The sequence below is a fragment of the Bacillus rossius genome, chromosome 12 (assembly GCF_032445375.1).
Source record: "Bacillus rossius redtenbacheri isolate Brsri chromosome 12, Brsri_v3, whole genome shotgun sequence".
In the NCBI taxonomy this organism is placed as follows: domain Eukaryota; kingdom Metazoa; phylum Arthropoda; class Insecta; order Phasmatodea; family Bacillidae; genus Bacillus; species Bacillus rossius.
Genome location: NC_086339.1, coordinates 38,718,464 through 39,141,999, shown reverse-complemented (window position 1 = coordinate 39,141,999; position 423,536 = coordinate 38,718,464). Strand labels below are relative to the sequence as shown.

Below are 423,536 nucleotides of genomic sequence, written 5' to 3'. Positions count from 1 at the left end.
CCATTTGTAAGTATTTTTACACTGCCTTTTTTATAACAATTGTTATATAGCATTATAGCATTTCACCATTAATATCCAATAAAGTTTAATGTGTCGGCAAGTATTTACTTACAAGTATGTTAGCAGACGCCATGTGTACAGTGTACAGTTGATGCCCGGCGCAACAGTTGTATTTCGGATTCGCGCGCGCACGGTTAGTTATGGCTGATGCCGGACCGAGTTTTGTAAAGCACAGAACAGGAAAGCCTTTGAAAAGTGCACAGAAAACTATTGTGTTGAATGTTTTTTTCAGACAAATATCCGGATTGTCGTGTGAACGATATCGCAAGTTTAACTGCGGAATTTACGGGTGTTTCGAAGAGCAGTGTGCTTCGTGCAAGGAAAGAATTACAGGACACTGGCACATTAACAACTCCCGGGAAGAAAAGGAAACGTGAGTATCCTGTTATCAAAACTTGTAATTATTTTGTGAAGACGGCTATTAGGCGTAAAGTGCATAGTATTTTCTTCGCAAATGAACCACCTACGCTGAACAAAGTGTTCGAGTGTGTGAACGACGACCCTGAACTTCCTAATTTCAGACGAACGTTTTATAAACTGTTAAAACTTATCGGTTTTCAGTACGTAAATAGAAGCAAAACAAATGTCATAATTGATGGAGATGACATTTCACTATGGCGAAGAAATTATTTAAGCAAAATCCGTGGTTACCGACAACAGGGACGCAAAATATACTATTTAGATTAAACGTGGGTGAATGAAGGGCATGCTACAAACAAGTCTTGGAAAGATTCTACAATTAAGAAGAAGAGAGAAGCTTTCCTCTCAGGACTGTCTACAGGACTAAAAAATCCAACAGGTAAGAAAGGAGCAGCGCCTTATATTGCTTCATAATGGTAGCGAAAGTGGTTTTGTGGAAAACGGCGAGTTAATTTTTCAGTCAAAGAAATCCGGTGATTATCATGAAGAGATGAATGGTGACGTTTCCCGGGATTGGTTTGAAAAAACATTGCCAAAATTAGAACAGAACAGTGTTGTTGTTATGGACAATGCGTCCTATCACAGTGTAACGTGTGATCGTGTGCCAAATCATTCGTGGAGAAAACAAAATATTATAGAGTGGTTACAGTCAAAAATTATATCCTTCAGTGCAACTTCTGTGAAAGTGGAGTTGCTGAATTTAGTTCATACAGTATGTTAATGTTTTACTGCATATGTGATTGACAACATCGCCGAGAAAGCAGGGCACACTGTACTTAGGCTACCGCCGTATCATTGCAACTTGAATCCAATCGAACTCGTGTGGAGTCAGATTAAAGGTTACGTGGCACGTAATAACAGAACATTCAAGCTAAGCGAGGTACGTGATTTGGTAGCCACAGCTTTGTCTCAGATTACTCCAGAGAAGTGGAACGACTGTATTCGGCACGTAATGAAAGAAGAGGAAAGAATGTGGGAATTGGATGGTATCAGTGATATTGTTGTTGACAGTGTTATAGTTCCTCTCTGTGACAGTGACGACTGTAGTGACGAAGATAGTGGTGGTAGGTCTGATTCCAGTCTGAATAGGATAGCACCACTGCCAGATAGTGATCAGGTGAGTACCAAATCGTAACACTATCATATTGTTGTCTTACGCTACGGTGCTATTTTATCGATTATTCAAAAATAAACATTGTTTGCTTTTGTGTCCTGAACGGTAACGGCACCATTTTCCTGTTATATTACTTCTCCGTTATTTTATTAGCACCGACTGTACTGAAATGTGTGTGTTGCAACTAGTGCTTGGCATGCAAGATGTATGCAGCCTATCACTTGCTGATGCGGCGCAGTGATACGACGGTGTTTGTTTATTTCAAAACTCAGCTAAGAGTGAACGGAGAATAGTAAATGCATAATATTATAATATTTAATATTAAGATGTATCGCATGCCATATACAAATTTTCCATTTTGGGTAAAAAAAAAATTAATATTGAACTGTTGTTGTTGACTATGTGCTTAAATAACTAGCCTGTTTGGTTGTTACAAATATGTCGCAAGTAAATGTAAATTGTTTAGTTAAAATAGCTTAGCACTGCGTGTAAGGCTTAAGCTAAGTCTGCTGCTGTGCTGGCGCTCGGCAAGAGGGAGAATCTAAAAATAAACCAGCCGGAGAGAGAGGAGAAGGGAGTGCGTAGGCGAATGTGGGCCTCTCCACATTGTAGATGTCCGTGAACTCATTCATCACGTTTTCTATCTCAACAGATTTTTGTGAAAAAACTGCATCCAAACACTGTTTTTGCGTGAGATTTCCTACACTTTATATTGCAACATTTCATTCATGACAAAACTGCTGTAAAATAGTGCCAAACTCCTTAAGCCTACTAAGAAAACACTGCATTTTATTGATAAGTTTATTAAACCCCATGAACTTTGTCTCAAGTGTTTTATTACAGTAGTGGTTTTACCATTGAAACATTGGCCAAGATAATGTAATGCACTACTTATTTTTTAAAACTTTTAGCATTATCATTTTTATTCACATTATCAACAATAATAACTTATGGCTGCTAGACATTGCCTGGATCTAAAAATTTTATCTTGTTCCTATATTATTCATACCTTAATTGTGTCATGTTTATGTTTAAACGTATATGTATACCCGTTTAGGTTTTTTTTTTTTTTTTTTTTTTGTATTTTCATACTGCTACGCTGTTTTGGACAATATCTTTGGCCTGCATTAAAAAAAATTAATAACATAAAAAAACTTTATCTGTTACCATATTTGAATTGATCTGTATTTGTGCAAATACACCCAACTACCATATTTACTTGGGTATAGTGCGCACCACGATTTTTGCAACAAATTCCAAAGAAAAAAATTTATAATTTTTTTTTTCATAAATAAATTTTAATAAAATTTTGTGGTACCTGTTAAGTAATTACTTATGAAACAAATGATTATTTACATTGATGTGTGGTGATGGGTCAGGAAAATACTTAAATAAAATACTCTTCCACCTGAAAGCAAAACTTTTGTGGCATACTGTACCATCAGAGCTGGCACGGAGGACTAGATGACTCACCTCGCGCGCACGTGTGTGTGTGTGTGTGAGAGAGAGAGAGAGAGGCCTTGTTGCTTGTGCGTATGTGTGGGGTCACCCATCACCCGGCAGTTAACGACTACCACTCCTCCCCGCCTCCACCCCTCAACTTTTTTTTTCCGTGTATAGCGCGCATCCTTGATTTTTTTCCTTTACTTGACGAAGAAAAGGGCGCGCTATACACGAATATATACGGTATGTCACAGTAATAGTTTTTTTGGGGAGCCAAAGTTTTATTTCTTCCCTTTTTTTTTTCTGTATTTTTAACATTTATTTTGGGCAACTGTATACAGTATAATCGGGCATTTAGTAATTTAAAAACTTGAACTTCTGAAAATCTCATTCTAGACGAATGTCATATTTTATGCAGTGACACAATATGCAGAATGCAATAATTTTTTTAATGAGGATCCAATAGGGCTGTATATAATCAAGCAATGTCTTAAAATGGTGTTCTTAGCAAATATTGTACTTCTGCTTATTACAATACACACAACTTCAATTATTAACTTTTTAATATGAATTTTCTTATTTTCTCCAAAGGAATCACCTATCTCACATTGTTGTAGTTCAAAAACATCCTAAACAGCAAACTATGTGGCAATTAAATTTTCTTAACATACATAGAGTAGATTTCATTACATTAAATGAAGATGCATAGTATTCACAAACATACTAAATTTTGAAATTCACATTATGTTGTATCGCATAATCGTCTAGCATTTTATACTAAAATCATGTTTAAAAAGTAGGGGTGCAATTTTTATGCGGGAAAATTTTTTTGTTAGGTAAATTTATTCATAAAACAAAAACTACTAATGGAAAGTATGTTTATTTAAAAAGTGAAGTATAAAAGAGCATGCCAAACAATTTAAATTAATCAGTCATGCAACAAAAACATTTTGTTCAACTTGAAATAGAAAAACAAAAACCATAATCCGAAGTCCGAACATAAGCAGGAACTAACACATAATTATCATCTCAGTACACACTAACCACAAAAGAGTGCAGGCTATTTAGTTAACTTGGCACTAGACAGTGTGCGCACGTTGCATGAAATCTGCAAGCTATCGATATTGATATTCAACTACGTGTGCACGCTCTATATGGGAATCAACATAACCAAACATGAATGATGCCATCTAGCACTGGGTTGGCTTCATTTTTATAAGTGATACACAGCGGTGATGAAGACAAACAGATAAAGGTTATAACTTTTGAAAACATCTTTCTACTAAAATTAACACATCAGACTTCATATTTCTGTTCATTAAATAAGTAAGCAGAAATATCCAAATAAACATTAGATTTAAACTTTAAAATACATCGTTTTATACAGGAAAAGTAGCTACACATTGCTCGGAATCCAACAGTGGGACCAAAAATATCCTGTAATGTTTATGCAAGTAATACCCCCCCCCCCCCCCCCCCCCAATTTTCTGATGCCCTAGAGTAACAATGTGACGATTATGTGCATCCGAAGATTATGCGATAAAACACGGTGTACAGTATTTTTTCTTCAAAATCAGTATGTTTCAGCATCCACACCTATTATGCTTTCCAGACATTTTGAAAGTTAATTCCATTTTCAATAATGAATTGCAGCAAAAATGTTAAGCTATTCAAATTCAGTTCTTTGCAACCAATATACAGATATTGTATCTGCAATATTTCTACATTAAAGAACACCAAAACTCTTAAACTAATTAATTTAAGAATAGTTTTACAGAATAAGTACTGAAAGCGTACAAATGTATTGGCTGTTTTACATGTTAAGTTAACTTAAAATAATTTACATTTGCCACCCAACTGTATATTAAAAAAAAAAAAAAAATTGAATGGAACATATTTTTACTTTTTTTTTTTTTAAATGAAACAAAACAGAAAACCATTTCAACATGACTATGAAATGTTTTAGTTTTGGAATGAACGGACTGACACATGTAAAATGTTCACGTGCAGCACATCTTGTCTGGCACATCAGTTGCTGCTAAGAACCAACAAGAAACTGCAGGATGTGATGCTCGACTCTCGCAGCCAGTCACATGAAATCGTCTGAGTCGTTACCATCCGGACACATGTTGGAGGTCATGTTCTCAGACTTCATAAGTGTTGTGTAGCTCCTGCCAAGAAACAAACAAAAATTAAAAATTATTGTTTGCACACTTTTCTGCAAAAAAAAAAATATATATATTTCTGACCTCTACAGAATGACCGAAGTTCAAGGTATATTACAAACAATGAAATTTATGACAATAGCAATCACTAAAATAGCTTATTCATTAATAAACATCAGAAGTACAAGTTCTGACATAGTTAAATACAACACTTATCTAATTATATTTGTATTACCTCCTATCATCGTGAAACTAACGGTGTGCTTTTGCACATCTATCTCCATCTCTGTCAAACAATTTGTGACATTACTCTGAAGATACTTTGTTTAGTTGGTATAGGGAAATGTACGCTAAACTGCATTCACATGATGTAATTGCAATTGATACCTGTCATTACTTTAATTGCCTCATTTATGTCTAAATAATTTTGTTACTGGTGGTTTTCTCTATTCTCTGTCAAACCTAGCTTTCAAATGGATGAGAACATTTAAGTTTGCTCAGTTTTTAATATAGTTGTTAATACAGCTGTACATATTTTTTTTAGAAAAAAATATGTTCATATACAACACAAGTTTGGCTAAAATAAAGCTATAAATTTGTAGCATTGACTCCAGTTAATTGTTTGCTATGACCATGATGAGTGCCAACTGTCGATGAATACAGTAGAATCCCGCTGATGCGACCCCTCACGGTTCCCGGAAAAACGGACTTATAAACGGAAGGGTCGCAATAGAGAATTCGGGCCAATCCTCCCCCCCCCCCCCCCCCCCCCAACCCAAAAAAAACATTAAAAATCACATTTGTTCGCATAGATTTCAAATTCAAATAGTCTATGGTGTAAAAAAGACAACTTTTTAAATTCATATTACAGTATTTAAATAGCATGATGTCTCCCCAAATAAACGATACCCTAAAAAGCAATATTGGAGCTCCCGTTGCCGAGAAAAAAAAATTCAACACAGTGCAGCGTGTCCATTTTCGCCATCTTTGTATAGAAAAATCAGACGATTTAGTGTTGAAATGATAACTTTTTATTAAAGGTTTATTATGTCTCTTGCGGGCTGCATTAGTGTGGTGTTTGAAAGGTTGTGTCCCGGTGACACAACGGGTGGTCTGGCGGCGCTATCGCTCTGGTCCGTCCGGCTGACGTGCAGGAATAGGAATGCGAGAAGTAGGGTGGGTAAACGCGTGTGTGTGAGAGATAGAAAGAGAGAAAGAAAGAGAGAGTGTGAAAAAGGAGTTGGGGGGGGGGGGGGGTGGCGGCGACCAGCAGCATCGTTGGCTAGCGAGAGAGTGACGGTAAATGTCGACCTTGACCACTTCCGCTTGCTGCAGGGCTCGCTCTCTTTTATGTCTCCCACTCCCACAAATATATTGGCTGGCAGGTCTCGCCCTCTTCACCTTATCTCTATCTCTCACGCACACTTGAAGCCCCTAATACTTAGGCACGGGACCGGGACGGCAATAGACGCGCGCGTAGATGCTATCAGGTGATGCGCGCAGTTTACCTGTATTGGCTAGCGTGGACAGTCTAGAGGGGTGGTATCTATTTTTAGCCGTCTTTTGTATGCCTGCCTGCTTACAGTACAGCGCTCGCCAAGATAAACGTGAACAAATAGCGCCCAACAAAGTGTAACAGACTTGTTTTTCAGCCGATTTTACTCAAATTTTCGACTTTCTCTGCTCAAATTTTTCACGGTTCCTCAAAAAACGGTCGTATAAACGGAATGGACGCATCAGAGGGGGGTCGCATCGGCGGGATTCTACTGTATGTAATAAAATTGTTTATATAAATAAAAAAAACTGTCTGTAATAAGAAACTACTGCGCAGGAAAATAAAGTGGTGATTCAGAGTGGCCATCAGCCTTGAATTTCAGGAAAAGCGAGAAACATGCATAACCTTTCGTCATTGGAAAAAATCCTGGAATTAGGCTTGAAGTATTTGTTGAATTTGATCACTCTCCCAGATAATATGTCTACTAGTTTTACAGGTTAAGTCAAACCCAGAATTGTTATGATATAAGAATTTAATTAAATATAAAAAAAGCTTTTACCATTTGCTAATTAGTGGCAGTTCTGCTTTAAAGTGGTTTCGTCAATTTCAATTAATTTTAATGCTCACACCTATATTGAAAATTGGCGGCTGATCACCAAACAATTGAATACTTTTATCGTCCTTGGGCATTTGCATCGTAAATGTGGCGATGGTGCTATTTTACAGAAGGTTTTAGGCTTAGACGTAGAGTGGATATTATTTTAAATCCATACAAAGGGCACCCAAATTATTGAGATGTTGCTTACAAGACATTTTGTACCTTTTTTTTTTCATTTCTTCTTTTCTTTCTTTCAATTTTCAACTTTTAACTTTCTATTAATTGAAATTCATATACAGTTCCGACCAATTTTACGGTATAAATGATGGCATAAATGCCTAGAATCTTTTTTCTGATTTTAGTTCATACAGATGAGCTATTACATTGTAAAATAGTTGTAGTTTGTGAAAAAAGTCATTTTGCCAAAATGCTGTTCAGAAGACTTATTCTAATTTCTGTGCACAATGATCAATTTGATACGTTTATCTTCTCTTATTTGTCAATAGTTATATGTTACAGTTTGCATGGGAAAAATGTAAGTAAATTAATTTTTTATCGCAAATCGTTAATTGCATACCTAACTGGCTCCATCAATACTGATAAAAAAATATTTTCTTACTATTTACATGTAAGAGTTCAAGCTTTGTTTTTTTTTTTTTGTCTGTCTAAAATGATTTAAAGCCCTGGTGGTTCTTCAGAAGACATGACCCTACCTGATTCTGAAATCATTTTGTATGCGACGTCACTCTGTACGTGTCGAGACAGTCAACTTTAATGCAGGGTAATTATAAAGTCCGTGAAACATTTCATAAAATCAGTACAGCCAAATGGAAAAGAATAATGTAACAAATTATATACTGCGTGAAAGAACAACTCTCAAAGTTTTTTTGAATGTAGCACCAAAAAGCTATTTTAAAAAACAACCGACAGGGGCGCTAGTGCATGTAGTTGCTGAAAATGGCTGCGAACCAGGCAAAGAAAGACTTTTGTGTGCTTGAATACGCCCGTAGCGAATCGGTAGTGAGTGTCCAAAGAGCTTTCCGTGGCAATTTTAACAAAACACCACCAGTTTACAATAGCATAATGAAGTGGTACAAGAAATTCGAGGAAGACGGCTGTTTGTGCAACGCAAAACGGTCGGGTCGGCCAGGCGTGTCACAACAGACAGTGGATTGTGTACGGGACGTGATGGTGCGGAGTCCCAAGAAGTCAACTTATCGGGCTAGTGCAGAATTGAACATCCCTCAGCCAACAGTGTGGAAAATTCTTCCTAAGCGATTAAGAGTGAAGCCGTACAAATTGCAGCTTCTGCAAGCCATCAGCCACGATGACAAATTGCTCCGACTGCAATTCTGCATTGCCATGCAGAACCTTCTTGACGACGATGACTTTGCGAGCAAATTAATCTTCAGTGACGAAGCCACTTTTCATCTCTCAGGAAGAGTCAACCGACACAACACACGCATATGGGGGACAGAGAATCCTCATGCAACTGTCGAACACGTCTGAGATTCGCCAAAAGTTAACGTGTTCTGTGCCATGTCAAACAAGACAGTTTATGGCCCCTTCTTCTTCGCTGAGAGAACTGTAACTGGTATCACCTACCTCAACATGCTGCAATTGTGGCTTATGCCACAACTTGAAGCTGATAGCAGGGACTTCATCTTCCAACAAGATGGTGCTCCACCTCATTACCACAATGTGGTACGAGATTATCTGAATGAGACGTTGCCACATCACTGGATGGGCCGTGGGGCGGCCGCTGATCAAGTCCTACTCCCGTGGCCACCACAATAACCGGACTTCACACCTTGTGATTTTTTCTTGTGGGGATACATCAAGGATAGTATTTATGTTCCACCTCTACCACAGAACCTTGACGAATTGAGACACCGCATCGTAGCAGCTGCTCTTACTATCACTCCTGATTTTCTGGGTCGGGTATGGGCAGAATTGGACTATCGATTAGATGTGTGTCGTGTGACGCAAGGTGGACACACAGAACATGTATAACTAGTGAAAAAAAAAAAAAAAAAAAAACTTTGAGAGTTTTCTTTCACGTGGTATATAATTTGTTACATAATTCTTAGCCATTTCACTGTACCGATTTTTTGAAATGTTTCACAGACTTTATAATTACCCTGTATTTAGGGTCATCAGCAGGCTGGCAGGGTGTGTGGATTGCATTCACCATTGTTTTGAGATGCCATGAATGACATATGCCAAATCAAAGGTTTATCCAATGTACAAAGGTGCAGTAAACACTGAAAATATATATTACATGAAATAAAACATAATAACAAGCAAAGTACGCTGTTAAAACATGCTCACTAATTAGCTTTGACTGACTGAAAATGTATTTGAGCACTTAAAAAAAAGAGGGTGTCATTCACATATTTTTCACTTTTTTATTCTTTAAATTGTATTTAATTTTGTTAAGAATTTATAGGTCTACCTACTAAAAATTTTTATTTGTAAAATGTGCCACAATTAGTTAACAAAATGGCCATTTTACAAAAGATTCTATTCACAAAATAAAAATATCCAAGTATTTCGATGAAGACATGAAAATATGGTACATAGCCAATATTTACTTTATTCGCAAACTCGGGATCTGTATTGACTAGAGCAGGAGCGTAACAGATTTTTGCATAGTTTTCTTGAGTGGTTCTTGCCTACCTTTATTATCTTTATTCGTAGCAATTGTATTATGGTGAGCAACAAAATGAGAGATATAGTAGCCTTAAGCTCGAGATCTAAATCAAACCTGATAAGAAGTGTATCCGACCCAAGCGGTGCCGGTTACCTCAGCTCAGCTTCCTCTTGTTTCCGCCTCTCTTCCTCCTTCTCGCGCTCCTTCTGCTCTCTCAGCAGCCTCTTCTTGTCCTCCCGCTCGCTCTTGTCCCTCTCCTCCCGCTCCGCCTGCAGGTCGGGCTGGGCTTCCCGCTTCGTCTTGTTCAGCCTGTTCACTATCTCGTTGATTCGCTTGGCCACTCTCATCTTACGCACCTGTCACAAGCCACCAGCACAACCACATCCATCAGGCTTGCTTGGCTCTTTTACCAACATAACTTTTGTAGTAATAACATTTAGGACTATATCTACACATTATATCAGCTAATCTTAACTACCGATAATAGTCTTGGTCACAGATACAGTTAAACGAATTCAGCTTTAAATTTAAAACTAGATTTAAAACTTGTACAAAAGCATCTCATGAGCGTTTCCACAACTTCTCTACCTATTTGAGATCCCCAATAGTCAACTCGTAATCATTACAATAACTACAGTACCCTTTAGTGTTTCATTAATATCAATTGTGATAACTTTTCGTAATTAATCACAATTTTATTTTATACTTACACACATACATGTTCTTGTTATTTCCATAGACAAAACAATAACAGTTTCTTTCTATCAACACAAAATAAAAACCGTCAATTAATATAAACAAACATAAACAGAAAATCGATACAATGGATGGCGCTAAATTTGAATTCATTTTAACACGCCCCTCTCAAATTTTTGCGTCTCTACAGACTTTTAATCCCATTGCTTCTGCATGACGATGATGCGCAGGTCCTGGAAGCGGCTTTGTGAGAGCATCAGCAGGCATTATTTCTGTTGGTATATATCTTAAACTTAGTTCATCATTTTTCAACAATTGACGCACAAAATGGTATCTTGTAGCAATGTGTTTAGTGCGTGAGTGACAAGTAGCATTTTCTGCAATGTATTTCGCACCTCTGTTGTCTGTTCCGAGATCTATTTTTGATAAATCAATCAAGTTCAATTCCAACATTAAATTTCGTAAATACAAAGCTTCGCGAGCTGTTTCTGACAAGTAGGCATGGTCGGGCAGAGAAATTTGACTTCGGGCGGGCTCGGGCGGGTAATTGTCCAAAATTTTCGGGCTCGGGCAATCTCGGTCGGGCATCAAAATCAGTTAATGAAATAAATTTTGAACATAAAATAGTCGTACTTAAGTTTGCATTGACAAACCTGAACTGTTTTTATTTATTTACTATACCGCACTGATATGAAAGTTAAACATTAAACTAAAAAATAGAGTGCATATTAATCTTGGAAATAAAGTGCTTATTAACTAAATTGTGTTTGGGTAGCTGCTTGAAGGTTCATTGTCACTGCTGATTGACCTACACTTCCACTGGTATCCATTTTGGTAAAATAATGACATGAATTAAATAGAAACAATTCACAACCACTTTCTGCAAATGCCACGCAACTACAATGTGTGTAATTAAAGTCAGCTTATAATCCTTCTCGCGCACAGCAAGCAGCTCCACCGGCCTTGAACACTACTTTGTGACTATTGAGCAGTGAGCATCCGCCGTGCGTACGCGCGCGCGCGTGTGTGTGTGTGTGTGTGTGTGTGTGTGTGTGTGTGTGTGTGTGTGTGAGAGAGAGAGGCGGGCGACCAGCTGCATCGTTAGTCAGCCAGCGAGAGTAACGGTAAATGTTGACCTTGACCACTTCCGCTTGCTGCAGGGCTCGCTCTCTTATATCTGTCTCCCCCTCCCACAAACACACTTGCTGACCGGGCACCTTCTTTATCTTATCTCTCACACACACTCCCTTCACTGGCTGGTGCCGGGACGGCGGCGGCGTGGCATGTTCCTGCAGCTGCCGCGCGTTCCAAAAAAAGAAGCTTTGTTTACTTGCGCCGTGCGGTATTGCCGTTTTCCAAGGTGCCCGATATTTTCGGGCACTGAAATACCCGCCCGGAATTTCGGGTATACTTGATACCCGAAACACTGCCCGAAATTTCGGGTACCCGACCATCCCTACTGACAAGGCTACATATTCAGCTTCAGTGGACGAAATCGCAACTGATTTCTGTTTCTTCGAACGCCATGATATTGCAGCTCCACTTAATGTAAATACATATCCTGTGTATGAAATTCTATCGAAGATTTCATTTGCGTGATCTGCGTCAGAATATCCTTGAATTCCATATGAGTTCCCCTTAAATGCTAGGCCATAATTTTGGGTACCTCGTAAATAACGTAATACACGTTTAGCTGCTGACCAATGAATATCTTGGTACTTTTCATTGAACTGCGATAATCTGTTTACAATAAATGTAATGTCCGGACGAGTAGCTATTGCCAAATACATCAATGATCCAATTAATTGTCTGAATGGTTTTTCTTCACTCCCTTTTCGATTTGAATTTCCATCTGGTAACTTTGCTTGATGTTCACAGGGAGTGTTTACAGGATTACATTCTTCCATGTTAAATTTTTTCAAAAGATTGTTTATATATTTTTGTTGACTCAATATAATTTCACCATTTTCTTGATTAATTTCAACTCCTAAACAGTGTCGTGCTAATCCTAAATCTTTTACTTCGAATTCATTTGCCAGACCAGTTTTAATTTCATTTAGCTTCTTTTCATTCTTTGATATGTACAAAATATCGTCAACGTAGACAACTAAAATCGTATACTGATCTTCACTCATGTTGTAATATAAGCAAGTTTCGCTTGCGGCTGAAATAAGTCCAATACCTTGCAACACTTCACTTAATCTTTTATGCCACTGACGACCAGCTTGTCGTAGACCATATAACGCTTTCCTTAACTTACAAACTTTATGTCCTTGTGCTAGTGTCAGGAGCATTTTTTGAGCTTCTTTTCCTATTCTGCTGTTTATACCATCATTTGTAATTATTTCTTGTAAAGCTTCTTGAATGTACTGTGGGGGTTCCATAAATATTTCTTCTTCTAAACTTCCATTTAAATAAGCTGCGACAATGTCCAATTGAAAAACTGGCAGTTTTTCACGAGCAGCCAGTGCCATCAAAAGTCTAACTGAATCTAATCTTGCTACAGGAGCAAATGTATCAGTAAAATCAACCCCTTGTCGCTGCGTAAAACCTCGAGCTACAACTCTTGCTTTTCTTCGCTCAAGTGTTCCATCGGGCTTTAATTTATTTTTAAGAACAATTTTACTTGTGATAACTGCTCTATGTTTAGGACGTTCAACTATTTCCCAAGTATTATATTTTATCAAACCTCGAATTTCTTCAGGGATAGCTTTCATCCATTCAGCTGCTTCGTTTCCAGTCATAGCTTCTTTCAGTGTTATGTTAACCAGTTTGCTTCGTCGAGTATGTCAATTTCATTTTCTGCACCATCAACAAATATTTCATCATCACTCAGAACTCCTTGCGTTCCAGTATGGTTATAATTTTCATATTCTTCTTGATCTTCATTTACTTTTGCTGTTGGTCCAGTGTTATAAATTTTACGCGGTCTTCCTCGTTTACCTAATCTCTCCAATCGTGGTCTTCCGGGCATTTTATGCAAAATTGGCTGAAAAATTTCATCTTGTGCCTGTTCTTTTTTATTTATTTGCTCATTTCCTATTTCTTCATTTTCTTCCTGAATTTTATTTTGCATATGTACACATTCAAAATCATCTTTATTACTCTCAATGGTTTTACTTCCCTTTTCTTCATTCAAAAATTGGTTTTCCAGTATTCGTACATCTCTTGCTACAACAACTTTCCTTTCGACTGGAATCCATACTCGGTAGCCTTTCGATTCTTCAGAATAACCTACCAGCACACCTTCTTGTGATCGTGAATCAAATTTTGATTTTCCTAATCCTTTTTCCAAAACAAATGTTTTTGCGCCAAACACTTTCAAGTTACTCAAGTCCGGCACTTCTTTGTTCCAAGCTTCAAATGGAGAATGACTGTCTAGACTAGATGTTGGGCACCTGTTTCTCAAATAATTTGAAGTAGATACTGCTTCAGCCCAAAATCCATGACCTAATCCAGAACTTATCAAAAGACATCGTGCCATTTCAACTAATGTTCTATTTTTTCGTTCTGCCATTCCATTTTGTTGTGGTGTATAAGGAACTGTCAGACGTCGACGAATACCATTTTTCTTTAAGAAATCATCAAATTCCTTATTGCAATATTCTTTACCGTTGTCTGACATCAAACATTTTATTTTACGACCAGTTTGTGTTTCAACACAAACTTTGTATTCCTTAAAAACTCGAAAAACATCACTTTTATTTCTAATGAATCGAACTTCACACCAACGAGTGCTATCGTCAATGAATGTCACGAAATACCTAGCGTGTCCTAATGACTCTGTTCTTGATGGTCCCCAGACGTCGGTATGTATTAATTCCAATATGTTTGTACATTTTTCAGATTTCTTGGGAAATGGCAAGGCGGTCATTTTTCCTTGTAAACATACCTCACATGTTCCCAACTGCTTTTCTCCATTTAGCTTTATTCCAACAGCTAATCCTTTTCGTGGAATCTTTAACAAGTCTTCTTCATTCAAATGACCAAGACGATGATGCCATAACTTCAAACTAGCAGAATTATCATTTGCAACATTTGTTTGTTCTCTACTACCGCAAACATAGTATAGATTTCCAACTCTTTGTGCTAACAGTTTTATCTTACCATCTTTCCCGAAAACTGTTGCACCAGTTTTGTGAAAAGTGACTGTATTTTCGTGATCAGTGATTCTCGCAACAGATAACAAATTTGTTCTCAATTCTTTTACTAACAGTGTATCATTTAGTTTTACCGACCTGTTTACTTTCCCATCCGTAGTAGTAACTTGCGCAGTTCCTTTTGCAACAATTTCAGTCTCCGCACTGCTAGCTAACAAAACTTTTCCATTTGTTGATGACATATTTAGAAACGCTGCTTCATTACAACACATGTGAGACTTGCAACCACTATCCAGACACCATCGATCATCGCTTGATGTAATCTTCGTATGTAAAGATTCCTCGGTAATTTTCTCTTTGATTTTGAACACATCTTCAACTTGAGATTCAACTTTTGACGAAAATTCTTGACCATCATCACTTAGTTTTCTGGGACAATCAATTGCCTTATGTCCTATTTTATTACATTTAAAACAGTTGTATTTGAAAGGCCTATTAAAATCACTATTGTATCTGCGTGGACTTCCTCGATATTGCTTGAAACTTTTCTGATTTTTCCTTACCCACATAACCTCAGAATCGTCTGTATCTCGTTGATTTTTGGCTTCATACCTTTCGATAATTTTTTCTCGAAGAACATCCGGTTTTGGCAATTCGTTTTGAGACTCCATTGCACATCTAAACATTTCAAAACTTGGTGGTAGTGCGTTTAGAAGTAACGATTGTAAATCATTGTGCATCTGAACGCCCATAGCTGACAGTTTTGCAATTATATCGAAAAACTCCATCAGTTGTGTGTGGAAATCATCATTTTCCCTTATTTTGTACGAAGTTACACGTTTTAATAAACTTGCCCTTTTTACTGGTCCTGTGGAAGCATATTCTGACTTTAACTTATCCCAAACTTGTTTTGAAGTTTTTAAACCTTTTACCATACGTAATAAACTGGGATCTATTGCAATTATTAGATCTGATTTTGCTTTAGCATCATCATCCTCCCACTTTTCAAGGTCTTGTAGTGAAGCGTCCTTACCTTCAACTGGTTCTGGTCTTGGCTTTCTTCCATTTACGTATACCCATGTTCCATTTTTAACCATCACAGCTTCAATTTGAATTGCCCAAGTATCGTAGTTCTCCTTTGTGAGAGGTTTAATCGAACTCGACGAAAACATCTTAAAAAACTTATTAAGTCTGATCAAATTTTCACGAAACACAACTTTTACATTCAGTGGATCAACAATTTATATTTTAAGCACTCTGGGCCCATAACCTGATAACTTTTCGTAATTAATCACAATTTTATTTTATACTTACACACATACATGTTCTTGTTATTTCCATAGACAAAACGATAACAGTTTCTTTCTATCAACACAAAATAAAAACCGTCAATTAATATAAACAAACATAAACGGAAAATCGATACAATGGATGGCGCTAAATTTGAATTCATTTTAACAAATTGAATTAGCATGACGTACTAAAAAAATAAAAAAGTATAATATAATATAGTAGTGTAATAAACTGATGAAAGAACTGAAGGAGACTTACAATTACAAAGTCTGAAGTTTCACAAGAGCAGGATCTCACTATAAAGTACCTAATTATTTTCAAGTATATATTTTCGGAGCCCTACAAAAGTTTTACGTTCAGTTATTAAAAGTTCCATTACTAAGGTGCTTGGCATTTAGTTTCCAGTGTACCTTCAGGCCTTCCACCTGTTTTTAAGCAGAAGCGCACCATAAAAAAATACTTACTTCATTGTCTTTAAAGAAACCGACTTGTCCCACTTCCATCCCTTCTGTTTTCTTCAGGTTCGACCACATGGTGTAGATGACGTCAATGTCGTTCATCTTGTTCCCTAGGATGCTGTTGGCCTTCACCAGCTGGGCCGCGTCCTCCAGGACTGCCGTCGGGACGTCGTCCAGCGACTGGCCCTGCGCACGGGCAAGTGGTTCCATCGCGCTTCTCTCGGAGCAAACCATTAATCTATTTATTTATTTATTTATTTATTTATAATTGTAACATGCCAACTAACAGGACAAAGCCTTTAATGGTAGGTACACAATTAGACACAAATACTCACAATAAACATAAATGAAAAACACAAAACAATACAATATAAAAACAAAACACACATAACAAAGACGATAAAACAAAATTCAAATGTTACAATTTAGACAACACAGAACAAAAAACAAACATGATCATTAAGAACTAAAGAAAAAAATTAAAGTTTTTATCAAATTTATTAAAGTTGGTTACTAGCCTAAAGATAAGATCATTGTTTCTGTTAACTGTACATAAAGTGGAAGTTAAACGACTATTAAAAGGAGGTACTCTTAAACCGGTGTTGTCAAGTATACATAAACCTAGAAAAAATGTTTGGAAAAAATAATAAAATTGGTACAAAATGCTGCAGAACCAAATCGTTATGTTGGAGGATTTTTAGACAAGGATAACAAGGAAAAAATTCCAGCAAATGCTTTAAATGCCTGTGTCAAGCCAAGTTCTCCATATTTGTCTGCAGAGCTTCAGAAAAATACCACACAATATGAAAACTGCTCAAGATAGCAGGAGTGGTGTCTGTTAACGAAAATCATTCAGAAATACGCAGAGGGTGAATGAGAAGTTTTGTTTCTATATTTTGTTTTTAAATTGCACTTTTAAGAAAGTGAAAATGGCTATAACGTGTGTTTTCAGAGTAATGTTTAGGCATGAAACTCCTGGTAGATTCTTGAAAGCACTGAAGGGACTTGCGATACACCTCTATCCTTCATTTTACCGTTATTTAATGTTATAACTTCCACTCAAATCTCAGTTTCCCCATGCACAACAAGACTGCACGCTGGTTACAGAGGCGATACTGCAAGCATCACACTAATCATCCCACCTCACTCTGACTATGCGGGCCCCTCGATCTCCTGTTCCATTATATTGTCAAGTCTGTGGGGTAAACAAGGGAGATATAAAATACACGTACCAGTTGCAGCAATGATAAATTTGTATTTGCAGACTGGGTGTAAACTAAACACAACAAAACAAATCTGCATGTTTGGAATAACTTTTATATGCACATATAATTTAATTTTTGAAGGTTTTTTTTACTGTAAATTCTCTTGTGATGGTATAATACAGTTATTGTCTGTGATAGTTCTAAGTGGTACAGTTATTGTCTGTGATAGTTCTAAGTGGTTTTTCACAACAAAATTTGAAAATGTAGGCACATTACTGCAATATTGATATTTATTATTTACCTTTGGTATCAATTCACAAGATTTTCTTAGTCTACCTGTTATAAGTTTGGAATATTACGGAGACCTATGAAAAATTACATTGGTGATCATGCATATCATAATTTTCACTGAACACAACATTTATGTTTTGCACTCACTTTTATGTAGAATGAAAAGAAACATTAATTAAAAATAGAAACTCACTGAATGTAGCCGTAAGTAAACGTGCGCTGAGGAAAGTTTGTCCACATGAAACCAAACGTCTTCAGGCCAGCCCCATTTAATGAGTTTCTCATCTGCAACAGGCCATATCACATGTAACAGTTTTTTTTTATTAAATATACCAGTTACAAGTTAACAATATTTTTATAAATATATACACACACAGAGAAAGAGAGAGAGAGAGAGAGAGAGAGAGAAATATGCAATGTCAGTTTCTTCATAGATCCAGACAGCATACGTCTACAGCAAGAAAGCTGTTACTGTGTCACATAGTATTAGATTGATTGTAACTAAAAATTCACGATTTAGACAGTTGAATCTATGACGTTTTATTTAAGGGCCGCCATAAGGGAGTGTCCGAAATTTGTGGTGGTGAAGTCCATTTATGTTGACGTTTCTTTATTTAATTTTTCTCCCACTTCTGGTGTGTATGACTATGGTATTCGAGGTGAAGAAATGAATACAAATAATTTTGTTTTTAGGTTTTAAATGACAAATATGGCGTTTTTTGAATCATTCATGTGATTTTTCTGTTACTGTTTAGCGACACAGTAGTGTGAAAAACTTTAAATACTTATATAAACTAATATACCTAAATACTAAATGTTTAAAACATCTCTTATTGTTTATTTTACTTTTTTTATCAAGTCCTATTGAAACTCAAAAATGGCTTAATATCAACAGTGAATGATGCTACTAGACAAATTCATTACGTATGCCATGTTAAACATACGTAAGGAAACTAATATTCATTATTTTTAGTTTTCGAGGTCAAATCTAATACAAAAAGTGTATTATTCGTATTTGTTTTTTTGAAAATTTGAAGATAAGCACAGGCCTAATTATTTGATTAATAGTCTGAATTATCAAAAGCTTTTTTAGGGTTACATAGAGGAACACCTGTAGTGTTCGAAAAACCCTGTTCAAGTTTCTATTATTTAATTTACAGAAAAGCCACTCTCTAGAAATTTACCCAAACTCCCCAAGCTTGTATTCTTGTGACAAATGATAGGTGCAACCAAACCATAGATATAATCCATCCGTCCATCATCAGTAGAGACCTGTACAATTCGCGGTTTCGATGGCCTTCAGGATAGACTGCACATACCCCTGTACACTCGGGCATATAATGCAAGTTCATTGGCTGCCAACTTGTAAGTCGTCGCAGCTGGTTTGTCCGTGATTCGATCCTTCTTTGGTTGAGGGTTTATAACTGGTTGAGATTCGTCCAGATGAACAATAAGCCAATAGCAAAATTATCTAAGAGGTATATGTTTCAATTCTAGCCTATCACCGAATGAATCCGCAAATTTTGCCAAATCTTTTGATGGAGACATTTTTCGGGTCATCCAATTTGCTGCAGGACACGTGAAATACGGTCAGAGGCAACCAACTATAGAAATTACAGCTTAACTTCAAAATCCCTTAAGATAGTAAAGGTTGCCGACAATAGCTTGCTAACATTTTTAAGGTTATAATTTCATTCGTGCGTCAAAAGTTAAAGCTTGGGAAGCTTTTGACGGGCGGATTTAATTTTTCGGGCCCTCCAATTGGCTTGAGATCACGTGATTGACGGACTAATGGAAACAGACGGATGCGACGGATCACTTGAGTCCAGCTTTACCCAAATACTTTAACAATAATATTTATGAAATACTTACTCTCGTACTTATCTGCACCCATAAAAAGCGTCACCGGTGGAGAGACCACTGAAAACCAAATTATCCAAAATAAACACACAAACAATAAGGTTATAAACTAACAAATTCCATCAAATGTTGTGTGTTACAAAATAGCAGGTAAATTTTAGGCTAAAGTCTCTTACCATTGCTCGTAAAGTAAAGCACCATGATAGCCTTGTTTCTCAAAACAAAAAACCAACACTTCGTTCTAAATTTGGCTCATTACAATGAACACAATTAAAATATAAAACGTGCGATTTGAATTGAAACCAAAGTATCTTTACAAATAAAACCCATAGAGAAAGGAATCACATAGAATTGAGTCGATTATCCAAGCCAACTCTATGTTCGAGTACATAGATCTTGGTGAGTCTTTGGTCCCGACCATGGAGCAACATAAATAATTGACCTGTATAACCGTGATGGTATATTTTATTGTAAAATTTAATTTTGGAAATAAAAAAATTATGTGTATTGAATACTAATTAATATTTTTTATGAATTCATGCATAGGCAATATATTAATTTTTCAATGTTAAATGAAAATTTTTCAATGTTTTGTATTTAGTTGGCAACAGGTAAAATGAGAAAACGCGGAATTATTTGAAGCAATGACCATATAACAATAGAATAAAGAGTAGCATATAACCGAATCGGGGTGTGTGTGTGTTGGTTTAGTATCACAATTAAATTTCATATTAAAATGTTGCGAAAAAAAACACAGGACACCGCTATGTCATTAAATATAAGTATTCATATTCAATAGTTGTACTAACCAGTTTATTGTCGTATAAAATATATTGAGAGCATGAACTAGGATAAATAACAGCAGTCAATACTACAGTGGAAAATACTATACAAGCGTGCAATGGACTGCCTACGTGATAGCCTGTCTAAAATTATTTTATTTTTAGAATCTCCTAAGGTAGAAGATCTGTGTGCCATTGTTGCACATATTGATCCTGTGGAGAAACATGATACTTCAGCAAAGTCAAACTTCCATTGGCAGTTATTAAAATGCAGGTTTGGTCAATTTTAAATCCTATAATAGCTCAGCAAGTCTTAATCTATTAGCAAATTTTGTTGATGACAATTTTGAATGGTACTTTACAATTAGAAACAATGCAAAAAATTTTAAAGTAGTAAAAAATCAATTCTTAATTGTCCATCCCTATTAAAAATTACTTTTACAAAATGCTTTCAACATCATGAAAGTAAAAAAAAATTAATACCAAACTTTGTTTATTCCTTGCAGTCTTAAATGATTCTTTCTTAGGTTGATAAAGGAAAACGTTTTCACTTAAATATGTGATACATCTACATAATTAATTAATTATAATTTTATGTACACAAGCTTGTTTTCTTAATTGCAGGCAGCTGATATTTACTGAACCAAATGTACTCTCATCACCTGTATTCGGAAATGAGAGTTGCATATATGTTATCATGACTCATGAATTCTTCAAAACGGGGAAGATTCAGCTCCAGTTAGAAAAACTCAAAATGAATGTGAGTTTATAATGTATTACTTCTATAATAAATACATATGATGTAGATCATAAACATACTACACATAATTTAATTTGTAATAGTAGAATGTACAATTTTTAAAATGTACCTACTATTTAATTTTTTACTTACAATTTAGAATATGCTTAAATATATAGGTTTATGGGAAACAGCCATTGTATAAACTGATGCTCACAAAAACATATAATCCTGCCATTGGTTGTCCACTAAGTAATTGTTACATCACTGGCTTTGTTAATTTTCGTACATAAATGTTTAGTTAGATAAACTTTCCTGCCTGACCATTCACTGCATTGTCTCTTTCACAAGTGTGTACAATGCATGGGTTGATAAATTGAATACAGAAGAGGGTGAGTGGTTGTGGAAGGCGATGGAAATTTTTTTTTTTCTGTAATGGAGTTAAACTGTATAAAATCATTCTAAATGACAAAAAAAAAAAAAAAAAAAAAACAGATTGAGGATAAACTTAACAAAATAATCTAAGCACCTTTTATTTTTATTTTTATGAATGCTAATTGGTTGTTAATGAGCACATACTCTCAATTACTTAAACAAACATGAATTTCCCAAAACCTTGTTTCCGAGCTACATGTTGGTGTACATAATTGTCATTAATTAGTACTATGTAGTCAGATTCTCTTATATCCTTGTACAAACTCTGTTTAAGTTAAGTAGATGAGCTATGATGTGAAATAATTAATTGCTTGTATATTGTCAGTTGAACTAGGCAGTTGAACTTCTGTGTGAAGTTATACATAAACAGTAGCTTACAGAGGGTGGGAGATATAACGCCCTCCCCTCTCCCCCAATCGTAAGAGAAAAAATAATTGGACATACATCGATCTACCTAAGTAAATTATGTATTATGTTATAAAGCCCGTAAGATAATTTTATGGTCTGTTGGCTGCAAATAAAATGAAATGGCCACCTGCCTAGGACGCTGTGCGACAGAAGGCATGGATGGACAGGGGTACAGGCAAAAGAAATGACGAGCAATGGCACTACCATGCGTAAACTTAGTCAAAATTAAATTTAAATGACTCAAGTTATTTAAGAACCACCAAATACATTCTGCACGTATTAAATTTTACACATTGTTTGGTTTGATCCAGTTTTAATTATTAGTTAATTAGTAGGTACCTAATATTGCCCAACTGTTATTTTTCTCCCGCAATTTTTTTTATTCTTTATTTTCATAAATTTTTATTGTGATGCTTTAAAGATCCTTTTGTGCATATTACTCTCTCAATAACCAATATATTTGTGTATATAATACATTTATCTCATTGTATTAGTGAAGTCTTTACATAATGATAAATATTTCAAAATATTTTTAACTGATTGCATTAAGATAACTAATTTGTAAATTCATTTTTCTTTAGGTTTACAGCTCCATAAGTTTGTCTAATGATGTATATGAATCATGTCTGCGATACACCATCCTAGCTCATATAGCTCCGCAGTGGAACAAAGTCGGCGAGTACTTAGTACAAGGTCGTAATTTCTTGGATAATGAATCACCGATGAATGCTGTGAAGATGGACATTGGGATGAAGAGTAAGTTATTAGTTGTTTTTTTTTTAATGGATTCCATTATATCAACATGCATGGTTGAACAGGTGGTCATGTTTTACAGACAACGAGATGTTCCTTGTTCTATGGCCCGCAAGAGTCCGCTTCAACAAAATGGACTTTCAAGACCTGGATGTTTCTTCAAAAATGAAAGAGCAAGTTCTGTCTGATAAAAGTGGGGAGAAAATTCAAATGCATATAGGAGATCAAATGATTCATGTACTCCCTAGGCAAGTATATTGTATCTCAATATGGGTGTACCATAAATAACAAATAGGCATAGTTTTGAACAGAAGCGCAACAACTAAATTTCCAAAAGGTGTGGGGGGGGGGGGGGGCAATATACCTTTTTATAAAGAATCATCGATCCCTCCTATTGAAGCGGAGGGTCAAATTTGTATTTCAAGGTGGAAAATGGTGCTATTTAAGCAGTTTTACTATATATCTAAAAATTGATTACACAGCACTTTCTTTGCCCCCACTTCAAGGTTTCAGAGGAGGGGGGGGGGGGGGGGGGGGGCACAAAATACCCTTGCCCCCCCCCCCCCCCCCCTGTTGTTGCACCCCTGGTTTTGAATTAAACATGTTTTGCTAAAAGCACATAGGTACACCATATTCGTCTGTTAAACAGTAGAACTGACATAGGTATGCTATTCTACTTCTTGTAAAATTTCCCAGCCTCATTTTTGAGATCTGTAAGTTTGAAGATGGTTCACAAGGTCCTTTTACTTCCAAGCCATGGAAGACAATGGCAGATCATAGGGGAAATAAACTCGCCTGGACATATTACTATGCTTCACAGTTCCCATCTCTATGGCACTACCTGGGTACACAAAGCTCAGTACTAAACAACTCACGTGTGGACCAAGGCTGCATTCCTGTTGTCAAATGTTAAAATTATTAACTGATTATAAATTAAATACAGGAATACAGCTCAAAATTAGAAAAAAATGTATAAACACTTTCTACAATATTACCTCCCTGTAGTTCATGAAAAGCTATAAAATTAGCAAAAATTTATCTTCCTAAAAATTGTTGCCATCTATAGTATGTACATATGGCAAAGTCAATTTTGTTTAAAAACGTTCGATGAATCTCTTATAAAATTCCCTGCCAGCTACTCCAAATAATTTAATCCAAATATTATCTGGTATGAGTGCACTGGTATGAATATTGTCAACATAATTACTGTTTACTTTGTGTGAGAAGGTATAAAAGGAGAGGATATTGTAATATCTTCAAACTGTTGATCAACCACAAAGTATTTTCTACTACCATTATATTTTTGTAAACTTTACAATTATTTTGTAGTTAAATTAACAGGTGACCTGGGTTTTATTTTACTTTGACATTCATTGTACTGGGAATAAATTACCCTTATATATGCATAGATACATAAAGAATAACAAATATGTCTATAAAAGGTGGGGGAAAGAGGGTAGTCCCTAACTTGAAAGAATTATTTTTGATAGGAGGGGGGAAAGTTGAGAAGGGGAGACACCTAGTATTACAAACTTAATAGTCAAATGGGTGATATGATACGTGAACCAGTATCATAATAATTTAAGCGAACGCATGCAGTGCATTAGACAATTGTCAGCTTGCAGCAAAGTAGTTATAAAAGAGCTGTATTGAGTAATTAATTGTGGTTGGATAACATTGCCTTTTCTGGATTTTAGCTTAAAGAAAGCCTATGTAGTGTCCATTTCCAAAAAACTTCCTCCTTCCTGTCCCTTCAAGTCTTACAAAGAACTCAAGAGGCACTGGAAGAACATGGTAAGCAAAAGCTACCTACTGCAATTTTTTTTAATACTTACAACACTTACTGTAAATTTTGACACACACTAAAATGACTGTTCAGTGTCTCATAACAACAAACCACATAATAATGGTCTGGTATTGGTGTAAATTCCTTTTCTTGCATATAATTTACTCTTCATAATTAATTTTTCATGTACCAGTCATGAGCTACACCACAAAATAAAATAGTATGATGTTTTTACTTCCAAACAACAATTGATAAGAGTTAAATTACTTAAAGTTCCAATGAAGAATCTTAACTCTAAAAGAGTGTGTGCAAAGGCTGACTAGAAGTCATTAAACAGGTTGATAGCTGGTGAAACAATGTGACTTTTTAGACAACTTTTTTATGTCACAAGTTCATTTTTTACTTATAATAAGGAAAATAAAAACTAAAACTATATATATTATTATTATTATCTTAGAAAAATTATAATTTCAAAGATAATTTTAATATGATTTTTGAGTTGGCAGCCTTCGATTATTTACGTTTAATGTACTACTATGAACTGAATTGAGGTTCAGAAAAACAGAGCTCAAGTTTGCAAATGTCTGCTGGAAATTAAAGTTTCTTGACTTCCAGCAACATTACGGTACATTTCTTGACTAGTCCTCGTGATCTGCGAACACCTTGTATTACATCGTGGAACAGCCACTCGGGACCAGGAGCCTGCGGTAGTGCCGGTGTCTGTGGAACTGCTCCAGCACGGCTACCGCCTGCCCGACGGCGAGGACAGCCTCGCGTACTGCACGGTCGCCTTCCAGCCGTGGAGCACCGCGCTGTACACCTACCCCAGCCCCTGCGTCCGGCCGGCCGGCCCGCTGTTCCTGGGCCGCGTCGACGCCAAGGACGTGCTCCGGGCCTTCGTCAGGGACCTGGCCGCCAAGATGCCCACGATGTGCGGGCGGCCCTTCGCGCTGGGCAACAAGCTGGGGTGCGCCGTGCCGAGGCTGGGCCGGGCGGCCGACGTGAGTGCCTTCTCCGTCACGCCTCGGGCTCAGCTTGTGGCCCGTGTCTTTATTCTTTCCTCTGGGGTCTCTTCAGATTGTCTGTTACATTTTGGCACATTCAGTCGAAAACCAGAGTGGAAACATTTTCTTGTCAAAGAAGTCGTCCTTGAAGGCTGTGATCGCTAATGAATCGAGCCGAGTGGCGAGCATCGATCCCGAAAGCCGGAAGACTCGAGTTCATGAGCACCAAGCCAGTTCCCATGCGGACCGGAGCTCACTGTAATCTCGGAATCCCGTCACCTTGAGCATTTGTGCATGGGTAACCGTGTGATGTAAAACACTATCACAGTAAAACTATTTTTTACATTTTTGTATCTTTCATATTGCTTTGCACAAAAGTTTCATTTACAATTTTTCATCAACCCTACTCTCAAGCACTTGGTGAACACTGCAAAAAAGGCACATAGTCATACATTTTGTGGGAGAGAGAGGCACTTCCCTGCTGAAACATCTTCTGTGTATGCCATGACACGTCCGTTGTAAACTTTGCAGGCATAATAGCTTTTATAATAATCTATATATATATTACACTTTTCGCATTTGCTCCAAATTGTTTCCTGGTCATGTTAATAAATTCTGAAATTAAAAAAAAAAAAGGGTGGATTAAAATTACTTACAATTTTTAACACAAATACTTAATAACAAAATGTAATCAGTGCACGTAAAAGTGATATGGATTTTTGGCTAAATTTTTAATTTTCATATAAAAAAATTTACAATATAATGTAAATTATATGTAGGTCAAATGGCATTACAGCCTGTCTAGCAATTCAGCATGGGAAAATGCATATCAATGGACATAAGTTTTGCAGAGTCAATTTCATGAAAGAAATTTGACGAAAAAACTTGCTACCAGAGGAACACCGAAACCAATTAATTCATTTTCAAAAAGGTCTTCCCCCTTCCGAATACGTGGTTTTTGCCAAACTTGACGACATCCTTAAGCTTACAAGAGGTTATTAGAGACGGTAACACGTACATAAAACAAGGATATGAAGACAGGAGTCTGCCATTGCCTACTGTTAAGAAACCATGCCAACATTTGCCGGGGATTAATTTTTAGTTTAGTTTGAGGAAAGCACGGAACACGGAGATGAATCGGGATGACTGGACTTGGTCCCAGGTGCACCGCGTCCAGGACGTGTTCCCCACGTCGCAGAAGCTGGTGCTGTGGGAGGGGGAGATCCTCACGGCCGAGACCCTGAGTCGCCTGGAGGACCCTGCCCTGTCGGCCCCCGACGCCGCGACCCCTGCGAGCGGCTGCGTGAGCCTGGCGACGCCCGCCGCGGGCCAGCACCTCACCGGCGGGAGGCACCGGCCCCCCGGCTCGCTGGCCCCCAGCCCCCCGCCCTTCGTGCCCGCCGCCCTGCCCCCGAGGGCGCGGGACGACGTCCCCTCCTCCCGGCCGGCCGAGCGCGGCGCCGGCGTCTACAGGCCCGTCTTCCAGCGTCGCCCGCCCACGCCCCACCAGGTCGGCAGCACACAGCGTCCTTACTGATTTATTAATGTTGAGATTGTATAAATGGCAAACATTTATGTAAGAGGTTTTGCATCTGCAGCAAAGCTATGGTAAATATAAAAGGTAACAAAAGATTAAAAAAAAAAAAAAAACAGCATTACAGGGAACTGTATAAATGCGGCATGTTTGTGACCATACCGAATTAGTAATTTTACCAAATTATTGAAAGTTAATGAGGTTTTACATGGAAAATTCAAATTAAATTTAAAACATAAATATTAAAATACATATAATGGTATTTAAATGCTCTATAGAAAGAAAGAATACTGATGAGCATTAGTTCTCTTTAAAAAAATCAATATGGAAATGTATCAGTGAAAAGCGAAATGTATCCTCCTAGAAAAAGGGAAACACTGTACTGAAATGAAAACCAACAGTAACAATAAACTCGGAGCAAACTAAAAACATCGGCAGCGCACTAATGCGACGTGGCAATCATCACCAGCCGATTTCCACCCAAAACATATCTGATTGTGAGTGGCTAAACCATAGAATACCTAACCTTTCACAGTATGCTAAATAATAGAATTTAAAATTTCTCTCTCTTGCTTAACAGGTGGTAGAGGGTGGTAAAACCAAGGTGGGTAGTTGATTTCTCACCATTCTCATAGGTCCTCTTCAGCAGTAGTTTGCCACTGGCACTTCTGCTTTGAAATGTCAACAAACAAAAATTACAACACCCATGAGAATCTGTAATAATATTGAACAACAAATTTTCATGTTTTCATAAAATAACATACTAATGTCCTAGTTCTATTAGTAGTAGTTGGAGAGTAAATAACACATGTAAACTAATGTTACGGGAATCGTTGTATTTAATGTCGTCAGTGTCGCCACCACGTGGGTGGGCACGTGGACCTGGCGGAGACTCTAGTTACAGGCCGGGAGGTGACCCATGTGGAAGCAAGACTTGTTCATTCCTCCGGCTTCATTCAACCACAAGATCAGGCACGCTCTAAGCGTCGGGCACGCTAATTACTGCTTAAGAAAGAGAGATGGTTAAACACGGGATCTTTAGCCATCCCACACACCTCAGTCCCTAAAGCCATCGAACATTTGGTAGCATGAAATCATACACCAAGAAATTTGGTAAGAGGCAATTTATTTAACATCCTTGTGGCCTAGACTGAGTAAATGTTTCATAATTAATGCGAAAAAATTTGCGGAACAGAATAAAATTATTAATGTTAAACAGTCTACCTACCATCTGAAGTAGGCCCCGAGGAGAAATAAAAGGTTTAAATATGCTTAAGAAAACGGAACGGCAGCTGCAAGTGGATCAGCGGGGGCCTTGAGGTGTGTCGAGTGTCTTACCCCGGGCAGTGTTCTCAGGCGACTGGAGAGATTACTGCTCTCAATGACCGCAGGCAAGTGTCCTCGCGCCAAACTAAACTGCTGTTTGGTCCATCACTAAACCTAGTCAACTTCAATAAACTATTTATAACTAGACCATAGGTTCCCAAAGTGTGCACCGCTGTGCTCCTCTCTCTTCTCCAGTAACGTAACTTACTTTTATTTGCAGTGAACAATTCAAATAGCGCACTCTGCATTCACCGGTACTCACGCTTGGGTTGTAATCTCATTCCAAAAGTTAGAAATACTACAGCAGAAACTATTATTTTTTTTCATTAGATGCCAGTTGCCAGTTCACCGCCAGTGAGCATGGAAGCTATGTCGAGAATCGTCAAGGAGTTCCAGTCCAAGAGAGACAGTGATGTGATGATAAAATCAGATGTGGTATGTTTTAACAGTACAGATTTTTAATATGTATATTATTTTTAAATTACTGTGCAAAAATGCTTCCATAAAGTGAGTATGTAGTATGTGAAATATGCACACACTTAGAAACAGAGAAACAGGTCTGTTATTTCTCAGAGTTAAAACACCCTGCTTAATATTTCTTGCAAACATAATGTCTACTAAATACAGAGATGTTCCTTTCTTCCATTATATAAATTAATTTTTTATTTAAAGTTTTATTTCATTATTGAGCAACTATTTTCTTGATAAATTTAAACCAGAAAAACCAAATTCACTTTGCCTTGAATTGTTTCCTGACCGTAAGAGTTTCGTGAAGAAAACATTAAAATTATATAACGAAATTTGAATGCAGTAATAGCGAGATAACTTTTGCAAAAATGAAACAAAAACTATTGTCCCTCTTTAAGGTTCAACGAGTAATAAAAGTTGTCATCAGGTCAGTAAAAAGTACTTTGTTCTTCTCAAACATTAAAAAAGTACTGTACTTTGCCTTGAATGTCACAGATTTACAGTAATGAGGGGTGCGACAAAGAAGGGAGGGAACAAGGTGGGGAGGCAACCATAGAGTCTATATTGAAACTAAAAACATTGACTTCTCACCTCCCTATTCGCTGCTCGCTGGCAATGGAGCGATGCCTTCCATTTTGTCGCTTGAATAACCCGTATTACAGTCGTCATCACTACTACCACTGCCACTGTCACTGTCCACACCTCCTAGGTTAATAATAATGGGATCAATTTCTATGTCGAAACGTGCATCCCGGTCTTAGTACTCGTTTTCAAGTTTTATCACGTGCTCACAGTATGGTCTCCAGTCGTCTGCCCCCATACTATTAAATGTTTCTTCGCAGAGCTGTTTTACCTCTTGTAAATTACACGTTACATTGTGCGATGCCACTTTGCCTTTCACTTTTGCCCATATATTTTTGATGGGATTTAAGTCAGGGTGACATGGTGGCAAACGCAGTGTTGTATGCCCGTAACATTTCAAAATTTCATCTACTGAATAAAGGGTTTGCTTCGGCTTATGCTGCTTAATAATTGCGTAAAGTGTTGGCTTGAGCATGTCATCTGCAAAAGGAATACCATGCTTTCGCAACCACTGTTGCATGTCGTGTTTAGTCGAGTTAGATGTTGGTTACTGATTTATCTTGATGTTTTGATACGGTGCATTGTCTAAAATAAAAACAGTATTAGCAGGAATATTGGGTATAGGTTTTTCTTTTACCCACTTTTCGTAGTTTTGTTGATTCATGTTGTGATGGTAGTCTCCTGTAGCCTGTTGAGATTTCCACATCAATAAGGCATTAGGGACAAACCCATTTTCACCGCCAGCATGAACCATTATTAGTCTTTGTCCTTTAGATACAGGTGTCAACAGGCCGTGGGTCGAGTCATCACTCCAGGATTTCTGTTGCACATTGAATGACAAAACATAAGACTCGTTCATGTACAGAATATTACGATTTTCGTTTCTGAAACGTCGTATATTTCTCAAATACTCGATTCGCTTCTGTCGTATATCAGATTTTTCAATCAAAATGAGACGTTGCGACTTAGTTTTTCGCCACCGAAAACCAAACCTTTTTAAAATTTTCCGTACTTAAAGTTGCATTGCAACCTTGGAAATTAATGTTCTGTTGCAGTTTTATTCGTATTTTTTCCACTGTGGGGACACATTTTTCAGTTACATAAAAATTATATACAGTTCTGCGAAGTACTGCTTGGTCAAAATTATCTAAGTCGTATTTACATGTATTCTGTCTATTCTTATCGGGTGTAACGAAAGAACATCCTTCTCCGATGCTCAACTTTTTTGCTTCCACTTTTATTCTCTGCACTCCGCTACGAGACACACCAGTAGCTGCAGCTGTCCTCAACTGTGCCTTTTCTATTGGAATAGATGGTTCTATAGTTTTAGCTTCATTCTCCATAAATGACAATACATTATAAATTATTTCACGCGCTTGCGAATGCAGTTTCTTCCCCTTCACCATCGATAATACCGGTGGCATCGTGATAACAAAACCCACAACAAATTAATTTATTTAGCCACGCACACTAAGTGTTTCATAACACATGTATTCACAAGACGAATATAACACTAGTAACAATAATTATAAGACAAAGTGTATTAAAGTCCGGACCGATTACAGTAAAACCATGTTTAATATAAATTAATCACAACACCAAAAGCACATAATATAGCAAATTCAGATAACTCTAAGCGCAAACAAAATAGGACAATCCAATCTGGCTGAATCCTGCACAGAAACTACAGAAAAAGGTTTATATTTTCTGGTCCGATAGTATGAGTATGAGCCTAACCCAAGTGCTCTGCGCATGCGCGGTCACGTGATCAACCCCCTCGCAAGCGCTCTGCGCATGCGCAGTCACAAGGTTAACCCCCTCCAAGCGGCTGCTTGCCCTGGCCGTAACGGTCACTCGGGCTTCTAGATATAATGCACCTACTGTAGTCATAGTGTCCTTCAAATAATAACCTGCAAGGTACTAATTACAAGACATTACTATCTATTTGTTGCCTCTGCATGCTCAGTCCTGTGCAACAAGTCCAATTACTGTAGACTCTACCAGAGGGTCGAACCTAAGACCTCGCTTGTCAGCGCCTGCCACACTGTGTACTGCGGTAAAGGCTCAAGGCGCCTTACAGTAGCTGAACACATTTATCTTACTCTTAGCAACCTCACAATATGCACTGCACTGCCCTCGGCTCTCCAACACAACCACCTCATAGCCTGCTGGCATAATGCACTCTCTCGACTCTCTCGAACTCTGTGGCGCTGCAAAGCGACGTCTCAGCATACTAGAATGTCCCGCGAGAATGGTGAGGCTCTGCCCACGCTGCTGGGGTGACAACTGCACATTGATTTTACTTCCCACAAAGTTTAAACTAATTTATTATTCCCTTACACGCTTACACCAGTGACGTAGCCAGGATTTGTGTATGGGGGGTGTTAAGAAGCATGCCGCCCCAAACCCCCCCACCATATTACAACGGGGGGTCCGGGGGTTCTCCCCCGGGAAAATTTGGATTTTAAGGTGTAAATAATGCTATTTTAGCAGTTTTCGGTACTTCAATTTAAATATTGTGATGGTAAAAATTGTATTAATTTTAATATGAAATTTGTTTGAGTGATGAGTAAGAAATTAATTAATGATTTGGTGCTAAGGGGGGGGTTTGAACCCATAAAACCCCCCCTGGCTACGCCCCTGGCTTACACTATATTTATTATTAGAATACTATAAAATTTAATCAAAAGAATCAATATAGTATTTTGAAAGCTTAACTATAATGATTTTTCATGTAGTATTTCACCTTTTATGTACAATATACGAATTTGGATTTTTTTTTCAACTCTTAGTGTTTAAACTTGAAAGTGTTGCAAGCATCCTGAGTGCAGCATTGTTGCCTGCGCCGTGCAGGGCAGCAGCGGCAAGAAGTCGCGCGCGCGCCCGCAAGTGCAGCCGGAGCTGGACGTGGGGACGCTGGCCCGCGCCGACGACCTGGGCCGCGCCAACACGGCGACGCTGGTCAAGTGGCTGCGCGAGCGCGGCATCACCTGCAAGGTCAAGGACAAGAAGTCCGACCTCGTGGCCAAGGTGCGCGGCCACCTGGCCCTGCCTTCGTCCGCGCCGTGCGACGCGTGAGCCGTGTGAGCCGTGCCGCGGCGCCCTTCTCCGACAACACGGGCCGACACGCTCAGACCAGCCACGTCGGAGAGAGGGAGCACGCTAACGTGCAAGTGGTAAAGGTTTTGTATAGCAGTTCATTAGATTAGTCTCGCAATTGATTTAAGGAAACATACATGCTTATAATATGATTCAATACTAATTTTTTTTTCCTATTATTCTGCAATTTATAAAGTTCAAAAAAATAATAACATCCAAACAAAGTAATAAAATTTAAGTATGTATTTTTGAAAAATTTGTACTGGCTGTGCCATTGATATGTTAGAAATTGTATTAATGTCAATTATTATGAATTCTGTATAAAAACATATACCACATACCTCATTTGACATAGTCAAGATTTGGAAAAAATTAAAAGAATGGGGTAACTGATAATTATAGTTTGAAGGTACTTTTTTTTGACATAACTACAGCACAGCTAATAATATTATAAATTATTTGTACAAGTTGTTTAGTAAGTAAAATATCCATATGTAATACATTGAATGATTTCAGTATTATGCATTAGTAAACATATTATTAACTACAAAATCATTTTTTTATTCTCTACAATTTATGGTTGAAGTCTAATTTTTTCTTTGTTGGAGATTACAAATGACAACTCAAAAATAGCATCATTCTCATCAGTGTTACAAAAATCATGTCGACCAGTGTTATTATTGATTTCAGTTGCATTTCAGTGTTGTTTTGGTTTTATTTCAATTCTCTCTTATCAATTACACATAATCCAATAATTTTTACATTTGCGAAGTTAAGGCACTGACCACCTTGTCTACAGGAAAAGACAGTTCATTACTTTTGCTGATTAAAAAAATAATAATAATAATTCTAAAAATATTAGTGAACAGTTTGAAAAATATTATTTAAAGGGATTAGGTTATATTAAAGTTACTACACTAAAAATTATTTATTTGATTTATTTACACATTGTAACATGCTCATCAACACTCATACGAGATTAGAAAGATGTACATGACAAAGAGAACATTACACTTAATTATTTTGTACGAAAAATTTTTATGTGTAGGTAGGCCTAATGCTAGCCTAATTTCTTACTAGAAAACCTTGATGATATAAAATTTTAACAATCTCATGCCAATCAAATATTAAAAAACAGTTTAAGTACACATAATCACTGAAAACAAATTCTGTACATGCACAGAGTATTAATGTCATAAAAAAGATTTTTGTGAAAAAATTGTTTCTTGAAAATAATCAGGGTAGGCAATGGCTTGAGAGATTAAAATCTGGAGTAAAAATATTTAATGATAAAAATGCATATAGTTAAAATAAATTGAGCTAATTATGTTTTAAAATACATATAATTGTGTGCAACATGTTTACTCAGCAATCTCCTAATTTTGCAAACTCTCATGAACAAGTATTTTCTCCCTTTATAACAGTGAAATATATGTAAATATTATTTTATTTTCACTGCCTAGCACACAAAACACAGCTCTGTAATTGCAAGATTAGGCTTTCGATATCTCAAACAATTCTTAAATAATATCCTAACAAAATCACAATCATTGCTGAAGTATTAAACACTAATTATATTGTTGTCTCTTCTTTGTAGTTATAATTAACTTTAGTATTTTAATTTGTTCTTCGGTACTAAAAATTCCCATTTCTTCAAGATCTTCAAAATTCAAAGAATAGATCATGTGCAAATCAACCTGAAATCAAAATACAAATACTAGACCAATTACTAATTTAAGAAAAGTTTTCGTTTATAAATAACCACTGTTACATGATTTATGTCAAACAGTACAACATAAACAGCAATTCTCAATAACATAATAAGTCAGTGAAGAATGAAACAGAATCATAGAGCTAGCTGTACCTACTCTTGTTTTCAAAAGGTAAGTACAGTTAAATATGATGAAGATCTAAGATTGGCCTTCACGATTGTTTCAGTTACAGATCCGCAAACAACGTGATGCCTAAGAGATGGTAGTGTAATTATTGAAAATATTTAAAGCATGTATTTTATTTATGTTTTCTGGGGGCGGGGTGTCATCGAGGGCATTACTGATAATGTCGTCAGTCAGTCTATCCTCTCAAGGGTGCCACCACGTGGACCCGGCGGAGACTTTTACAGGGTGTGATGTTACCCAAGTGAGAGCAAGACTCAAATTTCTCGAATAGACCAGGCCCGCTCTCAGCATCGTGCGCGCTACTTAAGGTTATCGAAAGATGATTAATAAGTGGGCTCTTCAGGCATCACACGTCTCATCCTCTGACTGTGTCGTCAAACACGTGGTCGTTTAAAAGATACTCCGTATCAACCAGCAACATTTGGTTTTATTAGGTGCAGTTCTCCCGCATTACTACGTTAATTTATAATGCAAGTGAAACTGTTTGAAAAGGTGCAACAGCATGGAATTGAACTACATGCCCTGGACTTAAGTTCAGTGATTGTTCATTAAATCAAAAATTAATAATAAATATTTAAGTAATGCAAACTATCACCTGAAGTACGCCTGAGGAGAGAGGGGAATATCGATAAAATTCTAACATGAACAACGGTTGCAAACGCATCAGTAACGAAAGAGTTTAAATCCTCGCGTTGCAATGAGCATCCTATCTCGGGTGGTGATCTTAAGAGAATGGCTGCAGGAAGGCATCTAAATAATCAACAGGCCAGTTTCAGAACTGTGCCGAGGGCAAAACAAAATAAATCTTTCCCTTTAATAATATCCTTAAAATAAAACACAGACCCTTTTAAGTAAATTGTTTAGTTATTTAGTTACTTTTACAAGATGTTTCAGAATGTGGTGCATTCCGAAATGCCATGTACATGGCATAGCTTCAACCTTGTACACTTGGGGGGGAATGGAAAAAAAAATGGCAATAGTACCTAATTTATGATTTATTCAAGTGAAGGTAGTACCGGCTTTAAAGGATAGATCTGCAACATACACATGTTGGTGAGGGATTTAAGCAGTAGGGGTTGGGGTGGCAGTTGGCGAGACACACTGAGCATGTAAAAGGGGCAGAACCCCTGGTCACATGTATTCTGTTATTTTATCCATAACAATTACATATTTAAAAATCTCCCAGTTTTACAATCATTAAGTATGTTTGTGTTGATTTAGTATGGAATTGTCTTCATTAAAAACTTTCTGGTGATCATTTAAGGTTTTCTGGTTCCTGCATTTTTCATTAGCATTCCTCACTAACCCAGTGTTGGCAATTCTGGAATAAGGGTCTGGTCTCGTAGCAGGTTTCTCATTGGCTGGGCAAGCAATTAAAGCCGGGTATGGGAATGGAGGAGGGAGTCAAGCTGTAGTCCTCTACAGGGAAACACATAGTCTGTTCCACACATCTTGAGCACATAGTGGCCCAGAAGCTTCAGTCTTTCACGAATTAGGTGGTGTAGTTTAAGATTATAATATTGGCAAGCTAGGTTTCTGCTGTAATATTAATGCAGTAATTAGGGAGCTCAGCCAACTCTAATGGAACTAAGCGATGGCCAAAAACGCCTCGTCTTCGAGAGTCCTGAAGGTGGCTGCATTGTCACCAGGCCTTGCCATCTTCGAGCAGCGTAGCTTGATAGAATCTCCTCGATTCCTCTCTGTCTCATCTAATGAACAAAGCTAAATTCTTCAAATGCAAACAGTTTTTTTTCAATATCATTAACTTTCATTCTATTTTAATACGTCATCACTGTTCATTACATTACATTTTCATTTAAATTCTGGCTCAAAAAACAGCTTGAAGTTATAAAAATCAGTAACTTCTTACATTAGACCAGATGATGACACAGCTTTGCGAACAGGGCTATGACAGTGGCCTCATAAATGGGAAACCTATCATTCACTAACCCAGAGTCAGATGTCTGAATTCTTCATGTCCATGCATCTGCAAACCTTTTTAATTTGTTTTTTTTTCCTGTTAGGTTGGTAAAATAAAAAATAACTTATGTTCAATCTAAGTTTAGTTTTAAAATACTCGCAAAATCTCCCCCCCCCCCCCCCCCCCCCCAACAACCAGCAAGATTATGTTTTCACATATTCAGGTGATGGCAACTAAAATAAAAGATTGGATAGGTTAGGTAAGCAAAATTTAAAAAAAAGTCTAAAATTGTGATAATGTATAAAATACCATAAAATGGAGTTTTTATTTTCCAGCTGCAAATTTATTATATTTGTGCAGCGTACTTCAGTTGTTTTTGAGACTATGTACTTGCGAGACAGTCAATAGTTGGCTTCCCACTGAGAAAGTGTTTATGGAAAGTCATGGTGGCTTCTAACTTCATTGTGCTTGTATTCATATTGAAGCTGCAAAGTAAGTTCAGACTATAGTTTCCTGCTAAATTTTTGTGCATGGAGATTTTGACACATTTTTCTTACCAATTACGTTTAAGAATGCCAGCCTTATGTAAGAGTGTCCATGCTACAATGCACATTACTGAGAAGGCAAATTAGTACAGTGTTGGTGTATCATGAAAGATATTAAACTCATTTTTGTGCTTTTCTCAGTTAAGGTAAATTCATTTTGAAAAGTAAAAAATTACATGTCTACAACCATCCAAATTGCTTAGGTACAAATTCTTAAATATTAATTTGTTTTTAAACTTGAGTAGCCACTCCTGCCAAGGTTAACCATTTCTTACCTACCTCATGTTCAGCGAAAATATGATAATATTCTTGCAGTCCACAGCTTAGTAAAAAATTTTCCACATCAGATTTGCCTCCAGATAAAGACCTACAAATAAGAACATGAAAAGTTACTCACATAATTGTTTTTTTGCAAAACTATAAACTAAAATTTTACTATCATAATAATTAAGATACTTCCTAAAAAATTTTAGTAGTTCACCAGCCATTTCCCATCATGTGAGTTTGATGTTATCAAACTTTCAATTTTTATAATACCTAGTACTTAAATTTAAGACACAATGATGGCAATTATTTCACAGAATAATTTTTCTCATCCTCTAACCTTTCACACCTGACAAAGTTGTGTTATTGACTATCGTCAAACAAGTTCACACTTAAGGTTTTTGACAATATAACAAATGCAGTACATAATTTGTTTTAGGTCCCATGGTTATGCACAGAAAAAATTAATGTTCTTTAGATATTAGCTTACTTAAAATCGCTACTTTACTGACTTTCACAAATGTTTAAAATGTGCTGTATCCCATCTGACTTCTTGAATACAAGACTAAATATTTTATAGTCCCTGATATAAGATTTAAATTCCCTGTACTTGGTCTACCCATGTAAATAGCACATTAGTGTGGTTGCTGTAATAATTTGAAAGAAATTGATGAAGATACAAGAATTCATAAAAATAAATTTAATATATATTAGCCATAAACTTAAAAAATCATACCTGTGTACTGAATTTCTGCAAGGACTTATGCGAGGAAAGACTTCTTCAGTGTTCGCTAGTCCACTTGCTTGTCCGACATTCTCAGTAGACGCACTGTCGTGACAGTTATCAGAGCTGAATTTTAAAGACTTTACTGTCTTACTCCCAAAAACAGATTTTTTCTTAGTCGTAACTTTTGAATGTAACCTGCAATTTTCATGAAGTGAATCACATTAATATTTTTAACTAGTACAAACATCTAAAATATAATTATGCAAAACAATATTTCATCTCAATTCTGCCAATTAAGTAAACCAATAGAACTAAATAAATAAGAGACACATCAGAAATTACAACAAGATGTTTATGATAAATTTTTGAAATGTTAAATACCTAATATTTTTATGTTCCTACTCAACTTGTTAATAATGGCTAAACAGTAAATTAATTTATTGTATCAGACCTTTGAATATATATACTGTATAGAAGTCGCGAGTGGATAGGATTTACTCTACGTTTTTCAGAAGCGTATGATGAGCAGCTTGGGAACTTCACCGCTGCAGGGCGCTGCCGTAACGCCCTGTATCGTCTTAGGTTGTTATTTACACGTTAGAGCGCAGCACTGTCGCCCGCTGTCATTCCCCGCACCCCCCACCTATCATTCACTGCAGCTCAAGTTCGTTCACCGGGAGGGGGAAGGGGTGTTTGAAGAGTTCGACACTTGTCGTTCTAGGGACCACCACAAGTCGATGCCCTAGAGATGGTGGCGATTGCGGCGGTGAATTAACCAACTATGCACCTCAAAACCGTATTAGAAATTTTAACCTGGGCTGGCGACTTCTATACAGTATATATATTCAAAGATCAGACTGAAAAGCTGGATTAATAATTGTGTTTAGAGCAAGAAAATAAAAATCCTGTTTTTTTTTTCCCCCTGACTTTCCCGAGAAGAAATTAATTATGGTTCATACAGGCACTTACTTTTCCGTGGTAACTTTCCACCATTTTGACAGACTTTTCTTATCTTTTTTTGACAAGTTCGGGTCACTCTGCGACATCCGCCTGACCCTGTTCCAGCTGGGGAGTCGCTCCCTACACGTGCAATAGTGGGGCGGGGTGCAGACCTCCGGGAGTCTGCGGGGAGAGGGTAGAGGGGAACAGCAGCGGTGCTGGCTCCTCCCGGTGCAGGACCCGGAGGAGAACACACTCTGCATGTGACAGCTGGACTTGGCGGCCGGGAAGAAACAGGGCGACAGCACCGCCCGCAAGTTGTGGCTGACGGGGCACTGCGGGACGCTGAGCTCCGCCAGGTGGGACCACACCCGCAGCTTGTCCTCGTGCGACGGGGAGAAGACATCATGCTGAGTCCGGCAGCCGAGAGACGTCCACGCAGCAGGGAAACGCGCTCCGCCACCGAAGCTCCTCAGCGGCGTTACGCTCGGCAGATCCATGCTCTTCATCAGGAGTGTCTCGACGATGCCGTAACCCTTGCTGGCAGCGATGTCCAGTGCTGTCTGACCGGCCGCGTTGACTGCGTTCGGACTGGCACCTCTGCGTAGCAGCCAGTCCACCATCGCACAGTGCCCATTGCAAGCTGCCATCATCAGAGGCGTCAGTCCTGTGAACCCGACACCAGGAATAAAAGTGAGCACAGGAAGTGGCCAGGAGAAACACTTCTTTTTAATCTAGAAAAGCTAAATTATTTCACACTAGCTGTGGCGGAAATTCACGTGGATTAATTTTAGAGCAGTGCATGCTACATTAAAGGTTAAAGTCCTATGGAAATTCACATACATTGCAATATTTTAATGCCCCCGGCTGGAAAAAAAAAAAGTGGAACAACAAAGGTCTGAGTGCAGATTAAAACTATGCCAACACCGATTTGAAGCATACGTGGAGCTGCTATAACCGAACAGTTTGAACATCTGACGAGAGGTAGGGCAGTGGCAAAACACGAGATGTGCATCCCGAGGAACCTGAGTTTGTAAGCTGCCCAGCCATCCTGATTGCAACCCCCTAGGGTGGCTGTAATAACTCTCGCTGTCGGATGACCTTGACACGGAAGCGCGGCCAACCTGAGGGCGGGACGGGGGCGCCAGGGTGGAACCCCCTCTCCTGCAGGATGCTCGCGACGGACACGCTGCCCCCGAGGGCGGCCAGCGCGAGGGGCAGGGGGTCGCTGGTGGCCGCCGAGTCTCTCTCCAGGAGAGCGTCCAGCACGGCAAGGACGGTGGCCGCGTCCTTGCTCGCCACGGCCGCGCTCAGCGCGCTCGTGCCTGCAGCAGTCACCACGGCACGGGCGACATACATGGGACAATTCCTTCATTTCATTACCATTCATTAATTTACATACATTAAGATCGATTGATAAACATTACACAATAATTTATTTTCTGCAGATTGTAAGTTTTTATTTGATTCCGTTTCAATAAAAATGTTGATAAAATTAAATTATCTGTTCCTATAAAAGTATAACTCGGGGAAATTTTTCGGTTTTCCCCTCAAATATTTTTTTTTCAGATAACTAACATCTCTAAAGGGAGGTGTTTTGTTTGCTTTCACGTCTCACTGACATCGAGGCTGAGCTTATGAGATGAGAATGGGGAATGAATGGGTGGTGGAACGGGAACACCCCCAGGTAACCCACGGTTCATGGATAGTCCACCACGTCTTCCACCTGCAATGAAATCCTGGTTTGACTCCACTGGGATCAAACACAGATCGCCTCGGTGGGAAGTGAGTCATGTGGTCGCTCAACCACTGTAGCAGCCCAACAGGTCATTAGGGGGAGACTCATGCAATACAAGTCAGGATTCTGCCATTCCAGTATCCCCCATATCAGACCTCTACAAAAGCTCTGAATGTCTTGCAGTTTCCCGCTTATTTAGATTATTTATCACACCTCGCGCAGCAGACAATACTTCATTTTGCCAAGTGTTAGGGCACACGTGTCCAACATGGGAAATACTGACTACCAATCTATACAACAAGTACTTTATTTATGTACGAGCTACCTAATCTTGTTCTGCACATAACAGATAAAAATATAGGCACAATAGTTTCTGGGTAGCAGAAAAATTATTTCCCTTGAAATTTGCACAAATGCCAAATATATATAGCCTATGATTATAGAATGTTCTCAGAAAATTTGTATTATCTCTATTTCTAACGGAAATCATTTTCAGGAAATCACATTCTAATTATAAGAAGTAAAAATTAATTTTTTCCTCCACCTTGCTAAATGTTAAATTTATCATATTTTTTTCTGCTGGGTCACACAGCTGAGGATAGAGATTAATTCACTTCAGTAACAAACATATAACTGTAGCAAACAAACTTAGGTTGTAACATTGATAAGAAAGATGTTCATTATGGCATCCAGACATAGTTTCTTGTAAAGCTATCAGCTAGCCTAGTATTCCATAATACAGAGGTGCCCCCCCCCCCCCCCCCCAAAAAAAATTTTTTTATGCCATTTTCTCAATGATTTACTCAATGATTTTATAATATTACACTTTTTTAGTATTATATTTTATCACATTTTGCATTAATTAAAACTGATTTTCTAATAATAATTTTGGTCATATCAGGTAATATTTCCATCCTGAAACGACAGATGCCAAACTGCTTTTGTTGAGGAAAATGCGGGGTTGCCAATTTGATTTAAAAGATCCCTTTCAATTATCAAAGCACCAGAAACATATTTTCACATTAGAAGCTATAATTATGTAAATAATATATAAATTTTTCTCGTCTTTTAACCACCCCCCCCCCCCCCCCCTGAAATTTTAATGACGCAGTCTGCGTCGTTACCCCCCTTTGTGAGCACCCCTGCATAATAACACAAATTAGTAGGCCAAAGCAAACTTACATCATGCATTTTAAAAAAAGAAAATTCACATTTTCTACAAAAGTTTTCTCATATTCCAATATTTCCTTGCATGAGCAAAAAGATTATCTTAAAATAGGTAAAGAGGAATTTTAAATTCACCTAATTGTGTCATGCATGTCACATCAGCCCTGCTGCGTAAAAGTTCTAGCACCACATTTGAGTGACAATTTCTTGCTGCTTGCATAACTGGAGTCCATCCAAAGTCATTGGCATGATTTACGTCTGCGCCTTTCCGAATCAATGACTTCACAATGTCTTCTTGGCCATAAGCAGATGCTGATTCTAAATCAATGTTGACATTAACTTTTGCAATGTCACATTCACCTGCCGTAACACAACGTTTACCATAAATACATAAACCAAACAGAGACAAATTCCAAAATATGTACGCAGTCAAACAAGTTACCTGACATAGTTTTTTGAAATAATGTAGCACATTTCAAAACATTCGCAGCTTAAATTGTACTTGCATTTAAGGTTAATTAAATATAAAAAACTAAGCAGTATTAAAAACAAATAAGAAAAAAATAAAAAAGTTATAGGAAACACACATTTCTAACAAATAAATTAAATGGCAATCGCAAAACATTACAAATCTGGAGACACGTTTCTTCAAATCTTCTAAGCCCGCGTAAAAATTATAAACAAGTTTGTGTTTGTAATGCAGCCAGAAGACATTTTCACGATCACAAATGTTATATAGAGTACGAGGGAAACTGAAAAGAAAGTGTGTATTTTTGTAAACAAAATTGTGGGTAGAAACTTATTTAAGATAGTCAGTATTAACATCAAATTAATCTTGATGGGCTGCTAAAAATGATTCCATACAAAATTAAAAATTACTAATAATACGTGTCGATGCCCCGACGCGAAAGCCACTGTGGTGTAAAACTCGTGGCCCATTTAAAATGGATAAAAATGACATAAAATAGAATCTAATCCCGAAGACATAAAATATAATTAATTACGCGACTGGCGGTGTCGAGGGAGGTCGGCAATTGTTCAGATTGAATGAATTGGAAAAGTCTTACAATATGTTGTTGGGCGGTAATGGCAAGAAGGTGATGGCTCTGTAGTGCATGGACATACTGGCATCGATGCTGGGTTACAGGGCGACTGCTGTATCTCCCGGAAGGCGCGTGCCTCTTGAGGTCACTATCAACTTTTGTAATAAAATTATTATTAAAACCTATTGAAATCATTATTAAAACACTTTAAAACACTTTGAAAGTTTCATATATTCGGAAGAATCAAAGCATACCTGGTGGAGTGTTACAGGTTTTGAAATCAATAAATGCATGGACGGCTATTGATACATCGGTGGCATGAGCAGTTCAACACCCTACACTACACTAAACTATAGGCATAGGCATGTTTATCGTACATACATTGGCTGAGGTGCCAATGAGGCAAAATGGCTTGTGCGACCAAATGGAGCACACACAGTCGGCTTCAACTGATTCTTCGATGTTGTGAATTATTGGAAATCTTGTTATCTGGTGACGATGACATCACATCAATCTGCTGAACAACAACTATAAAATAAAATATAAATTGAATTTTAATATTTCTTTCATAATCATTGTAGAATTTCCAGTTTTAAAATAGTGCAAAATGTGCAAATGCAATATCGGTACTCACATTGCTCTACAAATATTTAAGATTATGTTTCTGTATTTAATGCATGTGATTGCTTTGACATGCTATTGCCCTGGACAGTATACAAAACTTGGGACCCAATACCATCCGCTGCTATAGAAGAGCACATTGTGATGTCACGGCCAGCCATTACCAATGCTGTGCATTAAATATACAGTATTGTTTTATTTAGTTTTAAGCCTCGAAGCAGAAAGACGAATTCTGTTATTAATTCAAGTGTAATTTAAGTGTTCTTTTAACAGCCATCTAGATATAGATTGGCAGCAACTGATATTTAAATAAGTTGTTGTCACTACTTTTGCTCCTGCGAAAAAGAAAGCTGCTCATTTTAGTCCTTGCAAACAGTCCGGTAGTCCAGCCTGACACAATTTCGAGGGTTGACACTGTCTTACAGAGATCCCTACCATTACTAGTTTTAACTGATATTTACATACAAATTCATCCAAAGCTTTCTTCCGAATATCTGGGACTCTATATGGATATCACTGTGTGATATTTTTTTTAGCAAATAAATAACCTCACCTCCATTATTCAACCCCCTCACTTCATCTGGATCGCGAACAGTCAACATCTTATAGCAACGGCAAACTCCGGTGTGTTTTTAACAGGTAATCCCAAGCAAAGGATACGTGCCACCCACAACAATTTTGACTGTGAGCAAGTGCCATGTATCTTATCTGAATTAGCACCATTTTATCGAGATTTGTTAAAAATTCACAGTTGTACTTCTGAGTGCATTTGGGCATAGTAACAAAACAGGCGTAACCACTACTGGATGTATGAGTACTTTTTCCCCTTTCATTATCCTGGCCTAGTAAGTGTTTACACAAGAGTGTGGTTATCATAGAGAGGGCTGTGTCCACAGGTCTGGAACATGTGTGCCAACTAGTCCAAGCTACCCTGCATACTACTATTGACGTCGTACCTCCTGCGGGGGTAAAGTCTGGTCCCCACCCCGTCAGCACCGAATCCCGCTGGCGGAACGCACCCCTCTCGCAGCCCGCACAGAGGAAGTTCGCGATGCTGCCGCGAGGCAGTAGCCAACATAACGCTGTATAGAGTGGACACTCCGTCCCGTGGAAAAGAACATAACTGTGCGTCTTGATAAAAATGACGACAACATTCGCGATTGCGCTCGACAGCGCACGTTAACGGCGAAAGATTATAATTGTGTGTGGTGACATCCACCCTAGTGTTCCAGCTGCCACAACAAGCAATAGATAATTTTCTAGGAGAAGAATCATATTTTCCGTGTAAGAACAGTGTGCCTGAACCAGCTTTATTTGGAAGCTTTTTTAAACCCGTAAAGATGTTCCTTGCCCAAGGTTTATAAATTAACAATCGCCGCGAGTCCAGTGATCCACGCTGGGGCCGACGACCCATGCAATCACAACAGCTAGCCTGGCACCCTCTCATAAAGAAAATAACTAAATAATCTCCGCCACCAATCACTGTGCTCATCCCGGGTCCCGAACCCGAGACCTCGGGTGACTGCACTATTCTCTAGGATGGCTGATGTCCTTCAGTAAAACACACAGGCCAAATGGTCCACAACTCACCTATCTCTGAGTATTTCCTCTTACTGAGAGGGAACTGGAGCTGTACAACAATACCTATGTGCAATGGTATTTTTATCTAAATATATATCACATATAACGAGGTGAATAAGTTATTGCTGGTTTTAAATGTCGCTAACCTAATATAACTTGCCATCCGCACAATTTTACAAGATTTGAATATACCTAACATAACTTAATCAACAATCCACGCGATTTTAAACCACAACTGAGCCACTATTTTGAACCAATCGAAGTTCCAGAGTAACAAACTTGGAAAATTCTATCGAAATTGGGATTCCGACAGCAATGGAGGTAGCGGAATAATTCCGACAGTTTATGACATGATTCCGATACATAATTACATTAATGAGTGTTCAAGAATAGGGTTTAGAAAATCTTTTTCCGAATTAAAAATTTGTTCTTTTGGAATTATTCAGACATCGTTAAGAATAGGGCCCCAGCTGATTTAGACTTATTATTCCTGTTGTATGGTTTTTATTTTGACTTATTGATGTTTCTCCATGACAAACGATACAAAACTACAATGGCACACATCTAAAATTTGTAATAAAAAATTTAATTTTGAATTTATAATCATTTAACAAATTTTCTAGTTAGAAAACTCCTTACGGCAACCCTTTACTCCCTTTTGTCTGAGTGGCATACTTAAATTTATATTTTATATTAACAATTTTATATTATATACTATTAATTATATATTAAAAATTTACGGAAACCATGTCTAAATGGTACATGATTATTTTGTGACTTCGGTTTATCATTTATACATTTTATGTTTGTTATTGTTTTACAAATTACGAAACAACTATAATAGTTTTATTATTACTTGGCTTTTGAGTACTATCAAAGGCATAAAAAATAATATTTTATATAGGAATGTAAATATTTGTTGATTTCAATGGAAAATTTGATTGGGTCTTCTTTTCATGCTGCCTTGGATGAGGGAAAAAATTATTAGTGGACGTCAGAAATTGTTTAATATACTGCACAGACGAGAAAGTGATTGCGAAAGTAGCGTTGATATATTTAGTGAACCGACAATGTTTGTGTCTGATACAAATATTTTTAGCTCAGACGTTATAAAATTAAAAGTAATCAGTGGTGAAGGATCTGTCTGGGATTTTGACGCCGTTCCTGATCTGACAATAGACAAAATAAAAACAATGGCTTTATGCCACTTTTACAACCCTCTGGAATGTGTTAAAGTTGCATCGAAATATAAACTCGTTTCAGTTAACGAGAAGAAGTGTCTTGGGAACGATAATACAGTTTTGCAAGAGGGTCTTAGTTCTGGTGGTATGCAAACTTATGTGACTAATCAACCATCAGTGTTTTTGTGCACTGCTTAATTTTTTAAAAATCATAGTTATTGCTGCGAATGTGTAAAAAACCCTGTGCCAAGCATCACCCCTTACTTCTCTCTCATTCTGCTGAACTGAGCCACACTACTAGCCAATACACAATCCTCACCCAACTCATTCCAATACCCTATCGTTCTTACAACCGTAGCATTTTTACCCCTTTCCTTTAATTTTAGATTTGTATATGAATATGAATTTGTATATGAATGTCAGGAATATACTTGTCTGAAGACATAAATTTAAAGTGGTATGTGTTAAGTAAAGGTCTGGCAACTACATTTTTATATTAAAATCAATGTTGTGCTATATTTGCTTGTCATAAATACAATAGTCTTGATAGTCCTGTTTCTAAATTTTAATGTCGCCAAATATCTTGACATTTGACTAGGTGTACAAATACAATTGTATTTATTTATACTAAGTTCAATATAAACTTGCACCAGGAACTTTAACAGAAATAAATAATTTCTTTCATGGTAAAAATTTATTGCAGAACAAACAGCTGCAGTTTTGTTAATGTAGGCCTATATTATTGTTAATATTGATTTGGCAAACTTCAAGGTGTGGTATGTTGTGTTTAAAAAAGTGTTATCTCGGTAAACTAGGGCCAACTACAGCTTTTGAAAAGCTTAGTATTGTTATTTGAATGTCTGCAACACCTGGTAGGTAGGCTGTGCTGCCTGTCTCTCCAGCTGACAAATGTGATGTTGCTCAATGTTAACCTAATGGGCCACATTTAGAATCAAGTCACTACCCCTGGGAAAGATTAAAACATCTTCATTTCAATGATACAGGGATAATTTTCTAGTCTAGCAACTTGTTCTTAAAAAAAAAAAAATTGGGATTTTTTTTTTTGGTTGGTCTAACTATATTCCCAGTTTTGTAAACTTTCATTGATTTCACTAGTTATTTTTTTAATAGGTTTTTCTGCACGTAAACAGAAATGTTTTTGAGGGTGAAGCAGGCAGGTAAGATTAGTTCAGCAATATTTAAAGTTCTGTAAAATGATGGAGAAGGTTGGTTAAGTTAGGTCAGCTGACTTAGATAACTACAACCAGTGTCTTAATGAAACATTTTTGCGAATTGGTCTGCCAACTCAGGAGTTATTCCTCAATTTAGACATGTTGCTTGAAAGTTTGCTGTATTGGCCTGGTAACCTTAAATTTTTGTTTGGGAATATATTGTAAACATAATAATTTCCATATTAAATTGAGGTTAACAGCAACATGGAAACAAAAACAATTTTTTTTTGAGATCCTTATAAGCGTAATGCCACTGCTGTCACATGATGTTCTGTGTTCCGTTTGACCTGCAGATGAACTTATACTGGTGGAATGCAGGCTGCCTTTGGTGAAGGAAGACCCAACAGAAGATCGTTTGAAGGGTCCCTCCGACCAAGAAATCTTGGCAGCAACTCAAAATTTAGAAGAAAAGAATGTGACTAAAATTCACCCACCCGTGGAATGTACAACTGATGTATGTATGCTTATTTTTATGTTTGAAATATCTCAAGGACAAATCTACCATAAGAATTAGAAAGAGATAGAGAAGGAAAAAACCCTGGTTATATTTATGTAAACGTTTATTATGTATGCAACTGGTGACCAAATTGGTCAAATTTTTTGAAGTGTGTTGATTGGCCGTGGGGGACACATGAACAATCACCTCTCTTGTTCGTGGATAGAGGTCGTCCAGTAATCGTGTGGTTATGCGCTGAAAGGTCGCAGTTGGTTGAATGCTTAAAAATAAATGTAATCATGTAAGGTGTACTAAATATCGGGTCTGTGGTCCGGGCTACGCTGATTTTTAAATGTTTTCTGAACTATTTAAACTAGAATTTGTCAACTTCAGTTGGTGTAAACCTGCAACGAGATTTTGAAATTTTTTTGGTCATCGTTTTAGGAACGGAGCCCTTGGCTTTTTCTGTGAGTTTGTGTGCAGCCTTTGGAAGTAATTTTGGTAATAAATAATCCTTTCATCAAACATTTCAGTACTATTACAATTCAAATTGTATTTGAAGCAGTGAACTGTGTTGCTAATGTTTTTTTTGTGAATAATCTTGAACAGTATTATGGCTGTAAGATATCTGCCATTGTGCTATGTGAATTTTCGGGCAAGGACAGTAAAAAACAGTAAAATTCTGTAATTGTTCCTGAGGAACTTTATTTCCATAATTATAATTTGGAGCAACATTTTTATGAAACTCGAATATTATTTTCGAACCCAGCAAAATATTTAATTTTCGCATTCTTATGCACGTACAATCTATATCAGGGATCTCCAAACTTATTAAGCCTGAGGGCAACACATACTCTGCTAAGTGCCAGCTAGCTCATCATACCAATACATTGTAACACCATGGCGGGCCGGATACCGGGCATGTCCTACCGGATCGGCGGTGTTGGCTCGTGGGTCGCAGTTTGGTGACCTCGGATCCAGACCACAGCTAGCTGGCGGGAAATGGATTGTCACAAAGTTGTAAAAACATTTTATCGAAGGGTCCTGAAAAAGTTCTGCAATTGGTGCGCCTGGTATTATCAGGGCCGGCGCGTCCATATAGGCGAACTAGGCAACCGCCTAGGGCGCCAAGTAGCTGGGGGCGGCGCAGCACGACACATAACAGCTGATATGATATGTTTAACGATTATCGAAACTAGATGAAAATGGATTTTTGTAACAGTTTGGAATGTGTATATTGGTATAAGTAATTATTTGAAGTCCACGGTGACCTGTTTATGATTTGTAATAAGTAAAAAAATAACACAAGCCTGCTTACATTTGATTGTTGACAAAATCTTAGGCTTACGTGATGTATTTTGAGGCAAGGAAAAATTTTTTTTGGGGTGTCCGGGGGGGGGGGGGGGGGGGTTCATTAGGTTTTTCGCCTAGGGCGCCAATTTACCTTGCACACCGGCCCTGGGTATTATTAGACATTCTGTGTGTAGTTACATTTAAATGTCTGCTGGGTTTGCGAGTATGGACCCTGTGTGAGTGAAACAGGTTGTTGTTTGCCGATGCAGTTCCAGAGCGAGATCCGCAGGATCCTGATATCCCTGGTGGAGGCGTCTGCGCGCATCCTGACGCCCAGCCCCAACGCGGACGAGGTGTTTGCGCTGATCCGCGAGCGCCTGGAGTCCAGGAGCAGCTCCGAGCCGGACAGCCACTCCCTTAGGCAGCTGGTGGACATGGGCTTCAGCGAGCAGCTGGCCGCCGAGGCTCTCCGTCGCAACAGGTGGCCGGTCGCTTGCATCTCCTCTCATTCACGCACGGCTAGTAGCCAGCGGCTTCAGGGTGTTGCTGACGTGGGCGTCGCAACAGGTGGCCCGTCGCTTGCATCTCCTCTCATTCACGCACGGCTAGTAGCCAGCGGCTTCAGGGTGTTGTTGACGTGGGCGTCGCAACAGGTGGCCGGTCGCTTGCATCTCCTCTCATTCACGCACGGCTAGTAGCCAGCGGCTTCAGGGTGTTGCTGACGTGGGCGTTGCAACAGGTGGCCCGTCGCTTGCATCTCCTCTCATTCACGCACAGCTAGTAGCCAGCGGCTTCAGGGTGTTGCTGACGTGGGCGTCGCAACAGGTGGCCGGTCGCTTGCATCTCCTCTCATTCACGCACAGCTAGTAGCCAGCGGCTTCAGGGTGTTGCTGACGTGGGCGTCGCAACCGGGGGGGGGGGGGGGGGTCACGTCCCCCTCCAATAATATATTTAGTTTCGTAGTTATATTAAAAATATGATTTCTGTGATACAACCCATACGTTGCGCATGGTGCATTTAGTCCAATCGTGGTAATATGAGCACTTTTTAGTTCGATCTTCGTGCAAAATCAAAATCAGGTCCGATACCGAATTCAGATATGTTAACTGTGTTTTTACAAATTTGTTCTCTGAAAATATTTTTTTAGAAAAAATAAATTATATATTGCAACCAACTATAATTAGAATATTTAGGAAATAAAAATTCCTAAAAACCACCTTTTTGCACCTTCAAACCCCAAATCCCCAGGGGATGGATATTCCTCAACAACTAAATCAATTGAAGTCTTGAAGTCTTCCCCAAAAAATAAATCCTTGTGACGTCCATGTTACTGATATCTTACCACCGAAGGAAAAATATGCGATTAATTCCAAACATTTTTATTACAGAAATAGACACAACAAGTAGTCGGGTGAATAAAAGATTTTATTCAAAGCTAAACCGTTTAAGAATGAAATTTTTCTTTAAGTGGTTTATTTTTAGTGTAGATTAAGTATCTGATTTTACAACTCCTGTTTTAGGGTGTTCGAGGATATATTTTACCTTAAATGAAATATTACTTAACATCATTTTCAATTTCATGAGATTGTTACACTCTCTCTACATTGGTATAACGTAAATGTCTCCCTGGAAACATTTCGGGAGACTGTGGATCTTTAGTTTCAAAAGAATAAATAACAACAAATGCAGGTTCGTCTATAAATGTGCCTATATTTATTTTTCTATCATAGTTAATTTAACGAAAGTATACAAAACATCATCCTGATAAACATAAGTTGGTTTGGTAATGGAGTTAATTATTTAAAATATATAGTTGGACTAATAATACATTAGAAGTTACAATTTATAATATAGGTTAATACCTTTGTACGTTAAAATTTTATAATAGGGCCGGCCCGTGCCAAATTATTAAGAGGTACCTTACACCATAGTTAAAAAAAAACAATAAACAATCCCAGAGTGATAATTATTAGCACGTAGCGTGATTAAAGTCCTATAATGGCCACTTTAGTTATCACATATATAGTACAATTAGCTGGCACTTAGAAATGGCGTAGCATTGGCAGGCTGTAGAAGTCACGGGGAATTTGGGGGTCGTATAGTTGCAACTTGCTGGTCGGGAGTGATACTTTCTACTGTAGGCGGGCTGCCAGGTGGCGCCTCAGTTGTTTCCGATTACTGAAGACAAGGAAGAGCATTTGGCCGCAATTTCAGCGCCGGCTCTGGGATACCGGTTCTGTGATACAGATTCTTGGATACCAGTTCTGGGATACCAGTTCTTGAACCCTATCTGTGAACAAGCCAAATCCAAAAGAATTGGACCTGCTTCACAGCCAGTCATTTAACGAGCAAAAATGCCCACCAAAATAGGGATCGTTGGGGAAGAGAAAGAGGGTTTTTAAAACTCATCAAAACAGGTGTTGCTCAGGAGTGGTCCCGCCGGGATGGGCGCGAGATCCTGACTGAAACAAGCGCATTGAATGCGGAAGCACTGATAATTTAGATTTATTAAAATTTAGCAAAATATAAAATTTTCTACATTGAAACACTGACTAATTACTATTTAAAACTTAGGGAAAACTTCCCTTGACGAGACGACTACATCCTAGTGGTCTTGTAGATGGTGAATCTTGCTGAGTTCTAGCCGAGAAATGAAGTAGTCTGTCTAACGTCACGCCAAGAAGTCCCTGGGGGGTCGGTGTGACGCTTAATTAAAACAGGCGCTTGATTTAGAAAGAAAGGGGTGGGTACTCCGGCTTCAGGTCCGAAAGGTTCTGAAGACTTCCGAGTGAGGGATCGAGAAATACTGACTTCGATATCTCGACGTTGGTGTTAGTGCCCGATCGCAGCATGATCTACTACCGAGAAGTCGACTTGTGCATATCACACAAGACTACTTCAAAAGCATGGGACTTATGGAGGAGACTGGTAGAGCGCTCTACTGGCTCGGGAAAGAACGACAGGCAGATGTTTGTTGCGTGAGTCGCCAGGGGGCAGGCTGCGCTTGACAATTGCTCGGAGTAGTTGATAATTTCGCCACTAGAGGTCAGAGGCGGTACTTTTGAAGACTCGTTTCCAGACCTTGAGATGGGCCATCGCCGGCCGGGGTTAAGCACCGGTCAATGCTCTGGGCTGTGATTCGAGGAAAAGAGGGTAAAGGGGGGGGGGAGGATGATGGCTCATGAGAATTGTCTTACCCGGAGCGCCTATACGTGCTCGGGAGCATGAGACAGTAAGTGCTCACCTCAGGTGAGCCTTGAGAAACTGGCTGCCCTGTGAAGCTGCAGCCACAAGCAGGCCTGATCACGGCGACAGGCCGTGTTTCAGTGACCAGACGTGCGCCGAAGCGAGGATAAGACGAGCCTGAATGCTGCCTTCGCAGAGGGTTGGCAAAAATCAGATACGGCGCTGGGAACGAATTGGGGAACTAGCCTAACAAAGATTAAGTGGGAGTGTGGAGTGAGTAGAAAAGTTTTAAGTTTTAGCTGCAAAATTACTGCTAAAATAATAATTAAAAAATTCAAATTTACAATTGTGACAAAAGATGCTAATTGGCGGCACAGGGTAGACAATTTAAAAAAAATTGTTTAACACATGCCTATTTTCAGTAGAACTCACTTAATAAGTTCCCATATATTACGTTCACAAAATTATTCCCTTTTTCTCACTTCCATGTATAACTAATACAATACCTATGTTAATTTTTCCTATTTAAAACATTTACATTTATAAATGCATTTGTGGGGAAAAAATATTAAATAATAGTTTTTATATTTGAAATTTTAAACTATATTTATTGTTAAACTTTAAAAATTTACGTAATTTCAAACAATAACAAAGATTTGACCGTCAAAACCTTTGCCACAATTACACGCTGTTACAAGTTGTATTTTTTGACTAATTGTCTGCTTGTATTCGTATAGACTTTGTGAGACTGTTCCATCTGTACACCATTTCCCTCATTTGAATCATAACGTGTGACAAATACACAGAAAACCTCTTACCTTTATCTATGCAGTAAACCACCAGCCATTTGTTGCCATGTTGGTGTGTCACTTTTTTTTTGTGTAAAAGTGTATACAGTGATTTCCCGTCTTGCAGCCTCGGTATTTACGTTATTTCGCATTTAACAAAATATAATTTAGGTTCCATTTATGTCATAACTGTAATGCAATACTTTCCCTCAAGTTACATTACGGAAATTATTTTCTTCTCGCTATTCATGTCTCCCGTACGACATTAAAAACAGGTTTTTATTTACGTAAAACCTGTTTCTGTCATTCTAGCACGATACAATTTCCCATTAAATAGTGAAATGTTACAGTTGTGCCATTTTCTTCAATAAAATGTATGATTTACGTAATTATTTCCTATGCACGAAGTATCCCAAAATTTTTGTTGCAGTACATTGCAAGTATATGTTTGAAATTTCATTACTAGTGCATTTAAATGTTCTGCGTCACTGTATTACTACTTTACCTTTAATTATTTTAACATTAAGACCATGTGCGTAGGAAAACAAAATATGTATGAAAAAATGCACATAACTATTTACATTGGCAGGATTTGAGAGTTATGTTGCACAGCAGACAAGATTGGATCTGTGCGTCGCGCTGGCTGCAGGATGAACTCGACGGAAGCGCTGGAGTGGCTGCTGGCGGGCCAGCCCAGCTCGTCCGTGGCGAGCACGGCCGGCGAGGAGACGCCGCGCCTGCCCGGCGAGGACGAGGCTGCCGGGGCGTCGGGCCCCACGGCGCCTGGCAGCGACGCGCCCCAGAGCGTCGCCAAGAGAGTGGCGTCCCTGCTCGAGTCGTTCCGGGCCTTCAAGAGGAAGGAGTTCAAGCCCAACCCGCAGGCCTTCCAGAACATCGTTGACATGGGCTTCGGCGAGGACGAGGCCAGGGACGCCCTGCGCGTCGCGGGGAACAACCAGGTCGCAGCGGTGAGTCCGGACGTTCTCCATCTGAGAAGCGTTCGGTTGCATCGTGTTTGAGGCGCTAAGGAATAAGAGTTAAGCCTGCAGATGGTCCACCAAACTGGTGAACCAGATCAAAAGTTGATGGCACCATAATTAAAGAAAAGGCAGAAAATCTACTTTGATGTAAAATTTACCCGAGTGCTACTATACAGAAAAGCATTGTACACCAGTGTAAGCTAGGTTATTGGTTTTATAACATCTAAAATTCATGTTAATGGCGCACCACATAAAAAAACACAAATGCTATAGCATGATACAGATAAAATGCAACAGATAAATAGTAATATCCTGAAGGGGCATGAGTGCATTACATTTAAAGTGCCTTGTAATCTCTGCACCTGGTAAATTCTCTCTCTAAGTTAAAAACGCCATAATGGGGCAACAAGGCTAGAACAAGAAAATAACAAACTATAAATATGTAGTGTTCATGCAATGTCCGACCATCGCCCACACTGTACTGTTATAAATAATGGCCGGATGGGCATTAGTTTTAAAAGTTGTAAACTATAGTTTTTAAATTCTCTTGGTAAACACATTAATTAAAAAATCTTAAGAAACCCCGAAGGACGTAGTGGGTACCACACATAGTGATTTTGGTATAAAAAATACTTTTTTTATCATCAAAAACATTTTTGCACCACTACAAGTAGGTTCGTGGCCTGAAAAGTTTAAGTGCGAAAGACGAAGGTGAAACAGTTAATTATGTTCGTTGAGGAAAGTTTCTGCGAGCCAGACATACCGCCCAGCGTACGCGCTACTCTTGTGCTGTAGAAAAATGCTGTGCGATAAATGAGGTATGGCTCAACCCAAACAGCTTGTAGAATGGAAAGTAAATTAATGCACTAAAAACTTCTGAAATGGTGTCAAGCTCAAACCAAGTTCACAACATAACAGTTTAAAAGTGCTGTACGACAGATTGAAGTCTGCAAAATCAAACTATAAGCACTTTTCACCTAGAGGCAGACAAGTTATTATAGGTCACGCCATATCGTAAAACTCGTGACACTGTACACGTCACAACTGCTCGTAGGGAGATACTGTACGACTTGCACAGTAAACTGCTCACCTACTGCACTGTGCAAGAGGCCAAACACCATACAGTTCTGTTCAAAACCAGACATGCTCCAGCAAACCACAGTTCGTTAATGCCAAGGCTGTAGGGCCTCGACAATGATGACGAAAGAATTTCTTGCCCTAAGTTTATGCCCGGAAAACACAAAAAGTAGTGTGCATACCAAAAATGCTACAGACGAAACTCTTCGAGTTTAGTGCACACAAATGCTCCCTTAAACAGCTGGGTTCTTGGCTGGTAGTCTTGTAGGCTCGTACGGCGTCTTCTAGCTCGTTTACGCCTCGCAAATCTGCGTTGCCATCGGATGTCACAGTTCTGCGTCGGGCTGAAGTATGGTCGGAAAGCTGCATCCGGCACCGACTACTGCCGAAGCAAGACTCTTGTGGGTGGAACCAGGTTCCACACGAGCGAGGCTCGTAGTCAATGGTGAAGCCGCATCGTGCCCAGGCAACAAGCCAACATGGCGCAACAGTTACGGTAAAGAGCATGTAACACAAAACAATCAACTACGAGTCTTGTTTGTTTTTAGGTTAAGGAGAAAAAAAAATTTATATTAAGTGGTTACTTTTTTAAAAGATTATTTGTTTGTATTAGGAAGCTTTGCATTGAGTTTGTGTCCAATTCGAAGAACTTTCATGGTAACTTTGCTGCTTACTTATCGAAGAAACGGTTATGTTTCACTGGAACACAGGGGCATACACAAGGAGGGGGGGGGGGGGGGTGAAGTTACCCCCTTTCCAGTAAGATCCTTAAATACGTATCTATAATTTCCACCAACAAAAGGAAAGAATTTGAAAGCAAATAGCAGACATCAACCCTGGAAATGTTCCTGTCCGCAGTGCGACTGGCTGCTGGGCGAGCGACGCAAGAGCCCGGAGGACGTTGACACCGGCCTCGACCCGGAGGGGCCTGTCTACAAGGCCATCATGTCCAACCCCGCCATCCAGCTGAGTCTCAGCAACCCCAAGATTCTGCTCGGTAGGTTGCCACGGCCATGTTTGTAGTTGGCGACTGTTCACTTACATATTGTGAAAGTCGTCTCTTTAATTGTTTTAAAAATCAGCATATTCCTGCAATTGTTTGATTTTGCTTATTGTATTTAATCAATGACCGTGATGTAAAAACGTAAGAAAATGTTATGAAAAGTTTTCAAATTTCCCCCCAGGTATTTGTGCACACAATGGTTATGCATTAAGCTACATGTTGTGTCAACCCCCTTGAACTTAAGGGACACCCAGTTAAAGTCGGGGATCAAAAATATTTGGTTCGGGAAAACTGATTTAAGCTATCTCGTACTACCAACTGGCTCTGGGGAAACTGATGTAAGTTATCCTGTACCTACTGAAATAAATGTTATTTCATTAAGGACAAAAGATTACTCACTTAGTTTTTGTTCCCCAGAAGAAGGGCTCTTGGTGGTTGAGAGTTCAGATCCCTCACCTCCCTCCAATGCAATCCAGATTCCATTCCCAGCGGGTTCGAGTCCATATTTAACGTGGCAGATGTTGCAGTGACCCGGTGGGGTTTATTCAGGGTACTCCTGTTTCCTCCAGCTATTCATTACACCAATGCTTGATTCTTATCTCATTGCCATTCATAAGCTCTTACGAGCCAATTGAAACTGTAAACATTTTTATAACCTTATGACACCATATAACTTTCGAGTTGGAATACATAACCTCCTAGCTGAAGTACCTGGTGTTGCCCAAGTTGAAAACCGGGTGAAGGGGATTCTTTTTTAAAATCAGATGTAGTCATAATTGTCTGTGTAATTCAAGTTTGCTAAATGTTATCAACAGTTCCCCAGATTCTGATTCAAGAGATAGAAAAGGAAAGTAGTGTTTCAAAATATCATGTATTCAATGAAATTTTTGGTGAAATCAGATGTAGATAATAGCGTTCTTATTTTTTACGTCAATTGTGCAAAATTTCATTTAGGAGGGCTTAAAGTTTTTCATAATCTCATTTTTAGTGAACTTCTTTTTCTTACATTGAATGTTCAAATTATTTTGAAAAATAACCCCATCCCCCCTCTTTCATCCCTTTAAGCATAATGTTGATAAATATAAATAAAATAAAGCACAATTATTTCTAAAATCCATCCCTAAAGCAGTATTATGGTACTTCTTGATGAAATTTTGCCAACTCTACATTCAAGTTAAGAGAAAATTAATTTTCTACATTTAATTAAAATTTTCCCCCCATCAAATTATCTATATGAGATTTTGAAAATTCACCCCCGTCTCTCTTTCCCACCACTAAAGTATAGTACTGGAACAACTTCATTACATCTTGCACTCTTGACTTTCAAAAGTGGAAGAAAATTACTGTCTACATCATGATTTTCATGAAAAGGTTTACTGAATACATAATTTTTTTAAAAAACTATACCATCCCCTTTCTGACCCCTTTAAGAGAATTTTTCACTCTAATGAAATTTTCACATTCGAAGTTAAAAATAAAATTACTGTTACTCTTTTTCCTGGCTACCCCTTAAAGTAGTTTTTTTTTTGGCTTTCCTTGGTGAAATTTTAAAAAGTGCACATACAAAAAAAAGGGGAATTTGTTATCAAAATGCAATAAAAAAAACGTCCTCTGAAAACATGAGATAACAAAAAAACCCCATTTCCCTTTTTCTACCCCTTAGCCTTGGCCCTCTTAGATGCAATTGTGCACACTGGACGTTAAAAATGAGAACAGTTATGTATCTGCATCTGATTTTAAGTATTTTAGCAAAAAGTTAATTGAATACATGAGATTTTTAAAAACTACTTTTTTCCTCCCCCCCACCGCATCCCTTCCACATCAACCTTTTCTACCCCTTAAATCAGAATTTGGGCATCTCTTGATGAAATTTTGCACATTTGGGGTTCAAATTAAGAAGACAATTACTATCTACATCCCATTTCAAAAAATAATTCCCTTCACCCTGGGGAAAGCTGGGTCTTCAGCTAGTAAATAAATATAAATAAAATGTGAAGCTAAACTTGTGGTTAGTCGCAAATTAAGGTAAATTGCGGTGTTATTTCGCGATATCGCGATTCGCGAAATTTCTGTATCTCTAGTTATGGCTTTTCAAGATCCTGATTTATATTCCCAGACACAAATATTTTTGTTTAAAAATGTATTTATTTGCAAATTATAATTTTTTTAATTTACAATTGCAGATAATACTTAAATAAACTAGACAAACAATATCTTTGTGATTAATATTTGGTGTTTTAAAGAAAAGGAAAAATTCATAAAACTCAACCATCAGCTATCTCAAAGTCTAAATTACTTAATCAATTTACCGTGTGACACTTCCATGAATTGTTAAACTGTTACTTCTTATTTCCTTTGTTTTTTATTAACATTGTATAGGTATTGTTTCTTATTTTCATTTATAACAGTGAAACTTCATTTATAAAATCCCTGTTAAAACAAAACTCTTATTAATATAAAAGTATGGCTAGTACGTACATAATATAAAGTTGATTTCGTTCCAAGGGTAAACAACTACATGTAGTAAAGGATGGTTAATAAAAATATCCCGGAATTATGTAAAGAAACAATGTGGAGTTCTACCTAAAATAATACTGATGCCATTGATTTGGTTCATTGTAGGTTGGGGAAAATTTTAGAAATTACTCATTCTTCCAAAATGATGGTATGTCATCTTCTTGTAGGTAGTTTCTAAACCTTTTCTTTATTCTACTCTCTTAAAATCATTTAAAAAGTAGTAAAACAAAATATATTTTTGAGCCATAATTGTAACCATCCTAAAATTCACATTTGGTGCTGAATTTGATTTAGAAATTTTTATAAAAATTGTTACAGATTGGTTAATACAAACCTTGTTATTGCAAAGTTACAAAATTATGGTCTCTTCAGGTTTGTGTTATTGAGGTCTGACTGTATTAGACAGTGTTTTATAATAAAAATATCAGTCCCTGGTGCCCAAATTAAATTAATTTGTGTGCCTTGATGAGTGAATTTTTCTGTTGATTAAAACTAAGATCATTTTATTTTATTTTAAAATATATTTAACTAACTAACTAACTAAAGAACTGGAACTTTAGAATTTTAATTTTATTGTAGTGACTGGAAGTAAATTAATGTCTTAATGGCACTGGTGGATAAAAATGTTGCTATTAGATTTTTTCTTTTCTTTTTTTAAATGAAGTGCAATTGTTGATTTGTTTTCATTCAAATAAAGACACTTCAGTTTTTTATACTGAGGAATTATAATTAATGGCAAAGATATCAAAGGATTTAAATATATATCCTATATTAGATAAATGTACAGAATTTCTAAAAATTTGTTTAAACCTCAATTAACTATCCAATCCTTGTTAATCAAATAAAACCCTAACTAATAAATTAAAAAAATTCTTTATGATTAAATAATATAAAATTTGCCAAATTGAAGTTTTAAACATTCTATAAAATGTTGAGGTTTTGCTAGAGGAGATGAATCAACCATCGGTTTTGGACTCATTTGTTACCATTGGAATTGATGTAGATTGTGGAATTGGAAATGACACAACACTAGAATGAAGTTAAGATTTATAGTAATAATGAATACCTCTTAAAAGTTTGTACGAGGAATGTTTAATCGATCAAATGCAAAACTATTGAAATATCATGAGCAGGTAAGATTCCTAAACCTCAAAAGTAAATTTCTTAAAATGGTATTTAATATACATGGTGTGCCTGCGTGTAGAGTGAGGTAAGTTTGTTATACAGTTGGGGCTTTATGTCTAGTTGGCGAGGTCACTGTCCACAAACAATGCTGAAAGAAATAAGACTGGGCCGTTGTAATCATTTGCCTGGGGTGGTGTCGGGAAAGCACAGGGGAAACATCAATCAGGGCCTCGACTGAGCGACTGACGCATGTCGCCAGGGCTGGCGCGTCCATACAGGCGAACCAGGCAACCGCCTAGGGCGCCAAGTAGCTGGGGGCGGCGCAGCACGACACATAACAGCTGATAATAATATGTTTAACGATTATTGAAACTAGATGAAAATGGAAATTTTGTAACAGTTTGGAATGTTTATATTGATATAAGTAATTATTTAAAGTCCACAGTGACCTGTTCATGATTTGTTATAAGTAAAAAAGTAAAAAAAAAAAACACAAGCCTGCTTACATTTGATTGTTGACAAAATATTAGGCTTGCGTCATGTAGTTTGAGGCAAGGAAAAATTTTTTTTGGGGTATCCGGCCGGGGGGGCGGGGGGATCAAGGTTTTTCGCCTAGGGCGCCAGTTTACCTCGCACCGGCCCTGCATGTCGCAGCGTTCCTGTCGATGCTGGAGAACCCGAGCAGCGCCAACATGTGGATCAACGACCCCGACGCGTCGCCCGTGCTCAACCAGATCTTCAGGACGTACCACGCGGAGAAGCACGCCCTGCACGTCAACAGCTCGGTGGAGACACAGCGACGGGACGACCTCCAGGACTAGCGCTGTTCCCCTCCCAGCGCTCCCGCGAGGACCAGACGCTTAGGCTGGGCCAGTGGTGTTTCAGGTCACTGTTTTATTTCACCCATTTTATAGCCAAAAAAATTACTTGCAAGCTGCGGAAGCAGTATACACAAGTTCATGTACTGAATCCAGTTTGTAGTGATTTTGGTCATCATTAAATTAAAACCAGTTAAATTCAGTTTTTGGAGTCCACACGAGAGAGAAAAAAAATTTGGTGCAAATTGCAGAAGTTTTTGTCATTTTTATCGAGAAAAAAATTAAAGGACACAAATAAAATGATGTAAAAAAAATGAAATGTAAATATTGGATAACACGAAGTCCACACAGTGGCCCCTAGATTTGCTAATGTTTGCATCACTGGAATGTTGCAGATTTCAAATTTTAAACTAACTGGAATATAAGTGGCTATAGGTGGTTACTTTTTGTATTCAAAGTGACAGTGTTGTGAAATAACTCTGTAAATACATATTAAAATAAATTCTTATTAACGTGCATTTGACCACATAAGGACTAACACCATAAACTTACAAAATGTCTCTGGGTGTATATGATTATAGCATTATAGGAGATAAAGGTGCCAGTAAGTTTTTGTATGCCTTAACTCTAATAATTTATAATTTGATTCCCTTTTTTCTTGCAGTGTAAAGCATTTAAATTTTAATCACCTCTGCTAATACTTTGTTTGAAACAGGATTGTTCATTTTTAATGCCTCACATCATGATTCGGCTTGCGCAGTTCTAGCCCTATAGGTTAGGTCAGTTTTTCTTCATTTCATTTCTGCTTTGAGAACCATTTGTTAAACGTTACAAAGTCACACTGGCAGCTGAAAATTTTATTAATCTAATTCCTGCAGTAATCTGGCAAACGCCAGAGATCCGGTGAGCACGGACAGTTTGTTAGATGAGAATGTTATGTCATCACAAGCAGACTGGTGAAGGATTCAAATGGGAGGTTCATTGTATGGTGCCAAATTTTACATTGCACTAATATTTAAATTCCAACTGCACACACATGCTGAAAGGTCCACCATTGTTTTTGTGTTTTAAACTATGTTGCTTTACTATTACTAACTGCTGTGTTGTTTCAGAACTAATGTAGACTGTTGTAGCTGCAAATAAGTCTCAGCGTCAGTTGACGGATTACTGTCGCAGAAGGGGAGTTCTGGTGCGCATCACTTTGCTATAAAACACTTAAGCATCATTCATAAAAATAAATTAATAAGAATAACTTTATTTATACACTTGCATTTAGTCTACAATTTCAAAATAAAATGTATTGAAATGTCATAATTTTTGTTTGGGTTTTTTCATGGACATAGTTTAACTTTTAATAAAAGTGTGTGCTGTAAATGTTGGTATGGTCCACGGGCTTGATAATGTGGTATTGTCGCAGAGCCTTTGAGAGCAGACCTGAGGGCAAATAATTTTGTCAAGCCCCTTTTGAATTATTTAATGTACAACTTTTCAAACTCTTTAATAAAAAAAACTAAAATGTGTATGTGTGTGTAGTCCACGCATGACATAAGTGAAACTTCTTGCTTATTACATTATTACCTAGGTATAGGAAACACAAATCTCTTGGCTGAGGTTGCAATTAAAAAAAAAAGTATGTGAGCGCTAAATTATGCTATTGTGCAAGGATGCAAGTAAGTGTGTGAGTATGCTGCAAAATTTTAACCCCTCCTCTACGTACCTAACTACTGGAAAATTGTAGCCACCTTAGCAAAGAAGTTTCACTTCAGAAATCTAAAGACTGTAAAAATTTCCATTGTCTTTAACTGTAAACGTGATCTGCACTTATTGCATTACTTTTAAGATTCCCTATTAACATAGTTGTTATATTTGTCCTATCAAGGTAAACCTGAGCATTAAGAATAATTTTGAATCTCAACTGGGGCTCTCTGACCCTCTCTCTCTTGATGGGCCTGATTGGTCGTTGACCGTGCGCTGGCCCAGCCATTTTAAATGTTTCTGATGCAGTGCTTATTGTTACGAAGCTGTGCCTTGTTGGAGCTGTTTCTTTTTATTTTTATTTTGTGAAACTTGCTTATGCTTGGAGTGAAATATTTCTTGAACTTTTAGGGCCTAATCATAGATCTGAACTTAAGGGCACCATCTGCCCAGGACACGTACGGTGCACAGAGCTTCAGTAAAAACAATGCGATTTGAAAACTACTCAAGCTATCAGAGTGGAGTCTGTTTACGAAAAGCATTTAAGAATTCGCTGAGGGCTGAAAAGTACTTTTGATTTCGGATTAAGTTTTTAAACTGTATTTTTAGTAGAGTTAAGATGGATAAAACGCGTGTTTTCAGAGTAATTTTTAGGCGTAAAACAACCGGTACAAATTCTTGAAAGCACTTAAGGGATTTGCATTACTCCTTTATCTTAATTTCTCCTCCACATAACATTACGGTCACTGCTCAAGTTTCACAGTTGTCCCATGATGACGAGAAGACTGCGCGCCAGTCCAGAGCCTTGAGCTTAGAGGCGATACCGCACTAGAAGCACCAGCGAGCGTCGCGCTTATCAATCCGCCTACACACATACACTCCGACCAGACGGGCCTTTTAAGCACTTAATGGAGGTGATTGAAGAACTTACCTTTAAGGATGGTACTAATCACGTATAGTTCTTCCATCAAACCTTTCTTTTGTTGCAATCCCTTGGTGGTTATGGGACATTTCCATCTAATTCGAAATACAGCAGCATGTAAATCGAAAGTTTTTTTATTTTTACTGTAAATGTATTGAATTTTGCTATAATGAACATATGTGAGGTTATTCTAAAAGCTTCAATTTTATGTAATCCATGGATGAGTTGCATTACGATTTGATAACATGCATCTGGGGGGGGGGGGGGGGGGAAATTGTCTCTTCAGTTTTTGTTTTTGTCAGGTTTTATCAAGTGACATGTAAATAGTAGTTTGTGCTATGGTGAAAGGCTCTAATAGGAACTTTATTATATGCTGCTGTGTGACTTATTGACTAAGAAAAAAGGCTAGACTGGAACAGCCAGGCTTAGCTGTATAGTTTCTAATGTAATCACAGCATTCTTGCATTCTTAAGGGGGTACAATATCCACCATCTATGTATTTTAAAAACAATTTGTTCCAACTTGCAGTACCTATTTTATATTAAATTTTGTAGCTTAAAAGGCCGCAGGACCTAGATTCAGACAGTTTGAAGTCTACTTTCCAGGTTGAGTTGTAATATTACAAAATTTTTAGTGGCCGCTGTTAAGTAATGGTGGTAACATTTTATGCGCTGAAGTTTATGAATTAATATCAGCAATGTAACTAAGCTTAGTTGGGTACTATTTGTGCACTGAGGTGCCAAAAGTTTGGATGTATGATTGAAATTAGAAACTACAGTAAAAAAAATTCCAATTCTTGGTGGCAGATATTGTTGCCCCTTAAGCGCTGTAACATTGTTTTAATAGACTGTGACTGTACATCACTCAGACTTACTCTTCATAACAACGATAAGCAATATGGTCCATTTGAACGTGATCACATCGAGGACTGTTAGTCATATTTTGCTCTGTCCGAGGCAAATTGTAAACTGGTTCATGGGCCAAAAATTTTTTTGTGGCTCTGGAAAAAAAACTATTAATATTATTTAAGATTAAAGCCTAAAACTTAAGTACCATGGTACAGAAGTATGAATTGCACACATTATGTCTGTGGATTTGTAGTCATAACATATGTAAGTCCAAAAGTAGTTGGTTGTAACCTCACCCCAAGACATAAGTTGATATGTAACAGTTGTCATTTGGCAGTGTTAACTAGTAGTGTGAGAATAGTCAGTGGGAATCCACTTGTAGAATTTAAGCAGAAATTTTTCAGATGTTAAGATACTATTGCATTATGTGCAATTCGATTAAAATAAATAATTTTGTCATTTCATGCCTTTTGGAAATTAATTTTTTGCTCTTTTCGTTTGATTTAGTATCAAAATGACTGTGAGCAATTTTTAAGTTGTTACGTTATTTTTTGGTTTAACGGTATGCGAATACCAATGTATTTTCATTCTGCATATCCATGCTAATTGACCATTAAAAAAATTTACTTTTGATGAAATAAAAATAATTTTTAGAGTGCACTGTCAAGTGACTGTTAAATGATGTAAGCCAGGTGGTAGCGGGCTGTCCTAAATAAATAAGAAAGAAGCTTAGGCCGGCTTGCAAAGTCAGGTATGGAAAATCAGAGCAAAAACTTTGCACGTTAATCAGATGGAGTAACTTTTCTGTACGGCTCAAGACACAACTGTATAAGCCAATGTCATTATGGAGCAGTAATGGTACACAAATACTCAAGTTATTATTGTCCCATTATATTGCGAAAATGGTAGGTTGAAGAGAAATAAATGTATGGGATAAATAGTGTTTCAAATATGAGTCATAACATGCTTCTACAAATTTTTTTTCATACCTCTTAATCACATTGATTTTACTGTCAAATAGTAACTTTATTGAGAATTTGTTATAAGTATTTAAGTTTTCAAACTTTTGGTTGGTACACGACTGAGACACCACCTTGAATCTGACAACGGACGGTATAAGGTTGTGGAGAGGAGAAAACCACCTTACAGTCTATTTTCTACCATCGTTAATTGGATGGTACAGGCCTGGTAATTCTACGTTTTGTCTCAGTTTTTTCCTCCTACTCCCATACCTCTATGTGTATGTATCAGTGGAATTATAGTTCCAGCTCTGTAAACAGTTTAGTTGAAACTCTAGATGATGCATTGGAGCGGTTTCATTTACGCCACTTTTAAATTGCTGTAATTGAGATGTTTGAAACTTGCCTTAGGTGGGACTGTAATGATGACATCTCGGATTCTCGGAATGTGAGGGAGATTCCCTCTTCATATCTTTCTCCGTTTCACTTCACCTCCTGTCCATCTAAAGCACTGAACGCAGGATGGATTACTCCCACTTCCTTCCCCCCCTTCTCCCCACATTCCTGTGAATCTCACTGCAGTCTGCCCATTTGTTTTGGGAATGACTGCTTTTGTAACCCCCTCCTCAGGAAAACTCACTTCTATTTGAATTGCTGCTTGTTTGGAAAGCAGCACGTATTTAAAAGCTCTCGTAAATAGTTCATATATTTACTATGACTCGTATTTTGAATGTCCTGCCCCACAGTAAGACAGCAAGCTGGCCTGAGGCACAACAGCCACGGGGAGAAGCGAGAAGAGGGTTCGGAACACAGGAATGACACGGCAGCAACATGCGTTAGACAAAGGGTTTTGAAGTTGAGGAGACAGAGAGAAACTGCAGTGTCTCAAAACGAGAGAACAATCCAAAATCAGTTCAGTTTCAGCCACTGTTGTTTCCTTGGAGGTGTTTTAATGAGGGCATCTTTCAGGGGTGGATAAGATTTCATTGCTGCTGTGTTAAGGGGGATCGTACACTACTATCTTTGATTAAAATAAAATATTGGCCATAGCTTGCATAAAAATGTACGTATTATTTGGTATTTATTACTATCTAAGATAGTAGGGTTAAGTCTGGTGTTGTAGTTGTGTAACACTTCAGGATGTTAATGTGATCTTCCACAGTTTGTAGCAACTCCGGGAAGAGTGCTGAACAAGCACCATAGCAGAGCACTTGTGTCATGTGTTTTTATATTATTGACACAGCTAATGTACATTTTTCAACCTTGGTTTTTTTTTGCTACTGGCTAATAGTCTGCATTGGCACGTCATATGTTTAAAATTCATGCAAATAATTTTGATACTTATTAATTTTTTAAAAAATATAAAATTTTAAATGATTGATTGTAAAGTCCAACAAGTGATTACTTAATTTATTTTAAAAAGTGGTGTAGTGAGTTGCATTGCACCAGTACCTAGTACAAAACATGGCAAGCTTTGTAAGCCAGCCACCATATCATCTTAGAGCTTTCTCAATGCAGTTAAACCTAGGGTTACACTGTGTTATGCAGCAGTAAGAGTGAAAATTTAGATAGCCTACTCTGGACTCTCTTTCAGGATAGTAAAAAAAAATCAATTTGTAATGTGGCTAGGCTAAAGCTGATGTTTACGCTGTATTTATATTGTAACAAATATATGATAAAATAATAAATTAGAGCAGGACTCAAATTAATATACGTGATAGCACTCTATTTACTGATAATTTTACTGTAAATATTTTAATAGTGGTTGTGAAATGCAGAAATAACATAATATTCATGCAAATATATTAATCTAAGCTTGTTTTGAGAAAAAAGAAAATTTAATTTTTACTTGTGAAATTTTTGGAATCTCAAGCAATGTACAATTCAAATAAGTAAAGCAATGAATGGTATTTTATTGAGTTTTGAGTATTATTAACAAATGTATACCACACCCATTTTCAGTACAGTAAACCTTTTGAGAAAGAGTTAGAATAAGTATGTTTTGTAAATCAATATACAATAATATACAACAAAATGCATTACAATAGCTCATTTTTACCTATTAATTACTATTAGGTAGCTAGAAATCTATGTTTTGAACTAGTCTGCATTAAAAAATTAGATCTTAAAATTCTACAGTTTGCAAAAAATGTGACTTTTTTTATTATTAAATTCTAGATAAAATTAAAATTCCTGCCTTACACAGAGTCTGAGGCCCAAAACCCCACCTACCTGGGCATAAAATTGTTTGAGATATTTGTAGTGGTGTCTGTTTATGAAAAGCATTAAAGACTGTATTGAGTTCAGAATGGTATGTAGTTCTGTTTCTGGATTTAATTTTTAACACTATTTCTTGTAAATGAAAATGGCTGATACGATGTACTTAAAATAATTCTCAGGTATGAAACTCCTGGTGCAGATTACCACAAGTACAGTTTAGAACCCAGAGCTTTGCACTTAGAGGCGACACTGCTCTATAACGCGTCATCCTTAGAGTGGCATTCACTCTCTCTTTCCAATGCCATTAGTGCTGTCCTTGTTTCTCTGTTGTCAGATATATGCCATACAGCACAAACGTTTTAGACAAAACAAAACTTTGTAATGTAATGGAGATTTTTGAGGTTATATTTTTTTAGGCATGTTATTAAAATAAAATATAATGGGAATGAATATTTACGATGCAACAAAATTTTCACAGGATGAAAAAATTCTATACAGTAAGTCCTCTATTTACGTCGTACCGATTTACGTCGTTTCGGATTAACGTCGCTAATGTTTGAGTACTCATGTTTTAATTTAAGTTGGTCGCCGATTCACAATAACGTCGTTTACAATGACCGTAAATCTTTATTTTAACCAAAACACCGTATATTATTCTTTGTTTCCTTCGGTAGTTAATTTATGCTATGTAGCGTAAGCTACACGTTCACCACCTTATCTTATCATACATCATGAGGGACGCTTCCTGCTCTCCGCGCGGTGATGCAATACTACCAGCCCGCCCGCTCGGCCACCCACGTATCTTGCACGTAGAAGTGTTATCTACTTCCCGCAACGACACAGCATTTTCTCCTACCCCTTTTCTTCCAACTCCTTGGCACTTCAGTCGCTATGATATCATTGAGTTGGCCGGAGTTTTAAACGTGCCGTTGTTAACTTTATCGTGATTAAATGCGTTTGTAGTAGGCCTACAGTATCAGCTCACTGCAATTTATGATTTTTTCTTCATAAGATGTCTTCCAAACGACTAAATTTATCTTCAAACGTAATTTCAAAAAATAAGAACAGAACACATGTTTCATTAGCCACGAAAATGGAAGTTTTGAGACGTTTCGATTCGGGCGAGAGGGCTGTTGAGATGAGTAAAGTGTTAGGTCTGCCACCTACCACAGTTCGTACAATTCGATCAAACGCGGACAAAATTAAGAGTAGTTTACTGAACATGTCATCTGTCAGTGCTACAAAGACGAGTTGTTTTCTCCCGTGAATGACTCAAAGTAAAATCTGTGTAGCGCTAAACCACTTTGTATCCTTACACTTTGAATGCATTATGCGTTTATATTACGTACAGTATGTACTATATATCTGTTTTTATATTTCAATCAATAAAGGTAATAAAGCAGCTGGTTAAATAACCATTCTATAAAGCTGAGAAGTACTAGTTGGACTTATTTCCCACGCTGTCGGTTGTCATTTGCTGATAAAATTGCCCGTTGTCACGTCTGTATGCCAGCGCTTCCGGCCGACATTGGGCCGTGGCCGGCCGGTGGCATGAAACATGGCTCATTTTGCGTCGTTTCTATTTACGTCGCGGTTTTCAGGAACGTAACCCCGACGTAAACCGAGGACTTACTGTACTTTATACTTTAGTGATTGATATTAAATACTGGTCCATATTATTAAAAAAAAAAAAAAAAAAATATTTATTGTGAATATTAGTAATAGAAATGGTGTTTATTAACTTTTTCGAGTGTATTTTAAATTGTATTTAAATAAGTGAGGTTATGTTTCCTTATGTATAATATATTTGCATTATAAATTAAAATTTATTTAGATTATTTTACTAAAGTAAATAATTAATTTTATACACATGTTTATATTAATATTGAATAAGGAGTAATTATTTAATTATTTTTAATTTGATTGAATTCATACTTTAGCAACTGTATTTATAATATCTCTCCAGTCATTTTATTATTTTATTTATATTAATTATTTGCTACAAAATTAAAGTTAATTTTATATTATGCCAAGTACTTCTTAAGTACATACATAAGTACATACACCCATTTTTTTTTTTAAATGTAAATTATCTGAAACATTTTATTTTGTAAAGTAACATTTGGAATGAGAATTTTGGAAATATATTTTCTTCTTGTATTTCATCAAGAGCATCATCTTGTAATATTAACTTTTTTATTTGTAACGAGATGTAATGGAAAGACACCACCTATTTTCAGCTGTTTTTGTTAACAATATTTTTATATAATTTAATATTAAAAGTTAGGCTCTTTTGAATGCAGCACATACTTTATCTAGTTGTTAATAGTGACTGCCTCATATAGTTTCTCCTGTGAAATAATAATTAGTGTTCAGCACTGAATATTTTTAAAGTCAGAATGATTACAAGTGTAATAATAATAATAATAATAATGCCAATAGACACTAGTTTATGGGCATTTAAATATCAACAAATAGAATAATTGAAAATAACATTAAAACGTATTATAATTAATGATTGTATAAGAAGTAATACTTGTAATGTCAACATGCCGGGTAGTATCAGTCTGGCAACAGTGTTTGCCTTTCACTCCGTACTGCAGTGTAAGTGTGAGAGACACTATAGAAGCAACATCACAGCCAGACCATGTGATGGTCAGGGTGGCTAGCACATCTGGGTTAAAAATTTCCCTCACTACAAATATTAGTCAGTTGCCAATAGCTATTCCATACTGCAATTTGTCGGAATACCACACTTCACCATCGCAATAAGCAACTATCAATTATTTTACCGCACTTCCGTCGATAGCACTGAATTCAACGTGCATGGTCACTTTGCTGATATAATTACGAGTAAAAGGGAAGGGGGGGGAAAAGTTTTGTAACAATTAGATAGGGGTTGGAAAAGAGGAAGAAATTATGTGCAAGTGGAACCGGTACAAATTAAAAAGTGTCTGCTATAGCTTTAATATTTCAGTAACCACATCATTAAACCAATTATCTGACTAATTAAGAAATTCCCTGACCTCTCCCTGTTGCTGAAAATCCCCTGACTTTTCCAATTCTCCTAGTTTCTGCTAAAATATTTGTTTTTAAAACAAAATTGTCTTTTAGGTTTTTCAGCCCTTAGGAAGTATTTTACTCACGAACTTGTACTTAAATTTCTAACCATTTTCAAGTTTTTGATGTACAGAAGAAAGTTATGTACACAAAATGAATGTTGTAGTATTTAAAATAATACTTCTGTACTTTAGGGTGGTATAATGTATCCTAGACTTATTGCTTTCAGATGTTTTAAACTTCTGTAGCTAAGCAGCAGGTCGTGTTGACTTTTGCATGAATCAAAAAGATTTTGTATCAATTTTTAAAAATCTTCTTTCTAGTGTTTATGGGAATTTGTTTTTGTTACATACCTGTGGTGGTAATGTTTGCTTGGAAGACTATCATTACATAGTAAGTTTAATGGCATGTAGTAATTAAAATTTTTTTAAAAACTTTTTGTGAAATAGTTTTTTAGTGAGATTTATACAAGAACAGAATGTATTGATAGTGGAAAGAAATATAATTTTGATAGAACAATTGCCTGCTGTACAAAAGTTTAAATATAGTGATTGCCTTCAGTTAAATTTTAGTAAGTTTTTTTTTCACGTGGTTATTTGCTGGCCTGTGTGAATATCAGTTTTTTAGTTCAAATCAAATATGAATACCAAATTATTTGCTAATACGATTGTTAAATTCAAATTGTAAGAAAGAGAATTAGAATCCCATTAAAATTTTTTTTTCACATTATATAACAACTTCTGGAGGATTAGGAAAATAATACTAAAGTGAAAGGCTGCTCAAGTTAAGTAAGCTACAATAATTAAACAATTAATTTTAAAAAAAATGTTTATCCAATTAAAAACTTGGGCTCCAATTTGATAGAATTAAATTGTGCCCATGACAGTCAGTTTTCAGTAAGAGTTATTGTAATAAAGTTTAGTAACTAGACCCCGATTGTAATACAAACCCCCTTTACTTGCTTCTGCACGTAATATTGACAATCTAGATAAATCATTGATTTGAAGACACATTTGCAACATTCAGGAAATTTGTGTTGAAACTTGCCATACCAAATAATAATTTCAATGTTTCAGAGGTAAATATGTAGCCAAGTTAAACTTACAAGATTTTTGACAACCACTATATTCCGGAGGCCCCCCCCCCCCCCCCCCCCCCCCACCATATGTTTATCTGGTTGCAGACTGGATCAGTGTGTACGGAGTAAATGAGCTACTTTGCTCAGGTGCACGTACTGTCTCCTAAGGTACACTGCCCAGTGTGGAAGTTTATTACCTAGTTATACTAACTGTAGGATACATTTGTGAGCTGATAGGAACTAGCGACGAGTCTCGACAACTGTAAACCGGGTGATGAGGAGGGACAGACAGACAACTGATTACTGAAACTTCTGCTACTTGGTGTCTTACAGTCGGGCAAAGTTAGCCTGGCCAGCGAGATGTGAGAACTGGAATGGTTGGTCCCCTAATGAAGTAGAACATGTGACACTATGGCTTCGTGCAACAAGCACAAGATGGGCAAGTGTTTGTATAGTAGTGGGGATACGCAGCGGCCCTGTGTGTGATGAGATAATGCCAACTGTGCACAGGCTCCACTTTCAAGACATTTGGGTGCTTATTCTAAGTTTATCATTTTGATAAAATTGGTCATTGCCTATTGATTAACGTTCGTTCCTGACAGTTTCGAATTATAAGTTTTTCTGTGACTTCATTCTAGATGTATAAAATCGTTAAAAACTATAGTTTCGTAACTAGAGGAAGCTATCAAAAGTCCCACATGATGCCTATTTCCTTGGCAGTTTTATGCTTATTTTCTGCTTGCACACCTCTGCTCCCGTATAGATCATAATTTTACATCCTTCCAAGAGGGTTTAAAAGTTTTCACGTCCAAAGTCTTACCTAAAACCATAGTAGAACGTGTTCTATTTTTCTGCTATACCCACGAGCTGAAGTCGATACAATGGTAAACCATAATACAATATATACCAGTTTATGATACACTGGTATTTCATTAATATATGGGGACGAACCAAACATACTGGTGTGCCAAATGAAACTTTGTGATAGTAAAACTATCCAGAAATACATTTTGTAAACTTAAAGTCATGGCTTGAAATAATCACACCGTAATAATGCACAAGAAAACTGGCATCATATAACTGTGAAACTGAAGTGTATCGAATAAGTGCGCAGTGCTGTGGTTATAGCTAGTGTTTTGATGTGGTTCAAACACAGTCGCTGAAAATTTTTTTTAAAAATCTGATTGCTATATTAACTTTAATTCATAGCTCAGTCCATTGGTTTTATTTCATGCTGGGTAGGCCTATAGACTATAATTTTGTACTAACAATAAAAATAAATAATCTGTTTAAATTAAAAAATCTCTAAATGAAACACTTTTATTAAGATATTAATGTCCATTAATACATTAGAATTATAGTTTATTTTACATTCTTCTTGTTTGTTTGTCTCTCTTTTTATTTAGTTTTTCAAAGAACATATGAAAATAATGGCTCAGTGGCATTCTGAACTCTCTAGTTTTAATTAGCACACTTATTACCGTCAACTATCTCCATGAGCTTACTCACTACATGATTATATCATAAATAACATGTGTACATTAAGAAGAAACCAATGGCTTTATAATCTGTTTATATAATAATATGACTACATGTCCAAACTTGCATAACAATGAAAATTTAATCTCATCAAGCCAATAATTTCACAGGATTTTTTTAAATACCTACTAAGTCAACATTTTCTTGCAAGTGAAGTATAGATTATAAAATATTAAAATACATACCCGAGTTTAATAATTTTAACTTAACTGAGTGAAATTTTAGTTGTTTTTTTTAAGTTTGGTTATTTAAAAGCAACATGTTTATGTTTACATGGATTAGCAGTTTCTTTGGTCGGAAATTGTGCTGGCTGTTTTTTGCCAGTACTTTAAGTGTCGTATGTGCAAAGAAACCATTTTTTCATCTTCTTTTATGCTATAAAAACTTTTGTCATGTCACCACAGTTATAAATTAAAATTTCTTAACATGTGAGAGTGTGACCTACATAGTTTATAACAACACTTCAACCTTGTTCTACCAACCTATAAAGTTTTGATTTTAAAAATCATTAAATATTTTAATATAAAACATTTTTATTTCAGAAAAATATATTTTATTTATAATATGTACTTTATAAATATATGTTGTTTTTTATTCGTTACGTTGCCGCTGTGGCGTCATACCCACTTTCAAGTCTTAGAGGAGGATAGGAAATCGAAAAACCCAAACTTACATGAACAACTTGCATCTAAACAATTACCTACTTGACTTGCTCTAGATATTTTCTGTCATTAGAAACCCTATTGAGGGCAATCGACGTTGAGATGACTTGATGGATGTAACATACTTTGAATAAGTCTTTGGTTCGTAAACACTAGTTATTTTTACCTACTACAACCAGTATAGAGATGACCTCGAAACCAACTCCCTTAAAGGTAATTTAAAACATTCCAAGCAGAGGAAAATTTTTATTAAATATTTTTAATAGTTACAATAGTTACATTGCTGGTTTTTTATTTGCTACTCCAGAATGCCCTTTAAGTAGTAGGTCCAAACTATGCTGGAGAGACATGGGTCAGAACAAAATAAGGTCAGTTTGCCAGTGACTGGCATTCTCGTGTCTGTGATGTTTAGGTGTTTCATTGGCTGAAGTCCCACATTAATTTTGGTTTCCTGAAAACACCAACCATATGCATAAGCTGTAAAGTATTTTTAATTTGCTAAACATGGTTACTTAATGAAATTAAATACAGTAAGGTACCATTTGAATTTAAGTGAAAGGTCGAGTTGATTCTTGGATACAACAGATTCTTCCACTAAGAACTAAAATCAAAATGTTAAAATATCAGTAGCAGCTTGGCTTAAAGGCACAAGTGATCAGCCAGATCAGCTTCTGACAATAATTGAAAAACGTAATTGAATGACATCTGCCAGTCAACTGTCTTCAGCAGTCTCAAATGGCATAAGCATTTCACAAACACAACACAATATGTATTATACATAATAATCAAGCTTCACAAAAAGGCAGATGATCATGCAGCAACCTTGTGAGGCAAGACTTGTGCTGCTGTTCACAATACATACATGCTGATGATCCTGAATCACTTTCGTAAACATATTATTTTGTTAATGCTCGTATTTGCCGGTTAATTGATATTTATACTTTTTTTTGTCTGCTGTCATGCATGGAAATTATTTAAGATCATGCTTACAAATTTTTGTACAATTTTGACAAGTGATTACTGCCAAAACTATACTGTATTTACCAGAAAATAACGTGATGCATCTTTAACCTAGAAAAACATTAATTAACAAAGATGGGAACAGCTTTGTTGAAAAACTACATGCTCTGTGTAATAATTTTGTCACTTAAGCCACTTTAGACTGCTGGTAATTGTCACATTACTTTAGTCCACTCTTGTTTATGGGTTCCTGAACCACAGGGAAGGAGGTGTGATGAAACAGGATAACACTCTTGAGACAGGATAAAACTTTGGAATGCCTTGTAGGGGAGGAAGAGAGTTCAAATGGAGTTTATCACTAGGTTCCCTCCACTTCACTGTGGCTGCTAGCTACAGCACCCCCAACCCCTCCTCTTTCCCCCTTCCTTGGAACCACTCTTTCCCTTTATCACAGCATTCCTTGCTTTCTGACAGATGCGATTTTAACGACAGCCATACAACGCCTTTTTTTTTATAATTGCCTCTTGCTGTTTCAAAATGTCATGGAAATCACAATGATGAAAATGGTACCAGAAATGCTCTTGTAAATATTGTATAATCTACTAATTTAAATAATTTTTTAAATTCTCTGTATTTGAATAGTGATTTCCACTCCATAGATTATTTTTAATAAACTCAAAATTAAAACGTTTGGGGTCACATATTCAGTCAAATTATTTTCTGATAAATACAGTATGTGAGCTGATCATGGGTAGCTACTGGACACCCGTGAATCTTCGAACTTACACCGGGTTGGCATAGAAGAGCAGAATATTTTGAGACTGGTGCATGATTTCCTTAGTGTCCCCTCCCCTGGGAGATGCGGCTAACTCTTTCCTTATACTTTTCCTTCCCCATCTCTGGTGTTTGTGCATGTGCGGTGGCGTGCTGGATTTTGTATGCATTAGTATGTGACCAATTTCTCTGTCTTATCAGCGACAGTTTCTTGTACTGAGTGTTCACTTTGTGCCACGGGTTGAGCGTTAGAGGTGAGTCATGGCAGATAGATTTATAATCAGTGGTGCTCTGTTGTAGCCTGGTGTGTATGGTCCCACCCATAATGCAGATGCTTACTTTTTTGAACTCTGTTATCTAAATTTTTTATTTTGGCCAGCCACAATCAAAATTGCAGTCTTGATTCATTTCAGTTTGTCCCCTTGGGGTTATTGAGTAATGTTCTGTGAGTAGTAAGTTTGTTTGCCTTGATGAGACTCGCTGCATCTCTTGGTATGACAGGTTTTCCTGGCTCCTACTGTGGCCGGCAGGGCCACATTTTTACTTGTAATTTATTTTTGTTGCTGGTCTCTAGTTTTATATGGTTTTTTATTTCACGTATTTTTACGCCTTTTTTAATTAATGTTAATTTATCTGTAAATTTTTTTTAATTATATTTGTTTCTGTTAATTAGTTATACGCCGTTTGGTAGCTATCGATTATGAGTTTAAGAATATCGATTGTGTTTCACGTAAATACCACTTGGTGAGCGCCCGGCGGTTGGCTGATGACGTCAGACATTCGGCTTGCCGGGAAGAAAAAATCAGCTGGGCCGGCGAGAGAGTTTGTGCCGAGCGACCGTCGAGGACAGAGCCATGTGACGGCGCGGACTGGTGTGCCGGACGGCAACGGGCGACGAAGAGTATTGGGATGGAGGCTCCACGCTGGGTGACAGGGCAATGGATTGCCCTGTGATACTGAACTTATCAAGGTAAAGAGAGGCCGCAATTTTGATTTTTACCCTCGTGGTGCTGCAGTGGTTTTTGGCAAACCTAGTGAACTGTGTATTTTCCCATACTAAATTTTATTTGGACGGAACTTTTATTAGCCAGTTTGGTGAAGAGGCCCATTTGTTTTCACACGTTGTTCCAGTGTGGGATTTTTTTAAAAAAAAAAATGGTCGCCCGTTTGCCTGTAGTTGCCATAAAAGTATAAGTTTGGAAGAAACGAACATTTTGCAATTTGTTTTTGAGACTTTGTCTTCGGAATTTGCATACTTAAAGTTGGCTTTAGCTAATATATCAGCTTGTGCAGTATTATTAAAAGTATGCGATCGGTATTGGACTACATGCGCAGCCTGATGTTGGTTGGTGCGGCCATTCTACGTTTTTATAAAATCATTGGCAAGTTAATAAAGAAGTAAGACTTTGTTTGAAGCTGATGATAAATACTTCTGTGGTAACATGGTTATGTTACGTGAAGAGTTTTTGCTACATTTCCCTTAAAAATAAGATAATTTTTTTTTGATCATCGTTCACGCCTTTGTGAATTCGTACCTATGGCCCGGCGTGGCATTAGACTCTGGAGTTGGTGAGGAAGGTCAGGAAGCCAGCGCACGCCTAGGATATTAACTTTGTTTTTTTGGCAAGTCTTTAGCAACGAACATCTGAAGAAAGACTAAACCGTTGATTGAGAGTTTAAGAACTTTATTTAAATAAATTTTTTGTACTTCAGTTTTATTATTGTAATATTTTTTTATATATTTATATATTATATTGATTGTCTTGTTTGATTTTTGGTATTAGGGCAGTCAGTATATTTTGATATTTTATAGTGGCCACGCCTCACGCCCTTATATATTTTTATACTTGTTGTTATCAGTATTTATATTTTTACGATTTTTTAAAGGTTATTGTTAGTATCGCAAATGGGGATAAGATGCTGCCATTATTAACGTCAGCTTTTGTAACTAAGCTTGTATGGTTATGTATAGTAAAAATTATTTTTGCAAATTTCTATTTTTTAATAACATACGTCCAAAGTCTTGCCTCTTGTTTGTTTAATGGTTACTCTACTATTATATCCTTTGAATTTTTTTTGGCCTGACCCCTGGGCAGTGGTGTGGGGAATTTATATTGTTTAGCTTTTTATGCCTGGTTTTAATATTTATTTTTTCCCTTCGCGCCCAGAGTGAGTCGGGGACGCAACCCCTCTTCCAATTAAGGAGGAAGAAGGGTTACAACCTGCGCCACTCTGCTTGGCAGAGACTTTGGACTTTTGCGATTTTGCTGACTTTTTTGATTTTTTTAATAATGGCAGTTTCTTGGATTTATAAACTTCCCAAAGAACAGGTTTACGCTAATTTGCAAGCAGCGGGAGTAGAGAGTGGTCTGGAGGATGACATTGATACCTTACGCAGGAAATTAAGTACCCACATTAAAGAAGGGAGGAAAAAACCTGTTGAGGAAAATGTGGAGAATTCGGAGATCAGCCAAGTAAATTCATTGAATACTACTATGCAAAGTAAATTGCTTTTTAAGGAACTGGATAGGTTGCCATCTTTATGCTCCGGTGGGCCAAGAGATTTAATAAAGTTTTGCTTGGGGGTAGATAGTTTGAAAACCAATTGTTGTTTACAAAATGAGCAAGAATTGTTAAGGTGTATTTCGACTAAATGTAGCGGGATCGCTAGAGACGTGATTACGTCAGGTATAAATAAGTCTGTTGGATGGTCGGTAGTGAAAGAGAATTTGTGGGAATATTTGTGCCCTAAGAGGGTGAAGGACGATCTAATTAAGGAATTGATTTTCCGTTTTCAACGGGAAAATGAAAGCACCTTAGAATTTATACAGGATATTAGAAATCACGTTAATGTATTTGGTCTGCAGTTAGATGATCACCGTTTTGTAGCTATTATTTTGGAAAATCTAAATCCTGCCATCAGACACGAATGCGCATTTATTGGCAGACCTAATAGTGTGGAGGAACTCAACACTTGGGCTATCCAGGTTGATAATATTTTTTACGCTAAATGTGAATTCGATAAGTGTAAAGGCAAAATCAATTTTAAACCGGTTTGTTTTAAAACGCCGGGTAATGAAAAAATTGATAAGACTTGTTTTAAGTGTAATAAGGTAGGGCATTTTGCTAAGGATTGCTCGGTTTCGGAGGTTAATAAATTTGTTTGTGGTTTTTGTGGCAAATATGGTCATTTAGAAAAATTTTGCTTTAAAAAGAAACCGGAGCAGGAAAGACACAAGACATGTTTTAGGTGTGGCAGCATGGACCATTTGATAAAAAAATGTAATCGCAAGAAAAAATTAGTTTGTGGTTTTTGTAATAAAGATGGTCATAATAGCGGGAAATGTAATTTCCGTAAGGAAGTTAAGAAATATCGATTTAACAATAAGCATAGTTTGGCGGTCATTCAGGCAAAAAGAGGTTTATGTGTCAAAGTTTGGTTGTATGATCGTGAGATAGAAGCTTTACTTGATACGGGGGCTAGTTGTAGTTTCATCCAGCAGAAATTTTTGAGTAATTTGGTGCGCGATCATAAATTTTTGAAAACTAAGATCGTAAGTAGTCAAGGCATTAATGTGGCCATGGCGGACGGGCAAAAGGTTCAGGTAAAGGTAAAAGTATTTTTACATTTTAAATTGGAACATTTATCTTGGACACGTGAATTCTGGGTAATGCCCGATTTGATCCATGAAGTAGTTTTGGGAATGGATTTTTTAAATGATAGTAAGGCTATAATAGTGTGCGGCGAGAAAGTAATGAGGTTCGATTTTAATGATAAAATTAAGATAAAATTGTGGGAGAATAAAAAAAAAAGAAAGGTGGTTTGTGGTGGTATCGAAGGGTTAGAGCAAAGGTTGGGTGAGAAGGAAAAATTGCAGATACAGCAATTAAGCGAGGAATATAAGGATGTTATCACTACTAAAATTGGCAAATGTACGCTAATGCCATACAAGATCGTGCTGGTAGATGAAACCCCTATTAAATGTGTGCCGTATCAATGTGCCCCGCCTAAAATGAAAGCCTTTCGAGAAATTATTAATGATTTACTTGATAATAAGGTAATAGTCCCTTCTAAATCCAATTTTGCCTCACCTGCCTTTTTAGTAGATAAGAAAAATAAGGGCAAATATCGTTTGGTCCTTGACTATCGCCTCCTTAATGACAGGGTAAAACTAGATCCGTTTCCCATGCCTAAAGTTGAAATTGTTTTGCAATATTTGGGAAAAGCCAAGTTTTTTACGGTGCTTGATTTGAACTCGGCGTTTCATCAATGTGAATTAGAAGCAAGTAGTCAGAAATTTACCGGGTTTGTCACTCCTTGGGGGCACTTTGAATGGACTAGAGTGCCTTTTGGGGTGAATTTTGGGGCCCAATGTTTGTCACGAATTTTAGGGCACATATTACAAGAATATCAGTATAAATTTGTAATAAGTTTCTTGGATGATATTTGTGTTTTTTCAAATAGTTTTGAAGAACATATAGAACATATAAGAAAAGTACTTGAGAAACTAAAGGGAGCCGGCTTTACCGTAAATCCGGAAAAAATAGTTTGGGCCCGTAGCGAGATAAAATTTTTAGGATACATAATCCGAGAAGGTGAATTGGTCATGGACCAAGATAAGATAAACCCCATAGTTAATTTCCCGGCCCCCCGTAATGTTAAGGGAGTGATGCGCTTTATAGGAATGCTTGGTTATTTTTCCCGTTTTATACCGAATTACGCTAACCTATGCGCGCCTTTAAATAATTTGAAAAGGAAAGATGTTAAGTTTGTATGGGGGGAAGAGGAAGAACAGGCCTTTAGGAATTTAAAGAAAGCCATAGCTCAACCCCCCATTTTAATACTTCCGGATTTTGAGCAAAAATTTATTGTGCAAGTGGACGCTTCGGGAGTAGGTCTGGGGGCGGTTTTGTTGCAAGAACGTGAGGGAGGTTTAAAACCGGTTATGTATGCTAGTAAATCCCTAAATAAGCACGAGTTAAAATACAGTGTATATGAGAAGGAAGCATTAGCGTGCATATTTGCGTTGGAGAGATTTGAGAGTTTTCTTGAACATGAGAAATTTGAATTATGGACTGACAACCAGGCTTTGACATGGCTTTTTTCCCACCCGCGGCAACTAGGGAAAATAGGGCGGTGGATCATGCGGTTGACGCGTTTTCGTTTTGACCTCAAACATATGAAAGGACAGGATAATGTAGTGGCCGATGCCTTATCGCGCATGTTTGATGAACATGAGTTTCAGTGTAAAGACGAAATGAGAACTGAAGACAAGGAAGAATGTAACATCCTGAGGGAATTCCCTCAAGGATTTATTGATTTGCGCGAAATACAAAAAGAGGATCCTGAGACTAAAGATTTAATAACGCGTTTGGGACAGGATACTACTATAGACTTAGGAATGAAAGACGGGCTTTTGTGTTGGATGAAAGATGGAGAACATAAAGTTTTTGTTCCTAAGGGGGTAAGGAAAATGATAATGCGGTATTACCATGATTCTAATATAGGCGCGCACGGCGGAATCGAAAAAACTATAGATAAAATCTCTAAAGAATTTTTTTGGCCAGGTTTGAAAAAAGACGTAAAAGATCATGTTTTAAGCTGTGAAGATTGCCAGCGCGCTAAGCAATCTAGACATAGTAAGATAGGTAAATACTCTGTTGAAGCTCTGACTAGACCTTGGGAAAGGGTTTATTTGGACATTTTTGGGCCCCTACCTAGATCATTAGGGGGGAATAATTGCTTACTTATAGCGGTAGATGGTTTTTCTAAATTTTGTTTTTTTTTGCCTTTGCGTAATATGAAAAGCGAGAATATTATTAAGGCTTTAGAAACTAAAGTGTGGGGTTTGTTTGGTAGCCCGGAGCAAGTAGTATCAGATAATGCTACATATTTTAAGAGTAAGTGTTTTGAAGTGATGTGTTTAGATTGGGGTATAAAACATATTACTACCAGCCCCTATTATCCCAACCCTAATTTGGTTGAAAGGGTGAATAAAAATGTCAAAGTGGCCCTCACGATTTTTCATCAACGTAACCAACGGAAGTGGGACAGTGTTATCCACGTATTAAATTTAGCTTTTAACATGACCATACACAGTGGTACTAAATTCACACCATCGGAAATTTTTTTGGGAAGAAATGTACCCCATCCTTTACTAAATTGTTGGGGTTTGCGTCCAGCCCTTTTGGAAACCCGAAGCCCCCGTTTGTTGGAAAAAATGTGGGAAGAAGCAGCCGAAAATCTGCAAAAGGTTAGAAAGAAAATGAGTAAGTTTTATAATAAGGGGCGAGTGGATAATGTATTTAAAATTGGTGATGAAGTGCTATGCAGACAATTTGTTTTGAGTGACAAAGTAGGGTATCAGAGCTCTAAGTTAGAGAATAAGTATGATGGACCGTATAAGATTGTAAAGATTTTAGGGCCGGTTACTGTCTTGTTGGAAGAAGTTGAAAGAAATAATAAGGTAAAAAAGGCCCATGTTAGTCATTTGAAAATGTTTGTAAGGCGGAGTTCCTAAAATGAATGTGGATGACCCTTTTAGGGTGAATATGGCTAAATATTTTTATTTTTATTTTATTTGGAACTTACTCTGGTATGTTTTTTTTTTTTATATAATTTGTAGTTGTGGTTATTTTTAAAATTTTCTTTGCTGTTTAAATTTTTTTTTTGTTCAAGGCGGAGGTTGTGGCCGGCAGGGCCACATTTTTACTTGTAATTTATTTTTGTTGCTGGTCTCTAGTTTTATATGGTTTTTTATTTCACGTATTTTTACGCCTTTTTTAATTAATGTTAATTTATCTGTAAATTTTTTTTAATTATATTTGTTTCTATTAATTAGTTATACGCCGTTTGGTAGCTATCGATTATGAGTTTAAGAATATCGATTGTGTTTCACGTAAATACCACTTGGTGAGCGCCCGGCGGTTGGCTGATGACGTCAGACATTCGGCTTGCCGGGAAGAAAAAATCAGCTGGGCCGGCGAGAGAGTTTGTGCCGAGCGACCGTCGAGGACAGAGCCATGTGACGGCGCGGACTGGTGTGCCGGACGGCAACGGGCGACGAAGAGTATTGGGATGGAGGCTCCACGCTGGGTGACAGGGCAATGGATTGCCCTGTGATACTGAACTTATCAAGGTAAAGAGAGGCCGCAATTTTGATTTTTACCCTCGTGGTGCTGCAGTGGTTTTTGGCAAACCTAGTGAACTGTGTATTTTCCCATACTAAATTTTATTTGGACGGAACTTTTATTAGCCAGTTTGGTGAAGAGGCCCATTTGTTTTCACACGTTGTTCCAGTGTGGGATTTTTTTAAAAAAAAAAATGGTCGCCCGTTTGCCTGTAGTTGCCATAAAAGTATAAGTTTGGAAGAAACGAACATTTTGCAATTTGTTTTTGAGACTTTGTCTTCGGAATTTGCATACTTAAAGTTGGCTTTAGCTAATATATCAGCTTGTGCAGTATTATTAAAAGTATGCGATCGGTATTGGACTACATGCGCAGCCTGATGTTGGTTGGTGCGGCCATTCTACGTTTTTATAAAATCATTGGCAAGTTAATAAAGAAGTAAGACTTTGTTTGAAGCTGATGATAAATACTTCTGTGGTAACATGGTTATGTTACGTGAAGAGTTTTTGCTACATTTCCCTTAAAAATAAGATAATTTTTTTTTGATCATCGTTCACGCCTTTGTGAATTCGTACCTATGGCCCGGCGTGGCATTAGACTCTGGAGTTGGTGAGGAAGGTCAGGAAGCCAGCGCACGCCTAGGATATTAACTTTGTTTTTTTGGCAAGTCTTTAGCAACGAACATCTGAAGAAAGACTAAACCGTTGATTGAGAGTTTAAGAACTTTATTTAAATAAATTTTTTGTACTTCAGTTTTATTATTGTAATATTTTTTTATATATTTATATATTATATTGATTGTCTTGTTTGATTTTTGGTATTAGGGCAGTCAGTATATTTTGATATTTTATAGTGGCCACGCCTCACGCCCTTATATATTTTTATACTTGTTGTTATCAGTATTTATATTTTTACGATTTTTTAAAGGTTATTGTTAGTATCGCAAATGGGGATAAGATGCTGCCATTATTAACGTCAGCTTTTGTAACTAAGCTTGTATGGTTATGTATAGTAAAAATTATTTTTGCAAATTTCTATTTTTTAATAACATACGTCCAAAGTCTTGCCTCTTGTTTGTTTAATGGTTACTCTACTATTATATCCTTTGAATTTTTTTTGGCCTGACCCCTGGGCAGTGGTGTGGGGAATTTATATTGTTTAGCTTTTTATGCCTGGTTTTAATATTTATTTTTTCCCTTCGCGCCCAGAGTGAGTCGGGGACGCAACCCCTCTTCCAATTAAGGAGGAAGAAGGGTTACACTACGTTAGAAATATTTTCCTAATGCGGATTTTGAGCCGTATTCATCCCATTTGTTTGTAAGGCAGACAATGGTTTTGCCTTTATTTTGTCTTAATGTTTTCTCCTGAACTTTTCACCAAGTGTTCGTCATCCTTGGTCAGGGGCTAGCGCTCGCATATATTCACATGTTGGAATTGATGTTTTGCTATTTTTTATGCAACTTGTCAATTTTTCCATAAACTAATGTCAGTATTTTCTGTGACTTTTGAAATAAACCAATTAATGGTTTGTCGCCACGTCACTTGCATTTTCTATTGGTTTTTTCATAGCTTTACACACTCCTTGCTTCTCCCTGTCGAAAGGAATTTTTCTGTTTCGTGCATGTTTAAGTACATATTTGCTCGTGTGTGAGAGCAGTTTGTAGCATCCTGGGGTTCTGTTACTTATGGGCACAGTCACTTTTAATTTTCCATTTACGAAGGTACATTAACATAAGTTGTATTGTAGGCACAAAAATAATTATATAATGATAGTAGCAGCAAGTACGCAACAAAGTATTCCTGAATCGGAAGCACACTGTGATAAGGAATTACATACATGCCTGTTATTTGAACACTTTTATGGTCAGTTCAGTTAAGTCATATCAAAAAACATTATTTTTTTCTTCTTTAAATCTTTAAAAGAGGTACAATATTAAATAAAAATAGATTTACAAGATCAACTACAAAATACAAAACTAAAAGTAGGAGCAGCCTTGGACTCAATCCGGTAACTAACAACTACATATGCTTACCTTCTTCGATTTCACAGTTTCCGATGGGTTTTTGAGAATGAACACCGGATTGTCCACAGCCATGTTGAAAGTTTTAGTGTCCTGGAAGACATTTTTGAACGGGATTGCAATTCCAACCCCTGGCCTCAGTTCCAGCGGCCCTTGTGGCTTCGGTGGAAGGCACTTCCCGACAAGTGGGAATCTGTGCAAATAAAAAAATAAAATCTTTACGTTGTGCTATTTGGTGCAAAAAATAAATTATATGTTGTGGATTAAGGATAGTGTTTTTAGAATTATACTCAATCAAACCAAAACAAACATTTGAAAAATCTAGTTAATATTTTGAAATCATACATTTTTTTAAATTTTTTTTTAAGAACTAAGGGAAAACAGGTTGCTAAGCAACTAAATTACTGTTAAAAAAGGACACTAAGAAGGTAGTCCAGCAAAAGACCATTGCCCATGACAAAGTATTTCTTTGTGAGAACCAGTCTACGAGTATTTGTGCTATTGTCCATTTTTAACATGTTTTTAAAAGAACTATATTAGAAAATGCTTCCTTTATGGTGAAGGAGACACATTTATTGCCTTTTTGACATAGTTCAGAATTACTTCTGTTACAGATGGAGGGTCTTTTTACTCTAAATAAATTAGCATCGGCTTACACTTGTTTTGAATACCAGCACATTACATTATTTTCCTAAACTTTCATTTTATAAATGCTATCATGTGAACTTCACGTCTAGGTACTGCTCTGAGGTCAAGGCTTGGCCTCATCAACAATACAATTTATTGCATTTTTATGTAACCATTATTTTATAGCAAGTCTTCCCGATACCTAATACAGTAAACTTTCAATTATACAATGCTCCACGGTTCACGAGTAAAGGGTTGATATTAAAATTAGAATTAATTTTTAACTAATTGCCAACACCCAAACCCAAAAAATCACATTTCTTCACGAAAATCAAACGTTAAATATTTTATAGGCAGGTCTCTTGAAAGAAAAATTATATGCTTTAAGTCCACATAGTTCCCCTCTCTGTCGTCAAAACAAGCCCGAACACGGTGTGGAATGTACAGTAACGAGCATTAGTGGTTATGCAACTGTTTTGTTTTAAAATGCTAGTGTATTATTTCAGGTTAGTTATCCAGTCCTCATGGCCTCCTATAGCAACGACACAATCACAGCCTCCATAACCAATTAGAACAGATTTCGAACGGGCCCAGTTACAGCAAAGATCTACAAGTCCCAAGCTGTTAAATCACCACTTCGACCCCACCAATAACGACCACATCTCATCACATCTCTCATCTTGGTACTCTAGAAGATCAGCGTTTAGTGTTTATTAAGCTTTATCTTTATTGTGGTTCTAATGAAACATACCTTCACTTCACATTTCTGGGAAGAGCAGCATTAAAACAGAGGGGTAGGAATCAGCTGCAGCTCTACAATAAAGGCGTTTAACTTACACAAACTCTCCTGCTGTTGGTGACGAGACGGTCAGAACAGCAGACACGTTGCCCAGGTTGCTGGGTTCATACGTCACTTTCACGCTTCCTGTGCTCAATGAAGAGATGCTGAGAATTTTCTCTGTGTAGAAGTCATCATGATTCACCTGTGAATCCCATCAAAATAATGTCAACATATCTATTCATGTTGGTTTTTTTATCGTACTATTTCCTTGCTGCAAATTATATTTTGTAGACAAGAGAATAGGTATTTACATTTACAATTATCTTTACAGAAAATTAAAAGTGTTAAACTGTTAATCAATACAATAGATATCAAAAAGTGTTTTAAATGGCAATTTTTTTTAAACTTAGTGATTAATGGAATTTATAAGAAACCACAAAGTGTGTGATAAATAGGTAATTTTAAGTAGGAAAAAATTTTTGTTTTTGATGTATCAGCCAAAGACTCTTTAAGTACAGGTATCATGAAAATGTAGGCCCCTGATAAAAATATGTTACTTAAGGAGTGCCCAAAATGCATATTTTAATGTTTACCTGATTTCAGTTACCAAATAAATACCATTAACAGAAGTGTATGCTGAAATTCATTTCAGTGGAGGAGGGGGGATAGAACCACTTTACCCACTGTTTGTTTTAAAATTATTTCCATGATGTTATTAAGTTTGCCCTATCAGAATGGTACATGTTTTTTACCAGGTATTTTGAACTGTAAAATAATAATTTGGCATTTATAATCACTAGTGTGTAAACACATGGCGGGTAGACGAGCAAGAATTAAGTCTGGCCCCTTTGATAACATGCTTAAGAAAATCACATGAGCAACGAACCAATGTGAGGGAGTTTCGATTTGGGCAGGATAAGCAAATTCAACAAATTCTAAACCCCAATATTGTGCCATCTACCCATATATGTAAATGAACATTACTTCTTGGTCTCACATGCAGAGTTGGTTATTCCATTTTCTTGTCATCTAATAGCACTCTTGCATTCATTGATAGGTCATCCTCTTTTTTTTTGCCAGAGATTCACTAAAAGTTAGTTACGAGCTGTAAAAGGCCACACAAGTGGTCATAATTAATAACACTAAAGTTACTTTTTGCCACTTTTAGACAACATTAATAAATATCCAGTGACAATAATTGTGAAGCCGTGAAGAGAGCAAAAGGAGGGGACAAAAATATTTGGCTATTCCGCTCATCTGTTCTTTTCCATACCATCCGTGACTTTCATTCCTCCACCTTGCCGGCTCCTTGCTCCAGAGGCCACGGACATGTCCATAAGCGGTGCGAGCCACGGCGCTACGCATACATCCAGTTTGTCTTTTTTCATATAAGTAGTATATTTTCTGTTACAAAAGTAAAATGGCGTTAAAATACATACCGCAAACATGTTAAAATTTGAAACAGTTATGTTGTGAAACTCAGAACTATAATTAAAAATATATCAAATTATTAAATTTTTTTTATATAAAGGTATTGTTCATTATTTAATATCATTATGGATTACGAAAATCTATCAATTTTAAAAGAGATAATATCATACCGACCTAGTAACAAAGTTTTTTTCACGATATTGTATTTTTTTAGGGGGTTAGATATAGTACATATACGTATTTATCCTCTGATATCGCAATCTGTTTCATTCATTTACTCATTCCCAATGCTTTAAATATTTACAGATGTTCATATGTCAGCTTGGTTCACACATAAAACAAGAAATGAAATTGTAATTTACGCCTAGTTTTTGTCTAAAATATTGTTTGAAAATCGCCAAAAAAAGCATTGTCAGTACGCTTTTAAAGCAACTATCACTATCAGTTGAATTTTTCAAAACATTATGTACTGAAAACCTTCACTAAAACTTTTAATACTTCAACAGAAATGCTTAAAGTGCGAAATTGTCAACGTAATCTTCAAAGTCATGGACGACTGTATCATAAAGTTGAATATCATATAATGTAGTGTAGAACTTTGACGTGAACCGGGCCTGCGCCCCAGAGCCTGGTCAGCCTCTGCCACCTTTCCCCTTACCCCCCGTCCACTTCCCGTACTGGCAGCCGCTCCGTCACGAGTACGTAGTCGTGTGTTTGTGTTTGAATAGCGTGCCACGAACTACCTCAAGAGGGCGCTGTAGCGGCAGTGCAACGTCCCCCTAAATTTATAATAATAATATTGTATAGATTTTTGTTTTTTCCCCATTCATTTGTCTCGCCACTGACGGGCGGGACGGTTTTTGTTTTGTTTATAATATAAGTTTTAATAAGTTAAAGACGTTGCCGGGCGGACCCGAACACGAACAAAGTTGAAATGTATATATATTTTAATTAATTAATAACTCTAGGTTAAATAGGAATAGAGCCGTGGGAGAACGTGTATTAATTTTAGGAGTGTTTTTGTTATTTCTTTATATAAAATTACAAGGCACTTAATTGGAAAGGCGTAACGGTAAACTGACAAGGCGGGAAGGCGCCATGTTGCTTCGAGGGCGCCCGGCGCTCAGTCAGTTATCCGCCGCCAACGACCGAGGTAAGACGCTGCCTTCCGCACCCGGGGACTTCACTCTTTGTTTACTGACTATTAATTCTGTTTCTGCTTAATTCTTTCAAATCGCTTTCACGTATGCCCGGGGCCTGCCTCGGTCGAGGGACTGTTTAACATAATCATTTTTCAACTCTTAACGAATCTTTCCACATCTAAGTAATCGCTTATGCAGGCCACGAGTGCGGGCCTTATTCCTGTGTTCTGATTAGGTGCCTGAGATCTTGGAGACGCCCCTCGTGAGACTGTGTTCGGGAGTACGTGCCAGTATTCCAGTATTAATTCTAATTGTCTCCTTGTATTTTTTTTTGCACCGACCACGTGGCGACCTACACCTCGTGAGCAGGCGTGTGGGACGCCTGGAGAGACCACTATTACGTGTTACACCATAAGCGTGCCCGACGCTGAGAGTGGGTCAGGTCGGAGCGTACTACGGGAGTTAACCCAGGGTCCAGTATTGCCTCACACGGGCGACGTCACGCCCTGAGACGGATGATAGCCGGGTCCACGTGCCCTTCCACCAAACAACACCGTAGCGACCCACTCGAAACTCGAACCCCGACAACTTAAACTTGAAAAGTTTTATGTATATTCAAGTCGATCAATGCAATCACTCATGAAGGGAACAAGAAAGGCATTTTCACGGAGATTACTGAAACATGGAGGATCCGTAAAGGATGAATGACAGAAAGAGAGCATTGCGAGGCCACGGCTGCTCACGCTGCAGGTGAAGTCTGCCCTGGCGCGACTGTAGTTGCGGACGGCAGCCTGCACCGCGACGGAGGAGCCGAGCGTGGCGGCCACAGAGAGGGGCTTCTCGGCCGGGGCAGCGGCCGCCTGCAGCTGCAGCTCGTAGGGGAACGACCCGAGCTCGCCACAGACAGCCTCCAGGGACGCACGGCTGTCCCCCGGCAGCAGGGGCAGGTACTCCAGAGTCACGTGCTTCTGCACACGGCAAGCCACTCATTACCATCAACATACAATCTAAATATATTTTATGTTTTTAAAAATAAAGTAAAGCCTAAACTAAAGATTTATAAAATCAGGTCTACAATTTAACACACAAAATGAGGTATTTGAGGTAAATTTTCTTCATTTCAGTGTTATGACGTCCATTTTCTGTGTTTGGCAGTGTATTAACTTAAATTTCGCTGTTATTTTGGTTTTATCACTGGGTATTCAACATATAATCTTGCCTCTACTGATGTCATAGTGAATAAATAAAGATGCCATCTATCAAGATATAACCATATCTCTGGTGTGATGGGAAAATAAATGAAGAACTGAGATCAGAATTTACTGGGAATTGCACCCCTGCATTATCTTAGTGGTAGGCGGATGCTCTGACACTCAACTACAGTGTCACAATAAACAATCCAAAATAACAACCAATTTACTAAGACACTTCTTAAGTTACCTGTGAAACTATAAAATCTAACTTTTGTTTCATTCAGTACTTATAGAATAGTTACAATTAATTTTACTAACTCATATCATTCTGTGCCTATGAAACTATAAACCCCCCCCCCCCCCCATTTTTATATATTCGGTAATCCACAGAAATGGCATTGCCTCATGACAAAAAAGTAAATACGTACAAGACTCTTAGCAGGAACGCTGATCTTCGCTGGATATGTAATTTCTTGAGCGGAGCATGAAATGGCGTACACGACATTCTGCGGCAGAGGATTTTTCAGGCTTAGCTTGTACGACGTTGGGACACGAACAAATGTTTTCATTTGTATAGTCATCAGGGGACCACACTTTCCCACTTTCAGTGTCAATTCGTAGAACTGAAAGTCACCCGTGTCTTCGTTAGTGAAAGTCACCTGAAATATGATTAGTAAAATAGCTTCAGCACATTATTTATGAAATCCAAATAGTAAATAACACAGAGAAAACTTTTCTTTTAATAAATTATCACTTCCAAATTTTCCACTTAACTAAGAGAAAAAAACAAAACAGAATGACTACTGACTGCCAGACATCTTCAAGTGTTGCAAGCCTTTTTAGGGTTGTATGAATTGTTATTTCTTAATGAAATAAAAAATGAAATCATAGATACAGAACATTTGTGAAAATGAAACAAAAATAATTGAGACCTTAACATGTTTCAGTTTAGCCTATACCCAAGAGCATCTTATATTCAAAGTCACCCTATACAATTGGATTAAAATGATGATTAACATTCAAGAATTAAATGAAAATTAAATAAATGTTCCTTAGGTACTTAAATATACAGTTTCCTTGATAATTTTCATTTCACTGACTTTTAAAAGAGAATTTTTAATCAAAATCCTAATGTTACTAATTTTTTGTCAACAATACTGCAGAGTCTCACCCACGAAAGTGTGTGTTTAACCTCTGCAAGTTAGAAGGAGCTGCACAGTACACTATGTCTTCGATCAAGATATAGTGATACCAGCTAAACACACAGAAATATGTTAACCTCGTCAGTGACTGAAAGTAGTAGTCACATTATCGGAAATTGGGTACCGTTGCAGACCCTTGAAAATATTTAAGACTTGCTAATGCCCAGCATGCATTGGATGCCTTTTTGTAATCACGTATCCTTTTAATGGGCTAACAATTAACCAAGTAACCACCTACATTAGTAGTAACTGGATTACATTTAAATGCATTGAAGTTGAGTTTTACATTGGGCAAAAGTAACCCTGCCACTATGAAATTATAAGAACCACTATTTTTTTTAAGTTATATCACAGGTCATTTAGAGTTATTAATTAAACAATAAGTATCCACATTCAATGACCACCAATTTAAACATTAATAGGTTAATGTGGCATCCTAACAATTTACTAAATTTAGCTTCTTGCCAAAATAACTAGATATAAACAGCAAGTATGAACAAATTCATTTACATAACTGTATAGAAATATTTTGCAAATGCTGTTTTCAAAAACATTCTGAAAGGTTCATTTTTGGGCAAGGCTGCTCCGATGTACCAACTGGAATCATTTCCACTGGTCAGCCACTTAGGCCGACATTCTGGCAATGGCAAGAACGATTTAGTCCTATTTAATTTAATGGCTTGTAAATATTTTGCTTTGAATTCTTACTTTATAGTTTTAATTCTCAGTTATAATTAGTTAAGAAATAATATCTATGCTTTCTCTCCTTTAAAGTTCGCTGTCGTATAAAATTAAGCATTAGCGGTAATGTACTTTTGTTTATTGTGTTTGTGTTAATTGCAGCTTCCTGAGTGTGGTGATGGTGGATTGCCTGGAACATACCATGCTGGTTCCCTTGCACAAATATCTTTTCCTTATTTTCTGCACCCTCAAGGAAAGGAAAAAAATCAAGGATGCGCGCTATACACGGAAAAAAAAAGTTAGTGTGTGTGTGGGGGGGGGGGGAGGGGGGGAGGGAGGGAGAGGCGGGAAGGAGGAGTGGTAGTCGTTAACTGCCGGGTGACGGGTTACGTTTCTGGCCAGCCCCCACACATACGCACAAGCAACGCCTCTCTTTCACACGCACACACACACGCCCAGGCAGCCGCGCGCGCGCGCGGGCAAGCTCGCACATCATGGTCTCTTTTTTATTTTTAGACCACCCCCCTCTACAGAAAGCCAGCGCAGCAGCTAGTAAAAAAAGAGAGAGAGAGAGAGAGCATGTTGTCACCAGTCCCCCGCCCACTTCCTTCGCTTTCTCGTCCCAGCAGCTACCGGTGAGTCATCCAGTCCTCCGCACCAGCTTAGCAACGTAGCGTGACGGGAGTGGTGGTGTTTAGTCCTGTCAACTGTCAAGTTACTTGATGGTCACAGTCCCGTTCTTGCCTGCCTCCCTCCCTCCCTCCTGTCCTTGTACCAGTTGTGACGATACAGCGCTTCATTATCTTCCGTCTACACAGCTCGGTCGTTTCAGATGGTATAGTATGCCACAAAAGTTTTGCTTTCAGGTGGAAGAGTATTTAATTTAAGTATTTTCCTGACACATCAATTTAAATAATCATTTGTTTCATAAGTAATTACTTAACAGGTACCACAAAATGTTAGTAAAATTTATTTACGGGAAAATTTTTTTTCTTTGGAATTGGTTGCAAAAATCGTGGTGCGCACTATACACGAGTAAATACGGTACTTGCGTATCAGGCTGGCACGCACCTTGAACAAGGCCACACACTCCCTCTGGACGTTGAACACCAGCCTGTAGTCCCGCGTGGAGTTCCCCGGCACGTCGAGGTAGTCGCTGCCCGACACGGAGAAGAGCGGGTCGTACTTCTCGGTCCGGACCAGCGAGGTGGCGACGGCGAACCGCTGCGCCCGCTGGAGCCAGTTGGTGACGGGCAGCAGCTCCGCGTGGTCCGTCTTGCACGAGACGTCTCGGGCGAGCCTGGCCTCGGGCGGCGGGGGCCGGGCGGAGCCCCGCAGGGCGTGGAGCACCGCCGTCCCGTCGGGCAGGCAGAACAGCACCGACCCCTCAAACACAAGCACCCGCGGCTGGCCGACTCACCAGAGTTTACAGCGCAAACAGTTCTCTGAACACTCAGTCCTTGCCAAGCTAGGGAAGACAAACTATTCATTCATTGAAGGTATTAACAGTAAAGCAAGTGCTTGGACCAGAATGTGCCAACCAGCTGTGTGAGCTATTTCAACCTGCCAGATCTTGGGCAGTCGCTTGCAACACAAACAGGCAATCACTACTTAACTGCTAAATAAATCGAAACTAAACAAATGAATATATACTAAATAATAATAATAATAATAATAATAATAATAATAACAACAACAACAATAATAATAACTATACTTTTCCACTCTTATAGATAAGAGCTATGAGTTTACTTATGCAATGGTCATTAAAAAATGAAATTGATAGTTTAAATATTCTTTTTTTTTTATTAGGAAAGGAAATATCTGACAACAAATAAGTACAGTAATATTTATATAAACGAAGTGAACATTTACTAGAAAATCCAACATCCATTTGTTTCACTGACATTCACTAACATGATTATTTAACGAAATCAAAAATGAATGTTCCAAATGTTTGGAAATCGACTGTACTGTCCAATATACACACAACCATGTAAACAGATTAACATAAAAGGTTCTTTAATCCAGTATTTTGGTATCACGTGCATGCCATATATTAGCGATTATGCTGGACTATTGAATGCCAATATAGATAGTTTTGACAGGAATAAGAAAAATAAATACAGAGAACAATGTTACGTATTTAAAACAAGTTGGAATAAAATGCTATATGGCATAAACTATATATGCACAGTTGTAATATCATACAAGGGTGACATGTAAACGGCTTAAGACAGGAATCCATCCTAAAGATACAAAACAAAAGTAATCAATTGGTGCCAAATTACAGGAAATGCCGAACCGAACCTGAATAAAAGAGTGCTGACTGAAATGCAAACAGATGATCACAAAAACATTACTTCCGCAGACTTTACATAAATATTTAAAAAAATTGGATTTTTAAGTTTCAGGGCTGCATGTAATTGCAGTTTTTGCCCGAACTGAGTTCAGTCAGCCAAAATAATTTTCAGAGTTCTGTGCAGACACATTGGTCATCCTGCCTGGTGGAACTGAGCTGTTATTACTTTCCTGGATTGTGAAGTCAACAGACGAGTGTTTCCACCATCCTGACTGCTGGTGTTTGAACACATTTCACAAGTGTCACCATTATTAACACTCCAAAAATTTACAGTGCATTAAACAAAATTGTGGTCTTGTTGGAAACAACCCTTCTTAAAATAAAGGGCTATAGATAGGGGCCGGAAAAATTCGCAATTTGCGATAGATGCGATTTTTTTGCGAATTTTGAGGTTAGATGCGATTTTTTACTAATTGTTGTTATAAATGCTATATTTGCGAAATCGCGGTAAAATTGCCATTATCGGGCGAAAAACCACTATAGAATGCAACAAAATGGCTTGAACACACATTCCTCAAAGTATTTTTTTTGAAAATAGCCACCATAACACAATTACCGTAAACAATAGCTTCTGACAAGGCTTGTTGAAGGAATAAAATCCGAATCCTAACCTTTATTTATAAAACATTCCTTAACCAAATATCACGCATGATAGTATAGAATAAGTAATTTTGTAAATTTATTCTTTACGATTTACTCAAGATACCGTTGAATGTTGTTTAGAAAAGAATGTTCACACTACTTATCGACGCAGTTATTTTGTTTTGTTAGATCACATCACGTTCGCCTACGTTCGCCATTGCATCGTGTGTTGCCTGTTCATGAAGAGTATCTAACCTAACAAAACAAAATTTCCCGGGAAGCGCATCACGGAAACCAACAACCTAGAAAATATCTAGGTCGTTGACGGGATCGTAGTGAACTTGCAAAGATAAAAATGAAAATATTTTAAATGCTGAAAACTACTACAAATATTTTAGTACGCGGTTTTTTACATTCGTTGATAATCACTTTAGTCTTCAAATTTTTTTTCTGATCAATATTTTACATAGGGACAAATCATACATTTTGTGGTGCACATTTAGCGTACTGAAGTTGGTCAACTCGAATCGTCAGTTTGTTTCCATCTGAAATTACTAGTGGTCAAACGTTTGTTTACAAATACCGTTTAATGATTTTGGTTTGTGTTAAAATTCGTCATAATGGGTATAAAAACTATTACAACTTCTTGTATTGTTATGTAACTTTAATATCTTATGCAAATTTCTCAAAAATAGATGCTAATTTCTGGAAAATAGATGCTAATTTTCAACATCATAAATGCTAATTATGTAATAAATAGATGCTAATTTTTCCAGGCCCTAGCTATAGAGCTTACCTGAAGCCTGAGAAACAATATTTTGTGCCATAGTTTGACCACAAAACAACTTTCGAATGATACCCAGATACATCAGACAAATTGTATAATCTCAACATGGCCTAAAGTTGTCATTTACTGGCTGGTTCCTTTACTAACAAAAAAAATATCTCAAATTCAATTAATTAGTTGCTACCTAAGTTTAAAATAATTTTTTTATAGGCTGCTATATAAATTAAATTTTGCTAAAATTTAAGGATCAAAGTGTTCACACACTGGTAATATATTAAAAATCTATTTAAAAAAAAATTATAATACAAAAATTATGTTTAAAGGAAAGTGATATAAACTGATGACACCATCTTGGTTTCAACAGTTATCAGACCATAATAATTTTCTAATATTAAATTTTCAAATTTTAGCTTCATTAAATCATAGTATTTAATTAAATGGAATGCCTGAAGTTAATAATGACTGGCTGCTACAAGATGTTTTCCTTGTGATGTCACTGGTGTTCATTATTGAAATAATTTCTGGGAATGACTACATCTGTAATAATACTGCCTATCGACACAATGATATAGTCTCGGAAAGTATATTAATGTGTTATTGCAAGTACAATGTTGGAACCGAGATGGCGTGACGACAGCAGGGAGATGCTCACGGAGTGCGGAGAGTCGTGCGTCATGGTGAGCGGAGCGTAAGTCACTTCGTACGGCTCGGTGGAGCGCGGCGGGACGGTCAGGATGTCGGCGCCCGAGAAGAAGTCCCCCGACACCTGGGGGTACAGCTGCCAGGCGTGGCTCGTCCTGCAACGACACAAACATCCAGTAACTTTCACCGGCATAATGAACACCAGCAGCGCTACAGAGCTTTTACTTTCACCGGCAAATTACAAGGACTAAAAATAAAGGAAAAACAAAAACATAAGTGAGTCTATACTTGGAAAGTAAAAAAAGTCATAGACAATCTGCGACAAAACAACACATTAACTTGATAAGACCACAATGTCCTTTGGTAATGATAAAGATGGTTTGAGAATGGAGGTATGAGAGGAAATTTTTTGTAGTTCAAGGCAGAATCGAGATGAGACTACGATTATCCTCTAGATTCAAGATGAGATCATGAATATAAACTAAAAAGATATAATCAGTGATACAACACAATTTAATGTATTCTTGACTCACTAGCTAATTGTTTCAAAAAAAAATACACCATTAAAATGTTACACTTATTGAAAAGAGCACTTCTAAAACAAGTTTTATGACAGTTTCAAAAATAAAATTAAGGAAAGAAACAAATAGGCCTGGTCCCAAATATTTACACAACTACAAAACATAAAATTCATTCTGTAAATGATAAAATAGATAAGAAAATCAATTGCTCTAAAGCAGGTGCATCATGCAAGTGCAATATCATAGAAGAAACAGAGTTTTGGAGGTAAACTTGGAAGCTGAGTTAAAAAAAAAAAAAAGTACGTAGGTCTAAGAAGATTCCAAATTGTTTAACCAATTGTTCCATTTATTCTGTTAAAGAAGATTTTTTATTACCTATGTTAAATCTAACATTTATATATGTTATTTATGAAACGGTTTAAACTTAAGGCAGGGAAAATACAGTTAGGTCAGTCAATAGGCCTCAGTTGCCCGCCTCTGAGCAGGCAGTGCTGGACGCAGTCAGCATGCATCAGGCCTTACTTGTTGGAAACAGTCACGTTCTTCCTGTCTCGCTGCCGGACCGCACAGACGAAGTTCACTGCCTCCTTGGGCTGAGGCACCGCGACGCAACTGCCAGACAAGACGACTGACAGCAAGCTGTGATTCTCTATTTCACACTGCACCTGCGGAGTCAAAGACAAAACCTGTATTTTTAGTTTTTTGTTGTTGTTGGAAATGACTCACTGTTTAGTGATATATTAACAACAAAATAAATATCACTTCTATCAGCTACAAACAGTAAATCTACCTCAATGAAGGAGAGAATATGTGAAACTTAAGTTAGGCATACTCTTTCTCCATGTTTTAGACACATTAACACTGTGTGTGCACACATATCATAATTTTATTTACATAATTACTAAAAGAACAAAATATATTGGGGAACAGTAAAAGAACTTCAAAATTATGTGTTGAATTTTTTAATTTACTACATTCTAACATTATTTTTAGTTGGATCTTTTTCCGCGAATATAAAATCCTATGAAATCTAAAGATGTGATGGTATTACAGGTTTTGATGGCCCACCGCTAACTAAAACTATTTTCTCATCAGCTAACACGGCACGGTGCCACACAATGTCCTCACCTGAGAGCGGATGTTCAGTATCTGCTGCCGAGGATGAAAGACCACGGTGAAAGTGACCACACATCCGGGGGAGCAGTAGCCCGTTTCCGGGGTGATGGTGAAGTTTTCATCACACGCATCTTTTTTCCAAGAGAACCTGCGAACATCAGCACATCATGAATTTCAGCTTTTTTTTCCTTTTAAATTTGGACATCATCAAAATAAAAAAAATAAAAATGTGTGTGAACGTGAAATATTTTTCAATATAACTTTCATGTGATCACACACATATGTGTGTGTGTGTGTGTGTGTGTATGTATATATATATATAATATTGTGAAAAATTATATATATATATATAATATTGTGAAAAATTAAAAAGAAGGAAAATTTGTACTCACCAGTGTTACCACGGACTACACAAAAGTTTTGTAAAACCCAGAGAAGAATAAAATCAAGAAAAGGAGGGTGATAATAACATTGAAGAAACAGATGTTCTGCTTTGTATTATGAGAAGTGGACCCTAAAATAATAAGAATTTCAATTGGAATGAAGTTAGAGGCAATGCTAAGTTAGTTATAAATGTCTCCTAAAATTCTTAGTTAGTAATGCGCAGTCTATTTTCTTAACTTTCTGGCGCAAAATAATAATAAACTTAAGGCACTCTACAGTCTTCAGTGGCAATGGTTGCTGAGGCATCATGTGTTAAGGGTCAAATACCTGCTTGTTCTCGAGCTCTCTGTATGACTAATGAGAAAAGAGTCAGTACTAAAGTTGTTCGGAGTCCATTAAAATCTTGGAAGGCCTTATTTTTAAGACTGTGCACAACCACTTGATGCAAATGTGCTACCTTAAACATTTTTAACCTATGAGGGTAAGAGGCCAAAAACTCGCAAACGCGTGGTTGCAAATGATAGTAATACATTATGCGATGAGTTCTTTAAAACACCACCATAGGTGGGGCCATCCACGGTGTCGATGGAAAATGATTGATAAAGACGATGTGGCGGTTACAAGTGGTGAAAACAAAGCGTTGCGGATCCCGTGGTGTGCAGATGCATCCGACCCCTGAGCCGGGCAAGCAACTACTGGCGCGCCTTCAAAGGCCGCATTCCCACGCAAAGTACATGGAGCGCGGGAATGATTTGGGCTGAGATTCATGGCATAGTCATATAGTGAATAATCTTTGTTTGGTTATGTAAGACAAGTGAAGATAAGATTTTGATTAACAATTATCAATTAAGAATTATACAACAAAGTTTTGGAACTACATCTGGTGGATTAATGCACACATAGCAACGGCAGAAGCACACATCAACACCTGATAGCCGCGTGGGCGGCTATCGACACATCAACCTTGTGGTCGTTCTCTTCGCTAGTGAATTAATATTTAATCTAAAAGCTAAAAAACACTTCCATAAATTACAGAAAAGTAACATGATCTACTATTCCCAATTTTCATTCTACAGGAAGCAAGTTAAATATCTAATCAAACGTGACAAAATCAATTGGACTCGACATATTAATAACAAAGTAAGGTCTTACCCTAAAAAGTTCTGGCACTATGTAAAAATAATGAGAAATGGTTACCGTGAAGAGTATTCTCTCAAGGTTAATGATGTTGTGTCTTCTGACCCTGTTTTGCTATCTAATACCTTTGCTGAATATTTTTCTAATGTATATTCATCTACTAATCACAATCATAATGTTAATGTATCAACGTCAAACCATGATTCCATTTTGGTCCCCGTTATTTCTGAAAGTCTTGTGCTTTGGGGTATTAAATCCCTAAAATCTTCTATGTCATGCGGTCCAGATGGAATACCTAACTTTGTTCTTAAAGGCTGTTCATACATATTAACACCACTTCTTAAACATTTATTTAATGTAAGTTTGAAAAGTCAAACGTTCCCCACCAAATGGAAAATAGCAAGGGTAATTCCCATTCTCAAAAGCGGTTCTAAATTAAAGGTATCTAACTACCGTCCTATTTCCTTCCTTAATGGTTTGTCTAAAATATTTGAAAATATCATTAATTCTTAAATTTCCCAATTAAAAACCGACTATCTCCTTCACAACATGGTTTTACAACTGGTATGACCACAGCAACCAACCTTGTGTCCTTTCTAAATCCTATTTATTATGAGGTAACGAATAGGGGTCAGGTAGATACCTGCTACTTTGACCTTGCGAAAGCATTCGACACTATTAACCATGATATTTTACTCAGTAAACTTGCTAAATTTGGTTTATGTGGCAATTTTGTAACCTGGTTTTCCGACTACCTTCATAATAGATGCTTTTTTGTTTCCATCAACAACAGTTATTCTTCATATTTTAAAGTTCCATCTGGGGTCCCGCAGGGTGGCACTCTCTCTCCATTACTTTTCAATATTTTCATTGATGATATTACATTTGTACCTAAACATTCGAGTGGTGTATTGTTTGCCGATGATTTTAAAATTTCCAGAAGTATGAACTCTATCAATGACTGCTTGTTACTTGAAATTGATATACATGAAATTAATAAATGGTGTTTATTAAATTTAGTAACTCTTAACACAAGTAAAACAAAAGTTATCTCCTTCACAAGGAAATATCATCCTGTAAAATATGATTATGTTCTTAACAATAAAATAATCCCAATCACTTCTTCTATAAATGATTTAGGTATACTACTTGACTCAAAATTATATTTTCACTTGCATGTAAATTACTTAGTTACTAGTTCAAATAGAACATTAGGAATAATCAAATATATTACGTTCTATGCTACAAACAGTGACTCTCTTCTTTGTCTTTATTTATCACTTGTTAAATCTAAGTTAGAATATTGTTCAGTTATTTGGATTTCAATTAATCCTTCCGATAGCAATAAATTAGAATCCATTCAGAATAAATTTGATAAAATAATTAAACTTAAAAACTTCTCTCAGCTTACTATAGATTCTCTTTCTGAATGCCGTATCTATCTGGATTATGTATTTATTAAAAACTGTTACTGTTCAAAATTAAATTGTAAGTCCATTCTTGATAATACTGGCATTAGAATTCCCCAATTTAACAGCCGTTTAACATCTACCTTATGTACATACCATAAAAAGAATGATATAATTTTTCGACTCATTTCTAATTTCAATAAAATTGATTATCTTAATCTGTGAAAGTGTAGCTAGGTAATGTATTTTTTTTTTTTAAATTAATTTTTACATAAGCCTGCAATTAGTAATTTCATTATACTGTAATGTCTATGTTTTGTATTTCTTTTTATGCATTTTATATTTTGATGTTTATTTTTAATAGTTATACTTATTTTAACTTTACTTGTTTTTTTGTATTTTGTTTGTATTGTTTATATGTTGTCCTTGTATATATGTGTTGTGCCCACCGCTAAAGCCCTCGGCTGTTGGTGGGCATGTTACAATATTAAATAAATAAATAAATAAATAAATAAATAAATAAATAAACTAATAAAGCAGATAAAAGTTATTATTACCTATTTTCTGATTTGTTGCATTTTCAGGTGTAGTCATTTATTTTTCTTTATTTTATTTGCTACAGGTTTTAGTCTGAAAGCAGGCTGATGCGATCATTTTGCCAGTCACTTGAGAGAGACACAGAGTTCTGTAAGCATGGGAAAGACTTGTGATTTGGGCCAAGTGCTGTGCTATGTGCCTGTGATTGGCTGGTTTTTCGATGGGTAATTTAGTGATTGGTCGAAAATAACGTCACATGAGCGCCCTTTGTCCATCCCTAGAAGAACTAAGGCCATGGTAGTCATTGTGTGGTCCTGGGGCCAAAAGGTTGCTGTCAGGCGATGGCCCGAAAAGTACAGGTTACAAGAGAGTTGAGAGATAATTTTTAGAATTTAATAATTTGGTTTTGTCAGTCAGTTCTGTAGTACTTAGAATGGCAATCATTTTAGGTAAGGCAGTGAACTTAGTTTTGTTATGGTTTTGTGTAGAAGCTGAGAACAATGTTGTAGTCTGAAGATGGGGGCCAAAGTGAGTTGAGGATTTTCATGAAGTATTAATAAAAAGCAGTAAAAATTAGTAATTGTTCTCAAGAGACTTTATTTTCATCATAAATCATTTAGAAAAACTGTGGTATGAAATTTGAACAATATTTTCGAACTTTTTGTGCGTGCAATCTAGACAAATTTTGAGCAAGCTGGTGGTCAGGATTGTTACAACAGTTAACAAAGAAACTCAGCATGTGATATACACCCCAAGATTCGGGAATACAGCATGCTTATTTGTCGTCACAATCAAAACATCTTGTCAATATTACACATCAATCAGGGTAATTAAATATTAAATTTATTTTTATTTTATATAACAGTATTTACATACACATACAGAAAGTATTTGAATTATTTAAAATTTTTATAATGGTTCCCATTCCAATAATATCCTCACTCTGCTGTGGTTTACTGTATAATAGCAACGTTTTCAATCATAGCCAGCTAAAATAAGTCTCCATGCAAGCCAGAAAGTTGTATACCTAGATCCAAGGTCGCCAACATTAGAGAGCACTAGCTTCAGGGTGGAAGAGCAGCCCTCCGTCACGGCTCCAAATGTCAAGTACGTGCGATCCAACACAAACTCGTAGCCCACACAACTTCCCTTCACCGTGAAAAGGGGTTGACTTTGCTTGTTGCACTGCATCAGAATCTGCATGCACACGACACAGTTACAAACTTTCTGGTTAGGCACCAACTTCATTAAATAAAGCCAAGTAATTTTGGGAGTTCGAGATCATGGATAACACAATATTTTGTTTAGTCAGAACAAACCTTAAAATAAACCTACAAAGTGCTGATTCACCATACTGATACAAAACAGTTTCTCTGGGATAATGCAAACAGCTAGCTGCTCCATCTTAGGGAAAAGCCAGGCATTTCTTTTCAGCCTATAAGAACAGCAACACCACCACATTGAGCATCCAACAAATGAGTCATAAGGTAAAAAAAAAAAAATTATATTGTGAATTGTGATCATATGTTTTTTACTGTAGCTTGTACATAAACTCCCTATAGCAAACTTGAACAGGTTTCCAACACAATAGCAAGACTGCATGGCATTGCCACAACTCAGAACCCCCAGAATTTGGAGGGTGGGAAGGATGGTTGTTTACGGTAAAACTATCTGGTCACATGTGTTATATCTAGTGCTAAGGAAGATAAGAATTCTTTCTTGAAGCCCCGGGAGTCCCCACAACAATTGGTCACGGGATGCGCCTGGCTGCTCACAGCTTAATTTTATTCACCTTTTACTACATAGGCCTTCTGCGCCGGGTCAAAGAACTGACGAGTCTCTCCACAGAGCTTGCCTAGGTGAATGCAGTTAGTCCCCGGCAAGCCCTACACACACACCACACGTAGTGTGTCGGGAGGTCGGCAGTGTGTTCTGCTGTTTAGCTACCTTCAATAAACCAGACCCGTTCTTCAACAAGCTACCAACCTACCCCGAGAAGAAACTAAGTATTCATCATGGAATATGTACTCTGTGTTGTTCATGAAGCGAGGGTAAAAGGAATGCTTAAACCCCAGTGAATCATTATTCTCCTCCTCTGGTCTGTCTCTGGTCTAACCCAGCAGAAGGCAAAATGTCCAGACACAGCTACACTTCATGGGTCTGCTTTTGCAACCAATTTGTGTTTGGCTTAGTTCTGACATCTACTATCTTTCTGATGGATGCTGTTAAGGGTGAAAATCTCGAGGGTGCCAGCTGGCATGCTGTTACCCATGTGCCAACTCGTGGATTGTGATGTAGCCACGTGGCAGGTGAGGCAGTAAGGCTCTGTAGACAAGGGGCCTCAGGATGTCAGCAACCCCTCCCACCCCTTCCAATGAAATCCGGAAACGCTGGTACGAGTCGTTTACTGCATTACGGCTCTCATACATTACAAACACGTTGATGTGACCTGTTCCCTGAGTGGGGCCCTAGACTGCTGTCCGTCGCAGTGATGTCATCACATGGCGACTTACGCACAGTACGGTGCAGAAGGTGACGGATCCTCATGGGCACTGTAGACTCATACGATGGCTGTGCGTGCGGACCTGATCATCCTAGAGTGTGTTGCAATTAGCAAACACTAATTAGCCTGAAGCATATTATGGAGTGCAAACATAACTACCTCGAAGAACATTGCTGGGTGCGATTACATATTACCCGGAAGCATGTTAAGATGTACTGCCTGATTTTGCTTTACTGTTTATGCTGTTTGAGTGCTACAAGGGTCACCAAGTTGTTATACACGGTTGGCATCACATCAATAATTACAAAAGATTTAAACACTGTGCTTAAAAGCATTTTCCATAAAACATTGTTAAAAAGTTATTCACTCGTTACTTTTCTTCAATATACCAATATTGTTCTCATTAAAAAAGTGTTTTAGAATGAATAAATGTTTACTGAACATTTGCACACCACTAATTGGGTCTACACTTCATTATATTATATGCAGAGTTTCACTTTTACTTTTCATTATCTCGTTCTTTCTTACCACTGGCTAAAAAGGTTCCGATCAGTTAGCTTGGTCACGTGGACTGAACAGACATGCACAAAACCACGTAAAAACAAAAATAATTGTCAAAACTTACACAATCTGGCAAATACTTGCAGGCCACTGGCTGGGTTACTGTAGACTGAGGATATATATATATATATATATATATATATATATATATATATATATGTTTCTTTTATTTGCATAAATATTTACAAATAAAATTCCAAGTATATAACTCACATTTCAGTATGAATTAACAATACTGACATAATATGAGCCAGTCTTGTAATTTGGTTACATTGTCGATTATGATTATTACTAAGTTAACATAGAAATGAGTGTTTATTAATGATATAAAAACACATTCAAAATTTTTAAAGCATACTAATTTAAGTTAATTTCTTAATATTTCTCATTAAATTAATTACAATTTCGTATTGCAGACGTGTAAATATTGGCTTAAAGATCTGCTTGTTCTATCTCTGTTTTACGCATATCATATCTACAACTTACGTTTTGGGAAAATGGTTTGATTGTCTTGGTCGGAGCAAATATAACGCTCATCCTGACGACTTCCCCCGGCTGCATGGTGATGGGAGCGCTGGGCACAACCTTCAGGGTGCCGGACAGATCGGCCGGCGGGTCTTCGAGGCAGAAGTCCATCCTGGCCGCCACCTTGCTCTTGTTCACGACAGGGACGTGCTTCACTGCGACCTGGCCCGCCTGCAGCGCCCCCAGCACGGTCGTCCTGTGCTGGCTGTTCACCAGCAGCACCTGCCAAACAACACACATCCACGCATGCCAACTATTTACAGATGCCAACTATGAACACTATCCTAAAATACTATCAAAACTTTCTTTTCCAGCTACAAAATTTTGCACAAACTACGGTTAAATACTAAATTTTTTTTATTTTCTTGAAATAATCAGTAAAAAGACTGACTACGACGCAATTAGAAGCAATCACGTCTCTAAATGTGCAAGGTGCTAACGGAACCATTTTCCTTCTTGAAAAGTTACAAAACTAAGAAAAAAGAGCGCAAAGAGAATCCATCGAAGCTACAATCGCAACTGTTCTCGACACGTACCAAATTTAAAATATGTATTTGCAAAACTAAACTCAAATCGTGGTTTCTGAAGTACCGTTCGTAAAAGCATAAATTTGAAGGAAAATATGTAACTATTACAACTGATTTGTAACTGTTGGAATGTCTGACTATTTAGTAACACCAGCTCAGATTAAACTAACACAGAGTAATAATGTTAATCCTTTAAAACATATCTGATGCACTGTCTGAAATTTATTTAAAAAAATTGCCAACTATATACTTTATCGAGTTGGGAAAAGAGTTGAACCTTAGAATTTTACTATTACATATACAGTAGAACCCTGTTATAATGTTTTTCAAGGGAGCACAAGAAAAAAACATTATAAGCAGGAAAATGTTATAAGCAGGAAATCTCCATTTAGCACTTAACAATGTTCGAGCTTTGTACCAATGGACTCACCAAGCTATGTAAACAACTTTAATGTTAAAACCAAAGATAGTATACTTGATACATGAATTTTCTGAAACAAGCCAACAATTTTTCAACTTCCTCTTGTTCCCTGGTTAAATTTTGTTTGTCTTTAAAGATACACTGCCACATTTTTTGTAAAATTGTCTCACGATTCATGATGCCAACGTTAAGAGTGAGAACGTCTACTCCTTCGCCACCTGAAAATGTTTAATTTTGGGATTCCTACGTATGAATGAAAAAAAAAAATTATTTGTAAGCAATACAAAACACTTTTAGTTATGCCCTCGCTCAATGGTTGGCAACTTAAATATCGTAGGACTATGTACGTGCATCTGAATACCCACTGGAATGGCAAGGAAGAGAAGAGTTGACTAAGGGTGCCAACTGACACGTAACTATGAACATTGTGCACCTTCAGTATATTGCATAAAATTGTATTTTAACAAACTTCATGTATTGTATGGCAGTGATTGTAAACATAAACATACATAAAGGAAACTTTTTATCGTAAGTGTTGGAATAATTTGGTTTGTTTTAACATTTTTTTCCCCTTTTATTGAATGTTAGAAAGCAAACATTATAAGCAGGAAATTACACTATTTATGAACGTTATATGCAGGAAATAAATACATTGTCCTTATGGGGGAAATATTGGGACTTTAAATATATGACGTTATAAGCAGGAAAACATTATATGCAGGAACATTATAACAGGGTTCTACTGTATATATTAAGAGACGGAAAAACTGGTTTTCTTTTAATTTTTTTTTTACAGAGTTTTTATTTACTCAATATCTTTACCTGTCTGTCAAAGACTTTATGAGTTTCAAATTACTTGCTTGGAGTTACATATAACAGAATTTTATGTAGCAATAATATAGAGAAATTGGTACAACACAAACCTGTTTAATGTTAGTACTAGGTTCACTTGGTGGATATGCAGATGCAAGTGATAAATTGCATGCTTTGAGAAGCAACAGAATGATTTAATTTCAGTTGGGGAAAAGGTACAAAAAGAATAAATTTCAAAAGTTGTCTAGTCTAATTAAGTATGTGAGCACACTATTATCTAATGGTTTTGCAATAGATGAATATACAGCAGGAAAATATTTAAATGATCTATGGTCCAAGATGTTCTTGTGGTTATATTCAGCTGATGTTTTTAATCAGTTTTATGTTTCTACCTCAAGTTGTTTTTATTTTTAGTAATCATAAACCCAAGTTTAGCTGAATAAGTTAACATTTTACTAGAATTCTGTTTAAATACAAAACCAAACATATTTTTTTAAACAATTATAATTAATAATTGAAAGACAACTCTCTTTAGAAAAAAAAAGTGTTCTTTTGAGATACTCTTTATCAAACTTTACATAATAAGCATTTCTAAAATTCAACTAGACATGAAAAACATCAGCTATTTTTTGAGCTTTTCAATACTTACATTAATATTTACACTTATGCTAAATCAAGTAAAATCTGAGTATTCCACTTTTTCAAAGCAAAAAAAAATCTATGACTACAATAAAGCAAACAGTTACATACTGTAACACCCACTTATGTTGTATAGGCAAAAACTCTCACCTTCAATTCTGTGCCCTCCCCAGAAACCTGTATCTCCTTCTGTATGCTGCCATTGACGACAAACACAATAGTTTCACAATATTTCCTAGCTTCGACAGGACTGAAGCATATGCTAACAGTTGTGGACTGTCCCGCCGGGACCGGGCGGCTCGTCTTGGACACGTCAAGGTGAGGAGTGCTCTCGTATTTACACTCCAACCTGAAACATTCAACACCATAGTCAAGGAAGTTCATAACAAAGTAATGCAAATATCACTCCACTGTACAACCACATCACCATCACATTTCTGCATCCCTCTCTGTATGAAAATATTTTTGAAGTATTATAACTTTTTTATTACTAACAATTTAAAATCTTTATTGATATCAAACATTTCTGGTAAAAAATGATGAATGATCCATTATAACACTTTTATTTTTATTATGATAATAGTATATTAAAATAATACTATTGTTCATCATTCAAGATATTATATGCTTTTGCATAAATAGTGTCAAAAATTACATCTTTTTTTTTATAAAATTTAGAAAAAATAACCTTTATACATAGTGCACATTAGTTCGGTCTGATTACATAAATGTAAAATTTATAATTTAACTTACAATTTCTCTTTACATAAAAGCCATGCTTTAATCATTATAGTTTTCTCAAACTGAAAAGGTGGTCACAACTGAATTAAAAAAGTTACTATAAACACAATAAAAAAAAATTATTGTGCACAACTTGTGGATCTTACAATATTTGTGTTATGGGAAAATATACTACAAAGTTTTATTTGCTCATCATCAGGTATTTGGTTAGTTTTCACTCCTACAAGCTATACTCCCATCAGATTAAAATATGCTGCCATTTAGTCAACACCCCCACTCCCAACACCATAGCCTTCGCTGCCATCACTACCACAATCACATACATGCATGCATGCACAAATGGCTGTCTGCTGCTAACCTTGTTCACATGTTTTTAATTACATTTATCACAGAAATGCTTTCACTAAACAATGTATAGAAATAATACATGCAGATCTGATAGTTCCAAAACAAATGAAACTCAAAATATAAAGAACTGTTGGATAAAATCATAAAATGAATAACAACTTTATTTTACACCAACCAACATATAGTTTTCTCACCAACCAACATATATGTAGTTAGAACATTCATGCAAGTAAAATGGCCAGCAAAATAATTAGAATAATAAAATGGAAATCCAACATTTTTTTTGCATTCACTGCGAGAAGGAAGAAAGAAAATTCCTGCTCTGACTTGTACAGCTATTTCTTACTGCAGGCATAGCAATGCTGAAAGAGTAGCTGGCAGCGGGCTTCATAAGTCACTGGTTGCTCTGCAGTTGCAAGCTCTTATGCCAGTGACCACTCCGCTGTTTGTAGCAAATGTCACACTTATACATGACACTCATGGAGATGAAATTCAGGAAATGGTCCACTATGCTGCTAACAATTACAAACAACAAATTAAAATCAGTCACTGGCAAATCAAAAATATTAAACTTCATTTATGTTTTGACAAATTTAAAGTTTTTTTATCCTTTTGATTTTTTTTTGTCGTGGAATGAAATGTGTTTCTCTTTCAGTCCATTTATTCACAACTAAATCTAATCACTAATCAGTAATCATACTTGCAAACAAAAATTATCTTAAATATGGTAGGGTTGAAATTCCAAATAAAATATCTCAAGCATTCTGAATTCATCTACTCACAGAAGTGAAGATGTTTCTTCGTTGTTCTTAAACACAAGCTCCTTCTTGTAATTTTGTTTGTGTTGGTTTTGAATGATGCATGGGCCAAAATCATATTTGGAGAAACTGAATTGGAAGTGCAAGCAAACAGATTTTGCCCGAACTCGCATTCTGTACGTTGGACCTCCCCTTATCTGCAATAGAAAATAACAGAACAATAATTAAACTGTTTGACCAAAATAAAGTATCTTGCAATTCTAGAGCATTTGTGAGATTACGTACTTGTCATCCAACAAAAACTAGATGAGGCAGCTAAATGACAGATATGTGTTCACTGCAACTTGCTTTTGGCAAAAAGAAGGAGAGAAAGAAAAAAAAAGGGGGGGGGGGGGGGGATCAGTAATAATGAGTTTTAACTTAATAACAGTGCATTCGTGCATAAGTGAACACTTTCAGATGACTGGCTTAAATTTTCTTTCAATATCCTTCCGCTTTGTGTCAAAATTAAAAGTGTCAATATTTTCTTAATCTTATTCATAGTCAAACAATCTTTAAAAAATTTCTAACAATTTTTCAATGAACTGTTTCTGATGTATCCCTAAACTCTGATCGCTGGTGAAGACAGAGATGGTCATTTTAATTCTCCGTTATCTTAACATAGAGATATTGGGAGAAACAAACTTTATGTTCTGAATGATGTTAATGTAGATTTTATAAATACATATATTATTTTTGTCCAACTAATACACATTTACATAAATATATGTTGCGATGTACCCATAGTTCCTTACAAAATCAGCACACAGAAAATAACCTAATATTAGTTATCTTTTGACAAAGAACTATAAAAGTTATTAATAAATGAATTAATTTTTATTTTCAGGTAAGTAGTTTTAGTTAGCGTCACTCAAAATAATCAAAAAAATACTGAAATCTGTGTATATCTGCAGTGTCTATCACTCCACTGCTTCCAAGCCTTAGTTACAGGCATAAACAAGACACATTGGGTTGCCGAGTGGTTTCACATCTACTACTTTCATAATGGGTTTATGGTATTTATTAAAACTGAAACACTAACATTTTAATAAAGAAGAAAATTTGGTTACAGTTACTTAATTTTATAGCTTACCTCCAGATAAACTTTAAAGTCATCCAAATTTCTATCTTTGAATGCTGTGCACGAGACTGTGACAGCTACGTGACTGTACGGTGCAACTCTGCCACCTTTGTCGGTGAATTGCAGCTGGAAGCCACTGACGCGTAGTTTATCTTCATCATACTTGAACTGATAGCAAAACGAAATCTTTCCAGAATTCACAATTCTAAATGTTATGTTGGTGGACTGACGTGAAGACACCTACAAGAAATTTACAAATCAAACAGCAAGAACATGGTTCTCACACTCTTACTTCAGCCAATTTCCCTGAGTTTTTCCTTTTCTACCTAACATATTCTTCATGTCTAAGCAGATGTCTGGAAATCCACACTAACATATATTATATTTTCCTAAACAGTACTGTACAAAGTTTGCACGGGTATTTGCAACAAAACTAACAGTCCAATAAAGAAAACTTTGAAATGATAAATTATTGACAAATACTATATTAATATATTATGTATATTTGATTTTTCTTCAAATTATTACACAGTTTTTTAAATCCTTTATGTTTAGTTAAGGTTAGGAAACTATTAGATAAAGGTATTTAATGGTTAAACAAATTTATGATTAAAATACCAACAGGTTTTAAGACATTAGAAAACTAGATACATATTTGGAAAAAAATATGGATTCTGTTTTGTAACTACAATTTTCAATATCACTGCGTTTCACGGGTTTATAATCTTAATACCCAAGGTGTGGTCTCTTGAGACTGCAACACAGCACATTCTTGTTTTCCCGACTCACGTCTCGTGTAGCCCTCCCACTCCGTCCACCTTCCTTCCCTATCATCTCCACTCACGACCTACATCACTTACGCACTAGCTACCTGGCAGGACACGTTACACTGCGTTGAAGTTTGGACGTGGTCTCTGAGACCACACATCGGGGTTGACATCACGGAGTGCAGAGAAAAATTTCATGCTGACAATCCAGATTTTGAAGTCATCAAGAGTTGGTGGTTTCAGAAAGTTGACACATGATACTATAGGTAGTGGTTCTGATGACTGTGATAAAGATGTTACTACTCACAGTGACCATGGTAAAAAAAAATGTACAAAAGAGCAGAAAATCCATTTACATTTAGCACAGAAACACAACTTTATAATCATATTGCGAGATTCTGCACATGTCGGTGTTGAAGCAGGTCTTGAAACTCTATGGAATTTGGTAGAAAATGTTGAAATGATTTTAATAAATTTTAAATGGACAAACATAAAAATTGGTACGAAAAAAGCCCCACTCCAATGAAAATGTGGCAGACATAGGTACATAATTTTTATATGCCAAAGTTTAAGGCAGTAATAGGTCTGTTGATTTATTCAGCAGTTTTCAAATCCAACTATGAGTCCACCAAATAGTTTTTTGCAATAGATATTAGTGGGAGGGACATATTTAGGTGTGTTTTAAATATAAATTAGACTTTTTTTTATGTTTTATAATTTTTTTTTTTCTTCAAACGTTTGTTGACAGCATGATCAACTTGAAAAAATGTGATTTTGTTTTTAAAATGTCATATTATATTACTTTTATTTTTTAAAGCTGGGGACGCTAATAATGAATTCATGCAAGATTGAAAATAATGTATCCCAGTTTAATATATCCATTTTTAAATTTAATTTTAGATTGGTGTAATATGGTTTTTTTAAATGAAAGGTTAATGTTATTTCATGTTTATTTTATATAGTTTTCATATAGATTTTCCACATCCCTGTCGGGACTCAGAAGAAAAACGTTTTTTTATACAAACAGCAGTGACCGCAATCAAAAGGATTTTCAGATCATTGTCTTAAACAAATAAATTATACAGATAAAAATTTTGAATTTTTTTGATTTGTTATTTACTACTGTATATTGTCGCGGGTTGAAATTTTGCAGGGTTGTTGAAATCAAATTTAGGGACTTTACTGACGGGACTCTGGGCTGGCTGCTCTGTTCACTCGTCAGCGCAAGTGGCGTGACCATGTAATTGGGGCACGGGGCCGGCGCGGCGCGCTGCGGGCTTGCAGAATTTTGTTTGTTTGTTTGGCCGCGCGCTGGCGCAGCCACGGGCCGCAGTTACTGGGGCGCGCTGTCGTAACAAGCCGCGCGGTGTGGCCTGCACATTGGGGTAGAGGGGGGGTAGTCTTCCCAGATGTTCTAGTTAGTTGTTTAGTAAATTTGACTTCAATAACGAGCTTTTGTTATGGTAGGCGCGGCAGGGCGCGCGAATTTAAGCGCAAGTGATTGGTGACTCGGGGCTCACTCAGGCGGAGGCTATGCGTCTCACCTGTGGTCACGAGTTGTTAGTTCGTTCGTGATGTAGGAATTCAGGCTCACTCAGGCGGAGGCTATGCGTCTCACCTGTGGTCACGAGTTGTTAGTTCGTTCGTGATGTAGGAATTCAAGCTTTCGGGCGGAAGCTATGGTCGACGCCAGAGGCCACGAGTCGTTTAATTTAAGTTAGGTCATAATGTAGTCGTCAAGCTTTCGGGCGGAGGCTATGGCCCTCGTCAGGGGTCACGCGTCATAGTTTTTAAAATGTAATGTTCGTTCGGGATTTCAAGGGCAGGAGAGGCCCCTACGTTATTTTTTTAAAGTAATCGATCAAGAAAGGCTTTTCGGAAAATGTGAGTATGGACTTATCTTTGTTTTAATTTTAAGTATTAATTATGATTTGAGGTATTCGGAAGGACTAGGGAAGTGTTTAGTGAAGTTCTCTCATTCTCTCTCTTGTAAGGTCGTTCAATCGTTAAGGAAGTAAAGAGATTATTGTTTTAAATTGTAATCCCGCTATTTAAATGTTCTTTAAAATGATGTTGAGTATTTGACTTTAAGAATAAAATAATTTTAATTAAGTATTATGTTATTTTGCAAAATCTCCTTAGTTCAGCTCTCACCAGACATCCTGTACGGGATGACGAACCTATGATCCTAGGTACAGTAAAGTATTTTATGAAGTTAAGACTAGTTGATGCCAAGCGAGTTGTTTCTATGTAAAGAGCTACGATTCTCTCCCCCCTCTGAAAGTGAGACGTGACAGAAATGGCGGTGGCACCGGCTAGGTGCACGTGACAGAAATGGTAGAGTTCGCCGGATAGGTTCTATTTCTGGAGAGAGAGAGAGGTAGATTTTTATGTTTATTATTAAGTTAGTTTCAGCTTCTGATAGCAGGTTATTAAGAGTTTACTTGAGGAGAGGATTACGGAATTTTAGTCTATAGTGGAGGAAGTCTTTGAGATTTTTTTTTTGACGTAACAGATGTTTATTTGAGGATACTTGTAAGGATAAAGTTTATAGTGATAAGTTGTTTTAAGTCGTTGAATTTATTGTAGATTTATATCGGGGATTATTACGTGAGGAGAATACGTTATAAGTTAAATGCTTATTAGAGATAATGCAAGTGGTTTAATTTAATTGAAGTTCATTTTAAGATTGTAGGTTAAGAGAATTATAATTTAAAATAAAGTTTTTTGTCGTAAATAGGAATTATTTTCAAGAGAAGTTTGTTTTGTTTTCGTGCGCGTAGGAGACGAGACGTACGAATTAAATCAGTCGAGGGAAGGATAAACGTTAGAAAGGAATTAAAGAGAAAACGAGAGTTTATGTAAAAGAGAGTTATAGAATTTATAGTGATGTTTTGTTTTAATTAGAAAAATGTTGAGAGTTGTTTCAGAACGACACGTCAGTGGACGTGGCAGAGTGAACACGTGACGGGGAGGTGCTGAGACCTAGCGGAGAACGGAGGAACCGCAAGCGAGGGTTGGCGCACCTGATGGAATTCGGTGACGTCACTGGCTCATACGGAGACGTGGACGGCCGTGACCTTGTTTTGATCAGCTGTACGGTAACTTAGCGATAAGAAAATAGACTATTGGTTAAATAAATTTAAATTTAAGTGTGTTTTAGGAGAAGAGGAACTTTCAGTATGTAAGTAATTTATTTTAAGAAGTGTATGATGTATAGGCTAGAAGTGTTTCGTTGTAAGTTGTTTATGTTTTTGTTAGTTAAATTCTACCTCGGTTTTAAAAATATTTTTTTGGGATTTGTAAACATTATTAAGGAGGTACACTATAAAATCGATAAGCATTGAGAAAAGTGGGAAGGATAGTTTTTGTGTGTAGAGGGAATTTACTCCAAGGGAACAGAGAGACAAAATTAATGTTTTCATTAGGGCGAGGGACCCTAAGGTGAGGCGTTGTGTCCCTGGGAAGAAAGGGAATTGTAGCGCAGACCATAGGAGATGGGCTGACTACGGAATTAAGGGTCAGGAGAATCCTGAGAGTTGTGAGTAGTTTGGGGCAGGAGTTCCCCATGGTAGTACCGAAGTGGCTATCCTGTATGGGATAGGGTACCATTTCAATGAAGTTTGTTGGTGGGGTTAGAGTCCCTTGCTGTGTAGTGGGCCTATAGCAGATAGGCACTACAGTGAAATTTTTGGTTATTTTGTGAGGTAAATTCCCTGGAGGTTAAGTAAGATTGGATTCAGTTAGGAAGGAGGGAAATGAGAAACATTGCTGTAGAGAGTTAGTGTACCTGCCTAATGTGAAATTGAATTTTACTAAATTAATTTAGGAGAAAGTTTTGTTCGGTAAATAAATAATAATGGAAGATAGCTAGATAATTAATTAATTTTTTTTGAGTAAGGTGTTTTAAGTAATGAAATAAAATAAGGTGAAGTAATTTGAATAATTGGGGAGGAGTTTCTTTAAGAGTTTAGATAATTGTTTTTGAATTTATTGAGATATTCAGCCAGTGAAGTTTGAGTGTGAGAGATACAGTGAGATTTTAAGGAAATCGGTTGTTTATTAATTAGGACAAATGAGATTTTTTGATTAAGAGTCAGTAAGCATAGTTAAAATTTACGACATGATATTTGTTGACAGTTTACAGTTATTAAGGAGAAAACAGAGTAATCTATTTATTTTTATTTTAATGGTTTGAAGATAAGATTATGAATTTTTTTTGGAAGTTTCTTTGGCATGTTGGAATAATTTTTTTTGATTTTTAGAATTTACAGAGAAAATTTAATTGATTTACATTAGTTTGGAAGTATGGAGGTTTAGTGTTCGATTAGCCCTAACTTGATGGTCGGATCCCAAAAGAATGCCGTAAAACCGATAGCCAATTGAGAGGAATGCGGTAGGCGCTTGTGTAGAGAGGGGTTGTGGGAAAACTCCTTGGGACTGATGGCAGATCAGGGGCCCTAAATAGTGTGTGATGCTGTAAAACCAGTGCAGAGAAAGCCTGGTATGCTTAAATTTTTGGGCACAGGTTATGTAAACCTGGGGTTCCATGGGATTTAGTCATGTTAGCTGCTGTGAGACATTAAGATTTCCAGGCTCCATAGTAAATTCAATGTAAATTTTTGTTTTCTTAAAATAATAAATTTGTTTTTAATTTTTTTGAGATATTTGATTTGTAACAGTGAATACAGACCCCGAGGAATAAGAGTTGTCATGCTGTGAGAGGAGAAGGTGGTAGGCCTAAAAGGGTACAGGCACCACAGAGGTTATGTGCATTGCATAATTTAAATATAAGGAAACTTGAGAATTTGAAATTTTGTTGTTGGGTTGTACACCCATAAGAAGAGTATAGGCAGAATTTTTATTGTTATGAGATGTCTAATTTAATTGAAAAGAAGAAAGTTTAAAGATGCAAGGTAACATTATTATTGTAATAATTGAAAGAGATTAAGAGGTAGAGAGAAATAGGCAGTTTTTGTTTGTAAGTACTAAAGTTTACATATAGAAATTTAGTAACTAAGAATGAATAATAAGTTAAGTCTAGTGTAAAAGTTTTTTTTAAGTTTGTTAAGTTAAGAGTCATAAGTAAATTTTTTTTGAGAGAGAATGTCTTTGATAGGAAGTATTAGAAACTTATGGGAATTTTAGGGTAACATAAATAATGTAGGTAATGAATAATAAATAGATGGTAGGTCTTAAGTTAAGATTAACATTTGAAGCAGAATTTAATTAAGAAGAAGGAAAATAAATAGGCCTAATGAAAAGAACAAAAAAGGATTTTATGGTAAAGCATTTTTTTTAAGTAATAAACAATGAATAATAATGTTGTTTCAGGGTAATGTGTACTAATAATACAATTGTTTTTTTTAGGACCAAAGAACAGGAATTATGTAATTTAAATTAACATGTATTTTTGAAACTGTTACAGATTCCTTAAGATTAGCTGAGCAGCAGTCCAGTTTACAAGATGACAAGAGTTCGAGAGACAAGATACAAGATCACTGAAACAAGAGCCAAGACTGAAGATTCAAGAGAAGAGAAAGCTGGCAGCCATGGACTTACAAGTGGAGATTAATAAGGTCATGTAAAGTTTTATTTTTTTTTATGGAAGACAGTAACTGGAGTTTTTTTTGTTATAAACATTATTTACAGAACTTTTTAGGTTATAGTAATGTAATGGAACTAGTGAGTTGTGGTAGCTGTCAAAAAGAACTAATACCTTAAGTTTAATTTTTAAAGTTAATTTTCTTAATTTACAGAGGGATTAGTAGTTTTTTTTAAACCTTATTTAGGTTGGAATTTAAATACAATAGCTTATTATAAATGTGTACGAACAGTTCAAGTTCACAGTACTGATAGGTAGGTCAGATGATCTTATTGATTTTGATGATTTGTTGTTTTGAGTTGATTTTTAAGTGTTGTGAATTAGACAATGAAATAGTTCTGAAAACTTAAATTATTTCAAGCTAAGAAATAGTAAAGTTAATTGTAACTCAAAGGACACCAGAATTTAATTTTTTTTTGAATTAGTAATGTTTGAAAATTTTATACTTTACCAGAAAGGTTATAAACAAACAGATCGGATGGAACAAGGATGCAGTAAATCACAATTTCATTTAGAATTATTGATTAGCTTTTGAGGTTATGAAGTAAAAGTAATTATAGTTTAAAAGTTTGAATAAAAAAAAAATGTTTTTTTTTTATTTGTTTGAAATAGAAAGTTTAAAAGTTAATTAGTCATGATCTAGGTGGGTGATGGGGTGGGAATTGGCCACTCTTTTTCCCTATAACCTCCCTAACATGGCCTTCTATTACAACTAACAGAAATAAAGAAGAAGAAAAATGAAGAATTATTAGTTAGAATGTTTCTTTCATGAAGATACCTGATGAACTTTTACTGTTTGGAAGAATAGAAGCAAGGTTAGTCAGATATTTTTACTCAGAAGAAGAAGAAGATAAAGCAGTTTTATGACTCGACAAGCCAGAGATTGGTGTTTCCCCTCTGCGCTTCTATTGACTACGTTGTTTACTCTCATGGGATAGCTGGTTCGGCACCATGGAGAGAGATTGGTGGGCATTGTGGTTGCCCCCAGAAGAAAAGAAGAGTAGAAGAGGTTATGGGTGGGTCATGTGAACTGACCTTCAACCCAGTTACTTCGTGGGGACTATTTGCTGTATAGAGAAGATCAAGACTCAAGAGTTAGGGAAAATCATTGGAGGTCATGTTTCCCTTCCTTAAGTTTTTCCTATCAAATTATTTGCCTGATTAGATTATGCTAAGGGTGGGATACTTTATGTTAGCAGTTGAATTAATTAATTTTATTTTTTTGTGTGTTTGCATCCTTGCCCATCGATTGCAGTTTAGTAGTTAGTTTTGTATTTGTCAGGCGTGATGGTAATGCCTGTTGATGATGTTTCAGAATTGTAATCTGTTCGTGATGAGGATGGCACAACTCCGAAGCAGATGTGGGGAGAAGTTGTGAGCTGCCCTGGAAGCCAGTCCAGTAGCTGTTGGAGTTGAGTGGTGTTTGCTGATGGCCAGCCCAGGGAGCTACTCTTCTCGACAACACTGACTTCGAGGAGTTGCACCAACCTTCACGAGATAAGAGTTTAATTAATTGAAACACTGTAAGGACACTTAATTTTTTTTGAAGAACGAAAGAAGTATGGTAATAAACGGAAACCGAAAAAAAAATAATAATAATAATTATCAAGAATTTGCACATTGTTTAACGAATACTGAGAAACTAAGAACAGTAATTTAATTTGTAAAGAGAGCTTCACTAACAGAACAATTTTTTTAGAATTGAGAACTCGAGCCTCTGAAGGTTCCTGTGAGAACAAACCAGATAAAAGTTTTACATTTAATTTTATGAATACTTGTTGTTTTAAAATAAATCTTATGCAGAATCTAGATGTATGTTCAGACAGCAAGGAACTAAGAAAATTATTATTTTTGTGAAATGAGGAATTTATAGTTATGGTTTAATGGAAAAAGACAATTTGTAATTTTGAGGTAGCTCGATGGGGCTCGAGCTCTGTGAGGGGAGGGTTATGTCGCGGGTTGAAATTTTGCAGGGTTGTTGAAATCAAATTTAGGGACTTTACTGACGGGACTCTGGGCTGGCTGCTCTGTTCACTCGTCAGCGCAAGTGGCGTGACCATGTAATTGGGGCACGGGGCCGGCGCGGCGCGCTGCGGGCTTGCAGAATTTTGTTTGTTTGTTTGGCCGCGCGCTGGCGCAGCCACGGGCCGCAGTTACTGGGGCGCGCTGTCGTAACAAGCCGCGCGGTGTGGCCTGCACATTGGGGTAGAGGGGGGGTAGTCTTCCCAGATGTTCTAGTTAGTTGTTTAGTAAATTTGACTTCAATAACGAGCTTTTGTTATGGTAGGCGCGGCAGGGCGCGCGAATTTAAGCGCAAGTGATTGGTGACTCGGGGCTCACTCAGGCGGAGGCTATGCGTCTCACCTGTGGTCACGAGTTGTTAGTTCGTTCGTGATGTAGGAATTCAGGCTCACTCAGGCGGAGGCTATGCGTCTCACCTGTGGTCACGAGTTGTTAGTTCGTTCGTGATGTAGGAATTCAGGCTCACTCAGGCGGAGGCTATGCGTCTCACCTGTGGTCACGAGTTGTTAGTTCGTTCGTGATGTAGGAATTCAAGCTTTCGGGCGGAAGCTATGGTCGACGCCAGAGGCCACGAGTCGTTTAATTTAAGTTAGGTCATAATGTAGTCGTCAAGCTTTCGGGCGGAGGCTATGGCCCTCGTCAGGGGTCACGCGTCATAGTTTTTAAAATGTAATGTTCGTTCGGGATTTCAAGGGCAGGAGAGGCCCCTACGTTATTTTTTTAAAGTAATCGATCAAGAAAGGCTTTTCGGAAAATGTGAGTATGGACTTATCTTTGTTTTAATTTTAAGTATTAATTATGATTTGAGGTATTCGGAAGGACTAGGGAAGTGTTTAGTGAAGTTCTCTCATTCTCTCTCTTGTAAGGTCGTTCAATCGTTAAGGAAGTAAAGAGATTATTGTTTTAAATTGTAATCCCGCTATTTAAATGTTCTTTAAAATGATGTTGAGTATTTGACTTTAAGAATAAAATAATTTTAATTAAGTATTATGTTATTTTGCAAAATCTCCTTAGTTCAGCTCTCACCAGACATCCTGTACGGGATGACGAACCTATGATCCTAGGTACAGTAAAGTATTTTATGAAGTTAAGACTAGTTGATGCCAAGCGAGTTGTTTCTATGTAAAGAGCTACGATTCTCTCCCCCCTCTGAAAGTGAGACGTGACAGAAATGGCGGTGGCACCGGCTAGGTGCACGTGACAATATACTTAAGATTTGAGTACATAGTTGTTATTTTTATTTATCTGGCTTCAGAAGACCTAACTGCGGAAATTGTACTTAAATTTAAATGCTGAAAATGGGAAAATTACCATAAATAATATAAACTATAAACAGTTATTGTGATCAGGGCAAAGAGGGACAAATCATTTTCATGCCAAGGGCAGCTAAACGTCAAACACATTTCGAAACATGCAAATTAGATTAGTATAGCTTAAATACGACTTTGACTATAACAGTAATAATATAAGCAAAATTTGAATTAATGACAATATAGCAGTATATAACCCAAATCCTCAAATTCACTAAAATACACTTTTCAAAAGCAAAGAATAACTTAAATTCCTCTTTTAAACCACTGGCTTGAAGACAGAATCTATATGACTTAACTGTTAGAACAAGAAGTGGTGGCTTTTTCAGCAGTTCATTTAGAGGAGTTAAGAATTGTTGACACAGGTGCTTAATTATGTCAATTTTTTGGACGAAGTACTATATATACACGCACGCACCCACACACACACACACACACAAAATAAGTGAACATACTTCTTTGAAGTCAAGTACATTGTCTCCAGTGAGATGGAGCTTGTGTTTCTTGCAGTCCACATCTTGCCAGGAGATCAGTGGCTCCACGCTATAACACATGGCTAGAACGCTGATCTCCAGTGGGTTTCTCAACTTCTCCACTTTGCATTTCAGCGAGAACAGTCGCTCCCCTGGCATTGCTGGCACGTAATCCACACTGCAAGGTACAACGAGACATTAACTCTGGCAGAATAATCCACATATCGTAACTTACGTGTATAAAGTTTAAGAGACAATTGCAACAGGAAATGGACAAATCAAAAAATCCAATCATAAAATACCATAAAATCTTAATGATCAAAATAATTTATGTTAAGCTTAATAGAGACAAATATTTGAGAAAGGAAAATTCCAAAATACAAAAACTAGCAACTGTGTAATTTACAAGGACTACATTATTAATATCTAAATAAGCTACCAAAAAAATGTTTGTATGTCACCAGCTAGAGTGCTCTGAGTATATTTGTTTAGAACTTGAGAGAAATATTCATATTTTGTATTCTGAACTTGTTCTAGTTATCAAAAAAAGAAAATTTTAATAGCCTAAACATGCAAGTGGTATGGTTTTTTTTATTTTAAATCTTAATGTTTAGAGAGAGTTGAATGTTGCTTCAGAACTTAAATGTTTGTTTTGACTAATAAATTATTTTATTTTAACTCTCGAGATCCAAATGCATTTTCAGGACACTCTTTTTTTAGAACTAAATACAAGATTTGGATTTGAGAAAATGTTTATCACCCATCACTAGAGATTGTGATTTATAGCATTTAAAATAATAACATTTAGCATTTTGAATCTGAAATTTAGCATTTTGTAGCATTTTTAAAAACAAGATTTAGCCAATTCTATCATTTTACATTACTGAAGAAAAGTATATTTTTAAAAAGCATTAAATAATACACATATTAAATATTAACAACCACAGAAATAAAGATCTAGCACAACTACAAAGATAGCCTATCTTGATAGGTTTCCAAACAACTTTTTAGCACTTATGAGTGCAATAAATTGAATACTTAAAATTATAATAAATATTTTTTAGCCATGTTCATGGCCATAGTTGATGTAGAGTGCACAAATAATGTCATTGAAACTCGTTTTTTTTTTTTCAATTTTCGCCTTCTTTTGGTTTTTGATCATGCCAGAAACCCTTGCTTGCCGTTTTACCGACTTTTTTTCTTTATCTGATTTCTTGGTGAATCATTTTTTTTTTGCAGTCTGATGTCCTTCAGATTTAATGTGCTGTTCAAGTACATCTTTTTTTTTCCACTCCAGACGGCGATTACATAAATTGCACATTAAAATATTTGTATCACTTTCGTAGAACTGTTCATTTTTGTATTCATTTATTCGATCGCGAATGTAAATGAAATTTTGTCCCATTTTTACCACGAGAAATAACAGTATACAACACATTTACGAGTATGCACGTATTTGTAAACACACCACCTTCCACAGACTACACAAGAACGCGGCTTTCACGTGAAACACAGCCAGAAAATGGGACTTACAATTGTTAGTGCGGCGAAGCAGAGATGTCGCAATATGGTGGCCTAAGAACTTGTACTCTGCAAGATGACGGACACTCTTCCAGCTAGTTGTTCTTTGCTTTGTTTACAATCGCGAAGCACGAATGGCCATTCTTCATTCAATCTCTACGAACGATAGTTGTTGTGAATGACGTGACAATAAGATACTTGTGCTGAATACGCCATAAAATGATGGTTTCTTTTGATACTGAACTGAAACGAAATACAATCGGTAAATAAATTGTGTAGAGTGAAGACGAATCTACGTTTTTTACCTTGATTTCACATTTATCTCGGAATAGACTAAATTTTGCATTTTATAGCGGAAAAAATATAATTTAGCATATTTTCGCATCTATTTCGCGAAAACGAAAAATCACCATCCCTACCCATCACTAACTCAAACTGTTGTGAATAAACGAATTAGCATTTTCTGTCTCGTGAACATAGAGGTCATTAAAGACGCACGAGGGATGAAATGGAAAGACGGGCAGCGACAGAATGCATCTGAAGGGGAAACTGGAATACCCAGAGAAAACCCATTAGCTCAAGGCACCGTTAACCATGACCCTCAATAGTGAAAAATTCCGACTCCATCCCTAGGTTGCATCGGAAGATAGCAGGCGCTACAACCACTTGACTGCAGTATTCTACATGCTCCTATCAAGTAGTTGCTACAGTATCTACCACCAGCGAAATCTCCCCTGATAGAGGTGTATGAGCTACTGACCTACAGAGGGTGTGCTACACCTGTGTTATACTTTAGCAAACATACAGTAAAAATTTCAGAACTGGTACCTCATTTTCTGTTCGCTCATCGGGGATAAAACACCAGCAACTGGTTGTACGTTCAACTTCTCAGCACGTCCATCGGAAAATAAGGATTCACTTACAAAATTAAAACTCAAAGCGATGTCTTCATCGTTTACAAGAACAAAGTCTGTCTGTGTCTTCACACCTGGGACGTAAGAACACAGTAATCAATAATGATGCAGATAATACGCTTCTGAAGTTCAATGAAAGGCCACATCAAGGCAAACACAAATGCACTGACCTTTGACTGTTGGCTGCAAGTTCACGTGAGCTTTCAGAAAGTAAACCGAAGGCTCCTTGGCTATGCCGACGAGCAGAAACAACGTCTGGACGTCAAACAGTGGAATGGTGAGCGTCCAGAACGACTCAAACACTCCGACGTCTGCCGCTGTAAAACTGAACGAGACTTGTATCTTCTTGCCGCTCTCTAAGAAGCCATGCGGCGTGTGGCAAACAATTGGCTCCACCAAGTTCGTCGAGGAAGGAAAATCCTTGCGCCAAAAGAACGCATAATTTTGTTCTGTTGGGTTGACAATGTAGAACTCCCTGCAGCAAAATATTAAAAAAATCAGATAAGTTGTGGATTATAAATCTTCACATAAAAAAAAAGACAATATCTAAATATCTTGTAATTATTTATTAAATTAGAGCTTAAAGTCTTGTCAACGAAGTCAATAGAGATATGGTTTCCTATAACACACATCAGGGATATTGGAAAGTGGGATCCCACAATCCCATGGAATCCATCATGATTCGAAGGTCTGGCGGATCTGCAAGGTTGTGAATTTGTTGACAAATTGCGAAAAATCCAGTCAAATTTGCTGCTCTTTCAATATCTTACGGCAACGTTGCTGCTCCGTCGCTTTGCATCTCACATGCATGTACACAACCCGCTCTGCGTCGTGCCACGGTCTCACTTTCCAGTTTGTTGCAACCCACACCTCCCAGCTAGCTCAAAAACTGGTCTGAATTGCAAAACACATAAAAATACTTGAATTTTTTGGGTTCAAAATTACTATTTAAGTTTTGTAAAAATGTTGCTTTTTAAAGCAATGTTTTAACAAAACTAAATGATAGACTGATTACGAAAATAAAGTATCTTGAGAACAAAGATGAATTTTTCCTGCTTTTTATTATTCTTTACCAAAAATTCACAATAGCACAAAGGCCACCACCTTTTGACCAAAACACAGTTTGCTTACTTTAAAATGTTACCGAAATATCTGATGAAAAGGTTATTTATTACTGCTATTGAATCCTAAGATTTCATACAAACTCATGGTACAAGCCAAGTACTTCCATATGTGGATGACGACGAAAAGACTCACGTTTGTCTTGTTATGTGCTTTACACCAACAACTGCAGTCAACGAATTATAGATGAAATGTCCAAAAAATGTTATAAATCGGCACTACCCGGGCCACAATCGCGAAATTTGCTTTTACTTACTACATTATTATATTATTTTTTGAGCCATAGCCCAACCAAGACCATTCAGTACCATGGTCACAACATGACTAACGAACAACCTGACTACCTCGTTCCACAATGAAGGGAGGTCACGTGTCACCCACAACCAATCATTAGAGCCAAGATTATATGGTTTTATGCGAAATCGCGAATTTTCACGCGAAATTCATCCCAAACCGCGAAAAATGCGAAATGTTTTCTAACCACAAATAAACACCTCAATATTGATTTAAATCGTTAACTACCGACTATTGGTTGATTGACAAAAATTCCGTATCTGTTTGTAGAAGAAATGGTCGTCATTCAACTGCAGTGTGGTGGTTATTTAATGCGTTAATTATTCATCTTAAAAAATTACAAGATATCACAAAAATTGACGATTTCACGAACAAAAAAAGATCGTTATCGGAGTTAGGTTAGAGTTTTTAAACGCATCTAGCCACTAGAGATCACGCAATATTACCAACTGACGATCGTAAACTTAAAATTATCAAGTTAACAAACACAACAACGTGAAAAGTCTCAGCGCCTTGTTTGCTGTATCCTTTGAAAAATACACGTGAAAAAAAACTGCATTCATTAAATAAATACGTATGAAAATAAAATAAAAGCGAACATTGATATGTAATGATCACTTAATATTTAATGAAATTTCACTGTAACGCAATTTTGTGTGCTTGTTGAATAAGCAGTTTACCGTGAAGCCTTCATTTCATTTCACACTTCACAGGCGAGAGTGCCAAAATCGTAACATAATCGAAGTTTTCCGATCGCTAATGAAAAAGCACCTTATTGCAAGGATTTATTTATTTTACGGTCATTAAATATTTTAAATAACGCTTACCTACCCAACCCTCCCGGAAAATAAATAAAAACATTTATTTCACTGACCTGACATAATCTAACCTTTTACTTCGGGTTGAGTATATGGCTCTCTCGCCTGTAAAAAGTAGGCTTCCCGCGGTTTATTTTTTCGCTAAAACTTCAGTAAATACTAGTTTTTTGTACCTCCGGGCTTTGTTTACAAATGACGTGCATAAATGAAAGCTAAATTTCTTAATCATGCCGAAAAATAAAGCTACTGCGGCATCACGTGCTGACGAGTTTAAGAATGAGGGATTATATGTCAGTGACGGAAAAATACTTTTCTGTAAATATTGTAATTGCCGTTTGGAGCATGAACGTAAGAACACGGTAAACAAACACATAATTAGCGACAAACATGTAAAAGCTAAACGATCCCCATGCACTTTGAAACGACAGCTTTCTATCCCAGAAGCAGGAGTGGCGCAAATATGCGCAAAAAAACAAAAGGAAGATTTTGTTCTCGAAACTGTTGAAGCCTTTGTAGCTGCAGATATTCCTCTTGAGAAACTTGACAACAGCAAGCTGACTGCATGGATGCAGAAGCATGTAAGTGATGCTGGTGATCTTCCAACAGCGGATTGGATGAGGAAAAAGTACATTCCCCTACTTAGAGAGAAAAAAGAAGTGGAAATCAAGCAGTAGCTCTTGGGGCAAGATGTGGTCATACTCGCAGATGAAACCACTGACAAGAGTAATAATTGTGTTTTCAACATCTTGTTTAAAATTCTGAAACCATGTGCTGAACAAGATGTTATATTAGGGGCTTCTTGTGTCCTTGATGCAGCAAATGCTGTTTGTTGTTCTCGGGCAGTGATTGATGTATGCTACAAATATGAAGTCAAGGAAGAAAACATAATTGCGTATGTTACAGATAGTGCCAGGTACATGACAAAATCTGCTGGTACCCTTGAAGGTGTATTTGGTGACCACATGTACCACATACAATGTTGGGCCCATAAAGTAAACAAAATGAAAGTGGATTATCCTGAATTTGCAGCTGCTGCTTTAAAGTTAATATGGATACCTGCAACGAATGTGGACTCAGAAAGATCTTTTTCTAAGTATTCTGTAGTTGTAAGTGACAGAAGAAGATCTCTAAAACCAGAGAATGCTGAACTGCTGACAATGGTGGCTTTTTCCTGAGCTTAATTATATTGCATTTATAGAACAAAAGTTTAACTGTAGTTTCTATTTTAATTAATTTAGACTCTCTCCTGAACTCAGGAACAGTACTTACCTGCATAAGAATACTAAATATTTTAGTTGTTAATTTTTTATGTACTCTGAACATAGTATTGTTTAATGTGCATATTTTAAGTCTCTAACCACGAATTATTGAAGCATTTGATCAAGGCAGCTCTGCTAGGTGTGTACATGTTATTACATGTGTTTTAATTTTTTATGACGATAAAGACGAAATCCACAATTCTTAATGACGAAAAGTCCTTTTTCATAACACCATAAAATCTTGGCTCTACCAATCATATACAAGCTTACGACCCAATTTCAAAATTCAGGCATTCAAAGCACAAGTTACAAGAAATAAAACAACTCTGCATACACATAACTAGGGGCTTTCCCTTCTCTGTCTCTTTCCAATTCTGATAAAACATTTGTCCTTGAGTTCCCACGCTAGTCAGGGAACCACTGTTTCAGTCCATCTCTTACACTCTAGGGCACACCTGCCTCTCTCTTTCTCTCTCTAACACTGGTGTAATTTTATCATCACATTACATTATCATGATTTAAAACAAACGATAATAACAAAACAAGGAAAGAAAAATACATGACTACACTTTGAAATTCAACCAAACAAACCAAATAGGTAATAACACCTTTTAGCTGCATTTAAAATATAAATTACGTAAATGAACAGACACTTAAAAACATGAACCAAAGGGGAAAAAAAGAGCACATTGCTAATCCGAGACTACCTCTGAAACATATGATCGGCTGTTATTTACATTGAAACCGAAAACCTATCCGATTATTAAAAAAATTATCCAAAAGATATAGTTAAATTATTTATGCCAATGTCTTATATGTAGAGAGAGTAAAGGCTTGCAATGCTAAATGTTGACATTTTCAATGTAATTATAAAAGGTATATTTTTAATAAAACATATTACTTTGATATTTGAAATTTTGAATATATGTGTAAGTGGAGGCCTAACCATTACAAATAACAACCCCAAGTGACTGCCATTTTGAAACACACGTCGCTGGGAAGAAACTATGGTATGTTATTGAAATAATACATGGTCTAAGTATGATAGGCCGTTTAAACTCCAAAGGTATATTATTTTCAACACAATCACTCAATTGTCAGGTCCAACATAAGGAAAATGGAACTCGGTACATGTTATCGGATGGAAACACGAGAAGCTACGAGGCTGCGAGTGGAGAGAGAGAGAGTTAGGTACTTGGTGCAGGTGGCCCCCACGCCCAGGACGGCCAGCTCGACGGTGCAGGTGCCGGACTCCAGCGGCACCACGGGGGAGGGCAGAGCCGGGTCGCGACGGCCGCCGCTCAGGTAGTCCGACTGCTCCACCTCCAGGTGGCAGTACGGCATCAGCCCCCGCCCGCAGAGCGCCACCTGCACGCGCCCCTGGCCCGGGTCCGAGCCGGGGATCCTGTGGCGAGACAACACCTCACGCATCATGTGGGAGTGCTAAAGACAGAGGGGCTAAGCACCGCAGACAGGTACTCACAGGCACTCCAGAGTCGCCCTGTGCTCGTGAGTGTCGAACGGCGAGAACGTCACCCTCGCTGCCAAGGTCTCGCCGGGCATCAGCACGCCCCTGCCCGGCTCCACGCTGAAGGGGATGTAGTCGTCCCCGTGCGAAGAAACAACAATGCTTCTGGGGGAGGACGCTGAAGCATCGCTTGATCGCACCGCCGCCTTGGGCAGTGTGGTGTCCACGAGCGGCTCTGGTTTTTTAAAATAAAAAAAAAAAAAAAAAACCACTAGCGATTCAATGAATTATTTTGAAATTAATATCATACAAAAAAAAAAGCTTATAAGAGATGACTGGAAAAATATTTATGCTTAGTAAGTAGCATCAGATAGTGCAAGTATTTGGATATGTGCATTCTAGGGCTGTGCGAGACCCCAAAATTTGGGGAAATTTTCCGGATCACTAAGATTTTTTTTCCTGCCAAAAGGAAAAAAAAAATTCCTGGAATTTTCAGCATATTTTAGGGTTATTATTGTGCATAATGTTTATTTAACTGAATTTTTTCTCGAACCTGTCCGGATCGTACTTTTTTCCCCACTTCAAAACTGACTTGCTTATGACACACAAAGCAGCTGAAATCTGAATTTTATGCTTTAGAAAAAAAAAATTCTTGGTCAGTAATAAATTGCTTTTAAATATGGTTTTAATGTTTTAAATTCGTTAACCTTTTAGTCCACTTCATGGCTTTTATCAAACCGTGAATGTGTGAGTCAAGGAATACCTACCTACATTCTAGTGGACATCATACTTTATGGCTATGAAATAAATAAATGTTATTTATTATAATTTAATTTTGCATTAGTATTTTAATTATAGATTATTATCATACAAAAATTAATTTAGTATCAAATAAAAATTTAAATGAGGTGTATCACAGTGTGACAGAAAGGAATAAAGCTGTTGAAGAAAAGAAAATGACAAGGTGAGTGTCATAGGTTATGTTTTCACATCTAAGTCCTATCTGCCGCTGAATCCACGCCTATCTGAAAGATGCCAGCTGAAAATGAAACGTGGTGTCGCTGCTAACCTCTACCAGTGAGAGGTCGAGCAGTCTTCCGGCCGGAGCGTGGCCGGGAGCGCGAGCATGTCGCCGAGAGTGGTCGAAGAGGCAGCGAGGGCGGCAATGCCGCGGCCGGGCTGTGGAGCGCAGGTGGGCGGTCGCCCACCGTCACAACCCACTCGTAGTCCGCGGGGACCACGCCAGTGTTCACCAGCTCCAGTTCGAACACACGGTTCTGGAACACCACAGCACTTGCTTGGCGGCGCAAACGGTGTACAAACACTGGGTTTTGTTTCAAATTAACACTTTGGTGCTTTCATATTACATTTACCTGTCACTATTCTCCATTTTAATTTAAAAAAATACACATGCTATCCGGGGAATATACAGTAGAACCCCGATTTTGCGAACACGGATTTAACGAAAACAGCGATTTAACGTAAAGGTTTTCAGGAACCAACAAAAATCACCAATTTATTAAAATAATAATATAGATTTCCAAAAAATGCAAGTAAATAGTAATGGAATCTTATTAAAAAATACACTCTGTGGTGTCAGTAATAGAATGGAGGTACTATATATTAATATGTGCCTTTGCATCATCTGTCCAAATACGAAAAAATTAAAAAAATTGTTCAAATTGCTTAAAAACTCCGGGCGCTGTAACTGAATTGCGTAGGTGCGTGCCATTGCGCGCGCCTGGATAGATAGACTGTCCGCGACACATGACGTCATGAAGGGTTTCTTTGTCCGCATCCCCCTCCCCCTTCTCCATCCTTGGCTTGACTCACCACGTTATCTTCCAAATACGCCCGCATAGTAACAGTGCTAGCCAAATATTCCCTTTCCCATCCTCCAGGTTTTTTCAACTTGTGACCACGTCACACCAATACGCCATTATCATTATTCTCTAGATGTGTAAAAGTAACGAAAAAAAGCGTACCCGTATGTATTTGTTACTATAACAATTAGTACTCGTTACTATCGTATCGTTACGTTACTCGTTACTTATGAAACCGCATTAAAAAGCTTTGTTATGTTGCAGCAACGAATCGAGTCGTATTGCGTACGCGTACATTATGACGTCGCGTAAATAATAATAAATAGAATATAAACAATTAACAATATTTGATAATTAACAGTTTTTGTTAACCAAGAAACAATTAAATCTCATTAATGCAGCTTTTTTATATTATCTCTTTTAAGATAACATAAAAAAAACGTGAAAATACGCGGTAATAAAAAACAAAAACATACATATTTCTAATTTGTAAACAATACTTTCTTACGTTGTTTCTGTTCCAATCTCAAACTTTGTCTATACACACAATACCTTTAATAAACAGTAAAAAACTTTGACGACGAATTTCCAAATTATACTTTACTTAATAAACAAACATCGTTCTTTGTAACACAAATTCATCGAATATGCGCGCGCATGCGTAAAACATACGAAAAATGCGAGTAACGAGATGCAGCCGTGTGTAACGTTTCGTTACTCGTTACTAGATGGCGCACCCGTTACTCAGGACCGAATACATACGGTTTGCTACAGCTCTATATTCTCAGTAAGAGCTTTGTGCGCGGTGTTTAGTTTTTGGAATACGTTTTTTATAAGTGCTGCGCAGCTGAGCGAACAAAGAGAGTCAGCCGGCGGCCACGCCGCGCCGTAACAGCAGCTGACCGAGTACAATGACCTTTCTCCGCGTACGGCGCGCTATGGACGGTAAATTTCCATCAATTTGCGGCCTTTTTTTTTAAATTTTTTACTGTGACGCAATGTGTATGTAGCTCGTTTTTGTTATAAACGCTGCAGGTTGCGACTGTATTTTAATAAACTTTAACGTATTTCTTACACTTTACATATTTTTAAACTTTTTTTATGCCTCATTTTTCACGGTTTATAAAAATCTGTATGTACGACCGAGGTGTACGTACGAACCGGGGGCCGTACGAGCAAGATCAAAAACGTTGAAGATGGAAAGTTGACGAAGTCTGAGATAGCACGGCAGCACAAGATATCAGCGTCGACCCTGTCTACGATATGGAAACGTAGGTACGCGATTATGAGTGCAGGGGTCATTGAAAATCGGTAAATCTGATTTAACGAAACATCGATTTAGAGTAAACATTTTCGGTAACCGTAGCACTTCGTTAAATCGGGGTTCTACTGTATATTGATTGTAAAACTACTAGAAACTGTAATGCGAGACCTTAAGGTGGAAACACATACAGTGTACAGAGCTTCACAAGAAACCAAACATTTTAAAACTGCTCAAGATATTAGAGAGGTGTCTGTTTACGAACCTATATTAAAGATTAGGCTGAGGGTGGACTACTACTATCCAGAAATTTTTCAGTTGTAATTTCCTGAACATCATGAAAACTAAAGGAATGCAGTGAATATAGCCCTTCAGGACAAATCAACCACTATGTCTGCTAGTCATCTATTGGTACATTCCAAAGAAGCAAAATCTTGCAACATTCACCTTGAACATAAGTGTGTCCTTGAACAGTACTTCCCCCACACTGCAAGCACACTTGGCGTAGTCAGCAGTCACAGAGACCAGCAGGAAAACAGACCTCGCGCTACCAGCAACCACCTCATGCTCGGGCTCACTCGTTGACAAGACCACCCGCTGGTCCTCGCTGTTATCAAAGCTGAAACAAACAGCAGTCGTCTAAACACACATTACATTGTCTTTAGTCCAGCACATCGGCGAAGAGTATTCCAGGACCATATTGTCGCGGGTTGAAATTTTGCAGGGTTGTTGAAATCAAATTTAGGGACTTTACTGACGGGACTCTGGGCTGGCTGCTCTGTTCACTCGTCAGCGCAAGTGGCGTGACCATGTAAAGTGGGGCACGGGGCCGGCGCGGCGCGCTGCGGGCTTGCAGAATTTTGTTTGTTTGTTTGGCCGCGCGCTGGCGCAGCCACGGGCCGCAGTTACTGGGGCGCGCTGTCGTAACAAGCCGCGCGGTGTGGCCTGCACATCGGGGTAGAGGGGGGGTAGTCTTCCCAGATGTTCTAGTTAGTTGTTTAGTAAATTTGACTTCAATAACAAGCTTTTGTTATGCTAGGCGCGGCAGGGCGCGCGAATTTAAGCGCAAGTGATTGGTGACTCGGGGCTCACTCAGGCGGAGGCTATGCGTCTCACCTGTGGTCACGAGTTGTTAGTTCGTTCGTGATGTAGGAATTCAGGCTCACTCAGGCGGAGGCTATGCGTCTCACCTGTGGTCACGAGTTGTTAGTTCGTTCGTGATGTAGGAATTCAGGCTCACTCAGGCGGAGGCTATGCGTCTCACCTGTGGTCACGGGTTGTTAGTTCGTTCGTGATGTAGGAATTCAGGCTCACTCAGGCGGAGGCTATGGTCGACGCCAGAGGCCACGAGTCGTTTAATTTAAGTTAGGTCATAATGTAGTCGTCAAGCTTTCGGGCGGAGGCTATGGCCCTCGTCAGGGGTCACGCGTCATAGTTTTTAAAATGTAATGTTCGTTCGGGATTTCAAGGGCAGGAGAGGCCCCTACGTTATTTTTTTAAAGTAATCGATCAAGAAAGGCTTTTCGGAAAATGTGAGTATGGACTTATCTTTGTTTTAATTTTAAGTATTAATTATGATTTGAGGTATTCGGAAGGACTAGGGAAGTGTTTAGTGAAGTTCTCTCATTCTCTCTCTTGTAAGGTCGTTCGTTCAATCGTTAAGGAAGTAAAGAGATTATTGTTTTAAATTGTAATCCCGCTATTTAAATGTTCTTTAAAATGATGTTGAGTATTTGACTTTAAGAATAAAATAATTTTAATTAAGTATTATGTTATTTTGCAAAATCTCCTTAGTTCAGCTCTCACCAGACATCCTGTACGGGATGACGAACCTATGATCCTAGGTACAGTAAAGTATTTTATGAAGTTAAGACTAGTTGATGCCAAGCGAGTTGTTTCTATGTAAAGAGCTACGATTCTCGCCCCCCCCTCTGAAGGTGGATCGTGACAGAAATGGCGGTGGCACCGGCTAGGTGCACGTGACAATATCACTGATAAAAATGTTAAAAAGGAGTGAAGTCAACGTACCCCCATGAAGGAACACCAGAACTAGCCTTAAAAGAAACTGAACTACAGTTGATGTTCAAAGCATAAAAAACTTATATTTTTTGAGGTAACTTGAAACTTAATTTACAAAGTTATTGCATGGACCAAAATTGGATAATTTAAAAAAGTAATAATGAGTGATTCACTGTATCAAAAGCATTGGCTTGATAGAAATAACAGACATCAGCCTGTCCCCTGTTGATTACTTCATTAAGGATAATATTAATGTTAGTAATAGATCTGTGCATTAACTCAATTCAAGCTACCACTTACCTGTTGAAATCATTTCCAGCAGAGGCATTTTTCAGTCCAAGAGATATTTCTGAACTGATGCTACTGTCAACTTCTCTCGACCATTTTGCAACCACCTGCTGACTGTCCCAATGTGATCGCTTGTAAACATCCAAAATATTGATCTTCGCTACAACGCATTCAATTGCAACCTGGAAAATAAAATTTGTAGCAAAGTAAGAAGTATTTCAATGGGTAAATACATGAAGAACTAAGTCGAAAAAAAATGATTCCAAATATGTACACACCTTGTCAAAGGAGACGGGTTCTGAAGTGCTGAAGCTGAAAACACAGTCCGTGGATGTGCTCGGAGCCAAGTGACCCGCGTGCGGAACTATTTTCACGTTCGGACGGGGCTTCCACTCGAAGCGGTAGGTGCTCATCCCGCAGTGGTTAACCACCTTGAAATCCACACTCACAGCTCTGACGATGTTGCAGCGCCCGAGATCGAGGTGGTAGCCCTGAACGCTGGAAGGTTCGTCGTCGTCGCCGGCCACGAGAGGCTCGATGTTCGCGCCCTCGAGCGTGACGTCTTCCCGGTAGCCGCGTCCCCGGAGCACCACCCTCATGTTTTCAAACGGGTTGTCCACGACGTACAGCTTCAGGACGGCCTCGAACAACCCCGCCTCGCGGGGCTGGAAGCTGACGCTGAATGCCGCCGATTCCCCGGGGTTCAAGGCGATGATCGTGGTGTTCTGCACGGGCTCTGGAATTCGAGGAGCAAAGACACGTTGCACAAACTTCTGCAGTTAACACCACAACAAACAAACAAAAAACAAACAAACAAACAAAAAAAAAAATTGAATTTTTCAGTACCTCACAAGCAAGTGTTAAGAACTCTCTTTTTGCCAAGAAAGTGAATAGTTTTTTTCTACTTTCAAGCTATGCAGGACGAGAAGAGATGCCTCTCTAATAAAAGGAAATATGACACGGTTTGTAAGTGCCATCAAATGGCCTGACTTTGCATCATATTTTTCTCTTTCAATGTTCATTTCTAGTGATATTCCACTTAAAAAATAAAAATAAATATTAATTTTAAACAATTTTATGGATATAGTGTTAAACAGTGTTAATTCATATGCCCAATGTCAATACATTCTACACACATTTTTACAAACATAATACGTAATGTTTTATATTCCGTGGTGCAGTCATCCTGGTTTACCACTACTAAGACAAATGCTAGGAAATGGGTTTAGCTCCAAATTTAGCTATATAGGAATTCTTTAAAGGTTATTTACCAAGCCCTGCACACATCACATATCAATTACAAAGAACAAAAAAATTAAATAAAAGCCAATTTTTTTAAAATCATTAACTGTTGTTTTAAGATGTACCAAAAAATTCACTTTCACAACGTAGATACAGTAGAACCCCTTTTTTACACTATTGAAGGGGGTGTCTGAAAATGTAAAATGCCGGAAAATGTAAAATAAGGGAAATGTATAAAAATAATTTTTTTGCTCAGAGAGTTGTGATATTATACGACCTAAACATATCGTATTCTGATATACAAATAATTATTCATTATGAGTCTCTGAAGCATATCTAAAAAGAATAATTATACACTTAAGTCCCATATTTACATTCTGTAGAGTGTATAGGTAAGCATTTAGTCTATGTACATACTTTCATACTTAAATTATCAATTCATAATAACATAACTTTTACAGGTTAAGAATATTACCAAAAATATCACAAAACATAAGGAAAGTGTACTAAAGCAAGTTATATTTTTTAAAGAAAAAAAAATACAGCAAAGTTTCTAAAAAAATAATGAATGGGTACATTCCAGGCCCTTGCACCCGCAAAAATACTTCAAGTGCTTCATATTTTGATGCAAGAATGTATTTTCTCTTCTTAGAAAAACCACCACACTGAGATGCATTTTCTTCAATCATTTCGCGATTTTTCACAATTGTGTTGAGAGTTGAAATCGGCACGCCTAACCTCTCAGCGAGTGAAACACAAATACCTTGGTGCTCGTCCATTTAAAGTCAGGACTGATTAGATATCTGGTAAACACTTAAGCAAAACCTAACATAAAGTGTAAAAAATAACCACAGCATTAATTAACAGCGTAGTATTTTCCGTGTCAGATCACATTATTACCGTATGCTGTTTTTTTTTTAAATTATGCTTCGTCTGCAGTCGTTACCGCAAGTAAAAACCAGAGGGAAGTAAAAGACGCAGTAAAAAAAAAAAATCCTTGCAGTGTTATCTGTCACATCTGATGCCCAGGTTTGTAGGAACAGTATGCAGTTTTTAAACTAAGCTGTAAACAGCATTCAAAAATTGTAAAAGAGATGCAGTTTGTAGGCTTGACGTGCAGTTTTTCAACTAAGCTGTTTTCAATTTGCTAGACAAACAGATCATTCCCGACGGCTTTCATAAATTCACGGGTTTCTCACAGTTTTCCTGGCACCAAACAAAATTCACGGCTAATTCAAGGTTTACAATTTTCCCAGTTGATTGGCCATCCTGTATAAATATTACATATATGACAAACATCATGAAAAACATGCAACAAAAGTACTACATATAATTGATTTATAGACTTACCATTTTTAATCAAAAAAAGAACACTGTGCATTGAATCCTCAACAGGGTGGACAGAGAAAACATTTCCACTGATTCTCGGGAGCTCCATAAAAACCTGAGAAATAATGTACATAAATGTACATTTTAACAAAATGTTTTATTACAAACAGTTTATTATAAATTTTAAAAGTAATTTTAGGTGCTGGAAGCATAAAAACTACAAAGGAAAAACCTTTCACTATAAACTAAAATGATTTTAAATGCGTACTACTATGTAAATACTCAGGAGATAAAGAGATGAAAATTGGTGCAGTTAGCATCCAACACAAGCTTGCTCATTGATTGGGAAAGTGTAAAATAGCAGTGTGGTACAGAGACATGATTGAGAAGTTGTATTACAATATTATAACAATACAATCCTCTAACTAAAAGCCAGTTGGAGTTTAAGGTCCTATCATACTTAGACCATATATTATTTCAATAACATAACATAGTTTCTTCCCAGTGACATGTGTTTCAAAATGGCAGTCACTTGGGTTGTTATTTGTAATGATTAGGCCTCCACATACATATATATTCAAAATTTCAAATATCAAAGTAATATATTTTTTGTATTTAAAACAACTTCTTTACTTACAACACAAAATTATAATCATTCAAATGTATTCAATGTTTTGAAACTGTTGCATATCATCTTGGATAGGTACCTATCCATGATGAAGTTAAGGGTAATTGTAATACATTAATGCACCTGATAAGGATAAGCCATACTTTATTCCAACATTGGGCAAAATGGATAATGGTTGGAAATACATTTTTTGATATGTTAAAATAAAGTAAATAATTAGTTTCGAACCATTGCAAAAATTCCCTAAAAAGTTTGTAGTATACTTCTTTAAAGTGGTGTTTTAGTATTTATAACCATTTGTGGAATATCTATTGAGTTTCACAAAACATGTACAAGTATGACGTCAACCAGGGAAAGTAAATAAAACTTGGGATCAAAATCTAACATGGGATCGAGGAAAATCTTGGAATCAGAATCGAAAAAAAGTGGAACAGACCCACGTTTAGATATTAATATTTTAATTTGATTAAAAGAAAAGACCTGATATTTACACAAGCTAATAATGATACATTATTGACAGGTTTTAATATTATTTCTCCACATCTATGAGATTTTGTACAGTGGTAAAACATGATTTTATTAAAAAGTGATGATACATATCCTTTAAAAATTTTATTAATACAAAATACAATCATGTTTTTTCTGTGGTTTTGATGTTCATGAAAATTTTATCCACCCCAAATTAAATAGGTTTAATTGAAGGATAAAAACATAAAACCTGAAAGAAGCCCAGACGACCTAGAGGGTTTCAAACACACCATGGTAAAAACTAAAATGCAGACCACTAGCTGCAGCACGGTCAGTCACCTTGCACGGCACAGCTCCGGCGTTGCACAGCGAGAACTGGCGGGACCTGACTTGCTCCAGTATCGTCGGCTCGAATGCCACGAGCGTGTTGCCCTCGTCCGTCTTGCTGCCCGGCGCCGTGATCCTCACCTCCGGGATGCAGCTCTCCCCGTGCAGCCTGAACACCATCTTCACCGACTTCATCCCGGGTGGCATCTCCAGCACTACCTCCAGTTTCGAAGTGTACGTCTACAGAACAAAACAATTACTGCTCAGCACATGTAAAAATCACTACATAGAATAAAACAAAGTCGCTTCCCTCTGTCTGTCTGTCCCTATGTATGCTCAGATCTTTAAAACTACACAACGGATTTTGATGAGTTTTTTTAAATAGATAAAGTGGTTCAAGAGGAAGGTTTATATGTACAATACATGCAAAACATAGTAGAGAAACACTGATAATTTTAGAGGTTTCTAATGTGATGTCATAAATAAATACATTTTTTGCACTTACATTGCAAACACTGTCTGAACCCTACGAGATACAAGATCATGTTGTTGATAATTGTTGATTATCTTTTGCTTTTAGCCAAACGAATAGTAAGAAAAATATTTTTTAATTATCGAAAATCGTTGTTTAAGGTAAGGTATTTAAGTTCAAAAAAAGAACTGAATAGAATAGGTATCTTTTGTTGTTGATATTTGTTGATTATCTTTTATTTTTAGTTTATATTTATATTTATAATTAGTATATTTAGTATCAGCATTGCACCCGTGTGAAGCCGGGGCGGGTCGCTAGTTAAATAAATATTATCTATATGTTCTCTGAGGAGGTATACATGCTTGGAAAAGGTGACAAAGTAACTTCTCCTTTCGAAGCTAAAACTAGCCACATCACAAAAATTAATTATTGCTTTTGATTAGTTTCTATTTCCCTCTAACAAGAAGAGAGCACGACTTGGCAAATTCACTTCAGGATGAGACTCTGTGTATTAGTAGTTTACCTTTAGTGTGTTCCACGCTTTAAAATAATACAGCGCACTGTACAGTTTATACACTAGTTTCAAATTTCACTCTGGCCAATGGTGCAGTGGACTAGGTGGTAACGTACCTGCTTGACACCCATTTGGGTTTTGATTCTTACTGACGATAGTTTTTTCTTAATAATTAAATAATATGTATATCTACTTTTTAAAAATATAATTGATTTAAATATAAATAATTTTTTGAATATATTTTTTATTTATATATTAGATATTACTTGAAATTTTAATTACAGACATAATTCATTCTTCAAACATAAAATAATAATGGTTATACAATAATAATAATTATAAATAGTGCTAACAGAAATTTCAATGTAAAAATTTTTTTAATAATAAATTTTATTAGTATGTTTTGATTTAAAAACAAGAACCTGGGTATAATTATCATAAAAACACTGGAAACAAAATTTGTTTTGGCATCTTGCAAAAAAAGATGATTGTTTACATGAACAATGTTGTTGAATCAGATTGTAACACAGCAAAGTTCCAGCAAATTCTCTAGTGATGACATGAGAACAAAGTACTGACAGAAAGAAGGGGGTGAGGTCATTGCAATGCCTGCCCTGTTTCCCACTTATCAAACAACCATGCTTGACCTCGCCGGGTATCCGTCAGTCTCAGGGGCGCAACAACTAAATTTCCAAAGAGGGGGGGGGGGGGATATACTTTTTTTTTTATAAAGAATCACTGATCCCCCCTATTGAAGCGGGGGGTCCGGCGGGGGGAAATTTGTATTTCAAGGTGGAAAATGGTGCTATTTAAGCAGTTTTATCATCTCAAAATTGATTACACAGCACTTTCTTTGCCCCCGTTTGCCCCCCTGGTCAGTCTCTGCAGGGAGGCGACACCATGCTGCACGCTCGCACCTCGAGCCGGGACGGAGCGAACGTGACGGTGAGGACCTCGGTGCTCAGCGGAGTGACCGCCAGGTCCTGCGGGCCGATTGAGAAGGGGTCGCCGCCGGCCGAGGCGTGGAGAAGGCTCGGCACAAGCCCCGGGTTCGACAGCCTCAGGCGGGCGGAGAGCGCCGTGCCCACGCACACGTTGCGGAACCACAGCGTCTCGTCCTCCTTGCTGAAGATGCAGTGGCCGCCGGCCTGCGCAGTTCGGTCACAACACTTCATCGCCGAAGACGGGAAGGACTCTGCCAACACGGGCCCCGGGTGTTGGTGGCCACTCCCTTTGTCAAGACTGGGGGGGGGGGGGGGAGGGGGAATGGGGGATATCCCCTTTGTTCGGTAGTCACTCGCCTCCCGGCCAAGGGGCGAACATGCACCGAGGCCTGCTCGTCATAACCACTGCTGGTATAAAGTATTTTTAGCAAATGCATGAACTACTGGCTGTGCCACCAACATCCGTATAAGAAGGGTGAGGGACCACGACGGAATAATGTTTCCACCGCTGAGGCGGAATCCTTTTGCGTGCTGTCCGAGGCTGACTGGCACCAAGGGCATTATGCAGTTGAAAGACATGATATTAAACAGGTCAGAGATTGGCCTTGAAAAATTAAAAAAATTCATGGGAGTCTTCTACTGAACCTTGAATGTTTAATGCAAATTTAGATGAAAGAAAAAGTTAACACATGAATTTTAGTATTTACGTAAACATAAATAAACTCTCCATTAAAATTCAGCCTCGGGAGTCAGGAGGGTCATTAATCTCCCCCCTCCCTCTCGGAGTAGCTGGTGCCCAGCTAACCATTCCTACTTCAGCTCTGACCAGGCATAGTTGCCGAGAGAACGAACATTTTTAGAGAGGAATCATCCCAAATTTTGCCTGGCTTGCAATTTAGAAAACAATGGAAAACCATAATCAGAATGGTTGGACAAGGGTTTAAACCTGGCTCCTCATAAACACCAGTTCAGTAATTTACCATGGGACAGCCTTACTTATTCCTGTTAGCACAGGAATAAGTCTATTGCAACAAACAGAAATTCTACAATTTGAAGAATCACATCTGGCACGTTATGATTAATACAGCACGGGAGATCCTGCCGAAATCTGTCGAGATTATTCTCAAGCACTCTAAACTTGTGAACCATGAGAATTCCTATCGATTATTTAAATAATCTTTTACTGCTGCACGGATCACAACACATTCTATTTCAAGCACACAGCATTATAAACAAAAGATATTTGCAATTTGCAATAAGTTATTTCTTTTCAGTCATCACTATTATGTAATTCAGCTGTATTCAAATTCATGCATTGGAGACTAAAAGTTTGGTTGCTTACAAAACGTAAACTTGCACGCCACACAATAGTGCAATGCATAACGAAGTAGGAATACGGCATGTTTGTTACTCTGGTACTGCATCTTAACATTATTATGGATATTTTCTGTCCTTCACCAACATGTGCTTGGTTATTCTTTTCAAGCTTAATTTGAATTTTTTTTTTTAAATTAAAGTAACTACAAAAAGTAAACACTTGCAGAAAACTTGAAGGAGCTGTTTGGAGATTTAGTATGCTGTATGCTCTATCCACTCCTGAGATTAAGACCCCAAATCCTCATTTATATAATTCAAAAAATTATGAATTCAAGCACAGCTTTATATAATGTTACTTAACAAAAAAATAAAAATAAAAACTTCTTTCTGACAAGTATACTAAACTAATGAATAGGTTTTGTATTATGCAAATAATATTTTCTGGAAGTTAGAATGATTGCACTGCTTACCTCAGTATTGCGATGTTCAAATGAGTCTATTGATTCACAAATGTAGTGCTCCCTAAATATATTTTCAATGTTCTTGTAATCTACAGTTGGCAAACATCCTTGTGCCATAAGTTGTACGGGAACTCCCCCTTTAAACTCGGGACGACTTCCAAATATATGGACAAAGATTTTCTGGAAAATAAATTTACTGTATTAATAATTACATACTACTTAATTATAAAAGTATTCAATATTAAACAAATGGATATGTCAATTACCTATACTATTAGAAGCAAGCCAACACAAATTCAGTACTACTAACAGCTTGCATGAAGAGCTAATCATTAGGGTAAATGTAGTGTTTAGTATTTATTAAAATTTTGTTACCACTTTAAAAACATTTTTCTAGAATTTTTGAGCTAGCATAACTTTTATTTATACTGGTACGGCTAACCCTAGATTAGTCGGATCTCGATATTCCGGACATCGGATAAGTCGAACAACCATTAAAAATAAATAAATAAATTTAAAAAATTTGCAACAGACAATATTAATTTCTTTAATGTATAAGACACCACAATAGCAATGGCGGTGTTCAATAATGTGCAAAAAAACAAAGTATGTACAGCGTGGTATGGGCCGATTCTTTGAAGGGGAAAAAAGTGGCAATTCGGATGTCAGAGACTTGACAACGCTGCCTTGCCGGCGGAGACATGGCGTCATAGCCGGCCGGCCGCTAGCTAGAACACGTCCTTCTCTTCCCTTCTTTCGGCTAGCTTATTGTTAACACTCGTTACACTTCCCCAGTTCCGCACGCCGCGATTTTTTCGTGTTATGAACATTCACATTTCACAATGGGGCCTAAAAGAAAGTGCGTGACTTTGACTGTTGCTGAAAAATTAAAATTGATAAAAAAACTTGAGTCTGGTGTTTCTGTGGCGAATCTGTGTCTCGAGTATGGTATCGCGAAACAAACAGTGTCGGACATAAAAAAAATAAAGACAAATTTAATCAGTTTGTGTTCAAGTGTGACTCGGAAAAAAATGGTTTCCAGCAGAAAACGGCTGAAGCAGCCTACAGAAACAGATCTTGAAGAAGCAGTTTACAAATGGTATGTACAGCAACGATCAAGTGGCGTCGCAGTGCGTGGTGTAGAGCTGCAAGCAGCTGCTGAAAGACTAGTGATGCACCTGAACATAGAGTTCCGAGCAAGTGATGGCTGGTTGTGACGTTTTCGCAACAGACACGGCATAATCAACAAGAGAATGTTTGGCGAAGCCCTAAGTGCTGATACTGCTAGTGTTGAGCCATTTAGTAAGCGGCTTAATGATCTACTTGAAGAAGAAAACCTATCTCGTGCACAACTATACAACGTTGACGAGACGGGGCTGTTTTGGAGATCACTACCAGAAAACACACAGGCTTACAAGCATGAGGGTACTGCACCTGGACGAAAACTTAGTAAGGAGAGACTTTCGGCTTTACTGTGTGCAAACGCTGATGAAAGTCACCGCCTTAAATCAGTTGTTGTGGGAAAATCTCGCAAGCCGCGTGTCCTCAAGGACATTATGAATAACCTGCCTGTTCACTATTACAACTCAAAGAATGCGTGGTTCACACAAGAAATCACAAACGACTGGTTTCAAAACCACTTTGTACCTGAAGTGCGTCGATTCCAGGAGGATGTTTTGAAGATTTCTCCCGATGAAGTCAAAGCTTTGTTGCTCGTCGATAATGCCCCTTCCCACCCCCAAAGTAAGAAGATGTGTAGTAGTGACGGCAAAATTAAGTGTATGGCACTGCCTCCAAACACAACATTCCTGATTCAGCCTATGGATCAGGGAATTATCTTGGCCTCGAAGAGATTGTACAAAAAGAAATTTATTTTTGAGATGATGGTTGTATTGGAGGAACCACAAGATGAAAAAGAGGAGACACGGGCCAGAGAACACTGCAAAAACTTCGGGCCTACAACAAAAAGTCAGCCATTTTCAATTGGGCCTCGGCTTGGAGGGAAATTAAAACGTCCACGCTAGTCAATGGATGGAATAAGCTTCTCTTCGACAAAGACGTAGAGCACGACTTTAAGGGGTTCGAGGCCACTGATTCCCAGGAGACATTGTTGGCATGTGGCGAAACTGGCCCCACAGAAGCAGATATCCGCGAGTGGTTAGATGCTGACGAGGCAGAACTTAGTGGTCAGATACTGCCTGACGAAAAAATTGTTCGAGAAGTTATGTATCCCAACACAGAACATAGCACAGATGAAGAAGAGGAATTAGAACCCCTCTCAAAATCAAAATTATCAAGTGCCAGAGATGCGTTAGATACTCTAATTAGCATTATTGATTCAACCACTGACACTGAACTGCAGCCATTCTATCATCATTTCCGGTCAGCACGAGAAATTGTGATTCGAAAGCAGCACCACAAGACCACGCAGCTGAAGATTGAAAGTTTCTTCCAGGCAACACCTCTGTCAACTCTGACAGCTTCCACCACAGTGCCGCAAAGTGTAGACGAGTTTCCATCATGTTCATACAGTAGGCCTAAGGAAAGTGTAGTGTTCCCGATCCCGAAAAGTGTTACTGATTCAGACAGTGATTAAATTGCTACTCGTATTAAATGAAGGTCCGAAAGTTTGTGGTAGCCAAAAAATTCACAGTTTTTATACCGTTACCGTATATTGGTATGTATAAGCAGCGCCGATATTTTGAGCCTTCAAAATTGGAAAAACTTTAAATTTTTTATGCCTGGTGTTGTGTACGAGGTACGTGCGGCGGCAACGCAGCAACAGCTGAGTTGATAGATACGCACAGCACGCCGGCAGACTACTGTGACCCTGCGCGCGACCTTGCCTGGCCGTCTCGTGCTCGCTGCTCACAGTTGACCTTGCTAGCGGCCATACGCAGCTACGGACTTGTGTTTCGCTGCAGAATGTTTGCCGTGCTTTACTTAAAAGACGCTGAATAATAAATTATGTATTACATTGCAACTGTCTTTAAACTGATACCACTTTGTATAATTTTATTTCGTAACACTGGTATGTAGTTATCTTTGGGTGTAACCTAAAATTATCCACTCAATAACTCGGACAAATCATAACTCGGACAACTTCTCCCCCCTTTTAGTCCGTCTTATCGAGGGTTTACTGTATATCAAAATGCACATTACATTGATGCAGACATAAGGGAAATACAACTTTTCTTTAAATGGGATGTGAATGTACGATAAATAGATGTTAGCATGTCGGCCATTCCCAAGAGAGTTAGGCGCTACCTGGTTCAGTGTTGCCAACTGTAACCTGATAGTACATCCTCCTTCCCTTATTTATTGATCAATGTATACATCAATTTACATCCATTTAAGAAGCTTCCTACATTTACATACAGTTGATACTGTTGAGACGTTTCTTAGTTAATCCACCAAAGCAACGAACACAGATTACAAAGAACTTCATAGTTTTCATTACTACAAACAGTTATCTAAAGTTAATTGATTGAAACAGTCTTGAGCCATAAATAACTATTACATGAAACACAGGTTTAACTTAAAGTTAGAAATAAAGCGACCCAAATGCAGTGAATATTGTCTGATTTTGCATTTGCATTACATTACTACGTTACCCAATAAACATACATTTTACACAAAGTCAGATATACAAGATTCTCTACGGTTACTCTATGTAGTCTTTCAACCACCTTGGTCTGTTAATGTTCCTTTTTAAGCTCTGCCTCTCTAGTTCTTTGGACCCTCCCTTAGAATTAGTGGCTATTTCTGTTTCCTGGTTATCAAAACCCCTAAACCCTTCTGTACTCTCACTATCCTCTGCATCACTGATACTTTCCAAGACTTTTTCTGTAGGCTGAATGTTATTACCTGGTTTATCTAAAATCTTTGGAGGTATTTCGGAACTTCCGAGTACCTGCCGGTAAGGGGCAGGTATAAGGAACCACCGATTCCTCCTGTAACATCCCCTGTCTGTGTCGATTATGTATGATCTAGGCTCTGGCCCAACCTGTTGGATTCGACCATATCTACGTAAATCAGTTATCCATACCGAATCACCCTTCTTCAAATTTTCTAGGTTTTTGACATTATGTCTTTTGTCATACTGCTTAGCCTGCTTGTCTGCTCTTCGCTCCTCCCTTCTCTGAACCTCCCGGGGACTAACCTGCTGAGAAAGTTGGGATGGTAGCAAAGGAAGGTTGGATCGAAGCCTTCGATTCATGAGCAGTTCTGCCGGACTAAACCCATTCTCCAAGGGAGTACTTCGATAAGCTAGGAGTGCAGAAAATATATCCTCGTTTTTTTTAATGAGTTGTTTCGCTACCTTGACCGCTGCTTCAACCCCTCCATTTGACTGGTGGTAGTGCGGTGAGGAGGTCACTGTTTGAAAGTTATTTTCATCTGCAAACTGCTTAAAGCGATGTGACAGAAATTGAGAGCCACTGTCTGCCCTCAACTGTTCAGGAGTACCGAAGCGCGCAAAGACTTCTTTGAGTTTTCTTATTACCACTTCCTCTGATAAAGATGTTATGGGAAAGACCTCAAAAAATCGTGAGTAGTAATCCGTTATGATAATATACCAAGTTTGATATTTGAAAAAATCTACCCCTACTTTTTCCCAAGGGCGCCTTGGAAATTTTTCTTTCAGTAATGGCTCTTTGTGATTTACTCTTTCTTCAACACAGTTTGGACAATTGCGGATCAAGTTTTCAAGCTGAGATGACAAACCTATCCACCAGACTGAAAGCTTGGCCCTTGCTCGACACTTCACAATCCCTTGATGCCCCATGTGAATGAAATTTATGCATTTCAGTTGTAGGCTGGGTGGAATGACAATTCTTGTTCCTTTCAGTAAAAGGCCCTCTCCAAAAGAAATTTCATACCTGAACTGATAATATGGCTGCAAGTTTTCTGGAATCTCGCACTTTTTAGGCCAAGTCCCCAAGGAAAATTCTTTCAATTTTTTACAAATAGGGTCTTGCTCTTGTTCGGTCTGTATGAGAGAAAGAAATTTATCTGTAATAGGATATGTTGTTAGGGTTTGATGCACAAAGGCTTCAACCTCCCGGGTTAGTTCTGGATCATTCTTGCTAGCAAACTCTTCTAAAGGATTTCTAGACAATGCATCAGCCACTACTAACTCCTTCCCTGGGACGTACAGGACCGTGTAGTCATACCTCATGAGTCGGATACGGAACCTCTGAAGACGAGGAGTAAGTTCATCTATAGGTTTGGTCTGTAAAATTTGTAGTAAGGGTTTATGATCAGTTTCCAAGATTACATGCAAACCAAGGATGTATTGTTGGAATTTCTCAGCGCCCCAGGCTAGGGCTAAAGTTTCTCGTTCAATCTGAGAGTAACGCTTCTCAGTGGGTGTAAGCGTTCGAGAACCATATGCCACTACTTGTCGAACTCCCGCTTTTGACTGCATAATACAACAACCTAACCCAAAAGAGCTGGCATCTGCACTCAGTATTATTTGCTGCTCTGGGTTAAAAAATGCAAGTGTAGGCGTTTCTGAAAGAAGTCTTTTAATCTCAGCAAAAGCCTTTGCCTGCGACGGTCCCCAAATAAATGAAGTGTTTTTCTTAAGAAGCGAAGACAATGGTTCAAGTGTTTCAGATTTGTTTGGGAGGAACTGAGATGAAAAATTCACCAACCCCAGAAATCGTTGTAATTCACTTGTGTTAGTAGGCTGAGGAAACTCTAACAACGACTGAACTCTTTCTGGGTCCACCGAAATCCCTTTGGATGTCAACACGTATCCCAGGTATTTGACTGCTGTTACCCCAAACTCACTTTTCTCTTTATTTATGGTTATCCCTTCAGTTTCCAGTCTACGTAAAACCTCTCTCAATGTAGCATCATGTTCGGAAATAGTAGAAGCATAGACAAGAATATCATCCATGTGGAATAAAACCCCTTGAACGTTTTCCAGAAGCTGTGCAATTTTGCTTGAAAAATACTCCAGAGCACATGCAACGCCAAATGGCAGTCTTTTAAAGAAATATCTACCAAACGGTGTAATAAAGGTTGTGAGAAGCTGACTATCCTTATCTAAGACCATTTGGTAGAATCCTGAATTGGCATCCACTTTAGAGAAGTATTTTGCTTCTTTTAGCATTGCCAGTTTAGTTTCTACGCTAGAAATTGGGAAATGAGGTCTACAAACACTGCGATTTAACTCTGTGTAGTCACCACATAAGCGAACTGTATCCCCTTTAGGGACTACTACTATGGGTGCTACCCAATCTGTCGGTTGAGTAACTGGCTCAATAATATCCATTGCTATCAGCCTGTCCAATTCCCCTTTCAATTTACCTTGCAATGGTATGGCTACTACCCTTGGAACGGACTGAACAAATGGTTTTGCACCCTCTTTCATCACAATTTTTACCTCTCCTTTCATTTTGCCTAATACCTTAAGTAACCCTGGGAACTCTATCGGGATTTTAACCTTTGTGTGTTCCGAATTTGGGTCTACATAACCTTCATCATTTACGTTAGAAACCTCACAACAATCACCTCTGAAGTATACAATACCCAACCTTTGCAGACAAGCTCTACCCAATATTGCAGTTTGCAGCCCTGAAATAACAAACACCTTACATCTACTTTCTTGACCCTTTGTTTGCAAGAGCAAATCCAGAAAGCCAAGAACATTTAACTGGTGGCCATCTGGACCAGAAATTTTCACCCTACTCGTTTTAACAACCTTTAAGAAATTCTCTGGCACAACTGAAGTAGGAACACAACTAATGTCTGCGCCTGTATCTATAAGAAAGTCTACTGACATTTCGAAATCAACTATTTTCACTTTAGTGGTCCACTTGTCTATCACTCGACCTAGTGAATTTAGCCATAATCCTCCTATAAATGTACCCTCTTGCCTCTCATTCTCATCTCTATCCCTGTCTGAAACTGTAAAGACTTTACCCCGTGCTGGCTTCACCCCGGCTTTGCATACAGAAGCCCAATGCCCTAATTTATCACAATTGAAACACTTAGCTTTACGTGCTGGACACTTCATCCTCTCGTGTGCAGGTAATCCACAGAACTGGCACCGAGTTTCTTCTGGATGTGTCGGAAATCTGGACCGAGACGAGCCTTGTTGAGGAGAAACACTGCGTTGATTCGACGAACGAATTCCCTTATGGATCCTGTTGACATCACCACTGTATTGCTTCTCCCGATGAAGCACTGATGACTGCTGTGACTGAAGCTCTGCTTGTTTAGCTGCCAAAACCGCCTCTTCTAATGTCAGTTTTGAACGTAGTTGTAACTGCTCGCTAGTCTTCTTGTCCGCCATGCCAACCACTAACCTGTCCCGAATAAGTTCATTTTTAAGGTCGCCATAATCACAGCTTGCAGCCAAGGTGTGCAACGCCGTTACGAATTCACCAACCGATTAACCTTGAATCTGAACTCGAGAATTAAATTTGTATCTTTCAAAAATTGTATTTGTTCTGGGTGTGAAGTACTCACGAAACTCTTTCAACGCTTTTTCCAATGTGTTCGGCGTCGGGTGAAACTGTGTCCATATTTCCTCCGCACGTTCTCCCAACACGTACAGCAATAGATCAACCTTATCTTTACCCGGTTTAGAACCATGCCCCAACACGGACATATACCGCAAAAATCTTCTTTCCCAAGCTGGCCATGCTGCCGGCTGAGTGAAGTCCATTGGCTGTGGTGGTTGAAGATTGTTTACTCGCCCAGGCGGCGAGGCCGCCTTTGACGCGTCGCTATCCATACTGATTTATTATGTAGTAACAGGTACAATGAATAAACCCCGAGCGCCTCGAAACACAACGGAAACATTAACACTGTTTACCGCTGCCACCATGTACGATAAATAGATGTTAGCATGTCGGCCATTCCCAAGAGAGTTAGGCGCTACCTGGTTCAGTGTTGCCAACTGTAACCTGATAGTACAGTGAAGTTCCCTTTTATGGTTGAGAAAGGCCAGGGAAATTTTACCTTCTCACTTTGACACATGTGGTTTAGTCATTTACATGTAAAATCAACTTAAAAAAAGTAGAAAAGAGCACTGCCACTACAGTTTTTAGCTGAACACTGTGCAAAGTTGTTTTTTAGTTTTTGTTTTGTAAAACATAGCAATCAAAAACAGCATAAACGGATAAACAAGTACTATGGACAGGACAAACACAGAATGTTTCCAATGAGAACAGTTGTGACGTTTCAGGAACTGACATCTGTTACTGTTATCAGGCACAGACTGATACTGTACACTGGAAAACTATGGACTTGTTTATCTTATCGCTGTGTTTATATGTTTGCTGCGTTGTCCAGGTTTGTTGTTTGCCTGCATTTAATCTGTCTCGTCGTTGTTAGCCCACTGTGTTCGCCTGTGTTGTTACCTATATTATTTTTCATGACTAAGTTCCTTCAATGAAACTCTTGAGCTGTCTGATATTTAGAGGTTGAACATTTTTTTGTCTGTGCTATCGTCGTTGTGTTGTCCATTATACTTGTTTAGTTTCATCGTTGGTTCTGTTTGTCCGACATCAGCTGATTCAGTCTTGTTTTCTGTGGAATTTTTATCTTCATAATTTTTTTATTTTTTTATTTTCGGTATTTTTTCATGACAAACAGTGAAAAAACCGCAATGGCATATGTCCAAGAAACTGCTTTAAATCAAAATTACCCATTGCATGAATCATTTAAAAAATGTAAAAAAATTTGCAGTTCAAAAAAACTATTTAAATTGTTTTTAAATCACATTTTAGTTGTGACTAAATTACCATTCAAACCATTCAGGCTTATTTGAAAATTTTTTAAAATAAATAAACGAAAATGAAAATCACTGCTCATAAATTAGAGAAAAAAAATAGTATGTTCACACTAGCATACACACAGTCTCATTACGAGACTTTTTATCTTTTTTTTTAAATTTGCGGCTGCTGAAATTGATGTATTTTCACGATTAAGTATGACAGCAAGGTTCTTATGTTAGCAACAATGTAACAGTTTTGCCTTGCTTGAAAAATGCTCGACTGAAGGTCACCCAGGCTAAAGACTACGCTAAGTAGGCGTCTGGTGAAAGCATACTGAAGGCAGATCCAAGTGAAAACCTCACCTCCTGGAAGACACCTTCTGCATTAAGGACGCACTCCACTGGCAGCTGGACAGACTCGGAAGACGCCACCGTGCCGGTTGAAGAGGACACAACGAACATGCCAACCGTAAGTTGTTTGGCTTCGGTCCTGCGAACAGTCAGCACAAAACACTTCCCAAAGGAACACCGCTGCAGTCAAGGTACAGATCAACGATACACCTGCCAAAATTTTTAATGTCAAAATCCCAGATAATTTAAATACTACTGAGCGTGACACACTTCAAATCAATTACCTAGAACAATAAACTCTTTTCAAAATTACAAATGGCTATTTCAGGCTTCCCATGTTTGTTAAAAATATTTTTTTGTGGTTAAAATGTGCATCAATATGGTGAAAAACTAAAAATGAGGTATAGTATGAATTTTATAGTTTAGAAGTTATGTCAGTTCTCCATAATACTAAACATAATGTATACAAGTTCACCTGTCAGCTTTTGATGAAGCTTTTGAAGATGAATTTTTCAAACCTTTCTTCTGTGACTTTTTCTTCTCTTTGATTTTCTTAGTACCAGTTCCCTGAAACAATACCCCACATCATCTATTATGACCTCAATATCGACAAGATGGTAAGTCATAATTGGTAAGTTTGTTTGTTCGTTCATGCATTCATTTATTCATTCACACAGTTACAGATTGCATAGATGTGAACTTTTATCAGGTAGATACTCTATATGCAATGACGTCGACCAAGGGCTATGCCCTACCTAAGCCTGATGTGCCTCGCCCCACTTCAGGACCCCTCTCCGCCCACCAGCACCCTCTATGGCCCAATGTTTGAATCTCCCGCCGTACGTGTGTGCGTGTGATATCCATCCCCAGGCGTATCTGGAGTCTGTGCTACGGCCCCCTAATCTTAAATAATTTAAATATAACTGTCATCTTTGTTTTTTTAAAAATATAAACTCCAAAGTGTTCATGTTTTCAGATGTTAGTATGCAAGAATGGAATGTAACAAGCTATTAGTGTTTTTACAAATATTATCCTAATATTTACAAGTATCATTTTTTAAAGATTATTTAAAAGATGTGCTATAAGGACATTCTTTTTACAGCATTGATGTGTTTATTTTTAGTAAATTCACCTTTCATAAAGTTTTATAATTCTTTAATCTGTGAGTACGCGATAAAACCTATTCCAATACGAAATACAAAACAATATTAAATATAAAACAGCAGTCAACTACAAGCACATATGGAAACCAACATTTAGTTTCACACTGCAGTTGTAAAACAATCTGTGTCGAAATTTGCGCAATATAAAGGACGAGAGGAGAATAAATGAAGCAAAAAATGATTATAACTGGGGACACCTGTATTTCGCAAACACATTAAGTGTCAAGGTATGTCACAAAACACTGTAGCTTTTTCTTGGAGTAATGGCGAATCGTGTGCGTGCAGCAGTACGGTATCCACATTCCCATTGGCCCCGTGAAGTACGGGAAAACACCTCTCGCCGACCACAGCCAATAACTACAAGAAAAAAACTACGGTGTTTTGCGATGTACCTACACACGAAATGTATTCGCGAAATACAGGTGTCCCTAATTATAACATTATAAGCAACAAATGATTACGGTACCTTTTTTTTTTCAGTAGGTGGTTGGTCAACAGTGTTTGTAGTTGCAACAATATATCTGAACTCATATGAGCCAATATTTTTTATGCTAAGAATTAATGACTCCTTCGATGTCACCACCAGTGGACCAAAATTGATCTCCGGGAGAGGTTCAATCACAAAGCTGTAAAAACCAAAATAGAGATATTATTCCTGCCTGGAATATCTTGTCAAAAATATTTATCTGGTGACTTACACCTATGGTAACATCCATTGTAAAAACAAAATATTTAAAAAGTTGGTAAAATTAGTTTCATACACCAGTATAATTTCACAACTATCCAATCATGATGAAATGACACACTCAATACAAACATTTAACTCATAATGCTCCAGAAAAAATGTACTTAAAAAAAAATTTGAATGGTTATTTGCTAAAGCCTGATTTTGTTGTGTCTAATGCATGCAAAGTTGCTGGCTATTTAGTATTTATATCCTGTATTATTCAAAAATTAAAAGTTTTGTACATCACACAGCAGCAACAGCAGCAGCAGCAGCAGCAGCAGCAGAATAAAAGCTAAGATAGGAACACCAAGTCTTGGAATACTTGCACAAACTTGGTTCTATATTATTTACATAAAATTTCCTGCTTGCTTATGCTTGGAACTAAACCGAAGCCTTTCGACAGAGACAAGTGAAAGGTTACAGACAAAACAATGGGTACACGATTCCATAAAACCAACTAAAACATATCAGTGTCTTATGCATACTATTAAAAATCTTAGATCAGGTTTTTTTGAAAGAATAATAATAAAAAAACTTCTGATGCTTTGTGTTTTACTGTTCTGGATTTCTTTAAATATTAAATCTTCAGCTGTATCTCATGATCAGACCTGCCAACATTCAAATTTAAAAAAATCATGAGGTCCTCGATAAACATTTTCAGGCCCATAAATACAGATTAGATATAAAAAACAACAAATGAGAATCTTTAAATTTAAGTGACATACATGTACATATGTTACATGGTCTCTGCTTCAAAATTTATTTAAACAAATTATAGGTTGCAGATTTAATTTAGTTGAACATAATTTAGCGCTGTCGTGTAGTCATCATGCAGGGCCGCAACTAAAAAAGATGTAAAATAACATTCTGCTCGTGTAACACTATTATCACTGTTCACAGCCAAATTATTTTTTTTATTGGAAACAATACACTTCATGTGTTAGCTGTGTTTTTTTGTAGCGACATGTTTCACAATGTCTCCTCTTCCACAATGCGAGATAGAAAATCAGCACAGCACACACTACAAAACGCAAAATTGCTTCCTTTACGACTCGAGTATTAATGGAAACTCGTTACTGTAAGCTTTCGTAAAACTTGTTTTGTAACTTTTACAAACAAAATCTTGGGGCACCGAAAAATCGTGAGGAAACACTATTTTGGCGTGAGGGCGTGAGATGGACCTTAAAATCGTGAGCCTCACACCAAAATCGTGAGAGTTGGCAGGTCTGCATGATATATTTCTTGAGTACATACAAAAGTGAACATTATCTAGAACATTGTTATACTATATTTTCTAAATAAGTGGTGTAGAAAGCTTAGTTTTGGGAAAGGTCTTATTTTTCAACAAGCAAGTTCAATGGAAGCAGCATTTTCTTACCCCGTCTGATTATTAATAAAATTTTAGGTTGCCTAAAAGGCAAAATGTGATTTAAGATAAATTCGGAAATGCATTAGACAACATGGTTGCAGAAACATGTCATGAAGTGTATAATTATGTTCACTCTGTTTATAAAGTTTTTAACTTAATGAAGTTTTTACTGTATGGACTGCGAGGGAGAGTTTTACACCCAAAACCTTAAACAAGCCCTTAACTAGATAGTTTGGATTATTAAAAAATATACTTACTTTGCATATGAAGCAGTCATGGACAACTGAATAGGTATAATTGCAACAACTGTACTTTCATTTTGTAAAATAGTGATATTAAATGTAGGTGTTTTATTTATTTGTATTTCCTCTTGAGGTTTCACTTTTACCTGCAAAAAAAAAATGGAATAACATACACTCGTACAGCATGTAAAAGAACACCATACTTAGAACGAATATGTAACAGTTCTAAAGTTTACCCAAAATTACCTACCTGGACTGGGAAAGGTTTCTTTGAATGAAGCAGTACTCCAGAGTCAGGACTTATCACAATCATGTCTTTCAGTTTGCGGTATTTTTCAAATGCAGCTTTATTCCGTGTTATCCTGTGTACCAAAAACACAAAGAAAAAATTATGAAAATTTATAACTAATAAAAAAATGGTAAAAAAAAACATTAACTGTTAAATTACAGGTTATGCAATGAAAATAGATTTTGGGTAGGTTCGGTTCTTTCATTTAAATATTTATAAAACCAAAAACAAATATACATTTACAAACACATATATCTCAAGAAAAAAGGTTAAAAATAAAAAAAAAGAGTGCATGTACTTATGTATACACGTTAAAAGTTATACTTACTTGGTGTAACAAATAAATTACTTTAATTTTGCATGCAAATAAGTAATAAATATAAAATAATAAAACACTGGGGTGATATTAGAAATATGGTTGATAAAATATAAACAAAATATTTAATTTAGTAAAATAATAACCCTGAATTTTAATTAAGAATTAAATAATTATGTTGAAATTTTATTCTAATTTATAAATTTGAATTGTTTTAATAATGTAGTAATTTATAACGCAAATAAATTATACATATGGAACCTAAACTTCACTCACATAAATACATTTGAAAATGCACTTGAAAAAGATGAAAAAAAAAAAAAAATTCTATCACTAATTATCACAATATATAAATATTTTAAATTAATGGACCAGTATTCAATATCGATCACTAAAGTATGTGATTTAAAATTTATAGTTTTTATTTATATGTAGCCATTTTTTATTCTGTCAATTTTTGTTGCATGCTGCACGAGCATTATAAAAGGTCATTCAAATAATTTTTTCATAATGCACCTAAAACGTATATCCTAAACTCACTTTTATATGAATGTCTGTGCACATGTGCCCACATCCACACACTCACACCTGCACACAAACATTTAACTGTGTGTGTGTGCGCAGGCGTGCATGCTTGTAAGAGGGGGGGGGGGGGGGGGGGGGGGGCGATATGATTTTCTCATATTTGAGGAAAAAGGGATTCTAAACATTGTTTTGTCAGTACCGTTTTGATTGTGAGTCTATGAAAAAGACTTTATGGAGTGGAAATAGCAATTAAATTTTCTTTAAGCTAATTATTTATATGGTATTTAAAAGAGATTTTTGGTGCCACTTTCATTGGTATGAATGATTTCCACAGGTTTTTAAAACAGCAAAATACAGTTGGAAAAACCATTGCGTTTTGCTTCTGCAGTTAAAAAAAAAAATCAATTACAAAGCAAAGACTGCCTACCCTAGGCTTTCACAGAGATGAGAAGAGAGAAGACAGAAGATGAAAAACCATGCCACAAACTCCATTAGCACTCTCTCCCCCTCCACATTATTCCACACTATTCTCTCATCTGCCATGCCCATATCACAAGAGTGATCTAAAGTGGTCAAAGTGACTCAGTTTCTCAGGCAGAGCGTGGAGTTTTTGAACTGAGCTTGTAGCATCCCTGATCACTTCTAGTACCTGAGTTCATTCACATTTTTCCAGTCTGAGATTATAATGACATCCCCACTTTAAGTTTCAGCACATTTAGACAGAAAACGAAACATTATTTTCAATAAAAATACAGTAAATTGCACATGCGCAGTCACAAGGTTAACCCCCTCCAAGCTCCTGCTTGCCCTGGCCGTAACGGTCACCCAGGCTTCTAGATATAATGCGCCTAACTGTACATTAACTGAGCTAACCATCTCACAACATTATTGAACATGCTATACTTATCTTGGGCATCAAACGTCTTGCTGACGTGTCAGCAAAAGGCCAGGAAAATTGAGAGGACCATTACACACTTTTCCATTTATTTCACAACTATACATATGTATAGGTTTTAAGTTTTATCTAAGTATTGTGTGAGATAGTCAAGATATTTAGATAATATACATATATTTTTTTTTCATGAAATAAAATGGTTAGTAATACTTAGAGGTAATTTTAAAGGTACAGTATGTTCAAAATTACTTCATATTTGTGAGGAGGGATTCAAGTAGAATTTCTCAGCGTGTTAAATACCTGTTTTTACGTTTTTACACATTGTGTTTATAAATAAAATTTTTTTTTCCACTATAAATTTTCACGCACTTCATTTAAATTGTTTTAAAAATTAACGTACAATTATTTTTTTGTTTGCTTTATGTACAAAGACGACGCAATATTATTTTTGTTTATCGCGTTGAAAAAAAAAAACCTATTTGCGCTGATTGGCGGCCTATCTGCCTTGCTGAGATTGGCTGTCAAGGAGGATGCAAGGTGGAGCAAGGTTGAACGGGTGGGAGACACCATCCGCCCCTCAAAGCTCGGAGAGTTGGACGCTCGGAGAAGTGGTAACTCGGGCAAGTGGTCCTTCTGACAAACGGAGCTCGGAGAAGTGGACATTCGGAAATTGTATACACCCCTCTGCGTAGCCTTTATGTAGCCGGGCAGCAATCATTTTCTAATTGTTTCCGCTTGTTTTTACGTTGTTCCGAGTGTTGGAAGGGAGGGGTCACCAGCCCTCGAGCGCAACTCACTTGAACGAGATGTCGTATTTGCCCTTGTTCCTGAGCACCAGCGCCTGCTGCTGCTCCTGCCCGACCAGGGAGGCCCCGAAGTCGAGATGGTCGTCGCCGGGTGGGGGGAACTTGACGTCCACCACCACGTCGTAGGTCTCCGCGCTCAGGGAGACCAGCTCCGACAAAGCAGGCTCGTGGTGCGTCTCGTCCAGGAACACCTGCAACACGCCCACGCTCGGAGCGAGGTCGCGACTCTTGAACCCCGATTCGGTCATCCCGAATACCGTTTACCCTGCTTTACTGGAATCACCCCAGGCAAACGCTGGGGTGATTCCTTTCAACAGTCTACAAACCGTGTTTACACATTTACAAGCACCTAGCTGTCGACGACATGTTAGAAACCGCAAGCATAAAAATATAACCAAACATAAACATGTTACAATACCTACTATGTGCCTACAGTCACTAATGGAGCAGAGACTTGGACTGTGGACAAGAGAGATGCAACAGGAATGATGTTTAGGAGGAGTGTGTTGGCAGTTACGAGGTGAGTCAGGATCAGGAATGAGATAGTGCAAGCAAGATCAGGAGTACAGGACTTGAATAACTTGAATAACATCATTGTAAAAGTGAGAATGAGTCTGTATGGCCATGTCAAGAGAATGGAAAAAGAGAGGCTGCCTTGGAAAATGATGGCGTTAAAGTACACAGGAAGGAGGACCAAGGAAGATATTGGAAAATCAGATAGTTAAAGGATTGCAGGAGAGAGGAGAAGACTGGAATAAAGTGAAGGTTGAGGAATAGTTGAGGGACAGAGGAAGATGGAGGCATTTTATTTTGCTGACCCAGCCACAGGCTGGAAGCAGTAGATGATGATGGTGACAAACACAGTGTTAAAACATCAATCATAATAACTGTGGCAGATATTATTGGCATGCCATTTCATGCAGTGATTTAAAATAGATTTTGTCTTAAAGCACAAAATTAATAATTGTTCTGAAAATAATTAAAGCATAGTGTACAAAAAACTTCTTGGTATTTGAAAGGACATAATAAAATGTAAAAATGAACTACTTAAGGTATTGTCAACATTAATGGGATTATAGATGGATGACAGGTAAAACGACGAGATGGAAAAGTGGTGGGAATGTGAGCACTCCTAAAACACCTACTGGCTCCAGGCAATGTCCTTCATGTTAACCATTTGTGAACCAAGATCACTTTGGTGAGATGAGAGTTATCTGATCACTCTACCATCAAGGTATTAAACTTCCACTCAAGAGGGTATTATAAATTAAAAAATAAAAACAAGTTCTTAATGTAGCAAGTCACATATTAACTGACAGTTGAACTGAACAGTGTAAGGCCAGAATTACAATAGCACGTCGCATCCATTCGTCCATCATCCTCCAAGCAATTTACAACACTCTGTTTGTCCATCATAATATTTTTCCATTAAAATGCTGCCAACTGTTGAGAAAACTTAAATTTTTGGAGAAAATTTATCTTGTATAAGTTTAGTTTAACAATTATGTAAGTTCTAACTCATTTAACTCAATTTTTTTCACTCAGGTTTTTATTGATACATTTTCAGTGTTATCACATGTAATTAATTATACTTCTGTGATGAGGATGATTTTGTTTTAAAAAAAACCATTCTTCAGATGGTTAAAATATATGTATGTTAAAAAATTTTTTTTAAACACAGCTGAACAATTAAATAAACATTAAAACCTTTTAATATAATAGAATTTTACATGCAAAACCATTGCAGACATTTAGAGGTTATAATTTTATCCATCCGTCCGTCAAAAGTATGAAGTTAACAAGCATTTTTCTGGCTGTCTTATTGACTGCAGGTAACGTGATTTATGGGCGGATGATAGACAGACAGAGGTGATGGACTATTGCTATTCCGAGTTAAGACAATAATGAATGAGCAAATTCATCAATAATCATCCCTAATGTATGTAAATATACTGATCCTTTTAATGGATCTTGATTTATGTTTGAACCCTTGTTAAATTAATTCTAATCATAAAAAAATGTACATCAAGCAAAGAAAATTAGGAGGAATCATTCAAGCAGTTCCATAATATGCACACATGCAATACATTAGTGACTTAAAGCTCTTACTTCAAGCCTAACTGGCTTCTTGGTTATCGTCTGTATCTTGGATGCAGTGTACGTAATGTGAACTTGCTGCTCTGAATATGGAATTACAACACCTTCTGAGACAGACATCTCAAAGTCGGCTTTCAACGAATCAGTGCCGAAAAATCTCCACAAAAGGGCAACTGGACTTTTATTCTTCAAGGTAACAATCTTCGTATCCTTACGATACAACAATGATGGGCCGAATACAACATTTTTGACGTCGACTTCAAACTCGATCCTGGCTCCACTGCAAATTATCTGAAGCAGACAACCAAACATAAATATAAATAATATGAATGTACTATAAAAACAAATAGAAGTAAATATACTTTTACATTATCACGCCAAAATTTTTGTCAAATGGCGCCAAGGTAATGTAGTTGTTTTGTTTTGCTTACATTCTTTGCAAGCACAGGTTGTTTAACCCCTGCATTGAGAATTCAGGTTGTGCTGAGTTGAGCACAGTGTTGTTTCAGACTAGATTTTCTGCCAAATACGAGTGGTGTGATCACACACTGAAGGTGCTTTTTGTGTCAGTTAGTTCGCAAAATCTGATACACAGCTGCCCTGGTTTCAGCTCAGCCGAGTACTAATTCTGTGCACAGCACACAGTGCAGTTAGCCTTCAACCGGTAGGTGTCGTCACCTGCTAGTCTAATGATGAACTAAGTCAGTCGTGAGTGAAGGGGAGAGACAATGGGGCTTGACTGCACTAGGAATGTGTTCGTTCCGATCACTGGTAGGTTTGCAACATTTTGTGTAAGCTTGGTAAAATTTTATCTAAGCCATTCGTAGATATAATGCGACATGAAACAAAAGAGCCTCCTTCGACGTCCCTGTGCGTATCAACAACCAACCTTACGTTACTATGGTGGAGGAGGGGTGGCAAACCAAACCGTCGCGCCTGAGTCATCTTACACTATCAGCAACGGCGTAACTCATGCATTTCATTTAATCATTTGTCCACATTCATGTCCCAGGATTAAGAAACTAGATCGGATGGAGTCAGTAGAAACAGTCTATGGCTCTCACGCCATAGTTGTGTTTTATTTTAATTTTTTGTTTAATATAATGATGATGTTTTGATTGAAAAATTATGTATTGATTCGTTGTTTAAACCAAAAATATCTGAAAATTTTAATATATTATATCTAAATCTAAAGGCTCATTCAAATGCAATGCTGAGGAAGCTTAGATGCACATAATTTATAGCATAGATAGCTGAAAAATTATATTTGTACCGAGATTACACAGAAGTGGTTTAGAATCCATTATGCATTAATGTCCCATTTCAAAACACTGAAACATGCATAGAAAATTACCATATGCGTAAAAAGGGGTAAAAAAGCTAGCAAACAATAAATACTCACCTATTCTGAATCACAAAGACTGCTTTCCCCACTGTCTGTATCTCTTGCCGTGTCCCTGTCACTTTTCACATCCAATTATCCCGTCACGTTTCACATCCAATTATTCAGTCACTTTTCACATACAATTATTCCGTCACTAATCACATAGTCCCCTTCAATATTTTTCAAGTGCTTGCAACACTCTTTACATTTGTCCACAGAATAGCTGTTGAACAACTCCTTGTATAATTTTCATTTATCATCTAGCAATGAAGAGATTCCTTTCCAGATTTTATTTTTGATTTCCGCCCATACCAGCTCAATCGAGTTCATATCAGCATGGTACAGAGGTAGGCAAATGACATCATGGCCACATTCTGTGATTGACACATCTATTTAAATTGTTTTGTTACTGGAGCACTTTTTATTAAAAGCAAAAGACAAACTTTCATCATTGTTGAAGAGAATGAACTAGTATAGTCTGTCAGCCAGTTTTGGATGTCTTGTTTTAGGAATGATGCTGTAGGTTTTTTTTGTTCAGCTGTACATAATGAAACTGGCATTGTCCAGTACTACAACACATTTTTCAGGTAAATTTGGCAGTAATTTACTTTTCACCCACACTGAAAAGTTTACAAAATTCAAATTGTCATGGTAGTCTCCACATTTCTGTTTTGGCTTAAAAATAAGTAACACATTTGAAACAAAGCCTTCTTTTCCACCTGCATGCACAATAGTTAATCATAGACCTTTCTCATTGGATTCTATGTATGACACCTATTTCCGTATCTGACTTCCAATAAGAACTTATGCTGCGTGTAGCATGAACATAAGTTTCATCAACATAAACTACGGTTCTATTAGCCTTACGAAATTCACTAATTTTGTTCAAGATGAGCACCCTCTCTAAGCAGCTATTTCTGGTTTTTCAATCAATATCTGCCTCTTTGATTGACACTTTTTCCAGAGTAATCCTAGCTTATTCAAGTTTCGCAAGTATGCCCTGCTACACTTCAAAACTCAGTCTTCTTGCAAAAGTCTTATTCAACTTACTTAATGTGGCAACCAGTTTTCTCACAGTATACAACTCGTGAATTTTTCACAGCACAGCACCACAAGTAAAATTGTTTACTTTAATTATTTTCCTGTGCTCTGTTTTCTTACCCGTCTGTGTCGAAAATGTCAAACTGGTTTTACTCTTTGCCTTACTCTCTGCTAGAATTTGTTTAACTGTTGATATTGAGACACCTGTTGCAGCACTTGTTGTTTACGGGACATTGTACATCAATCTAAACAAGTTTTTTTTGTTCACTGAAATGTGTTGCAACATTGTAGCTTGTCCCCGCAGTGGCGTGCCAGATTTAATACGCAATTTAAATTCCGATGTAGAAGCCATGTGTAGATTGGCTCGTGTAATTAGGACTGTCAGACAGCTGAGTGCAATCGGTGTTAGCAGCCAGGAAGCGGCTGCATTACTAATCCCCTCCCCTACTTGATGCTCTCGTCACGTGATCACCCTGAGACCTTGGGATCTGCGCAGGTTCTTTTGCTTCTTGTCGCCCTATACCAACCTTTGTATCACCTTCAAATTTACTTATTTGTTACATTGGTAGTATTTATTTGATGTAATTATTTATCTAACTATTTATTATCTAACTACATAATTATGAAATATTCAATGTTGTGACTATCCCCTAAAAAACCAAATAAAATGTTTGATTTTGTTGATTCTACTGTAATTTTTCTTTCAGGCAACTATTCTACCATGTTCCGTGTGGGATGCAGGCTTCTATTCCTTTCAGTTTTCTAGTTACTAGCTCTAGCCAACCAGCAAGAATACAGTTGTCTTTTAAATGATTATAATTGTTTTGTTTAATTTATTTCTTTACTTTTCAACCTGAGTCATGCCCTGAGACAAAATATTATAGTTTAAAGTCTGATATGATCAATACAGAAAATTATTTGTGATATAGTATATACAAAAAATTACACACATTTTGTTTCATATACATAAAAAAAAATGTTAAAACTAATTATCAAATACAATAATAGAGTGAAATGAATATATATATATATATTTCAATAATTCATGTTACCTTGAAGAGATGTACTTTAGGATTGTTCTTGATGCTACAAACTAACACTTCGGACAAAAGTCCCAGCAAATGTGGAGTAGCCATCAATTTAAGTACTTCACGTTTTCCAGGCTGTAAATAAAAAAACAAAACAATATAACTCTTAATTTATTTAATTTTATACTTGTACTAAAAACACCTTACAAGGCAATAACAAAAATAGCAAGTTAACAAGGCAAATTTCTTTTAAGCAGTAACTGAATTTATTAGCAGCATGGCAGTTGAAGAAAAATTAATTATTTTCGGTACAGCCTAGGCATAAGTAGATTTCGAAGTACCTATTTCTTCTGAAAATGTTTTGGAAACATATATAATCTGATGGAACATTCAAGAACTTAATGTACATCCTATATGTTCACCAATATTAAGAAAAATTTGATTAAACATTTTCTCATTTTACATGCAGCAAATTTTTTTTTGAATGTTTTTAACTTAATGCATCTAGCATTGAATGTCTATGTCTTAAACAATTTTCATATTAAGTCTACTAAGGTAGTTATGCAATAATTTATCTTAAGACACTATTTTTCATCGTGGACAAAGTTTTAAGGTAATGTTAAGAAGGTTATTAATAAATTCTAACAAATTTGATACTAAAAAAGTTTTAATTTTTTTTTAAATTTCAACCCCTCTTTTTAAGATAATAGTTTGTTTCATTTTTCTCAAATTTTTAAGCTAGGCCCATGAAGAAAAAAAAACATTTTATCAACATCTGTTGCTATAAAAAAAACTGAATTTTACAATTTCTTAAACCCTATCTACCTTTATTTGTGATTAACTGTGGTTGAAACTAGTTTTTTTTTTTTGGCGTGAATACACTCAATTCTTTCACTACTTAGGCCATCATAATATACCATTGAAACTGGGGCATTCTTTTATGGACAACCTATTTTTAAACCATTTTTGGGAATGAATGAAGCTCTAATATACTGTTAACAGACACTATGTTATGGACTTTGTAAATCTCTTCATGTGTGATATAAGTTTTAACCAAGGCAAATTTCCAATGTTAGCCAATAAAAACTGTTGAAACCAATACAGTGTATCTACTATTCCTCTCTCTCCCCCTTAGTCCATATACAAATTGAGAAACCAAGCAACAGTTTAATGAGGTAGCAATAAAAATTAACATACCTCTAGGAAAAGTGTACTTGGTTCGAAGGTAAAACAGTCCACCTTGTCCGTGATCTTGTCCAAAAAACTGAAATTAATTGTTGCAGGAAGAAGACTTACATTCTCAAAGTTAAGGCTTGCTGTTACTTGATGAAAGCTGAAATACAGAGGATGAAACCCAACTTGATAAACAATATTCTAAGTACAAGTAAAGAACTCATTTAGACCAAAAGAAAAATATTAATCCGAAATTAAAAGGTGACAAACTATTTTTTGAGAAACTTAAAAAAACTACAAAATTTTTGAGTAATTTTTTAACTAAAATTCACTTACTTGGTTACCAATTGAAACTATGTTGTTCTGTTACAATAATAATAAGAAAAAAAAGTCCTTTTAATTTGTAAAAGCCTACAATAAAACGTATGTCTATGAAAAAACCCCAAAAACACATTAAGAGTGCTACAAATTATAATTCTATCATCCCTTGTTTTTCGAAGAATGATAAATAACTTTGTAAGCAGCATCCTGCAAGTTTGGAGGACTTGTTGTTAATGAAAGTAATGACAGCTTTTCTACATGTTCCATTTCATTTGGAATTGGTCTCCCACTGACATTCAAAAATGCACCAAAAACAAATTTCCCAAATCCTGCAGCAACAAGTACATGAAAATTGACATTGCACATTAAACTCACTAACAGTTAAGTACAGTAGAGCATCCTGTATCCGTAATTCTACTTACCGGAATTTCTACTATCCGGATGTTTTCCGAGAGTTAAAAAAAATTTACAAAATTTAAAAAAATGTATATATTTTTAAATGAATTATAATATATATTATTCCCGCGGAAGTAAATACCGATTGTTTGCGCAGTTCACGCCCCGTCTAGTCAGTCAGGGTGCACTTGATTTTATAAACACTCAGCGAGTTATGATGGAAGCCAAGGCTTCCGGTCTCGCGACTGCAGTGCACGGGCGTCGAGCGCATATCAGGAATTGGCGGCAGCGGCCCCGCCTACACGTGAGCGCGCCGTGATAACGCGTTGTAGGGGAGGGGGAGTGGTGTATTGTGTGCGTTCAATGTCAGTCTTGCTTGTGGTGCGCGATCGCTAGTATGTACGTTCCTGCAGACACGTGATGTTTTCAAAACATAAACTTCCTGGTGATGAGGAAAAGAGTAGTAAACGAAGGAAAAAAGTTCTTACCATTAAAGAAAAGGTTGAGATTCTCAAGAAACTAGATGCTGGGACTTCTGTTAAAAATCTCAGCCAATCGTATGATGTCGGCATTTCGACGATTTACGACATAAAGAAACAAAAGAATGAACTGTGTAAATTTTATTCGGACAGTGATACGAAGAGAGGAATTGAAAACAGAAAAACAATGCAGGGTAGTAAATGTAGCGACCTTGATAATGCTCTTTATCAATGGTTTCGTTTGCGGCGAAGTGAAGGTGTTAGCATTTCTGGACAGATGCTGATAGAACAGGCAAAAATGTTTCATGCCGAACTGAATCTAACATACGATTGTGACTATTCGTTAGGGTGGCTTCATAAATTCAAAAAACGCCATGGAATTTCTTTTTTCAAAGTTAGCGGTGAAAAGCTTTCTGCAGATACAGCGGCGGCAGAAAAGTTTGTTGTTGAGTTCGCAGAATATGTGTTGGACAACAACTTAACAGCAGACCAAGTTTACAATGCGGACGAGACTGCTTTGTACTGGCGTTGTATGCCTCGAAGCACGCTGTGCACTGCAGATAATCCTCACAGCGGGATGAAAGATTCTAAAGACAGATTGACCGTGCTTGGTTGTTCAAATGCTGCCGGTACCCACAAGCTGAAGCTACTCGTAATTGGCAAAAGCTTGCGCCCAAGGGCGCTAAAAGGTGTTAAAGTGTTACCCGTTGAATACCGAGCTACAAAAACCGCGTGGATAACATCTGCAATAACCACAGAATGGTTTGACAGTTTTGTGCGCCAGAGCCGGCAACACTGTAACAAGATAGGCTTAGACCCGCACTGCAAGATTGTCCTTGTGCTAGACAACTGCTCCGCGCATCCTGCAGCTGAAACACTAGACAGGGATAATGTTTCTGTCATGTATCTGCCCCCTAACTGCACTGCACTAATCCAACCGCAAGATCAGGGAATATTACGCTCCCTAAAATGTCGTTATCGCACGGAGTTCATGAAGCACTTTTTATCTTATCTGAATGGCGGCAAAACTATCTCAGAAATTAAAAAGGAATACACCATAAAGGATGTCATATGGTCACTAGCTCGTGCATGGGAAGGAATGCCTGTGTCAACATTTCACAAGGCATGGTTTAAATTGTGGCCGACTTTGGTTTATCGTGACGAGGTTCATGACAAGGGAAATGAAGCCGACTTCAAAGGTTTTAAACAAAAAAACGTGAACGAACTGCTGGAGTATGCCAAGAACATAACAAATCCAGAACTAGAAGACTTACAATTGCAAGAACAAAACATTGTGGAATGGTTTTGTGTTGATGATAATGTTCCCGTTGTGCATCACTTTTCGGATAAGGAGATATTAGACTCTGTTAAGTGTAACAAAGACGACGGAAACAATGAAAGCAGTAGCGATGAAGATGAACCACAGGAGAAAATCTCACAAGATGAGTGCCTTCACCACATTGAACGATTAATAGCTGGCCTAGAGCAACGAAGTTATATCAACGACCAGCAAATTATGCATTTGTATATGCTTCAAAAACAGCTGACTGAAGAGAAGCACAAACGTGTGCGGCAACAACGCATTAGTGACATGTTCAAAAAAGCTCCTGTTTCCACACCTGCTTCAACTACGAGTGAGAACATTGACGATCCAACACCTGGCACCAGTGGCACAAACGTAAACAGTTACGTTCAGAGTGACAGTGACAGTGATTAACTTTAACTTCTCCTGTCTTTCACAATGTGTGACTATTTAGGTAATTTGTTGTTTAGCTTTTTAAATTTAAATTAATGCGACTGTTAAACAATGTTTCTTACACACAGACAAGTGGGGCCGTATACAGTGATTATTTCAATGCAGTTTATCTAAGTTCTAGGACATTATTTTTTATTCGCGGGACATGTGTAGCCTACAGTGAGTCATGGTAAGTGTTTTTTTATTTATAATGTACCGTACCTAACTGTACCATGTGTTATTATTTTATATTTTATTTATGCAACATGTGGATACACCAAATCACTGTACAAACTATGTAAATTACGTAATTGTAACACAATTCATTGAATGTCAAACGTCTCGCCTACGTCTGCTTGCTTCGCGCGGACATCATGGTACAGTCACGTAGCTGTAGCGTGCTTCTAGGCAAGGACTGATAAGCGTGCCCGTGGCAAGGTCACACCACCGGATGTAGCTGTCATCACCCTACCCCCACCCCCCTTGCCGTCCTCATCTACAGCTACAGGATGTTCACAAACTTCGGGAGCAATTTTTTTTTTCAATTAGGGGGCCTTATAGTCAATTTCTACTTTCCGGAATTTTCTACTATCCGGAATAGTCTAAGTCCCGACCATTCCGGATACAGGATGCTCTACTGTAACACCTTATATTAATACATTTTTGCAGTAATTTGGAGGGGGGGAGGGGGGAGAGGATAAAACTATTTTTGAGGAAATAATAATAAAAAAAAAAAAACCTTTTACACTGTGTTATTTGACTACTGAAGAAACTAATTTTTCAATAGTAGAACATCAGATTTTCTACCAATAAGCCAAAGAAGATAAGCATCGGGCAGCACACAGCCTGCTGGTATTTGGTCAGCACTTGAAAGTTCCACAGTTTTTGAGACAATTAGAGGCAAAGGAACACGCTAAATGACCCCAGAGTGATTGCGAAATAAGACAGGTACGTGAACAGCAGAAAACGTTCAACTACAGAACATGAGGATAAACAATAGGCCTGAGCAAATACTAGTTTTTTGATGTGAAACAAATATGAAATCAAATGTTTAAAATATAAGTGAAATCGAATCTAATTGTGAATATTGTTCTTGGCAAAGCTATATTACACTTATTTTGCAAAATTCTGGATTGAAGAAAAAAATTATAATAATTTAACATTTGCAATTTTTGAACTGTTTTTAAGTGATTAATCAATTGTTAAACATAAAAGAACCATGCATACTATTAATATTTAGAATTAATAAAAGCAAACGGAGCACCTTCTTTTGATTTTTTAAGTAAACAAATTTATTCATGCGGAACATAATACAATGCAAAATATATGTGTATAAATATGTATATGTATGTATATATGTGTATATGTACAAATCTTAAGCTTCTAATTTTTTGTCAGAATACAGAAGCTTCAAATAAAAGAACAGCAAATTTCCTGGCGCAGTCAAATCAAATATTTAAAAGACTTTCAGCTGATTCGCTTAGTTGAAGTTTTGCACAGGCCTAGTAAACTAGCATAAGAAGCATTCTATAGCAGCTTGCATACTTCAGCTCAACAAGAATTGCCAGTAAAGTTTTGTGACTTCTATGCATTTTTTTCTAGTATCCCCTGAACATTTTATTTTCCTTGACTTTTCCTGGTTTTCTATATGTTTAGCTACCCTTAAATTTAAATACTTAACAAAACTCTTAACATTTAATAGAAACAGGAGTTGCCTCTTACTTAAGGAAAACAGTATATTTCCTTTCAGTAGAAAATATTAAATACTGCATTGTGAAAATTCATCTAAACAAAATGCTGAAGTTTGCATACAAAACAGGTAACGTGACATAATAAAACCACAATTGAAAAAATAATAAAAAATGACCTAGTATAAGGGAATTAAAGTAACTGAACACATTTTAAAACATAATTAAGATGAAAATTATATATAACTCTATTACTTTGTGTTTTAAAATCATAAAATATATTTTAAACAGTTTACAAATTATAAGAACATGACTATTGGATGAAAAAAAATATAATGCAGCACATTCATTAAAAATATCTGATACACCTTTGATTTGTTTCTGATGATAAAAAATTACATAATTTTTTTTGAAACCTTACTTACTTCTTATCTTTGGGTTTAGAGGTAATAACTGAACCCAAGTCAAATGCATCATTTTCAATAAAATACGTAGGAGAAAATGTTCTTTCTTTTGGCACAGTTTCAGAAACCTGAAAAAAAAAAAAAAAAAATCAAACTAAAAAATGTATTACTTGATTATCTAATATTATTGGCTCGACTAGAATAACAAAACCAAAAAAATCCAAATCATATGAAGTAGCCAATTCTATAACAATATTCTAAGAAGTTTCTGGATCAATTTTATAAATAGGTAACTGTCTAGTGTATCAGAAATGATAAAAAAAAAAGAGAATATTTAAAAACTACTTTTATTACTTAAAATAAAATTAATATGATAACATGACAAACTTCTTATTTTATCAATTGATGTACTACATAGTGCTTGATTATGTGTTCGCTTCCATCTATGCATGGTCTAATTTTGTTTGTTTTATTTAAATGTTTTTACTTCACACTGTCAAGTAAAAACGCATAAGCAGAATGTGTATAAATACATAGCTGGTGAACCAATTTCAGGACTTTTTGAGAACCTTTAAGTAAAGTTTTCTTATAATTTTTATGTATCACAGGGTAGTTATTAAATATTAATCAGCAAAATTAAACAGAATTAGAAATATATACACTATTTGTAGGAATGTGCAATTTTTTTTTAAGTTAAAAAGGTAAAACCTTTTGAGAGATAATTTAAATTGCACATAATTTTAAGTGCTAAACGAATCCCACTCTTTCGTTGTCCTGTTCGTCAGTCTTCGTCAATCATTGTCGGGCGTCTTCGGTGTTGTGGACTGAGTTATACCTCTTAAAACGTTACAACTGTACGTCTACTTCATCAACGAAACACCGAGCCGTAACGACAACTTGCACCTCCAGCAACAGCGCATGGAGGAAGTCGCACCTGAGGGAAAATGACTTGTGGACTCGTGCTGACGTCCGGGAGGCCACATGTCCCGCGGCTCGTGACGGAGTACTGGCGGTCCCACGCTGTCACTCCCACTGTGTAGGTGTGCGAGTACTCCCCTGCCTGCCTCGGCTCGAACGCCACCTTCCAGTCGATGCTCCCACCAGGCGGCAGCACCCAGCGGCTACTGAACTGGCCGCGTTCTGTACAACAGCATTCATTTCAAATTAATAAAGATACCAACACAGCTGACTGAACCTAGCATACTAATTACAGCTGTTACCAAGCTTGTTTCATTTATGACTTACACTCGTAAATTTCACTCAATACAACCCAAATTAAGGCGATCAATTATGTACACTCGATGTCTTACGCAGTTATGCTACGCTCAAATTATACATAGGTGCTTGCAAAAGAAAACTAACTGATAAATTAAAGATTAAAAATATTCACAAGCTAACTATTAATTGATACGTTTAGAGAGCTCACCCAAAACACGCTGCAGGGGAAAATGAAAGAAGCACTTTTATAAAAAAAAAATGTGTGTAGAGCTTCAGAATAATTAATTTTTTGCGAAAAAAACAAAACAATAATATTCACATATTGTTTAGATGAGAACATCTGATTATGTATTTGTGTTGAGGCAGTGATTTTCATATTCCTTATATATTATTTGTTTTTGTCTGGAGAATGTCGAATGGCATGTTTGAGTTTTGTTGAGTAGTGAAAAAATAGTGGAATAAATGGTTGGAAGGTAGTCACTTGGGTGTGTTGGGTTACAAGTTTTACCGGTGGTAATATACTCCTGGCGATAACATTAGTCATGTAACAGTTTGCCAATCACACTTAAAATGATGGAACAGATCTAATAGATAGATAATATCAATATGTCAATGACCTGGACTATAGATGGTTCAAGCTTAAATGAACATCTATGCAAACATTGCGTTAGAAAACCTTCCATCAAATATCCTATAGCATTGCAGGACTCTGCTCTCTCCATATTTTTTTAAAGGCATAAATATTATGTTTTTTGTCATTCAGTTTTACATATTTGTATTTTATCATTATTAATACTAATTTGGATGAATTTTGACAATTAGTACTTTATTTAGAAAAGCCTTTTAACTACATTTTTAGTAGTTTTCACAAATAAACACACAACCAAAGACACGCAGAAACACACACACAAAATTATAAAATAAACAATTTTTCACCATCTGGAGAGTCAGCTATTGATTTCCTGATGCCATTTTGCTGTGTTGAAGGCAATGGAAGTGAGACGTCAGTTTTACTGGTGGTTTTCTTCAGTTTGCCTCTCTCTGATTTCCGAGCACTTTCCAACTCAGTTGAAGTCTGGTGAAGCAAAAAACACAACAATTATGAAACGTAAACTCTTAATGTACATTAATTAGACTTAAGCCAATTAAATAATATGTACTCTAACTGAAGTGAACAAACATGTACATGCTTTTTAGTATATTACTTATAGGTAGAGGTTTATCTCAATCTATCACTGTATAGTTACTTTGCCGAAATTAATGATACAATTTACTAAATGTATTATATTGCAAGGTGTTAACAGGCTGAGTCATTATTGCACTTTGGCTTTGGCCCAACCGGAGGAGATTCCTTCTTTATGCTATGCAGAAAAAGTAGGTACATATTATAAATAATTAGAGATGTACGAACCTGCAAATTTTTAAGTCGAGTCGAGTCGAGTCGAATTTTACAATAATTAGTTCGAGTCAATTCGAGTCGAGTTTGTAGATCATAAATTCAAGTCGAGTCGATTCGAGTCTGAATTTTTATTTGAATCTTTGACACTTAAGTCGAGCTTGAATATTTGCACTTTATTGCTAAGAGTCCTTAGATGGTTGTCTTGTTATATCATGGCCCACTTAATCAAATATATTTAAAATACAAGTATTAATACAAATAATTCATTTAGGTTAAATTCTTAACTGATATAATACAATTCAATAATTGAGGTATAGAGCATAGAATACAAGTATTTTCGAAATTTTTAAATTTTATTTAACAAATATCGCCCAACTGTGAAAATTAAAAAATTCGATATCTCCTAAAGTATTTGAAATTTCTTATATCCGCCGGCTTTAATGAAAAGAGGAATTTAAAGAGCATATAATAAAAGTATTTTCAGATTTTTAACATTTTTTTTTTCGCAAATACCGCTCAACTACATATTTACCTTATTTTGAACCGAACAAGTTAGCTGCGGCCTGTAGCATTCACGAGTCAATAAAAAACATTGAATATAATTTAGGCTTGTTGGCGCGAAGGTTAGGGTAAGTTTCACACAATCATTAGAACATTTTTGAAAACTTTCACTTATGGGAAGTGTAAGGCCGTGCTACAATTGGCGCAACATTACAATAAACGTTCCCATAACAAATATAATACATTTAAAGATTATTGCTACAACACTAACGCCGTTACGTTGCCGGCCAATCGCAAGCTGGCACTTCCAACCAATACATGCTTTTGTATTTGTATTGAATAGTTACATTTTATAAAATACTTTATACTTCATAATTAATTTTAACTTGCCACTTAACTTGGATAGCAAACAATTATACAAAACGCAATCTCGCCGAACGTAATAGTGTAAACAAACACGGAAAAAAAATTCAAGTTCGCCAACCTATACTTCCTAAAATTAGTGGAGCAAAGTTTTTTTTAAATGCCATTTCGTGATTGGTGGTGTATCAGTCGCAAACATGCGCACAAATATAACGCTACCGTTAATTTATTATTGTAACGTTGCGCCGATTGTAGCACAGATTTACTAAAAAAAAAAGTAATATTTCTGCCGATATTATGATTATAAAATTTAATTCGTGTTTTGTTTATTAAAAATGTGTTCGTCTTCTTTGCTATGTAGTCACACCTGTTAAGTTGGCAATATGTAAAACTACAATATAAATAATATGGCCGATTGTCGTCATTGTGTAAGTACGTGTTTCGGTCTTACGTACGTAATTTTTAGTGTCGGCCGAAGTCACGTAAGGAGATATTAAGAATTTATTGTAATTCAATTTTATTATATTTTATCATTGAGTTTTACCCGAATTTCCTTTCGAGTTTCGCCCCGTCGAGTAAAATAAACTCGAATGCCGAGCCGAGCCGAGCTGATGCTACTCGCTCGACTCGACTCGAATTTTCGAGTCTCGGCCCATCACTATAAATAATATTTTCCCCCAATACTGAATTTAAAGGACTTTATTAGATCTTATTTGCATAAGTGTTTGAAATTGTTTTATTTCAAAACTTGCTCTAACCGCAGCATTTCTCAAGCTATTTCCATGCTCTTAATGTCACTTTTGAAATTCCATCATATAACACATTTAAATAGTATCCAAGCATTAAAAAACAAACAAGTAAACCTGCAGTGATAGAGTAAACCTGAAAACGTGATGCAGTAAACCTAGTTAACTGTACCCAATCACTTTTTGTAAACACCTATAGATACAACTTGTGAGTGCTTGAGTATATGGTTTACCAGCACATCCTGGAAAGCAAACACTGAATAAGAACAACATGGAAAACATTTAGCTAGCTAACTAACTGCCTCTGATTACTTATGTGTTATGTGATAGCTAGAATTATGTGAAAAGAGCCATTTCAAAAACTATTCCGGAATTTAAAAAAAAATGCATTTTATAGCACATTTGAGCACAATGCACAATTTGGCAGCCGCTGCTTTTTAACTGTATTTCCAAATAATCTGCATTCAGACATACTGATAACTGTCAACTTTCACACATGTGTATGAAGTCTTATCAGTCTGATGAGCATTCTAATTTATTTTTAACAACTCCATTCATTCTCTACTCAGTATAATGCGGTTAGACTGTTAGACTGATAATGCAGGTGTTAGCTATGTTCCAAAATTTTTACTGCATTCTGCTCTAAAAACACGTCAGGAATTTTTGATATTTTCCAAAGCTTCGAACACGTACATCAAAGACAACCCTTCCTCTTCGCACGACAATCCCCTGTAGCTCAACTGCTTTACGCACACACATTAAGAGTTTACTTAGGAGATGGCGAAACTGCCTTAGTGACTTGGAGAACATTTCCAAGATGACGTATTCAAGACGTCAGGCCTGTTTTGTGGATCCAAGACACTGATAAACAACAGTTTTACTTATTTCTGTGTACAATAAACGTGTTGAACTACTTACAAAAAAAAATTGGTAATGTTAAATCCCGCAACCATACTAATAACCTAATAATGCTTAAAAACTACTACAGGAGCCAAACCTTGATTGAGTCATCCACCTCTTCCGTGGGTGGCGCGTCGAGCAACACCGGTTCCACGGGAGATATCGGGAACACGCTCGAATAGCCATCGCCTCTCCTGGGCTCTCTGCGCAGGACGTACAGGTACGTGGCGGCTTCCGGAGGAAGCAGCTCGCGCGGCTTGCGCAGGAGCGCTGGCACAGACCATAACAACCTGCGCTGAACACGGAACTGACAGCAGCTTTGAAAAAAAAAAAAGTTTTTACATATAACATTTATAATCTACAGGTTAACCAAGCGAACATTCAAAATTTGAAAAAACTGCAAAAAAAATTGAACAAAATTTTAAAAGATACACCTTAAACATGAAGTCTTTAGTTTACTGCCTTCAACATGAAAAACTAGAGCAGATTTTAAAACTAACAAGGCAAACGGGAAAACTCCATCTACAAGTAAAAATTGAAGTAGAAGTTTTAATAATGATTTTTAAGTTCTATGACAGTGATGTCATAGAAAAGAAAACACATGTCACAAGTCAGAGATATCAGTAAAGAAATCCACCAAGGAACCAGCCCAGTAGTAATTATATGAAACAAAGGTAAAATATTGGATAGTAGAACTGGAGAGCCCTATCTTACAACAGTACCATCTCGACCCATGAGCAGATATAAATGAAAACTCAGAAAACATAGGGAAGCTTTGTGACATGTTGTAAAAAAATAGCACTATTTAACAAGAAATACGTATCAATACTATATTCATCCATTATTATGGAATGGCATACTTCCCCATAATCAACTTTTTACAAACATACCTCACACCCATTTTAAATAATGAACTGGAAACGAGCGACACTGACTAGACTTGAAGGAAGTCCCAGAAAGGATGAACTTGCTTCATTCTTGTCTCCAAAGGACAATAAGAAAAAAAATAAAGAACGAGAATGTCTCCCAAACAGCTGGACTGACAGGAAGTTTGTTTGAAATCTTAGAACCACACAGATCATGATGGTGTGGTTGAATAACAATCACTCCAACAGGGCCCTAAAAGGATTCCATGGAAAGTACTGCGGTAGGTGAACGACCAAAAGGCAGACACAGTGATGACTGGGAACAAAAGTTTTCAACAAATTTTCCAAACGTAGCATTAACTCTCAGTACACATAAAGCAGCAAGGGCAGATCCATAATGTTGGTCAGGGGAGGGCCAAATTAAATCTTCTAATACAGTTTTAGTACATTTAGAATTTAAATATTTAGTTAATTTAATTTGTGGTTCAAAAATTACCTATTAAATATATAGAACTGCGATAAAATAATACTTTAGTAAGTTTGGTGAACTATGATAAGGAATTAAAAGAAAATCCAAAAATTATTTAGGCCGCCAAGGCCTTCCTCTGGATTCAATAGTGTAAAATAGTGATACAAATGGTCAGAATAAACTGGAAAATGCGCTTAAACTAGCATAACAGCTTGATGGAGCAGAAAATATCTCTGTATTGGTGACGACAACTCTCTCATCGACAATTTTTTCAAATCCCAATTGCTTTATAAGTTTCTGGCCTTATGCTATGAAACATGTCACACATGAACCTATATTTAATAAAGGTCGCTACAAAATTATCTTCCTTCAATCCAAGTAGATATTGGGATGTAATTTTTTTCCTCTCTGTATAAAGTCAGTCTCATTATTTCTACAGAATATTTATAGTAAAAACACATAAAATTCCAATAATATTTTTATCTAAGCATTTTACACTTTTTAATAAATTCAATATAGTTATATTAAAACACTTAATTCAGGAAATCTACTCAAATCTGTATACTGAAACTCTGCATCTGTGAACTACTCACCAAACACGTCTTGTAAACGCGTATCATCAATGAGAGCTTGTACGAAAGTGTTCGCTGGTGGTGTTTCCGGACTTGTGCAGTTCATAACCCAAACTGGAATTCCAAGGTTTTTAATAGCCTCTGGTGAGGCGTTAGGCTAGAAAAAAAAAATTACACAGGCATATATAGTTGTTTACAACACTTGACTGCCGCTTTACCTGCATTCAGAATCAAAATAAAATAAAAATGTTAGAGTAATTGAAAACTTAGATAAAAATACGTATGTAGTTTACAAATGTTTGAGTTTTGAAACACTGTTCATATCATCACCTTTGATAACTGCATGCAATAGTGATTGCAATCTCGAACCATGAAATATTTTATTCAGAGGTGGATCCAGAAAATAATGTAAGTTGCTACCCCCCCCCCCCCCCCCCTCAATGGAAATGTCATTTTCTCCAGTTTCTCAAGACTATGCTCACCCTTGAATTCGCCACTGATTTTAACAAAATATAAAACTGTGTAGCAATGTACAACACATGCACAGTTGAAGATAACTCTGGAATAAGAGCATATGGGTTTGTCAGTGCCCTTCTTGTGATTCTCTGAAAGTTTCACAGAATTTTCAATCAGAAGTGATGAATGTATATATAATTTTTTACACACAAATTTTGATAGTGTAGCAGTCTGAAAATACTAAATACAAGTCTTAATGCTGAATTTGTTACAATATATATACATTTAGATTACTTTAAGACTTGTATTGAACATTAAAAATTTCTATGTATTATACAAAATTTATACTTAATCAGTCCTTGCATGAAGGGCTTCAGTCCTAGCCCAAAAAAATGTATTTTCGACAGGAAAAATTGTTATTGTTATATTCTAATTCCCTTTACTTTAAATCAACAGAAGTAAAAATATTTTTTTTTTTTTAGTAGGTTTTATTAAACATACTTCAATGAGAAAGTTAATTTTTATAATATGTTATGATTGAAACCTATTCTGAATTAATTCAGTTAATGTTCATCATAAATCCAAAACTATTTATTACAAACCTTTGATGACTTGTTTTTTATATGCTGTTGAGATATTTGCTGTTTGTGTTTTCTGTTTCGTTCACTCTTTTGTGGTTGTTTTCTGCTCTAATAAACTTACCCTGTGATCATGCAAAGTTAAACCTCAACAGACAGATTTCGAGTCAACCCAATCCAGAGATTACAAGTGGAAAAACTACTTCGGGTTATTTTATAAAAGCACTCAGGCAATATGTGGATGCATCAGCGAGTCTGTTATCTGTTTTTCTCTCTCTTTGTATCTTTGTGGAGGGAAGGAGGGTAGAGAAGAAACGTGTCTCTTGATGTGTACTGCAGTGGCTTGGGTTTAACAAAATCACCCACCAGACTGTGATGTCTCACGATTCTTTTGTCATAGTAGCTAGCTTTGTCATTGCTCATTGCCTCATTGGATATTTATTAAAGAGTTGTAGACAGTTTTTCTTATCTTTGATTTATATGTACTTGGTTTTTCACTTTGGTGCCATTCTAATAATTACTAATAAACACCAACCCACATACAATAATTTTTACGAAACTGACATTACACAGGTTTATGTTGCTACACATGGGTCCGCCATCTTTGCGACACATTTTCGTTCCTCAACTTCCATTCCATTTTCACGAAATTACTTCAACCAAATGCCGTATACTGAGAGCTAAGACGTTTACAAATCAAACATTGTCACAAAATTTTATTTTACAGTGAAAGGTCTGTCATTCGACACATTCTGTACCATGGCACCTTTTGAGCCGCTCACACTCTGATATTTCAGGCGGATTTGAACTGTCCGCCTTAGCCGCTTGGTCGCATTACTGCTATGCCGGCGTTTCTTAGTTCGCTCAGAGAGTATATATTTACTGCTGGTAGTCTTATTCATTATAAGGATTCATGTTTTCTAGAGGGTTATAATTCACAACTGTTCACAGATACATTTCCGTAATGATTTTTAAAATAAAGCAAGTGCTTTTTCCAAAGAGAACTTAGGTATTTTGAATATCACTGTGCTGTTTACTAAATTTTCTTCAGTATTTCCGTTAAAACTATATTAACGTTCAATAATTCATCAAAATTGCTAGTACGGCATGGCCGTATTTCTAAACGTGCCGGATTAGAGACCTTCCAAATTACTTATTACCTTAAGCTTAAATTAATAATATTTAAAAGAAATTTAATAAACCACTGATGGTTTACATTTAATTATATTTTTGTACATACAATAATGTGCAGTTTGCAAAATAAAATAAAAATCATTTAAATGAATCACAACGTTATTTAAACACATTATTATACTTATGTATTGATGTACTCACTCCTAAAACAGGAACACTAAGATATGCTGGCAGTTGAGATTCCATTTCTTGTTTGGCTTTGTTAAGTTTTTTTGCTGGTGCTGCAGACAATATATTTTCTGACATGGTGCCCTGAAAAAAAAAAGTTTAAAAAAAGGGTCAAAAACTATAAAGGGCAAGAGGAAAGTGTCCTTTACATTTTTGCTGACGTTACATTCCAAAAAGTCTCCTTATAAATGTAAACAGCTATCTCAACACATTATCCACAGCTTGAAAGCACAGTAAATATATTTTCACAGGATAATGTAGAATATCACCGAGGTTTCCTTCGAAGTAACGTTGTGTCTTTAAATGCTCTTCCTTGGTTGTATTTTCAGTTAATGAAAGTAAAGATTACTCTGTAGTAATGCATACCCCTACCCTCCCCAACTTTAAGTATTTTTTTATGTAAATAATGTTTTTCCACAATTACAGTAGAGCAGCCAAGTCTAGATTGTAAAGTCGTAGTGCCCTAGTTTAATACTTTATATTTAATTTTCAAAGGTTTTGAATTTAATGACCAATATGGATTGTGCTTAAAAGTGGTCAACATGTGATTATGTTCCACGGATATGATATTAAAATGGTAATTTACATGTTATCATAGGTTGTATTTGTTTCTGGTGCACTTGGGCAGTTTTTCAGTCTCACAAGGGAAGGGCCTGAGTCAGGACTCACCGATTTGGCATTAACTGTGTGAGTAGAAGCAAGTAGGCGCCCCTTTCCAGATCTTAAAATATCTCGCCTGAGTAGGCCTAAGGAAACGAGAAAAAACTCTTAAAAGGTTTTTTAGTAGATTTTGAGGGATATTTTTTCATTAATCGTTAAATCAGGAGCAAGGTGCAGTGGTCAAGCGCATTGTCTGGAATCCGCCAGCTTGGATCCGACACCCCCTGATACTGTTTTAAATTTTTCTTTATTTCTTGTAAAACTATACTGTTAGTTACAGAAGTGCAATAAAACCAAAACATAAATTAACAAACCTACAGCAACGAAAATAAACTAAAAATCATTAAATTAATCAGTATTGATCAAAACTTAGTTAAAAACAAAAAATTTAATTTTTAAATATTCTTAATTTAATTTATGTCATTTGTTTAGTGTTATTTTTCTACCAGTTAATGATATTGCTTCTTATTAATTCAATTTTACATAACTGATAGTAGGGATGTGCGAATACTTGATTTTCAGTTCGGTTCGAATCCGATTCGAATCCCTGGCAATATTTGAGATATGAATCCGATTCCGAATATTAAGCACAGAATAATTAAAAATAACTGATTAATTTAATGTGTGTTCTCTCTTTTTGAACTGTAACTACTGACAATTATTTATTCCACTGAGATTGAAATGTTTATAATTATGTAAACTTAATTAATAATAAACACTTTAAAATATAAAAACCAAAACAATTTCGATTCTCCAACTCAATCCTAATAAACTGCACGCCACAGGGAAATCTCAGTTTTATAAACGTTTCAGCAAACGAAACCATTTTTTCTCCAATAAATAGCCAAGATGTTTTTTCTTGTAGGTATGTAATTGTTTTTATTTTATAGTTTGCTATACGACGAAATTCGTTACTATAGTTTAAGCTCTCGAAATTCTTTCAATGTCACTGTGTTAATTATTTAATTTACATATCTTTCTCAGATACATCATATTATAAATACTTACGTAATAGTAGCCTAATTTTATTTTTCACTGCTAGTATTTTTGAGCCGTATTAAATTAATTTATAACTTTTGTGAATATTCGTAATACTGTTCAAATCCATGTACATACAACGATTCCGGGTTCGGGTAATTGTGGATTCGAACCGTACCAGAAAATATCGGGTACTCGCACATCCCTAACTGATAGTACATTTTTAAACACATAAATGCTTGACAAATTTTTAAATTATTATTGCAGTTCTGTCCCTGACATGATTATTAAAAATTACTTTATTTTAAAAATGCATGATGTATTACAGTCAAAATCACTTATTTTTGTGAAATCTCAAAATATGTGTTGAAAAAAACATTTATAAGTCATATTTGTGACTAATACACAATCTTTATAAACAAAACAATTTGTAATAAAAAAACATGAAAATCAATCCACAAAGAATTGTCACTAGTAGTATCTTACCACTACAGCTCCTTTTTGTTTGTCCCAGTTTTGGAACAGGCTTATAATTTCAAAGAAGTCACTTTGGTAAACACCAAATGCCGACAGAATCTCTTTTTCTAACCCATTAGCTTCAGTCTCTGAAACACAGAACATCAAATAATAACACACAAGCTCAGCTAATAGATTTTCATTACATGTCAGTCACCATCTCAAACTCAGCAAGACGGTGTGATGGTAGAACATTCAACTTTAATTCGGAATTCTGAATCTTGGCTTAGCCATCCTTGTTTTGGTTTCCCAACAGTTTTCAAAATTACTCAATGATTTAATATTTTTGGTTACATTGTGGTGCTAAATGGTGTATTAACTTGCATTTCGGTGTTACGTATATGTTATATTGACATGATTAGCAGTATTATTACAGTTTTATCGCAACCCCCCCAATCATTTATAACCACTCGGATGTCGACGAGACACAAAGCCCTAATTCATTCATGATAATCAGGAGCGTATACGGAATTTTATTAATTTCTGTAACGGGAGGGGGATGGGGAGTAGAATCTCTTTGCTTTCAAATCCTTTCCTTTTGTTGGTGGAAATGATAGATTTTTTTTAGGATGACTTAGGAGTTCAGGAGGATTGGGAGGGGGGAGGGTGTATATCATCCCACAACCTCCCTGCATACACCCCTGATACTATAACATCAGGCGCAGGGCGGCGTGTTCTCAGTCTCACCCTGTGAACGTTTGGCCGCGCCCTTTCTGCTGCTGGAGCTCTTGGCTCCTCGCAGCTTCTTGCCCTTGCCGCTGCTCCCGCTGCGACTTTGCTTCGTCTCGGACTTGTCCGAGGCCACCTTCTCCGCGGACTTCTGCCCCTTCTTCTTGCCCTTGCCGCTGCTCCTGCTGGGACTCGGCTTTGTCTCGGACTTGCCCGAGGCCACCTTCTCCGCGCTATTCTCCGCGGACTTCTGCCCCTTCTTCTTGCCCTTGCTGCTGCTCCCGCTGTGGCTCGACTTTGTCTCGGACTTGCCCGAGCGGCCCGCCACCTTCTCCGCGCTCTTCCCCTTCTTCTTTGCCTTCTTACCCGGCTACAACAGGTCAAGGCTCATTCATATATCACAACTTACTGCATGCCCAAGCCATCAAATAGCGTTCAGCTTTAACAGAATTTATTTAAAAAAATATATCAAGATTGCTAAGACATTTCTAAACCTGAATGGCTTTTAAAAACCTTCCTTTGTCTCTGATTTCTTAGTGCGCATATGGACACTTTCACTTTTCCCCTCTGCCCTTCTGAGCCATGGGGAGGGAGGAAAACTTATGCTTGCGCAGAATGATAACGGTGTTGCATAAAACTTGAGTCTGGTTATATGATCAGTGACCTCGTCCTAAAACACTACGGAAATATTAAAATTAATTTATGCTTACCTTGTGTGGAAAATAAAATAATTTTCAAGTTACCGTATTTACTCGCATAAAGGCCCCGCCCGCTAAGCCCCCCTCCTTGTTTTGTAAACATTTTTGAGAAAAAATTTAAAAACGTGTTTTTTCTGGGTTTATCTGAGGGCAGGGCAGCTTGGCATGCATAAAACAACAAGCCATGTATTGTGAGCGGCAGTGATACAGAGACTGGTATTATAGTTTGTCCGTTCTCATTAGGACCATCGTGAGGCATGCCAGACATAAGCAGTTAGTCCTATCTCAAATGATGACATAAAGATAAAGAAAGCTGGACTCCCGCTGTGTTGATGTGGAGTGTTGTCGGAGAAGAAGAGGGGAAGTGAAGGAGGAAGGGAAGTGGGTCAAGGATTCTAACACTCCTTTGTCTGGTTGGCTGGCTAGCTGGCAGGAGGGAGGTTAAGCCACGCCTCTGCCTCTCTCCCCTCCTGCTAAAGCGCTGCCTCTGCCTCTCTCTCCTGCCGCGTCGCTGCCTCCCCCGCCCATTCTCATTCGAACAAAGACGCACGACTTGAAAAGAAAAATCTATTTTTTCCTCCAAATTCGGGTATAGGCCCCCTCCCCTTTTTTGGAGTCGAAAATTTGGGCCTTTACGCGAGTAAATAAGGTACATCATGAGCAGTATTTTGAAAATTTTGAATTTGTAGTATCACAATCAAGGGAGTATTTAGCTGCAAAACAGACGAAAAAGGGAAGAGAATTTTTCTGGAATGAAATTTATTTGATTGGGACAATGAGGGGGTCCATGGTGCCAAGCATTAATATACAATAACCAATAACAAAAGGAAGAACATATTTTTCACAGAAATAATTTTGATAAACTTTTTGGCAGAATAAGTTAAAATGTTATAATTTATATAAATGAAGCTTTTCATCCTGAACGTCTGCAAAGTCAGGATCAAGCCGAAGGTGGATCTGTGATGTTTTGGGGGTGTTTTTCCTATCATGGATTGGGCCTGCTCACTGCAGTAGCCACTAGCATGAACCAGCATGTTTATTCAAACATTATGGATGATCAGGTGTTGCCTTTCAGTATGCTGTATGTATCCCGATTTTTCAAAATGACGACAGTAAAGTTCATCAGGCTGGATGCATATGTGACTGATTTTTAATGAACACTCCCCCACACTATTACATCTCGATTGGCCTGCAAAATCACCTTACCTGAACCCCATTGAAAATGTGTGGACATTTTGAAACAGCGGGTAAAACACAGATATCAGCATCCCCGCAATTTGGTGGAATTGCGTGATAAAATCCTCAGGAGTGGCTAAACCTGGATGGGATGTACCTGGACAACCTTATGGACTCACTTCCTACCTGAATCCAGGCAGTTATCAAGATCAGAGGCAAAGTTACACAATATTAAATGATACTTGTAAAGACTTCTCCAGGAATGACTAATATTTCATCCAGTGAGATTAAATTAGGATTCAAGGCACTCTTTTTTAAATAATAATAATAATAATACATGGAAATTTTTTATATACCTTAAAGTGGATTTGACCCATTACTGGTTATTAATGATAAAATATTATATCTAATGCACTATAGCAAGCAACATTTGACCTCCTTATATTCTAACACTACCAAGCATATAGGATAGCAGCATGGGTCACGGATAGTTTTGATTATTAGCTTTGGGTATTTCATAAAAACTATGAAGATTAATACTTTAATGCAGTAATAATTTCATTTTGTCACAGAAATCACTGGAACCTAAACATGCCTTTTCTTTAGATTTTTTCTTGGACTTCAATTTTCGTTTATCCTGTTTCTCCTTTTTTTCCAGCTGTTTTTTCTGTTTAGCTTCAATTCTTAACTTCAGTAATTTTCTTCTTTTATCTAACTGCATTTGATCGTATAATGCCTGGTCATCAGCTTCAAGCATATCTATTTCACTGTCGTCCAAATTTTCAAACATCTCCAGCTTTGTTTGGTAATGCGCAGCTTTTTCAAGTTCTGTAGAAAAATAACGACAGTGGTAGTTATTTAACAAGACACTTAATATCATAACAATTAACAATAAAACACTAATCTACAAATCATTATACATTTTAAAAATACAGGAAATGAAAAACAAGCTGTTTATTTCATAAATTTTTGTCCTAAATATTGATCTAGAAATCTCAGCTCTGGTTACAGAAATACGGCTTTATAAAGGTTTTTCTTCTTCTATATTTTAATTTTTGAGCTTTAGTATTTCAGCTTCTTATAGTAAAGAAAGGCAAAATTGAAGGAAATTGTGTAGGGTGAGAGGCAAAAAACCCTATATATAATGGTGACCCATGTTTTTATGTCATGTACATTTGCTTGCACACATAATTGTATTAGTATCAGCGTAGACAACAGGTTTATGGCTCTGCCAAGGTAACATGTTTATGAGTTGAAACGAGCAATGAAGAATCCAACCATCTTGTTATGTGGCTAGCACAATGAAAACTCCGTATTGCTGGAGCCATGTACCTTCCTTGCGCTCTTTTTCGGACAGCCACTTGTAGTGGCTGTCGGGCGAGTAGTTCGAGACAACACCGAGGATGTGGGCGACGTTCCCAGCCGCCGCAAGCAGCGCGGTCAGCGCGACGGGCACGCACGGGAGGAAAGTGCTCCTCAGACTTTCCACCACCAGCCCTCGACTCAAGCCGGGCAGGCGAAAACTGTAAGAACACCAGTGCGTTTGGAACAACAAACACAACTACATATTACTACAAACAGAGTTAATTTTATGAGCCAACTTTAACAGGGTGTCTGTCCATATTCTGGAGAGTCAGGGAAATTCAGAGATTTTACTTTCAACTGTTTTAAAAAAGTCCTGAAAGTTTCCTAGTGACATTAATCCGAGGTGGAAATGTCATGCTTCAGTCAGCTACCACCCAGTGAATGTTAAGAACTGGAACTGGACTGGGAACTAGAAAAAAGGTATATGTACTTGGGGAAGCATTCTCGCTCACTGATGCAAACCAGTTACAAGCTTGAATGCACGCATGTTACATACGAGCCGCACCTTTCCGCCATCAGGCCGCGCAACAGGTCTAGAGGGAGGCCCGCGAGCGAGCTGCAGTCTTCGACGGGAGCAGACTGCGCCTGGCGCTGGCGCTTATTGGTCCCGGCCTTCCCGGCACGCGGCGAGCGCTGCGAGCTCGGCTTGCTGCCACCACTCTTGGGCCGTTTCGCGCCTTTCCCCGTGGCTGCGCTCAGCGGCTTGAGCTTCTCATGGCGTCTTTTCTCTAGAAACGCTACCTTCCAAACAATCTCTTCCATTGAATCACAACCTGAAAAATCTAAATATTCAAATGAAAAAAATTACTTCTCTCACAGTTCATCTAAAATAATAAACAATAAAATCAATTGAAATATGGCTTTTTTTCTCTAGAAATGCTACCTTCCAAACAATCTCTCCTTTTGAATCACAACCTGTAAAATCTAAATATTCAAATGAAAAAAAATTACTACTCTCGCAGTTGATGTCAAATGATAAATAATAAATATTATTTGAAATATAAATCTTGCATTGAAATTCAAACAAAATTATTCAATACAGGGACCATAAGTACGTTAAGAATGTAAAAAAAAAGAAATATATGAAAATAATGAACCCTTTAAAAAATCAGAAACAACTTCTACTATCAAGCTAAACACAAAACTAAATAGAAATTTAATTAACACTTTTGGACACACACTAAACTACTTTAAATGAAGAATAAAAGCTATACACTGTTCCTGGAATATGAAATCACCTAGGCGGCACAAAATCCCACCTTGCCTTGACCTCTTATTCATACCCTCAAAAGGTCCTGCACTATATTTGTGCTGAGTTAAAAATACAATAATGTGGTTTTGTTGTCTCTATTTTTAGTGCCACAAGTACTGAAGGGTCAGATTCCAATTTTCTCCAATCCAAATCTTGAATCACACCAAAAAGAGTACCTTGAATACATCTAGTCTAAAGGTCAAAAGTAAAATAATGTACACTATATAAAATACATTAACTATGGTGTTAAAACATTCAATTCTAAGTGTTCATTTCATGAACTTGGTTTACATGATTACATATCAAACTAAGGGAATGGTTATAGGATAGGTACATAAAACGACCTCGTTAACTTCAAATAGTCATAGTTGAATTTTTTAATTTACTATATTTCTTTTAGTATCTTCTTGGAATATTTTCTTTTAAATCTGAAATCTTTCGATTAATAGAAATTTGTCGTCTTCCCAGGATTCCAGCATAATACCATCCAATTTACTCCGATGCAGTTATGAAAGTATGTATATTTATATGTACTTACATTATGAATTAATTCTCTGCTAAAGCTTAAGAAAAATACACTTAAACATACTTGGCCTACAATTACCCATACTGAATGTCACTTGGTGCGGCAGGTAAATTTCCTTACTTGAAACGTGCGCCCTGAAGCGACAAGTTATTCCGAGAAGAGTGGGGCAGTGCTCAATCGAAAGGTGGGGCCTAATGTTTTCTGAAATGTACGTTTAGTAATGATCATGCAGTGGACGAGAGAGAAGCGTGCGTTCGCCTTAAAGACGTATTTTTCTAGCGGCCATTCAATCATTGCCACGCAATGTGCATTTCAGAATCACTTTGATATTGCGCCCATGGATTGTAGTCCTGATTAGAAATTGATTCTTTTATGGGTGGACAGCTTTAGGAAAACCGGTGATGTGCAGAAAAAAACCCTGGAGGTTCAAGAGCTGTCAGGACACCAGAAAACATCGAGCAGGTTAGGCAGTCAACTTTGGATTTGGGGCATGTCTAGTTTCAGCAGGATGGCACCACTGCGCACACGGCGCAAATGTCGATGAATCTTTTGCGAGAACATTTCTCCGGACGCCTCATCTCCTTGCGGGGCAATGTTCAATGGCCCGTGCGCTCACTGAATTTAGCCCCGTGTGACTTTATTTTGTGGGACTATCTGAAATCCTTAGTTTTCACTGATCGTCCAAGGACCCTGGCTCAACTGAAGAACAATATTCAAGCTGCTATTGACAACATACCGATTGATAAGTTGGAACGAGCGGAGAAAAGCTTAAAACTCTAATATAGCAGTGCATTGATCAGAACAGAAGCCACCTTAACATAATAAAGACTTTAAATGTCACTCTGTAACATGGAAAATTAATTAAATTATAGTACAAATAAATCAATAAACATGTCACAAAAGTTTTTTTTTTACCTTCTAATTGCTCAGGAATTTGTTGATTTTCATTATCTTGCACAGTTAAACTTTTATCAATGCCATTTTCAAGTTCACTCTTATACACTGTGTTTATTAAATCATACACTTTCCTTCCCAGTACTGTGTTTCCGTAAACAACCTGTTCCAATATTATTTGGTCAATATTAAGAACTGGTATTCCTAATGTTTTACCCATCTTGTGTGCTGCATACACACTCTCTGTAAAAAAAAAACACACACATTGTATATTGCACATAAACCCTAAGAAAATGAGTCCACAAATAAAATTTATTTAATTATCAAAAAATAGAAGAATCACCTAAAAAAAAGTACAAAAATATTCATATCACCTTAGTATCTAATATTCCTATGGTAAAAAAAAATATCCTGATAACTTGTACAAAGGATATAGTGAGGTAAGCAAGGTGAAATTTTAAATAATGTATGTCATGATGGCCTGCCATGAAAATACAATACATACTGTTGTGTTTTCCTCAGTACTACAGTAGATCAGCTGATAATAAGCTTCAAGGTCATAGTGACCCAGTTTTTCATACTTATATTTTATTATTTGTAATATTAATAATATTATTGTAATCAATTTTAATGTTGAAGTATTTTATTTTGAAAAGCCTCTTGAGAATAAATATTGTAGCCAATGGTAAGGCAGGATTTCAGGGAAGTTCCATCTAAGTGAATTATCCTAAGTGTTTTATGATGTGCTAAGTTTCGTCAGTCATTGTTCAAGTGCTGTGCCGAGAGGTTATGCAGGACTGACGGCTTGCAAATATAATATCATAAGCTGTTAAGGAGGGACACTTCACGTCTGGATGCTGGGGCCAAGCCGCAGTTGTTTAATATCAACCTTAGTTTTTTTTCCATCAAGTTTCGGACTTTAAACTAGAATTTTTGGGCCCCAGACATATGGCGTGGGTCTGGGTGGTCTGCTGGACCACCAGGATTTATTTTCCCATCTATCTACATACCTAGATGATGGAGTCGCTAGGGATATTATTTCGTGACGGCACCAAACAGTGAGAACTGATCGGCGAACGTGTTTTCTACTGGATCTTTCTCGTAAAGAACATGTAATAAGTTTGTCGTTGAGAAGAATAAAAGTGGAAATTTATTTTGAACGTTTTTGTTTGGTAATTATCGTTAACAGTTTCAAGTCAATAACAGCCACGAACAGGATTTTACACCCCACTACATGCAACAGTTGTAGAAATATTTCTCAAGTGTTTTATGTTTATGCTAGGAACAGTCGTCATCTTAGCTGGGCACAATTGTGACTTGTAACAAGCTGGATAGATGGATTGAGCGTAACGCCTTGCTGACATCAAGGTCACAGAGACAATAACAAGTGATAAGAATCTCATGGAGCATTGATGAAATGAATGAGTGGGGAAAACAGGAGTACCCTGAGAAAACCTATAGGGCACAGCAACGTCTACCATGTTTCCACTTTGCGAAAATCTAGGTTCACACTGGGAATAAAACTCAGATCACCTTGGCAGGAGGTAGGTGTTTTTTCACCACTCAACCAGCATGATGATAATTTACAAATATTTATACAAAAACAAAACTGAAATAAAAGGTGAACAAACAGTAGGGCTATTGAGTGGTATTTAGCAAGTGGCATGTGCTTCTCCAAGTATTCAAATACGTACATACCCTTAATACCCAAATGGTTTGCAACCCCAGGGCTCTAATGGATATTTTAAACAGAAGTACAGAGCAGAACCAACTTTAAGTCCTGCAAACAGATGCTGCTCAAAAATTTGTACACAGCTTCGAAAATGTTACCTGTCAATGGAGCACCGTGAAAAACAATCAACACTCCGTCTCTGGACGAGCCTTCTACGGCAGCCGGAAGCTCAGGCTGGGCACTGGCTAGCACTTTCTGCAGAGGGTCGTTTCCACATGGGGCAAAGTCCCCGGTTCTCTTCATTTCCCCCAGGTATTCTGTTAGTCAGACAGAAAAAAATCAGTCACACAGACATATTACGTTCTAAATAGGGATGGGTCAATCAAATCCTCAAATACCATCAAATCTTTAGAATTTGAAATATTATTACATATTCGAGAAAGAATATTTGAAGAAAAATATTTGAGGAAGGGAAATTCAGAAATCCAAAAACCAGCACCTGTGTAGTTGAAAAGGACTACATTATTGAACTCTACAGAAGCTATCAGAGAAATATTTGTATCTTTCACCAAGCTTTAACCCTTTGTTTCGTAGTGGTATTTCTATGATACCACTTTATAAATATGTTACTATTTGCAATGTTTCTGTGTTATTGCCGAAATACCTCGCGTGAGTAAGCCTTGTGCTGCTATCTGGCGATCCTAACAAGAACAAGCAACATTGGCTGCTTTAATTTTTCCTTAAAAGTTTCACAATATATTCTAATTTATTTTTAATCTATTTCTGTATGCCTCAAAGGTTTTTAAATGCTCTGGAATGTTTGTTTATCATTTCAGGGAACATTTTTGACACAAAAAGGAATTATTTATATCCTAAACATGTAGCTATTTTATATTAAAAAATGTGAATTTAATGTGTGGAATATTTTCTCAAAACTTAAAATGTTTGTTTTTCTAACATATAGTATTGTATTCCGCCTGACTCCTAAGAGAATCTAATTCAAGTTTTGGATTTGAGAAGAAGGGGAATTGACACATCATTAGTTCTAAATAATTTTAAAAGGCAAATTGCAGTTAATAATTATTTTGATATCCCAAATTTTGTAACAATAACATAACGTATAGTAGTAATGTTCAGCAAAGTGACTGAAAGCAGAGTTAAGAGTAACTTGAAAAGTGTGCATTTCTCCCTGCTTGGGCAGGTTAACCTGAACGTTAACTACGATGACAGGATCAGCCGGCTGACCAATCCAAGGGACTAAACTAAGATGGGGTGTGGAACAGAGTTACTGACATTTGTCAAAACTCGCTTACAAAATTCATATGTGAAATAAGGTAGCACTTACAACTGTAAATTTCCCCAATTTTACATTTGTATTTTCCCCACACTTTAGTTTGAGAGTACATGCAACTGTTTGATTAAATTATGTTTTTAATTAAAAAAAAGACAAATTCATCTCAACATACCAAAATTAATGTTATAAATAAAAAAAAATCTTGAACACTTTAAAAACACAATTTTAAAACTAATAAATGATGATTATTTATCAAAACTAGGCCTTTCTCATTTTCACATAGAGACTTTAAAAATCTGTAAGGTTCACTGTTCTTCAAACAGTAAGTAAATTTGAAGACTAATTTTTTTCAGCCACAGTCAAAAAACAAATGAGGTGTATTCAAAATTAATGGTGAAGGAACACTTCCCACAAGTGAAAAATGTGAATAATTTTAAAGTTTAATCAGTCCCAATGACAGTTACCATCTATCAGCAAAAATATTTCTTCGTCAGTTTTCAACGCAAGAGGATCTTCGTGAAGCAAGTCCGTTGCTGTGTCTGCAGTGGTTCTGTTGGCTGCTACCAATGCATCTGGAGCGATTTTCTTCTGGTCTTTGCTCTTGTCGTTCTCAACTGCCAATCAAGTGCGTGTCATGTACACACCGTCAAGTCACACAAATGTAGAACCCAAACATGAAACCAAACCAATATTTAGGAAATGCTATGAGCGGTATAATTACATTTTACAGATTCCAAAATAATAAACATAAAACCTAAATACCTGCAGATGTATCTGTAAGCAATATTACTTAATTCTTTTGACATTGTATTATGATTGAAATAATATTAATATGAATAAAAAAAATTGTATGCACTGTTAAAAACCCTATGATTTTCTGTAAGCCTTTAGCCACACATGTATGATATCACTGTATTAGACAGTGACAGTTTTAATTTATGTATATTATATGTATTATATGTATGTATATATATATTTATGTATATTTATGTATATACTTAGAAAAACTCCTACACTATGAATTAATAAATTTTATCACTTGGTACATAAATATTGTTATCTAAAGAATTTATGATTTGAAATTTTACTATTTAAAGACCAATTCACATAATTTACGTGAAATTAGTTATAGTTCATGTTTTGTCTTGGATTGAGGTGTTATTTCAGTCCTATCAATTTTCACCATATAATCTTGCCTATATCAATTCCATTTATTTAGTAACTACAGATTACTTACAGCATATCAAACAATCTGAAATATAAAAAACTCTAAAAATCAATTATTTCTATGATTAGCTTCACAAACATTTGTCTCAATGGTTTTTAATTGGAGATGAAGATAACTATTTTCAGGAATAAAAACAACTGGTCAGATATTTGGATGAATGTAAATCTGTAAGAAAGTAAAAGCACTGAAAATACAAATTTTAACTTTATTTTATAAAACTAAAATTAAAATAAACTATGAACTGTACCTTCTTCAGAATTTCTGGTAGTTTCTTGCAATTTCTCTTTACTTCTTAAACCATCTCTGACACTCTTCAAAAAACACTGATAGAACTCTAGTAATTCATAGGGTAGTTTGTCTCCTGGTGTTCTCTCTGGTAGCACCAATACCTTCGTCTCGTAGAGACGGAACAACACCTCCAAAACCCTTTCTTCTTCAATGAGTTGGCTTGGAATGAAAACGGGTTCAGGAAACTTAGTAAAATAAACACCAAAATACATAATACCTCAGCACTGTTGGCAAAAATACATTGCTCCCTAAAATGAATTTGTCTTGCATGATTATCATAACATTATACATACCTTTTACTAACCACCACTTACAAACAATTATAAATTAAAAACAAATTAATTATTTGACTTATGCAAAAAGCCAGGTCCAAAATATTTTCTGTGATTTGCATGCTATCAGTTAATTCATGCTACAAAAGAATTAACTTAGTGGTAAGATGACCACCCTCATTATATATATAAAAAATAAAAAATTAAAAACATCTTTTCAGAAAACACAAAAGAAAATGTTATTTATTGTTTATACTGTGATTATACAGTAACACCATTATATTTGTATCAATTCTTGTTTATATTTAGGATCTGATTGTTTGGAAAGAAACACAACCAAGCATTGACATATATTACTGGTATAGTAATGCATCATTATTCGATAACGATGCCTAATGTTATACATATCTTGATCCCTTTACCTCTCAACTTCACATGAAGGAGGAAGAAGGATAATACATTACATTGCTGTGCATGAATGTGTAATGTAAAACCTTTCATGAGGTAACAGAATCGCCAAGTGATGGGCTCTAAGACACTTCTACACATGACTTTGAGATCAATACAAGTCATCTAAATCCATTGTTACATGATCCTGATGATTTATTTTGTGCAAACAGCAATTGAAAACATAACTACATATAATGTGTATTGAATCAACTGTACACAGGCCATGCTCTGAAGCTGAGAATGGTAAAGAGGTTTGAGTCAATAACCATTTTATATTAAATTTTATGTGAACGCCAGTTTAACTCAAGGATTGATGATAACATTACAGTCTATAAAACTACACAGAATTTGATGGGTCTCATTTTGAAAATAATAATAAAGAAATAGAGCAAAAAAAGTTAAATACTTTAGGAAGTGCACAAGAATGTAAATTCCTCTAATGTCTTACCATGCCTACTGGCATCAGTACTTTACCTGTCAAGGTCTGTTAGAAACACTTCCACAGGAAATGTGCATGGGTTCGTGATCGTGAATTGTCTTTCTTCGCTCTGCTGATAAGGCAAACAGGGTGGGAATTCGATTTCCGTTTCACTGATTGCGAGTTTTGGCTCTACTGCATTTCCTTGCAACACCACAACACCCTTAATCGGATTCTGTTGCATGGTGAGAACCAAATATGCTTTGTGATCACCCTGAAAATAATATAAACATGTAATTAATTAATATACTTATTACACATATGAAACTATATATGTTGTCTAATAATATTTAATTAAACCTACATCATTCTGGTAATATCCTACTAATAGATAAATGTGAAATTGTGGATGTCTGGTATTCAACCATGTCTTTTCTACTTAACCAATTTGGATAAAATTTGCTGGATTGATTACTATTTAAACAATATACCACTACAAAATTTAGTTTTTACAATGAAAAAAATTAAGACCATAATATACTACGCATGAATAACAAACATACTAGAAATGCAAAGTATGAACTTTTGTACATCATTAAATATTTTTTAAATCAAACTTTTGCACTGATATATGATGATTTATCAAACAGTCATCTAATACTTTAATGGTGGAATTTCCTGGATTCAGTTCACACAAATATAATTATGATATCAAGGGTCGCTCTAACCAGTTGTCTGGCCAACATTTTGCAAATAATCTACCAACGATTATATCACCATGTAATGCCTAGGGATTAATAACATAAATGTTTTAAATTTTTCATGAGTTCCTGTACATAATTAACTAAGCTCAATACAAATTCGATGTTCAGGTGCTACTCATTACAATCACCAATCTCAAATTGAGCCAACTACGCCTCACACACTCGAGAACAAAGTGGTAAATCAAAGACTTATGGCATAGTCATCATCGAGGTCATTGGAGACAATGGAGGGTGACCAAATGAGAATGGAGAATTGACCGAAGGAATGTGTGGGGGGGAAACTAGAGTGCCCAGAGAAAACAAACCAGCTCACAGCCACATCCATCACATTTTCTACTAGCGAAATATAAGGGTTTAACGCCACCAGGAATCAAACCCAGAGAGCCTTGGTTGGAGGCGAGTGATTTGACCACTCAACCACCGTGGCCACTTTAGGCCAAAGTGGTGCAGATGCAGCTCAAAGACTAGTCTCAAAAGTCCAGTGTTATGAAGCTTTTCATCGAGGGCCCCGCCTAGTTAGGGGTGTATCTGTCAGTGAAGCGAAATGATAAGTGTGACGGTTGCTGGTGCTTCTAGCGCTGTGTCACCCCTAAGTGCAAGGCTGTGGACTGGCGTGCAGTTTCTCTCGTCATGCATAGGGCAACAATGAAATTTAAACGGCAACCATAACTAAGATAACGAAGAAATGAAGATAAAGGCATAAAGCAAGTCCCTTGAGCGCTTTCAAGAATCTACTGGGCATTTCATCTATAAAAAATTACTCTGAAAACACGTGATTTAGCCATTTTAAATCTCCTAAAAATGCAGTTTAAAAACAAAATATGGAAACAGAACTAATCATCTGCCCTCAGTGTATTCTTAAACGCTTTTCATAAATAAAAATCACTCCGATATCTTGCAGTTTTCAAATCGTGAGGTATCTTCTTAAGCTCTGCACACAGTGTGTGCGCCCGGGTAGGCGAGACACTCAAGCAGCACTATCCACCTACTTTCAGAATGCCTTGCTTCGCGGAGGCTGCCAGTGATGGGAACATCGTAGAAGTTTCAGGAGCAGCTCTTGTGGCTGCCATGACATCACAGATCAAAGTGAACGCGAGCACAAATAATTATGTTGCAGGAATCTATTCCAAAAAGTTGGACATTTTTCACCAAAGTTTTATTTACAAATCAGTAGTGATGGGTCGGATCCTAATTTCCTCGAATTCTGACCTCAAATTCGAATCTACAAGAGTACCTCAAATTCGAATCTACAAGAGTACCTCATATATACCACTACAATCCAAATCTAGGTGTCAAGGGTCAAAAATACAATAATGTACAAGAAATGGAAAATGTTAATAAGGTGTTAAAACATTCAACTCCTTAATTGTTAGTTTCACTTACTAATATTGAAAAATCAATAAATATTCTAATATTATTTATATAATTACATATCAAAAGTACAATATCTTGGCAAACATTAATAGAATAGGCCTAGGATACTCCAGACTTATCAGTGTTGAATTTTTTTATTTACTAAATTTCCTCCAATATTTTTCTTCATATCTTTTCCTTGAATATTGAATCTTTCAAATACGGAGGATTTGAGGATTTTACTGGCCCATCCCTACAAATTAGTTTTGAAAGTGAATGCTTTTATTTACAACTACTGCCAATTAAAAAGCTTCTCCAGGTAGGGAACTCATATCTGAGGTCCAAATGGCAAAACTGAGGACAAAAAGTATCACTTAAGAGTCAAGCTGAGTTACTAAGGTACTTACCGGAGTAAAAGGTGTAAAACTAATTTCCAACATATCAGCAACACCAAGATCAAAGCATTTTTCAACTACATTTACTGTGAAAGCAGAAACAGTATCTTCAATAACTTCGGTACGTTTCTTTTTTGAGGCATATAATTGGGGTTTCACTTCTGCTTTCCAAATACATGGTACCCAACCCCTACAAAATACACCAATTTGTTAATTTGGGTTGACATAGCACATAGAAGATACATCTATATGTACTTATAATATGTAACAATCATGAAAGAACATGTGAAATCAATTATATAATTATAAAGGTTATTTTGGTAATGAAAAGTGATAAACTGGCAACAAGAAAAAAAGTCTGTCTGGTAATTTATTAAATTATCACACAAAAATTGTTCAATGTATTCTTATAAAATTTAGGACAAAGGATTTGAATTGAACTAACATATAGCATATAGTGGAATTTAGCATAATAATATATATATGTTATTATGTATTATTTACAACTCATTTCATCTCAAAAAGTTACACTGTACTTGCAGTAAATACACATTTTATTATGCACACCTTACTCTATATTTATTTCATTCAAAGGAATTAATCAAAAAAATACATAGTTTAAATAATAAGTTATTACAATTGTAGAATACTTTCCATACTGATAAATTACAAGGTTATTGATTTAAAGTTTCAAAGACTAATAGATGGCAATGCATGCATCTTAAAATTCCTTATCACTACAATGCAGGTAAAGCTACATATAGCCAATTATTGGTAGGTAATTCGTACATGTAACAAACTGACATCGTCCGGGCCTACGGCCCCTGTAAGTCCGATATGCCACCGCCCAAACACTATCCACCCTCCATTAAAACCTCCCGCCTACTCGTGCGTACGTGTGCGTGCGTGTGTGTTCGCCCGGCAAGAGGGCGTTGTCGAGCCAGTGCGCCGCACCCCTAAAAACATAAGTATATATAACTGTGTTGTTTGTTTTTATATTCCCTAAGTGCAACGTGACGGCAGATCGGCCGGGAGAGTTTTATGTACTTTTATTTTAAAATAATGTATTAAAATATCATAGCGTTTCCGGACATTCCCGAGGAAACCCGAAGCCAGACAATAATTAAATTTAAATCTTAATAATTATAATTTGTACAATCTTTTCTTTTCATTCAAAAATTGTTACATAATTTTCAATGCATTCTTGTCATGTTAATTTAGTTTCCCGTGGCACGAATTCGCTAATATCTTTAAACGGCAATTGTTTCGGCGGGAGGACGCCATGTTAGTCGAGCGAGCCATGACCTCAGCCCAGTCTTCCGTCATCAACGACCGAGAGCAGACGCATCGGCACTCCGGGGACCTCACCGCTTGTATTCTCTGCCAAGTAATTCTGTTAACTTTAATCTCATCTCAATCGCTTTCTTTTAGTTCTCGGAGCAGCTCTCGGTTGGGGGACTGCTTTATTAATTAATTTATGGCCAGTCTCGGTCTTTTTCTGCGTACTACGTAATTCAATATATATATGACCACGTGGTGGCTCATCACCTATAAACCGATTTGTGCCGCGGGCGTTTTGTATAGTTTCAACCATGTACGTGTGTGAGCGGAATTAGCGGAATAAATCAGGTGTGTGAATTTCACGTATTATTCTTTTATTTTCTATCTGTGTGACCACGTGGAGAGTGACGGCGTGTGGGACGCCTGAGAGCCCACTTCGTAGGGAAAAGCGTGCCCGACGCTGAGAGCGGGCAGGAATTAGTGCTAGATGTTTTCAAGGGGGAATATCACGTCTCACATGGGCGACGTCACGCCCTGAGTTAGGAGTCTCACCGGGTCCACGTGCCGTACCACATGGTGGCGCCCACTAGCAATCCACCGTAAAGCCGACCGATCGACCCCCCCCTGCATCAAAACATAGTTTTAGTTTTCGTTTAGCATTCAAAACCTTTCATTATTTAACTAAACTTAATCCTTTATGAATTTCATGACATTTTGTTTGTGATTGGGCATGATTTAGGACAATTTTAAGGTTTTAAACTTACACTCTTAGCTACATTTGTGAATTCGCTTTGTGATCTGGTTGTTTTGTCTTGCTTGCGTTTACAACATTACATAAATATTTTATAAATAAAAAAAAAGCAGTGACATTATTACTTAAATTTTTAAAATATAGTTTCTGATTGTCTTTTTATTTAGTTAAGTGAGAATTGAGAAGCTTTTTTAATAGGTCCTCATGTAACTTCTTAGTCCTGTTATTTTGCAATGTTCTAGCTGGCGAAGTTCACTTAAGCATAATGTATGAACTAACATAGTTACAATACTCTTACTTCAGATCATTTCCCTAAGTTTTCCCTGTCTCATCAGTTTTTTTTTGCAAATTTAACAGATAAACTGAAATAAAAATTACTTTCAAAATTTTTTTTAACAAACATACATTAATTAAAATTTGACTTCAAAATATTTTCCTGCAACAATATACCATTTAAAATGTTACCATATTGATCAATGCTGTATAACGAACCCTGCCAGTCTGATAAAAATAATGACTACATTACTTCAATAAAACTTTGAAATGATACATTATAGATTGTGCTTAAACTGAAGACTGGGCCATATATATAATTATATGTCAAATTCATACACAGCAAATGAATTTAACATTTAAATACATTCTGTTTTTAAGACAATAAGTACTGCATAATTTTTCACCCCCTGTTTTCCAGATTTTCCTATCTGTAAAAACTCTGGAAACATTCTTTCTAAATTCCATGTGAAAAAGTCGCAGGCATAGCCAGTATATAATGAATATACAACACACTAGAGGTTTAATATCTTACTCATTTTTCACAACTACTGCCATCACTCTTTTGAATCCAGTTTTCACTGTGTCAAAGTCAACGATGAGAGGCTGAACTACCACAGATGGAACTGTGATGAAACCAACAGTAGTTATCGCGATGTTTGCACCACCAGCAACCTTGAAAATAAAACATTTTGTTAATGCAGGTTTGAATTTGTGTTGTTAATCAACATCTGTATTTGATACCGTATAATTAGGAAAAAAACCAAAGTGAAAACGTGCTGCTAATGAAATATGCTACAGCTAACATGTGAACAAAACTGTGCTAAACGTACTTTAACACTTGCTGCACTACTGAAAGTTTGGTTAAAGAAATTCTTATGGAATTAAATTTCCAAATATAAAGCAAACTTATAATTCAAAACTTTCTTCATGATTATGCATATCAAATACCAAAAAGTATCAATGGGTAGCTATAAAACTCAGAACAGTTCATCAATATCTCTACATTCTTAACATAATAAATGAATGCTTTTCCTATCAATTCATTACTATTGAGTCATTCCATGTCAAGTCCAAATTTTAGCATTCTATCGAGACTCCAGATACTGTGGTTTTTGAAATAAAAACACCCATTACTTAAATTTCTAAAAACAATTATATTTAAATATTTTTAGTTTTCTGGAGGATTTAGATGGATTAATAATAGCATTTTTTTTTTTTTTTGCTGCTTAAAGGTATAACACACAAACTTCCTGCAAAATTTTATGGTAATATATTGAATAATGTTGAATTTTTTTTTAAAGTTGTGAGTGCAAAAAAAAAATATTCACAGGTGTGTTATCTGGATAGTAATAGAATCAACTGTCCAATTTTCATGAAAATCTGAGGTGGGTGTCAAATTTACTTTTTATTGGGTGATTTGACTGTTGTGATTCAAAGCTACATTTATAATAAAAATTTATAAAGTAAATAAAAGCAATGTAACATAAACACATTTTCCATGAGAAGCATCTGCAAATTACCTCCAGGATAACAGAGAGGCTGAAATCTTCTTTGTTCGTAGAAAAATTTTTTACTGGTGGCTTCCAAGTAAACAATAATTCAGCTGAACCACCAACAGATAAATTTTGCTTAGATAATCCTACGGAAAAGCCATACTCTTTCCCACTGTTGCTTTGGTCCATTTTCGCCAGCTTCACGTACAAGTTTGATGGCGCAGAATTGGTTATCAATACAGCATAACTTACTTCTGTTCCAGCAATGACTGCTCCTACATCTTCAACATTTGGTACAATAAACTTTGATTAGATAAATTCAAGTTATCCATTCAGCTATCATCATAAAGTTTTTGTTTTGCATATAACCCTACCTCTAAGATCTATTTTTAAATTGTGTACACCTCAACTGAAAAAAGATTTGTACAACAAATCAATTATTATTATTATTATTTTTTAAATGTCTATTAGTTCTGTGAATGTTATTGCAACCTGGACTGTTGGTGACTAAGTAACAATTATCATAAATAAATATTAACCTGCTATTGACAGTTAAGAGACAGAATTATTTCAAAAGTATACACCAAACCCTCACTTAGCAAAGCTAATGCATTCCTAAAAATGTTAATGTTATCCACAATTGCATATTCTGAAGCATTGGTTTCCATAAATAGCAACGTTTAATTTACTTATTTTTTTCCAAAATGTGTTGTGTGGCATAACAGTACTCCACTGACTTGTGTTACAATGTACCAGTAATCATCTGCATGTATCAATAATCACATGCATCACGTCTTTTACTATCATAAACCCCACGCAACAATAGCAAGTGTTAGCATCATGTAACCGGGATAACCTCGGTCAAGCCTCATTACTTGCACGCTCCATTTAAACAGTAAAACACACCTCCCTGTGCCATTGCAGCTCGCCCACAATTTGCGGATGTACCGCTACCTTCAAAAACCCAACCCTGGTCTCGGCACAGAACGGTCCAAAACACGAACAACAGTTTTCGTGAGTATACACCGAAGCTATGCCAACTTCAATAACATTCTGCTTTGCAAGACGTTTGCCAACATGAAAAACATCTCTGTCAAAAGTTAAGCTTGAGCCCAAAGCTCTGACCCACTGGCTGTACGAGCCCAAACAGTAAAAGTAGCTTTTCACAGGTGCATGATTTCCAATTATGTAAATTTAAAGGTGCTGTAAAAATATAATGTTACAAACTTATGAAAACAAATACATGGGTTGCTTAGTATGATTTAATCCTCTGGGAGACAGAAATCATCTGTCCCGATCCAGGTCTAAAGTGGTTCCGAAACCAATTAAGATCATATTGTATTAATTCTTTATTCCACAGCAGCACCCTATTATTTTGTAACTGTCTTTTTGAGGTCCCTTTTAAATGTGCAAAAGAACAAATGAATTTTACATGTAGGTAGTACTTTATATTTCATTATTTTCAAATACATTATTAATTTTCTATGTGAACAAATATTAATAATACTTAAGAAAACACTAAACCATTTTAATTGGCAAGTTTTAAAAAAACATTCTGCAAGTTTCATTTGGTCATACCGTTAAAGAAACCAATGTAACACTTACCCAATGTATATGGAGGAACATACAACTCTGGAATGGGCTTAGTTTCATTTGCATAGCCGATATGGAGAAGAATGTGTGGATTGTTCACAAGATGTTTGTAGGCAACCAGTCTCTCTACAGCAAGCTCAGTATCAGCTACACTTGGATAACTATCCTGGCAAAATAATTGAAATTATTATAGTACATAGTGAACAAAACTAGGAAGATATTAAAATTAAGTGGGGTATTCTAATGCCCATACATATTTAACATTAAATTTAAATTGTTTCCGAAAAGACTGCATTTCACAATATATATTAGAACCTCAAATTTAAATTCCCCCTACAACCATATTTTTTTGTTCCCCAACTGTGTTCCTGTTATTCAAACCACAAGAAAAAAATATTTGCCCCAAATTACACTTTTCTACTTCCTGCATTTGGTACTTTTTTTTTCTATCGCCAAGAAAACCACCCTTTGCCAGCGGTGAAAGAGAGACATTTTATTGTGTCACATTTCTTCAATTTACTGAATATTAAATGAAACACCTTGAACATTTGTTGACAATGTTGTGGAAACAATATTTTTATTCTACACCAAAATTTCAAAACGTAACACTGGCGTTACACTTCTTTATTTTTATATTGCAGACATGATATATTGTCACAGAGCTAAATTTCAGGGTATGGTGTTTTCTGAAGATACTTTTGATTTGTGGTCGAAGTTAGTTATTTTCAGTGTAACCAACTTTGTTTTCGAGATTGAAGATTATTTTGTTTTGATTTTAACATTTTTATTTGGCTTTTGATTTCTCTTAAGACAGATGGTATTGAATAGGAAAACTTGCGAGATATTTCTGGGCAGATGTGAGCACGTGAGGTCAGGATGAACAGCTACGTGTGGGGCGCATGGAGTGTGAGTGGTGTGCTGGGAATGACCTGTCTTCAGTCGGTGTGTTCAGGCATGCTGGCTGAAGGAAGGGGAGGTTTCCAGCTGGCAACTGTCCAAGCAGTGGTCTTGAGCGAGATTGTTCTCTTAAGGCCAGCTCTATGAGCGTATGTGTATGTGTGTGCACGCGCGCAAGAGTACGTGCGTGTCTAACTCCGCCACAGCAAGAGGCATGTGTAGAACAAGTGCCACGTTCCTCAATAATATTTCATCACTGATTAAAATTATAATTGTTTCTTACTTCTTATTTCATGCCCTGGAGTAGTTATGCATTTCAGGTAAATTAAATACGAAGCTGCACCATGCATTCCGCTTGGGGTGTTTATTTTTTGTTTTTATTGTTTATTTAAATAATAAATGCAACCATGTCTGGGTTTCAGTGCAATCTTGTTTCAAAGGTTTATATAGTTTTGGCCATGGCACAATTTCGAGTTCGACCCAACGGTCATCCAGAGGGCGAGAAATTGTCTTCCTGCCACCAGGGCACGCAGTGTTCCGCCCAGTCTCGCTAGATCGTCAGCGCTCAAGTAACATCCGCTATCTGCTTGATTATTTCTAAACCTTAACTTTTCTTTTTGAGGCCTACTACAGGTGATAAGACTGTTTTGCCTAGACAATATTACTTTTTCTTGCTAATTTTCGAAATCATCAACGAACTTGCCCTTTCTAGTACACAGTCCAGGTTACGTGGCATCCTGGACAGCACATAAACTGATTGTGTGCTGTAGGCTTTTATTCATGATAATTTTATGACGTAAGTTTTAAGATCTCTGTGTAATGATCATGGCAAATAACTATCATCTTACTGGAACACCAACCAGCTACTTTAAAAAGACCACGTGTGTATATCTGAGAGAAAGTAGCATTGCAAGCTACTGAATTGATTGGTTGTCAAAGTATAAATGCAGGAAGCATTTAATCTTATATTTATAAATTAACACAGCATATTTTAAAACATACTTACATGTAGATGTTCCATTTTCTTATAGTATGAGACATTTAAACTAGATTATAGGTCATAGGCTATTATGACAAATAGATCTGAAACACTCATTGTTTGAAATATAACATGTAGATAACTATCATCGTACCTTTTCACACTCTAATACCCAGTCAACCAGCATCAACTTGTCATCAAGAAAACACTTATTGAATGTAAAGTTTTCTAAACCAGCATCTGTAGCTTTTTCTGTATGACCGTCTTCTGCAACTTTGTCAAGAGAACCATTTTCTGCAACTTGTTCCAGAGAACCATTTTCTGCAACTTGTTCCAGAGAACCATTTTCTGCAACTTTTTCCAGAGAACCATTTTCTGCAACTTTTTCCAGAGAACCATTTTCTGCAACTTTTTCCATAGAACCATCTTCTGCAAATTTTTCCAAAGAACCATTTTCTGCAACTGTATCTTTGTCTACAGGATCATCATTTGTAACATTTTCTTTAAGATTATCATCTGTAATGATTTCTGGAGGATGCCAACCATTCTCAATAGCAGAAATGGCCTTGTATCCCATTGCTTCGGGTAGAGCTAGCAATGCAGGTCGAGGAAGATCCACATACAGTTGTGGAATCGATCCAAAACCTTCTACACGGATTGCAACAGGGTTGAGATATGCTATCTGAAAACATACCAAAGAGACATTCATCCATAATTAGTGATAACTGAATTTTCACTGCAGTACATAAAATTGCATAAATAATCATACATTTTGTAACAGCATTATTTACTTTGCAGCAAAGAAAAACATAAGGCATATTGGATGTATACTGTTACAAATTATGTACATTCATTTTATATATATATACACACACACACACACACACACACACATATATACATATATACATACATATACACACACACACAAAGACATAGATTATTTATGATTGGAAACTGTTCAGTAGTATTAAAAACATGATATATTCTGAGACCTCTCTTTATGAAAGATAATGCCGGTCCCTCTACTACAGAGCTCTTCTCCACAGGAAGTTAACCTCAATCCTCTTTTTGTCTGTTTTCTGTGCTGCTTTATTACTGTGTAGAAGAGAGTGAAGCCAGCCCACTTTTCTCCGTCTCTCCCCTTTGGATTTACGACCCCTCCCAACAACAAAAGACAGGTGTGTATCCCATCCTCCCTACAGTGTTCTATTAAACCAGTCTTCTTCCAGAATAGAAAAAAAAGGGCAGCAAGAGCTACCCTTTCTTGTTAGTTTCTTTTACAAAAACTAGCACACACATTACAGTCCTGCGATAAATTGAGGAATTCACTTGGGAGCTGAAGAATGTAAAAAAAAAAACCAGGCTTTGAACTGCACCTTTCAAAGCACCAATGGCTGTAGTTTTGTCATGGAATGATGCATTTGAAAGCTGAAGGATCTCACGCAAGAAAACAATAATGTTGAGTCACAGTTGCATCTTAAGAACCTGTACAAATAGACACCTGGAGATAGTGCCAGTTCAGGGTCATTTACAAGTGTGAAGGAGGAAGGGAGGGGGGGGGGGGAGAACCGCCAACACCGCTAAATGGCTTCACGCACTCACAGACTATACTCCCTGGTTTATTTCTAGATTTTCCCTCCTCTAGCCGAATGCCAGCCAGCAAGTCACATCACTCGCCAGCACCAGCTGTGGCGGGCAGACGAGCACAATGGCACCATTCATAGTGCTTTTCATCCACTGCTCAGACATTTTAACTAAATCATTTATACTTACTCGTAACATACTATTAAAAATAACACAGGAGAGTTTTTAAAACACACATACTCAAGACGACACACCACAATTATACATTTTTTAAACTCAAAGTTATAAATTTGCAAAAGAATCGCACTAAACTTTTTAACACTAAAAAAATGTGAACAATATGTGGGTAAATACGGTATACAGAATCTTTCAGTAATTACGTATAAATACGAGGTGTATTTTTTTTTTTGTAAGTACCATTTTTTAATTCGGCCGCTGCAGTTGGCATTCCACGAAAGCGAGCTGTGTACCTACATGTGCTGGTCAGCGACAGATGCTATTACGTAAACATTCAACCGTTTTTACATTCATTTGTGAGTTGATTGTGACTGTGAAATAAAATCTGCGGTTTGTTTTCTTAGTGCTTAAGACGTAATAAAGGCTGAAATTCATCTTCTGATTAGTGAAATGCATGAGGAAAACATTATGACTGATGGTATGGTAGGAAACTGTTTTGGCCACATGAGGGTTCATAATGAGGAAAGAAGTAGGCAACCTTCAGACATTTCTGAAGATTTGGCACAGAAAATTGACAAAAAAGTGAAAAAGAACAGACTTTTACGATTTTGTCATTATCTGAATAATTTATCCATACATTTCACTGATCTGACTATGAATTTCAGCGACTGCCATGTTTTTAGCACTAAGAAAACCAACCACAGCATGTATTTCATAGTCAGAAGTATTCTCAATCTGCAGAGGCATTTTAAATATAAACTAACGTAATGGTTTCTGTGGTTGGCCAGCAAATGTAGATGCACAGCCTACATGTGCGGAATGCAGACAGCAGCCGAATTTAAAAACGGTACTTACTAAAAAAACAAAATCCTCGTACTAACTATTATTATTAAGTTTTGTGTCAAAACCTTGACCAGAAGATTTTTACTATCAAAATTAAATAAGTTATGAAGTATTTAAACTGTTTGGACAACCTTTAAGCTATGTGTAATTTTTTAGCTGAACAGAGTAAATTTGAATTTTTCACACAAAAATAATTCCCGTTGAGGTAAATACTTAAACACAAAAATTTTTTGCTACATATCATTTACAATATTTACTTACTCGTTTCAACTTCCCAGCCTACAATTGGAAAAACGTGACTTCAGCAAAGTCCTGGTATCCAGAACGTGACTGGATGCTACTGTGTTACAGGATGATGCCAATCGAAGAGGTCTTCACGTACGTACCTCCAAATGGAACTCCCCCACGAACTTCCCCGAGGCGCCCGGTAGGAAAGTGACGGAGAGCGCGATCTCCCCGCCGGCTGGCAAGTGCCCTGACATGGGTTCCACCCCGAACATGCCGTGCAGGGGGTCGCTGTCCGACTGGCCGTGCCGCACCGCAAAGTCGAAGGGCATGTTCCCGGGGTTCCACAGAACCACCACGTCCTGGCACTTCTTCAAGAACACCTGTCAGCAACAAGCATCAATCATCTACGTTGCAACTGGCGATGCATTCATTCAAATACACTTCAAATTGACTTGGCGGCCGAAGTCACTCCATTCGTAAATACAGTAAAACGTTTTTACGATGTTCCCACACAATACGCTGTAGCATTGTAAGCCCTTACCCTTTTTACCTATAAAACATTGGCATAAATAGTTTTATTGGTTAGGTTTTCTGTTTCAATGTAAATAACGGTTGTTTGAGTGTTTCAGAGGTAGTCATATGTTAATGTGTTATTTTGCTCTAATTTCTCATTAGATCATGTTTTTAAATATGCCTGTTAATTTAAATTTGAAAAGCTGCTAAAATGACAGGACTACAGACTGACATGATCTACATTCCACGATCAGCAATCATCATCCTCATTTCCGTTTTCTTAGTATTTCCAAAGACAAGAGTCCATCAGTTTGACCGTTTATTACGCTAACAAACAAGGTTATCGAACCATTAGCGACATGAGTCATGAACAACACCGCTAGTTTCAATACCACAAACAATTCAAATATGTTATAGTAGCGAGGTTCAGAAGCCTTACCTACCATCAACACGTATGGAAAGGAGAAGTAGAGGTTACAAAAGAGCTACGAGAACAGGTAGAAGCATTTGTCAGAGCTCAGCTACATTTCGCGACAGAAAAACGTAGTAAAAGCCAGAGGAGGAACCAGATCACGAAGCTCACCATAGGAGAATTAGTTTTAAAAGAGACTAATCCAATGAGCAAGTTATGGGAAAATCTGACAAAAAAATTATTCTTACTTTATGAAGAACCATACTTAGTATATGACCAGGTACATGAAAATTGCTACACATTGAAATATTTGAACAGTGGAGAAGTTATAGATAAGCATATATAATCTGACACAGCTACGACTATACAAGCAACCAAACATGTAAAAAATTAAGTTGAACATTACAAAGTTTGAGTCGGCATGTAGGTCTAGATTTCTGTGAGCTATGACAGGAAACCGAAATACTATTTGGCACTGATTTACTTTTTAGTATCATGTTGCATCACTGAAGTAATTACACATTGGAGCGGCTAATTGTTTATTTGTTTACAGCGTAATGGATACCGGTGCGGACATGTTTGTGCGTAGAGCACTTCAGCGATTGTTTATTTGTTCACCGAGGATATAGGCCAGTGCAAACTTGTTATGCAGGCAATATACTTTCGTCGATAGTCCACACCCATGGAGGGTAGTGTCGACTTGTATTCAAGTGGAAAGGTGGTGTTTATTAGCCCTGTGCGAAGATTTGAGCAATGCCACATATTCAATCGTCCTAGAAGACATTAATAAGGTTTCGAAAATTATTTTGATTCTGCCAAACATCGACTTTACTGAAGACTAGTTCCTGCAGTGGAACTCATCACTACTGCCAGTGCTACATCAAGAAATGTTTGTTTACAAGATGGTAGAGATTGCTGTAGGTTTGTCTAGCAAGCACGTCACTGATAACTTATAACAAACTGAGAAAGTTATTTCTAGTCACATTGTTTCATACATACTAGATTGACACAACCATTACTATAGAAAAGTTCACTATGATGTGGCCACTTAACTACTGATTACACCTAGACTTTGAACAAATGAACATTTTAAAGCACATATGGCCGTCAATTAGCACTACCGCTTTAGAAGAGACTAAAATACGAAACTCACCATTTTATTTTAGACTACTCATTCTTCGCGCTATGTACATAGAAGATTCGTGCATTAACATAACCTTCCACCAAATGTTTTTATAGCGTAATTCTAACACAAAGGTAAAATCAAACTTTTTTTGTTGTCTGTGTTGGATATGCGACATGTATACACAAACCACTTTATATGTTGTATACGAAATGTGCGTAGTGGGAAGAATGACACGTAAATGAAACCTAAAGAAATGTTAGCTGCGGGAAAACGTAAACACTGAGAAATCAACACTGTAGTCTCAAACAATTAAAAAAAATAGAGTATTTACATCAAAGTAACGACAGGTGACCAGAGCAGATAACCAAATCAACAAAATACATTACCTGACTGCCGAAATCAACGCGTTCCCTGCTGAGGCGGTACGTGACCCGGGACGCCGCGGCGCTCACCCTGACGGTCTCCGTCGCGCCGCCCCTCACACTGCAGCGGGCTCCCACGCTGGCCGTCACTGCGTCCTCCCCGAAGAACGACACCCACATCACCGTCGACTCGTACGGCTCCAGGTGGCCGCGATGAGGCGTCACCTCAAAATACTGGAAAGGGGGGGGGGGGGGGGATAGCCTACAATGTTAACTAAGAATTCTGACAAACATGCAGTTTAAAAAGGTTTTATGTTTACAAGATGTCTACAAGTACCTGGAGAAGGTAATTTTTCAGGACCTTTCCAATAAATTTTCTCAAATAATTTCTAACACAGAGTAATATAATTCACAAAATCAAACAAAATATAAAATTCACAGAAGTTTTGGTCGACACTGCAGTCGCCATCATCAGGGAGCAGTTACCTACTGCTCCCTGATGACGGTGACTGCAGTGTCGACTGAAACGTCTGTGAATTATTCGCCAAGGACGCGGCTAAAACCCAGAAGCCAAGTTACTTCAGACAATGGCCGTGAAAGCCTGCGATCATTATTGAAATATAAAATTAATCTGCTATTTGTAGGATCGTGCAGATTTCTGTTAGAAAGCTAAAACCTTTATAGAGAATATTTCCACATACATAATTTAAACGGAGAGTCTCCAACTATTTATATGTATTTTGCGACTATAAACTGAAAAGAGGCCTCAAAAAACAAAACAAGTTAGAAAAAGGCTGCTTCTAAATCAAACTTTCTGGACTTCCACCAACAATACTGTTTATTTTGGGGATCAGTCCTTCAGTTTCATTACTTTTCCATGACTTAAATGACCTGCAGGAACACTGATTAAATTAACTTCCTGAATATCTAGAATACCACTGGACATTGCCATACCAACTAATATATACAGTGTATTTACAGCTTATATTAACATTTTGGAATCAACTCCTTAGTCATCCCTGTCAACAGCTGAGCAAAATTAAACTTTAAAATAGCTTCTTTGATGACTGTTCCAAGTGATGATCTATCACAACAAGAAGTTCCATAATTTAATGCTTTAATGAATAAAAGAACAATCAACAAGAATTCAAAACTATTCAGATTAGCAGGATATAGGTACTCACTGATAAGCCCCATCAATGTAATTCAAACTGAAACTGTTCCTTTGTTTCTAAATTGACAAAGGAAGAGTTTTACCTTGCATGGCTATGCACACAAACTGAAGGTGACAAATCATTCAAGATTATAGCAGGCTCAAAACCCCATGAGTACTGACTCTGTACTCAGAACTTTTAATTAATACCAGGGTTCTGGGATTGAACCCACAATCCACACATTAGTGATTATGACCACCAAGGACACATCTTTTGTATGTAATGTAAAATATAGTAAAAATCTGTAAAGTTTATAAATATAGTGATAATACCACATGTTGGTAGAAACAAAGAAAAAAGCCCCAAGTCAAAATTAAATGAAGACTTCAAACATCTCACCACAGCAAACATGTCTGACCTCTATAAGATATAAAATACAACCCAACAACTTTCTGGACTTTGCAGAGTACCATGTTCTATGGCCTGTTTTACATAGGACAACAGGAAGAAGGGTAACAAGAATTAAAGAATATAAATTCAGGGATTACAAACATGAGAACCACCAAGCAGCCATAGGATAACATTCGTCAATCACCAAGCCCAGCATAGATAATAATTAAAATTAAAAATAATAATTCAAAACAATAATCAACAATTAAAATTACAGGAAAAGGACACTCCGAGAAGACATAGAAAAATTCAAACATCAAATAAGCAACACAGAAGATAGCTACAAGATGAGCAATTATGGGCATCATTAATTAAGGCCCCTCCCCCCCACCTAAAACAGAAAGCAAGAAGAGCAAAGTCACAAAGGGTCTAACCCCAAACGACAAAAGACTGGCAAATACAGAAGCCAATGACAGGAAAGCCATTCCCTGATTGGCTGACACTTGGGCCAAAAGAATGAGGCTGCAGTACCCTGGCAGTATGTTTAGGGCCTCACCACCTTCTAGCTCTCAGTAAATTTCTAAACCCTAATGATGCCTGCTGAAATGAAGAGCGAAACGTTGGTACAATCCCACCACTTAGAAGCTGTTCAACCTCAAAAGCCAAGATAGTATATTAGACAATAGCCACAGAAGCCTGCAATTTACCTAGAGGAAATACAAGTAATGCCGAGTATCCTACGTAAAAGTATTTAATATGTAACCAAGGATCTTATTGAAAGTATTTAATAAATAACCAAGGTTTTTCCAGCAAGTTTATACATAAAACCCACATTAAAAAGTTTGGTGTACACAGTTCTGTGGCACAAACATCTGTTACAAAGCAGCATGCACGGGAAATAAGCTGGAATGGAGTTGTTCAACCCAAGCATGTTTCGTACCTTCAAAACTGGCGGTACTTTGATTTCCACGGGCAACACTTCGAAGGCCTCCGCATCACGCTCCTCGACGTGAAAGGGTGCGACGAGCTGGAACAGCCTGCTCTTCCAAGACGGGTCCCCGGCGACCCCCGCGCCGTGTCCGTCCTCTGCCGGCTCGGCGGGCGCCTGGGGCTCGCCCGGACCCCTCAGGATGCTTGCCCCGGTGTCTCCCACAACCATGAAGCTGATGTGCTTGCTGGGCTCGCCAACACTCCTGCTCCACTGGCTGCAGTCCACTTCGTCCTGGAAGGAGAGCTTCGTCACTCGGCAGCACGCAAACGCACATCAGTACATCATCACAAAATTAACAACACTACAGACACTTTTTGAACATTTTTTTTAAATCCCCTGTAATGCCAGAAGAGTTTTACACCAATTGTACCATGACTACATTTATAAAATGTTTTCCGGCTTTTATACACTATGTTTTTTTTTAATAAATAATTTTCTATAATGTCAAATGCATGCTTAATATAGTTCAACTATCAATTGTATGGCAATCAATTTGGTAGGTGATGCTACCACAATTTTTATGGCCTGACTTCTGTCAGTTGGGAAACAAATCCCCATCAGGGTAAATTGTGCAGCCTATAATTCAGGCAGTATCAAACTTAGGAGTGGACCTATTTTTATAAAATATCTGGCAGAGCCTACTCCCTAGTCAGGTTTAATGCTTTATTACTTGATAATAACCATCAAGGAGCATGGCAGTTGGGTATTTTAAATTCTACTCCTCCTACTATATCTTAGTCATCACCCAGCTGAATCAAATTACTGAAAACTGATTAACTGTTTGAGTTTTACACTGCATTTTACTGCACGGTAAAGTTTAAGGGACGACAGAATCACCAGGATCAAGTCTACCGCCAGCCCAGTCTTCCCTGCTCCCAGAGAGCGCAATGCCTTATACATGCCGTGTAGTCAAGGCTATCTTTCTCTGGCACAGAGGGCAACAAGAAACTAAATTAGAGAACACCTGTTCCCTTACAGCTTCCTGCAAGACACACACACACTGTACGAGGTTTGGCGTTCAATATTCCCGGCGAAAAGTTTACTTTTAAAATGAATTTAATTGATAAATTATAAGTAATTTTTGCAATAACTACGTATGTAAGTAATTGTTCAACCCATCCAAATTGTATGGACTGGAGTTGCCTGTCTTTTCTTTCGTGAGGGGTTTATCCTATTAGTGTTTTTTGCTATTATAATTATTTTTGATTATTAATGTTGTAATTTATCCGTCTTTAAATTTTATGTTCTTATATCCCATTGTGTATGTTTTGTGTTTCTGTTCTACTAGTCATTTTTTTGTTCCAGTCACTGTAAGTATCTGGTAAGCTTGACTTGTGTGTTGGCCAACTCTGGTAGAGCTTGCCTACGTTGGAGCCGATGAGGGGAGTGTCCAGATACATACTTGCAGGGACCACTTCTGTTCTTGGTTATGTTTTTCTATTGTCTTTTACTTTCTGTTTTGTACCTAGCTGTATGTGTCGTGCCCATCACTAAAGTCCTAGGCCGTTGGTGGACATGTACAACCATAAAATAAATAAAACGTGAAATTTTTGCATGATTAAATGTTTAAATATACCTAACAAATTTTAAACAAAACATTGCAAGTGTTGGTCAATAATTACAGGGTTGGAATTAATATAAACAAGAGTTAAAGTATAAAAATTTTATTTATATGTATTTATTAATTTTATTCATTTATTCATACATTCCATTGAGCCTTTAATTATGGTAGGTACCATAAGGCTATGGGAAAAGGCATCTGTACATAAATCCTTGAAATATTTACATCTTGCATACTTAAATCAAAGTGAGACATTGAAAAAAAGAAATAAACATTTGTAAAAAAGTAATCTGAACATACCTTTAAAATACGCATAAAAAAAGTTTTAGAATTTATAACATTTAGTTTGAACAGACTGAAACAATTTATTTCAAGGATACATATATGTTATAAATTTATGCATGTTTATGCATGGACTAAAATCAAGTATATTACTATGTATTTATATACCATGGAAATTTAAATAACAGTATTATGAATATATTTTTTTTTAGTTTGAAATGGATTTGTAGAAGAAAGACGTAAAACATACAACCACCCCTATTATGTATCACACTTACTAGTGCAATAGTTATTTTATTTATTTTAGTACCAGTCACACAGACCCAAAGTCCAAAACAGGTTTGCTAGTATGTACTGTATTTCTGTACTTGATGGCTAATAAAACAGTATAAGTTCACTAAAATGTTCCAACTCACTACAAAAATCCATGTTGACAAAGATTTAGTGTGCTTGACAATTTCATACCCTTGTGGTCATGGAGATGAGAGTTACATGTACTATACATATACACACCTGCTCATTTTCAGCCAAGACTATATCTGAACTGCTAAGCATCCATGACCAGCTATAGTCAACTGGTAGAGGGCTAACATTCTGCAACATAATATCTTTGCAGCCATTGGTACCAACTGAAATACAGCCAAAGTCGATTTCAGATACCACTTTCACGTTGGGGAAGTTCACTTCACCTCTCAAGGGAAATTTCACCTGGGGAATGAGAAAAATCAAAAATAATGCCAGGATAATTGAAATCCTGTAAAAAAAAAAAAACACGGATAAACCATTTCACTGAAACAGCGACCTCGAATTTTGGTCACATCGTATATTTGTCTTAAGTAGAATTCTGAGCACAAGTGAGGTCTTTGTGTACTGTGCCTCAACTTATCAAAGCATGAACAATACAGCACTGTGTCACCATGCGGTCCTTCTTCGCTTGCTGGAGAGGCGGCAGTTATCCTCTCTTCCCTTGTAATTTATTTTTCTACCCCTCTGCGGCAAGTTGTTCTTTCTTCTCTGTTCCTTGTCCTTACATAAAACTATCACGCAGGGAAACTTGTGCCAGGTTGGAGGAATACATAAGTTGCACTAAGCAGCACACCAACTAAACGAGGCATGCTTTTCACAGATTTAAAACAGGATATTTTCTATAATCAAAGATGGATGCAGCAATATGCGAGCATCTCATGGAGCCGTGGTTGCAGTGTTCGTAACGAAATGTTATGGTTTCAAGCTAGGAAATAAATAGCATGAGAAAATGTGACCGTTAGCATTACGAAAACCTGTTGTGACAGACATGTTAAGATTACTTTCACGTACGTTACTAGTTCACTGTCTCATTTACAACGGCAGAAGAGGGAAAGTTGACTCAACACTGCTCAAAATAGGATCGCGCAAACCGTGCACACAGAAATTCTAGCAGTTTTTTTTTTTTCTGTATCCCTTCCTCCAGCCGAATGCCAGCCAATCACGTCAATCACCGGCATAACGGCTCGTGGAACAAACCAGATGGAGGCTAGAGATGTGAAGCAGCAGTCAGGGGATCCCTATCCCCCTCTTGTTTAAAGCATGACAGCTGAGGGGGTGGGTGACATGAAGGGTCGGACCAAACAGCTTTCTGACACTGGAAAAGGGTGGTCAAAAATATGGAACGGCCGAGCGAAGAAGTGCGCAGGAGCGATGCCATCTTATTTTTACAACTTCAGAATACAACATACGAATAACTTAACTAAATATGAGCATGGCTAACCAGAAAACTGGATAATCTGTGCCCAAATAATTGAGAGTATACTGTACTACGATAACAACTATATTTTATACATGAATGTTTATAATACCCATTAATTGAGAACACCAGTGACTAAATTTTTATAGTTAGAATTTTTTACAACTGTTGTTGAGATAAATTACAGAGAAAAATTTTCATTAAAAATTATGTATTTTACTTTCGAAAGGGAGATTTTTTATAATTTCACTATTTGTATAAGTATGTAAAATTTATCCTAGATCTTATTACTTCTGTATAATTTTTTTTTTTTAATTTCAAAATCTTATTGACAGTAAGGTCATTAACGACAACCACACACAACACACATAGAGCAGGAAAAATGGGAAAGAAAACTGCCACAGGCTACTTTAAGTAACTATCCCAATATGTGTGAAGTAATTTTTGGAAACCATTGAAAGCTGAAATAAGGATGGCTGGAAAAAAAGTTGAACTCGAGTTACCATGATTATAATTCCAGTGCTTCACTTTTCTCACTTAAGAAAAATTGCACCCTAAGAAAATGTTGCTTGGCAGGCAGATTTTCTCTTGTGTATGGCCATGAAAATTTGAAGCATTTAGTAAATATGTTACAAAATTAATAAGTTACCAAGAGATAAAATATTTTTACACCTAGAGCAATAGTCTAGCTGGTAAACACTAGAAAAAAAAAACCTTGTAAATCAAAAGTTATGATCTCTAAGTTTTGAAATGAGATTTACAAGAAAAATATTGAACTGGCTTCCATATACAAAAAATGTACAAGATACCACATTAAAGTGCAATGCTTATTTGGCTTCAAATATGTACCTTCTTTAGTCTATCAATAAGGTAAGTTCTATGAGAAAAACTTAATTTTTGAACTTGCAAACAACAAAAGGTTATAAATTTATCACATCACAATATTAGCAAAACAACTGATAAAGACATAACACTATGTTTTCAATACTACAACAGCGATCAATGATAGCCCAGAAAAATAAAATGAGAAACCTTTCGAGCCCGTATGCCATTAGAATGTGCATACACCAAACAACACTTTAGATTTTGTTTAATTATCTTATACCCTGAATAAGAAGCATAATTTTTTTGATATGAAATGTCAGTGCACTATTGTATTAATGTCTCCTCTTTCATTTCAAATCAATCCCAGTTCAGGATACCACCTTGTTGCATCACAGCATGGGAAATACTGGATAAGTGTAAATTGTATGCCTTAAAATACTTAAAAGGGCCTAAAAATCAAAGACGCAAACACAAGAAAGTACAAGTACATATTTTGATATGATGGAACTAATGTCTACAGTAACTAACAGTGTGCCGAAATTCAGCTTTACAATATTTTTTTCAATGTGAAAATAATAATTTTCCCGGGCTATAAAGTTTTGAACTAGTTAATTACTTTTTGTGGATGTTCTTCAAAGTGCACTCTTATGAAACCTTCAGCCACTTTAGAATGTCGATCTGCAGCAAATGTGGGATCGAAACATATTTCCAGTTCGGCGGCCGACAATCCTTCCATTCGCAGAGTGGTCTGGGTGACCCAGTCTCCCTTCTCAGAGGCGATGTGGAACGGAGCGTCCGCCTGCAGTACGACAGTCAGAGGAAGGATGGTCTGGTTCGCCAACTGCAAAGTGTCTAAAACAAAGGCGTTGAAACATTTTAGTTCCAGCAAACATGTTACTACTTTCAGCAGTATGTATTTCGCACTGTTTTGGTCAACTCTGAAGAGGCAGTTATTTATTTGATAATATGTAACAAAATAAAAGTATTTAATGTAAATGGTACAATAACTTACAAAATTAACATCACAATTAATGTATTACTTAGTAATTTCATTATAGTTTATAGATCAAAAGCAAAAAAATTGGTGAGAATATTAAAATAAATTTACATTGTGAAGGATTATCAGAATATCATATTTTTGTGTTATATTAATGAATCAATTTAGGTTTAACATCTCGTTGAAATTGAGGTCATTATAAATTATGAGTTGTGATGAGACGAGCACGTAACATTAATGGAATTGATGGGTGGAGGAAATGACAAACCCCTGAAAAAAACCAAAAGCTCACAGCAATGATAGCCACATTTTCCATTTGAAAAAAAATCATAGTTTGAATCCAGATCATCTTGGGGGGGATGCAAGGAATCCGAGAACTCCACCAGCATGGTCTCGCTGTATTGTATTGTATTGTATAAATCACTGGTTATATGATGATACCCGTGTTTGAACTAGTAACCAGGTGGTGTTCATACAAATGAATATTTCAAACTCAGTTAACGTAATCAATAAAAAATCAAACAAAATAGTTTTTTTTTGTTTTTGTTGTTTTCAATGGATGATTCTTGCAGAAGAAATTGCCAACTTAACGAAAAATTGGAGACTTTTACATTAAGTTACATATTTTAACATTCAGACACTTCAAGGTACAAAAAAAAAAAAATTAAACTCAAGAAATGTTTACAAAGTAGTAAATATTGTTAGTTATAGTTAATTTTCTTTTAAAAACTTGTAATTTGGGAAGTGCTGTCATATAATACTACAATGGCTTTTGATGAAAGCTGTAACTGGAGCAAGCCCACCTGTAAGTGCTTCAGGCTCATCTTCTAGAACATTTGTGCAGAAAACCAGGTCTGGTTTAGAAAAAACCACGAGCGGGTCCACAAAGTCGGCTGTGATGGAAGTGGAATATATTAGCTGCGACTTGCCAGCATTATCGATAACAGCAGCGCAATACAGCTCCTCTCTCACTGTTTCCGCCCTGAAACATTTGCAAACATGAAGAAAAAAACCTACCTAGAAATAATTACTTTTTCTTCAATAAATACATACATAATATATACATATACCTGTTACATTTACATGCCATTAATGTTTAATGTAACGTGCAACTTTCTCAATAATAATTATTTTTGTTAAAGCATTTAATTTGTGTTAGTATTCAATTCTGCAGTTGAACCAATACCCCACCTGAGTTTTAACTAGTCACATTTTCTAGTTGCGAATAATCCAGGCCTGACTCCACCAAAACTCAAACCCCTGGGGCCCATATGTTAGTGTGTTAGTGTTAATAGTGATGCAAGTTTTTTTTAAAACATTTTTTTTAAATTTTAAATTTTTTTCTTCATTCTTTTCAAAAAAAAAATCCTGTATCCACCACTGCTCAAAACAATGTCCAGCTTCATTTTACTAACAATATTAAAGCTACCCAATGTACTTCAAGCCATACTTTGGATTTCCATGATCTCAATAAATTCTTGACAACTTACCTTTCACTTTTTGCTCTAACAGTTAACTTTGAACTTTCTTCTGGCAATAGACTCATTTTTGCAGTAATTATTTCAAAGTTTGACCTGAAAATAATAACAGCTCATTAGCAATATCATCATAACATATATAAAAGAAAACTCACAGTATTGGTTCTTACTAACAAAAGTACAAACTTTATAGTAAAGTGATGCTTAAGGCAAAATAGCTTATAGATATCTGGAAATGTGTACTTAAAAGTGAGAACTTATTTAAAATGTGGTTAGTAAGGTACCACTGTAATGGACACTATAAAATTCAGTTATGTTGCTGTTTTATGCATCTAAATGTGACAAATTACAGTGAGCTGGCAATGAATTGCCATTAATGCTCTCTGCTAAAATAAAATCAGATGAGATCAAAGTTAAATTGAATAATGTAGAAAGAACATGAATTGCTGCAGAAATAAAATATAGTTAAACCGCTACATAGTGAACCAACTGTTTGTTAAGTCCTGGTCAAAAATATATACAAAACAACGCAATATCACCTCTGTAATATAGGAAACAAAAATTATGTTTTAAATGCTGCTGTAATCAACAAAAACACTGAAATAAAATTTTCACGTTATGTATTTAGCTGTAAAATAACTGTAATCAGTGACAACAATAATGTTGAAATTTTAACTATTTAAAATAATTATTGAAGTTAGGCTATACAAATTATAAGTATTAATATCTATCTTTAATAAAAAAAAATTACCAGCATAAACAGTACAATGATTCATGGAGATTGCAAACCAAGCAATGAAAAGATGGACATGAAGAATACAAAACTTCCACTCTTTCTTGATGACTTAAAATGATGCACGTGTGGTATGTGTTTTTAGTTTTTTAAGTTTTTTTTTACATTATGTCTCACTTCCTCAGATGGCTGACACAGTTGCGTGGCATGATGGAGTTAAGTACATCTATATAAAAATATAATAATGTTATAAAAATGATATATGAATGCAAATGCATTGCACCTATAAGTGGCAAGTACACTCAAAATCTACATGTTGGATCTAGGAATCGATGATAATCAGGTACTGTAAACTTATTTGCCTTGCTTTAACCCACCTCTTTAAAAATTGCTCATGTATAATACACAAAAATATTGTCTCTTCAAGTTGTTATACAGCATAATTACTGTAATATTTAACTACAAAAATGAGCATACTAAAGAAAGAAAGGGACGAGGAAGGCAGAGAAAACAGAATTGTTTAATATTTAAAAATGAATTAAGTTATGACTTTCCTTAGATTTCGTGTAGGTATTCCAACTTTGGTTCTGAGGTCTAAATTATAGTAATCTAAGGCTGGCTTGCAAAGTCATATAAAGAGAAAATTAGCAAAAACTGTGTCACTGCAATGTCAGTCAAGTTTTGATGTGCATGTGACAATTCAAATCACACGTACATCTTAAATGTTCCAGTTGTTTTGTTGAGACTACCAAACTTTTCAGTTCCTAACACTTTTCAGTAAGTAGGATGGTGGCATGCTGCTACATGTTAATTTTATGCTGCAGTTAATCAAATGCATAAATACTTTTCTTTGCCACAAGTCATGAAAAAATAATCCAGCTATGGTATCTAGCCGATACAACATCACATGATGGACATTTCTGGTACGTACTTTTTTGAAATCGTCGTTGACAATTTTCCAGCCTTCGTCACGTCAGGAGTGAAACTCCACTGCAACTGATGATGTTTGGTTCCTTCATTCTTTAATAGTATTTGACGTTCAACCGTCTGATGGCTGGAAAACATTACCAAAAAAATGAATCACTCTGTGAATTACAGTTTTCTGAATATGTTGCATTAGTTTCTATACACCAACTAACTATGTGACAGTACTCATAAAAAAGGAAACAAATATTTGGAACTTTCTCCATAATAAGCTAAGGATGGATAAACCAAATATGCCAAATATTCTATAAAACTTTACAAAAAATAACGTAGCCACATATATATTTCAGCCTTAAATACATGATACAATTATAAGTGCATTCATTCAAATTAACTGATATAGCTATATTGGCAAAACAAAGGAAACTGATAATGTTGATAACCTTACAATTAAGTGAACTACAATTTCACAATAAACTATCTAGATGTTGGGAAATTAATGTCAAATAAGTAGAGGTGTGTGAAGACCAATTTTTTTGCAACTTGAATCAAAGTTGAAGATATGTCTATTGGGAAAACAAAGTTGAATATTAGTTTACTATTTTGGTACATAAGGAAAAAATCCATACATACAACTTCTGAGTGCTTAAGTAGGTGTTTTATCAGCACTTTTTGCAAATTGCACGGTTCAACTCGTATGGTAACGGTCTTGAAAAAAGCAACACTAATCATACTCTCAATACACCTCTCCAGAAAATTTTAAATTTCTGCACAACACACCATTCAGTCAGATTCAATATAAATAAAAAATGTATATAGTATATGTTAAGTTTGTTCAACATCTTAAATCTCAGATCTCTCCCTTGAGCTATTGCTTTGAAATTTTGACACAACGTTATATTTGAATAAGCCCATTTTTTATATACCTATGTCACACCTGACAGGTAAAACAATAGATAAGAATAAAGATATGTAAAAACATAGATTTTTTAAAAATATTTTAATTGCTATAGTGACATATGTAGAGATATAGAGAATATAAAGGTATAAAGAGAAGAGATATATAGACTGAGATAGAGAGAGGTAGATGTATATGTAAATAGAGATATGGAGATACAGGGATAGAGAAATGCTTCAAACGATTGGGGCACTGCAAGCCGGGCATTAGGTAGCAGCAAACGGAAACGGAATGAACGCACCTGAAGATGGTGCCCAAGTTGAGCTCGGGCACCACAGAGGGATCGGCCACTATGCTCGTTCCTTCCCCCTGGGCCTCCATCCTGACCTCCAGGCTGAGACTGCTCCCCACCTGGACGCTCAGTTTGGCCGAGAATTTGCCGACGTCCGTCAGGATCGCGGTGGCGTCCACCCGGAGGACGCTGTTCGGCCCCACCACGCCCTGGTCGGGACTCGCCGTCCACCTGCCGAAACGCTTGCTCTGCAACAAACATCACACCTGGTCAGGGCCGGATTCAGAGGTCTGGAGGCCTCGGGGCAACAGAGGAGCGGAGGCCCCCTGGCCCCAAATTATTTTCCAAATAAAATGAACAATTTTTTTTCAGTCGAGTTTTCCAATAAATAATTTATTGTGAAATCAAGTAGATTCTCTTATTATTTAAAAAAACATGCATAAATATAATCGGAGACAAGAACTATATGAAATTATTGTGGGAGCCCTCCGTTTGTGGAGGCCCCGGGGATTTCACCCCGGTTGCCCTCCCTTAAATCCGGCCCTGCACCTGATGCTCACATACCAGTTACGAACACTACTACCTAGAGCATGTGTTTTCACATATCAATCCTTAATTTAAGATTTTTTTTTTTGGACATACACCACTGCTGGTCACACAGTAGGCCCATGTCACAAGAAATCTTTAATAACGGACAAAAAAAAAATGCAAATGTACAGCAGACAAACCAAAATCAGCCAATGTCTAGAGTTAAAAACAAAGACAGCACAGAAAATTCCATCAGAGAAATTAGAAAAAAATACTACAGCACAAACAGAAACAGTGGGCTGACAAGACAGTCCATTTATGCTGTAATCTTTTTTCTAATTCATGCCACTGAATTTCCGTGCTGCATAAGTTTTTAACTTTTTGCACTTGCTGCTTTTGGCTTGTTTTCTGTGTGTGTGCATATTCCTCTCTTTTGTCCGTTATTGAGGTTTCTTATAAAAATAGTGTAACCAGCAATGGTGTATGTCTAAAAAAAAAAAAATCTTAATATCTTTTCCATTGCAAAAACAATTCAAAGAACATATCAATCCTTGTCAATTTCATAAGTTCTTGTCTTATGTAACAATATAAAAGGCTCTATTTTATTTATAACTTCAAAACTTAACATAATTTATTTTTTCTAATAGAAATAAAGAAAATCATTTCTTAAATTCGATGCCTACAAATACCTAGTAAAATTTTCAGAATATTTTTGGGAGTATTTAATACAAATATTTTACAATCTTTTTTAAACCACAGGGTAAATTTTTATAACAAAAAAAATTAATTATAATACAAAATATAACTATAGTATTCATAGAAATGTTCAGATTTTTGTGTTAGAAAAAAAAAACATTTTCAGGGGTAGTTTCAATGTGATTCAAGCAGATAGTTCCCAATTATTTACATTTAATGTGCAGTGAGTTAGAAACCAAATTGCAAGCTAGCAAAAGACTGCTGGAAATTAAAGTACCATGACTTTCAGCAACTGTTAGCATTTATTTTGGGACTTGTTTTTGTCTTTTTCATGACCGTCCTTCAGTTTCAATACCTTTTCCATACTTTTATGACTTGTAAATTTCCTGGAACACAACGAACTACATGTTCTGAGATATAAACCCTAGTTAATTTCTTGAGATTTTTTCTAAAGAAACTCTTATACAAAATTTGTTGTACCGTATTTACCTAAAAATAATATGACATCAAATGTTTTGATTGTGAGTTTATAAAAAAAGACCTTATGGATTGGAAATCGCAAATCAAGTACATATCACTTGAATATTATTCAAAATATTAAGTTTACTCCATATAACTATACCCTTTCTGGTGCCACTTTTATCAGTAGAGTGATTTACACGGTGTCTTTGGAAACAACATGCGGCAGTTAAAAAAAAAAAAAAAGGTGTTTTATGACTAGTTCAGGCGGGGCAGTGGTGGTTCAGAAAGCAAAGAATGTGATGTTATACAAAGAGTAGTCTCCTGGGAGGATGAAAGAGATGGGGGAATCTTTCCCAGCAGCCACAGTGAACAACCTAGTGAAAAATTCCATTTGCACTTTACCCTTCATCCTGTATCTCTTATCTGTCACGCCCCAGCAGTGGTTCGGGGAAGGGGGGAACGGACTAAAATGACATAAGTAACAGATTTAAGAGGCACAGTCTGTAGTTTTTTTTAACTAAGCCATTCCTAATGGCAAGATACAAGTTTGTGAGATTATAATGTGACCTACTTTTAGTTTTCATTTTTTTTGTAAAAATCATTGCATTATATTCAGGTAAATAAAGTATATTTTTCTTTAATTTTAAAACTAAATATTATAGTTTTAATAAGAAATGAATGAACACTTTTCTTACAGAATCCAAAGAAGAAAATCTAAAAACATGAACACTAAAGTGCCTCACACACACAAATATTTTCATGAAAGATCAAAACAATGGAATGAGCATATTTTAAACAGAAGTTGGCTTTGCTTATCAAGCATGCACAAACGTAGATGATTCTGAACAAATGCATGTATGGAATTTATTGCTCAAACATACTGGTTAATGTGTACATGCTACAATTTCTAACAATATTTTTATGACACTGGCAGAAATGTTGAGCCTAGAATTTATAAGATAACTTACAGATGCCAATAAGCATTGCAAACTACATAATTCTGCATCATGTTAGTAAATAACTTCTACCGTAGTGATTACCTAAATTTATATCTAAATTATGTACAGAATTACCTAATATTCACAACTTCTGAACCAATGAGTTTAGTGGCTAATTACTTACCAGAGCATATTTTTTTTTCTCCAAATATCTGAATTAATAAAACTTTATATAGTTGACCATTGTTGGTAAAAGTACTTAGAAATTATAACTGGTCTGACTTACAAGTGCTTATTATAGAAATGTAATGCCTTGTTCTAATTTTTATGTGGCAAGTGTTAATACCTACCATAATTTTAATTTTGATATTGATGATCATGAACAATATAATGTATTGTGTGATAGATGTTAACATTTTGCAATTCTATGGCATTTTTCATGACACTTTTCATTTTTTGTGTACATTTTGAATTAATTTTTCATATTCAATCAAAAAAGTATGGTGATTTGGGGGGGGGGGGGGGATGTTTATGTAACATTGTAGGATTCCTGCCCTCTACTATCAATAACACTTTGACAGAATGTTTTATGTTCATGTTTTCCGAATGTTTCATAATTATTTGGTAGGTACTCATTTTTCTTCTATTATGTATATTAACTTACGTAATTTTTTTTTGTGCTTTTATATTATTTTTGATTTGGGTTAGGTTCAATATAAAGCTGAATGTACTGTTTTTTATTATTATTTGTTTCACTGTAAATTACATAATAACTTAAAGTTAACATGTGTATAAATTACATTTTTTTTTTCTTTTCCAGATTTTAAAGCATATTCTGGGTAGTAAGACTGTAACATTCTAGAATGTTTCAAGAGAAAGGAAGATAGGCACGACACACTGTTGCCAGCAAGTTATTTTTCTTGCCTCAAGTTAGTGCGTTGCTGGAAAAACCCAGCACGTGGACCCATCACTGCGCAGCAATAGACTGGATCTTTCGCAGGGCGCTGCCTCGCCAGCCAATCAGAGCGAGCCTTGAGGTGGTGTGAAGTGTCTTCCCAGACTTGTTGAGAAAAACATTTTTCCAGTATTTTCTCTCTATGGTCAGGTACTGAATACTGCGTTGTGATTGGTCAGTTGGCCCACGGGGTTGCCTCCCTTTGTTTCTAGCTTTGTAAAGGGAGGTAATTGTGTGGTGAAAGTCAGTTGTCGCTCGATCGTCACTACGTGAAGCTGCGTCATTGGCAGCTCTCAAGAAACAATGAAGTTAAGAATAGCCAACTTCACGCCTGATGGTCAGGGTCAGATTTAACTTAAAAAGAAAAGAAAGGGTATTAAATTTTTTTTGGTTAGTCTAGCGACGCGCTACAGTGAATATGTGATACATAGTCTGTAACTGTTATGGAAGTTATGATCTATTTTATTTTGTTTGTGAGGAATAATAATGAAAGACTGCCTTGAACTCTCAATTGTTAATGCAACCATATAATATCTAAGGGAATAATTTATCATCAATATTAGCAACTATACCAACTTAAAAAATTGGTTGTCTGTAAAATTGGTTGTCTGTAAAGTTGGTTTACGGACGACAGTTTAATGTGACGTCATAACAAAACATTGATGAAATGATTGCATACTTTTATGAATAAAATTTAATAATTTTTATTGAATTATCACTATTTTGTACGGAACAAAGAAGGAAGTGAAATGAAATCTACAATTTAATGGATAAATTTACTTTTATTTGCACTCATTAATTCAAATATGTTTATTACTTTAACGAACAGATTATTTTAACTATAACTTTTCTACATGTTTGCTATTTAACTTCTTCCAATCTGTGTTATTCTGTTAAGGATAGGAAGATGATAGGAAAAGTAGGAAACGAATGGGAGTGTTTCAAGTTTAATGTGCCTCGAAAAAGTCAATGGTTGTTCCAATCGAGTGGAAGAGAGATAGATGCGGCGCAAGCGTACAATGAGCGTAATGGGACATAGCGTAATGGGACAATATGCATAACGGGACACTATTTTGTGCGTGCAGCCGGCGTTCATCGATTTATTAGACGTTGTCACGTCAAAAAACCAAACTTCAATATCATTGTATATAAACACAAACTTTTCAAGTGATTAAAGTGTCTTGTTACCATTCTGGGTTGCTTAGCTGGGACCTGGAATTAAATTCACACACATTCATTGATGCAAATCATACGAAAATTATATTGTGCACTTGTAAAGAAAATAATATCGCTTTGGTTAGTGGTAGTGAAGTGATTAAAAGATATGCAATATTATTATTATTGTTATGATTTATGTGGGGAGAACTACTGGGTTAGTAAGGGACAGCTCAATTAATTAGTACAGTTTTATTTATTACTAATGTCTACACCTTAATTTTAATTACTGCACTCAATATTTCTGTCCACAACAATCAGTCTTACACTGGTCATTGAAACTGGAGCTTGGCTCGGCAGTGGCTCGCTCTTCTGTCCGCTTACTTCGCACACTCATCCACACCGCGCCACAGCACAGTCCTCAACTATCGCTCGTCGCACGCGACTGGCTCGCCAGGCCTTCACTCGCAGGTATCGCCTCCGGATAGATCTGGTTCGCTCAGCAAGGGCCACTTGCCCTCTTCACCTCTCGCTGATCGCACGGGTATCGCTAGTATCACTCCCTGAGGGGGAGACTCTCTCACCTACTCAGAACTCTCTGAATCCTTTGGAACTCCCGCGGAGGCTGACGTCATCGCTATATACCCACGGCTTCCTTCTCGAAGCATGGGCGTCGCAACCGGGGGGGACGGGGGGGACACTCTCCCCCCCCCCCCCCCAATAATAAAAGTTTTCAATTTCGTCCCCTCCAATAATATATTTAGTTTCGTAGTTTCGTAGTTTCTCCTGATGTTTAAATTAATGATTTTGTGTGGATATAGCACCAGCAGATATGTTAACTGTGTTTTTATAAATTTGTTCTCTGAAAATATTTTTTATAAAAAATAAATTATATATTGCAACCAACTATAATTAGAAAATCTAGGAAAGAAAAATGCCTAAACACCACCTTTTTGCACCTTCAAACCCCAAATTTTCCCGGGGGAGGACCCCCGGACACCCCACGTTTTTTCCAGGGGATGGATATTCCTCAAACAACTAAATCAATTGAAGTCCCCACCAAAAAATATATCCTTGCGTCGCCCATGCTCAAAGGGACGAGAGCGGCTGTGACGTGTCGATGCCCGAAACACCCAGAACAGCGACGCTTATTCACGCCACTCCTCGCGGTGGCCTCTGCAAGACCGGAATTCCCAGGCTGCTAAAGGTGACTGTAACCCGAAGCAGGACGGTGCGCGGGGAGCGGAGGAGAGTGGGTAGCGAAAACCCTTGTAATATGGCCGGGCACAAGTGGCATGTCTCAAGTCAGTGGACGGCATGTGACGTCGGTGGCTGTGTGGGGCCACCAGCCTGCTCCCTCGCGTTAGTAATAATAATTTATGTTATGAGTTCTGAAAATGGTTCTCATGCACACAAAATTTCAAATAACTTCTCAAAACTTAAATATAGTGTCAGAGATCTGGCAACAGTGTGCGCCATAAGCAGTGCACTACAATGTAAGCGTAAGACAGTCTATATCTATAGCAAAGGAAAATACAACTTCCACGCCCACAATGCTAGCATTACTGCTGATACACTCAGCTCAGAAAGTAATGCGTTGAGACCTGTACAATTCGCGGATTCAATTTGCGATAGGATAGAGTCCAAATACTTTTGACATGATTTTGCTTCAGTGATTGGGCCACAGTTTATCTGAAGGACTCTGGGTCAATGAAAAATCTTTAACAGAAGAATTAGCGAATCACGATCATTCCAGTCAACAGGTGTTACGAGTCGGTAACCAATCAGCAGATGTAATTTGCACAAGTGCATAGAGGATCACGGAGTCTATCCTTTAGGGATTTGAAACCGCAAATTTTACAGGTCTCTAGTAATGCGTGATGAGCAAGCATTGGTGTAGTGGTGCCGGGATGTCACTCCGGTACTGCCAAAAACAGCTGATGCTCAGCTACAACACTGGTTGCGGCCAAAACTAGTCACTTAACATTTTCCATAAAACACACACACACACACACACACACACACACACACACACACACACACACACACACACACATATATATATATATATATATATATATATATATATATATATATATGAGTGAGCCTATCAGTATTGTTTTGGCAAGAAGATAGAAAAACTGTATAATACTACAAAATTTATAATTTTAGGGATGAACATAAATAGTGTAAAAATAATTTTAAACAATAATGAGCTAAAAAAGTGTAGAAATTAAATTTCTATAGAGTCTCTGATGGAGCAAAATATTTGTTACACTAAAGATACGACATAGAGTAATTCTGGTCTTCTGCCTACCATTTGCCACCAGAACTGTTAAAATATCTGTTGTGAACATTACCGTGTACATTTGTTTACAAATGGCAACTCAACCAACATGCATTTTTTGTCAAAATTATAAAATGTTGAGAAGTTATTTAATGCAGAACATATTTAAATTCACTTGTAATGCTGCGTATAAGGAATATAATCTAGGTTGAAAATAATGCATATTAAAGAATCAAACTTTTGAGTAGTTGGTGGAACTGACCACTGAAAGATATGGTTACCAGGTTCTATTGCGACTAATAGTTTTTTTTTTTTTTACGAGAGTTATGTGTAGAACATGGTGTGAGTGGGTTATGATGGTATGAAGGACAATGGGTGTGTCCTAAAAACAATTCTGGCTGTAGGATGCAGGGCTGGTGTGGTGACAAGTGTGTTGACAATCCTGTGGATATGATTTATTATATTGCATGTTAATGCACGGTCCTCTGGTCAAAATGAGATTGTTTCTGTGGGAAGAACAAAGGAACTTAGCCATGCAATGATAAACAAGTATTAAAATATAAAAACACCCTGGTAGACTTGCACAGTCGAGATTTGAGGCAAAGAAAGTATTCCTCCATTTAATTAACCTGCAAAGTTTACATGACTCTGCAAGCGGCCCTTATTGGGCTGAAACTCTAAGGTACAAAATTACCCAAGATTTTTTAACCTCACCAAAGTAATACCACTACATATTGCTTTGACTATTTTATTGGCAAAAAGTCCTTCAATTATGGACTGTAAAAATTTTCTACAGTACAGCTTGTGCTCATCATTGTATTTATAGACTGTTTCAGCATTCCAGTATAAATCAAAAACTGGGCGAAATTGTCATATTTTGTATTAATTTGATATAAATAAATTAAAAAAAAGTACAATGCATCATATTTTGAGAAATGTTGTTTCAAAATGCACTGTTCACAGTGTAATGTTAAAAATAAAATGTCTTTTAACACACTTTATGCCTTATACAGTAGTGTCTCGATCAACCAGGTTAAAATGGACCCAGGCAAACACGGATAAGCAATGGATATAATAAGAAAATATTCTTGGTATTCATTTGGCCCAGAGGTATCACTTTTCGGGATGAAGTTTTTCCAGCTTTGAGGTAATTTTTCTTTAGGTTTTTGATAGGGATGTGCAAATCCTTGATTTTCAGTTCGGTTTGAATCCGATTCGAATCCCTGGGAATATTTGAGATATGAATCCGATTCCGAATATTAAGCACAGAATAATTAAAAATAACTGATTAATTTTAAAATAATGTGTGTGTTCTTTTTTCTAACTGTAACTACTGGCAATTATTTCTTACATTGAGGTTGAAACAGTTTTATAAATGTTTCAGCAAACGAAACCATTTTTTCCCCAATAAATAGCCAAGACGTTTTTTATTGTAGGTATGTAATTGTTTTTAGTTTCTAGTCTGCTATACGACGGAATTCGTGATTACAGTTTATACTCTCGAAATCTCAAAATGTTTTTAATGTCACTGTTTTAATTATTTAATTTACATTTCTTTCTTTTTGTACATTATATTATAAAAACTTACGTAATAGTGGCCGAATTTGATTTTTCACTGCTAGTGTTTTTGAACCGTATTAAATAAATTTATAACATTTGTGAATATTTGTAATACTGTACAAGTCCATGTACGTACGACGATTCCGGGTTCGGGTAATTGCGGATTCGAAACGTACCGGAAAGTATCGGGTACTCGCACATCCCTAGTGGGGTCGGCTGGGGGTGGAGCGAGCGCGGAACGTACGACGGTGATGCGGAAGGGCGCCGGGACGGGGGAGTCGTTGGCGAGGGAGAAGGAGCGGGTGGACGGCTGGAGCAGGTCCACCACCCCCCACCGCAGGCGGTCGGGCTGCACGGAGACGACGGGGCCCCGGCCGGTGCAGGTGAGCCGGCACAGGTCGACCGCTTCCCCCGCCCCCATCACCAGCAGCCTGCAAGCAGCACGCGTGGGCTCGTCCCGACATTACAGCTTGTGTTATCTTTGAAAGATTTGTGCATAACCTGATGTAAGTTTTTGGACATACGCCAATGCTAAGCACTTTTTCTGTAGAAGAAAACAAAATACTAAAAATAAATAAATAAATAAAAATACCCAAAAGACAAAAAAAAAAAAAAAAACAAATTAAGCAAAAATTGCCGTTGTCAACAGGATATAAACACCACAAAATATTCCGTAACAGGAATGTGGCCAGCAAACAACGAGAAAACATTTTATTTATTTATTTTTAGTTTTTAGTTTTCTTCTACAGAAAAAAGTGCTTACCAATGGCGTATGTCCAAAAACTTACATCAAGTCATTACAGCTTGTGAATTCGCTGTAACATTGCATATCCTCTTCCCCCCTTCATCTTTTAAACCAAATGTTTCTCAATGAAAATGCAACAAAATTCTTCTTAAGTTATAAATACTAGCTGAAGTACCTGGTTGGCCCGGGTTTCACACAGAGTGGGGGTAGTTTTTTTCATAATCTCAAATATACACGTATTTTACTCTTACTTTTCTCCAAAGTCAAAAGTGAAAAATTTTACCAGGCTAGATTAAAAACGTGTATTTTATTTGAATAGGAAGGGAACAATGAAACAAATATTTTTTTTATGCATTTAGAACCTTTTATTACATACTTGAGGGTACACAGCATTTTTCATTTGTCCATATACGTAGTGTCTGAAGATGTATACTCATTTTCTTATGTTTAAAGTCATGAATGCAAAATTTCATCTAAAAGTACCAAAAATCTGTTTTAAGGAGTGGGAAATGGGGAATGGGAGTTATCAAAGTGCTATGTAGACAGTGACCTTCCTCTTGTTTTGCAGGTCAAAGGGTGGAAAATTTCATCAAGCTCAGATTAAAACTGTTAGATTTGTATATAAAAAAAAAACAGACATTTATTTATATACCAAATGATCAAAATTTTTGGAGTATAAATTTAATGGGAGGCAGGGAATGCCAAAACAAAAAAAAATATGTCTGAAATGAAATCCTGTAAAGTTAGAGGTGCCAACAGTAGCACGCATACTCAAATTTGGCGGCCTTCAGGGGACTACTCCAATAGTAAAATGCACTAGCAACCAGAAGTCTGGTGTACAGCTCAGTGTATGGTTGGTTGTGGTATGTTTACATTTTGGTTTTGGGCGATAAGCAGTGTCGACTGCTAGTGAGTATAATGCTGCAATTAAAAATTTGACAAACAGCAATAGCACTGCTGCAGACAGCAGACTTTACATTCGCAGAGATGGCTGATATGTTAATGGTACCGGCAGGCGAAAATTTTTTCGGAAGAAGAAATGCACATTTACCACTGGCACTTTCACAACAAACATGTAATGAATAGAAAGAGCTTCGTATGGCTCAGCCAGCGACTGCCTGAAACTGGGAGTTTTTTCATGTCTGACTTTGTAACATTTCTGCACTAACTAGATATGAGTGCACTAATGAAACAAAATGAATGTGTTGGTTAGGTTAGTTTTGATTATTCAACTTACTTGATCGTGGTTGACTGAACTCCGAGTTCACTTGTTATGATTGTAACTGGAATATCAATTCTTGACTTGGGTTTGATCACTGACTCATTTAAAGCAAAGGAGTACGTTATTGGGTTATTTGCATTCACCTGCAAATATATATAAAAAAGTAATTGGAGGGAATAACTTTTCATTACTTACATTGACAAGAAAATTTACAACTTATATATTAAAAATTTGTATTATTATAACAATCAGAATTAGAGAAAATGGGCTACAAATAACCTTACCTTGGTTCCACATCCTTACTTCGGCAAACTCCCTGAGTTTTTTCTCTATTTTCCTTGACCCCAGGGACGTAGGCAGGAGGGGATCTGAGAATACTTATCTTCCCTCCCTTCCCAAAGAAATAATGAAATTCTGCATGGTTCCTATCTAACCCACTGACATTTTTGTCTGACTGATTGGTCCATCTAGCAAAATAACAGCTATATTACAATACACATTATCTAAACAATCTTCACAACCATAGAGAATTAATTAACTATAAAATATTATCCTGCACATTAGTACTTTTTTTTTTTTTTTTTACATAACCAACACTTCTAGTCTAAAAAAGAAAAGTAATATATTTATTTGATCAAAATTTGAAATTATAAATGTTTGATTGTAACCAGCCAAAAACCTATAGACATATGAATTAACTTCACATTAATACATACCTAGTTGCTTGTATCCCTTTCATGAAATTATGTTAATAAAAATAACATAGAAATTATTAGCAGCACACAAATTTATTTATTTATTTACATTAGGAAAAATCACTGATATTGTTTTGTAACTAAGGTATTGTCAAATTCGGTGTGTTTTCCAAGTTTATATGACTTTTTTTCAATGCCCTGAGTTTTCACCATTTTCTCTACATGCAGGAACCTTGGCTTACAACTGTGTGAAGTAAGACTTATAAAATTACTGAATCATCCAAATGTTGGGAACAGAAAACATTATTTTTAAGCATTCTATAAGTGCTAATGATGGAAAAATTACAAGTACTAAATAAAAGTATTTTGTTTTAACATATATTTATATATGTATATATGTATATATATACATTTTTAAAAGTTTTAAATTCTTGGTGCTTTGATTTTGTAAAAGATTTTGTCAGCTCGTAAAATGTTTATATTTCAGGATGACAATCAATGTACCTAACTGATTGCATCCAATGCAACTTATATAACTGGTAGCTGCACTCAGACATCAGTATTTTTAATTAGGTTCACTCTTAAGACAGAAACAATATGATTGAAAGATTAATGAAGAAACAGACATTACATTTTATTAACTCTGGTAGCTCACACAGCAACTGGTAACTAAAAGTTTCATCAAACAAACAAAAAGTTAGGCACCTGAACAAATACCAAAGAAACCAAAAAAAACTTCTTGATTATCGTGCAACAAATCTGATGTTTTTTCATGCCAGTCCAATACATGGCATTAAAGATGGGCAGTACTACATTGTACTTGTTTAAAATTTATTTACTACATCAAAATTATGGTCGTAGAACGAAAATAACTTGTTTTCATTAAGCATTATCATTTTTTATCATTATAGTATATACAAATTTACTTTAATAATAAACCTCTAATGTTTAATATTTCCTAACAGAAGTGATAAATGTTTTTTTGCCGGATAGTAAAATAACTACCATATTAATCTACTAAAGTAGTAACTAATAAAACACTGTTTTAGTTTCACTCTATGCCACAAGGTTATTTATCACATGCTTGCCTGTGTTTATAGCACAAAGCTGTGTGGTATATGTTTACAAGTGTATCTGACCACAACTAAGAAACAAACTGATTTTGGTGCCTCCTTACCTTCTGAGGAAGAATGTAGAAGTAACCAATAACGTTAGAGTCGTTGACCAGCGTGAATGTCTGGTTGTATGGAAAATTGATAAAACACTCCATGGTCAAATCACTTGGCTCAGCAATAATGTGCGGGTACGCGGCAACGTATGTGAGCGGGAGACTCGCAGGATCGTCCTCCGAGTTGTGTATCGTCACTAATACTGAAGTCGAACGGTGACGAGCAATGTTTGGGACAGCGAACAGCTGAAATATTAAGAAATTTAACTGGTGTTTATAAACAAAAACATTATTTTATACATATTAATACTAGCTACAGTACCCGGCGTTGCCTGGGCTGAACACAGGGTGATAGCACTACATGAAACTGTGGTGGACATAGAGAAATGACACAAAATTACTGTTTGTATGTCTATGACCTATGATTTTCTGTTTACCCGTGGCAATCTGTTGGACGGTGTCAAAGATGATGCACTGCAGCACCATCTAGCGGCGAGTTACAAAAAAATTGAATGCATAAAAAACTTTCTCCATGGAAAAACACTTCGATGTGCAAACTTTCATAGCGATCGGTCCAACGGTGTCGGAGTTTACAGATGTCATACATACATACCATTATCCCATTTTATATGTAGATTATAAAGAGAAAGTAAATGTTACAAAGAGAAAATATAAATTTTTTTGTAATAAGTTAACTAAATAACTACTCCGTCTAGCCTAAATCCTTTGAAACTTTTAATATATTTTTCTTAAAACTTGTTGCCAAACACAGATTTGTGGACATTTATTTACAAGTCATCTTTCTAATGCCAGTAAGAAGTTAAGCCAAAAAAGGTTTGGCAGTATAGTGCATGGCGAACGTCAGCACCACAGAAAGCATACAAAAAGATGATTGAGGGTTAACACCAGCGCCGTTTTTCTTACCCACCAATAAGCTGAGACACGGAACAAATACTTCATTTGTGCTCTACTGTAGACAGATACATGGTGCGACTCACACTTGAGGGTGACCCTTACTGCGAAAAGATTGTGTTTTCGTTACCCAAATTATAGCTGCGATCCATATGCAGGGACAACTCTTCTGTGGGTAAATACGGTATGCTGCTGCAGTCGTAATGTAATGATACCACATACCAGGTACCTGGGGTAGAATTAGTAATAATGTTAATGCTATCAAGCTATCATGCATCAGGAGAAATATGACCAGCTTATTTTGGAGACATTACAAAGGTATAATTTGACCAGTATATTGAGAATCACAGTGGCAATTTTGATGAATAAAATAAACAAAATTTATTTGTTTTATAGTATTTTTGACAGTACGTATTTTGGTAAAACTGTTCCTTTGCACTTTGTTACAGTTTAGTGTTTGCTCTGCAAGTGTTTTCTGACACAAATGGCAAGCTCGCTACTGACTGCTAGGATTAGTGGAATTAGGCAGACGGTGTGGCAGCAGGGCTGCCTTCATACTAGCTGGGTGGTGAGTTCCAGCACCTCCCAGAGAGCAGGGGGAGGGGTCACAGCACCTCATGATACTCTTAGGATGGGGACTCCTTTGAGTCAACCACCACAGGTTAGCCTAATTAGTTAAGAGGGAAGGGGTAGCAATGACACTGAGATGGGTCACCGCAGCCTCTCTCTGTAGCTCCTTTCCAAATGCCTCCAAGTTGCGATGAGATGGCGTATACATTTCTCTATGGCTCTAGGGAGCCCGTGTTGCTGACGATCCAGCCCTCACCCGGAAGCAGTTGCCATAAAATCCAATACGTTAAACACCGATGCAGTTGTAACTGACTTTGTGCCAATGAAATGAAGCATAATGCACACGAAATTCAAATTTGTGCATTGCTGTTTACACATGTAACATTGCAGACATTTGATCCTTAAAAAATTTCATGTAAGGCATTCGATGCCACCCATTAAATTTATGTCCAGCAATTTCTGAACATGCTGTATTTTGAAGTGTGTAACAGTACCTCTCACACTCCTCACCCCTGCACTGACGGCTCACACTGACTTCTGGCGCATACTCTATCTTGATTCGCTCACACAGAACATACCTTTACAGTAGTACAAGATGAAGGCTCAATCACATTTTCCATTGGGTCGAAAGTAAATTCTTGAGGATAAGTTGGAATTATTTTATTCACACCCATCCGAGCATACTCTTCAAAAGTAATACTCGGTTCATTCCCATCTGACTTGACCTTCAAAGAATACACCACAGGCACAAGGGTCTTGTTGCATAACGTCAGACGTTTCTCAGTGACAAACCCTAGACGCAAAAATTATACTGCACTCAGTCCAAATACTGATTGTTTTCACAAAATACTGGTCCAGCAAATACACAAAATAATATGAAACAACGCTTAGTAAATATGAATAAGTAAAGCCAAACAAAATGCCACATAACATAATGCCAAACATAAGGATACATTTTGTGTTAAACATGCTTCATTTTTAATCTGAATCTAAATTTAGCTTAAAATAATTTACTATAGCGAACATAATTAATTTTAAACAATGTGAGAACACACTCTCGATGCATTATCCAAAATCTTCACAAACTAAAAACCATTGAAGAACAAACTGCAAAAATATACCTAAACACCAGAAATTAAATTATGTATGGTAACAACCCAGCCTTCCCCATGCAATCCAGTAATAATAATTTGTTGCAAATTTTTGTCATATTTCAGGTTGATGTAAAGTTTTTCCTTTTAGAAGTTATTGTGAACGTAATTCACCGGGTTTATTGTTTTTATTTTTATAATTCGTGAGTTTATTTTTCAAGTAATTCTTTTTTTCTGGCTTCTTTGTGTGGGAAGGCGTGCTGACGTAATTCTCCTTCGTTTTTCCACGACCCAGGCTTTGTTTCACACGCTAGGCGTTTGAGTCACAGTCACGGGAGTGTGAGAGAGAGACAAAATTGCTGGGTCGTGGGAACAGAAGTAAGGATGTTGTTGGTAGTTTCTGTTGCCATGCGCCGTGATTGGCTGAAAATTACGTCAGCGAGCCCAGGACATTGCCCGCACAAAGGGAAGGAAGGCTGTATGGTTAGTCATTGTTCGAGCACCGGGCCGAACAGGCCGTGGTCGGGTGATGGCTCCGTGTTTGATCTTTTCTGGATGTACTTTAAAATTTTTTTTTTGTGTTCTGTTGTGCGGAAGATATTTCGATTTTAAGTAAATAAAAAACAAAAGATAATACATCAAACACTGCATATGAATTTCTTCGTGACCTGCTACCAAACTGTATGTTCACTCATCACCTAATTTTCAGCTAGCCGGAGGTGGTGACTGGTAACATTATTATCAAATTACAAAGTGACTAAGCAATTTCAAATTCTAGTATTTTTTTTTAGTGTACTGCCAACTTTACAACCAAAAATTACTCATCATCCGATACAATTGTTTTCAAATGACAGTATTTATATGTTAACAAGTTATTTTTTTGGAATATCTATAAAAACTGTCAACATTATATGAAAATGACAATAAAATAAAATAAAAAACCAACATAAACTTACCTATTGGTATTTCCCCGAGATTAAGTTCGCTAATGGTGAAATGAAGAGTTGGATTGATAATTCTTCCCCTGAAATAACATTATTTAACTGTATCAGTATCTAAACAAGAGATGTAGTAACACAATAGCTTGTGGTGTCTTCAAAAAAATGTAACGAAGCAAAAATGGTGTTTGTAAATAAAATGTTTGTATAATAAAGTATTTAAGTATAACAAAAAAACCAGCTAAGTGAATGAAATATCTTTACGATAAATGCAATTTCACAACAATCATGGCACAGTTCAACCTTTATACATATAACCAATAACCTACCATTATTAAAATCACCAAAATTGCTGCATTTACGACTATCTATAAATAGATAAATCCCAATTTTCTCTAATCACAAAGAGTAAGTACCTCAAATTTACAACCTAAATCTGAATCTAGATTTCAGGGGTAGGAAATAAAATAATATAAATGATACAAAAAATATTATCTATTGTGTTGAAACTTTCAAATCAATGAATATTCGTTTCATTAACCAAGTTTCTTGAATCAATAAAAGTAATTTTATTTGCATTGTTATTTATTAAAATTAATACATCTTGGGGATGGTAATAGGATAGGTATGAAGAAAAAAACAAATAGATGTAGTTTTCTTCACAGTTATCCACTTTTTTTTTTTAATATGACTCTTAGATTCTTAAAAGACTGCCTTGAATCCATACATAGACATCAAGAGTCATCATAAATAATATAATATATATACGCAAAAACATAGAAATTTAAGATTTGATTAAACATGGAATGTAATCAATTTTTATTATTAAAATGTAATATATATATATATATATATAATTTTAATAATATATATATATTACATTTTAATAATATATATATATATATATATATATATATATATATATATATATATATATATATATATATATATATATATATATATATATATATATATAGTATGTTTAGAAAACGAACAAATTCTTTTCTATAAAAGAAATATCCCTGAAGTTCAAAAAAAAAAAAAAATTCTTTGAAAACTTCTTTAAGGATAAATAATGTAGATACTCCGTCAACTAATCAACAATACAGGTGCTAGTATTTGGGTTCTGAATTTTCCTTCTTCAAATATTTTTTTCCGAATGTTTTTTCTCCAACATGAAGTGTATGAAAACTAAAGATTCACTGGTATTTGAGTGGCTCATCATCAGTACAAAGGCTCTGAAGGGGAGTGCGACAGCCTTACTTGAGTGTGAACGCCACTTCTTCGAGGGACTCCTGGACAAGGAAGGCGATCCTCTCGCTGAAGTCCCCCGAGTGGTTGCTGCAGAAGCTCAGCACGAACGCCCTCGTCTCCCCGGGGGCCAGCCTGTGGCTAGCGGGCGAGCACCGCAGTTCGCCGCCGAACAAGAGGGGCTTGCCGGCGTAGCTGACCGTTCCACAGATGTCACCCTTGTTCGCACACACAACCTGCACAATGACAAACAACTATGATAGCAAATACCTTGAAATGTCTGCAAAAATGTAAGCTCCAAACAAAAATGTAGCCAATATTATCAGTTGGATTTTGTTAAAAAATTTGCAGTAAAAAAATAAAAACCTTGATGTTATAAATAAAAAACATGCAGTTCAAATTATTAACATACTAATGGCTAAGTGAAGGAGTGCAACAACCACATGCTGAAAGAATCCAGCCCGTAAATAAATTCCAATTCATTGTTTAAATAAATATTTACATACTATCTGTAAATTATCATCTAAAAAGTAGTAATGCTTACTATCCTTTTCTTTTAGTCTAACTTGGTAGGAGAGATAGCAAACATAGTTCAACTCACATATTGGAAAATAGCTGGTAACCATCTGCATACGTTCCAGACTTGAGGTCCACGTGGGGACTTTTGATCGAGGGAGCATGTGGGAAACAATATAATGTTTTCAGAGATCTGCTAGCAAGCACTCACAGATAAATGCAGAAACTTCATCTTTGATTTATCTCTGCACTGAAAAAAATTTATTCGTGTTTGCCATGTTATTTTTATGACTTTACACAATGCTCAAAACAATATTAATTTTTTCTCGATTGGCTTATGATTTAGCAATACACACGATTCTACTAATTTTTCATTTGCTGGAATCTTTCCTTTATCAACTATGAAGTATTTAAAAAATAAATAAAACAATCGCAACTTAATCTGAAAATATGTGGATACTGACTCAAAAATCAATCAAAAACTGTAGTACAATGTCAGGTTTGAGTTCATAGGTTCTCAGCTAGATTTTGCTCGGAAAGACGTGAGCACAGAATAGTGTGAGAGAGAAGTTACAACTCCACCCGCTCCTTGTGCAGGAGTCGCTACCTGGTCGGACTCCTCGGAACGGGCACACTGCCAACTGACGAACCTCGTAACTCTGCACGGAGCCGAGGAAGACGAACGAGACGTCCAGAGACTCTAGGTTCAGCGCGATGCGAGGTCCCAGTCCGCGTCCCCTCACAGTCAGAGCGATGCAAGACTCCCTTCCCGTCACTTCGCAGCATGCAGACACCTCGTGCACCGTGCCGTGCTTGGGCTCGAAGATCAAGGTCGTGTCCACCGAACCACCGGGCCAAACTTCCCCTGACTGAAAGAACAGACGGAACAGTAACCAACTGCACAGGAAAAAATACATAATAATTCACAACACATTGAACTGAAAATATAAGAGATCAAGTATGATCAAGTAAAGAAAAATTGATCAAACAAAACATTTTCAACCACACATAACTTAATTGATAAGAAAACTTAAATGTGTTTTATAAAAATACAAGGTACGTATTACAATTTCATCAATGGAAAATTGGCAAATTACATACATATTTCTTAGCAAGAAAATTTATTTAAATTTTTGGAAGTATGCACATTTTAAAACAATCAAATGTAGGAAGTATGTACATAGAGTGACATCACCTACTTGAGGGATAAAAGAAAAATTTGGATCACTGAAGAGGTTTTCTTCACATCCTGATTCCTCAGATGTCTCCAAAGCCCTGAAAAGAAAGCACCATTAACTTGAAATCATTTGAAACAACATTCATGTACAATAAACAAAAAAAAAAAATACAATTAGTTTACGGATTAAGACTGTCAGCTCTTCAATGTGAATGCAAAATACAACAGATCATAACTTGTTCAGCATGAGACAAAACATACTATTTCCCCAAGCAATTCTGATTTTAAATATACTGTTAAAGCATTTGTGACTAAGATGACAACACCGTGAATATTTAGAAAAAAAGAACTACACATTAAATCATTTTAAGATAATTTTTAAAACATTAATAGAAGAGAATTCCATTTTACAAAATGCTACAGTATCCTTCATTGACTATTGAAACAATAAAAGTCACTACAAAGAAGTCACAATGTATTTAAGCTTTACCAAGGTGTAAGTGGACAGGAGAAAATTCACTGAGTCAGTTTCTCAGCAAGCTATAGTATTGTCATGGATTCTAATAAATATTGTTCACTTTGCACCTCAATCAATTACGAATTCAAAAATTTTAAATTTCACCTGCAACATCTCAATCAAATATTTTTGCTGTTATTAGCACACTATTTTTTAGCTGGAATTAACACTGCTTAAGGAGTTTCTATTATTTTAATACACTTGGCTTATGCTCATGCAGCATAAACACACTCTATTACAGGTACCGGTAAATATTTATTTTATTCCCATATTTTTACCCTTCAGAATGTCTAGCAAAACCCACACAGTTCCATGACATTTTCTGGTATTTTTAAGTTTTCCACTGACAATAACCAGCAATATTTCCACAGAAAACACCCATGTAATTGTCGTGCAGTTTTTGGTCTCACACGCCATGATATATATATTCAATTTTTTTATCATTACTATTATTTCATGGATATTTAAAAATAAACGTGGTGTATCGAGCAAGCCTTAACACTACCATAGTCACAAGGTACTTATGGATTCTTCCATGTAATGACAAGTAACAAAAAGCCTGGAAACTATGTACAAAGTGAGGTTTCGTCACACACTGAGGTACCACCACAAATGGAATTCAGCCTCATGTTCTAAAAAAATACATTTCAGCTCAAAAATACTTGGCACATCAGCATTGCTACAAAGACTTAACCCAAATACAATATTCATGGCACAGTAAATGAGTAAGCGATATAGTATGAGCCTTTGTCCAACCATTTCATTCAAATTCCGTAACCTAACATATATTTTCCTATTCCAAATTTTCCCAGAAAAACAAAATTACCAAACAGTTTAAGGTTTTCCCCAATGCTGGACATACTTTGTACTATTTTAAAAATAATTATAAAAAATTAATTAAATTTTAAGATAATAAACAAATTAATATAGTGAATGATGATTACGTATGATTACAATTTTGAAGAATGAATGATGATTGTGGCCTGAAAGCTAACTGGGGATCCACAATTATTATAGAAGGAAACATCAACAAGTGAACATGGCAGACTATGCATGATGTTCTGGAGGTCTAACAATTTTGTATAGGATGCAGATGTATGAACAATACAACAATAATTCCTAAACCCATGAATATTTTTTCCACAAGTGTAAACACCTTAACCCAGTTAGGAATCTAATCTCAAACCACTGTACGACTGGCATACATCTTCAACTTTAAAATTAGACGAATAGTTCAGCCCAATTCTATTCACGAGCTAAAAAAAAAAGTTTACTGTAAAACTAGAAAGTTAGGCTGGGTTATCATTGGCATTAGTGAACTCACTTTTCCTCTGATGCTGACAGCCACTTAAACTGTATCACATGACTGCCTGCATTGTGCAAGGTAACGCTGTCTTGTCGCTTCAAGCCTACAAATGTGTCTTGGAACTGCACAGTGTCACGACTCAGTTCGATGTTGTCATTTTTCGCCGTTCCGTGAAGACTAACGACCAATCTTTCACCTGTCAAAGGCACTACAAGTTAGTTACATTTATTTGTTTATGCATTGTCACATTGTCTCACGCCCACCAACAGCAGAGGGCTCGACACTAATAGACAACATAGCAAGTGCGGATCCTCCCTCCGTCGACACCAAGAGCAGACAGCACAACCTGAGGAGTGACCACAGCAGGTAGGCACATCCACCCTTGGCCAACACACGTGAGGAGAGTGAATCGTACACTTGCAGCAACCAAATCAGGACAAGATAATTACAAAAATTTACAACAGCAACAACAACAAAAACAGAAAGGGAACGAAAATAAACTAAAAAGATAAATGAATAAATAAACTACACGATTAATACATCATAGGCCATAGGTATAGAATAAATTCAAAAATAATCAACAGGAAAAAAACAAATGATATACAAATAAACTAAAGTACAATGCCATTAGCCGGGTCCACGTGCCCATCCATGTGGTGGTGCTTATATCCACGATCTGTAACGTTAATAATTGATTAATATCTTAAACCCGCCTTGACGTCAAAACTAACCAGCATTTTTAATCAAAACTTAACTTGTCACAAAAATATAAAACTTAATACGAATATTAAATCGAATATTTAAATCTTTTTTGATAGTGCAACTGTTGTTAGTAACTTACTTTTGCCGTTATAATGATGGTGTATTTGACAAAAATTAATAAAAAAAAAGGCACTTGCAGATTTATATTTATTGTTCTGAATGCATCATCTCTTCAGTCAAAATGACACTGTTTTGGTGAAATAAGTATCATAAAACATTTATGCGGTATATATGTTAAATAATACGCTATCTTTATGAAAAGAATTCACAAAAACTAAAAACAATGACAAATAAATCTTCTATTTTAAAATCAAATTGGCTTAATATTAAAACCATAAATCCTTGTTTACTAATAACTGGTTGGAAACAATACACTTATCACAAAAATTTAAGAACCCTGTGTTTTAATTTACGAGCCTAGGTGAATCACAATTTGTTCAGTACTTAAGGCCTCGTCTCACGTGCCCCGTACGTTATTATCTTTTCTTGTTGTCACTATTATTTCAGGAATTTTCCTATTAATTTATCATGAAAGCTATAGTGTATTTTATATTACGTCTCAAATTGTTGTCAACAGATATTTACTAAGTGTTATCTGATAGCGGTAACAAGTTACGCAAGTGTTTATATTCACAATCGCTCACGTTAACTTTTAATAAATGTCTGGTGAGAACATCTGTGACACAACAACAAATGTATCAGATTAAATTAACATAAAAAGCCCTCACATAATACTGACAAGAAAAGATAATAACTTAAATGGTGTTTGAGATTGACCCTTAAGAGACAAATTTAGGCGGTAGAAAAAAAACAAAACCATTAGACAGTAATCTCATAATGATTCTGAATGCAAATTTCTTCACTCTATTGCATTCCAGTACCAACATGCTTAATTGTAAGGTACCATTAACATTGAAACATAACCTATATGTACATTGTACATATAGTAAAACCCTTGTGGCCGGTGCGGTCACTTAGGATTTTTTATCATTTAAATTTTAAATTTTTGTGAAAAACTCCTGTATTCATTATTATCTATTTGTATTATGATTTGGTGTTAAATTATCTGCTACTTGTTTATGGCCGCTGGGGAGAGCGCTGGCGGGGAGAGGCCACCGAGCTGACGTCATGCGACGGGGAGCGCTGAGGACAGCAACACGGAGGCACGGTGGCGTACTAGAGTGCCCAGCGCCGGGCACCAGCACGACCGAACAGCAAAATCTAAGGTACAGCGTAGTCCTCGAAATACTGTTTAAGGCTGGGAAGTGTGGCCAGAAGATAGTGCTAGCCTTTGGTGCTAAAAAATTTGGAACAAAACTCTGAGAATGAACAGACTGAGTTTCTTACCAAATTTGAGTTGTGGTTAGCGTCTTCATTTGGGGAGAACAGCGCGAGTTTAGCGTGAATTTTCCCTTAATGCTACACTGTGTGTAATTGCAGTAAGCCTTGACTTTGACTTTATTAGTGAAACGAGTTGAACTTAGCGGTAAATATTTCAGCCTACGTTATGCCCTGTTTGACGTGGATGGACTAGCCGGAATAGCAGTCATTACCGTTTTCGTGGACTTTTCAAGCAACTGGAGCATTGGATATGTTTATTGGAAAACTTCGTTATAATTCAATACCTCTCCCCAGCTATGCCTCTACAACAGTATAAACCTTCAATTGACTTATTATAAGCTGTGCAGCGTACACGGTATTCAGATTTTTTAGTGGAACTCTATAATAATGTATTTATTTTTGTAGATATTTTTGTTATAATTTGTCTTTATAAAATATTTTCTGGTTTTATATATATATTTATTGGCTGTTGAACGCTTATCACATACTGAAAGATATTATGTATTGTGCACGGTAAACGTACTAATAAATATGACGAATTTGAGGATTTGTGAAAATGTATGGATTTCAAAAGCTCATTCCTTGAGGTCTGGTATGATTCTATTTATACACCTTATTTATTGTGTTATTTGCCCGACACTTCAACAGTGGGCGGGGGCCATCGTGCACGCCGATAGATGCGCGAATAATTTTTTATATTGGCTGTAATTTTTGTACTGTGGTTTATTCACATTTGACCGCCCACAGAGTGTCGGGGACGGGGTCTTTCCACGCTTGCAGCGGACGGAAGGGCTTCACCCTATTAAGGAGTTTCTAAAAGTTCAGAAATTTAGACTTCTGAAATGATTTCTTAAGAGGGTTTTTTTTTCTCACGCTAATTTAAGGTTTGTAACTAATAGTGTAATAGGTAATAGAAATATAGATAATATACCTGTCTCGTAGTTCACATTAAGCTTGCCAGCAAAACTTCCAGCCTTGAAGCAAGTGAAGGTAATTATAACTTGCATCAGTTCACCGACTGCGAGAATGGCTCTTTCAGGGTGGATCACGAACGGCCTTGAAAAATAAATCCACTTAGGGTAAAATGGGATCAACCAGTGGTTGGGTGAATTGTATATTAAATTTGCAAAAACATTTACATTAGTTTTAAATATTACAAAATGTTGCAAAATATATAAGCATCATTTTGGAATATTTTAAATTATCTAAATAATATCAAACCATACATATATTAACATTTTACCTCTGATTTACTCCATCTTAACCTAAAACTACATAATACATCACTAAACAAAAATGCTAAAACTTAAAACAAAAAATAAACTACAATACAGAAGTATTGATAGATTAGCTGTTTAGGTTATTAATAATCAATAAACACTAATACTCAATAACTAGAAAAAAATACCAAGATCAATTATATGTGTTTATGTTGACGTCAACTGCTCTATTTTCAAACTGTGGTACTCCCTTTAATCTTAGATAATCAGTGGCAGAATGCACTAATGTGTCACACTTGAGCCAATAATTTGGTTCTAACACCTACAGTGACCCACTTTAACTGACAAACACTAAGACTGTATCCAGTTGGTTCAGAGCCTACTACATTCATAGACATACCATTTCCTTAAAACCTTCCATGCATAACCTTGTGAAGAAAAAATCTATCTTACCCTTAACGTCACTTTGCAGCTTCTTGCTCTGAGAGCAAACAGTTCCTTACAGAAGCGACAGCATGACCAAAATTATATTTGTCACAAAGACATACTTTATTTTGAAAGTACAAATTATTGATCAGTTATCAGACTAAAAATAAACTGTGCACTATAAATGAGAAACAAGAATCAAATACTTGTTTCGGTAAAGTGTTTTCAGAGCCAAAGGAAGGGAATTTTTTTTTTAACATTTAAATGATTTTTTAAGTCATATCAAAACTAACAATTGTATGTGGTTCCAAGCAATGTCAATGACTATTTCTCTTTAATGGTTGAAAATAATCAATGAAAAGTATAGATTTTTAAAATTTTAGGAATCTTTTTAAAGTATTTACCTAACAACAATTTTTCATTTCTTTTTTTCACTTATAAAAAAAATTCCCGTTTGCAGAATGTCCTGCCATATGAAATTTCGTCATTATGCTGTGTATTTGGAGTAAATATGGCTAGTTATATTAGGCCCCCAGGTTCATTATAACTGAGTACAAACACATTAAATATATGTACTGTTCAACAATGACTCAACCACAATTTTGATAATTACACCAGGTGATATGCAACAAGTTCACTTCACTAAGAATGAAATAAAATATTCAGTATTTCGAAGTGTAAGTATTTTAAGTCAAACTGAATAATTGTTTGATGATTGAAATTTTGAGCAAAAACTTTCTTTCTACAGACTATTGTCAATGGCTTTTGAAAGAGCTCCACTCATACACATTATTAATCACCCTGGTCTTAAGTATAAACAAACACATCACACAAAATATCTATTACATTATACCTTTCAGTGGAGAGGACGAAAACAGCTGGTATCTCCCCCATGTTGCGAATTATGATGGATTTAGTTGAACTAATTTTTACAGCTGTGGAAGGCATACAAATGGAATCTGGAAAATCCAGAAGTGGGCGAGGTCCGATCGCTGTAATTAAACACCAATTTAAAAACAATTCTTTACAGAAACAGGTAGGGATTTAAATAACATGTAGAGAGGAACAGAATTTATTTTACAGAAGTAATAAATTGATGAATTTGCCCAAGTAAAAAAAAAAAATGGTTGTCTGTAAAGTCAGTTTGCGGACGATAGTTTAACGTGACAACGTTTTAACAAAACATTGATGAAATGATTGCATACTTTTATGAATAAAATTGAATCATTTTTATTGAATTATCACTATTTTGTATGGATACAAAGGAGGAGTGAAATGAAATCTACAATTCAATTGATAAATTTACTTTTATTTGCACTCATTAATTCAAATATGTTTATTACTTTAACAAAGATATTATTTTAACTATAACTTTTATACATGTTTGCTATTTAACTTCAAGATCGTTGAGAATGTTTTACGTTTTTTCGCAATTACACATTTAACGATGAAGTTTGTTCGTCGTGAAATTAAACAAAGAATTTAATAAAAATGCCCTTGCAGTTAATAAAATAAGTATTAGTAAGTTTAAGAAAGACTTTCGGCTTTAATCTCCAACCCAGACGCTCGTGGTGCGCTGGGGATGAGATTAAAATTTGTTGAGCATATTTTACGTTTTTATGTCTTCCAGTGCTCAAAATGATATGCAATTGTGGCCCCGGGCACGAAATATTATTTATAATTCATTAATAATAACACTCCTCGCAATAAACAAAGGAAAATATGTATTAACGAATGCCTGGAAAATATGTATTAACGAGTGCCTGGTTGCCGTTCAAACTGATAGATAGCGTGATTCATTCGGTTCGTGTCCTTCACCGTAGATGACAGCACCGTAGGGGAATAATATTATTTCGTTTTTATAATACAATTTTATAACAAATACACATCCCAAATACACCAAACTTATTTATAATGTGTTACAATATTTTTTAAAACATTGTGCAAAGGATCCCGGGTGTAATTTGAATTATTATGTGTAACTGTAAAACACCATTGTTCGTACAAAAAAGTATTTCAAAATTCAACATTACTTTTAAATAACCGTACCGATTATGCTGAAAATCGGTGGACGATCGTTAAATAAATTACATAATATTAATAATTCAAACGACGAAAAACATGGTTGAAAAGTCAAATCGAGTGGAATAGAGATAGATGCGGCGCAAGCGTACAATGAGCGTAATGGGACACATAGTAGTGGGAAAAGGTGCATTAAGGGACACTTTTTTGTGCGTGCAGCAGGCGTTCATCGATTTATTAGACGTCACATCAAAAAAGAAAATAAATGTTTTGTAAGTATAACTGCGTACACAGGTAAGTTATGAAAAAACTGCAATCAATATCAGAAACTATTACAAGGAACTAAAATAAAGTAGGCTTACCACGAAACTTAACAAAGAAATGTATGTAAGAAATTTGGCTTTCAACACGGCAGAGAAAAATCTAAATACAAAACTATTCAAGTACCAAAAATAAATTAAGCAATGTAATCATTAAAATCATATAATTTAAAATTTAAATGGCTAAAAATAATTTGGTGTTTTCACACAGTTTCTATAAGATTATGTCTTCTGTTTTAATGCATAACTTAAACAATGAAATAATTTTAATAATTGTATGCATAAGCATAATATTGACCATAAAAAAAAACACTGCAACATCAAAATTGTTGTAATGAAATTGATCACACGCACACATCATTCAGTTCCAAAATGACAACGGTGTTCGATGACTGTATGTCATAGTAGTAGCCACACAAAAAACATTTTTCTGTACTTTAACAAAAAATTCCTTTGTAAACCAGTACATCCTGATGTGGCTGAGGCCACAACCCAAAAAATTTCAAGCACCTGGTATTGGGGGACTGAAGAAACAATGGGATAGGTACAAAAATATTTTTGGAGATTATTTTGATATATAAAAATAGTTTTTAAGTGTTTATCATTATAAGTTATTTTTTAATTATCATTGTGACTTACTAATTTACTTCCCCTCGTAGTAAAATTTTGAGTTCACAAGCTGGTAGTCATTATACATTATGTTCTGTTGATTGCGTATTGTACTTTAGGAGATGCTTAAGATTTTCATGTAGCTGTATACTGCCACACAGTCAATAACTAAGCATTCAGTTTACAACTGCTTGTTTTCTGTGCTTAAACTGTGTGGTTTTGCCAAGTAAACCAAATGTAGTGCCAATGTTTCTTGCAGGGCAAAGCATTTTCATTCTGAAAGAGGGTTTTGCGTATTTTTAAAATTATAGTTTTTAGTTTTTAGTGCACTTCTTTTGCAAAGGAACAAGTTTTTGTTTCATTGATTGCTAAAATGCCTTTAATGTAAGCACATTTCCTAACAACTGCTGTAGATTTCCGACTCAAAACTACAAGCAAAATAAATGCTTTCGAGCTTTAGTCATCAAAATTTGTACTTACCATAAACGGGAACTGTGATTTTGGAAAGCTCCGTGAAGAATGTTATCTCGTGTTTGTAGTCCCTGAATTCATCAGGCAGGAACTTGACCTCGAAAACAGCAGAAAGTCCTGGAGCCACACGCATCACAAGATCCTGAGATTTGTAGTTTATTTGGAAGTTCGGAGAGTTTGTGGAGGCCATGCGAAGAGGTCTGGGCATCTGAGAACCACAATAATAAATAAAAAACCAGAGAGTTTACTCATCATTCTACAAATGCACACATTTTTCATACCAATGTCGACTAGGGGCTATACCTCGTCTCTGAGCCTGATGCAACCAACCATCCACCGTCAACGTTCATCACTTCTTTTAACCACCCGCCATTTCGTATGAGCCTGCATGTATTTGTGTATACACAGCTTAAATATAGAGCCAGACGCTCCTTGAAGAGATGCCCCATAACCCTTAAATAATAATTTGAGTCAGTGCCCCATAACCCTCATACAATAATTTGACTAAGTGGCCCATTAACACTTAAATAATCATTTGACTCAGTACCCTGTAGTGCTTAAATAATAATTAATCTCAGTTCCCATAACCGTTAATATATAATTCAACTCAGTGCCCCATAATACTTCAATAATAATTTTGTAGCTCTAAAATAATTTTTTCTAGTGCTCCATAAACTCTCAAATATTAATTACTTAGTGCCGCGTAAACCTTAAATAATAATTCAACACAGTACCCCATAACACTTCAATAATTTGTCTCAGTGCCTCGTAGCCCCTAAATATTAATTCAACTCAGTGCCCCATTACAATTAAATAATAATTTGACTCAGTCACCTATAACACTTAAATAATAATTTTACTCAAAGCCCTGTAGGCCTTTTATAATAATTCAGTTCATAGCCTCATAACGCTGACGTCGACCTCGGCTTTGTCCCTTTAAGCCTGGTCAGACTCCTCTCTCTTTGCGGTCCCATGACATCCCTAAACACTCCTTCCTGGCATTTTTACCGCCAATATGTACGCATGCTGTGATGCGTGACGTGTGTTTGAATGGCCCGCCACAGACTCCCGTGAGAGGGCGCCATAGCTTCAGTGCTCCGTCCCCTTACATAATTATAAATTAAATTGTAAACCCTTATTTTTTTTATCCTAAGCATTTTGTGGCATGGCAGGGTTTTGCTTAATAAATCTTATATTAATTTTGTGTCAAATAAAGACGGCAATGGACATTCCTGAGGCGGACACGAGTCCAGCCGTAGCTAGACATTGTTTTAATATTAATTTTTGAATTACTATATGTTTTAATCATACTAGCCACGAGAAAGTGTACAATAATTGTATGAGTGTTTTGTGTGTCTAGTTTTTAATATCCCTTCACACACAATCATAAAAACGTAACGGTAGTTTGGTTCGGCGCGAGAGACGCCATGTAGCCCGTGCAGAGCATCCGATCGCCCCAGTCCTTCGTAAGCTCCGGCCGAGAGCAGATCCACCAGCACCTCAGGGACCTCACCACTTGTATTCATTGATAAGTAGTTTTCCGTTCATGTTATTAAGTCTTTAAATCTTTTTACGTTTCTCCTAGGGGCTACTCTCAGCCGGCGGGCTGTTTAAATAATTATTCTTAATACTCTCTGCAGGTATTTAATCCACCTTACATAATTCTTGTGGCCTTGTGTGGACCACACCGCGACATAAACTGATTTGTGCCTCCAGCTTTTTAACTGTTTACAGGACGATGTATACAGGAGCGTGTAACTTCTTAATAAACATAGATGTGTGATATAAATGGTGTTCCTTTCTTCTTGTGCCCACGTGTATAACACCTACTGCATGGCGGCGTGTGGGATGTCCTGAGAGCCCACCGTGATAATCCTTAAGGCGTACCCTACACTGAGAGCGGGCCAGGTCTTGGCAATTGGTGTGCGAAATGTAGAGGGTCCAAATCTCGCTCCCACATTGAGTGGGAGTCTTCGTCGGGTCCGTGTGTCCTTTCATACGGTGGCGCCCATACAGGAGTTCTCGTATCAAGCCCTTTAGCCCAGTCCTCAAAGATTAAATAATAATTTGACCAAGTGTCCGTAACCCTTAAATAACAATATTAAGTAAAGGTTTGTAATTTGTGTATTCTGGTCCCAGAGGGTCATGTTTTCTTCCAGCAGACTAGCAACATATTCCAAGCATTAACTGTAATGCCTGATAATTATTAAAACAAGGTCATGCCAAAAAAAAAAAAAAAAAAGTAGCCAACAGGCCAAGAAGCTGAAATTAGTAAAATAATACATGATCATCAATTTTTGTTATAAGAGTTATTTGCACATGAGCTTACATGTCATATTTTTTTTATGAGAGTAATTATGTATTCTTTTATAATGTTGATTACATGAATTCCACTATGGCATAATAGTCATTGTCGTGGCACGAAGGCACTGACCAATAACCATTTTGTCCTATTCCTGCAGTCTGAAGACATACCCCGAGGTAGAACGTTCTCAGCTCCGCTTGGAATTTATTGTTGCGTATCATCTTAAAAAGTAGGTCCACTCAAATCTGAAAGTATACCGTAATTACTCACAGATCGGTCACCTCTTCGCATGGGTCACACCCTTAATTTTAGGCAAAAAAATATAACTGTTTTACCGTAAGAGTCGCCCTCGAATATGGATCACACCACAAATTTTTCTCCAATAGAATACAAGTAAAGTTTTTATGGTCCATGTCTCAGCTTATTGCAGCGTAAGAAACACTTCGTCATTCCCCTCCCCTCTTTTCCTTAGAACTATCTAACAAAAAAAAACAAAGGAAAAGTGTTCTCCTTTCCCGGTCTATTAGTTTTTTACCCGTCGCCTTCACCAAGAGACAAAAAAGACTGTGCTTAACAGCGCAGTTCATGATGCCTTACACGCACTGCTGAGCTATTTTAATTAAACAATTTATATTTACTTGTGCCATATTTATTTAAACCAACACAGGCTAGTTATTTAAGCACATAATCAACAACAACAGTGCAATGATAATTTTTTTGTTTTACTCAAAATGGAAAATTTGCATATGGATCGCAGTACATTTTACTAAAAAAAAAAAAAAATATGCATAAAATCTGCAATCCATACGCTAGTAAATACAATATTTCTCTCACTTTTCCATGACCAAAATTTCCTTGAAATATGCCTATTACCTATTTTGTGATACACTGAAAGAAATAAAGAATATCTAACCTCCACCATCCCCACTTACAGCCTAACTCTTTCTAATTTATTTCAAACAGAATCTCGCATACATTATTTTATAGTATGACTATGCACTAAAACAACATCTAAAAAAAGAATTACTAACACAGTATGGATTATGACACTGGGGAATTTCCATGACTTCTCTAGCATTTCAAGTCAATTTCCTGAACAGGTCAAACTTCCCTGACTTTCAACAATGTGGAAACCCTGTTAAAACTCTTTCAATACATCTTCAGAGTCTGCCTCGGGCAGAAGACTTTTTAATTATGCATTTTTTTAACCCTTTACTGAGACACTGAAATTTACGTTCATTATAACTGTTAGACCACAATGGTGAACCAATATTCTCGTATATTGCAAGTTAACAAAATGCTACTAGAAATTAAAGATTTGTGACATCCAGCATTCTTAATTTTTTTTCCCCGGGACTTTCTCTAGAATTTTAAGACCAGTCCTCCAGTTTCCTTACTTTTTGTGACTTTCGTGACCGGTAGACAAATCTGCAGTCAATACTGCTTGCTCCTGGCTCACACTTTAACTAATTTCTTCTTTAATGAGCCTGCTGGGGGTCACACCGAGCCGTACTTAATGGGGCCCTTCGCTCCTTAACCAGTGAGATGTTGAAGGCGTCCCTTCCACATTTATACCAGCTGAGAGGTTGCTCCAGACAAAGTTACCTAGCATCCTCACTAGCATAATCACGACGGGCTCGTTTAACTATTTGAATGAACAATTTTTCAAAGTTGCTGATATGGCTAACTGGAAAATTGGCACATCTCTAAACAAATAAACAAAAAACAAGTTTGTGCCACAAGCCATCACCACATGTTTAAAACAAACAAATTTTGCCATTGCAACCACTTATCTGTGTGTTGTACTAGGCTTTATAATAACAACAACAACAACAACTACTATTCCCTGAGTATGCATCCCGCAGATGATGACAGACATCAGTTACAATTACAAATAAATAAATAAATAAATAAATAAATAAATAAATAAATAAATAAATAAATAATAAATTAGATATTAATGTGAATTTTGAAATGAACAGTCACATTAAGTAGGTAAGTTAAGTCCTGCAGCAACGAACAAAATTTCAAAATTCATCATTATTAGCTGTTCATCATTACTGAGACAAAATCTGAAATGTTGCATTCAAACTCAGTCAACATTTCAAGAACATGCATTACCCATACAAGAAAGAAGTTTATTTTACATTGATCTAAAACCAAAACATTTTCAAAACTTGCAGTAAGAATTTTACTAAGCTGCAAGTAAATATCAATAATACCTTGCCAGCATTCCGAATGGACAGAGCAACCGTGCTGGTATCCCCTGGTTTAACACACTGAAATAGTATTATCCGTGGAACAATCCTGAAAACATTATCCAGGCCGAAAAGTTTTTCATATTTGGAGTTGGTCTGCGGCACAGCTAATTTCTGATTCCTCTGCTCCGTTGTCATCAACATTTCTTGCATAAATAAGCATGGAGGAACCTGCAATCAATAACCAAAAACTGAGTAGTTACAACCAACATTTATCTCAAACACAAAGCACTTCCAAAAAAGATCGAAGACTTGACTTTCCCTGCATTTTATTCTGTTAAAAAATATTTGTGCCATGTTGAATATTAATTGTGTGTTCTAATTTTAGCAATCATATAGTCAGCGTAATACCTCTCACATTTCCTGTATTAAATAATAAGTATGCTGACCACCTACATTCTTCAATTAAGGACGAATGCTAGCACACCCATGATTTACTTAAAACATTAAAGAGATAAAAAGAAGGTAATAATTTATTTGATTTGTAACCATTGCATAATCATATTCCATTTCTTAGCACTAATTTATAAACAACTAAAAAAGACCCAATGGCTGAAATAAATTAAACTGAGTACTATTAACTAAACCTGCATGGTTAAGAAGCTTGTTTGACCAGTTTCCATAGCATGAATGAATGGTTACTTATTAATGGTCTAACTGTTCAATCTCATGTAGGTTATCAATAGTTCCAAACTGGCTAGTTAATGGAACTTTCGCGCAGCTCTTTGGAAATCAGAACCTTGAAGCAGAGTTTAAACACTGGTTGGCTTACAGAAACACATTCCTATGTGACAGTGAAGTTAATTATGCAGTGCAATCGTCTTTTCGTTTGGTCGTGTTTTTGTCTCGTTTTGACTGTTGTGCTGAATTTTTTGGATTCAATATTTTTTGTGCTGTCATCATTTGTAGGGGTTTTTTCGTTTCTCTTTTTTTTTTTTTGAAAACTATTGTGTTTGTTTCGTCTTTTCGTTTTGCTGTGGTTTTTTGTCTCGTTTCTTGAATTTTTTTTGGGTTCGGAATTTTTGTGCTGTCATCATTTGTGGGTTTTTTTTCGTTCTGTTAGTCCATTTTTCTTTGTTTTTTCCTTGTTTGTTGACCATATTCCTGTTGTGGAATATTGTGTGGCGTTAAATCCTGACAACAGCAATTTTTGCTTAATTTGTGTTTTTTGTCATTTGTGTTTTTTTGTAGTTTTCTTCTGCAGACATACATGTGCTAAGCAATGGCGTATGTCCAAAAGCCTACATCAAGTCATGCACTCCCATTGCACAAATCTTTCAAAGATAATGTCACTCTAATGTGCCTTGAGTCCCTACCGGCCTGAGACCCTTCACTCAAGACACTATGCCTGGTCTGGTCAGAGTGCTATCCACACCCGGAAACTAACAACGAGGCAAGAACGTATCATTTGCATCATCCCTCCATCAAGAGGGCATCATTCCACAGCATGCGGGGTATAACCACTGCTACCATGAGACCTTCACCATTCTGAGCCTGGCTTCACCAGGAATCTCAAGCAAAGACCTCACACATCGTTAATCAAATTAGTAGAGAACAGTCATGGAGTCTCAAGTCATCTGAACTTTCAGAAATGTACCCACTCATAGGCCACTGTTTTTTGAGACGTCCCAATGTGGTTGCATGTGATTCAATACAGTTTTCGTTGAGGGTTCTCATTGGCCCAGAGTGCTCTAGATGAGTTGTGAGCCAGTACCAGAAGCAGCACTTTGAATTTTAGCCTAGCGCGAAATGAATCCACAAAATATTCCAGTAGCTATTTATTCAATTTTAAAAATTCAGAAGAACCATTTTATTTCTTAATGTGAGACATTAATTTTTATTTGTTAAATAAAAGTGATCCTCGAAGGTTTTAAAATCCCCTCCTACCCGGTCACACATACGGTGTGCAGAGCTTCATAAAAACCACGAAGTTTGAAAACTGCTCAAGATAGTATACTACGATGAGGACGGATAAGTAGTTCTGTTTCCTTATCTTGTTTTTAAACAGAATTTTTTAGAAAGAGTGAAAATGCCTAAAATGTGTGTTAGAATTATTTTCGCAATTTATTATGAGAAAGGGTAAGTTATTTTAAATAATATAGATAAGGTAAAAATGTTGCCAGTTAAAAAACAATGATTGTACGATAGTCCACTAATGTATCAAACTAATATGATTTTGAAATTTAAAGAAGTTTTAATCATTAAAAGGAATGAAATTTACCTCCAAATTTCTACAAATGGGGTACTTTGGAGGTAGGTATTGCTCCAAAACCTAATTTTGAATCATGTTAAAAAGTTGGAACTAATTGGTGATCAAACAACATACAAAATTTTTATGGAAAACACTTTTCCACTGAAGAAATTTAAAGAAAAAGTTTCATGGTAAAAAAATTTAAATTAGATTCAAAATTGTAAATTAATTGGATACAATTTTTATTTTCTTTATTTATAGTGTATAAATGTAAGCATAACTATTTTCTTATTATTGCTAAATTTATAAGATATTTGCAAATTTAGTTTACATCTAGTAATATAAAACAGATTTTTTTAAATTTTAAATTTCAACTTCTATTCACCCCATCCTACTCTGTCATGATAATAAGTTTATATTGGTGCCCATAAGTTTAAAATTGCACTAACCTGCTCAGGTGCACTGGCAATATCTGTACCCAGGAACAAGGAAAATATCTCTCTCTGTGAAAATCTTTCCTGGGTAGGAAGAACTTCAACTACATCACAGCTTTCCACATCAGACTCCTGTGAGAAAAAAAAAAAAAAAAAAAAACGTCGGGTCAAGTTCAATTTACGATACAGGATTTCTGTTGGTTGGAAAAAATAAAGGAGAAAAAATGTATGCCATGGAAGTTGCAATGCGGGTGATAACAACTCCATGGCTAACAAATTTAATTGCAGAACAAAGGAAAATATGGTATATGAAATTGGCAACAGCAAAAGACAAAATAGCACCGTGAAAACTAAAGGTCGAATGACAATTCAGTTTTGAAGCGATTGTGTTACAAGAAGGAATGCATTAACAAGGAAATAAATATTTTTATGTAGTGAATAAATAGGTACAAAATAAGTAAAAAGTAGATATTAAAAAATATATTGGATATGTGAGGAAATAGGTAAAGTAGTCACTAGAGAAGAGCATAGTTGATTTCAATTTTTTTGATTTTTTTTTGTTAACTCTTCTGCCTAAAATTAATGTTTCCATTAGCATGTTTATTTATATGAAATTAATATAACGGTGCAATGTAGAGGAAGAATGTTTGGTTGTGTGATTTTAGTTGTGAACAGGAAAACAACGGTTCATGTTTTGCAATATAGAACAAATTAAATGGAGGAATGGCAATTGTTTTTTTGGCATAAATTTTATATCTGCAAGAGAAATTATTGATAGTAAAAGATTATTACCATAAAGCCAAGAAAGGTAAGTGGGTTTTTATGGCTTTTAAATGTTTGTGATTTGTCGTATTAAGTGCATTTAGTTTGACGTTTTAGGTGAGAAAATAGTTGTGAGTTAGGTTTTTTTTTCAACCGGTGAAGAGAGAGAACAAAGCGAAAGTTTGGTGAGGGTAATTCAGTTAATAAAGAAAATATAGTTACCTTTACCTTGAGATATGGCAGGGATATTGATAAGTCATCAACAAAGCTGTGTTGAAACAATTACAACCTGTACGTTCTTAAGGTATATGTGGGGAAATTTATGACTTTTGGCGAGAGAGAATGTAGACGCAATAAAATTCACGTATTCATTTAGGTAAATTATAGGTTTAGTTTATCATAAAGTAGACTTAAATTATACCAACTCTAGGTTGTTTAGTAATACCAGTATTAAATTTGGAGAAAGGTGAGACATTTTGCCATAATATTTTCAGAGTATCGTGAAGTAGACAAAAGTCTAACTGGTCTATTTATTTAAATTTATGAAAGAATGTCTTGTAGAGAAAATATTTCCTCCGTATTGGAAAGTAGACTATAGTCCCACCAGGTCTAGTCTATTTTATTTTATTCTCTGGTATTTTGTTCTCCATATTTTGCCACCCTTGCCGCGACATTTATTCTTAAGTATCGTGCAGTATGCTAACAAATCGGGCACACTGTAATATTTCACAATACTACCATAAGAAATTAATTTAAAAAAAAATAATGAAATATTGGTATTGTGAAATAGACTAGAGCGGGTGGAGATTATAGTATACTTTACAATATCAAAAAGTTTAATATTTAAAAAAATTAAATGCATGGAAAATAGCGTGTTTATAGTTCCCCAAAACCCCCATATTCCCGCACTGGTCCAGTAAAACTGTAGGGGTGGTAATGACATGAGAAACACCATCTTAGTTACGTCATCTGTATTGTTATAGAATCGCAAAGTAGAAGACTCCTAAAAAGTCTTACTGCCTTAAGTCACTTTTGGTATGAACAGACTTGATAGATATCAAATTAAAGTCTGTTTGCTTAAGTTTATATATACTCAAGTTGGTATGGTTGGTGGTACTGAACAATAATTATCTATAAAACACAATCATGTCAGAGATTATATATGGTTATTGCTGAATATCTCTTGCATTAATTGGAAATACCTTCGACAAAACTTTCCCAAATTAATTTTTTTACATAAGTAGATTATAAATAAATTTGCTTTTATCTATGTAGTACTAACGAGTGGTTTGTGAACTACAAACAACCAAAACTCACAACCTGAGATGTTGCACTAATTTACAAACTACTTTGGATTCAAGCCCATCATACTTTTAATATATCCCCAAAACTCTACATTTACAATTGAATATCTTTATTTGGTAAATATGTACAGTTGCGGTAGATGCCAAAAAAAATGCTAAAAATCTGAAAATACTTTTATTCTGTGCTCTTTCACTTCCTCTTTTCAAATCAACCGGCGGAGGTAAGAAATTCCAAATACTTTAGGAGATATCTAATTTTTAAATTTCATTATATGTAGAGTCGCGGTAGATGCCAAAAAAAATGCTAAAAATCTGAAAATACTTTTATTCTGTGCTCTTTCACTTCCTCTTTTCAAATCAACCGGCGGAGGTAAGAAATTCCAAATACTTTAGGAGATATCGAATTTTTTAATTTTCATCACAATACCTGCGTAGTATGCGGCGATCACCATTGTTTCTTGTCATAGATAATAAGGTTTCTTGTTTACGAGTATCATGTTTCTTATTGGACAATTTTGTCACGTGACTGTTCCGTGATTGGCCAGTATTGAAATGAACCAATAGGTGATTATTTATTCCGTGATTGGTCAGAATTCAAATGAACCAATACGTGATTATTTATTCATTTATTGTTCAATACGATGTTTAATTAATCGGTCAACTTCTGCCGTGAACGACTACATCATTTCCTTATAGTGGCAAAGGAAATGTACCCGCCTCCAACTTAGGTGAGTTTTTAACGTTTCTAATTTTAAAGTATTACTTTTTTATTTGGATATTGTTGCGCAAGTATTAAGTAAAAAAAATTACGTGAGTTGTTAATGTTCATCATTTGTCCGGGTTTTGTTAGGTCAGGTCAGTTACATTATAAATAATTTAAAACTAAAGAACCATTAAATTAAATTCACATTATTTTTAATGTCCGCTTAGTTTGAAAGTATTTATAATGTAACTGACCTGACCTAATCAACCATTTTATTTATTACGCATTCACTAACACACGTCAAAAAAAAAATGGCGACGTTCGAAGGGTTAAACGGGCGTTGTATTGCTAAATTAAAAAATTCGATATCTCATAAAGTATTTGGAATTTCTTATCTCCGCCGGTTGATTTGAAAAGAGGAAGTGAAAGAGCATAGAATAAAAGTATTTTCGGATTGTTAGCATTTCTTTCCGCATGAATACGCAGGTATTGTGATGAAAATTAAAAAATTCGATATCTCCGAAAGTAGTTGGAATTTCTTATCTCCGCCGGTTGATTTCAAAGAGGAAGTGAAAGAGCACAGAATAAAAGTGTTTTCGGATTTTTAGCATTTTTTTTGGCATCTACCGCGACTGTACATATTTACCCTTTATTTAGCCAAGTGGACTAAGTATCATTCATTCAAGCGAATTATATTTTTTAAAAGTAATGAACTATGAAATGATTCTACTGCAAATTAAATACAAGTTGACTTCTGCTTATTGAATTCTAAAATTTGTTCAGTATTAATACCATTTAGTAATAAAAGTATAGTATTAATACTGTGCTTACCATTTCCCACTTACAATGGACCTGTGTAGTAAATTATAATAGAAGCTTCTTACTTAAATCTTATATACCTTGATATTAAACCATTTATATCTACAAATTCAAACATATATTACCACGCTAAGATAATATGCCAAATTCTGCAACACATTGTATCATTGCAAACATTAAATGCGAACAATAACATTCATTTGCGCCCTGTACGTATTTCAAATTTTTTAACACAGGATAACAAAACACCATCGTTTTAAATTTTTTTTTTTGCTTTTGAGTAAAATACGGATGCAAGTTGCACATATAAAACACTGTAAAGTGAATGTCGGAACGCATACAGCATGGAACTACAATTCAGCTGCCAGATAAACATTATACAACAGCCAAATCAGCTAAGTCAATATGTAAATAACTGTATCTTAGGGCGCGGTTACACGGGAGTCTGAACTACTTCAGGTGAACATGTTCAGCTGATGAGTGCGGTTACACACAGTCTGAACATGTTTCGTTCGAGGCCATTTCCCATTTAACTTAAACAGGTTGGCAAAGTAGTTCAGATCGACATATCTTCTACATTAGCCTCTGATTGGCTGTTTAGAATATAAACAGTCTTTTGCAGAAATTCAAGATGGAAAGTGTTTCTGGCACAAGTTCGAGTAATATTTTACCGAATGCAACAAAAAAAAAATCAACAGATATATATATATATATATATATATTTTTTAATTGATCCTGACCTTAATTTTCTTAAAACTGAGATAGGTACTCTCGCTCAAAAAATAATAATAAATAAGTTTAAAAATTATACTGTGCATGTTGTTTGAATTCCCGATTTGTAAAAAAAAAATATTGAGCAATATGAAAACACATTCCATTTGTGCTGATAATGCTGTATAAACAAGTGAGAAAATCCCGCGTTTTCTGGATACAATTACAAAATAGAGATCAACAACACAGTCATTCGTTGACAGTTGTAGACAATCGGTTTTAGAGCTAAACACACTTTTCAGCAACTACCGTGTAACCGTACACTTTCGCGTTTGTAAACGTGTTTACTTAAACATGTTCACCTGAAGTAGTTCAGGGTCCCGTGTAACCGCGCCCTTAGAGATATCTCAGTTGCTTGTACAGTTACTGTTTGTACACTCCCGATTATCCGCGAAATTAAGTGACAGGGCCACCGCGGATAGTAAAAATCGCCGAAAATGGGAATCAAAAAAGGAAACATAATTTAAACTTAAAAATCTAAAAAATTTTGTAAAGTGAAAGTTACAATTAAAAGTAAAAAAAATTTAATGAAGCTAAAATTTTAGTATTTTACTGAATAATTAATGTACAACACATTTCAGTAATGTAAACATAAAAGTGCTGGGTACTTGCTTCGTAACAATTGTTACAGTAAAATTGATAAAGTACTGTACGTACTCAGAGGCTTCATTAGACACTGCATGAGTTCCGAGAAGGCCTGTGGTGTTTTACTGTATACTGCTCACAATACACTCATCAGTAGTGTTCAAATTTGCTCACTTGTAATAAAATATAGATTTACATATCGACGCGAACCCCACTACCTTTATGTGAATTTAAGTGACTTAAGTATTGTTCGGAATCTCAGGGTAGGTTCGGCCTGTGGCTAGAGCCAGTGGTTCGACAGAGTAGGGCCCCCCTAGCTGTTTCGGCCAGCCCCCCTGCGGAAAACATGTGATTTTCGCGGGAAACTGAACCGGCCAGGTTCGGGATAAGGCGTACGGGGAAACATAATTTAGAAAGAAATAAAGTGTTAAACAAATAAAGTCTAATATGTTCCTGTGGAAAAATACACGAATATTTGTTGTAGTTAGGTGGAGGGATATGCCACACCCGGCCGGATCCTTCCGCCGACGTGGCACTTGCTACATGGTGTTCGCCCCGTTGCACTTTCTACACTCCGGTGTGTGCCCGAGCGCATTCGGTGCACACACCTTCGTGAGACGTTGATGAGGCATAGCGGTCTATAAGGCATAGAGGAGCATTGGCGGTCGGCGTCAAATGCCCCCCCTTCTCTGAGACCACTATGTGCATCAACGCCTCGCTTCACACGCTGAGCACTTCACTGTCGTCAGCCGCACTGCGAACCCTACACTGAGCGGTGGAGTTGTGGTGTGTTGTGAGGTAATAATTCTGTCCGGAATGTTTTTCCCACTCGATGAATGGCAAGGGGGGACGCCCTGACATGTGTCTGTTATCCTCCTGGAAAGGGGCGGCCACTACATGCGTTCCCCCTAGCACAACCTGGTGACATGTGGGTGGAGGGTTCAGTGGGGTTGGGGTGTGGCGTGGTGGTGGAATGGACGATGCTGATGGGTGGGATGATATGGGTCTCGCCACGTGTGTTGGAGCTACTGGAACGCCCCCTACAGGCAGTGCCCTGGTGGAGTAGCCCAACGGGGACCTGGATCACTCGTACTCCGCCAGGTAGGCCGGGGGTCGGCGGGTCCTCTGTGGTCGTGTGGCGGAGTCTGTGTTGGTGTGCGACTCTAATGGGCAAAGTGGGGTAGGCTCACTCGTGTCCGGTTGGTTGGTCGGGAAACTCATCTCCTCTGGGGGATTGGGGTGAACTCTACCGGCTCGCTGTCATCCGCGCAGCACGCCCTGACCGGGGCCCGATGTCTGCGGGTGGGGCGCTTACCCCTCCTGTCCGGTTCCTCCTCCCCATCCTCAGGCTCGTCTACAGACTTACGGAACAGAACCTCAGAGACCTCTCCCCCCTCCTTGTCAGGGAACCAAATTATCGGACCCCCTACCTCCGCGGGGACATGCGGAACTGTGACCAGTTGCACCGGGGACCTGATCGGGGTTTCCCGGAGGTCGGGTTCGGTGCATTCGGGTTTCTGATCGTGGTTACCCCCGTCTGGGCCACCCGTGTGCGTGTCCCCCCCAGGTGGCGGGTTCAGGTTCTGCTCCTTCCCGCGGTGTCCCTGTGGTATCGTGGGGCGTGGGTGGCGGGGAAGAAGGGGCCATTGGGTCAACTCTGACTCCGTGCGCGACTACTCGCAGGTCGTCCCGATGTACTTTAGCGGGACGCCCCCTTGGCGTCCGGACCGCATAAGACAAGGGACCCGTCCTCCACAGGACCTCCCGCGGATCCGACCATCGGGGGGCTAGCCCCGCACAAAAATTTCGTGCCCTGGATGACAAATGGTGCTGCCTGACGTACACCAGATGACCTGGCTTTATCGGTGGTGGGGGGTGGCTACTCAGGGGTGTGTGGGCCACCAGGAAGTGGGCCTGTTGTTGTCTGGCGTGCTGCCTCCCCTCCTCACGATTGGGGCACACCACCGTGCCCGGGGCGCACCACCGTGGCCATGGCGACGTCGGCCACCCTGCTCTTCCCAGGCAATGCCAAGTTTTTTCCGTACAGGAGCTCGGCGGGGTATGACCAGTGACGGCATTAGTGCGACGTCGGAGACAATAGAGCAGCTTTGGCAGGTGGACGTCCCACTTGGAGTGGTCGTCGCCCAACCTTAGCCGCAGCTGCGTCTTGACCTCCTGGTTTCTCCTTTCAGTGGGGTTGGCCTGGGGATGGTAGATGGGAGTGGTGTGGTGGTTGAGGCCCCATCGGCGGCAGTCAGCTCACCAGCGCCTCCCACTGAACTGCCGAAAAGTTGCCCGTCAACAACACGCGCGCGAAACCATACCGCGGGAAGATTTAATGGTCCAGCAGGGCGGCTATGGTCCCGGCATGCACGTTGGACACCAGGAAGGCCTCGACTCACCGGGTGAAAATGTCAGCGATCACGACTAGGATCCTCTTTCCCCGAGTGGTCCGTGGGTAGGGCCCCATTATGTCCAGGGGCAGGGTGTGAAACGGGTCGCAGGGCCGGCGGGGGCGCTGCTGTTCCACTCTGTCAGACTGCCTCATCTTCCTCTGCTGGCACTGCTGGCAGCGCCGCACCAGGTCTCGTATGTCCCACATCACCCCTGGCCAATGGAAGGTCTTACGAATGTCCAGTTGCGTCTGGTGTGCGCCCAGGTGTCCCGCCAGCTCGTGCGTGTGGTGGAAGCCCATGACCTATTCATGGGCACCAAGCGGCACATGGAGGCGCCAGGCGTCCATGTCCCCGAGTACCCGGGTCTCCAACACCCCGTATATGCACCTGTGGTAGGGATGAGCCTGTTCCCCACATGACCGCACCTCGGCCTGTGTGGGGTCGTCGGTCCGCTGGGCCTGTTTCACGAACTCAACTAAGTCGCTCAGTGTCCCCACAGGCAAGGTGGCTGGATGGTCGGGGGCCCTTGGAATGTGGAACAAGGTTGCGGGAGCCTCCCCCGGAGTGACTGGCGGCGCTACTCTTTCTGGCGGCAACATCCCTTCCCAATCCTGGTCATCCTGAAAAGTGATGTGCGGGTCGGGATGGCGCGACAGTTTGTCGGCGAACTGGTTGTCCCGCCCAGGGATGTGCTCGACCGCGAAATAAAAGTTCTGGAGCATCAGTGCCTACCTCGTGAACTTTGACTTGCGGCCCTGGGTGGAGTCCAACCAGCGGAGACACTGGCTGTCTGTCTGCAACGTGAACCGGCGGCCCTCCAGGTGGTGGCGGTAGCGGCGCATAGCCCAAACGATGGCCATGCACTCCTGCTCGTTCACATGGTACCATCGTTCGGGCTGGCCGAACTCGGTGCTGGCGTATTCCACCACCCCGCACACGCCCCGGTCCCTCACCTGGTACAGGACGGCCCCCATACCCTCCTGACTGGCGTCTGTCTGAAGTTACAGGGGGAGGTTAGGCTGCAGACGGGCGAGCAGGTGGCACTCGCGGAACTGCCGCTTTACCGTGGCCAGTGCGGCATCCGCCCCACTGGTCCACTGGAACCGGAGTTTGGGTGACAGCAAGTCCGTCATCGGGGCTGTGATACTAGCGAAATGAGGTATGAATTAGCACAGCCAATTGAGTATGCTCATTAATTTCTGCAGCTGCTTGTGGGATTGTGGGGCAGGTTTCGACGCTATCAGGTTCAGGTGCTTTGGCAGGGGCCGGCAACCCTCGGCATCCACTATGTGCCCCAAGTACTGCAGCTCGGCCGCGCCCATATGGCACTTCTGTGGGGTGCACGTGAGGCCGTGTCTGGCCAGCCGCTCAAGGACCAGGCCGAGGTGCCAGGCATGGTCCTCCCACGACTGTGACCAAATGATGACATCGTCCAGGTATGTGGCGGCGAACTCGCCAGCGTACCCATCTAACACACGTACCATCATGGCCTTGAAGGTCGCGGGGGCATCCATCAGCCCGAACGGCATGGCACAGAACTGAAAACGTCGGCCGTCAGGTGCAGTAAATGCGGTCTTCAGATAGTCTTCTGGACGTATGGGCACCTGCCAGTACCCGGACTTGAGGTCCAGGGACGTGAAAATTCGGCCGTCAACCAGCCCTGCCAAAGCGTACGTAATATTGATAAGCGGTGGTGGGGCAGGTATGATTACGGAATTTACGGGTTTGAAGTTAACGCAGAAACGCATGGAGCCATCTTTTTTGTTCGCCATTACAATCTGACAGTTGTAGGGTGATTCACTGGGTTCGATGACTCCATTTCGTTGCATTTCTGCGATTTGGGTCTGGATGACATGCCTCTCAGTTGGTCCGAACCCGTACGGCTTCACGAACTGGGGTTGGTGAGGTCGGGTGGGGATGGCATATTATGTGGTTGTGATATGGCGGAGTATGTCCTTGGCTGCAAAAACCTGAGGCTGTTGGGACAGGACACTATTTATGAGCACTATGTAGGCAGCTGGTACACCATTTTTCAGGTCCCCGAGTGTGATAGGTGGACCCTGTTCGGCAGTTGGCCGAAAGCCCAGGCTGTATACCGTATGCCGCTCGTGATGGCCAACGTGCAGTCTCCCCTCCCTGACCTCCACAGTGGCGTCCTCCTGTGCTAGCCAAGGCAGTCCCAGGATTAGTCTCCCGTAGCCCATCTACGACTAATGCTGCTGTGTGGCTGACATGATCACTGATGGAGAGGGTGATATTAGCGCGACCGACAATACGAGCTGTTGCCCCTTCCGTAGCTAAATGTACCTCCCCCGCACATGGGCCGATGTCCCGTAAGCTAGTGACCTGAGCTGACACATACGTATGGCTGGCGGCCGTGTCAACAAGGGCATGTACTGGCTGTCCATTCATCCTGATGGGGATCCTCAGTAACTGGCCAACCCCAGGTCCCATCTGACCTAATTGGTACTGTAACGCCCCTCGTGCCTCAAAATTAAATTATTTTAAATTAATTAAAAAGAGCCTTGGAAACTTGCTGGGTAAAAATAATAAGAAAAATAAAGTTATTGACCAGAGGTGGCACAAGGTGGAGAACAAGACAATTTGGAACTCCCTGACACAAGCAACTTGGGAGTTGGTGGATCGTTTAAGGGAAGAAGGTATATCATAAATAAATTAACACTACACAAGTAGCTTGGTCTATAGGTTCCCTGTTTTATTTAAAAATGTAAATAATGAATTCTGTTTTCCATTTGATTTGGCATTTGTAGGTTTCCCATTTAATTATATTAACAATATATTTAAGTTTTTAGAGAATGGACCGGCCCGATATTATTATAACAACACATACTCAACTTTAACAACAAACAATTACATAAACAAAAATTTATAAGTATCACACCAAAATTTGATTCGTCCAATGATTACATCGATAATTAGTTTTATTCATTCTACATGTTCTTGAGGAAAGCACTGTTCGCTGGTAGGCTATTCATTCGATTAATGTAGTTCGTAGCTAGAAAGGGGGGGATGTTGATTTTACATTACCACACGGGTCTTCAAAAGATAACGTCGGGTCGCGGAAACATCTCTTCTAACGTGACCCGCAGTGGAGGTGCAGGACCACGAGCTGGGAGCAATTTGTCTCTCCAGCACTTCGACCCTGTCTGAAACCCAAGTCAAATTCAAAACGAATTAGACCTGCTTCCAGACAGTCATACACTGTCGGCGCAAAAGGCCAACAAACGGGAATGTGGGGGAAAAGGCCGGATTACTCACCAAACAGGGTGTAGAGTTCGGAGCTCACTAGGTGTCTCGCGCCGACATCAGGATGCCGCGGATCCAGAAGTCGCGGATGCGCGAACAAAACCAAAAATTTAGAAAAAAACAAAAAAAAAACTAAAACTTTAAAATTAGAGACAAGACTTGAACTAATTACTACTACTGAGCGACTACTGAACAAATGGGATCACATCCCTTAGAGCAACTGACTACATCTCTTCTGCACACGAATTCGCAATTCCCGCGAGAAGCCTCCTAGCGCAGAGGACGCCGAGAAGACGTGGTCAATAGCCGAGGTCAGAGGACTGAGTGCCGCAATGGTGGACAAAGCTCCTAATTAAATCGGGCGGTGAGGCCCTAGGTCAAAGGAGGGGGAAGGTTCGGTTCTAGGCCAAAAATTTCCGAAGGTGCCCGAGTGGTTGTACGCACGACTTCAGTAGTTCACGCCAAAGAGTGACTGCTGCGGTCTCTACCGGCAGGTACAGGAAGCAACAAACAATCAGGCATAGCGGCGCTGCGCTCTGGCGGCGTAAAGGGGAATTAATGGAGGCGGTGAACTGACTCGCCACCAGGTGTCACGAGCGTAGTCTCAGCTCGCTGGCCACCATGAGTGAAGTTGCTTTTTTCTGCCGCTAGATGTCGCGGAGGTCTCTTTAGGACCAGGGAGAAGGTCCTTGAAATTGGCCATAGTCTTGGCTAAGTTCATGTCAGGTCACTGCTTCTGGATTTCTCAGAAACAAGGGGGAAGGGTGGGGGAAACAAAAGGCACAACGAAGCTGGGAACAACCGTCCATGGGATACCCGTTCGTGACAAGACTTACTACTCTCAGCAGGTCTCTGAGAAGTAGCAGCTTGCAGCCCAGAAGCTGCTCTATGCAGTTTTGGTCATGAAGAGAAATAATATTACAAACTCGGGACGTGACTGCAGGCGAGAGAAATTTTAAGCTGGTTGCCAGCCAAGTATTAGATCTGCAAAATATCAGATACGTCTCTGGGAAAGGTGCTTCAGACTACTGGCACAAAGTTTAAACACGAGGCGTACACCGGCCTTACAAAAGGTAAATCGCCTTATTGTAACCAAATAAAATTAGAAAATAAAATTTCCAAAATTAATTTAAAATTATAGTAAAAATTTAAAAGGGTGTCGAAATGCCTAATTTCCGGCACAGTACGAATCACTGCACTGCTCCAGGGGCACTGCCGCTGCCATACAGTGGTCCGCCGGTGTCGCCGGGGACACCTGGTGTCCGGTGCGGCTCACAGAAGACCCGGTGCGGGCCTCTGACAGGCTGGGTCTGCGGCGCCCGTCCGTCCTGACGGGGCGCACTGGTGCGTCAGTTGGCACTGCAGGTGCTGCCGGTATCGCCGGGGCCACCTGGTGACCGGTGCGGCTCGCCGACGACCTGGTGCGGGCCTCTGACAGGCTGGGTGAGCGGCGCCCGTCCGTCCTGATGGGGCGCGCTGGTGCGTCAGTGAGCACCGCATGTGCTGCTGGTGTCGCCGGGGCCACCTGGTGTCCTGTGCGGCTCGTCGACGACCCGGTGCGGGCCGCTGACGGGCTGGGTGAGCGGCGTCCGTCCGTCCTGACAGGGTGCGCCGGTGCGTCAGTGGAGGCCGGGCTAGGTTTCCAGGGACAGTGGCCAGCCAGGGCACCACCCCCTAGCGAGAGTTTCCCGACGTGAGTCCGCCCGTCCTGCGGGCTTGCCAGGCAGATGTCGTGCCAGTGGTACTTTTCCTCGTGGCAGTACCTGCAGCGCGGGGCTCTCTGGTTAGGTGCATCGGTACTCCCTTTGGGTGCGGCGTGCTGGTACGGCTGCTCCCCCTGTTGTCTCGAGCTGCTCGCCGGAGCTGGAGTCACATATGGTACCAGGGCCCTGGAGTCCTCGGGTGCCGTTTTCGTGGCTGGTGACACCCCTTGCCGTTGGGTAGGTGGCTTGCGGCCATGGCTAACAATCTGCACATCGCGCTCCACCTCGTTTGCTAACCGCACGAAAGTCTCCAGGCCCCTGTCAGTGGCGGCTCTGAGGAATGGCTGCTGTCTGGGCAGCATGAGCTGTTCGACCATCCCTAACATGTTGCTGTCGTCCTCGCCTTCCGCCAGCCATCGGTGGAGCCATGCCTTGGCTCTGATGAAGGCTTCCACACTCTCCCTCGCCTCCTGAGGCCGGCAGAACAGAGATTGCTGGCACCGAGCCCGGGCACGGGCGTTGTTGAATCGCTCCTCTAGACTATCAGCGAAGTCGCCCCACTCCATCCCGTATTCACCGGCTGTGGCTCACCAGTCCAGGGCACACTCTTTAAGCTGGTCGCACACCTTCTCTGTCCACTCGTCTGGGGGAACCGAGTATCGAGCCAGTCTGTCCCTGCATGTCCGTAAGAATTTTACGGGGTCTTCGTGCTCCTGCCCTGTAAACTCCGGAAGCTTGAGAATGCCGCATAGGCGCAGTGTGATAGGGGGCACTGGTACTTCTGGCGGCCTGTCTAGGGCTAGCTCGCATGCGCTGCACATAAATAGTCCATCTCTAAAGTTGAGAAACTCGCGTGCCTCTGTGCACGAGCAGTGCCTCGTGGTACTGCATTGATGACAGAGCGCCACCTCACTGGGCCGCCTATGGCAACCTACCACGCCGCATTTAAGTGCCGACGTCGGCCTGGTTTTCCCGTCGTCAACGTGTGTTTTCGGCTTCCTTTCCGTGTCGCAGGTACAGATGGCAAATGTCCCGGCCACAGCATGGTTTACCAGCATGCCTGGTAGTAGGAATGCATGGCATACCCCCTCCATGTCGATGCTCACGGCTCCATCACGGCTCATGTTGACGCGTGCAGCTGCGACGTAGCTGTGTCACCCGATCTCCGTGTGTGGCGTGCGGACTTCCGCTCCCACAGCCGTTATCGCGTCTTGCACATAACTGCCTATCGCTGGCGCCCGCTCCCTTGTACGTCTGCGCTTCGCGTCTGTTCCCGCACAATTCCTCTGTCCCTACACGAGCACTTGCTGCTACACTAATGTTGAAGCACAATGAAGTTAAAAAAAAAGGAAATGTGAATGTAAGTTATTAAAAGCCTAACTAGTTGAGCGACATTTTGACGCGAACCCCACTACATCTATGTGAATTTAAGTGACTTAAGTATTGTTCAGAATCTCAGGGTAGGTTCGGCCTTGTGGCTAGAGGCAGTGGTTCAACATAGTAGGGTCCCCCGAGCTGTTTCGGCCACTCGGGACGCCTGAAATGAACAAGAAAATACTGGCTGATTTCTTATTAATTTTTTCCGGCACAGCCCTATACATAATACTGCCCGTCCTGGCCGTAACGGTTGTCCTGAAACGAATCATCACACGCACGACCACTCACTCAGTGGCGGCTCACGATTTTACTACCCGGTAAGGTCATTCACTTTGGACACAATGCGATGATTACAAAACATACCCTAACATAACACACTATAATCTTTAGCAAGATTACACTTCACAATTATAATTACATAGTTCACTGGGCTAAGAACGCGTAGGCCCGTAACTCCGGTGACGCTACATGAATCTTAGGACTATCCCAGAAATTGACGCGTTAGTAAGATTGTTTGTTACGTGTTGCCTACTGGCTGCCCCGTGCGGGCTGAAACTAATTAGCCGATTGGCTAGTATATCGCGTGAAGCGCCGATGTACCATCTCGCAGTTCGTACATAGTACTTACGTATCACATCGGACGCTCGTCCTGGAGCACTGAATAATTAGATTACATACCACTCGGTAAGTTGAGGCCGACCACGGGACTGGAGAAAAGGTTTACGGAATTATACAACTATTGAAAACTACATATCAGTGAAAATAAGAAATGCTGGTCTCGTGTCGCGTGGAGGTAGCCGGCCTCTGTGAGCTCCGGCAGGATACTGCCGCTATCACCACCCGCGACCCCCCTCCCCGCCAGCCCTCCCGCGGAAAATGTGTGATTTTCGCGGGAAACTGAACCGGCCAGGTTCGGGATAAGGCGTACGGTGAAACATAATTTAGAAAGAAATAAAGTGTTAAACAAATAAAGTCTAATATGTTCCTGTGGAAAAATACATAAACATTTGTTGTAGTTCGGCGGAGGGATATGCCACACCCGCCCGGATCCTTCCGCCGACGTGGCAATTGCTACATGGCATTCGCCCCGTTGCACTTTCTACACTCCGGTGCGTGCCCGAGCGCATTCGGTGCACACACCTTCGTGAGACGTTGATGAGGCATAGCGGTCTATGCGACATAGAGGAGCATTGGCGGTCGGCATCAATATGTGCTGTATTTTTTCGTAATATGCGTGGATAATGAGTTTACTGTACTAGAAAAGGGATTGTGGAAAATAAGGAATTCGTCCCGCAATTACTAAAAGATAATTTGCAGAGATCAGTTCCAGTTTTGTTCAGATTGACTTCCAGCCAATTACTTTGGTTTTTGTTTCCGAACATTTCATTTAGTTGCCTTCAAATATTTTTGATTGTTACACACTCCTTCAAAATAAAATGTAGAGTTTTATTGAATGAATTTGAAGGTTTAGAAATAAAATTAATAATTCAATCTATCTATTGTTGTAGAGTCACTGTAATGTTTGTGTATAGCAAAGAACATAATGATTTGCCATCACTTATTGCTAGAGACCGGAGAAATTCGCGGATTCATTTCGCGATAGGCTGAAATTCAAATACTCATACCTCTAAGCTGCTTTTATTATTGGCTCACTGTTCATCTGGACGACTATGGACTAATGGGAAATACTTAACTAAAGAAGTATCTTATCACAGGCAAACCCTTTGAGACGACTCACAAGTCAGCAGCCAATGAACAGCCGTTATTTTCCCGAGTATACTGAAGACTGTATAGTCTATCCTGAAGGTCATCGAAAATGCGAATTTTTCCAGTCCTTACTTATTGCTTCTATTGGATCCGACCAGTTGAAATTGTCCCAGGGGCACCAGGCTAGCTCACTGTGAACTCTCCCATGATTACGGGTTTGATACTCCGGATAAGACTGCTAGTTATTGGTTGAATTTAAGACTTAACATTGCCCATGGCATAGGGATGAGGGGGGCAGGCTTGCTCTGTATGTGTAACCTAATTTTATGTCATGCGTCGTCAGCCCCACAGTGGTCCACTAGGTCTGTTGGCTCGAAGCTACATGACAATAAGATATCTGATACAATTTTGCACTCCACCCTACACAGAAAACTACATGAATACATATGTGACTACGATCTTGGATATTGTGAGTAAAACTGTAGCATTTTCAAGGCACATTTATATTTATTGCACATGGTACTCTTACATTGGCAACCCATGTAGTAGCGTAATTTTATTTAAATGGCTTACATTGCCAACACCCGGCGGTCCTGTGACTGAGAACCGGCTGAACTTAGTGATACAGAAGTAATTTACAATAATTTTAATATAAGCTTGGTCCAGGAGGGCACCAGGTTAGCCTGGACATCTAACCTAAGGGTTGGAGTGGGTCGCTGGCCCCAGTGTGGCTCACTAAGCTCGGTGGCTGCACCTGTTGGTGAAAACCTTACAAACTAACGACATCTTTGAGCGCTCCCTTCTCTGCATAGGTAGTTGATTCATAAGTAGGTTGGGTGGCAAACTACAGAATAAAAAACATGTTTTAACAGGCATGGTTTTATTCACAAAGAGCTGAGGGACAGGTACTAAGCCTGAGTCGGTATGCTACAAATTACACTGGAAATACTGTTAACACATGTTGCACTTCATGTTACTTGTGTACGCTTTTTGGCGGCAGTCCTGCTATAGAAAGATTGGATCCAAATCAGTCGGCCCTTAACTCTTTTTGAAACTCCATGGCATGTTCGCGTGGCTAAGGAGAAGTTATGGCAGAAGTGTTGCTCCCTACACCACAAACTGGTCCAGGTATTCGTGGTGAATTAAATACCGAAGGTTTCTTTTGATTAATAAGAGTTACCGGCATGCAGATCTCAATGAGGTAAAAGTTGGAGCTTCCACATGTGACAGTCACATACACCTTATACCGCGAACTCCTGAAGACTCCCGTAAGGGGGGAATTGTTGGAGAGGGTAGGGACAGCGCCCTCGTGCATTACATTCATAAATCACTAATATATGTTTTATCTAAAACTTAATGTCTAAACATCTTACAATTTGCTTATTTAAATTCCCCACGTGGGAATAATAATACTTATGTGGGGTTTTATTGGTGTATATTGTTTTCAAGGATACCTATGTTATAGATGCATTTACTTACATGGCAGGAATGTTGGCTCGGTTTGCAAGATAGAAAGAAGTAAGAAGGATGTCCTTTATTTTTACAATCAATTGTAACTTAGCAAAATTAACATTTACAGTGATTTCAATCCCGGAATAGATATACTTTTTTACGAATAAATGTGCAAAGTCCATATAAGCCTACCACTCTAATTCTGATCCAATCAAAACACATCAAATTTTTGTAGTACTTAGGGTGAAAAACGAAATAAAAATGATAATGAAACTAAGTAATAATACTTACCACAAAACACAACAAATAAGTATCAAATTTCTACACAGCGAAAATTTCCATATTTTTCACGTACAGTAGGTAAAATGTTGACGACATCCCTAGTCGCTTAGACCGTTGCTGCCCACTGCCGCCCACATGACCATGTTCCCGGGAGTGCAGTGTGTGTGCGACGAACATGCCCTCGGGGTCAGCCAGGTGTAGTGGATTGCACCGAGTGAAATGGCCCGTGGCCGATGTATGGATAGCCACCCACGCGGTTATAATGTGACATGCCGTATTCCTCCTCAGGAACAGCGGATATCCCATATTTATCATACTTTGATTTATTCTTGTTAATCAGTAATGGTTAATTGAAATGTAATCATGTTTTGTAGTTTCAGAAACCTAAAATTATCCACTGTGAGGTTATGTCTCAACAATCAGCCCAACTCGTTCCCGCGCTCTGTGTGCTTCATGCGGGAATCGTGACCTTCGGCGGCACGGAGCTGCTGGAGGCGCGCCAGTCGTCTGACCGGCTCAGGGCCCGGAGCGCTTGAACCACAGAATCCTCACCGCTATGTTCATCTGTCTTAGTCGCAATAGTGTAAGTACTTTCAAATCCTTTAGCATCGGCCATAACCACTGGAGTCGGTATAGTTCCTACCAGGAGACAGCAGGGAGATGGAGGAATTCACCATGGGGAAATCCAGAGAACCCCAATGTTCAGCATGGAACCCCCCCCCCCTCCCTGGTTCAATTAAAAGACCTTGAGTGGTCATGCCCATGCCCCGAGGCAGACAACTGTCATCCCGACAAGCCCTCTTTAGGTGTTCCACCATCTTCGTTACGCACCCTGCAGCTTCTCCCTTAATCGCCCCACCTTGTGCCCCACACTGAAGACTGCAGAGTTTAGCCATGCCCTGACCCCATCAGTGTGCGACAGGGGTGTCAATGGATTATAACTGTCTTTATGATGCACATCGGTGCTTCCTCGATCTGCACATGCAGAGCAAGTGTGAGAGTGCTCAGGCCGAAAGGGAGCAGGGCAGTGCAGCCACTGCTCGTGCGATAATCGCCCATGAGATTATGATCAGGGGTACATGTTACTGCATTTTTGTTATTTGTTTTCCTATATTAACTATGGAAATAGTATAACACATTTTCTGTTTACTTATATTCATAACACAGTCTGCACCAAGAAGGACAGAAATTTAAAGGCGGCTATACCGAAAAATTCTGGAACGCGGTCAATATTTTTGCTGCTTGGAAAATGAGCAAAATATTTAATCGACTATTGGCTAACATTAAGTTCTTAAAATGTCCCAGAAGTTATAGAAGTTTTCAAAATATTTCCATAGTAAATAGGTACTTCGAAATCTACTTATGCCTGTAGGCTGTGCTGAAAAGGATATTCTTACGTATATTCGGTTTATTGACTTTAAAATTCGTCATATCAGTTGGCTCAGTGTTTATAACTTCTGGATGGTGAGTTATATGTCCTTGGTTCGTATCCCAGCGGTTTTTGGGCTTTTTCACTTGTGGAAAATTTACTTGTGGTATTCAGGACTGAATGTTATATCGTCCCTTCACGTACATGCTCCAAAAAAGGGAATGGGCTGCCACCAAAGAATCATATTGTCACGGTCTGAAAATTTCATTACTTTTTTTTTTTTAATTTATTTTACTTTTGTATCTCGTTAGGTTAACGTGTTGGGGTACGTGCGCGTTTCCAGGCTCGGCCGGTTGATTTCGACACACGGGTAATGGAATATAGGTTGCTGCGATGGTAGTTTGCAGGCACTGCGGGCTTTTGCGAGGCTGCGTGGTTTGCTGATTCTCGCGGGCCGCTGGCCAGGGCTCGCCGAGGGATTGCACCACGTTGTTCCAAAAACCCACTGCGCTACGCTAGTATCTTGTTTGCCGTTTTGTTAGTTCTGCCACGCGAGGCTTTCGTGTACTCGTTTAGAGGACTCTGTCCTGATTAGTGTTGCCATCTTGCGTCCAAGTTTGGAAACGTGGGCAGAAACAATCGAGCAGAGCGAGAGGGGGAAGGGAAGGCTCGCTCGCGCCTGCGCAGAGGGAACTGTCGACTTCGCTTGTTTTTGTTTTTCCTTGCGGGAAGGAGGGACAGCCATTTTCCCCGTGGCTAAGTTTTCCCGGTGTTCGTGTTTTTCGGGGTGACCTCGTTCGGGAGGTAAAACCCTCGTCCAGGGGGTGACCGGGGCTTTTTCGCCTTGGAGACCTCGCTGGACGGGTGCTTCACGACAGTACGGGGCCGAATCACTGAGACGAAGTGAGGGTAAGTGATTGGCAGTGATGGATAGGGAGATTGAGCTTCGGGCTGGACGATCTTCGTCCAGTACTTAATCTTTTAAGAAATAACGTAGTATTATTCCATCCCTATTATTTTTTAGTTTAAAACAAATCGACGTCTGGTTATAAGCATGCATGTAGTGGTAACTGGGAAGTAGACTATTCCTCAGCGGAGCTGCGGCGACGAGAGAACGGCCATGTTGTTGTAATGATAATTGTTTGCCGGCCGACTTCACTTTAATGTGTATTTAATGTATTTATTTATTCATGAATCTATCTGTTAACTTATTTGTTATTAATTTATTTGTTAAACCTTTTTTTTTCAGAGTTTGTTTATTGTGTTTCTAGTATCTGGCTTATTAAATAAAATCTGTGCTTGAATGAATTAATGTTTCTTTTCAGTGCATAAATCATACCCCTGTGTGGGGAGAAGACTTGGTCTCGGGTACCGCGACTCTACCTAATTAACCCCCCCCCCCCCCCCCAATGGTATAGGTTATTTATTGTTTTGTGTATAGGTGTACGCGGGATGTCTGACGGAGTCTCGTCACAATATTGCTTGACACGCTACGATCACATACAACGGAATAGCGTTACAGATAATAAATATGTACTTACTTCAGCACTGCTTGTGTAAAATACGGTTTTGATACTTTTCTGTTATCTGTACGAGAAGCATTGTCAGAGTGAAAACTTGAGAGTTTTAAGATACCGCAGGCATATGAAGAGCTCTTATGTACATAACAATAGTAAGTAAAATACTGTGTACTCGGTTGGGGAAGTACTGTGGTGAGTTTTTCTGGTTTAACTTAGAGCTTTTATAAACCCTCTCGTACTAAGTACATGCAACCATTTTTTATTACTTTATTTCTATTCATTTTTTTGCATGCAAAAACACCATATAAGTATAACTTCTTACTTTCGTTCTTGAGTACACGCACCCACAAAATTTTTTTTGATAATTTTTGAAGTTTAATATAAATACTAGCAAACATTTTAATAGGATTTTTTGAATAATTAATTAATACAGTGCTTAATACAATTTTTTAAATTTCTGTAAACTAATAATATACATATTACCAAAAATATATTAGTCCTTGCTCTTCATAGTGAAAGTAACCTAATTTATTATCTGCCAAAAAAAATACTTTTTTTTTAGAATAGTCCATTGATATTCTTCTATATGTAACTAAGTAACAGATTTCGAATGCATTAATACCTACTTTAAGTTAATAAATATACACATGCCAGTTAATCAAAAACGGTTTATAATTAAAAATGATATTGTCATACACCATATTTATCACCTCTGTTTATAAACACTAAAAATTTTAGGCTTCATTGCTAATGCAGAAGAGGTTTTATATTTACATACACTTAAACTTGTCCTTCCTGTATACAGGCTGTCCCACAGCTCAACGTCAAGCAAAGAACAGTTGATAGGCCAGTAAATTACGGTTTTGAATATCAAAACCAAAGTCCAAAAAGAGTCGTAGTTTACGGGCTATAGGCATCTTTCAAAAGTTTTAAAATTCCCACCTTGCCCCAAATGTTTAGATACAATGAATAAAATTTTTTGCTACGCAATAATAAATAACACTACTATTTATAACACCTCAAAATAAATTCAAAATTATTATACTTTTGGGGGGAAATATTCTTTTCACAACTTATGCGGCAAGAATTTTTAGTTGGTTAACTTTGACTAGCTATATTTTCAAATAACTTGCTAAGTTAGTAAAGTATTTTTTTTATAGTATGACAAGTCAAATTTATCCGATTAAAAAAGTTTGCCGCATAAGTCTTCGAAATAATTCCCCCCTAAAAGTATAGCATATTTAATCTTATTTTGAAGAGTTATCAATGATTGTGCTATTTTTAATTGCGTATTTTTAGTCACAGTAACTAATAATTTTGGTGAATGATTTAGATTTTTAATCTTTTGAGAAATGTCTATAAACAGAAAACAACACTTTTATTTTTTTTATTCAAAACAGAAATTGACTGGCCTATAAAAAATTCTCGGCTTAATGTTGAGATGATGGGACGTCCTGTATTTTAAGGACACACAGACACAACAACCTGGTTAAATCACTTTGTTTTCAACATCCTGGACTTAAGCTTAATGTTGTAGCCATTAACTAGCTTTAGAAACAATTCAAATTTATAACATTCCATGTCATTTCGAGAACCATATTCGAGCACTTGGTATCTTCTAAGCACTACCGACAACATAGTCTTCATCGCTATGTACGCGTATTTCTTGCCCAAACACATCTTACGTCCAGAAGAGAATGGAATAAACGAACAATTAGGGCGACTGGAACTGTTTTCTTTGTTGAACCTTTCGGGATCGAATTTGATTGGATCTGGGTAGTAAGACGGTTCTCTATGTATTCGATAAATAGGAATCATAACCGTTGTTCCAGCTGGTATAGTGTAGTTCTTAATACGAACATCTTCGTCCACCCACCTTCCAACAATTGGCACTGGAGGGTATAGCCTCATTGTTTCCTTGATCACCTGCTCCAAGTACACCATCTCCTTCAGATCCCTTTCAGTGACAGATCGATTTGTATCTTCACCGAATATATCTTCCTGCTCTTTCACGACTTTCCTCTGCACATCTTGATGTAACCCCAGCAGCATCAGTGCGGTCGCTACTGTGTAGGCTGTTGTTTCTGTGCCAGCTGCGATAAGAAACATCGTCTCGTCCTGCAGTTCCTCTTCAGTGAAGATTCCTGGTTTGTTTATCATAGTCGATACCATGTGGTCCATGAATCCCAGCCGTGAATTCGGCGTGTTGGTACATGATATATCGCTTACATCACTTATAATACATTTTCCCTTTGCATTAATATGTGAAGAAATTTTTTCTTTAATTAATAGGTCAACAAAATTTCGTATTGGTTGAACTAACTGACAAATTTCATGATAAAATGTGGATAATTTAAGGGTGTATTTGAACCAAAACCACGGCGCTGTTATCAAAAAAGTCAAAATTTTGCCTAGTTTTAGGAAGTTTATTACAACACTGTGATGTTTGTTGGTTGCGACTTGTAGGTTTGTCGGTACGCCTAAGCTTGTCTCGGAGAGCATTTCTAGCGTGCAATTCATCGTGTAGTTCAGGACGTCAAATGAATCTCCGTCGGAAAATTTCTCCATCGCGTCAGCCATAGATCGGCTCTTCTCTTGGAATATGCTGACATAAGAGTTGACAATCTGTTGAACGAAGGCTGGTTCCATAAGCCTACGGAATTTCTTCCACGCTTTGTTTTCCGAAGAAATCAAAGAGTTGCCGAAAATCAAGGTGACAGGCTTGTATATAAATGTTCTTGACAAAGTTTTGCTGCTGCTCAATATCACTGCAGCATCCTTTGGATCCGAAAGTCCGACAGCCAGGTGCGGTCCAATCCACCCCTTGCACACAGGACCGTAGCAGTCAAGCAGTTCCGTGAAGTAGTCCAGGGCGTCGTTCCTGCGAGGTAGTCCTTGCAGCAGGTTGCCCAAAAGTGGTATGGCAGGAGGACCAGGTATCTTGGACCCCAGCTGCAAGTATCTGCGTCCCCAGATGAACCAAGGAGCAGCCTTGATGACAACAGCTATGACGAGCACTGGGAGTCCCCACCAAACGATACATTGCAGAGCGAACATTTTTAAAAGACAGTCGGGAGACATGTGCAGCGGCTGTTATTTATAACATACGCCCGGGGTTTTATTTTATTTTACGTCTACCAGTTAACCTTGACGTAGTCACGCCTCGCAAAAAATTCAACAATAGCGCTGCACAATTGTCAAAGTAGAAGATTAAATCTGTGAAGTTAAGTGTGGTTTTCCCGAGTTAAGACGTTTTCACACGTTTTCTGTAATTACCGGCGGGGGCTATTTAAACAACGTACTACATTTACAAGGACAACTGGACGAGTTTCTCATCACGTCTTGGTAGCTACCGCAAAACTGGAATTACTAGATATATTTAAAACTCCAGTCTTGCGCTCAAAGCAAAACGATCTGGTCTGGTAGCAGTTAAGTTATTGGCAGACAAACATGCTGAACGTTGCTATAGAAGTTAGTATACCTTACACAGAAAGGCGTAGCCAAAAATAAAATGAAGATAGCCATGTTTCAAAAATGATAACTTATTTATAGGTATCATAGTGATAACATCCTACCTAAGTCATATAACGTTATTTAGTTCGTTTGCTATCAAAAAATTATAGTTTAAAAATATTTTGCCTTAAATTTACGAAGAACACATATTATAAAATATTGGGATATACGTAGATTAACAGAATTTAATTAATTACTTAAACCGAATTTCGTGGGACTAAGTTTCCGTATTAATGAAAAAAATTTTTTCAACGAATTATCGGTAAAAACGAAAATAACAAGAATTATAAAATTCCCCTTAAACTTTTATGAAAAGTATTTAAAAAAGTAATAATAACCATACTTTCGAAACACTTCTTACAAAATTTAAATTTCTCTATAACGAACAGTAAGAATAAAAAATAAATAAACAATATCCATACAAACAAACTTAACAAGTGCAGCTCCTTTTTTAACATTAAAGCAACAAATATTAGTACATAATAACTTACCGAAAAATATAAGAGATGCCTCGTCGATTCGTATCTCCATTTAGTGCCTCTCAAGAGTACGGGTTTAAGATTTTTTTATTAAAACACACATTATTTATTACAGTTATAGATAGCCACCATCAATACAACCAAACGACAGACGTCTGAAAGAATTTATGATATAAAATGTGCGTGATTTTGTAAATGTTGATAGTATTTGCAGTTTGAAACATTTGTTGGTTAAGCGTTTTTCTTTTTTTTATATTTGCAAATTCTTAAAAGTATGACTTAAAATATTATTCTTTACCCATATTCATAATTTTTTCTTTTTCAAAAATGAACAAAATACCTAACTGATATGAACAGACTAGTGAACCATATAACAAACGATAAAGGAATCTACAGAGATCTCAAGCGAAGGAAAAAAAATCATTCAAAGAAACGAAAGTTTATGAGATTGGCCACACTGACGCAAGGAAATCGCTCACGAAGAAGTGATGTTGCGTATCATGGTTCACGAACCAATTAATTTCATATCTGAGTGTCGGTCGTTCAGTGCTTTGTTGTTCGTAATGTGGACCAAATAAATATTGATTAGCGTCGTTCAGAGAGGTGGCAAGGCGCTTTATGTGTAAAATGTATGTGTTAAAAGTGTATTTCAGTCCTTCGTAAATTTAAATTAAACTAGACAATGCCCGGCATGCGTTGCAATGCCTCAATCAATTTTTTAATTTTTTAAACGTATACTAAGCATCTCTCTTTATCTCTCTAATTCTCTATCTCTCTATGTATATTTCTATAACTCTATAACTATAACTATAACTATAAAACCCGACAGACATTGTCCTGCCCAAATGTACTTTTTGTGAGATATGGATATGGCGGTTAAGTATTTCTACGCTGGACATTTTGTATCTTCTCATTATACATACCCCTCCTCTTGGGCACGCCACTGCCGTTACCAAAAACCTTTCCCATGGTTACGCAGAAGGCAACAATATTGCAAAAGCCCGTTGCCATGGAGGCTAATTATCAACAATGCTTAGTTTTTTTGCTTATAAAGCGTGTTTTTTTTAGTTTTTTCTTAACTCAGAATCGAGATAAAATATCCAATTGTGAATCTAAACCATCCTCGAATCCCCGTGAACTCACACAATATATATAAAGATGTCCTTACAAACATACGGATTGAAAAAAAAAAAAATATTGATATTTCATCAGTCGAGGATATGAGAGAACAGAGAGAGTGAAAGAGGGAGTAAGAGAGAAAGAGAGAAAGAGGAGAGAAAAATAGGGGAAAGAAATTTAAAATTAAACACACCATCAAAAATAGTAACACGATACAAGAGAATTGAACCTAGAATCACATGCTCAGAAAAAAGACTAAAGAAGTATATATTGGTACCTATGTCCAGGCAAAACAGCGGGTGTGGATGTGGATGAGGTCAATGACCGACCATCTTGATGTAATGGCGGCCATCTTAAATGATGACGTCTATGTTGCAATTTTCGTTACGGTCGCCTTATTAAATTCTGATATCACAGCAGCCATCTTGGATGATCATTAACTTTAGCTTTGACCACAGTCGTGTAAATATTGAGACAGGTTTACATGATCATAATCAGTTTTTGTCTCATAGTTAATTATATGTTTACTTTGTCATTTTAATAAGAATTATTGTATTTTTCTTTCAAGTATTTAAGTATGAGTTGTGCACAGTGCGACTACCAGGGTTTATTCCATAACATATCCGTTGGTATTCATGTTTGGGATTTATTTTATTCTTCTTTGCTGAATACTTATTTGAGATATTATTCCGTTTCTTACTGATATCGCTTTGCCGCACTAGTTAGCTATGGTCTTCGAGTAATAACTCTCTCGCCAAGTAGGAAGTGAGGTTGCCTAGTCTTTATTCTTAGCTGAAATGATTGCCGGTGATTAAAAGAGAAAAAAAGCTATTTATGGGGACTGTCAACAGAAGTGAAAACTTAAAACTTTGTTTTTAAATGTGTAATATGACATCATTTCTACGCCAAATGTACGTAAGAAAATGATGTTGGTATTATATCAGTACGATGTCATTATGATATCATTTATCCTGACATCATTTTTTAGTCACAGAAGATGTCAGTGGTATGTAAAAAATACGTAAAAATGCATTACCTAGCTATGACTTACCCCAGTGATGTCAGACCTAGGTCATGTATTCACGTGGTCAATTTAACTTCACTTACTGCTACTACAGCATGTCGGTGACGCGAACTCACAAGATTTTACCCATTCAAAAAGAATCCAACACGCACATGTAGCAGTCGAGTATGTACAATGTATTAGTAGTGTCTATATGCGTATACATGTACACAGGCCGCTGCGATTCGCCAGTCTGGCGCAACACGTCACTAGCAAGTCGGTGACGCGAACCCATTAGTTTTGCCCCTACCAAAAATCGCCCAACGCGGCTAAAGAAGTTTTCACTTCAAAAACACTTACCTACTTGAGCGTTGGGCTTCGGATTGAGAAGACGTTCTCTGTGCGTGGGGCAGTCTCTCTTCTAGGGATCCCGCGCAGAGAACAAGAAGATAATTAGCTGCTGAATTTATGTAGTTTTACCAGTAATAAGTCGATGAAGTTCTGGTTTTCACTACACGGACTATAGGGAGTCGTGTTTCGTAGCTGTTTCCGCAACCATGACGGGCGAATATCCACCATTGTGCTGCAAGACTTCCAGGCATCTATACAACTACCAATCCTATCTACATTGGTGAGACACATCCAGTGGCGGATCTAGAATTTTGGTTTGGGAGGGGCTTGACCCAGCTGAGGCTAGGCTTTATCAAGGCAAACACTAAAACAATAGTGGACCCAGATGCTTATGGAGGGGGCTTGAGCCCCTTAGCCCCCCCACCCCCTCTGGATCCGCTACTGGACACATCCATTTAAGGAATTAGCAGCCTATCCTATGAGCAGCCAAGCTGAGTCGCCGTCGTCGATAGTTCTGCTGAGTCGTAGTCCTAGACTTTCTTCCACAGTATGTCCTGAACAGGCTGGGGACAAGACCAGTAGGTAGTCTTAGTAGAGCGGAATCTTCAATTTGCCCTCCCCTTAACTCGGTCGAGTATATTTTATCTAATTATCGTGTGTAGAATTATGACGCTGTTCCACATTCGCTAAACTGAAAATACTAGTATCGTCAATCAGTTTCAATGGGTCGTCGTACACTATAAAGATAATTGCAAATATTTTTAGTTTAATGGACTATTTCAAAATATAGAACAATGGTGGAAAGAATTAACATTTGATTTTTTTATTATCATTTTAATAATTCTCTGGATGTGTTTCGACAGATCCATATTTATAACGAGAGTAGTAATAAGTGTTTATTGTGCAATTCATTTGGTAACAATTTCAAAGTTTCTAGACATGTTAAGGGGCCCGCCTACATAGCCTTGAAATGACCTGCCGCGCTAAAAAATTGTGTTTCTTCCACCAAGTGCCGTGGTGGTTCGAAGAAACATTCAAGCTCCCCCCCCCCCCTGCCCCGCTATGTTCTTCTGTATTTTACAACATTAGGAGGGGTAGGGGCATGGAGCTAATATACAGTAATACATCTGGAGAGGACAAGGGAAGGCTAGCAGAGGATGCGAGGTGAAGCCGGGTATCGGCGTTTGTTCCCTGCTTCCTACGCTGGAAGAAAACGAAAACGAGCCAAACTTGCCTCGCGCGGCCGAAAAATCCTCCAAACTAAACTCGCAACAGCTCCGAAAATATAAAAACAATCAAACTGAAATTTTTACTGGAGTATCTGTAAACATGTTTCCCCACGCCGCTTTAATATTTTTTTCTAAACATGAATACTTTCATTTTTAAAAATTAAATACCTATTTACTGCCAAAACTTTTTGTGAATACGCAGAGTAAATTACAACATCGTGGAAAAATTTTTGTTTGCAATTATAAGTGGGGGACACCAGCATATGAAATAAGGAAGAAGCCTCAAATTTTATTTATAGCTATACCCCTCTTGACGCATTCAACCCCATACTTTTATTTTTACAGAGAGTTGAAGTGGGAATAATCTTTCAGTGGGTAACACTACCGACATATGTCTTCGGAACGCGCTTCTTTTTGTTATTATACGTCTCAAAATTTATAATTTCATACACAACGTTTATAAAAACGAATTCTTACTTACCTCATTTTATCTATTACAAATCTCTTGTAATATACGTGTATTAGTAGAAGTTAGAAGTCTTTTTTAAATAACATGTTCATGTTCCAGTCTACTTACTCAACCAACGTAACATGCAAACCTTAGCTAAACACTGGTAGGGAATTGTTTGGAATAACTGTAATGCTATGCATATACTGACAATGTAAGAAACTTTCAATTTTATTAATTGTTTGCATAAGAATTAATAATTTTAAAAAATCATAGAATAGGCCCTTATAGACTGAAAACCTTTCACGTAGTTTCAAGTCACGTACATAAAAGTTTTTAAATATATATAATTACCAAATATTGTTGAATATATTTAACATTTTTATACATGTTACAACACACATATAATAACAAGCCTATATAGGATATAAAAAGACAGACGCCAAATTTTAGCATTTATTTTCTCTGTGTGAATAAAATAACAGTTCTTAACGTAGTTGCTAATACTGTACTATATTTCTAAAAAAAAAAATACGAAAACCCCTGACATCGTCACCATAACAATGATAAATTTGCAAAATAATTAAGGCATATCTTTTAATGCTACGAAGCACACTCTTAAGAGAAGTGTTTTAAACTTATGTTGGGATGTAACTAATATCTTAAAATCATTGTGAAACCGTTCCTTTGAGGGAAACCTTAATATACCGAACACCATACCATCCTTTAATCGAGTTCGATTTTCGCTTCTTAAGACCCATTTGTCTTCAAAATGCACTGTACACAATGCATGGTTCGGAGACGCAGTCCAATTTTTCCGCTTTGTCGCTTTTTCCCAGAGCTGTCGTTGATCGTCACGTTTAGGAAATTTATGAAAAAAGTAAAGAATTGTACTTACAACTGAAACAACTTCTCTTTGTTAATTAGTTTTCTTAGGTTTGTCGAAAAGTTTGAAGATTAGTTACTTCTGTTTAAAACATTTGCCACTTTTTTCTGATGCTTCAAAAGTTTTGGGAATTAATTTAGTTAACAAATGAAAAAAAAAATCGTTATTACGTGTGAAAAGCAACGCCATCCGGCTTGGAATTCCATCGATTTGTACAGCCATATGCGCTACAGGAAATCACCATTGTAGCCGCACACCAGGGCCACTCTAACCTCAAGGACAAGTAGGCTGGGGATCAGTGGCGGATTTACCAGTAGGCTGAGTAGGCTTGAGCCTAGGGCGGCAGATTTTTGGGGCGGCAAATTTGGGGACCGATTTTTTTTTTGCTACCTCATAGAAATCAAAAATATTTCTGCATGACGGTTTTCTGTTTTCTGATGTTTTACAAATAGAAGTCTGCAACAAATTTTGCCGATGACTTTCCCCTCTCCCTTGTCATTGTACTTTCCGTGAATCCGTGTAGCAAACTTTCATATTCCAGAGTAAAACAGCTAGTTCGCTAGTCAGTAAATGCGAATTTTAATGGACAAGGCCTCGGTTGGCACTACACGCCCAAGACAACTATGGTCCCGGGAAAAATGTGACTACCCAAGGTCAGAAGGGCCCCTCCGCCCTCCCTCCGCCGCTATCCCTTCCGCCAGACTGTCCCCTCCCTTCTCCTAGTCCGCCTCAAGGGTCGAACCGCGTCATGTCGCGGGTGGGGCGGCAATTAGAGCTGTTACCTCGGGAGTCGGGACCACAGTTGTCTTACGCGTGTATTGCATAACGAATTGATATTTCTACGTAGGTGTGTCGTGTGGACTGTTATTTTTCGAAGTGTTTCGTGAATTGTATCATTGTATGAATATTTTCACAGCACCGGTAAGTAAAAACTTTTTATAATCATAATACATTATAATAAAGCATCTGTAACGATAACGAATAAATTTATTGAAAAAGCCCTGCAATAATATTTTTCATTTTGAAGCTTGGAACATGGTCACGTTAAATTTAGAACATTTTCATATTAACTATAAATAGTATTCTAAAAGATTGCTCATGGTTATCTTGTCATTTTGTCTTTTTCAATGAAGCAAACATCAAAAAATAGAAATAATAATTCACAATAAACAATTCATCGGAAACCATGCAAAGAAATTTTAATTTTTTCGTGATAGCATTAAAAAAATACGTTTTTACGTTAACTATTTATTATGTGAATTCTGAATGAAGGATAGGGGTGAGCAGGGTAACGTGGCCATCCTAAGATAAAACAATACATAAATTGTATATTGTAATTAAAATCAAAATATAAAATAACCCTTCAATAATATAGTTTTCATACAATCAAAACACCATTAAAATGTAAATATTGGAGCGACTCATGTTTGTTTTTTGTTTGCCCGTCGCACTAATCGGGTAAATGATATGACATTTTTTTTTTCATTTTTCTTTTATCTTAAGGAAACTAAATCACGGGATACCATTTCCGGCCACCTGCACTTGTTTGTGAAATATGAGCCGTCCTTGAGATACTGCCACCTTATCTGCCAAGCCTCTCCTGCTGGCAAATTTTTGTGTAAGGTCGTTCCCCACACGAAAACAACACACACATTGCAAAACACGTTAGAAATTTACAGTGTAGATTAAAAAAAAAAATGTAAAATGTTCAATAGTTTGTTTTATTATTTAGTAATACATAAATAGAGCTAAGTATATACAGTTCGGGCAAAGTGAACATGCGGTGGTGGCTGGCCACTTTGCCCTCTGAGACGCCATTACAAAAAAACTAGCAAAAAAAAAAGACATCTTCTACAGTTATTAATATGTGGTATTAAAGTTTAAAACATGCTAATTTGGATAGGCTATATTAAATAATTATGGCATTACTGTGTATTTAATAATGATCAACAGTAATTATTACTTACCTTACATGTTACATCAGAAATAGTAAAACCAGTAAAACCTTAATAAAACAAATAACTTTCACTGCAAACAGACCGGGTGCTCTCAGAACACTAATGGCGTCTCTTACAAATGTTTCACATCCTCGCTACCAAACTTCATCACTCTCCAGCTGAGTAACAGCCAATGGCCACTTTGCTCGCTCTGGCTACGTTACCCTGCCCTCCCCTATCGCTGCTTGTGTACGAAAAATAAACTTGTTAATTTAATCCTTTCCATTTCAGTTCCTGAAGAAAAAATTGTGAAAATGAGTGATGGGAGAAAGCGACTTAGTGGAGCGGAGTACAAAAAGAAGGCCAAAATAAAAAAAGAAGAACAAGAGCAAATTATACGAAAAACCACAAAAATTGACAGTTTTTTTAAAAATGAAAATTGGGTCGAAAAAACGGGAACTTCAACAATGCAATCTGGAAAGGATGAAACGGACTTTAATTCTGCTGCCCAACTGTCATCTGTTGAACTATCGACTAAAGAAAAAACTGATGATTATGTTCTTGACGACGAGTGCTCCAAAATTGAAGATGCCTCTCAGACCGAATCGTTAAATGATGACCAAAAGCAAACAACTGTAGATCAAAACAAAGATCCAGCTTTATGGGAAATTAACGATACTTTAAGGGAAATTATTGCAAGATGCGGCTTTTATCAAAACAAGTCTTCTGACTTCTCTAAAAGTGGAAAACTATATGCTGATCAACGTCGTTTCTTGCCAGTGAGTATCTTTCAAAGAAAAATGAAAAACAATGAAGTGAAGGACCGAAATTGGCTGGTTTACTCTGAAAGTAAGAGTTCCGTATATTGCGGACCATGTTTAGCATTCGGTCCATTGGAGAATAAAACTCAGTTCGAGAACGAAGGATTTAATGACTGGAAAAATGCAGAACACCGAGTAGCTCAGCATGAAAACTCTGCGCGTCATAAATCCAGTATCCTTAGTCTGAAAGCTAGAAGTGCGATTGATGGTCGAATCGACAATTTACTGCATTTGCAAATTGATGAAGAAATTACTTATTGGAGAAATGTTCTGAAAAGGGTTGTTGCTGTAGTGAAGCGGCTGTGTTCAAGAGGTCTCGCTTTTAGAGGAAAAAGTGAAAAGTTCGGTGATCCACACAACGGAAATTATTTTATGATTCTGGAACTGTTAGCTGAGTTTGATCCTTTCTTAGCCAGTCATATTGAACGATTTGGGAATCAAGGATCCGGAAGTACCAGTTACTTATCGAAGACCGTTTGTGATGAATTTATACTTTTGATGTGCCATAAAGTCTTGAAGCAAATTGGAGACGAGGTAAGAAGGGAGAAATACTTTTCCTTAATCATCGATTCAACACCGGATATAGCACATGTGGACCAGCTCACCTTCGTGATTCGGTATGTTTTAGAAACAGGAGAACCCTGTGAAAGATTCCTCAAGTTTTTGCCCTCAGTGGGACATAAAGCTGAAGAAATGTTTGCTGCCATTACTTCGGAACTAAAAACCTTGGGTTTGAACATTGAAGACTGCCGTGGACAATCGTATGACAATGCCGCAAATATGTCTGGCATATACAATGGCTTACAGGCTAAAATTCAAAGTCAAGCACCGTTTGCTTTTTTCGTTCCTTGCTCTGCCCATTCTTTAAATTTAGTGGCAACTGCGACTGCTGAATCTTGCACAGAAGCTTGTCGATTCTTCATGTTGCTCCAAGAAATATACGTTTTTTTTTTCAAGTTCAACACAACGCTGGAAGATATTGATGACTGAAGTCGGAGAAGGCAAAACAGTCAAGAGAGTAAACCTCACACGTTGGTCAGCTAGAGAGGATGCATGCAGAAGTTTGAGAGATTCGTGGCACGAAGTCATTAAAGCTTTGGAAACAATCAGGAATGACTGCACCGAAAAGCCTGTCACAAGAAATGAAGCAATGGGAATTCTTTCAAAATTAAAAAAACTGGAAACAGCGTTAATGGTTGTTGTGTGGAATGTTTTTTTGGAAAGAATAAACAAAGTAAATGTTCAAATCCAGGCTTCTACCGTAGATTTGATTACTGTAGCCGATCTTTATGAATCTCTTCGCAAGTTTTTCGTAGAGCAACGAGAAAACTTCAAGTATTTCGAAGAAATGGCAATGGAATTAAGTGCGTCGAAGCAGTACACAAAAGACTCGGGAAAAAGACAACTGAAAAGAAAAAAATTTGCTGATGAAACACCCGATGAAGAAATGAGTATGACAGCGAGTGATACTAGCGATACTTTCAGGGTTAATACATTTCTCGTCATCATTGATAGACTCGTATCCGAATTAGAAAAAAGGAAGAAGGCATACGACAATTTCAATGAAAAATTTTCATTTCTGACCAAAATGAGCGAGTTATCATTATCAACCCTTACGAAAAAGGCTCTGTCCTTAGAAAAAATGTATCCTAATGATTTAGAGACTGAGTTGGTTCAAGAATGCATACATTTTCAAAGCCACATATCTTCGCAAAGCATTCTGGTAAAACCAGATTTTACATCATTACAGAGTCTATCTTCGTTTCTGCGAAAACAAAGTTTGCAGAACGTTTATCCGAACTTGGACATAGCCCTTCGTATGGCCTTATGTACACCAGCGACAAATTGTTCGGGTGAGAGAAGTTTTTCTTGTCTAAAAAGGGTAAAAAATTATCTGAGATCGACCTTGAGCCAAGAAAAATTAAACGCTTTAGCACTTTTGTGCATAGAGTCGGAATTAATGAACAATATTACTTACGACGATATAATCGATGATTTTGCCAACAAAAAATCGCGCAAAAAGGGATTGTAACGAACTTAATCTAGGACATGAAAATTGTAGAGGCAAGGGCGGCAAAAACTTTGCAGCCTATACCTGGAAAATTTGTAAATCCGCCACTGCTGGGGATATGTTTTCAGTAGAAATACGCTCTCTTCCTCTTTCTTTTCATCCCTTCTTCGCAACCGGCTGGCTTCGCTCTCGCCCTACACATGTCCACTCATGTTCTTCTTACATGCTCCTTGGGTAGGGGTGACGTTAAGAACTGTTATTTTATTCACACAGAGAAAAGAAATGCTAAAATTTGGCGTCTGTCTTTTTATATCCTATGTAGGCTTGTTATTATATGTGTGTTGTAACATGTAAAAAAATGTTAAATATATTCAACAATATTTGGTAATTATATATATTTAAAAACTTTTATGTACGTGAATTGAAACTACGTGAAAGGTTTTCAGTCTATAAAGGCCTATTCTATGATTTTTTAAAATTATTAATTCTTATGCAAACAATTAATAAAATTGAAAGTTTCTTACATTGTCAGTATATGCATAGCATTACAGTTATTCCAAACAATTCCCTACCAGTGTTTAGCTAAGGTTTGCATGTTACGTTGGTTGAGTAAGTAGACTGGAACATGAATATGTTATTTAAAAAAGACTTCTAACTTCTACTAATACACATATATTACAAGAGATTTGTAATAGATAAAATGAGGTAAGTAAGAATTCGTTTTTATAAACGTTGTGTATGAAATTATAAATTTTGAGACGTATAATAACAAAAAGAAGTGCGTTCCGAAGACATATGTCTGTAGTGTTACCCACTGAAACATTATTCCCACTTCAACTCTCTGTAAAAATAAAAGTATGGGGTTGAATGCGTCAAGAGGGTTATATAAATAAAATTTGAGGCTTCTTCCTTATTTCATACGCTGGTGTCCCCCACTTATAATTGCAAACAAAATTTTTTCCACGATGTTGTAATTTACTCTGCGTATTCACAAAAAGTTTTGGCAGTAAATAGGTATTTAATTTTTAAAAATGAAAGTATTCATGTTTCGAAAAAAATATTAAAGCGGCGTGGGGAAACATGTTTACAGATACTCCAGTAAAAATTTCAGTTTGATTGTTTTTATATTTTCGGAGCTGTTGCGAGTTTAGTTTGGAGGATTTTTCGGCCGCGCGAGGCAAGTTTGGCTCGTTTTCGTTTTCTTCCAGCGTAGGAAGCAGGGAACAAACGCCGATACCCGGCTTCACCTCGCATCCTCTGCTAGCCTTCCCTTGTCCTCTCCAGATGTATTACTGTATATTAGCTCCATGGGGGTGACTCGGCTTATCCCTCTTCTCCGGCCTTACACGACCTTCGTTCCATACTGCGAAAGGAAAGGGGCAAGGGAATAACAAAAACTGGTGGCCAGCGTAGCGGGCCACGGCTGGAGTTCGCCTGTCTGCTACCCCACGGCATTTAGTCCAGGAAACAAGGCACAAACATCGAAAAAATTTGTCAAAAACTGAATTTTTGCATAGTGGTAGAGTTGACTATGCTTAAAAACATACCGAAAGTTTACCTCATTAGACCTTGTGCGTATCACCGAAAAAGTGCATTTAAGTTCTAGATGACAGCGACTTGCAGCAGTCCATTAAAATACTTCTTTTTCATACAGTTTGAAACGTAGACTCTCCGTAAACTTATCAAAATAATCTAGAAACGCAATTTATACATTCGTGTTATAAATATTCCAAAGTATAATATTAAAGATAATATATCCATCGATTAAATCATAAAATACTTTTTTTTTATATCTGTCACCCTTGATAAAAATATGATTTACACAAAGCTGAAAAGCCTAATGCGAAACATTTTCATATATGTTTTTGTGTATCCTTTAAGCTTTAAGTTAGTGTTTTTATAAAGAGCCTAGGTTAATAAGTTTGCGTTCTAGAGAGGCCCGAGTGTCAAAGCGTGTATCGTTCTGTGGCGCGGCGCTTGCAACTCTCACAGCCGGCGCGACATAGCGTCACTAATTATACTTGGTATTGTTCATCTATTTTATACGACAAAGTGTATTTAATTTACATCTATATAGATATATATACTTCTATTGGTTTTCCTTTATGAACGAGTCTTTATACAATATAAAAATCAACTCTTAAATTATTTCTGTTAGCAATGTTTCAGTCGAAAACACTAAGAGACATATGATTTCTATCTATTGGTAGATATTATATTAAAACAATAGTATTTAAATTTAAAATTATATAAATACCAATTAATTATTGTTTATAATCCTAATTCATCATTTTATTTTCAACCAGACAATGCAAGATTTTTAATCAAGCCTTTATCCGAAAATGTGTTAAGATTTTGAAATCTTAAAAAATTAGTTTGATGCTTCATAAAAAGTACGAAAATATAAATAGTTAAGTACCTACAAAGTCAGGTTTTTTCTCTTTTATTATATCATTTCTATAATTCAATTATTTTATCTAAAATAAATAAATCAAGGGGTCTATTGTAAAATATTTAGCATAAATGATTAAGCTATTTTAAGTTGAATTGTGTGCTGGCTAGCAGCCTTCGTTAAATCTCTATAATTAGACCAGGAAACAAAATATTCATCCTCAATACTTTTTCAAAAGCCGAATTTTTGTACAGTGGTAGATTATAATATGCTTAATAACATACCGAAAGTTTACCGCTGTAGACCTTGTGCGTATCACCAAAAACATGCAGTTAAGACCTAAATAATAGCTTTTTGAACGATCCACAATATTTTCAACCCGTAAACGTTATTACTATTGTAGACATTCAGCAAAGTAAACATAATTAAAAGTATCTTTTTACGTCATAAAATTAAAAGTTAAAAGTTTGTATATGTTTTACTACACATGCAATTCTTTAATAATATTAGGAAAAGATTTTTATCCGAATATATGAAGAATGGAATTATTTATTGCAGTTATATAAATTGACTGACATGAAAATTAAGATGAATAAATTTATGTATTTTTTAAGCTTTAAATTGGTATATTTGTTAAGATGGTTGTATAATTGATTGACTGCAGAAGTGTTCTGAGTGTGGCAGTGTGCATTGTACTGCGGCGATGTTGAAGTCGCTCGGGCCGGGACGATTTTCGTTCCAATGAATTGAAGCTTTTTAATGCATTGAAAAATTATTAAAAAACTGAAATTCTGTACAGTGGAAGGATAAACACATCTTAGTAACATATTAAAAGTTTACCGCCGCAAACCTTGAACGTTACACCAAAAAGTGCATTTAAGCCCAAAATGGTAATATTTTACAATGATCTACAAAAAAGCATTTCATAAATGCAATTTATGTAGTGTACTCTCAACATGAACAACAAAATAATCTAAAGACATTTCCCTAAATGGTTATAGTGATAATAATTACATAATTCGTAGATCTTTTTATCGATAGACAAGTAAAATCGTTAAAGTTAATAAAACCAGAATTATACTATTTAATGGAAAAATAAACACAAATTATAAATATGAAGAGTTCAATGGGAAAAAACGCTTTTATAAACGTTGTTGCATATTTGTTTGCCTTTAAATAAGTGTATTTGTTTAGAGTCTGGTACAATTTATCTGGCCACTGAAGCGTTCTGAGCTGCGTAGTGTACCGCACTGCAGCGATGCTATGAGTCGCTCGCGTTGGGCACACTACGCAGCTCAGGACGCTCCGGCAGTCAGAAAAAATCATACCAGACTCATAAAATATATACCAATTTTACGCTTATGAAATTCGCAACAACGTTTCTTTAATCACTTTTTACGTCGGGCTGTTCATATTTATGTAATTTGTATTTATATTTCCATAAAATTGAATATAATATGTTTTCTTAACTTCAATGATTTTAATTGTCTATTAATGATAATGTGTTACAACTTTGTGATTTTATATATGGCAATGTTTTTCGATTATTTTGGTGTCCATACTGAGAGTTAACTATCTATATTACATCTATGAAATGCATTTTTTTTTTTTGGATCGTTGCAGAAAATATCATTTAGGAATTAACCGCACGCTGTTGGTGTGACGCAAATGGTTAACGGCGGTAAACGTTTTATATGTCACTAAGAATACTTTTTACTGCTTCTGTACCAAATTTAAGATTTGGGATAATCTTCCATACATTAAAAACCTTTGTTTTCTAACAGTGAAAATCGTCCCAGTCCGTGCGATTTTAGCACCGCCACAGTGCGGTACGCACACCACGCTCGGAACGCTACTGCGGTCATGCCAGTTGTACCAGTATCTTACAAAATATGCCAATTCAAAGTTTACGAAATTTACAACCACGTCTTTTAAACAATTTTTACGTCAAAGTCTGCACGTTTATGTAATATATATTTTCATTCCTTATACCTAAATTTTAATGAAAAATCATTTTTCCTAATATTATTATTATATTGCATGTTCAGAAAAACATAAAGAGATGTTTTTCAATTAGGGTTATAATGTGGAATTTTTTTTTATTTTAATATGGTTTTATTTACTGAATGTTTTATATAATAATGAAGTATACGGAGTGCAATATTGTGGAACGCTCAAAAAATATTATTTATGACTTTATTGCACGTTTTCGGTGTGACGCACAAGGATTACGGGGTAAACTTTTACATGTTATTAAAAAAGAATGGGATTACCACTTTACTCAATTTCTGTGTGGGTAAAAAATTCCAGAAATCTCGATTTCGTAAGAGCGAAATTCGTTTCTGCTCTTGCGACTCTAGCACCGTACCCACGCAGCATTATTTCGCTCGGAACGCTCTAGAATTGTAATAATTTACGCTAGCGTTTTGCAAAGTATGTCATTTAAAAGGTTAAGTAATTCTCAAAAATTTTCAATTAAGTAGTTAGGTATTAATTCAGACCAGTCGTTAATATTATAATCAGTTTATTATGTCCTTGATTGAGATTAAACAAACTCATTAAATTAATTAATAGATTTATATCACACCTTTAATATTACCTTTCTGACTTTGTTTCAATGTGAATGTGGGTAATAGCATTTCCAGATTATTTTGATGAATTTACGGAGAGTCTACGTTTAAAACTATATGAATGGAAGGTATTTTAATGGATTGCTGCAAGTCGCTGTCATCTAGGATTTAACTGCACTTTTTCCGTAATATGCACAATAACTACAGCGGTAAACTTTCGGTATGTTATTAAGCATAGTTGACTCTACCACTGTGCAAAAATTCAGCTTTGGAAATTTTTTTTTTGGAGGTTGAAACCTTTGTTTCCTGAACTTATTTACGCACTATGATGGACACTTAGTGAGCGTTCGTGTAATTAGATTTGACAGAAAATATAATTTTTTTCCCAACGAACATTTTTTTTGACGATTCATGTCACAGCTTTACTTTGTGAGAAATACAACTTTGCTTATATTATAAAGAAGATATGGTGGGGAAAAATTAACATGTTTACGCCAAACAATTTCTGTTTTATGTTTATGGCTTCTTTGTTTTTTTTGTATCATTTAGTTTTGTATAATATGTGAATATTTTCAATTGTTAATATACTCATGCTTGAATTATACATTTAGATAAGTTTTCCGAAAATCAGTATCTATAAATATGCTATTGAAAACAGCCGATTGTAAGAAATACAAGCAACAGGATATTACTGGTTGTTCTAAACATTACAAACTATTTTCTTTAATTCGTTAAAAAATCTGGTGCCTAAAAATAAGTTAAACGGCCTAACTATGTATCTAGATATTATGTATGATAAACCTGTCTGACAGAGCATTGGCTGGAAAACATAGAAATCCCAGCTACAAATCTTCGTGGCTACAAAATAAGTAACTGCTACTGCATTCAAGTATATAAATGCTGAGGAGCTAATTTTTGTCACTTCTATATATTATCGATTATAAAAAAATGCACTTCATGTGTACAGAGTTTATAATAATAAAAATTATATTAATTATCTCACAATATTAACTTGCTGTTCTACAAATCTAGATGAATATTTGTTTTCTATTGATGTCATAGAAAATTGTCTCAGTGACAATACTACGCAGTTGCTAATTATGACATAGCAGCATAACGAGACAGTACATTAGTAAACGGATTTTTAATACACATAATCATATTCATTTTAACCGCCTTCTGTAAAATACAGTATGAACAACACCAAAGCATAATAATTTTATGGAAATTATGTTTACCGATTTCCATTGTCAGCTTTGTTTACATTTTGAAGAAGCTGTTCATTGAAAACTGTGAAACATGCACTACCAGAAACACAAGCTCAATTACTCAAGGTGTAAAAACGTCGCCTAGATCTCAAAAGACCTAAGCTACAAAAAATGTTATTTGAAAGATACTTGCTTAAGCTAATAAAACAAAATAGTTTGGAAATAAATTAAAACTAATAAATGAGTTAAAAAAAACATTGTCCATAAATAAATTATCAATAACTTTTGTGTAAGCTGAGCTCATTGTATGGTCTGTACGAAAATAAAGAAACACAAAAAATGCCGTAATGACAGTCTGGGCCACTCATTACTAAACGTTTTCTTCTTCGTATTCTATGTTTCTGATTGCGTCTTTTAAGCCGCTTTGAAACTGAATTTTGTTTACGTTGTATGTTTTATTTGCGAATTTTCCGTGGGCTGTGCCTTGTTAAACTCTTGTGAATTATACCGTTTTCTGACATCGCTATTCAGATTTATTACTGACAAATCACACCTTGTACAGATGCTTCATAACACCAAAAGGCTAATAGTTCCCTTAAATTGACACGCTCAAACACAATATTGGTAGTAAAACATTTAGCCCTAAATGTATCCAAAATTTGGTTTAAACTTTAGCTCCCAAGCAAAATCACCCTAGCTTATGCTGGGGCTTAGCCAAGGTTACAACAAATCAATGCATTATTTTTTATACATTCAGGAAAATATGTGTACGTAATATCCCGAATAATTACATGAGAAATCTTCCACCGCATGATTTTCGTCACCAATTGATGCAAGTGTCGTTTCCTTTAGATTCTTAATTAGTAGGTACATTTGATAAGTCTGCACACCAGTTAAAAAGCTAAGTTTATAAATAAATGAAAAATATTTTAAAGAGAACATATTTTACTTTAATTTTCACAGAGTTTTTATGATAATCACAAGAAATTAGGATATTTTCTAAGATTCAGTAACATATCGTGACATTTCTTTAAAACACTGTAGTGTTACAACTAAAGTAGCATAATTTTGAATTATTGACAGACTTAAAGTTATTACATAACTTAAATATGTAATACATGCGACAAAATAAGAACCATTACATTACATTCAGAAAATGGCCAGAAAAAGAAATAATATAACAATTAATTACGCGCTATTCACATATACAAAGCATAAATATTACTTATTTACATTTTCATGACACTAAAACAATCGATACTATACATATGACACTAATTCTTATAAACAATATGATATATTTATATGAAAACAATAGGCCTATATATAACATATAACATATGACACCAAATATGATAAACAATATCATTTATTATATGAACATGATAGATATAACAGTATAAGAGGTGCCGACAAATGGGTGTTTTAACAAATTCTCGCACCAAAAATAAGCATGTTCGAAAAGGATACCTATTAATTGAAAATCATGAAGACATTCCGTTGAGTTATGACATACTTTCCTAATATGTTTTCTTCTTACAATGAGTTATAATATATTATTAACCTTTGTGTTTAAAATAGGAACATGTTTACTATGCATAAATGGATCTATAGTTACAGACAAGCAACAAATAAAATAAACACAATGCAGATTCTCCGACTACGGGTAATCTACGATACTTATGAGATGACGTGGTGAAAAGGAAACAGCAAGATACACATACTGGTACGTGGCATTTTGATGTTCACAATTCTCGCCAAACATTTTATGCAAATAAATTTTTAATTAGTCGGTAAATTTTAGTGAATAGTTACCTTTATTTCCAGATAAGATTTTAAAGAAGCTGCATGTCATTAACCGACCATTAAAACGTAGATATACTGCAAAATATAATTAAAATAAATAGGTGCTATATTTATACCATAAGGCAAAAAAACTAACACGTGTAAAACAAAACGCATACCACGAATTGTTTAAAATACCAGAAGATGAGATACTTGTTCCTCAAGCCAGTCAATTCATTTTAACATTTTATAACCGTACAATATCCTAAAAAGCCTATGTTACACAACTAAAACACTAAGTGATTCTATCCTAAATTGTTTAATAAAATTATACAGGTGATATTATATAAAATTAATTATTGATTTATTGTGTAAAGGATCAATTTAATGTCGTCCATTGACTAATTGTGGACTGTTTGTTTGTCATTTACTGCCTACCTAACATTATGTATGCAGTACAAAATCCATAGAGTTATCAGCAATGATTTTGTTCAGGTTCAGTCTGCTTCAATCCTTCACGCAACCAGAAACTGCCTCATCATTTTCCCGTATTGGTAAATTCCTTGGATGACGAGGATCTAAAATTTCGGGAAGTAAATATTCCATATAAAATGTCGTTAGATGGCTTTCCATCCTGGTCTCCCAGAAGTTATCATTCCTCGCAATTAATTCAGTGAGCATTCCATGTGGAGTCCAAATGACAAAACTGCAAAGGTATTTTCTTGCAATGTGCAACTGACCCTGAATCTGGAACATATACTCGTGATTTTCTTTCAGTTTAAGTTTACCATCTTCTATTGTGCAGCATGTGATCTTCTTTTCAGCAATAGTAGCGTGTGGACTAAGATTCTCTGCACTGGCGGGGCATTTTACCTCAACGATTGTATCATCTTCGATTAGACCGTCAGGAGTAGCTGCCAGCCACGGGAGATCTTGGTCTACAAACAAACCAGCTTCTTTCACCCTCTTGCCGAGAAATGCTTCTAGGCTTTCAATCGCGATTGGCTCTTTTTCTTTGCCATATCTTGTAGCTTTAGTTCCTCGAAAGTTACTGTACAGTAAGGAGATTACAGTTTTGGCTCGAGGAGTAGAATTTCTCATTTTGCATACTCTGCCAAATGATGAGGCTGTTAGTCGTTTGTGTCGTTCTGTTCTCCACAAATTACTGTTCATTTGGGCAGTCGTATTATTCTGCAATGAATTCCTTTCTTCGTCAGTAAGAACAAGTGATTTTAAAAAGGTGTTTTTCTTCTTCTGGAACTCAGAATAACTCAAGTCAGGGATGTTAAATTCAAGGCCGTAATGACAGTCTGGGCCACTCATTACCAAACGTTTTCTTCTTCGTATTCTAAGTTTCTGATCGCGTCTTTTACGCCGCTTTGAAACTGAATTTTGTTTACTTAGGATGTTTTGTTTGCAAATTTTCCCTGGGCTGTGTCTTGTTAAACTCTTGTGAATTATACCCTGTGTTCTGCCATCGCTATTTACATTTATCACTGACAAATCACACCTTATATTGTATCCTCCACGAAGACAATGATTCACCCTCTTTCCACCTACATATTTGCAAATAATGGAATTGAAGGACTCTGCCCTGTTTGTTGAAACATTGTGAATGAGGCTAGCTGCGTGGGAAGCAACAATATTTCTGGCTGCAAAATCTCATCCAAAACACCAACTACTTTCAAATCTGGAACTATATTATCCTCATCTTGCTTTGGACCTGTACAGAAATACCCTCGTTCCTGACACATGATGTGGTCTCCAAAAACATGGAATGGGCCATTTTGTATATCCTTCTTCAGTTCATTAATGACTTGATGTAAGTTTTTGGACGTACGCCATTGCTAAGAACTTTTTCTGTTGAAGAAAAACTAATAAATAAAATAAATAAATAAAAATACCCAAAAAAGACAAAAAAAAAACACACAAAATTAAGCAAACAATAGCTGTTGTCAACAAGGATATGAACGCCACAAAATATTCCGAAACAGGAATATGGTCAACAAACAAAGAAAAATGTACTAAGAGAACGAAAAAAAAACCACAAATGATGACAACACAAAAATATTGAACCCAAAATAATTCAGCACAATAGTTGAAACGAGACAAAAACACGACAAAACGAAAAGACAAACAAATACAATAGTTTTACCAAAACAGAAACAATCTTTTGTTGTAAAGTTAAGTCTGCTTGACCAGCCCTGTACTTCATAGCACCTGTCACAGCAGACCGCAAACGAAGTTGCCTATCAACAGTAATAGCTCTTCTTGCACTCAGTGGAACTTGCCCAACAGGATTCTTAGTTTTCGTGCTTATGTCTCTTATTCGCCGAAGGTAATTTCTGAGTATGTGATTAGAACATTCAATTTTGGTTATGGTGAATTCTGGTCCATTTGTGAGTTGCGCCATAACACTGGTGTCTCCATCTCCTATAGGTAAATTAACACATATTTAATGTAAGTATTGAAAAAAACATTCATTACGAACTACCCTAAAGAAAGTGATGTAATTGAAATCATGAGCCGTTCTGGTGTATGATTAAATTATTATCAATACAGTACATATAGAACAGAAATGTTATTATATTCATGCTACGGATCATGCTTGTTGATAAATATTTTAAGTTATATCACTGAAAAAAGTCATTAAGAAACTTAACCACTTGGACGAATTAAACAAATTAAACAAATTTAGGAATTGTGTTTGAATACGAAAATCTTCCTTTAACTTATAACTATTTTTTTATCTCTTTTACTATGTTTCTTAAAGTATTGAAATGAATTTAATACATAGAATAGGCAAGTAGCTCTAGCTTTTTAATAATAACATATTGGGTTACATAAAAATAACCTCTGTTTCGTATCAGTTTAGTCGTCCGTTTTTAAACTTTCAAGTTCTGAGAGAGTATCTGTAAAAAGTATTGAGGAGAATGTGTACTTGTTTTTAAGTAGCTAGGAAGGTTTCTTCAAACGAAGTAAATTAGAGATATCAGTCGTGTTACGTGAAAAAAATGTAAAAGAATCACGATGAACGAAATAAAACCACATGATGAACGGAAATATTTATGTAAAAGAAGAGTATAGTAATGAAAAAGTGCGCATAACAATGTAACTCCTGTATTGAAAACAAATGACCACAACAAACTGTGTATCACAATTCGAAATATTTTAAAATTTTGAATTAACACAAACAGGTTGTAGAAATTAACTTTAAACAGTATCACAGTTTAAAACAAATTCTGACAAATTTAAAACTTTGGGTGCTCAATATAACGTGAAGCTAAAATAATCACTGTTCTTAAAGCGAAGTTTCGAACGTTAACTCAATATAAAAGTGGTTCGGTTACATGAATAATGAAATTAATGTAATAAAACTTACAGTTCTGCTTTAAATGTTTACCCATATTTTTCCAAAATAGTATATAGTTTTCACATGTTGTTAATTGGTAACTGTCATTTTATAGCATAGTTGCCACTTCATTAAACCGTGCCAAATCTACCCGATTAAAAATTACATAAGATCATATTTTCCTGTTAGAAAGATAATATAAAAATCTAAAAATACATATATAAATTTATTTTTCAAAGTGTTAACTTATGTTCTGACCTTACCTATAATGTACCCATATTTCAAATTGTGCATTGACATGCTGTTTTTGAAACCTTCCACAATTATATCTGCTTCCATCGCTGTTGGTGTTTTTGACCAGTTTTTATAACAAATATGTTCATGTGATGGTTCGTTCTTAGTGGAAGATCGAGCGCATATGCAACAGTAGGAATTTCTAGTGCTTGCAAATAATACTTTTCTACTGCGCGCTCCAATAATACAAGCCTGTAAGTAAGTACAAAGTAAGTTTTGACAACAAATGAAATGTTCGCTTAAACACACGCACATTCTCATACACACATATTCAAATGTAATTGTGTATTACTATTTACTCACCATTCCAGACAAGGCCCTGTAACTAGTTCCAAACGATCTTTTGCACCAAGTTCCATCAGTTATTATTTTAATAATGGGTGTGCCATTTTCGTCAACAGTACCTCCAGATATGGCCAAATCATATTCTTCTTTTCCTGCAGATTCCATTTCCTCCCAAGCGGCATTGTGTATCACCGATGACAAACTCCTTTGGTGCCTCTGGAAAGTCTCTTTGGCCATGCATGGAATTTCTAATGTTGATGTTATGTCCCTCATTTGTGCATAACCTTGTCCCGTTATCAGCATGCCGGTAGTCCAAGCATCATTAATATTCATCTGAGATTGTTTTGATGGGTTCTCTGTATTTAGTGTTTCAACTGTTCCACACATTGAACACCGAAAGTAAAAAATGCTCTGCATTCCTCGTCTTGCTTCTTTAAAGAATTCCATGTTGCTGAAAGAGCAGTCAAACATCTTGCTATGTTGGCTTATTTTTGAAATTTGCGAAAACAGGCCTTTCACATCGAATATTCTGCGACCATGTAGTTCAGGTTCTAATATATCCATTGAGTCATTGGCTGCGCAATCAGGTTCCCCAGTCCCTATCTCCACTTCTTCTGAAACACCTCTATAGGGAGCCGAATCTTTATTTGGTGTTGGTGGTAATGATGTAATATAATTTGAAAATTCTGATCGCGAATTTAAGTCTGATATTTCAGATGAACAAGACGTTTCGGCAAATAATTCTATCAATTTTGTTGTCCCATGAGCACTTCTTTGTGGCGTAGAAAACCATTAGAGCAGCCCACCCCATCTGCAGGTTTTGGACTTGCGGAATATATTGAAACAACGGGAATATCATGAGACCTAAAACAGAATATTTTTACATAGGTATAATATAAATATTTACATCATAATGTGTATTTCTATACAAATAGCTGTACAAGAAATTAAAATTTAAAATTTAAATATGATTTAAGCTACAGTGAAAATATCTTTCACCTGGTTACTAAAAACAATGTTACTCGAAACGATGTAAATGAAGTATCTTGTAACTTTGAGTGAAAGGTATACGAGTCGTGTATTCGCTAGATAATCAGGACTTTTGCACAATGGGACACGTGCTGTATGCTATGTGCGTTGTACACTGTGTAGTTAGTTTTTTTGTTCACCTTCCCTTTCTCCACCCCCCCCCCCCCCCCCCATTCACCCGATAACATACCGAAGGGAAGGGCTGAAATGTTTGTTTTTTTATTTATTAGTATGTTTTAATGATGTTTACATATATTGTGTATTTATGTCTGCAGTTGGTTAGAATTAGTCTTGCCTGTGGAGATTTTCACTACTAAAAGTTTATTCGTTTTTAAATTGTATTTGTTATTTTTTTTGTGGTAATGGTCAGTGTCACGAAGGTATTATATTAGTAAATGATGGCATGCCTATGGAGGGTGGAGCATTAAATGATGTTTTTATTCTTAGGATTGTGAAGATAAAAGTAGCACATGCTGAGCTCATCAGAAAAGTATTCACAGCTTCCCCTGTAAATAAATAAGGCAACTGTTAATTGTATACAGTTAAAATCATCTCCTTTCTTGTCGTCGTAACACTATCGCGCTATAGCCTTCTTTCCCCGCTTTGGATCATGTGGAATTTTCATGGCAGTGAAATCAGCTGTAGTACTGAGCCTACACTGACAGGGCAGACCGTTCCTCCGTCAGACGAACCCCACCGGAGCTCGCGCACACAAACCCAGATCGCGAAGGGAACTAAAGAGGACGCCAAGAAGGGGCGGAAGCAGAAACAGTCCCCCCCCCCCCCCCCCCCCGCCGCCACATAGTAGAGTGAAAGGTTGTCTGCGGGTACGGCGGGGTCTGGAGGGCGCCACAAGCTGGTCAGCACATTCACACAAAACATGCGATAGGAAATTCAAAATTTCTCGAAATTTAATGCTGTGACATGGTGCAAACTATACATGCAATGGATGACAAAAGAATGATACATGTTCCTGCGGTGGGTTTCTTTAAAAATATTTAAAACCACGAGTTCTGTCGGCATCTTAAAATACGTTATTTTGCCGTTTTCAGCATGCAATATTATTATGACATATGTATTCTAGATCGATGCAGACACTGCAGGGACATAGAATGTATTTTAATCTCTTTTATTTATATAAAAAAATTGCGCAGGTCAAACAGTTTCTTCATAAAACGTAAACTGCTGAACGTCTACAATACATATGATGTAACAATATTTCACAGATTTTTTTATTTTTCTATGTAAAAGAGTTGTGCATGGATACTTTAAAACTGTAGTCGTTTTTTGTTTAAGAACCATAATTTTCAATATATTTCACTTCTAAGTTAATAATTTAGGGTTATTGTGTACCGTTTTTTTTTAAATTGACTATCCATTTTTCCCTACTAAATTGTATTTGAATGCCATTGGCTACTTCAAGAAATGGTTTGCATTTCTTTAAGAAAATATTAATTAATTTTACCTGACATTTCAAAATTCTCAAAGTTTTTATGATCTTGACAGCCAAGAAACATAAAATGAGTTTTTGTGATAGAAATGCAAACCATTTCTTGAAGTAGCCAGTGGCATTGCAGTTAATCCTAAAAAGTTTCAGTTCTGCAATAAATTAAATTCTCCTTATTTGTACAACCCAAAAAGGTTAAAAATGTAACTTTGGCAGCTAATTATGCAAAAAGTATGCAACTATATATATTTTTCATTTCGTGAAAGTTAAACGATTGAAAATGTCTAAAAGTTGATCAGTGATTAATATAAATCTAAAATCATGACCTGGGACGGGACATATGCCCTTAAACTACTTCAATCAACTACGCGACCGCTATGTTACCGTGTGTAAACGGTGGGTTGGACCGCTACTGGTTGAAATGTCTGACCCCCGGGACATAACAGTAATTTTAAGTTGCATTAAAATTTTAACCGAACCAATGATATACAATCCATTTACCACAGTATTCGGTAATTCTTTGCTTACTGCCAAATTTAAAGAGTGGAAGAAATTCCGTAAAATTATGGAACCGACCTTCAGTAATCGTATCATCGACTCATATGTCAGCACTTTCCACAGGAAAAGCCAGCGCATGGCTGACCTGCTGGAGGAACGCTGCCACGGAGAGCCATTCAACATGGCGGACTACTCGCTGCCCTGCGCTCTGGAGATGCTCTCCGAGACGAGTCTGGGCGTGCCGATGAACATACAAGGTAAAAGTCATCAGCACAGTGTTGTAGAAAACTACCCAAAAATAGCTGAAGATGCATCATTTGTTTTACTAACACCGTGGTTATGGTATATTTGGACATATACGTTTATTCCTTTTTATTATAAAGTAATTGCGTTTGTTAAACCTATTCGTATGGGTATGGTATTAGGTTGAGGCAGAAGACTTTTGTGATAAAGAAAATGGAATAGTTAAAATACTCAAAAGGGTCTAAAAGTAAACCTACAGACACCATTAGATATTAGTATTTTTTCTAGTTTGTATATGTATTGTAGTTTATATTGTTTACATTAAAAGTTTATATTATTTCATTATTATATAATATTTAATTAAATCTATAGATTCAGCTGTTTGTTTATGAAGCTATACTGCTTTTCAAGCTATTATATGTATTATGATATGTCCGTAATAAAAAATAATTTTGAATTAAGTAATTTCAGATTTACATTGCTTTATAGTAGTATAGGAATGGGCATACTGGGACATGGCTTCTGGCTGAGGAGCCTGAGGAGACGGTCCGCCATATTGGATTGTGACGTCACGGCGGCCATCTTGGAGGAGTGTAACGGGACATAGCGTAACGGGACAAGTTTTACCTTGACCTTTGACCCTCAAAATTCGCCAAAATTGGGCAAAAATTGCCCAAAATTCCTCAAAATTTCCATTTCTGTGGAAAAAAATTCCAAAAATTAAAAATTTCTCTTTTCGAGGGAAAAATTCCCGTTTCGAGGGAAAATTTCTCGTTTTTAGTCCTTAAAAATCCCGGCGGCTAGAAATGTCCATATGTAGGCTTAAGCATCCATGTCGACAGCCTCCGATAAGCCTCACGTCATCATGGAATATGCCATATTGGATGATGACGTCACCATTGCAATTTTCGTTACGGTCGCCATCTTTAACTTTTTTATTTACTATCCGATTTTAATGAAAAAAAATTTAAAATTTATTAAAAAATTCTCTTAATAAAAATTTAATGAAAAATATTTAAAAAACATACATTTACGACACGGAGCTCGGAGTCCTCGGTTCGAACCCGACGAGTGCAAAAAAAAAAATGACGACTGATCCTTCCCCTGTGGTGGGTGCTGGCAGACTGACTCCCACCACTTTTCTTAAAGCATATATATCGTCACCCAGTATGACGTCATGTCCGCCATCTTGTCTTCGATGCTGGAAGCCATCATCATTGTATCGTCGGCTAGAGTGCGCTGATGACATGTTAGTTTAATTCTTATCCGCTAGAGTGCAATAATCAATTATTGCTGTGACACTCGCCATCTTGAAATTCGGCCGCCATCTTGAAAATCCGTAATTATTTAGCTAGAAAAGCGGAAAAAAATCCAAAATTCATCAAAAAAATCACTCAATAACTTACATATCGATTCGACCCGCTCCTGTTCTTGGTTCGATACCCGAACGATGCAATAATGTTTAATTTTATGTAAAAAATAATAATTGCAATAAACCATGTTCAACATATTTAAAGAGACTCTAAATCCTCTACTACCATCATCCTATCAGACATCAAGACCACCATATTGGAAATTCGTAATTTTAATGCTAGAGATTCGGGAAAAAGTTCAAAAGTCATTAAATAAATTTGTAATTTATATACTGATTGATTAGATCGAATAAGGTCCTTGGTTCGATCCCTGGCCGATACAAAACAACTTTAATTTTAAAAAATTCCACAAAAGCGACAGGTTTGAGAAAATAAAAACACCACAATTTCTATTAAAAAAATTTATTACATTAATTCAATAAACTACTACAAGTACAAAAAAAACACTGACAAATTACCAAAGCCTTTTGGATTCCTCGTTTCAAACAGTCTTCTTATTGTACGGACTAAGCCTTTTACATGACTTTAAATGTCTATCCGATCCGTTCATTACCTCAGCCAGAGACGGACTGAAGTCCATATCACCAGGGTCTCACTTATATAGACTCATCAGTCGGTACAACACATGAGTCAAAACAAGAACCATGTTCATTATACTCACACTTAACTTTCTCGGAGCATTTTACATAATGAAGATGTAAGCTATCAAGACGTGAAATTAGTTTTTTGCACTTATTGCACTGAAATTGCATTCTTTTAACATTATTAGAACAACTGCTTCTTTCATGTCTGCGAGCATTTGAGGTGATAGTAAATGATGCGTCACAGTATTTGCACTGATGCAATGTACGCTCTTCATTAGTTGAAGAATCCATTGCTGACGATGAAACTTCGGATGATGGTGGTATCACGTCTGTTGAAATCTCCTCCAATGTTGACATCGTCGGCGCACACGGGATCTGCTCCTTCTCCGTCGTAGCTGTCGTCAAGGTTCCCGTAGTCGATGGTACAACCTCCGAGTTCAACGTTAAAGACGGTAAAGATGCCATCGAGGTCTCAAGAACAGCTAATTGACACGACTTATGCACCAGAAGAAACAAACTAGGTGATCCTTACACCGCCGTCGTCAGAAACAAACTGAGCGTCCTATTTTTTTTTTCCTAACCTAAGTTAAAACTAAGTGTTTTGGGAGGGGTCCGGGTTAGGGAGAGACTCTAAGTGCGTCTCAGGCCGAAGCCTATACGCTCTAATCATGCAGGGGGTACCATGCAGAAAAGGGAACATGCATCGTGTGCTAGGAGGGGGATTGGCCAGCCATGGCAGCGATTGGCGCCATGACTAACTCCCCTCACTGACTATTCTAGACTAAAACTAGATAAGTTGGGCCCAGGTAAAACCTGCATAGACACAGGGAAAACCCTGGGCACTTACATGCGGGATGCAAAATTTCATGCATTAATTACATGCGGGTTGGCTACGGGAATAGAAGGATGGCTCAGGAAGAAGAGTTGGAAGAGTAGAAAATATCTACTTAGCAAGGGCGGGCACTTGGACATTTTTGTCCGCATTTGGGTTTTTGGTCATGACTGGTTTTTAGGGGGCGACTTCGTCGTTTCCCCCAGGCTGCCAGCCAGCCAGGTGAGCTGAAAGAAAGAAAGGTACATCTTACAACTATGAGTTTATATGGCCGCAGCACCCAGGTTGCCCCAGTTACCACGGCCATGTATGCCCGACACATTGTGCTGCCAGCCTGGGCATGTCAATCATTGGCTAGTCCAATGTTGCTTATTTGCACCGCAGGACGTGGTCGGGCACATGGTCGGACACCTATTCTTCGATAGTGAGTCTACTCACTTAATAATTAAGAATAAACATTCCTATGAGAGTGGGGAATTTGTGTGTTGGTGTATTCATTAGGGCCCCGCTGGGCCAAAAAATAATTAGGGCCCCGATGGGCCAAAAAAATTCATTAGGGCCCCGCTGGGCCAAAAAGCATGTGTGTCGCCGGGTGCGGGGGCGGGGGGGGGGGGGGGGGGATTTAATTCAGTCACAATGTGCTGCCAGCCTGAGCATGTCAATCATTGGCTAGTCCAATGTTGCATATTTGCACTCCAGGACGTGGTCAGGCACATGTTCAGAATTTTATTACTTAATGCTAATATTAGGACTTAAAGTTATGTCTTAAGAAATTAAAATGCTTAATACTAAGTCTGGAGCTGCCAGAAATACGAGTGTAAAAACTGCGCGATTCTTAAGCAGAATTTTCTCGCCAGTCCGCAACCACAGAGTTGGGGTCGGGCCTCGGCTGAGCGCAGGTGCGCTGTGATTGGCCGGAGCCTCCAGCCAATCACGGGCCACTACGGTGGTCGATGCGCCAGGATGGATTTCGGGCGTTTGTATTTTTGTGTTTCGTCGGGATCATAATTTCCGAGTGAGGAAATATGCGGATTTAAACTATTTACGCATTTATCGTAAAAAGTTTGTGTTGTACGAGTGTAAAAGTCTTGCAAAGTCTCTGACTCGGTTTCACGATGCAATGCTTCTACAGGGCAGTATCGTGGGGCGTCTGTGGCGATTCGAATGCACCTATTCTGAATCCGCTGCAGTTTTATTAGGTGTGTGGGGGCAGCTGTTGCCCAGACTGGGGCTGCATATGTAATTATTGGGCGTATTAGTGCATTGTACAGCAGTAGGCCGGTTTTAACCTTGCTGCCGCATCGTCTACTCATTACTGGGTATAGTGCACTGATCCTAGCCTGCGCTTGCGCTCGCCTAGTGTCAATGTGATTGCGCCAGAGTAGTTTCCTATCCATGTGAACACCTAGATATTTCACTACATCCTTATGCGGTATTTGTTCGTCAAACAAACGTATTTGCGGCCTGTGTTCTACAGGCGGGAGATTTTTACGAGTAAATACAATAACCTCTGATTTCGTTGTATTTACTTTTATACGCCAAGTCGTGCACCATTGTTCGAACTCAGTGAGCGCGACTTGCAGTCTGTTGGTAGCTAGCTGGAGGTTGTGGGACCTGCTATACAGCACTGTGTCATCTGCATAACAGCCCAGCTTTACTAGTCGGTGTGCGGGGCGTGGCATGTCACTGACATATATATTAAAGAGTACAGGGCCTAAGATGCTTCCCTGCGGTACACCTGCTCTTATTTGTTTTATGTCTGATAGAGCTCCTTCAGTAGATACTCTAAAGGTTCTGTCTGCTAAATAGGACGCGACTAGTTTAATATAACAGTCTGGAAATCCTGTTTGGTAGAGTTTGTAGATTAGCCCCGCATGAAATACTCTGTCGAAGGCTTTCTCTACGTCTATAAACGTAGCGACTACATAATCCTGTATATTAAATGCGCTTGTGATTTCTTCTGTCAGGCGCACGAGCTGATGTACTGTCGAGTGTGTACTGCGAAAGCCGAACTGTTCATCCGGCAGTATGTTATTCTCGTGGATGTGTACATTAAGTCTGTGTAGTATAATACTCTCCACGACTTTAGACACAGTACTTAGCAGACTGATAGGTCTGTAATTCTGTGGCAGTGTTTTATTTTTACCTGGCTTGTGAGGGACTATAACTCTAGCCTCTTTCCATTGTGAGGGAAAAATATTTAACCGAAACATTGCGTTTATGCACTCGGCTAGATATTCGAGTGTTTCGTTCGGGAGTTGTTTGAGAACAACAGCCTGTATGCCGTCATTCCCGGGAGCTTTTCGCGGCTTCATTTTCTTGATAGCACGCTTTATTTCTTGCGCCTGTGTAAGTAAAGGCTCAGAGGTTGTGGGCAGTCGCAATTTAACACGGAGTTCGCGGTAAATTTGCGCCGTGAATATCCTGTCGCAGGGCTGCATGTTGGGCTGGAATGCTGCTTCCAGTGTGTCGGCGAAAGCTTGTGCCTTATCACAGGGCTGAAAAACTACACCATTGTTTGTTTCAAGGGGCGGGATTTTGTCCGATTTATTTAAAATCCGCTTCGTCATTGTCCAGGCACTTCCGTCCTGGGTGTCGAGTCGCGCGATTTTAGTTTCCCACTGGCTGCCTCGCCAGAGTGAGATTTCATCTGAAATGATTGTTTGTAGTTCGTTTATTCGGCGTTTCGTCTCTTGTGTACGACGCCGTGTGTATTCACGCCGCAGTCGATTTTTTTGTGAAATCAAGCTGCGGATGTATTCTGGCAGCTCGTCGTGTGCTAACCTAACCTCCTTTTCTGGGATGCACTGGCTAATACCATCCTGGATTTTTTCTGTTAGTTCTAATATCGCGGAATTTAAATTATCGCTGTTTTCAATAGTTATTTCGGCCGCGTCGGGGAGATTAACTGCTAAATAGTTTTTAAATTGTTGCCTGTCCGCGTTTTTATAGTCCCTGATTTTTCGTGGCTGGTTGGAGTCTATATTTGCGTCATCAAATTTTAAATGGACAGGGAAATGATCCGATGACGTCATGTACAACCTCGAGTTCGAATCCCGTGTTGACACGTTTGTTCAGGGCGATATCTAAAATATCAGGCATGTCGTTCAGTCGACCAGAGTCATGCGTGGGCTCTGGGGGAGCATGTACAGTGTAGTTTTTGTTGAGTTGGTGAGTGTAGAGTAGTCTGCCGTTCGCTGTAGCGCGCCTGCAGTTCCACTCTATGTGTTTTGCATTTATATCGCCTACAGCAAGGAAGCTCGGGGCCGCTCCATATAAAGTATCCAGGTCTGCCTCGCTGAGGGACCTGCCTGGTGGGGCGTACATTGCAATTAATTTAATTTGTTGCCGATTTATGTTTAAATTAATTCCTATAGCCTCCAGTTGTTGGAAATCCGGGAGCTGGCAGGCAGTGTGTTGTACACTAGTGTGTACAGCAAGGGCTACTCCACCGCCTCGTGCGTCTCGATCACGCCTATAAATGACATAATTTAATATTGTCAGCCTGTCTGTCGGAGTCAGATGCGTTTCGTTTATCGCAGCTATTTTTATTTTATATTTATCCAGGTGGTTAATAAATTCCGGTAGTTTATTTTTAATGCCGCGTGCATTCCAGAAGAGGAGGGAATGTAACTTAAGACTAGTGGCTGCGTGTGTACTGCAATTTGGTGCCGAATTATTGCTGGTCATCGACGACGACCCCAGCAAGCGCACACACGCAATCCATGGTGGCACGTATTTTGTCGGCCATGGATTTGGACGTGTCTAGCCAGATGACTAGAAGCTGGCACAGAGGGCCGATGGCACTCTGCAGTTGGGCGTTGCCTATGATGGCCTCGTGGGAGTGGATGACCGCCTGGATGTCCGCGAGCTGCGGTGCCTGGGCGCTGGTGGACGGTGTCTGCTGGGCAGTTGGCAGCTCTGGTGCTGCATCGACTGCCATTGCTGCCACGGGTGCGGCCTGTGGCTGTGCGGGAGCTGGCGTTCTCTTCGCCGGTGTGGGAGCTGGCTTGGTGGCTGCCAGCTTGTCCTGGGCGGGCTGTCGGGGCCTGTCCTGGGTGGGGCGCGGGGGCTTTCCTTGGCCATTTTTGTGGCCCGTGGGGTTCTTCTTGAACCCCTTCTTCCTCTGCCACGGGTTGTTGGCAAGGACTGGGTAGTCCAGCTCATTGTGGCTGGGCTCCCAGTGCTGCTGCAGGGGCGCAAACCGGCTCCCACTGGCCTGCGCCAGATAGTCGCCGAAGCACGGCGGCGGTGGGCCCCAGGGGTTGTGTCGTGGGGGGGCGTGGTGCCCCTGTGGTGCCCGCTGTTGAGGTGGCTGGGGCTGGTCCGTGGCGCGCATGTTGTCGCGCATGTCGCGGCGGGACTGCTGTTCCCTCTTCTTTCGTTCTTGGGGGGGAAGGTGCCTCCGTGTTTCCTTCTTGTACGCACTGCACCCCTTGAAATTGGCGCAGTGCGGTTCCTCGCAGTGAGCACACTTTTTGTGCTCCTGCTGGCCCCCGTGCGGGCATTCGGTGGCGCAGTGCGGGCCACTGCACCACCTGCAGACTGGTGCTGCACTGCAGCCTTTGCCCACGTGGTTAAAACGTTGGCAGTTGCTGCACTGCGCAGGGCCCTTCGGTCGCCTGTAGTCGTCCACGCGAATCCGCATTCCAGCGAATTCGCGCAGAGCCTGTATGGTCGCTGAGTCGCACGACTGCGGCACCTCAATGACGAGGGCGTCGCACTTCTCCCGCCTCCGCCTGTTCTCCAGGAACCAGTGGTTCTGGACGGGCAGGTTCAGTGCGGCGAACTCCTCTTGTAGGAAGTCCGTTGGTGTGTGACGGTGTACGCCGCGCAGTACGAATTTTTTCGGTACTTCGTGCTGTTGCAGAAGCACCGAATGCTGCGCACCAATGGCCTGAAGGGCCTTGATCACGCGCGTGTAGTCCGCGATGGTGGCGGTGTGGACCATGATTTCGTCCTTCCCGCGGTTTGTGCAGGTGAAGCGCTCGGTGAGGGCGTTCTTGAGTGTATGGTACACTCGCGGGTATTGGTGCCCCTGGTCAAGGAACACGTAGAGTGGCTTGACGCGGGGGGCCTTGGGCGCTGCCGCAGGTGGCTGTTGGTTGGGGGGGGCGGGGCCCGCCTGGTCGGTTGAGGAAGAGGCCGCCATCTCGTGGTGCGACCTCTTCGCCTTTTTCGTGGCGACTGTCTGCCAGTCGCCATCGGTTGCATCCTCCTGAGGGGAGGGCATTGAGTCGTCCATCTCTGTCATACTAAGTCCGTGCCTCACACTCTTGCGCACCCACTGACCGTCCCCCGGGGCTAAGTTAGCCGGGTTCAGGCTAGGCTGTAGGGGATCTAACTCCCCGGGTGTCACAGAGCTCGTTGGTCGTCAATAACTTTATACTTAACCTTTACAGCACAACTGTAATCGCCTGTGCGCACTAGGCACACAGGCACCTTTCAAGAACGTCTGCTGCCAGCCGTGATAGCACCGAGAAGTGCTATCAACAACTGCACAAGCAAGACCGCTGGAGCTGCTCCGGGACACGTCCGTCCTCTCTTTTCTTTTTCCTTTCCTGAGCGTCCTGCTGTCTAGGACTCGCTTATATACATGCACCGTATGGAATAATACGCTAGTCAAATCAAGAACCATGTACAATAATACTAGAGTCAAATCTACAAATTAAAAAAGAGGATCATTTGATCGAAAAAAAATTCGATCTCTCCAATATACGCCAGGCTCCAAGAGCTACAATTCACGTCATCAGATCCATCTACATTTTGCTCCTATGCTTCAATTGACCATTAGCTGCAAGTGCTCCAACAGCTCCATCAGCTCCAACACGTAATGTACGCAATGTACGCGCAATACATGCAATTTACACGCAATAAATGTAATGATTACACAGTACACACAGGAAACGGAACGTACACACAGTACACACAGGAAACGGAACGTACACACAGTACACACAGGAAACTAAACGGACACACAGTAAACACAGGAAACTGAACGTACACACAGTACACACAGGAAACTGAACGTATACACAGTACACACAGGAAACGGAACGTACACACAGTACACACAGGAAACTAAACGTACACACAGTACACACAGGAAACTAAACGTACACACAGTACACACAGGAAATGGAACGTACACACAGTACACACAGGAAGCTGAACGTACACACAGTACACACAGGAAACGGAACGTACACACAGTACACACAGAAAACGGAACGGACACACAGTACACACAGGAAACTGAACGTACACACAGTACACACAGGAAACGGAACGTACACACAGTACACACAGGAAACGGAACGTACACACAGTACACACAGGAAACGGAACGCACACACAGTACACACAGGAAACGGAACGTACACACAGTACACACAGGAAACTGAACGTACACACACAGTACACACAGGAAACGGAACGTACACACAGTACACACAGAAAACGGAACGTACACACAGTACACACAGAAAACGGAACGTACACACAGTACACACAGGAAACGGAACGTACACACAGTACACACAGGAAACGGAACGTACACACAGTACACACAGGAAACGTAATGATCACACATACAGTAGCGGAAACACACACAGGCTTAGTTGGAAATCAGAATACAAGAAATAAAAACATTAAATTTTTACTTTCAATATTTTATTACTTCTCAACATTACACAAATACAAGTAAAAGAAGCCATTATTGTATGTAGCCAGCTTTCCTCAGTTCTTTGAGTATGAAGGATATTTCTTTGATGCACGGATAGTTTCCTGCACAAAGCGAGCCATGTAGAAGTCTTAGCCGGTCAACCAATATGTTTGGATCTTTCCATGATGTGTAATCAATCTCTTCTACCACCATCTTACTTGCTTGTTTATTATAAATACTTTTAATATCACAATCGTCCCAGTGATCATAATAAGCATGATCAGATTTATTTATTATAACACGACGTTTCCATCGTTTCGGTCTCAGGACATCGCCACATTCTTCGATCTTGTCAGCTCTAGGTGCTTCATCACAGTCTATGCCTTTGTCAACAGCCTCAGAGTGTCTGTAACAATCACTGTAGAAGACATCCTCTTCACCCAGATTACCGTATGAATTCGCTATCGATGATGTCGAAGTGTCTTCATCGTCTTCATGCTTCCTTTTTAGGAGTCCATCATTTTTACAAAGAATGGAGGATCTACTGAATATAGGCTTGAATGTATTCTCACTTTTCACTGTGTTGATACTTCCATTAGTTTCAGTCTTCCCGAAGCCATTAGCATCCTTCAATTTATGTTCTTCCTCACGATCGGGTGAGCTAATACCATCACGCTCAGGACAAGGAAAATTATTGTCATAATGCAGATCACTCTTCTTTAGTCTAGTGGATCTATCGGTGTCCTCTATGCCGTAAGTAGTCTTGACTTTACATGTTCTACCATGTCTTTTTAAGCTGTAAATTCGTGTTAACAACCTGCTACAACGATTACAGCTTAACATGTTGCGTAGTGGGTTTCTAGCACAATCATTCTTCTCATGACGTCTAGCATTCCTTCTCATGACAAAATCCTTGCCACAGTATCTACAGCGGCTTCCTTCCGATTCAGCTATAGATAACAAACCACGATCCATGGTAGCTTCTGTGACTAATGTTAGATACAAACTGTCAGTTTTCTCCAATTGGAACCATTTCTTAAATAGAGTTTTTGAAATATTACATCAGCGAGAGTTAAGTTATCTAATGCAAAGCAAATTTATGCAAGTAGTTCCGGCTGTCGTCAACAGATGGCGCCACGTGTTGTTTGCAGGTAAATAATATATATTTCATAATGTGGGATGCGGAACGCTCACTATCGATCGCAAAGGGAGGTTGGCTTCGATAGTATCCAAGGAGAAAAAAGTTCGTCCTTCCTGCTAGTGCTTCTCAGATTTCTCACGGTCCGCCATCTTGGATAACGACGTCACGGCGGCCATCTTGGATGGGTGTGACCTTGACCTTTGACCGAAACCGCAGGAATGATCGCAAGCACACGGATTAACCATCAAAATATTGATAAGAATAATCAGGAGCACACGGAGAAAACCATCATAATATTGGCAAGAATAATCAGGAGCACACGGAGAAAACCACCACAAGTTTTCTTTGATATCATTAAAATACAAAAAAAATTAATAAAAAATTAAAAATAAAAACGAAAATAATATTCAAACATTCTGGCTTGTACTAGAACTCTATCTTTGCTCAACAATGAGAAGTTCACAAGCTAGCAGAATGTTTGAATATTATTTTCGTTTTTATTTTTAATTTTTTATTAATTTTTTTTGTATTTTAATGATATCAAAGAAAACTTGTGGTGGTTTTCTCCGTGTGCTCCTGATTATTCTTGCCAATATTATGATGGTTTTCTCCGTGTGCTCCTGATTATTCTTATCAATATTTTGATGGTTAATCCGTGTGCTTGCGATCATTCCTGCGGTTTCGGTCAAAGGTCAAGGTCACACCCATCCAAGATGGCCGCCGTGACGTCGTTATCCAAGATGGCGGACCGTGAGAAATCTGAGAAGCACTAGCAGGAAGGACGAACTTTTTTCTCCTTGGATACTATCGAAGCCAACCTCCCTTTGCGATCGATAGTGAGCGTTCCGCATCCCACATTATGAAATATATATTATTTACCTGCAAACAACACGTGGCGCCATCTGTTGACGACAGCCGGAACTACTTGCATAAATTTGCTTTGCATTAGATAACTTAACTCTCGCTGATGTAATATTTCAAAAACTCTATTTAAGAAATGGTTCCAATTGGAGAAAACTGACAGTTTGTATCTAACATTAGTCACAGAAGCTACCATGGATCGTGGTTTGTTATCTATAGCTGAATCGGAAGGAAGCCGCTGTAGATACTGTGGCAAGGATTTTGTCATGAGAAGGAATGCTAGACGTCATGAGAAGAATGATTGTGCTAGAAACCCACTACGCAACATGTTAAGCTGTAATCGTTGTAGCAGGTTGTTAACACGAATTTACAGCTTAAAAAGACATGGTAGAACATGTAAAGTCAAGACTACTTACGGCATAGAGGACACCGATAGATCCACTAGACTAAAGAAGAGTGATCTGCATTATGACAATAATTTTCCTTGTCCTGAGCGTGATGGTATTAGCTCACCCGATCGTGAGGAAGAACATAAATTGAAGGATGCTAATGGCTTCGGGAAGACTGAAACTAATGGAAGTATCAACACAGTGAAAAGTGAGAATACATTCAAGCCTATATTCAGTAGATCCTCCATTCTTTGTAAAAATGATGGACTCCTAAAAAGGAAGCATGAAGACGATGAAGACACTTCGACATCATCGATAGCGAATTCATACGGTAATCTGGGTGAAGAGGATGTCTTCTACAGTGATTGTTACAGACACTCTGAGGCTGTTGACAAAGGCATAGACTGTGATGAAGCACCTAGAGCTGACAAGATCGAAGAATGTGGCGATGTCCTGAGACCGAAACGATGGAAACGTCGTGTTATAATAAATAAATCTGATCATGCTTATTATGATCACTGGGACGATTGTGATATTAAAAGTATTTATAATAAACAAGCAAGTAAGATGGTGGTAGAAGAGATTGATTACACATCATGGAAAGATCCAAACATATTGGTTGACCGGCTAAGACTTCTACATGGCTCGCTTTGTGCAGGAAACTATCCGTGCATCAAAGAAATATCCTTCATACTCAAAGAACTGAGGAAAGCTGGCTACATACAATAATGGCTTCTTTTACTTGTATTTGTGTAATGTTGAGAAGTAATAAAATATTGAAAGTAAAAATTTAATGTTTTTATTTCTTGTATTCTGATTTCCAACTAAGCCTGTGTGTGTTTCCGCTACTGTATGTGTGATCATTACGTTTCCTGTGTGTACTGTGTGTACGTTCCGTTTCCTGTGTGTACTGTGTGTACGTTCCGTTTCCTGTGTGTACTGTGTGTACGTTCCGTTTTCTGTGTGTACTGTGTGTACGTTCCGTTTCCTGTGTGTACTGTGTGTGTACGTTCAGTTTCCTGTGTGTACTGTGTGTACGTTCCCTTTCCTGTGTGTACTGTGTGTGCGTTCCGTTTCCTGTGTGTACTGTATGTACGTTCCGTTTCCTGTGTGTACTGTGTGTACGTTCCGTTTCCTGTGTGTACTGTGTGTACGTTCAGTTTCCTGTGTGTACTGTGTGTCCGTTCCGTTTTCTGTGTGTACTGTGTGTACGTTCCGTTTCCTGTGTGTACTGTGTGTACGTTCAGCTTCCTGTGTGTACTGTGTGTACGTTCCATTTCCTGTGTGTACGTTTAGTTTCCTGTGTGTACTGTGTGTACGTTTAGTTTCCTGTGTGTACTGTGTGTACGTTCCGTTTCCTGTGTGTACTATGTATACGTTCAGTTTCCTGTGTGTACTGTGTGTACGTTCAGTTTCCTGTGTGTACTGTGTGTCCGTTTAGTTTCCTGTGTGTACTGTGTGTACGTTCCGTTTCCTGTGTGTACTGTGTGTACGTTCCGTTTCCTGTGTGTACTGTGTAATCATTACATTTATTGCGTGTAAATTGCATGTATTGCGCGTACATTGCGTACATTACGTGTTGGAGCTGATGGAGCTGTTGGAGCACTTGCAGCTAATGGTCAATTGAAGCATAGGAGCAAAATGTAGATGGATCTGATGACGTGAATTGTAGCTCTTGGAGCCTGGCGTATATTGGAGAGATCGAATTTTTTTTCGATCAAATGATCCTCTTTTTTAATTTGTAGATTTGACTCTAGTATTATTGTACATGGTTCTTGATTTGACTAGCGTATTATTCCATACGGTGCATGTATATAAGCGAGTCCTAGACAGCAGGACGCTCATTTTGTTTCTGACGACGGCGGTGTAAGGATCACCTAGTTTGTTTCTTCTGGTGCATAAGTCGTGTCAATTAGCTGTTCTTGAGACCTCGATGGCATCTTTACCGTCTTTAACGTTGAACTCGGAGGTTGTACCATCGACTACGGGAACCTTGACGACAGCTACGACGGAGAAGGAGCAGATCCCGTGTGCGCCGACGATGTCAACATTGGAGGAGATTTCAACAGACGTGATACCACCATCATCCGAAGTTTCATCGTCAGCAATGGATTCTTCAACTAATGAAGAGCGTACATTGCATCAGTGCAAATACTGTGACGCATCATTTACTATCACCTCAAATGCTCGCAGACATGAAAGAAGCAGTTGTTCTAATAATGTTAAAAGAATGCAATTTCAGTGCAATAAGTGCAAAAAACTAATTTCACGTCTTGATAGCTTACATCTTCATTATGTAAAATGCTCCGAGAAAGTTAAGTGTGAGTATAATGAACATGGTTCTTGTTTTGACTCATGTGTTGTACGGACTGATGAGTCTATATAAGTGAGACCCTGGTGATATGGACTTCAGTCCGTCTCTGGCTGAGGTAATGAACGGATCGGATAGACATTTAAAGTCATGTAAAAGGCTTAGTCCGTACAATAAGAAGACTGTTTGAAACGAGGAATCCAAAAGGCTTTGGTAATTTGTCAGTGTTTTTTTTGTACTTGTAGTAGTGTATTGAATTTATGTAATAATTTTTTTTAATAGAAATTGTGGTGTTTTTATTTTCTCAAACCTGTCGCTTTTGTGGAATTTTTTAAAATTAAAGTTGTTTTGTATCGGCCAGGGATCGAACCAAGGACCTTATTCGATCTAATCAATCAGTATATAAATTACAAATTTATTTAATGACTTTTGAACTTTTTCCCGAATCTCTAGCATTAAAATTACGAATTTCCAATATGGTGGTCTTGATGTCTGATAGGATGATGGTAGTAGAGGATTTAGAGTCTCTTTAAATATGTTGAACATGGTTTATTGCAATTATTATTTTTTACATAAAATTAAACATTATTGCATCGTTCGGGTATCGAACCAAGAACAGGAGCGGGTCGAATCGATATGTAAGTTATTGAGTGATTTTTTTGATGAATTTTGGATTTTTTTCCGCTTTTCTAGCTAAATAATTACGGATTTTCAAGATGGCGGCCGAATTTCAAGATGGCGAGTGTCACAGCAATAATTGATTATTGCACTCTAGCGGATAAGAATTAAACTAACATGTCATCAGCGCACTCTAGCCGACGATACAATGATGATGGCTTCCAGCATCGAAGACAAGATGGCGGACATGACGTCATACTGGGTGACGATATATATGCTTTAAGAAAAGTGGTGGGAGTCAGTCTGCCAGCACCCACCACAGGGGAAGGATCAGTCGTCATTTTTTTTTTTGCACTCGTCGGGTTCGAACCGAGGACTCCGAGCTCCGTGTCGTAAATGTATGTTTTTTTAAATATTTTCCATTAAATTTTTATTAAGAGAATTTTTTAATAAATTTTAAATTTTTTTTCATTAAAATCGGATAGTAAATAAAAAAGTTAAAGATGGCGACCGTAACGAAAATTGCAACGGTGACGTCATCATCCAATATGGCATATTCCATGATGACGTGAGGCTTATCGGAGGCTGTCGACATGGATGCTTAAGCCTACATATGGACATTTCTAGCCGCCGGGATTTTTAAGGACTAAAAACGAGAAATTTTCCCTCGAAACGGGAATTTTTCCCTCGAAAAGAGAAATTTTTAGTTTTTGGAATTTTTTTCCACAGAAATGGAAATTTTGAGGAATTTTGGGCAATTTTTGCCCAATTTTGGCGAATTTTGAGGGTCAAAGTTCAAGGTAAAACTTGTCCCGTTACGCTATGTCCCGTTACACTCCTCCAAGATGGCCGCCGTGACGTCACAATCCAATATGGCGGACCGTCTCCTCAGGCTCCTCAGCCAGAAGCCATGTCCCAGTATGCCTATTCCTATACTACTCTTTATGGTTTAAATTTAACCTAGCAGCTGTTATGCGTGTTTTCGTGATAAATAATTGATAGTAAGATATCAAAACAACTGAGGGTAAATATTAGAAAAGCAAACTTAAATACAATAAATATTATTCTTTGTAAATGTTTGTCTTTTGATATTTATTTTATGTATCTTAAGTTTTTTGTGTAATATCGTGAATAAGTATATGTAAGTGTGTTGTGTATGTGTTTGTGTGTGGGTTGTCTAAATATTTTTATAATAAGAACTATATTAGGTCGTTTTTTTTAATTTTTCATAGTTTATTTCTGATTAATAAATTAACACATTCGATTAATATAAACATTTGTTTAGGTAACAATTGACATTTGTATAATTAATTATAAAATCATATTTAGCACATAAAATAAAAATTTACGTTATTTTTATAAATAATGATTTTTAAAATATTTTCAAACATTTTGTATGAAATTTTGTATTTATTTTATCTTGATTTTACAATTATTTTTCACGTTATTATATGAATAGTGATTTACTTACTGCAATTTATTTAAACATATCATTTTATTCAATAGTTGAATTATATATTCAATAGTTAAAATAGTTTAAAATGTTACATGGACAAGTTTGTGATGATTATTAATTCTATATTATTATATAACCTTTTTGAGAGAATAATTATAGTATATGGTTCTCAAAAGCAGTATTAAAATCAATAAATAATTTTGGTAAGCAGATATAAAAAAAACCTCAAAATTAACACTTATTTTCCTAAAAATTTGTAAACTAAAGATAAATGGCTACTGGGAAATTTTAAACTACTGGTAAATGGTACATCTTTTCAGGACTCCATTGATGTAGCGAATGCTTTAAGAAAACGTTTTGCTAATATATATACGTTAAAACCCCAGGGAAAACTAAACAAATCAATGACAATACACCCCGCGTCAATGCTATAAATATCTCGTTCCCTACAATAACTAGTAATAAAGGCAATTAATAACTCAAAAGTAAAGCGACAGGAACTGAAGGTGTTGTATATCATTCATAAAGTAGCTGTATCAACCCTTTAGCTTTATTGATTTCTTGGCGCTCCAGAGCTAGACTAAACTAAACCAATATACTTGCTTTTCGGTATAAATGCCGTTGTAATACCTGTCTTTAAAAAAATAAAAACTTTGTTACATTCGATTTAGTCGTAATTGATTATCACTGTTATGTAGCTAGTAGTAGGAAACAGAGACTTCGGGCACAATGTTATTCTTAAGGGCATGTGGCTTGGTGGCTTACTCAGTTGTGGCTTACCAGTCGTGAGGAACCGCCCATGTTCGGGCGTGTCCGCCGCTCGTTGGACAGGTGAGATGACTCTACATCTGCTTTTCTGGGATCAAATGTTTTTGACAATTGTATTTATTTACGTACAAATTCAGTGAAATATAAAAACATAAAATAAAAAAAATTATGCTATTAAAATAATAATTGATTTGATTTATTTCTGTCCCTGGTACGATTCTTGTTCGAAACAAAAAAAAATTGGTTGTCTGTAAAGTCGGTTTACGGACGATAGATTAACGTGACAACGTCATAACAAAACATTGATGAAATGATTGCATACTTTTATGAATAAAATTGAATCATTTTTATTGAATTATCACTATTTTGTATGGATTATAGAGGTATTTGAGAAGCCCTCAATAGAAATGAATTTTACGTTTATTATTTTACTTCTTACCTCTATGACTTTGTCTTAGTCCTGTTATGAATTATATTTACCAGTATTGTATCTCTATGGTCAGGTCAATTTGGTTTTACTCTTTAAGTATTTTCATGTTTTATCTAAGTAATAATTTTATGAAATGTCTTTGCAAACATTTGTTAAACGGCGACGAATAGGAAATGAGCTTACACCTTTTAATATTGTTTTTGGGTCATTACTGAGGAAAGAGTATATGTGATTGGACGCTCGACTGCGCATATATTTTATTTAAAGAATTTAGTATTTCCAGTGTGATTTCGGAGAGTGTTCAATAGAGAAAGCTTTGACTGTTTGAAACAAATTGGAACTTGAGTTTCTGTTCTACTATCATGGGAGAAGGATTAGAGAGAAAGAGCTCCGTGATTTAGTCATAAATGAATGTAAGAATATCACGTAAAACATTGGTACGACGACGGAATAGCTAGAATCTACGTGAAATTGATGATTTTATAATAAATACCGGAACTACACAATGAAGAAGAGGTAGTTACCGATGTTCGAAGCTCTACTAAAGAATCGACGACGACGATAAGTTTTGACTAACAGCATAAATAGAACTGGATCAACGACGAATTAAGAAGAAACGAAGAAAAGGACTATCAATCTTCGATATGGAAGGAGTTCGACAGCGGTAGACGGCATCGTAGACGGTGTACCGGAGGACATCATCCTTCTAGACGACTCCAGGTGACCGACGCCAGTCCTGCTGGAGTACCAGCAGCACGAGAGGAGGTGCATCGAGACGGAGACCCAACCAGCGACATCGGAGGAGAGTGAGATCTAACCAGCAACATCGGAGGAGAGACAGGGGTTCGGAGAGGTTTTCCACAGCCTCTTGGTATTGTAACGACGCGACGAGGTTTGTTTGCCCCATCCCCGAATTAACAAGAACAGCGAGAAGTTACCTGTCCTATTTTAATGGCAAGATATCTTAAACTATGATGTTTACGATCAAGACCTAATTTGAAACTCGCAAAACAACTTAATACTACTTAACTACGTAAAGACTTGTAGCTTGTACATACTGGACCTGGTTAACTGACATTGATCAGTAATATGTACGATATCAAAGTTAAAATCTGTTAAAGTCATTAATTGTCTTGAATGTTTAAAGAATAGCCCCAGGTCCAGAAGTCTTGAGACAGTTTGATCTACCGAAAGAGACTGAGCTAGTAAAAACAAAGAAAAGACTAATTTGCCAGTTAAAATGTGTTTCAATAATATTTAAAATATTGACTGATAACCAAACTATTATTCAGTGATACAATTACGTAAAACGTAATTAGTTCTGAAAGACATTTAAGTATAACGGATATTGAAATTTTGTTTAATGAAAAACCTATTTAAACATGAATAATTGTCTCAAAGGTATTTGTATGTTGCTTGCTAATCATTGACTCTGTCACTTTTCATGTTACAGTTGGATATGTTGCAAAAGAGTATTGTCACCCATACAACCATGATTTTGACCCTAGTAAAAAGTTAAATTTTCATTATATTTTATTTTTCCGATTGATAACCATACTTACATATCATGTGTATGTTAAACCAGATAGACAGAAATATTTAGCTTGGATTGTCTTGAAAGAATAATTAGTTTTTATTACACTGAGATCAGCAGTCATAGAGAAGTTAATGCTTTTAAACACACTACTTATATTTGTTGATTTTAAGGTCAGAATACTTACACCAAAGAGAAGGAGACATACTGCTAAGGAATTATACGACATTTTATTGTTTGGTATTCACACTGAGTCAAACTACACCAGTACATACAACTTGAGAATAATTTATTTTCACTATCAACATAACAAGACATATTTTAGTTAATATTCTGTAGAGGTTAGTAGTTGTGCTACATACACAATCACAGCACTAGTACTTTATAGAGTTTTCACGGCGCCCAACTAGACCACATTTTACATTATAGATATTGGCATTTTAGGAAATATACTCCATATAGTAATTCTGAAAACACTTCAGAATTTTTGGCGCACAACGTGTAAGCCAACGTTAGGGACTATTTTATGATCTTTTTTTGAACAACTCAAGACACTTTGAAAAATACAGACAGTAATTTTATTTTGTCAAGATGACAGACACAGGTAGGAAGTCATATTTTTTGAGAGGTAGCAATGACACTTCTGACTCTAGTCCTGAACGAGAACCTAGAGAAGTAGTACCAGAACAGCACATCGAGACTACTGGTATGGAGTCACAGCAGGAAATGGAGTTGGGTCATTCGCCGCCGACACCAACTGTTACCCTAGATGCACTGTTCCAGTTCATGAATAAGGAGAAATTAGAACGGGAGCGTAAAGAACAGGAGGAGAAACTAGAACGGGAACGGGAGAAACAAGAACGGGAGCGTAAAGAACAGGAGGAGAAACTAGAACGGGAACGGGAGAAACAAGAACGGGAGCGTAAAGAACAGGAGGAGAAACTAGAACGGGAACGGGAGAAACAAGAACGTGAGCGTATAGAACAGGAGGAGAAGTTAGAAAGGGAACAAAAGGAGCGAGAAAACGCCGAAAGACTAGACTATTTAGTGCAAGTCTTAAATAACACTTTAGGCAGGATTGCAGATGAAACAGCAGAAATCAGGCATGACTTAACTGAAACACAGCACGAGATGCAACAGAAGTTTTCCAGTGTACACACTCGTATTGAAGGTGTAGAAATATTCAGTAAACGCACTGACGATAAAGTAGTACACTTAAGCGAGCGTCTAACAGGAAGGTTAGATATGGTAGAGGCGAAAATAGGGGAAATAGAAAGAGAATCCAGACACATCGCAACATTCTCGCCCCAACTAACGACTCACCACACTAGCGAATGTAATACCGACAAGGAAGACACGCCGGTAAACAAATCGATAACGATAGAAGCCGAGCGAAATCCCGCGAATATTAGTACTGCAATTATGTCAGCAGATCCGGTACTTACACTACACCACCCTTCTAAGAAATGGTTGGATGACGTTCCAACATATTCAGGGAAAAGTAATGAAAACCCTCGAAGATTCTTAAATCAGTTTGGAGAATATTGCCACACATTTAAGTTAACAGACGCAGAAAAATTGAAATGCGTTAGCCACTGCTTGAAAAACACGGCATATTATTGGTGGGAGTTGGCGAAAGATTCGGTACACGCATACGAATCGTTTCAGAAAGCTTTCATATCCCAATTTTGGAATACTCGTATCCAAAGCAATTTGCGAATACAGTTGCATTCTGAAAAATTCGAAAATCGTAAATTTCAAAATTTAGAGGCGCATATCAGCGATATGTACGAGAGAACTCGTTATCTTGATTGCCGTATGGAAGACGAAGAGTTTATTGCCATGATAATTTCGCAATTACCACTCAATTATCAATTACAACTTAGTGGACGGCAATACAGTAATATTGTAGATTTCAAGGAACAACTGTTAACGTATGAACGACTCGTTAAGCTCGATAAAACGGTAACGCACAAAGAAACTAACGAGCGCAAGAACACGAACCAACAGACACCGTTATACAATAACTGGCGTAACCGAAATGAAGGGCAGAACAGCGGACACAAACAACCTCAAATTCACACACTGAACGTTGAAAACTGCGGAAGTAATTGGTATCACAATGGATATCGAGGTCAGCGATATGGTAACGGATTTTATAAACCACAGTACTATCGTCGTAGAAACGAGAAGCGACAAGACAGACGCGAAAATGAATCACAGTGGGAGAATAAACGTCAGGAGGGGACAGTTAATTTCAGAGAGAATTCAGGCGAAAATCGAACAACGAAAGAACGATCGGCAAATTACAATAATCATTCCGGAGGTCAGTACAGCATAAATGCACAAACGTTTGTACCGTCTGAAAAAGGGAACAGCTTTAGCACCACCATTCACGACGCGCGACAAGGAGAAAGAAATTCATATTCTATAGCGCCAAGTCACGAGCAAAGCAACACGGAATGGCCGCGCATGCAATCTAGCAGAAGCTCAGATACAAACCAAGGAGGTAATAACACATTTTTGATTTCACCGAATGCAAATAATGGATTTGCTAATTTGTCACAAGAGCAAATTAGAGGATTTAAGGACAGTGCGGTAAACTAATTAGGGATGGCGAAAACCCGCTCCGCACGTCAGTCCCTAATTGTAAGTTAGACGGGGCTAGTATAAAATTGGATCCCGACGCAAATGACAAGAATAATTGTCGAAGCATACACACCATTATGTTCAAAGAAAACGAGCGTGAATATTTACTCAGCGAGCCCACAGAAACCGAAGTTCAAGCGAAACAAGCACTATGTCCGGAGATATCGTTAACTTTAAACGGAGTTAAAGTGCCTGTACTATTAGACAGCGGCGCAGAGATATCCTGCATCAGCGAAGACTGCGTAGCCATGATAGAGAGCACCGGAATATCATTACCGAGAATGCCAGTACCGAGTTTAAAGATTCTAGGGGTTACATCAAGGGCTAGTCCCATCATTAATCGTCAGACCTTATTGGAAGTAGAAGGTTTAGGTAGCACCAAGTACATTAATGTATTAATCGTAAAAGGATTGGCTAAACCAGTAATTTTCGGTGTAGACTTTCTAACTAGCCATAAAATAATTTTGAATTTTGCAGGTTGGATGGTAACTGCTATGGATGACACAGAAAATACGAAAACTACTGAAAATTGGGAAGTTTCGGAAAAATGCATTTTGAATAATACTGTACACAGTTCTACCAGTGTTACTCCATATGAAGCGTTAACAGGAAAAAGATCATTGATAATACCGTCATCGTTACTACCGAGACATCACGATGAAGCTCTGGCCGCAGAAGATAAAGAATTAGTCGAGATACAGAAGGAAACTGAAGAGTTGGTCGCAGCCAAGTTGACATCCACGGCGGATCTTCGGAGAAAATACCAGAAAGATTCCAGCAAGATGAGTTTTAATTGTGGAGATTTAGTACTCAAGAGAACGAATCCAGTAAGCCAATTTTGGAAGTACGTTACTAAGAAGCTATTTCTACTCTTCGATGGACCATATATGATCACGAAGATTATTAGAAGTAACTGTTACGAACTGTCTGACATTAAAACGAAACAAGTAATAGGACACTATAATATAACGCAGTTGAGGAAATATTACACTCCTGTAGAATAGTATACACTGTTACACATATGTCCGTTTGAAGACATATATCGGTGACAATACTCTATGTTTGCAAGTAAGTATGTAAATAAGGTCAATAATATGAAATGTAAATTTTCTGCAAATAATTAGAATATAGATGAGATGTTTGTATGATGAGAAATGGTCCTAAGACCTATATCAGAGTATAGTTCGTTAGTCACATTTCTGAAGGGGACTATTCTATAGAGGTATTTGAGAAGCCCTCAATAGAAATGAATTTTACGTTTATTATTTTACTTCTTACCTCTATGACTTTGTCTTAGTCCTGTTATGAATTATATTTACCAGTATTGTATCTCTATGGTCAGGTCAATTTGGTTTTACTCTTTAAGTATTTTCATGTTTTATCTAAGTAATAATTTTATGAAATGTCTTTGCAAACATTTGTTAAACGGCGACGAATAGGAAATGAGCTTACACCTTTTAATATTGTTTTTGGGTCATTACTGAGGAAAGAGTATATGTGATTGGACGCTCGACTGCGCATATATTTTATTTAAAGAATTTAGTATTTCCAGTGTGATTTCGGAGAGTGTTCAATAGAGAAAGCTTTGACTGTTTGAAACAAATTGGAACTTGAGTTTCTGTTCTACTATCATGGGAGAAGGATTAGAGAGAAAGAGCTCCGTGATTTAGTCATAAATGAATGTAAGAATATCACGTAAAACATTGGTACGACGACGGAATAGCTAGAATCTACGTGAAATTGATGATTTTATAATAAATACCGGAACTACACAATGAAGAAGAGGTAGTTACCGATGTTCGAAGCTCTACTAAAGAATCGACGACGACGATAAGTTTTGACTAACAGCATAAATAGAACTGGATCAACGACGAATTAAGAAGAAACGAAGAAAAGGACTATCAATCTTCGATATGGAAGGAGTTCGACAGCGGTAGACGGCATCGTAGACGGTGTACCGGAGGACATCATCCTTCTAGACGACTCCAGGTGACCGACGCCAGTCCTGCTGGAGTACCAGCAGCACGAGAGGAGGTGCATCGAGACGGAGACCCAACCAGCGACATCGGAGGAGAGTGAGATCTAACCAGCAACATCGGAGGAGAGACAGGGGTTCGGAGAGGTTTTCCACAGCCTCTTGGTATTGTAACGACGCGACGAGGTTTGTTTGCCCCATCCCCGAATTAACAAGAACAGCGAGAAGTTACCTGTCCTATTTTAATGGCAAGATATCTTAAACTATGATGTTTACGATCAAGACCTAATTTGAAACTCGCAAAACAACTTAATACTACTTAACTACGTAAAGACTTGTAGCTTGTACATACTGGACCTGGTTAACTGACATTGATCAGTAATATGTACGATATCAAAGTTAAAATCTGTTAAAGTCATTAATTGTCTTGAATGTTTAAAGAATAGCCCCAGGTCCAGAAGTCTTGAGACAGTTTGATCTACCGAAAGAGACTGAGCTAGTAAAAACAAAGAAAAGACTAATTTGCCAGTTAAAATGTGTTTCAATAATATTTAAAATATTGACTGATAACCAAACTATTATTCAGTGATACAATTACGTAAAACGTAATTAGTTCTGAAAGACATTTAAGTATAACGGATATTGAAATTTTGTTTAATGAAAAACCTATTTAAACATGAATAATTGTCTCAAAGGTATTTGTATGTTGCTTGCTAATCATTGACTCTGTCACTTTTCATGTTACAGTTGGATATGTTGCAAAAGAGTATTGTCACCCATACAACCATGATTTTGACCCTAGTAAAAAGTTAAATTTTCATTATATTTTATTTTTCCGATTGATAACCATACTTACATATCATGTGTATGTTAAACCAGATAGACAGAAATATTTAGCTTGGATTGTCTTGAAAGAATAATTAGTTTTTATTACACTGAGATCAGCAGTCATAGAGAAGTTAATGCTTTTAAACACACTACTTATATTTGTTGATTTTAAGGTCAGAATACTTACACCAAAGAGAAGGAGACATACTGCTAAGGAATTATACGACATTTTATTGTTTGGTATTCACACTGAGTCAAACTACACCAGTACATACAACTTGAGAATAATTTATTTTCACTATCAACATAACAAGACATATTTTAGTTAATATTCTGTAGAGGTTAGTAGTTGTGCTACATACACAATCACAGCACTAGTACTTTATAGAGTTTTCACGGCGCCCAACTAGACCACATTTTACATTATAGATATTGGCATTTTAGGAAATATACTCCATAGAGTAATTCTGAAAACACTTCAGGATGCGAAGAAGGAGTGAAATGAAATCTACAATTTAATTGATAAATTTACTTTTATTTGCACTCATTAATTCAAATATATTTATTACTTTGACGAAGAGATTATTTTACTATAACTTTTATACATGTTTGCTATTTAACTTCTTCCAATCTGTATTATTTTGTTAAGGATAGGACGATTATAGAAAAAGAAAGAAACGAATGGGAGTGTTTCAAGTTTAATGTGCCTCGAAAAAGTCAAATCGATGGTTTTTCCAATCAAGTGGAAGAGAGATAGATGCGGTGCAAGCGTACAATGAGCGTAACGGGACACCGCGTAACGGGACTTTGTGCGTAACGGGACAATTTTTTATGCGTGAGCCAGCGTTTATAGATTTATTAGACGTCACGTCAAAAATTCAATTTAAGGAAACAAAATTAATTTAATGATATATGGTGAAAAATCTCTAAAAGAGGTTTAAATCTCTAATCTACCAGCATCCGATTGATTGGATAAATTATATTCTTTTGTAAGATACATGTCTGATCCAAGTATTTAATTTCAGGTAAAAAAATGTATTCATTTGAAGATGTAAAAAATCTTAAATGGCTTCGATACATAGTGTACCAACCTCCAGTCAGCCGATGATGTAATTTTAGCTGCGCTCGTGAAATTCTGTAATTATTAAGCTAGAATATCAGTAAGAGTCAAAAAATAATTAAAAAATCTAATTATTGACTCGGTCCATTTCCAACAATGGTTAAATCTAACTCATTCAAAAAAAATATTTTTATTAAAATTTAACAAAATAATATAGGTTGGAAAAATAAACACCTAAAATACAAATAAAATATTTATTACTTAATAAATACTCTTACAAACGAACAGAATCAAGCCAATTTAAGGGTTTCTAGAAGTATGCAGTCTTCTTAGAAGGTGAAGCGAGACCTCTGCATTACTTGGCATGTGAGTTCAGGACAGTTGTACATTTCAATACGTTAACCAGACACGTCCAGTTTGTGGTCAGGCTAACACATCCAGTTTTTGAGGTAGCTAACTTCACCAGATGCTGGTCAGACACATTGAGTTGATAGGAAAACACGACCAGTTGGTCAGTTATATCCAGTCAGTGACCAGGCACGTCAGACAGGTAGGCCAGAAACGCATGGATACATTTAATTAATACTTTATTAATAAGTGATTTTGTGATGGTAATGGATTTTTTTTTCAAGAATTTCTAGGTAAATAATTACAGAATTTCAATATTGCGGCTAAGACGGCCGACAAGATGGTGGATATCACGATAGTTGACTGTTTATGAATAATTACTGCTCTATAGCAGGCCAAAATTAAATTAATATGGCTACAGCGCCCTCTAGCACACGAATATGGTCGCCAAAACATCATACTGGCTGATGTAATATCTACCTCGGCATTAGTGGTGGGAGGTCAGTCTGCCATTAGTTTCCGAGCCGGAAGGATCCATCACTATTTTCATTCAAATAATCTCACAGGGTTCGAACAATGACTCCATTATGTTTGTTCATTAAAATTTTATTATATAAATTTTTCATGAATTTTAAAAATGTCCGATTTTCTAACATAAAAGAATATAAATTTTTAATATTGTGGACGAATTTAAAAATGTTTTAATTAAAATTAAATTAATTCCTTTTTTATAATTTTAAAGTTTGTTCCTGTTTTTCTAGCTTAATATTGACGGATTTTTAAGATGGCGGCCGCAAAGAAAATGGCAACGATTGTGGTTGAGGTCAAGGTCAATGTTAAAGCTCCCCTCCATATGCTCTTTGGAGGATTTCCGAATGGGAATTTAGCCTTTAAGAGGAATTTCCTTTTTTTCAAATGAAAAAAATATTTCGAGGCATTTCCAATGCCAATTATTTTTTTTTTAATTTAAACATTAAATTTTTGAATTTTGAGATATTTTTCTGATTAATATTGGTGGAGTTTTTTTCCCCTAAGACCGGTAACTTTTTGTGTATTTTTGGCCATTTTTGTACTTTTTTTTTTTAAAAGAGAAATTGAAGGTAAAAGTCTAAGTCATCCAAGATGGCAGCCGTAAAGTCATGATGGTCGGTCATTCATCCTTACTATCCTCACCCTTAAACCACAATTTCTATACTAACAGCGTTTTAAGTTGAACTTTGGGTACCTATATCTAACGTAAACCCGTGTTACTTGTTGGTAAAATGTAATTCGTTATTCAACGACTCTTCAGTTTTGTTAGGCATAGCTTCAAATTTAATCGTTTGTGATGAAATTTTCCTTAAGCTAAATAATAATTTATTTGTAAAAATGTTTTTATACGGAATTTCTATATTTAAAAAAATACGTCTTGTCCAGACTCGTTCTATTAACTGTAACTGTAACCACATTACTAGGAACACGATTGACATAAGTTGCCCAAAAGCACTTGGTTTTTTTCCTGCTGACTTATAAAAAACATTTAACGAAATATAATTATGTTTAAATACAGTGAAAAAAACTTGGTAAGTACATACTGTAGGTTTTCATGGGTATCATCACTAACTACACACATTATTTTATTTGTACAATTATTTATACATGGGTGCTGTGGATAACTCAGTGAAATTTTACTACACGGTTGTGAGACGGCGGCGGGAACCGACTGTGGATATTTAAAAATCTTCAGGGCTTTGACCTCGTCCACTCGGCTGTTTCTTCCCCTTTCTCCTCCCACCCTTATTTGATTGCATCCCTTAGTGTAGGTTGCTTAAGAACTTGCCACACTGTCAAATTCTCGCTTCCTATACCCCTTTTTAATATGTTTTGTCAAATCATGTTGAGAGTTCATGACGTCTCCGAAAACGTCACTCGCGCAGATGGGTTAGTTGACTAGGGTGATGGCTTCAGCTTCCTTCAAATATTTGCATGTATGACGGGTTATAAAATATGTTGGATGTTGGACGAAATCAGCCAATCAGAATCGTGCTTGACGAAAACCGAAATTGCGCCCGTTTCCGTCAAAACGTATTTTTTAAATGGCGAAGAACACGTGGTTTAATAACATTATTATAAAGGTGAAAAATATAAGATACTGTTAATGTAAAAAATGTTTGTAATATAAATTTATGAAATGTTTACAACTTCTAAAATAATTGAACATAAATGTATTTAGCTAACATTTAAGTGTGTTAAATAAATTTATAGTTTAAAAGGAAAAGGTTGAAAAATAGCACAAAAATCATAACAAGTCTCAAAATTCTATCCAGCACAATGAAACCTTATTAAATATTAAAATGAGATAAAAATTGAAAAGTCAGAAATGGCTCACACCAAAAAATCTTTCATAGTTCAAAACGATAAAAAAAATTTAGTTTATATGTCCAACTTTATTTGATAGAGAAAATTGAAAGCCATTTCTGGCTAATATTATCTATAAAATTCTATTGTTACACTGTAAAATTATGGTGTCCAATTTGACAAAAGGATATGTGGCGTCCAATTTTTTTTCATCAATTTTAGTAGATAACCTCAAACATGTTTCTAATCATGTCACACTAAAATATATTGATTGAAATAATTAAATCTTGGCATCATTGTGAAATTAAAATGAAAGAAATTTATCATAGGGCTATGTGGAAATTTTGAACTTTTTATGATATTTGAGTTAATCCATTTTTAAATTTAACACGCATTTTTACGAAGCACATTATAATATTAATGTTTTGGGATTCATAAACGTTAAAAAAAAGCACATTATGCTATTTCTCCAAAATATTATTTTTTCAAACGACATTTATAGCAACATTATTTCACATTTATAACCACTCAATACGCCCATGTGTATTTCGCCATTTTAAATATTCGGTATGACGGAAACGGACGCCATTCTGATTCGGTCTAATATCCAAAATATTTTAGAACTAGCAATACAAAATATTTGTATGGACACTCAAGTCGTCCAACTTATCAAATAAACATAGCTGCGTGAGTGACGATCTCGGTGTAGTTATAACCGTCATAAATATTTCAGCAAACATATTGGAAGGGGTTTTTGAAGCGAAAGTTTGCAGGAACTCGTTCCCCTCTGCTCTTGCGCAGTTGGCCGAACTGGTTTTTATCAGCTCTTAAGGAGTAACACTCGTTATTCTTGGAGCCAGTAGCGAACAGGAAACATGCCAGTTTATTGGTGATCCGTCTGGGCTAGTTTTGCCGCAGCAAAAGGTTGGTGTGCAATGTATGAGGTAACTTTGTACTAATTACTTCATTTTGTCTAAATATCCTTTCGGCTCTACATCTATAAAATTTTGTGTAATTATAAATTATCTCATGGGTTTGTTTTGAGCAACGATCTGCCTGAGTGGTTTAAACTGCGCTGAGCGTCCACAATCACTCATAAACCAGCACGTCACAGTCATGGAGGAAGTGTTACTTCGGTCGATTTTTGCAATCTGATTTGGTAAATATCAAAGCTCGAAGCGTGTCAGGAGACGACATTCAAGGTTGTTCCAGAGAAACCACTTTTCCCGTGTGAGGTTACTTTGAGGTGAGCCTGAAAGTTGCCGGAGTTGTAGAACCGGTATGAGAAAATCATACCCCCCCCCCCCCCCCCTCATCATTCCATCGAAGAGTCAAACGGCATCGTTAAGTTTATAACCTGTGACAGAAACTACAAGGACGTGGAATTTATTGCAACTATGTTAAAAAAACAATCAAGTAAAAATAATACCCTTAAAATGTGCTAGATACAGGCTTCTGCGCAAATATTACTAGAAGGTGTTTGCCGCGTGACGCACCTGCTTGTATTCTCCACCAGTACTTCGTACGCCAGCCTTTTATCATACCTATTCCTATACTCTTTATTTTCCACAAAAAAAAGGGTCGCGTTTATATATTTTAATAAACCATATAAAAACTCATTAAAGCACTGGCAAAGATCAGCATCTTTACAGCAGTGTGTTGTTTACTTGGGCCACCCTCGAACGAAAGCTGCTGTGTAAACGGAAGGGAAGATGGAGGACTGTCCACACGCACCATCTTACCTGCACGTTGAACGACTATCGACTTGCATATGCAGTTATCTGAAGTTGAGCTATTTTGCTCAGTCTTTCGTCTTCGTTTTCCGTCTTTTCACAGTTCTGCGCTACCCTGTCCACTCGCTACTTCTTGACCGCAGTAACTACAACTGCTCAGGTGAATCGTTGCTTGAATCGTTGCTTGTAGACCGATCTTTGTGTTGTATGCTGTGTGACAGAAAAATTATCCAAGTCAAAAATGTCGCTTGATCTAATATACTGCCAAAGAAACGAAATCTATCTTATTGTAGTGCAATGCACACGAATAATTTTGTAGAAGTTCACTTAAAGGTTTCCCTTGTATTTGTTTGCAGTAGGTGACAATTTATACAATTTATACGGAGTTCAGTCAATTAGAATGTGTGTTCTTATCGCTGTCTTTTTGTATTATATTGTAATTGATTTGTATGTTCTATTGAACTCCCGTGTACACAAAAATTGAAATTGAAGTTTTTCTTTATGCTGATCCTTGTATTATCTTTTTTTTCAGAACAAAGTGAAACATGGTAGAGACTCCACAACAGGACTCTAAAGTGTTGTGTTGAAAGAGAAGTTTATGGTCCGATAGGTTGTGGTGCTGAGGTTCAAACCCTCGGCCGTTTTGTAACATTGATTGGTTTCAGCAGTTTGAAAACTATTCTTTTACGAAATCACTCCAGGAAGATGCTGTGATGGTTCATTTCAAGATCATTGTTGAAGTGATATCCCAAATCCATATCGTTGTGCGACCGTGTCTAATGATCTCATTGTTGACGATAAATTAAGCACTATATATGTACATATATATATAGTGTTTAGAAATTAAAGAAACCAACTTTGAATCCAGAGTAATCAAATAAAAAAATTAAGGAAAACACAGATTGGGTACGAAAGGTAGATTTTTCGTGAAAACGTCTTGAAAAAATCATAACAATTTAATCGTGTCTATATTTAATTTAATTATAAATTTCTTTAACAAAATGGTTTCACAGAAACCTATATATATATAGTTATGCTCATCATCGACTTAATGATGGCGTAACTCTGTAGGCAATATAAATTTTATTGCTCTTTGCTAACTTGTACCGCTTAGCATTGCGACCAAGTCCGTGGCGCAAAGACCATATTTTGACTACATTTTGGTGTTGGGTCAGCTATTTTCCTGCGCACCATCGGTGAGTTAAGTATCTAAAATGTATGATTATGTTTGTTAGTTGATTTGTATAATTTTGTGTGAGAATGATTTTGTGTTTGACCGTTATCTTCCCATATACATGGCCATTATCTTTACATATGTATGCCCGTTATCTTCCCTTATTTTGTTCTGTGTTTGAAGGTAGATAAATGGTGTTTTTTTTTGGGGGGAGGGGGGGGGGGGTAGGATTTTTATATTCAATAAAATTTAAAATACATTTATATACATACATATATACATATATAAACCTATAAGGGGACAACAGATGTGACTCTGTAAGGTGCCTTGCTTACTCTGTGGAGAGAGTAATTATGTAAACAAATACTGGAAATAGAAAAAAATTGTGTTACTGACGAATGGCGAATCTAGTAAAATATTAACAAACTTATATTATAACGGAAAACCAAGATGGTATTGAATTTTTTATTACTGTTTACATAAGTTAGACCACAACATCACTTAATGCAGAATGAGTATGAAAGGGGGACCAAGAATAAACAAACTGATCGCTGCCAATACGTCGGGCACAAGAAAACAAAAGTTCCAATTTAAAATTACGTTGGAAAAAATGTCAAATTAAATTATCTCAGGGTAATTATATTGTCTTCCGGCTGAATCACATCGTTAGGGCTCGAAATTCTATCATTCAAAACTTCTGGACCTGCGTTCGTAAAGTCATGTGTGTTATATCAATGTCAACAAAGAAAAATAAAAATTGGCCTTTAAGATTTATATCTCAAAACGTAGCTGTTCCCAAATGATGAAAAATGTTTCTCTTACACTTTTTTACTCAGATGATTATTTCGGCATTAATCGAAAAAGCGTCACCTGGAGCTATAACGTTTTTACAATGGTTACCTGGTGATGCGCAGGGTCCAATTTCAACCATTCATATAATCAGATATATTTTGCGGATCGGCGGAAATTTTACATCGGCGACTACCGTGAAACGTCGCCGTTATTTTAACACTGTTTGTAATCCTCGCACACGGAGTTTTGCGGTCACCAAACGCCTGACGACCAGAGCTGTCGTCAGACCAAACGCACTTCCCAAGATGGGTCCAAACGTTCTCTTCCCCGGCATGCCTAGCGCCGGTCCTTCAAGCCAGGCGCCGCCGGCCTCGGGCCAAACCCCGGCCTCCGTTGCGTCTAACGTACAAAATTCAAAGAAACGGCCGAAAGAAAAAGTTAATTAGAGTGGTTTTATGCAAACTAATCAGTTCTAAATTCATCAAAATAAATACAAAATGTCTTTGTTATATAAAACTGTTTTATAGTAAAGGTAAACAAACAACACTTTAGATTGTTATTGCACACGTCGCGTTGCCAGGCGACGGTAAACGAAAAAGGTAGACAAACCACACGTGTCTGTGTCAGAACCTCTGTGATAAGGCCTATTATCACAACACGACCAACTGCATGTGGCTTTGTCACGATCTTGAGTTGCAAGTCAAGTGAAAGAATATATAAAATATGTATACTTTAAATATATTTTATTTTTAAAAAATATTTTGCGTATATAAATTAAAATGTTTGTTATATTTATAAATATTCAACAGGTGCCTTAGGTGCCTCACAGTTAACTACAATTACGTAAGGAATTAAATATGAAATTCAAATTTAATGAAATGTTGTTTTGAAGTTACACCCCTTTGTGCGCGTTATGGAAAAATGATAAGAGTGAATTATTATAATTATTTCTAAGATTAAAAAAAAAATTAACAGAATGAAAACAGGATACACACAAATTATTCATATGTGAGGTTATGTTTTAAACTTCTTTAGGCACGTTATGAAAAAAAAATGACAGTGAAATTTACAATGCGCGCACAGCATGCAACGCATAATTGATAAGGTAAGGCTACATACAAATAAAAAATTGTGTTTTTAAATAATATACCTATTATAATGAGTTATTTTTAATACTGGCCCATTTATTCAAACACATTTATTTACTGTGAATATTAGTAACTGATATTGTGTTTATAATTTATTCAAGTCTATTTATATAAGTGGGGTTATGATCCCGTAAGTATTAATTGTTCGTATTACAAATATTAATTATTAAATTAATATTTAAATTCCGTGTGTTTGTTGATTTTCATTAATAATTAAATCTCATCTCGATTATTTAAATAGATTCAATAATTAATTGTATACTCGGATTATTTATTACTGTATATTTAATTTCATTAATTTTTTAATTTGATTAAATTAAAACTTTACTAACCTTATTTATAATATCACCCGTCATTTTTATTATTTTGTTTATTTTATTTATTTGCATGCAGATAACATTTTTTGACGTGACAACGTCTAATAAATCGATGAACGCCGGCTGCACGCACGAAAAAGTGTCCCACTATAGATGTTCCACTACGGATGTGTCCAGCAGTCCGCCCCGTGCTCGCGTGGTGCGCGGACGTGTGCGACGCGACGTGTCTCGTGCGCTGTTACTCTCCTGGTTTAGTGCGAGAGCGAGTTAAGTGTCGTGCGGCTTACACGTAACGTATTCTAAAGGCTTCTTACTGACTTTCGCAGGACCATCATGGCGACTTGCCCACCGACCGACCCCACGAGTGAATACCCTTCGCGTGAAGTGTCAAACCAAACCGCTCGCGTTGGACTTACTCCGATGGCTCGACGAGACCCTTGGGCTGCAGGATGACGAAGTGATTGCTGTACAGGTCGACGGACGCCAACGGTGCGTCTTTGTGAAGTTGACATCACTACTACACTGCGAGAGGATCATCCGAGAGACCGGCGGAACGTCTCAGATACACGCAGCGAGCGGTGAGTCACTACAAGTAGACATAGAACTGGCGCCAGACAACCTGAAAACCGTCCGGGTCGTAAACATTCCCGTGGAAGTACCAAATGAACGGATTGTTTACTCGCTCACTCCGTACGGAAAGATACACACGTGCGTGGACGAAATGTGGGGGGTGTATCGCAAGTTCAAAGCCAAGACAGGGGTACGAATAGTGAAAATGGAACTCAATCAAAATATTCCCTCACAGCTGGTAGTCGATGGGCATCACGGGTTCGTAGTGTATGACGGACAACTCCAGACCTGCAGTCACTGCTCGCAGGCGGGGCACCACCGCGCGGCTTGCCCCACTCTTCCGCGCGAGCGGTTGGGCGCGCCGCGCACGTGGGCGCAGACACTGCAGAGTGGCGCGCAGAGCAGTCGCTCGACAGAACCGCACGAAGTGCGGGACCGGCCCACCACCTCTGGGGCGAGCTTACATCCGCCGGCACAAACTCTGACGTCAGAAGACAGGGAGGAGAGGCCTTATGAGGCGGTCCCACTCAAAACTCTGCTGTCCACCATTACCGCATCACCTCTTGCTCCGACTCAACAGGACATGCCCGCCCCGGATTTACGACTCGATACGCCCACGGACATGGAGGATGACGGAATGTCCGAATGCTCACAGGAGGCACACTCCACCAACCCCCGTTCAGGCAAAAAGTCCGGTGTGCGTGAACGGCACCCGAGCGGGCGCAGGGACAAAAAGGCTCGTCATGCGAGTCGCAGTCCAGCCAGTCGCGACACCGCCCTACCGGACAGCCCGCGCTCACAACGTGCATACTCACTCCGCATTGCCCAGCATGCGATCGAGCAAATCAACGGGGGTGCGATCAGCATAACGGAACAGAGTGGGGGAGGGGATGACGTAGCTAGTAGCAAAGACGTAGCGGATGACTAGAGTTTTAACAATTGCCACTGTCAACATTTGTGCAATTGAAGCTCCTTTCAAATTTCATGCTTTACACAGCATTGTACGTGCGCACGCTATCGACGTACTATTTTTACAAGAGTGTGCGCTAGAGCGGCTACCATATTTTGACCAATATAAAGTGTACCCCAACATCGGCCCTCAAAGGAGAGGAACCATTGTTGTCTCAAAGAACCATCTTGAACTCACGCACATCAGAGCGCACGCATCTGGGAGAATAATCTCTGGCACACTCATAGCGCTCAATCCCTCCAGCGCTACTGGCAGGAGCATCATCGGACAATGTGTGAATGTCTATGCCCCCTCTGGCTCTCAGCGTCGAACAGAACGCCAGGAATTTTTTCGCCAGGAAATCCTTCCATTTATAAGGAATGATGGCACGGGTCTTATTCTAGGTGGAGATTTCAATTGTATAATTAAACCCAGTGATCACGTTGGTGGACACTACCCCATTAACACGGCACTGCATGAGCTCGTTACTGCCATTGATGTGGAAGACATGGTCGACATTCTTCAAGTACCCACACCACATTACACCTTTCATGCCTATTCATCTAGTTCGCGCCTAGACAGGTTTTATATGTCCCGCACGCATCGACACAACGCGCGATCATATGATGTGGTGCCAGTGGCTGTCACAGATCATTACATGGTCGTTTGTACTGTGGCTGCTCCGGAGGTTTCACCCACACCTGGGCGTAACTACTGGAGACTACAAACACGCTTGTTGGGTCAAACTGAAGTGGACAATGATTTTCATCGGCGCTGGTCTCATTGGTTGCGATGTAAACAGAGGTACGCGGACACAGCGGATTGGTGGGATGGCTGCGTCAAACCAGGTCTGGCAAAATTATTTAAGCACCATGGCGGGCGTTGTAGACGGGAGCAGGACTCCCTTCTCTATTTGCACGAGAGGGCCCTGCGGGAATTAAGTACGCATCCAACCGCAGTTACCAATCTGAGGGATCAAGCCCGTCGCCTTAAGGAACGGATCATCGCCATACACCGAGCGAACATGGAAAGTCGCATTGTATTCAACAACACCAAGAGTGCGCTACAGCAAGAAAGGCTTAGCATTCACTCCCTCATGCGAGATCGGAAGAGGCGTACACGAAGGCACATCAGCTCGGTTGTGGACGCGAATGGCACGATCGTAAGGGATTCCACAACCATCCTCGCAGCATTTACAAGTAGTTACAAGGAACTCTATGCGGACCACGACATTGACTATGATGAAGGGACGTCATTCCTCGATGTGTATGACAGCAGCCTTGACGACATAGCACAGCACCATCTGGAGGCCGACCCAACTGACGAAGAGATCACACACATTGTTCGGAAGGCCCCAAAAACCAAATCCCCTGGTGTAGACGGTATCCCCTACGAATTCTACCAGCACTATTGGCCAACGATTCGAGAGGAATTTTGTGAAATGGCGCGCACGGTCATTCGACGAGGGCGTCTGTGCAGCACGCAAACAGAGGGAATCATTGTGCTCATCCCCAAGGTACCACAGCCACGTGAAGTAGCCCACTATAGGCCTATCACGCTTCTGTGTGCTGACTACAAAATCATCGCACGGGTGTATGCCAATCGCATTAAATCAGCGCTGTCTGATGTCATCGGGCCGGACCAACATTGTATTGTGCAGGGGACGTCCATCACACATGGCACTTCTGTGCTCCGCGATGTGCAGCTCCTGGCGCGCACTACGCCGGGCGCTGTCGCCCTCCTGAACATTGATCTTGAGAAGGCTTTTGACCGGGTGCAATGGAGCTTCCTCGACAGGGTGCTCGAGCACCTTTGCTTCCCTCCCACAGTTCGAGCTGTCCTACGCACGTTCCGTGAGAACCTAACCTCGCAGATGTCCATCAATGGTTGTTTTGGTGACAAATTTCCAATTCGCTCCTCTGTCCGACAAGGGTGCCCGCTCTCGATGGTACTTTTCGTCCTTTATATTGAGCCCCTTATAAGGAAATTTAACTCTACTCTCTCAGGACTGAGTATTCAAGGGAATCCTTTAACATGCATTGGGTATGCAGATGATGTTACGGTCATTGTGCGTAGTGACCATGAACTCACGGCCGCTCATGCTATTCTTGAGGCCTTCCACACGGCAACGCATGCAAAATGCAACTTCGCGAAAACCAAAGTGTTGAATCTGAAAGCAGCGCCAGATGTGATTGTGCCACAGCATTCATTCGTGTCTACGGATGCGATCAGGACACTTGGAATACTTTTCACGGGTGACATCGGTCATCACAGCCGCATGGGGCGCCAGGGAGCGCCTACCCCGACACTACAAGTCCGCCGCCGATCACCTTCGCACGACAATTTCCGAACTTCCCGAAGGTTCGCATGTCTCCACGAGACAACTTTATGGTTTCCAGCGACGAGCAACACCCTCTGTGCCGAATATTCAGAATAACATCCTTTCTTTGCGTTGGCTGAACATATGGAAAAACGTTTCTGATCCTGAATTACCTACTCATCTCCGTGCCGAAGCTTTCACATTTGTCAACGACCTGACACCCACACTTTATCGCAAGAAACGCATTGCGTTATCCCAGGATGACCACTGCGAACTCTGTGGCTACCGTGACACCGCCCTCCATCGCATATGTGCTTGCTCCTTCTCGCGCCCCTTGTGGGAGTGGTGTAAAACCAAACTTTCCAGACTGCTCTGCCTACCTCCACGAGACGTGTGCGCGGACCGCATGTGCTACCTCGACATCACGGCCTTCCCTACCGTGAAGAGGCGGGCGGCTGTGTGGCTGATGGCGAATTTGATAGCTTTTGTGCTCAAAACTCAAGTGCCATATTTCTTGCGGGACTTCATATCCCAGCTACGACGTGACAGATGGTCTATGGTAAAAAACAATACGTTAAGAAGGAGGTTTGGACATTACCTTTTCATGTTTTGAAATTTGTACAGATGGTGTGGGACACCGTTAATCCGCAGGGGCGAGGTATCAGTATCGTGTAACCCATTTGTGCAGACTGTAATCTGATGTGAGCTGTAATGTTATGTACATGCACATGATATCACAATAAACTAATAAACAAACAAAAAAAAAGTTTGCTCATTGTGCGCATGCGTGGCATCTCTCTTCATGCTCATTGTACGCATGCGTGGCATCTCTCTTCCACTCGATTGGAAGAACCATCGATTTGACTTTTCAATCATATTTTCGTCTTTTGAATTATTAATATTATGTAATTTAACGATCGTCCACCGATTTTCAGCACAATCGGAACGGTTATTTAAAAGTAATGTTGAATATTCAATACGTTTTGAACCAACAATGGTGTTTTACAGTTACACATAATAATTCAAATTACACCCGGGATCTTTTGCACAATGTTTTAAAACATATTTTAACACATTATAAATAAGTTTGGTGTATTTGGGATGCGTATTTGTTATAAAATCGTATTATAAAAACGAAATAATATTATTCCCCTACCGTGAACAATATTTCTATAAATATGTATATAACATCTGAAACTCTCATTTCTTAAGTTGGCCTCGTGTGCATGCGGTCAGCGTCGCTAACTTCCAATGCAAAGGGTGTAGATTCGAAACCCGGCAAATACAAATTTTTTTTTGTACTTGTAAAAATAAATACGGCTTACACAACATTTCAAAAGTAATAAATATATTTTAATTAATGAATGCAAATAAAAGTAAATTTATTAATTAAATTGTACATTTCATTTCACTCCTTCGTATCCATACACAATATTGATAATTCAATAAAAATGATTCAATTTTATTCATAAAAGTATGCAAAGGTAGATTGTATCATACAAAAGATAGAAAAATTAAAAAAAAAAATCTTCCTCAAAGAATATAATATTTATAATGCCTAAATGGTTTGGTTGCAAAAACCTATTACGGCTCAGTCTCAGGCCGAATATGATATTTCCTTTTCTTCTGGATCAATAATTTCATCAATGTTTTGTTATGACGTTGTCACGTTAAACTATCGTCCGTAAACCGACTTTACAGACAACCATTTTTTTTTTAATTTTCTCGTCATCGCTATTTTTTTAAGGTCTTTCTCAAATTTTAACACGATACCTCCTTAGCGTTTGTTGTTCTCTCACTAACATTCCTAACATATATTCACTGAGTGACATATAATGTGTGAAAAGTAACGCGAGTGTTTGCTATTATCACTTGCGTGATTTTTTTACATCAATTATACTACAATTGAATCAACTATTTGAGAAATCCCATTAGTCCATCAGAGCAAACTTTAGGAAAACAAAATAAAACTGCTCACATGAAACAAGAAGGTAAAAATGAGTATTTTATGAAAGTGATAATTAATTTAGTATTGTTACCCAACCTATACAATAAAATAATTTTGCATAAATGTAATGGATTTTTAAATAAAAATTATTAAAAGTCATGGACTTATGGGTTTACTCAATCTTATAGGATATTGGGTACAATTTTGGGGTTTTACGAAGTAAGAGATGGCAGTGTTTATTATATAACTTGTTAGTTTGAGTTACTAATGTACAAACAAAATGTATAAGACAAAATACATGCATACAAAAACTTTATCCAAATGACATTGTTTTGAATATAACATTACTCTTACAGGAAACCCTCAAAACCCATCATAACATGTTCAAAAAATTTCTTCACTGTTGGCTACATTATAATGTTTCATGCAACATCAGAGACATCCTTATCGCATGTAGGCCAGTCGAAAAGATGTTGATAGCACTGCTGTACATTCACATCATGAGGTAGGTACATACTCAATTTCTGCAGATCCTCCATATTTTCCTCTGAATAGGACGTTTCCCAGCAGGATAGGCAGTAGTTGTCGGGAGGGCAATCATTCCCTTCCTTGTGTTGCGAATGTGGAATGTACTTGTCAACAGTCCATTAATATAGTCCCTAGCCAATACTACACCGGGTGTAGTACTTGTGTGTGAGAAGTGCATGAACTTTGACGGCTGCAAAGTTATTTTTCGATCCTTAGGTATGCTTCTTTCTGCAGATTCTGCAGACAACATTGATTTCTTAAAGTAGAATGGCCACCAACTTTTGAAGACAATGATTTCAGTTGAATCTTCAATCAATAATGCCAGGAATGCCTGTTTATTGGAAGAGTTGAGCATGATTTCCATGTATTCCTTAACCATATACACCCGATCTCTTCGTTAGATTTTTCTTTTCAGTATGGCAAAATCCCGATCACACGGCAAAAAACTGTGACCCCTCATTGGGTAATATTGATCTACTGTTTCGAATCTGCCTGTGGTAGTCAATGTTGAAAAGAGTCTGATTAGGTATAGTGTGATTTCCATTCTGTGCTCCACAACCATCTGAAAAAATGTGAAAATGCTTCACACTTTTTCTTACAGCTGATTCAATGCATCTCATTAAGAATGTGCAGACCTCATTAGGCCCTTTTCCTGCCACTCCTTCATGGTAAACAAAAAAAAGCACTCCCATCTTTTAGACTATGGATAAAAAACACACTACAGCATTTATCAACTTGCGGACGGCCAAAAGACAAGGAGAAATTTTCTTTGAAAATTTTCAAGTAGTAATCATAACTTACTGTTTGACCAGGACAGTCACGTCTGTACAAAGAGTGCATGATCTTAACATTAAGTTTCGCATCCAAATAATTATATTCCCGGGCACTGTAATGATATGTCTTAACAGGAACGGAGGCAATATGTAATTTAACAGCATCAATAACAGTGCCTGATTTTGCATTCCCAGGAACATTAAGCCCACGTTTGTCTTGTGACGATTTGCCTTCACAAAGTAATGACGACAGTCTACGCACTCTATCATGTTATTCCATGCATATTTACAAAAGCTTTTTTGTACACTCGGTACTTGCCTGAAGATGTTGAGATTTCATAAACAAAAGTACAACCTCGTGAAGGTTTGATGATTCTTCTGCTCTCTTGCGTCGTCTGCGCCGATGCACTTTGGTAGTAGATATCAAACTCTGTAAATAGCTATCCTGCTCGTTCTTTGTCTCGAAACTGTGAAATTTAGACATTATCACTTGTTCCTGCTTTGATATCACAGTGTAGCATTTTCGCCTGCATCTAAAATAAATAAACATATTCATTTTTGTTTAATGATAGTGTGTTGGCTTAACTACTACAAGAAAGACATATCGTGAGAGAGGTTAATATACTTGCAGTCTTCACCTGGAGTCTTGGCAGCAATATATTTTCCAGAACAGTTAATATATGCTTCACCTGTCAGTCTTGCTTTCTTTATAACTGCATTCTTGTATTTCTGTACGTTTGTATGCCCTCTTTTGCGTTTATATTGTTGAGCAACGTCATCTTCACTTGAATCCATCATTAAGTTGTAAACAAATACGAAAAAACCATTGACAATAGAGAAACAAAATACAATCAAGTCATGGCCTTCAGTAGAATAATAAGCAGCCAGAGATATTGTTGGTAAATAAATCCTTTAATTCTATTCGGATATGAAAACCCATAAGTCCATGACTTATGGGGTTTCTCTTTCTCTTGTGTGATCGCCTCTGATGTATATCATGCTTACCATTTGGAGGACATGTGGGGTGTCTCGCTAGTATGTAGAACTAACTATGTAGTATCATAATCCATGGATAACTCATTTTCACATTTTTTGTGACTTATGGGGTTTCTCAAATAATTGATTCAATTAGTAAATCTCTGTTGGAAATATTGGTGGCCAAACAAAAAAATACATTGAATACATAGTGTCAGAATTTCAGAAAAAGTTCTTACTTAATAACCAGAGCAAGAAATTGAAAAAAAAATTTGGAGTCATTCATTACTCGCCAGTGATGTGTAAACATCTGACCTCCGTAACGTGAAAATTCATGTGTTCTCATGTTGTTCATACTGCAAATGAACTTACAATACGAAACTCGGACGCGAAAATATACAATTCTTAAAATAAAAATAAAATGCAGAGCGTCATATATATATATATATATATATATATATATATATATATAAACTAATCTATAAAATATTTGCTTTTCAAGTAACAATATTTCTGGACGCGTAACACACATCTACTTTCTGTGCCCACCGCTAGAATTCTCTGCCTGAATCGTAAACCTTGCTTTCCACCATCATGCTTAGATAGCAGCACGAAACAAACGGTAATTTTAAACTATTATAAACGGCTCTAATAAAAGCAAAAAAAAAAAAAAAGACTTGAAAACATACTAAACTCAGGCTTGAGACCTGATTTTAGACAAGAAATTTTATAAAAATACTGTCCATCTTGTTAAACTTCAGTAAACAGTTTCACCACACGTTATACTTATATGGCATAACTAATATATTAACATGAAAAATTTTAAACGACGTATTATAACTCTAAGTATAAGGTTGGTATATTTGTTTTTGCTTAAACGACTGAAATAAACCTGTGAATACTTCCTACAAACAAACCTTAACCTTATACAGTAGACACAACATTTTTATTAAATAATATTATTATGTTCTTAAAAAGTAAAAATAAAGATTTTCCAGTGACAAAATTTGAACCACGTCTCTTGAGATGAAATACCAACATAGTGTCAACGTGAGCCCTCAGACACGATGCAGTTGCCGTATGGACCTTAAACAGTACAGAATTGAACATGTTAATTAATGGCTCTTGCTTAAATAAACACTCCCTAAAGTATGCTCAACATACATTGTACAAATCCATCCAACAAGTGTAATTCCGATGTTTGCCTAAAATAATATTGCACACGGGACTTACAACCTGTATTTGTGCGTCGGTTTCAGTACACTGTAAAATAACATAACTCAATGTGCTGCAATGACACCAAACATAATATTAAAATAGAGTTTACGAACATAAAGTTTTGAAGGGGCCTGACTATTTTTTGACGTGACAACGTCTAATAAATCGATGAAAGCCGGCCGCACGCACGAAAAATTGTCCCGTTACACACATTGTTCCGTTACGCTATGTCCCGTTATGCTCATTGTTCTGTTACGATGGGTCCCGTTACGCTCAGTGTTCCGTTACGCTGTCGGCGAGTGCAGTAATAAAAGGTTATGTTACAATTGACTTAAAAATTAATGGTTTTTCATATAATTTATGATATATTTGATTACAGTTTATCGATATGAAAACTTGTTCATAATTATATTTAAACTTTATAGCTAAACACCAGTTTTTAAAATTAATTACAAGTCATCTACACGTGAACTGTTTCGTCGACTGTTTATAAAGTAAAGTTAAAAGTTAATGTGGTTTTCATCGCTTATTACAACAACAATTTCGGCAACAAAGGTTAATTATTCTTGCATTTTAAAAATCTGATTACTAGTATAATTTCAAGTATTTATTCTTTTATTATTTAAATAAAAATGATTCAATTTTATTCATAAAGTATTCAATCATTTCATCAATGTTTTGTTATGACGTCACGTTAAACTATCGTCCGTAAACCGACTTTACAGACAACCAATTTTTATATTATTTTTTATTCGGAGCCTAATAGCCTTGAGGCCTGGAATGGCGGACACACAAGCAAGGACAGTGGCGTACCCTCGAGGACTGAGGTGGACTTAAGTAGCGTAGCAGTCACTCACTGACTTGTATGACTTATCATGCACAGAACATTAGAACAAACATTTAGAATATACAATTATTTTCATTAGTGATTAAAACTTATCTCGATTATTTTACTAGATTCAAAAATTATTGTAAATTAATTTTATACTTGTGTGTATATTTAATATCGAATACTAGGTATAAATTTAATTTAAAGTTTTTAACAGGTGGTCGAGTGGTCAGAACACTCGCCTACCACCGAGATGACCGGGGTTCGATTCCCGGCGGGGTCAAATCCAGATTTATTTCAAGTGGATAAAGTGGCGGACGTTTCCAAGGCTTGTGGAATGACTGATACGCCTGTCCAACCCATCTTATGTGTCTGTGTGAAGGCTCTAAGTGACTAGCCAGCAACTGGTCGAGCCTGGAAAACAACTGCGTGTGTCGGGTCGCCAACTGCAAGTGCCTAATCGATTGACTCTCAAGCCAAGTTATGCTGAGGTCTCACTTCGCCTTCTAAGAAGACTGTAGAAATCGAGAAATGCTTTCAATTTGTTTTTTATTTTTGTTCTTTTGGTAGAGTAGAAATTATGTAATAAATTTTTAAATTGAATTTTTGATATTTTTTTCTTAAAATATAATTTTTTGGTAATATTGATTTTAAAATATAAGTATTTTTTATGCTTTACTAAGGATCAAGCTTGGGACGAAAATCGACCGAGGAAATCAATATTTTAATACGCAATTTATATTTTTTTATTATCTTTTCCTGAATTTCTAGCCTAAATAATTACAGAATTTCATTTTTGGTCAATGTGGCAATATCGGAAGACTGGATGGTGGTAGACTATATCTTAGCCACTTTTGAGAGTATTTTAATTATTATATTTAATAAGGATTTTTAACCTGAAATTAAATCTTAGGATCAGTCAAGTATCGAACAAAGGTAAATATTCAATCGAATCAATTTTAGGCACGTAGATAAGTTATATATACTTAAATATTTTTCCTTTTATTTAAAGACTGGTATTACAACTGCATTTTTCCAAAAAGAAGGAATATTGCTAATGCTTAGTCTAGTATTGGAGCTCTAAATCATTTATAAAGTTAAGTTGATACAACTCTTTTATGAAGGATATGGAATACCGAAGTGTCCTGTCGCTTTACTTGAAAGTTTTTTGATTATCTTTATTACTAGACTCTCAGTTATTGTAGGAAACGAGATATTTATTGCATTGGCGGGAGTTCATACAGTAAATAGATCTTAACCAGCATATCAATTTTGAAAGTTTGCATTGTACCAAAGAGTAAAACTAGCCTAACATACATTGTTGAAATACTTCCTGTATTTGGCCAGTACGAAATACGATACATAAAAAGGTATAAGCACTTACGAACTTTTTTAACAAAGAGCACTACACTATTTTACTATAGTACACTTTTACTGCTATGGAACAAATGTTGTCTTATGTGTTACATGACAGTACCAGGTGGGAAAAAAACACACACACATTATTATAGCTGTTTGTATAACTAGATTTTGAAGTTTTTTATTATACATGAATAAGTCATGTCAAGATATCTTTTTAAAACAACGCACACTTCTTCAGCAATAACATATTGGTTATATGATAATGTTAATGATTATTCAAGTTTTATGATAGTAGTGCAAACAAAGACTTAGTCATTGTTTTGCATTTGCTTCACAGGTTTGTACAAACTTATTTTCTTCCTACACTTCATCATCACTGTTCAATTCTCTTCCAGAAGTGGGCCATTCCAATATTTTATTGTAGAACATTGAATACTCTGATGGTATTAAATGTATTACTTTAGCAATATCTTATAATTTACGAACATTTATTGGAACCTTGCCACTGTATGCATTCTGAAATGGCAGTGGTGGACAGCACGTGCCTGGTTTTCTTAGGTGGAAGATGTGCTTTGTGATGTCGTTGCCTATGAATGTGGATGCTTAAACAGATCCAGGCAAATCTCTACAATACACAAACTCGCTGAACTGTGCTGGGTTGAACAATATTTTTTGTTCTCTTGGTGTTCCCCTACCAGTATCCACAGAAGAGCACACTCTCTTGTAATATTGAGGCCACCATCGCTTGAAATCCTTGATGTCGTCTGATGTAATCACTATAACTGAAAATTTGTTGTGTTTGCTAGCTTGGAAAATTAATTCAATGTATTGATAGGTTGTGTAAATCCTGTCTACTTTCTTGATTAACCGCTTAACAACACCAAAGTCACGGTCACATGGTAGGTAAGAATGTCCGCGTTGCGGAAAGTAGTGTGCAATTTTATCAAACTTACCTAAATCTGTTAGTGCAAGTAACATCCTGATGACCGTATGATTTTTATTTTGCTCTCCGCAGTTGTCACTGAAAATGTGCACTTATTTCACTTGTTCAGACACTTCTGTTTCTAAGTATTGTGTAAGAAATGAACACACCTTATTTGGAGACTTGCAAGCAATGCCTTCATGATATGTATAGAATCGTGCCTTGCCAGTTTTTAGGTTGTAGATGCAAAAGTTGTTAACACACAGCTGTCTATACTAGAATATCTGTTGTACAGGTATATGTGGTAATGGTAGGTTTTGCATGTAGTCACAGCAAATCCCAAGAATATCGTTTCGTTCCTTACACATTTCTTCCACCTCCTTCATCTTACTATAAAACTTTTCACTGCGCCTTTTGTGCACACAAAGTTCTGCAACAGCTGCCCTCTTAGCCGATTCACATAGTGTTGTGTTTTTTTATTTTGACGGTCAACTCCTCACATTTGCTACAGGTGTCAACCTGTGGTCGTCCAAACCTCAGGGAAAAGTTTTCTCACAAGTAGTTCTGATAGTATTTGTATTTTACACCACTTGAAGGATATTTTTCCAAAAACATTTCATGCATTATTTTAAAATTAAGACGAGCGTCCAAATACCTGGTTTCAGTGTTTGAATAATGCGTGACTTTAGTTGGGAAAAATGCAATGTGGTCATGTATGAGCTAGCACGTTTCTTTTGGAAGAGCATTTCTATTTTTCATTCTTTCTCCTCATATCTTTGGGAAACTTTCCTTGAGAAAGCAGACTGCATAATCGCTCAACTTGCTTCTTTCCAATACCATATGTACTTGCAAATGCTGCTTTACAAACGCTAACCTTCAAATTATTATTCTGCAAAACATAATATCTGTACATACATTTTCTTGGTTTTCCATTCTGCACCCTAGGTCTTATCTGTGATATTGTCTGCACCTCTATTAATCTCTGGAGATGAATGTCCTGTTCATCCTTTGCAGAGAATGCATTATGCTTTGGATTGCAGGGATGTAATTGTCATCAGAAAGTTTAGTGAAACACTGCTTTCGGCATCTGAAACAATCAATTTTAACACACAATTAAGTCTACTATCAAAACTTAAATGTTTCATTTTTTCAAACAATTAACAGGTAATTTAGCTATCACTTAACCACATGGTTTTCCTGTTGCACGGGGTTTAACAGTTTTCCCAACCCAATTTTCAAATTCTTTACCTATAACTCTGCTTTTCTTAATAACATTTCTTTTATACATTTCTTCACTACGGCCTTGTTTTCTTTTTCTACTTTCATCGATTGGTGTATTCATGTTAGTGGACATTTTAACACTGTTTAATATCAAAACACAGAGATAAAACAAAAAAGCAGCGGTTTTTTTTACATCCAGTTGCATTCCAAAGAGAAATTTCTAATGTTCTATAGTGAACAAGGAGATCGCAGATACCTTGGCATTACAGAAAGGGGACAAGTCCTGGACTTGTCTCTGTTCTGCACTGCACGCGATAAATGTGTGTTTATATAAAAGCACTGCAGACATATGGACATGTTCCGTTTCACCACAGGACGATGCAGTAAAGGCCAAATAATGGTTTCCTAGTCATAACTATTTTTTTTAAATTGTGGACTTATCTCCTTTCTGCAATGCAGACAAAGACTTAGTCATTGTTTTGCATTTGCTTCACAGGTTTGTACAAACTTATTTTCTTCCTACACTTCATCATCACTGTTCATGTCTCTTCCAGAAGTGGGCCATTCCAATATTTTATTGTGGAGTTTTTACGTGTATATTAGCAAAAAGATTTTCCTAAAGCATTAGCTACATCAATGAAAAAGTGAATATGCGTATAATTTTCTAATAGTGATAATATCCCTGTGGCCATTCATCTTGAGTTTACATATTTTCAGGAACTGACGGTGTTAATTTAGAGTTTATTTAATTTATCCGGTTAACTTTTACTCTTATCAGATCAATTTAATGCTTAGCTTATTTCCTTTGAACTGATAAACATAAGTAATGATCCAATTATGATTAATCTAAAGTTAAATAAGTTTTATCTAGTTTTAATTGATTTTAATAATTATTTTTAGAATCATTAAAATACTTATTCCCTGAAAAAAGTTATAAAAAATAAGAATTTAAAATCAGCAATTACATTGAGCTGTTACATGACTATCCCGTGCACAGAAAGTGTATTGTTTTTATTATAAATAACATTTTTATATAATTATTATTTGTTTACGTTTTCATGTCTATGCTCTATTGTTGGTTATTGGACGTATCTACGAGTGCTACACTCTATGGCGTAGCCCGAGTGACATTGGAGCATCAATTAGCAAGACCCCTCTAGGGAACTAATGACTTAAACGGCAAATTGAACTTTGTCCACGTAATTTGTATATAAGAATTTTCATTGTTGAAAATTCACGTTTTAAATTTGAGACATTTTAGTATTTTAAGATGTATTGTTGAATGGCTGTATTTTGTTTTGATGTGTTAATTACGTCAACGATCTTTGTGTCTCGGACAATGAGAGGCAGAGTTGCTTAAGTTAAGAGTCTTTAAAAAAGTTAAGAAAAAAGTTTGGAATGGCTACGGCGTTGGCTAGACAGCCTGGGCTGCAATCCCCTTGAAAATCCGATAATACAACCAGATAAATAGATCATCCAGTTGAAAGGATGTTTTGTATCGCCGTATAAACATAATTATATGTAATTTATATAGGGCACATCCTACATGATGTGTATTTAGGTGTGATATTAACGTGAGTAAAACCGACTCATAATGATACTGTTCAGGCCGGGTGTAAATGTTGAATTTGAATTTCCCGCCCGCAGCGTTGGAATCGTGACGCTGCTGCTCCCACGCCATCTTGTGGCCAGTTCGTCCTCGTTTGTTTTCGCTTCGGTAGGTCGGCCGTGCGCGACAGTAGAAGTTTGTGATTTTTAGTAATTATACAGTCCATTATGTCGATTGAGCCCAGACAGCGTTCTACCCTCCCTACACACTGAATCAGCCGAGGTACACTATTTTAAATTAAATGTCAACGATAATAAACTATATTATGGTACACTATCTTCGATCTAAGTGTGAGAGCAACGGACATAGTAAATTAAATTAATGAACTTTTGTTGTATTTGTCATGTGTGCAACATATTTCCTGTTTGTTTGAGAGACATTAGGGTATACCACTGGCCAAGCCAAATAAAATATATATGTTTATTTTATTAAAGGTTGTTTGTTTAATCCTATTTTATTTTATTATTATTTCACAGTGTATATATTTTTCAAGAACCCTATATCTACATGTTTTCACTCTTATACAAACATTAGATCTGAAGTGTTATATATTTTTTTTCTCTTATGTATTCCACTACACTTGTTCCATTTTGGTAATGAAGTTAAGGTCTACATAAGAGTAGCGCCCAGAAACAAAGAGTCTCCATTCGCCAGAGTGACAATAATGAGGAGTAGGTCTATGCAAATACCTACTCATAACACAGCAGTACATATAAACATTCATATTTATTCAGAGAGTTGTAGAAAGAGAAAGAGGAGTATATAAAGTAAACAAAGATAAACACTCAACATATTCATGAAAAAATGTTTAACTATATTTAACTATTGAGTATATATTTTTAACTATACAATATATTGCTATTTTAAATACATTTTGGTGAAAGAAATAACTATTAATACAATAGTATTAAAAATTATAGCATTAAGATAAAACAATTACATAATTTTAACAAAATTTTAGAAGACAGTTTATAAAAATCATTATTCATAAAGGAAGGGTAAACTTTTTATTTCATGTGCTAAATAGAATTTAAAATAAATATCCTACATAGGCCAATAAGTTCCTAAACAAATGTTGCTATTAGCCGATTGTGTTTATATATTGATCAGATATAAACAATATAAATCTATACAAAAACAACCAAATATATTTATTATTGTACAAACAAATAGATAACACAAACACACATACACAACTTCTCCATACATTTATTCACAAAATTACCCACAAGAAAATAAAAGCATATCAAATTAATCTCAAAAGTCTACATTTACGATGAATAAAATATATTGTCTTTAAATTTTCTTTTCTGATTTTGCCCTCAGTTGTTTTGATATATTAAGAAAACTTATATGTATCACGTAAATAGGCATGAGTTGATACTGGGTAAAATTTAAACCATAAAACTATGTTAATCAGAAATTACCTCATTTAAATTATTTTATTAAGAACATATTCCAACACATATATTAGGCCTACATCCCATACAACAGAAACGTTGCTGTTACGTCGCATAGTTGCATTTTGGTTGCAGGTACTTCTGCAACGTTGTGGCCACGTTATACATGTTACAAATATTTCATCCTAGCAGCAACGTTGTGGAAACGTGTCAGCAACTTCCCTTTTATAACGTTCAATTTGGCTGTTACTTTAATATCTAGTGTTAGAAAAATCCACACTGAAAACACTTTAAGTGGTACTATACACCTTTTTAAATATTACAGAATGACAATAAAATAGCTTTGAATAATTTCAGTAAACGTAAATTTTTCATGTTGCTGTCAGTAATAAAATCTGGAACACGAAAAGGGAATTGTGGGTATGAAACGTTGTGAAAACGTTTTGGCAACGTCGGAATGTAAAAAAAGAATTTTATCTTTGTGTTTTCCTCGTGTGTGAATGGTGTATTGTCTGTAATAATACAACTTTAGCTTTTGTGCTAAGGTATTTATGTTTTATGTATTTTCTTTTTACTTTGCATTTCCCTATATACTTCTTGTGTTTTTAGTACGAAAGTTATGTAGTGTATATAGTGTGTTCGGTAAATTGCGCAGTGTTACTTTTGTTAGGCTAGAAATTTACTGTCGGAGCAGTTTGTTTTGTAATGCGATTAATAATTGCTTAAGATTTTATTCTGTAAAGAGTTTGTTACTTCACGAATAATACGAAATATATTCACGGTTTCGTTAATACAAACCATTTATAGCAGGGTTATCATAAACAAGCTGTTGGCGTGGAAAGCAAAACTGCTACAACTTCGTTTTAAAAGAAAAATATGATGATATTATCCTTTGTCTTTGTATTGTACCTTTGTTTTAATTATGTTTTCTCTTCGAGTACTATTCTCCACAATTATTATTTTTTCTTTGAGTCTACATAAAATTTGTTTATGTAATATATTCAAACTTTTAAATATGGGCTATTGAAAATTACAATATGGTAAATAGGTATGCGATTTTGGAGGCTTTTCCCAAAATATTTTTTTTTTAAAATACGCCTGTACTTTTTTTGAACTTTACAGAGGTCCCTTTACCTACCTTGCAAGGAGCGTTGATATACCTCCTATAGTTTTTGAGAAATTTAATTTTTAAATTACGATACGTAACGTATGTGATAATTCCAACGACCTAGAGATATATAGACTGCTTGTCACCCTGCTTTCAGCGCCAATTGCTGCTGTCGACGGCATACTGGGGAACTACAATCCGAGCGAGAGAGACAGAGAGCTGTTTTGACAGAATGGTGGGCAAAACATAGCTGCAAAAGCATTGGTTCTTATGGGAGAAAGATGCAAGTTGCTAGTAAATTCCCTAAAAATGTAGGTTTTTCGCAATTTTACAGTTTTTGCGGGTAATACTTAAAGATGGAACGAGTGAAATATAATTTTAAATACAGTTTCATTGTAATGCGATGTGTATTTACGACATTAAATGCGCTAGAAAATAGCTAACCCTTCTTCGACCCAACGTTTGTGACCAATATATGTACATCAGTTATTGAACCTATTAAATATGTATTTCGTGTAGGTAATTTGATACAGTACGTGGAATTTATCTCAACTAAGTACTATTAATTTAAAATAATCGACTGCAATGGAATAATGACCACTTTTAAATGGTGTGTGGGTTTGTTATTATTGTAGTCGTATTCGTTCATTACGAGTTTTAGTTGTCTCTTTACTGTTAATATTTCAGATTCAATGCAATTTAATAATTAACTTAGTACACTGCCACTTTTCTGCTGTCAACGTATGTCGTCTGCTAACAATGCACTGTTTTCCCACCATTCTGTCAAATTCAATTGGAATCAAAGATGGCCTCCCACTAGCAGTCTATATATCTCTAGGTCGTTGGATAATTCAATCTGCCTTGATGTTTCTTAGACGTGTGGGACCACTTGTGTGTTAAAAAAAGTTATAAAAATACGCCTATACTTTTTTTTCCGACTTTACAGACGTCCCTTTGCCTACCTTGCAAACGGTGTTGATATACCTTTAATAGTTTTTGAGACATCGAATTTTCAAATTACGTTAATACAGCCTTGTGAATGTGCAATCCGCCATGATTTTTTTGTGTGTGTGTTTTGTTTTGGCGGAAAATTTCACCAAACTACTTTTTCATAATGCAATTTTGTTAAATAAACCTTTTTGTGATACTATAGGCTAAAGATTATATAATTTCTATAAGAAGTTTTCATAATATTGTAACACATTTTTATTTTTTATTTCAGTTCCGCACCTCTACTACTTAATACTTTAACAAATTTTTTCTGTAACCCAAGGGTAGTGTTATTTTTTGTTCCGTGTTGAAAAAATACAAATGATGTATTTAAAATGTGTCATTAAATATTTATGTAATTATGAACAAGCTTTATCAGGCTTCACATTAAATGCTTAATGCTTCATATTTAGTGACCGACTGACCAGAACTGTCAGTCATAATTCTAAAACTTACTTCAAAGTAGAAGATAAATGCAACATTTATAACATTATAGATCTTCACATGTAGGTGTTAGAGTGGGAAAGGGGGAAAGATGTGGGTGGGTAGTGGAAAGAGGTGGAAAGTTGGGTGGGTAGTGGAAAGAGGTGGAAAGTTGGGTGGGTAGTGGAAAGAGATATAAAGGTGGGTGGGTAGTGGAAAGAGGGATAGAGGTGTGTGGGTAGTGGAAAGAGGAATAGAGGTAGATGGGTAGTGGAAAGAGGTAGAAAGGTGGGTGGGTGGTGTTAGGTAGCCAAGTTTTATGTTGTGATCCAACTACGTAGCCCTCAACAGATATTTTGCTGGGGAGGCCAAACACCTGCTGTTTCACTTATTTTGTGTAATAGATATCCACATATTGAGATATCCATACATAGTTTTTTTACAATTTGGTATTATTTACTGAATCCTTTAACAAGGTACTGTGTTAATGTGACACATGTTTATTGACGTAAACTTTTTCTTAGGTGTTGTACGCTGTCATGTTCGTGATGCTACTGAGAAGGCAGTAGGCGACAGAGTCGCTGCATGGCTAAAGCATGCAAGGACAATATTCTCAAGGAGCATTCAGTATGTGAAATATTGATTATTATATGTACTGTTCCAGTGTTTGTGCAACAATTGTTTTTATGTAGTCATCAATATACTACTCTACTCTAAGGACAAAAATGTGTAAAGTGTAAAAAAAGATGTAATACAGAGCTGCTTTTTGCCACCTGAGTAAGTTGGTGTAAAATGCACAATGTGTAACATGGGGGTTATAATCTAAATACCCTACCTAAATGGATATCCTTGAAATTCTAGTAGTGAATAGTTTGTACTTGCGTGAATGTGTTCAGTATGAGTGAGTTGTAAATTTTTTTTTCAGTGAAACAAAAAGTTTATTTATTTGGAAGACACCTATATTTACTTATGTATATGAGATTTAATTCTGAGAATAAATACAAAAAAGTCAGCACTTTTGAGACACAAATCTGTGTCTCAAAAGTGCTGACTTTTTTTTTATTTGAAACAACATTTTGCCTCTAAAAAACACCGAAAAATTCCTGTAAACACGGATCTTAAGACCGTGTTTACAATATGGTCATTACAAACTGCACTCAACTTTTAGTGTCATGTTCGGTGGGAATGTAAAATATTATTAGAAAATAATGTAAATTTGGCGTGTAACAGTTGTCTGCTATGCAGTTATACTCTGTATACTACACGACGAAAAAGTAATGCGAAGCAAGCACTGCACATGCACTACGAAAACATAATTGCATTTATTTTTATCTCTATCTGGAGAGATAAAAATAAATTTTAATTTTATAATTTTATCTGTGTAGAACAAAGAAAATGTGAGACTAAAAATGTCCTACTGTGTATACTATACTATAGTAGCAGATAGGAGCATAGGCATAGCAAGCTAAGCACAGATTATACGTTCACGGTGCTTGGAATGGGTGTAGGGTAGCATGTGTTAATGTTGTGATCCGCAATGCCAACACGCCCGGTGCACGTGGACTTATTCACCCTACGTGCTTTATTCATTTTCATCCTTAAGATTTTACTTCTGTGCTCAGTCAATTCACACATTTAAATACTCTTAGTTTGTTTGCTTACCAGATGAATAAAGAGAGGGCTGAAATGCCATTTTGTCTTTACTCACGTAAATTGTAAAAGAAACCCGTATAGCTAAATACACAAAGCTAATTTTAAAGATATAATAAAAAATATATATATATATATATCAAGAATATAATTAAAATGTTTCAAGTAAACACTAAAACTTAAATGCTATTACTAAATAGAAACAATAATACTATCATTTGGTGTCTGTATGTTAACATTCGGACCCTTACGAGTATGTTAGACTATTTTACTTACTTAATCACAACAGTCCTCTGCCTCAGCCTAATACTATGCCCATGTTTAAACTTAAAAAAAAATTCAAATTCAAAACACTCCATGTCTTCCCTGGAGCCACATTCTAGAACCTCGTACCTTCGCAGCAGCACAGACAGCATGGTCTTCATTGCCATATAAGCATAGCTCTTGCCAAGGCACTTCTTTCGCCCGTAGGAAAACGGGATAAACGAACAAGCAAGGCGACTGGCAATATTCTTTCTGCTGAACCTGTCAGGATCGAATGTGTCCGGGTTTGGAAAATATTCTGGATTCCTATGCACTAGATAAATTGGGATTATGACAATTGTGCCTGCTGGCAAAGTGTAGCTGTTAACACTGACATCTTCGTCAACCCGCCTTGCCATAATTGGTAGAATGGGATAAAGTCGCATTGTCTCATTTATGACTTGTTCCAAATACACCATTTGTTGCAGATCTCTTGTCGTGACAGGTTGGCTTGTGTCTTTGCCGAAGATGCTTTCCTGCTCTTCTAGGACTTTCCTCTGCACATCTTGATGTAATCCTAGCAGCATCAGTGTGGTTGCTACGGCATAGGCTGTGGTGTCTGTACCAGCTGCGATACCGACCATGACCTGGTCCTGTAGTTCCTCTATGCTTAACAGTCCTGGATTTTCCACCATAGTTGATACCATGTGCTCTAGGAAACCCAAATGTTTCTTCGGTATGTCGCTAACTTTAATATCTATGTCACTCGCTTCAGGTGCAACATAATGTTTTCTCGAACTTATATATGATTCGGTCTTATCTTTGATCAAACGAGTTACGTAATTGCGAATAGGTTTAACTAACGCAATTAGTTTATAATAAAAAGGAAAAAACTTATGAGTCCAATGATACCACATCCAAGGTGTAAAAAATGAAAAGGCTCCCAATTCAATAATTTTTGGGAAGTTTTCTAGAACACTGTGCTGATGACTTTTACCTTGTATGTTCATCGGCACGCCCAGACTCGTCTCGGAGAGCATCTCCAGAGCGCAGGGCAGCGAGTAGTCCGCCATGTTGAATGGCTCTCCGTGGCAGCGTTCCTGCAGCAGGTCAGCCATGCGCTGGCTCTTCTCGTGGAAAGTGCTGACGTATGAGTCGATGATACGATTACTGAAGGTCGGTTCCATAATTTTACGGAATTTCTTCCACTCTTTAAATTTGGAAGTAAGCAACGAATTACCGAATACTATGCTAAGTGGGTTGTACATCATTGGCTTACTTAAAGTTTTGCTGCTACTTAAAATCACTGATATGTCCTTAGGGTCTAACATTCCAACACATAGTAGCGGTCCAACCCACAGTTTACACACGGAACCGTAGCGGTCGCGTAGTTCCTTGAAGTAGTTTAAAATATCTTCCTTGCGAGGGATTACTTCAAGCGTGTTTCCGAGCAGAGGTAGCCCAGGCGGTCCCGGTATCCTGGCGACCAGCCGACAGCAGTGGCTTATCTTGAGGTACCATCTCACGGCGATGACGACGGCAGCAGCGGCTACTGTTAGGAAGACCCACGAAGCCCAAGCTTCTAGCGCGGCCATTATGAACTAACATCTGGTTCTTTGCAGGTAGCCTATATATATGTATATATATAGTAATCTGACTTACAAAAGGAATATAAAATGTTTCAACCTTGTGTTAACTTCCGTTTGTACCTCTTTATATTGCTGCCAAGGTAAAGTTTATGGCAAAATAAAAAAAAAAAGTATTCATATTGCACAAGTTTTCTTTCACAAATAGGTTATTAGAGAACACACTAAAAATGTTTTTACACGAACATGCTGTCGTTATGTACACGTTTTAAGGTCTTCGCTGTAGCTGAGAGAGGTAAATAGCTCCTTGACGTTCTCAAATGAGAGAGGAAATTACAAAATAAAACAAAGTATGTCTATCACATTCGTAACATTCAACCTTTTGACTCAAGCTAATTGATGTGCTCTCGTGTTGTAAATACACTTATAATACGAAACTCAGACACGAAAATTAACATAGAATTTTTTAATATAAAGCCAAGAGTAATAAATTTACAAACATTATTTTTCTGGGAAAATTAATTTTTTTTTTCCCTTTTGAAAAATTTACTAATAAGATGACTCTTTTGATTCCTCAGAGCTAGCCAAACCTCAGGAGTACCGAACGCGTTGCATGTAAATTCCTTAGCGCTGAACCTGTGACATTTCCACCTAGACCGGAATTATAATTGCCTGCGTTTTTGAGGTTATACTTCTTTAGACACTTTGAGGGTGAAATTGTGGTATGTACCAGAAATACAATTAAATATAGGCGCATTATACAACGAAAATATAAACCGGTTGAAAATCCAAAATGCATGCATACAGAAAATGCTATAACCACGAGCTGAAATCCTCAAGAAAGTGGGCCCATGTGTGGCAACACGCACCTGTAATACATAATTTCGTGAATATCGGGATTGTATTAACAAAATTAGTGTGCCAAAGTAAACTTTATGCAGGCCTGGGCGGAAATATGTTACAAGTAACGAATTAGTTAAAATTACTTCTTACAGTACTTTCTTCGTTATATTTGAATTCCAGTAGTTTTAAAGGTATGTCGTTACATAATAATGTATAAAGTAATTTAATTACAGTAACAATTTAATTAATCTCTTTATTATTATATTTACCAATATTTAAAAATATAATATATAGTAAAATAAAAAAATTTCGTTGTGTGAAATGGATGATTTTTGTAACATCGAAGTCAATTACGAAACCGTCATTTCTATAAGCAGTGCTTTCAACATAGAACTTTTAACGCAAAAAAAAATTAACATCGAGTGTATATACTGGTGTTTAGAATTTTTCCACATTGTTTAGAAGAACTGCGTATCTGGTAACAGTTATCAATATTTTGATTTTGACGGTAATGAAGAACACCGACACAAAAAAATTAAAGTGTCAGTCGAGTAATTGTTTGAAATAGTGGAAATTTCCGATAAAAGTGGCTAAAAATAGAGTAATAACTGAAAATTTAATGTTTGGTCTGTAGTTCAAAAAACGTAACCTGTTGTAAAACAATGCAAGCTGGCTTTCACGGCCATCGTCTGAAGTAACTTGGCTTCTGGGTTGTAGCCGTGCCCTTGGCGAATTATTCACCGACGTTTTGGTCAACATTGCAGTCGTCATCATCAGGAAGCTGTTACCTACATTTTGTTGGTTCTCTAAAGCATTACGATCGCGGCGCTATGTTTAAGTATTTTTCAAACTAAAAGATTCAGTCCAATGGATTCATTGGAAAAAAATTAAATTGAAACAATTTATAAACCATTTTATAACACTAAGTACATGAATGTACACATGTTCTTAACAGAAAATTGAGTTGATTCAACATTTAAGATTTAACAGTAAAAATTTATTTTGCTCATCATAGCATCGAATATACGTAGGCTAACAATTTATTGTGTCTTTATAGTATGAAGATCCCTGCTTTAACTCTACATTTCAATGTTAAAGGGATGTCAAAATTGTAATGCCATCAATTTTACGTATATTTTATGATTCAAATATTTCTATGTAGGACTATGAATTATAAAAATATTTGAAACTTTGGCTCACTAATACGCTTAGTAGACTACATCCCCCGATGTTCACGAAAGTTAATAAATACAGATGCATCACGTAGGTCCGCCATCTTTTTTTGAGATTTATGAGACTTCCAAAGATGGCAGCACCACATTTACAGATTTATGTTGCAATCGACTTCCATTCCATTTATGAAAATTATTCCTACAAAATGCTGTATGCCGAGAACCTAGATATTTTCGTATCAAAAATAATTTCTAACCATATTCGTACCTTCATTTGATTATTTTACATATTCTATAGAAATCACGTTCTGCATTAAGTTTACTTAAAATCACCATACACACATGCACATTTAAATTTGTCTTTTTTTGACACATCGGCTGCCAATCAAAATACCGACTGGCATATCATCTCCAGAAAGTATATTCCTGTAAAATAATGCTAAGTGGAAGCCAATATTTTTGATGAAATTCTACCTTCGTGATTTATAAATATCTTCGCAGTAAATCATGACCTGTTATGATTCTGACTATCAATTTTAAAATTGAGCATCGATCTTTTTATAACTTTTTAAATTCTTTCATAAATCTATGTCAGTTGGACAAATTTATTATAGGTCGTCTGCATAGGAAAGTCAACCCGTTATCACAGATGGATTAAAAAAATCGCTATATTAATTTAGTTTTCTTCTAGAATACATTAGTGTGATAGTTAAAAAGGATATCTAGATATAAATTTTTAAAATGTGTTCTTCATACAATCTACAGACAATACTGAGCAAACATTGCTATCCGTCATTTCCTTACGTTCGCTCTCTTATGGGCAGATTGCAGGTGTACATTTAAACTACTCTAACAGTAAAAAAAATTCACATAGAAATGTATTCGTTTTTATTACATTCATTTTTTTTCCAGAAATTGTCATCCCTCGCAATTTTCCGAAAAAGCATTCTTTTATGAGTCCAAAACACAAACAGGTAGCATTGGCGGCCTGTCACTGTATGTGTTATATTTTCATATGACCGATATTGAGATGCATTTTTTTTCCATCTCTCAGTTCACAAAAAGTAAATTTTCTCCCCATGGATACAGTTTTATGAATTGCTGTTTTGGTGGACGCAAAACATTTGGTTTTGAATATGCTATCACTACCAATGAGCCCACAGGTGAAGCTGCTGGAAGCTGTAGTTTTACGTCAAAGAAAAGTCCAAAGGAAGTGTGGCTAAGCTCAACTCCTGTTTCAGCTGATTGATAGCATTAAGTTAGTTCTCGATTCCACAAATGGTTGCTTGGTTTACAGAGACGTTTGGATGTAAAACAGATTTCAGTGTTTTAGTGCATGATGTTACTTTCATTCTATATATTTTTTTTCTCCATAATAATAAGATGTCTTATGCTTTGCTCTTTCACATTTGTCCCCATTTCATTTTTCCTGAACACATGGATGACTCCATGTCCTGTATTTTTATTGTCACACTTGAGTCTTTTCAACCTTTCTTGATTGTTCCAATAAAACTACTTATCCTTTACCATAATGATCACTTGAATCAAGTATAGAGACAAAATTTGATCCTTTTTACTACTGATTCTCTGTACTATTCCTCGATTACATACAGCATCTGATTTATTGACATTACTAACTCTTAAATCTAGTAATTTGATCAGTGAAGTCCTTAATTATTTTCTTACACATGCTTTACATGGATCGCAAAAACGCACGGCTGCCATTTTTCAGAGATGTTTGCTGTAGCAGTGTGAACAAAATCTATTTCAGGTGGAACAAAGTTTCATCTTGAAAATAAGACCCAGCTATGGAATTTAAACATTGCAAATGAAAAATGAAATCAAATACTTCAGCCTTAAATCACATCCTGCAGACTTGAATTAACATTAAGAAATGTTGAATAAAATAACTGCGAATGTTATGAGTTATTGTCGAATTATTTGTTTGCAAATCACAAGACACTGTTTGCACTTACACAAAGTAATGTATCTGCTTGATGATACACAGTATGTTTTATAATCTACAATTGCAGTCAAGCCCAGGATGCACTAAAACTCAGTTTGCAAGTTGTAGTATGAGTGTATTCCTACCGATCTACGACCTACGGAATATCTTTTGCTACAGTGGAGATTCAACCCGTTTCAACCTCAATGCAAGCAAATACATAAGCCTCTACACTACAGATGGATCAATGCTTCACTAAATATTTTTTAATGGTTGTAACTAACAGTATACCAATATTGTGCTTTGTTTTATTTCACCTTTTAAACAGCCCATTTTATCTGTTCTTGAGACAGAATTCTACACTAAATGTTTATGTATTTTATATAAAGAATGTAGGCTATTTGCATTTTTACAGGTATTTGTAAAAAATACAGAAGTATTCATTGTAAAATTTATTGTTTATAAAACTACAAGAGTCACCTTGGTAATGAAACTATGGATGCACTTGTATTAACAAAAATAATTTACTCTCAGATACATGATTCTATCAGAGTTACATTGGATTGTATTGACTGACCCCCTCCACTTTTTCATAGCATATATATCGTCAGGTAGTATGACGTCATGTCCGCCATCTTGAAAATCCGTAAATTTAATGTTAGAAAATCTGGAAAAAAAAATTGAAAAATTAAAAAAATAATTAATTAAAATTTAATAAAATCTTTAAATCCTTTTTTGCGCTTATGGTCACGGTCACCATTTTGGTTTATATTAATGTTGCATTTTTCGTTACGGCCGCGATCTTGAAAATCCACAATTTTAATGCTAGAAATTCCGAAAAAAATTCCAAAATATTTAAAAAAATTCCTACTTCAAATGTTGAGCTACTTAAACGATATGCTTTTCGTTTCGAATCCTGGCGAGAGTAATCGACTGATCTTTCCTCCACAGAAGACACCTACAGACTGACCTAACACCACCAATAACAAGGTACTATATGATGTCAGCTGTTATGACGTCATTTCCGACATTTTGTCTTAGTCTGCTCGACATCTTTTTTTCGTCTGCTAGAGTGTGCTAGTGCCATGTTTGTACAAATTTCTGTTCACCATACCTTTGTACTCAACTTTTAGCATTGAACTTTAACCTTGAACTTTGACATTGACATTGAACTTTGACATTGACCTTGAACTTTGACTTTGACCTTGACCTTGAAATTTAAACTCGACCTTGACATTTGGCCTTGACCTTTAAATTTGATCTTGACCTCGAAGTTTGACTTTTACCTTGAACTTTGACATTGACCCTAAAATTTTATCTTGGCCTCGAACCTTGACCTTGAAATTTTACAATGACCATGCAATTTGACCTTGACATTGAACTTTTACATTGACCTTGAACTTAAACTTTGACCTTGACATTTGACTTTGACCTTGTCGACCATCATGGATCCGACATTTTATGTTCATTACATGCTACCAGGAGCTACCACCTGATATAGGACATTGCCACCATCTTGTTTTCGTCTGCTGGAGGAAACCATATTGTGTGTGTACTCGTCTTATATAGTACATTACCATCATGCTAGTTTTATTCTAACCTACTAGAGTGCAGTAATCATTCATTATTACTGAGGCGCCCGCTATCTTGAAATTTGGACGCCATCTTGGAATCCTGTAATTATTTAGCTAGAGATTAAGGGGAAAAAACCAAATTTCATCAAAAAATTCACTGATTAAATAAATTATTGATTCGAAACTTGGTTCGATCCCTGGGCGATACAAAAAATAATAATTTTATGCAAAAATACCTCAAAAATGCCAGGTTCGAATATAAAACAGCACAAGTTCTTTCACAAACATAATATTTATTACATAATTTATATTTTACTACACGAACACTTGCGAAAGCCAGCAATCTTATAAACATTTAGCCCTGCATAGGCGTGAAATGACTAATTCTTAGCTCCAATCGGTTTATACTAGACAGACACCAACCAGAACCTTTACAGACATAGTCCTCCTCTTCTTGCTATTTCAGTTCCATTTACGATATGGGAAAATGTTAAACTTTACGAGTAGATGGCACACATTCCTGGCGAACATTCGCTCCTTGTCGCAATGCGTAGGCTGATTTTCGCTTTTGTTTGGAGTGTACCTCAAGGCTGTGTCACTGCGTGGTTGAACCGGAGTGTTTGCCTGTTTCTACTGGGTGGTTTCTTATAGATAATCTGTTTACATGTTCTATTTCGATAAACTAATGCATTTTATACCGAAGCCTGTACGCCTTTAGTCATGCTGAGGATTAGTCATGCAGGGGGATGTACACATGCATTATGTGCTTGTCCGGATATTGGCCAGTCATTACAACAATTTAAGTCATGACATAATTTCCTATATTATATAAACTCAAAATTAATATTAATTTGTGCCTAGACAAATCCTTCTAAAGACTGGGGAAAAACCCAGTGCACAGACATGCGTGATGCATTAAGAGCAGGAGATCACAGGAGACAGAGGATGGTCTGGATGAAGAGTTGCAGTCTGCCATGCGGGGGCTGGACACTTGGACGCGAGGTCCTCTTACTTATCTTGCATCTGACCAGAGACGCTAGCGCCCCTGGTGGAAGCTGCAGTCTCTCCAACAACTCAGCCATCAGTCAGCACCTGAGAGCTAAGGCAGGTTACAACTAGGCACTTCAATAGTAAACAGGCCGCACCCTCGGGCCGGATGAACGAAAGGTCTCCGGACATATACGATAAAACACTTTATATAAATAAGTATCCTGCGCATGCGCGAAGGCAAATTTTGATGGTAGGAACCTTCAAAAAGGAGAGAGTAAAGAACGACCATAAAATATATTATTCCTTACACGAGCGATCGGCAAACTTCAGAACTCGGGACTGTTGGGGTGTGGCACTCATCATTGTGAACAGTGGAATTCCCAAAAACAAAGTAAGTATATAGACTATTTTTATGACCTTAGGTTTAACCTAAGCCTAAAATTTAACTGTAATATTGTTCTCAACTTTTAACGATATCCAGTAAACTTCTGACTCTGAGATATTAATTTGGGTTAAAGTTTGCCATGGACTAAGCTTGTTAACCTGGGAGAGACAAGTATCAAAGAATAAAATGGCTGGATATGAGACAAAAGTTAGTTGTTGACAGTGCTAGTGAGGATGACTATTTGGGAAATTCCATTGGAGTTTAACGCTGGAATCAATAAACTAATTTTAATACTGCAAACAAAATGGTTATTTCCATTCATCCAAGTTCGGTTAAAAATTACGTGATATAATAATTTAGGTAGACCTATCGCCAAGTCGTATATAATGTTTGTCTTTAATTAATAAATGATGTCATATATTTAATATAAATAAAACTGTTCGATGCAAAATGTCTGTACATTAGATGAAATGATGGAAAAGCCATATGAAATTATTTTAACTATATTGTAAACTCAAAAAATTTAGTTTATACAATTTTTTTTCTTTTAAATCAAGCCTTAATCGAAAACTACTTGACGAATTTTATGTATTTATTAGTAAGTAATTTAGCAAATTTAAATACCTAGGCTAAATAAAATTACAGAATTCCACCGCCCAAAACGTAAAAAAGGGGGTAAAAAGTTTTTAAGATAGTTTATATTATCTCTGAAAATATTATAGCATAAGAAATGATATTGGGTACAAATAAACAATATACAATAACTACCTAATACAATTAATATATTTTACTAAATTCAACCCCTAAGTGGTGAAAAGGGGGTAAGAATACTTTAAAGCTTAATAATGATATCTCCGAATTTAAGTTAGTGCTACCAATTTGCGAAATCAACACAAGGCGGAAAGTCAGTCATTTGTTTATGTTGGCATCTTTCTGGAAACTCCAATATTTTCACACGGCCAACTGTATGTGATTTTGTCTCGATCAAGAGTCACAAGTCAACTAAATCCAAGTATCCACAGCAAGGAAAATTATTGAATGACCAGTGACAAGTCACAAACAATTTATTTTTTTCAGAGATTTTCAATAAAATAATTTTTTTATTTATTTTTATCAACATACTCGTGTCTCTAATGTTTACATTTATCTTTGGCGTGACTGAGTCAGTGATGAGCGTAACTATATATAGAACTAGTAAGTTTTACGGTGCCTAAAGCGCTCGTTGCAAAATGATGAATACGACAAACACATTAATTTAAGAAAAATATTTATAAAAAATTTAATTTATTTTAATATTGGCTAAAAAATGATTTCTTATATATATAAGAAATCATTTTTTAGACAATATTAAAATAAATTAAAATTTTTTATAACTATTAAAGGGTTTGTTGTATTCATAATTTTGCAACGAGCGCTTTAGGCACCGTACAACTTACTAGTTCTATATATAGTTACGCTCATCACTGACTCAGTCACGCCAAAGATATATGTATACATTAAAGACACGAGTATCATAAAGCACAAATATTAGCCAACTCCACTGAGATGTGTTTAAAATAGAAAATTTAATTGTAACAATAGGGTAACTTTTGAAATACAGAACAATAAATGGAACCAACACGCCTTAGTTATTACATTAAATTCATTAGGCACCCTAGGAATAACTACTATGGTTATAATTACTAAAAATGCTTATTGCTCAGAAAGTTAAGCTCTAAACGGAAAACGGTGAAAATATTTCCCTTTTTACCACCCTTTTATTAGTTTGACCTGCATGTATGAATGGACTATGCAATAAAATATTTGCATTAAATTTTTACCCACTTTTCGACGTTCATATGTGTTCAAATTTTGCATACATATTATAACTTCTGACAATACAATACCGTTGGTATTTATTCTTTGTGTAGGTATGTTCTGCCACTTCTACCTCAAATGGCTATGTTAGCCTCGTTAAGGACACAACAGAGAAGCCCCGAGACCTTGGGCTCAATGGCATCTTTGAATATATATACTGTATAGAAGTCGCGAGTGGATAGGATTTACTCTACGTTTTTCAGAAGCGTAGGATGAGCAGCTTGGGAACTTCACCGCTGCAGTGCGCTGCCGTAACGCCCTGTATCGTCTTAGTTGTTATTTACACGTTAGAGCGCAGCACTGTCGCCCGCTGTCATTCCCCGCACCGCGCACCTATCATTCACTGCAGCTCAAGTTCGTTCAACGGGAGGGGGAAGGGGTGTTTGAAGAGTTCGACACTTGTCCGCTAGGGACCACCACAAGTCGATGCCCTAGAGATGGTGGTGATTGCGGCGGTGAATTAACCAACTACCTCAAAACCATATTAGAAATTTTAACCTGGGCTGGCGACTTATATACAGTATATATATTCAAAGATGGCATAGTAGTCTGCACATGTAGGGAGATAATCAGAGGAGAAATCTTGCGTCGAATGGCTCATCGCATGGCTCTTACAACCGATACACGATAGCAAAAGCAATGATCAAGTAAATAATAAAAGGGACCTATTTTAAGTTTATATGAAAGAATACATACTTTGTGGTCATCCCGTCTTTTATTAAAAATATTATTATGCACATACTTAACAGAACTTTCTTCACATTAACTTCATATCATTATATTGAGTATTTTGATTACCTACATTTGCATAAATTAGCTTGGGAACACCGCAATACAAAGAAGGTAAAAAATAACTTGTTGCATCATAGTGACAATTACAAGTAATTAGAAGTGAAACAAAAGAATTACATCATTTTATATAAATGAAAAAAATTAAAATTTATTTTAAGGTTGATAATATTTTAAAAGATTCTTTTCATTGGATAGGTTCGACTTCGATGCGATGATATATTTGTTGAAGTCCGTTAATGTAAGTTCATATTCAAACATGCTTTAAGCTGAAATATAATTATAGTAGTGACTTTCCTGAAATTCCAGGCAGCATCTGAGGTTATAAGCGGAGGAGAAAGACTCACCCCCGTCCCAGTACATAATGGACTTAATCAAGCACTGACCCGGATGTATCACGCCACACAAGGACCGCTAAAATAATTTAAAAAAAAATAATAAAAAAAAATGACATCGCCCAAAAATAAATAATTATGTTTCCGGGGAAATCAATCAAAAAAAATGTTTACTTAAAGTTTACTTCAGTTCAGTGATAATTAATACAGATAAAGTAATTTAAAACTTTCAGTTATTTTAATTTCAGTTTCAAAACGTTTATCGTATATATTGCAACGTGCGCTTTGGCATTCAGACGCCCGCCGGCTCCACCCCTTCCCACGTTCCCCTTAAATCCCCCTCCCGCACTCCCTTGTGACGTCCGCGTGACGTAGGCGCCTCCTTCCAGGCCTACTGAGTGCGACACTAGCGCCATCTGGATTTTTATATATAGGGGTGTAATTATTTTGCTCGTTCTGTTCTGTTCCGGGAGCGATCGCCGTGAGGGGTGCTTCGGCGTCGCGCCGTGTCACGCATGGCTAGCAGGTGTTCTCTGGTCGGTGTCTGACATTTTTTTCCCCCTGATAATTCTGTAGTTTGCCTTCTGCGTCATGTTCGGCTTGCCTCTTTGTGGCTTCATAAAGAAATGTTTGCTGGACACCGAATTTGTTTCGTAATTTGCTGGTTTGCATTGCCAGTGTGTTTCACCTTGTGCATTTTTTTTTTTTTTTTTTGGCATTCGATCCATTTTCCGTTGGGGCGTTTGCCGTTTTTCTCCGCCGCACCTCTCACGTCCGGACAGACAGCATTCTATTTGCAATTGCTTGATTTAAATAACGTTAGCATATAACATTTGTATATTGGCTATTTGTATTGCTCACCAGTACCTGTTTACGTAATTATTTATTTCGTAATTCTTGTTATGTATTGCCCCTCTACATTCATATGGGGCTTATTTAAAGAATAATAAAGTTGTGTATTTTTGTATTTCTGATATTTACGCTTATTTCTTTAGGGGTTGCACAACACGTCTGGCACTCTGCCTGTCCCTTTACAAGGGCCATTGTTTTTTTTTTTTTTTATGTTTCTAATTGTTAACGTCATTGAGGTAAAGTGAGGTGGATTTCCCCTTCCCCTTCACGATACTTCAATATATATATTTTTTTGAGACACTCCTCTTTAAGTTAATAATAAACTTCACAAATATTTGTTGAGATATTAAAATATTTAAAATATCTATTTAGACAAGCTTTATTACAATCAGGTTTAACCAGAAGATATTTTTTTTCCCACAAAATTGAACCTACATGATGTCCAGTTTGCCAACAAAAAAAAAAGGAAAAACATATTGAGTAGGTACATGACATACCACAAAGTGCTATGGCACTATATATATATATATATATATATATATATATATATGTATGTGTGTGTGTCTGTGTGTGTATGTATGTGTGTGTATGTATGTGTGTGTGTTTGTTGGGTGCCCGGAAATGTTTTTGGCAAATTTTTTCTTTTAAAGTTACGATTTAATTTTTTTTATATTATATCCTTCTTTTGTGGTCACATAATTAATTGCTGCTAAAGTTATCGTTTATGGGAACAGATTAAAGTGTTTGTTGTATTGTTGTCACTTTTCAACGGGCGCCTTCAATAGTCTTACAACCTCCTAGTAGTATAATGGTTACTGAACAGTAACGACGCCTGCACATGATCCGTAAACGTCTGGACTGCAACTCGCCATCTACGTAATAGCTTTGCGTCGGTTCTTTCTTTTTTAATCTCCTGTTCTTCGCAGCCGCGTTAAAGACAAGTGTGGCCGAACTGCCGCGGCTGTACTGGCACCGGTCCGCGTCAGTCGCGAGTTCCCCTCCCTCCCTCCATGCACCAGGGGAGGGGAAACCTGTAGTTCAAGGCGAGTGAGCGGCGCGCGAACCCGCGACCCTGGCACCGACTGCAACATTGTGCAGGGTGACGTCAGCTCTGTCTCGGCTGCGACTGTGCGCTGTCTTGTTACCTTTTGTACATGTAATTGATTTGATGTCCTATTGAACTCCCGTGTAAACCGAAATTGAAATAGAAGTTTTTCCTTTATGCTGATCCTTGTGTTATCTTTTTTCAGAACAAAGGGAAACACGGTAGAGAGTCCACAAGACTCTAAGTTGTTGTGTGTAAAGAGAAGTATATGGTCCGATAGGTTGTGGTGCTGAGGTTCGAATCCTCGGTCTGCGGTGTAACATTGATTGGTTTCAGTAGTTGTTGAAAAACTATATACGAAATCACTCCAGGAAGATGCTGTGATGGTACCCTTTCAAGACCATGGTTGAAGTGATATCCCAAAATTCTGTTAACGATACATATAGTGATTAGGAATAAAAGTGACTTACTTTGAATGCAGGTTCATCAAATAAAAAAAATTAAGAAAAACACAGTTTGGGTATGCACCATAGATTTTTCGTGAATAGGTTTAAATTAAATCACAATTGTTTTGTAATAATGCTTATTTAATTATAAATATCTTTAATATAATGGTTACGCAGAACCCTCATCACCGACTTAATGTAACGCTGTAGGCAAAATAATGTTTATTCCTCTTTGCTTACCTGTTCCTCCTAGCATTGCGACCGAGTCCGTGGCGCAAAGATTAATATTTTAACTACATCTTGGTGTTGGGTATTCATTTTCCTGCACACCATCGGTGAGTTAAGAATCTTAAATCTATGATTCTGTTTGTTAAGTGATTTGTATATTTATTTGTGTGAATGATCAGGTGTTTGACCGTCTTATGCCCATATACATGGCCATTATCTTTCCATATTATTGCCCATTATCTTCCCTTATTTTGTTCTGTGTTTGAAGGTAGATGAATGGTGTTGCTTTTTTTTTTGTTCGTAAGACTTTTATATGCAATGAAAATTGAAATACATATGTTGTTGTTTCATATATCTTTACACAACCAACTGCATGTGGCTTAGTCACGATCATGAGTTGCAAGTTAAGTGACAGTATGTATTAAAAAACAATATATTAAAAAAATTGGTTGTCTGTAAAGTCGGTTTACGGACGATAGTTTAACGTGAGAACGTCATAACAAAACATTGATGAAATGATTGCATACTTTATTGAATAAAATTTAATAATTTTTATTTTAATATTAAAAGAATAAATACTTGAAATTATACTAGTAATCAGATTTTTGAAATGCAAGAATAATTAACCTTTATTGCCGAAATTGTTGTTGTAATAAGCAATGAAAACCACATTAACTTTTAACTTCACTTTATAAACAGTCGACGAAACAGTTCATGTGTAGATGAATTGTAATTAATTTTAAAAATTGGTATTTAGCTATAAAGTAAATATAATTATGAACAAATTTTTAATAAATAATTTGTAATCAAATATCTATAATAAATTATATGAATCACCATAATTTTTTAGTCAATTGTAACATAACCTATTATTTCTACACTCGTCGAAAGATGCTACTTTTTTAATAATAAAAGAATAAATACTTGAAATTATACTAGTAATCAGATTTTTAAAATGCAAGAATAATTAACCTTTATTGCCGAAATTGTTGTTGTAATAAGCAATGAAAACCACATTAACTTTTCGTTTAAATATAATTATGAACAACCCATACAGCACACAATGTTTCAGTAACATGTCTGTGATATTGCAGTAACATTACTATGTTTCGAATAGATTACATTTCATCTGTCATGTTTCTGGAATATTTCATAAACATTTCATTGGACACATAGTACTCATGTCTATAAATGAAGTTTCAGATACATTTCAGCAAGATTCCTTTGGCAATATTACATTGTGGTTGATTCTGAAATGTATCTGAGACATTATATTGAAACTTCCCATCATGCTTGTTGGCACTGAAGTTTAGAAATCTTTGTCTTTGTGTATTATTTTTTGTTTTGCCGCAGTATTTTGGTACTTGGATTTCTATATGTGGTGAATAAATTGTAAGTTTGAACATTATTTATTTCATGTTAGTTTACTATTTTTTGTTTTTACTTTTGCACTTAAGCAAGTACCGGTATAGAAACAATCTTTTATGCGTCTTCGAAATGTGTAAAGGTGGGTTTACGATTGAAAATTAAGAATTAAGACTTAAGACTTAGTCGTGTACTTACCATATGACTCTATGTAAACTAGTGGAATGGTTTATGATTGTCGTGTGTGAATTTTGACGGGTCGTGTGCGAACCATATGATGACTTAAGACTTAACAGAAATGGTTATATTTTATATTTTTCGTTAAGACTTAAGGGAAGCGACCAATCACAACAAACCGGAACCTTTCAACCGGAAGTTTATGTCTTATTATTGGACCGAGCGAGGCAGTATTTTGGGTTAGAATTCGTATATTTGTCATTTGTAATCATCATCCATTTCGAAAAATAGATATTCCATTTGTCAATAACCTATTTCATACCTGCTTCTCCGTTTCGAACAATGGCCGACCATGTGTTTTGTGCTGTGATTGGTCAGAATTAACGACTTCTATGTCAATCATAAACTGGAAAATGTAGTTTTGACTTAATCGTGTGCTCGATGTTAAGTTATAATTCTTAAGGAAATCAATCGTAAACCCAGGTTAAAGCTGTAGGTTAAGGAATGTCGGTATGCTTATTATGCTCAAACATTCCCGTGCCATATTTATATGTGCGCTGTTTTCAGTCTGATTTTTAATTTATGTGATGCATTAACAGGATATTCGCGATTTAATAAAATTGCTAAAGCATCTAACAAGTTTTCTACTTACTGTAGCTATGCCGCTATATGGTCGTTGACTGTAGAACACGAATGCTAATGTATGGGTTAGTCCCTTTAATTTTATCTTTAGTTAAAAATCACAAATATAGGCTTATAGGTTCCTAAATATTTTGGTTTTAATAGCATTTGATTAAACCAATTTATTTTATTCAGTTATCACCTTCGGGCTTTTATAATATACTTAAGTAAATATATTTCATAACCTATAATATGTAGTTAAGGGTAATTTATGTTTATTTACTGTGCACAACACATAAATTAATTATGTTGTGTTTATTTTAATATAAATATTGAAGTGTTTGATTTGAAATAATTTACAATTCTACTGGTTAAGTAATTATTTTTATTATGTTCCGCACTCTGTAGTACTTACATCGTATGTTGTAGGCCTACATATTACTATTAACGGAAATTTAATAAAGCCTGTTATTATATCTGGCTTGTCATAAATGTAATTTATTGTAAGTGAATGCACTAGGCCTACACATATAATTAGACAGCGGTTTCATTAATTGCCATTTCGCTTAACAAAGTTATTTCTGCAATCTGGCCTTCATTTTATTGGTGGGCTGGAATTGCAGTGCAAAATAATTGAAATAAATTTTGTCCTTTACCGCAGAGAAGGTACAAGTCTTCGAGTTGTGTTGTACTAAGCATAAGCATCATTGGTATTTCTATTTAAATTAGTTTTTCTTATGCTAAATTATGGTAGTAACCAAGTATGTTTGATTTGGAGAGTTTGACAAAACCTAATTCCATCCATTATATGACAATAAAGGAAACACATTTAATGATGATTTATTAGATTACATGTGTATAGTTATGTAGTGGTAGCAATTTAAATAATGAAAATAAACATGAAATGTGCACTACAAAGGATAATATTGAGAATCTGCTCAAAAAATTACTAGAAATTTTAGAGTATTATTGCACAAAAATATGGGTACTGTTCACACAGACACTTATTAGGAAATCATTAGGATTTAAATTTAAGTTTTCTTTTAAAACTTTGCTTAAAATGTGTTATTATACAATGTCATGGGCCTCTTTGCATTAACCAGACACCATTAAATTGATTATAAGGAATGTAAATAGCATGTTAAGAAATTCCCAGTGAAGAAGTATTCCTGCTTAATAAGTTTGAAAAAAAAATGCATAGGTTGCAATACCAATTTGTCCCTTTTAAGATGCTTTCAGTTTTGAAATTTATCATTGGCATTAGAAACTTTTTTTTTCTGTTTGCATGGTAATTTAAAAATAAATAATGTAACAACTTAGTGTCTACATGTTTAAAAATCTCACATACATGTCATAATTGACCTGAAACAAGTTAAAAATAATTGTTTTTTCTTCTCTTTTTTTTCAGCAAAAATCTCCAAGAACATCTGCATAGAGAGTCAGTTAAAAATTTCATGTATTGTATATATAATATATATATATATAGTTTTTTTTATTAAAGTCTACTTCTCAGACTACGTTGTTATTTGTTATTGAAAATACCCCTTTTCATCTTTGCCTCTATTGTTAAGTATTCAAATGGAAAGAACCTGGTTTGACCTGGTGTGGCTTTCTGATTATGGTTATATATGGTTCTTAACTTACTTCAGGTGCATTCTTGGCTGGTTTCATAACATAGATCATAGAAGTTACAATCCAAAACCCTATTGTCTGTTTGAATAAGTTTTTCTATCTCTAATGACTTCATTGTTGACGAGTTTGGTCAAACTAGCTACCTTCTAATTTGTACAAAGCATAACTCGCCATGCATATTATTTTAAAATTTTGTACTGCATATTTCAAAATTATTTATGTTATTTGTTTACAATAAATTTGTGATCTCGTTTGAATATAGTTTGTGTGGAAGTACTGTTATGTTAATATTATTTTGTGTATTTACTTTGAAAATTTGGATTTTAGAGACCCTATATACTATTGCCATATTGTATTTGTTGTTTTATCCTTAGGCTATTTAGTCAATTTTGTAGTATTAAAATACAAATATAAAACCTAGCTTAATCCACGAACTTTAGGTAGATTAACATGCTCTCTATAGAAAAAATTAAGGAAACCAGATTTTTTATGGACTGCCACTATTGTATCTTCAGCAAGTCACTGGCCACTCAATGTTAGGGAAGCTGGATCAATTTGATCTCTTGTCTGATACAATAAGTCTTTCAATTAGGGAAAGTGACATTGCAATGTTAAAGAGTATTTCTCATTGCACATTTGTTTCATTCCCATTTATATTCCACTACTACACCACCATCTCACTTCATTTAGGCTGGTCAGACAAGTTTTTCGTTTAGTGAGGACAGCCGATTCCAGTCCAGTCTCATTTATGTTGAGCTTGTGTGAAATGGAAAACAATATGTCGATTATAAAGCTATATGATGAATTTGTATTAAGACTGCATTGTTTCATATTTAGACCCTCTGTAAATTAGTATATATGTGTTTAAGAAGAAAAAGACATTAATTATAACATTAAATTGTTACATGTATTTTGAGGGTTTTCAAGCACACATTTTTTTCTTGCAAATGTCCAAATCACAAGCACCAGCCATATATACTTACTATAGCATTAAATAAGGAGAAAAGTACATCACAATACAAGCACAGGTCAAGTCTCATGGCTGTTCATTATGTTAATACCGGTTTCCTGTGCAACATACAAGTAGGAATTTTCTATTATAATATGTTAGTGTATTGTATATAGGTATATTAGTGATGTAGATGCATGCCTGCCTGCCACTATATCACATTCAAATTCCCCATTAAAATAAAATGCATTGGACAGGAACCATGGACACCAGTGCTGGGCTTCCTATGACATTCATGTAAGTTGCATTCACTTTGCAAGCATACTGAAGACTTATTTAAATTTTACTTTCATGACCATAATTTGTTTTTAGAATAATAAAATACGTAGTTTGTAAAATTTATGTTAGGCAAGTCTGGTACGCTGACCTGGGAACACATCTGATGTCTGATTAGATTAATTAAATTATTTCTTTAACTTGGTTCATAAATATAAATTTAGCTCAGTAGGGTGGAGAATATGGTTTCATTAATTTACATGAATTGTTGGATTTTGTCGGCAGGCCTTTTTAATCTTACATTAGAAATTATAAGTAGATTTTTAATTTGTTTTTCAGCAATTGTACAAGCCAAATTATTAAGTAATATAATCAATTATCATTACATTAAAAACGACAAAAATTTACATTCTATGCCCTACCAGAGCACATCTTTAAAATAATTTCAAACAAAATAATATTACAATATCAATTTTTTTATATAATCAAAAAATGACACATTACTAAGGACAAGCAAAACTTGACGAAAACAAGAAGATACGAACAAGATCATATCAATCCACCGATTAACACTTTCTAAGGGAGTGGTCAAGGGGCATTATGCACTAAGTGATCAAGAGGAAGTGTACGAGGGCATGCTGTGATGAATTGGAACACAGTCACTGCACTTCACTGCAACTAGCTGACCAATGAAGCTGTAACATTATGGTATCTATTAAAGTGCAATACTATTTTAAATTATAAATATACCCTCAGTCATCCTAATTTCCAGAGGTATTTTAGGTCACATGATACATTTTGTACGTATTTCAGAACATTTATGGAAATATTTCGGTTAAATGTTTCAGAAATATTGATGGGACATTAGTGGAAACATTTCAGAAACATTACCATTTGATGTTGCAGGGAGGTTTCATTGAAATATTTCACAGGGCGGACATTTTGACGTTTCTGAAATATATCCGAGATGTTTCAGGTAGGTTGCGAAATGTTTCAAACATGTTACAATGTTTCAAAAGTTATATTTCTGAAACATATCTGTAACATTTTGTGCTGTATGGGAAGTTTTCATATAAATAAACTATAATCAAATATCTAACATAACCTATTATTACTGCACTCGCCGACAAATGCTACTTTATTAATAACTAGCCGAACCCTCCCGCTTCGCTGGACGTGAAATAAGGTAACTGCATTGAAGGCAAATAATTAAGTAATGTCTGTTATATGCAAGACCCCATTAAAATTCGTATAGTAGTTGTGTAGAACACCGCGTACAAACAGACAGACAAAAAAAAACTACTTTTTTATTATAGTAAGATAGATAGATTATTCTTACATGTTCGCATCCATGCAGTATATGAAAAATCAGCATGCATAGCCCTATACCTATAACTATACGTAGCTGCTGCCCACGACTTTTTCCGCATGGAATTTTGTATTATCTTGCACCATTTAGAAATTTAAACATTATAACATAACAGTTGATACAGTTGTAGTAGTTTTCTTATGTTCACAAATGATAATTTTTCTCACCTCTATTTCAGTCTTTGCAATAAAAATATGATACTACCTAAATTTTGGGTAAATATGTTTCTACTTTCAAATGTAATGTCGGGAAGACACTTCATAAAATTTCTTTGTAAACCTCATTTACTGTTTTCCCGTCTTGAGCTAGAATGTAAAGATTGTCTGCATTACGTTGCCGCGAGCAAGCCACATACATCTGGCCGTGGGAAAAACAATCAGACCTTAAGTCTACACCAGCTGCCTTAAGGGTCTGACCCTGAGACTTATTTATTGTCATAGCGAAACAAACTGATATTGGAAACTGTGTGCGCTTGAACCCGAACGGGAAGTTATTCGGGATGATAGGTATGTGTGGTATGAAAACAGTTTCACCTGAGCCACATACAGTAAGAATCTCAGCTTGGATTATATTTCGTTGTAGAGCATTTACTTTAAGTCGGGTTCCATTGCACAATTTTGGGGGAGTAAGGTTCCTCAGAAGCATTATTGGAACACCGACTTTGAGAACAATTTTGTGAACAGGAAGACCACTTGCAGTGAGAGAACTCAAAAACTGGATAATTAGTGGCGTCGTCCTGATTAAGGACGCTGTTAAACGATGTGTAAACCACTTCAGTCCCATTCAATTCGTTTAAAATTTTTTATTGATTGCAGCAGCTTGGTCAATTCTTGGAGTGAGTATGGCACGTTCACATAACCACGTATGTTCCTGATGTTGTATGTTTGACAGATCCCAGAATACCGAACGTATGAGTTCGTCTTCCGAAGATACGACTCTGCCAAGTATTTTTGGAAGCGTCACCTGACCGTGTTGCTCAGGGAGGGCACCTTCTCCAACTTTTAATAGAACACTGGAAAATTCTTCCGCATGAGAATTACCAGCCAGCTGTGCTCTCATGTTAATTGTTAGTTGCAGTTTTTTTTTTTTATTTGAGGTCCGAGTTAAGAATTCTTCAGTGAAGCTTTGATTTCATCGGCTCTAGTCCCTCGACTTACAACTGGTAGAGTTTGCCGAAAATCTCCAGAAAAGAGTAGTGTGACATTCCCCATTGGCCTTTCATCGCGCCTAATGTTCCGTAGTGTCCTGTCCACAGCTTCAACTGCTTTTTTATTCGCCATCGTGCATTCATCCCAAACAATTAGAGAGCAATCTTGTAACACATTTGCCATATCACAATTTCTTGTTATCGAACATGTTGGGGTTTCATTAGTGTCTAAATCGATTGGCATTTTTAACATAGCATGAGCTGTTTTTCCACCAGGGAGTAAAGTAGCTGCAATTCCTGATGAAGCCACTGCCAGGGCAATCTTACCTTGTCGCCTGATCTCAGCGAGAATTGCTGTTGTCACGAAGGTTTTTCCAGTACCACCGGGGGCGTCCAAGAAAAATAGCTTCCCTTCATTATGAAGTACGCTTTGTATGACTGTTTGAAATATATCCATTTGTTCTAGATTGAAACGACCACACTGGTCATTTACTGTGGTGGTCAATGCTGCAGTATTGTAGTTAGTCTCAGCAACATATTCGCGATTGAGGCGTGGTTGATCGGGTATAATTTGGGGAACAGGAAGGCCATATTCACTTACGGAGTTGCCCCAAATCGAAAACACAATATCTTTAATGGAACAAAGGCAACTATTTATTGCTCTTTCGTCATTCGTATCAATTTCCTTGTCTGAATTGTGTTGTAGGAGGTGTATGAAGTCTTCAGAAAGATATGTCTTGTATTTTTGCCATAATGCCAAAGGATCTGAAACACCACAGAACACCAACATCACAGCGAACAAATGACGCAAGTGTTTGGGACTATCGCTGACACAGGCCTCTTCAAGAGTTTCGTCCCAATGTTGGTCTCCTTCAAGCAAATGGTGTGCCCTGCAAGCTGCTTGAAATGTTGCATGCTCTTCGCCATTGACTGTTTTCAAATAGGTAAATGAAGTGGGCCCTCGAACAGTATGCAACAACATGTGCAAGGAATAGCATTCGCCATTGTTGGGGTGAACAGTGTACACTCACCCTAAAGCAGCATCTCTACACATTCATGGAAATCCCTCCACCAGCTGACCACGTCGTCGACGATTGAAAACACCTCTTCACTTGTCAAAAGTGTAATAAGATGGTACTTCTTCATAGGTTAGCGTTTTTGCAAAGTCATCTTCTTGACACAGCTTGAAAAAAGCCAAAAGTGAGGTTTGCCTAGGATTTTTCCACATGGTCTCTTACATTTCCAGGGTCAAAGTATATGCGCTGACCATTTTGCAGATGAACATCCAGATGCATGACCGTAGGATGTCGCACGTGTATAGAGAATCCTAGTATTCGCCATATGACTTCAGAGGTACTTATGTAGCGTCCGGTTTGGTACCTGGTAACTTCGTCTCGGTCGGTTCCTTGCAGAGCAAATGCCACTTGGTCGCTCCCTTTATTTACATATTTAAAAATGTACTTTATTGCTGAAACACTGTTGCAAATTTCCACGTTGATGTGTGCACAAAACGTTTTAGAGAGTAAGGGCGAGTAAGGAAGAATCCAGCTATTATTGATTGTAATTTGCTGTCCGCATACTCTACTTTCTCCAGTGAACCCGCCCTGTTCTGGGGAACGACGTCGATACATGGGATATCCATTTTCACCTGTTAGTGTGTGATCTGTAAGTGCGCGGGGATACATTTTCGTACAGCGGCCACCTTTCATGCAGGGAGAGCTCCTATTTATGGTACCACAGGGGCCATGCACCATATGTGTTTTTACGATGTGGTAAAGCACTGGGTACTCTTTGAGATCAGGAAATTCGGCACTTATAAAACTGTCCATATCAATGGGATGTATTTTTTATGCAACCAGAGTAGGATATGTGCGTGAGGAAGGCCGCGTTTCTGCCATTCGACACTGTACATAAAACACAATGCTGACCCAAAAAAATTTTCTTTAGTGAGTAAATCCACCAATAATTTCAATTTTAAATGGAATACTCTCGCGACCACATCATAACGATCATAAGATGCTTGAACTGTCAAAAGTGCTTGTGTGATTTCAGGCCATTTTGGGTTTGTGGTAAACGTGATGAATAGATCTGGGCGGCCATATTTTCGGACATAGCAGAATGCATCTTGCGTACGCTCGTGCATATAACATGGCCCGCCTGTGAATCTGGATGGAAGGATCACTAAACGGTCGAGATCCTCTAAGTCAGCATCTTGTTGCATAGCATCTCGTAAATGCGCATATTCTTCAGCGCACAATTGTTTTTGGTTGGTCCATATGTACACTAAGCGCTCCGTCTCGATTTTGACATACATATCGACGATAAACTGACTGAACAACCCCCAAAATCTTTGCAAGTAGACAAAGCTATCGTGTCTTACTTGCAGAAGAAAAGCATAAAACTGTTGCGCTGATACTTTTTTATTCAAATTGGCTCTCTTGTGCTGGGGTTAAATTGAGGTATCCCAAAGTGGTATCCATTTTCGCCATGGCAATATATTAATGGGTACTGCAATGTGTCATAAGCCCGGTGTGTTACGCAGATGCGTTGAAGGCGATCGTCTCGAGTGCACAACACGATATCACGATGTTCACATTCTTGATCTACTAAAATAGCTGCAACCTCACTTGTGATAGGAGAATTGTATCTGCCACGATGTTCAGTAGTGGGTCGGTTGTCTGCGTTAATGACAAATTTGTAATCATTGTTTTTTTCCTGGTGGAATAGATTCCAATGCGGATTTAAAACTTTGCACATATGGATTCACTTGATGCAGCATATTTTGAAGAATATTGATAAGGGTACCATTTAACTGTGGAAAGTTTTGGTTCCTATTATTTGCCTGTTCTTTATAGTCTGACACAAAATATATCTGAAGAAACTTTGGCTCATTTTCAGGCAGCAGCGAACCTATAAGATGGCAAACCTGGCCCTGAATCTTGAAGGTAGGCATGAAATTTCCCTCTGATATTTGTTTTACTCCAAAGGATGTCATTTGAAAGAAACTATTGAATGCTCGAACATTTTCTAAAAAGTGTCGTGATTTTGGATGGTCACCATTTAGTAGTGCTTTCAAGATCTCAGTGGGGTTGTTAAAAATTTCGATGTTCACTTTTCCATTAGAGCAACACATCCCACTTGTTTCTTTTTGCCACTTCATAGCTTTACAAAACGGACAGATAACAATCATTCCCCCGATTGAAGCAAAGGTAGCATAGTTAATCATTTCTGAATAAGTAAATGCACTCTTTTCTTTATCAACCCAAGGAAGGACTTCATACTACGTAACTGCTTCTTGGGTATCATCAGAATCTTCAGATGAAAAGGAAATTCTGTTTAGCGAGTACCGTAATTGATCAACATTCAAGTGGCGCTCACAGTCAGTGCTCAACCTGCATTCTCTTTCTGTGAAAGTCTCGGAGGCGCGAGACAACCTATGACGCTCACGGTCAACTGTCAGTCGGGATTCGCGTTCTGTAAATGTTTCCGAAGCGCGAGACAACGTGTGGCGCTCACGGTCAGTGCTCAACCTGCATTCTCTTTCAGTAAAAGTCTCGGAGGCGCGAGACAACCTATGATGCTCACGGTCAACTGTCAGACGGGATTCGCTTTCTGTAAATGTTTCCAAAGTGCGAGACAACATGTAGCGCTCACGGTCAGTGCTCAACCTGCATTCTCTTTGAGTGAAAGTCTCGGAGGCGCGAGACGATGACTGACGTTCCCGCTGAGAGCTTAGTCGTTCGTTTCTTTCTTCAATAGTTTCTTGAGATCTAATAGTATTCAATCTTTTTGCTGCTCTAGTATTAGAAGACAGATTAGACCTTTTTCGAGTCATTTTTTTTTTACAAACCTGCAAAACAAACAAAAAATATGTAAATCCATGTTATCTTTAAAAATATATTACATTAAATCCAGAAAAAATTAACAAAACTACAAAGATAAATTCATAACCATCCACATTTATAGCAAGATTCAGAAGGTATATAGTTTATTGGTGAGATATTATTAAAGTTATTCTCAACATGTACTCGGCAGCTATGCAGATTTTAAGTTTTAAAACAAAAGATAAAACACTTAAACATAATGTTTTGGTTGTATCGAATTGGAAAATAGATAATGTGTAACATTATTGGTGAATATTAAACAATTAAACCTACTTTACGTACTCATTCCTTTCAGCTATTATTTCTTATCTTAGCTGGCAGCTTGAAGAGATGGAAGCCAACCCGAAAACTCACACAATAATAAAACACAAACTTGCAACTAAACACAACCTTACATATTGTAACAATTCCCAGAAAAACACGCAACCACAACAAACAAAGATCCTGATATGAATAAAGTAAATAAATTTGTAACGAATCATAGATTGATTTTCAGAGAGAGAGAGCGAGAGAGACACCTATTGAATGTCTATAAATTTAACTTTTTTATGAAAGCAGATTTTCATGAAATAAATCATGAATTCATTCAACGATAAATGCTGTTTTTATTTAATTAATCGGATGGGTTCGCCCCAAGGAGAAAATTGATGCGGCGATACCTCGTGGACATAGAGAAATGACACACACTCACTATTTATGTGTCTCTGAAACATGATTTTTTTCTGCAATTTAAATTGTAATATACAAAAAGGGTATTGGAAATTGAAACAAATATGGCGACATTACAAACTGTCAGTATCTTTATTTTTTCTTACTCTCTACTTAGTTCCGTACAATAGCAAAACTTAATGGCTTCTTATAATGATTATAATTATTGTATGTCATAAAATTAAGATTTCTTTTCTTTCCTTGAGCCGATTTTAATGAAATAAAGCTTATATTTCTTTCTCTGCTACGCTCAAGTTAACTTGAAAACCCCATTAAAATTCGTATAGTAATTTTGTAGAACACCGCGTACAAACAGACAGACAGACAGACAGACAGAAAAAAACTACTGTTTTATTATAGTATAGAATATAGATAAAAGAATGAATACTTGAAATTATACTATCAGATTTTTAAAATGCAAGAATAATTAACCTTTATTGCCGAAATTGTTGTAATGAGCAATCAAAACCAGAGATTAAAATTTGTCGAGAATATTTTACGCTTTTATGTCTTCCAGTGCTCAAATGGATATGCTATTGTGGCCCCAGGCACGAAATTTTATTTATAATTCATTAATAATAACGCCCATCGCGATAAACAAAGGAAACTATGTATTAACGAGTGCCTGGTTCCCACGGCAGCTGATAGAGAGCACGATTCGTTCGGTTCGCGTCCGTCACCATAGATATCAGCACCATAGGGGAATAATATTATTTCGTTTTTATAATACGGTTTGATAACAAATACACCAAACTTATTTATAATGTGTTACAATATTTTTTAAAACATTGTGCAAAAGATCCCGGGTGTAATTTGAATTATTATGTGTAACTGTAAAACGCCATTGTTCGTTAAAAACATATTTGAAAATTCAGCATTACTTTTAAATAACGGTACCGGTTGTGCTGAAAATCGGTGGACGTTCGTTAAATTATATAATATTATTAATTCAAACGACGAAAACATGATTGAAAAGTCAAATCGATTGTTGTTCCAATCGAGTGGAAGAGAGATACAGCGCATGCGTACAATGAGCGTAATGGGACACATCCATAGTGGGACAAATTGCGTAACAGGACACTTTTTCGTGCGTGCAGCCGGCGTTCATCGATTTATTATAAGTTGTCACATCGAAATTTATTTTGCGTATATTAAATTAAAGTGTTTGCTGTATTCATTAATTTAAACGGTTGCCTTTGGCGCCTCATAGCTAACAACAATTATGTAAGGAATAAATATGAAGTTCAATATTAATGAAATGTTGTTTTGAAGTTACACTTCTTTGGGCGCATTATGAAAAAAAAAGAGTGAATTATTTTGATTATATCTCATAATGAAAAAAAAATACAGGATGAAAACAGGATACATACAAATTATACATAAGTAAAGTTATGTTAAACTTCTTTAGGCACGTTATGAAAAAAAAAATAATTATGACAGTGGATTTTTCAATGCGCGCACGGCATACAACGAATAATTGATAAAGAAAAGCTACATACAAATATAAAAAACGTGTTTATAAATCATATCTATTACCATGAATTATATTGAATACTGGTCCATTTAATCAAACACATTTATTTATTGTGAATATCAGTAATAGAAATTGTATTTGTAAATTTTTCAATTGTATTTTCAAGTTTTTTTTGTATAAGTGAGGTTATGATCCCACAATTATTACAAATATTAATTATTACGTTATTATTTCATATATAGTTATATTTTTGAATTTGAATTAATAATAAAAATTTATCTCGATTATTAAACTAAATATAGGTAATAATTAATTTTATACTCGGATCTATTTTATTATTTAATACTGTATATTTAAATTATTTAAATTTTTAATTTGATTAAATTAAAACTTTACATCCGTATTTATAATATCACCAGACAATTTTATTATTTTGTTTATACCATTTATTTGCATGCAGAATAAATATTTTTCATTATTTTTTATTCGGAGCCTAATATCCTTAGGGCCTGGAATGGCGGACACACAAGCAAGGACAGTGGCGTACCCTCGAGGTGCAGAGGTGGACTTAAGTAGCGTAGCAGTCACTCACTGACTTGTATGACTTATCATGCACAGAACATTAGAACAAACATTTAGATATCGATTTATTTTCATCATTAAGAAAATTTATCTCGATTGTTTTAATAGATTCGAAGATTATTCAAATTAATTTTATAATTGTGTTTATATTTAATATTGAATACTTAGTATTTATTACATATAATGCTTTTAACAGGTGGTCGAGTGGTCAGAACACTCGGGGTTCGATTCCCGGCGGGGTAAAATCCAAAATTTTTTCAAGTGGAAAAAGTTGCGGACGTTTCCAAGGCTTGTGGAATGACTGATACGTCTGTCCAACCTATCTTATGTGTCTGTGCGAAGGCTCGAGGTGATTAGCCAACAACTATGGTCGTGCCTGAAAAACGAGTGGATTTGTCAGGTCGCCAACTGCAAGTGCCTAATCGATTGATGTGCCGTTTCTTGTTTCGGCACTCGTAAAATAGTAAAAATATTTTTGTTTTCTCTACCTAATAATTATTTTATATTGAGTCTTATAATGTTTACTTGTGTTTAATTACATTTTAAACTTAATTTAGTTTTTTAAAATTTAATTTTATTAATGATATTTACTTTAAATTTTTGTATTATATTCCATTAAGCACACAATTCATTTTTCGTTTGGCTTCAGTCAAAACCTTCCATTTGTTCGCCGGATGTTCTGTGCTAGCCTAAGAGTTTTTAGTAACGCCCGCCTGTCCGCCGTGTCCCGGCGTGCTGCCCACGTGATTGTCAGCAGTTGCTTGCAGTTTCTCCTCGCTTCTTCACGTGATTTCATATAAAAAATCTGTACTCAAGACCATTTTTTTTCCGGAGCTTTTTTTTTTTTTTTTAGTACCGTCCACGCAACCTGGTGGCAGTTCGGTAAGCTTCCGATGCTCCATTGTTTTATAATTACTTACCCACTTCATCAATTGTTCTCGGCATTCGCCAAGATGGCTCCAGTCAGTGATGGTGGTTGATGGATGTACTTATTCCCACCATAGTTTTTTTTTTTTTTTTTAGACATTTCTCTTAGGATTTGTAGAAGTGGTGTTTTTATTTGGTTTTACAAGATGACGTGAAGTTCAATGTAAATTTCTTCAGCCTCCGATTTCGGTAAGTCACGAGAAAGCATGAGAGAGAGTGAGAGAGTGAGAGTATTTTTTGTTGTTGCCTTTTTTGATTTAATTTTTGTTTCTCTGCAACCTTATGTTGCAGGAGGTTAACGTTTTGAATCCTCTTCAAGTTCTTTACGTTTTGGGTTATTCTTTAACCTACCTTCTAAAATTATGAATTGAATCTACGTCCTTGTCGGCCCGGGAAACATGGTTCTGCGCCGGCTGCTGTACGAGTTTTCGTCTTGAACCTGTCACGGATATTTTTCATCTTCAGCTAAGTCCGTTCTTTTTTTTTTAATGAATTTTTTATTATTGCTTGTCGTCTATACGTTTCGTCACCTAACGCTTACAAATGAAAAAGACTTTCGTCGCCTAATGTTGGGCAAAAGATTTTAATTACCTAATGTTTCCAAAAATTCTTTAATTACTTAAATGAAGTATTTTTGTATAATGTTTTGTTTTGTTCCTGAAGAAGTTTTTAATCTACATTTAAAGTTATAGACTCAATTAGTAAAAAATAATTATGGATATAACATGATATTTAAATTTATTATAAAAACTAAATAACTAATATAAAGTAATTATTAACATTATTAGCCTGTAATTTGGGTGCACCCTAGGTTTACTATTGATAACAAATATTCCATTTTAATGATAATTTTGTGACTTTTGTTTACCTGTTCAGATAATTTTTTTTTTTGTTTAGCTTTAAATGTATTTTCTAAGTAGTATAGTTTGGGGGCTCCGGAAACAGGGTCCAGGGTGTGGATTGAAGATTGCCGGTCCACCATCTTGGATTGTGACGTCACGGCGGCCATCTTGGATGGTTGTGACCTTGACCTTTGACCTTTACCTTGACCCCGACGGCCATTTTGGATCCGCCATTTTGGATGACGTAATTGTGTTCTCGAAAATTCTGGCGATGTGTTTTCCGCCATTTTGAATTATGACGTCACCGTTGCAAATTTTGTTACGGTCGCCATCTTTAACTGTTTTATTTATTATCCGATTTTAATGAAATTTTTTTTAAAATTTATAAAAAAATTCAAATAATAAAAATTTAATAAAAAATATTTAAAAAAACAAACATTTACGACACGGAGTTCGGAGTCCTCGGTTCGAACCCAGTGAGCGCAAAAAAATAAAATTTCGACCGATCCTTCCCCCGTGGTGGGTGCTGGCAGACTGACCCCCACCACTTATGTCAAAATATACATATCTTCACCTAGTATGACGTCATGTCCGCCATCTTGAAAATCCGTAATTTTAATGCTGGAGATTCGGGAAAAATTTCAAAATTCATTAAATAAATTAATCAATCGAATTAAATAAAAAAAATTTAATAAAATATTACTTATAAACAACTGTTGCACGTATCATTATGGTCGCCATCTTGGATTATATAATTGTAGCATGTTTCGTTACACCCACCATCTTGGTTGAGTACGATGTCGTCGTTACACTTTACGTTATGACCGCCATATTGGATCCTATTACTGTTGAATGTTTCGTTACGGCAGCCATCTTGGAATCATGTAATTATTTAGCTATAAATTCGGGAAAAATTCCAAAATTCATTAAATAAATTTACAATCAATATACTGATTGATCCGGTCAGTTGCTGTCCCTGGTTCGATACTTGATCGATTCAAAATATATTAATATTATTTAATAAATAATTTCAATAAATCATGATCAACATTCTTAAAGAGGCTTAAAAACCTCTACTACCATCATCCTATAAGCCATCATGTCTGCCGTCTTGGAAATTCGTAATTATTTAGCTATAACTCGAGAAAAAGTTCAAAATTTACTAAATAAATTTACAACCAATAAAATGAGTAATTAGATCGACTAAGGCCCGTGATACGATTCGGAATGAAGTCGGAAAAAAATTAAACAAAACAACATTTTAACATAATAGTGGATGGTTCTAGAAATAAAGCAACACAAGTTCTTTCACAAAATAAACTTTATTACATAATATATATTCTACTACAGGACCACTTGCGAAGGTTAGTAATCTTATAATCATTTAGGTCTGCATAGGCATGAAATGACTAATTCTTAGCTCCAATCGGTTTATACTAGAAAGAGTCCAGCCAAAACCTTTACAGACATAGTCCTCCTCTTCTTGACAGAGCTTCTGGATACTGTTTTTAACATTTTGCTTCACATCGTCCGAATTGTAAATTACTGCTCCTGGTATTATAACTGGTAGCTACGGTAATGATGTCTTTACGTCTGTGATAGTGACACGGACGTGAAGATTTTAAGACTAATAATAACATATATGTAAAGAAGATGGAAGCCGTAGCACGCGAGACCAAATCGATCATCCAAATGATTGGAGAATAGGCTAAAACTTCTACTTGGTTCGCAAAATGTTGAAAATTTATACATCCTCAAAGAAACAAGAACTACGAAATGCAGGGTTAATAGAATAAAACCTACTTTTTTTGATCTGATGTATATTATTGTGATTAAATATACAATTTAATATGACTTTTATTAATTATCATTCTTACATATGTACTTTCATGCTCTTGGCGTCTACAGTGCTAATGAAGTATTATAAACTATTAGCAAACCTAGTCCTTCGTTTAACGTGTATATTCTGTATTTTTAAATACGAATATGTTAACGATCATGACTGAAATGATGTGTGTTATAAATTATAAGTACTTCTATAACTGGTTTGATTTTTAATGCTGGGAAATTTTGGAATAGTATGGCCAATAGGATGCTAATATGATGTGACATTGGCCTGATACTTCGCTTGAATGAAATTTAAATGTTAACTTTGTGATGAAAGCTGCAAGTGCGTGCATTACGTGTCCATTTCATTTGTCGAATTTTCTTCCAAAAGTGTTACCTTATTTTGGTGTGCTGCTTTTTTAAATGATGTTTTGACTCGAGTATTATAGTAATTGGTTCTTGATTTGACTAGTGTATTATTCCAACCGATGCATGTATATAAGCGAGTCCTAGACAGCAGGTCGCTCAGTTTGTTACTGACGACGACGGTGTAAGGATCACCTAGTTTGATTCTTCTGGTGCATAAGACGCGTAATTACCTGTTCTTGTGAACTCGATGGCATCTTTAACGTCTTAAACGACGAACTTGATGGATGTTGTACCATCGACTACGGGAACCCTGACGTCAGCTACGGCGGAGAAGGTGCAGATCCCGTCGGCAACGACGACGTCATCACAAGAGGAGACTTCAACAGTCACGATACCGTCAGCAGAAGAGACTTTAATGCCGGTGGTGCTAGCTACACAGAAAAACTCTACGAACCTCGTTTCGTCCTCGATGGAAACTTCAATGACTGGTGATTCAACAACGACTAACGAACATCGGTGCTGTTACTGTGACAAGATTTTCACAAACAGCAGCAATACTCGACGGCATGAGAAGAGAGAATGTAGCAAGAACCATTATCGTAAAATGTTTGTTTGTGAGAAATGCCATAAGCAAATTGCCAGAAAAGATAATATGAAAACGCACATGAGGACATGTAAAGGTCCTGCTGCGCGGCAGAAAGTAAAGGTTTCGGTGCAACAACGATGCATTGATGTTCATAAGAGTATGCCTGGAGATGGTGCAACTGCGGCAACGTTAGTATCTGGATCGAGTCTGAAAGGCTCGTCTTCATCACCCCGGTATCCTTGCAGCTACTGTGATATGTCGTTCGCATTTTCCCATGATGCACGAAGACATGAACGGAGTAAATGCAAGAAGAATCCATCTCGTATAAGGTTTCGCTGTGATGGGTGTCATGAATGGTTTACACGTATTGATAGTTTGCGACGACATGTGAAAAAATGCAACGGTAAAGTCCATGTGTCTACTGAAGAACTACCTGTAGAAATTTTGACTCCTCGCTTTTGATTGGAGACTCGTAAGAGAACAAGCAAGAAAACCGATGTGCAGCAACCGATTGGAATGGCGTCTGAACATGAAAATAAACCTAAGACGGTGTTCGGCGCATTACAAGTGAATGATAATGGGTTCTACTTGGCGCAGTCGGCATTTCGTGGAAAATTGAAAGACTACTATTATCTAAATACGTTAGGTGAGTCGAAAGACATTTGTAATTTTCTTGGTGATATCAGAGAGGACATAATCAATCAGCTTACTGATGACGTAGCAACAATCGGACCATTAAAATATAACTTATGGTTGGACTGTATATATGGAAAGCCGTATCCATTCGAAGACGAAGTGAAGAAGTGCGCATTCAAGACATCGGCTGCAGTAATTTACAATTCTGACGATGTGAAGCAAAATGTTAAAAACAGTATCCAGAAGCTCTGTCAAGAAGAGGAGGACTATGTCTGTAAAGGTTTTGGCTGGACTCTTTCTAGTATAAACCGATTGGAGCTAAGAATTAGTCATTTCATGCCTATGCAGACCTAAATGATTATAAGATTACTAACCTTCGCAAGTGGTCCTGTAGTAGAATATATATTATGTAATAAAGTTTATTTTGTGAAAGAACTTGTGTTGCTTTATTTCTAGAACCATCCACTATTATGTTAAAATGTTGTTTTGTTTAATTTTTTTCCGACTTCATTCCGAATCGTACCACGGGCCTTAGTCGATCTAATTACTCATTTTATTGGTTGTAAATTTATTTAGTAAATTTTGAACTTTTTCTCGAGTTATAGCTAAATAATTACGAATTTCCAAGACGGCAGACATGATGGCTTATAGGATGATGGTAGTAGAGGTTTTTAAGCCTCTTTAAGAATGTTGATCATGATTTATTGAAATTATTTATTAAATAATATTAATATATTTTGAATCGATCAAGTATCGAACCAGGGACAGCAACTGACCGGATCAATCAGTATATTGATTGTAAATTTATTTAATGAATTTTGGAATTTTTCCCGAATTTATAGCTAAATAATTACATGATTCCAAGATGGCTGCCGTAACGAAACATGCAACAGTAATAGGATCCAATATGGCGGTCATAACGTAAAGTGTAACGACGACATCGTACTCAACCAAGATGGCGGGCGTAACGAAACATGCTACAATTATATAATCCAAGATGGCGACCATAATGATACATCCAACAGTGGTTTATAAGTAATATTTTATTAAATTTTTATTATTTTATTCGATTGATTAATTTATTTAATGAATTTTGAAATTTTTCCCGAATCTCCAGCATTAAAATTACGGATTTTCAAGATGGCGGACATGACGTCATACTAGGTGAAGATATGTATATTTTGACATAAGAGGTGGGGGTCAGTCTGCCAGCACCCACCACGGGGGAAGGATCGGTCGAAATTTAATTTTTTTGCGCTCACCGGGTTCGAACCGAGGACTCCGAACTCCGTGTCGTAAATGTTTGTTTTTTTAAATATTTTTTATTAAATTTTTATTATTTGAATTTTTTTATAAATTTTAAAAAAAATTTCATTAAAATCGGATAATAAATAAAAAAGTTAAAGATGGCGACCGTAACAAAATTTGCAACGGTGACGTCATAATTCAAAATGGCGGAAAACACATCGCCAGAATTTTCGAGAACACAATTACGTCATCCAAAATGGCGGATCCAAAATTGCCGTCGGGGTCAAGGTAAAGGTCAAAGGTCAAGGTCACAACCATCCAAGATGGCCGCCGTGACGTCACAATCCTAGATGGTGGACCGGCAATCTTCAATCCACACCCTGGACCCTGTTTCCGGAGCCCCCAAACTATACTACTTTTCTAACTAAATATATCACCACTAATAGATGAAGATACGTATGTTGTTGTCATTTACTAAACTAAGTTCCTCTGGACTTACGTAATTATAATTGATGAGGTGTATTCTGTTGTGAGGCTGGTTTATCCTGTCACGTTTCCAGTCAAGCATTTTACTTACATAAACAAATAATTTTATAATATCAATATTTATTTCATTATAATTTGGTAGCAGTAACAAGTCAAATCAAAATCAACTAATAATAATAAAAAACACCCAGTTATCACATTGACTCTCAAGCCAAGTTATGCTGAGGTCTCACTTCGCCTTCTAAGAAGACTGTAGAAATCGAGAAATGCTTTCAAATTGTTTTTTTTTTTTTTGTTCATGTGCTAGAGTAGAAATTATGCAATCAATTTTTAAATTGAAGTTATGATATTTTTTTAAATATAATTTTTTTGTAATCTTGATTTTAAAATATAAGTATTTTTTCATGCTTTACTAAGGATCAAGCTTGGGACGAAAATCGACCGATGAAATCAATATTTTAATACGCAATTTATATTTGTTATTATCTTTTCCTGAATTTCTAGCCTATATAATTACAGAATAATTTCATTATAATGAAATTATTTCATTTTTGGTCCATTTGGCAATATAGGAAGACTGGATTGTGGTGGACTATATCTTAGCCACTTTTGAGAATATTTTAATTATTAAATTTAATAAGGATTTTTAACCTGAAATTAAATCTTAGGATCAGTCAAGTATTGAACAAAGGTCAATATTCATTGGAATCAATTTAAGGCAGGTAGATAAGTTATATATACTTAAATATTTTTCCTTTTATTTAAAGACTGGTATCACAACTGCATTTTTCCAAAAAGAAGTTATATTGGTAATGCTTAGTCTAGTATTGGAGCTCTAAATAATTTATAAAGTTAAGAAGTTGATACAACTCTTTTATGAAGGATATGGAATACCGAAGTGTCCTGTCACTTTACTTTTAAGTTTTTTGATTGCCGTTATTACTAGACTCTCAGCTATTGTAGGAAACGAGATATTTATAGCATTGGCGGGAGTTGTATTGTCTTTGATATGTATATTTTTGCTTGAGTTTTTACGTGTATATTAGCAAAAAGGTTTTCCTAAAGCATTAGCTACATCAATGAGATAATAAATATACGTATAATTTTCTAATAGTGATAATATCCCTGTGGCCATTCATCTTGCGTTTACATATTTTCAGGAACTGTAGGTGTTAATTTTGAGTTTATTTATATATCTGCTTACCATTTACTCTTATCAGATTATATTTTATCTTAGCTAATTACCCTTGAACTGATAAATATACGTAATGATCCAATTATGAATCATGTAAAGTTAAAAAAGTTGTACCTTGTTTTAATTGATTTAAATACTTTTTTTTGGAACCATTTAAATACTTAATTTCTGAAAAAGTTGTAAAAATTAAGAATTTAAAATAAGCAATTACATATTCGTGAAAAAATGTTTAACTATATTTAACTATTCAATATATATTTTTAACTATACAATATATTGCTATTATTAAATATATTTTGGTGAAAGAAATCAATATTAATATAACAGCATATAAAATTATATCATTAAGATAAAACAATTACAAAATTTCTAACAAATTTATAGAATACAGTATATAAAAATCATTATTTATAAAAGTAGGGTAAACTTATTAATTCAATTGTTAATAGAATTTTTTAAAAAAAAATCCTACATAGGCCAAAAAGTTCCTAAAAAAATGTTGCATTAACCGATTGTGTTTATATATTAATCACATATAAACAATAAAAATCTAAACAAAAACAGCAAATATGTTTATTATTGTAAAACCGTATAGATCACACAAACACATATACAAAACATATACATAGGCCTACATTTATTCCCAAAATTACGCACAAGAAGATAAACGCATATCAAATTAATCTCAAAAGTCTACATTTACGATGAATAAAATACATTGTCTTTAACTTTTCTGATTTTGGCCCTCATATGTTTTGATATATTAAGAAAAATTAATGTATCACGTAAATAGGCAAGAGTTGCTACTGGGTAAAATTTAAACCATAAAACTATGTAAATCAGAAATTATTTAAATTAAAATTATTACATTAATAACATATTATAACACAAACAATTACATAAAAAAACTGTAAAGCTACATACCCAAACCTAAACTTAAAGATATAATAAAATATATATAACAAGAAAATAATAAAAACGTTAGAAGTAAACACTAAAAACTACAATACTATTAATAAACAGAAATGATTATATTATAATTTGATGTCTGTAGGTTCACACCAGGACCCTTACGAGTAGTTAAACTATTCAATTTTTTAAAACACAAGTCCTCTGCCTCAGCCTATTACTATGCCCATGTTTAAACATCAAAAAAAAATTAAATTCAAAACACTCCATGTCATCCCTGGAGCCATATTCTAGAACTTCGTACCTTCGCAGGAGCACAGACAGCATAGTCTTCATTGCCATATAAGCATAGCTCTTGCCAAGGCACATCTTACGCCCGTAGGAAAACGGGCGACTGGCACTATTCTCTCTGCTGAACCTGTCAGGATCGAATGTGTCCGGGTTTGGAAAATATTCTGGATTCCTATGCACTAGATAAATTAGGATTATGACAATTGTGCCTGCTGAAAACTGTAGCTGTTAACACTCACATCTACGTCAACCCGCTTTGCTACAAGTGGAACAACTGGATAAAGTATCATTGTCTCTTTTATCACTTGTTCCAAAAACACTATTTGTTGCAGATCTCTTGTCGTGACAGGTCGGCTTGTGTCTTCGCCGAAGATGCTTGCCTGCTCTTGTAGTACTTTTCTCTGCACATCTTGATGTAATCCCAGCAGCATCAGTGTGGTCGCTACGGTGTAGGCTGTGGTGTCTGTGCCAGCTCCGATAACGAACATGGCCTGGTCCTGGAGTTACTCTATGCTTAACAGTCCTGAATTTTCCACCATAGTCGATACCATGTGCTCTAGGAAACCCAAACGTTTCATCGGTATGTCACTAAAATTATTATCCATGTCCTTCGCTTCAGGTGCAACATTTTGTTTTCTAAAACTCATATATGATTCGGTCTTATCTTTGATCAAATGAGTTACGTAATTGCGAATATAATTAACTAACGATATTACTTTATAATAAAAAGGAAATAACTTATGAGTCCAATGAAACCACATCCACGGTGTAAATAAAGTAAAGGCTCCTACTTCAGCTATTTTTGGGAAGTTTTCTACAACACTGTGCTGATGACTTTTACCTTGTATGTTCATCGGCACGCCCAGACTCGTCTCGGAGAGCATCTCCAGAGCGCAGGGCAGCGAGTAGTCCGCCATGTTGAATGGCTCTCCGTGGCAGCGTTCCTCCAGCAATTCAGTCATGCGCTGGCTCTTCTCGTGGAATTTGGCAGTAAGCAACGAATTACCGAATACTGTGCTAAGTGGATTGTACATCATTGGCTGACTTAATTTTTTACTGTTATTTAAAATTACCGATATGTCCTTGGGGACAAACATTCCAACAGGTAGCGGTCCAACCCACAGTTTACACACGGCACCGTAGCGGTAGCGTAGTTCCTTGAAGTAGTTTAAAATATCTTCCCTGCGAGCGATCAGTTGAAGCGTGTTTCCGAGCACAGGCAGCCCAGGCGGTCCCGGTATCCTGGCGACCCATTTCACTGCAATTAGTGTTTTTGAAATACACTTTTTAATACACCAAATTGTTCGTTTTATTAGTCATTTGTAAATTCCGTCCTGATTTGCTAATTTTTAATACTACAAAGAGTTTCTCAAAAGCATTTTGTACGACTATGCTGAGCTGAAAGGCAGTAGGAATCCTATGACAGACTATCCACGCCTTTTGAGATACAAGGGTCTGAACAAATCCACACTTGAAAAATGGAACATCTCAGAAATTTTTGACGGTTGTTTCTCTTTACCGTCGTAGCCTTACTTTTATTTGATTTTAAAAACGATTCTTTGAGCATTTTATTAATTCGTAGGGGGGGGGGGGTGGGAGAAGTGGATAAACTCTCTAAAAATAAAGCAAAAATATTTATGCAATAGCTTTAATCATTTAAATCTTCTATTCTTATAAAAATAGAATAAAATAAATCAAAATATCGTATTATCTGTGAAATAAAAGAAAAATCCTCGGAAATAAACTAGAATTTACCTTCAAGTGTTTATGTAGATTAGCTGCCATTGTTTTACAACAGAGGACTTTCTTTGTACTACAGATCAAACATTAAATTTTCAGTTAATACCCTATTCATAGTCCTTGTATCGGTATCTTCTTTCATTTCATACAATTTCTCGACTGGCAATTCAAAGTTTTTCGTTTCGGTGTTCTTCATTTATGTTAAGATCAAAATATTGTTAACTGTTACCAGATACACAGTTCTTTTAATGTTGAAAATTTCTCACACGCCAGTATTCACTAGATGTAATATTTTTGCGCTAAAAGCTCTACATTGACAGCACTGCTTATAGAAATAACGTTTTCGTGACATCGATGTTATACACGAATATAGTCGTTAAAAAAATTATTAATGTCACACAACGAAATTTTATATTACAATATATGTTGTATTTTTAAATATTAATAAATACTATAGTAATAAAGAAATTAATTAATGTTGCTGTAATTAAATTACTTTATAGAAAATTATGAACGAATTACCTTTATAACTACTGGTTTTCAAATATAACGAATTACTTACTGTAAGAAGTAATTTTAACTAACTCGTTACTTCTAACGTATTTTCGTCCAGGCCTGCAAAATGCGGCTCACTAATGAGCTTTTACATTCCCCGATATTCACGAAATTAGTTATATACGGGTGCATGTTTCCACACTTGGGTCCACCGTCTTGAGGACTTAGGCTCGTGGCTATAGCAGTTTCTGCATGCATGCTTATTGGAATTTAAAACTTATATTTCGGTCGTGTAATGCGCACTTATATTATTGTATTTCTGGTTCATACTAAAATTTAACCCTCAAAGTGACTAAAGAAGTATAACTTCAAAAACACAGGCAATGATAATCCCGGCCTAGGTAGAAATGTTACGTGTTCAGCGTTCCGACATTTACATGCGATGCGTTCGGTACTCCTGATGTTTGGCTAGCCCTGAGGAATCAGAAGTGCCATTTTGTTAAACAGAATTATAGTATTGTTTTGAAAAGAGAAAAAAATAGTACTAATTTACTAGGGAATAAAATACTGTTCTTATATTTAATACTCTCAGCATTATATTAAAGAATTCTAAATTAATTTTCGTGTCCAAGTTTCGTATTATAAGTGTATTTGCAACAAGAGAACACATCAATTTGCACGAGTCCGAGGTTAAATGTTACGCATCCGAGAGACTTACATTGTTTTATTTTTTATTTCCTCGCTTACTTGAGAACGTCAAGAAGCAATTTATCTGTCAGCTGCAGCAAAGACCTTGCGACGTGAAAAAAATCACTGCTTATTCAAGTAAAAAAAAAAAAACATGTTTGGTGTGTTCTTTGGTAACCTGTTTGTGAAAGACAAATTGGGCAATATGAATACCTTTTTTTTTATTTTTGAAATGCAGTTTGCCTTGACCGCAGTTAAAGGAAATTACAAATAGAAGTTCGGCCATGTGTGAAAATTTATCTTCCTTTTGTTAATCAGTTAACTATATATAGGCTACCTGCAAGGGATCCAGATGTTAGTTCAGAATGGTTGCGCTAGAAGCTTGGGCTTCGTGGGGCTTCCTAACAGTAGCCGCTGCTGCCGTCGTCATTGCCGTGAGATGGTACCTCAAGATAAGCCACTGCTGTCGGCTGGTCGCCAGGATACCGGGACCGCCTGGGCTACCTCTGCTCGGAAACACGCTTGAAGTAATCCCTCGCAGGGAAGATATTTTAAACTACTTCAAGGAACTACGCGACCGCTACGGTTCTGTGTGTAAAATGTGGTTTGGACCTCTATTTGGTGTTGGAATGGTAGACCCTAAGGACATATCAGTGATTTTAAGTAGCAGCAAAACTTTAAGTAAGCCAAAATTGTACAACCCACTTAGCATAGTATTCGGTAATTCGTTGCTTAATGCCAAATTTGAAGACTGGAAGAAATTCCGTAAAATTATGGAACCTACCTTCAGTAATCGTATCATCGACTCATACGTCAGCACTTTCCACGAGAAGAGCCAGCGCATGGCTGACCTGCTGGAGGAACGCTGCCATGGAAAGCCATTCAACATGGCGGACTACTCGCTGCCCTGCGCTCTGGAGATGCTCTCCGAGACGAGTCTGGGCGTGCCGATGAACATACAAGGTAAAAGTCATCAGCACAGTGTTTTAGAAAATTTCCCCAAAATAGCTGAAGATGCATCATTTGTTTTACTTACACCGTGGATGTGGTATCATTGGACTCTTAAGTTTTTTCCTCTTTATTATAAAATTATTGTGTTAGTCAAACCTATTCGTAATTACGTAACTTCATTGATCAAAGATAAAACCAAATCATATATAAGTTCGAGAAAACATTATGTTGCACCTGAAGCGAGTGACATAGATATTAATGCTAGCGACATACCGAAGAAACGTTTGGGGTTTCTGGAGAACATGGTATCAACTATGGTGGAAAATCCAGGACTGTTAAGCATAGAGGAACTACAGGACCAGGCCATGCTCGTTATCGGAGCTGGCACAGACACCACAGCCTACACCGTAGCGACCACACTGATGCTGCTGGGATTACATCAAGATGTGCAGAGGAAAGTCCTACAAGAGCAGGAAAGCATTTTCGGTGAAGACACAAGCAGACCTGTCACGACAAGAGATTTACAACAAATGGTGTATTTGGAACAAGTGATAAATGAGACAATGCGACTTTATCCCGTAATTCCAGCTGTGGCAAGGCGGGTTGACGAAGATATCAGTGTTAACAGCTACACTTTGCCAGCAGGCACAATTGTCATAATCCCAATTTATCTAGTGCATAGGAATCCAGAATATTTTCCAAACCCGGACACATTCGATCCTGACAGGTTCAGCAGAGAGAATAGTGCCAGTCGCCCTGCTTGTTCGTTTATCCCGTTTTCCTATGGGCGTAAGATGTGCCTTGGCAAGAGCTATGCTTATATGGCAATGAAGACCATGCTGTCTGTGCTGCTGCGAAGGTACGAGGTTCTAGAATGTGGAAACAGGGATGATATGGAGTGTTTTAAATTTGAATTTTTTTTGAAGTTTAAACATGGATATAGTATTAGGCTGAGGCAGAAGCCTTTTGTGATTAATAAAATGAAATAGTTAAAATACTTAAAAGGGTATAAAAGTTAATTATAGACACCAATAGACATTACTATTTTTTTCTAATTTGTATTTGTATTGTAGTTTAAAGTGTTTACATTAAAAGTTTATATTATTTAACTTTTTATAAAATATTTAATTAAATCTAAAGATTCTGCTGTTTGTTTATGAAGCTATACGGCTTTTCAAGCTATTAGTCTATATGTATTATAATATGTCCGTAATTAAAATAATTTTAAATTAGGTAATTTCAGTTTTACTTTGTTTTATGGTTTAAATTCAACCTAGCAGCAGCTTTTGCGTGTTTGCATGATATATAATTGATAGTAAGATATCAAAACAACTTAGGGTAAATATTAGGAAAGCAAACTTATAGTCTATAAATATTATTATTCGTAAATGTTTGTCTTTTGATATTTATTTTATGCATATTAAATTTTTTTTGCGTAATTTCGTGAATAAGTATATGTAAGTGTGTAGGTGTTCTTTATAATAATAACTATATTAGATATTTTTTTATATTTCATAGTTTATTTCTGATTAATAAAGAAACACATTAGAATAATATAAACATTTGTTTAGGTAACAATTGACCTTTGAAGGATTAATTATAAAACTATATTTAGCACATAAAATAAAACATTTACATTATTTTTATAAATAATGATTTTAAAAATATTTTCAAACATTTTGTATGAAATTTAGTATTTGTTAGTAGGAGGAGCACAAGGATACTGTGACCAATGTAAACATTAAAATGTAAACAATGGCCCCAGTACCCCCATGGGCACCGCCATCTTGCTTCATGGGGGCCGCCATCTTGTCTCACGGAGGACGCCACCGTCGCAGCCACTGGGGGCCGCCATCTTTTTTCCATCTGCTGCAGGCCACCATCTTAGTTCAGCCTTTAGTTACCGGAGCGCGCCACCGTCGCTCCGAAGGCGGGAATTGTATACAAAAAATCCTGGGCGGCAGGTGGATTCGATCCCTGGGACGCACCAATGTCGTGGATACGAGGCAGACGCCTTGACCACTAGACCACAGGACCAGATGAAGTATGGGGAATTAAATAATGTACATATGCTTAAAAGAAGCTATGCTTAAAAGAAGCTATGTTTAAATTTCGAAAAATATGCTTAAAGGCCCCGCCATACTAGCTATGCCTAAATTTCGAAAAAATAAAATATGTCTATAAATCTCCACCACCCCACCACCCACCCCCACTACAAGTATGCTTAAAACCCCCGCCATTATGCTTAACCGCCATGTCTTTAAATTTAAAAAAAGGCCCCGTCATACTAGCTATGTCTAAACCATTAAATTTCGAAAAAAAAAGTCTATAAACCCTCCACCCCAAGTATGCCTAAAACCCCCACCATTATGCTTAAGGCATCATGTTGTATGCTTAAAACACACACCCCCACACTAGTTATGCCTAAACCGCCATGTCTAATATAAAAAAAACTGGAATGTTTAATTTCCAACAGCCACGTTTAAATTTCGAAAATAACCCGCCATGTTTCAGTATGCTTAAAAAACCCCACCCACCATATTAGCTATGACTAAATAAACATAACCTCAAAAATCCCGTGCAGAGAGAGCGAGATGTTGTCCGCTGGAGCGTCACTCATAAACTGCGCAATTAGCCACCATGATGTAAGCTTAAAACACACACACCCACCCCAAGAAACCCCCACCATACTACCTATGCCTAAACCGCCAAATTTAAATTTCCAACAGCCATATTTAAATTTGGAAAAGAAATAAAATACCACTATGTTTAAATATCGAAAAGCAAATACCGCAACCCTACCACCCAGCGTATGTTTAAAACAATTGCCGCCATATTATCTATGACTAAATACCTGGGAGAAACATAACCTTAAAAAAGGCACCATACTAGCTATGTCTACCCCACCCCCACCACCATTATGCTTAAAAAAAAAACACCGCCATACTAGCTATGTCTACCCCACCCCCACCACCAGTATGCTTAAAAAAAAAAAACACCGCCATACTAGCTATGACTAAATACCTGAGAGCAACATAACCTCAAAAATCCCGCGCAGAGAGAGCGAGATGTTGTCCGCTGGAGCGTCACTCTTAAACTGCGCAATTATAACCCCCACATCATATTATAAGCATAATAATGTCTTTAAAATAACACTGTATGTGGAAATGCTTTAAGTAATAAGCATATAAATGTATTAAGCATAGTTGTTAGGACCCCTACAGTTAACACATAACATAGAGTAATAAAAAAATAAAATGTAGGTGCCGCACGAATGCCAGAAATAAACCAAATAGCGCTCAGCGACATGCACCAATAAGCATACATAAAAAAACTCACCGGAACGCATCCCGCCAACCCCAGCGATATGTAACAAATAAATTTAAATAAACGTTGTACAAACATTCCTGTATGAAAGAGTGTTTAACGATCGCTCGTGCGCCGCTCGTGCGCCGTAGCATTAAGTAATAAACAAAATAAAAATAAAATGTAGATGCCGCACGATCGCCAGAAACAAATTATGTATGTTACCGAGGTAATAAAAAAAATAAACTATAGGCGCCACCCCCAGTCCTAGTATGTTAAAAACACCCACCCCCAAGTATGCCTAAAAAAACCCCCACCATACTAGCTAAGACTAAATGGAGTGCCACATACACACACCGCCATCTTTAATGTCACAGAGGAGAGCGAGAAACGTAACGTAAAATATGCTTGAAGTAATAAGCATCGTTAAAATTTATAATATTGTAAAGACATAAAAATAAGCATAGTTTAAAAACGTAGATCACCATTTAATAGTACTGGACCAGATAACACATACCATAGCGATAGCATGAATAAGCATAGTTAGGACCCTACAGTGCAGCAGTTGTGCGAAGCGCTAAAAGCAAAAATTGAACCCTACAGTCAACACGTAGCGTTAAGTAATTAAAAATAAAATGTAGATGCCGCATGAGACCTCGCGAACGAAGGGCACAACACCAGAGACAAAACATGCTATTCCCATTTGTTAAAAAGACGCACATACGAGTCTTTAGTGCTGGCCCAGCTAGTATACATTTGCACCGCTAGTCAGCATGGCCCCTGGTACGGCGCTCCTTCCCCTTGATCCCCCCTCTTCCCTCTCCAGGTCCTCCCCTCCTTTTCTCCTTCCTTCCCCGCCGCCGCGATGTTAGCGCCCCTAGCGGCCTAGTGTTTTGAGTTGTATATAAGGGTGTTCTCTGCGTGGCCTCTTCGCAGTTCATTCTCATTAGGGGAATGGCTGTCCGTCGAGACGAGCAAATGTTAGCATGGTTGACCACTCGGTGCAGTTACTATTGTCGATAGGCTGTAGATATGGTCTCTACTCACCCTGGGTGGTTGCTAAACTATTGGTCTTAGTCTCGCGTCGCATGAATATGTCAGTGAACGATCTTAGTCTTGCTCATGCTCATTCTTACATTATGTTCACGTAGATTTTCCCGCAGCCGAGTGGTAATAGCCAGTGTAACTACTTCCTCAGTCATGATGCTTAAAGTTCAGGGCGATTCATGAGTCGCTTGTGGTGGTCCTTGTGCGGCGCTGTTACACTGGGCGCATGTTACTTGATTCATTTAATATTCCGTGTTAGCATAGGTGACATTTGCGCGTGTTCGACGTACGGCTTACACTACTACACATTTTAATCCGTATGATGAAAGTTAACTTACTGGTAGAGCTGCCATATTACTCGCGAGTAAACATATTTTATGTACTATTGATCCTGCTTGGAGGCGGTTGGCTTTATTGTGGGCGTAATAAGCAGTCGTGAATTTGGTATAGCCTTAAGTTATTTAAGGAGGCACATTTAATAGACATTAGTGTACACGTAATTTCTTACGTTTATTGAAGCGTTATGGTTATGTATATACGTGGGATGTATCACTAGGAAAAAGTGTGATGTTAGTCTCATGCCTTCATTTGTTGAGCATCAAATATATAGTGAAAGATGGCAATTAATCTCTTATAAAGATACCTTTCTGATGTCGTATGTTCGTTCTTTATTGTACTTCAGCTGTGATGTTTGTAAATTTCATAACAAGAAAATATATTACACTATCGTTACCTAGCCTCATGTCTTTTTGTAGCCAGTTACACTTCTCATAGTAACACTTCTGACTGTTGCCTTAATATCTTAGATATTTCGTTGTTTCTCCTGCTACGCAACACGTGTAGTCAATCCTTTCAGTAGAGGATTGGTTACAAGTTCTGCGCAACTCTGCTTAGGCAGCAGAGTTAGAGTGTTTGTTTTTGTGTTTCATGGCTGCGAGCGGACGCGGAGATGGTGTTGGGTGGGTTTATCGCCTACATAAAGGTGAACTCACCCAATACCTTGAAGAAAATGGTTTAAGCGGCGAGGGCGGTGACACTGTCGCTGAAATGCGGTCTCGTTTGGTTCGCTCCCTTCGTGAGTCACTCGAGGAAGCGGCGAGCAGCCCAGCTGGGGTCAGCGACGGGCGTAACGAGCCGGAAGTGAGTGTTACTCCCGATCCTTTTGCCCATAAATTATATTTTACCACCTTAAAGAAACTCCCAAATTTGGAATCCAATGATCCCAACATAGTTTTGAAATTTTTTCTGGAGGCTGATAGGATATTTAAATTAAAGTTAGTCCGCAATGCATCCTTGTTGAAAGGATTACTGACTAAGTGTACAGGCGTATATGTTAACAGCCTCACAGAAGCCATTGTACAGGGGTTAACCTATCCTGCATTTAAACAGTCGGTCTTGCGTATGGTTTGTCCCCCTCAGGTCATGGAGCAATGCAAACGTGATCATGTCGTACGTTTACAACGTCCCGATGAAACTGTATCGCAGTACGTCGATAGTGTGTTGGCCTATGCTTCTGTCTTGGAAATAGATACTAGGGAAGCAGAATTAGTAGATCTTGTGTTGGGTAACGTCTCCCCAGAAGGGATTAGCATGGGTAGCATGCTACCTCAACCGGTTACGTTTGATACGTTGCGTAAGTGGGCGAGTGATGTTGATACGCGTTTGTCGGCCAAACATAGATTTAAGCAGGCCTTTAATACCAGTGATCAGCGTGGGGCAATTCATAGACATAAGGGTGTTAAACATTACGGTAATTGGAGGGAAACTCGCAGTCAGCAGTTTGGCATGGTAGTTGAACCGGCTATGGGTACAGCTGGTGTGTCCTCCTCGCGGGGGCCTCCGGTGGCGGCTAGGGTAACTCAACCTGTAGCCAGTGCTCGCGCGCCGCGGCAGGTCGACGCTCAGACGTGTCAACAAACACAGGGTGAGTCAAATTATACTCACCTGCGTTGTGCCAACTGTAGTTATTTTGGTCACGCGGCCGTGAACTGTACCAGTCCCTATTTTGAACCGGCTAATCGTACTTGCTTTAAATGTCATGGGAAAGTACATTATCGTGCTACTTGTCAGGGAAACGGGCCGTGACGGGGCGGAAAAGGGGCCGTCGCCGTCGGTTGTTACGTAAAGCCTCTTATCAAAATTATTTGCATTATTTGCCGATTGGCATAAAAGATAAATTTTTCCCAGCCCTGGTAGATACTGGAGCGACTCGCTCTGTGATAAGTCAAAGTTTGTTAGAAAGTTTAAAGAAAATGTATCCGAAAATGTTTCCTGCATCAGTCTTTGCTTGTGAGCCTATTAATTTGTGCGTCGCTAATGGCAATTGTTTGGTGTCGGACGTGTCTGTGATTATACACTTCAAGGTAAAGCATTTCTCCTGGTCGTGGAGTTTCGCGGTAATACCCGGAATAACCCCTAATCTTATTTTAGGTCTAGATTTTTTGAGTAGAGCTCGTTGTGTTCTTGACTTGAGTCGTCATGATATGCATTTTGATTTTGACCCTAAGGTAAAGATACCTCTGCGTGTTGACACAAATAGTAAAATAGTTGTTAAATGCTGTAACATGGATGCCGTAACTATTAAGGGTGCTGTAGAAGCTGTTGTAGAAAAATTTCCGGATGTAGTCACCAAAAAAATTGGTCGATGTGATATATTATTACCTTACAAGTTTTATTTGCGAGACGAACACCCAGTTCGTAGTAATCCATACAGACCCTCACCACCAAAGCTCCAAACCATGCAGAAGATCATTGATAATTTAATAGCATCTGGTGTTATTTCGCCCTCTACCTCTGACTTCAGCACACCGACGTTCTTAGTCCGTAAGAAAGACGGCATTAATTGGCGATTAGCTCATAATTATATACCGCTCAACAAGAAGATAGCTTATGATGACGTATACCCGTTACCTACAGTAGAGTGTGCTCTACAACACCTAGGAAAGGCAAAAATTTATTCCGTGATAGATTTAAACAACAGTTTTCATCAATGTCTTTTAGATCCTTCTTGCAGAAAATATACGGCCTTTTCTACCCCTTTCGGTCATTTTGAATTTAACAGGATCCCCATGGGTGTTTCCTGGGGGAAGTCAAGCTATGAGTAGAGTGTTAGATCATATTTAGGCTGATGTAAAATATAAATTTGTTTTCAACTATATTGACGATATTATTATATATAGTAATTCTCTTGAGGACCACCTCTTGCATATAACAGAAGTTTTGAACAGGCTTAGGGCCGCACACTTAACTATTAATCCCAAAAAAGTGGAGTGGGGGCAAAGGTCAGTGGTATTCCTAGGATATGTCATAAACCAGGGTAAATTATTGATGAACCCCGACAAGGTAGCTCCTATCGTGCAATTTCCTAGGCCAGTAAATATTAAGGGAATCCAACGCTTTTTGGGTCTAATAGGTTATTTTTCTAGGTTTATAAAGGATTATTCAACCATTTGTGCACCGCTAAACTCGCTTCGCAAAAAGAATACAACCTTTGTTTGGGGTCCTGAACAGGAGGAGGCATTTCAAGAGTTAAAAAAAATCCTTAGTTCTCCGCCAATACTCATATTACCTTATTTCGATAAAACCTTTGCTGTTCAAGTGGATGCCTCTGGCGTTGCCTTAGGCGCTGTTCTCGGACACTTAGAGGAGGGTAAAATTAAACATATTGCCTTCGCAAGTCGCACCTTAGCGGAGTCCGAGAAGCGCCTTGGTGTTTATGAAAAGGAAGCCCTTGCATGTCTGTTCGCATTGGAGAAGTTTGAAAGTTATCTGGACTCCCGTGAATTTGAGTTATTTACCGATAATCAGGCCTTAAGTTGGCTGTTTAACCATCCCCAGCAATTAGGAAAACTCGGAAGATGGATTCTGCGTTTATCTAAATTTCGCTTCAATATACATCATGTCCCGGGCAAAGATAACATTGTCGCAGATACACTCTCGCGCATGTATAATCCAGACGAGTTTGAAGCCATAGAAAATATTACTCCCCTTAACATTGAACAAATTAATGCATTTAAGTTAATCCCAGAGTCGTATTTTAATGTACAGGTGTGCCAACAGGAAGATCCCTTTTGTATGAGCATCATTAAGGATTTAAATGATAAGGTGGAAATTCCCTTCATAGTGGAACGTGGTTTACTCTGTTTTACTGGAAAATCTGGTAGGGCAAGAAGAGCTGTAGTTCCGAAAATTTTACAACCTATGATTTTGAATTATTTTCACACATCAGTAGTTGGTTGTCACTTAGGGATTGAGAAAACCACACAGCGAATTTCTAAATATTTGTTTTGGCCTGAATTACGACAGGATGTAGGAAAATTTGTACGTTCGTGTAACGATTGCCAAATTTCAAAACCTCCTCATAATTTCAAAGTAGGACTCTATGCTGCAGACCCCCCCGTCGCCCATTGGCATTGCATACACATTGATATTTTTGGACCTCTCACTCGCTCAAAAAAGGGGAAAATTTGTTTATTGGTAGTCATAGATATATTTTCAAAATTTGTATTATTGCTACCACTTAGGAATATGAAGGCAGAAACTATAGTAAAATCCTTAACTGACCATGTGTTTAAATTATTTGGCCCGCCGAGTTTAATTGTGTCGGATAACGCTTCTTACTTTCAGTCAGCCGTGTATAAAAATTTTTTATTTCAATGGTCTGTAAAACCCATTTTTAGTTCGCCCTATTTTCCCCAAGGCAACATGGTGGAAAGAGTTAACAAGGTGTTAAAGGGAATTCTTATCGCTTACTATAGGGATGACCAGACTTACTGGGATGTTGAGTTAGCATTTATTAACATTGGGTTGAATTCCACTCCTCACTCTTCGACTGGATTCCCTCCCAGTATACCTTTCCTGGAAAGAGAAAACTCCCATCCCTTGTTAAATCAGTGGGGCTTGCCGTCGATTGACTCCAGCTTGGATGCCAATGAACTTGATTCTGTGCTTAATTCAGTTGAGGGAAATTTACAAAGGCACGTGACGCTGTAGCCAGTAAATACAATAAGGATAGAGTTGAGCAGGAGTTTAAGGTTGGTGATTTGGTCTTATGTAGACATTACAAGTTGCCTAATTTGGCCTCACATATAAATGTTAAGCTTATTCCTCCTTATGAGGGTCCATTTATTGTTGACCATGTTCTAGGTAGAAATTCCTTGTTACTAAAAAGTTGTAAATCAGCTAGGAAATTTAGGAAGGCTCACTACTCTCAGGTTAAGCCTTATATTCAGTAGGGTGTATTAGGGAGGTAGGATATTTTGGTGTATCTGATTCCGTTTTGTTTTTGGTTTGGTTGTGCGGCTCTCCCTCCTTGTTTCAGTGTGATCGCGATTTCTTTCCTATCCTGCCCTTTGTGCGCTGCTTCGCCGGGGGCATTATTCGTGGGACTCGCGGGTCGCTACCGTGATTCATCTTTGGAGACGCCCAATAAGATCTTCGGAAGACCTCCCTGGGTGTACCTCACCTGTGGGTGACCTCAGCCTTCTGCACTCCATTCTTCGATACTCCGAGGAGGGGTTCTTGAGATGTTGCATGGAGCACCCCATGCGCGGTGCTCTGCGTCTCTTTCGTGTGACACTCTTGGAGAGTGGTCCTGTTGGAAGCGGCGACGTCTGCGGCAACTGAGTCTACGAGGGCTCAAGATCGGTACCAGTGGGACTGTCAGCTGCACTTCAGCCTTCCTTTTCAAGAGGTGTACCGGAGCCTGCTCATTAGACTTGAACATGTTGTTTTCTTAGCTATGTTTTGAGATGCCTGTGGGAGATCTCCGTTTTAAGAAGAAGTATTATCGATTGTGACTGAATTATTGAGGTGCCCAGGTTAGAGGAGCTTAGGGAGGGGGGAATTGCACCGCTAGTCAGCATGGCCCCTGGTACGGCGCTCCTTCTCCTTGATCTCCCCCCTCTTCCCTCTCCAGGTCCTCCCCTCCTTTTCTCCTTCCTTCCCCGCCGCCGCGATGTTAGCGCCCCTAGCGGCCTAGTGTTTTGAGTTGTATATAAGGGTGTTCTCTGCGTGGCCTCCTCGCAGTTCATTCTCATTAGGGGAATGGCTGTCCGTCGAGACGAGCAAATGTTAGCATGGTTGACCACTCGTCGCGGTTACTATTGTCGATAGGCTGTAGATATGGTCTCTACTCACCCTGGGTGGTTGCTAAACTATTGGTCTTAGTCTCGCGTCGCATGAATATGTCAGTGAACGATCTTAGTCTTGCTCATGCTCATTCTTACGTTATGTTCACGTAGATTTTCCCGCAGCTGAGTGGTAATAGTCAGTGTAACTACTTCCTCAGTCATGATGCTTAAAGTTCAGGGCGATTCATGAGTCGCTTGTGGTGGTCCTTGTGCGGCGCTGTTACACTGGGCGCATGTACTTGATTCATTTAATATTCCGTGTTAGCATAGGTGACATTTGCGCGTGTTCGACGTACGGCTTACACTACTACACATGTTAATCCGTATGATGAAAGTTAACTTACTGGTAGAGCTGCCATATTACTCGCGAGTAAACATATTTTATGTACTATTGATCCTGCATGGAGGCGGTTGGCTTTATTGTGGGCGTAATAAGCAGTCGTGAATTTGGTATAGCCTTAAGTTATTTAAGGAGGCACATTTAATAGACATTAGTGTACACGTAATTTCTTACGTTTATTGAAGCGTTACGGTTATGTATATACGTGGGATGTATCACTAGGAAAAAGTGTGATGTTAGTCTCATGCCTTCATTTGTTGAGCATCGAATATATAGTGAAAGATGGCAATTAATCTCTTATAAAGATACCTTTCTGATGTCGTATGTTCGTTCTTTATTGTACTTCAGCTGTGATGTTTGTAAATTTCATAACAAGAAAATATATTACATTATCGTTACCTAGCCTCATGTCTTTTTGTAGCCAGTTACACTTCTCATAGTAACACTTCTGACTGTTGCCTTAATATCTTAGATATTTCGTTGTTTCTCCTGCTACGCAACACGTGTAAGCAATCCTTTCAGTAGAGGATTGGTTACACATTCATTAATAAATAAAATATGTTATAGTATTTGTGTATGCAATAAATAGGAAGTACAAAGCGATATAGCCACAAGACGTTGGTAAATATACTAATAAAGTGTATGTATAGCCATTAAATAATATATATGTAAGTAAAACGTGTTATACCCTAAACTAATATCTGCAGGTTTAAGCTCTTATAGTCATACTTTGTAGGCAGTGGCGAGGCGTGAGGTTTACATGAGGGGAAGCAATAACTCCTTTCACACCAAAACATTTTGAGGTTGGGGGGGGGGGGTCTGGGGGCCCTCCGCCGGGAAAATATGGATTTCAAGGTACAAAATGGTGCTATTTAAGTAGTTTTCTTAACTGAACATTGACTATTCCACAGGTAGAAAAATTGACTTTTTTTTTAAATACATTATTTTTGAAAAATAATTATTGACTTACATTATTCTGATAGTAAAATACCTACTCTACATTACTTATATATAGAGACCTGCAAAATTCGCGGTTTCGATGGCCTTCGGGATAGACTGCACATACCCCTGTACACTCGGGCAAATAACGCAAGTTAATTGGCTGCCGACTTGTAAGTCGTCTCAGCTGGTTTGTCTGTGATTCGATCCTTCTTTGGTTGAGCGTTTATAACTGGTTGAGATTCGTCCAGATGAACAGTAAGACAATAGCAAAATTATCTAAGAGGTATATGTGTTTGGATTCTAGCCTATCACCGAATGAATCCGCGAATTTTGCAGGTCTCTACTTATATACTAAGTGGGAGTGTAGTATCATCGTACGCCCACAAATCCCCCACGCACTGCCAGCCAACAGCCCGCGGGAGAGATGCGCGCGCCCCGAGAGACGACCGCCGACTGAAACGCGACATCGCCACCTGCCGTGCCGAACTGTACCGGACATAGCCGAAGCAGTCGGCGGAAAAATTCCACCGTCTGCTTCGGCCATGTTCGCTCCAGTTCGGCAAGAAAGCGTTACTTTCGTAGCTTCTACCGCGTATTTTTCCAGCCAATCCCCTCCCTGAACCTTTGTACCATGCCACCCCCCTTCCGAAAGGAAACTACTGCGGCAGACTTCCTGCTGAAAGCGATCCTACCAGCGCTTCTAAACCTAGCAACGCTTCTAAAACAGCATGTTTTTGTGTCAACGAGTTCTTTTTTTATAGCGCACAGCGCACAGTATTGGGTCCCAAGAAGATAGTGTAAAAAATACATACACCTAACTGCACGAGCCAAAGTAAAATACTATTCTGAATAAAATATTTATTTAAAAAATACAATGTCTGGAAACTGCCTGGGCAAGCACTGCTTACCTTGCTTGCCCTGACGAGACGCCACTGTTTGTAGGAATATAAATATAAGTCGTTTTAACGGTCTGTGTAATACAAATGCTTATCATCAGCTCTGACTAATTTATCCTTCATATAAGAAAACATAGTATGTTATTCTAATAAACTATGTATCATTATAAAATAGTTATTCCATCGTTACTAAATAATGATACAAAAAATATTAAGTGTTATTCATCCTTCCCTTTCGCTCATGCCATAGAGTGTGGTGTTCTAAATAAGGAGCGTTGACCCCCTGAATATTATATGAGTCATGTTGTACAGTAAGAATGCTTATAAGATTATTGTTAACTTTGCATCAAGGCTAGATAAAACACAATCTCTATATAGTGGTAGATGAATAATCAGAGACCAACTATAGACTTCATACTAGTAAATAATAATCAAGGATTTATTGGGGTAAATATAAGAACCTTTATATAACTACATCCCAATAAGCATAGGAAGCTCTGGCGTTAATAACAAAACGTAAAAAAAAGGTTACTGGTTCAGTTTTAAATAAAAACTATATTCTACTACTACGCATCCCATTAAGCATAAGAAGGACTATAATCCCATTCCGACGAAACCTGAATAGAACACACCAGTAATGTTTGTGAAAGAACACACGAGGATAATCATATTAATAATCACTTAGCCAAAATCGTTTACAGACATAGCAAACACCGCTTCGACGATGGTCAGTCGCCTCGGCGGACCACTAGTAACTTTCACATTGCTTGAGGGCAGACGTAAATAACACAAACACGCAGCGCCCACCGAACACAAGCCTCCAGCAGGATAAAATAATATATTAAAATATGTAAAACAACAAGGCTGCCTTGCAAACTATTAAGTACGCCACCCATGACTTTAAATCATATATCGTGAACGACGAAGCCCGACAACGACTTCCAAGTGACAAGGAGTAAAGAAGGAAGTAATAAATACATGAAAGTAAACATGTGGTGTACGAATACTCATTGCCCACCAACTATGTAATACCTACTAGTGCTAATCCATGTATTGCCAGACATAAAATAACCAATCCTCTTCTATAAAAAATATCTTTACATTAAAATAAATATAGTGTCAGGATAATACTAATAATAAGTATTGAAGTAACTGAAGCGTGTACACAAACAAAACTGTATGATTCTCATCAAAAACGTTCCTTGAATTTCTACCACCACATATATAATCCTTTAATATTATCATAATATAGTTACCAGAAATAACAAGTCAACTCGAAACAACCAAACAACGCCTACAGGCATATTGCAACCTACATCGAAACGACCATAAGACTCAAACCCAGACACTTCATAAACCCACAGATTAGGTCAGGAGAGATTACATTCCATATACTACAGATGCTGTACAAAAAAAGACACATGTATATCAATGAGAATATTGTTATGAATTAATATTTTTAATAATTAAATTTATGTTTATTTGTAAATTTATGTTTATTTGTTGAAAATTATCAAAAACTAATGATTAAAAGCAGAGTCCTTTTATAATAAAAAAATTAATAGATTTTAAAATTTATTATTAAACTATTTTTTTAATTAATTGAAACCTATATGTTAATTTGTTAAAGGAAATAACTTTATTTTAAGAATTTATTATTACAACTTTTTAATTAATTTAAATCTATGCTGATTTGTTGATTTATTATCAAAAACTTATGGTTATACGTGGATTCATTTTAGAGTAAAAAAATTTACATATTTATTTAACATTATTTTAATGTTTTATCTCACATTATTTCACTACCATCGACCGACAAATACTACGTATTTTTTTTCCTTTAGGGTTCTTTATAAAAGATGTAAAAATTGCCGCCGCTACGTAATGATTTTCCAGAGTTGACACACAGAATTGAAGAGCGTATTGCTTCCATTACTCTAAAAAGTTTTTAACCAATGTGTTTGCTCGCGTTAGCACTATCGTTCTATATTTAGATCACTTGTTATTGTGATTAAGCGGAGGTATTTGCCTTTTGCTCGCGGTTCGTATCCCATCCGGTGGGTACGAGTGGTTAGTTCTGTGTGTAAATGTGGCGGACGTTGCTGTGAGCCTGCGAGTGTTCTCGAGTTGCTCTCGTTTCCCTCTCAAAAGCGGAATGTAGTTGACGTTACAATGCATCGGTGTGGGGGTTATCTCTAAGTTAATTGTATCAATCGTAGAATTTCGCAACCAGTATATAGAGCGAATAAGAGAGACAAAGAGAGATGAAGAGAGAGGTTTTGTATGTTTTCATTAATGGTTTTACACTTGTGAGTTAGCGTACATACTTTTTAATAGTTGTAATTAGATTTATTTTTTAAATACATTGTAATTTTATCCTCCTAATTTTGCTACACAACGATTATACACTAAAAGATTCATGTGTGGTTAGTAGAATGTAAATAATGGTCCTGAAACAGGCTTCAGGCTGTGGAGCAGGGAGCCGACCGCCATCTTGGATTGTGACGTCACGGCGGCCATCTTGTATGACCTTGACCTTTGACCTTGACCTTGACCCCGGCGGCCATTTTGGATCCGCCATCTTGGATCCGCCATCTTGGATCCGCCATCTTGGATCCGCCATCTTGGATCCGCCATTTTGTATCCGCCATCTTGGATGCAACGTAATGGGACATGGCGTAACGGGACAAGTAGGTCACGGTCACCATCTTTAAAATCAGCCATCTTTAAATCGAGCATCCCACTCATTATGATGAAATTTTCGTCTCTGTCGCCATATTGATTTTTTCTGTTACGCTGGAGGCCGCCATCTTGGATACCGTCGACTCTGTTTCTGTTGTTTGTTCCTAGACAGCGCCAGCGTCGCTTTTGATTTTTTTCTGTTCCACTGGAGGCCGCCATCTTGGATACCGTCGACTTTGTTTCTGTTGTTTGTTCATAGATAGCTCCAGCGTCGCTCTTGATTTTTTTTCTGTTCCACTGGAGGCCGCCATCTTGAATACCGTCGACTTTGTTTCTGTTGTTTGTTCCTAGATAGCGCCAGTGTCACTCTGTCTCATCACATAAGGTCGATGTTTCATTACCTACCAGAGCTATTATGGTCCTTATCGACATATCGAATTTATTTTTTTATGCAAAATACATTGGACGCGCTGTGATTCGAACCAGCACAGCTCTGATCGCTAGGTTGGAAAACATACGCCTTTAACCGCTCGGCTATCGAGACATTTACCAGACTGAGAATTAAATAAGGTATAGAAAAAAATTACATGCATATTCGGACTTGATTTTTTTTTTAATTTTAAGTAATAATAGCACTTCCTGTTCGAGACAGAACCGACATCTTGTATTAAGTCGTAACCGTTGCAATTTCCGTTACGGTCACCATCTTTAAAATCCGCAATTTTTATGTTAGAAAATCGGGAAAAATTTTAAAAATCATTAAAAAAATTAAATATTCGAATTAAATAATAAAAATCTTAAAAACCACTGTTACAGTTATCGTTACGGTCGCCATCTTGGATTATATAAATGATGCATGTTTCGTTACGCCCGCCATCTCGGTTGAGTACTATGTCATCGTTACACTTTATGTTACGACCGCCATATTGGATCCTATTAATGTTGCAATTATCGTTATGGTCACCATCTTGAAATTTAGACATCATCTTGGAAATCCATATTTTTATGGTATAAAATCAGGAAAAATTCCAAAATTCATCAAAAAATTAACTTATTAGAATTCTGATTGATTATATCGATTCCCGTCCTTTGTTCGAAACCGTTAAGAGCATACAACCGATCCTTCCTCCACGGAAGCTACCTAGACAGACCTCACACCACCAATACCAAGGCACACATCGTCATCTGGTATGACGTCATGTACGCCACCTTGTCTTCATCTGCAGAAGACCATAATCTTGTTGTAGTCTGCTAGAGTGTGCAGGCAACATGTTAATATAATTTTCTGTTCACCATACCTTTAACCTCGACTGTTGGCATTAAACTTTGTCATTGACCTTGAACTTTGACCTTGAACTTGAACTTTGACATTACATTAAAATTTGACCTTGACCTTGAAATTTGTCATTCACCTTGAAATTTGACCTTGACCTTGAAATTTGACATTGACCTTGCAATTTGACCATAACCTTGAAATTTGACCATGACCTTGAAATTTGACCTTAACCTTGAAATTTGTCCTTGACCTTGATCTTTGACTTTGACCTTGACGTCCATCATGGATCCGTCATTTTATGTTTAGTACATGCTACCAGGAGTACCTACAGCCTGCTAGTGGTCATGGTCATCATCTTGTTTTCGTCTGCTGGAGGACACCATCTTGTGTGTACTCGTCTTACCATAATTATAGTTTTATTCTAACCCGCTACAGTGCAGTAATCATTTATTATTACTGAGGTGACCACCATCTTGAAATCATGTAACTATTTAGCTAGAAATGCGGGAAAAAATTCCAAAAGTCTCCGAAAAAATAAATTATTAATTTACAAATTGATTAAATCAGTTCCTGTCCACGGTTCGATTCTTGACCAGTGTCAGGTGTAGCTAACTAAAATATTAAACATACTTAATATTTTGTTTTCCATTACCTTTCGCGGTGTTTATTAATCATTCACTCTACGAAAATCAACTCAAGTCAATATACCTGACCAACAAATTAAATACAGTACCGCTATGCTTTACATGAAAGTCTAGTTTTTTGATATTTAGATTAACCTTAAACATGTTCTTGTACAAAGTCATCCATACATATAACACAAACGTCTTCAGACCATGAGATAGAGTCATGACAATGTCTGTCATATAGTCCATGAACACAGTACTCACAGGAAAACGTAATGTACACACAGTACACACAGGAAAACGGAATTCACACACAGGAAAACGGAATGTACAGACAGGAAAACTTAATGTACACACAGTACACACAGGAAAACGGAATGTACACACAGGAAAACGAAATGTACACACAGTACACACAGGAAAACGAAATGTACACACAGTACACACAGGAAAACGAAATGTACACACAGGAAAACTAAATGTACACACAGTACACACAGGAAAACGGAATGTACACACAGTACACACAGGAAAACGGAATGTACACACAGGAAAACGAAATGTACACACAGTACACACAGGAAAACAGAATGTACACACAGGAAATCGGAACGTACACACGGTACACACAGGAAAAAACGGAATGATCACACATGGAGTACCGGAAACACAAGCTTAGTTGCAAATCAGAATACAATAAATAAATCATACTTTTTTAAAATATAAATACTTCATTTATTTTTTAATAGTACACACATGACAGTTAAACAAATGATTATTGTATGTAGCCAACGTTCCGGAGTTCTTTAAGTATGGACGATACTTCCTCGATATGTGAGTAGTTTCCTCTACGAACAGAAGCCACCATCAGTCTTAGCCGGTCAACCAATACCTATGTTTGGATCTTTCCATGATGTGTAATCAATCTCTTCTGCCACCATCTTCCGTGCACGTTTATAATAAATATTATGATCTCTAGTGTCTTCCATTTTAACACCAACCTCAGGGTTACTTTCATCATCGAGCCAGCGATAATCACAAGCTTGAACAGATTTATTTAATATATCACGGCGTTTCCATCGTTTCGGTCTCAGGACACCGCCACATTCTTCGATCTTGTCAGCTCTAAGTGCTTCATCACTGTCTATGCCTTTGTAAACAGCCTCAGAGTCACTGTAACAATCTCCGTAGAAGACATCTCCTTCACCCAGATTACCGTATGAATTAGATTTCGATGATGTCGAAGTGTCTTCATCGTCTTCTTGCTTCCTTTTTAGGAGCCCATTATTTTTACAAAGTATGGATGATCTACTAAATATAGGCTTGAGTGTATTCTCACTTTTCAAGGTGTTGATACTTCCATTAGTTTCAGTCTTCCCGAAACCATCAGCATCCTTCAATATTTGTTTCTCGTCACGATCGGCGTGCTACGGTTTCCATCTTTTCTATATTAATAATATTATTTGTCTTAAAATCTCCGCATTCATGTCACTATCACAGACGTAAAGGTATCATCATCGTAGCTGTCATCAATATTATAATGAGCTGCATCAATATCACTCATTTTATGATATCGTTTCCACATTTCAGTTGTCAGAGATTAACCGCAATCTATGATCTTGCATGCTTCACAATATTCTCTATTGTTTTCTAGACATCGTTAGCTCCATTCTCATTTTCTTTAAAAGCCTATGTGTTCAGTTTTATTATTTAATCCTTCAACCCATCATCCCAAACAAATTAAATCATCATAGTATATATAAAAAAAAACATCAACAAAGTTCCTTGCATTTAATCATAGGAACCGCTTTATCCTTTCCACCTATAGTATAGTTTCTTGAGCCCAAGAGTCTTTTATTACATAACATGCAGTGTTCTTCAAGAGATGTAATATACTACCAGTTCTACATACAAATCCATCTTACCAATAATTTGTTTACTCAATAGTGAAATAATCATCTCATTATTTTTACGTATTTTACTAAATTATCACTTCGACTAAAATAATTACCACACCTAGTAATTCTACAAAGGACTCTTTAACCAAGATATTTTAACCATCACCTCTGAAAAAAACCATGTCCCATCTATATTACATAGTAAAAGAAGGTTAGAGGAGATAGGTCAAACGACAAGTGCTAGTCACCCATAGGGCAATAACCAAGAGTTCGATACCTATCTCAGTCAATGTAGCATCTATGTATTTTTCTTACCTCATGTAGAAAAATATCTTACAATGCATACGAATTTAAACTTATTCACGTACGACCAGGCAAAGAATTTAAATCCAAGCTCGTTAACTTCAAAGATTTTTAAAAATTCTCGAGGCTAGAGACAGAGGTTGTCGAATGAGATATTGAGACAGACACCTGCAAATTAACATTGAAACCTCGCGTGCGGGGAGAGACTTGCAAGCCAGCAGACTGTCACGGCAGGCAGATGTTCGCACGAGACACACAGCCCTACTCGCCTAGAAATGACGGCATTCCGTAAAAGAAACGCATAGTTGAAATCATAATTAAGCTCATGTAAAGTACTTGTAGAAATCAGTTTAAAGTACAAAAACACCACAAGTCTGTTAGTTTATTTCGGGGAGTAATAAATTATTTCTCAGAAATAATAAATCAAGTTCCTATCAGATTTGCTCTAATGTTACGGTATTACATCCAGCACTTTACCAAAACATCTCACATAAAAAATCTTAAGAAAGCAGATGACACGAGTCAAAAATGATTTTAGCAAAAAAAAATTTTCTTCAGCATTATTGATAAAAAAATAATACACACAAACAAGTCAAAACGGACATTACAAACCCGACCTAAATTACGTGTCACATGTAGTTTATTACATTAAGATAAACGATGCAGGTTAAGAAGAATAAATAAAAAATTCTTTAAATCTATAATTTATTTGAAATTGTACATTTATACACAATAAAATCTGACACTGTATATATATATTACATTTCTCAGCCCATGCGACATTCAATATTATTAAAATAAATTATTATAGTTCTTTTTAAGAGTTACAAAATACAAATAATTCATACAGATCACGATACATCAGTTCAGGAGTGTAAGACATAAAGGACCAGAAATGTTGATGCTAGAGACCTTCCTTTACAAAATTTATAATGTTTTTTCAAGTATAAATTTCGTGTAACCTGTAAACCGCACTTCTCACACAGAAATTTTACTGGGTCAATATTTCTTCTGCAGCCATGCTTTTCATGGATGCGTGTACTTCGTAGTCGTTCAAATCGTTTACCACAGTAGCGGCACTGATACAGATATTCAACTCAATTACCATCGCTTCCCCGCTGTACAACTTGCAAATGAACTTTGCTTTTACAATGCCTAATCAAATTACTTTTGTTTGTGAAATGTACACCACATGGGTCACACGGAAATGTCACACGATTAACGTTTCTTCTACAGACATGATTTTCATGTCTTCTTGCATGTTGTCGGTATTTAAAACTTTTGTCACAGTACGTACACATATGTCTCATCGTTAGACCGTTAGTCACCGACGGTTCGGAAAGTATAATACTTTCAATGTGCACTGCTGTTGTAGGCGACGAAGTCCCGTATGTTGCATGAGCTGGAGATTTCCCAGTCGACATTGACAGATCATTTGTACTGGTTGTCAAAGAATCTGAAGTATACACGACTGATGCAGAAGCTGGGAATTGCTCACAAAATGTTTTATTTACGAAATGCGGTGTATTTGCAGGTATCGGAGTCTCCTCTGCGTTCGATAATGAACACATTGAAGTCTCTTGGAGTGAAGAGACAGTAGATGCAGCCATCATCGGGATCTCTGGAGATGGTAGCCTCGTTACCATCGGAATCTCTGGAGCTGCCCTCATCGTTGTCATAGGGATCTGCTTCGTCATCATCGCCTCCGTCGTCAGGGACCCCGGTGAAGACGCGAGACCCTCCGTCAAGATCTCTGCAGTCGTTGACCCCGCCACCATTGGGATTTGTACCGATGTCAACGTTGCTACCATTGACTTCGGATACACATCAATATTCATATACCAGACTTATATGCAATCAAGTCAATCCATCAAATCTGCACGATGGAAAATGAGTGTCGAATTGAGTGTCTATGATGGAAATTGAGTGTCGATTATGGAAAATGACTGTCGAATTGAGTGTAGTTGATGGAAAATGAGTGTTGAATTGAGTGTAGTTGATGGAAAATGAGTGTCGAATTGTGTGTCGATGTTGGAAAATGAGTGACGAATTGAGTGACGATGATGGAAAATTTGTGTCAAATTGAGTGTCGTAGATGGAAAATGAGTGTTGAATTGAGTGTCGACTATGGAAAATGAGTGCCGAATTGAGTTTAGATTACGGAAAATGAGTGTTGAATTGAGTGATACAGAATGTGTGCTCTTTCCTCTTCCTTGTTACCTTTTATACATGTAATTGATTTGTATGTCCTATTGAACTCCCGTGTAAACAAAAATTGAAATTTAATTTTTTACTTTATGCTGTTCCTTGTGTTATCTTTTTTCAGAACAACGTGAAACACGGTAGAGAGTCCACAACAAGACTCTAAGTCGTTGTGTGTGAAGAGAAGTTTATGGTCCGATAGGTTGTGGTGCTGAGGTTGTGTTGTAACCTTGATTGGTTTCAGCTGTTTGAACACTATTCTTATACGAAATCACTCCACGAATATTCTGTGATGGTTCCTTTCAAAATCATGGTTGAAGTGATATCCCAAATCTATATCTTTGTGCGACCGTGTCTAATGACCTTACTGTTGACGATACATATAGTGAATAGTAGAGACTGGAAAAATTCGCGAATTAATTTCGTGATAGGCTAAAATACAAATAGTTATACCTCAGAGCTGCCTCTGCTATTGGCTCACAACTCACCTGGAGGACTCTGGGCCAATGAGAAACACTCAACCAAAGCTGTATCGAATTACAGGCTGCTGCGTTGGGACGTCTCACAAGACAACAGCCAATGAGTGGGTGGCATTTGACCGTGTGTAAGTAGAACTATGGAGTTCATCCTACAGGTCATTGAACCCGCGAATTTTTCCGGTCCCTAGTGATTAGGAGTAAAAGTGACCAACTTTGAACGCAGTTTAATCAAGTAAAAAAATTAGGAAAAACACAGTTTGGGTACGCACAGTAGATTTTTCGTGAATACGTTTAGATAAAATCACAACAATTGTTTATACTAATATTTAATTATAAATCTCTTTAATAAAATGGTTACACAGAACCCTATATATAGTTAAGTTCATCACCAACTTAATGATCGCGTAACGCTGTAAGTTATATAATTTCCATTGATCTTGGCGAACTTGTTCCTTCTAGCATTTCAACCGAGTCCGTGGCGCAAAGACCATATTTTGACTACATCTTGGTGTTGGGTCAGCTATTTTCCTGCACATCATCTGTGAGTTAAGTATCTTAAATGTATGATTCTGTTTTTTAGCTGATTTTTATAATTCTGAGTGTAAATGATTATGTGTTTTACCATTATCTTCCCATATCCATGGCCATTATCTTTCCATATGTATGCCCATTATCTTTTCTTATTTTGTTCTGTTTTTAAGGTAGACGAATGGTGTTGCTTTTTTTTCGGTAGGACCTTTACATGCAATGCAATTTGTAATACATATTTTGTTGTTTCATATATCTTCACACGACCAACTGCATATGGCTTAGTCACGATCAAGAGTTGCAAGTCAAGTGAAAGTGTATATTGAATCAATCAACAGCAAGGAACATTATTGAATCACCAGATAGGTAAAATTAATGTGCTTTCAATATATTCAGATATATCAAAATGTATTTAATTTTTAGTAAATATTTCACGTATATTAATTTAAAGTGTTTATTATATTCATGAATATTCAACGGGTGCCTTAGGGGCCTCACAACTACCTACAATTACGTAAGGCATTAAATATGACATTAAAATTTAAAGAAATGTTTTTTTGATGTTACTCTTATTTGAACGCGTTATGGAAAAATGATGATAGTGAATTTTTATGATTATAGCTCAGATTTAAAAAAAATACAGGATGAAAACAGTATACTAACAAATTATACATAGGTAACGTTATGTTAAACTTCTTTAGGCACGTCATGAAAAAAAGAATAATGACAGTGAATTTATATAATGCGTGCACAGCATACAACGAATAATTGATAAAGAAAGGCTAAATACAAATAACAAATTGTGTTGTTAAATAATAAACCTATTTTAGTGAATTATATTGAATACTGGCCCATATAATTAAACACATTTATTTACTGTGAATATTAGTAATAGAAATTGTGTTTATAAATTATTCAAGTGTATTTATATAAGTGGGGTTATTATCCCGTAAGTATTATTTGTTTGCATTACAAATATTAATTATTAAACTATTTTTTTTAATTCGGTGTGTTTGTTGACTATCATTAATAATTAAAATTTATCTCGATTATTTAAATATATTTAAATATTAATTGTATTCTCGGATACATATTATTATTTAATACTGTATATTTAATTTAATTAATTTTTAATTTGATTAAATTAAAACTTTACCAACCGTATTTATAATATCACACCAGTCATTTTTATTATTATGTTTATATTATTTATTTGCATGCAGAGATAATTTTTCTTATTTATTTTTTTTATTCGGAGCGTAAAAGCCTTGAGGCCTGGAATGGCGGACACACAAGCAAGGACAGTGGCGTACCCTCGAGGTGCAGAGGTGGACTTAAGTAGCGTAGCAGTCACTCACTGACTTGTATGACTTATCATGCACAGAACATTAGAACAAACATTTAGAATATACAATTATTTTCATCATTAAGAAAATTTATCTCGATTGTTTTACTAGATTCGAAGATTATTCAAATTAATTTTATAATTGTGTTTATATTTAATATCGAATACTAGGTATAAATTTAATTTAAAGTTTTTAACAGGTGGTCGAGTGGTCAGAACACTCGCCTACCACCGAGATGACCGGGGTTCGATTCCCGGCGGGGTCAAATCCAGATTTATTTCAAGTGGATAAAGTGGCGGACGTTTCCAAGGCTTGTGGAATGACTGATACGCCTGTCCAACCCATCTTATGTGTCTGTGTGAAGGCTCTAAGTGACTAGCCAGCAACTGGTCGAGCCTGGAAAACAACTGCGTGTGTCGGGTCGCCAACTGCAAGTGCCTAATCGATTGACTCTCAAGCCAAGTTATGCTGAGGTCTCACTTCGCCTTCTAAGAAGACTGTAGAAATCGAGAAATGCTTTCAATTTGTTTTTTATTTTTGTTCTTTTGGTAGAGTAGAAATTATGTAATAAATTTTTATTTGAATTTTTTATGTTTTTCTTTAAGTATAATTTTTTGGTAGTTATGATTTTAAATATATATATATATATATATAATTTACTAAGGATCAAAATTAGGACGAAAATCGACCGA

General features: G+C 37.1%; 9 protein-coding genes across 10 annotated transcripts; 4 read left to right on the top strand and 5 right to left on the bottom strand.

The window, feature by feature from the left end:
- Positions 1 to 4,919: 4,919 nt before the first annotated feature.
- LOC134537858 (coiled-coil domain-containing protein 25) lies at positions 4,920 to 20,261 on the bottom strand. The gene is made up of 6 exons (XM_063378737.1): positions 20,028 to 20,261; positions 19,864 to 19,911; positions 18,185 to 18,276; positions 16,502 to 16,681; positions 10,102 to 10,304; positions 4,920 to 5,208 (listed from the first exon to the last, which is right to left on the bottom strand). Exons 1-6 carry the CDS (start codon positions 20,050 to 20,052, stop codon positions 5,127 to 5,129), a joined length of 630 nt encoding a protein of 209 aa, XP_063234807.1. The 5' UTR covers positions 20,053 to 20,261; the 3' UTR covers positions 4,920 to 5,126.
- Positions 20,262 to 21,272: 1,011 nt separating this feature from the next.
- Positions 21,273 to 23,256, top strand: LOC134537963 (uncharacterized protein C18orf63-like). The gene is made up of 3 exons (XM_063378982.1): positions 21,273 to 21,393; positions 22,797 to 22,971; positions 23,051 to 23,256. The coding sequence occupies exons 1-3, from the start codon at positions 21,331 to 21,333 to the stop codon at positions 23,254 to 23,256; spliced, it is 444 nt and encodes a 147-aa protein (XP_063235052.1). The 5' UTR covers positions 21,273 to 21,330.
- A 1,983-nt stretch (positions 23,257 to 25,239) lies between these two features.
- On the top strand, positions 25,240 to 32,978 carry LOC134537202 (uncharacterized). Its single transcript, XM_063377469.1, has 4 exons — positions 25,240 to 25,755; positions 26,921 to 27,268; positions 28,949 to 29,053; positions 32,522 to 32,978. Exons 1-4 carry the CDS (start codon positions 25,675 to 25,677, stop codon positions 32,744 to 32,746), a joined length of 759 nt encoding a protein of 252 aa, XP_063233539.1. The 5' UTR covers positions 25,240 to 25,674; the 3' UTR covers positions 32,747 to 32,978.
- Positions 32,979 to 33,689: 711 nt separating this feature from the next.
- Positions 33,690 to 42,678, bottom strand: LOC134537201 (uncharacterized). 2 transcript variants are annotated; one of them, XM_063377466.1, is made up of 7 exons: positions 42,409 to 42,678; positions 42,102 to 42,326; positions 40,186 to 40,386; positions 39,092 to 39,728; positions 38,132 to 38,317; positions 37,411 to 37,498; positions 33,690 to 34,464 (listed from the first exon to the last, which is right to left on the bottom strand). In XM_063377466.1, exons 1-7 carry the CDS (start codon positions 42,413 to 42,415, stop codon positions 34,336 to 34,338), a joined length of 1,473 nt encoding a protein of 490 aa, XP_063233536.1. In that variant the 5' UTR covers positions 42,416 to 42,678; the 3' UTR covers positions 33,690 to 34,335. The 2 variants fall into 2 exon arrangements, with proteins under 2 accessions (XP_063233536.1, XP_063233538.1); XM_063377468.1 differs by having other exon boundaries at positions 42,102 to 42,284; positions 42,409 to 42,624.
- A 3,447-nt stretch (positions 42,679 to 46,125) lies between these two features.
- Positions 46,126 to 62,402, top strand: LOC134537856 (ubiquitin-associated domain-containing protein 1). Its single transcript, XM_063378735.1, has 6 exons — positions 46,126 to 46,537; positions 47,918 to 48,078; positions 49,623 to 49,834; positions 53,977 to 54,295; positions 56,243 to 56,381; positions 60,684 to 62,402. The coding sequence occupies exons 1-6, from the start codon at positions 46,168 to 46,170 to the stop codon at positions 60,848 to 60,850; spliced, it is 1,368 nt and encodes a 455-aa protein (XP_063234805.1). The 5' UTR covers positions 46,126 to 46,167; the 3' UTR covers positions 60,851 to 62,402.
- Positions 62,403 to 74,062: 11,660 nt separating this feature from the next.
- Positions 74,063 to 258,387, bottom strand: LOC134537853 (hydrocephalus-inducing protein-like). Its single transcript, XM_063378731.1, has 82 exons — positions 258,075 to 258,387; positions 257,746 to 257,835; positions 254,161 to 254,277; positions 251,485 to 251,691; positions 246,967 to 247,165; positions 244,389 to 244,527; positions 242,821 to 242,945; positions 239,805 to 239,982; positions 237,986 to 238,061; positions 237,437 to 237,655; positions 236,283 to 236,506; positions 235,038 to 235,105; positions 233,569 to 233,783; positions 231,518 to 231,754; positions 229,661 to 229,788; positions 227,923 to 228,109; positions 219,107 to 219,345; positions 217,915 to 218,037; positions 216,263 to 216,346; positions 215,576 to 215,754; positions 214,392 to 214,627; positions 211,741 to 211,935; positions 209,334 to 209,615; positions 206,874 to 207,083; positions 204,595 to 204,816; positions 201,756 to 202,283; positions 199,738 to 199,891; positions 198,160 to 198,413; positions 197,172 to 197,311; positions 194,344 to 194,521; positions 191,876 to 192,093; positions 190,639 to 190,838; positions 189,628 to 189,777; positions 188,028 to 188,186; positions 186,219 to 186,440; positions 184,031 to 184,307; positions 183,493 to 183,683; positions 182,756 to 182,988; positions 180,305 to 180,656; positions 179,588 to 179,706; positions 177,437 to 177,547; positions 175,089 to 175,224; positions 173,258 to 173,430; positions 170,188 to 170,326; positions 168,968 to 169,173; positions 168,055 to 168,161; positions 163,035 to 163,170; positions 161,862 to 161,972; positions 158,397 to 158,675; positions 156,279 to 156,478; positions 153,707 to 153,818; positions 153,472 to 153,602; positions 151,585 to 151,744; positions 150,431 to 150,522; positions 149,968 to 150,094; positions 140,880 to 141,050; positions 139,066 to 139,296; positions 137,175 to 137,402; positions 135,761 to 135,854; positions 133,447 to 133,904; positions 133,181 to 133,350; positions 131,309 to 131,480; positions 128,847 to 129,054; positions 127,793 to 128,012; positions 127,505 to 127,714; positions 122,987 to 123,291; positions 122,731 to 122,890; positions 120,364 to 120,559; positions 110,217 to 110,444; positions 109,109 to 109,281; positions 107,388 to 107,586; positions 104,799 to 105,059; positions 102,276 to 102,445; positions 97,794 to 97,929; positions 97,188 to 97,330; positions 96,155 to 96,299; positions 92,843 to 93,157; positions 90,317 to 90,547; positions 89,439 to 89,663; positions 86,179 to 86,324; positions 84,727 to 84,907; positions 74,063 to 74,281 (listed from the first exon to the last, which is right to left on the bottom strand). The coding sequence occupies exons 2-82, from the start codon at positions 257,746 to 257,748 to the stop codon at positions 74,129 to 74,131; spliced, it is 15,216 nt and encodes a 5,071-aa protein (XP_063234801.1). The 5' UTR covers positions 257,749 to 257,835; positions 258,075 to 258,387; the 3' UTR covers positions 74,063 to 74,128.
- A 16,028-nt stretch (positions 258,388 to 274,415) lies between these two features.
- On the bottom strand, positions 274,416 to 277,272 carry LOC134537852 (cytochrome P450 4C1-like). The gene has a single exon (XM_063378730.1). It carries the CDS (start codon positions 277,241 to 277,243, stop codon positions 275,657 to 275,659), a length of 1,587 nt encoding a protein of 528 aa, XP_063234800.1. The 5' UTR covers positions 277,244 to 277,272; the 3' UTR covers positions 274,416 to 275,656.
- An 80,179-nt stretch (positions 277,273 to 357,451) lies between these two features.
- LOC134537962 (cytochrome P450 4C1-like) lies at positions 357,452 to 358,690 on the bottom strand. The gene is made up of 2 exons (XM_063378981.1): positions 358,420 to 358,690; positions 357,452 to 358,134 (listed from the first exon to the last, which is right to left on the bottom strand). Exons 1-2 carry the CDS (start codon positions 358,688 to 358,690, stop codon positions 357,452 to 357,454), a joined length of 954 nt encoding a protein of 317 aa, XP_063235051.1.
- A 39,528-nt stretch (positions 358,691 to 398,218) lies between these two features.
- On the top strand, positions 398,219 to 399,945 carry LOC134537200 (cytochrome P450 4g15-like). Its single transcript, XM_063377465.1, has one exon. It carries the CDS (start codon positions 398,257 to 398,259, stop codon positions 399,829 to 399,831), a length of 1,575 nt encoding a protein of 524 aa, XP_063233535.1. The 5' UTR covers positions 398,219 to 398,256; the 3' UTR covers positions 399,832 to 399,945.
- The last annotated feature ends 23,591 nt before the right edge of the window (positions 399,946 to 423,536 follow it).

Excerpts from the sequence above, each read along its gene's own strand:
- LOC134537852 (XM_063378730.1), bottom strand. The coding sequence starts at position 277,243 with ATGTCTCCCGACTGTCTTTTAAAAATGTTCGCTCTGCAATGTATCGTT.
- LOC134537202 (XM_063377469.1), top strand. The coding sequence starts at position 25,675 with ATGCCCACGATGTGCGGGCGGCCCTTCGCGCTGGGCAACAAGCTGGGG. Across the intron at positions 25,756-26,920 it reads GGCTGGGCCGGGCGGCCGAC|GTGCACCGCGTCCAGGACGT; the intron begins GTGAGTGCCTTC and ends ACTTGGTCCCAG. Across the intron at positions 27,269-28,948 it reads GCCCGCCCACGCCCCACCAG|ATGCCAGTTGCCAGTTCACC; the intron begins GTCGGCAGCACA and ends TTTTTTCATTAG.
- LOC134537858 (XM_063378737.1), bottom strand. The coding sequence starts at position 20,052 with ATGGTGCTTTACTTTACGAGCAATG. Across the intron at positions 19,912-20,027 it reads GCTTTACTTTACGAGCAATG|TGGTCTCTCCACCGGTGACG; the intron begins GTAAGAGACTTT and ends TTTGGTTTTCAG. Across the intron at positions 5,209-10,101 it reads CAAGAGGAAGCTGAGCTGAG|GAGCTACACAACACTTATGA; the intron begins GTAACCGGCACC and ends GTTTCTTGGCAG.
- LOC134537200 (XM_063377465.1), top strand. The coding sequence starts at position 398,257 with ATGGTTGCGCTAGAAGCTTGGGCTTCGTGGGGCTTCCTAACAGTAGCC.
- LOC134537962 (XM_063378981.1), bottom strand. The coding sequence starts at position 358,690 with ATGTACAACCCACTTAGCATAGTATTCGGTAATTCGTTGCTTACTTCC. Across the intron at positions 358,135-358,419 it reads CGTGCCGATGAACATACAAG|AGCACATGGTATCAACTATG; the intron begins GTAAAAGTCATC and ends TGGGTTTCCTAG.
- LOC134537201 (XM_063377466.1), bottom strand. Across the intron at positions 40,387-42,101 it reads GACATGCATGACACAATTAG|GCACGAGCGCGCTGAGCGCG; the intron begins GTGAATTTAAAA and ends TGACTGCTGCAG. Across the intron at positions 37,499-38,131 it reads TGCAGAAATTCAGTACACAG|GTCTTTATCTGGAGGCAAAT; the intron begins GTATGATTTTTT and ends TCTTATTTGTAG.
- LOC134537963 (XM_063378982.1), top strand. The coding sequence starts at position 21,331 with ATGACTCATGAATTCTTCAAAACGGGGAAGATTCAGCTCCAGTTAGAA. Across the intron at positions 21,394-22,796 it reads TAGAAAAACTCAAAATGAAT|GTTTACAGCTCCATAAGTTT; the intron begins GTGAGTTTATAA and ends ATTTTTCTTTAG. Across the intron at positions 22,972-23,050 it reads GATGGACATTGGGATGAAGA|ACAACGAGATGTTCCTTGTT; the intron begins GTAAGTTATTAG and ends CATGTTTTACAG.
- LOC134537853 (XM_063378731.1), bottom strand. Across the intron at positions 97,930-102,275 it reads GTTGGCGACCTTGGATCTAG|GTTCTCTTGGAAAAAAGATG; the intron begins GTATACAACTTT and ends TGATGTTCGCAG. Across the intron at positions 86,325-89,438 it reads GGGCAGACTTCACCTGCAGC|GTGAATCATGATGACTTCTA; the intron begins GTGAGCAGCCGT and ends TGGGATTCACAG.
- LOC134537856 (XM_063378735.1), top strand. The coding sequence starts at position 46,168 with ATGCTGCCTTGGATGAGGGAAAAAATTATTAGTGGACGTCAGAAATTG. Across the intron at positions 49,835-53,976 it reads GAGGCTCTCCGTCGCAACAG|GATGAACTCGACGGAAGCGC; the intron begins GTGGCCGGTCGC and ends CGCTGGCTGCAG. Across the intron at positions 56,382-60,683 it reads CAACCCCAAGATTCTGCTCG|CGTTCCTGTCGATGCTGGAG; the intron begins GTAGGTTGCCAC and ends TGCATGTCGCAG.